At 46.0% G+C, this 576,716-nt stretch overlaps 1 protein-coding gene and 1 long non-coding RNA gene across 4 annotated transcripts; both read right to left on the reverse strand.

Moving 5' to 3' along the window:
- Positions 1 to 28,241: 28,241 nt before the first annotated feature.
- PALM (paralemmin) lies at positions 28,242 to 416,722 on the reverse strand. 2 transcript variants are annotated; one of them, XM_069647781.1, is made up of 9 exons: positions 416,456 to 416,722; positions 218,200 to 218,245; positions 209,395 to 209,475; positions 172,539 to 172,669; positions 97,976 to 98,105; positions 79,037 to 79,058; positions 73,818 to 73,877; positions 37,732 to 37,863; positions 28,242 to 35,132 (listed from the first exon to the last, which is right to left on the reverse strand). In XM_069647781.1, the coding sequence occupies exons 1-9, from the start codon at positions 416,458 to 416,460 to the stop codon at positions 34,558 to 34,560; spliced, it is 1,182 nt and encodes a 393-aa protein (XP_069503882.1). In that variant the 5' UTR covers positions 416,461 to 416,722; the 3' UTR covers positions 28,242 to 34,557. The 2 variants fall into 2 exon arrangements, with proteins under 2 accessions (XP_069503882.1, XP_069503889.1); XM_069647788.1 differs by lacking the exon at positions 37,732 to 37,863 and having other exon boundaries at positions 416,456 to 416,720.
- A 79,168-nt stretch (positions 416,723 to 495,890) lies between these two features.
- On the reverse strand, positions 495,891 to 505,594 carry LOC138569645 (uncharacterized). 2 transcript variants are annotated; one of them, XR_011303285.1, is made up of 3 exons: positions 505,447 to 505,594; positions 498,554 to 498,623; positions 495,891 to 497,680 (listed from the first exon to the last, which is right to left on the reverse strand). It is a non-coding gene; the product is annotated as an uncharacterized lncRNA (long non-coding RNA). The 2 variants fall into 2 exon arrangements; XR_011303284.1 differs by having other exon boundaries at positions 495,891 to 498,246.
- Positions 505,595 to 576,716: the final 71,122 nt, after the last annotated feature.

Consider the following 576,716-nt stretch of genomic DNA (forward strand, 5'->3'; position numbering starts at 1 on the left):
GACTACTCCTAGTGATGGGACGGGTGATGTTGTCACTGCCTTGTTTTTCTGTGACATGACACTGGGATCAGCATCCCCAGTTTTGGGAAGGGATCGGGGAGAGGAGTAACCAACACACAAGGATTAACCCAGTTATAATGGTGGGCTGTAAGGGCCAGGGCTCGAGGTGAGGAAAGTGCCATGGTTCTTAAATAGAGGACAGGGCTGTACCTCCAAGTGAACAGGGTGCAGAGACCCATCCCCATAGTTGCCTGGCATGCTTTTATAAGACCCTCCTCTGCTATCAGGACCTATTTGGTGGTCTGATACATTCTGCTGGGCCACCAAGATGATGCAGTTGAAGAGGACTTCTAAAGTGTTGTACTGTTGGGCAGCAGTGAGGCAGGTGTGTGAGAGAGGCCTTCATGACAATACCCAGCTAATGGGTGACAGATAGTTGTAATCTCTCCACTGACTTGTGCAATTGCTTCTATTGTACTCCCTTAGCAGGAATCTGGTTGATTAGGTATTAGTCTTCGCTGTGTTTGAAATATAACTGTGCCTGTTTAGAGGGTTTCTCCATAAACATTTAAATGGTGTGCTGTCTATCTAAAAGTGAGTACAGATTAATGAACGCTTCACTGAATGATCTGTTCCTATTCTAAAGTATTTCTGTTTCCTGAAATGAGTCACCTTCCCTTCAAACGTGTACATTCACTTAAATCGTTATTCCTCGACACCCAAAACATTGTACCAAACCAAACTATACTCAACAAAGTTTAAGATCCCTCTGTGGTTGTTTTTGTTTTCCAATTTGGTTTGGATCTTTTACATTTTTTCTTTTTTTAAAGATGGAATTGAAGGAAAAATAGCCCCCCTCCACAAACAAAATGAGATGCATTGGCAGTTCCACATCACTGTCCTCGATTTCAAATGCGTTTGTGAGTGTGCTTCAGAAACTGCTGAAGCCCATTGGCCAGCCTCACGGTCTCCAACAATTCTCCCTTGCTAAGAAACTGCCCACACACCAAACAGCATGTCCCGAGCTGCTGGGCATTGTTGTCCATGTCCCTGTTCTCTGGGACAGAGAGTCTGGAACTCATACACTGTGGGCTGCTTCCTGGAATGGGTCTGAGCATTTTGTATGTGGGTAACACACTATCACTAACTTTCAATTTTTGAGGAAGGGGAGGCACTGCTATTGTAGAGGAAGATGGATTCCTGGAATGCATGGGGCACTGAGGGCTGGATTTGCTGAACAGTCTGACAACGTGAGCCTTAAACGGAAGCAGTCGTGGCAGAGTGGCTTTAGGGGTGAGCTGCCCGGGCGACCGGCCGGAGCGCCCTGCCATTAGCCACCCACCATGCCAACTCAGGGGAGTCTTTCAAGGTCTCCCCTGAGGTAGCGTGGTGGGAGAAAGCGCGGCAGGCGCTCTATTCAAATTAAATGGGCTCCTCTCTCATTCACTGCAGGGACACACTTTCGCTTATGGCCATGATGTTATTTCCTAGTGTCTTGGGAGCATTGAGTCTGCTCCCCACCTGTTTGGGGTTTAGGAAGGAGGACAGCGTCATACACTTCCATCTGCCAGTGCCGCAGGTAGATGAGGGGGGCTGTTCTACACAGTGAATGGCTGGCTCTGATTCTACCCCTCCTGATGGCTATCTGGCAAAGGGTGACATCATAGGTTTCAACCTCTGCTGGTAAAGCCCAACAGGGCAGCTTAAAATAATCCCAGGCCCTAGAGGTTGATGGCAACAGGGGGAGGAGGCGGGTATTCCCTGCATCCTCTCGTGTAACTCTGAAGGGACTCCTGGGTCTGCCCTACACACTTATCGGACTTAGTTCCTCCTCCACCTGACCACTGCACATCCAGCTGCACCAGCATCTCATCCACGCTTGCCTGCTCCTCCATAATTTCCTCCTCCACCACTACTGCACACTCCTCCTCTCTTCCCGCTCCACCACCTTGCCACCTGCATGCTCCTCTTGCTCGTCGCACTCCTCCTCCTTCTGCCCTTCATCACCACCACCATCACTCCTGTCATCACTCGTAGCCCATCATTAAAACCAGCAGGAGCAGCGTCTGTTGGTGGAGACATACTGTTCGTGTTCCTCACCCCAACAAACATGATATGAAACACTTCCTCCCCTCTGCAGATTTGAGGCAAGAGGAAAAAGGTTCCATGTGCACCCGAGCTCCTCATCAAGATCACGGTCTTGCCTGATGGACATCACTACATCTTCGTTCTCCGACTTAGCCATTTTCTTCAACTGAAGAACCAACAACAAGTTTCCCTAACAAAAGGGTCCCAAAACAAACTGGTGTCCCAAACTGGCTTCAGAAAACAAAATGGCTTCCCAAACGAAGAAAAGAAAGCCTCCCATACAAAAAGGAAAGAAGGTGTCACACAACACAAAACAATCGCATGACACACATACTTGCAACCTGGGTAGAAAAATAAATTGGTAATCTCCTTCCAAAAGCCCTCCAGCTCCTGCACATCTGTGGGGAGAGCCAAGCGGGGTCCCTCCCCGCAGCCACACCCAGCCGACGAAGGAACTATAAGGATGTTGCAGGTTATTTTATAGGCATCTGGACTCACTTTCCATCTAAGAACTTCGCCAAATCCTGCGGAAGTACTCGAATCCCATGTGACCATCACATGTCTCCTCAAATCCTCCCATGATAACGTGAATCCCATGTGACCATCACGATCCCCTCCGATTCCTTGTGCTGCCTCCGATGCGTCGTATCTCCCACAGACGCACCTGTATTCAGCTGTGGTGCCTGCAGCGATTCACAGAAGGGTCCTAGGGAGAATCGCCCAGGCTTTTATATGGGTCCCCTTTTCCCAGGTAGATGTAAAACCAGTGCCACTCGTCCCAAGCCTTACCACGCCGCCGGCCTTCATATTCTATTGGGTGCAGGGGTCTGTGACGTCTCTTTTCCATGTGAGATGCACAAGCAATATTTCTCGATAGCCAGCTCGCTCTCCATGGCATGTATGGCTGATTTCGATTTGTCAGTGCACTATCCAGGGTTTCTTAAGGTGGAAATATACTGGGAGTGTGCATACTGGCACTGTACACAGATTATCAAACTGGGAATGTACAGGGGCTATCAAACCGTGAACCTCCTGGAATGATTTCAATATACATTATGTAGAGTAGAGCTTGTCAAACTGGGAGTGAAATGGGATTGCTAAATTGGGATTTTATAAAAGTGATGCATAGTGATTTTGCAAATCGGCAGTATACTGCAATTGTAAAACTGGGAGTTAACTTGTTGTGTTAAACTGGCAGGACACTGCGATTGCCCGACTTGGATTTTATAAATGGGCTGCATAGTGGTTTGGGAGTATGCTGCAATTGTAAAACTGGGAGAAAGCCTGGAGGTTACTGGCATTACTGTGAGTTTACTGGGATTGCCAAACAGATAACACACTGAGATTTTGCAAACTGCGAATATACTGCGACTGTGCAAACTGTGAGCATATATGGTTGGTCAAACAAGAAGTATGCTCAGATTTTCAAATGGAGGCTACACGGTGGAAAATGGAATTGTACTGATGTTGTCCAGCTCGAAATATCCTGGATTAGTCCAACCGAGAGTGCACTGAAATTGCCAAATGACGAGTATACAGCACACATATGAGTTGGTGAAAAGGAGCTTTTGCAAAGTGGGTCCATTCAGTAGCTGGATTGTGAAACGGGGGCTATATTGGTATTTTAGTATCCGGCGAGAGTCAAGCAGAAGGCAACACTCATTCTGATTGGCTCTCGCTGGGTCGTTACTCAGCCGAGAATCCCTCAATTCTCGGCCGGGATGCCAGCCTCCTTGTCCATTGCGGGGGGCGTGGTAGCCCCTCAGCCAATGAGGAAGGTCGAAGCAGGACCATCCCCGTTATTAGCTTCTCCATGGCTGAGAGGCTGCCTTCGCACCCTGCCGGGGACTCAGGTAAGGTTTTTTTTTCTTTCCCTCCCCTTTCCACCCTCCTCCCTGCCCTTCCTACCCCACTTACCTTCTTGCTCCTTTGTCCCAAGTGGGGGACGATGGCAGCCTCCAGCTGTGTGGAGACTCGGAGCAGGGCTCTCCCCTCTCCGTGTCTCCACATGGCTGGAGGCTTCCATCGTCCTCCGCTGGGGACGCAGGTATGTTTTTTTTTCTTTTTTTTTCCCCTTCCTGCCTTCCGCCCTCCCAAGCCCACTTACCTTCTTCTCCTTTTTTTCGGGAGCGGACGCGCTGGAAACACTTCTGTTTCCAGCGCGTCCGCTCCCGATGGCCGCCAGGGAAAGGGAAAACAGACTCTGTTTTCCCTTTCCCGACGGCCTTTTTCTTGGCTTCGCTCGGGCCTATAACTATGGGCCCCGGGGCATTACCTGAGTCGGTAATGCCCCCGCCGCTCGGGTCATTTTGCTTAATTACAGGCTGGCACTTTTGCATGTATTGCATTTGAAGCCATTGGACAGGAGAAGTGCTTAATTCAGAAACTAAAGCAGAAAGTGGAGCAGACCCTAAGAGGGGTGCCCTTTCAAGGGCTGGCAGTGGTAGATACGCAGGTCATGATGCCGTAAATGCACAGGAGTAAAGACATCAGCGAAGACATACCCTAGGGATAGCACAGACTGACAATAATGCATACGTACTATATATGTAAATATGTGTCTGCAAAGTGCTTTGGATTAAGGCGCTATATAAATAACACATCAATATCATTATATACGTATGGTCCTTTCGAAGTATGCAGCACACCAAGGAGGAAAGGCGGGGGCTGGGCGGTTTGGCGGTTGGGCGGTGCAGAGGTGGCAATGGTAGGGTCCCTTCCAGGGAGAGGTGATAACGTTTAGGGGAAGACTTGAATCCAAGGATAGTAGTAACATGTTTTGTATCAAGGGGGAGGGAATAGCAATGATGGGCACAGAGGGAAAAGCATTATAAGTAAGAGAAGGCACAGAAGGAGTGGAGGCCAGAGAGGCTGGGTAGTGTAATGAAGCATATGGTGTGAGCTGGGGAGTAACAGGAGAATCAGTTGGACGGATAGGGGGGAGCGAGGCATTAATAGCTCTGAAGACTATTAGGAGAAACTTAAAGAATCCCCGTAATACATGGATATCCAGCTGGCAGTCATAGTACAGTAGCGGGGAAGGATGGCCAACGTATGGTTTCAGAATGGGAACTGTGTTACGGGGCAGCGAAGTAGAGAGGGCGTTCGAGGAAGACTCGCCCAGCTGTAAAGTTGACTGTGTACCTCAGTGAAGGACAGACTTCTAGTGTGGCAGCAGGTAAGGAGGGAGGGGACTTTGCAGCTGTTTCTCAGGTGTAACCTACCCGCAGGCGCAGTGGAAGTTATACATTGATCGAGTTTTATTAGTATTATTTGTAAGAAGCGCTACAAGCCAAAGGGTGTCAAATTGCCAACAAAGACAAACATGAGTGGACACAAAACAAAAGAAAAAGAATACAGACAAGAAAAATCAGAAAGGAGACATCAAGCAAGCAAGAAAGAAACCAGACACACAAGAACTAAAACAAATACGTATCGAGATTCTTTTTTAAAGAAGGAATAGACGGCAAACTGAGAATATGGACAGGTAGGCTGTACCACAAGGATGGTGCAGCAATGTCGAACAATGTGGGCCTTGTTAGCTGGAGCTCTGAGCGACCCACTTTCAGGCGTAAGGGGTCCCGCGAATGAAGGACTCTTCTGAATTTATGAAACTTGATCCTAGCAGTAAGATGGGCAGGTGCCAAATCATGTATGGATCTTTAGTTAAGTTAAAGACTCTTATGACCTTAGCCAAACCTGTAGCCTTCTATGATACTGATAGTGACCAAATCCAACTCAGAAGGAACAGCATCCGCGCAACAATCAGGACCCTCAGTTGTGAAGCAGGATACCTCTGCCAGATGAATAGCATTCAGGGATGACAATTATTCCTCAGGAGATCCAGGCACAGTACATTGAATCTTACTAAAACGTCCTTGAGATTAAAATCTTCTTTAGAATTGCAGGATGGCAGCCAAGGACCTTTGCAAGAAATGTGAGAAACCCACGCGTTGGTAGGCACAGTCGCCTGAATATTCCACAACACCACAAGAGTGAGATTACCCAGAGAGGTGGAAAGACAAAGGACTGTCAAACAAAACATAACCCTGCAGAGGGGGAATTAGTTCCAAGCGGAAGTAAACGGAACACAGGGAGCCCAAAAGTTAACAAACACCCCATCAGAAGAAAAAGAAACCTGAGAAGCTCTGAGGCCAAAAGGATACAGCAGGAATTGGCGGGAATCCCAGGGGCAATATCAGGGAAAATACAGATTCAAAATGAGTGTATACAAGAAACAAGGTCTGGAGCACAGTGGAAACATGCATTGCAAAGACACCATAATTCCTTTCTCCTCATTTTCAATATGGTGTCTGTATGACATCACTTTCTGTTCTTTCTAAAACAAGGCTTGCATTGTCCAGGTCTCTTTCATTTGTGGTGGCCATCTTGGATTTGGATTGTGACATACACTTTTCTAAAAGATACAAATGCCAGTTCTTTCTGGATCCTTTGCCATCTTGAATCTGTTTAACTGTCTTGTTTTTTACCGACAGGCAGGTGTGAGGGGAAGTTAGCAAGTGAAGGGGTCATCAAGCAGGAATGGAAAGATGTAATGATGGAGTGGTAGCAATCACTTATTGTACTGGTATTGATTAGAAGAAGCATTACACTGTTAAAGACCTTAGTGTCTCACCCTCTTCAGTATGCTATCACGAATGAAGAGCTAGTGCAAAGAAGCTAGGTCCATGCTCAATAAATACACATACTAATAATAATAATAATAATAATAATAATAATAATAATAATAATAATAATAATAAATATTATTATTATAATCATATTAATACTATTAATAATAAAGAATGGTGAGAACATATCTCAGATTGGCAGCCATTGCAGTGTGATAGCATCAGTAGTGGTGCTTTTTGGGCATGTTTAGTACACATCAGTAGAATCGAGCAGCAGCACATCTTTTGTGTGTCTCTGATGTTGACCTTGAATGGTTACCTGGATATTTTAAGTCACTTTCTGCCAACATAATTAAAAGGTTGGGGGTAGTAAATCGTGTGGCTCTGTGGCTTACCAAGACCAACAGGATCCACTCTTGACTTAGCCCCCTTAAACTGCAGATGCCCGGATGAAGGACATCTGGGAGTCTTCCAGAAGAGGGGAGGCGGGAAGATGCTGAGGCTCATCATTCTCCAGATTGCCTGATTCCAAAATGGCTGCCAGATTCTTCTTGGTCAATTAGGTGGGACTGGAGTCACTGGCATGACGGGGGCCTCCGCAGTGCGAGGGCCCCCGCTAACACATGTCCTGGGAGGGGGCCCCACACGGAGAGAAAAAAAATGAAAAGAAATATTTGTTTTAATATTTTTTTTAAGTGTTTCTTTTTTAATTCACTTTGCCTTCATGAAGAAATTATTTCTGTAACAGAAATAATTTCTTGATAAAGGGGCAGAGTGACTAAAAAAAAAAACGTTCTTTTGGAGGTCCGAGGGCTCCTCCACCCCATGACATGGAAGACCCAATGATGGAGGCCTCCATCTCATGGGGTTGGGGAGCCCTATGAGTTCAAAAAGAAATATTTTATTTTTTAAGTCACTCTGCCTTCATAAAGAAATTATTTCTGTTATGGTTCGGTCTTAACGGAAATAATTTCGTTATGTAGTCAGAGTATAATAGGGCTCCGCTCAACCCCATGACGTGTGCGTGTGTGAGTGTATTTTGAAAGAGTTTACACTTAAATGTGTAGGTGGCTTGCTGTGTGACTGTATTGTGAAAGGGTGCACACAAATGTATGGGTGGCTGGGTGTGCGTGTGTGCATGTATGGTGAAAGGGTGCACACTTAAACGTATGGATGGCTGGATGTGCGTGTGTGTGTGTATATGGTGGAGTGTGTGTGTGCTTGTGTGCAGGGTCACAACAAAACCTACATTTCGGGGGCACTAGTCCTTCAAATGTTGGGAGAGGCGCTAACTTCATGGGCTGTGGGGGAGGGGCAAACTTATTTGTGTGGGGGCATCTAACTTCTTTACGCATTTTAATGAGACTATTCTAGTGCAGCTTCAAGGTTACAAGCAGTTAACTCTCTCCTTTAAGTCTAAAAGCACCCCCGTATGGACTGCTGTGAGAATGAGCGTTCTCCTGTTCCATCTCAACCCTTCCAATCACTCCCCTGGCATGCAAGTACTAAACCCACATCATGATTTAAATTGCCTGAAAATTGGGCATTTTAATACAGGTACTAACAGTGAAATGCTTTACGTTAGTAATTGCTGGGCCCTTGTTAACAGCGAAACTCATCGTTTAACATCTGTGTCCTGTTCTGTCCGACAACTGCTCTGAAGGTAAGCCAGGTGGAGTTAACATAGCCCAAAATTTCAAGGGGGGAGTGCTGAAGCCCAGTCAACTCAATGGTGTTACACCACTACTTGTATTTAATGCCTTGATTACTTCTTTACGTCATTACTATTAACCCTATTCGTCCTTGTCCCTATACTTGTGTATGAGTCAAGTCCTTGTGTATGAGGGACTCTGCCTCATACACAAGTACTGGGATGAGGTAGAGGTACAGGGAGGTAATGCCTGGCCTAGCTCCATGTAATCTTCATGACTCCTATTCCCACACTTCCTCATGCCAGTACTTACCTATGGTGCAAGGAGCCTCATACATAAGCTCTGGGACAAGTAAGAGGGACGTGAAGGTAATTCTGGGCCAAGGAGCTGATTTTGGAGGTTGGGATAGGGTGTGGGAGGGAGAGGGGCTGTGTGGGGGGTGGTATTGTGAGATGAATCATAATGGTTGTCCATGTCCAGGCTAAGCAAGCATGATATATGGTATTAGTGGCTAGAGAGGCATTTTGGTGCAGCCAGTCTAGTCCTTCTATAGTTTAGTATGACTTTTTTTTAACTGCGCATTTCTGATAAAGCAGTCCTGCTAAGTATAATTACCTGGCTAGATTGGCATTTGGGTGCTGCCAGTCTAGCTGTTTCTTACTGCGGCATTCTATATTTTTCTGGGCATCTGTGATAAAATTATATGATATTATATAAGTCATTTATAACACGCCTGTACAAAAGTGTTTCTAGGTGCGACAAGACAAGGGAGGGAAGATAGATAGAAGACAAATGATCTTACTATGCCTTGTGTCATTCATATCATGCAAGTGCGAGAAAAAGAAATGCAAGGGTAAAGGCGAGGGGGGAGGAGTGCAAGGAAGAGGGGAGGGGAAAACGGGGCAGTGATGCTCTGAGTAAGTGCAGCCAGGGCAGCGTGACCCTGGGTAGTGCAAGGAGAACAAGGGACTGTAGGGTTACAGTTACAGCCCCAAAGTGTGTGGTAGGCCCGGAGGCAGTGCAAGGGTGACTGAGCCTGGACTCAGTGAGACTCTGAGGGTAGCCAAGCAACCAGTCAGTACAGCAGACACGTAGGTCACATAGGTCAGCAGGGAAGGGAGAGAGAGAAAGCAGAGGAGAAGAGGAAAGTTTTCAGCTGCTACCGGAACTTCAGGTGGTCTGCTCAAGTTTGAGTGGGGCAGGGAGGCCATTCCACCTGCAGAGGAGAGACATCTGCCCCCCACCCTCTGCTTGGAGAAGCATCTAACCCTCAGAGAGTTGAAGGTACCTGGGGAAAGGGCTCGAGAAGGTAGGTATTTTGGAAGAGAGCGTTGGATGTAGTGTGGGCTGACCCCTTGTGGAGAAAGCCTTGTGGACAATGCAAAGGGTCTTGAACTTGATCCTTGCAGTCACTGGGAAACAGTAACTTCTGCGAACATCTGCCTTCATTGCGGACCTTCCGGACAGTGCCACATGACCATACGCTGGCGCACGGCATGCTGACGCGTCCGAGAACCTGTCCATATTTCACAATAAGATCTGTGCTTCGCGGACAGTTCGGAACTGCATTTTCTACTGATCTAGGAACGTTCAACTTCAAAACTTCCCTTGCACAGCTCCAACACCTATTCCTACTCATTATCCATTAACAATCTAGTACACAGTACATACTTTTAGCAAAACTGCTATTTATTTTAAAATGGCATCAGCTAATGCCATCCCTCCTCCCCAAGAGCCACCACCACTGCTGTAATCAAGGAGCATGAGAAACACTGCCCCCTACCATATAAATAACACACGCGCAACATTTTCTCCTGTCCACCTACCCCTCCATATTAGTGTTTGGTGGATACCAGCCCGGCAGCCCAAGTTATCAGCCCAAGTGAAGCCAGGGTGGATAACGAGGTCTTTGGAACATTATCCCCCCCATTCCAGCCCCTGTAATGGGGGATGAAGGCCATTAGCACCCTAGGTTCCCAAAGCGGGAACCCAGGGTGCTAAAAAAAGGATTTTTCTTCCTACAGCGGGACGCCTGCGGTGTCCCGGTGTAGGAAGGAAAATCGTTTTCCAAGATGGTCACCATGGAAAGGGAAGGCGGGGTTCCACACAGGGCCCCTCTTCGCTTTCCATGGTAGCCTGCAGAAGGCAAAAAGAGAACTATATGACCATATTACCACAAGCACATTTTCTTCCTTTTCAGATCTATCCCAATTTCGAATATCTTTACCACAAAGCCAGTCCCAGGTGGACATGGCCACTTTAACCCCATGTTTTGGCCTCATGGTCATGGCCAGTTGCCATATTGTACGGATCATGACCTTATTCCATGTACCGGACAATCTGGCCACTGCACATGGCCACAGGCTACACCTCAGTCACCAGAGGTATATCACGATTTTTGTACCTACATTATGACACTTATCAAAAAATAGAACATGGGAACATTTGCAAAGCCATGCTTTCAGGTCCTTCTCAATGCTCCTTACACAAGTTTGCTGGAAATCCACCCACGTTTTATTTTTTCAAAAGTGTGAAATGATGCACATACAATCATCATATAACCTAGCCCCCACTTGACAAAATGCATTCAGACTTTACAAAAACATTTATACCTAAATCTATAATCTTTTTGCAAACCTTTGTGTAGATTTGTCAAATGGCACCACATTTATATGCCTTTACAATATTCTGGGACCCCCCTCTAATTCTGCCCCCTCTTGACAAAATCCCACCAAACTTCGCAAAAACATTTATATCTATATGTATTATCAGTTTGCCAAATTAAGTGTAGATTCGTCAAATGGCACCTCATTTATAAGCCTTTACATTATTTTGGGACCCTCCTCTAATTTTGTCCCTCTTAACAAAATCCCACCAAACTTCGCAAAAACATTTATATCTATATGTATTATCAGTTTGCCAAATTAAGTGTATATTCGTCAAATGGCACGTCATTTATAAGCCTTTACATTATTTTGGGACCCCCCTCTAATTCTGCCCCCTCTTGACAAAATCCCATCAAACTTCGCAAAAACATTTATATCTATATGTATTATCAGTTTGCCAAATTAAGTGTATATTCGTCAAATGGCACCTCATTTACCTTTACATTATTTTGGGACCCCTCTCTAATTTTGCCCCCTCTTGTCAGAATCACACCAAACTTTGCAGACCCATTCGGAATCCGGTCAGGAATATAATTGCAAAATGACATGCATTTCCATTAAGTAGTGGCAAAGTTATAAGCCATCCAAGAACTGCTTTTCACCAAACCAGTAATGCAGAAGTGTCCGCAAACTTTCACAGGGCTGTGTGTGGTGAAAAACGCCAATTTCTTTGCTTCTTGCAGCCATATTCCATCCCATCCTCATCACCCCTCACCTCCCCAGAGCTTATTTGATCAGTTTGACAAGTGCAATGTTGTGTTTTTTTATATGTTTTTACCGCGATGTCAGCGGACACCGGCCGATGTCTGCGAATCCAAGATGGCGGGCGTTTCCAAAAATCTGACGCACCTCACGTTTCACTCCAACCAATCAGCGAACACGTTGCATGTCCGCGGACATGGCGCAAGCCAATTAACCAGTCGGTGTCCTGTCCGCGGAGCGAACAGGGAAGTGTGTCAGCAGAGCGGACATAGATATCACAAATTTTGGTTGTTTTAAAAAAGAAACTACTGGACGGATTTTCACCAAATTAACAAAAGCACACTTTTGGGACCAAGCCGCCGCTCCTGCTGCAAATTTGGTGAAAATCCGGCCAGCGGTTTCGGCTGTAGGCGTGAGCAAAGTTTTTTCCCATTATGTCTATGGGAAACAAATACATTTTGGGACCCCCCCTATAACTTTGCCCCTGCTTGACCAAACCTCACCAAACTTTGCAAACAAATTCAGAGTGGGCCATATACTTATTTTGCTAAGTTTGGTGAGGATTCGTCCTGGGGGAGCGAAGTTATAAGCCACCCAAATAGTGCTCTTCCTGTGGGTTGAGCAATTTAACCATAACTACATGGCCGCTACCGCAGGCCATGTAATATAAAACAGAGAGAGAATAATATCTAGTCAAAACAGCAGGTGCCTTGTAATAATATTGAAGCTGTGCAGTATCCATAGGAGCAGATATTTTTTTCTGCTGGCCCCAAATCCCAAGTAAAATATCTAAATACTCAATGAACACATTTGGCATCTGTGTTTATTCATGTTGCTATATGCGCCTAGAAGAGTTACACTTGCTCTTACCCACTAGCTTTGATTGTTGTTGTTGTTAGCAGTAACAGACTGGGCCATTGGTCAATGACAGTAGAGCTGGGGACCTTCACCACACCAACGTCAGGCACATGGGACCGGTTCTGCCACAGTCATGAGTAAATGGCATGCTGGGAAGCGTAGTGCTTTTTCTAGATGCCAGCACACCGCTACTACGTGGTTGTTCTCAGGCAACTAGGGTTTTAATCAGACACATCTCCTTTGCAGGGGTCAAGTCCGAAAAATTAAATTGGGGGACTCATCAACAAACGCAATGGAATGTGACATCGCCAGAAATTAGCATATCAAGGTGAAATATGCACATTTCATTAAATTGGCTTTGCATAACCACCCAAATTGCACAGGACAAATGGCATTTGCGTTTCATGAAATCAACACACACACACAAAATCAAGAGAGGATATTTTCTTCTAATAGTGTTTTTGAAAACGTTAAAAGGTGTGCATGTTTTTAACTCCAAGAACCAATACAAATATTTCCCTGGGTCTTGCAGTACAGAAATAGGTAATTTCACCTTTAGTTGTTTGTTATTTTTCATCAGGTTATATAGTTTAGTGGTGGAGTGTCGGGTCTACAAACCTGACGACTGCGGTTTGACCCTTGAGGTCAGCTTTAATTCAGAAATTCAAAGCGGACATTCAATGTTTCTCATTTTAGCTGGGGGGGCTGAGTCCCCCCTCCTTTCTGGAAAACTGGTTAAATCTATTCACCCTCCTGCTCCTGTTTCGTTATCTGACAAAAGTGGGAGCTCTGACAAACACGCTAAAGGGCAGGTCAGGAATACAGGACGTGCACTGCAATTCTTAGAACTGGGTCTGCTTCGCCTCCTTCATCGGGGTGCAGGTATGGCATGTGAATGTTAAGCATGCTCTATGTTCCATGTTGTGCATTCATATTTAACAGGGAAGTTCTGCAAGCCTGCACTTTATCAGACATGTAGCGCGTGCTCAAATATCAGTCCGGGAGTTGCCATTTGACCACAGGGTGTGATCTTGGGGTAAATCTCCTGATCTCCTTGTGCCCCAGCTCCCTTGTTACCTGTCAACATTTGGGGCAGCCAAACGCCAGCAAAATCCTATTAGAAAATTGGAGAGCTCCATTGCACTTCAGGGTTCGTTTTCAAGCTTTCATCACAAGAGATGCTTTTTAATAACAGTGTTAGAAGGCACATTTCTTCTTTGGGCTGGCGCATCTGTATATTAAATCAATGGACCTTGGGCCTCCCTTGCCTCATCGACGAAGGTTATTCTGTATCATTGCAAATTCCTGCACATGCCCAGAGAACGTGTAAGTGCATAGCCAGATGTGTCATTGCTCGTGCCACAGGTGTAGGCACTTAGCAGCTGGACCGCAAATTCACTCTGCCTCGGTTCATTACTGAACTGCTGGAATAATATTTAGTCTTCAACTCGTTTAGAGGCTATCCAAAGATATTTTTAGAGGATATCCAGAGAAAAAACACTTCCATAGCCAAGAAGTTCAAAAAAGCACACACAGGATGTTGAGCTCAGTGAAGGGGTGCCCCTGTAGTTTGCAGTTCAAGCTCACTTTCGTTTTTTAAAGACTGGTAACAGCTATTTAATTCTGATGTTTATTTGCCATTGTGTGAAAGTACATTTGTTTGAAATGTTTCTCTGAACTAAACATTATTTTTAATATAGAAACCTAAATTCCATTTTACTTATTAAGATTGCATCTATATGCTAGCCTGTAATCTGAGCCTGCCCGTACTGATTCATCACTACCACAACGTGAAACACGTGGTTATCACCACCTAAAGTAAAACAGGTGGCCATCACTACCTAATATGAACAGGTGGTTTTGTAAATCCCAGTTTGACTTTTGAGTAAGGGCTTTGCATAGCGGAGTATATTGGATCTTAAAGAGATGAGGCGGCTCTGTTAAGGAGTTAGCCATTTTAAAGCTGCTCTACTTCCATCTCCCGCATTTATTTGAATTTTGCTGCTAGTTAAAAGCTGCTGATGTCTTAAAATGGTGTCAACTATTGATGTGATTGGGGCTAACTAGTGCTTTTATTTCCAACTTGGGGATTTTGATTATTTTCGGACGCAGGACTTGGGGGCAGTCCTCGTTCTACTTCTGCGAGGGGGCGGTCTTAGCCTTTCCTCCCTCTCCACGCTGGCATTCATGAGCCTCATTAATCGCCCATGCAGCGGGACGGCGTAGCGTGCACGCCGTCAGCGCGCCAAAGGCGGGCTTAAGGCAAGCCTGTCTGTGCCCGTCTGTGCTACGGACGCGGAGGATGGCTGTATTCTATACTCCAGGGAAAAGCTTTTGTCTCTCGCCCCTCCGAGTATAGTGTTTCCCTCTGGGTGGGTAGATGAGCTTGTTAGTAATATTTTTCCAGTTCTGCAACATCAGTCAATTACTGATCCAAACTTTGAGACGCTTTCCCTAATAGTATTAAATACTAGATCTCTCCCGGCTCATGCAGTGGAAATTAACCTCCTGCTGTGTGATCGCCTTCCGACCATGCTATTCCTTACCGAGACCAAGTTGAAGGACAGCTTGGCCCCTGCTGTTGTTCAGGCCATTCCCGATGGCTACAAGTTCATCCATTTGGACCGCCCTGCCCCTCAACATGGTGGTGGTGTGGCAGCTATCTTTAAAACTGATTTTGCCTTGACTCAACTGTGTTGTCCACATTTCTTACCTTTAGAGTCTTTGCTGGTGAGGGTTATGATTTCTCACACCTTCTCTTGTCATGTTCTTCTGGTTTATTGCCCCCCCCACAACCCTCCCGGCCCTATACTGGTTTACTTGAATCCTTAGTTGACCTAATAGCCGATCTTCACATTGAATACACGCATTTGAAATGTAATCTCCCCAGAGCCCCTGCTCTTGATGCCTTTTTTTACTAGCTTTACTGATCTGTACTTCCATCTACATGTGGTAGAGCCCTCCCATAATATGGGGAATACTCTTGATGTAGTATTGGCCAAAAAATCACTGCTGACCGTTCAACGGGCAGAGCCTAGTTTGTGGACGTACCACTTTTTAGTGACCGGTGCACTTCTGCCAGTGCAAAGACAGCCTAAGATCTTGCCAGCCAAAGTTTGGCAACGGGTTTGGCGATCGGGTAACTCACAAACCTTGGCATCCTCTATCAAAATCAAATGTGCGGCCTCTTTTCTGGCAGCAGCTGAGGAAGTTGCTCCGCTTCGGCTTATTCAAACTCGCAGGGTTCCCTCAGAGCAGTGGTTCTAAGAGCACTTGACGTCTGCGAGATTGAAACTCAGACAAGCGGAAGGCAAATGGCGTATTGATTATGACCTGCATTCTAAGATCTTGTATAAGGCCAGTTCTACGGCCTATTCAGCTGCCATTTCTGAGGCTAAAAAATCCTACTTTGCCCAGAAAATCAAAACCTGTCTGTGTCAGGCTAAGACTCTTTGTGAAGTAGTTAAATTCCTAATTTCTGCAGTAAACTGTACACCTGCTGTCAAGCCGACCCAGAAGCTGTGCGATTCTTTGTCTCAATTTTTCATTAGAACGAATGAGATTATCTGTACAAATATTTCGGTGAATACTGTACCAGCTGCACTACTTCTATCTCGGCAATAGTCCCCCTAACCCTATTATGGACACCACACATCATGGCTGGTCTTCCTTTCCTCTCTTCTCTGAAGAGTCGGTTTTTATGGCCATTCAGCAGAATAAATCTTGTGCTCCTTCTGACGTGGTGCCATTAAGAGTCCTGAAAGAGATTTCACTGATCTCCTAGGGGTGATTACAGATGATGTTAATGTCTCCTGTCAATCGGGACTTATACCGCCGGAGCTAAAGGCCGCAACGGTAATCCCTCTTTAAAAAAAACCTTCGATGGATTCTTCTTTGCCATCTAATCTTTGGCCTATCTCTCTTCTACCTGCTCTGATGAAACATTTGGAATCACTGGTTTCTCCTCTCTTGTCTTCCTTTCTTGAACTATCTGATTGTCTTGACCATGTCCAGTCTGGTTTTTGGCTAGGCCAGGGCACTGAGAGCGTTCTGGTTTCAGTCCAGGACGACATGGCCAGGCTTGTGGATGCAGGGGGTGTCAGAGCCCTGATATTATTGGATCTATCAGCGGCTTTCGACACAGTTGATCATCCTACCCTGCTATCCTGCCTGGCCCTACATGTTCGGTATATCTGGTCAAGTACTAGCTTGGTTATCTTCTTTTCTGGTCAATAGATCTCAATCTCTTCTGCCCTCTCCTTTGTCTTCTAAATCTTGTCACCTCAGTTGCGGTGCCCCTCAAGGCTCTGCTTTGTCACCTATTCTCTTCAATACCTATATCTGGGCTTTAGTTTCTCTCATCCGCTCCTTCGGCGTCAGGTGCTATTCATATGCCGACGACACCTAGCTCCTGATCCATTAAGATCTTGATTGGGATAGGGTATCGTCAAGCCTTTATCAGTGTCTGACCGCTGTGGGGGAGTGGATGTGCCTAAATTGGCTGAAGTTGAATGGGGACAAAACAGAGGTTTTGGTGGTGGGTTCTCCTCCGGATCCTTCACTCTGGATTGTGTCTTTTTGGCCTCCTTCTTTGGGTTCTCTTCCTGTTCCTACGGCGAAGGTTAAGAATTTGGGTGTAATCATGACTACCACCCTGTCTATGGAGGCACAGGTATCTTCTGTCTGTCAGACTGGGTTTTTCCACCTGAAAATCCTGAATAAAGTACTCCATTTGATACCACCTTCCCTGCACCCACCGATTGTGGCTGCGATAATATCTAGTCGGCTGGACTATTGCAATTCTCTTTATCTTGCACAGCCTGAGGGCCTGATCCTCCGACTACAATGCCTTCAGAACTTCGCAGTGCGGGTGGCGACAGGGTCACCTTATGGTGCTCATATTTCTCCGGTTTTGCACTGTTTGCATTGGCTGCCGGTTGCTCAATGGATTGAATTCAAGGCGCTTTGCATTGTACATCATGCTCTACACGATCACGGGCGGAATATCTTTGTGTTAAATTTTCACGCTATCTCCCGAAGCGCTCCTTGAGGTCTGAGTCAGCCGGCCTGCTCTGTGTGCCAACATTTTGCCGCTCCCTGGTTGGGGGACGTACCTTCTCTAGTGCTGCGGTGCAGCTAAGTAATAAGATGCCCGTGACATTGAAAAAAATATCCAACCACTTGGCCTTCAGGATGGCTCTAAAAACGTATCTCTTTTGACCTTAGTGGCTGATGGCTGTTGGTCTAGTTTTCAGGGTTTCTGTCCTCCTCTCCAGCGACATGATGCTTTTGGGTGACCGTGCGCTACATAAGAAATCTTAACATAACTTAACAAAGAAAGAACAGTGAACAACGTGAGAAATATTCTACTGAGAATGACCAAAGCAAAAATAGCTTGTTATAGGGGCTGTCCCCCACTCAGGGGGACCTCCGCCGTGCAAGAGAAGAATATCAATTCCCATATTAATCTGATCCCAACTGTAAGGGCACTCCAGCCAAAATGACAGGGGAATCATCTCTGAGCAAGATTACCAACAGCAAGGCCTGGCACGTGTCTTCTTGGATGTCATAAGACATGATATGGCCTCCCTAATCGCAGAAATGGACTGCACAGCTCTGGATTCCCCTATTCAAAATTAGCAAACAATTTTTTGAGTAATACTCTACCGAGAACAGACCAAAGCTAAAAGCTACGAGGTATGACCCACTCAAGTGTACCTCACTCACATGTTAACTCGTAGTGCCTCATTAAGAGTGTGCCTGTAGTTAATGAGGAATTACTGCCAAACTCCGATACTGTTACTGCCACTCGGTCATCTGGATTTATCGGCAGATGATGAGTGGGGCACTGATGTTGTTAGTCCCTAATCGCACCTGCGGAGGGGCATTTAGCCAATCAGCGGACTGGTACAGCAGGTGAGAATATACTTTCCCCACACGATGTTCCAGCCAGCTGAGGCCCTTCCCCGGATGGAGCAATCTTTTTGTTTATGGGCGGAGGTAATGGGGAGCCTCCTCACATCCCCAAAACCAACCAAACCCATTCCTCATCTCTCGCCTGAGTCTGAAGAGTCAGAGTCTTGGAAGAGGTAGGGCCTATTCTCACCTAATGCCACAGTGACCCCCGTAGAAGACCACCAGTAGGACACAGTGGCGGCCAGACAGGACTTGTCCAAAGTCTTGAGGGAAAAGCCCAAAGGCACAAAAATATTCTGTAAAATGATGTGGTGAATGCAGGCTATCCAAATGATTGCAGTGGGTGCGGCTGCTGTAGAATGATCCAGTGAGATCCAATGAGAACAATACACAAAGGGATTCCAAGCGCAAAGAACATAAGGGAGTCCAGAGTATGGGGGGGACTGGGAAGCAGTGCCATGGAGAGGATCATAGCAGCAACAGAGAGTGGCAACTGAAGGTTGGGTACCAGGAGAGAGAGAGAACGGAAAGAAGCGGGAAAGTTGAAAAGGCAGACGGGAGCAGACAAAAACAGGAAGCAGGGAGCAACACGAGTGCAAGCGAGCACAAGCCAAAATAGCACTAGTGCCTTACCCAAGACAGCAGAAGTGAACAGGGTTGCAATGCAACACGCGTTGAGTATCCAGAAAAGTGTTTAGAAAAGCCACAGAGGACCTAGAATTAGGCTACCAGACTTTGTGAGATCCTGGAGAAAATTCACCACATTTTGGAAACCTTGAAAGTGTTGGGCAAGCCATCAAATGCAAATCCTGGCGCATCGTGTACAAAACCTATGGGTGCAAAAGGTTGGAATACATACAAAAACTAGACCCACACTTCACACCTTTAGAAAACCTCAGATGATGCAATCTGCCAGACCAAATGTAGGCAAAAGAGAACTGGTGATAATATCTTTGGGTACAAGGCTCTCACCTATGGGAAAAACAGGAGCCACAAGTACGGGCCGTACCAAATCTACCTTGAAAACTGCTCTATTGAAAGACATGACCAGACAAGAAAACTCAACATTCGGACCACTTCACACCCTACAGAGGGTCCCAGCCCATTCCTTACCAGGTTTGACTTGATTTCTTGGGGATTTTCACAGCGCAAACCTAGCTAGGAAGCAACAGAGTGCTGTACATGTCATTCAGCTCACATGTGAGGTGAGGCTATTGGTCATGGGATGTTCCAGCCAATGGGGTGTGATGTGGGAAGGCAAGGAGCCTACGCGGCACCTAGGTAATGACTGAAGAGTAAGGCCTGCGTGAACCATCCTGACCTGCAAGAGCATTGACGTGGTCCGGATTGCCACGTGGATGATATCAAAGTAGGAAGGGTCATAGCAACAAAAGGTCCAATAGTAGCAAGACAAGCGCTTCAAAGTATCCGAAAGGTAACGTGCATGCAAGACAGAAACAGCGCAAAGTAGAGCAGACACGGTTTCAGAGCGCTGTGCTCTTTGGAATTGGGAATCAGGGAGGACACTTAAACCAGCACTCTGCTCAGTGCTGTGATCTCAAACGTACCAATCTTGCGTGGGAGCTGCAAGCACGGAACTCCAGGGATGTTTTTTCGATAGATTCCCTGGCTAAAGGGGCTGTCTAATTCCGCGTGCTGTGCATTGATGTACTCTCAGAGGCTCTGATTCAGCATGCTGCACAGTGCTGCTCAGTGCTGTTCTCTTTGAAGATGACTGTTTCCTTTGGCAGTCCTAGATTGAGAAGCACGTAGCTTCAGTGTGCGATGTAGTGCTGATTTGTACTAAGGTGATTTTTGTGGGGAAGCCTCATAGACAGGGCCTTTGGTTTAGAGTGCTGTGTATTTTGGAGCCAGCAAGGTGTTATGGCAGCCCTCGGCAGAGAAGGCCACAATTTCAACGTACTGTAGGTGCCATACTCTTGAAGGTGCCCATCATGTGTGGCTTCATGGCGGTCACGAGCAGATTTGGGGAAGCAATTTGCTCTGGGCTTTGTGGAATGAACAGGACGTCGCGCTTCCTTCAGGAAAACAGGGCAGTGTGAATTGAGTATATTTTAGTTTTGGCTATTGAGTGGTGCTGTAAGCGTTGCCTGTAAGTCGGAACTATTGGCATGGGAAGCGAAGATAGGCGAGAGAGATGGGATATGTGGAGGGGCACACAGTGTGTGCATGTTGTTCTGTTTTTTACCCATCCATTGACTGCCCATGGCCATGCTTGTCCCTATGGCCACAGCCCAAATATCTGCCCCTCTTCATCCATAACACTCAGCCTTTGAACCTTTTTGAGCTAGTTCTCTGCTTTTAAGGGAATGCCAACTTTATTTCTAAGCAGTCTTCTGAAAGTCAGTTGCTTAATTGCAGCTGTAAACCAGCTCCTCGTGCACTAAACTCTCTTAACCAAGTTTGCCTTCAGCTTCTTAATTTGTTGTTACGGCAGGTGTCTTTACAGGAAGAGACACGTTTGAGATGCTTATACCTTTGACCCCGTTCGACAGATCTGCAACAAACCTAGAAAAGAAACTATGCATGCACTCCTGAATTGTATTGGAAAGTTTTGTGAAACTCTGTACCAGGTGTTAAGGGGTGGACGGGGGGCAACGTTGTATGGCGGCCTAAAAAGTAATATTTCTCATTTATGGAGCATGGATCCAGCCACTTAAAGGTGGAAAGTCCTGCTGAAATTCATTGGTACCTGCGACTGATATGATGTTTTATTTATATAGCGCCTATACACAATGTGTTTCAAATAGCTTGTTTGAAGTGGCTAGGTCTGAGCCGCATGAGTTAGATGTTCCGGTGTGTCCTGGTCATCCACAACTTTATGTCTCAGACATCTTTTCAGTTGTTCAGACCGTGATAAACCAGCAGAGGTATCTGACCTCATGGAGTCCTGGCCTTGCCACTGCATGGCGGGTTTCGATGGTACCTTCTGACCACAGCGGCTGGGCCTGTGCTCCATGAGGTTGAGTAACACTCCTGGTTTGTGTCCTTCCTCCTGATTGTAAGTCAAAAAAGACCAAGGGCCTGTTACGAGTTTGGCGGTAGTAGTAAAACATCCACTAATTAAGACTACATGATGTTTTACTGCACCGCTGACCCACAAGTCTTGTTACCAAAACTCTTGATCAAAGCAAGCTTTTCTATAGGGGTAACAACCTCCACACAAAAGCAGTACCACACGTAATAATCACATCGCTGTAATTGCCACCTAGAGTAAACCCCAAACCCCAAGTAGTTCTATGGCACTACAAAATGGGGAATAATAGAAAGAACTGCAACTGCATCATCAGTTTAGCATCATCATGAGTTTAGTAACCTTTTTTTCACTGAAAAAAGCAATGTGTGTGTCCTTGCACTTGTTCCTTGAACTGACTTCCGGGTAAAACCAGCACTGGTAAAGTCAACAGTTTTGGCTCTTATTATGTTATGTCATTTGCCTTTTATGCTGCGCACATCAGCACCTTAGTGGTGTTCAAGCGCCAAGCCTTGTCCCTGTACAGGCAAATTGTAAACCTGTCCAGGGTGGCTTCCGAGACCATGGTATGTGGGTGTAAAGGAACCAGGGCCAAGGAGAGCGGGAAAGGGGAAGAGTAGGAGAAGTCAGGGGGATAAAAACATAAAGACTTAACACACAACCTGTAGAGAACCTGTAGAGAAAAGAAACATAAGGGTAGTGATAGTGATTGTTGGCATGAGTGTATAGTTTTCAGTATTTTGAAACAGAAGAAAATGTAATCAAAAGAAGGGATGAGAGCGCCCCTTATTATCTGTAAGAGCTTTCATGGAGGTCATTAGTAGTGCAGTTGTGGTATTACGTCGTCATTTTGTAGATGCATGATTACCTTGAGGTGTGCTTGAGTGCCTAGGAAATACGGGGTCTGCTAACCAGATAATCATATTCAATTATCTCCTGATGATTGAAGTGTTTGACAAAAGGTTCTCCACTATCCTTAGCCTTATAAGTTTGCTCTCGTGGGAGGTTAGATAATGAGTGCTGCCCTTCTATGGTGTGATTTTTGTCAAAATGTTTGTAAAGATCCAAAGTTTGCAATTGGATTTTTAAGGTAACATATACAAATCCAATTGATGCAACAACGTTATTAACAGTACACAGGAGAATTTCCAAACCCTTTTTTTATGATTCCTTTGCCGACAACATAAATCAGTATAAAACTCATTTTCATGTTGGATGTGCCTGTACTTGTACATAGAGGCTGCAACAATATATGGCCTTATTACCATATAAGAACATAGCCCTGTTTTCTACCAGTACAAAATGTCACGCCACAGTGAAGAAATAAGTCCAGACTGGACTGACCAATATGGGGCACTACCTTGTAGGATCACTCATCATGCTGCCTTCCCTTTTGATGCCTAGTAAACATTCAATAAAGAGCTAATGTGAGCCAGTACCAGGTAAGAACACTTATCATGCTGCCATCACCCTTGATGCCCAGTAAGAAATGCCATGCCACACTGAAGATTTGTCGTGGCTGGATTAACCAATGTCGCTCAGTACTACATAGGAACACTCAACATGCTGCCTTCACCCTTGATGCCCAGTAAAAATGCCACTGTAAAGAAACATCTTCAGACTGGACCCCCCAATATCGGCCGGTACCAGGCAGGAACATTCAACCTTGATGCACAGTAAAACATGCCATGCCACATTAAAGAAACATGCCCATGCAGGACCTACCAATGAGGACCAGTACATGCAGGAACACTCATCATGCTACCTTCACACTTGATGCCCAGGAAAATACAATGCCACAGTAAAGAAATAAGCCCACACTTTCCCCACCAATATAGTCCAGTACATTGTAGGAACACTCATCACGCTCCATTCACTGTTTATGCTGAGTAAAAATTGCAGTGACACAGTAAAGAGACAGGCTAAGACTGGACTTATCAATGTGGACCAGTACTACATATGAAAATTCATCATGTTGCCTTCACCTTTGATGTCCAGTAGACAATGGCATATCACAGGGAAGATGTGTTCAGACTAGACCCACCAATGTGGGCCTGTACAATGTAGGAACACCTATCATTATAACTTCACCTTTGATGCCCAATAAAAAATGTCATGCCCCAGTAAAGATACATTTCCAGATTGAACCTACCAAACGGGGTCAGTACCATATAGAAACACTCATCATGTTTCTGTCACCCTTGATACCCAGTATAAAATGCCATGCCCCAGTGACGATTTGCCCAGACTGGTCCCTCTAATGTGGGCTGACACCACGTAGGACAGTTATGCTCCCTTCACTAGTAAAAAATATGTTAAACCACAGTAAATAAATGTCCAGACTGAATGCACCAATGTGGGTCAGTAACACGGAGGAACACTCATTATGCGGCCTTCATGCTTGATGCCCGGTAAAAAAAGCCATGCCACAGTGAATATTTTGTCCGGATTTGAACCCACCAATGTGGGCCAGTACTATGAAGGAACGAACACTCATGCAGCCTTCACAATTGATGCCAGTAAAAACTGCAATGACACAGTAAATAAACATGTCCAGACTTGACATACCATTGTTGGCCAGTACTATGTAGGAACACTCGTCATGCTGCCTTCACCCTTGATGCCCAGTAAAAAAATGTCATACCGAAGTACAAATATATGTTAAGACTGGACCCACCAATGTGTTCACCCTTGATTCCCAGTAAAAAATGCCATGCCACAATGAAGATGTGTCCAGAATGGACCCACCAATGTGTGGCACTACCACCTAGGAACACTTCACTATTGATGCCCAGTTAAAACTCCATGACACAGTAAAGAAACATGCCAGACTACACCCACCATGTGGGAAGTTCGATGTAACAGCAGTCATTATGTTGCCATCACCCTTGACAACCATTAAAAATGGCATTCAATAGCAAACACATATTCCCAGAATGGACCGATCAATGTGGGTCACTACAACATAGCAATACTCATCATGCTGCCTTCACCCTTGATGCCCAGTAAAAACTGCCATGACACAGTAAAGAAACATACCCATACTGCACCCACCAATGTGGGCCAGTACTACATAGGAACAGTCATTATGTTGCCATCACTCTTGATGCCCAGTACAACATTGTGAACCATAGTAAAAACGTAGGTCAAGACTAGACCCACCAATTTGGGCCAGTACCACGTTAGAACACTCATCATGCTGCGTTCACCCTTGATGCCAGTAGAAGAATGACATGCCACAATGAGGATTTGTCCAGAATGGACACACAAATGTGGGTCACTACCACCAAGGAACACTCAGCATGCTGCCTTAACATTGATGCCCAGTTAGAACTGCCATGACATAGTAAAGAAACATGCCCAGACTGAACATACCAACGCAGGCCAGTTCCACGTAGGAACAGTCAAAGTAGTGCCTTTGCCATTGATGCCCAGTAAACAAATGCCGTATCACAGTACAGAAATATACAGACAGGATCCACCAAATGTGGGCCAGTACCATGTGGGAACATTTATTATGCTGCCTTCATCCTTGATGTCCAGTAAAAAAAACGTAATTCTACAGTGAAGAAACATGTTCAGACTGGACCCACCAATGTCGACTGGTACCGCTTATGAACACTTATGCTGCCTTCACCTTTGATGCCCAATACAAAATGCCATATCACAGTAATGAAATGTTCAGACTGGACTCACCAATGTGGGCCAGTACCACATAGGAACACTCATTATGTTGCTTTCACCCCTGCTGCTCAGTAAAAATGCCAATGCACAGTAAGAGTTGCCATTCATCCCCCACCCCATTTTAACACCCCACTTTTCCCCAATCAGAGGCCTGCTCCAAGGGCCCGGCAAAGATGAGCCCACATTCGCAGAGCATCATTCATGCATTTGATATTCATTCTTCATTCACTCTTACATTCACAAACCTGCATCAGCATTCAGACGGCATTCATTCTTCACAGCATTCATATGCTCCATCATTCACACATGCACTGACACAACATACACTCTCTCATTCACACGCCCACTTACAAACACAAACCATTGCCTACACGCACACACAAATACATGTATTTTATCTGACATCCTGCAACCCTGCTCCCTTGCACATTCAACCTTGCAGTTCCCCATCCTGCGTCGCCAATGGACCAAGCATGGCTCATTGGGCATGTGCGCTGGGGTACTACTGAACTGTCAAAGGGAAGCCATGTTTCCCTTTGACAGTTCAATTCAAGCCAAACCAGAAGCATTCCCTCAGCGGCTTGCTGCAGCTGGGGGAATGCTCCGTTTTTTCACGGGCTGGTGTGACTCGTCCATAATGAGTAGTGGGTCAATGCTCCTTCGCCCATTATGGATGAGCTGCCTACTGGTGGCCCGCTGGTAAAGTAATGCATGGCATGTTTGCTTGGTCAAAGTAGACATTCACACTAAGAACAACACTTTAGGAGGGCAACCGGTCATTCTTAAGCCTATATGCAGAGGCTGTCGGGTACCTTAAGCAAAGGATTTAAGGCCTTCCTGCACTGCCTAGGAGTGGTCAAGTGATCCCAAAGGAGCAGGAGCACACACACTCGTCCAAATGTACCCTAGGCCAGGAATGTCCACCAACAGCCAGGTTCTATAGGCAGGAATTCTGGGAGGCACTACGGGCACTGGCTTTTGTTCTTTGACTCCACTGGGAGCCATACCCTGGACCAGGCTGCCTGGAACTCCTTGATTCACCTTAGGAGCTTTATGAGGATGGCACTAATGCTGTGTGAGGTTACATTCCTCTTTACCTAAGGTTAGGCTCTTCTGGGATTTAATCAGCAAAACCCCTCCTTGTCCACCCTTCTCAACCTGGGCTGCAGTTACCTTTTCCTTTTAATAGAGGGCAGTAGGGTAATTCTAGGTTCAGAAGGGGTGTAGAGATCGGCCTTTGCAGGTCTACATTTGGGGATGTGGCTCTTTTCCTAAACGTAGTGCCGCTGATGTGAAGCCTTTAATTATTTGTATCTGTGTGTAAAGTGCTACATGACACCTTCCAGCCACTCACAGCCCTTGTCTACCCTGTACAAAGCGACATGACATTGAAAATACAACATAGTATAACATGACAGAATATGGCATGACATAATACAGCATAGCATAACGTGCTTGTATAACAAACACCTGACATACAGGCATTAAATGGGAATTTGCCAGAAACAGCCATATCATGCCTAGGTGCTATCACCGTTTGCCAGCTGTTGCCATCTTATGAACAGGTAGTACCAGTATAGCAGTGCCTGGCAAATACCTATCCCATGCCTACGTAAAAGACAAATCTGTTGGCTTTGACAATGCTTTTCTTTCTTTTGCTTTGCTGGTTGGGTGGCAGGGCGGGTCTTAGCTTCCACCTAGGGTGCCGAATCTCACAGGGCACCTGGCTGTCTCGTGCTTTCTCTGTGCTGCCTTCCATTGGTGGATTTCTTTCAACGTATGAAAGCCCTTACGCCGGCCCAGCAGCCGGGCTTTCTCACCTATCACCTGAATCTGCAAGTCTCAAATACCCAGAGACTTCTTTATGGGAGGGCAAAAGGGGCACTTGCCCAGGGCCCCCTCCTTGGAGGGGGCCCACAAGGCTGCCTGATCTAAAGAAGTAAGATTCCTTTGTTCACCAGACTTAAATAGCACACATTGGGATATTGTATGGCATGGTGCTGAGGCTCTAAACCTATTGCCTGTCTGTTTTGGCAAGTACGTTCTGCCTCGATCAATTCACCATGTAATGCTTTCTGTGTTCACTGTTGTATATATAGTTTGTGTGTTCCTTGCGGCACAACTCCTGTAGCATTCTTTCCTTCCTGTGGGCATTATGTTAATCATGTGCAATAGCCACATTTGAAATGCATATTGGTAAATTGAGTGCCACTATGGTTCAGAGGTTAGCTCAGTGTGTTAAGCACTCATTGCAGTGATAGGTGTTTCTATGCAAGATTAGAATCGCCCATTCCACTAAGGATGGCTGAGCCTTTCCTATGTCTGAAGATCATGAACCTGCCTGCATATGTACTTGGTTTTGCATCACAATAGGTTCTATTATCAGCAATGTACTTGCACCATATAGGGGTTGCAATAAAAACAAACATGCCATCCTTATGGAGAAGGTCTAGAAATTGGTTTGTTAAGATGGGGTGTTGTAAAACCTAGGCCATCATCTCCAATGCGTAGCATAAACTGTTAGTCCAAGAGATTAATAAGTCTCCAAATTTGGAATCAAAGCATTCATCCCTTGGTGGGAACTTACTGCCGTTGCCCGCACCTGTAATATCCCGATAACACCAGGGTTTCGGACACCAGAAACAGTAAGGCGAGTCTGCCGGTAACCCACCGGAAGCACCATCGGGTTACCAGCGGACTCGTAATGAGGCTGAGTTGATTCCAATTCAACCTAGGAGCCGGTTATTGGTGATTAATAATGTCTGATGGTGTTAATTGACATTCCCATGGAGCTTTGTTTGCTCTTGTTTACAGTCATGATAACAAACCAAATTCGTGTTCCTCCGCCCATAATCTCGAACTCGAGTTCTCGTGCATCCTGTTGGTGGTAATGGAGCCTCAGCGACCCCTGTGACAGACCTGGGTGCCATATATGGCGAAGATCTGAGATTCAGAGTCCTGCGCAGTGCAGCACACTTTTACCAGAAATACAAAAAATCCTGGTAGGCACACCACGGGCGGTAGGTATAGAAATGACGTCACACGTGGCCAGGGCTCATTGACATTGTTTATTGGCTTACAATGAGAGATACGTCATACATCGGGTCACAGGTAAAAGTCACAGCAAGAAGGAAATCCACTTTAGAAGAGCCACACGCGGGGAGGAGCGCTTGCCCATGAGCCACCATTTTACGTACATCACACAAAGAAGGATGATGGGACAGAGGACGGGACGGGATGATATATCGGGGGTCTGCCTGCAGTCAAGGGTCTTCCAGAAACAGGTGCTCTTCCTTTTTCCAGTGTTTGCCCCTCACAGTCAGACTCACTTTAAGGCTCCTCCCATCCAGGGACCAGGTAAGTACACTAAATAGCGATTACCCACAATGCTCCATAATCCAATCAGTATTGCCCATGAGGCTACCTCTTCCTCGGGACACCATATAGGGGGGGGGGATGAGATGATTTCGTGGGGGAAATATTACCCACAATTCCTTATAAACCATCAATTTGTTTTACATTGTACTATTGAACCAGCCATTCCTAGAATGAGGGTACAGGCGGTAGAGTTCCTTTTTGTATGGAAATGACCGCCAACAATTCTAGAAAATATCAATACATGTTTTCTCAGGTGCTGCATGTTGCCCAGCCTACAGACACTGCATAGAGGGATGAAGTGATGCTTAGAAAAAACATTCTATTACCATTGCCACACGGTTGTACTACGAGTATTGGCGGTAAGATTAAAGAAGTACATCCAGCAAAAACCTGGAGGCAAATCTTACTACGAAAAACCAGACAATTTACTGTGAGGAATTGCTGTTCGAGGTAAATCCACCGAAAATCTCCATCGAGACCCTACGGATTTACAAAATGGGGATTTACACCGCCATAGCCCACTCGTGATCCAGCAGAATTGCTACATGAACGAGTAGAAGGAACAGGGAATGAGTTTGACATTAAAATGGCTCTCAAACACAAAATGAGGTCCATTGTATCCTCCTCAAACACATTCTATTTCTCTCTGGTGCTGTCGCACCACCTCTATATACACAACATAGGTCTAATCGCCTGAAGTAAGACAATACACAGTTCTCCACAATGTTAAGCTGTGGAGCTGGCCTGCCGTGCCACACAAATCAATGTACTTATAATGCAAGGAAAGATTATACACAACGCTTCATCATTTCACCATAGCACCATCACACCAGCACCCTAGAGGCACAACACAAATGGATCCTGTGAGGAAAAGAAATAGGAATCACATTCCTCCCTAAGTCCCTCAGTTTCCTGCTTAGATCCCACCCTCCCAGCTTCCACAGCCCTCACGCGGGGATTGGGCCATGCTTGCAGGTGGGGGAATTACCCCCAATCTCCCCCAGCTTCCTGTTTTGGAGCCATAACCTTCTAAACCCTGCTGGGGATGGGGTAAGTCACCAAAGGAAGGTAGCTTGGAATGTTCCATGGTCAGGCTAGTTTACCACAGGTAAAACACCGGAGGGGGTGTGTGTTCTGCGGTGGGGAGGAGGGGAGCAGTACCATGATTCACAAACATGTCTATTTTCTCCTTGGTGCTGCCCTACAGCTTCCATGCAAAGATGATGAGCTAATCCGCCAAGGAGAAAGGAGTGAGCCACTATACTCCACAAACACTGATTTTTCCTCCATTGCTGATGCCAAGCAAACAAATCACACAGTTTGTCAGGGATAAGCCAGGAGTTTGGCTCTCATGTCCATGAACTAGTGTGAATGAGACCAAAGGGCTGTATCTTGAAGGGACCTAGCATGTGTGCCTCCTGTTTTGGTTCAAAGGCAGAATTATTTGTCAATGCACTTCCTCTTAAGCCCCACTTGAAAATAGGCCTGTCGTCTTTCTCCAGAGCCACCACACAGGCACAATGTGCTCTTCCTGCAGAGCAGCCATGAAGCATCGCTGACATTCAAGGTATATGTGTAAGCGCTCTAGGTATGTATGCATACATGCGCACCGCCAGGGTGGGACTGGGACATGACATTGGCATGGGCACCAATGAAACAATGGCACAGAATTACAAATTGCCATTCGTTACTTTTTGGACAATTTGAGCACTATAAAAGGCAAAGGTTTCTGTAAAATGTATTGTAAATGGTGTAATTTCTAGCCAGCCTAGTTGGAATTTAAGGCTGATTAAAACTAGTGCAGTAACTCAGCAAACTGGCCAGCATTGGTAAAGAAAGAACTGCACCGCTCAGACCCTAGACAGTGGCCACCCTAGAATGCTGAGGCAGCCGTTTAGGCATTGCCCTATTGTGCCCGCCCGAGACTGCTTACTGCATGGATCTGTGTGTCTATGCACGTGCCAAATGGGTGTATTAGTACACTGAGTGCATGCAGTCCCCAAGCACTGCCTGTCTGGGAAAATGCAGGTTCCATCAGCTGGCTTTTCGAAGCTCTAGGGGATTACCACATTCATGTCCAAGGTTCTAGATGAGGATGAAAAACAAACATTTAGGGTTTGTGGGCATAGCACGTGGGTTTGCTCTGATATTGGACAAAGTTTTAGTAGGTACCGGCATACAAAATGGGTGCAGAGAAACAACAAGAGTTAGGATCCAGTTATGTTGCACCAAATTAGCAATTTTATTCGTTTATTGCAATATTAGTATTCTTCTGTTTCTCAAAAAAACTTTGTTATGATTGACAAAAAGATATTTACTCCTTGATCTGAATTATAAATGTTCTTTTTTCAAATCTACATATGTCAAAAAACCTTTCATTACATGTGTTCTTTTCTTTTAAATGTTCTTCATTGAATTCTCTTCATTCAATTTCTGAGGGTATTGAGATTGACCCCTGTATTCAGGGACACATATAAGTGGTGCTAAATACAGGGGTCAATCTCAATACCAACATGTAGATTTGAAAAACAGAACATTTAGAAATACGATCAAGGAGTAAATATCTTTTTGTCAATCATAACAAAGTTTTTTTGAGAAACAGAAGAATACTAATATTGCAAATAATGAATAGAATTGCAAATGTGGCGCAACATAACTGGATCCTAACTCTTGCTGTTTACTCAACCCCTGAATATCCTTCAGGCGTCTGCCTGCTACGAGGCCAGGCAGGAGCTGGGCAGGTTAACAGCCGGGATGCCCCGGCCGATGAAGCTCTGAATGAGATGCCAGCTTTGGGGCTAATGGGCCTCCACACATAATGGGGGGCATTGTCTACAATAAAGGCTCCATCCGTGGTAATACATAATTCACTTCATAAATGGATCGGAGGCAGTGCCGACGGACCATGGGCATCTTGCCTTCTGAATGTCTCGTTTACCAAGATTTGCATCTTTAATGCCAACTCTAGGGAAGTGGCCTGGATACGAGTGAGCCAAAGCCGGCCAACGTGGACCATTATTGGATAAAAGGAGGCGCCTTGAGGTTCTTGTACACTGTTTCAAGCATCCCAACCTCATTTTTCCACGCATGCCCGTCACCTCTTTGGACTTTTCTTCACATGCCAGTGGTCATCAGGTTGGGAAGAGGCCTCCGCAATCAATCGAGTGCCTCTGAAAGTGCCAACGCGCTGGAGTAGAGCTGGTAACATGGCGGGCGGGTGCTACTGAAAGGCCAGTAATGAAGTGGCAGAGCCAGGTACAAGGCAGTCATTTCCCCATCAATACTGACCGTTCAGAGGAAACAGACCGTCTGGAGTACCCAGATTTCCCCGCAGCCTTGTCAGCATCTGTACCTTGACATGTGTGGTGCTATCACTCACCTTCTGCCAGATGACAGAGGAATTGGGCAGTGTAATTCACCCATTGGACCCACAGGGCCACTCCAAAGGAACTAGGGGTTTAAAAAAAGTGTTTATGGTGGCCTGTTGTACGCCTCTGCTGAAATCTTGGCAACACCGTCCTACACATGGTTGCTCCGTAGCTGACAACTCTCCCTGAACTCTACAGACAAGCCTGTGGCCTTGGTCCTGCAGAGCCCACCCATCAGAAACTTGGCATACAACCTTCACGCAGGAACAGCAGTAAGTGGCCCATCGAATGACTGCTCCCCATAGAGATTTGCTAGACAGCAATACTTGGTACAGTCCCCACCAGAGAATTCTGTATGGCCCGGCATATATTATTCAATTGTGTACAAAATTCAAAGAAATCTACTATTCTGCTCAAAACTCTGTAGGGCTATGAAGACACGCTTTAGAAAATCTTCAACCAGTTTAGTCATACCAGGGGCTCGCTCATGGGCCTTCTAGTTCTTTGGACATTTCTAAGTGGGTAAGGCCGCAGAGGGCATGCTGGAGGCAGATTATAAATAACTGGTGTGGATCACTATCCTAAGCAGATGGTTGGATTTTAGGGGCATGAGATCCACAGCATTAAGGCAGCATTCAGGTCCTGATGTGCCCTGTGCAAAAAACAGCTCATTCTGTAGTGGCCACTTCTAGATCAACAGGGAGAATGTTTTAGGCGTCCAGCTTGTTCTTCACACCCACAGACCTCTTCCGCAGTGGTGTGATCTGGACCAGGCCACTGCTCTGGAGTCAGTGATGTGCAGTCTGAACCTACTCCCTCTATTCTGAATGCCTTACATGGGAATCGCAGGACCAGTCTCCACCTTATTTACTTTCAATGCATGCCGGTTCACATTATGGAACATTAATCTGTTGCGTGAGATGATCAATACATTTTCCAAAGAGATCAATTACATATGCAGAATACAGCTGATCAGCCCCCCTCAGTTTAGTGGCCAAGACTTGCGACGGTCTGCATACTGCCTGGCCGCACTCCCACTTCACGATGCTGTGGTTGGTATTTCCCAAAGCCACAGAGAAATAGAAAGCTTGTGCCTTAGGAGATCCAACCTATTTGTGATGGCCAACATTCCAGAACCTCTGCAAGGAAGTGCAAAGAACACCAGATAAAGGGTTGCAGATTTGTAGGGGATTGAGGATCGCCGTCAGTTTGCTCAAGTACGAGCGGTGTTGCATGAGACACTCAATAAGTACCAGCTAGTCCAGTGTTGACCTTTACTAAATTGGCGGTTACATGATAGAGGGTTGGTTTCTTGAGAGAATGTTCCTCTATGTTCAGCAAAAGACACTGCTGAGGGGACAGGACAAGTAGCTCAATGAATATCCACTGCTTTGTGAAGCATGCATCTCCTCTAGTTGATAACACAAGGCACCTAGACACTTAATGCATTCAAGTAAGTGAACATAGGCGGGCCACTTATCCATCGCTTAGCTTGCATCTATCGTTGAAGCAAAATCATCCAAAACGAATATGCCAATTGGTCTTTACTCCTGGACTTTACACTGTGGGGGACACGGATAGAAGGCATAGAAGATCACAATGTCTCGGGCGTATTGGTTATCAGGTCGTAAATGTCCTAGCCCTGATGGTGTCCATAGTTCAGATATGGGGCACACTGATGAAAACATGGCCCTGTGTCAAGTTCGTCCAGAACACAAATGAACGATGTGAGGAGTGCATCTAAAGCCCAATCTCCTGGCTCTTTGGGGGCTGTCAAGTTCAACATTGGAAATCCAAAACACCAATGTTCACCTTGGGGGAAGTGCCAGACACTGCTTTGGTCCTTTTCATTGATGCTGACCAGCAGGTTCGGTGAGATGAAGGCAGCTCTCTCTCTTTCAGGTGGAATAACCCGGACAAAGCAATATACGTGTAATCATTTCCAGTGCATGTCCCAATAGAAGGGTTGTATAGGCTGAATCCATTGTTCATTGGTTAGTCACAGGTGATGTTTCTGTCCCATAATATGTGAGATCTCTACAGTAGATTCTGGCATAGTCACATCACTTGGAAAACAATGAGGTGCAAAGGGAAGCTGGGGTTGAACTTACAGAGCTCATTAGAAATTGGCAAAAGTCCTCTCCTCCCTTAACCCCTGTCTTTCTCCAAAATCAAGTCATTGAATGGACTGAGTGAAAAAGAATTGAAGCCATAAATGTTGAGAGCATCTTGAGTGCCCCTGAGTGGGAGGCACTGCTGTCAGATCAGCTAGAGAGATGAGGAAAGGCATACACAAACAAAAGGGGGGACTCAACAGGCATTGGGCATTATGCGGTGGAAGCAGACTCCAGACGTTGTTGGGCACAGTACCGCTCGGGGTTGACCAGAAAAGTCTGATGCGGTACAACACGACACTGCTGAGGAGCGGGTGCGTTTACAAACATGGCCTCCCCAAATTGTTAAAAAAGTGAGTTCCTGACTTTCTGTAAGTAAAATGCACGGCATCCATAGCCAGCAGAACCTACATGTTTGGAGGTGGCAGGGTTTCTCAGTTGGCTTTGTTGACTGTACAGTGAGAGATGGAGGATTGGGGACCTGGGTGGAAGCAGCGGACAGGGATTACATCACCGTACAGCACTTGCAGCGATGCTTTTTCATTGGCAGATCTGGCTCGCCCTCCTTGGGCTCTGTGTCGTTGGCCTCTGGCTTGGTGCCCAGCGGGTTGTCTCCTTTCTGCAGCAAGGCGGCTGCCTCAGAGGCGTTCCCATTGGGTGGGTCCTGGTCCTTCCCATCATGGTCAGCGGCAGCTGCCTTGCTTTCGCCATCCTCGATAACCACCAGCTCGGCCTTAATGGTGCCCTCTAAGCCCAGCACTTTCTTGGTCTCATTCTCATCCTCCACGTTCTGATAGCCCATAAAGATCATGGTGACGGGCTGCTCTTTGCTGGGCTCTGCTCCTTCACTGTTGACAAGCACTTTGGGACTATCCACAACTTTGGCCTGCACCCCTGTGATTTCTTTCCTCGGCGTGTTCTTTTGACTTGGGGTTTTGTGCTCTCCTGCGCCTTCCTTCTCAAGGTCTTCACTCATTGTGACCTCATCTGCCTTGTGGAGCAGATCTTCCACCTCGGTGGAGCTGAGGAGGTGGACCCCGTTCTCTAGGCTTCCTTCGTCCACACGTACTTCGTGCACCACTGTTGGAAGAGAGCACACATTTTAGAACACATAAGAAGAAGAAAAACACAAAGGACAAGCAGCTGTAAAGCAGCCACAGTCAACTAATGAAAACCAAGGCGATAGCAAGGTAATGTCATTTACAGAGGTAGGTCATGATCACAGTCAGAGAACATCAACAAGGAATGGCCAGGAAGGTGTAAGGGCATTGTACATAAAGTGGACAACTCAGGTCATGGCAAAGGAATGCATTGAACGAGCCTTAGGAATCGAGCTGACTCGCTAGGAGTTAAGATTGTGTGCCTTCTGTTGTTAAGAGTTGGGAAAGGAGTCCCACATAGTCAGTCCCCCTGAGTGATAGAGAAACCCTCCCAAAATAAATAGTTACATGGTAGCAGAAACTTTCTCAAGGTCAAGAAGGTCCTAAAATCAAATGGCTGCCTGCAAAGCATAACTAGTCCCATATTCAAGGAGGCCCCCCAAAAGTGGTAGACTGACACACAGGGAACTTTGGGGATTTCATAGTGGGCTTCTGCATCATGGGTCTCTTTTGTGTGGATACCATGTTTTTCTGCTCCTCCTTCCCTCTCTCCCAAGCACCCCTTCCCCACTTCCTTCCATCTCCTCTCATCCCCACACCACTCTATTGAATTTAACTCGTTTTTAATCCCTATATACTAACAGATGTGCTTCCAAATTCACTATTGGACACTTTTTTCCAAATGTTCTTGTGTGACAACCCCCCAATCTCTACATAGAGGTGTTGGGCTTGCTCACACAGTGTAAAATGGGGCAATTTGGAACAACATTTAGAGGGTCATGTTTGGTTCCCCGTCCACCCCTGCCACCCAAGTTCAAGAATGTATGGCAGCCACAACCAAAACCCTAAAATCAAGTTGGCCTCAAATTTGAATGGTAGCATAGTAGTCACAACCAGGTCCCTAAGTTCAAGCGCTTCTTTAAACTAACAGCCACACTGTACATGTAGTCTGAATCTCACAAAAGGAAATCCCAAAGTCTCCCCGAAATTAGTCTTGTGGAAAGAACAGCCAGTCCATAAAGCTCAAAAGGGCCCCCAAAACCAACATGTCTATGGCAGTTACAACTAGTATCCCAATTTCAGACTTGTTTATGCAAAAAATAATTGTACACCATTCATAACATGTACATGAAGTTCACAAGATATGATATGATAAGTTATTTATAACTCACTTAATACCCAGAGGTATCTAAGCGCGGACCCGGGGATCGAACCTGTGTTGCTCCATGTTGTCTTTCTCCCAAGGCGAGCACTTTGCCACTGAGCTATCCTCCCGAGACCCGCATAACCAATAGTTACATTATAGAAATAATCAGTAAACCCAAGCTTAAGAGGGTCTCAAAAGCGATGGTTCCATGAAGTTCTTAGCAGTACCTCAGACTCAATGGGCTGTCAAAACCATTTGGTGCATGGTGAGACACAAGCAGAACCTCAGATATCAGAGCGTACTTTAAAACAGTAAGGGCCTGGCAGCCCATTCATATGAGGTATTGACGTTACAGTCTCAGAACGCTTGGATGCAGGTAATCTCCTAACCAGCACACCTTGGGGGTCATTATAACTTTTGCAGTGCGGGAAAAGTGCCAGTAAAAGTGGTGGCAATTCCGTTACTGCCACTTTTCCTGTACTGCAAAAGTAAAGGTTTGGCAATGGGAGTCACCGATTTACCTCCAGCCAAGAGCTGGAGATAAATCAGGCCCCCACTGGCAAATAACAGCCAGTCTTACCAGCACCGGTTTTACCAGTGCTGGTAGTACCGGCAATCCCCTCCATGGAGTCCGATGGGACTCCATTGAATGGGTATTTAACACCCTTTCTGCCACCTGGAATAGCCTGGCAATAGCGGTATATCAGGCAGCGTAAACGGTATGCCAGTTTTCCGGTATCCCGCTGGAAATTACCGGCAGGAGACTGGCAACCATATGACCCCACCTTGACCCTATGATCAGACCTGTCCTGGGAGAGGCATGTGTGCGGTTGGTAAAAGCACCTCTACACTAATTTCAATAACCTAGAACACCTCCAGGAACTAGTGCTGCGGGAGGAAAGTGATTGTGATTATCTGGGGTACCTTGCAGCTCATTCCAGTACTCTATGACTCCCTGCAGCAACAGGAACTGGTGAAGATTGGGGGTGAGAGTAGGGTACCTTCTTGTTTTACCACATAGACCTTGATCCATGCAGGAATAGGGCAGGGAAGGCATAGGAAGGGTTACCTAGGTTACCTTTCTGTTCATCCTTAGACTTGTGGACACCCTGAACGAACTAATACTGGGGGAGTAGAAGGAGGAGAGCTACTCTTCTGCTCATCCTAGTACTTATGGCCTCCTCCAGGGAAATGTAATGGGGAGCAGTGCCATGAGGTTATGATTCTGCACCTGATACCGCCTTACACAATAGTTGCACGTGCTTGGTGGGAGGGGAGCAGTAGACTTGCTGCTCGTCCTCGTGCACCTTGGCCTTCAGTAGGATAGGCCCTGGGAGAGCGTAGACGGGGAGGTTGAATGTCTACTTGTCCTCAGACACCTCTGCAGGGAGCAGTCCTGGTGGTAGCAGTGGAAGAAGTGGAGTCAAGTTACCTTTCTGCGCGTCCTCATACACCTTGACCCCCTGCAGAGAACGGTCCTGGGGGAGCAGGGTGGTGCTTGACAGGACTTTGGTCTCCCCCGTCAGTCTGTCCTTCTCCACTGTGATCTCCACCGAGTACATGGCTGGACAGAAATAGGACAGTAATGGTTAGACAGCCTGGCTTGTACTCATCCCTCCAACCTGGTATCGTGTGCATAGAGCAGGAGAAAGCAGCTAGCACGTGCGATGCAGGAGGGGGTGCAAGCGAAGGGGGAGAAGTCAGTGGGAGAAGTGCAAACTTAGGAAGGTTGTGCAAGCAAGCTCCGTGCTCCGGCCGGAGAGCGGGAAAAACAGCCCAGCATACGTGAGGCAGACCATGGCTGCGAGAACTGAGCACAGATGCCCGAACTCAGCAATGACCATCAAATGGCTTTGATTGTGCAAGGGAAGCTGTACCAGGAAAGCCAGCCATGTACGCGAGAGGCGCGGGACATTTGTACCACTGGTTTGTCCATGCAACCCAGTCCTGCTCCATTGGACATGGCACTTTGACACAGCTGTATCTCTACACACCACTTGAACATTCCACTCTTTATCCAACATGTTCCCATGGTGAAGCGGGGATTCAGCTCCTGAATCCCCGGATGTTTGCAATCCTTCATGCCATCCACCCATTGGCCTTCTCGCAAGGCTCATCTGGCTATTGATCCTTCTAACAATCTGTTCCTTTACTCCTCACCTCCCTCTATACAGGACAAATACAACATAACATGGAACAGAAACAAATCGTAGTTTATTGACTGATAAAGGTGGAACACAAATCCGATCCTGTGCACCCAAGGATAAGAGCCAAATCGCAGAGGGCAGCAAAGAAGGCACCAACCCAAGATCTGTAAAATCGTGCCAATGCCATCGGAATCAAAGGACAGGTTCTTGGGTCTGCCAGAAAGCCTAGACAGAGGGAATGTAAAGTAAGAAATGCCCCCATACATGCATTTAAAAAAAGTGTTGACATTTGGCTCTCATTGCGAGTATGGCGGTCTGGAAATAAGGGTGCCGGTAGCAACGTACAAGCACCCTTTGCAGACCACCATACTATGAGAATGCCGGTAGGGGTACGGATCCTCCAGCATGCCTGACATGCTGGGTATTTAGGCATGTCTCTCTCTGAATCAGTGTTGTATAAGCACAATTGATCAGGGCGGCCAAACGAGATTACCACATAGATTACCATGAATCATAGAGCAAATGCCACTCTTGTAAAGTTTGGCAAATTAATTTTAGTTTACAAAATGGTGTTTCGTCTTTTTCAAGGCCAATTGAGTTATTTCGTGAGCTTCAATAAGGTGGGCTGGTCCTACCCAGGTGAGGGCGCCAGGGGGCTGGTTAGCCGTTTCTTGACCGGTTAGGAAGGAGGGTACACGGAGTAGTGGAAGCGACGTTCGTCTGACCAGACGAACGTCGCCTCCACTGAAAAAAGACTTAGGTCGAAATGCGCGTCGGCTGTGTGAAGTGCTATTATGTTACAAATGTATTTCATTAGTGCTGACTAACTAAGGAAATAAAACAAATCACGTGTTCAACACAAAACAAACTTGACTCATCCATTACCTGTGAAAGTTGCTTAAACTTTCATCCCCGGACCATCTAATCCGACCAGCGCCTACAGGTCCTCAGTCTGTCAAACCCCCCAAATCGTCTCTACAATTAGGAACCCCGGAGTTGGTTCCTTGACAAACCAGGACTCAGGCTGCAGGTCTTAAGGAATAATCCAACAAACAAGAAGTGCGCAGGAGAGAGGGAGTTCCGCTTTCCAAAACTCCGTCCATGCACAAATGGCATTTGTAATGCACCTATACACAGGTGTTTCAAGGCGCGACGAGCCAAGGAAGGGGTAACAGAGGGAGGACAGAGACAACGATCTTACTAGGCCAAGTGACATTGAGAACTTAATGGTGGGTTCCGATCAAGGAGCAATCATGAGACTTTCAAGCTTGATCTTGTCAATGACGGAATTACTATGTCCAGGAGATCCTGTGGTTCTGTGATTTCGCGGGCGTACCCGGACTGAAATGGGCCATGTATGCTTGATGTGAAGCATACATGGCCTGCTTCAGTCCGGGTACCATTACGTTCGAAGTGGATTCCTACAATACTGTGTTGACCAAGTATAACATGAGCAAGACAGGATTCTACATTCAATGTTCCACCACCAAACTCTTTCATTTGTCCTGATGAAGGCCATCAAACTTCAAGCACACTAGACCAGCTTCCAATGACCGAAACACATCTGTGTCAACATTTCTTCCCAAAGTGTTTATAATGTCTTCAGTTGTTTTGTTGTTTAAATCAACTTGCTTTCTCTAGTTAGATTGTATGATCCCATAAGTCTGTGTGGGACCTTTTGTTTTATGTCTGCCTTATACAAAATGTTTTGACAACAATGTCTGTTGAGTTTATCAGCTTTTTATACAGTTGCTACACTTTTTGTCCTGTTGAATATTGATTTGTGTCAATTTTTGTATTAAATCACCTGTTTGAAAACTAACATTCATTTGCTAAACTTTACAAGAGTGGCATTTGCTCTATGATTCATTGAATATATGGGTGTGGTAATCTCGTTTGGCCACCCTGATCAATTGTGCTTATACTACTTTACTTACCTGGACAGATCAGGGAATTGCCAGGAGCCCTATTCATTACATCTCACTGAAGCACTGGCACCCTTAGCTATCAGACTCTATGGAAAGGGATATTTTCTGTTACCGCCGTCACGAGTGATATCCTGGAGGCACCAGGATATCAGGTGGTAATACGGCTGTTACAGGGTTGCTGGAAACCCACCGCCTTCCGGCGGGTATTACGGCAACTGCGTAATGAGGGCCAATGTTTGAAAGTTAAAAGAAAATTCTGTAAAACAACAGTTTTTTAATGGTTATTTTTGTATGTAATTTAATTCCAAAATGTATTTATTCATTGGACATTTTTATGCAGCCTATACACTAGTGTTTCCAGGCGCCACAAGACAAGAAGGGGGTGGGGGGACTGGATTTGACAAGAAAAACAGCAAACAAGAACAACAGACGATTATATTGGCCTTGTGACAATCCTACCGTACAAGTGCTAAGGAGGTAAGTGTAAGGGGGTAAGGGGTAGAGGGAGAAGTGCATCAGTGGGTTGACCTCAAGGGGACGGCGGGGGCAAGTGCTTCACAGGCCAAGGTGGCAAGTGCCAGATGAAAGAGGGGTATGGGGGGAAAAGTACAGTGGACAGGGGGTCTGGGTAGGGATAGACCGGGAGAGGGAGCCCAAGGGCAAGTGCTGGCGAAGGATGCTGGGAGGGACTAGTAGGGGGGTGGTCTGGTCCCTGTATGACTCACAAGGGACCAGGGCCCAGTCGTAGAGGCAGGTGGAGAGCTTAGCAAGGGAAGGGAGATGTCAGGCAAAGAAGAAAAGGAAGGTCTTGAGAAGTTTCCGGAAATTAAGAAGATTCAGCTCAAGTCTGAAGGGAAGAGGGAGGCGCCAGCCGCAGGAGAGGGTTCTACCACCAACTCTCTTCTTGGAGAAACGTCTGATCCCTAAATAGAGCCAGATCACCGAAGGGTTCTTTCTGGCAGTATTTAGGGAAGGAAAGCTGGATGTAGAGAGGTCCCAGGCCCCAGACAGCCTTGTGGATGATGCAGAGGGTTTTGAATTTGATCCTTGCAGTCACCGGGAGCCAGTGTAGAGACTTTAGGGCCGGAGAGATGCTGTCCCTGGGCTTGAGGCCAAGGATAAGTCTCACAGCCCTTTTCTGGATTAGTTGGAGTGGGTGAAGGGAGGAGAGAGGAAGGTTGTGGAAGAGACTGTTGCAGTAGTCAAGCTTAGAGAGAACCAGGGCTCTGGAGATGTTGCGCTTCTGGGGGATGTGAGGAAGGGTAGAATGCCTCTGAGTAAATGGAGCTGCAAGTTGGACTTTTTGGAAAGGTCCGTGACGTGTGGAGAGAAGAAGAGTGAGGAATGAAAGATGATCACAAGGTTTTTTGCCTCACAATTGGGTCGCGAGAGGGGACCCAAAGAGTCTAGCCAAAGTGTGAGGGGGAAACTGGGCACAGGCGTCCCAATGAGAAGGATCACATTATACAATAATGCCCAAAAGGTACAGATTTGAAAGTTTAGGTTTTTAACTGTTTTGTGTTAACTAGCAATGTGTGTTCATAACCTTTTCAATTTATTTTTAAGAATGATATTTTGGGGGCATGTTTATTTGTAATCACTCTACCAGTAATATGCATTTTTGTGTATGAAAATAGCAAACATTATTTACTAGTAACCATCGTTCTGTGTATTGAACCCGCTTAGAATCATATGCTTTGCATAGGCTGCCATGTAGTGGTTTGTACATACCATTACATCTACTTTTCGAATTAAAAAAGGGGTTGGTGGGGTCGACAGGGTGACCTGTCACAATATCCTTATCCTATGTGCATGGGTACCCATTGTCCATCATGCATAAACGTCCTCAGATTGTTTATCTGACATGACATGAGTAAAGTAGTTGGATGTGATTTAAAAACATATGTTTCCATTGCCCATATGTGGGATGGATGGGTGGGCACATGTGTTTCTAAGCACATACAAGTCACAGAAAGATTGCTGGGTAAATAATGATTGCCTTCTGAGGCTTGTAATTAGGTTTAGCGTAGATGCTTTGCATAGATTAGAAAACAGTATACGATTATGGTAAAGAGTGAGCTGAAGGAACAGTTGCAAATGAATGCTTTGAAACTGCTTGTCCCACTTGAGAATCTGTTCTTGCTTGTGTGTAACACAATAGTGATGTGTGAAAGTATGAACAGAATTACACGTGACCCTTTACAAATGGCTCCTAGCGGTACATTAGCGATACAAACGAGTGTTGCTCTTGTGCTACTTGTAGAGTGTGCTCTGGGGTATAATGCAGTGCCTTGTTTCATATAGTGTAACCAGGTTGTATACACCCAATAATCCTTCTTGTAATGGTTGTTTTCATAATTAAATCTAATATTTTCCCTGTTGCTGGTAACACAAAGAATTGTACTGTTTCCTTAATTCTTGTGTTCAATTTAGGTACATCATGGCTGCTCGATGGACGTTGAGTGTGTGAAATGCCCTTTCTCCTCTGTTCAGTGGATTTTGGAAGGAAACTGTCAATTCAATGGAAATTTGGATTTGGATTTTGACGAGAAACCAGGATGTAGACTTAATACTACTTTGTGTTTGGGAATAGAGACGAAGTTCTGAAAATGACAAGGCTTTTAATTCATGTATACTTCTGATTTAGAAGGCAGCAATGAGCAAGGTAACCTTATATGAAGAGACCTCTTAGAGGAACTTTATGCATAGGGTCAATAGGTGGTCCCAGTTCTGTACATGGTACTATATTTAGAACCCTTCCTGATAGCGGATGGGCCACAGGTAGATGGATGCATGTGCTGGACTCCATACATGAAACCTTTGACTACTGGGGCTGTCCACCACATATTATGTTGTGAAGTGGTGCATGCTTCCAAATGTGCAAAATGAACTTTGAGTGAGTAGATTGAACAGGTAGGTGCCAATCTGCTGTTGAACAATGCATGTGCCTGATCTGATTCTGGTTAAATCACATTATAAGCCTTTTCCATTTATTGAAATAACAATGTCTGGTGTTTGGTTTTATTACTTCAGACAAGAGGTTCATGCATCCTGTGGGAGTAACTGTAAGCGTCCACATTCTATGGCCTCAAGAGCCAGGCTGCTAAGCTGTTAGTTTGTGAGTTCAAAAGGATTATCTGCTGCTGCTGGTGAGTGAACAGATTGCTGGAATGATGGTGTTTGATGGGTGGGCATCGAGTCATGTTCAGTGGGTGGGAGAACCACAGCTGTCTCGCCCACATTGGAGCAATGAGTATTATTTTTAGGATCTCCAGGTGTCGTTTTTGGACAATTTTGCAAAGCGGTGCAGTTGGGGGGTGGAAGCAAAAGCGAAACTCCCTGAACTTTTAATTCATAGTGCATTGACTAGAACCCCAGTTCTTGGGATCTGCATGTAAAGCTTAGGCACTTTTCATTGTATGCACTTGCAAACAGTTCCACTTGTGGGTGGCCCCGTTTTAAAAGAAATCTGTTTGAGCGCACTGGTCTTGAGCTCCTACTCATGTTGCTCATGCTGTGATTCAATGTAAATGTTTCTTTGGAAGCACCGATGCCAGATGCTTTGTGCAAGCACAGATAGTGTTTTTAATGTGATCCGCCCTTTTTGTTGATTAAAACATGGCTGTAGTGTCACCTGTGTGGATAAGAATGCACTTTCCTGTTAGGGTGCTAACGTGCCATTTTAATTGCTAGTAATTCCGACCAACGTATATGTTGCTTAACTTGCTGGCTTGTCCGCTTTACTTTGGCAGTGAGGTGTTGGCAATGTATTCCTCAACCTGTCAGGGATGCACCTGATGTAATTATTACTTGTACTTGTAGTGTTACAAAGTGTCTTTCTTTCAACACATTCTTTTTTTGCCACCATTGTAGGCTTTTGACCACCTCTTGCCAGACTAGAACTTGATTGTCCGACTCACCTGCCTTTTTGAGAGCATTGTTCCATCAGCCACTGTTGTATTGGCCACTATTAAAACGTGCTTGCAGGATGATTCAAATGCACTGTGACATCATTCCCAGTGGCTCCATTACCCTTCTGACTGACATCTGACAGACTACTGAGTAACAACGCAGGTGCGATTGGGATTTTTAGAAACAGATAAGCCACTGCCTTTTGAGTGTCTGGAACTTGAGCGTCTAGAAACGTTTTGTTTTGACTCGGAACAAGACTGGAATTGTTCTCATTGATTGAGAAGTCTATGCTGTGGAGCATATTGACTGTTTCCTGTGTATTTTGGGATGCATGCGATTTGCCTGGGAATGTTTTGTTCGTGGGCAGACTGCCAGCATTAAAACTGCTCTGGCCCCCGGTTTGACTTTACATTGAAAACAGGGGGCCGAGCTATTTTTATCCCCCGCCTTCATGGTTACGGAGGCGGGTGACACCTGGGCAACACCCAAGGCTGCAGATCTTGAACATGAGGAGCGGGTGATACCCCTGCAACCCTCACTCCTCATCTTCAAGTACCAAGGTCAAAAAGTAAAACGTTCAAAGTAAGACCTATAAATAGGTCAAAATGACCCAACGACCAAATGTAAACGGTCAGATTGGGTAATTCCATATTTTGTAGACTCTTGATGCACTCTTCCCTGATATCAGCCAATCGTCCAGATAAGAATAAACTGGAATGACCCTCCAGCGCACAAGTGCTGCAATGCCAGCTAGCACTTTGGTGAAGACACACAATGCTGACACAATTCCAAAAGGGAGCACTTTGAATTGAAAATGTCTTTAAACTATTTTTAAGCGATGATAATTGCGGTGACCTGTGTACGTTGAAATGTTTAAGTATGCACCTGTTACATCCAATGTGGTCATATCATTTCTCTTTTTAACAATGGGATGGCTTCCTTTAGGGTGGTCATCCTGAACTTTGGGGATTTGACATATTTGTTTGCTGGTCATCAGTCTATTGAAGGCCTTTTTGTTTTGTCTTTTTTAGGAATCAAAGAGGTATAAAGAGCGCATGCCCTTGCTTGCCTTGCTTGTTCTGTAGCTCCTTTTAGGATAACAGCTTGAATATATTCCAGAGGAAGTGTCAGGTGTTCTTGAGGAAGCCTCATGTTTCTTAGTGACAGGTTGCTCAGCTTGGCCTTGCTCTATGCAGAACCCCTCTCTGACCGTACTCAAACCCCACTTGTCTGAGGTTATCCCCTCCCATGCATGGATGTAAGATGTTATTTGACCCCTTACAGGGGTAACATGGAAGAGGGCCAGCAATGGTGAGCCATTTTGCAGCTGTGGACGCCGATCTAGGGGATTGGCCATTGCTGCATGCTCTGCCTCATCTTGGTTGATGTTGGGCTCCTTTTGTCACCAGAGGTCTGTGCGCCCGAACCAGGGTACAAGGTGCTCCCTGATGGTAATTGAAGTTGCCTGCAGGTTGGCCAAATGGCTATCCATCAAAGGAACACCTATTAGTTGATGCCTCTCTTGGCTGAAAGGTTTTTCCTGTTATTTAGTCTAGGCATTTGATGGTTTCATGCTCCACTTTTGCTTTTTCCGGAGGCTCATCGACTGATTTGCTTAATAAGCAGGATTGCTCAACAGGTTGATAAAGAAACTTGCTGGAGTCTCTGGTTTCAAACCAAACCCCCAGAACCATGAATCTCTATTAATGGGGGTGGCTCCTCCTACATTATCCTGGCTCTGTTTGCCACATCAAGACAATTTGTACTGATGGCATTTGCCGATTGCTTCTCCTCAGTGATTATTTTTTGACAAGTCCATATTGAGTGCCTCTAGGACTTCTTCAATAAGTTAATCTATCTCATCCCATTGGGCTCTATTATATCTTTCCTTTAGAGCTGTGGCATTAGACATCCTTAATTCGTAGGCTGCAGACGTGGCACATCTGTAAATTGAAACATAAGATGGAGACTACCAAGCATGCATTTATAGAGTGTATACTTGGAACCCTATATATGTGTAATCTGGAACCATTTGTAAATGATTATGTCCGACTGTCTTGATAGTGAGTCTTCTTATAGTTTCTCTATATCGAATTTGGTTGCACATTAGTACATTGTTGAAAGTATGAGTTAAGGAATTAAGGTGTGTAGGCCTATATTGAATTGGTTGCATAACAGAAAATTGCTGAAGTTACAAATGAATTAATTCATTTTTTAAATGTATATACATTGGGTTTTATTTTGCTTATCTGTATAAACGAATATGATGAATTGTTATTATGTTTTTAATGTACTAATGAAGTTAATGTGTGACAAGTTCATATGAACTCAACACAAATAAATAAATAAATTAAAGTGATATGGATTGGGAGACAGATTTTTCACTTTAAAAACATCCTCAATGAAATCAGACTCTTCCTCTGAGTCATGAGTTTGTATTGAATCTGCCTGCAGTCCTCTTGAAGAGGTCAGTCAGTGTAGAGATACTGCTGATCTTCAGCGGGTGATTAGGTTATTGGTGGTTCCACAATATCTTTGGAAGGTATGGGAACCTAATTTGGGTTGAGGTCATCCCGATCATATAGAATCCCCTCTTCTTCAGTATAGTTACAGTAGTACAGTAGGGCACAGACTATAACCATTTTATAGTGGCAGGGTGTGACATTCAGAACAAAAACAAGGTGAAAACCCTTGGCATTTTCCTGGATCAAAACCTGAACATGCGGGCTCAAGTAAGTAGTCTGGTGCCCTCTACAGCCTATTACATTAAACTGTTGGTGCAACTTCGGCTGTACATCTCTCAAGTAAGTTCAAGACTGTGGCTATGGCTATAATGGGGTCGAAAACCAACTACTGCAGTAGCCTTCTGATGGGTATAGCCAAGTCAGACTATGTGCAGCTGCAAACCATACAAAACAAGGTGGTTAGGTAAAGAGATCACGTCTCAGATGCTAGAGGTAACCTTCATTTGTTTCCTATTGAAGCAAGGATTCACTTTTGCCTTTCGGTGATTACTCATAAATGCCTGGTGGGCGCTAGCCCTCGTTGACCGGCTGAGGCTTTGATCAATAAAACAAGTGTGAGGACACTTAGAGCCAATAACACTAATCAGTTAAAAATACCTGTTGGCAATCTGGCTCAGGTTATGAGATGTGCATTTTTGATGGCCGTGCCGAAGGCATGGAATGCCATTCCACCGGATCTCAGAGAACTAAAAGAAAACTAAAAGAGAACTCAAATCAACGGCAAGCTTTAGAAAGAAGCTGAAGACTCTGTTGTTCAGATAAAGGGCCTTGTGCTTTTTTGTGTGTTATCTAAGGATATATACTACCCCCAATTTTAGGACTTGTTTGTGTGCCTGCGCACCTGCGGTCATCCGTTGATGCTCTGCTATTTGTTTGATGTCGAGCCCTTCAGCCTCCGGGTCATATTGTGCGCAGTACAAATATATTAAAGCAAAAAGTGAAGTAAATAGTTATCCTCTCTTCTATGTCCTCTTTCTCTAGAAAGGACTGCTCTAGACTTTCATTCACCGTTTTGGAAGGTGTAGTTTCCTCTGTAAAGTCTATTTTCCTCTTCTTGGTCAGAGGTTCATAAAAACCCATGAATGTTTCCCCTGGCTCTCACCCTGTGGTGTGCAGGCTGTTTTAAGGGTTATATCCCCTTCCTCATGTCCTCTGGGAAAGGAGTGTCCCTTCATCCTCTAGTGACGTTGATGAAGAAGCGTTTGGAAGAGAATTCAGTATCAAGCTATCTCTCTGTGTTTTTGATTTCTGGTGTGTCAGTGATGAGCGTTCTGAGCTTGACTTTAAGTAGGCTTCTTGTGGTTGTGTTTTCATTTTCAATATAGGCGTCATGTGCTTAACCGCTAGATTAGGCGGCGTTGTCAAAATCGAGAGATTGGCCAATAAACCTGAAAGGGAATCATCCGTTTTGGTTTTGGGACAAGTTTTATCTTGTGTAGTCTTATGAACATCATGGGATGCCTCTATAGCACGTTTGACATTGGCCCTACGAAGCCGAGGACAGGCTGAGAGGAAATACTCGACATTTGGGCTCTATTTTGCCAATCAGCATCACTTTCAAAGCCGAAACTCGATTCTTTGTCTTCGGAATCTGACGCAGAGGCCACAGATTCACCCATCGATTTTTCTGTCTGCCTGGCATTGGACGCCAGGCGTTTGGTTATCGGTTCTTTTAATGTCTTCCTTCTGAAGAGATTACACGCTCAACACCAAGACTTGTCGTGGCCAATTGGAAGACAGCTGTTGCTCACCTGGTGTGTATTCTTCCATGGGAATTTGAGCTACACGACGGGCAGAACTTAAACGGAATATTCCCCATTGGAGCCGAAGCATTCAAGCAAGCTATTCAAATGTTAAATATGGGGGTATAGAGGCATTTGGCTACAAGAACAAATGTTTGTAGAGCTTGTTATCACTCCACTCTCCCTACTGTTAGTCTTTTGGCATGGAGCGCCTTTTGGTGTGATGTCATTTTCATTCGATGTAACCTCCACCACTTTAATCGATCTTGATGAGACATTGCTACACCTCAAAAAGACCTCACCGTAAGGAGATCTTAGATATTCTAAATGAATATATCTCCATGTTTTGTGTTCAAACTAATAGTGGGAAAAATATATCTGAGGACATTGGGATAGTGTGACAGGTATTGACACCCCCTTTTTCGATTAAGAAAACAAGAAGTTACACTCAGGACCAACCACTAGATGGCAGCCTTTGCAAAGCATGTGAATCTAAGAAGGATTCACAAGCCTCTCAGAAATAGATATTTTTCCTTTATTTTTATCAACTCACAAGGGAATCAGGATATATCGATGTAGACATTGTATGCCGAATATTTGGTGGAAATTATTATCTGTTCTAAGCCAAGATATCAGTAAAAACACATTGTAAAAATTGTGGCAAGCAAAAATGAGGATGTGTAAAGAAAACATACATGTAGATAGACCTTCCCATTCTTTTTTGCCTCTTTGCATCCACATCAACACAGCTCCTCTAGATCTCCAGACTACCACAAATATCCACCTTCTCAAACAGGAATATCGAAAGTATGGACCCTCGGATCTCCAAATCGGCGAAGCCCTCCCTTCATTTATACTTCCCAGTTTTGTCACCTTTAATTCCTTGCCTCTACTCTCTGGCTTCTCATTTCCATGCAAAAATATTATCTATGGATTCTCCCACTCCCTTTGAACTATTTCCAGTCCCTCCTTCTACACTAGACTCCACCGTCTTTCACCTCCAGATTTGCACGTGATGAATCCCTGTGCAACAACACGTGAACATTACCCCAATACATGTGAGTGCTGCCCCCTCCCTGGACAACCTTTTAAATCAGCACCTCCACCCAAAGGCTATTGCTATCACTTCTCTGGCCCTCCTCCCTCCTCTCTCCTTCTCTTAAAGTATGCATCAGATGGGCCGAGCTGACCATTATCACTTCCAGGACCACGTGGAGCTTCTATGTGCCTAGTCCTTTCTTACTTTCCTCACCATATCCTCTTTTCAGTAGCAACGTACGATGGCAAAAAGGCCATACGATGTAACTATTATTCAACTTTCCTACTTGAATTACACAAAATATAAATACACATCCATGAAATAAACACACGTATAATACAATATAAAAGGGAAAGGGAATAGTACAGCAAACAAATGTTTCTGGGTGTTGATTTAAGGCCCAGAGTGCGACAAGAAGAATAGCCACCCCCAAAAGGTCAACATAACGTGCCTTTTAAATAAACACACCATTCAGAGAAAGTCTCGAGACCAGCACGTAGGGTGACGCGGAAAGGTTGGGTGCAGGTGCTGGGCACAGCAGCACCCACGAGGCCTCAACACTGCACTTCTAGAGATACAGATTGAAGCGTGTATGAAGCTCCGAAAAACAACAAACATCAAGTTGCAACAAGTGTCCATAACAAAGGCCATTCCCAGCAGCCATATTTCTGGAATAGCTACTCTCTCTCTGGCGCCTACCTACATATTTAATAAAGACCATTTAATTCTAGTAAACATAGAAAGAGGACCAACCTTCAAATTCTGTCGGCCATCTTCTAATCTATCGGACATACGGGCCTTAATGAACACAGAGGGTCATCAGCATATGACCACATCATAGGAAAGGGCCAATCTTTTTAATATTCCCAACCATCTCTATGACATCTAATTCACAATACCTCATTAAAACCTGTTTCAACAAATGTCTTCTGCAGTTGATGCCTTTCAATGATGATGCTCATCTGGCTCTAACCTGGAGCTTTACTTCCACTGATGGCCACTGGGTGGTGCAGTGGTATGTGTGACTTGGCTACTGAGTAGTGTGACTTAGGTCAAATGGCTTATTCTACTTTCACATTGCAGGTAGAAGGGTCTTCTTTTTAAGTCTGTTTAAACCCACCATATCTTTTGCAGGTGTTTTCTACACATGCATGACTGAATGCTCCAACCACAAAGCTGTCAGACTATACTACACTGATGAGCCCTCATAAGGCAGTTGTCTGCAGCCTTGAGATCTGTAGGTACTGGATTGATGGAGCGATATATATAAAACATCACTGCCCTGTTAGACAAAGACAGCTGAACAAATCCTGGATTAAAGCAAAATACCATAGATAAAGGCAAGATACATCAAATAACCCTCACTTATCTTGTCATGATCGTATGAGTCTTTTTGAGCAGACTCTGATCCAGGTCTTGCAAGAATGAACCCACCTTCCTGCCAATTTAGAAGTCGCCCTAAAAATTCTAAACTGAAATGCCTAAATTACACCGGTTCCCACTGACAGGTCCCATCAACACCACACCTGTGGCTCTCCTCCAAACCTTCGGTTTGCTTTTGACCATCAGGACACTACACCTTTCCACTTCTCTACCCTTTCTGTGATTTACATGAACCCTAAAAGATAGTCATTCATACACAACCATGAAATTGGTGCATAGTTACTACCAGGGCTTTAAATAGGGTGGGGCTACGACCCAGTAGGGTTCACAGCTTGCTGGTGAGCCAGGGCCCTGGCGGGGCTCCCTGTGCCAGCGAAGATGAGAAGTGATAATACTGCTCTTGCCCAGTAGATGGTACCATCAGAAAATGGTTCTCATCATATCATCATCATCATTATCATGATCAGTTTCAAAGATTTGCGGTTAGATTATTTGGTTTTTAATACTCTGAAGACACCAGAGAATATTGAGCACACAGTGATTAATTCTTTGCAAATCATTATCATATAGAGTTATTACTATTATAATGATTTTAGCAAATTAATACATAAGAATCATGGATTTTCTTAGAAATGCAACAGTATAACCTGCATTGACCTGTTTTGATTTAATTACATTTTTATATTTGCATAGATATATTTTAGTTGTCTTTTAGTGTATGTTAATGATATTTAACACATCTGTATTAATAAATCTCGCTCCCTTTCATGCCAGGTTTGAAAAATCAACCATATCTGCCAGGGCACCCCTTTAGTTACAGAGGCTACATATCTTTCATAGCTTCCTCGGATGCTCACAGTGTGTGCCACTGTGTGTGGCTCAGTTAACTAATGTAGGCTTTGCATGGAGCGGTGTTTGACCTCATGATCACCGGTTTGAATCCCAGCAGCACCACTCAGCCCTCCACCCTTCTACAGCCGGAGTCAATGAATGGAGCACTAATGAATTACGTAAACAATAAACTTCTGTTATTCAGTGTCAAGCACCATCTGGTGAAAATGCACTTTACAAATATACTTTTCATGCTGCGATTCTTAGTCTGCGACAGACACTTCTTTGGGCCCACCCCAAAATATTGTTGTGTGACTTGTTGGGGCACCGCCTCGATTTATTTTGTGGAAGGGTGCACATGGGACGTACCGCATTCTGGTGTGATGGTAAGTTTCGAAGTGTGTTCTGGTGGGGACATAAAGAGGATCTGCACATCTAGAGGGGGAGAGAAGGAGGGATTTTGAAAGTTACCGGGTAGTAAAGGAATTGGAAAAGCTAACCTAGGTGTGGCAAGGCTTTCAACCCCTAGTTGAGCTCAACTACTCACTTAAGTAGCATAGACCAAGTAGTTATGTTTTGTTTTGTTTTGTTATGTTATGTTATAAGCATTTATAGAGCGCACAAACACCCGAAGGCACCCTGGTGCTAGGATGAATAAAGAGCTACCCTATGGGAAAGTTAGAACACAGATGTTTTTAGCATACGCCGAAAGGTAAGGTGATCAGCTGCCATCCGGAGTGGCAGGGGAATAGCATTCCAAGCCATGGCAGTAGCCACAGAGAAGGCCCGGTCACCAGTACGCATCAATCTAAACCGGGGGACCTTAACCAAGAAAGCAGAGTGGGACCGGAGACATTGTGTTGGTACTTAATGGGGGAACTTAGCTTGAATATATTCAGGCCCAAGGCCGTTGAAAGCCTGGTGTACCATACACAAGGATTTAAACAATATCCTCTTGTCCACCGGAAGCCAGTGGAGATGCCTCAGAAGAAGGGTAATGTGGGCTCCAATAGGAGGCCAGAGAGTAGCTCTGACATGGGCGTTCTGTAGTAGCTGTACCAGATGAATCAGATAGCGGGCTGGGCAAGATACAGTGAATTGCAGTAGTGTAAACCACTCAGTACGAGTGCTGCCACCACCGGAGCACGCATTTTTCCAGCACAAAAGGGAGTATCTTCCAGAGTACGCGCAGCTTAAAGTAAGCACTCTTACATACTGATGCTGTAGTGAGGCTGAACTAAGGAAGAGGGGGCACCACTATGCAATACAGTTAGCACATAGCAGAAATAGTAAATAAAATGACTGATACAGGTAAGTACAAATATAACATTTAGTTAATACAGTACTACACTAAAACACACTATAAATATTGAAAGGTAAGTAAAAATATCAATGTACCTATTTATGGCTCACTGTTGGGTACACACTCCTTCAGTATCACAAGCAGCTATTAAATAATAAAATGCATACACCAAAGTAGAGGGATTGAAGTTACGCACTTCAGAACATAGGCCTTACATGTATAAGGCACTCTACCACTGCATACCGAGTATTTATAAGTCCAGCCATAGCCTACACAGAGTATGTGGGAGTCTTTAGGTGTCCAAAAAGGTTCCCCGGAGTCAATGGTCTGTAGCCTAGCAGAGCCCACTCAGCTAGAAAGTGCAGGGCCATGAAGGTAGTTAGTACAGGGCAAAAGTAATAGTTGAAAAAGGGACACAAAGAGACTTAAGACAGATTGTATAATTCTGGGGAGCAGCTACCACCTCTGGGGTCCAAGAGGAAGACCCCCAGAATTACTGACCCAGATACCCCCGTCCTGGGCCAGCCCTGGATAGAGCTACGGTAAGGAGGACTTTGCTCCCAATGCAAACCAAAAGGAGAGGGGGTGGTTCAAGAGATTTAACAGATCTTGGTCCCCAAAGTCCCTAAAAAGGTAGAAACGCCCCAGATAACAGTTAACCCCTGGGGAAGACTTTATTCACCGTTGTGGTTGTTGTGCAGCATCATCGGGTTATGGGTGCAAAGGTTCAAGGGTGATCCCAGACGGTTGCCTTTTGGTTCCTCTGGAGACCTCAGGACAGTTGGTGGACACCCAGATCTGGTCCTGAAACAAAGAAGAGACCATCACGGATGTCTTGATCGAAACATGTCTTGCATTGACTGCAGGCAGCGTCAGGAGGTGCTCAGCACCTCAGCGGTGGGACCTCAGGATCTAAACAGTTGCTTCTGCTGATGAAGGCCGGCAAAGCGGGTTTCCAGTGCAGCAGAGCCTTGTGGCCTAAAAAGAATTCCAGCCATTACACCAGAATGAAATCCTTGCATTGTAGCAAATATATATCTAGGACTTGTAAAGACAATGCAAAGATGCACACTCCAACAACTGAAAACAGGCAATGAATCTTGAGCAGGCCAGCTGGCTGGTTGGTGCCACAAGTCAATGGGAGAAGGCACTAAGCAGAGGTATATGTTTGAGGTATGTGGCACAGGAGAGTTGGCTGAACCACTGATGGCTCCTGCAGCAGTACTAGGGCATCCCTTGGCCATCTTCATCTTAGGGTCTCTTCAGCTTCAGTGATTGCCATGGATTCTGGGTCCTAATATCCAGATTTCAGGCTGGGGGCGACCCCAGTACTCCAAAAAGGACGCTAGTAAAGTGAAACTTGGAAGTGGCTGTCCAACAGTGGACAGGAAGCCTCCCAGAATCTGCCTAGCAACAATCCTTCCTCTGACAAAATGTGGATTGGGAGCAGGCAGTCTCTTTCCCCACTTCCTGTCAGCTAGCAAAACTGAGAGAACCTTTGCAGGTTTTCTGCACAAAGCCTGCAAGTTAAATGAAAAATGGGGACCCTCAACCACCTGTCATAGTAAAGGAGAGCAAACAAAGGGCAGGCCATCTTGAACAGAACTTAAAACACCTGGATGCCATTTTGAGTATATGTTCCTCCTAAGGGCATCATCACGTCTAAAAACACAGTATGCAATGTTGCATCTGCAAAAAGGGTAAACATGAATTGAGGGCCTGTTCAGAGTGTTAGGGAGAATTCTCATTCTATGGCTAATTTCCCTTAACTAGTGAGTCCCCCAGCAGCTTTGCTGGATTTCTGCAGTTTATTTTTTTCCACTTGGTAAGAGTGTGAGCTTTTCCCCCACTCTTACCTGTGTTTTGCCATGTGTATTTCATCTGTTTTTGTGATTGTGGACTCTTGAGTACACCACTTCAGTAGTCCCACACTTTTGTGTGTTACACAGCACCTTCAGTGCAGTGACACAGGGTTGTCTTTTAGACTTCCCACCATTCCATTTCTGGGGCTGTCTACAGTCCCCCAGAAAAGGGTAAATGTGCCTTTAACTTGACATAGTCATTTAACCACAGATCCAGTACACCCCATCTTACATGGAGTATTGGAAAGGGTTAATTCTTAGCCCTTTTTATCTGTACCTCTTGGAGCATTGTTTCGCTCCCTTAACATTAAGACTTGGCTGGTGGCAGTGGTATCTACCTTAATTTTCCTACCGCGCTTATATTACATAACGTGGTATTGTTTTAGGCTATTTTAGTAGCCTCGAACTTTAAACCCGCTAGCCCAAATTCTTTTTATTTCGGCTCCGGTTGGGTTTAATCGCCATTTCTTTTTGTTAACATCCTTCTTGGGTCTTTCTATGCGCGGAAAACCAGGTTTAACTCCTTTGTTCGCTGACCTTTGGCGGGCTTCTGACCAGAAGCCCTCCTTTGGTGTCTGGGTGTCTAGGTGGGCTGAATGTGAGGGAGGGGTGTAGTCACCCGCTGCGCAGGGTCTCCTTGGAGACCCGAGTTGCACTTTGTATTGATTGGCTAAGGTGGTTGTCCGGGCTGGACAACCCCCCTGCTGAGTGATTGACAGCCAGGCTGTGTGAATGGGGGATTTTGGCATAAAAGGCAGGACTCTAGGGCTAGAAGTCAAAGTCGCCACTGGAACTGCAAGGAACCGAAGAGAAGCGGAGAAGAGGACGGCTGCTGCAACCCCGAGTCCCGGTGAAGCCCTGCTGCAGTCCTGAGCTATCTACCCTTCAACGGCAAAAGAAGATCCAGTCCGGAGTCTTCTTCCCTTGAGCCTGGTGGGATCAACCAGCTCGTCTTTTCTTCAGTCAGAGAATCCTCTCCTGGGTCGAGATTACTGCTGTGCTATAGTGATCCGGATAGCCATCAGAAGAGCCCTCTCCTGATTTAAAGAAGCGCTGCTTTTATTCATCATTGTTCTTTTCGCTGCTGCTGGCCTCATCCCTGGTTAGTGCAGATCGCTCCAGACGTCCTCCTTCTTGTCCCACGACTGAAGCCACAGGAACCGTGAGTCTACCGGAACTACCAGGAACAACTGCCGTGGCACCAGCTTTCTCCAACGGAATAAGGTACTGTGCACACTTGGTCATTCTCTCCGTCTGACCAGCCAGAATCGGGTTGAACCCTTTTGCTCCACAAAGATTTGTTCTTTCTTCCCTCCTTCTCATAACTTTTCCTTCCATTTGACAATCTTTACGAACTCTTCGCATCTCAAATCTTGAACTGTTCAACGTGTGATCCTCGGCAACTGAACATCTGCTCCACTGACACTGGCGCAGGCCTATTGACTTTAATCTGTATCTTTGAACAAGTCCTCGAGTCTCCTTGCCTTGAAAAAGTATTGACTTTGATTTTTATTCCCTTTTCCCTTGTTGAAAATTCTAAAGTACAAAGTGTGTTTTAACTTCGTGAGCATTTCTATCTGAGGGTGCGTGTTAGTATCGCAACACCGGTCTGTCAAATCCTAATGTACTTACCTTGAATTTACTGGCACAAGTGGAATTGGTTTTATGTAGTGTATTTTACGTGTGGTTTCGAATTTATAGAAGTGACGTGTTTTATAACAGATGGTTTAAAAATAAATGTACTTACATTTTTTACCTGAAACCTTGAGTCAGTGTTTGCTTGAGTCACAGTAATTGTGGTCCCTTGGTGTAATCTCTGCTGCTTTACTCTTGAGATAAGCCTGGCTGCTCCGCTACTGCTACCACTTTAACATAGTAGTACAGGCTTGTACCAAAGGTGCACTTGTATTGCCACTTGTAGTCTTAATTGTGTGTAGTGGTCCCTAAGGGCACTGCACAGGATTCTGCCTAACACAGCGGATGCCTGGAAAAGTAACAAAAATGTTACTTAAGACAAAGGGCACACACATTGAGCCCAGAGCACTCCTCATAGGATGGTTTGTGCTGCAAGCGCAAAAACACACGTCATAAAAAGGAGATGAATACTACTGCACTAGTAGACACATGACATTGATGGCAACACACATCATAGGGTGGGAGTATCTGCCATAGGAAAACATAGAGACCGGAACAAAGGATAGAGGTCTCCCTACACCGGAAACCCAAAAAGGAGGTCCAGTGTCCCCAAAACAAAAGTGAATGCTGGAGGGGTGTGAGATAAAAACAGTCTCACTCACCCTCAAGTTCAGAGAAATAGTCTGTTGAGTCCAGCATTAGAGCTGGGAGGCTCAAGGAAGAATTGGAAAGTTTTACAAAAAAGAAACTCTCCCTAGCACTCGGTAATATTCAGGATATTCTACCAGCCGCAGCATATTGGGAGAGTTGCCGTTGCGGAAGATGGCGGTTGTATGTGTGATGGCATTGGATGTACCTAGACAGCTCTCCTTGGCCCTGTAGGAGTTAATAAGGGGATGCGCGTTTCAGCAGGCATTCATTATTATTTATTTCTTTGTGTCGCATGGCCCAACTAAATAGATGTTGACACAATTAGTTTAGTAGCAAAACAACAGAAACTAAAACGTATTTACAATATACACCATGAATTTTCATTTCCCTCAGCGCCAGTCATTCAGTGCACACTTTGAATCAAAAAGGCAAAGAAGACTGAAGTAAATGACGTAAACAAAAAAAACATCCATTACACGCCAAGTTTACATAAAAAGGAATACAAAGCAATTAATAATGATCTTGAATAATGAACCAGGTAAAAACACTCCCACAGAAACATATGATATGATAGGTTATTTATAATGCACCTAATACCAAGAGGTTTCGAAGTGCGGACCCGGGGCTCGAAGCTGTGCTGCTCCATTTCGTCTTGCTTCCAAGATGAGCACGTTGCCGCTGAGCTATTCTCCCGTGTTTAACTCCCTCAATAAATCGCCCAAAAGTGCAATTCCTCAGAGCAGTCAGCGCTTGGCATTCACATGCCAGATGTTTCAGTGACTCCAGAGCGGGCAGACGACGATCACAATGTGAGTCCTTCACATTATTAACTTGCCATCGAAATCTGCTATCTGCTCATCCTTAGTGGGTAGCACATTTGCAAAACCCCAAGATGGATGGAGTAATAAGCACGGTGCGCAACATCCCAGTTTACGATTTGCCCTGGTTAAGCCTTTGTTTTTCCGCACGTGCTGATCCAATGCTGTTGTCGGACGTTGAGGCATAATTGTGTCCTCTTCAACCAGGTCTTCAAATTTAGAGAGGTCAGCCCCAATTCTGCCCGGATGACCACCGTTGGGACAGATTTTGACAGACCCAAAGTATTTTTCCATGATAACCGCTTCAAAAAATCAAAGTTGTATTCAGTAAATTAAGAGTGGACCTCCAACCTGTAAAAGACAATTGGTACCACTCTGGCTTCATAGAACTTCAGCAGTGGTTTTAATGAGAATGTGCCAAAGTGACAATGTAACAGTTGCATTTGACATAACATCTGCTTAGTCTTAGCAACATCTTGCTCGATCAGGAGGTTGTCGCCTTTACCCCGTAGATGTTAAAGCCCAGATATTTTAAATAACGGACCTCTTCTATTTTCTGAGAGGTCAGACTCCAGCTCATTGAAAGCTTCCTTCGAACAGCATGGGATAGCAGCATTGTAGTGTTGGTCGAATGAATGGTCAGTGCATTTTTCGTTGCATATCTACCAAAGGCCATTAAAAAGACACTGGGTGCTGACCTTAGAGTGATCCAACTGCAAGATGTCATCTGCGTACATGATCCAGCTTAACCTGCACCCGAGCACAGCGGGGGCATAAACACGGCATCTGCCAATTCTTACTCATTGTCCGATAGATAGATGATCAATAAGCATGGCGCCAGGACACAGCCCTGTCGGAGCCCGTTAGATGTTTGAATAGTTGCAGATGTGTTACCCCCAAAATGACAAACCTGGGCTATATAACTGAGTCAACCGAGTCACCTATAGCTTCTCCGGGAACAGGGCATTCTTGTATTGTTGCTTGAGCACCCACATTTCCATTTATAATCTGCCTAAAGCTCTTATAAGATTTTTCCAATATGGCCATTCATATTATCTCCCATTTCTCTCTTATGTTGCATTACTTAGAGATCTTTTAATGCATTCCTATAAGTCATCTTTGCTTCCTTAATGCCCACAGCATTCAAGAGAGATCAAATTGGAATCAGTGAAGCTTCTCACGATCCTACACATGTTACAAGCGAATCAGATAGCACAGCGAGTACAGCGCTCGCTTTGACATCGGTGCAGAACCTGTGGGTGCAGGTTCGAATCCTGGCATGGCCAAATTCAGCCTGTCATCTCTCTGAGGTTGATAAATGAGCACCATACACCGTTCAAGCAGCGCTCAGATGCCTGGGGGTTCGTAGTGCTATGTAAATGCTAAATTATTATTACTCTACAATCTTTGAAATTCTGGCACATAGATCCCTTTTTTGCAATGGCGCAAAATAAACCTCTCTTTAAGCTTTCGGTGGTCTCTTGCAATACTCTAACGAACAAGGCACGGAGGGCTGAAGTGTCACTTGCACTACTCCCCATATTATTCCAGGCTTTGGAAAATCGTTTCATGAACGGGCTCATATTCTGATCATTCCGTACCAACCTATTTTTTTTAATCTGTTTACAGTTACAGTGGGTACCTGACCCAGTGTTTGCCCTTGCTATGAACATGCTTATGTTCCCCTTACTACAGAGCGGTCACTAGGATCAACCTTAATTACACAGAAGTTCTCCCAACATCAGAACAACCCTTGTGAAACAATAACAAAGTCAATCCTTAAAACCTACCTACCATGCTGCAAGTAGTGCAGCTCTCCAAGTCGGCTTGCACATTTCTGTTTAACGAGACAAGGTCCCAATGTCTCAGGAATGTTTCCCACTTTGAACCCGTTATACCCAATGCGCCCATCCTGTGTGAACCACTCCCGAGACAATCTATATTGAAATCTCCTGCTAATGCCACCTGATTATGGCTATGGTCACTCTGGTTGTCCATCAATATGGATTCCAACCATTCAATGATTTCGGCTTGTTTTGTCTCCTTGTAATTAGCATACAGGTTAATGATCCATAAAGGGGCCCGGTCACTTCATGGAGTAAGACTTGAATACACAAGGAATGGCAACATATGAGATCTGTGGAGTGGACCCATTCTTGCTTAACTGCAACAAGCATACCTCCACAAAGCCTGCCAAGAAAGTTTATCAATGCCATTTCCTGGCATCCCTCAAAGCAATTACTGGTGACCACACCTGTCAGGAAAGACCACGCCTGTTAGGAAAGATTCCTGAATAAGGATCAGATCAACTTTGTCAAGTTTAGCTATGTTGTTTTCCTGGCAGGTGAGGTGCTTGAGCCCTCTGGAATTCCAGCTCATAATGTTAAAAATGTGTTCTTTCAAAAGGGGCTCTCAGGGCACGATCACCTGTGTATCAGAGACCCAGATCCACTTTCCCCTCTCCTTCGCATTAGGTTGGGCTCCACTCACTCTAGTGGAATGTTGCATGCGACCGCACCTACAATCAACATTACATTCTAACCGGGGAGGGGGAGATGAGGGTCTATCATACATAGTGACATCAATAGCCCAGAGTCTCAAGTCATCGGTGTATGATAACAAATGGTTTTGAACGAGGAAAGAAGGGAGGTCAATTACTGCCATGTCTGAATTATAATCAGAGATAAATTCTACTCTTGAAATATCCCTAGTAGTAATATTTCTCAAGGACAGGATGGTATTTCGATTCAAAATGAAGTTCTTTCATCATGAAACACGTACTCCATCTTGATTGATTACTCCTTTCCAAAACTGTTCCCATCCCATTTTGAATACTTAAGCCTTGCGTCCTGTGTCCTCCTACTGTAGGGCTCCTATTTCCATCAGTCCTTCCGTCGCTCTGTGATAAAAATGTGTGTGTTAGATCTCTCCCCAGGGTGCACACACTTTTCCGGAAGATAAAGGTGGCCTGTGCATCTCACTCTCTCATTGGGTCCACTAGACCTAGGTTAACCGGGGTCACCATCATTCCAGAGCACCCATATAATGGTGTAGGTTTTCCTGTATTACTTGCCAGTTTGACAAGCTATTGCGTCTGTGTCAGAGTTAGCGTTATTCCCAGTTGCGTTAAGCAGGGATTCTACCATTTGGGCTTTCCTGCCCTTTTTCATGAATGTCAGTGCCACTTTAGGAACTGTAATAGCTGAAAAGCCTCTTTCCCAGGAACCTGTGTCAGCCTGTTCATTCCTGTGTGACCCAGGAGTTGTGCACGGATGGAGGAATTTTAATTTTGTACCATTCTTGTTCCACTTCTTCTTATACTTTGATTTTGGGGTTCTCTACGTCGTAGATCATTATCATCTCGTCCCTTCTTCTTTTTTGTTTTCCCTTTGTTACAACAGGATCAGACTGCAGGTCTGGGGGAAGTGCCTCGTCCTCCCTTGCCTCTATAGTCCCTATGTCCCCCAACTCACAGGGCAGGTGAGCCAACCTTATAAACTCCTCGAGAACGGACTCAGAAAGGGAGGTATTGTCCATCTCATTATGTACCTGCTCTGCCTTCACTGTAGGTATAACCCAATCATTTTGGTCATTATTAGGCTGGTTACCACTGGCAATGTTGGCCAGATTTGCTCTTATATCACTTTTTTGGGCTGTTGTTACCAACGAGGCCGGTTTATGTCAACCAATATTACTGAGTGGTTCCTCACTTATGATTTTATAGAGTCCAACCTCCCTAGGATGTTTACATTTATTGCTGTCTTTACGCCCACTATGGACAAGTCACAGCACTCCATTTCCTTAGTCAATTCCAGCAGGATTCTGGAGTGAACCTGCACTTCGCCTTTTAGCAGTTCAAAGACATTGGGCCTCATTACGAGGCATGCGGTGGAGGGATAAGGGGAACGGTAGAGATGCCGGCTCCGTCAAACCTCTACCACCCCATTACGAGTTCTCCTCGCGGGACCCGCTAAGGACGCCTGGTTTTTGGAGGAGACCAGGATGCTAATAACGGGCCCGTTGTTAGCATCATCCCCATTCCCATTGAGACCTATGGGGGCTCGAATGGGAATGGGGATGTCCCGGGTCCGGGTTCCCTGAATGGGGAAATACCGGGCCCTCCAAGGTCGGAATGGCCCAGTATTTCCCCATTCTGGGAACCTGGACGCGGTACCCGGTATGAAGGTAGCCATGCCGCAAAAAGCGACATGGTTACCTCCATCCTCGTAATGAGGCCCATTAACTAGGTACTTCAGGACAAAGTTCAGTGCTGTCAGGGTCCCTTCACTTTTGTCTTTACTAGAGCCCCCCTGCAACTGATGGGTCTGAGGGCGTGGTGACAGTTGATCCGAGTCTCACCCACTACATTTAAATGGCCATGAGGGCCTTCTGAGACCCCAATCAACAGCGTCACTGAGACTGAACTCAGATTGAGGCCAACCTCGAAATCCATGCAAAGTGTTGTTTTGTGCCTTGTAATGGCCTCAATAGTGGACATTCCACCATCTCTTGTTCCATGTCGTCCTCAGTGGCTTGGAAAGAAGGGGTCTCTGCCACCAGTAGATCTCCCAGGCTCTGGGCTGACCCCTTCGGAAAAGGTCTGTTATTTTCTGCTTCATTGAAAAAGGTGACAGCGTGTAGTCATTTATTTCTTGTATGAGCGGCCCAGAGGGCCATCTTTGATCTAATACACTCAGAATCTCTTTAGGTGAAGTGTCCTTATGCTCGCATGCTATCAAAGATAAGTAGGGAGGAGGTTGTGCCGGTACGCCAGCAAAGGTTACACTTGTTCCAGACATCAGATTTAACACGCCCACCTCTGCTCTCCCGTGTAAACAGCATGGTCTATTTCAATTGCTTTTGGATCATCCAGAAAGCACCCACTCCGCAAGTTATTCATTGTATCACGCTAAGGGATGTTCTTAGCGATAGATTAATGCAAAAATAGCTTGCAACAAAAGATATTAAGCTGGGCTTTAGATACAGTAGCCTTTGTCAGTAGATATCACGGCCAATGCTTCAATATTTCAATGTTGCAGTCTCAAATGGGAGATGGGAAGAAGAAATAAGTGCTCACCAGTCACCACTATGCTTCCAAGGTTCAGAGCAAGGTCTGCTGCAGTATAGAATTTTGCTGTCAGGCATGTTCAGACTTCCACTCCCCTGCTGACCACTGGAGACCACTCGATCGCCACTCCGTGAGGTGCTCCACATGGGTTTGGAGGTTTTAAAGGTAGAATGTTCCTCCTCCTGCAAAATCGCTACCTCCTTCCAGTAAGAACTGCAGAAACACTGTAATTCGCAAAAAGGGTCTGCTCCAGCCACGCAACCACACAATCACAACTCTGCATGGCGCTCCATGCGGGTTTGGAGGTTTTAAAGAATAGAATGTTCCTCCTCCTGCAAAAATGCCACCTCCTTCCAGTAAACACGGTAGAACCACTGTAGCTCGCACAGCGTCTGCTTCAGTCACTGCAGACCACTTGATCGCCACGCCACTCCGTGCTTCAGCAGGTATTAAGCTCCGTTTAAAAGGGGATCCATGCATGTAGTGACAGGTGGGAAGAGAAAAAGGTGAGAAGGCTAGCGGATGAGTCCTGCATGAAGGATATTTATCAGTCCAGGGACTCCTGGCTGTCCTTGGTTTTATACAAATGATGATGCAGTGGTAGTTTGGACAGTTGACCATGACCCATCTTAGTTGAATGCTTGTGGCGTAATCCTGATGCCCCATGTATGCGGTGGGGTGAGGCTGATTCAGTATGACCAGGCAGCAAGGACAGGCGTGACAGTGATATTGCGATGGAAGAGAGGACTTCAAATCCTGTTTCCAATGTGATGAGTGCCAGAATGAGACCAAGCAGATGGCACACTGATCTGCTTGATGGTTGTCCTGGGCCTAGCCTGATCCTGTGTTTGAGCAGGGTAGGTATTGATGTCCAGTGTTTGGGCCTCAGGAGTTCTTGTGTCTGCCGTTGAGCTCAAGGGGATGCATTGTAGTCCATAGCAGAGTGTGTCACTGAGACTGACTCAATTGGTTCCAGCCTTTGATTTGATGTTGTTTCCTATCTTGATGTTTGGTGAACAGCCAGGTATTAAAGGACTTCCTGAAGGACAATTGGTATTCCAAGATGCAGAGTAGCCTGAGTATAGGATTTCATAGGTTGGTTGAAACATGAGACTGTTACTAGAGGTACTTTCCTGCACGCAAGCATTTGCACAGGCACCTACAGCATGAACTTATTTGCAGTGAAGACTTGGCCTCTGCTGTGTAAGGCACATGGGTGATAAACACGGTTTAAGTGGTAGTTAACGAAGTGCCGCAAATGCCTGTGTCTCTGCACTGCTAAACGTGTTATTCTTTGTAAATGGTTGAGCAGGTATTCCAGGAGGCCTATGAAGGGCTGTTGGCACAGTTCATTATTCTCTGTACTAGGTCGCTGACTGCCATCATTGTATGTGTCTACCGCAAGTATGGCACGATGCAGAGAATGGATCTAAGTTAATGATGCAGCTTCTGGCTATAGTTTTGACTTGTGATTCAAGGCTGAGACAGTTGTCCTTGGGAAATCAGAGGGTTTTTCCCATCAAAGTTGGCTGGGAGCAATTTTCCATTTATTGTGGCTTTGGAATGTTTGTGGGATGGATTGTTTTGGAACTGATACGTTTGATTTTAGTTGGATTGAGTTTTCGTCAGTCATGATCCTTGCGTTTGTCGGTGAAAGGCAATTGCTGAGGCCTTGCTGATTTTGTGTAAATGTAGCCGGTAAGGCTTGATTTTCTGATGATTTCAAAGAGTGGGGTGATGTAGATGGTGACAAGGACATTTTGGGTGGCCCACATATGATATTACAGGTGAAAGAGTAAGGGGTTGTTCTTGGTCAAGACGAACATAACATCTAATGTAGCACAGTTTGCTCCAGTCTAATGATCACAAGTGGGATTTCATGGCTATGGAGATATCCAGAAAGGGGAGTACCCTTTGTATGTCACCGTTGTTCTAGTGGGTTTTTCTGATGCAATCAATCATTGATTTTATCCTTCTCATTTGTCAAATTTCATGTTGTGACTCATGCTTGATTGTGTTGCTCTCACATTCTAAGACATTGGGCCTCATTAGGAGTTTGGCAGTAGCTTTGCCGGTAAAACCGACAGGCTGTCGTGAAACATCCGAAAATATAGGGCACCCGTGAATGGGCAATTACCGGGGTATTCCAGCCCTGCCGAACCCAGTGATTTCCCTTTCGCAGGTGCCGGAACTGGTAGATCCCCATTCCCATTTGAGCCCCATAGGGTTCAATGGGAATGGGGATGCCTGTAGCACCGGCACAGTTCATTACCGTGTCGGTGCTACAGGCTTGCTGTGCTCGTGGGAGCCTTTCATTCCACCATGTCAGATCTGGCGGAATGAAAGGCACCCGTGAGCACAACTCAGAGAACTTCGCTATGATTTTTGGATTAAAGGAAATGTTAGAGAGTTGGGTGGTAGCTCACGGGTTATTGATGTTTGCTGTTTTTTCAGTAGATGCTTCTTGTATGCCTATTTTAAATCATGCAGTTCCATTGATGAGTTGTGGGGTGACTAACCAGGTTGTTTTCTTTGAGGCTTTGTAGATGTTGGGTAGACACAGATCTGAAGATTTTGCAGGGTTGCTTGGGTTAACTATAATTTCAGATTCCTGCATGGAGAAAGAGAAGGGTCATAGGGTACCTGGGATTGGTTTAGTAGGTCTTAGTGAATTTTCGTAAGTGGGTGTTGGCATGCTAACCTTTTGGCCCAGATGGTCATGAATCTCAAGGAGTTTGTCGTTAACATGAGCAGTCATTGAGTTGCAGTGTTGTTCTGATGGGGTATGTGTTGGTCCTTGGAGTCTATGTTGATATTGATTTCTTCTGAGGCTAGTGAGCAGATTCTATGAAATCCAAGAAGTGGAGGTTTTCTTAGCCTTCACCGTCTGTGCCCTGAACATTAGAAGTAATTTTCCTCTGGATTTGCTCAATCCTGATTTTCTGGTTCTCGCGGTTGATGGTTTATCTCTAGCGGCATGCTTTGGAGTGTCAGCCTAAACTCTCACTTGTAAGTGACCAAGCCACCAAACCATACCTGGAGTTAACAACTTCCCAATTCTGCAAATAATGTCACAAAAGATCTTCTTATGGCCTACATCCCACTGCAACACTGTAATATGTAATTGTGAATTTATAACACACTTAATACCCAGAGGTTTCTAAGTGCGGACCCGAGGATTGAACCTGTATTACTCTATGTTGTTTTGCTTCCAAGGCGAGTGTGTTGCACATGGGATATCCTCCCAGCTATTCTCGCACTGGACTAACAAACCAAAAATGAAACATCTCATTAAAATCAGTGAGTCATCAAACCATAGTGGTAAAACAGTCCACACAAGAAGTAAAAAAAAAGAAAACCAAATAAATGGACCGATGAACACCTATTCTTTGACCACAAATGAAGCAAATCTACACATTCAAATCACTGATCTCAACCTGACCTTACTGATGCTCTGATAAGCATCGTCCACTAATACCTTTACTGACATCACAGATATATTACTGCCCACATGCTTCAATCGCCACTGCAAAGTATATCCACCAAATTGGAACAGCTATGTGTGAAACCTAATATCCACAGCAATGAACCGACCACTGTTATGATTTTCTATTGCCCCACATCCTAGACAATCCCAACATAAGCAATATCAGGGTCCTCTAACTATCTTAGACAGTATTTCCATCTCCACCCGCACCTTATCAATGATCACTTCTGCTGGGTCTTTGCTCGGTAGGCCAGTAGCCACACTCATTGATGATCTCTCAATGCTTTTCCAAATTCATGTGGATGACACTCAGTTAATAATCTGCTAAGGAAAGGCTCCATCACTGCCAAAAACTCACACCATCTTTGGCCAAAATGCAGGAATTGATAGAGGCTATGTCGCAAGAGCTAACATGTTTTAATTCTCCTTGTTAACATGACAGGCGCAAATAGTGTACCCTTCCAGCAGCTGAAATTCCGCACCCTTCAGCTTAGCCCAACCCTTGGGAAACCCCCATGACTGTTCTGCATATGTAGAAATATGGGGATCTATTTGGCCTATTGCTGACCGACAATCCCAAAGCAAACTCAGTAATGAGGGGCGCCCCTCTCCAACTCTGCCTCCTAAATAAACTTCTTCCCCTACTAGATTTTGATGACAATTGGGCCACTATAATGGTGCCTACTCATGACTTCCCAAAGAACTAATGAAGCAGCTGCAAGATTGTATTGAGGCTGTATAAATATCACACCAGTGCTCAAAGCCCTCAGTTGTGTCCCATTGAACAAAGAATAAACTTTATTCACCTATATATGACCCACAAAATCTACTGATCAACAGACCCCAAATAGATTAAAACCATGACCCGACACTGGCTCCACTGGCTGAACCTTGGGCTGGCAAATAGAGCTAAATGCTGTCAATCAAAATGCTGTGAGGGGAAGGACCTGGGCATTATGAGCCCAATGTTATATAAATAAGTTCACTGCGATTTGAGATGTTATGGAGGCACTGAAAAATGCCTTAGTCAAACAAGCCTCTGCAGAATAATCGGTGTCCATCAAGAATTATGGCGAGCCACAGGAAGGAACCATTTATTAAACCCACTCATCCGTGGATAAGCAGACGCATAAAGGTTTCAATTAGACTGTGAAAGTTAGCTATTTTCCACGACTACCTTGTGCCCACTTGGCCACCCCTTCTCCTTCTACCTTCCCGCCCTCCCTCACCCCCCTCTGAATTGATATTTTTATTTATATCCTGAACAAATGGAACTCCGAAGCAGCTTATGAGTCGGCGAGGCATCAACAAATAGATACTTAAATGAATAAACTAGAGAGTCTTATGGGCAAGGACATGCTTTAAACGCAGGAGGGCTGAGCTCAGTAGTTTGGCACCATATACCCATGTCAGGGAGCCACGCCAGCACAAGCAATGATCAGAATAGCCAGTTTGTTTATACAGCGCTTAATGCCCATGCTTAGATTGTCTCTGAGGGCTCCAACATTAAGCAGATAAGGGACCTGTGGACCAGAGAGGAGGAAATGACTTGGAGCTAATTTGTCAAGAGTGAAGCCGGTATCAGATCCCAGGACTCCTAATCCTACAGACTGTGTGCCAAGCCAAACAATAACTCCTGAAGAAAAGGGCATCCAGTTCCGACAAAAACAGGGTCCTTCATTGCGCCCTGACTCAAAGGTGATGCTAACGAATGGAAAAGGGCTGGGAGGATAGCTCAGGGGCAACGCAAGACAACGCAGAGCAACATAGGTTTGAAGCCCAGTCCCGCAGATGGAGAATGGTCTCTGGTGTTAAGCGCATAATAAAAGATTCAATAATTAAGTAAAGGTGGATGTGGTCTGTTCAGACCAAACCATCCCGTTCAAGAAAACGGGCTCCAAGGTGCTCTCTGGGTATCGAGGGAGATAATTATGCAATGTGTTAGTAAGTCACCAGGACATTTTTTACAGGCTCATCATCGCTTATGGAGAGTGGGTGTTTAAGAGACAAACATTAGGAGACGGCACCAATCATTTCAAATTTCCACCAGCCATCTTCATCGGTGTTCGGAAAGATCTGGAGATGCCTCGAACATCCTCAAGGTGACGGCGAGTAGATATTTCGAATGCCATTTGGAAACGCCCCTCTCAAGGCATCTCTGGCTATCTCTAAATATGATACAGGACAAAACTTGACAAATACTGTAAAATTCGGTTTATAGTGACATTTTCGAATGTCACAATTTCGAATGCATTTTTCTCGAGTGAAAAATGACGGAAAAAAAAAATGTTGAATTTTTTTGTTAATGGGGGGTTCCCCCACCAACCGCCCGTTTTTTTATTGACCCTTTTTTTACTAACTAAACACAAAAAAACCAAACATATAAAATAAAAAAATATATATTCGAAAAAAAAATTCAAATTTTTTTTTCCCGACAAAAATGCATTCGAAATTTTTCATTCAAAATTTTTACTGGATACCGTAAAATTCAGCCGCTGTATCAGGGGCATCTCCTAATTTGCTTCCAAGACAAACACGTTGACCCTGAGCTATCCTCCCGGCCTGTGCACCTACCTCAGACCCCTGTCTACCCCTTTTAACTCACAACCTCCTATATAATTTGAAGTGTTTTTGAAGTAAAGACTTCGAAGTAATTACTGCCGAAAGAATTACGTGATATTCCAGGAGTTTTCCAAAAGGCCCTTCTAACAGAGACATATCTGGATATCATGAGCATGTGATCTTTCCTTTTCTTTTAAAAATAAAAGAGATGACAGCTCATTCCACTTTGTGAAATAGGATTTCAAAATAGAGGACATGGTTTAGCGGTCCCAGTCTCTATAGAATGCATTCAACTCCAGAGTTGTTCCTCTTCTTCAAATGTATGATCTATGTTCACGTGTTTCTCAAGTAATTATTGCATGTTCAGGGAGACTTGGACTAACTTTCAGGGAACAAGGAAAAGAATCAGGAAAATTATTAACCAACCTGGGAGACTCCCAACTCTTCTGGGGGACCTGGGATCTGAGCTTTCATGCCTGAGGACCTGCCAGTGCTGAGGTTTGAGTTCGGATCTGTATGTTACAGCCCTGCTGTGAGTAGCTGACCAGTTTTGGGGTAAGGCACTACAGGAGGGCTCAATGACTTGCCAAATCACAAGACATGCACACGCCACCCTAGAACCCTCAGCACACGCTGTGCAGGGTCTTTCCGGGTGCTTCACTCAGGGATCGTCTCCAAGGTTCCTACCGGAAGTGTGGTGCAAGCAGCAGGCGTTTATCTATTGAAGTCAAATCAGAATTAGTTCAAAAGAGAGGGGGTTCTTGAAGTCGACCCCTTAGAACCTATTCTGACTGTAGGAATTGTATTATTTGCAATAGTATCCATCTCTGCCGAGGACCGCCAGAGGCTTTGCCTGATGCTTTGGCCCAGTGACCATAACAGAAGCATATTTTTGACTTAATACGAAAAGGTTATTCATTGAGCAGACTGCGAAGTCTGCAGTGTCATCACTTCAATGAGGGCTACGTCATTCTCCGAAAACTGCTCTCAAACTATTTATTTATTTATTTCTATTCTTGAATAATGCACCACATCGCCGTAGGCCTCTAGGTGCACAAGAAACAAATAGAAATACAACGAACAAACAGGTAGCAGAGAATCAAAGAACTAAGGGAGTTGGCAGGAAATTAGTGACCAGGCTTAGGAAGCCTTAAAAAGGTAGCTTTTATATTTCTTTTTAAAATCAGTCAGAGTGTGCACTGGTCCCCTAGTACTTCCTTGGTCCCCCAATAGGAAGCAAGCAAACAGTGCACACTAGGCATGCCAGGTGTATGAAAGCACACTTCACAAGACTAGCCCAGTGCAGAATTGCAGGGATCAAAATTGTTTTAACTCAAGCCGGACAACCCAGACCTCAAACCAAGAACTGAAGTTTTCCAAGTGAGTAGATATGGCCATTACTTCTGTTACGGTGATTGTTGGCACAAATGAAGTGGGCACCAAGCCCAGGGTGCATTAGGTACTCAGAAGGGTTTCATGCTTTAATCGCTATCATATACATATTTGCCAAATATAAAAATCCCTGGTCATTCTTATGTTCTCAGAATGCTCTTAGATTGTATGCAAAGCCGCCTCCCACCACTTCCTAGGAGGATTTATTTCAGAATTAGAGTGATTATAATGTCTATATTCTGAGCGAGTGAGTAACTTATGTAGAGACAGGAACCAATTAGAAACCTAGAGATGTCATTACAGTATGTAGATTGGGTGCAGCAAGACCAGATGAGGCCATGCCGGGTGACCCAAAATACATAAGCGCAGGGGCTCATGATACATTGTTTGCAGCAGGCAGCTCCATTTAAGGCCACACCCAGCACATAGGATATGCCCCCTTTGTGGAGCTACCTACCCACCCCAATTTCCCATCCTCCTGCCCCAAAAAAGATGTTGAGGTTTTGGCCATTCTCTGAAATGAAGACCCTCCAGAGTGCAAGCAAGGGAGGTTTTCTGCTACAAGGCAACTATGTACCCTTTAAGGCTGTGCAAGAAGAGCAAGCAGCATTTTTTCAGGGTGCAACTCCCATGCTTCTTCCAATGAAAGAGGGCGACTTTGAGAATAGCGACTAAATTGTTACTTGCAATGATAGGGAGGTACAGAGTAAATCAATAACAAGAGAAAGAGACGGCGGAAAATGAACAGCGTGAAAGGGAGAAAAAAGAGGCAGAGAAAGGAGAGAAAGAGGGAAAGAGAGAAATGAAAAAAGATTAAAAGACATGCATCATGCGAGAGATCGAGAGGGAAAGAGGAGGGAAGAAAAGCTGAAAACGTGTATTGAAGGAAAGACAGACAGAAGGGAAGGTAAAAAGAATGAACATGTGAATTGAAAGAAGGAAGAATAGTATGAAAGAAAATAGAATGAACGAAAATGGAAAGGTGTAATGAGAGGAAAGAAAACCGATGAATAGATCGAAAGAAAGCAAAGAAAAAAGACAAAAAGAAAAAAAGGAAAAGAAAGAACAACATAATGAAAGATAAAGAGAATGAAAAAGATAGTAGACATCCTAGAAGGGAGGAAGTTGTAGAAAGGATCCTGCAGTGACCAGGCAGATCTACTACTGGTACTTTTTGCCAGAATCCGTGGGATCATCTCCCTAACCGGCGGCGAATCTATGATGTATTGCCCGCGGTGCCACTGCGAGTTCTTCAATGTATCGAAATGAAATGATTCACGCCGGTGGGCCTCTAAAATGGTCATATCACCTTCTCGGTCACCAGGGAGGCCTCTATTGCTTCACGCTGACGCTGTGATTGATTTATTTGCTGGCGTTATATTTTGTAAGTAACCAATCCAGTCGTGTACCATTTGTAACATAACTTCCCGGCACTTACTAAGCAGATACATTGAGCAGGATATTGAAGTGGGAGAATGGAACAAAAGGCTCCCACCAATCCCCTCACACCCCTGGCCTAGAGGATCACGGCCCAGACACCCGCCACGAGAAGAGTTTGCCCATCTACCAGATGACCAGATACCCTGGTACAGGAACATACGGATGTGCCCACCAGCCTGCCCACCAGCCTGCCCTGCCCATGCCGACACCTGCGGCATGGACGAACTCGACTGAACCATTCGACAGTAAATGAACACATCGCTAGAGATGCCATGACGACCTAGCCAACAATCAGCACACCCGTGTAAACATGCACACTGGACACTCCCACACCAATCCACACGAAGAACATATTCAGTGCTATGACGTAGGTGACGGACACACCCACTGACGCGCATCTTTATTATTTTTCACATAGGTTCTTCAAAATGCAGAAACGCAAGACGCACAATGAACTCATCTAAAATGCTTGCTCACGCTTCTCCTTAACCCATGCATTGCAATGAGAAATATAACCAAGACATGATACTGGGGATAAAGCAATATGATACCATAACCTAAAGCACCGTGCACCAAACGTTTCCACCTATGCCCCAGGCCCAAGTAGGCCGCAAGCAAGAGCTTCCATGAACATTGAATGAGCAAAAGTACAGTTGCTGACCCTGCAGAATGAGCCAGGCGAGAGCAGACAGTCAAGGGCACAATGTTGCAAACTCGCATGCCGAAAGCCGACGCCAAGGTCACACCTGCAAATTAAGCCAGGCACACAGTGGAAAATGCAATATTAAATGTGCAGAATTCTGCCTCAACCACGGTCTCACCTCACGTGACCAAGCCGAATCTGACAGGGTGCCAGGCCCAGGAGGAGGGAGGCACCTGGATCCCACGTTTCAAGACACAGGCAGATACAATTAAGCGACTCAATGGACATCTGCGGCGGTGGGAGTAGTCTGCCTTCCAGCATATGAATAAATCCTCACATTGTCTGCACATACCCATAGTGATACATTGTTGCAAATGACAGGTGCACCGCGAGCTGGGAACAGCGATGGTCCCAGACTGGGGGGCTCGCGAGTGGACCAATCAGAACATGGGGCTCTTATCACTGACGCCATTAACATTAGCCAATCCTCAGGGGTCTTCATGTAACAATTTTCATGTATCAAATTGAAGGGACAACCCAAGTATACCACCTGACTGACCCTCAACCACTAATAACGCTCTCTATACGTATGCTATACTAACCCTACCACTCGAGGAACCAATCCAGAGTGGCGATAGGTTTTTTGCTAACTTTCCCAGGTGACGCAAGTAGCGCGTCATACTAAGGTAAAAAGGGCCTGCGAGCCCCACGATTGAAGAGAGAGTGTCAGGACGGACGCGTACGATCCTTGACCCATCCCTGCCGTTTTGTTTAATAAACAGCAGAACCACCTTGCTTCTTGCGTGTGTCTCATACTCATTTTTTGGGATATACGGGAGGAGTTGGGGCCTCCCTGCCCGGAGGTCCGCGGACGGCCCAGCCGACCCCGGGAGAATTTCCCCCCGACAATATGTTTGGTGACTTCATTACTGGCCCAAACCATTCAGGTCATACAACTGGGATATCAGCATGGTAACCACCTGATGAGTGACTGGGATATATTCACCTATATTTCCTCCAGATAGGAGCTAATTAAATCATAGAGGTGGTATAGGCAGCAGAATAGTGTGGTCCCTTCCCCGAGTGTGGGGACGCGGTGCACAGAATCGGACACCCCATGACGGGGTGGTACGCAATACCAGATGCTTACCTGCTTTCATCATACCAGCACTCTCCACCATCCGCATTGGACTGCCAGGCACCGGCTTTCCTGTAGGAGAGAGAAACTCAAATCAACCAACTGGAGTGAGAGAAACAAACAGGACTACTCATCAGAACTTGAGGAGCCACTGGGAAAAAAAACAACCACGGCTTACGCCCGATCATAGTTATTCCAGGTTCCACTAGCAAAGCAACCCCACAGTGTGCACTTGAGTTGGGCTGGCCACCTCACAACCGATCACTGAGATGATATCACACATTTGTCCACAAGGCCCACAGCTCACAGTTGAGGGTATGTATACCCTTTGGCATTCAGTTGTTCCGTGTAGTGCCTGGGTTGAGCTTTGTGAACTTCACGGAGCTCACAAGGCACTTCCCTATATTTCCTCCTCTGCTGCTTAATGGCAAACCCCAGTGAGAGGCACTACACCCACGGAAAGTCCTTACCACCTCTGCATGCAGTGGCAGGAATACCACCCCAACTCTCCATGAAGTCTCTGAAGGGATTTCCCCTTAGCTGGTTGGAGAGAACTCCCCTTCCACCTCAATACCACCCTACACCCATGTTGACCCTTTGTGGTAACTTGCTGGTAAGGAAATGCCCCAGTTGGTGCTGCAGAAAGATCTAGGAGGCAGTACGCTGGCAGCCAGTGCTTCAGTTGGCATCCCTGCCAGCTGTTGAATTCCAGCCCCCTGAACGGCGTATATGCATCGCCGGGTCCTGTTAGCAGTGTAACACGGATGACGCTAGCCAAAGATACAAACCTAGGAAGGTTATGTTCATGTTGGAGGTTTCAGTGGTTTAAGATGTTGCCCATGGCAACACCGCCCATCCTCTCTTTCCTTGCCAGGGTCAGTCTTTTCCTACGTACACCACTTGGGAAGAGTTTTGCTATGGTATCTTTTGGGGTTAGCATCGTCTTCTTTGAATATAATCTTATTTCCCCCGAATTTCCCTCTCTCTCATCTTGACCTCTCTTTACCCACTAGGCCAGCATCTCACATGGAAATTTTGCTATTTGGCTTTGCAATGCTAGCGCTTCTATGCAATATCCCTGGAGTGAGGAACCCCTATCACAAGGCAGTGTGCTTCTGGGTGTCTCGACAGGGTCCACATCTCTGCATTAGGTCCATGGATTGACTGGACTGCAACTTCACTGGACAATAATCCTCTGTTTCTTTTAATATGGTCATTGCATCAGCTTTAAGTTTTTTGGAGTGATTGAACTACAACTCCCACAATGCAATTCTCTCCTGGGTCTTTTTTCTTGGTTTGAGACACTACGCTATGTCTTTGGAGTCCTGGACCTACAACTCCCACAATTCAATTCCCTTTAGGTACCCTTGACATTTTCTAAGCTGCACTGTGTGTTCAGAGTAATTGAACCACAAACACCAATATTCCTCTGGTTCACTTGATCTGGTCAATGCATCTGCACTATGTCTATGAAGTGATTGCACTACAACTCCCACTGGGCAATGCTCTGATGGTTCACCTCACTTGATCGGCACCACTGCGATGCGTCTTCGGAGTGATTGAACCCATTGGGGAGTGTTCCTGTTGTTCACTTGTCGTCGTGCCTCTGTGCTATGTCTCTCAGGTGTTGATACCACAACACACACAATGTAGTTAATTTCAGGTTCCTGTGGCTTTGCCAAGGCCACTGCACTAGATTTATTAGTTTTGGAATTACAACTACAACTACAACAATGCAATTCACCTTTTTTAGGGATCCCTCTGTGTTCCCAAAATTCAGTTTTGAGGTCATGCAATAATTCTGATCAAGGGTACCACGTTCACCTCACCTTCCATCAGAATCTATAGCCTCTTCCTGCAATATTGTCAATATTTGACGAGTACTGAGAGTGGCTCCCTCTTTGGTGTTCATCTCTTGATGCCAGTCTTTCTTGCAAGCGTGAATGCAAATGGGCGCTCTCCTTCTCCCTGCCATGGCCAGCCTGATTAACTTACAAGGGCTCCATGGACCTGCCCTGCTCTTGTATTAGGCCTGCAGCTGGTGGCAGTGAATAACATATCAATAGAGGATACTTCAAACATGCCCACATGGGTGCAGAGGTTAACAAAGGAGACAGAAAACCCAACAACCTTTCATATGTAACTGTGTCAACCTGAATCCAGCTCCCACTCATAGTATCAATGACAGTGAACTGTCATGTCTGGGACTGTTGCTTACAGTAGGTCACCCCGCTAGGGGTACCCCATTCATAAGCTATTAGAATGTGGTTTGCAGGATCCAGAGAGTCTGGTCTCCCCCCAGCTTGAAGGGAGACCTGCCACTGTAACAGAGCCCCCACAGGGTGAACCTCTGCCGACATCTGCCTTAAAGGACATTTTTGAGCCAGTCAAGTTCCTCGATCTGCAACCGATGGCAACGCTGTCTGTTGTCAAGCCACCATCGCTTAAAGACACCAGAGACGTCTCCACCAGTGCTTCAGACCACCAATCAGGACTGAGAAAACTATTCCTGACCCCGACCTGCTGTGTAGGCCACCCTGCTGCCGTTCATCCAGCTTCGCTCGCCGACCCGTCGTGCAGCCTGATACCCCAAAGCGACTCCCGTCTCGAACTCTGTCACAGAAGTCTGCTAAGCACCCTGTAGCCAACTCGACCCGGTCAAGCACCAATAACATCTACAGCACAAGGTATATTGTGGTTCTGTTCCCCTGGTCCTTCCCAGAAGGCCCTTAGAAACATTTTAATACCCATTGCGCCAAAGAAAAAGTAAAGCCAAGACACCTTAACAAACTTTTGTGGTTATTAACCATACTGACTCCCCTCCTGTCAGTATCCAGATTGCATCCCTTTTCCTTCTTTGAAACCGTCTGTCCTCTGCATTCCTTTACAGGGTGGGTTGTATTTCATAGTTTTGTCTGTTGAGATTAATAAAGTAGGCATTTGTAATACAACCTTGACTGGACACTCCTTTTGTCATTGAGTAATAATTGTAATTTCCCTGTTTTAAAACTAACCAACAATCCACGACCTTTCGGAGATAAGCCTGCTGTTCTGTCCACATTACCAAACAGTTTCATAAAGGGCTTGTTATTCCAATCTATTTGGATCCCTTCTGGTGTGCTAGAGGTGTGGGGCTGATTGATGGTTTAGAAACCGATAATCTCCCCTGGACCACTGGTACCACGTAAGTTGATACGTCACACAATGAAAACGGATTTCCGGTCTTGTCGGCTGGTGAATCTATATTCTTTTCATCTGGCAACTGGGATCCCTTCATTACACCTGAAAACCAATAGAGCTTGACTGTAAACAAAGATGCATTTCGTAAACAGCATTTGGTCGTCCGAAAGTAATTGGAAGCCTGCTCTTTCTGCTGACCCAGTCTGTACCGACCCAGTGATAAATCACCGATTATACACAAATGTCACCTTGGATTCTTGCCACTTCTAAGCTCTGTGTTAACAGGTATGATTATTACCCAAGGTGTTGGTAATCAATTTATCAACCGTGGAAGATGAATGGCTAAGTTGGCCACCCGTGCAGAGAAGATACGGCACACGCGTCTAGGTAAAGTGCTGAGGTATCTTGCTACCTTGCAGCTCAGATAATTGGAGCCTATTTAAGAAGGAGACTTTTCAGCAGAGACCTCTGAAAACCCGGGCCTCATTTCGAGTTTGACGGTGGGGTAAAACAGTGGCGGTAATTCCATTACCGCCACTTTTTTACTGCAGCTCTGAATTCCCATTTTGCAGGTAAAGTGGAGGATTCACTCCAAGCAAAAAAGCTATAGATTAATTCTGCACTTTATCTCCAAAAATCTTCAGATTTACCACACAGTATTAACATTCATGGTACATCTGCCAAAAATCACCATGGGCCTCATTACGCGGTAGGTGGTAAGGGATTACCGGCACCGGTAAGGTCACCGGTGCCGGTAATCCCTTACCACCCTATTCCGTGGTCCCTTAGCGGTTCCCTTCCTCAACGTCTGGTTTTACCAGGCGTTATGGATGGGACCCGTTAAGGGACTTCATAGCTAATAACGGTACCGCAAATTGCAGTACCGTTATTTGTTCCATCCCCATTCCCATTGAGCCCTATGGGGGCTCGAATGGGAATGGGGAATGGTTCCCGGAATGGGGACTTACCGGGTCCTCCAAGGTTGGAATCACCCGGTAAATCCCTATTTCGGGAACCCGGACCGGGAATGACGAAAGGGGGTAGCCATGGTGCTAATAGCACCATGGGTACCTCCTACCGCGTAAGGAGGCCCCATGAGTCCAAAGGACTTCAGACATGGGGATTTACACCACTGTGCCACTAGTCGTTATTCCGCGGTAATGCCACATGGCAGAGTTCATAATGAGGCTTGGGTGCCTTATACTAAAAGAACAGCAAAAAGCCTCTCAGGAGCTATCCTGAGTACATTAGAACCCGTCTGAGATTTCCTACACACCAAGACATTTGAAAATATTTTTGTGGCAAACACAAATTACCCTCAAACCTAGTTTAATGCCTTATAATTTGTTTCATTTTTTTAATACATTATGTGGTAGTTGGACCACCGTGCCTGTGTTTTTCTGAATGAGTGTGGCTTGCTCGAGGCCCAGAGGCCAGACTGATGAAACCTATGCATCCAGAACGAGGCCCCTAACTACCCAGAATTACCCTTTCCGTCGTCCCTCTCATTGCTTCTGTGTTGCGCTGGCCCCAAGCGGAGCATAAGCTGCTAAACGAAGGAGGCTGCAGGGATGAAAGCCCTGGAATATTTCATTGCTCGTGGATGACAGGCCATGAGTCAATGGTTCTGGGCAAATGTAGGCCCTAGATGAGTGTTCTTTGATGACGATAGGTCATAGGTCAGTACTCCTGGGAACAGAAATCTCAATGACTCGTGGCGGTTCCTCAGTGGTCACTTACTGTTCTAGGACAATGATAGGTCAGGGATGTGGGCAACGATAGGTCAAAGGCCAATGTTCTCGGAGAGCTATAGGTTAAAGGTCAGTGCTCTTGGAAAAGGATAAGAGATCTGTCAAATGGACAGAATCACAGGCAAATCACACTAGTGTCCTGGGATAATGGGCAATCGTAATCATTAGTGTACTTATAGAGCGCTTCATGGCGGATTCCTCCCGCTTCTAAGTGCTGTAACAAAAGGTGTTATAATATAAAAGTATTGAACTGCCCCCTTGAAACCCCCCATGGACAACAGCTGCAGATATTTGACTTACCTTTAGGGGTGCCCTGCGGAGTCTGAAAAAAAGAAGAATACGTTAGAGGTCTTTTAGATTATAGTGACAAGCACAGTTTTAAGTTGGCCGGGGCTAGACAGATCAGTGCCGGGCCCCGGCAGACCCCACTAGCAGCAGATGCGTAGCGTGCGAGCTCTAGCAGTTGCCGAGACATAGAAAAACCAAAAGACAAATCGGAAGTGTAGCTCCCACGCAGCCCCTGCTTATAGCACTTAAAGCTTTCAGCCTTCCCAGCCAGGGCACCTGTGATCTGTAAGGGTGCAGGGTCGGCTGTTCCCAGACCGCGCCCCGAGAGCCCAGTTCCTGTTAGTTTGTTTCATGGTCTTTGATTTTAAAAGAAAGACACATGGGGCCTCATTACACGGTAGGTGCTAAACCATGGTGCTATTAGCACCATGGTTCATGCCGGTAATTTACCGATTCCGCCATGGCGGAATGGGGAATTACCACCCCATTCCGAGGTTGGCGGGGCGGTAATTCCCTATGCCGCCATGGCCCTTCCCCATTCCCATTTTTGCCCCATAGGGCATAATGGGAATGGGGAAGGTGCTAATTACGGTACCGCAAATTGCGGTACCGTAATTAGCACCAACGTCACTTTGCGGGTCCCTACTTTAACGGCTGGTCTACACCAGCCGTTAAGGTCGGGTCCCTCAAAGGGACCTCGTAGTAAGGCGGTAAGGGTTAACGGTCACCGGTAGCATTACCGGTGACCGTTAACCCTTACCGCCTTCCGTGTAATGCTGTCTATAATTGGCAGAGCATTTTAAACATGTGATTGGTGTCAAATGGCAGCAGAAACAGCTGTGAGTGGGTAATTGGGACAGTTTTGAGTGGGAAGTCCCTTAATAAGAGACAATCGGCCTCATTATAAATCGGTCGGTCCGGAAATAAAGTGCTGGTATTAATGCATACTGGCACATTACCAGACTGGCTGTCTACAGGTTTGCCAGTGGGGCACCTGTGTCACCTCTAGCTAAGAGCTGAAGGTAAGGCAGGCACCCTACCGGCAAAAAAAGCCATAATTAGTGGCACTGGTATTGCTGGTGCTGGTAATGACGGCAAGTCCCCTCATGGAGTCCAACAAGACTCCATGAATGGGGATTAACACCGTCACTCAGGAATTCATAATCCGGCAGGAATGCCGCCGTAACCGAGTGCCAGAAATGGTAATAACATTTGCCGGTATCCTAGTGGATCTGATCTACTGCCAGGATACCGGCAACCTTATAATGAGGCCCAGAAATACTTTTGTGCTTAGAAACAGGGTGGAGTGTGCATAACAAAATACAAGCTCTGTGAAGCAATGATTTCAAGCAGGTGCATTTATCGTGCATTTTCGTTTAATGTTTGTATTTGTGTGTTCAGGGTGGTGACAATAAAGCTACATCATATTCTTCTATTCAACAAGATTGTTTAATGATTTACATTTTTTTTTAATTAACGTGCATTTGGATAAATAACCTTTCACACTAAAATCTTATAAAATATAAAGAAAAAGAAAAAACATTAAATATTCACAACATACATTACTTAATACATGACAACCCTAATCCAATAACATTTCATAAAAAAGTGTGCCGTAAAACCCTCATTAGGACCCTGGCGCTAAGTGTTTAACAGCGCCGTAAAAGGCTGTGGCGCCGTTAAACCCTTAGCGCCTTACTACGAGGTCCCTTGCGGAACCCGACCTGAACGGCTGGTCTAGACCAGCCGTTAAAGTAGGGACCCCCAAAGGGACCTTGGTGCTAAGTACGGTACCGCATTTTGCCTTCCCCAGTCCCATTGAGCCCTGCCAACCTTGGAATGGGGTGGTGATTCCCCATTGAACATTGGTGGACTCGTTACAATACCGGCACCAACCATGGTGCTAATAGCGCCATGGTTTAGCGCCACTATCGTAATGAGGGCCAGTTAGGTAGCAACGATTTAATAATTTATATGTTGTCCTTTTTTTTTTTTTTTTGATTCGTCTACTTTTTTTGTATACGTATTTGTTTTAATTCAGTATAGGGTGACATGTTATACAAAAGAATCAATTACTGGAGACAGTGACTGTCCCATGGTAGGGTGTCTTTACAACCGGGACATGATATCCATGATATCTGAGTAGTAGTAACTAGCTGACGCGGGATAGGGCTATGAGACTTAGAGCGGGTTCTAAACAACTAAAAGGACTTGGGCAATGACATGCATATGGACCATGTAAAATGGTGATTACATATTATCAAATGTACAACAGGCACATCAGAGTGGGGTGTAAAGACTGGTATGGAGTGCGGGCAGGGATCAGTTCGAATAAGGGGTGAGAGAGGCCCCTTGCTGGTTAGACGGTGCAACTTGATATTGATCTTGAATTTTTCAATTTGAGGGATGGTGTTGATGTCTATTGGAAGGATGGTGTTGATGACTGTTGGAAGGATGCTTTTGATATCTGTAGTAAGGATGGTGTTGATGTCTGTTGGAAGGGCATTCCGCTTGGAGTAGGAGCATACGTGGGAAGGGTCACAGCCGGGTCAAGGGACAGAGAGTTTTAGGAGAGGGAGGCACTGTAGGCTACATGAGCAAGGGTTTGCAGGTGTCATCGGCAAGGTGGGTGGAGCGAGGCCATGAATGACTTTGTTTACGAGAAGGAGGAATTTAATCAGAGTGATTTTGTATAGAGAGCCACCCAGCACGTTGGCCGCGGGCAGCAGTGGGCCAGGATTGCGGAACATGTCAGGGGATGCAAATAGCAACGTTTAGGACTTTTTGCAAAGGAGTGAAAGAGTAGAGGGGGGACCAATGAGTAAGCTTGAGCAGTAATACATTTTACTGGGCACAGCAGTAGTGATTAGCACGTGTGCCGAGCCTGGGGATGAGATGGTGTTGGATTTTCCTGGTAATGAGAAGGTTCAGTCTAGCAGCTGTGGGAGACAGTCATTCACTGTTGGAGATTGAGGTCACTTTCGAAGATGAATGCAAGGTTGTGGGATTTGAGTGGGATGGAGAGGATGTATGGGGGAAGGGGACAGGAAACAGGGATGCAGCATTCACATTAGAGGCAGGTAAGACTAGGATTTCAGCATCAACTGGGGCAACCAGTGATGAGGTGAGAGGTGCCAACAGTGAAGGGGGCAAAGGAGAAGATCTGGGTGCTAGTGGCGAAGAGATGGTAGTGGTCGCCAAAGGTAGAGATGAGTTTGCCCTGTGAGGTGGTGCAGAGCATAAAGAGGAAAACGCCAAGGACAGATTATTGGTGGGATGTGATAGAGTACCAGGGGAGGGAGGAAGAGCAGCCACAGAGATAGGGGGCCAGCCAGTACCTTGCCGTGTCCTTGAAGGGAAGAGAGGGTTTGGAGGAGGGAAGGATGATTTGTAGAATCAAAGGCTGCGGAGAGATCAAGTAGGGTTCGAAAGGATGCAGTGAGAGAGGCGAGCAGTGGTTTGAACATTTGTGAAATGGGTAAGTGCATTTATAATGGAGTGTTCTCTCCAGAATTCTGATTGGAGGTTGGTCACATGGAGAGAGATCCTCGAGGCAGTTGATGATGCCGTTGAATACGACTCTCTCAAGGTCGTTTCAGTTGGTGAAGTAGGAAGGAGACTGGTCTGTAGAAGGATATATTGTTGGGGTTGGCAGTGGGTTTCTCAATCATGCTGATGGTGGTTGTTTTATAGCACTTGCCGAGGATTCCTTGGGAACGAGAGAGGTTGAAGTGGGAAGAGAGGTGGGAAGAGGTGATGGAGAACGTTATTCAATGGTCTGGGATGCCAATGGGTAAATGGGGGCACATGATGGGTTCAGAGAGAGGAGGATAGTTAGTAGTTCAGTTGGGAAGGTGGGTCAGAGGTAAGGTAGTGAAGAGTCGGTGGGGTAGAAAGAGGTGGAGTAAAGGACGGAGAGGTGGAAGATTAAGGAGGCCCCTCAATGTGTTGAGAATCGTTGTGATTTTGGAGAAGAGGATGCAAAATTGTCAGTTGAGGGAAAGGATAATGAGGAGTGGCTTTCGAGGGGGTGGGGCATAGCCTGCAGGATCACAGAGTCTTTTGTAGGTGCCAGTGAAGAGATGATATTAGGTTAGTGAAGTAGGATGATTCGACACAGTCAAGAATAAAGGACAAGGAGAGTCTTTGAAAGCAGCGGGGAGGGGAGGTGAATGGTTTTTGCACCATTGACATATATGATGCATGGATCTCCGAGTTGTTAAACTGTAGATCTGATCCATGGTGGCTAAGATATCTACAGACTTTAGAATATTATTTTACTCCTGGGAAGCAAAAACATAAACCCATTGCACACAGGGCTCAAATTCGAGCTTCTCCACTTAACCAAAGTGTGTAATCCTGAGCAAATCATTTAATCTCACCGTGCTTTAGCTTCCGAAATTGGAGCCCATAGAAATAATAGACCCTTTCCTAAGCCATGCCGCTTTAGGCCAAAGTCCCTTGTTAGAGCCCACTTTCAATGTTCAATCCCACTTAAATTACTGACAAAAGTCTTGCAGTATTTTCTATTGGCGAGGCGCTGGAATCAACTGCTTGTGGGATATTACACATCAAGCATGGTCGCACAAAGCAGTCACATGAAAATAGTTCACAGAACAAGCAGACAAAAATTGAAACACTAGGTGTTTTTCTCTTTCGTTTTTTTTTTTTATTGAAAGGGCCGTTTTGGTCAATTTCCTAGTGTTCCAACTCGGATTTACACGATCTTAATTTAAATTGGGTTAGTTCTATTCCTTACTTATTACGCAATTCGAACGACGCCATCATATTTTCTGTACTGTGCAGTCAATAGTGGGCAGAAGGTGCTGAGGGTGGCTACCAGTAGAGGGCGCCAAAGGACTGTGCTCTACTACATTCTCGGGCAGAGCTGCCGCTAACTCACATCCTTCCCATAGTGTCACAGGAAGAAAGAAGTTCGTCTGAGGGTCAGACGTGTGCCGTGTCCTATCTAACGCGGCATGTCCCTGCGAACACCAGGTGGAATAGATGCCCACTGCAACTATTACCCGACTAGACTGCCAGGCTGGGACTTGAGCTTCTACCGGAAAAAAAGAAAGACAATCAAAGTTAATCACAAAGAGAGTGACAGCAGCAGACAGGCTGATCCAGCATACAGGCTGGTAGACAACACGGAATACAGTCTTGCCCACTCCTGCAGGGGCTGGTGGGCCCTAGGATGTGAGACCAGTCTGCAATCCTGGCACTTCAACATATCTCTTCCCAGCTGTAATTGGCATAAATATTGTTTTCAAAAGGTCTTTTTGAAACATTTCTTTGAAGACACCATCTGTGGAAGGCATTGCCAAAATATGGTGATTGTGTTTTGCTAAGTGAAGTTAACTGCTGTTTTTGCAATTGTTTTTATTTTTATTGTACACATATCTGGCCATATTGTCCAAATTAGCATTATGCTTTTATTTCAGAAGCTACAGCTAACTATTATTTTGGCTGTCAACAGAAGTAAACTCCAAGCGGTTCCAAGGATGTCATGTCAGGGCAGGGATTGGGTCTGGGGCAGGAAGGTCCGGTTGCGTCTACTGCAAGATTGCCTTGTAGTGTGATAGGGCCTAATTACTTAGAATAGTCTTGATGCAGGGAAGTAAACAATGTATCAGGTCTTCAAATGTTAACAAAAGTAACGGCTCAAATTCTAAAAAAAGTGGGGGGCTCAATAAAATGTGCATAGGAGCTACATGGTGGCAGAGGGTGCACCGATTCTCCTTTCTGTGATCATCTAAATGACTGGTTGTGACAGGGTTTCTGTCTCCTCTCTTGCTGGGGTCAGGGTTGCTGATGTGCTGGCATACATCTTGCAAAATTAGCAAGTGCTGCTCACTTCAAAATGGGAAGGGAGCCTCATTAAAGGACCCCCTGAATCTTGATTGGAGCGGATGGGCAGGCCAAATCTGTGTTGCGGGCACAGGGGTCAGCAAGGCATCCTATTGTAGAATACTTCAAGGTCAACTCAGCAGGTTAGGCAACTGTTGCTAAGATATTATGTTTAGACCTTCATGTACATTTTATGGCTTGTCTCCTATTCCTGCTGCCTAATATGCTGTGTTGTTTCGACCTGTAAATGAGGGAATTTCTGACGCTGTAGCAAAAATCAAAAACTGGCACCCATGAATATACTCACAATAAGTGAACATATCTTAAAGTCAGATATGCAAAAGTATCTCAGTTGACCCTTCCCCTTAGAAGAAAGTCTGCATGACAAATGAGCATTGGCCTTTCAACAATATTAATCAACACCAGAAAAAACACCGGAGAGAGGAGCTTTTATAATAACTACGCTGCCAAAGTATAAAAGGAGCCCACCTTTTAAACCCAATAATTAATTATGAAATATTCCCTGCAAAACAGTATCCAAATAAGAGACGTGTTCTTTGATGACACCTTTGTGTAGTCTTGTGGTTAAGCGTCTGCACTGGGAACACGATATCCTAGGGTGAAATCCTACTAGTGAACACTTGAGCACGCAAACATTTGTTTTGAATGCCGGCTTCAAAAACACCCAACAGGGGGTTGTGTCCACCCTCTGAAAAATGTAGGCTGGCGCTGTACACCCACATGCATCCTCGACGTGTGCCCTGATAATCAACACTCAAGCCTTTTCCATCTGTGCGAGGTGAGTGCATTTTGCTGGTGCTGCACCCCAAAATAGTGCCTTTGTTGCTGTAGAAAGCCCCTGAAAAAGGCATCCGCCTTTACTAATAATTTGCGCTCCCTCTTCCGCATTTCCCTGTGTTTGGGCTTCCCTCCCGCCTCCCGACCCGCCCACACCACCCCTGATTGGTTGATTCTGTCTGCCTTGCAGACCTAGTCCACGGCATCAGCCCACACTCAAGCCTTTTCCATCTGTGCGAGGTGAGTGCATTTTGCTGGTGCTGCACCCTAAAATAGTGTCTTTATTGCTGTAGAAAGCCCCTTGAAGAAGGCATCCACTTTGGTAAACTTCCCTTCCCCTCCCGCACCTTTTCCCGGATTCCACTACCCATCCGCCTCCTAATCCCGCCTACCCCAGCTCTGATTGGTCCAGTCGAGAGGGTTGCATCTAGAAGTGTTCCCAATAGCCCCTGTGTGAAAAGTTGCATTTAGAAGTGCATTTAGCCTCTCTGCGAAAGTTGCATTTAGAAGTGCATTTAGCCTCTCTGCGAAAGTTGGATTTAGAAGTGCATTTAGCCTTTCTGTGAAAGCTGCATTTAGTGTTGTGCCCAATCGCCTCTCTGTGAAAGTTTTGCATCTAGAAGTGTGCCCAATAGCCTCTCTGTGAAAGTTGAATTTAGTGTTGTGCCCAATAGCCTCTCTGCGAAAGTTGCATCTAGAAGTGTTCCCAATAGCCTCTGTGTGAAAAGTTGCATTTAGAAGTGCATTTAGCCTCTCTGTGAAAGTTAAAGTTAGACGTGTGCCCAATAACATCTGTGAACAGAAGTCTGCCCAATAGCCCCTGTGAATAGAAGAGTACCCATTAGCCTCTATGTGAAAGGTGCATTTAGAAGTGTGCCCAATAGCCTCTCTATACAAAGTTGAATCTAGTAATGTCCCATTTGCCCCTCTGTGAGAGTTGAATTTAGTAGTTGAACATGTGTGCCCAATAGACTATGTGAAAAGTAAAATTTTAAATGTGACCAATAGCCACACTATGAAAACTGAATCTAGAAGTGTGACCAATAGCCTCACTGTGAAACTTGCACTTAGAAGTGTGCCCAATATCCCATGTGAAAGTTGCACCTAGAAGTGTGCCCAATAGGCGCTCATTGAAAACTGAATTCAGAAATGTGCCCAATAGACTCTCTGTGAAAACTGAATTTAGTAGTTAAATTTAAAGTGTGACCAATACCCTCACTGTGAAAATTGAATTTAGAAGTGTGACCAATAGCCTCACTGTGAAACTTGCAGTTAGAAGTGTACCCAATATACTATCTGTGAAAACAGCATTTAGAATATGCCCAATAGCCTCTTTGGAAAGTTGATTATAGAAGTGTGTCCAATAGCCTCCCTGTGAAAGTTGCATTTAGAAGTCTCCCTAATAGCCTCTCTGTAAAGTTGCAATCAGAAGTGTACCCAATAACCCTTCTGTGACAGTTGAATATAGAAGTGTGTCCAATAGCCTCTCTGTGAAAGTTGACACTAGAAGTGTGTCCACCAACCTCTCTGTGAAAGTTGACTATAGAAGTGTGCCCACCAACCTCTCTGTGAATGTTGACTATAGAAGTGTGTCCAAAAACCTCTGTGAAAGTTGACTATAGAAGTGTGCCCAACAACCTCTCTGTGAAAGTGACTATAGAAGTGTACCCAATAGCCCTTCTGTGACAGTTGAATCTAGAAGTGTGCCCAACAACCTCTCTGTGAAAGTTGACTATAGACCCGTGCTCAACAAACCTCTCAGTGAAAGTTGACTATAGAAGTGTGCCCAATAGCCTCTCTCTGAAAGTTGATTATAGAAGCGTGCTCAACAAATCTCTCAGTGAAAGTTGACTATAGAAGTGTGCCCAATAGCCTCTCTGTGAAAGTTGACTATAGAAGTGTGCCCAACAACCTCTCTGTGAACGTTGACTATAGAAGTGTGCCCAACAACCTCTCTGTGACAGTTAAATCTAGAAGTGTGTCCAATAGCCCCTCTGTGAAAGTTGACTATAGAAGTGTGCCCAACAACCTCTCCGTGAAAGTTACTATAGAAGTGTACCCAATAGCCTCTCTGTGAAAGTTGCATTTAGAAGTGCGCCCAATAGCCTCTCTGTGAAAATTGACTATTGAAGCGTGCTCAACAAACCTCTCAGTGAAAGTTGACTACAGAAGTGTGCCCAATAGCCTCTCTGTGAAAGTTGATTATAGAAGTGTGCCCAATAGCCTCTCTGCGAAAGCTGATTATAGAAGTGTGCCCAACAGCCTCCCTACACCAAACCTAAGTTAGAATAGCCCTAGTAATGTGTACAGTCGAATTTAGAAGTGTACCTATTAGTACCTAATAACCCAACATCATCTCTGTGATCAGTTGAACCTAGAAGTACACGTAACAGTCTGAATATCAATTGTGCAAATCGAACTTGAAGTGTGCCTAATAGCATGCCCCCACTCAATCTAGAACTACAATTAAAAACCTGCCTAAACTCCTCCTAAAGTAAACTAAAACCATACCTCGGGTGTTGCTACATCCAATTCCTCCTTAATAGTTTACCTGTACTCCAGCATACTAGAAAGCCTACCCAACAGCGTAACTGTGCTGTAGCAACAACTAAATAGACTGCCTAATTAGCACTTCCTAACGGCTAGCTACACTTTAAAACGGCCTAATATCTGCAAGCTAGTACAAATAGTTCACCAAAACCTAGAACAAGTGAATAATATCACCCGGCTTCGTGGAACCCTGAAATCAAGCACACTCTCAGCCAGTGATATCACCGAATTTATATAGTCCAATAAACTATAAGTCCCACTTGGAACCACACCTAACAACTACTAAGCATGAGTGCACTCACTCCACCAAAGTTTGTTGGAAACAAGCACCATGGTCCGCTCCCACTGCACGATCTGCCTTCCCTCCCGTCCCGGACCTCCTCATCCCCAATCAACCCACCCTCCTTCGCTTTCCCTACCATTCCCCTCTCCAAACACCAAGCCAGAGGGGCACGATGGCGAGGCAACCACCCTAAAACCACTCCTCCCCCAAACCCCACCTCCGACCAACCAAGGATAACCATGCCCGCTCCCCTCACTATCATACCGGGGACATCCCGCCTTGCAAACATCCACTCTAAGACCACTCCTCCCCTGAACCCCACCACTGACCAGCCAAGGATAACCATCCCCGCCGCTCCTCTCACTATCTTACCAGGGACATCCTGCTCTACAACCTCCCATCCCCCGCCTTGGCCACATTCCCCTGCCACCTTCCACCACTGACCACACCCTTTCCCCTCCCTAAAAACTGCACACCTGGCCATGGCAGGAACCGAAGCCGAATCCCTCTCCCCCTCTGATCCCCCTACCCTCTCTCACACTCCAATCACAACAAAGAAACTGAAGAGGAAACGTACCTGGTCCCCCTCAATCTCTCAACACTCTTCACCTCCCCTGTCTCGACCCACCTCGTCTATTCCCCAATCACCTCCTTCCCAGATGGTTTCACCCTTCCTGAAACCCCTCTCCCTCGACTTCTCATCATCTGCAACTGAAACGCCTTACCGCCCACAACCCACCTTCAAATTCCCCGAGCCGAACCCGATCATTCCAACACAGGCAATCACCCAAACCGGCCCGAAGCGCACCATTTCGTCAGCACGCCCACTATTCCAAACAATCATCACCCACACTACCCCACCCCCTCTCCAGCTTCCACTCTCTCCGCCAACACCCCACTCCGCTCCAGCCCCGAGACCATCCTCGCCTGCCGAGGTGAACTGCATCCTCTTTAGTGCCCGATCCGTAGCAAAAAATAGACACTGCATCTTTGACCTCCTCGCCTCTGACAAACCAGACCTGGTCTTCATCACCGAAACTTGGTTCTCGGACGACTTCGCCCCAATCGCCAATGAAGCCTTCCCCCCTGACTAGTCACTCATCCCACTGAACCGTCCCTCTAGAGGAGGGGGAGTAGCATTTGTCTTCAAGTCTCTCTTCCGCGCCTCAATCATCGACAACCAACCTTCCATTCCTTTCTGCGAATCTCTCCTCGTCAAACTATCCCTCTCCCTGTCGCTCTCACACAGCTTCCTAATAATCTACAGACCCCCGGGCTACGATAGACAATTCGCAAACAACCTCTGTGACTCTATTGCCACCCTTCAACTAAACCATCCCAATCTCACCCTTCTTGGAGACTTCAACATTTGGCTCGACATCCCCACCAACCCTATGACACACTCTCTGGTTGACGGTTTAGGCACGATGAACCTCCAACCCCACTTAAATGGCCCGACTCACTATAAAGGACACACTCTTGATGCCATCTTTAGCTCCAATACCCGGATTCATTTAAACCCACCCACCCCTATCATCTGGTCCGATCACTTCATCCTCTCTTTCACCATTCGCTCACCTGACCCCCTTTGCGTAATCGAATCCGAACCTCCAAATCTACGCAAATGCTGGAAAAAACTAATAATCGTGCCGGACCTAGCCGACGCCCTCCCCAGGCTCCACCACCTACCTGCCAACTCAATAAACAACTAACCCCTGATGCCTTTGATTCGTGGCTCAATGCATCTCTGATACGGCTCACTTCCTCTTGCAAATCATCAACACGCCTAGGTCTTTTCCCCAGATGGTTCACTCCAGAGTTGAAGACGACTAAACAACTATATAAATACCTAGCACGCAAATGGCAGAATAACAAAACCCAGGAGAACAAGGCCACCTTGGCCAGACACTCTATCAGTACAAGGCCGAAATCCGGAAATCGAAAAAAGCCCACTACAACTCCCGAATCCTAAACTGCAAAAATCCAAGCAAATAACTCCACAAAATCATCTCCGAATTCACCAAACCCGCTTGCACCACCACCATCCCGACCCCCTCCCAATCACTGTGCGACTCACTCTCCCTCCACTTTTACACCACAGCTCTCGAAAGAACAAATACCCTAGCCTCCAAGCTAGCCCTCTTAGATCCACCAGACAATACTTCCCCCATACCACCCAGTCCATCAGCTGCGACCACTACCTGACCAACGTTTGAATCCTTTGAATTCCTCTGATATCTCCAGAGGAATTTCTCAAACTTCTATCTGCCCACAAACCATCCGGCTCTCCGCTGGACCCTTGGCCAGCCTCAACCCTCAAAGAAATTTTCGCTTCCACCTGCGCAGGAGAACACGCAAGATCCATCATAAATGCCTCCTTATCCTCTGGTATCTTTCCCGACGCATTCAAAACGGTTCATGTTAAACCTCTAATTAAAAATCCTTTGCTCGACCCTCTCGAGCCGAAAAACTACTGCCCCATCTCAAACACCAGGTTCCTTGCCAAACTCATTGACCGAACCGCCTACTCCCAACTAAATGCATTTGTCGAAGCCAACAACCTCCTTGATCCCTCACAATCAGGTTTCAGAGCCCGTCACGGAACCGAAACCACCCTAACCTCAATCTGGGATGACCTTAAAATGATAGCAGACTCTGTGGGATGCGCCACACTAATCCTTCTTGACCTATCCGCAGCCTTTGACATAATCAACCACTCAATCCTCCTAGACCGCCTCCACTCCCTAGGAATCCGTGGAACCGCTTCATTTCTCAAAGATAGGTACCAAATAACGATACTCTCCACCTATACCTCCCAAGACAGACCAGTCGACACAGGAGTCCCACAAGGAGCATGCCTATCCGCCCTCCTATTCAATCTCTACTTGATCACCCTCCCACCGATAATTCGTTCACACAACATCCTGTGCTACAACTACGCCGACGACACTCAACTAATTCTAAAATTCCAGAACTCAAAACCCAACTCCCGACCTGACCTAGCCTCCTTGACATAGAACTGTGGATATCCCAAAGCCACCTCTTGTTAAACCCCTCCAAAAAGGAAATCATGATATGTGGCAACTCAGAACTTCTTCCGCACCCGCTACCCTGGCCATCCACCATGGGCAACTCACCGACCCCCTCCAACTCAGTGAAAAATCTTGGATGCACCCTTGACTCTGATCTAACACTCTCGCGCCAAGTCAACAACGTCTCAAAGTCCTGCCACTACCACCTTAAAACCCTTAGGCGCATCTTTCCATATCTCTCCTTTCCCAACAGACTCTCCGCAGTCCAATCAATCGTTATATCAAGACTGGACTATGCAAACCCCCTATACCTCGGAGCCCATGCATACCAACTGAATAAACTCCAAAGGGCACAAAATGCAGCTGCCAAATTGCTACTTGCACTCGGCCCAAGAGACCACATCTCCCCAGCCCTTAAGACGCTGCACTGGCTCTCAGTAGCCAGAAGGGTGACCTTCAAAACCTTATGCATCTCCCATCGAGCACTGCATAAAACCGGGACTCAATATCTTCAAGACAAGCTAAAACCCTATCACCCCCCTCGCACCCTGAGATCAAGCTCAGCCGGCCTCCTAGTCATACCAAAGACAAACTCAGTCAGGTTAGGTGGATCATCATCCTCAGCCTTGGCGCCCTCATTATGGAACTCACTCCCACCCCACATCCGCCTAACCGAGGATTTAACGTCTTTCCGCAAACTGCTGAAAACCTGGCTCTTCCCCTAAAAACCAACCTGTACCAAATAACCCAAACAGACTAACAGCAACCCAATGATACCAATCCAACAAACTACCTGATGCAAGAAATTGACAGCCAATAAAACCCAATATAATCTAGAAGGACAACCAGATTTAAACGAATAAAGTAGATCAAAGCAGTGAAATGGTTAATAAGAGTAAAGCTTACGGAATCAGTAACGAGATTTAAACTCCTGAAATAGACAGAATGCATGACGAGTGAACAAAGTGAATGGCGTGGATGAAATAATTAGAATAAATGAAGCAGGTGAAGCAGATGTGCTGAGTGGATGAATGCATGAATGGAAGAACAGATCACTATATAGTTCAAAGGAATGTGGAAATCGAATGAAAATGTAGATCGGATGAGGGTATAGAATGGATAAACATATTTAGCGGATGAGTGTGTTGAGCGGACAAGCGTGTAGCACGGATGAGTGCGTAAACACAGTGAAGCGAGTAGAACGCAGAAATACGTAAGCCTGATGAATGTGCAGAACGGATGAGCGTAAACCGGTAGAGTGTGTAGAACAAATGAGTATGTGGAGCGGATGAGTATGTAGAGCGCACGAATGTGGATAGCGGATGAATACGGAAGAGCGGAGAGTGTGTAGATAGCTAGAGCAGATGAATGTATAGAACGGTTGGGTCTATAGAGCTCATGAGGGTATAGAGCGAAATGAGGATATAGAGCGAAATAAGTGTATAGAGCAGAATGAGTGTATAAGGCGGAAGAGTGTATATGATGGATGTGTGTATAGTAAGGATGAGTGTATGGGGCGGATGTGTGTAAGGAGCGGATGTGTGTATGGAGCGGATGGGTGTATGGAGCGGATGGGTGTATGGAGCGGATGATGTATGGAGCGGATGGTGTATGGAGCAGATGGTGTATGGAGCGGATAGTGTATGGAGCGGATGGGTGTATGGAGCGGATAGTGTATGGAGCGGATGGGTGTATGGAGCGGATGGAGTATGGAGCGGATGGTGTATGGAGCGGATGGGTGTATGGAGCAGATGGTGTATGGAGCGGATGGTGTATGGAGCAGATGGTCTGTGGAGCGGATGGGTGTATGGAGCGGAGGGTGTACGGAGCGGATGGGTGTACGGAGCGGATGGGTGTATGGAGCAGATGGGTGCATGGAGCGGATGGGTGTATGGAGCGGATGGGTGTATAGAGCGGATGGGTGTATGGAGTGCATGGGTATATGCAGCGCATGGGTGTATGGAGCGACTGGATGTATGGACCAGATGAGTATATAGAGAAGATGACCGTGCAGAGCAGATGAAGATATAGAACAGATGAGTGTCTGAGATGAATATATAGAACAGGATATTGCTGCTGGATGCGTGAAAAGCATGAGTACTTAAAGCGGATGAGTGCGGAGAGGGAATGAGTGCATGGAGCGGACGAGTGCGTGAGCGCGCAGAGGAAATGAGTGTACAGAGGGAATTAACGTGCAGAGGGAAGGAGTGTGCAGAGGGAATGAGTGTGCAGAGGGGATGAGTGTGCAGAGGGGTGAGTGTGCAGAGGGGATGAGTACATGGAGCAGACGAGTGCGTGAAGTGGATGAGCGTGCAGAGGGGATGAGTGTGCAGAGGGAATGAGTGTGCAGAGGGAATGAGTGTGCAGAGGGAAAGAGTGCAGAGGGAAAGAGTGTGCCGAGGGAAAGAGTGTGCAGAGGGGGATGAGTTCGCAGAGGGGGATGAGTGCACAGAGGGGGATGAGTGCGCAGAGGGGGATGAGTGTGCAGAGGGGATGAGTGCGCAGATGAGTGCGTAAACCTCAGAGAAGCGAGTAGAATGCAAGAATGCGCAAACCAGACGAATATGCAGAATGGATGAGCGTAAACTGGATGAGTGTGTAGAACAGATGAATATGTGGAGCGGACAAGTATGTAGAGCCCACAAGTGTGGATAGTGGATGAATGCAGAAGTGCGGAGAGTGTGTAGATTGCCGGAGCAGATGAATGTACAGACCTGGCGAATGTATAGAGCACATTAGTGCATAGAGCACATGAGCGTATGGAGTAGATGAGCATATGGAGTGGATGAGCGTATGGAGTGGATGAGCGTATGGAGTGGATGAGTGTATGGAGTGGATGAGAGTAGGGAGCGGATGAGAGTAGGGAACGGATGAGAGTAGGGAGTGGATGAGGGCAGGGAGCGGATAAGTGTAGGGAGCGGATGAGTGTAGGGAGCAGATGGAGCGGATGTGTTGATGGAGCTGATGAGTGTATGGAGTGGATGAATGTATGGAGCAGATGAGTGTATGGAGCGGATGGGTGTGCACAAGAGTAAAAGCATGGGGCGGACAAGAGGGCATGCGTGGGGCGGACAAGAGGGCATGCGTGGGGCGGAACAAGAGTGCATGTGCGGGACAGACTAGAGCGTGCGGGGCAGACAGGAGCGCATAGAATTGCATGACGTATATAGTATGGCTTAGAATGCAGAGAGTGTTTAGATAGCATATAACCCATCATATCACACCACCACGATTACTCTCTCCTTTACATCACCACTCAACTAGAACACAGAGATACTATGACACCATTCGGTATAACTGTTCTCATACCAACACCCGCCGCTCACTCCACATCATTCTAAGTAATCACTGCTGGTTACACACCCTCCAGCCAGGCATTCTCCTCAGGCCTAACGCAGCCACAGCCATTCTGGATAAAACCCGCCAGAACGAACACATTCTCCTGATCTCTCAACCACCACACCTACCGCTAAGAAGCAGCTATTACATGAATACCGCACGAGCTGCACACATACCCGGTGCTCACATGCACCTTTGACTCTCTCTACTCTCTCTACTGATCTGAACTTCGGTTCCCAAGGGCGTTCAACCTACCAGCACCTTCAGACCATACCAATGGTATATAAGGCGCTATATAAGTGCAAAATAACATAACATAACATAACATAACATAACATAACATAGGGTTATAACTAGGAAAAATAACCTCTCCAGTCTCCAGGACTGCAACCTCACTTGCCACATCCTGGGCAAATATGCATGACTCACTTACGCTCATGCTTTCACTCTCTCGTCCCCACTTTTTGCTTTCAATAATACTCTGTTTTATGAAGATGACTTGAAAAGTACACAAAGCATATGAAAGTACTCACACAAATATATAAATCCTTACAGAAATATGCTAGGCAAAAAGAATTCAATTGTGGCATTATTCCCCCCACCTAGACAGGAAGACTACAAATACCAGAATGCAATTCAGCAGGCGGCAAAATAAATGCCTGTGGTTTTTGAAAATGTAATTTCAAGACGTGAAGACTCAAAACAAAATGTAATGTGTGAAAAGGTTACCTAATTGTATTTCAATGTTTGACAAAGGCACGCTTCATATATAATGTGAGGAAAATGTTACATTCTACACAAAATAAACACTTTTGATGTGTTAAATATGAACTTGAGAAAATAGGTACAGATACTTTAAAACTGTTTTGTGCGATGACTGCAATTGCCCTAGAGGAGGGCAGAGATGTATGCACTAACTGGCGTTTTGTGTGCGTTTTCAAAATAAATATGCCCCTTTGCAGTTCTTAAAACAGAAACCTTAAATTCTAAGAAAGTCTTTTCCAAAACAATGGTCTCTTAAATGGGCCATCACGCTTAAATCACTCCCACTTTACTTCCTAGGCTCGAAGAAAGAAAGTGATAAGCAGCACTTTTTACAGGACCAGCAGAGTCTGGTGGGCCGCTGAGATGGGGTATTTGTCTCTAGAGCGTCACAGCAGGAGGTTGAGAGGTGGTTGCCTCACTCAGGCAAACAGAAAGGTGCACCTTGCACAAGGAAGCATCACAACCCTTCGTTACAGCAACATTACTTAGTATAGTCGAGGCAGGCATTGGTGCCTGGCGGGCCCCACTGACAGTGGGGCCCTCTGCAGGGGGGCGTTGGCCTGCATGCACCGGCGGGAGGTGATGACCTACTTACACTCAGAGAGAAAAGGCCTAGTTGCACATGCATTGGAGGCAGTCTGCTTGCACACTTAGAGGGCAGGCGCTTACTTGAAGACTGTGGGTGAGGGCTTGTTCACTATTGTAACTAGTGCCTGCTTATTTACAAAGCATTGACAGCCTACCTGCACACACAGTAGGCCACAGTCTGCTTGTACATGGGGCGTGATGGCCTACATGGCAGACAGTGGGTGATGGCACGCTCTCAGCTGCAAGGGGTGACCAGCGTCATGCGTGACACTGCCAGCCGGTCCTGGTGTTTCCCTTTGCATGCTTGGATTTGTGGGCCTATCTTACAATGGGAAAAACAAAGCTATAAATCCAAGCAGGCAATGGGAAAAACCAGGGCTTGCTCGAAGTGTCAGGCATGACACAGGGCAACTAGGCATATATGCATGCGTATAGTCAGTGAGTGATAGGAATTCTTGCAGCCAGCCGGTGATGACATGCCTTCACAGGTGGGGTGCAGACCTGCTTGCACACACATGGTTAGCAGTTTAGAGGGGGAGATCACTACTCCAAACCACCACAGGGCTCACAAAATCTACTAGCCCACTAGCATTGGCGAGTAGTTTTATTGAAGGGCGAGAACCATTTGCATAATACGCTACCTTGCTGACAACATTGCACCAAATATGAAGCAAGTTTATGGAGACATGCACCATTTTACAAAAACCACTGGTAAATATTTTGCCACCAGTCAACTTGGGGCAAGTGCATTTCTCTTAGGTCTAGTATATAAACTAAGGAACTTTTCCTGGAGTTCTAGTGGGATTTTGAAGAATTTGCAAGGCCTGCACCATACCACTTATTGGAAAGCGACCTCCACTCTGTTGGCCACCTCATCTTAGGTATTCACAAATGCAGCAGAAATGCATGATAGAAAACGCCAGGAAACAAGCATTCCCAACTTGTTCCCCAACCTCATGCACTTCAGGAGGTATGATCTCAGGTGGTCAGTGCATCATCAGTGGCCAAGCCCTGGCCATACTTCAGCATCAGAAATGCAACAAGGAAAGTCCCAGGAAGCATGCCTTCTGGGTTTATGTCCCCAGCGTGTGGCAGCGCATATCCGTCAACATCAGCCTCAGCCTCTACCCTCATGCACTGCAGAAAATAAATCCAGACCCACATCTTCAAGGAGTACCTTCTTCACCCCTTCAAGATACACCTCCCCATAGCCAACCGAGCCCAGTACTCTTCCTGACGACCAACCAACCTCTACATCCTAATTCCTTCGACCCCTCACCCATTTTCAACGCACACTGTTCCATGCTACCCACTACCTGTAATTGTTAACTATACCCTACCACTCTACCACCCTAACTCATATTCCAATAGTAAATGCTATGCTGAAAGGGAAGTTCCCTCCTGTAGCCATCCTGCATACGGCGGGAGTGACAGGTTTCCCTTCATCCACAAAGGGAGACAGCCTGCTTGCAGACACCATAGTACTGCATGAATACAATCATAGAGTGTGATGACCAGGTGTTTTGCTAGGTCTGGAAAAGATCTGGAGCTATGTTAGTGTCGGGACTGTCTGGATTCGAGGCTAGCTAGCCTTTTAGTTGCAGCCCCTGAGCTTCTATCCGGAGCTACAACCAAATGACCTGAGGCTATAGTCCCCCTAGCCCTCCTAGCAACGCCTCTTGTGATGACACACACGCAGGTCGTGGAATCTACTTGCAGGCACCCACTGGGAGCCGATCCTCATACCTTTTGTACGTCATTCACAACCTTCTTCACCTCCTCCAGCTCTTCTCCTTTAGCCGCCTCTTCCGACAGGTTCTCTTGGGTTGATGTTGCAGAGACTCCATTCTCCAGAATTTCCAGCTCCTTTTCCAGCCTGGAGAAACATTCACAGATTAAAGACCACTAAGCAGGCAAACTAAGAGCTACGGCTTCCCCTAATACAAGAACCCCCCTGAAATCCTCAGCAAAATTGATGAGGTGTTCACTGGAGTGCACTGTGGGCGAGGCGCTTAGCGATAAAACGGGTCAATGGATTGGACTGTGCTGCACGCCATTATTATTTGCTCAGCCGGAGCACTCTAATGTATAGCAGAGAGAGTGAGGGAGAAAGGGATAGAGGGAGGCAGAGGGAAAAGATGAGGGAAAAGGAGAAAAAACATGGGAAGATAGAGTTTGGTGGAAAGGAGACAGGCTTGTGTTCTGACATACATTATTCAACATAGCAGGAAAAGGATTCCCCTCTCACGCAAGAGCAATCATCCAGATTCATTGGAATCTTTATTAAAAGAAACTGCTGTGTGTTCTGTACGCAGGAGATATTTGTCACTTTATAATGTCTTCGTATTTCCTGCAATATCACGCTTCTGTTTTGTGGAGACATCTCAAATACAGATGTGTTTCATGTTCACAATGTTGGGGATCGGATTTTCAGGACAGGGCCACTAAAATAAAAGGAGGACTAAACGTTTGACAGTAGCTGTCAGGACATGACCTTTCAGTACCTTACACTTTAGTGGTGGGGATTATGTGGGGGAGGTTGTATCAGGTATTCCACATGGACATAAGTAACTCTAAGCATACTTAACACAATGAAGCTTTTGCTCCAAATGATATTCCAGGCCTCTCTGTGAACATGTTTCGAGAGCAGTTGCTGTGGCGCAGTCTGCTGTTAACTAAAAGGTTGGTGGTTCGAGACCATCCAGAGATTACACATCTCTAAGTGTTACAGTGAAAGCAATTTTAAAGTCACATTTCAGCTGAGCAATATCGTGCATTCTTGTAGGGTGGCCGCTACTGTAAACTCTCTTTCAAAAACCAGAATGGGGTTTTCAAATGAAAAATATTGGCGGGACAGGGGGACTGAGCACTGTGAGAAACCAAAGGGTGTATCACCTACTACTCCCCGGGATCTCTCTCTCAGGTGGCCTGGACATGGCCATCACCTTTGGATGCAGACACTGGGGGTGGACCAGTGCTGGAGCATCACCTGGGTGAGGGGTCTTCGGGGAGTGGGTGTGAGGCGACCGATGGTGAGACGCAGTATTCCCCCCCTTTCTCGTACCCATGACCCATCCTCTTTTATAGGATTCTCCAAAGTCCCAACTCCCCCCACCTATTTCACGCCAAACGCTGGGACGAGGAAGAGGGCGACTGAGAGTAAAGAGGCTAACCCTTCCATATCTCATTGGACATGTTCCACAAATCGGGTCAAGCAAAGTCAGGCACATGACTTTAAGTGCATACATCTGATGCCAATTAGATCTCCCCACACGGATGAAAGGCGGAACATAGAGACACACTCTGAGCAAGGTAGAACCTGCGCAAGATCAGAATTTACGGGGTTCAAAGCAAACCTACTGGAGCAGAGCGATGGATAGAGGGATGAGACCAAAGGGATTGAGAACCCCAGGAGTTCCCTTCAGGAGGTTGTTGCCTCCAAATGGCCATAAAAGACATGTGCAGAAGGCCAAATCCCAGACGAGAAGATTGCATTGTGTTTGAAGGATGCTAATAACCCTCCCGGGTGACAAGAAAAAGGGATGCACACAGCCAGTGAATTGGCGAGCGACCTGAAAGGCAATTGTGTGTTAAGCAAAGATTGAAGTTGCAACAGTGTATCGCACAATTAAAGGCTGCACGCGTGTGGATGAGATGCGAAGGAAGGCAGACCTGTGGTGAACTTTGAATTACCGATAGCTGTGAAACCAGCAATACTGAGTAGCAAAGTGGTCCAGCGATAAGAAGTATCCCATTCAAAAGTCTCTGTGAAAGGTGAAATGTTTTTGTTGTGAAGCGGCGATGTGAATGAACTCTGAAATGTATAATGGTCAAGATTAACCACGGCAAAAGGGGATGTGAAAAGGTGAATGCTTGAAGAGAAAGATTTCTTTGAACTTTTTGCTTACGGTACAGGACTACCAAGAGACACTGGGGCAAATAATACAAAAGGAGAGTGGAATTGAAAGTCGAAGTGTTCCTGCAGAGATACATAGTAAAAGCATTGCACATTCGAAATCTTCGACATCGGTGAAAGGTCCAAGTCTGACTGAGGAAGACCTGGAATGTGAAATACGTTAGGGGAAGGAAATACCTAACGAATGTGAATAAAGCTTGGGAAAGGAAACTCCTGCAAGTGCTGTGATTGCAAGTTCCGAGCCTGGCTGAGGGAGATCAATGTTGAATCAGGTGCTTTTTGCTTTGAGAGGTCTGAGCCGACTGATGGAGACCTTTGTGAAGTTTTTGCTTTGAAAGGTCAAAACCCGACTAAGGGAGACTGGCGTGAACTTTTTGTTGAACTGTGTTTTGAAAGCTGGAAAGAGAGACTTTAACGTGGAAGGCCAGGTGGGCCTCGATCCACGTTTTGAACTGCCTTTGTCTTGAGAACCTGAGCCAGAGTGTGTCATCCTGTCTGGTATCCGGTCATATTTTAAAAAACGTATTTTCGAAACGCAATTTCGTCGAAAACATTTTGCCTACATTTTTTTTCCAAATGTCTTTTTTTTCAAATTTATATATATTTTTTGGGGTTTTGTTAGTAAAGAAAAGTGTTAAAAAAACGGGGGATTGGGAGGGGAAACCCCCCCCCATTTAAAAAAAAAGCCATTTGAAATTTTTTTTTCAGCAAAATGTTTTCGAGAATATGGCATTCGAAAATAAGCCATTCGAAATAGTCACTATAAACCATCCTGTCTATGGGGACTGCATTACTCTGCACTGTCTAACATGGGGAGGAGGGCTGACTCAGCAACATTTATTCTTTATGTTCGTTCATTGATTTTTCTTTGCATATTTAGTCTTCTTCACACACTTTTTTTACAAGAGATAGGGCAGACATTAGATTTTGTTAGTGTAGGCCATTCTGATTTGACGAACTCAACTAGGCCTGTTTTATTTATTTGATGGTAGCGACTACTCCCATCATAGCTATAGGGCAAATTAGGGGTTTAACCAAACCCCAAAAATCTAATAAATGTTTTACAAATTGTACCTTTTATGTCATTGTAATACTTGTAATACCACCTTTACAGCACCTACATTTGGAATAGTCCTGGATAGTCCTGGAAGTACCAAGTTGTTTGGTTACAGTAACATTATGATTTGCACTAATCCTGTAAGCATGTTGTTTTAGTCATGATTAAGTGTTTGTGCCACGAAATGTGTCGGCCAGAGGCTGTAATATTTCCAGGAATTAATGCATTACAGTCCCAGCAAGCAGTGTGTGGCATTCTTCCTCCAACCCATGGATTGGTATTTGCCTAACATTGGGCGCTTTTCCTAGAATTTTAGAGCTGGGGGTTGGTGTGACGAATCAACTTCCGGGACACCAGTAGTCCAGGGATGAATATTGGTTTCTAAATGAATATCAGTTTCTAAATGAAATATACAAAACCATACAGGCTTGGATGGCCATAAAACTGAGATACTCCTTATCGGATCACAGAGCCAGCTAAACAAATTAAATGATCAATTCAAATCCTTTAATATCGAAAACATCACTATGAAAGTCTCAAAAGAAGTTCAAATATTAGGCATTTACCTTGACTCGGCCCTCTCGCTAACTAAACAAGTTAACGCGACGACCTCTGCAGAGGCCTATACATCTAAACTTATCACTGCCTGCAGACATTTCCTCTCATCTGACAGTTGCATTACCTTGGCCAGAGCCCTCATACTATCCAGACTTGACTATTGTAATGCTCTGTATATATGTACGAACAGCCGTAACCTGAAAAAACAACAAGTGCTACAAAAAAATGCCCTAAGAGCAGCTCTTAATATCCCTATAGCCAATCACATTATCTCTGCAAGACAAAAGGTCCACTGGCTCCCAATGCAGGAGAGAATCGCCTTCAAAACGTTATCACTAACACAAAAGTGCCTCTCTAACACAGCCCCAAAATATTTAGCAAACAAATTCTCAAAAAATCAAACTAACAGACCTACTATATCCACACAGGTAAATCTATTAACAATACCTAGATTTAAATTACAAAATGCAGGAGGTAATAGCTTCCCGGGACTTGCTGCTAAACTTTGGAACTCCATGCCCACAGCCCTAAGAGCTGAACCGTCCATTTGGACCTTTCCCGAAAAAAGTGAAAACAAGGCTCTTTGCACAGGAGCGGTAACGTATCATCTATCCCTGTTCATAATTGTATGTGTACTGTTCTAAATGTATATCCTGCTATGGATGTTTCTGTACCACTTATGTAATGAACCTAATGTACCAAAACTGTAACTTTCAAAGAATGCGCCCAGATACCTGCGGGTTAGGTGCACTCTACAAACGAATAAAGAAATAAATAATTAAACCATCTATCAGCCCCCACACCTCTAGTATACCAGAAGGGATCCTAACAGATTGGAAACACAAGCAAATTATAAACCTCATTGTCCAATTTTGGTAACATGGACGGAACGGCAGGCTTATTATTAGTATTACATTTCTTATATAGCGCAGCTCACCCAGGGGCCTAAGTGCGCACAAATAGACAAATAACAACACTAACAAATAGGACAGCTAAGTGTCAACCTATTAGGCAAGAAATGTCCATTGGTCCTTATCTCCGACATGGTCGTGGATCGTTGGTTAGTTGCAACACAGCACAAATACAATTATTACCCAATGATAAAAGGGACTGTCCAGTCAAGGTTGTATACAAATATCTACTTTATGATTATCACAACAGACAGTTCTAGGACACTACAAAATACAACCCATCTTGTAAAGGAATGCAGAACACAGACAGTTTCAAAGAAGGAAACGGGATGCACTATGGATACCGACAGGGGGGTAGTCGGTAAATCAATTAATCCCATTTGTTCAAGGATACTTGGTTTCATCACAATGGGTCATAAAATGTCACTAAGGGCTTTCAGAGAAGGACCAGGTGGACAGAGCCACAATGTACCTTTTGCTGTAGATGTTCTTGGTGCTCAACACGGTCGAGTCAGTTTCAGGCCGCTTTGCAGCTTCTGCGACCGAGATCAAGATGGGAGACAGCTGTGGGTGTCAGGCGGCAGGCAGTTCAGCGAGCTAGGCTGGACGGACGGCTGCAGGCTGACCTACAAGGCAGCTCAGGGTCAGGAATCATCTCGGACAGCGTTAGCGGAAGCTGCGCAACAAGTCGTGGTGCAGTCATTTGCAACTCAAGCGGCTCCATTGGCTCGAAAATGTCCTTTAAGGCAGATGCAGTAGATGCTTGTCGATGCACTCCTCCTAGCTTCTTCACTGGGCTTGTGTCATCCTTTAAGGCAGACAGCCCAAAGATGAGGAGAGTGTTGCAGGCAGCTGCCTTGTCCTTGGTTTGGTTCAGAGACTCTCTGGCACTTCCCAACTAGGAAGCTTGCTGCAGAGCCTACTAGGGCACAATGTGTGCTGGCTGGGTACCGGTTCTGGAGCTGCTGGAGGGACCACTGGATTTAGTATCTTCCTCTGTTCCCTGGGAGATGTTTAGGGGAGGGATCTTGCTTTCCTCTTGGAGGTCCTGGCTTTCCTTCACTGGTGGAAGATGTAAGGCAGACTGTACCTTTAGCCAGGGTCCAATTCAGAGTTCTTCTTGCTACTCCTTGCAAAGTCTTCAGATGATCCTTCCAAAAGAGGGACTCAGACCTTTTTTAAAGCCAAATGGGCCCAAGTGATTGGTGTAGGGTAAACCTACCTTGATGAGCCAATCCTGGGTCCCCACCAGCAGTCTCACCTATCTTCCTGTCTGTTGTGGTTCAACTGATCTCTCTGGTTAATTGAGCTCTCTATGGTCCCTGATTTAAGTGGCTGGTCTCCTTTGAAGCTGCGGTGAAACCAGATTTTCTGGCTTCTGAAAACCACATTCTTTACCTTCTGAATGGGGTCCCCTGCAGGGATACAGCTGTCCCAGGAATGACAGTTCACTGCCCTTGATACTGAGAGGTGGGAGCTAGCTTCAGGTTGACACAGATGCATATCTAAGGTTGTTGGGGTTTCCTATCTCCTTTGTTAACCTCTGCAGCCAGGCCCCATGTCGGCCTGTTTGTAGTATATTCTATTAGCATTCTAATTATGTTAATTGCTGCCACCATTCTGCAGGACTCAACAAAAAGGACATGGCAGTTGCATGTTCTGCTTGTCATGGCAGGAGGAAGATTTTGCCCTCTAACTTCTGAGAGGACATGGTGTCCTCTTGGCTGTCATATTCCAACTAAATATGACCGAGGGGACAGCGCCTGTCCTCACAGTTGGGGTTCATGTTTTAGTTGACCCACAGAAGGCTGGGTGGTAACATATATGAAGTTATATTGCTTTCTTGACTTGTCTGCAGCGTTTCATACTGTCGATCACTATCTCCGAATATCCTCCCTTTCCACCCTGGGCATTTCATGGTATGTTCTTGAATTGTTCTGCTCCTATCTTTCTAAACTGTCCTACAATGTAACCTGGAACGGACACTTTTCTCTTTCATTTCCTCTCTTATATGGCATTCCCCAAAGCTCTGTACTTGTTCCTCTTCGTTTCTCTCTTTATACTGCTCCTCTCTCTGCGCTTATCTCTTCATTCAATCTTTCTTTTCATTTGTATGCAGATTACACTCATATCTTATTCTGCTTGCTCTTCTTTGACTCTGCTCTGCAATCTGCTGTTTCAAACTGTCTTTCTATTGTTCAAAACTGGATGTCGTCTCATTTTCTCCACCTCAATCCTTCTAAAACTGATGTTCTGTTCTTTCCTGCCTCTACTATTCCCTTTTGTTTTCTTCCTCTGGCTCTCGCTTTTCCCCCATCGTCTATTCCTTTTTCTCTATCTGCGCTTAACTTGGGCGTGACCTTTGATCCATTGCTCTTTTTCTCACTTCACATCTCTTCCATTGCTCGTTCTTTCTGTTATGCACTTTTCAACATTTGTCACGCTTGCCCAATCTCTCTTTTAATGCTACGAAACTTCTTCACTCTTCTCTTGTCTTTTTTTGCATTGATTACTGCTCATCTTTGTTACTTGGTCTCTCTGCCTCACATCTTCTTACCCTTCGTTCTGCTTATAACTCCTCAATTCATCTCCTTTTTTCTTTGCCTGCTCGGGCTTCTCTTACATCTTCTCTACTCCATGTTTCATTACTTGCCTCTTGAAGCACATCTCGTCTACCACTTTCTTTTGTTGTCTTCAAATGACCCCACTGTCTGGCTCCACCTTATCTTTCTTCATTACTCTCGTTCTATGTTCCATCTCGCTATCTCCGGTCACAGAATGTATTTCTCTTAACTGTCTCCAAAGTCCACTGTGCTTCTTCTCGTTTGCGTTCCTTTGCTCTGTTAGCTCCCAAAGAACTCTCCTCTCCTCTTACTCCTCCACGTACTTTGTATTTTCCAATCAAACCTAAATATGCATCTTTTATTTTTTCTTGCCAGTCAATTCTGCCTGCTTCTCCCTCTTCTGTCTTTACCAATGTTTACATTTTCTTTGATTGTACTGCTTTTTGATTTATTTTGTTAAGCGCCTTAGGCCAAAAGCACTCTATAAAGTCAATAAAATGAAATGAAAATTAAATGAAGATGAGAGATTATATACTATTCCAGTTTTTTCAATTTCACTATCAGAATAAGCAGGGGCGGAATATGTAGGACCTATTTATTGAGGCTGTATTGTGCTCTAACACCTTGATGCGTCTTCTCTGAGCTAGATGGAATTACCAGTAAATATCACAGACCAAATAACCAGACTGACCAAAGGAGATGGTAAAATACAGCTTTAATCTCAATGAAAGAAGGCAGGGCGATATGACAGCTATCAAAGTAGATGCTCAATGTTCACACATAATTTTGCTTGTACAAAGTTTATATACTTTCACATACGTCATTTATGACGTCATCCTACGTGGCATTTCATAAAACCTATCACCTGGAGGGATTGGATTAGGGGAACATATTTACCTATAGAATTATATACAGGTTAATACCTCATTGGCTGCCCCTTGTCTGTAGGACGTATCGTGAGCTACTTCTACGTACGCCACATACTGATTATAGCAGGGAATATGGCAGTGGGCTAATAACGGCAAAATTGTGTATGAAAGTGCATGGCAGGCCCTTTGATTGGCTGGCAACCCTATCCAACTTTTTACTTTCGGCTACCTAGCTGTACATGAACAGAATGAAACCTAGGTGTTCAAGCTGCAGCAACATTTTCTTTGTTTTATCAATTAGTCCATTGAATTTCATCCAACTGATCCTTAGCCAAGGTCTATCGTTTGAAGTTGACCTCGTAGTCTGCTCACTGTTCTGGACATTCGAGGGAGTGTGAGCACACCATTATCTAAACTCAAGCTCTAATGAATAGTCTTTGTTTTGAGTTCTTCATCACATGTTAGGAGACCACGATTATGTCAATTTCAGCCTCTCAATTACTCCTATTTGATTTTATTAAACAGAGTGTCATTATCCCTTCTAGCCTTTAGACACTTGCCCACTCCACTTCACATAGACTTTTGCCTTTGTATTTGTCCAACACTTGGCATCTGCAAATGTCCTTGTCTCTCCTCATCTTAGCAGAAATAAACCTGATGCACATGGTATGTTCATTCGACTCCCTTCTTGCACCCATCTCTCGAAATAGCATCCTTGATGTCAGGCCAACGTACTCCCTTATTCTTCACATGAAAACAGATCCTTTATCAATTCTTCAATTTGTAATCCTAGGCTAGTATTTTGAGGTAGCTGGGTTTATTCTTTAATAACGGCCGTTGTGCATTTTCTTCCAGTGGCCGTCCTAAACGTTGTGCTTATATCTCTTTTTTAGCAAGCGTCTATATACTTTTACTACCTTGACTTACAGTATATTTACAGTTATTGGTCAGCAAGTTACTTCATCTTCTTATTTGCACGAGTACTTCCATTCTAGGTACATGTTTCTCTTCGTGCTTCAGTTTCATCATCAGTCTTAAGTATTTTCATATCGTTTCAACATAGGTTTGTATATCTTCTTCATGACATAATTCTGTTGTCGTCAGACTTTTACTTAGCGTTCATCCATAATTCCCATAGCCACATTCTGGCACTTTGGCAGTGTGCATCCTTCTTGGTAACTTCCTTCCACTGTCTCAACATGAGGGTATCTTCTGAATGGCTGTCTGAGTGCATATCGTCTTTCATACAATCGACGCGGTATGGCCATGTCACATCAAGCTGTGCAAGGGTTCCCAATTGTAGCTCTTCGTCTGCTACTCCAATGAGATGGTGGTGAGGAGTTGGGGACTACAGAAGAGTCATCAACCTGCTCCTCTGCAGTATAGTTTGTGAGTCGGTAACAGGGAGTACCAAGGAGGTAATAGATGTGTTGTGTCCAGTATAGTTTCCCCTACCCATCCAGGTGTTTAGCAGGGGAGCAACTAAGTCACTGCAAGGGAGGATGCCATGCGGGCCCGGCACCCATCAATGTCAAGAAATAACTCAAAGGAGGTTTATTACCTGCTGTATGTGTGCCCAGAATGTAAGGTCCATACATTAAGTCAGGAAACCGCAACATGCGCTCTCCAGATGGTTCGCACCACAACCTCATGGTCCCTCTGCATTGACTCTGCTGGCTAGGGCTGAAGGGAAATGTAGTCCAAAGCATCTGGAGAGCCAAATGTTGCAGACATCTTCACGGGGGCTACCATAAGAGAAGTGCATAGAAAGGCAGTGAGATATGTTATGTTTTTCAAGTTATTCCTCATAGTATAAAGTGCTTGCAAGTCTCTAAGGCTTGTAAGTAGATGTTCATGTACTATGCAGATCATCTGATGGAGGTTATGTGGAGAGAAGGTGGGATTTTAGTAAGTGAAAGCGTGATTCGCCATCGAGCCACCTTGAATAAGAAGGCTCTGCCACCTTAACATGTCATCTTACTGCTGCTGGGTCCTATAGTGCTTCTTTTTATCCACAATTTCAAAATTGTGGATGCCCCTTATGGGACCAATGTGAGTTCTGCCAGCCCCATTTGTTTGGTTGTTACTGCACTGAAGACCATGACATGGGCTGGTCCTGTGGTCTTTATAGGATATCACTAAGGAGGGCATAATTCCACTTCATGAGTGTGTCCCCCGGCCTCTATTGCTGCCAGACAACAGTGGTCTTCTGTGGTCCTCAGAGGAGAGCACTTCATGAGTGTCCCCCGGCCTCTACACCTTCCAGATAACAGTGGTCTTCTGTGGTCCTCAGAGGAGAGCACTTCATGAGTGTCCCCCGGCCTCTACACCTACCAGATAACAGTGGTCTTCTGTGGTCCTCAGAGGAGAGCACTTCATGAGTGTCCCCCGGCCTCTACACCTACCAGATGACAGTGGTCTTCTGTGGTCCTCAGAGGAGAGCACTTCATGAGTGTCCCCCGGCCTCTACACCTACCAGATGACAGTGGTCTTCTGTGGTCCTCAGAAGAGAGCACTTCACGAGTGTCCCCCGGCCTCTACACCTACCAGATGACAGTGGTCATCTGTGGTCCTCAGAGGAGAGCACTTCACGAGTGTCCCCCGGCCTCTATACCTACCAGATGACAGTGGTCTTCTGTGGTCCTCAGAGGAGAGCACTTCACGAGTGTCCCCCGGAGAGCACTTCACGAGTGTCCCCCGGAGAGCACTTCACGAGTGTCCCCTGTCCTCTACACCTACCAGATGACAGTGGTCTTCTGTGGTCCTCAGAGGAGAGCACTTCACGAGTGTCCCCGGCCTCTACACCTACTAGATAACTGTGGCCTTCTGTGGTCCTCAGAGGAGAGCACTTCACGAGTGTCCCCCGGTCTCTACACCTGCCAGATAACAGTGGTCTTCTGTGGTCCTCAGAGGAGAGCACTTCATGAGTGTCCCCCGGCCTCTACAATTACCAGATAGCAGTGGTCTTTGTGGTCTTCAGAGGGTAGAGCCACTTCGTGAGTGTCCCCCGGCCTCTACACCTACCAGACAACAGTGGTCTTCTGTGGTCTTCGGATGGTAGCGCCACTTCATGAGTGTGTCCTGGCCTCCATCCCTGCCAGACGACAGTGTGAGCGTGATGCATTGTGAAATCCCTGTCCACTGAAGCCGACCTCCACGACAAGGCTATTTGCATTCTCCTCACCCTGTGCAGGATCTTTACCTGCTCCATCCCCTCAAGATACATCCTCTGGAAGCAGCACTCTCTTTGCAGGGATCAAGAGGAAAGAGCTGCCACCCCTGACTGGCACAGATGATTACAGTAGAGGTCCCTGACAAGAAGGACTGGCACATTGAAGAGACAGTAGGAAAAGTCACTTTTCCTTCCCTTTTCCAATATTTTATTTGTGTGATGTTTGTGACGGAAACCTCTTCCATTTCTACAAAGCACGGAGAGCAGCTCTGACAACATGCCAAGTGAGATACATTGAGCTCAACAGCGTCACCTTATTTTGCACGTCAAATATGCATTTTTTGGCAAAGTCTTTAATCATTAATAGTTAATTTGGGTAAGACTATATGGTCTTGTTATCAATATTCAAGAGAGCCATGATGGTTTGTGCCCACGAGTCACATGCGCGAGCTCATGATGAACTTCACAGAGAATTAGAGATCAAACAGAGTATCTGAAAGCAGGGTCATGTTCTCCAGCAAAGATGTCCTAATTGGCTGGTCATCTGGTTAGAGCAGACATACCACCGCTTGTGGCGGAGAAACACTGCAGCTGGAGGACGTGATTGAGGCTCAAGCTCCTTACACTTCATTGAAGCGGAAGGGCTGGGACTTGCACTTGGCTTGATTTGAGACTGCTATGAATTAGGGAGGTTCAAAGAGGGATCCCTTGATGGGAGAAGGAAGACGACAAGCCTCTTGAAGGTCCTCACAGTGCGGCCTGTGACCCTGCTGCATGGTCACCAGGTCTAGGTCAGGATGAACATCTTGAACTTCCTTTTGGGGCAGCAATAGATTGACCTTATATAGGTGCAGGATGGGATGCCTCAGTGCGACTAGTTTTCAAAGGCAAAATAACAAGAATAGAAGACCCCCAACATGATTACCTCATGGGCAAGTTCTATTGCTTTAACGCTTTGGAGTTTGTGCATTGTCAAGGAACCTCCCAGAGACACTGTGATAGAGAGCGGGTTACGTGAAAATTGAATCACCTCCTAATCTTAGAGAGGGCCCATGTGGCTTTCGTAATGAGGGCCCATTCGGAAGCAACGACTCAACGTTTTCCTCCCGAGTGGAAAGCGTCCCCTCAGCTCCCTCTAAGAGCTGGCATGAAATAAGTCAGCTGGTTGTTTGGTTATAGGAGACGGGCTAGAGGCTGGGCCTCGTGCAGCTACTGCAGTGCTGGACGAGGGTGCCAGGGCCTAGCATGTGGTTACAGCTTTTGTACAACCGGAGCGGGTCACAGCTTCAGCAATTAAGTTCTTCCAGGAGCCCTGGTGCTGCATCCAAGAGAATGGTATTCAGGATGGGTCTTCTTTGGGGTCATTCGTGCAGTTTGGAAGGGACTCTACTTAGCAGCCAAGCACAGTACATATCCTAATCTACAGCAGCTGGTGACCTTTCAGACAGAGGAGTATATTTGTGCATAGAAGCTAGCAAGCAAAGTCAGAAACCCCAACTACTCCATCTCCTCCCACTTGTGGGTGATTTGGGGTGTATATTCTATACAACTAACAATGGGTTAGACTAGTGTACTGTACAACACAATTTTCTGATTTGTGTTCGGCAACCAGAGAGTCACGTAACCACATCATGTGACTGACATGTCATTTTAAAGTTACTTTTATTTCCACATCCTGTGTTCTCAGAGGAACCTGCTCATCATCCGAGGGTCCTACCAATAACACAAAGCTCCCTGGGCCTACAACATCCAGGGCCATGCCGACATCCTGCCTGCACGTCTGGAAACCATCTCAAGCACTGGGTTGGCTCCCAGCGGGTTATCTGACCACTCCGTGTCTGACTGTGATTTCGTTTCAAAGTCATTCTTGCCATATTCTGCATTCTCAAAGGATCCTGAGTACCATCTGAAGGTACTGTCTTAGACAAGGATGCTTATTGAGCCTACAGCTGCATACTGTCCTCCAAGTCTTAAGCAATCTTGAACACTATGATTGGTTCCAAGAGGGTCATTCGACACACTGCCTCCCTTATTATTGAGTCTTCTCCGGAATGTCCAACTCAGGAGTCTGCACCTAAGGGCCAAAAGCAGCAAAGGAGACCTGCTAACTGTTTTGATTATCTGTAACCATTCTAGCCCAACTCAGAACTGACACCAGCTCCTTCCCAGCCAACCTCTCTCTGCTTCACTTTCTACTCACCCATCTATCCTTTTCCTCTTGAGGGCCATCCTTCCTCCAATTACCTCACTTGCCTATTTCTTGTACCCTCCATCATTCAGCACGACTGCTCTGCATTCCTCCTTGCACTCCCTTTTCACCTCACTTTCTCTCGTAGCCTTCAGCTACAAATTGGTGTAACCTCTACCTCATGTTCCCTCCTCCCCTCTCCCCCTCTGCCCCTGCAATGATCAAAACGGAAGCATCGGTTATCCCAGGGTTGCCAACCTCATCTATTCCCCCTAGCCTACCGCACAACACCTGCTCCTCTCCCACACCACCTATTACTAATCTTTTCCCTTCACAATCACCTCTGAAACTTGCATGTACCCTCCAAGCTCAGAGCACACCTCCAAGCTAAAATCCATTGCCTCCTCTCACTCTGCTAATGACTATGTGTACTTCTTTTCCTCCAAAATCTCAAAAATGTGTGATATTCTCACAACCCTCCCCTCTCCCACCTATCTGTACACCACTTCTCAACTGGTGTAGCCAGAGACCCCCACAGCCTGGGGGACCCCCTAAAAGAGACCACAGTAACAAGCTGCTTTCTCCTGCTAATCACCATCAGAAACAGTGTATCCAACAAATGTAGCAAGTCAACTGAAAAGTTGTTACCCGAGAGCAAAGCCTGTCCAATTTGGTGTATATGACTCATATTACTGCTCTTTGGCAGCCAGAAACTATTGTGTCATTTATCCCTATACTCTTTCCCATAGAATATTTATTTACAGAAGAAGGGACATGTACTCACTTATTTAATTGTTTATACTCTTTGACTGAGAGAATATTTTAGTTATGAACAACGATGTATTTACAAACTGCGCCAGAGAAATGTATTTACAATATGCACACTGGATGCAAACAAGAACACCCGACATAATGCGGAGTGACCCACAATACATTCTACTAGTGTCTCATGATTTTTTATTAATATAATTGTTACTATTATTTGTTTTAGGGTGTTTATTGAGCATGGGTGTAGTTTTAAGAACAAAAGAGTCATTTACAAGTTATAGGGAGAAGCACACAGTGAGAGAAGCAGATTGAAAGGGAGCAATACAAGAGAGTAGGGAGCAGAAACAAGGGTGGGGGGAGCTGGCAATTGAGCAGCAAGGGATCTACAAGCAACCAGGGGGAAGCAGTTCATCCAGTCTCAGGTTAGGTGGGGAGCGGAGGGTGTGTGGACCAAAGTGTTAGGGAGAAATAATTCCTTGATGAGGATGGCGTTGAGCTCTGTCCCGAAATGTAAAGGTGAGGGGGCGCATCTGGTGTTAAAGGGGAGGAGGTTCCAGAATCTAGAGGTGTAGCCAGAGAAGGTTTGTCTTCGGTTTTTTTCCTTCCTGCACCGACTGAGTTCAAGTTTGCACATGTCCTTGCTTCTTGTTTCTGATTTATTGTGTGCGTGATATTTGTGTGTGGGTTTATGTGTGGGTGTGCACAAGGCGTCCATGTTTTTTGGCGGGTGGGGGCTGCATCATGGAAGTTATTAATAGTGACAATGCTGGCTGATCATGTTTGTGCAACATCGCCCAATTTGTTATGTTAAGGATTTTGTAATAGATTTTGGCAGCAGCTTCATCAACATGTGACCATCATGGCACAGATTGTGACCACAAAATCAATGGGATTTACACTAGGAATGCTGGCATTTATTATGGACTTGGCTTCATGAAATTATTTACACAGCAATGCTGGGGTATATCTTGGCAACAGCTGCATAAAAATGACTTACAATGGCAATGTGTTGTGATCTCAGGCATCATGAAAACGTTCTCAAATGCTCCTATGTACCATTGGTGACATGACATCTACTAGATTTTTTCATGAGTAGCCTTAGAGAACCAATTGTAAATCGTATTACTTTTTAACCTATTTTTCTAAACAAATATGCTGTCAAATGCACCATTTAACAGATTATTTTAGACATTTTCTTGAGAAATACCCAATTTCCTTCACAATATTTAGCACTCTCTTGCTATGCTTGCTCGCTTGTGCTCATTTGGGAAAGATGCTAATGCCACTGCACTAAAGATATTCACCTGCCTCCACTGACCTTGAATTGTTTACAACGCTAGTGCCTACTCAGAAGCCTCCCGACCCCCTAACCCCAAAAACAGCATCTGCTACTGACATGCTGTTACTGGCCAGACGCAGTGGTGGCTGGAAGATTTGGGTGCTAGGGGATAGGCGTCAACTCCTTGTTTCTAAGTTAGTTTTAAGAAGTAAGATTTGATTCAAAACCTGACTTCTTTCACCTGGTGCAGTCTGCAGCACGCCGCAGCAGCATGATCACCATAATCATTAGGCATGAGTAGTGGCACAGGTTGGCCTGAGAGTCTGTGGTATAGAATACGCTTTGTCAAAGCGCTTAGGGAACACCCTCAGCAGGTCGTTTGGCATTAAGCCACTGAACCTCTTCCCTTAACCCTTTTTCTCTAGAATATTTGCCCCTATTAACTTGTTTGCTTCTGCTATGGTCAATGACTTAGGCTGAATCACCTGCTATTATCTCTCTGAGCTCTTTAATCTCTCTCTCTCCACTGGACTCTTCCCATCCAGTTTCACATTCTGAACTGTCCTACCCCTTTTGAAGACCTTTGCTGACCCAAACACCGGGTGAACTATAAACATGTTCCCTTCCTTTCTCATTATTCAAAGGTTCTTAAGTGGGTGGTCTTCCAGTGCGTCACTAAATACCTTTAGAATAATGGCCTTGGAGAGCCACTTCAATCTGGCTTTCATAGTAAACACTCCATCGAGGCTGCACTAATGCATGACTCCAACTTTCTCTCTGATGCTCAACACTCCAAAATCTTTTCTACACTCACCCTTTGGGACCTCTATGCCACTTTTGACACTGCCAACCACTCCTCTCTTCTTCTCATGCTCCATGACCTTGGGTTTTGCAAATCAATACTCACCCGGATTGCCTCCTATCTGGGAGATTGCTCCTTTTAAAATCGCCCACAAATCACAAACCTCTGACCCACCCCTTTTGCTTTCGGCATCCCCCAAGGATCCGTCATTGGGCCTCTGCTCTTCACCCTCTATACCACTGCCCTAGGATGACATATCTTCTCCTTTGGCTTTCCCTTTTGTCTCTTTGTTGATGGCACGTCACAACTTTGTATCCTTTTCCTACTTCAACAGAGCCATCTTGGAATGGATTGCCAACTGTGTTACTGCAATTCATCACTGGATGTCTCTACACTGCCTAATGGTGATCCCTTTAAAAATAAAAGTGCTCTTTCTTTTTGCTTCCAACATCATCCCAACCCTCTCTTACCTCTTACCCCTTCCCTATCGCCATCTCACTTGACATTCTTGCTCACTTACCGAAGGCTTGCAGCCTTGGGTATTCTTTATAGCAACCTGCGACTACAACAGTTCATCACTACCACTGCCTCTGCTGCTCGTATTAACATTCTCAAGATTCAGCAAATGTGTCCATTTACAAAAACTCTACTCTCCGCCCTCGAGCTCAGCAAGCTCAACAACTGCTGCTGCCTACACCTTGGCCTTTGTCTCTACTACTTCCTCCCTCTGGACAAAGTCCTCAACTTTGTTAGGTGCACTCTCTACAACCTACCAGACCTCCCCCACTTCTACCCAATAACACCATGCTGGTTGGCCCTCTATGCACAACAGCTCCCTTTTCAGGTTCCTTCTCTTTGTCTACAAACCTATCAATGGTCTTGCTCCTCCGCACCTGTCTGGCTGTCTCTATCCATCTCCTTCTGTTCCCCTCACTCCTCTGCACACAATGCACTGACTCATGCCCCCCGCTGCCTTCTCTCACTTCTGCTCTTCCTCCCTCGTCGCCCCGCTCCGTTGGAACCCACTGACCCGCGCAATCAAAGCCAGCTCGATGCAATCTCTTCAAAGCTCGGCTTACACTTCACACTTACTTGCTAAAGGGATCTCCCCATGCCCTCTCCTCCAGCCGCCCTACATGACCACGCCCCTCCATTCAGTGCCTCGCATTATAATGCACTTAGCTACATTTCTATATGTGTACAGTATTTATCTTTAGTTTGAAGCACTTGACTCCCAAGTTTATATTATCTTTGTAAGTCACCTGTTTCTTATCTTTTTATTGATTGTATTGTTTTGTTTTGTCATCATTTCCACTTGGTTTACATCTCATACATTGGCTCAAAATGTGTTGTCATCTTTGTGCTGTTGTACAGACACCCTTCCTGGGAAATCCTTCGCCATCTGTAAATTAGTATTTTGTATTTGTATTTATTTGAAGAACTGGGATATCAATTATGGTCATAAACGACTTACAATAAACATTTAAACATGGCATTGTTATTCCCGCAAAGGGGGCCTGTACACTATATAGCCCATGGCCAAAACTAGGCATGGCTATGCAGGGCTACACAATTGTGCCCTAAGTGGAATATAGTAATACAGAACACATATACTAGGAAGTAGGAATAAAATACTTTATTTAATGTAGTGTTTGTGTGTATTGCGTTTGTTATTTTAACCTACATGGGTGGACCCATCCAACCCACTGCAGGGCTGGATGGAATGTGGCGGTACAAAAACAGAACAGAGTTTCCCATGAGTGGGCTGGACAGAGAAGAGTGAACAGTCTGGAGAGGACCATTGGAAGGAAAAGTGAAGACATGGTTAGGAAGGGAAATAGAGGGGAAGCAAAAAATACAGCTCTCTGTGGGGGCGTGGCTTTGAGCACCCACCAAACCAACCCACCCAGAGCCTAGAGAATGTTTTCACCTGTGCTGCATGTGGTGGACGGCCCGGCGATATGAAGCCAGACTGGATGAGCCAAAGCAATTAACCCTCTCCCCGCCATAGGCATATGCGTGAGGCAGACTGGTGGGGGAGAAGAAGCCGTGTGGCAACCCAACCACGGGGGCCATACACCTTGAGGTCAGTCGGAGGGGGCCCTGAAGAGAATGACCATCCCGGGCTGTGTATGCCAGTGCAGACCGTGAGGTAAAGAGGGAAGAAGGAGGGAGTCGCTCCTGGTGGTGAAGGAAAGTCCTTGGCCACCAGAGCGGCCCACGTGAAGTCCCGGGCCTGTCCATCATCTGCGGCCCGGGTGATGATGAGGGCTCTGGTACACTGGCCAGAGCTGGGGAGTACGCTGCCTGCACAACAAGAGGGGGTGGCTCAGCGAGGCCTTCAGTGCACTGCGGGTGCAGCGGTTGATGACGTCGGCATTCCCATAGCAACAGGAATCATGCCTGATGAAGAATTCGTGCTGGGGCAGAGTGGTGATTGCGGGCTGCTCTCGAGGGCTTGGGGATGCCCAGAAGATAACGAAGGGCAGCTGGGCTGTGGCAGTGATTGTGGGTGGCCTCCCTGGGTATGGAGCTATCCTGAATATAACAAAGGGCATCTGGACTGCAGCGGTGCCATGCAATTGTGAAGACGGCTGCCCCCCAAGGGTATAGGGCCACCTCAGAACCTTGCAGGTGTGCAGGCATGCACAGTGAGTTTGGGTGGACACACATGGTAGACAGAGCCACCCAGAAGAATGGGCTTGGGGGCAGCTCCATTTGTCATTTATTTATTTATTTTTGTATTTGTAAAGCGCCTGCAGCCCGGAGGCATCGAGGCGCTGTTTCAAGAAGATGTCTTAGTGTCAGCATGGGCAGACTACAGAACCACCAAGGGACAGTACCAAAGGTACTGAAAAGGGGTGTCTGTATTATAATAATATGGTTAGATAGATATCTATTTATTATTTATTAGTGGTATAGTTCGCTAAGGAACTTTTCTCTAACATACTTTGAAAACATCTTACATATAACACATCATTTCACAGCCCATTTCACTAAAAGAACACTTATAACAAGTATGACACATTTATAAATACATCGTAAAAAGCTCAATGGTCATAGAAACTGATATCAATGTTCTGTTCACTTATTAATTAAAAAGTCAATGGATACATCATGAGCACACAGGTGAGTTAAACACTGTTCATTCCACCTCACAAACGGGATGGACAATTTGTTTAGCATTGCATGCCTTAGCAACCACCAAATCGATGAAACTTCAGCAGAGAGAATTCTTCTCTGAAAATATACGTTTTTCCACATTACTATTGTTTCCAAGGAGGTTAAGCCCAGCTCATATCTTACAGCCGGGATAGGAACACTTTGTGGCAGCTTCAAAATACTCCAGAAATCTCCATTTAATTTCACCCAGTGTCCTGTTAAGTTAAACAAAGGAGTCACTGCCCTCTAGGTCATTACTGGTACAACCTTCCTACAATAAAACTCCCTAACTAGAGCCAGTTAAAATTCATTATTTATAAACCCTGCTTGCGTATCTAAGGCCATCATCCTTTGCTTCTTAGAGGCAAAGAGTGTTTTCATATTTTCTTTCTATATATTTGTGTATGTTTAAAGGTATACTTAAGTGCATGTTTATATTTATAGTTATGCAATATATCAGTTATGAGAGAAAGTGCATGGTAGTGTTTGAGTAGGGAGTTAAGTAGGAGGTTGTTTATAATATTTAGTAGTTGGGTATCGAAAGTCAGAGAGGATAGAAAAAGTAGAGGGATTTTGCGTACCTGGTGTGGGACAGGTAGGGCAAGTGGGGGGATAGGTCAGGGGAGCTCCATCTTTCGCAAGTAAATTAATTTAAGCTGAGCTTTCAAGAGATCCACAGTTGGGCTCACTTTACTTATTATGGACAGCAAAGTGGGGGAAGTAGGGAGAAAGAACAGAACTGAGAGGAGGCACAGGGAGTTTATGGACGGTGAGGTTCAGTGCAGAGGAGGATCGGAGGAAATGGGATGGCGAGTATACCGAGATACAATCAGACAGGTACAGAAGAGCAAGACCATTGTTACTAGAAGAAAGAACTTGAAAAGAGAGGGGTTGTGCTTGGGGAGCCAACCAGAATGTTGTTGGTAGTTAGAAATGGGGGAGGATCTGGGTAGGTTGTAAAAAGTGCAGGTAGAAAAGTTGAGGACATTGGAAGGAATTGAGAGGAAGGCCAAGGAGTATGCTTGAGTAGCAGCCAAGTTTGCTGAGGATTTGAGTGGAAATTAGAGTTTTTGTAGAATCTTTAGTACGAAAAGGATGGATTTTCAGAAGTTTGACATTAATACGAGCAGCATAGGTAGTGGTAGAGATAAAATATTGCTGATGTAGGTCGCTAATAAAGAAAACCCCAAGATTTTAGGCCTTGGATCAGAGAGCGAGAAAGTCAGTTGGGAAGGAGATAGGAGAGCGGAGGCTAGAGATGGCATTGAAAGCCGGGAGAAAGATTACTTCTATTTTTGAAAAGTTCCCTATGAGGCAGTGAGATGGCTGGGTCGAAGTAGGGAAAGGAGAACACATTTGAGTGTCATCAGCAAAAACAACAAAGTAATAGCCAAAGGAGGAGATAAGTCTTCCTCGGGCAGAGGTATAGATGGCGAAGAGCAGAGGTTCGAGGAGTGATCCTTGGGTGACACTGACAAGGGGAGTGTTGGTTAGAGATTTGCGAGTTCTTAGAGATTTTAAAGGATTGACCTTACACGTAGGAGACGATCCAGGTAAGAGCAGATTTGTTAAACTCAAGGTCCTGGAGAGTGAAGGATCTGTTATTGCAAGTCATTTCTGATTGATATTGCATCCCTGTTCTTCAAACAAATACAAATAAAGAAGAAATGGACTATACAGCTATAGGATTGACATCACACAACCATATTGCACACAATTAAGTTCCTTGAATTTCGCAGGGCACTTCAGAAATGAATACATCCTCTCTTGCACCAAGAGGTGAAGTCAGTGCCAGACCATGTCCCAAGACTTGAGTGGGAATCAGTGGGTGAAATATGCCAGCTTACCGGCACCCTTCTGCCAGTGTTGAGCCACTTGGAAGCAGACAAGGGTGGGATCTGCAAAGTCCCCCTCCCAGTTCAGTAGCCTCCGAATAATGGATGATGGACATTTATAGACCAAAATAAGCGTTATAGTTAACTTTCCCCAAATGAGGGCCCCGATCCTTTTATGCGTCTATTGATAGGACCCCTTAACCCTTGTATGGAAACCAGAAAAGAAATTGTGAGAGACCAGTGTTTGCCTGTTGTCGCCATTGTGGTGCCCAGGCTCTGTAAGCAAACACTGTAGCTATGCAAGTGACAAGATCACAGTGCTTCCATGCTCAGGCATGCTTAGCATGTGTGACTTTAGGCATCACAAAGAAACATTGCACCAAAGGAGCCAGAGCTGCAGAAGCCATGAGTGAACGCAGAGTCACAAACAAAAGGTGCAACTTACTCCTCACCCCAAAATGACTGCCAGGCCATTTAAAGCATTGCTATTACGGGCTGAAGCCACTGCTGAACTGCTTATATTGTTTAGGGAGGATAGCTCAGGGGCAAGGCGCTCGCCTTGGAAGCAGGACGATGCGCAGAAACACAGGTTTGATTCCCGGGTCCGCACTTCGAAACCTCTGGGTATTAAGCGCATCATAAATAACAAATTATAATTATAATTATAATTTAAGACCATGGACTAATCAAAACCACTACTTTGCAAATATAATCCTATGCCTTTCATTATCCTTTAGGGAAAAAGAGGTCAAGTACTGTATAAAGGGCACCCAGATCTCATTAGAGAAGAGAAAGAGAACATCAAGGCAGAGGGAAGCAGCACTGGAAACCGAGAGTTAGAAACCGCAAGCTGAACAAGCCAAGGGAGCTTGGAGGCCAGTAATGCTGAGAGGCCAGGAAAGCTGAGAGGCCCAAGAGAGCAGAGAAGCCCAAGAGAGCTGAGTGTGCAAAGAGGCTTGAGCAGCCAAGAAGGGCTTAGTGGCTTGAGACTCTCAAGCAGTGTGAAGGCGGCCAGGGAAGAGGGCGAGAGTAGCTGGGGTAATCAGTGATCAGTGAGCAGAGCACAATATCCCTACAGGCATAGTGAGCATGGTACTGTATCCCTGAGACTGACCGGTAGTGAGCTGGATGCCATTTTCCTGAAAGTGAGCTGGCCACTCTATCCCTGGGAGTTTCAAGAAAGCATGCTAGTCCCTAAATGCCAGAAGTGTGCTGGGCAATATATCGCTGGGTCTCTGTTCAAGAACATCGAGTGATCTAGGCACTATATACCTGGAAGTGAATTGTGCACTATATCCCTGTGCATGAATGGTGCATTTTATTCAAATGAGTAGCGTTGACATGGACTGGTTGCGATATCAGAGTGTCAATAAGCATGCTCAGTGCTATGTACATGAGACTGTGTTTTAAGTGTGAAAAAGTGAACTCGGTGAAATAACCCTGAGAATGAATTTAGAAGAGAGGCTCAAAGACAGCCAGGAATCCCTGCGAGACAGGAGAACCCTGATGCACAGTAGATTATGCCTTCCCTACTCCTTGTACTTAGGTGTTTAGAAAGGGAACTCCTAAACTCTTACAGTGTTTTTGTCGCAGTGCTTTTAAACGTTTTCATTATCGTTGCAGCATTTTCATGGCAGCCACTTTCACTGCATTTTTGTTTTGTTAAGAGGCAAATGAATGTGTCATTCATTACGTCGGCCCCTCCCCTGCATTGATGCTATAGAAATGGATGGTGCACATCGCTTATATCAACCGCCTCCTCTCCGCTGCTATATTACATATGTGAGAGATGGTACGTGCTAAGGCAACCCTACTGACCTTATCCTGGATCAATCAAGGAAGAGATACATTTACAAACTATAGAAGACATGAGCATGCTGTAACCAAAGAAGCAGATGACGCCACCACTAAGCCTGACATACGTAGATGCATTAGACACAAAGCAGATATGCATCCACCGTGAAGATACATGGACAATAGTTCAAGTTGCACTTAGACATGAAGAACATGCTTGTATACAATAGTCGAGAAGACACTTGCTACACATGTCAGCTGAAACACAAGACGCAAAAGAATACATATAAAGCTTGCTTAACGCAGCAAGAATGAGTGACCACATTAAATAAGATGGACGATGCAGCCACGTTTGAGTGAATGTGAGACATTGAAAAGCCTCAAAGCTTCAGGGAGACCTGGCTGACTGAGGTAGCAGAAGATTGAGACCTAAGCAGCCCAGACAATAATTGTACAGTGTGCCAAGGTTATCGTTCACAGGGAAGGGTTGGATCGCCACCCAAGAGAACAGACGATAACAGTTCCCAGGCATGAGACACATTTCTCTTAGGTAAGAAAAGAAACAAATAATGCTGGAAGGTCAAATTCCCATTAACTAAGGCTTAGTACTGGAAAGAAAGTAGCTCGACCAAGTCTCTAGAGGCTAGGAAGGGTAATGGTACCTGCAGTAATAAGGGCTAAAATACTAGTAAATGCTGAGCAGAATAATTCAAAATGTGGTCCCAAAATACGTGACCTACAATTGGCGAATAATGTCTATTCATCAGATTCAGGGATGGACAGACTGAGGCCTTCGTTCCCTTCTAGCGCGCGGGTCAAAATATACAAGATAGTGCCAAGTTAAATCTAAGCGTCCTGGTTTATGGCCTAGAGAATCAGAAATGATAAACTTATTGGGAAAAGTAGCAGCGTGGTGCCGTTCTCACCAGTCCCTTTTGTTGCTCATGTGCAGGTAACCTTCCAAATTGCCATGGCTGAGAATGACACCACTAACCATTCCCTACCCACCAATAACGCTGTCCTATAAATGTTGCAACAGCCAATAGTATTGCATTATGATGACATGTTTACACCTGTTTCAGTTTAGTAGGTGGTCTTGGATGGGGCACCACCAGATAGAGTGGAGCCAAAGAACGTCCTAACCCCTATGGAACATAGATCTGGTTGATCCCCTTAACCAATCCCTCCACCTCTTAGCTTTTCTAGGATGAAACATCAATTCTGATGTCATTCTCGTTTTTAAACCATTGTCAAGCCTGGAAAGATTCCAGAGCGTGGAGATTGCCTTGATGTCCACAGTTGTCCCTGTTTTATATGGGTTTTGTTAAATAAAACAGGTCTTTGTCAAACTCTTAGGACTTTTCTGTTTTTGGGCGTGGGATTTTCCTGGCCTGTCCTCTCTGCTTAGCAGTTGAAAATAAATATATGTGTTGTGTGTTTGGGATAGGGGATCGGGGGGTTGAGGGTGGCAGGGTGCAACGGTGGAGGTGGTTTATAGAGGGGTTGGTAAGGAGAACCCATTTTAAAAAGAATGCTGCAAAAATGGCTGCGCTCAAAACACAGGAAAAAACCCCTTAGGACCTATAGGAATTAATCTGATTACCCATCCTTACAAGAATAAAGTGCAGTTATCGGGGCATAGGGCCTTAAGTCTCTTTCAACAACTCAGATCAATGTTATTCTGTTCCAAATGAGGTAGTTAAGAGGGCATTTGTTGGCCACCTGCGTTTGTGCTGCCCCTCCTCCACACCACCAACACCGCCCCTTCTCCTGCAGGAGTCTCCGTCGCGCTGGGATCTCTACATCGTTCCAAATGATGTGTCTCATTCGCGTCTTTAGCTAATGATGGCTTCATCTAAGAATCAATTAGTTTCTTGAAAGACTGCGTGCTGAAGGGGAAACACATGCAATAGTTTCATATTTCACATGCCAGCTGCCACAGGACAGGGAAGCAGTGGTGGAAATGGAAAAAAGTTGGTGGGGGATCCCACAAGGGCTGGGCTTGGGGGGGTGGGGGTGTCCGAGGAGGCCGGGTTTAGAGCTGGCGGAGCTGGCAGTTGACCTCCGATCAAAGGAAATGTCCAAAATAATAGTTTAAAACAGCAATATCAAACATTCTGGCACAAAAGGAATGAATGGCCATGTGCACCTGTGGGCCACGTTTGCATTGGGGCCGAGACAGTGTAATGCCCCAGTCCAACCCTGGCAGCCAGTCTGCAGATGCATAACATTTGCCCACGGTCTCACTCACAAACCACACTTTTACTCTGTGCACGAACCAAAACAAGACAAATTGCACATGGCCACCGAAGCCAGCACACCTTAAAAGCTGGCCTCTGAAGAATGCAGCACATCACATAATATAACGTATCTCTTGTGCTGCATTTTATAGAGGTCAGATCTGAATGTGTGCTGTCTCCGTGTGTCTCTCTGGTGTTTGTTCTTTGTTGGTTATACAAATAAGTATAGGCAACTAAGAATAAACACCAGAGAGACAAAGGAAACGGGTGCACAATGAAAATGAAAGCACCCGAGGGCAGTGTCCAAAATAACAAAAATGCTCTGTGCAGTGTGCACGGTCTGCTTGCACCATGGGGCAGATTAGACTCCGAGCCCACCAAGGTGGGGGCTCAGAGATCTAATCTGCCCTGTGCGAGCAGAGCACCGTGCACAAAGAGTGCATGGCAGATTAGATTGCGGGCTCGGCAAGGAGCTGCTCTGCCCCCCGCCGTCGAGGGCGCTCTCTTTATTTATTTATTTTTAAATAAATAAAGAGATTGGGTTTGGGGGCCGACTCTGGCCGGATCCCGAGATCTGGCGAGAGCAGGCCCAATGAGCAGCGCTGCAGGGAAGAGAAAATGCATATATGTGCGTGCCACATCACTAAAGTGGGCTCTGATTCGCATACCAACAGAAACTACCCCAGTATGTAATATTGTAGAAAGAGGTCTAATTATACCAATTTTAAATGCTGTACTATTCTGTAAATGGGGATTATGATACCTGTCGAAGGAAATACCAGATGCTGGCATATGCCCGCGTGCCATGACCATGTGCCAGGTGAGTCCCAAAAGCGAGTGCTTCCTAAGTAACCCAGATTGCAGGAGGTATAGGATGCCCAGTGTGCCAACCTGGGAGGGATGCTGCCCCAATGCCCCATGCTACTCCCAACTACTTAAGAGGCCATGTTAGTAGTCCGGCCTGTCAGTTTAAGCATCGGCATGCTAATTTCTGCACTGCCAAGCTTCCCTTATGTACAACCAAAAAACTAACATGAAGACACGTTGAAACCGGATTGATTTTTAGACTGTACTGTGTTCCTCAGTTGCATTGTTTGTATGCAGCTGCAGTTGTGTAAGCCACTACCAGCCGTGTTACAAAGTCACACACGTTGCATACACACTGGTATCAGGGGTGATGTGTGGCCAGCTGCAAAGTACACAGTGCCTGTACATGATCCCCAATACAGGAGATTTGAAAGCAAAAGGTCTATGAATGGGACAAATGGCACCTTCAACCCTGGAACCCCTCTGCACCCACCCTGCTGTCCCCACCCTCAACAGGGTGAATCCTGTGCCCCTCTCTCTGCCTGTGCACCCTTTCCCCCTCCACGTGACTGCTGTTTGCACCCTGTGCCAGTCGTATTACTGGCCCACAGCTCCGTGGGTCCCCTCTGCCCACCCATCACGAGTCATCGCTCCCCCACAGTGTTGTCACTGGGGGTTCTGCCCCCCTTCACCGTAATGCTGCTTTGCCCACCCCTCGCGGCACAGCGATGGATCATTAGATGTTGCCAGGGTCCTTAAATGACACCTAGCGGCTGCCATTCTTTGGCCCATTTGCGGCCCGCCCCATGCTCGTGACAAGTGCCAGGGAACAATGTGTCTGAGTGCTGGAATTGGTCGCCTGGCAACTGCAAACACTGGAGGGTCCGGGGGAGGGGTACCGTGGCTGAAATCCCCAGAATCTGGCAGCGCAGCACTGCTACACTATGCATGGGGGCCTCAGGGGAACCCCAGCGATGGGTAGCGTAGCACAACTACACCATACATGTGTGCCCGGGGAAACCCAGCAATGGGTAGCGTAGCACAACTACACCATACATGGGTGCCCGGAGAACCCCAGCGATGGGTAGCGTAAAACAACTACACCATACATGTGTGCCTGGGGAACCCCATCGATGGGTAGCGTAACACAACTATACCATACCTGGGTGCCCTGGGAACCCCAGTGATGGAAGGCATTGGGGAACCCCAGCGATGGGCAGCATAGCACAACTACACCATACATGGGTGCCAGGGGTACCTAAGCGATGGGTAGCTTAGCACAACTACACCATAAATGGGTGGCCAGGGAACCCTGGCGATGGGTAGCATAGCACAACTAAACCGTACATGTGTGCCAGGGGAATCCCAGCGATGGGTAGCGTAGCCCAACTACATCATACATGGGTGCCTGGGGAACCTCAGCGATGGGTAGCGTAGCACAACTACACCATACATGGGTGCACGGGGTACCTCAGCGATGGGTAGCGTAGCACAACTACACCATAAATGGGTGGCCAGGGAACCTTGGCGATGGGTAGCATAGCACAACTAAACCGTACATGGGTGCCAGGAGAATCCCAGCGATGGGTAGGGTAGCACAACTACACCATACATGGGTGCCTGGGGAACCTCAGCGATGGGTAGCGTAGCACAACTACACCATACATGGGTGCACGGGGTACCTCAGCGATGGGTAGCGTAGCACAACTACACCATAAATGGGTGGCCAGAGAACCCTGACGATGGGTAGCATAGCACAACTAAACCGTACATGGGTGCCAGGGGAATCCCAGCGATGGGTAGCGTAGCACAACTACACCATACATGGGTGCCTGGGGAACCTCAGCGATGGGTAGCGTAGCACAACTACACCATACATGGGTGCACGGGGTACCTCAGCGATGGGTAGCGTAGCACAACTACACCATAAATGGGTGGCCAGGGAACCCTGCCGATGGGTAGCATAGCACAACTAAACCGTACATGGGTGCCAGGGGAATCCCAGTGATGGGTAGCGTAGCACAACTACACCATACATGGGTGCCTGGGGAACCTCAGCGATGGGTAGCGTAGCACAACTACACCATACATGGGTGCACGGGGTACCTCAGCGATGGGTAGGGTAGCACAACTACACCATAAATGGGTGGCCAGAGAACCCTGACGATGGGTAGCATAGCACAACTAAACCGTACATGGGTGCCAGGGGAATCCCAGCGATGGGTAGCGTAGCACAACTATACCATACATGGGTGCCTGGGGAACCTCAGCGATGGGTAGCGTAGCACAACTACACCATACATGGATGCCTGGGGAACCCCAGTAATGAGTAGTGTAGCACAAGTACACCATACATGGGTGCCCGGGGAACCACAGCGATGGGTAGCATAGCACAACTACACCATACATGGGTGTCCAGGGAACCCCAGTGATGGAAGGCTCTGGGGGAACCCCAGCGATGGGCAGCATAGCACAACTACACCATACATGGATGCCTGGGAAACCCCAAAGATGGAAGGCTCCAGGGGGAACCCCAGCGATGGGTAGCTTAGCACAACTAAACCGTACATGGGTGCCAGGGGAATCCCAGCAATGGGTAGCATAGAACAACTACACCATACATGTGTGCCTGGGGAACCTCAGCGATGGGTAGCATAGCACTTCTACACCATACATGGGTGCCCGGGGAACCCCAGCGATGGGTAGCATAGCACAACTACACCATACATTGGTGCACGAGGAACCCCAGCTATGAGTAGTGTAGCACAACTACACCATACATGGGTGCCCGGGGAAATCCAGCGATGGGTAGCGTAGCACAACTACAGCATACATGGGTGTCCATGGAACCCCAGTGATGAAAGGCTCTGGGGGAACCCCAGTAATGGGCAGCATAGCACAACTACACCATACATGGGTTCCTGGGGAACCCCAATGATGGGTAGCGTAGCACAAATACACCATACATGGGTGCCCGGGGAAACCCAATGATGGGTAGCATAGCACAACTATACTATACATGGGTGCCCAGGGAACCCCAGCGATGAGTAGTGTAGCACAACTACACCATACATGGGTGCCTGGGGAACCCCAGCGATGGGCAGCATATCACAACTACACCATACATGGGTACCTGGGGAACCCCAGCGATGGGTAGCGTAGCACACCTACACCATACATGGCTGCTCAGGGAACCCCAATGATGGGTAGCGTAGCACAACTACACTATACATGGGTGCCCAGGGAACCCCAGCGATGGGTAGCGTAGCACAACTACACCATACGTGGGTGCCTGGGGAACCCCAGTGATGGGTAGCGTAGCACAACTACACCATACAAGGGTGCCCAGGGAACCCCAGCGATGGGTAGCGTAGCACAACTACACCATACATGGGTGCCCGGGGAATCCCAGCGATGGGTAGCGTAGCACAACTACACCATACATGGGTACCTGGGGAACCCCAGCGATGGGCAGCATATCACAACTACACCATACATGGGTACATGGGGAACCCCAGCGATGGGTAGCGTAGCACAACTACACCATATATGGGTGCTCGGGGAACCCCAATGATGGGTAGCGTAGCACAACTACACTATACATGGGTGCCCAGAGAACCCCGGCGATGGGTAGCGTAGCACAACTACACCATACGTGGGTGCCCGGGGAACCCCAGCGATGGGTAGTGTAGCACAACTAAAATATACATGGGTGCCCAGGGAACCACAGCGATGGGTAGCGTAGCACAACTACACCATACATGGGTGCCCGGGGAACCCCAGCGATGGGAAGCATAGCACAACTACACCATACGTGGGTGCCCAGGGAACCCCAGCGATGGGTAGCGTAGCACAGCTGCACTATACATGGGTGCCCGGGGAACCCCAATGATGGGTAGCGTAGCAGAACTACACCATACATGGGTGCCCGGGGAACCCCTGCGAAGGGTAGCGTAGTACAACTACACCATACATCGGTGTCCAGGGAACCCCAGTGATGGAAGGCTCCAGGGGAACCCCGGCGATGGGCAGGATAGCACAACTACATCATACAATGGAGTCCAGGGAACCCCAGTGATGAGCATAGCAGTACAACTGCACATGGGGTACCCTGGAACCCTAGAGATGGGCAACAAGCACAACTACACAATAAATGGGTGCCCAGGGAACCCCAGCGATGGGTAGCATAGCACAACTACACCATACATGGGTGCCTGGGGAACCTCAGCGATGGGTAGCGTAGCACAACTACACCATACATGGTTGCCTGGGGAACCCCAGCGATGAGTAGTGTAGCACAACTACACCATACATGGGTGCCCGGGGAATCCCAGTGATGGGTAGCATAGCACAACTACACCATACATGGGTACCTGGGGAACCCCAGCGATGGGTAGCGTAGCACAACTACACCATATTTGGGTGCTCGGGGAACCCCAATGATGGGTAGCGTAGCACAACTACACTATACATAGGTGCCCAGGGAACCCCAGCGATGGGTAGCGTAGCACAACTACACCATACGTGGGTGCCTGGGGAACCCCAGCGATGGGTAGCGTAGCACACCTAAATATAAATGGGTGCCCAGGGAACCACAGCGATGGGTAGCGTAGCGCAACTACACCATACATGGGTGCCCGGGGAACCCCAGCGATGGGAAGCATAGCACAACTACACCATACGTGGGTGCCCAGGGAACCCCAACGATGGGTAGCGTAGCACTGCTGCACTATACATGGGTGCCCGGGGAACCCCAATGATGGGTAGCGTAGCAGAACTACACCATACATGGGTGCCCGGGGAACCCCTGGGAAGGGTAGCGTAGTACAACTACACCATACATGGGTGTCCGGGGAACCCCAGCGATGGGTAGCGTAGTACAACTACACCATACATCGGTGTCCAGAGAACCCCAGTGATGGAAGGCTCCGGGGGAACCCCGGCGATGGGCAGGATAGCACAACTACATCATACAATGGAGTCCAGGGAACCCCAGTGAGGAGCATAGCAGCACAACTGCACTTTACATGGGGTACCCTGGAACCCTAGAGATGGACAACAAGCACAACTACACTATACATGGGGTTCAGGGAACCACAGCGATGTGCAGCATAGCACTACTACACCGTACATGGGTGCCCAGGGATACGCCAGGGATGACATTAGTAGCACAACTGCACTATACATGGGGTCCGCGGGAAACCCAGAGATGGGCAGCAAGCACAACTACAATATACATGGGGGGTGGGAAGGGCAGGGAATCCTTGCTGATGGGCAGCATAGCGCAGCTACACCATAGATGGGTGCTTGGGGAACCTCAGTGATGGAAGGTTCTGGGGAACCCCAGCGATGGGCAGCATAGCACCACTACACCATACATGGGTGTCTGGGGAACTCCAGTGATGAACAGAGTAGCACAACGACACCATACATGGGGTCCCCGGGAACACCAATGATGTGTAGCGTAGCACATCTACACCATAGATGGGTGCCCGGGGAACCCCAATGATGGGCAGCGTAGCACATCTAGACCATACATGGGTGCCCAGGGAACCCCAATGATGTGTAGCGTAGCACATCTACACCATACATGGGTGCCCGGGGAACCCCAATGATGGGCAGCGTAGCACAACTAGACCATACATGGGTGCCCGGGGAACCCCAATGATGGGTAGCGTAGCACAACTAGACCATACATGGGTGCCCGGGGAACCCCAATGATGGGTAGCGTAGCACAACTACATCATACAATGGAGACCAGGGAACCCCAGTGATGAGCATAGCAGCACAACTGCACTATACATGGGGTCCCCGGGAACCCCAGAGATAGCCAGCAAGCACGACTACACTACACATGTTGGCCAGGGAACCACAGCAATGGGCAGCATAGCACTACTACGCCGTACATGGCTGCCCAGGAAACCCCAGTGAAGGGTAGCTTAGCACAACTACACCATACATAGGTGCCCGGGGAACCCCAATGATGGTAGCGTAGCACAACTACACCATACATGGGTGCCCGGGGAACCCCAATGATGGGTAGCGTAGTACAACTACACCATACATGGGAGCCCGGGGAAGCCCAGAGATGAGTAGCGTAGCACAACTACACCATACATGGGGGGGGGGCAGGGAAACACAGCGATGGGAGGCATAACACTACTACACTTTACATGGGTGCCAAGGGAACCCCAGCGATGGGAGAGTAGCACAACTACGCCATACATGGCTGTCCAGAGATGTCAGACAATGGCAGCTCAGTTAACCGGAATACTGACTGAGCACAATTTATGCCACGTGTTCACCTTTCTGACCATGTGCAATAACCAAATGTCAAGTGCATGTGGATATGTTGAGTGTCATGATGGTTCAGAGTATTGCTCAGTGTGTCGAACACGTGGTACAGAGATCTGTGTTCATATGCCAGATCAAGGCACGGCAGTCTTAGCCTTTCCTCTCAGGATGAAACAATTGAGAATATAAATTGGCGATAGTAACACATATTGTTCTACAAAACAGCATGCCTGCACCAGAAAATGCTAGCTATAAAAACCAGCGTGGCTTCAGTATGATGCGGGTGCAGAGCTTGTTTCCTTCAAACATGAATTGTAAAAACGGGGTAGCCAGCCCCAATGATGAGCATATTGTGTGTTAGTCTGGAGAGGTGATTAGATGGCGAAACTGGAGAAAGTGGAGCTAAAGTGTCAAGGCCCATATCCTGGCTTTGCCAACAAACGATACTATGATCACAGACACACCACCTTATCTCACTGCATAGTACTGTGCTGCCTCCGCTGAAAGGGCCTCCCTTCTCAGATTCCGGTGACATTGTTTAGACCATTGTCTAATCTTTCTTTTCATGTAGGCCAATTGAGTGGAAAGGGAGGAGAGAGCAAACCAAATGTTACAGGCCTCCAGCAAGCTTATTTTAAGGTCTTAATATCTGACACAAAAGCATGTTTTTTTCTGAAATTCAAACCCTTTCTTTTCATCGTGGATAACACCCTGCAAGTCTGTGTCAAACAATGACTATAAGCAGGTGAACATATGAAACTGTTTTTACTGGGTGTATTTAAATCTTAATAATATAGTACACAGACTAGATGAGATCTTTTACATTACTTAGTATTCTGATACTTGTAGACTCCCATAGAGGATGGAAATAATAAAGCTACAATCATTCCCCTCTTTCATAATTATAATTAGCACCCGGCGAGGGCGCAATCAGAATGAAAGAGCCATTCTGATTGGCCCTCGCCAAGTCGTTACCAGGCCGGGAATCTCTCCGTCGGGATTCCACGGCCTTTGTCTCCGGTGGGGGGCATGGCTACCCCTCAGCCTATGGGGAGGCTCGAAGCGGGGCCTCCCCGTGGCTGAGAGGCTGCCTTCGTCCCCCGCCGGGGACTCGGGTAAGTAATTTTTTTTTCTCCCTTCCCTCTCCTCCCTCCCACCCGCCCCGCCCAACTTACCCTCTTGTTTCTGCGTCCCCGGCGGGGGACGAGGGAAGTCTCCGGCCGTGTGGAGACTCGGAGCGGGGCCATCCCCGCTACGCGCCTCCAGACGGCTTGGGGCTTTCCTCGTCCCCACCGGGGACGCAGGTATGTGTTTTTTTTTTTTTTCCCTCCCAACCCCACTTACCTTTTTCTTGATACTTTTTTGGGAGCGGACGCGCTGGGAACACATGTGTTCCCAGCGCGTCCGCTCCCGATGACCGCCATGGAAAGGGAAAACGGACTCCGTTTTCCCTTGCCATGGCAGCGGTCATTTTCTTGGCTGTTTCGTTTTTTCTGTCCCGAAACGCTGCAGCGTTTCGGGACAGAAAAAAATTGCTTTTAGTACCCCGGTTACGCAAATATTGCGGGCCAGGATACTAATAGCAATATGACCCTCGTGGCGGGAGCATTACCGACTCAGGTAATGCCCCGGGGCCTTCGTTAAGGCCCTCGCTTTGCTCTGGCCTATAACTATGGGCCCCGGGGCATTACCTGAGTCGGTAATGCCCCGCCGCTCGGGTCATATTGCTTAATTATTGGCATGTTGGTTTATCAGCCCACAATTGCCAGTCCCTAATATTTCAAAATTGCAAGCCCCTAAAAGTGATATGTAGATCAAATCTTATTCCAACAAGTTCAGAGCTTGGAGATCCTTATATCACCACACAGTGTACATAAGTTACTTTCCTTATCGATTGTAGATGATCATCAGCAGCAGAGAAAGCAAATTGCAAATCACTGTTTGACGATCAACACCGCGAAGAATAGATTAAAATGGACAGATGCTAAAGTGTTAGCTTATAGGCACACCCTGGAGAGGAATGCTAGGACCTCTGGTCGAGTCCATTATACAGAGTTACTGTTGCATTATCAGCAATACAGTCTCCATATTTTTGAAAGACTAGCGTCAGCATAAGCACACCTTTGATTCAGATATTCAAATACAAAGAGCAGCATATCGGAAACAAAGAAGGGCTATAATATCTGCTGGTTCCGTGACCTATTGGCAGGAGTTGAATACTGCCAAATGTCAATATAAGAACTGGATAAAGTAAAAAAAAAACATCTTATGTTTCAGCACGACAGCGAAGAGATGGGGCGAGGGATAGCAAACAAAATTTCAGCCCAGATGCGGTATTTACTCAACAACCAGTCGTGTCACATGCAGGCAGATGCACAATTAATTGTGGTTAACGAAGATAAGTGGATTGATTATTATACTAACGTATGTGCCGATCCACACTTTGACAAATTACGCAGTGCTCCGTCAGCAACAGTGGCTGGTCTCTGAGCTTCTCTCCATCTATCATCGAAGATCTGGTACGACCCGCCAGCTCATCTAGGGCCGCTGGGCCCGATGGTCTTACCAATTTTATGTTTAAAGCAAACATTCCTGAATGGGCACTGATTTTGGATCAGATCTTTCAACTTGTAGTGAAGACGCGAGTAGTGCCAAAGTCTTGGAAAACCTCTGTGATCGTCCCTATTTTTAAAAAGGGGGATCGCACGTTACCCCAAAACTATCGTCCCATTGCATTGTTGGATGCCCCAGGCAAGATTTTCACGAAGCTATTTCTTGAAAACTTTAATGCATGGACACTGGCAAACGATGTGCGTGATCCAAATCAGACAGGCTTCGTGCCTGGCATGGGCAGACATGTCAACTTAATATGCCTGAATGCAATCAAGGCAGTGCCAGGCCATGAAGCAAGCTGTGTATTTTGCTTTTGTAGACTTGCACTCTGCGTTTGATTCCATCTCGCATGTAATGCTGTTGGAGTAATTAAAAAGATATCACTGTCCAGTGACTCTTTATGAAATTATCCACGCGCTACACTCCGAGACGTCCATGCGGGTTCATCTCTCGCTTGATGGTGTCCTCTCTGCACCCATACACACAGCTCGTGGTCTCAAACAAGGGCGCCTATTGGCATCATCGGTGTTCAACTATTTCATACATGATATTAGATATATTTTTGCAAAAGTAATCTCAGATTCCCTGAAATTGGCCGGTTACCCTATCAAGGGAGTGTTGTATGCAGACGATCTTGTGTTAATCTCTAAAACCCAATTGGGTCTTCAAAACCTATTAACAGCATTTGAAGGTTATATCCATCAGAATGAATTGAGATTGAACACAGAGAAAACTCAGATTGTCCTGTATGCACCGACAAGGGTTAACTCCAAGCGATTTGTGTGGTCTGTTAACAAGGTGCAGCTACAAATTGTATCACAATATACATACTTGGGTATGTGTTTTGAGGGTTCACTAAATGCAAAGAGTCAGTTTGAGTGTGTGGACAAAAAACTAGACACAGCTTTATCTCAAGCCAAAATAATCATGTATAGACATGGTAAATTCTCCAGTAAACCGGCATGGTTCTTTTGGAATCAAAAGGTGGTCCCAGTCCTGGAGACCCTTCCTAGTAACTCTGCCATTCAATTCGACAAATGGGAAGCAACACTTTGGAGGCAAATTGTGCATTTACAGGCATGCGTGCCACATGTGTGGCTCAGCTATGAACTGGTTCTGGTTTCCCTCCATGCGCTATATAATTGGAGAGCATGTACCTTATTAAGAACATTTTTAATTTCTACGAACGTCAACAGCATTCTAAGCTTGCTATCTGCTTATATGTTTTCAACCAAACATTTCTTCATGGTCTCCTGGGTAAATAATGTGTGTCAAATATTAGCTTCCTCTGACATCACCATTGAGTTGCTGATTACCAATCCTGATAAGCCTAAAGAGAAACTTTATCAAGGTGACTGGATTCGAACTTGTGAGCTATGTACTCAATATAAGGATGGTGATTCTAATAGGTTTCCTCCCAAGAAAATGCATACTTTATGTCCTTACTTAGTTAGAGTGCCTACTTTAAAGTATAGGCTAGCAATCATACGCCTGCGCTTTAACTTATGGCATACAAAAGATATTGTTACAAGGCGACACTTGTTGCATCAACATGAGAACATCTGTCGGTTTTGCAACAACAAAGGTGTTAAAGAAACCTTAGAACACTTGATTACACAGTGCCCTGCTTACGAGCATGGCATCCCAGATCTACTCAACTCTACTCCCATGGGAAGGAGGCAGGTGGGCAGAGGGTGTGGGCACTCTCAGGGTGGAGACATGCAAGAGTGAGAGGCTGTTGATGAATTAATGGCATATTATGTTGCATTGCATTTTGTATGTTACGCTACACTCCCTATGTTATATTGGTGATATGTTAGGAAATTATATGCTGTGCTGTGTTTATTAAGCTATTACATGTTACGGTATGCTATTCTATGTATACAAGGTTGGTGTATGTTATACTGTGTCGCACCACTTTGTTCCATGTTGTTATGCTAGGCTCCCCTGTGTTGTGTTGTGTCATGTTATGCGATGCTATGTGAGTTGTTAATGCCCTTAGTTACACTCAGCTTCTTTGAGTGCAGACCATGGCCATTGGTAGCCATTCGTGGCTACCAGACTGATTATGGGCTGCTTACTCTACTCTCTCCTGGATATTTCCAGTGCCCTGCACAGCAGCTCTCTTTCTTGCTGCTCAAGCGGATGCATGGACATGTATGTCTAAGAAGTGGCCTGAGCCCCACTTATCGGACAACGCTCTGCCGGTTTCCCCACCCTTGATGACATGCCTATTGACCCTCTGTGCCCCAGATCTTGCTCTCACTTTTGCTTGCTATTCTCCCTCTGAACTCGGTCTCTCTGATCTTTCTATGGTCTTTCCTTTTGTCTCTCTCTCTCTAGCTCTTTCGGAACTCTCATGTTCTGATCTATCCCTGAATTCTCTTTCTATGATCTATCTCTGATCTCGATCAGATCCCTCTATCTCTTCCTATCTTTAATCATTCTCTTTCTGATCTATCTCTAATCTATCTCTGATCCATGTACTGTCTCTCTATGATCTCTCCCTCAGATCTCTCTATCTGATATCTGTCCAATCTCGCTCTCTGATCTATCACTGATCTCTCTCTCTGTGATCTCTTGCTTTCTGATCTATCTCTTATCTTGCTCTCATATTTCTCGGATTTCTTTTCTGTTCCTCGCTGATCACTCTCTCAGATCCCGCTATTGGATCCCTGCCTCTCTAATCTCTAGCTCACTCTCTCTGATCTATCTCTGATCGCTCCGTCTCTCTTTGGTCTCTTTCTCTGATCTTTCTCTCTCTCTCTCTCCCTCTGGCTTCCCTCTGCAACACTCTGTCTTATTCAGGGCTAGTTCTAACTCACGCTCCATCAGCCTCAGACTCCCTCAGCCTCACACTCCCTTGGCCTCACACTCCCTCAGCCTCACACTCCCTTGGCTTCGCTCTCTTGGTCCTGCAGCAGTTTTGTAGAAAGGGCGGACGATCAAAAAAAGGTCTGAGCACTCTGCAAACGGGAACGTGAGAGGTGACGATCTACACAACCGCCCCCAGAATCCACAACCGTGGGGTCACATGCAGGTTCGGCCTAGGGCATAAAACTTGCTATGAAAACGTGCCCCATGGTTGCAAATAGTAATGAATTCCTTTCATGACAGAGTGGTATCCTTGCGGAGTTGGGGAGCGGAGGGGGGGGCGGGGTGAAATGGGTTGCAAATACTGCATTTTAAAGAATGATTGGTCAGTAAGATCGTTTAAATCAACCAGCCACACAGTGAAGTAAGTGATCAGGCCGGCACACTTTTGCCCAAAAACTGGTCCAAACTTTGCATGTTGGGCCTGCTCTTGGGGCATTGCCCTATTACCCTACAGGCCAGTGCAGGCATGGCCACAGGTTTGAACCTCAGTCGCGTCCATGGGCCTTTGCCCAGAGTCATAAACTGCGCGAAATATTATATTTACAGAGCATGAAACGATATCCTTAGCTCAGAATATGTTTAACCTCTCTTTTTTCACACAGGTCTTCCATTATAAATTAACCCTTTCCTCTGCCATTAGTTCCATCCAATTAACTACAATGTATTCTTACGGTCTCGAGGTAGGCGTTTCTACACCTGTCATTAGTTCACCCCGATTAAACACAATGCGAGTGGCTCCCTTGACTTAACCCCTTCACCTACCAAATGGTTCCCTGTACTTAACCCACTCGCCTGCCAAATGCTGCTCTCTGCTTAACCCCTTCACCTGATAATCGTTATGCTTAATAACTGTAAAGTGTTTCAGTGAGGTCTCCCAATTAACCTCTTCCGCTCTATGGTGCCAGGAAAAGGCTACCTGCCATACCAAGAAAGGGGCACCGTGAACCTGTGCGCAATACTGCCGCCTAGTGGTTGTGTGCGGAAACTGCATTTTTTTTATAGTGATGCCTGCCAGGAGTAAAATCACACTTCATTCACAGTATGCGTTCTTGGGGAGACGGAATCGTGTGATTTTGTTTCACAGCCACATTCTCAACTCTGACCCCAATTTAAATGTTTATACTGAATAGTCCCATACAATAACACATCCAGAGACTCACACTCAAGGTTTCCATTTTCACCTCACGTTGCCAAGTTCACTTGTACCCAGAGCTCTCAAGTTTTCCTATTCCGCGTGTAAGCAAATAATCGCAGGCCGGGGGTGTTGCTAGGCCTGGAAAAGATCCGGGGCTACGCTAATGTCGTGACTGTCGGGGCTCGCTCGCCATTTGGTCGTAGCCCCTGAGCTTCTATCCGGAGATACAACCAAAAGATCCAGGCCTAGCCCCCTTTTCTGCCCCTCTCCCCACTTAGCAAGGACTCTGCTGCAGGACTGTTATTCTTTGAATGGTAGCACTTAAACTCCCGAATTTAAAATGGGAAAAGCAAAACTAAAAGTTCCAGAATGCAAAGACTAAAATCCGGACTGGATGACAAACTCAGGTTTGCATTGGGGAAACTTGAGATCTCTGCAAGACAGCCCTGTGCCACTCTCCAAGTCTTAAAAGGTGACAGCGCAATTCCTGCACCCAGTTTGCTGTATCTGTATTCTGATTGGTACCTAGTTTACAATGCTGCCCTACTATTGGAGCTGCTCTTTGAATGGTTGTGCCCAGTGGCAGAGGTCAAGGTGGGGCTGTGGGGTGAGGTTGCCCACTGGGACTCCAGTCAGATCCTGATGCCCAGAAAGCAGTGCCTGAAATGGTATTCACTAGTGCCACGCTGGCACCAAAAGCTGCCCTCGGCCGCCGCGTTAAACTACAGCAATGCTGCCATAGTGATTGGAAGGGGAACTCCTCTCCTGCATTAGCTATGTGAAGTCTTTCATGCACCTGATCAATGGGATATGATAAGCAGCGCTGCCTCCTTTCTTCATCAGCTGGCTATGCTCCGTCTGTGGATGTCATAAGAACATAACAGGCGCATTTGTAAAGCGCACGTTCACCCCCCAAAGGGGCATCTTGGCTAATAACAGATGTTTATTGTTACCCAACTTAACGGTACTCATTTTATGGACCTCGGAAGGAGAAAGGGCTGAGAGGACCTGCCGGTATTCGAACCTGTGACCATCAGGTCAAGCACAGGTCCACTGGATGGATGCATTAGTCCACTGAGCAACAGATCAGAACGTGTATGGATGTACCTAGGTTTCTTACACATTTACTATCACATGCAGGCTGACCTCCCAACTCCTCCCACCTCCAGTATCCGGAGCAAGGGCCACACTGTTCCCTGGCTTCCTCCCAAAAGGGCACATTTGCCTTGCGAGAACGGGGCTAATGCTGCTTAGATGGAGGTAGACAGGGGTGGACAGTGCTACATTTCACTAAGCAAACTAGACTTCTGGGAGGACAAGGACATCAGATTGCAAAAGGGGTCGCTCTCCCCAGGGTGCCAAGGGACAGGATGTAATGCTCTCCCAGGGGAAGGCGTCAGGTCCTGGCCCTGAGCTTCCTGGGCCCCAGTGGAAGAGTGCTGTGGCCTTGCACAGGAGAATTAGGGAGGCACAGAGACTATTCAGACGTGATTAACTCTGCATATTTCTCTGCAGGAGTAGGCCGCAGGTGTACAGACAGGGAAATGACGAGCAGAAAAGATACGCCGAGGAAGAGAGTACAATAGGGAGGGAGAGATAAAGAGAAAGAGAGGCAGAGAAAAAGAAAGACAGGCGGAGAGAGAAAGGTATGGAGAGAGACACGGGGGAGGGACAGAGAGGGAGAGTGAGGAGAGGCAGTGAGGGGGTGAGGTACAGAGAGAGGGGGCAAATGCGTGAGTGTTAAAGATAGAGGGAAAAAGGGGGAGAAATACAGAGAGAAAGAGGAGTGACAGAAAAAAAGAGAAAAAAGAGAGAAAGAGAAAGCTAGGGGAGGGAGAGAAAGAGAGAAATAAAGCAGACAAAGAGATAAAGAGAGTTTGATAGAGAGGCAGAGAGAGAGATAAAGAGAATGCGTGAGAGAAAAAGAAAAATAGAGAGGGCAGCGAGAAAGGGAGAGCGAGGGAGAGGGAACGAGAGAGAGAGAGAGAGGTGAGGGAGAGTGGGGAGAGAAAGTGGGGGTAAGGTAGAGACAGAAGTGGAGGATGCGTGTGTGATAACGATAGAGGGATAGAGGGTGAGAGGAAGGACTACAGAGATAGAGGAGTGACAGAAAAAAGAGAGAAGGAGCTAGAGGAGAGAGAGAAAAAGAGAGAGAGACAGACAAAAAGAGAGAAAATGATAGAGGGTGAGGCAGGGATAGAGAGAGAGAGAGAGAGAGAGAGAGAGAGAGAGCGAGAGTGAGAGAGAAAGAGAGAGAGAGGAGAGACAATAAAGAGAGCAAGAAAGAGAGGGGCAGAGAGAAGAGGGGAGACGGGGACAAAGAGAAAAAAGAGAGACATAGAGCGGGGGTGGTGGGAGCACTGGCGTAACAGGCCCCCCCGCACTCCCCGCAGTGCTGGAGGCCCCGCTAGCACATGTCCTGGGAGGGGGCCCCACTTGGGAAAAAAAAGAAAAAAATATTCTTACATTTTTTTTCTTTTTTTTTCTTTTCTTTTTGAAATCACTTTGCCTTCATAAAGAAATTATTTCTGTAGCAGGAATAAAGTCTTTATGAAGACATAGTGACTATAAAAAGAAACTTTCTTTTTGAAGTCCGAGGGCTCCATGACCTGGAAGACCCCAGGCTGGAGGCCTGCATGTCATGGGGTGGGGGAGCCCTATGACTTCAAAAAGAAATAAGTCACTCTGCCTTCATAAAGAAATGATTTCCGTTATGGTTCGGTCCTTAACAGAAATAATTTCTTTATGCAGTCAGAGTGATTTCAAAAAGAAACAATCAGCCTTAATACAAGTTTGGCGGTAGCCTTGCCGGTAAAACCGGCAGGCTGCCGCCAAACTTGCGTTTTTTTCCGGCACCCCCGAATGGGCAATTACCGGGTCATTAAGGCCCTGCCGGACACAGTAATTGCCCATTCGCGGGTACCGGAAAAAAATGCTCCCCATTCTCATTTGATCCCCACAGGGTTCAATGAGAATGGGGAGCTCGGATGCACCGGCACCATTCAGAATGGTTCAGGTGTATCAGACATGATCTGCTCGCGGGTTCCGGTATGCCCGCCAGGTCAGACCTGGCAGGCGGGAAGGCACCTGTGAGCAGAACTCGTAGTTTGCCGGTCTGGTAACAACGGTACCGGCAAGCTTACCGGTACCGTTGTTACCGGACCAGCAAACTTATACTGAGGCCCAATTTCTTTTTGAAGTAATAGGGCTCCCCTCAACCCAATGACGTGTGCGTGGGTGAGTGTATTGTGAAAGGGTGTACACTTAAATGTGGAGGTGGCTGCCTGTGTGAGTGTATGGTGAAAGGGTACACACAAATATATGGGTGACTGGGTGTGCGTGTGTGCGTGTACAGTGAAAGGGTGCACACTTAAATGCATGGGTGGCTGCCTGGGTGTGCCTGTATGGTGAAAGGGTGCACACTTAAATGTAAGGATGGCTGGGCATGCATGCGTGTATATGGTGAATAGTGATTGTGCTTGTGTTCAGGGGCACAACAAAACCTACATTTCAGGGGGCTGATCCTTCAAATGTTGGGAGAGGCACTAACTTCATGGGTGGTGGGGGAGGCAAACTTTTTTGAGTGGTGGCATCTAACTTCTTTACGCATTTTAATGAGACTATTCTAGTGCAGCTGCAATGTTACAAGCAGTTTACTCTCTCCTTTAAGTGTGAAAGCACCCACTTATGAACTGTTGTGAGAGTGAATGGTCTCCTGTTCCCTTTCTACCCTTCCAATCACTTCCCTGGCATGAAAGTACTAAACCCACATCACAATTTCAATTTCCTAAAAAATGTGGCATTTGAATGCAGGTACTAACAGTGAAATGCTTTACGTTAGTAACTGCTGGGCCCTTGTTAAGAGCGAAACCCAGGTGACATTTAACAGCTGTGTCCTGTTCTGTCCGGTAACTGCTCTGAAGGTCAGCCAGGTTGAGTCAACATAGCCCAACATTTCTGGGGGTGGGGAGGAGTGCTGCAGCCCAGTCAACTGAATATTGTTAAGCCCCTACTTGTGTTTAATGCCTTAATTACTTATTGGTAATCGTCATTACTCCTAGCCCTATTCTTCCTTGTCCCTATACTTGTGTATGAGGCACTATGCCTCATACACAAGTACTAGGATGAGGTAGAGGTACATGAAGGTAATGCCTGACTTAGCTACCTGTAATCTTCATTACTCTTAGTCCCACTCTTCCTCATCCCAGTACTTACCTATGAAGCAAGGAGCCTCAAACGTAAGCTCTGGGACAAGGAAGAGGGACGTGAAGGTAATTCTGGGCCAAGGAGCTGATTTTGGAGGTTGGGGTAGAACATGTGAGGGAGAGGGGAAGTGTGGGTGGTGGGATTGTGCGATAAATCATAATGGTTGTCCATGTCCAGGCTAAGCAGGCATGATATTTGGTATTAGTGGCTAGAGAGGTATTTTGGTGCACCCAGTCTATATGATCCCTGGGCTGGTGGCCAAGGATAAGTCTCTCTGTCCTGTTTTGGATTAGTTGCAGAGGGCGGAGAGTAGAGGAAGGCAGCTTGAGAAAGAGGCGGTTGCAGTAGTCCACCCTAGAGAGAAACAGGGCTCTGGAGAGAGCTTCTGGGGGAAAGTGAAAAAGGCAAGAGTCCCTTTGAGGAGGAGCAGCTGGTACGTAATGGGACTTCTTGGCAATGGCCGAGATGCGTGAAGAGAAAGAGAGAGTGGAGTCGAAGATGACACAAAAGGTTTTTTGCCTCGCAGGAAGGCGAAGAAAGAGGGCCCAAGGTGGGTGGCCAGACTGAGTGAGAGAGGGAAAGCAGGGGTAGGGGCCCCAATGAGAAGGATCTCCATCTTAATGGCACTAAGGTAAATATCGTTGGAGGTGTACCATTCCTGAATCACGGATAGACAGTCAGGAATGAGCAAAAGATGAGAGGAGCCTGAAGGAAAGGCAAGTGCCATCCCCATAATACTGAAAGTTAGAGGAGAAGGTAGAGATCAGGTGGGCCAAAGGGGCCAAGTAGAGGCTGAAAAACCAGGGTGAGAGCAGAGCCCTGGGAAATGCTACAGGTAGAGAGAAAGGTGCTGGAGAGAAAGGGACCAAGTTGGACTTGGGAGGGGCAGTCCAAGAGGAAGGAGGTCAGCCACTCCAGGGCCTGATCCGCGATGCCCAGGTTCTCACGTAGTCGATTGATCAGGATGGCATGTTTGACTGTGTCGAAAGTAGAGGAAAGATCAAGGAGGATTAGGACAGAAGGAATGCTGGAATCAAGGTTAGAGAGCAGATCTTCGCGGGTGTTCAGGAGAGAGGTTTCGGTGCCACTGGCAGCTCTGAAGCCAGACTGATGGTCATGGAGACAACCAACAGATTCAATGTGGAGAGTAAGCTGGGAGATGGCCAGCTCTTTTCCAAGAGTTTGCCAAGGAATGGGGTGATGGAGATTGGGCAATAGTCTGCCGGACAGATAGGATCGGCAGACGGCTTCATGAGGAGTGAGTGCACAAGGGAGCACTTAAGGGGAGAGGGGAACGTTCCAGTGGTGAAAGAGTGATTTCAGAAATTGGGCAAGGTGCAGCGATCGTGTCAATATGGTCCTTGATGGTTCTGGAGTAGCAGAGGAGCACTGTTTGGACGACACTTTCATGAATCAGAATTGTCTACAAAACTTGGCAGGTATGGTCAGAGAGAAAGAGGAGAAAGGAGAAGGAGAGGTAGAGATGGTGAAAGGGGTGCTGAGATAGGAAGAGGGAGAGGAAGAGGAGATAGTGGACAGGATGTCCTGAGTTTTAGCAGAGAAGTGAGAGGCCAGAGCCATACAGAGGGCCTGGGAGGGAACAGGAGAGGTGGAGACCGCAACAGGATTGACCAGTTCCGTGCAGATTTTAAAGAGTTTGGCCATGTTGTTAGGGGCAGCAGAGACCCGGGCTTCAATGTGTGCTCTCTTCTTGATGAGTGTTATTGCTTTGACTGGCATTTTGGCGCAACGAGTATAGGTATGTCTAAATGTGGCCTGGAATGTTTTACTGTAATGTTATAACGTGTCTACACTGATCTACATTGTGCAGCCAGTGGGACATGTTTTCAATATGGCATGGCATTTTTAATAGCAACGCATTAATGTTCCTGTGCACTGTTAGGGACGTGCATGTATTGGATTGGTGTTACCCTACATAACAATTGCAAACACTCTGGCTTTTTAGCCAATTTTTCTCAGAAAGTGTGCTGAATATTGCATTAAAACACATATTTATATCTTTCTCCTAGTACAGTGTGCAGTATATCCCTTCAGCAGCACATTCATGCGTATTGTGCAAGCGTGATAATCTATGCTGGCCCAAAGTGTGGCACGACCCGTGATTTGTTGCAGAGTTTGGGGGGGGCCTTCATCATGGCTCGCAGGGGGGCCCCCACATTTTGTATTACGCCACTGGGTGGGAGAGTGTTAGTGTGGAGGGGAGGAGGGCACAGTGAAGGAAGGATATGTCACCTGGGCATTTTCAAAGCACTCAACTCAGATGGGAGACCTCATGGTACTGTGGGTTGTCTGAAAGTGTACTACTGCCCACAGCTGGGTTCCTGTTATACCAGAGTCTGCCATAGCATACAAAATAATCTCTGCATTACAACATGAAAAACAAACTCTCATGCTGAGCTGCCCAAGGAACTTAGATCTTTCTCCAAGGCAGATGCTATCTGTGGGATTAAGGTTTCTTATAAGAGTGACCGGTGCTCCAGATAAGATTTTGACGAGTGAGTATTTTACTCCCTGTTTTTTTTTAGGGAATACAAATCAATTCCAATTACCCATGAGAGCATTATATAAGCGACTGAAAATAGGTTTTAACTGGGAAACGTACATGTTTTAGTAATAATTATTTCTTTGCACCTAGTTATGCATTCACATTAAAAGATACATGTATACTTCTTTCGATCAGGTAGTAATAATAGCAGTTTCTTCCTGTGGTACTACGAGCACTGCTGGTTCAAACATATCCATGGAGCTGTGTGGGGGCGAAAGCAGGGGCACAAAGATATGTCTGATCCAATTTTTTGGAGGGGAGTAATTTTACTCCCTATTTTTATTTTTGGAGAGAATTTGTCTATTTCTAGGGAGTAAAAGTGTCCAATACACCCCTTATCTTTAGGGCTGGGAGTGACTAATGCACTGGCTAATGTCGAGTGAGTGTGTTGTGTGGGGTGGAGAAGGAGGGGGAAATTATATTGTCAAAGGGATGCAAGGATGAAATTAGCTGATGATTGCCCAAAGATCCCACCCATTTGGATTCCCATTGCTGCTCTGCTTTTTATCATGATAATATTGCTGGTATAAGGCACAAGATAACAGTAACAATGATGTCCGTGCATTCATTGCAGTGCCTATAGTTGTAAAAACATTACATACAAGCTAGATGGGAGGGGGGGGCTTATTTGTTAGGAGATGTGGGGTGACTGGCATCAAAGACAATGCATAATTCGAGCACGTCATTCCTCGGATGGGTTGAAACTATTCTGGTGCTCTTGGTCATGGCCACTGCGGCACCTCAATAGTTTACGAGCAATGCCAAGTTTCAAGGAAATCCAAAGATCATTTGAGCTTGGTCATGACCTCAGTCAATTCATCATCCATTTTAAATGTGAGCAGCTTGGCACCAGTTGCTTACACTTTGCTGGTGTATCACACCTTTCGTACATTTGTAAGTATCCCACTTCTCTGATTTGAGTAAAAATCATGCTTTCTGTGGGTCCTTGTATAGTTTAGCCCTTTCCTCACCATAAAGAAGAGGTTTGTCCACCCCATACTCTAATTGACCCATGTACCTCATTTCGCCAGACCCATGGTTGCCACCAATTCCTTACATACGTGTGGAGAGGAATAAAGTCCACAGCATGGTGGTGAATGTTTTTAATCAATACTTCAACAAAGTTGGCACTTCTTTATTATCAATCTGCATCAATTAAAAGTAATTTCTAAATATTGCATTCTTTAAAGGTCATCGCTATTAAGTCTTTCTTCCATTCATCAAAGATTTGAGCATGTCTCCTTCCAACATGTTACATATTGCTGTGCGGTCTCCCTCCCGCCATCAACTGAAGCCAGGCCTACATTTGGCTGGAGTAAGATCTTTGTACAAAGCACACTTGGGCTGTTGTGCGAGGGAATGGGTGTAAATCCCTTTTCTATTGCTACTGTATCCCTGAATTGCAGTAAGTCCTTTTGGTGGCTTTGTTTATTTGGAAACCATACTGTATCTCCTACTGTTTGGTCCAATGTTACCCAGTGCTTCTTGAATTGCCGCTTGGACAAATCCTTGATGATTTTCAACGGTGAAGCAAAGAATTATTCAGGAATATTCAGAATGTCAAACTTCCTCCCAGCCCATGTGTACCTTATGAGACTGATTGTAGATCGCTTAACGTCCCCCTTCCGAAACACATAGGGAGCACTTGGAACAGATAATGCAGCCGGGCAGGATGTTCATTTTAATTGTCCCCCAGGTGATACAATGGTACGTTCATTTGTCAATGTCCCGCTGTATATTTTGCATGAATGCCAGTATGCCAGCTCCACATAGATCTTCCTGTTTCTTTGTGATATGTATTCTTAGTTACTTCATTGATTACGACTTATAGCCCATTTGAAATGGACTTTATTGGTCGGTTCTTGCTTTCCCTACATCCTGAGGATCAGGTTTCCCTGTATCCTGAGGATCAGGTTTCCCTACATCCTGAGGATCAGGTTTCCCTGCATCCTGAGGATCAGGTTTCCCTACATCCTGAGGATCAGGTTTCCCTGCATCCTGAGGATCAGGTTTCCCTGCATCCTGAGGAACAGGGTGCACAGCTCTGATTTGGAAATGTTTTAGTCCTATGACCTGCCCATCATTTCTTAACTCTTTGGTTAGTTTGGGTAGAGAGAGAATGTTATCAGCATTGGTACACGTTTTACTAATCAGATCTCTGTTTATTTTCTCCCCTTTTTTCCCTTTTCCGTTTCTCTTTTTTGTCTTTTGGAACCCGTATGACTGGTTCAGATTTGTTTTCTCTCTTCTTCCATCATTATACCAACTTCCTCTTTTTTATAATTGGTATCATCATTACTGATATGAACGTCATGTTGTTTGGGATATGGGTTCTTATTCCCTCTCCCACTTACCTTTGTAATATAATACTAATGTATGATGGTTGTTTACATTTGTTTTCATATTTATTCTTAATTTTGATCTGTGTTGCTACCAATGTGTGACATGTTTATCCACTAAGCCTTGCCTTGAAAAATTACAGACTGTATATTTGAGTTCTTTACCTGTTTCATTAACCAAACAGATGTGACAGCGCATCTCCCTGGAGCAACAGGTTTTGTGTTTCTGATTTGGAAATGTTTTAGTTCTGTCACCTGGCAGTCATTTCTTAGCTCTGGGTTAGTTCGAGTAGAGAGGACACTAAACCTACCATAAAAGACAGCACAACCTCTGCAATCATGTTTATTTTCTGTTCCCTTTGAACAAACCTGACTTTTCTTTAAAGGAGAGTTCCGGGACTTTTTTTTTATTGTCCCTACGGTTCGGCCATGTGTTTTTAAGCATAACTCGGTAGATCGTAGAAAACTTTCCTATGGACCTTACCCGACTTTTCGTCCATTAACGCACTCGAAATCAGCCGCAATTTTATGATAATCCTATCATTTCCCCCCATCGCCCTGGCTCACCTGCTTTTGCGGCACTAAATCAAATCCCCCGCCCCTGAAACAGACTTTATCAAAACATTCATATTCCCCGCCTCTATCCGTGACGTGACTGTGCTGCGTAGGCAAACGCGCCCAGGCGTCTTCTACGCGACTCCACACAGAACCCGGAAATCAACACAGATCAGCTCACAACACAGCGCGCCACAATTCGGAATATGAAACTGTACTTTTAAATCAAACCGCAAGATTGTAAATTTGGTAAAGTAAATTTATTTGACATCAAATGTTTAGAGAATATTCAGCGATTTTCATTTTTATTTGCTCACGTTCCAAAAAGTTCGTTTTGAGGCACGCGATGTTCCTTTGCTGTACACAGGGTCTTAGATCATCTCACAATACAGCGCCACAATTCGGAATATGAAACTGTGGTTTAAAAGCAAACTGCAAGATTGTACATTTGGCAAAGTACATTTATTGGACATCAAATTTTTAGAGAATATTCAGCGATTTGCATTTTTCTTTGCTCTCGATCCAAAATAGTTCGTCTTGAGGCAAGCGATGTTCGTGTGCAGTACACAGGGTGTTGGTTTACGATAAAATAAGCTCTTCGGTCGCACTGATAATCGCATGGCTGTTCCAACAACGAGGCACTAGGCCACCACAACGGTCTGTATGTTGCATCTAGACGTTAGTACCGCGTAAGGGCATACTTGTACTTGGCGATCGTCCCACAAAATGGTCAGGGTGCTAACGTTGTTCACGCGGAGAAGCAATTGGCGATTATAGAAGCCATCCGCCGGTGTCTGGTACTCGTGACACAGACAATAATGGATGAAGTACCTATTTGAAAAACATAAAAAATGAAATTAGTCTCACCATCAGATCTTTATTAAAATTATTCATTTTATATATTAGGTCGGGGAATTATTTCATAGCTAGGACAGTGCAACTGGGTTTTATACGTCAAGGGGGGGCTGTAGGATACTGAGACAGTCCCCCAGTGCAGGGGTTGACAGGGAGTGCAGGTGGAGAGTGGAAGGGCCCAGGACCGAGATCGCAGACAGTGGACCAGTTGTAGCAGGGGAGAGGGAGAGAGAAAGCAGAAGCAAAGAGGAAGGTTTTGAGGTGCTTCCGTAAAAGGAGACGGTTCTAGTGCGCAGTAAGCTACTGTATAGTAATTAAATTGCGGTATACACTCATCTAAAGAGTTACTTACATTATATTTGCATTTTCCATTGTGTCTGTGCGTAGGGCAGCCCCGAAATACCACTCCTTCAATGCCGATGTTATTTCTTCTAATGAACGAACATGAAATGGCTTTCGTTTCTGAAATTATATTCATTATCGTTTCTTACGTGGTCCCGGCCTGTCAAGGTCAAATAACAATAGAACCTTATACTGAGTTGTGGGCCATTCTGGCACCCGAGAAAAAATCAAAGCAGCTGACCTTCACTTTGAACGAGCACACATTCCTAGTTAGCTACATTCAGTGTAAGGCCATCTCACAGGACTTGAAATTTACACTCCATCTTTGCATTTTGTCTGCGTGCTTTGCAGCCCCACAGAACCATAAATACGGAGACATTCTATATTTTTTGAAAAATGATTTATATTACTGTTTGGTTTAATTTAATGCGCAAATGAACAAGGTTGGATAGACACATTGCATGTACACTGAGCAATCAATTTTATTTACACAATACATAGCTACACATATTCAATGGGCCTGCGACATGAGGAGACTCCAGAGCAAAGTCACAGGTGACAGCCGGGTGGTTCGCACAACTGCACAGTGAAGGGAGGGGCAACGGTGGAGAGACACATTGCATGTACACTGAGCAATCACTTTTATTTACACATTACATAGATACACATATTCAATGGGCCTGCAACATGAGGAGACTCGAGAGAACAGACAATCAAATTACAATCATTTAAACCGTGATGTGTATTTCTCAATGAGCTCTTCTTTAGGTGGACATGGAACACAGGCAATGTTGGGTGGCAATGCAGTTGTCCCCTGCACAGGTTCGTTCACAACTCCATTTATGTGCCTATCTAGGACGTCAACAATAAGTCTTTCAATAAACTCATATTGCATATCCTCAAACACTGGTTTGATCACCCATTGTTTACTTCTTTTAGTGAAGGCCTTATTGTAGCGAAGCGTCCCTAAAGTTCCGGTCGTCCTACTTTGTTGACGGCCAACATTATGGTTATGTGTCAAGACCGCTAGAAGAGTCCGATTTATCATGCCCTCCATGCCAAAATGCAATCGTTTTGGCCTGTACTTTAGGCACATCTTGTGGAACACCTCCAAATCTCCTGTGTGGCAGAATTCCGTGAGTCCCCTCAAAGCTTTTGTTATAGTTTTATCAAATACAATCTTTTCAATGGCTTTGTGAGTGGGTGATGAAGGAATCAACCACTTCTTCTTCCGTGCCTCCTCTGTGGACAAATGGCCATGTTCACAATTGTGGAAATGTTGGTTCGTGTTCCATCGGTGAACGTTTGTACAGTGTGGCATTACTGACTGCCATTTTTCCAGTAGAATTTCCAACGACCCTCCACATGTTTTTGAGCTCCACCAAAGATGGTTGCTGATTGACTTGGACCACTGTGAAATACCTTGCATATCTTTTTTTTTACCTGCAGCCGACAATTTTTTATTGATTGTTTTTGCAAGATGCCAAACGTCAAATTGGTGATTTATATTTTTGTACTGTTCTCTCATTGTCTTGGCAATTGAAACGTGTCTGTCCGTGGCTATCAGGTCGATCACCATTCCCCGCGATTGTAGTTCTTGCAATGATGCTACAAAGCCAACTTTCTCCATGGCCACTGAGGATGTACTTTGTGACACCTGCACGACCACCGAACTCACAATTTTCTTACTTTCCATGTCCTGAAAGTGGTAGGTGCAGTACTTGGCTGAAAATCCTGGGCTGTCGCACTGTCCATCACCGGCTAGCCTGAACCGTTTGCCCGCGAATGTACTATCAATAGACATTTTTTCCATTCTCCAAGCTTCGCTAATGGCTGGAAATAGATAATCGGTTTGGTATTTGTAGAACTGAGTTTTCGCAATGAAATGGATTCCCACAAACTGAAAGAAAGACTCTAATTTTTTAAAACTTGAACCACTAAAAAGTGCAGCCGCTGCACAAAGTAGATTGCCTGCTGGCAGTTGTCCCAGCATAGGTTGTGCAGACCATGAGAAAGGATGATATTTTGTACAGGTGGCATGTATTTTAAGGTTAGTGCCTCGAATTGCACGAGTCACATTAATCAATGGCTCCCCACATACTTCCCCACCAACCGAATGCCCACATTTCATCCGAATAATAATATCAATCAAACAACTATCGAATACAATGAATTTGGCCTCTTTCCTTATACTGTCACTCTGCATCCCAGCTGGTTCGGCCTGTAACGTTGAGGACATGTCACTCACATGAAAGGTAGAATCTCTGATATCGTCTTCCGCTATGTTCAGTGATATTGATGGTGTTTCATTGTCGTCCACTTCATTCTCTTCCATTGCAACATCTGTTCCTTCTCCGGCGATGGGTGAATAAAACAATTTCTTCAACTTTCTCGCGGTCTTAGTTTTCGCGGGTGTGGATTCTGTGAATTGATCTCCGACTGCATCCGAACTACCAGGAGGACATTCACTATCAATGGCTGGTGGTGGTATAGCTCCGTTGTCAATCACTTCATATTCTTCCCATTGGCACGATGCATCTCCAGTCTCAAGTCCCTGCCAAAAGGTTTGACAAGCAACATCTCTCGTTCGCTTCACTGTCTGTGTAGATCTAGTTCGTACACCCACTCGCAACTAGAGGACAGATTGGAAAAGGGATGTTCAGTTTAAACACAACTTACAGTATTGAACTATTAACAGTGAAAAACAACATAATATAGTGACCAGGACACTAACCTTCTTTTGCTTTCTTTTCTTTGAAACTTTCTTGCCTCGAACTTCAACATCCGGACGCTGTTGCTCCGACTCGTGTGTGCATGTCTCCACTTCCTCTTGCGCTGCAACGACTATATTTTCCTGATAAGCACATCCATCACGCACTGACGCTCCATCGACTCCCTGAAACATAGAACTTTCATTAGTATGTATAATAATATCGAAAACACAAAATGTACTTGGGGACCAATACCCACGTACATCTCAATAGCAAAACACGAATGGACGCTTTGTGTAGAACATTCAAACGACAATTATTCACGCATTGTTGATCTAGTTAGATGGAACTGTCAAGATCCATACCTCGGGCTCCTCATAGACTTCCATTGATGATATTATTGAAGATGATGCTTCAGTGACTCCCTGAAACACAGTAATTGCATTAGTATGGTTTTCTATTTTGATAAAAAGAACAGAAACTTTGTGCAGACGTGAACGGCTCATCTAAATAGACCTGCACAAACGATCAGTTGTCTAAAATAAATAATGGATATGTAAATATGATTCGATTTGCTCGATCGTTGGAAGTGTCACCACCCAGAGATCTGCATCAACTACTAGGGGTGATGTTCTTGTAGAAGAAGCTCCGTCATCTCCCTGAAACATAGTACTTGCGTTAATAAAGAAGGAAGTATAGCGGATGCAATCACGTCATATGATTTCGCTTGATCGAACTGTCAGTATCCATACCTCGAAATGCATAAGAACATCAAGGGACGATGTAACTGCGGTGCACACTTCTGCAAGCTGTTGCGCCGACCCGTAACTGCACGCTCCCCATTCTTCTTGGATTAATGCTCCATCGACTCCCTGAAACATAGGACTTTCATTAGTAATGAACACAATATTGAAAAAAGAAGACACATAGGAGGGCGACGACAGAAGGACATATCAATGGCTAAAAACGAAAGAAACATTGTGTGTAACAATCACGCTACAAGAATGCAAGATCTGATGATCTCCATCGATGGAACTGTCCTGAAACGTACCTCGAGCATCTGAGTGACATCAACGGTAGTCGTCAATACGTTGGACTCCTCAGCATCTCCCTGAAAGACAGTACTTGCATTATTTTGGATAACAATAATTATAACTGAAAACAAAGACTAGAGGACGAGTACAAGGGTGTACCATTAGGTAAAATAATTACACGATAAATTAAAACTATTGATTTACATGCCTAAAACAAGTCAGTGGCAGAATAGCCAAGTAAGATTACCCGATAGGCGCTTGAAGTGGCTGATGACTGCAATAACGACACGGATGGAGAATCTTCCGCCTTCATATTGAGTGGATACATAAATGGGGAAATTATTGTTAGCTAATGCTACACACTACCGCAAGGCCGAGAGATAAATACATAAACTTGACTCACCAGTGGAGGGATGTGGACGAATAGAGTGGGAATAGCGGTTGCGAGCAATTTTCGCCTCGCTCGCGGTGTGTTCTTCTTTATTAGCAATGATGTGGAGTACATGTCTGAGCTAAAGTGCCTGCTGCAGATGTGGTATCGATCACCCCTCTTGTCCGCAAAGACTTCTAGGACTCTACTTTCAAGCTCAGACGGTGGATATCCGCAATATCGGACCCATTCTCTTATCTGATCTATTGTCTTAGGGAAAACATGCATTATAATACCTTCAGATTTATTATGGGTCTTCGAAGGGCAACCGCCAATGGAACAGGCAGGCATTGTGGAAAGTTCTGAAAAGTAAAGATCAACAATTCTCTATGAATACCAATGTGTTAAAAAATTAAATGACACATAAAAGGTTCAACGCAAGGTTCGTTTTGGTTCTTGGAACTATACACGTTATTCACATGCGGATAAGTATTTGAATAACTTTAAAAAAATTGAAAAATAATTTGACTAAACTCAGAACATGTGACTAGTTACTTGCATGTACTGTCTTGAACGAAAAGAAATTGCACGCAAAATGATTATGGTACATGGCCTTACCTTGACGAACAAACAGATGCAGGGATCAGAGTAGTTTCTTGTCGTAGAACAGGGAGCAGTTCACAGGTTGCAAACTGACGAGTTTCCTCGAAGTGGTCACGGAAGTTCACAGAGACGAAGAGCAGATAACCAGCACCTTCACGGGTTGACTAGCAAAGCGCAAAGTAGTTCTCATTAGAAATATGAAGTGGGTTATAAAGAATTCGAAACAGGGGTGTGTTTGTGAATGAATGACGTGTATATGTCGTGGCATTATGCGGTTTGCAGGGGGCCGTCCAGCGTGAGGGGGGATGCTTGGCAGGAGACACGGGGTCTGGAGGTAGACATGGGAACAACAACCCATGCTCTATGGACCACTTTAAAGTGTACATGGTCTTTGGCACCTCTTGGCCTTTATCGCTCCCTGACAGCTCCACTTGCCAGCACAAGTACCCCGGTGCGAACTGCCTTTGATAGGGCGGGAGGGTGGATTGGGGCGGTGGTCGTGCAGACAAGACACAGGAAGACTCGTGAATAGAGACACACTTATGTGGATTGCAGGTGGCCGTCCAGCGTGAGGGGGGATGCTTGGCAGGAGACACGGGGTCTGGAGGTAGACATGGGAACAACAACCCATGCTCTATGGACCACTTTGAAGTGTACATGGTCTTTGGCACCTCTTGGCCTTTATCGCTCCCTGACAGCTCCACTTGCCAGCGCAAGTACCCCGGTGCGAACTGCCTTTGATAGGGCGGGGGGTGGATTGGGGCGGTGGTCGTGCAGACAAGACTCGTTTGCCGCAGGGCCTCACCAAGGAGAGGCCATCTAACTGCATGTAAGAGGCAGGCTGCAGGATCTAATACTTGGAAGGCAGGGGGGTGAGTTTATAAATACCTCACCCTCCCAGGAGAATATATGGGTGCAGTTCACCCTGGAGACCCTGGATGCCTAGGCAGTTAGTCAGCAGCAGGCTGGCCTGTGGTGGCAAGGCGGCACGGGCCAGAGGGGGTCATCTCTGTACCCGGTGCCCAAAAGGATGATTTATTATGATCAACCATATTGATTATTTACCTATAACCATGTTTTGTATCAATAAAATCCAACGGCCTTTTATTGCCAACGCTTGAACAAAGTGGTGTGGTAAGTATTTTTGGGGGAGGAGGCAAGGCCGGGAGGCTTGATGCCAACCCGCAAAATAACATATGTATGTCTGCTGCATATGGGTTCAACGGTTATGTGGATTGAAGGTGGGCGGCCAGCGTGAGGGAGGATGCTGGCCGGAGACATGTGGTGTGACAAGACAAGGCACAGGAAGACTATTCAATGGAGACACACTAGATTCATTTAAAAAATCAAAACAACCATTGTTAAAATATATGTTGGGTTTTATTTTAGATCTTAATTTCAATTGAACATAAATAATAAACATTACACATTGTAAAGTTCCGGTTGCAGCACATCCACGGAAAATCCGCGGTATTGTCCACTGTCGCTGGGGAAATGTTGTCTAATGGCAAGTACCGCACAGGCAGGTATTACTCTCCGAACGCGGTGTCCGAGCCTCCCGTGAAGCCACCAAGTGAAGCAACGATAGGCCACCAGCCTGTACCACCTGTGAAAATGAAAGATGCAAACTGTATTAAAATGACAAAACTTTCTTATCACTGTCGATTCAGGTAAAAAATGTCATTCTGCTTTGAAAAAAATTCTATCTAGAAAATGCACAATATGGAACCAGTTTACATGCATTCGAATGATATGTAGATGTAATTTTATATGTGGGAGACGACCATGACATAGTAGTGGCATCACTGACATCAAAACCAGAGTATACTTACTCGTTACTCGGATTACGCGGACGAACAGTGCCGCAAAGTTCGTGCATAAGCACCATCATCATCCTCAACACGGTCCGTGAGAGGCAGGCTTCCCTGAACTCTGGCAGCTCGGTGATGCATTGCGGACTTGGCTCGCCTTCTGAAATGTAGGCCAAGCACCCGGAATTTTCACGGCAGCAGCAGTTCTCCTCCTCAGTTGGCATTAGCTCGCACCGATTGCACGTGCACCAGGTGGAGACGCCGTCCATGCGACATGGTCCAGGCTCTTCATCCGTTGACTGGTCCTCCCAACTGCCGTCCGAATCCCCATCGTTTTCGCGTGCTTGCCTTTCCAGTAGTTCTTCCTCGGTGTACTCGGGCTCGTACATATACGGCATTATTGTAGCCATTGTGTGGTAAAGAAAGTAAAATAATTTACAGAGATGGTACAGGTGTTCACAAGGCCTAGAAGCGGCGAAGGTAGCTGACCAGAGCACAGAAACGAGTCACAGAATACTCAAAGTAACACAGAGAGAGGAATGGAATCGAAAATCTGCTGCTGTGTGTTGTGAAACGGTGTGTTTATACTTATTGAGGAAAGAGGCGTCCTGCCATTTCCATGGCGACACGTCATTAGCTGAGGCGCAGCGATTGTTGACACGAAACGTGCTTTGGCGTTGGGAAATGGGCGGTACGCGTCTGCTGATGTCAGGCTCAGGGGCGGGGGATTTGATTTAGTGCCGCAAAAGCAGGTGACATAGCAAAAACAAAGAGGTGATGGCTGGAAGGTTTAGAATTAATCTTAACCACTGGCAATGCTCTGGGCAACCCTCCAGACCACCGTTCTTCGCCTGCCAAGCCATTACCGAAGGGAAAGACCATATGCAAATCAGGCTTGGCCCCACCCCAAAAGGGGCAGTCCAGCCTGAACTGCTAGGCCACATCCCTTCGGCACGAGACCACAAGCATCCCCAAACATGTTTCGCCCTTGTTGGGGCTCATCAGTGAGGAGTAGCTTGGGTCTCTAGGCCCAGCAGGCACGGGACCCACGTCTGGGCATACCCGTCCCACTTGGGGTGACATAGCAAAAACAAAGAGGTGATGGCTGGAAGGTTTAGAATTAATCTTAACCACTGGCAATGCAGGTGAGCCAGGGCGATGGGGGGAAATGATAGGATTATCATAAAATGGCGGCTGATTTCGAGTGCGTTAATGGACGAAAAGTCGGGTAAGGTCCATAGGAAAGTTTTCTACGATCTACCGAGTTATGCTTAAAAACACATGGCCGAACCGTAGGGACAATAAAAAAAAAGTCCCGGAACTCTCCTTTAATCTTTCCAATGTGCTGCGGGTGGCTTTCTAGTCACTGCAAAAAGCAAGGGAGACAGAGGGCGGCGCTGTCGAGTTCCCTGTGTATAAACATAGCTTCCTTTATCTTAGGTCTTTCGTGGAGTCCTGTGCAGGAGGCAGTGCATAGAAGCTTAGTGTCAATCTAATGCAGGTGTTTATGAAGCGCCTTTCCATTAGCCAATCCTCTAGAAAGAGCCAGCTCACTCTATCAAATGCCTTCTCCTCTCCAGGGTGGAGTAAACTGTTTATTCCATCTGCTGATTTAATAAGAAAAATTGTTCTCTTTACATTATGGAATGTCTGGGGGGTCTGAGTAAAGGCTGATTGTTTGATCTGAGTAGCCTGGTACTAACTTGAAAACATCCGCATTACGTCACTGCCATTTTGGTGAATTGGTGTCGCCGTTGCCTTGACATAAACTGCTGCATGAAACTCCTGGCGTGATCTCTCTGTGATATTGTTGATCTGCAGCCAGAAGAGGACCCTCCTGCACTCACGAATGTCTCCCTTCTCTTCAACGAATAATTCCGGCATCCCTTTCCTTTTGATGGGCAAGTTTATGCCTTTTGCATTCAATTTTAGTACCATGGTCACGGATATGGATATTTCTTTCGGGTTTACTTTTTGGTATTTTTCTTTAACTTTCGGCACCTTCTATCCCATTCTCCCTCTGCAAATAACATACATCTAAAGACTATCGATATGCTCTGTGTGAGCATCTTGACCTTGGTCCCTGGCACTCACTTTCTAGTTCGGGCTTCCATACCGGGATTACATTATTTGACTTTCCACTTTGGTAAGCAAGAGACCAGGACCGTGCATTCCTTGACGGGTCACAGCTCACCTCCAGCCTTAACCCATTCATCAATCCATCTTATCCTCTGTTTTTCCATTCTTCAAACGAAAACAGGGAAGTCTGAAGACCGTCTTCATGTGTGCACCCCTCACCAGCTCGCGTAGTTTCCTTGATTGAGATCTGGGGTTCACCTAGGTCTGTATAGAGCTTTTCAGTTTCTAATTAATTAAATTCTGCCTGCCACTATCGGCGATCCGCAAGGATCGCACCCCTTCACCTGGCGTAGTCGCTTTGAGGGAATTCCCTTTGGACTTACATGATCATATCTCATGAGAAGGTCCTTATGTATGTCTTATGCAGCTCATACATAGTGGCATTTAATAGTGCCCTTCTTCGTACCATAGCACGGGCGAGGTTTTGGAATAGTATTGTTTCACAACCTGTTCTCTGTATCTGGGATTCTTTCTTTGCTTCCTCCTTCAGTAGGAATGGAGACCCTTTTGGTGATTTATCTCAAAGGCATAGATTGGGATTTCCTCTCACCATCGGCTTCGCCTATGCTTGGGGTTTAATAGTGCCCTTCTTAGTAACATAGCACGGGCGAGGTCTTGGAATGGTATTGTTTCACACCCTGTTCTCTGCAGCTGGGATTCTTTCTTGGTTGCTGTAATGATCTCCCCCTTCAGTGGGAATGAAGACCTTCTGGGTGATTTATCTCTAGGGCATAGATTGGAGTTCCCTCTTACGATCCGCTCATTCTCCACTTACTTGGTGGAATGGGAGTTTGTTCAGAATTTCTCCAAAGGGTGTCTTCATGCTTTCATTTGTGTCCACTTTCAGTGGCGTCTCTGAGGTTCCTGAACTAAATGCTGTCTCTCCTTGGGGTGGTCTATGAAAGCTTGATGTTTCTCTTTCAGTGTTTTAGCCCACCCCTCCTGCTCCCGGGTCTTCTGTCTTGGGTGTGAAAGATTACACTTCACTTTCTGTTTGTTCCGATCTACCTCCCATTTCATGGATTTAGTTTCGGAGATACTGGGTATCAGGGCGGTCTTCAATTAGTGCATTTTTATCTTGAAATTGTTTTTTCATTTTGATTTCTGGGCCTTTAGATAGTTAGAAATATTATCCTTTGAATGTTTTTTCTTTTTTGGGGCAAATATCAGTCCTATTCTTTAACATACTTGAATCACAGAAACAGGTGCCTAGAATGATCCTTTTAGCACCACTATAAAGAAATAACCTCCAATTCGATTTGTGACTGTCACATGGGATAAATTCAAAAACACTTGACCTGTACGTGTTTAGGTGTCCTGTAATTACATTAAAAGAATTGGCCACTTCTGCTGAGAAAATAATAATTAACTACTTGATTTCTAAAGTATAGAATTTTACTCCATTACTCAAATTATACATACATTAAAACATAAACCTTAATCAAAATCAATTATTATATTAATGTTCAATTACTTTTTCAATACTCAGCATTTACAATCTTTGTGACCACCATTTACTTTCAATGGATACAACACAACAAACATTTTATAAAATGTTCACACTTGACATTGAAAATTCCTCTTAGTTAATTGGAACGTTCTCTATAGTTATAAATTATACATCAATTAAAACAAACATTCATCAAAATTAATCACTATATTACTTTTCAATTTCTTGAAAATGCTGAAGCTCGCGGGATTGTGACTGCGATTCAGTACCTTGTAAACAAGATAAGACCAGTAACTAATGAAAGAGGGGAAATAGCAATTTTAACCCGAGTAACATCCTGAGGTATTAGGTATAGTATTATACCTATGAACTCGGTTATTCTTCATGCTGTGACTCTCCTTCGAGCTGTGCACCACAGTGGTTGTGCGCTGTTGCCTCCCCGGGACCCTGCTGGCACAGGACTTCTTGTATGGGGCTCAGTGGGGCGTTGTCTCCTCCTGCAAATAAGCTCCATCTTGGAGACCCCTGGGTTCTTTCATATCTCAGTGATTCCCCCATCAGGTGGCTCTTCAGATGGGCACTTTCACTGGTGACCAGAGCTGTACCGTCCCTTCCGTTTCTGAGTCACCCAGTTTTCCACTGGCATCTCCTTGGCTATGAGTGTCCACATTGATTGGGCCAGGGTGTCCCCAGAATGGCGACCAGCCCCTGAAACCCACCATTCCTCTCTGGCAAAAACATCCTGTGCACGTCATTTTGTTCTTTCCTTTTCAGGGGGGGTAGGAGGTGTGGGGTGCCTAGGGTAAGGTCCCTCTTTCCGTAGCTCACGGCTCCCTTCATGCCTGGCATATGGAAGAATTTGTTATCTTACTGGCAAGGGTGGGGGGGAAGGGGTCATTTTAGTCTTTCACATCTTTTGGGGATTTTGTAGAAAGTTAAGATGGCTCGGGTGCTCCGCACACACACACCTACCCCGCAGACATGTTGGGCATAACTCAGTTAAAGAAAAACTATGGTATTGTTTTATTAAATCAGGTTAGTAGGCAGGGAAAGGGCTTGGGTGACAACAGAGTTTCAAAATCTGCAAAAAAACGTTGGTCGGCAGAACCTGTGGTTATTGACGATTAGTCAACTCAGTGACAACATCTTCCCCATTTCACATGCTGAGGACACCTGTATTCAAAGGAAATTGGGTAATGAGTTCCTCTCCCGGATAAGCTCAGTGTGACTCACCTGAGAGGGAATGGGTGAATTAAAAATGTATTTTCTTTTCTCGCCCCTTTGCTCAATAATTCTTCAAAGAAATATATGAAGGATTCGCAGAGTCGGAATCGTAAACATATAAGTATGCCGTCAACATTAGTTGCAAGGTATCGATAAGCAAAGGCAGAAATCCGGGGTTTTATAGGGTTGCTCAGTGAGATGGGAGGTGAGGTGCTAGTCTGATAAATGCTTTTGCAAGCAATGGGATCAGGGATTGGAATCACAAGTGTCCACTTGGGATAGGGTCTGAGGGTAGCACAGGCATCCCACTATCTTACACGTCTTCAAACACTGCAGGGTGTCTTCAACATCAGAGTTTTGGCCTCACCCGTTATTCCTATGTCGATCATGCACACCCATCGAGCCAAATGTTAGTCCACTTTTGACTTTCTTTGCCAATAACTCTCTGATTCCTGAGGTCTCATCCGGAAAACCTGAGGGTAATCCTGGGCAAGGGTGTGCTCCAAAGGATCCATGTGGCATCACTTTCTAAACATGCTTCTGGGAAATAGTTCTTAGACACGGAAGGCTTGTATTTATAATAGTTTATTTATAACACGCCTAATAACCAGAGGTTTCTAAGTGCGTATCCAGGGATCGAACTTGTATTGCCCCACATCATCTTGCTTGCAAGGCGAGCGAGTTGCCCCTGAGCTATCATCCCGCTATAGGATAGCACAACAATCACAGGGACCGTCATCAGCTGGCCAGGGAGAAAAAAGGCCTTCATGTGCTGATACTTTATGATCAGATTTAGATCAAAACAGAATGTAAGGGGAATGGGAGATTTTGTCATATTTTTGTGGTCGAATCACCCATTACTGCAAATTTGCCCATTGCAGTGTTGTCACGTCACGCGTACTAAACCATTTAGAATGTGCAGGTGAATGACAACTAGCATCACCTCCTCAAGCTACTTACAAGGAAAGTGTGGGGACTGTTTCACCACTCTGAAAAGAAGCCACTGTACCTCTCCTATTGATCAGGACGGTAAGCAGATAAAAAATTGCAGATCACTGTAGATCACCTATGGAATCCAGGCCACATCTTAAAGGATTCCTGGTGGGTGGGGAGGCAGTTTTCTGGAGGAATATATCTCTGAAGCCTCTGAAGAGGAAGAGATTAGGTTTTAAAAGGGCCCAGAAATGTTGACCTATGTGGCCACTGATTCTGCAACTCACTTAAAGGATGTGTATAACTTTTCACTTGTGTTCAAAGGAATGGTAAGGCCCATGTGGTGGTTTTTCATAAGTACTTCACTGTCGATGACCATGTTGTGTATAAGTTATTTGCCAAAATAGATGGTTTGGATCACAGGGACACCATTTCACCAAAATGCCAGCAGTATCAGAAGTGACATCACACACCTGATGACACCACCGGAAGTGATGTCAGATGCCCTTTGACCCGGATGACATCAGTTCCTTTTTTACTGCTGTGACATGACCAGAAGTGGTTTGTGGACGTAATAAAAAAGTACATAAACGTACAATTTGAAAAAAAGACTAATATACCAATACAATAAATAGAAACAATACAATAAAATGCCAATACTGTATCCAAAAAATCCAATAGCTGCACCAACAGTGCACAGGAACATGAATGCTTTAATTAATGATGCTGATTTGTTATTTATATAGCGCTTTTGCCAAAGCGCTATACATATGACATATTTACATACAATTATCCCAACGAAATTTAGTACTCCTTTATCAACCACAGAAGAACGAAAGACTGAGTTGGCCTTGCCAGGATACGAACCTGCGGCCTGCAGATCACACATATCGCAGTAACAAGCGCTCAACCCGCTGAGATATCTTACCGCTTTGCTATTCAAAATGCAATGCCACAATAAGAAAACATGTCAAAAATGTAGGCCAGACCTTTAAAAGCACCCACTCCTCCCCACACTACTAATAAAACAAAAGGTATCCCAATCATAAAAGTGAAGCAGAGTGTGTTTTCCATGTTGGCAGGCTGCAGAAGAGTCTGTTTACTCTGTCTACATTGCTGCTGCGATTCACTCCCTCAAATACCATAGCCAGACGCAGAGCATCACGTGGCGTCGTGGAGTGTGTTTTCGGTGTTGGCAGGCTGCAGGAGAGTCTGTTTACCCTGTCTACATTGCTGCTTTGATTCAAATTCCATAGCCGGATGCGGAGCGTCGCAGAACGTGGTGGAGTGTGTTTTCCCTGTTCCCCGTTGGGATTCCGCACTTGTGCTAAGGTGAGACAAGGACATTGCAGGGCCTGTCATTGACTATTTATTACTGCTAATTGCCCGTATATTTTCTCATTGTGGGAGCAGTTGACAGAACTTTCCCAATAACCTTGTCACTTACCTCAACCATGCCAGGCAAAGCGCACTACAAGCAAAGGGTGTACAATCTTCTTAAGAGCAAGCCTTAGAGAAAAACGAATGGATATAAGAGAGCCGCGACCTGTGGCTCTCATGTGTTGATGCCAGGGGAGGTGAGTGGAAAATCGGCCATTGAATAGCATGGCAACACCCTGGCTGAGTCTACCGCTGACACTGGCGAGATTACTCATTATTTGAAACCAAATATTATCAAGACTATACCGGGGTGCCTTGGGGAAGTCCATTCCGGAAGATAAACTGAATGCTCCAGCGGTGGGTGGGCTCTCGTTGTCCGTCGTTTCTAACACTACATTTGGCGACATAGACAATAATTCCTTGTTGCAGTTGTGTTACTCATTATGCAATAAAACTTGTGTATCGGACCCAAATAGCGTCATATCTCTTGGGAATCGGAAGCAAGTCGAGGCAGCGTCTGTTCACACGCGCATGCGCACCCCTTCTGAAGAAGCAACCACTTCCCAGCGCCTTTCTGCATCCCCTAACTTGTTTAATTCCAACCAATCGTCTTTAGGGAGGAACGTTCAATTAAATGGGGATCAGTCCTCAAGAAAAGGGGTCTGTTTCCTCGGCAGACATAGCTAATCAATATAATAATGAGAACACGGCCCGCTCAGTGATAGGTTCCTCATCTGATGATTTAAACGTTGCCTTAAAAATACTCTTAAAACTAAGTGGTCGTATCCACAAAGAACCGCAGAAGCAAAATGGAATGTTTCCTGCAATTACGAGCTTTTTTTGTGACAAGTGATGTCTCCACCACAGAAAGAGGCATGCCCACTATTCAGACGGGTCAAGTTGATGAGGCCACGCCCATTACAATTCAATCTCACGATTCTAAGGTTGAGAAGATAAACCGCAGACGTCCCTCCAATCACGTTTCTGTTACTTAACTCATAAATAAATTCGATGGAGGGCAAAAAAAAGGGCTGCTATACGTAAAATGGATATAGGGGTGGGTCCCAGCGATGATCCCAATCACCCTTTGAATTCTACGACTGCTACATCCCCAAACCTGAGAAGCACTATCAGGCAAGCAAGAAAAAGGGCCGCCCGGAAAAAGAAAAGACAACAACTAAGCGCGGGCACACTGACAAGTTGGCTGATGAAGGACACTGACGTAGCTACGACCTGGCTGCCGGCAGTACACTTAGACCCGAAAACACCCCAGTTTAATGAAGGGGATTTGACCCCTGTTGGCCCACAAACGGCAGTGGGGGGCCTGGGGACCGGGACTACGGGCCTGAAGATTCCCGGTCCACAGGGACCGCTGGCTATTTTACAAACCAACTGCATGAAGGCCCTGCCCCTATACGTAAGAACATTTGCAATTGGAAAGAAATTGGCCATCGGACTAAAAAATCACATCAATAGAGATGAACTGTTAAGAACATGTGGGAACGTTCTCTCCTTACGCAACTTAAACTCATGCGACGTTGAGTACTTGGAACCGGTGAAGTCTGGGGTGGGGGGCATTATGCAGGAACACTGCTGCTTACCGTTGACAGCCTCCTTAATAAGAGCCCAGTTTGAATCCTTAGAATTTCACAGCTATGAGCTGGATAAAGCTTTTCTACCTTGGAGGTAGAGACATGTTGCAATCATTGTAAAAATATGTTGCAAAGTAAAGTGTCTGTGGTAACATCAAAGAATACATCAGTCCCAGAGGGATTTGATAATGCCCAGGGCTGGTTATGGTTAAAAAGCATGTTACCAGGGAACATTCAGTCTGGCCTCTTGGAATACCAGAGGCCACTCCCACATTTTACAGAAGGTCCCTCCATTGACCTTTTACTGGACTGCACAGCGTTTGCTCCAGGAAACCGGACCAATGGCGCACTGCTTTGTGGATGGGTTCGTTATACACCAGGCTATGGCTACGGCTTGAGCTGTAGGGCTTCCGTTTGGAGGGATAGGAGCAATACAAGAGCTAAAATCTCACAAGTTCTCCCCTATTGATCCACTTGGGCATGTGTTAGCAGTTGAAGTGCTATTGAAGGGGCTATCCCAAATAAAACAGTTGTTGATTAACAATTATGACCACACCACGGGGTCTATTTAGATATGTTGATCACAAACTGGGTAAAGGTACCAGCAGAAGATGGTGTTATATTGAGGGGGACTTAAATGCCAGATGTGGTTATCATCACAGAAATGGCAAACATCAAACTGTCCGTTTTGACAGTAACATGCTATTAAAAGATGTAAACGCCAGTGGCAAAAGATGGTTGCAATACTTGAGGGACTGGGATCTGGTGATCTTTAATGGGAGAACTAGTGGCGATACCCTGGGGGAGCCTACCTGGTACTCAGGAGCAAAACTGGCTACCCTGGACTATCCCTGCTATAACAGCACATTGATTGAAAGAGTGAGAACTTTAAAAATCTGCGCGAGGCCTATTAGTGACCATGCAGTACTTAGCCTCACGTGGTATTCAGAGGCCCAAGAACAGACAATTGGGGGTCCTGCGGGTTTAATCTCAACTCATGCAGGAAATAGGCTGACCTGGTCCGAGCACAATATTCGAAAAGCATGTACCATGTTGAAGATTGAACTCATGAGGCCAGGTCATTAATGATACAGCAATCTGTTGATGAAATTGAACATTGGTTGGCTATGTTTGCACGTAGAACATTGGTTGGCTATGTTTGCACGTAGAACAGGCACAAGGAGGGGCACATCTTTCATAACATCTGCCAAAAAGGCTGTGCACCCCTATGACACAGAGATTGATTAAACCCAACAAATAATGTGGACAAATTTGCGAGATCTACAAAAGACTGCATATATATATTATAGAGGAACTCACGTGGGTTAAAAAACAAATATAGAAATTTGCTTACAAAGAGACGTCTTGTGGGTTTAACAGTAAATTGGCAACATATGATAGAAGCCCTGGACAGTGGGAATTCAAGGGACATGTGGAAAGTACTGACCCTAGCTAGGCCCCCCCTCCCGATTTCTCCATACTAAATCCCATCATGGAAGGGGTATGGGTTACCTATATCAATGGAAGAATGTTCCACTTGAATGACACTGTAGATGTAATGGGACCTAGCATACAGGAGTGGCCCATTGAGTTTAATACTGAAAATCTCTTTGCCCAAATAATAAAGCTCAAAAGCTGTAGGGCGCCGGGGCCAAATGGGCTGTCGGCGGCAGTTCTAAAGGGGGACTATCATATTTGAGGAGACATATTGTGTGCATTGTTCCAAAAGGGCTTTGCTTCCAGGGTGATACCAGGGTCATGGAAAAGATCGATTCTGGTTCCCCGTCCTTAAATCTGGTGACCGATTATTCCTTGAAAATTATAGGCTAGTATCATTGTTAGATATAACTGGCAAGGTGTTTGCTACCTATGTGTTGGAACATCTACAGACCTGGGTCAGTGGCAATAACATTCTTCAACCATTTCAGATGGGATTTCGAACTGGGTTTAGTATGATTCATAACATCCGACTACTGGATGCAATAACTACACAGGTGAAACAGCACTGTAGTCCAGCCGTATACATCACATCTGCAGACTTTAAATTACCCTTTGATCAAGTGGACTGTAATATTTTATGGAACAAAATGAGAAAGTGGGGTTACCCTAGCTGGCACGTGGACACAACAGCTCAGATTCAGCTCAGATTCAGTTAGGAGACAATGGACTACTGTTCAAATAGATGGGAACAAGCAGGGGAGTGAAGCAGGGTTATATGCTTGCTCCCCTGACTTTTAATATCTATATCTCTGACTTGATGGGTCATCTGATTGGTAGTACTAGCCGTCCCCCCAAAATTGGGAAATGTCTGTGTCGGGGGGAAAATTCTGCCGGGGTCGGCCGGGCCGTCCGCAGACCTCCGGGCAGGGAGGCCCCAACTCCTCCCGTATATCCCAGAAGAGATAGAGTATGAGACACACGCAAGAAGCAAGGTGACTCTGCTGTTTATTATACAAAAACGGCAGGGATGGGTCAGGGATCGTACGCGTCCGTCCTGACACACACACAATCGTGGGGCTCGCAGGCCCTTTTTACCTTAGTATGACGCGCTACTTGCGTCACCTTGGAAAGTTAGCAAAAAACCTATCGCCACTCTTAATTGGTTGCTCGAGTGGTAGGGTTAGTATAGCATACGTATAGAGAACAATATTAGTGGACAAGGGTTAGTCAGGTGATATATCTGGGTTGTCCCTACAATTAGATACATGAGAATTGTTACATGAAGACCCCTGATGATTGGTTAATGTTAATGGCGTCAGTGATAAGAGCCCCATGTTCTGATTGGTGCGCCCGCGAGCTTCCCAGCCTGGGACCATCGCTGTTCCCAGCTCTCGGTGTACCTGTCATTTGCAACAATGTTTCACTATGAGTACGTGCAGACAATGTGAGGACTTATTCATGAGCTGGAAGGCCGACTACTCCCACTGTCGCAGATGCCCATTGAGCCTTTTAAGTGTATCTGTCTGTGTCTTGTAATGAGGGATCCAGACGCCTTCTTCCTCCTGGGCTTGGCATCCTGTCAGGTTCGGCTTGGTCACGTGAGGTGGGACCGTGTTTGAGGCAAAATTCTGCACAATTAATATTGTTTTTCCACTGTGTGCCTGGTTTAATTTGCAGGTGTGATTTTAACGTTGGTGCGCGGCGTGCGAGGTTGCAACATCGTGCCCTTGATGGTCTGCTTTCGGAATGTGGGTTTGCAACATTGCGACCTTGGCTGTCTGCTTTCGCCAGGCTCATTCTGCAGGATCAGCAACCTGACTCTTGTTCTTTTAACGTCCATGGGAGCTCTTGCTTGCGGCCTACTTAGGCCTGGTGTATAGGTGGAACCATTTGGTGCACAGGTGCTTTAGGTTATAGTATCATATTGTTTTATGACCAGTATTGTGTCATTACGGCACCTGGTTTTAGGAGAAGCGTAAGCAAGCTCTTTAGATGAGTTCATGATGCGTCTTGCGTTTCTGCATTTTGAGGGCCTATGTGGAAAATAATAAAGGTGCACGTCCGTGAGTATGTCTGTCGCCTACGTCATAGCACTGAGTATATTCTTCGTGTAGATTGGTGCGGGAGTGTCCAGTGTGTATATTTGCACAGGTGTGCTGACCGTTGGCTAGGTCGTCATGGCATCTCTAACGACGTGTAGGTTTTAGTCTAGTTGATCCGTGCCGCAGGTGTCGGCATGGGCAGTGCGGGCTGCTGAGCAGGCAGATGGACACATCCGTATGTTCCTGTACCAGGGTATTTGGTCGTCTGGTAGATGGGCAAACTCTTCTCGTGGCGGGTGCCTGGGCCGTGATCCTTTAGGCCAGGCGCGAGAGGGGAAGGACGGGAGACTGTTTTTCCATTCTCCCACTTCATCTGGTTTCGTCAATGCTTTATGCAGATGACCTGGTAATATTGGAACGCTCTTGCCAGGGATGAAGTCTATGTTAAAGGAGCTGGGTCAGTAGGTGAAAGAGAGCAGGTTATCAGTCAATTAAAAAAAAAAACTAAAGTTATATTGGAGTCCGTTAAGGAAGTAAACAGACTAACTCTAAACACCAGCCTGGGACCCATTGACTACACAGAATCATACAAGTATTAGGGGCTTGGGATGTCCGCTAGCCTTGGGTACAGTGTTATAATTGAAACCAAATCCAGACGAGCTAAACAAATGACCTGCTTGATGAGAAAGTTCACGATTGAACATGCAGGGTTCTCGCTAAGGGGAGTGTTGGCACTTCAGAAGCAGTGGGTCTGTCCCGCGATTCTGTATGGCCTGGAAGCCTTGGTGTTAAAGGATTTAAAATGGTTAGATGTACTGGAGGCATTCTTTTGGAGGTATGTATTGGGGCTGCCTTGGTCTGCCTCGATTGAGTATGTGCACCATGAATTAGGTCTGACTTCACTGAAAGCACAACTCTTGAAGCGCAGGGGTGCCCTTTTTTTGAAGGCAAAGATGTGCCCTTGTTGCCCTTTATTGCACAAATTAGGGGAGAGTCACGGTCTTGAGGCAGGTGCAGCCTTTTAAAGGCCATTTATTATTACTATTTTTTTTAACGGCATTTCATGGTTAAACAAATTAAACCTTTCCGCCAAATCTTTAATCCATAAAAAGAGAAAAAGAAAAGCTTTATCCCCCCCACACCAATATGACTTTGCCACCCATTCGTAACATTTGTAAATTGCATGCAGCCTCCTCAATTTTATTTTTAAATTGCAAGTACCAATTTTACAAAAGCCAGCGTGATAGAAACCCGCTCTCCGGATAATAACATTTTCCACCATTCCTTTTTTGGGTGGTTGCCATACTTCTGGATTGATTCTGACATCAACCGTACCCTTAGATCAATTGCAGCCGGACATATCATGACCATGCGGTAGAGGGCTTCCACTGAGTTATGTTCTTTACACAGGCGACATCCCAAGTGACCATCTCCCTCCTCCCTTGGTCTCAGAATCTCCCTTGTCGGGAACAAATTGAGTCGTATTCTCAGAAATTGCAAGCTGAGATACCAATTGTGGAAAAGCTGCAGGTACTTCGGCAGGCAGTTCAACTTCTTTTCCTCTCCCCAGGATTTACCATACAGTTTAAAGGTCCCCCTCTCATTGTGTATCTGGATCCAATCCCTTCTGTATAGTTTCAACTTTACTCTGTCCGGGTTGCACAACAAGTTAGTGACAGTTTCACCAATTTCTTCAAGGTCCATAATACATACCCCTTCCCATTCTCATAGAGGTTGTTCAGGGTTAGATGTTAGGGCATTTTGGAGGGTCTTAAAGCCACCACTCGGGTTTTCTTCCCTGCATTTCCTCAGCAGTTGTAGAGTTTTCCACTTCACTATGGCTTTTAGAGATGTCAACCCCAGCTCCATGCTTACAGCCTTTATCGGGACGCTCTTAGGCAGGCCCAATACACTTTTCCAAAATAAGCCTTTGAGAGACGGCCAGATCTAAGCTTTGCAGTTCAAAGAAGTCTCTGCTCCATACGCCAATATAGGAATCACTTTCATCCTATAAAAGCTGACGAGCGGGATCATTGAGAAACCACAAACCTTTTTCATGATGATTCGACGCTGGGCTACTAAGGGCATTTCTTTTCCTCTCAGTAATTTAATTCTAGGGGAGTCACTGTAGCTTGTGTTTAGACAAAGTCCCAAGAAGGTTAGTGATTTTACATCTTGTTGCTTTTCCCTTCTTAGATGGCAAGACTGTGGAGTATTTCCAATCCTTGCAGGTGAGTTGCCAAATATCAATATTCTTGTTTTTGACTGGTTAATCTGCAGCCCATTTGACGAAATATATACCTACAACTTGAGGTATGCTTTAGGGAGGTTTGTGTCTCCATAGACTTGTTCCCAGACTTCAAGCGAAATACGTGGCCCAGGTGGCCCACAGTTAATTGAAGACCAAACTTTACTTGTTACTCCGGCTTCCGATAAAAAATGCGTACCAATCAGCTCTCTGTCCATGCTGTATGTGGAGCGAAATGGAAGCTAACGCAGGAAGCCAGATATTGTAGAATGTGCATGATTCCATAAAACCAAGAGACTGTCAAGCATGCTCTTACTGAATGTCCTTGATTAGGTTCTTTATACATGAAGACCTTGGGATGTATTGTGTATGACGCCATCAAATTCCCCGAGTGTTGGGATTTCTGTTTAAATAGGGAGTCAGGTACAATGCACTTGACACTTTATAAGGTCTGGAAAGAGGTGCAACAATACCTTCATGATTAATTATAATGGGAGCGCAGTATAAACACACAGAATTGCGATTAAATTGGATTTTATGAATTGTATAATATGATGAATTGCGTTCATCAATATTTATTGTATTGTCGATGTAAGATGCAGCAATTGCACTATTTATTTATGTTAAAAAGTAAGATGATTAATGGATTTGTAAAGATGTTGTTAAGTTTGATATGTTTGTAGTTTGCATGTCTGAAAGTATTGTAAAAGTTCTTGTTATAACTATTTACAATAAAAAAAAAAATTAAAAATATGAATACATTTATGCTTGCTCTTTGCTGTAGCCTTGATGATGCACAGTAGAAAATGCTATGCCACAATAAGACCTACCTAGACTGGCTACAACAAAATGCCAATCTAACTATGTAATAACACTTACCATGCTTACTTTATCATACATCCCCATAAAAATATGCCATGACACATTAAGAAAAGGCTAGAGTGGCTGCGCCCAAATACCTGTCTAGACAGGTAATAACACTTGTCGTGCTTAATGTATTATTGCTGCACAGTAAAAATGTCATGCCACAGTAAGAAATGACTAGACTGGCTGTACTAAAATGCTGGTCTGGTCACTAATAACACACATCAGGCCTGCTTTATCATAGATTCTCATTACATTTTACAAATAAAAAAATACAAATACAAATACATGTTAGCGCACCCACGGGCATTAAGCGGGTTGGGGCTAGACGGGCCAGAGCCCTGGCAGTCTACAAAAAGGTCTCCCGAGCCAGGACCCTGCCGGGGCTCCCTCTCCCCCCCCCCCCCCCCCCGAATAGACCCGGATATGCCAACCCACAGCGGGCAGCCCATTTAGCCAAAGAGATGCACATGGTTAAAGGGCTGTCTGGAGGTGTCATGCTTCTAAATAAGGAAAAAGGAGAGATGCTGCTTTTCCTAATTAGAAGTGCAGACACCTGCATGCAGCCCTTTGACCAAGAACAGCTCATGGCTAAATAGTCTGCCTGTTGATGGTCATTGCCTTTCATTAAGGAACAAAAGGAGAGGCTGGGCATCTCAACTTGCCTTCTGTTTCTTAGTGAGAGGAGCTAACCCCCTGCATGCAGCCCTTCAAATCAAGGAACTGCATGGTTAAAGGGCTGTCTGTGGCGGTCAGCAAACCCCACAGGCAGCCCTTTAACCACACGGCTCCCTCAATGAAAGGACTGCCTGCTGGGTCTTAGCTCTTCTCGTTAAGAAACTAAGGGAGAGCTTGGGCGCACTGGTGTTATGCTTACCTGGTATCCACGGGGGCGCCACTCAATACTGGATGGAGGTCTAAGCACTATCCCGGACCCCTCTCTGCTTGATTATGTGCCAGACGTTGGGTAGCGCCTATAACAGGAGGATGGAAGGTTAAGATACTGGTTCTGTGATAGGTGGACTCCCACCTCCCTCTGGTTCAAATCCCCTCCCTTGGGGTTATTGCTCACCTTAGGTTTTTGTGCTTTGAACTCTCCGCCCTGCTTCTCTGTGCAGGGGCGCGTGGTTGGTGCAGGCGTTCCGTGGACCTAGTTGCTTCACTGGTCCCTGTGCCCTTATATGAGCCCTCTTCCCTTTTGTTTTCTCTGCCTCTGCAACCCCTAACCAGGGGTCACAGAGGCAGTGCCAGGGGTCGTATGGGAGCTGCCAGGGGTTGCAGTTGTGAGCCCCAGCGACCCCCAAATGACGTCCCTTCAACAAACATCGGGTGACCATCAACACTACCGCGATGGACTTATTCAGATGGAATCAGCAAATATCTTACGAGTGGCGATGCCTTCTTTCTGGGACACCTGGAAACAGCTCAGGGTTCCTGCACGCTGGCATTATCTTATTTCAAAGGTCTTTGAAAATGTGCCCCATCAGATTTCCATGGACCCCTCCCTCCCTTCTGCTACCTTTCCCTTTTATATGGCTACCTTTTACTGGGTTAGGACTCTTATTATAAATACATTTCCATTGAAAAAGAATGATGAGGGATTTTTTGGCAAAAGTACATTCTCTTTTTACAATTCCAAATTCATACTATTTGATTTATTATACATTAGAATGTGTATCACGTGCTGGCTGATTAGCACAAATGACGTGATCCTGTGTAAAAAAAAGTTGAACTTTTTAGACTCGATTTCTGAGCAACGTACAGACTAAACGTTTTAATGTTATCCTTCCACATCTCCTTTTCATCTTTAAGTGATCCAATAACATCTGTCTGTGGTCACCCACAGCTGCCCCGAGTGTATCCTAGGGCATCCCTCCACATCTTCACACCACCGTGCATGCGTTCCCTCCATGTTGACCTCTGTGGCCACCCACAGCTGCCCTGAGTGTATCCTAGGGCATCCCTCCACATCTTCACACCACCGTGCATGCATTCCCTCCATGTTGACCTCTGTGGTCACCCACAGCTGCCCCGAGTGTATCCTAGGGCATCCCTCCACATCTTTACACCACCGTGCATTCATTCCCTCCATGTTGACCTCTGTGGTCACCCACAGCTGCCCCGAGTGTATCCTAGGGCATCCCTCCACATCTTCACACCACCGTGCATGCATTCCCTCCATGTTGACCTCTGTGGTCACCCACAGCTGCCCCGAGTGTATCCTAGGGCATCCCTCCACATCTTCACACCACCGTGCATGCATTCACCCTCCATTGGTTTAGTTTTCCCCTCTTGTTTTTATCGTCTATCAGAAGTTTCCATGTCACAAAATCTGCTTGTGCCTTCAGGAGGCTCCTGCTTCGGACTACGGTGCCTATTCACAGTACAAAATCAGAATCACAATACATACCATAATATTCCCCAATAGTCCCATCCTGCTCTGCACACTTCTACCAAGAAATTATTCATGTTGCCCAATGCAACCCCCTCCAAATCTCCTCAGCGCCTCTCTAGGACTCCCTCCAAACCCTACAATGATTGCTTCCTTAGTCGGTTAACCATCTTGTCTCTTGACATATGCCATTGGCTCTCTCCATATGTTCCTATTAGTTATCTGAATGTTTAACCCAAAGGTTCCTTTCGCATATCTCTAGCTCCTAAGTACTCCCCCATCAACTTAATGAGACCCCCCACATTTACCCGTTGCTCACTCCCCATCTCCACCCTTTGTCTCCCATGACAGCCATCATTGGTCCTTCCTTACCTCTGAATTGTGTCTTCTAGTTCCTTGGTCTTCTGTTCATCTTCCTGGATCTGTTTCTTCATCGCTTCGTCTTCCTCCGAGGCAGACGAGGGAGTCCCTTCCATCAGCCATCTCTCCCGTAGAGCCTTGGACTAGGGGAACAGAGACCATTTGGTTACTTCGGTACAAAGAGTGGGGTTACACCAGAGATTAGCGACTTCTGGAATGACTGCCAGTTCACACTGCTCACGTGTGGAAGGACCAATTCTAAATTTTCAAGATATTGAGGCAAGATGGCAAGCTATGCATCACCTGGGTGAATCGGATGAGGATGGGTTGCAGTCTTTAGGGATGGGAGAGTGGCAGAACTCTAACTGTAGCAAACCTCTCTACAGCACAGACACAGCACCTCAGCTTCTTGGACTCGCCACTCTGGGACGAGACGGGATTCATCACTAGGGCTGCATGCAGAGGCATTGCTAGGGGTGGGGGGCTGAGAGGGCTATAGCCCCTGGTCTTTTGGTTGTAGCCCTGGATATAATCTCAGGAGCAACAACCAAAAGGCTAGCTATCCCCCAGTCACGACAGTTCCGACATCAGCGTAGCCCCAGGTCTTTTCCAGACCTAGCAACACCTCTGGCTACATGTGCATTCTGGAAGGTGTAAAGAAAATGCTAACTTTTTAACATTGTGCATGGACGCAGGGCCGGTCTTTGCATCAGGCAGTGCAGGCGGTTGCCTGACATGCTGCCAACCTCTAGGGGGCGTCAACGCAAGCAGTCCGAGTCTTCCAAGAGGATCGGACACTGCCGTTCACCGTCATGATGCTACATGAATCTTTTAATTTCTTAAAGTGCACACTTTACCAGGGGTGATGTTAATTCATCTGTGCACAAAAAGTGCTCCTCCAGTCTGAGAGCACCGGCCTGGCGCTGCAGTCAGGAGGGAGTGGTGATTGAGTAAAGGGCTGGCTCGTCAGCTCAGAGCAGCATGGACCATCACTGGACACTCTAAAGTTAACTTTAGAGATTCATTAATCGCCATCCATCATCAGGCTTCGGGGACAAAGGCCCAGCTGCCCAGGCACAGGAGCGGCCAGCTCAGGCAGCAGGGCAGAGCTCAGGAGGAGGGAGAAGCTGCCGTGTGCTATCAACATATCGTGTTTCATTGATTGGGTAAGTCTGATTTGGTTGTACCCCACGACCCTCCTCACTTGGGCGCTCCCCTCCATAACAAGTAATGAGGTGTGAATTGGAGACTGGGGTAAAGATATACTTGCAGGATTAAAAGCACTACTTGCAGGATCTAAAGCATTGGAGTGCTTTTAATCCTGCGAGTTCATTTTGACATTCAAAAAATGCACGACCTGCTTCAAAGACCGGATCTGATCGGGATTCAAGTAATATGTCAGAAGTGCGACCTTCCATGCAGCCGGGTCACTCCATTTTAAATGCAACCATTGTGTCAGGGTTCAGAGCTACATGCAAACCTGCGCTTCTCATGCTGGGTTTCAAGCTTTCCCCCTTTCTCTAGTGTGCATTCACTCTCCCCAAAGAGATGGATGAGGGGCTACACTCAATTTGAATGTAATGATACGAGTGTTGCCAACCTTGTAGCCCGTCCATCATTTAGAACTCATGCCCATTCCGATTCACAACACTCACAGTTCTGATTACAAACCGTGTTCTGTATTACAGTCTACAAGGAAATGAGGACCAGAATGGGCCAGCATCTCTTAGCTTTGATAAAGCACCAGGTTATAGTGGTTGATATTGTATGTGTTCACAATTTTGCCAATTAAGTGGACAGAGGAACAGCGAGATAAAATGTGCCCAGGATCATACAGTTTCCGTGATGTGTGGATGGATAATCCCGGATTGGTCCCATATTTCACATTGTCTACAACCTTCGAAAAGTGCTAAAAGAGTGTGGAGCTTTTTGCATGAGGGCCCAGCATGAGGAGCCATGTTGGAAGGCCATTTCCATTGCTGGAAAAAAAAAACAATGCCTGCGGAGGGACTGCTGTGCCAATGATGACAAAAGCACATATTTTTGCAGTAGTCCGAGGCCAATCCAGAATGTCTGTGGAGTTTATGGAGGAGGAAATAATTAAACAAATTCTTACTGAAACCTGCTTACAATTTATATTGTCTACATGAAGCAAGAACTGGATAGGACTTTGAAAACATTCCCAATGCCAATGGTTTTCAATGGAGTGTTAGCAATGAGACTACCTTGACAATACAAAAGGTTGAGTGTTACAGTTATGCCTGCAATAAGAAAGTACAGTGACTCAAAATCTAAACGGATTACACCATGGGAGCCAAGCCAACGGCACTGTATGTGCACGGCACACTGACTGGAGGCAATGGTGCTGTTTGGGCATGAAGAGCGCCCGGGCCTGGGCTGCACCGTGCAAGCACAGTGGCCTCAGTCACGGGGTTTGGTCTGGGTGGGCCGCTGTTCTGGAGGAGAGCGAGTGAGACTGCTGAGGGTGATGGCAGCGAGGGTTTCCTTTTCCGCCCCAAGTTAGGATGACAAGCAGTGGATTAACTTTGCTTAAAATGCTGGGTGTGGCCATGACATCTGAAGAAAAGATGCCCCAGCCAAATGAATGGGAACAGAAAGGTGTGCCGTGAAAGTACGGGGGACAAACACCCCTGTCCCCCCTAAAATTATGCCCATGATGACAAGCCAGCACTTTTTCTTAGCAGGAGGGACCTGTGCCTAGGAGTATGAATCACTAAGACTTACTTTCAGGCACAAATACTGTACAGGCCTGGGATTCTGCCTTCGGTGTATGGTTTATGTAATGAAGTAACAAAAGTGTTTTCAGGTCATAAAAATTGTCACCATTAGTGAGTAAGAACTCACACTTGGCGAGTGAGAAATGCTTTGTCCATGCAGACAGTTAGGATTCATGGTATGGGGGAAGTATTTGTTATGATGCTCTACTTGACATTCTTGATCCTGCTATTATTTTACATCTGTGAAATGAATTTGTAGGTACTCTCAAGTGGACATCTGCACAGCTTTTAGGGAACCGCCGAATGCTTAGATCAGCAAATGTCAACTAGGCAAGCTGTAAGTCCACCTGGATTCTGCTGACAATGATGCTCACCTTCACACCTGGGTTTAAATTACTGTAAATCCTCATTACTAGTAGTGTGGGAGTTCTCCCACGTGAGCCTGTGCAAAATGACTGAAGATATAATGTTCTTTCTTTTATAACTGTTTGTACTTTTCAAGTCTCTTGTGCAGATATCTTTCCCTTGATTTTCTGAAATCTCCTGTTGCCATACTTTGTTCTATGTTCACTATCTCCAAACAAACACAACCTCGGTGAAGTCCCCATGGGACACCTCTGCGTGCCGGGGCAATGGGTCACCTTAATGGAGCGGTTGTCAACATTGCATTGCAAACCAAATGTCACTTTCAGGGCCAAGGCTCAGTGTGTTGACGGGACAAAGTGGAGTCACCAGGTTAGTTATGTTTGCATTCACAAATAGGATGACCCGGACCACATGAGGTGAATCCGAGTAGGTCATAGCCAGGTGCATGATTGTCTCTTCTCCTGTATGCTAATTACGGGAACCGCTTCAACATCATGTCTACCGTGGCTGGCCTTGTCAAAACAGGCAAGCCCAACTTGAGAATTGGGATCAGCTTGCAACACATTTTCTAGTAAATGACAAAGATGTGAACGCACATCTTTGCCTCCACCTTGCACAGCTGTTACTGCTCATGCCCATCATATTCATTCACCTTCTATTTGTAATTATGTCATTTTTTGTGACTTACTATGCGTTTGTTTCAGAGATCTCTGTTCAACCTGCTGCAGTCATAGCTTTGAATCCCACAAGGCCTGACTCAACGCTTCATGCTTCAGGGGTCAATACATTAAGTACTAGCAAAATGGGTAATATTGCCTGTTATTTCAGTGCTTGGCAGGCATGAATCTGGCATGAAGCGCTATACATAAATTGTCTATTTACGTATCACTATAGTTAATAACACGAGATAAAAGGCCTATTGGGTATATCAATTCTAACACCTACCCTAATGCAAGGTTTTGCTCAATGTCCTCTAACATTAATGAAGAGAAAATGAGCCAACTGTGAATCATTTAGGATTGTAAAAGACCAGTAACAAATGACATTATACTTCTAACTAAAGCAATATGTTTCTTGTGTGTAAAATATTTCTGCATCCAATAACTTTAGATAACCTATAATTTAGCTGCTTCAACATGCCATACATTAAGCAATAAGAGCAACTTCTTTGTATTCAGGGGTAAAACAGTTATCTGTAGTTTTTGTGATGGAAAAATGAGAAAACACTGAAAACAGATTCAGATTTCTTTTGAAGCACTTGATAAACACAGCTAGAACTAAAAAGAAATGACCACAGAAAGCAGAATGCCCTCATCATATTCCCACCAAAACTCAACATGTAACACCATAGAATGACAATACCATTGGTTCCTCTGTTCCTAAAAATCATGCACATTCTTGATACCTATCATTTCCACCCTTTCCCTTCAAGGACAGTCTATTGACTTCCTGTTCGAACTAACCAATCTGCTCAGGGTGTTTGTGTCTGCGACTTGAACCTTGGCTTCCGAGGCCTCTGTAGTTTACATGGGTGGGGAATGCAGGCTGAAGGACTGCGTACCTAGCGAAGACCACTTCACTTGAGTAGAGAGATGGTGTTGGGGCCTTTGAACCTTTTCAAAAGAAAGGAGTCTCAAGCCTCAGGGCGTCCCCAGCACCTGCCCCCAGATTGCCAGTCAGCAGTCTTGCAATATATTAATTTCTCTATTTTCATTCTGGGCCTTAAAATGGGCACTTTGCAACAGTTGCATTACAAGCTGCATTTTCTCTTCCCACAGGATATACAGAAGTGTTATCAGCGTATTGCCTTCTAACACTGGTTCCTCCACATCAGCCATTTGCTGACAAAGAAGGGTTTAGAGCTCTTCAGTGGTATTTCGTGTTTGAGCTCTGTGGCGGTTGGCCGTCTCGTGATAATTGGCAGCTATTAACCGTATCTTAGTCGCCACTGTAATGTATGCATAATGCACCCCATTTGTAACATACAATTTATGTTCACATTTTTGGGGAAAGGGGCGCCAATGTTTCTTCCCACCTGGGGTGCAATCTAGTGTAAGACCGGCCCTGCATGGACGTGATACTTCAATGACTCATTGAGCTGTTGCGATCACTCATAGGTTTTGAAGGCATCCCCAGTGCTTTCCCATTTATGGACTTCCTTAGTTATTGGGTTTCTTTGTTTACTGGCGAGGCTCTGTTGGGTGCAATCCTTTGCACTTAGTGTTAAATAAATATGCACTTAAATTATGTCGCAGAAATCCTAATTTTGGATCAACAGCAGACACCATGAATGCTGATCCTGAAATAGCAGAGACCCGAGAGGTGCTTATATTTGAATATTAAGATAACCACAGAAGAAGTAAAAAGCAAAGCATTGCACGGCAATTTGCTAGGTAATTCTGTAGATTTGGCAATTAAATTCACACTTGTCTAGCACAGCTGGCAATTTCAATGCCCCTGTTCAATGGAAACACAGCTCACCCTGCAATTCTCTCTTGCCCTCAGAGTGCTTCCTGCCCTCTTTTATCTGTTCACTGCAAGTGCAAAAGAGTTAATGGAGAGAGAGGAAAAAGTGCCAAAGTCAGTTGTGGGAGTGCTAACCCAGAAACGGTCTTTCTATTTCAAATAATTGCAAACCAGGTGTAAACAGGAGGATACTTTGATTAAGCTAACTATGTTATGTTTAGCAAAGACCAGTAGAACAAATTAATTTTATTTTTTAAAAGACACTCCTGCAATTCCATTCCTAAACATTTAAGTTGTTACATAATGCGTAATTACAATATTTGTACTGTTTAGCACTGCATTGTCAGCATGTTTTCAGTAAAAGTTAGGTTAGTGTATCTAAATCTCATAGTGTCATCCATGTATCATTTTGTAGGGGGAAGTGCATCATATTGACGAGTGAACACTTTTAAAACTGTACGAGACCCCAGGCCAAATGCTTTTGATTGCAACCCTAGTTCTGTTACCTGCTGTTTGCATTCATCTATGCAACTGGTCCCCAACCCATGAGCTGATCCCATACTCCTTGACATTCTATCCTATCACCCGGTACCTGGTCCGCAAACTACAATATTCCACCTAATTTGCACAATGTGCTGCTTGCTACGGCCTCCACTCTGCTTAGTTTCTTACTCGCTTTCCTCTTACATAATAAATACACAAAGCTAACTGAGTTTAGGCAAAGTCGTGATAAATAGTTCCATCCAGTCTGTAAATGTATGGACCTACTGCAATACCAGACTCTGTAATTAGTCTACAGCGCTCTCTTTGATATATGATTATGACTGTATTATATTTAAGCACCTGGGGAGAGAGCTGGCCAATCAGAAGGCCGGAAACACAAGAGGAATCTGGAAGTTGTGGCCCCCATTTCATGCCAGACTGCTGTGCCTCTGCCCAGACCTTCACCTGCCTTTGGAGGAGGTACCCAAAGTAGAGTCTCCATTGGAGTGCCTCACCTCGATTGCCCTACCCCACCAGAGTTCCCCAGTCAGTCCACCTGCCCACTCACCTGTTCACCTCCTGGCCTACCTCCAGGTCCTGGAAATCACTATTTCCAATCGTTGACACACGTGCAATAGGGAAGCATGAATTGAGCAAAGTCTGGTTCCCTTAAAAACAGACAAAGTATCAGCACCCCAGATGCCGGCAGGCTTGGAGTGCTAACAGCAATAAATACTGCTTCTGTGGGTGCTTGGACTGAAATGCTGTTCTTGGGCCTACCTTGCTCGTGCTTGAGGGTGAGTACTGGTCCTGTCCTCCCCGGAAAGTGGTTTTTAACACTATATTGAAAACAGTTGATATAAATGACAGGCAAGGGCCATCTTGTTCACCTGAAGTTGACAATGACACTGCCTGCCGGACAACCATACTATGTACTCTCTAGCTATGACTTTCCTTTAACATTGTGAACTTTGCGATTTATTAAACATCTGAACATCTCCTTACAAATCAAGTGCTGGGGCGTACAGTATGCGGGACACTGCATCCAGCTGCACAGAGCACTGCACTGAAAACTGTTTTGCACAGCTGTTTTATCATATCTATCCACTGTGCCAATACATGCAGCTTACATTTACATTATACAGAGACTCTATTTGACAATGTCTTAATTCAAAGGTATACAAAAACGCTGCAGTGTTAATCATTTTATGTCTTGGGTATGAATGACATCTGGTGACATTAAAAATAGTAGTACAGACTTGCTAAACAAATAAGTGTGTTTGCTAATCAATAACACATTAATTAGCAAAACTCTGCTAATCAATTTTTTAAAACGAATGTATGCCTTGAAAAGCATATTCAACACTTCAGGCGTTTGCATCTTTCCGCTTCCTCTCCCCCAACAACTTCTCCATCACCTCTCTTACAGTGCCTAGCAACAGGAGGCAGACAAAATGGCAGAGGTTATGTTGCAGTAAACAAGACAACTTTAAGTTATATTACTCTGTACAGCCCATTCACCTGTTGCAGCGTTAGAATCTGGCATTTCACGGAAGGAAATGAAGGAGATAGCATCACTTGCATGTATCCTATTTCTGTATCATGGGTACCAGTTTTCTAACCATACATAATTGTCTCCATGCACGAACAGGATATCAGACCACATTTCACAAGAGAAACCTTTTAAGCATAATTTATCTTGAAATGTAGGGCTGGGTGATATAGACCAAAAGTCTTATCTCGATATTTTTCGGGTGAATGGCGATATACGATATGTATCTCGATAGTGTTTATGTGGGTTAAATGCTCCGTTGTAAGCCACCAACTACATGTGAGATGTCACAAACAGCTTTATTTATAAGACATTGATCAGAATAAAGTGCAAATCTAGGGTTACTCTTCCTGTTTGAGATACACACAGCTGTGTAAATATTAAAATGTAAATACTAAATTGCAGTATATGTAATTATATATATGTATATATATATATACATGTTTAAATCAATGTTAATGATATTTTTGCATCCTATATTGATTTTTTTTCTTTTTAAACCTTTTATTGCTATTTTGCACTAGCCTTGCGAGAGTGCGCGCATGAACCTACGCGCTTCATCAAATCCGACCCCACTATTGTTAATGTTTTTATCTTTGTCCTATATTGATTTTTAAAGTATAAATCGATATATCTCCAAAACTCTATATATATGGCCCAGCCCTTTTCAAATGATTAGTTTCTACATATTCCCTGGGAACACAAAACGTGACAAGCACGTGTTAAAACTCCTGTTTAGACGCCCAATACCACTGTGGGTTGAACCTGATTTAATGTTTGCAGCGATAGTGAGATGGATTTCTCACTATCGCTTAAAATCCATGATTCATCGATCATTCTTCAATCCCTGGCAGGAAGGGGAGGCGAGTTGGACGGATATCATTATAGTGAAGATACCCAGGACGGAGAACTAGAATGACACGTTTGCAATGTCATTTATAATCATAAATGCATGATCAGAATAGGAAGCCAAACCCAGACGTGGGAGGAGGGCATAAGAGGTTAACTGAGAGATGAGTGGACCACAACCTATAAAACATATGTTTCATGAAAAATGACACACATACTGTCCATTATGGACTGACCACCTCTTAAGAACATAGCCTATATGTTATTCCTGTGAAATAGGGGGCGGGTGACAATACAACATCTGTATTTTATTAACTATTGATAGCAACTAGGAAGGTGCTGCCAGTCTATTCTGTGCATGGGCTCAGCGGGAGGACCCCCAAGCTTTAACACAGCATCGTTCAGCTCCCATTGGGGAGATGGTCTTTTAATTAGGAGATGCTCTTTTTTTCCTTTTAATCTTTAAGTGCTGGAATGACAAAGAAAATAGTTCTAGTGGGAGGCTTCCATTGGCATGCAGCCAACAGGTGACCCTGCGCCCAGGAATATTGCAGCTCAGATGTTTCTAGGTATAAAATATAGGGCAAAGGCATGTTTCCTGGCAGGTATGTGGACCTATATGTTTCACTATGGACCATGCACAGAACCTTCTGTTTGAAGGCATATGATGCCCTACTGAAAGGGCATTGCACCCCTTGGTGAATGCCCATGGAATCCAGAGGAAGACTGACATGAAGGACCGAAATATGGGCATTGATAGGAAGCCTTGCTCCCCCTTTTTCTGTACTTCTCCCTCCTGTGCCCTGCGCTTTCTCATTGTATGCAGTTTGGAATAACTTGCTTGTGATCTTGCACTATAAAAAAAATAACATTTCAATAAAAGTAGTAAAACAATGTTGCTTGGTAAGCGGAGCTGGTATGCTTAGAAGCAGATCTTTGATCGAGGCAAAAAATACTGGTCCACTATTTTATAATACATAAACTGCAATGGCAGCATGAATGGGTGAGGAATGAGTGAAAAGGGACAATGCAGCCTCCAACAAGCCCACTCCATAATTGTTATTTGTTGTTCAGGTAGCCCTGGGATTACCACATGTCCATGTCAAAGCTAATACCCCCACAAAGACCCTTCCAAACAATGACTACAAGCATGTTTCTGAGTGTGTCTCCATATCTAGAATTTTCAGTAGTCCAATTGGGTTCTTTATACACAGATTGCCTCGTGTCAGGATTAAGATGATTGGTCATTCCTGGCTTTGTGGCTCACCTCGCAATGCATTTTGGGACCTGTATTCCTACATTTATGACAGGGAATACAAGGAATGACTGGCCCTGCCGGACATGACCTGAGAATATTGCATACCCGTGACTGTGAATTATGAAGTGGTGTTTGCTGAAACAAATGGGCCGTAGGTTTTAACATTACAATATGCAGAGGTCTTCAGAATGTAATTACCCAGCCGCTACTTTGCATGAAGATCGCAACTGCGTGAGGGAAGAGGTACATGGGCTAATGTAGTTTAATTTATCCAAAGAGCCCAAATACTACATGTCGATCCCCACCAATCTGATGAGGTATGCAGAGATCTGGGTGAAACTGTAAACATCTGGACGTTAAGATCCAGCAGTGAGGGTTGTCAAATCATGGCATCCCGCAACCAATGATAACATTTGTAGTGCTATTACGTTTGCTATGTTAGGGATTTTGCAAAGTGCACTGTCACCAGCAATGTGGACACATGGCTCTAAGAGGAAATAGTAGCAAATGGTTGGATAGAAAATGGAATGTTTCTCAGGTCTTCTCTGTCTCTGCCCCAAGACTCTGGAATCTCCTCCCCATCAACACCGGACTCGCCCCCTCCCTTCCACCGTTCAGGAATGTGCTCAAGACCCTCCTCTTCAAGGAATGGCTCTTCCCTCACACCGAGATCCATACACCTCCACTCCCCCACCTTACCGGAGAATGGGTCATCTGATCCCCACTGTTCCCTCCCCTGGTTACGTGTAGATCCATTGCCGACTATCACCCTTCCACCCCTGTTGTCAGATCCCCATTCCTTTATTTCTCTGCTTCCTAACCTTGTACTTCCCTCTTTGATTGTAACGCGCTCTGTTGCTTCCCGAAGCTAGGACCACGCTCAATAAATATCCTAAAAATAATAATTAAGCAATATTCCCTGAGCAGGGGGGGCATTAACGGGCAGGTTATTGCCCCGGGCTAGTTATAATCCCGAGCGAAGCAAGTGCTTTAACTATAGCCCAGGGCTTTACCTTCCCCGATAATGCCCCCCTGCAAGGGTAATATTGCTTTATTATTATTGTGTTTTTTTAAAGTTGAGAAACAACGTGTTTGATGTTTCTCAACTTTAAAAAAAACCCCTAAAAATATGATGGCCACCATGGATCACGTAGTTCCTTCTCCCTTTCCACGGCGGCTACTGGCGTGTCAGGGAGGTGCCGGAAAAACTACTGTTCCCGGCACCGCTGAGGGATAGCAGCGCAAGGTAAGTGGGGCAGAGGTGTAAGGGGGGGCTAAATATGTGGAAAAGAGGGGTGGAGGTGGGAGGGTTGGGGACACGAGTGCGCAGGGGCACAGGGGAACACTAACCTCATTATCCGGCAGGGGAAGATGGTAGCCGCCCGATCCCAGGATGTTCGAAGCGGGAGCTCTACTGTGTGGTAAAGCCCCGGTTCTGACCTTCTTCATTGGCTAGGAGGATGAAACCATGCCCCTGCTGGGTACTATTTAATAGTAACGCACTTTCCCAAGTGAAACCAATGATGGTGCTTCGATTAAGCAAGACATGTTGACCCTGCAGCCGCTTTCTGCACTTTCTGGCGCTTTTGGATTCCATATTTAGTTGCACCAAGATAGCTGTAATTTGCATATTACAGGCGAGGGTAATTGGGGCAATAACCATGCACATCTGGGGGGTCATTATGAGTACGGCGGTAGGGGGTTAACGACACCGGTAAGGAAGCTGGTGCCATTAACCCCCTAGCGCCGCATTCCGAGGTCCCTTAGCGGGTCCCACTAAGTCCGGCTTGTTTTACCAGCCGCCCTTAGCGTGAGCCGCTAAGGGACCAGGCAGCTAATAACGGGCCCGCTATTAGCTCCTTCCCCATTCCCATTGAGCCCTATGGGGACTCGAATGGGAATGGGGAATGGTTTTCAGATTGGGGACTTACAGGGTCCTCCAAGGTTGGAATGACCCGGTAAGTCCCCATTCCGCGAACCCGGACACAGACACAAGTTTGGAGGCAGCCATGGCGCTAATAGCGCCATGGCTGCCTCCAAACTCGTAATGACCCCCTGGTGTGTGTAATCCAGATAGAAAAAGGCTTTCTTAAAGTGAAGTAGCAGGAAAAAGCAATATTTTACAGCTTGGTTTTCCTGATGCGCTGGAGACAGATCTGAGTCTAAGCAGACATCGACTGCTTTAGTTATCAAACATATTTTAATTTGGATGCCATGGTTGGGGCCATGATATTATAGGTGTACACCCACCAAAGCCAACACACTGGCGCACTACCTTCATATGCCACTATAGCCTCACATGTCCAGGTACTGTGATCCTAGACACTTATAGCCTCACATGCCAGATATAGTCATTGGATGTTCAAAATAGTCACACATTCCCTGGTGCTACCATGATATGCCACATGTAGTTTCCTATAGGCAGATACTACCATTGTACACCTGTCATAGCCCCACAACAGCTATAGTCACAAAATGTGTGATAAAGCCCAGCGTGTCCAGCTGCTTCTATTATTTGTCAAGTGAAACCTCCAATGCTGCGGAATTTAATCTAATGACATTTAATTAGGTTCTAGTCATCCATGGAATGTGCAGCCTTGTGCTATGTACGGCATAGCCCTTTAATGTCAGGTACAGCCTCCAATGTGCAGGGGCTGGCATCATATGTGAATATCTGGAATACTGTCTAATTCCAACTAGCGCCTCATAGAAATAGTACAGTCACCATATGAAACATACTCCCTGCCATGTGGAGATGCTGCCGCTCAATTGTGCGCCCTTTCTTGCCCTCCAGTAGATGATTACCACATCTGAAGTACAGCCTCAGATGTGTAGGTGCTGCCCCATCAATGCCACCCACACAGAATGTGTAATGGCCTGTCCACGGCTAGGAACTGGTCTAAAACAGTCCAAGAAAACACTGTACAGCATACAGGGCTGTGCTCAGAGAGATCCTCTGTGTGCACCTCAGCCATTTTAGGCCTCCCTCATGGTTTCCCTAAACAAAGAGATGGCTCAAAAACAAAATGGATGAGAGCAGAACTTAAAAAATTGCATTCAGTAAACTATCAAATAACACATCAACTGAAAGAGCTTCTTTCCACTTTGGGTTTTTGTTTTATGCCCACATGCCCTACCCATAATAAAGACAGGACTATTTATTTCTCTCTCCCAAGACCCCCACGCTATTGAGCCAACCATGGTCGGACTACTTTGATATTATTTTTAATGAACCTAGGTCTGTTAGGTCTGTTGCACCCAGAATTCTAAGTAAGGATACAATCTAGATTGCTATGTCGAAAGACAGATGAATATGTCATTCATAATGTCCATCCCACCCACCTGCACACCGGAGAAATGAGAGGAGTACGTCATTTATGGTGTCAGCCCCTAAACCATCTAAATACTGCAAGCACAAGAGACGTGACTCACTAAGACAACCCTACCGACCTTATCGTGAAACTATTGAGGAAGAGATGAATTGGTATATTCAAGATTAACTAAACCTGGTGTAAACGAAGATGACGAGAACAAGTGACATCACTGCCAAACTGATACACATAGACTCACTAGACATGAAGCAAATTGGCACTTACCATGAAGAAACACAGACATTCTGTTAAACATGCATTTGGACATGAAGAATGTTACCTGCATCAAATAAACGGTAGTAACATATTACAAACAATGTACACACTAAAACACAAGATGAATGACACACATAAATGGCTTGCTTAACGTAGACATGCAATGGTAACGAGCTGCCGTATTGGATAAAATTAACAGTGAAACTATGTTAGAGTGAATGGAGAACCCAAAGATGCTTTGAAGCTGCAGGGAGATTTGATTTGCTGTATGAGCTGAAATGCAGACTTGTGCAGGCCAGACAGTGGCTATGCCAATCGCTTCCAAGGTTACTGCAGAAAAGGGAGGTGTGGATAGCTCTAAAGATGAACAGAAGATAATAATCCTCAAGCGCAAGGCAGATTTCTCTTATATTAAGTAAAGAACAAGCAACCTTTGAGTACTAGGTTCTGGCTAATTAGAAGCTTAATATTGCTTGAGGAGTAGCTCAACCAAGTCTCTAGAGGACAAACAGAGTAATAGCACCCATGGTAATAGAGTTAAATTCGCTGCATAACGTTGAGCAGGATATTTAAAAACGTGGTCTCCTCACACGTAACTCACAATTAGAGAACAGAGTCAATTCATTAGTGCCAGACACAGATATGCACCTGCCTCAACTCCCCAAAAGTTCTAAGAGAAAGGGGTGCCAGGCAAAGCCAAGTTAAAAACTAGACTTCCTGGCTTGTGGCCTAGAAAACTAGGGATGGTGTCTTATTCAAATGAAAAAGCAGCTCCTTAATGTCGCTCCCCCTACCACTATTTGGCTAATGTGCTGATGACCTGCCAGGTATACAAGGTTGGTAACGCCAACCAATCAATGCTCTCCAATTATACTGTCTTGCAACTGTTGCAGTAGCCAATCATTTGTGGATATAATGATATCTTTCTTACTTGCATCAATTTAGGGGTGGTCTGAGGTGGGGCCACTAGATCATTTGTGACCAATGAAGAAACAAACACCTACACATACTATATGTAGACAATTCCTCTAACCAATCCCACCTTCCCATAGGTTGTTGTAACCAAGATTGTAATGCAATGTCAATTGTAATGCGTTTTTTGCTTTTAAGCTGTGATCATGCTTGAGAAGGAGGAGAGCGTGGTGCCCTTGGTGTTTATTGCTGTCCTTGTTTTATGTAAACTATTAATAAAACAGGCCTATGTCAATTACCTTGACTGTTCTGTTATTGGGTGCAGGATTTCCCGGCCTGTCTATTCCAGTTAGGACAGGGGATTTCCAGTCCACCTATACAAGTTATACAACGAAGTATGATCTCACAACGCAATCCCTAGCACCTCATTTGATTAAGCTGTCCGAAACTCTGACTAGGTTAACCAACCCTGCTCTTATGGTCACTGTATATAATCAGACTATTACTAAACTCCTCGTCTGTATGGCCCCCACTCAAACTAAATGGGTTACACCACATAGAACCACAGAGAAATGGTAGCTCTTTGACTTCTTAAACTGGCCCAATGAAAATCAGAGTGGATTTGGAGAACAAATCCCAAACAAGTAAACACTCGGAATTACACGTTTCATCGATCTAAATACAAGCACGCTATTCTACAAAGCAAATCAAAATATTATACCACCCACTTTTGTCCGGGGACCCATGTTCCTCGATGATTATCAAAGATAGTGCAGCTATTCGAAGTTTGTCACTCACCACATTCATTAATACCTACTTCGAAAATGCCTTTATCCCTAGTGAACTTAAACAAGCCTCGGTCACTCCTATGTTGAAAAAGTGTAACCTAGATGCCTGAGCATGATCATGCTATCGTCCCATATCAAATGCGCCTTTCCTGTTTAAGATATTAGACAGAGTAACCACAACACAACTGAACTATTTAATCGAACAACATAACATCTCGGGAGAATGCCAATCTGGTTTAAGACCAAATAGAAGCACTGAGCTGGAGCGTATAGATATAAAAAATGCATTATCAAAGATTATCGATGATGACGAACTATGAAGCTTTCAATTGGCTATATTCCTTCATTACCAACAGACATTCTGGGGTAGAAATTGGCCAACATCAAAGATGGATTGTAAAAGTGGAATGTGGTATCCCACATGGAGCATGTTTGTCCCCATTACTTTCCCGATGATACCCAGCTTGCATTTAGGCTTGTTAAAGATCCACAGGCTAGCATAGTAAAGATTCAAGCCATCTTTCACAAAATCGAACAGCGGATGGCAGAAAATTCACTTGGGCTTAATCCAGACAAAACAGAGCTATTACTGGTTTCATTCAGCAAACACATTTCCATAATTTCTTTAGATATGACCCACTCCAGCTCCCAGGGACATCAGGGTTGTATATATATATCACTGCAACAAAAAGTAAAAAGATTAGGAGAACTTTTTTGATTCTCATATCTCTATGGTTCCCTAAATTAATTCAGTAATCAACTCTGCTCATTGCCATCTGATGCTATTACGCCACCTCAGACCATTACTCAAAGAATCACATTGTGCTATCATTGCAAGAGCCATTATATGCTCCAAATTAGATTATTGCAATGCACTGTATACAATCAAAACACTACAGGTTCTGCAAAATAAAGCTGTACGCATGGTACAAATACTCCTCGTCACCATCATATCTCCCAAGCTGGTAAGCTGGTGGTGTTACCTTTGGGCCAAAAAGGAGTGTTTAAAAAGTAACACTGCCCTACGATCCATATAGGCTAACATAGGACCATATACTCAAAAAGGATTGCAGTGGCAGGGGGACATCAGTACAAATCCCTCTGACCACAACAACATGTTAGAGGTCTTAAAAACCAAGGGAAAAAGCAGATGAGGGTCCCCCTAGAAGGGACAGCTGAGCTTTCACAAATGGGTTTCTGCTATTAAACCCTCTTCTAGTCCACTAAAGAGTTTAAATTGTTCGTCCACCTGCATGGTAAAGTGTGTGGTGGAGGATACGGTGGTGAAGAGTGATACAATGCTTTTTGTTATTGCCCGGGGGACATGATAATTCAACCTTCTTTCTAGCCCTGGCGTTTCATTTAAGAAAATGTCCACTCTAAGAGTTTTAGTCTTTGTTTATTTTAATTGAACCAATCGGACTAAAACACCTGATAACAGTGATTTGTAAAAGAAAAATGCAAGACTGGAAATATGGTGTGTCTGCGGCAATGAACCATCTGGTGACCATATTCATGCTGCTCCTTCCTCCCTCCCTCTAGCTCTATCCCTTCCTCTTTCTCACATGTGCTCCATCTCTTTCTCCCCAATCTTCTTTTCTCACTCTCTTTCTTGCCCCCTCTTTCTTTCTCTCTCCATCTTTATTGCCTCTCCCGATGTCCTGCTCTACCTCCCACCCCACCACTCTGTCCCTTACAATTCTGTTCAATTCTGCCACCTTTTCACCTTCGGTGGCTGATTGGGTAAAACCCTTTGCGTCGGATTGGTCGGCTAGAGTGTTTAGTGGGGCTGAAGCCCCTGATGCTGCCAATGTGCCTTGCATGGTGCCACAGGGTTCGTGTCTGTGTCCGACCCCATATAACATCTTTACGAAACCCGTGTTTGAACTTTTGGATGCAAAGGGTATCACCTATACTAATTATGTGGATGACACTCAGTGCCTTCTCCCTATCCTGGAGGATTGTAAGGATACTGAGTTCATCAATGAGGTATATTCCCTCATCCAGCATTGGATGACTTATAATGGGTTACCACTAAATGATTCTAAGACGGAGCTAATGCTAGCACGTACGGCCGCAAGCCTTAAGATATTAGTTCCCGAACGTAAGATCCTTATTATTGCGGGATGCACTATTGCTACCACAGATAAAGTTAAACCATTAGGTGTCTGCTTAGACTACGAAATGTCCATGAAGACATATATATACATTGCCTCGACTTCAACTTATTATATTAAGCTGTTGAGCCAAAAGAGACCCTTTCTCTCTAAGGAGAGTTGTGCGATCATAGCAAGGGCCCTCATTGGAACCAACATTGAATACTCCGGTAGCCTACTGTATGGAAGTAGCAAGGGCAATATTTCTTAATTGCAGCTGATACAAAATAATGCAGTGAGAATTGTTGGGAGATTGGAGAGAAGAGATCATGTCTCTCAGGCTACGCGTGCACTGTACTGGCAGCCTGTGGAAACTCGGATACCCTGTTGGCCTCTCACCATCACTCATAAATGTCTATGCGGGACTGTCATCTCTTGGAACATTTTAAATGAGCCGTGAAAACGTAGCTTTTTAATTGGTTAGTTGATTGCTTTTGTTCTGTTCCTCTGTGCGCTGGTTGCTGGTCCTGACTATGGCCGTGCTCCTGCTCTTTGTTTGTATGCATGCCTTTGTCTTGTTTTTGTGGGTGCCCTGATGCCTTTTTGACGCAATATAAATAAGAAGCCAAAAAAGAAACACTGAAAACAGCTAAGACACATGGGAGGTTTAATGTTGACTGTTCATTCCAGACAGCATAACTGGTGGACAGCTCGCTGTCTCTCTCCCTGACATGTGTGTGAAGAATTCTGAATGTTTGATTTTGAGCATATATGTTTACTGACCTCAGTGTGACCTTTGTCTTGGTGTTGAGCGACTTTTTTGAATATGAAAGGATATATCCCTCCTCTCACTTTAATGAGATCCCTTCTGTCCTTATTCAACATCCTTTGTTATTTTGTAAAATGCTGTATCTTTATTGTATTTCCACTGGGTGGAATGACGTTGGATCTATTATCAACGTGTCTGTAGTAACCATTTGTCACTGTGTCTTGCACCTGTTAACCCTTGTATTGCATTTCCATTCTGCAGAATATATTTTTGGGTTGTTCGATATTTGTTCTCTTGTCGAAGTGTATGCCGTAACCAAGGCAACTGTATCCAGTAGCTGTTAATCTGTTGCAATCTCTTTCCATTCTGGAGAATCCATTTTTGGGTTGTTCGATGCTGAATCTCTTGTCAGCGTGTATGTAGTAACCATGGCGACTGTTGTAAGAACCCGTTAATCTGTTGCAATCTCTTCCCATTCTGGAGAATCCATTTTTCGGTTGTTCGATGCTAGAACTCTTGTCGGCGTGTGTGTAGTAACCATGGCGACTCTTTCCATTACAGAGAATCAATTTATAGGTGGTGTGATGTTTCGTGTCTTAATGAGGTTTCTTCAGTGACCATGTTTAACGTTGTCCAACACCTATTGAACCGCCGTAATAGCTTTTCACTCTTGGGGATTAATCTTCCACCTTCCCCAGAATGGCAGGAATCTCACAGTATTCAGTGCTTTCTTGAGGATGGTCATTTACCGGCACCGCCTGTACCTCTGCCCCTGGAAGGAGCTAGTTAATGGCATCCTCTGTAGGACCCTGGAGTCTGTTGCCTCAAGACTTGAGGGGATGTTTGAAATTATGATGTGTGGGACTGAAAGAACTGGTTGTTCTTCTGGTTGGCAGCGTGGTGTTCACAACATGCTAAACAGACTGAGTGGATCAACTTATATTAGTTTCGTTTTGTATGTTCCAGTATTTATTTCCTTCATCTGCAACATTCACTACATTGGGTGTACACCACCAGCTTTCCTACCGCCCAGTTTCTGTCAGGGGGCCTTTCCTCCCGAAATTCCTCCTCTCTCTATGATTCATGTTCTTCTAGCATTTCCTTTTCTACATCTTTCTGGAGCATTTGGTTTGCTGCACATTTCAAAATAATATTATTTACTTCTGGTTATTGGCACCATGGGTGCCGAGGATGCAGGTGATTCGGGCCCGGGCACCCCACAGGAAATGCCAATTGGTGAAAGTCCCCATATGTTACAATCAGAAATGTTTTAACCCCACCACACGCAGCCCCATCCAGGAAACGCTAATTGGCACCTATTGGGTTCAAGTGCTTTCTGGATTCTCTTCACTTCTGTGGCTCAAGCGATCTGCAAGTTCTCTGCACCTCTCCGGTTCACGTCATCTCAGGGTTCTCAGCACCTATCAGGCTCAAGTGCTAGGGCCTCACAATCCCTCAGGCTCAAGTGCTAGGGCTTCACAATCCCTCAGGCTCAAGTGCTAGGGCTTCACAATCCCTCAGGCTCAAGTGCTAGGGCTTCACAATCCCTCAGGCTCAAGTGCTAGGGCTTCACAATCTCTCAGGTTCAAGTGCTAGGGCTTTCACAATCTCTCACAATCTCTCAGGTGCAAGTGCTAGGGCTTTCACAATCTCTCAGGTTCAAGTGCTAGGGATTTCACAATCTCTCAAGTTCAAGTGCTAGGGCTTTCACAATCTCTCACAATCTCTCAGGTACAAGTGCTAGGGCTTTCACAATCTCTCAGGTTCAAGTGCTAGGGCTTTCACAATCTCTCAGGTTCAAGTGCTAGGGCTTTCACAATCTCTCACAATCTCTCAGGTGCAAGTGCCAGAGCTTTCACAATCTCTCAGGTGCAAGTGCTAGGGCTTTCACAATCTCTCAGGTTCAAGTGCTAGGGCTTTCATAATCTCTCACAATCTCTCAGGTGCAAGTGCTAGGGCTTTCACAATCTCTCAGGTTCAAGTGCTAGGGCTTTCACAATCTCTCACAATCTCTCAGGTGCAAGTGCTAGGGCTTTCACAATCTCTCAGGTTCAAGTGCTAGGGCTTTCACAATCTCTCACAATCTCTCAGGTGCAAGTGCTAGGGCTTTCACAATCTCTCAGGTTCAAGTGCTAGGGCTTTCACAATCTCTCACAATCTCTCAGGTGCAAGTGCTAGGGCTTTCACAATATCTCAGGTGCAAGTGTTAGGGCTTTCACAATCTCTCAGGTGCAAGTGCTAGGGCTTTCACAATCCCTCAGGCTCAAGTGCTAGGACTTCACAATCCCTCAGGCTCAAGTGCTAGGGCTTCACAATCCCTCAGGCTCAAGTGCTAGGGCTTCACAATCCCTCAGGCTCAAGTGCTAGGGCTTCACAATCTCTCAGGTTCAAGTGCTAGGGCTTTCACAATCTCTCACAATCTCTCAGGTGCAAGTGCTAGGGCTTTCACAATCTCTCAGGTTCAAGTGCTAGGGATTTCACAATCTCTCAAGTTCAAGTGCTAGGGCTTTCACAATCTCTCACAATCTCTCAGGTACAAGTGCTAGGGCTTTCACAATCTCTCAGGTTCAAGTGCTAGGGCTTTCACAATCTCTCAGGTTCAAGTGCCAGAGCTTTCACAATCTCTCAGGTGCAAGTGCTAGGGCTTTCACAATCTCTCAGGTTCAAGTGCTAGGGCTTTCATAATCTCTCACAATCTCTCAGGTGCAAGTGCTAGGGCTTTCACAATCTCTCAGCTTCAAGTGCTAGGGCTTTCACAATCTCTCACAATCTCTCAGGTGCAAGTGCTAGGGCTTTCACAATCTCTCAGGTTCAAGTGCTAGGGCTTTCACAATCTCTCACAATCTCTCAGGTGCAAGTGCTAGGGCTTTCACAATCTCTCAGGTTCAAGTGCTAGGGCTTTCACAATCTCTCACAATCTCTCAGGTGCAAGTGCTAGGGCTTTCACAATCTCTCAGGTGCAAGTGTTAGGGCTTTCACAATCTCTCAGGTGCAAGTGCTAGGGCTTTCACAATCTCTCAGGTGCAAGTGCTAGGGCTTTCACAATCTCTCAGGTCCAAGTGCTCTCAGAGATTTCACCACATTGTAACCACATATGCTCTGCAGTTTCTCAGCGCCTCTCATGTTCAGACCACCTGTGTTCCTGTAAAACCTCTTCCAGGAACTGACACCTTGAACTGACACCTTGATTTAGATGGGGTCTTTATTGTCCTCTTACTCGTCCCTCTGTTCATGTCTCTGTCAGAGATAGGTCAGAGATAGGTCATACCACTTCTTCTTCACTGAGAGGGGTGCATCTAAATGTGGTTTGTCCCTTCGGCTGTACATCACTGTATGTTTCATAAGTGGTAGCCACCATCTTGTTTCTTCCCTCTCGTTTTGCCTATAACCTCTGTTGTCCTCTGGCACCATACACTCCACACCACGAATGAGGCCCCTGCTACTGTCAGAACTGTGGAGTGTTTCCCACCATGGGTCATCAGGGCTTGGGAGCATGTCTCCACTGATGCAAGAACCATGCAGTGCCCACTCACAGACACAGTCAACACCTCGCTTCTAGTTCAGCAAGCCCACAAAGTCCCTGGTAAAGGTCAGAGCCAAACGCTTCTCGGCCACATGCTCCTGTTATTTTGAGGGCCTGTTGCTTCAGCTGTCTTGGCGCCTTTCATTTTTTCAAGCATGTCATCATTTTGTCTGGTTAACTATGTACCCATCGAATGTCATGTGCATGAGCTGGGCCTAGACTGCTGCCTTAGAACAGAAGCCATAGAAACACAGCCATACATGTCTTCGGAGTACTAAACAATGGTCATATTGTATAGGTTGTGTCCTTTAAGGACAAAGGTCTGAGGTGTCCTCCTTAGAATTTGGTGGATATTTGATCTCCTCCGTCTCATCCCATTTACTTCTGTGCTAAGGTGTGAAGAGCAGAATCCAAAGCTTGCAGGCAGCCGAGGCGGCAACTTCCTCTGCCAGGGCATCCATTATTCTACATTTCTTGTCCGAACGGTTCGATAATAACTCTCAAATGTAGTTATGGGTGTCTCCATACCATAATAGGATTCCGGGGGTCTCGTGTGTGCTTCTTCTGCACTCTAGGGTTGACAGGTCTTGCCGAAACTAGTTTATGCATGGTCCTCCTCGTCTGTTTTAGGACGTCAGATAAAGGGACTCTTATTTTAAGCTAGAGCGATTTTCCCACAATCAAATCTAATGTTACAAAGAGGAGCTGTAGCCTTGGGCCCAGGTTTTCTGGTTGCACAGTTTGCACATTTGTCAGTTTCACACTGCACATTTTCATGCTGCTTCTTTAGTTGTCTTGTATACTGGATGTATGCTTGACAAGTTCAGAATTGTCAGCACACATCATTCTGTATCTTTGCAAAAGTATTGGTATTTTTATGCTGCCAGTGTAAAACACAGGACTACACTTACTACAATGCAATCCAACAGGAGCATAAAGCCCAGGAATCAGAGAGTATCTCATGTGGGCCAACTTGAGATGCCTTTAATATGCATGTGGGAGAACTTTATCTGCCCTTAGCCAGTCTTTCCTACAGCATTCATATAAATAATGTGAAAACATGCTGCATTCTAACAAACATAAGCAGGCAGCAAGTTACATCGCCTCGTGGTTTCCAACTTAGTCTATTCTTTTAGAGAAGTTGGAATACTGCAAATAAAAAAGGTCCTTGGTGATTACCTTATACACTTGCTCTGCTTTAGGCAACATTGTGTGACAGCAGGCGGAAAGGTCACACTAAAGTGTTAATGTCCCTCCCTCACACAGCTGGTGATTTAGGAGGGCCTACTGTCACATTTTAGACCATGGTACCTGGCACAGTGGCACAAACGCTGGGGCTATGGTTGCAGAGGAAAGTACGCCATCTGATAATTTGCGAACATTTTTATTGTAATTAATGTATGCACTTCATGTTTCATACTTGTGATCTTGTGAGCACATGTATGCAGAATATGCATGTATGCCTTATCTGAACTACACAACATTTTTAGTTGCTGCTACTAATCTGCAAGCTCTGCATTTCAGTCGTTGTTATTTTATGCCTTTTATTTCTCGTGTTGAGAGAATTTATTTTAACTGAAATAATACTTTTCATCTTAATTTTCTGCAACTGTGCGCGTTGTTCTTACTGCTTCACTTTGTAAAGCTGCTTACACTTTGATATACTCTTTTACCTGCCCATTATCTTATTTTGCTCCTCTGAACTACAACTTCCATCTGTTTTGTAGTTCCTGCTGCATTTCCATAGTCCTCAGGCGCATCCGCGCCGGCGCGTTAGGGACAAGCAGGTTAGTGCCGGGTTGTGTCATTTGTGTCGCCAGACGCCCTGTCCTTCGGCGGCTGCCCCTGTCGTACTATGTCTCTATGTACAGAGTTGGTGACCTTACTGGCTGCCCAAAAGCTCACTGGTGGGGCCATTGTTAGAAGATATGTAGACCTTACACTGACACAAGAAGTAAGTACAGTTCACCTAGCACCCATTCCAGAGGGGGACATAGAGAACAATACTATTACTGAGCAAACCCCTAGGACAGGCTCGACTCCCAGTTGTGAGTCTACCTTGTCGACTCAGTTAAGGGTTAAAAATAAATAGTATATACTATCTAGCGAATCAGTCTAACGAGTCAGCGCCACAAATAACGGTGCCCCCAATTGAATGGAATATTGCAGTTAAATCTTTGATTACCAACCTGTGCTTAATTTCCATGGATTTGAATAGTGCTAAGCCTACTCACAAACTTAAGAACTACTGCTTTCCCTCTGTTGCCCTTCTTAGTGAGCAAGTCATCACAATTTCCCTGCTGAATACCCGCTCAGTAAGCAGACACGCAATCAACATACATGATTATACTTTAGATAACAATGTTGATCTTATGTGTCTGACTGAAACCTGGCTGAAAGAGTCCAACGTCCCTGATATTAATCTTGTGACCTCAAATGGTTATACTTTCTTTAGTCATAATCGTGACCTGGGGAATGGAGGCGGAATCGCCTTTGTAGCCAGGAGTGAGTTCTGGTTCTTCACATCCCTGTGGTTTGGTAGGGCTGTGAGGTCTTGCACCATAAAATGACTCCCTGGGTAAACTCTTGTGGTGATTCAATTCTACTCTATCGTCCACCCAAAGATACACCTAATTTTACTGAAGATTAAAATCAGTATTCTGGCACCTTTGAACAAGCCTAACTGTTCGACTCTCGTCTTGGGGGATTTTAACAGATGGTTGAGCAACCATGTTGATTGCAAAACATTAGCTCTTGAACAACACCTCCTAAACATCAATATGGTTATTGACAATAATGCCCCAACCCATGTCAAGGGCAATACTTTGCACTGGGTTGTGTCAAGCAATGTATCTCTTAATTCCTGGAACATGACCCCTTGTGTATGGTCTAGCCATTCTTTCGTTCATTGTAAGGTTAAACTACCTGGGAAACCGCTGCCAAGAACAAAACTTCTTAGGAGCATCCTGACATGGAATCTGAACAGAGTGAACCCTGATGAATTGCAGAAATATCTCTGTAATTTAAGGAAGGACACCTCTGAGTCTGATCCCCCTACTTCATTAACCACCTTCCACGATATTTATTTGAGCAGCTTACTAGATAAGGTAGCGCCCCTGAAATCTATGACTATTAATGATAACTCAAATCACAGGATTTGGTATACGTCTTCTCTAACTGAATTACAGCAAGAGCAGAGATGTGCTGAGAGGGTATGGTTAAAAAATACAGGCGCAAATTGGTTGACATGGCAAAAGTTGGAAAAGAGCTATAAACTGAAAATTCCCAAAGCCAAAAAAAGATTTCTTTGATAATGAAATCGAGAATTCTGATATTAGTACGAGGAAACTGTTTGCTGTCCTTAAACATTTAGAGAAGGCCCATTTGTAAGCAGAAATACCTTTTGAAACAAATAAGAGTGCATACAAATTCAGCAGGGTTTTATGGATAAGATCAAAGTAGCTTGCACTAAAATCGCCAAGGAGTTCCCCCTGGATAAACCAGTGCATACCTTTATGATTCCACGGTCTCCTACTTTGGTACCTGATATGCTGTTTAACTTTAAATCCATCTTCGTTTGTATGATGGAAAATGTGTTTAGGAAAATGTGGCCCACGTCATGTCCAGACTATGTCATTTCTATTAAGATTGTATTGAGCCATTTTAGGTTGTTCGTACCTTTCTTTGTGCGTATTATAAATGCTTCTTTCAGGCAGAAGACGGTACCAGATATGATTAAAAATGTAGTAGTGACACCCTGGATAAAAAAAAATGGCTTGGACCCTTCAAATCTTAACAATTGAAGGCATATTAACAACGTTGCATTTCTGCTGAGAATTGTGGACAAAGTTGCCACTAAAAAAATTCGAGATCATCTAATTTCAGCCGGGAAAGTGCCCTGGTTGATCTTCAGACTCAGATGCGGAATATGGTCGATTGAGGCACAACTGGACTTCTCATGCTCCTGGGCCTGCCACCAGCTTTTGAAAGGCTTTTGTCCACCCTGCTGGCCATTGGTGCTTGCTCTAAAGAGGCTGCTGATTGGTTCGGTTCTTTTCTTGGCAATCGTAAGTCCACGGTCCTCTCAAACCAAGCGTCCTCACCTCAGTCGTGTTTCACCTGTGGCGAATCACATGGCACTTGCCTATCACCAGCCCTCTTTAATGACTACATATATCCACTATGCAACCTTCTAGATGACTCAGGGGTTATGTTTACTAATTACACTGATGGCACGCAGCTGCTCATGGAACTATCGGATGATTACGCTGCAGACTCCATGAAGGTTCAGAATGTTTACAGTGCTGTGAAGAACTGGATGTCCACAAACTGGCTATGTCTGAACAGCTCTAAAATAGAGTTTCAGATGTTTGGCTCTCCCCAAGCTAGAGCTAAATTGGACTCTTGTTTTTCTAAACTTACTATTGAGGGGCATGATATTGCCGTTCCGAAGAAGGTGAAAACTCTGGCTGTCGTTTTTAAGGCACCCTTGGGAGCTGACGCCCAGGTGGATAGTGTGGCAAGAAAAACCCAGTATCATCTGAGGCTGCTGAGACTAGTGGAGCCAAAGTGTCATCTAAGAACTGTCAAACACTGGCAAGAGCAATCATAATGCCCAGATTAGATTACTGCAGTGCTCTTCTCAGTGGTGCCAGTAAAAACGCCCTGTATCATTTGCCAATATTGCTAAATGACGCTGTATGCACCCTCAAATGTGTTTCGAAAAGAGAACACATTTCAGACCGCAGAAGGGATCTTCACCGAGTCCCTGTATCGTCAGGATCAACTTCAAGCTAAATACCAGGGTGCATAGAGCCCTATACCTAAAGCAGAGTTTAATCCAACAAATGGCTAAGAGATCCACCAGACCGATCAATACCTCTAGATTGATCTGCCCTAGAATGAAAAAAGCAAGAGGCGGCGCCGCTCCTTTTTCGGTACGTGGCACTGCAGCTTGCAACTCTCTACCTGTCGACCTCCGTTTGGAGAGAACCCTTCTTGTGTCTCGCAAAAGATTGAACTCTCTCCTGTTTACCTGATAACTGCCTCGTATCATTATGGTTTTTTCCTGCCTCTGAACACTATGGTCCCGTCACTCATGCTGTCCTGTGTCTAATTGTGCGCTTCGATGCCTGCGGGATTATGCGCGTTATAAATTATTAATAATAATAATTAAAAAACATAATCTTTGAAGAGTGCAACCTTTGCCTTGCAGCGAAATGCATGAACCTCTAGACCAAATGAAATGCTCCTCAACATGTCGCATGCAGTTGCTCACCCAAGAACTGCTTTATGATCAATAGGGCCGGACTTCAACTTTTGCTGCACTTCTAGGGTGACAGTACTGCTACTTCAGATCACAGCTGCACACGTCTAAATGTGGCAGCATTGTTTCTTCTTATCAGGGTCACAACACGTCTAACGGGACAGCATTGCCATCTCTCATCAGGGCTGTTGCACGTCTAATGATACTGCATTGCTACTTCATATCAGGGCTGCTGCACGTCTAACGGGACAGCATTGCCATCTCTCATCAGGGCTGTTGCACGTCTAATGATACTGTATTGCTACTTCATATCAGGGCTGATGCACGTCTAACGGGACAGCATTGCCATCTCTCATCAGGGCTGTTGCATGTCTAATGATACTGCATTGCTACTTCATATCAGAGCTGCTGCACTTCTAACGGGACAGCATTGCCATCTCTCATCAGGGATGTTGAAGGTCTAATGATACTGCATTGCTACTTCATATCAGGGCTGCTGCACGTCTAACGGGACAGCATTGCCATCTCTCATCAGGGCTGTTGCACGTCTAATGATACTGTATTGCTACTTCATATCAGGGCTGCTGCACGTCTAACGGGACAGCTTTGCCATCTCTCATCAGGGCTGTTGCACGTCTAATGATACTGCATTGCTACTTCATATCAGGGCTGCTGCACGTCTAATGATACTGCATTGCTACTTCATATCAGGGCTGCTGCACGTCTAACGGGACAGCATTGCCATCTCTCATCAGGGCTGTTGCATGTCTAATGATACTGCATTGCTACTTCATATCAGAGCTGCTGCACTTCTAACGGGACAGCATTGCCATCTCTCATCAGGGATGTTGAAGGTCTAATGATACTGCATTGCTACTTCATATCAGGGCTGCTGCAGGTCTAACGGGACAGCATTGCCATCTCTCATCAGGGCTGTTGCACGTCTAATGATACTGCATTGCTACTTCATATCAGGGCTGCTGCAGGTCTAACGGGACAGCATTGCCATCTCTCATCAGGGCTGTTGCACGTCTAATGATACTGCATTGCTACTTCATATCAGAGCTGCTGCACTTCTAACGGGACAGCATTGCCATCTCTCATCAGGGATGTTGAAGGTCTAATGATACTGCATTGCTACTTCATATCAGGGCTGCTGCACGTCTAACGGGACAGCATTGCCATCTCTCATCAGGGCTGTTGCACGTCTAATGATACTGTATTGCTACATCATATCAGGGCTGCTGCACTTCTAACGGGACAGCATTGCCATCTCTCATCAGGGCTGTTGCACGTCTAATGATACTGTATTGCTACTTCATATCAGGACTGCTGCACTTCTAACGGGACAGCATTGCCATCTCTCATCAGGGTTGCTGCACGTCTAATGATACTGTATTGCTACTTCATATCAGGGCTGCTGCACTTCTAACGGGACAGCATTGCCATCTCTCATATCAGGGCTGTTGCACTGCTAACGGGACAGCATTGCCATCTCCCATCAGGGCTGTTGCACGTCTAATGATACTGTATTGTTACTTCGTATCAGGGCTGCTGCACGTATAACGGGACAGCATTGCCATCTCTCATCAGGGCTGTTGCACGTCTAATGATACTGCATTGCTACTTCATATCAGGGCAGCTACACGTCTAAAGGGACAGCATTGCCATCTCTCATCAGAGCTGTTGCACATCTAATGATACTGTATTGCTACTTCATATCAGGGCTGCTGCACTGCTAATGGGACAACATTGCCATCTCCCATCAGGGCTGTTGCACGTCTAATGATACTGTATTGCTACTTCGTATCAGGGCTGCTGCACGTATAATGGGACAGAATTGCCATCTCTCACCAGGGCTGTTGCACGTCTAATGATACTGCATTGCTACTTCATATCAGGGCAGCTACACGTCTAAAGGGACAGCATTGCCATCTTTCATCAGGGCTGTTGCACGTCTAATGATACTGTATCGCTACTTCATATCAGGGCTGCTGCACTACTAACGGGACAGCATTGCCATCTCTCATCAGGGCTGTTGCACGTCTAATGATACTGTATTGCTACTTCATATCAAGGCCGCTGCACGTCTAACGGGACAGCATTGCCATCTCTCATCAGGGCTGTTGCACGTCTAATGATACTGTATCGCTACTTCATATCAGGGCTGCTGCACTACTAACGGGACAGCATTGCCATCTCTCATCAGGGCTGTTGCACGTCTAATGATACTGTATTGCTACTTCATATCAGGGCCGCTGCACGTCTAACGGGACAGCATTGCCATCTCTCATCAGGGCTGTTGCACGTCTAATGATACTGTATTATTACTTCATATCAGGGTAGCTGCTCGTCTAACGGCACAGCATTTCCATCTCTCATCAGGGCTGTTGAATGTCTAATGATACTGTATTGCTACTTCATATCAGGGCAGCTACACGTCTAAAGGGACAGCATTGCCATCTCTCATCAGAGCTGTTGCACATCTAATGATACTGTATTGCTACTTCATATCAGGGCTGCTGCACTGCTAATGGGACAACATTGCCATCTCCCATCAGGGCTGTTGCACGTCTAATGATACTGTATTGCTACTTCGTATCAGGGCTGCTGCACGTATAATGGGACAGAATTGCCATCTCTCACCAGGGCTGTTGCACGTCTAATGATACTGCATTGCTACTTCATATCAGGGCAGCTACACGTCTAAAGGGACAGCATTGCCATCTTTCATCAGGGCTGTTGCACGTCTAATGATACTGTATCGCTACTTCATATCAGGGCTGCTGCACTACTAACGGGACAGCATTGCCATCTCTCATCAGGGCTGTTGCACGTCTAATGATACTGTATTGCTACTTCATATCAGGGCCGCTGCACGTTTAACGGGACAGCATTGCCATCTCTCATCAGGGCTGTTGCACGTCTAATGATACTGTATTACTACTTCATATCAGGGTAGCTGCACGTCTAACGGGACAGCATTTCCATCTCTCATCAGGGCTGTTGAATGTCTAATGATACTGTATTGCTACTTCATATCAGGGCTGCTGCACTTCTAACGGAACAGCATTGCCATCTCTCATCAGAGCTGTTGCAGGTCTAATGATACTGTATTGCTACTTCATATCAGGGCCGCTAGACGTCTAACGGGACAGCATTGCCATCTCTCATCAGGGCTGTTGCACGTCTAATGATACTGTATTGCTACTTCATATCATGGCTGCTGCACTGCTAACGGGACAGCATTGCCATCTCTCATCAGAGCTGTTGCACATCTAATGATACTGTATTGCTACTTCATATCAGGGCTGCTAGACGTCTAACGGGACAGCATTGCCATCTCTCATCAGGGCTGTTGCACGTCTAATGATACTGTATTGCTACTTCGTATTAGGGCTGCTGCACGTATAACGGGGCAGCATTGCCATCTCTCATCAGGGCTGCTGCACGTCTAATGATACTGCATTGCTACTTCATATCAGGGCAGCTACACGTCTAAAGGGACAACATTGCCATCTCTCATCAGATCTGTTGCACATCTAATGATACTGTATTGCTACTTCATATCAGGGCTGCTGCACTGCTAATGGGACAACATTGCATCTCCCATCAGAGCTGTTGCACGTCTAATGATACTGTATTGCTACTTCACATCAGGACTGCCACACTTCTAATGGGACAGTATTGATACTTCTCGTTAGGGCGACTCCACCTCTAACGAACGGCACTGCCACTTCTCATCAGGGCTGCTGCTCATCTAATGGTACAGCATTTTCAGTGGTCATTGCGGCTGCTACTCTTCTAATGGGACAGCATTGCCACTTCCCATCAGTGCTGTTGTACGTCTAATGGTACAGCATAGACATTCTCATCAAAGCTGCTGCACTTCTAATTGGGCAGAAAAGCCACTTCTCAGCAGGGCTGCTACACTTATAATGGGGTAGTACAGCCACTTGACATCAAGGCTGCTGCCCTTCTAATGGTACTGTATTGTCAGTTCTCATCAGAGCTTTTGCACGTCTAATGATACTGTATTGTTACCTCACATCAGGACTGCCACACTTCTAATGGGACAGCATCGATGCTTCTCTTTAGGGCGACTCCACCTCTAACGAACGGCAGTGCCACTTCACATTAGAGCCGTTGCACGTCTAATGGTACAGCATGGTCAGTTCTCATTACGGCTCATACTCTTCTAATGGGACAGCATTGCCACTTCTCACCAAGGCTGCTGCACGTCTTATGGCACCGCATTGCAACTTCACATCAGGGCTGCTTCACATCAGGGCTGCTGCACGTCTACTGGCACAGCATGGACACTTCGCACCAGGGCTGCTGCACGTCTAATGGTATAGTACTGTCATTCTCACAAAGGCTGCCACACATCTAATGGGGCAGTATAACCACTTCTCAGCAGGGCTGCTGCACTTCTAATGGTACAGTATTGACATTTCATCAAGGCTACTGCACTTCTTATGTGGCAGTGTAGCCACTTCTCAGCAGGGCTGCTACACTTCTAATGGGGCAGTATAGCCACTTCTCCGCAGGGCTGCTACACTTCTAATGGTGCAGTACAGTCACTTCTCCGCAGGGCTGCTGCACTTCTAATGGTACCGTATTGCCATTTTCATGAAGGCTGCTGCACTTCTAATGGGGCAGTGCAGCCACTTCTGATCTGGGATGCTCTGCATTCCATTAGACCGTCCATTAGACCGTCCAACCACTTCCTATCAGGGCTGTTGTAAGTTTAATGGGACAATACAGCTAATGATCAGGACTGCTACACTTCCCAGCTGCTCCTGTAAGACGGGTGCCAGCCCCTCAAACATCAGTGGGGGAGGTCAGGACTCGCATTTCAGCAGAAGCCCAAAATGAATAGTGCTGACTGACCGCTTGCCAGCACCCTAGGGGGCGGGGAACCGGTAATGGGCCGGTCACCTACTGGCCGCTCAGCATTAGCCACCTGAGCCCAGCCTTGAGGGGCAGGAGGCAGACATTCCCTTTCTGCAGGCTGCTTACTCAACCGGAAAAAAACCTTTTATAGAAAGCACTTAAGGCCGGACAGGTTTTTTTTTTTATACCATTACTCCATATTCTTAGATGATGGAAGGGTTCGCGAACGATGCTATGGATTGAGGTGAGGGGGGTGGGGTACCCGGCATACTGGGCAGGACTTTCCTGGCACCCTGCCTTTTGAACTAGTCGATGAAGCGCCGTCCTTCCCCGTTACCTTCAGCAGGCCAATGGCGGCCTGGGCATTGGGTTAGCTCAAATCCAATAATTCCAGTCCTCGAGAGCTTGATCCACACCGGATTATCTGGATAACCATTGACTTATTGAATCACTCCCATTCAGAGTCACCGTATTCAATATATTTTGTGTGGATAACCCGAAACCATGGGAGTGGATTTCGCTGTGAAGGCTGGTTTTGGAGATCTCCCCATATCAGATATCCCCCAGAAGTGGACCCAGGACACTTCTGGGGTATATCAGGTTGAGGGCGAGTATTGTAGAGTGGCCACAGAGTGGGTGAAAAGGGCTGGAGATCGTTTGCAAGATGAGGTGGTGAGTATTTTTCCGTGCATGGAGGAAGGGGTGGTGCATCTCAGTGAGATTATAGAGCAGAGAAAGAATAGGGTGGTCTTTGCAGGGTGCGTGATGAGGATTGGGAGTGTTCACTTGGTTGAGTGGTGAGGATTAAGAAGTGTTTGGAGCCTAGTATAGTGGGTACTGTGGATTGTTTGCCGGATGCGGTGGTGGCGATTGGTGACTTTTTTGGATGACGTGCTGAGAGCTAGATCTCTTTGTAGGATTTGGTGGTGGGATTTGGAGGATGGGAGATAAGGGTTTTGGAAAAATGTGTGGGAAGGGTGATTTGGAATATGGGATTCTTGGAAGGGTAACACAGGGTATCTGCACAAGGGCGTGATAAGTATTCAAGACTTTGTAAGATAGGGTGGTTATGCGTGCAGCACATTCGAACGATGTGGTGGTGAGTGACTGAGGTGTTTGCAGAGCAGGGTGGTGAAGATTACAAACAGCAGAATGGAGATGTGGAAGACTGTAGAGTGATTGTAGAATGGAATGGAGTGGGGTTGATATGATATGATAGGTTATTTATAACACGCTTAATACCCAGAGGGGATCGAACCCGTGGTGCTCCATGTTGTCTTTGTTTCCAAGGAGAGCACGTTGCCCTGAGCTATACTCCCGAGTGTGGGTGTGTCACAAGATAGGTATGTGAGTATTTGGCATTGTGCATGACTTTACACTGAGGATTGGGTCCTGTTTGCAGAACCATAATGGTGAGGACTGCTGACTGGTCACATGATACGTTTGAATGAAGAGCATTTTGAGGAGGGTCTGGGAAGGGTGGTGTAGTGGAAATTGTGGAGACGCTTCATAACTGTTGGAATCGGATAGTAAAATTTGGTTAGTGTTTTGGGGCGTGTTAGCAAGTTGGATGGTACGGGAATGTTTGTAGGATGGGGTGGGTAATAGGAGTACTGTGAGAGTGTGTGATAGGGATTGGTTCTTTTTCCAGGAAGGCTTGGTGAGGATTGAGTAGTCATTGCAGATGATGGTGGTGAGGGTTTGCGAGTGTTCATCAAACGTGTAGTGTCTGCAGAGTAGGGTGGCCGGAATTGCTGAGGGTTTGTAGTGTGGGGTGAAGAGGATTGCGGACTTTTTTGATGGCAGATTGGTGAAGCTTGTGGAGCCTGGGCAGAATGATGTAGTGTTAATGGCAGAATCTGCATTATTGGGTATTAACGAGTATGCTCTCTTTGGGGGTGAGCTAGTGAGGATTGTGTGCAGGCAAAATGGGAAGGTAAGGAAGGAAGGGTCTTTGCAGGATGGAAGGGTGAGGATAGTATAGTCTTTGTGGGGGTAAGGTGATGAGGACTCTGGAGTCATTGCGGGATGGGTCAATGAGAAATGCACATTTTTGGATACTGACTTGCATGCCATCGCTGCATGCCGCTGTGTGCGCGATATCACATGTAATGTGGTGAGCGTGGCGCCTGTGCGAGTGTTGCATCAGTATCTTCCGGATATGCCTTCCTCAGGTCTCCTGGAAGGAGCATAACCAGTACGCATTCTTTGCTATCTGTACCTGTGCTCTGAGCATCCTTGGACTGCGAGCTTCCAGTACTGCACAGGGCCTTTGCAGGATGGGGCTCAGAGGACTGCGGAGTCGCTCTGAGATGGGTTGGCGAGGAGAAGTACAAGTGTCCACAGCATGCGGTGATGAGAAGTCTTCAGGTTTTAATGTAGTTCTATCGTGCTACCGGTCTCTGCTTCTGAACAGGGTCAGCCTGAAGCAGCGCATCAAACAACACTTTCATTCTGCACGCGATTCATTCCTGCTGATAGTTAAGGGGCTGCAAATTGCGTGTTGACCTTCATTAAGATGGCACACAGATTGCAGACATGGCCCATCACCACTGTAAAGGTAATCCAGAGCAAAAAACCGAATGCAGAGAAGGGATGTCATTTGGGGGTTACCAGGGGTCGCAACTGCGACCCCCGAGGTCCTCCTTGCTACACCGGTGGTCTCCTTTACTACCCCCTTTTCTTTTTAAATGGAAGCGCCTGGACTAGCGCCATTTTGCTCTTTGTTTCTGGAGTGGCAGGCTTTCTTGTTCAGGCCTCTTAAAAAAACAGGGGGTTCCACAAGTGTAACACTTTGAGCAGTGACCCTAAATAAGAAAGAATAAGAAAACTAATAGTCTTTTTGGAATTCTATACAGTAATTGCCAGACTCATTAAAGGTTTATTTTAGGCACACTTCAGGGGGTGAGTCACTGATTTAGTCTGATTTAGTCTGTTCTTAAACACCTCAAATGCACAATGCAAACACAAACTATATGCATTTCGCTTTTCGTAAGTTGCAGTTGTTGCATGTTTTTCTTTCTGCCATTGTCTCTGTTAACGTTCGTCACAAGATATTCCATCTCGGTGTCCTCGGTCATTTCACACAATCCTTGCGCCTAAAAGCTTGTGTACAGTGTAGAAATGTTTGACCATAGCACATAAAGTGGCCCTTGAGTTCATTGTTTGTGCCGCAATGAATGCTTTGTTGTAATGTGTTTATCTTCCTTATCTCCATGGCATGCCGTTCAGGATGGTTGTTTGCATGTATGAGGTGAGGAGTGCCCAGAGTACAGGATGTTGTCTGAGTGCACTACTCTAAATGCTTTAATACACAGTTATGAACCCTCCCAATGGTATGTATTTTGCCAACCTCTGAAGCCTGAAAAGTAAACCCACACAGGCTTGACATGTGGCCAACTTTGCACCAGACCTGCAGATGAACTGGCCTGCTGTTAAATCTCAGTTACCAGTTTATTGGTATCCACTACAGAGTGCAATTTGCTTTCTAGCTTTGAGAACATTCAGACATGTAACTGCCATTTTACTATAGCCGGTAAGATAGCTCTAGCTGGTAAGATATCTCAGTGGTTTGAGCGCTCGCTGCTACGATGTGTGTGTTTCATCTGCAGGTTTCAGGTTCGAATCCCAGCAAGGCAACTCAGCCTGTCATTCTTCTGGGGTCTATAAATGAGGGCCAACACAGGTTGGGTGATCTTGTATGTATATTTGTACTATATAAAGCCCTTAAGCGTAAGTGCTACATAATAACACATCATTATCATTTAGCCTTGGACGTCTGCCTGCATTCACAGTAATTTGGTTATATGGGCCTATACACACTGATAATAAATAAACATATGGTGATTCATTCTTGTATGAAATGTATATCACATTACTGTGATATCGTAACCAGTTTTATTGTACTGTACTTAGGAGCAATGCTATGAGATGCCACTTCCTTTTTTGGCAAGGGGTGAAAGGTTGTGTTCCATCACTTCCTATGATGTCACTTTGGGGTGGGGTCACAGGTTGTGTGATGTCACTTCAGCTTCTCTGCTATACAAATACTCCACACATTTGTGCCACCTTAGCGCACATGCTGTAGATTCCTATGGAGTCGGTGTGCATTTTGAACTGGCAATTACAAAAGAAACTCCGGAAATGACGACTCCGGAAGTGACGACTCCGGAAATGACAACGTAAACTCATTGGAAATGTCTCTTTTTGGATTGTTGCTGTGCAGAGACTGTTGCTATTACAATGTAGAGCCGTGTGTCCGTCTCATACTTTTCTAGCAACATTTTGTGAAGGCCAAATGGTCGTGCATACGGTTCTCTCTAGATGAGGACTACCTATGTTCACGCCAGTGACGTCACTTCCCACTGCATATGTTAATGATACCCCATCCGCATTTTTTTTTTCCTTGACTTGGGCTATTAATGTACCATGAAGAAAGTTGGAGCAGGCACCCTTTCCACTCACATCGCTCATATATACTTGTGTATATTTCAGACAGTCTGCATATGTTTGTGAATTGTACTAGTAAATAAAAAGCAGGGAGACAGAATACAATTTTAAATTAAATATATAAGAAAATGGCTGCAAGGTTACGGAATGGAAGAGGGTAGTTTACTGCTGTGATTTACACATAACGCTTAGCATAGCAATGGCAGAGGCGAGGCATTCAATATCAATATTACTGCACTGTATACAAAACATTAGAATGTAGTTATCCGTTAGGCTAGTGCCAAAATTCAGGGATAGGGTTTCTACGGACACAAGGATAGAGGTTATGAGGGGTGGGCATTGATAAGCTGTTGTGTCGCGCAAAACTGGACATCGCGCAGCGGCCAAGATTACTTATGTTGCTGGAAACTACTACAGCCGCTTTTAAACCTAACATATGGATTTTTGCCGCCTGCCCTTTGCTAGAGAACTTCTAATTTCGAGCAGGAGTTTATTAGCTAGGCCCACCTCACACTCCTGAATGCAAACGCTCTCCAGTCTTGACTGCGGCAGCAGGGAATGGGGAGTGCTTGAAGACTGGGGGGTGAGGGTAAGTTACTATTGTAAGGAAGGGGAATTATTAAAATGTGCTCAACTCTTGGACCCATAGACACGGACTATTGTTCATCTTCAGAATATTGTCCATATACAGAAGATCTTATGAACAGGATCTAACACACAGGGCCTCAGGCTTGATCCCACATATATTGGAGTGCAGTGACACTGGATACAGTGATTAGATCTCTGGAAGCCCTCGGTGGATGCCAGGCCAAGCGACTTACCTGTGATAGCCCTGCTCAGATCACCTGCTGCCCCTGAGTCCTGACTCACCTTGAGGTGCTGGACCTGGCGCCGGTCGTCCTCGAGCTGCCGTCTTTTGTTCTCAATCTCTGTCTGGCGTTTCCTCTTCTCCTGAAATGACACAGAAAAGACTGCATGATATCCCTGTCCACAAGCCTGCCACTAAACCGTGGTCTAAGGGTGAGGCGGCTGAGCTTTCAAATCCTTGACTATTCTTTCCTGTTTGCAAGGATAATAGGAGCTCTGCCTTTTCCCCCAATTCTGCTTCATGCTCCCCCTAAAGGCTTCCATCTGATGTTTTGGGTGGAAGTATGTTAGCTCCATTTGATGTTTTGGGTGGAGGGGGCGATAATAACCTAGTCGTTTTAATAGTGTTTTTACAGTTGATGTCGATATGAATGGCCATGGTCTGGCTGGGTATTCTGATCTCTGTGTCTACACAATTTGTCATCAACTTTCAAGCATTCCTTTTCAGCCTGCCTTCTATTTCTATGTTCAGTCCGCCTTCTATTTCAATGTCAGTTCGCATTTCACGGGTGACATCATCCATCCTTGTTTCTCATCCTGTGATGCCAACACCAAAATCAGGCACCCAGGGTCTAAAAGGCCTTTGTGCAGAGGTGATTGTGTGAGTGGCAGAAGAGGAAAAGAAGAGCTGCCCAAATGAGTCCTATTGGTACCAATGTTTCTAGGGACAAGACACTGAAACACAACTTATTACCCCCACATCTGGGCAGCAGGTGGAAGGTGCAATTATGATTGACATAAAGGGGCAGCTGGCTTCCATTGCACCCCAAGAAGCGAGTCCCTTGTCAGAATTTCCGGGCCGCACAGCCACCTCAAAGACTGCTAGTAATGGCTTACATTATGCGGGCACCGCAAGATATGCTTTTTATCCATCACGACAAAGCTCGGCAAAGCACTTACCGCAACTCCAAGCATATACAAGGCTTGCGGTGGTCCTTCTGTTTCGTGTTTCTAGCCTATCTTCCACTTTCTTATTCATACTTAGCTGCTAAACTCTGCATGTAGGAATTTACCTGCATTGGTCTGAGGTTGAGTATTATATATAGTATCACATGTGCTTTCCTTTAAAGTGCTTAACTTCAAGGCGATTGATAGATTTTTTTAGGTCTGCAGGCTTTGTTACTGAGTGAGGCGGGGAGGGAGCGTATGTGCAGTCGTTTTGACACCCGAGCACCTGTGCTCTGATGTAACTTAGAATAGGAAATGAACGGATCATGGAGTCCCCCCAAGATGGCGACTTACAGGGGGTAGCGAGCAACCATTCCCACCCCAATACAGCACTGTCATAATATATACCACATTCGCACCCTGAATAATGTGCTAGGTCAATTGGGAGGAGGGAACGCATGCTATAATAGAATGTGCGCCCTCTTGCCACTGCTTGCCTGGGCACGCCCGAGTAGGGTGACCAGATTTGAAAAGTAAAAAACCGGGATAGGGCAGCTAACATAAAAGTAGGACTAGCTCTTGAAAGTGGCTGTCAAGGCACTACACTTCAGTAGAGGTTGGAGGAGAAGGGGGTTTAAGTGTTGCTGTTCAAATAAATATATATTATAATTTATGACAAACTAACATTATCTTAAAGTGCAGCATTTCTTCTGTGTGAGTTTGTGCATTCCTGCCTGCCAGCTATAAAGACTGGCTACCAAAAACCGGGATCACTGCAGTTTCCAATGGAAACATAACCTTGAGAAAGAGGGACAGAGCGCCAAAAGCCGGGACAGTCCCGGCAAAACCGGGACGTCTGGTCACCCTATGCCTGAGGCACTGACTCTCTTTTGTCCTTGCTTCACTCCATGCAGCCCATGCCCTTGACACTAATCCCTTTTACTCAACCCTGCCACTTCCACCACTGTTTTCTTGGGCATCTGTGCCCTCCTTTTGCAACTGGCCACCATGGAAAGGGAAAAGGCTCCCGTCATGTTCCCGGTTTCACATCTCCCACGGTCGCCATTTTTAGTTCAAGTTTTTCTTTGCTGAGACGCTGCAAGACCGCACACAATGTGCAGCAATGAAAACGTTTTTAGGAAAGCTTGTTGTCAACCGTGACTTTTAATTGTGGGTGCTAATGGCAAATACATTGATCGTGTGTGATATGATAGGTTATTTATAATGTGCTTAATACCCAGAGGTTTCTAAGAGTGGACCCGGGGATCGAACCTGTGTTGCTTTGCATTCAAGGCTAGCACGTTGCCCCTGAGCTACCCTCCCAAGACAACTATGTGTTTTGGATCTAAAGATCCTACATTAGGAACCGATTATTTATTTATTTTGTTTATTGTTTGCTTTTTAGGCGCTTATACAATAAGAAAATACTGTTTCAAAGCGCCCAGAAGGCTGTGTCAGAAGTGTCACCCTTGGCTAAGGGCCAGAGAGCAGTGGATACATTATGTGAGCGGTCTCAAAGTATAAAGACTCAGCCAGCACATACAAGGGACGCGCCGAAGGCCTTTCTTTGCGGCTTTCGTTTGAGACAGGACACATTGCAGGACCAGCCAGATAGCTAGCTACAAAGCAAATGTGCAAAAAACATACAATGAAGACGTCGTGTAGCTATGATTATAAACGCTTATTTTTAATCAACAATCTTGTTTAAAATAAAAAGAATATTGGAATTGATTATAGGAAAGAAAGTTCGAGAGTATCCTGCAAGGAGTGCACTGCACACGGCCCAAACGTTCAGTCCGGTCTCTCGGCGCCATGTACCTCCTGCAGCGGAAGGATTTCCATCTAGAAAGTCTGTGGTTCGACTCCCGTGGCAGTCACGAGGACATGCCGCCTGGGGCGCGTGCCCCCAGAGGATCCAAGACTCAAACGTTTCCTTGTGTGGGTTCATTATCTGTGTCCACATTCGCCCTAGTGTCAGACCCACTAGATGCATGGGCGGGCGGTCGGGAAACTAAAGCACAAGACTGGACTGGACCCCCCAGCATGACGGATGCAAGTGCTTCAGCCAGACAGGCGGAGACAGCCCTGCCTCGTAGACTTGCACCTAGAACCGGCGTCTTCCAGCCTGCTCATCAGCACAAAGATCCACCTCATCTTTTCAAACCTGTTCATTGGAGCCATTCACTGGCTAACATGAAATCCTGCTGTGATAATACTCTTGAAGATTAGAGTTACAGACCCCTACGCAAAGAGAATAACCAGCCACAGAAGACCCCTGTCTTTTGCCTCCAGGGAAAGAGAATTCTAAAGCAGAGCCTGTGTGCAACGGTGCAATGAGGACCACCAGCTGCACAGGAAGGAAGGCCCTAAAAGGAATCCGATACAGCAGCTGGAGGCACGGCAACACAGACTGACATGTTCTCGATACAATCAAACACGCCATATGGCAGACTGGGCTGTTTGTTCTAGTAGAAAAACACACGTGTTCAATAAGAATGCATGGAACTGAGGTCACCTTGGACCCAATTCTCAAAGAATTGCATTGGGGCACACCAGAGATTCCCAGAGCATCCCGGATGTATTCCTGCTAGCTTATACTTTGCTCACAACCCCTAGAACTGGAGCAAATCGGGAGATACCCAGAGCAGCTCAAATGTATTCCTGCTGGCTTATGTCTTGCTCACAAACCCTAGAACTGGAGCAAATCAGGAGATACACAGAGCATCTCACATGTATTCTTGCTATCTTATACCTTGTTCACAAACCCTAGAACTGGAGCAAATCAGGAGATACACGGAGTATCTCACATGTATTCCTGCTAGCTAACACCTTGCTCACAAAGCCTAGGACTAGAGCAAATCAGGAGATGCCCACAGCATCTCACATGTATTCCTGCTAGCTTATACCTTGTTACAAACCCTAGAACTGAGGCACATCAAGCGATGCCCAGAGCATCTCAGGTGTATTCCTGCTAGCTTATACCTTGCTCACAACCCCTTGAACTGGAGCAAATCGGGAGATACCCAGAGCATCTCAAATGTATTCCTGCTAGCTTATACTTTGCTCACAACCCCTTGAACTGGAGCAAATCGGGAGATACCCAGAGCATCTCAAATGTATTCCTAATAACTTATACCTTGCTCACAATACCTTGTTCACAAACCCTAGAACTGAGGCATATCAGGAGATGCCCAGAGCATCTCACAGGTATTCCTGCTAGCTTATACCTTGCATCTCACAGGTATTCCTGCTAGCTTATACCTTGCATCTCACAGGTATTCCTGCTAGCATATACCTTGCATCTCACAGGTATTCCTGCTAGCTTATACCTTGCATCTCACAGGTATTCCTGCTAGCTTATACCTTGCATCTCACAGGTATTCCTGCTAGCTTGTACCTTGTTCCCAAACCCTAGAACTAGAGCATATCAGGAGATGGCCAGGGCATCTCACAGGTATTCCTGCTAGCTTATACCTTGCATCTCACAATTATTCCTGCTAGCTTATACCTTGCATCTCACAGGTATTCCTGCTAGCATATACCTTGCATCTCACAGGTATTCCTGCTAGCTTATACCTTGCATCTCACAGGTATTCCTGCTATTTTATACCTTGCATCTCACAGGTATTCCTGCTAGCTCATACCTTACATCTCACAGGTATTCCTGCTAGCTTATACCGTGTTCACAAAGCCTAAAAGTATACCAGATCTGAAGCTGCCTGCTGCATCTTTGAGATACTCCTGTGCAAAGACAATGAATGAAGATTTGCATACGGGCATCCCACAAATGCAACATGCGGTTCCGGATTGGACCTAGTGTTAGGCTTTGATGGTAGAAGGAGCACACCTGAGAGGTTCAGGGCACCTCCTGATTTGGTTTAGTGCCAATCTTTGTGAATCTTGCACCAGGTTTTCAATTATGAAATTTCATGTAATGCATTTTGGGAGCTTACAGTCTGCTTCACTTCAATTCAAACAATTGCCCTTAAGTGCCCGATCCAGATCACATTGGTTTATAAAAAATGGCAGCCAAGGAAACGCTGTGATCATGCACAGGTGCACACCCAGAATCGTTTACATGCTTTTATGTGCATCCTTGAGGCACTCTGGGAGCCTTGTGTAGACACACCAAGATCTTAAGCACGCTCCCTCGGGGCGGCGTCTACAGACGCAAACGGCGATTCCTAGAAGCCCGATCAATGCGCAAGGCCCGCGTGTCCAGACGGCCGGCCTCTGCACGCGGCCCAAGGCTCTACTCGCTGCACAAGCCCCAATGCCTGGCTGGCCTACAGTGTCTGCACACGAGAGGCTCTTTCTTGGGTTGTGTGAAGCGGGCGTTAGGTGCCAACATTCGGAGTCCCTAGAAGTGATTCAGTTTGGCTACAGTGTAGCGAACAAAGACAGCAATCTTGCCTTCTGGGCATTGCAAATGTTTTCTTTGTTACAGCCTATTCGTCATATTTCTTGTTTCAAAATATGTGGGTAGGCCTGAGGATCTTGGTTACAGGTGCTGTTGCTGATTATTGAAATATGTTTCAGTAAATTAACAGATTAAAACATGTATTTATTTATTTATTATTTTTTAAACTTTCTTTATTGTTTTACCAAGAACAGACATAGGCCGGAGCCAAGACATTTTTAAGTTCTTTTATGTTATGTTATGGTATGTTATGTTAAAGGTTCTTATACCATGCACTTTTGCCACCTGCGTGGTCTCTTGGTGCTCTGTCGGGTCTGTAATGTAAGCGGGGTGGCGGGCATACTAGTAGGCCTGAGCGGGAGAAAGAGCAAGAGGGCTCTGATCTGTTGTTGGCAGCTTCAGTTCCGTTACACCGGTCACTTAGCGTAGGTGTTTTTTTTTTCGGTTGATGGCCACCATGTGGTGTTGTGCGAGATTATGTGAGGCTTGTTTCGTTGTTGTGGTGTTGTGAAGTACGTGCGGTTGGTGGTACTTTAAAGGTATAGTTGTGCTTTGTTCAGAGTTTGAGAGGTGTATGCAGAAAGGTGAGATTTTAGTAGCGCAGCAGTGGGGAAACACCTAGATTTGAAACACAGCAGCAGTTAAGGCTGAAGAAACGCTTTTGACTCTAAATATAATATACTCCATATAATACAGTGGAGATAATGCCCGCTTATGACTTAAAATTAGTTTAATTACAAATTAATAATACCTGCTTTTGTTTGTATTGCAATGATTCTATAATGTGGGGATGGAGCTGCAGCGCAGGGCGTGCGGTAGTGGGGAGCCCCTCTAGTATTTTAGTATAATGTGGTGACGGAGCTACAGCGCAGGGTGTGCGGTAGTGGGGACCCCCTCTAGTATTCTAGCATAATGTGGGGACGGAGCTGCAGCGCAGGTTGTGCGGTAGTGGGGAGCCCCTCTAGTATTCTAGTATAATGTGGGGACGGAGCTGCAGCGCAGGGTGTGCAGTAGTGGAGAGCCCCTCTAGTATTCTAGCATAATGTGGAGACGGAGCTGCAGCGCAGGGCGTGTGGTAGTGGGGGAGCCCCTCTAGTATTTTAGTATAATGTAGGGACGGAGCTGCAGCGCAGGGTGTGCGGTAGAGCTGCAGCACAGGGTGTGCAGTAGTGGGAAGCCCCTCTAGTATTCTAGCATAATGTGGGGACGGAGCTGCAACGCAGGGTCTGCGGTAGTGGGGAGCCCCTCTAGTATTCTAGTATAATGTGGGGACGGAGCTGCAGCGCAGGGTGTGCGGTAGTGGGGAGCCCCTCTAGTATTCTAGTATAATATGGGGACGGAGCTGCAGCGCAGGGTGTGCGGTAGTGGGGAGCCCCTCTAGTATTCTAGTATAATGTGGGGATGGGGAGCTGCAGCGCAGGGTGTGCGGTAGTGGGGAGCCCCTTTAGTATTCTAGCATAATGTGGGGACGGAGCTGCAGCGCAGGGTGTGCGGTAGTGGGGAGCCCCTCTAGTATTCTAGTATAATGTGAGGACGGAGCTGCAGCTCAGGGTGTGCGGTAGAGCTGCAGCGCAGGGTATGCGGTAGTGGGGAGCCGCTCTCGTATTCTAGTATAATGTGGGGACGGAGCTGCAGCGCAGGGTGTGCGGTAGTGGGGAGCCCCTCTAGTATTCTAGTATAATGTGGGGACGGAGCTGCAGCGCAGGGTGTGCGGTAGAGCTGCAGCGCAGGGTGTGCGGTAGTGGGGAGCCCCTCTAGTATTCTACCATAATGTGGGGACGGAGCTGCAGCGCAGGGTGTGCGGTAGTGGGGAGCCCCTCTAGTATTCTAGCATAATGTGGGGACGGAGCTGCAGCGCAGGGTGTGCGCTAGTGGGGAGCCCCTCTAGTATTCTAGTATAATGTGGGGACGGAGCAGCAGCGCAGGGTGTGCGGTAGAGCTGCAGCGCAGGGTGTGCGGTAGAGCTGAAGCGCAGGGTGTGCGGTAGAGCTGCAGCGCAGGGTGTTCGGTAGAGCTGCAGCGCAGGGTGTGCGGTAGTGGGGAGACCCTCTAGTATTCTAGTATAATGTGGGGATGGAGCTGCAACGCAGGGTGTGCGGTAGAGCTGCAGCGCAGGGTGTGCGGTAGTGGGGAGCCCCTCTAGTATTCTAGTATAATGTGGGGACGGAGCTGCAGCGCAGGGTGTGCGGTAGTGGGGAGCCCCTCTAGTATTCTAGTATAAAGTGGGGACGGAGCTGCAGCGCAGGGTGTGCGGTGGAGCTGCAGCGCAGGACGTGCGGTAGTGGGGAGCCCCTCTAGTATTCTAGCATAATGTGGGGACGGAGCTGCAGTGCAGGGTGTGCGGTAGTGGGGAGCCCCTTTAGTATTCTAGTATAATCTGGGGACGGAGCTGCAGCGCAGGGTGTGCGGTAGAGCTGCAGCGCAGGGTGTGCGGTAGAGCTGCAGCGCAGGGTGTTCGGTAGAGCTGCAGCGCAGGGTGTGCGGTAGTGGGGAGCCCCTCTAGTATTCTAGTATAATGTGGGGATGGAGCTGCAGCGCAGGGTGTGCGGTAGAGCTGCAGCGCAGGGTGTGCGGTAGTGGGGAGCCCCTCTAGTATTCTAGTATAATGTGGGGACGGAGCTGCAGCGCAGGGTGTGAGGTAGTGGGGAGCCCCTCTAGTATTCTAGTATAATGTGGAGACGGAGCTGCAGCGCAGGGTGTGCGGTGGAGCTGCAGCGCAGGGCGTGCGGTAGTGGGGAGCCCCTCTAGTATTCTAGCATAATGTGGGGACGGAGCTGCAGTGCAGGGTGTGCGGTAGTGGGGAGCCCCTTTAGTATTCTAGTATAATCTGGGGACGGAGCTGCAGCGCAGGGTGTGCGGTAGAGCTGCAGCGCAGGGTGTGCGGTAGAGTGCAGCGCAGGGTGTGTGATAGAGCTGCAGCGCAGGGTGTGCGGGAATGGGGAGCCCAGCCCCTCAAGGATTTAGCTCTTAGGTGGGTTATTGTCTAGAAACTGCCCTGCTCCCAGCGACCGGCCTACAGGCTACACGCGGGGTCCGTATCTACATAGTGAGCTACTCAGGCCTATCTTCACGGGGTGCAGACTACAAGCTCTGTGTGGGATCCATATCACCATGCCTTAGTGACACTGAGATGGACCGCCCTACAGGCTACAGACAACAGTTCAGTTGGGCCTGCCCAAGGACCTGCTCAATGCTCCCAGCATACCTACAGGTCCTCTGACAGGGGCCATCCTATAGGCTCTGCACAGCCCACATGCAGGCCAGACCTGCTGCGCGAGCCTGTCCTCAGGTGAGCCAGGCCTTGTTGGCACCCAGGCCGCAGCCTCTGCCTGCACTTGTTGTTACCGACACCATCCCCGTGCCAAGGCAACCCGGTCTGCAGGCTTTGCACGCAGACATAACAGCTGCGCTGGTGCCGGGCCGCCGGCCCAGGGTTGGGTGGGAGAGCAGGGCTCGCGGGGTGTAGCCTATGGTGAGACTAACGAGGGCGAAGCACTTACCGCGATGGCCTGCAACCGCTCCTGCTGATTGACGGCCTCTGGGCTCCTAGAGAGAGAGAGAGAGGGCAAGAGGGGTGGGGGAGAGGCGGAGGGCAGACACAGAGAGAACAAGGGCGAGACACGGTGACGGGCCGGGAGGTGATGGGTAAAGGGGAGAGAGAGAGGTTGGATAGGAAGAGAGATGGGGTAGGAGGAGAGAGACAGGATAATCATTAGATTAGGTGACAAAAATGCTCGGGATTAAAAGAAACCGTAGATTAATTAAATAACAAGTGACACTAAAGCATTCTATGCAGAAGAAAAGAACCACAGACAACTGCATTCTATGCAAGGTCACTGTCACCATGGAAACACCAATCACCACTCGTGCAACTGTCGCCAACGATACACAAGAGATTCAATGTACATCACCAGTACGATCTTCGCCTCTGTCACGCCTGTCACCACACCTGTGACCGCTGGCACCTGTTGGCACACACCCGTATCACATTCACAACTGGTACACTCATCTCCACAGCTAATAGCCATACCAACCGGAAGAGACGACAACATAGACACACCCATCACCAGTGAAACGCCTGTCGCAAGCGACTCCTGTCAGGATACACACAGGGTTCAATAGACATGCCCACTATGTATGCCTCTTTCACCACTGGCACAGCTGGCGCCACTGATGGACCTATCACCACACTTCTAAATGGTCGCTCGGCACTATAAGGCAGTGTCTGTGGCAGTTTAGGGGACCCGTAGAAATGTTTCAATAAGAAAAAGTATGGCCTATTTGTTCGAATTTTGACTGTACGAAAATTTCGAACATCTGAAAATGTTCAACACATATGCCATACGGTGCCATTATAGTAAACAAGTGGAGCGGGTGGTGGCAGTGGTGACCCCTGCACCCCTGTTCGCTATAATGGCACCAGGGTTGCAGTGGTGTCCCCCGCTCCCATTACGATGAAGTAGAAAATAAATGAAAAAAGGACCCTGTGCCACTGGTTCGCGACCACGTAAATTAAGGGAACTGGTGTCGCAGGGATACAGGAGTCGGCGGCGCACAGCGAAGTGTGCAGCCAAAAGGGGCTGTCCGTGAAAAAAAAGAAAATAAAAAGTCAGCGTTAGAAAACCCCCAAGTTTTTCATGTAAATTAACTTCGTTTTTTTCCCCGGCCGACTTTTTACATTCGATTTTCTCATGGACATCCGCACTTTAGCACTTTTCAAGCACCAAATAACATAACCACTGCCGTACCTGTCACCACTGATGACCGTCACCGACTTACACACTTGGAAATCACCCATGTGACCTCCTTCTGAATGTTGGAAATCATTCTAAACCCCGCATCTTCTGCAGTCACTCTACACTCCAAGCATACCCTCCAAACATTCCGGTCAACATTAGCGTTCTCGTAGAAGTAGGCGGCAACCCGTGGCTCTCCAGATGTTTTGGACTATGACTCCCATGATCCCTCACCATTGACTATACAGGCTAGGCCTGATGGGATTTGTAGGTCAAAGTGAGTGATTCTTGTGTGTGGCTTGTAGCTTTGAGCTTGAATACTCTGATTACCGAGTCCCAAATTGCTTGCGTATTATTTTGTTTTGAAATTTAGGTGGGGGCCTATGAACCGAAACGGGACAGAAACGTATAGGTGTTCTTTGGTTATTCACCCACCCATTGACTGCCCATGGCCATGCTCATTCCTATGGTCAGTCCCACCCACTTCTTGCCCAGCCCCCACCCAAAACACATCCTCATGGGATCTCTATGAGCTAGCTTTACCAAGCCTTGTGCTGTGCTCGAAGTGGCTGCCATTGTTTTTTCCAAGCAGACTTCAGAGAGTTAATGACTTAATTGGAGCTGTAAACGAGCTACTGGTGTAATAAAAATGTCTTAACCATGTCTGCTTTCAGCCATTTGATTTGCTATATGTGTCCATCACTGAAGTCATGTTATAAACAAGCATTGACAAAGCCAACAGTTTTGGTTTATGGATAAATATTAGGCATTTGACAGGCACTTCTATTATATGTGCAGGAACTCGCACCGTTTTTCAGCTACTGCCACCAATGGCCAGTTAATACCACTACGACAATATCTGGAAAATGCCTTTCCCATGCCTAGACAAAAGCCAAACCTGTTGGCATTGCTAGTGCTTGTTTAGCTTGTAGTAAACATCAAGATTTTATCATGAAACCACAATGGTTCTGGAATGGTCTCTATATGGGTTCTGGGGGGTGTTACAGAAGTGAGTTCCAATGCTGACCCAGCCAAGCAAATGTCTTTCAGTTTCCCTGCCAGGTATTGGCCACCTCTCAAGCTTCATGGCTCTCCCAGGAGACCGGCTAGGAGCGAGAGGACAGACACAGGACCAGTGTCTTGAGCTCTTAGCGGAAGACAACAGCCTCCCTCCCAGGACTGATGCGCCCACAGGGCCGAAGAAGTGAGCTGGAAAGACAGAAAGGCTTAAAAGCTGGGTTTGCCAAGAACTAGTGGAGAAGGCCAAGGAACGATAGAGCGGGAGGAGCAGGTCCCATTAGTGAGAGGGAGGCGGGGAGGGAATAACAGAGGTGGGAGGCTGCCGTGGAGGAGCGGGCCGAGTGCTGCCTCGGCCTGACTCGCGCTATGGCACTCGCTCCCAATCCTGGTGCAGCACGTGCTGAGGGTGCTTTTCTGCAGCGCCCAGTAAGCCTAGTTACAACCTCCTCTCCCCCAAGCAAAACTCCACTCACCAAAGCTCACAAAAAGTCGAAACAGAAGTGGAGCTGATGCAAGAGGTCTTGAATCTGTCCTCAGTTCAAGGGTAGATCGTGCCAGTTCGTGTTTCTTTTTAGGCGTTGGTTCAAGGTGTACAGTGCCACCTAGGAAAGCAAACCTATTGGCATGGAGAGTGGCAGGTGGCAAATACATTAGGCCCTCTTTTTAGCCGTTTCAAGCTTTGTGATTTTAGATTTTAAAGTGAAACTTCCTACGTTTGGCTAAGCTGCATTTGATTATCTCTGCTGACAATTTAATGGAAGGAGTCCCAGATGTCCAGGCTTGATAAACAGTGTTTTTTTGTGTCTACTTTTTTGAAGTCCGTGCCTGTTTAATGTTAATGAAATTGTGCAAACTTTATTACTGCCCTTTCACGGTGGCATACCGTTTCTTGGGGTATTTGAGGCTGCACAATGCATATTACAGACCAGGCCTATTGGTTTTGTCGGGGCTTGTTTGTACTGCGGCAGCACACTAGCAGAACCCGACCTGTACCAAAGCCCCAACACTACATCCCTTTTCAGCTGCGTGCACAGATGATCAGAGCCTTGAGACGGCTTAACCCATCCCATTGTTTGGCGCTGCTCCGTGACCCTTAACATCCTCAACTTTGTAGACATTTCTTGAGTCTTCTAGACAATGTGACAAAAATAACCAGGGAAGGATACTGGCCTGCCGTGACGAAGTGTTGGGTCCTGAGGAAGAGCATGAGAGACAGACGGGGAGGTGACAAAAAGAGAAAAAATAACATCTACAAAGAAAATGAAGAGAATCACTGAGACAGAGCACGGGGAAGACATGATGGAAAGAGCAACACCAACTGCGATACAATTAGAAAAGGAAGTGGGGTACAGAAGAATTAAAGTGAGTGAAAAAGGAGAACACTGTGAAAAAAAATTAAAAGTGAATAACAGAAAGAAAAAGAAAAGTGGAAGGAAAATAAGGCAATGAAATAAAGAACAAGAAATGGAAAACCACTAGTGGAAGAGAGCAGTAAAAAGAGGGGAATAGGTTGCGCTGAAACAAAGGTGCCAGAAGAGTAGATGGCAGAAAAAGAAACAGCTGCAACAGCAACGAAAAAAGAGCAGAGTAAGGAAGGGATGAAGGCCGTCGGGGAGAAAGAATTGAGAAAGAGAAGAAGGGAGGAGAAATGGGATGAAGGCAAAAGGAGGGAGGAGGGACAAAGGGGTGAATGGAAGACTGGGAGAAGGGGAGAAAGGGGGAATGGACCAAGGAAGGCAGGAAGTGAAGAAGAAGGGGGAATGGGGAACACAAAAGGAGAGGAGGAGTGGAAGAGGGGAGCAGAAGTAGAGGGAGAAGAGAATAAGGAACAGAAGGCAGGAAGAAGAGAACATGGGAGGTGGAGAAGGGAAGAAGGTGCTGGACCAACAAGCCGAAGAAGAGCTAAAAAGAGGAAAAGGCACAGGGAGTGAGAGTTGGGCAGCGGTGAAGGTGAGAAAAAGACGACAAGAGATAGTTGTGCCATCGGGGCAGGGCAGAAGTGAGGTGCAGGTGGTGGAGGGAGCAAAAGGAACACAGGACAGTGAAAGAATTTTAGCTAGAGGTGAGGGGGCACTGGGCAACAAGAGAGATTTCAGAACTGAGGTAGCGCTGAGGGGAGGGAGTCTGGGAGTAATGGCGGGGCGATGAGAGCGGTGGAGCTGATATGCCACAAAGCGTATTGGCACAATAATAATGTTTATGTTAAAGGTATTTGTACCGCGCACCGTCACCTCTGCAGTGGTCCCCAGGCGCTCTGGCAGATCTGAAAAGGAGAGTGTGAAGAGGTGGGGAATGGGGGGGTTAGTAGGGTGTAGTCAGAATAGGAAAGTGAGAGTTGTGATGTCCTGTTGACCGCTGCCGCTCAGTTTGCACCGTTCGCTGAACTTAAGTCCAAGTGCGGTTTTCAGGTCAGTGCCAAATTCCCATGTGCTGTTGCCCTGGGCTATGTGCTGTTAGTCTGTTGCAATGTGGTGAAGTGCATGCAGATTGCCGTGCAGAGAGGTGATTGTGTGAGTTTCTGTACGAGAGGTGTATGCAGAAAGTTGAGATAATGCTGTCAAGTTACGTTTTTATTTTTAGTTTTTTTTAATATTTTGTCGATTTCTTACCTCTTTGCGTTTGTGTTTCTGTGCCCAACCTCTATGGTTATCCTGTGTGTTTGGTACTGTAGTTTGTACGCATAATTGGCAAGCATGCTGAGGAGTGGGGGCCCTTCTCTGTGTAACGCCAGCAGTTTGTGTATCTAGCTGGTTTCCGCGGGTTTTGCTGCCCTGCGGCTGGTAATGTTTTGGTCAGAGGACTCTGCCCATCCGGTTGGGTGTCCCCACCTATCCAAGTTCCCATTAGGATTGGCGGCATATTGACATGGGTGGGCGGTGCGCCCTCACCCCTGCTTTGATAACGGGGAGCCCGCGATGGATTGCTCTCTGACTGTTGTGATTATGCTGTGTATAGAAGGAAGCTTGCACTGCTGAATTCCACATTATTGGACCGCTGCACCTGTTCTGGGTGGGAGGGGTGAGTGGTCGTTTATGCTGCCGCCTCCACTGCCCGTGCTTCATATGTGGGAAGCTTTCACGGCTCTTGCGTCGCTGCCCTGGAGGTGCTGCTGCACAATTTCCAGTGGCAGCTTGCGGTTAAATATTTGCCACAAGTATGCGACAGCGACTGGGTGTAGCAAGGGAGCCAAACCCAACTAAGGGTGTTTCGGGGGTTATTCGAAGGCTCCCCAGTCCCCGGGAATTGTTTTAGAATAATGTGTGAAAATTGTGCATTATATATACCACACTTTCTGTGAAAATGTAGCTAGTGGTTTTGTTGGGTAACACATGTACAAATCCAATAGATGCAAGTAACCAACAGTGCCTTTTCCCACAATATATGCCAGTTTAAAATCCATGTCCAAGCTGGCTGCACCCATGCAGGCCAGTATTCCCACATACAAACATAATCCTGTTTGGTTTGTGCATAATACCCGCAATGATCCCATAAGAGAACATGCTGGTGCTGTTACTAAATGGCAGCACCTGCACATAAGAGCATGATCCTGTTGGTTTGTGCATAATACCCGCAATGATCCCATGAGAGAACATGCTGGTGCTGCTACTAAATGGCAGCACTTGCACATAAGAGCATGATCCTGTTGGTTTGTGCATAATACCCGCAATGATCCCATAAGAGAGCATGCTGGTGCTGCTAATAAATGGCAGCACCTGCACATAAGAGCATGATCCTGTTGGTTTTGCCATTAACCATTTGCTTTATCATAAATGCCCAGTAAAATGCAATGCCACAGTAATAAAAGGCTAGAATGGCTCCACTAAAATGCCAGTCTAGCCACGTAATACCACTTATCATGCTTACTTTATCATAACTAGTCGGTAAAAATGCCATGCTACACTCAGATAACGTAATATGATGCAAACATGATAAGTGTTGTTGTGTGGCTAGACTGACTGCATTCCGACAGCCAGTCTGGTTAAATGTTCTGGGGCTGGCACAGCATTTATGTTACCGTGCCTCATTGTAAAAGCAAACATGACATAATGTTTGCTTTAACATTGATGCACAGTAAAAAAAAAAATGCAACCAATGCCCTGGCACCCCCAAATCTGCTCAGATTTGGGGGTGCGCACAAATCAGAGGCCTGTTCCCCAGGACAGTGAGCAGGCCTTTGATTCATCCACAAATGATAGGTCTGCTTACCAGCACGGAGAGTGCAGCTCATTGTGCTGGTGGGATGCGGGGGTCTCTGTTCTGATACATTAAATCAAAGGCCTGTTAAGCAGGTCTCTGATCTGATTCATCCCAAAATGAAAGGCACACTTACCCTATACATTCACGCACGCCTCCATACACATTAATTCGCTCATCCAGACGCGCACACACGCACACACACACAACATACCCTCTTTAATTTGCACCTCTGCGCATGCATTCTTTTTTCTTCCCTGCAGGGCCCGTGACACTGTCCTGCTCCCACGCCACATGAACAGGAACCAGGAGGCTGGAAACGCTTCCTGGTTAATGCACATGTGAGAAGGAGTTGGAGCGTCCTGGAGGCTGCTTTAACAGCTCTGTATGTATGGGCAGGCTCAGGAGCACACCCCTGCACATTGAGAGCTGCAGTACCTCAGCCGGTATCCCCAATGGGCCATGCAAGGCAGGGGAAGCAAAACACTCTTAGGCTTGCATTGGCAAATGGGCATGGATACTGGGGTACGAACTGCCAAAGCAAAACTGCATTTCCCTTTGACAGTTCAAGTCAGCCCAGGAGTGTACCCTCAGCTGCTTGTTGCAGCTGAGGGAGCGCTCAGTGCTTTTACTGAGCTGTCTTGGTGGCGACTCGTCCAAAATAGATGGGTCGACGCCCCGTTGACTATTATGGATGAGTCGCCCCATGTCTTGTACATAGTTCTGGTTAGGCCCAGACTGCTTAACTAGAAGTGTGTACAAGACGAGTGTACACGACTAGAAGTGGATGGGACAATTATTGCACGCAAGGGGTCTGTGCAGAGAGTGAATGCTCTGTGTGTACCCGTCACTAGAGAAAGAGAGAGTGTCTATGGGCCAGATTACAGAAGCTTTGCACTGGTGCAAGTGCAAAGTTTGCACGGTATTAGCACTAGGGCAAAATTTGCCCTATTTCTAAAAACAAGCAAATATTCAAAAACCATTGCACCGTGACAAGTGCATTTTGGAATGTCATAAATATTAGGGCAAACATTGCACTAGTGCAAAACAGATACATTTTCACTGTATTTTTGCACCAGTGCAAATACGGAATGGTATTAGCACTAGGGCAAACTTTGCCCCAGTGCAAAAATGCATCGAAAATGTATCTTTTTGCACTTGGGCAATTTTTGCCTTGGTGCTTATACCATGCCAGGCGCTATATAAATAAACTATCATATCATATCATGGTGCAATGTTTTTCTAATATTTACAAGTGTTTGCAGAAATAGGGCAAACGTTACCCTAGTGCTAATACCGTGCACACTTTGCACTTGCACCAGTGCACAATTTCTGTAATCTGGCCCTATCTGTGTTTGCTTGCACAACTGCTTTCCTTCAAGTACCTTTTCATGAGTGAAACTGCTTGGATGCTTTTTGGGCTGTAACTGTTAAATGTGGTGGAAGAGTGCACTGTTGCTGCCTCGTCTGCCTGCAGAGCTGTGTGGGGCCCATATAATCCAGTAACAGGGGGTGCTGCGGAGAGTGTAGCGCCTAGACACGTACACATGGGCTCTAAAACGGAATCAACCAAAGGTGCCCTGGATAGACTTGAAGGGCATTGGGGGAGCGATGCGTGTATCGCCACAGCGGAATAACCAGGGGTGCTGCAGATTAGTACTGAGGGGCACTGATGGAGCGGTGGGTGGGTCGCAGAATGGGGTCGCTGGGGTGGCTGCAGGTCAGGGTGGAAGTGCTGGGTGGGTCGCAGAATGGGGTCGCTGGGGTGGCTGCAGGTCAGGGTGGAAGTGCTGGGTGGGTCGTAGAATGGGGTCGCTGGGGTGGCTGCAGGTCAGGGTGGAAGTGCTGTGTGAGTACTGGGAAAATGGGTTGTCGAGTGACAGGCCGACGTGGAATGGGTCTAGAGTTGCTGCGCCCCATCCATCTGAACACCACTGTGGGTAGGGCGCGCGAGTGGGCGTGGCTAGATTCCTAGTAGGCGGAGCTCTGCTTATCAGTTCTTGACAGTCTCGGCGAAGGTGCGGGTGGCAGTAAGAGTTGCTTTAGTGCAGGCGCTAGTGGCGCCTTTAGGAGTGTGCTGTGTACAGATACCGGGGGCATATGCTGGACCCCTGCAGCTGCACCGACCAAGATAAGAGATGTGATATGATAGGTTATTTATAACGCGCTTAATAGTGCAATGCTTCCCCTGCACTCTCGCCCCTTCTCGTCAGAGCTAGACGCGGAAATGCATAAGGTGGGACAGTGAGAGGGGTGCTGCCAGAGACGGACTGCCCTCTACCTGGACATTTCAAGCCCATTGAGTGCCTTTAATAGGACATCTTTGGAAGAGTCCTTGGCATTTTAGTCTCTGACTGACACGTAGCAACTCTTTCCCAGGGTCCTCATAGGCCAGGAGTCTGAAACCTTTGCGTTTTTAGAGATGTTGAACTACAACTCCCATCAGCTCTAGCCGGCGTAGTCACCGATGACAGGTTTGTGAGTCGTAGTCCAAGACATCTGGAGAGCTGCAGGTTACAGATCCACCTCTTGAGGCACGCGCATATTGAATTGCAGTCTGGCGGTAATATTGGGGGACAGCAACGTTCATTTACGCCTTTAGAAGGATAGGCAAGGTAATTCCTGCATTGACCTGTGCTGGTCATTGGGCCGGTTTTCGGCGGATCCGAGATCCGGCACCAGATAAGGAGCTGGATCTCGGGATCCGGGCAGAGTCAGCCGCCCAAGCACATGAACCCTGCTGGAATACGTAAAAAAGAAAAGAAGAAAACAAAAAGCACCCGCGACGCAGCCTTGCCTTTTACCGCAGCTTTACTATGCTCGCTACATGTACAACTGATTCCTTTCAGTTGTACGTGTAGCGAGCATTGTGCATTACACACCAGTGCCAAAGCCGGCGGTAAAAGGCAATGCTGCCGTCGCGGGTGCTTTTTTTTTCTTTTTTTCTTTTTTAAATATTCCAGCATTGCTGGATGTCAACTACGAGCCCCGTCACCTCGAAACCACGCCCCCTCGGCCACCCCACCCCCAAACTCCTCCCCCACCCCAGCCCTTGTGTTGTGGGATCCCCCACCACATTGTTTCCATTTCCACCACTGGCATTGCCTTAACAAGCATTGGCAATGCCAACAGTTTTTGGCTTTTCAGTAAAGATGGAGAAGGTTTTTAGCAGGCGTTGCCATAATGGTACTTATTGGCCATTAATGGTTGCAGCTGGAAAATGGTGCACGTAAGTGGGCATATGGTAGCAGTGCCTAACTAATACCTATATACAAACCAAAACTGTTGGCTTTGCCAATAATTGATTTAACCGGACTCAGTGAAGGACATGCATAGTGCTTGTAAATCAATTGGCTGAAGGCAGGCCTGGTTTAGACATTTTTAATACATCCGTAGCCCATTTACATCACTCATTAAACCATCATCTCTCAGAAGACTTTCAGTGCAAAGTTTGATTTGAAGGTAGCTCAAAGACATCCAAGGAGGGTGTGTTTTGGGCAGGGAGGGACAGGAAGTCGGTGGAAATAGCCACAGGGATTAGCATGGCCATGGGCAGGCAATGATGGACAAATAACCAAACAACATCTAGAAGCAGTGTGTCTCTCCCTGGCTGTACTCCAGTGCATTAGTTTCAACTTATGCGCCACCTTATAGCCAAAACTGAAAGAGGAAGGAACATGTACTATTCAGGGGGGACCTCTTATAATAGCACAGTTCCTTCTAATCTGGGGTCTTCACAAGGATAGCAGGGGTCTTGCTCTGCTGAGATTGCCACAGGGCAGAGCAGGTACTTTTGACTTTGAATGTGTCATGTTCACACCTATAATCAGGGAATAATTGGAGGTAGTAGATCTGTGAAGTTACTTCCCAACGGGGCAATATCAGGGGGTCAAGTCTTAAAAAACAAGTGGGGCGACTCATTAACATACCAATTGAATGTGGTGTCAGCAGACATTAGCATATGAAGGTGCACTCTGAAAAAAGTGGGGGTACTCCGTCCCCTTGACTTGAGCCCTGGGCAATATGGACTCATCGAGGCATAATCCAGTCCTACTCTCTAGGGATCTTGTAGTATGAGTTGCTTTATTGATAAAACATAAACAAGTAAACTTAAGAAAATATCTCCTCATCTTTATCCTGGCGTAATATCTTCCAAATGTTTTGTAGATTGCATGTTCTCGTGTCCCTCACCCAGCCCAAGCCCCAATTTGCATCCAACAAGACTATAGAACAAGCGCGCACATTCAGTGACCAAGGACCTTGGTGCGGCACCTTTTCAAACTGTTGTGAGACGCCATTGCCCGCCATATCACTTCCGCCTCCAGAGTGCTCATTATCTCCTACCCTTGCATTGCCCTAAAGATGCCTCCTTCTTATATTCTATGCAGCTCCACGGGTATGGATATCAAATAAGGAGACCTTTTACAGATTCCTGACATAGGATCTGATTTAGGTGCTGCTCTCATAAGGTACAAGAACATTCGCAGCTGGGAAAGGGTGCTGAGCAAATCAGGTGGCTGGAACGGCGGGAGAGAATACACATTCCCCACCCTCTGTTCCAGCCACCTGAGGCTCTTCCCCGAGTGCTGCGATCCTTTTTTTTTTGTAATGTGAGTAGGCAACAGCGAGCCTCTCCCTGTTGCCTCTCCACCCCACTCCCCAAACCGATCCTCTTCCACACCCCTTCCCTCCCTCCCTACTTATCTGTAGGACAAGTGCTTTATGCTCCAGTCAGGTACACCTCCCTCTCCGGCCACCATAGAAATGGAAAAGGGTCTTAGTCCCCTTTCCCTATCGCGGCAGCCATTTTGGTTTCTTTCTTATTTTTTTTTCTTCCTCCGGAGATTACTGTTGCTTGCGCCCCCAATCTCTAGAGGGAGAAAAAAAAACATAAACCCTGGGGTATGAATAGCTTTCATGCCTGCTGTGGGGGGCAGCCATGGCCGCTAAAAGCCCACATCCCTCATTGAGGCTCTGTAACTGACCATGGCCGCCCCCCACCAGTGTGGGTGAAAACCAGGGGAGTTCCTAGGTCTGGAAAAGACCCGGGGCTAAGCTGATGTCGGAACTGTTGGGACTGGGGGCTAGCTAGTCTTTTGGATGTAGCTCCTGAGATTCTATCCAGGGCTACAACCAAAAGACCAGGGGCTATATCCCCCTTATTCCCCCCCGGCAACGCCCCTGGTGAAAACCATGGTAAATCATTGATATCAGGCCTGTCACAGGCAACTGAAGCATACATGTTACGTCGGTGCCAGGCCAATGAGAGATTAGTGTCAGCCTGGTGAAGGATGGGTGCCAAGTCAGTGCCAGTTTAAGGAAGGATAGTTGCCAGGATAGTGAAGCATACATGCCATGCTGATGAAGGGTATGTGTAACGTCAGTGCCAGAGCAATGAATGTTGGGTGTTAGCCTGGTGAAGAATTGGTTCCAGTCCATGGTTAGATCAGTGAAGCATGGATGACTGGCTAGTTAAGCATACATATCATGGCAGTATCATGCTAGTGAAGGATGTGTGTCATTCCAGTGCTAGACCAATGAATACTGTGTGTCAGCCTGGTGCAAAGTCAGTGCTAGTCCAGTGCCAGTCTAGTGAAGCATACATGTCAGAAAGGTGACATTCTACTGAAGTATGTGTGCCTCATCAGTGCTAAGTCTAGGAATGATGGGTGTAACCCTAGTGAAAGGTGGGTTATAGGCCATTGCCATCGTGGTGAAGGGTTTAAGCCAGACAGGTGAAGGGCAGCGCCAGGCTAGTAAAACTTTCAATGCCATTTGGGTGCAAGAAGAGTGAATGCTGGTTTTACTGGTCAGTGCCAGGTGAATGAAAGGTGGGTGCAAAGTCAATGCCAGACCCATGTAAGTTGGTGCTTGGCTGGTGCAGGCTAGTGGTGACAGGCAGGTAAGTGATGAGTGACAGGCCAGTGACAGTACCAGTTTGGTGCCAGACTAGTGAAGGGCATTCTTAACTCCTTAAAAAAGGTGCCAGGCCTTCTATGAACATATTTCAGGCAGAGAGGGATGAGGGAGAGCCGCCTGCTGGTGGATGCCTGCCATGGTAAGGTAATGTGGCATGGGGGGCGATGCAAGGGCTGTGACTGTGCTGCGAGACATGAGCAGATTAGTGAAGTCCAATGCCAGGGTTGACAAAGGGAAGGTGTGAGTTCATATTTCTGGCATATTTAGGCCATTTCAGTGCAAAGCTTGTGAGGGGCAGTGGCAGGAGTTAGGAGGGCAGAGCCAGGGTGATAAAGGGTGGCACAGGACAGGTGGCAGGTGCTAGGTGTGAAGACCTCATCTAGGACATGGCCCAATCAGATGAAGGAGTTAGCAACTGCTACATTTCCAAACCATTTTGAGGAGGGTCCTTCAAAACTCTGTTTGTAAGATTTAACTCAGTCCTACAGTCTCCAGGGGAAGAGACCCCAACGTTTCCAAATGGTGAGTAGGAAGAAGGCTTGGGCGGGTATGAAAGGGGGGTGGGGAAATGCAGACCACCACAGGTTTGAATCCCGGTCCTGATCTTAGAGACTGGTCTCTGGTGTTAAGCGCGTAATAAAGGATTACTTAAGTATGATTGTTGGTAAGGAATTGTCACTTTGTTTTGGATATGGCAGTGTCATTTTCCTCTCCCAGATTCTCCTGAGCATCTTTTTTGCTGTGTCAGCAGGTAAGAAAGCTCTGCAAGTTAAGCGCTTGCCTCTGACATCTGTGTCTAACCTGCATCCACAGGTTTTAATTCATTCTCCTACGTTCGATACATTGACTAACATTAAGTTGGGCAATACTACCACCTATTATGACCAATAAGAACCCATTTCTCGAGCAGTTTCTGTGGCACGATCAGTTGATGCATGTGACTGTTATCTAAAACGTTCCAGCGTACTCGGGTGACAATGTTAGATTACAACGCTAGTATAATAATTATTTGGTTTGATGTTTTCTACACCGTGCTTCATGCTCCAGCCTCTAAGCAGTGGATCAGGGCTGTGCATCGAACCTGTTCAGCTCGGTGTAGTCTTGCTTGCAAGAGGAGCGCCTTGCCCATAAGCTATCGTCCCAGTCTGAAAAAATCTTTTCCTGCTGTTGGAGCTTGGATTCTGCCAGTGACCATTCTCCCTTTGCTGAAAATGTTGGGGTGGGGGGCATGACGCCTAAAGGTGCCCCTGCCAAATGAGGGATGTTGTGCCTAGAGTCGCATGCCAGTGCTCGTGCCAGGTCCCATGATTGTGATCCAAAGTGATCACAGCACGACACTCACGGGGACGGCTGTGATCACATGTAACTGCCTGATAAAAGGGCGTAGCGGGTTTTCTGCTCAGCAGTTAGTCAACCATCAAATGGCGTGGCCTGCAGACATTGTGTTGGCTGCAAGATTATCTCAGGGCCCTGGTACGACCATTATCCAGCCGCGGCCACAGCCGCGATGGGAGATGCGCCTGCCATTAAGTGCGGCAAGCTGGCAGAAGTGCCTGCCAGCCACTGCGTCGCTGTAGCTGGCTGGCACTTCTGTCAGTCACTCTAAGTTCCTCTGGTGATCCCTCACACGAGAGGCCCCAGAGGAAGTTAATGTCTCTTTTTGTTTCCCCAGGTCGCTGAGGCGTCTGTAACCCGAGGCGAACCTGGGGATTCCTTTAAATATTTCGAGGTTTATAAAAGATGACTTGAAAAGTACACAATTCAAACCATCTTTTATAAAGCTTTGTCGACGGACAAAGACGCCTCGGGCTTTGTCCGTCGTCAAAGCTTTATAAAAGATGGCTTGAATTGTGCACTTTTCAAGCCATCTTTTATAAACATAGAAATGTTTTTAAAAAATGGCTTGAAAAGTATGCAAACCATAAGGTACGCACACAAATATATAAATGTTATATACCTGTGTGCGTACTTTACTATGGTTCGTGTACTTTTCAAGCCATCTTGAAGTACACAAAACATAGTAAAACACGCAAACAAATATACAAATGTAAGCATTTATATATTTATGTGCGTATCGTTTGTGTACTTTGCAAGCCATAAAAGATGGCTTGCATAGTACACAAACCGTAGTAAGGTACGCATATAAATATATAAATGCTTACATGCATTTATATATTTGTTTGTGTATCTTACTATGGTTTGTGTACTTTTTAGGCCACGCCCATCCCATAAGATAGGCCTCCAAATGGAAACCCCCTAGATTTCATAACCCACTTAAAGCCCTGGGCGCGGCCTCAGACGCAGCCGCACTGATTGGGAAGGAAAGCTCCCACCTGCGGGAGCAAGGACTTGGCAGGACGGATTGCAGCCTCTCTTTGCCCCTCTTGGGGAGTATCGCGCGCCGGGAAGTGCCGCAGGAGGGGAAGTAGATTGGTAATTCCCACATGACTGTGGCACGGCTCCTCCTGCGGATGCCGTAGTGAAATGCAAAACTGCCGCCTGGGGGAGAGGACGCAGCACAGCCTCGTCTGCTGCATCATGAGGTGAATGTACTTCCGCCTGGGCGAGCCTGCCAATGATGGCGCGGCCCCCCTGACACGATGCTTGAGTTGCCCAGACGCTGTCGCAGTGATTGAATAACCCTGCCTGGGTCCTGGGGGAGAGACCGCTGCCTGCAGCCCAGGGGAGTTGCTAGGTCTGGAAAAGACCCGGGGCTAAGCTGATGTCAGAACTGTTGGGACTCGGGGCTAGCTAGTCTTTTGGCTGTAGCTCCTGAGATTCTATCCGGGGCTACAACCAAAAGATCAGGGGCTATAGCCCCCTTAGCCCCCCCCTAGCAACGCCCCTGCTGCAGCCCCTCCAACAGGGCGGTGGCCGCCCCCTAGCCCAACTTACCAGCATGGCGGGCATGGAGCCGGCCCGGTCCCCATGCTGCCGCTCCAGAGCCCCACCTGCTGGGAAGGAGTACCATCAATGAAGGAAGGGGATCACAGCTCAGGTCCCAAATACAGCGTGTGCTAGTCTAGCCGTGACTCTTGGAAAAGAGTCCTTGTGCGGCCGGTCTCATTGACAAGTTATCGTGGTGCACAGCAGGGAAAACGGGGAAGGAGCAATGGGCCACCCCCCCCCCCATCCAATGGGACAACACACTGTTGCATCCCCGCCTCGTTGACATCACCATCCGGCCTCTGCTGCAGAAAAGGAGCCTGCCACCATCGCCCCCTCATGGGGGACGCCAAACAAAGCACCATCGAGCCCCCTTCGCAGAAGACTCCTGACTGACGGAACCCCGGGCCTGCAGCCACAGCACTAGTGCAGTACCAGTATCAGGCTGCAATGCTGTTCCCACCCTGGCAGCAACCCTCCGTCGAGTGGGTACTTGTGCTGCCGGGCTGAACCACGGCCTGCCGCCCTGCGTCCAGGATGACGGCACGTTCTGCCACCGGCTCCAACTCCTGCCGGAGGGGGACTCTCCTTCCTGGGGCAACACTCCTGCCTGGGGGGGATCCCTGCTACCTGGAAGAACCACTCCTGCCTGGGGGAGCAAAGAGGGGGCGTTGGCCATGAGCCACCGCCTGCTACTACTCCTGCCTGGGTGAAACACTCCCGCCCAGGTGTGCCTGAAGGCAGCCAAGTCCACTGCCTGCAGGCTCTTCTACCCCTTCAGTGAGCATGGCAAATTCCGGTCCAGTCGGGCACCCTGCTGCCAGCTCACCAACAGGAGACAGCCCCCAAGGAGACAGCCGGCACGCAGCAGATGTTGCCCCCGTTCTCATGGGGTGCGGCTTTGCCTGCACGCACACATCTCTGTCTTGAGTGACACTGGACTAAAAAAGGAACATTGATGGTCCCCCAATGCTGGGATCCTGCATGGCCTCATGCTTAAAGTGGACCCAGTACCGAGACTAGTCATCAGTATCCCGCATTCTCACCATCACCCCTGAGCTAACGGTGTATACTGTCAATGCTTCAGTGTGTGTCATGGGCCTTTACATAATGCTGTACGCGTTGGTGTTGGTTGTTTTGACCCTTGGCATGGGATGCTGCCACTAGAGCCCTGTGCCAGGACTCGTGCCAGGTCACAAGATTGTGGTACAGAGTGATCACAGCCATGGGGACGCCTGTGATCACGAGTGGTCTCCCACTCGGCAGTTAGTCAACCACCCAATGGCGTGGCCTACAGTCGTGTTTTATGTTGGCTGCAGGATTAACTCACGACCCGGTACTACTGGAGCCCATAACGAAGGTTGGGGGGACAAACCCTCTTCTCCCCCCAAAAAGTGACGCCCAGGCTGCTTCCCCAAACTCGGGACAGGAGGGAGAGAGGGGGCATTTATCTGTCTGATACCCTACTTTCGTGATCCGCGATCTCGCCCATCTGAAGAGGATATCTAGCTCGAAGGGCCGGTGACTTTTCTTCCTTTAAGATTAAGGATGACGATAACGTCCTCCATCTCCTCATTGGTCGATGGCCCCTGATATCCTTACCACGTTTCAACTTGAATCACCATGTTTAGAAGCAGCCGTGCGTGTGTGCGTTGGTGCGCACAGCCTGGTAGGACTAACTCTAGTGCTAAGTGGGTGCCAGACTCATAAACGGCGCCAGTCACATGGCGACATTTTCAGACACGGTTCACTGTTCCGCTACCGGCTCACACCAGCTCGTTCTGTGGCCCGGGGCAGAAAAATGTCCATTCCATTACCTCCATCAGCGCTATACGCTCGTCTCGAAATGTTCCTAGCTGCACCCGAAAAGCTTTAAGAGCCAGCAGGTCATTCGAGGGCAGGCTAGGTGGAGAAAGGCCGAACAGCAACCACCGCTGGCGCAACGGTTCAAGCACAGCTACCAGCGTGTGCAAGACAAGAGTTACAACCAGGCAGCGCATGTCAATGGGCCACTCTTGCTGGGTCCGTGGTCTCCCCGGATCTTAGACCCGGCCTGCCTCAGCTCTGAGCCTCTGACACAGCTTCACTAGAGTCCCCAGCCTCACCAAGGGACGCTGGAGGCTCAGTGATGTCATCTGCTGTAATTTGTGTGCTGCTTCCTTTGTGTTGTATCACAGATTATTTATTAAAATGCTATATGCTTGTCAAACTGCTTAATCACACATGCATCCTTCTGTTGTGCTGACAACAGTTATTAGGAAATTAACTGTGGGTTTATGGGGGATAACTTTTGATTTTCACTACAGGGGCAAAAATACCCCCACCTGCTCCTTGAATATAAGCGACGACCAGCTCAGCCCATGCCCTGGCCAACCACATTTTTTAGCACTTTTTTTGTATAAGGAATTGCAAAAAGTCATAGATTAACAACCAGATTTTAATATATAACATCTCAGAAACGGTCTGTGAACCTGCTGAGCTACCATGGTAGCCTTCTACTGCAGACTGTGTCTATGGATCCCTTAATGTACTCAAATCACTGCATTAGCAACAGTATTTTGGCTGCACCACTGCCATGGAAGTGATTTAAAATGGAATTGATGTACAGTGTGGAGTTCGGAAAGAAGCATTAAAGGAATTGCACCATTTTAAAACTATTATTTTGCACATTTCCTTTGAGCGTACTTCAACTGCTAGCCCCACCCCCTCAGAACTCCAGCCCCTCCTCCAAACTCCCCTCCTCCCTTGTGGGATCCCCATTTCCACCACTGCAACCAGGAGAGTGCACAAGGCACGTATAGAGCTTGGTGTGCACAATAGAAGGGTGCTTGGCTATCTGAATGCAAAAGACAAATATTAGGGTGTTGAAGGTCTTGCAATACAAGTGTGTGTGCCTATTGTACCAAATCATTCTGTGTAACTAGAAGTGTACATGGTATAGGTCTGCACAAGGAAAGTCTGTTTAGCTAGGAGCAGTGCTAGAAATGGAAACTATTTACTCAGCATCAATCTCATTCATGGAGGGGCGGGATCTCTTCATAAAACCTAATTCTGGCGATTTGCATAAACGCAAAGAGCATTATGGGAACATGAAAGTGTCCACAATTTTAAATTTGAAACATGTTTTATAGTGTGATTCAGTAAGAAATCCTTTTGAGCAAATAGTGGAAGTTGGGCTTTGCAGTTTTTCTTGGTCACACTACTCACCCTAAAAAAAAAAAATCTGTTAATTGCAGGACATATATACCAATTTGGACAGCCCCCACATACCTGTGAGGCTTTGTCTGTTTCTGTATTCAATTTCCTTTGCCAAATCTACTGAATATGTTCCTTTGTTGTGTGGGGTGATCGGCCTGGTTAAAAGGGTGTACAAAACAAATGTCATCACCTAGGAATGTGTATGGGCCGAGACTACTTAACTAGAAGTGTATACAAGACCAGTGTGCATAATTATGAGCAGATGAGACAATTATCCCCACCACCACGTGACCTGGGATTTCTTTTTTGAAGTCCGGGGGCTCCTCCACCCCATGACATGGATGCCTCCATGTCATGGGGTGTGGTGAGAGCCATTTATTTATTTTGCAGCTTATATAGCGCACCAAGCCCAAAGCCATTTGGGCGCTTTCTTACAGGGTAAAAATGTTCCAGTTACTATGACTTAAAAAAGAAATGGTTTCTTTTTGAAGTCACTCTGCCTTCATAAAGAAATTATTTCCATTATGGTTCGGTCCAATACGAAATTATTTCTTTAGGAAGTCGGAGTGACTTAAAAAAGAAACCATTTTTTTTAAATAATAGGGCTGCACTGATCCCCATGACGTGTGCGTGTGTGAGTGTATGGTGAAAGGGTGAACACTTAAATGTATAGGTGGCTGGGTGTGCGTGTCGAGTGTCTGGTGAAAGGCTACACACTTAAATGTATAGGTGGCTGCCTGTGTGAGTGTCTGGTGAAAGGCTGCACACTTAAATGTATAGGTGGCTGCCTGTGTGAGTGTATGGTGAAAGGCTGCACACTTAAATGTATAGGTGGCTGCCTGTGTGAGTGTATGGTGAAAGGGTGCACACTTAAATGTATAGGTGGCTGCCTGTGTGAGTGTATGGTTAAAGGGTGCATACATAAATATATAAGTGACTGCCTGTGTGAGTGTATGGTGAACGGGTGCACACTTTATGGTATGGGTGGAAGCTTGCGTGTGCCTGAATGATGAATGGGTCGACACTTAAATGTATAGGTTCCAGTCTGTGTGAGTGTATGATGAAAGGGTGCACACTTAAATGTGTAGGTAGCTGCCTGTGTGAGTGTATGTTGAAAGGGTGTACACTTAAATGTATGGGTGGCTGCCTGGGAGTGTGTGCCTGCATGGTGAAAGGCTACACACTTAAATGTATGGGTGGCTGAATGGGTGTGCCTGTACGGTGAAAGGGTGCACTCTTAAATGTATGGGTGGCTGCCTGGGTGTGCCTGTATGGTGAAAGGGTACACACTTAAATGTATGGGTGGCAGGGTGTGCATGTGCGTGTTTGGTGAATGGTGTGTGTGCTTGTGTTCAGGGGCGCAACAAAACCTAAATTTCAGGGGGGTGCTAACCCTTCAAATGTTGGGAGCAGTGCTATCTTCACGGGCGGTGGGCGAGGGGCAAACATATCTGTGTGGGGGCCTCTGACTTCTTAATGCATTCTATTCTAGTGCAGTGCAATGTTAGAAGCAGTTCAATCTCTCCTTTAAGTCTGAAAGCATCCACTTATGGACTGCTGTGAGAATAGGCAGTCTCCTGTCCCCTCTCTACCCTTCCAATCACTTCCCTGGCATGCAAGTACTAAACCCACGTCACAATTTCAACTGCCTAAACATTATGAATTTGAATGCAGGTACTAACAGTGAAATGCTTTACATTAGTAATTGCTGGGCCTTTGTTAACAGCGAAACAAAGGTGCCTTTTAAAATCTGTACCCTGTTCTGTCCGGCAACGGCTCTGTAGGTCAGCCAGGTCGAGTCAACATAGCCCAAAATTTCAGGGAGGTCAGGAGGAGGGCTGAAGCCTAGTCAACTCAGGGGTGTTGCACCACTACTTGTGTTTAATCCCTTAGTTACTTATTGGTAATCTTCTTTATGCATAGCCCTATTCTTCCTCGTCCCAGTACTTGTGTATGAGGCACTTTGCCTCATACACAAGTACTGGGATGAGGTAGAGGGATGTGGAGGTAATGCCTGGCTGAGTTATCCATAATCTTCATTACTCCTAGTCCCACTCTTCCTCATCCCAGTACTCACCTATGAGGCAAGGAACCACATACATAAACACTGTGACAGGGAAACGGGACGTGGAGGTAATTCTGGGTCCAGAAGCTGATTATGGGGGCTGGGGCAGAGGGTAGGAGTCAGAGGGGACGTGTAGGTGGTGGGGTGGCACAGGGATTGTGTGATAAATCATAATGGTCATCCATGTCCAGGCTAAAAAAGCATGTGGTAGTAGTGGCTAGAGAGGAATTTTGGTGAAGCCAGTCTAGTCCTTTCTTAATTTGGCTTGACTTTTTCTTAACTCGGCATCTCTGTTAAAGCAGTCCTGTTAAGTGTAGTTACCTGGCTAGACTGGCATTTTGGTGCTGCCAATCTAGCCTTTTCTTACTGCAGCATTGTATATTTTTCTGGGCATCTGTAATAAAATAACCATGATGTGTTACTGCTTTGACTGGCATTTTGGTGCAACCAGTCTATGTATGTTTAAATGTGGTCTGGCAGGCTTTGACAGTAATATGATATTACGTGTCTAGACTGGTCTACATTCTGCAGCCAGTTGGACATGTTTTCATTGTGGCATGGCATTTTTAATAGCAACACATTATATTAATGAAAGTATTAATGTCCCTGTGCATTGTTGGTGACTTGCATGTATTGTTATTGTTTTTGGACTGGTGTTACCCTACAAAATAATTGAAACACTCTGACCTGTTAGCCAATTTTTCTCAGAAAGTGTGCTGTATAATGTATTAAAACACATATTTATATCTTTCTCCCAGTGCAGTGTGTGGTGTACCCCTGCAGCCGCACGTCTGTGCGCATTGCACCTGCGTGGTAATCCAGGCTGGCCCAAGTCATGGAATTTGCTGCCTCTGGCACTGCGAGGACCGACTTCCCTAGCGATCTTCAAGAAGGAATTGAAGACGCTGCTGTTTTTGTGACCGATCGCCGGATTTGCTCATTCTTCCTAAAGCCATTTTACCTCTCAGCTTTTTAATTTCTTTCTGTTTTATGTCCGTGCTGTCTTTGTTTGCGCCCTAAAGCCTAAGGGACCACGGCCGCGCATTACAAATACATTAAAGTAAAGAGTGTGGCTCGACCTGTGATTTGTTGACGAGTTGGGGGCCCGCAGCACGACTCGCAGAGGGGGGCAAATTTTGCGTTACGCCACTCCGTGTGATGCCTATGCACCACTGTGAATGAGCAAATTGTGCAACATTACTAGAAAGTGTGCATGAGTAGTAATGATAAGTAGTGATCAGTAGACAAGTGGTGCAGTACTATAAATGTGTACAGCTTATTTCCCAACTATGAATGTGTGTGAAAGAAGCATACACAATAGTTGGTGTACATGACACTCGTTCAAGAAAGGCACACCTACACAAGAAGTCTTTGGACAACTATCCTTTTGTAATCTGGGCCACCCCTAACATGGAAAGCTGGCTCCAGTAAATGTTCAAAGGTGCTGGCATAAATATACCAGTTAGTGAAGATCTGAGTCCCCAGTAAGTGGAGGAGATGATCTGTCACTCACCCATCTATTACCAAAGAGGCCACCTACAACCATAAACCAGAACTGAAAGTGCCACCTACATCCAGCAAGCTCTGGGTGCAGCATGAAATAACAGCAAAGATGACACATGAACCCCCACCAGCGCTCTGTCATTTCAAGCCCATCACCAAAGTGGAAAGCTCCAATCTGGTAAAGAAAATCAACTAGGAAGGCTTTCCAAGAGCCCCTGCCTCAAGACTGCTACAAGAACATGATCAGCAAGAAATGGCAGCCATTCCGACAACAGGAATCGCACAAAAGCTACTTCAAGATGGCGTAGGTTAAAGCACTTCTGGAAACGCAGAAGAGCCTACATAGTAATGACCAATCTTCAACATATCTTTCCAAGCAACTATGCTGGAACATATAAATATGGAGTCTCTCAGCAGACCACACCCATGTTGGTATCAGAACAACAGAATTATTAGTGATCACCTTAAGATCACGCAAATGCCCAAATATCCTTGACTCTCATACTCCTTGATACCTCAGCAGCATTCAACACTGCAAACCATGCCCCTCTAATCAAGAGACTCCAGGAAGCAGTGCTGGTTGCTACAGTGGATGAGGCAATTCCTTAGGGGAAGAACAGAAACAACCTGGCTACCACCCTACTGCTCAAACTGGCTCAATATACCCTGTGGATTACTGCTCTGCCACCTCTGCTCCTCAACAAATAGATTGCCCAAGAGATGAGACTCATCAAAAGATACAAACTCTCTTGCTACAACTACTCAGATAATCATTTTCAAAATGACAACCAGCAGAAACACAGGCACCACTCTCACCAACAGCCTGGTTCAAGTGAATGCATGGACGACGAGAACCAACCTAAAGCTAAACCCTCAGAAGTCTAAGCTAATGATCGCACCCACCAGCACAGGCGGTAATCCCATGTGCTACGGACAAGGGCACCTGCCCAGAAACTTCAAATGTGGTTAGGAATTTAGGGATTTTGCATTGGAAGCACAAATGAACATTGTAGTTAAGAAGTGCTTCTAGTACTTGCGCTCAAGTTAGGCAGACAGTGGCCTTCCCACATATCACCCTTGGCGGCATATGCCTGGTCCTACCAAGAACCTGCTATGTCAAGAGCATATATCTAAGAAGCTACAATACGTCCAGAAAACAGCCACAAGACTAGGACTCAGATTCAACAGGAGCGAGCACATGACTCCAGGGGTAAAATCACGCCACTGGCTACCAGTCATAGGAAAGGTTGAGAAAGCCAAATGTTTTGCGTTTGTTTAGGAATTTGCCAGGCACTTCCATAAAAGTACTACCAAGCCATAAAATGACAACTGCTGGAAAATAGTTTGAGTACCTGGGCAAAAAGATGTCAGATCCTGGCAAATGTTATCTAACGCCTATGTACAAGCCATCACTGTTGGTTTTGTCAATGCTTGTTTTTATATACCATTACCTAGCAGTCCAAACTAAATAGAATACATTTCTAAGGCACCCTTTATCGTCGGACATGCTCTTAAGAGCTATGGAGCCAAGGTCATCCCATACCAACCGATTAGCGCTCGGAGATCTGGCAACACCATACCCCTAAAAAACCCTTGATACATCCGTTGGAGACACAGAGGACTGGCCTTCTCTCACACAAATCCCGAATAACCCTGGGGACCCGGTTTTCCAGCACAACGTAATCTAGCATGCCCCACCATTAAGAGCAACGCACTGCCATTACAGCGGCAGGACTGAAGCTGGGCAAGTACAAACCATCAAGGGAACCCCCACCCAACCGTGTCTTCCACCTTCGGGTCCGCTGCACTCACTGGCCTGCGCACCAAGGAAACACACACGCTGGACTGTATGCTATGGTGTCGCCATTACAGCAGCACATTGACAGAAGCTGGGCATATCATTAAGTCGCAGCACCGCAGTGCACGAAGCCCACACCAAGCTGCCATGCTTATAGCAGTACGCTCCATGCAACAGATTGTCGCACCAAACCATCAAGGACCTCACACTGAGCTCACTCTCTAAACCTCATACCAAGGCGGTGCCAATCCGGCAGCGCACTCATTGATGTGGGATGCAGTATCTAGGTGCTGGGATCTCAAACAAGAGGGAGGGGGTGCCTCTCAGATAGAGCGATGGTGAAATCCTACAATGACTAAATCCCTACTATGCTTTTGCCCCGAGGTGTCCCAGTGGGATGCATGCCCTACTTGGCTACCCGGTGTCCCAGCGGGATGCATGCTGTACTTGGCTCCCTGGTATCCCAGTGGGATGCATGCGCTATTTGGTTCCCTGGTGTCCCAGTGGGATGCACACTCTACTTGGCTCCGTGGTGTCCCAGTGGGATGCATGCACTATTTAGCTCCCTGGTATCCCAGTGTGATGCATGCCCTACTTGGCCCTCCGGTGTACAAGTGGGATGCACACCCTACTTGACTCTCTGGTGTCCCAGTGGGATGCATGCTCTACTCTGCTCCCTGGTGTCCCAGTGGGATGCATTCTCTATTTGGCGCCCTGGTATCCCAGTTTGATGCATGCCCTACTTGGCCCTCTGGTGTCCAAGTGGGATGCACACCCTACTGGGCTCTCTGGTGTCCCAGTGGGATGCATACTCTACTTGGCTCCCTGGTGTCCCAGTGGGATGCATGTGCTATTTGGCTCCCTGGTATCCCAGTGTGATGCATGCCAGCACTTGCCCCTCTGTTGTCCCAGTGGAATACACACCCTACTTGGCTCCCTGGTGTCCCAGTGAGATGCATGCCCTACTTGGTCCTCTAGTGTCCCAGTGGGATGCACACCCTACTTGGCTCCGTGGTGTCCCAGTGGGATGCATGCGATATTTGGCCACCTGGTATCCCAGTGGGATGCATGCCCTACTTGGCTCCCTGGTGTCCCAGTGGGATGCATGTCCTATTTGTCTTCCTGGTGTTCCTGGTGTCCCACTGTAATTCAAGTAATGTGACCCTGCTTACATTGAGTTTCTCCAAGTGACCATACCAGGACTCTGGGCCTCATTACACGGTAGGCGGTGAGCCATGGCGCTATTAGTGCCATGGCTCATGCCGGTAAAATACCGGCACCGCCTTGGAAAGGGGATTTACCGCCCCATTCCAAGGTTGGAGGGGCGGTAAATCCCCCTTCCACCATTGCCCTTCCCCATTCCCATTTCTGCCCCACATGGCTCTATGGGAATGGGGAAGGCGCTAATTACGGAACCGCAAATTTGCGGTGCCGGAATTAGCTCCGAGGTCCCTTAGCGGGTTGGATTTTAACGCCTGCAAAAAGCAGGCGCTAAATCCCCCAACCCGCAAAGGGACCTCGTAGTAAGGCGGTAAGGATTTACCGGTACCGGTATTTTACCGGTACCGGTAAATCCTTACCGCCATCCGTGTAATGAGGCCCTCTGCCTCCGATGACCTGCCTCTGGCTGTCTCTATTATGGACTCCCAACCCAAGGTGCCATTAGCTCCCCACCACACCAGCTCGGGGGAGCCTTTTAAGTCCACCCCCCCGCCCGAGCAAGCGTTAAGGGAGATGGCGCTGCAGACGCCCTTTTAAAATTACATGCGCTACACTCTCGGGAGCTCAGTGCACTTAATAAAATTAGGGCGTTGAACATATATCTGCACGTTTCGAAACAAGTGGTGTACCCCCCACCGTCCCCTGCATGACTAGGGGCGCGCAGAGTGTGCCACATTTTCGTTTGCCACCTGGGGAGCTGCCGCTGCAAGGGCTGGCTTGGATGCGTGATGCACATGTGCGAGACTGCAAGTGCGAGATAAGACGGCCTCCTCTAAGTCAGGGCGTCGGCTGAAGGCCTTCCGCTAGCCACACAAGCACAGCACTTTCAAAAGCTCCATTGAAGGAGACTACTCAGAATTCAACCAGACTCTTTTCAAGATGGTGTCAAACAGTGTCCTTTTCTGCTTTCTGGTTTGGAAGAAGAAGGCCATTGCTTTTAAATATCAGCTCTTAAGGCCGTTAAGTATTGTCTTTCAACAGAGACAGGTTTTCCCAGTCTGTCTCTTGCTACTTCTGGTCCAGAAACAGGCAGACCTTTCTTCTAATTTCTCGCTGGTTCTGCAAAACATTCCCAAGAACCAATGCTAGTACTACTGACCCAGGGCTTTAAGTGGGCCAGGGTTTACCAGGAGTCAGCCCCATAAGCGAACAACAGTAATCTTCCAGCCGGGTTCTGCTGGTTCTCACCAACCTGATTACCCCATGCTAAAAGGAAATCAAAAGAAATGGGGCTTATTACAAGTTGGGCAGTTCGGGTAAACTGCAACGGTATTAACTTATACTGTTGCGTTACCGCACCGCCCAACTATAAGTTTGGTGGAAAGTTGGATGATTTACCTCCAGCTATGAGCTGGAAGTACACCCTGCAACTTTCTGCCAAATATCAGCGGAATTACTGCTGCAGTAATTCAGCTAAAATCCCCCATTAAGTCCCGTTGCCTCAAAATAAATGGATTTACACTGCCTACCAGCAGTTGTAATCCGACAGTAATATTTCCGAACTAAGTGGTTGTAATGGCAATACAGTTTGGTGGTATCTGGGTGGATTTACTGCCCAGATACCACCAAACTTATAATGAAGCCCAAATTATAATGAGGCAACATTCTCTTTCCAAGTAAATGCCACTATCACACCCACGTTTTAAGTCACATCATCATTTTCAGACATTTGAAGTCATATTATTTGCTTTGTAATAATCCAAAGGGAACATATAATAGAAAGAATACATTGTTTGACTTTTACAATCTATTATTGTAATGAAGGCTTGCCATTAGACTGTTTTAATAATATGAATACATAAGAATCATGGATTTCCTTCAAAGGAACTGTGGGCTTGAAGCCTGCATTTCCCTTTTTTGGATTTAATTTCGTTTTGATGTTTGAATGTTTCTATTTGGTTGATTTTTTGACTCCTGAGTCTCTGTCAGTCCATCCACTCCTTTAATCAGAACAGCCATGCATCTGTTATCAGTTGCCTAGCTACTTGGGATCTGTAGGCCGTGCCAGACATTGCTCCCCATTTCCCCCGCACGGGGTCCGCACCGAGATTGCTTGGCTTTCTTATGGATCTTCTGTCAACGCTCTGCTGAAATGAAAGCAGACCCCACCAATAACTCGTCCTTGATATGGAAATAAAGAATCAATCGCAGAGTCATTATATGATTTGGAGGCATTGAAGGCTCTTGTGAATACTCAGTTTAATGGAGTAATTCATCAACATCGTAGGATGAAGGGATGAGAAGGTAAGGATCTAAGGATGAGAAGGTAAAGATCTAGGGATGAGAAGGTAAGGATCTAAGGATGAGAAGGTAAAGATCTAGGGATGAGAAGGTAAGGATGAAGGCATGAAAAGGTAAGGATCAAGGGATGAGATTGTAAGGATCAAGGCATGAGAAGGTAAGGATCACAGAATGAGAAGGTAAGGATCAAGGGATGAGAAGGTAAGGATCAAGGGATGAGAAGGTAAAGATCTAGGGATGAGAAGGTAGGATGAAGGCATGAAAAGGTAAGGATCAAGGGATGAGATTGTAAGGATCAAGGCATGAGAAGGTAAGGATCAAAGGATGAGAAGGTAATGATCACAGAATGAGAAGGTAAGGATCAAGGGATGAGAAGGTAAGGATCAAGGGATGAGAAGGTAAAGATCTAGGGATGAGAAGGTAGGATGAAGGCATGAAAAGGTAAGGATCAAGGGATGAGATTGTAAGGATCAAGGCATGAGAAGGTAAGGATCAAAGGATGAGAAGGTAAGGATCACAGAATGAGAAGGTAAGGATCAAGGGATGAGAAGGTAAGGATCAAGGGATGAGAAGGTAAAGATCTAGGGATGAGAAGGTAGGATGAAGGCATGAAAAGGTAAGGATCAAGGGATGAGATTGTAAGGATCAAGGCATGAGAAGGTAAGGATCAAAGGATGAGAAGGTAAGGATCACAGAATGAGAAGGTAAGGATCAAGGGATGAGAAGGTAAGGATCAAGGGATGAGAAGGTAAAGATCTAGGGATGAGAAGGTAGGATGAAGGCATGAAAAGGTAAGGATCAAGGGATGAGATTGTAAGGATCAAGGCATGAGAAGGTAAGGATCAAAGGATGAGAAGGTAAGGATCACAGAATGAGAAGGTAAGGATCAAGGGATGAGAAGATAAGGATCAAGGGATGAGAAGGTAAAGATCTAGGGATGAGAAGGTAGGATGAAGGCATGAAAAGGTAAGGATCAAGGGATGAGATTGTAAGGATCAAGGGATGAGAATGTAAGGATCAAAGGATGAGAAGGTAAGGATCAAGGGATGAGAAGGTAAGGATCAAGGGATGAGAAGGTAAGGATCAAGGCATGAGAAGGTAAGGATCAAGGCATGAGAAGGTAAGGCTCAACGGATGAGTCGACTGTCTCAGGGTTTGAACTCGGGAAGTGCAGGCGTAGCCCAGTTCAGAGGTCGATTGATTATCCTGTGAGCTCTCCACCCAAGTTCAGTATTAAGAACCCCTATAGGACCAAGAAGCAGAAGTAAGCCAGACAGAAGCACTACACAAAAATGGGATAGATCAGAATCAGTCGGGTTTTATTAAGGGTAGGACGACGTCCAGCAATATGAGGACTTTACTGTGTACCATCGCTAGAGCGTCAGAACTTTCAGAAGACTCAGCGGTTCTCTCATTGGATGCCGAAAAAGCATTCGATAGGGTCAATTGGCAATTTATGTTTAGTGTTTTGGAAAAAATGGGTTTTGGTCATCATTTTTGTTCTTGGGTCAGACTACTATATACCAAGCCCACGGCGGATGTCAAAACTAATGGTTGGAGGTCCCAATTTTTTGATTTGGAACGTGGAACGAGACAAGGATGCCCGTTGTCTCCTCTTTTGTTTGTACTCAGTGTTGAACCTTTAGCCATTAAGCTGAGAACTGAGGATGGCCTGCAGGGTATTGATGGTTGGGGTTTGAAACAAAAAGCTTGGCTATATGCTGATGACTTGCTGTTGGTCCTTAGGAATCTTGCTGAATCGTTACCTGTGCTTATGAATATTCTGGAGGTCTTTCATCGGTGCTCTGGGTACAAGATTAATTGGGCGAAATCGGAAGTTCTACCCCTTGTCCCACTATGTGACAAACAATTGGTTACTGGGTTGGGCTTCAAGTGGTGTGCGGAGAGGTTAATGTACCTGGGTGTTTGGATTTTGCCAACAATTGCAGACTTTGTGAGAGTGAATATGAATGTGGTCTGTGCTGCTTTCAAATCAGATCTGGATAGATGGTCCTTGCTTCAACTTTCCCTTTGGGGGAAGGTGAATGCTTTAAAGATGGTGTCAACTCCCAGGGTAAACTATGTTTTAAGTATGGTTCCGTTGGAAATTGAGAAAAGGTATTGGCGGGAACTGGATAGGCTTATGCAGGGTTTCTTGTGGGATCATAAACCTCAGCGCCTGAGGATAAGTAAACTGCAGTTGCCCTTGTCGAAAGGCGGGCTAGGGGTGCCAGACTTCAGGGCATATCATCTGGCCTTCATGGCCCGTACCTTATTTGCATGTATTAAATCAGATGGTACGGATTGGTTTGGTGCGGAATCTAGTCATGTGAGTCCGTTGTCACCCCGGGCTTTATTAACGAGTCAGCCATGCAGACGGAGGTTGGAGAATCCGTTGACTAAGAGTCTACGGACTTCGTGGTTGACTTTGAATGAGTGTTTGGGTTTCGATGCATTGAGAGACCCGAATGCTTCACTTTGGCTGAATCCGAGTGTTACATATGAAGGGAAAGTTATGTTCTGGCATGAATGGTTCCTTGCTGGGGTTCAGTGGATTGGGGACCTTTTTAATGGTATGACTTGGATGACTGCCAGAGAGGTCAAGTTGAAGTTTGATATCCCTACCTTTTGTATGGCGGACTATCGGAAGATCCGGAGAGCAGTAGGTGACGTAAATATGGAGAAAGGAGTCAATTTGGATTTGCTTGGTTGGATACCTGGGGTGAGTGGTTGTGGCTTGGTCAGCTATGTTTATAAACAAATTGTGTCCAACTACAAGATAAATGATGCTGTGAGACTGGATTGGAACCGAAGGATTGGTGAGGACATTGCGGAAGAGCATTGGTCTCGAATCTGTGAGAATGTGAAACTGTGTTCTTTGAGTCTGGTTGAAAGATCGCGGCAGATTAAGATTCTACATAGAACTTATTGGACACCGGAGCGTTTGATGGAAAGAGGAATGAGTGATAACTCTGACTGTTGGGCGTGTATTCAGGAGAGGGGCACCTTTGAACATATGCTGTGGGAATGTCCAAGAGTGAGGGGTATGTGGTTCGAATTTGATCAGATTTGTGAGAGAGTTCTCGAAGAGAGAATCCACTTGGACTTTAAGACCATTGTGCTGGGCAGCACTGATGTGTTGGAAGATTTGAGTACCTCCCAGAGAAAGTGGATCTTTCGGGGAGCAATGGTGGGAAAGAAATTGATATTGAGAAACTGGAAAACATCTACTCCTGTTACAATTGAAATGTGGATTGCTGAGATGCATATTTTGGCTGATATCGAAAGGGTTTTGTACCTGAGGGAGAAAAAGAGTACATTGTTCAATAAGATATGGAGTAAATTTCTTTTATTGTATTAGGCCTGATTTTAGATCTGATTTGACTCTGGGGGGGTTTGTATATAGTTGAGTATGTAGGTTAGAGATTATGTGTATTTTGTTGTAATCATCTAATATGTTATTGTTCATCTTATTGTAATTTTGGAAAATTAAAATAAAAATTTCAAAAAAAAAAAAAAAAATGGGATGCCGTTATCATATTTCTCTCCACATTGTACCACTGACCCAAGGCTTCTTTGGAAGTAGCATATTATTGCCTTGGGAGTTAAATGCCTGATGGCCTCCCTCCACTCTGCTCTGCTCATTGTGCAGCCTGCAAGATGCATGGCGGATAGCAGGAAGGTAGGCGCCATTGAATCTATCTGCAAATGCAATCATTCTCTTTGGATATATTCTGTACAATTTGCATTGAAACCGCCATGCCCCCTTTCTTTCTGCAATACAGGTTAAAGAAGGCCTCGCTGAGGTGTTGCAGTACACACAATTCAACTTCTTAAAACCCAGCTTCTGATGCCCAGCACATGCATGGCAGAGGTATTTGAGTGAGGGAAATGCATGCACCCCGTTTTGTATCCATAAATTGTAGTTCTCCATCACCCTAATTATGTTGTGTGCACAGACAGGATACACAAGACTGAATGGTTCATTTGCACACTTGATGAGAGCAGCCTGGGCACGAGGGCTGGCAGAGGGGTGTATATTATGAACGCTAAAACAGATAAAAACTATAACTTACAACAAAGTTCCTACATGGCACCGAAAGGACAAGGCATACTTGAGAATAGAAGAAAAGGCATTGAAGGAAATGATCCAGAAGCAAGTTTATAAAGAAATGATATAAACTAAACACGGGCTGACCCCAATAAAGCTACTACCACAACCTAAACAATTTACACAACCGTCAAGCTTACATTTGAAGCATATTAATGTCCACAATCCGATTCAGGAAGGCAAGCAGAGGCTTATGGTCGCAAAAATGCCCCATCACCAAGCCTTCAAATAGGAACATGTTTCTAATAAACTAACTGGCCACCTGCGCCACTATCCTTTAATTTTCATTGGCTTTGATAGTCAAAAGCGATGATACTCCTTATTTAAAAATGTTTTTAACAATTGTTACTAACAGTCCACACGTGTGTTGAGCTTTCAAAAAGGTCTTCCTTAGTGCTTCTAAATTTCTTATTCAAGTTTTTCCTTTGTTTGCATAAAAGTAATCCATCTCAAAATAGACTCTGCTCAAAACTATTTTCTATATCTTGTGGTATTCAAAAATTCCAAGCTCTTTGGTAGGTTTGTTGCTTGTGGTAGGTGTATAGTGTATAGGACTGTTCAATTACAGCCACCCCGGAGATTGGTGTCAAAGGAAAACATGGTTTGGTCCTTCTGATCCTTAGCGGCGTCCAAATGTGCATTTGAAATAAGTGTTGGCTGTTTGTAACAATAGTCAAATAAAAATTGCAAACTAAGAAGTATCAACTCTTTTGACTATCAAAGTCAATGAAAATTAAAGGATAGTGGCGCAGGTGTCCAGTTAGTTTATTATAAAGAAATGTGCCTTAATGGCTGTCTTGAAGGCTATTGTTGGAAGGCAAATTAATACGTCATCCATAGCTTCTGTCCCTCCCCCGCACCAATACCGCAACGGTGGGAGACTTTAATCACTGAGACAGCCGTTCCGCCCATATCCCCATGACGAATCAACTTCAAAACCATCAATCAACCCCACACCTCTACTACACCAGAAGAGATCCAAACAGATTGTAATACAAGTGTATGACCTCCTTGTCCAATTTTGGTAACTTAGACGGAACAGCAGGCTTATCTCCACAAGATCGTGGATCGTTGGTTATTTGCAACACAGCGAAAGTACAATTGTTACCCAATGATAAATGGAACGGTTCAGTCAGGGTTGTATAAAAATATCTACTTTATCATTACTACAACAGACAGTTCTAGCACACTACAAATAGGACCCACCCTGTAATTGAACAGGACAGATAGTTTCATGCTGGAAAGGGATGCACTCTGGATACTGGCAGGAGGGTAGTTGGTAAAGTATTCAGTCTTACTGTTGAAGGTTATTTGGTTCCAGCACCAAGGGGGAAAAGGGTCGTAACTATCTCTAGAGGCCTTCAGAGAAGGACCAGGGGGGCAGAACCACTATGTACCTGGTGTGGAAGAGGTTCTTGGTGCTCAACATTGTCGAGGCGATTCCAAGGCAATTTGCAGCCCTTGAGACAGAGTTAGTGGCGGGAGACAGTTGCAGGTACAGGCGGCCGGCAATTCGGCAAGCAAGGCTGGATTGATGTCTGCAGGCTGTTTGGTGTGGTGGCTCTGGGCCAAGAATCATTGTCTCTGTGCTGGCTGGCAGTCAGGGACGTCATTTCACCAAAACTTCAGCGGAAGTGACATCACACAACCCTTGACCCACTGATGACATCACAGGAAGTGATGTCATTTGACCCACCCCGAAGTGATATCGCAGGAAGCTATGGAACATGACCTTTCACCCGTTGACAAAACAGGGAGTGGCATCACATAGCATTGTACACTATGAAAAATATGGTTATGATATCATTATAATGTGATGTACATTTCATAGAAGAATGGATGGCCATATGTATCGTTAAGATCAGTGTGGCCCATATTACCAAATTACTGTGAATGCAAGCAGACGTCCATGACCAAATGATAATGATGTGTTATTATATAGTACTTACGCTTAAGCGCTTTATATAGAAACAATATACACCCAATTTCACCCAACCTGTGTTGGTACTCATTTATCAAACTAAGAAGGATGAAAGGCTGAGTTGAGGGGTTTAAGAACAGACTAAATCATTGACTCACCCCTGAAGTGTGCCTGAAATAAACCTTTAATGAGTCTAGCAATTATTGTATAGAATTCCAGAAAGACACATTATTTTGTATTCCTGTTCTTTCGTATTTATGGCCAGTGCTGAAAGTGTTAGACTTGTGGCACTCCTGTTCTTATTTTTCTTTTTTTTAAGGGGCCTAAAACAGAAAGCCAGCCACTCCAGAAGTAAATAGCCACATGGTGCTGGCCACAGCTCAAGAGGCTGCAATACAAACAAAAAAATGTCTTTCAATTTTATTTTATTTTTTACCAGAGGTCGCAAGGGAGCCCTCAGAGGTCGCAGTTGTGACCTCTGGTGACCCCTAAATGACATCCCTGCTGGCGGTTCTGGAATGCTTGTCGAGGCAGCTCAGACGGGACGGCTCTTGTGACTGCGGCATGACAACAGTCAGCGGTGCAGCCGGATGCGGTTCAAGGACTCGACTGTCTTGAAAATTTCCTTAAAAGATGCATGCTGGATGGTACTTGAGTGGCACTCCTCCTAGCTTCTGTGCAGGGCTTGTATCATCCTTTTAAGGCGGATGGGCCAAAGCTCACAAGAGTGATTGCAGGCAACGGCCTTGTCCTTAGTTCAGATACACTACGGCACTTCCACCTAGGAAGCTTGCTGGCAGAACCTAGCAGGGCACGCTGTGTGCTGGCTGGGTACCAGTTCTGGACTTGCTGGATGGATCCTCAGTGTCCAATATCTCCCTATGTTCTCTGGGAGATGTTTAGTGGAGGGTTATTGATTCCCTCTTGGAACACCTGGCCTTCCTTCACTGGTAGAAGATGTAAGGTAGACTGTATCTTCAATCTGGGCCCAAATGAGTCCTTCATCTTAATCCTTTTGAAGTCGTCGGATGATCTGTCAAGTGAAGGGTTCAGCCCTCTCATAAAGCCAAATGGGCCCCAGTGATTGGTACAGTGGAAGCCCACCTTAATGAACCAATCCTGGGTCCTCACCAACAATCTTCTGTTATGCATGAGGTCAGGACCAGAGTGCTCTGCTAAAGGACAGATAAGGCGTGACAAGACATACCTAAGTCCCATCCATCTTCCTGTCTGTTGTCGATAAAAGTGTCTCTCTGGTTAACTGAGCCCTCTGGTTTTCTTGATTAAATCGCATGTCTCCCTTGATGTTTGTGATGGGAGCAAACGTCCTGTCTCCCCGAAATCACATCCTTCATCCTTCTGAAATGGGTCTGCTCTGCAGGGACACCTGCGGTAACTCCTGGACCCAGACAGACCATTTACTGCCTTTCGTACAGAGAGGTGGGAGCTAGCTTCAAGTTGACACATTGCATACTAAAGGGGTGTTAGCCACACCTTCCTGTTGTCTCTTCTGGCAACAAAGCCTCTCCAGGCTTGCCTTAATTATTCCTCATTAGTATGCACTGCCACCAGTCGGATGAGACAAAAGGAATGCAGATCCATGGCACCTTTGATATTTAACTTAGGCTGCCCATGCCTGGAGGAAGGTGTGCCTTCCCCCTTCTTGAGATGCTTTGATGTATCCGTGGCTGTCACATTCCAGATGAATATGACAGGGGAAGACGGCACCTGTAGGCTGTGTCTTCCCGGAGTACACGTGACTATGCTTTTTGTGCAGGAAGCAGATGAAACGTGTGTGGGATGGCTGCATACATTTCTTGGATGCTTATGGCCCATTATTCATTTTCATTTATCAAAAAGCTGAAGTGAGTGCCCTCTCCCCGTGCGGATGGTTGCATTCCTCACACCCCATCCCTCACAGATCCAGCAGGGCTTGGTGACAATGTGAGCTGAAGATGGCAAACACATTCAAACTAATGTTTTAACAGTAAAAGAGCATGCATTAGACACAAAACAAATGTACACTTCACATTTCGTACACGTACTAAAGGTAATACATGCATTTAGACATGAAGAATACTAACATAGCATCCATAGACATGACCAACACTAACATGACCTACGTATTATGTGAATGCAACATGAACGACACACGAATATAGCTTGCTAACACAGAAGCAAGACGGTAGGGGGGGAGCCATCTGATTAAAAATGAAAGCCGCAACAGGTTTCTGAATGAGCACAGGCCCCAAAGCCTGCAGAAAATTCAAAAGGCGGAATCCACAGAAATACATATCCGTGCAGAACTCAGACAGTGGCTGGCAAACAGTGTCAAGTTTAGAGTGAAATAAGGGAGGATTGGAATGGCATAAGGAAGGCATGAGATAGCAATTCCCAAGACGCAAGCAGTATACTCCCAGATTAATTAAACTTTCAGAAGGGCACAAAGAACCTTTGATGTCGAGGTGACGTAGAGCAGTAAGCCAAAAATCTTTATGAAGCATAACCCAAGAGTGTCCCTAGTGGCAACAGAAAACACGACACACGCATTAATATTAGCTAAAATCTCAACTAATAGGAGGTAATTCAATGTCATACATGGTCCCATAGCATGTGACCCATACACAGAGAACAGTGGCCATTAATTAGAAGCGAACACAGATAGGACCCTAACGTACTCACTAAACGCACATGTAGACACGAGGTGCCACACAAGGCCAAGTACAAGGGGGTTGCCCAGTCTCATGGCCTGAGAATGAAGGACGGTAACATTTTTAATTGGAAGATGAACCAACAAGGAACATGGGCCTCTCGCCCCCTACTCTATGTCTAGCTCATATCTTGATGGCCTGTCAAGTGTCCAAGGCTGGTTAGTGCAGAGCCAACCTATCAAAATCCTTGTTGTCACGCCGCCCATTAAATATTATGACAACCAATTACTTGTCGTGGAAATGATGCTTTTGAACCTTTATCAATATAGGGGTGGTTCCAGGAGATACCATCAGATATTTGTAACCCAATGAAATGTTTAACCCCTTTAGAATCTATATGTAGCCAAACCCACTAACTTATCCCCATTCCCTATAGGTTTTGTAGACTATTATGTTATGACTTCACTGATGATGAGTTTGTACTACTTAAGCTATTGTTTCTGATTAACATGTTGAGAGCAGTGTGACTTGAATGCTTGTATGCTGTCCCGGCTTTGTTTCGATCTGAATGAAGTTGGGTTTTGTGTGCACTTTGTCTGCTCCTGCATTGAGTCTGGTCTGGATTGACTCCGATTCCTATGGCCTTATCTGGGATTTTGAGACCACCTTCACAGAATTCAGAGCAGTTTGGTTCAAAAAAATGTTCGAGTCAGAATTGAGGGATTCCCCTTTACCTTTCATTGCCTTTAGGTGGCTAGGGGGGATAGCACAGCGGCAGCGTGCGCGTCTTGGAAGCAAGACGACACCGAGCAACAACAGGTTCGATCCCGGGTCCGCGCTTAGAAACCTCTGAGTGTTTAGCGCTTTATAAATACATAACTAAGACACAAAACTAAGAGGGTCGAGATTGGCTGAAAGGCCAATCACAGTTGCCAACAATCTCTGCCACCTGATTGGCTGAATGACAGGACAGCCTAACCAATCAGGGTACAGAGAACATTCTGGTGCTGTGACTGTACTAATGTCTGCATGCCCTGTTTGGCCGGAAGGTTTGACCACTGTGTGAGTGAGGAATTCTAGTTATTATGCTCAACCATAGACCGGGGACAATGTCAACCCAAATTACAAACCACCAAACAGATTTTTTCGGGGATTTTCTTATTTAATTTATTTAATTGTTTTTTTTATAACACACTCAGTTTGGTTTCTAAGCACGGATCCAGGAGGTCTTGCTTCGTTGCTCCTGCTGCAGAAGAGAAATTCCTAAATACACTGATCAAAGTGAAATATAGGAAGTTACGGGGGTGTAACAGTACTTCCCATGCTTTCCACATAGCGCACCACTTTTTCTTGCAAGTGTTGCCCCGCCCCTTCATTATCCTTTAGCGCGCAAGCTATGTAGATCCTGCTAGTTGGCAGACATGTTTTTCCGCACCTGTTGCTTCCCAGCGTGTGAAAATGTGGGTTCTGAATGTCATTTTAGCTGGCTGGCTAAAGGAAACACTTAGGGGATATTCTCAGAAATGTATTGCATGCATGGACAATGAAATAATTGCAATCACGGGTAGTACTTGCTGACGTGTATAGCTTGCTGCCTTGCCCCTCCTCTGTCCATTCTGATGTGGGAGGCCTGGAGAGCAGTACAGGGATTGTGTGTGCATTTGCTGACTTGGTAGGGGGCGGTGCGTAAGGTGTGTGTCTGCCTCACCCATCCACTCTGCGCAGCGAAGGCACATGCATCTCCACCCACATTGCATTTCCATGCAAGTGGAGAGGCTCGAATCCTCCTGGATTTGCACCCATTGGGATTCCTGTAAATGACCGCCGCCAGGCATTGACATGGCATGCTGCATTGTTCTCGTAATGGGGTTTACTTCCGCCACAGACACCCCTGGACGTAACAATCAAAATTGCACAGAGAGGACTGCTCACAAGCAGGCAACATATCAATCCAAAATGACCCCACTGCAGAAGTAGGCTCTGCGCGTGGCAGTACAGGGTACACATTTTCCACAGAAATATCAGGTGATGTCAAGTTTTGATTTAAAAAATAATAAAGAAGCTCGTCTTTCATTCTCAGAAACATGTGCATCATTGTAAACATTTTGAACAAAGCTATTACCCTGCTTTTAATTGCCTCTGGCCTCCAACAGTGTCCAATATAAGCGCCCCCTCGGGCCCCAGCTGAAGAAACATGTTTTGAAGGCTGTGATAGGTGAGGTGGAGCCAGCTATAACATGACTTTAGTGGAAGAGTTTTACATTTCACTTCTGACTGGCTGTAATAAGGGAGAAATACGTCTGTGATTGTTGAGCGTATGTGAGAAGCGTATGTCTCACCATGCTAACCCCTGTACCAAGGAATCTGTCCATCTCTTTTTGCCCATGAAGACTAAAAACAACCAAAGCAATGGGACTCATTATGAGTGTGCTGATGCGCTAATAACATGCTGGCATTACTGCATACTGGAACGTTATCACACTGGCACACTCCAAGTTTGCCTGTAGGGTTGTGGATTACCTCCAGCTATAAACTGGAGGTATATCCACCACCCTACTGCCAAGGAACGGCGGGTATTACCGGCCCGGTAATACCGGTGGCGGTTATACGACAAATCACGCCATGGAGTCCTTTGGAACTTCATAGAATGGGGATTTACTGGCGCTTCCACCATTTGGAATCTGCCAGTAATTTCAGCAGACCAAGGGCCTCATTATGAGTGTGCTGATGCGCTAATAACATGCTGGCATTACTGCATACTGGAACGTTATCACACTGGCACACTCCAAGTTTGCCGGTAGGGTTGTGGATTACCTCCAGCTATAAACTGGAGGTATATCCACCACCCTACTGCCAAGGAACGGCTGGTATTACCGGCCCGGTAATACCGGTGGCGGTTATACGACAAATCACGCCATGGAGTCCTTTGGAACTTCCTAGAATGGGGATTTACTGGCGCTTCCACCACTTGGAATCTGCCAGTAATTTCAGCAGACCAAGGGCCTCATTATGAGTGTGCTGATGCGCTAATAACATGCTGGCATTACTGCATACTGGAACGTTATCACACTGGCACACTCCAAGTTTGCCGGTATGGTTGTGGATTACCTCCAGCTATAAACTGGAGGTATATCCACCACCCTACTGCCAAGGAACGGCTGGTATTACCGGCCCGGTAATACCGGTGGCGGTTATACGACAAATCACGCCATGGAGTCCTTTGGAACTTCATAGAATGGGAATTTACTGGCGCTTCCACCACTTGGAATCTGCCAGTAATTTCAGCAGACCAAGGGCCTCATTATGAGTGTGCTGGTGCAGTAATGACGTGCTGGCATTACTGCATACCGGCACGTTACTGTACTGGCACACTTTGCCAGTAGGAAGGTGGATATACCTCCAGCATTTGCTGGAGGTATATCCACCACCCTACCGGCAAGAAACAGATGGTATTACTGGTCCTGCAATACCAGTGCCGGTAATACCGACAAATCCCCCATGGAGTCCAATGAGGATTTACCTGCACTTGGAATCTGGCAGTCATTTCAGCAGACCAAGGGCCTCATTATGAGATTGCTGGTAAGTACCGGCATTTTATCGGCAATCTTGGCTTACTGTTTCCGCCTCCCGATATCTGGGATAATACAGGCATCGGAGTAACAATAAATTCCCATTCCCATTGAGTCCCATTGTTAACGGTGCCTGTGCTTCAGTTAATTGTCTGCCAGTAAGGGGCTGAACTACCAGCAGGTCAGGCCTGCCGGTAGTTCACTGTCCCTACTGGCAGGCTTGGAGTGTGCCAGTCCAGAAAAGGTGCTGGTACACGTTGTTACCGGCACCTTTTTCCAGACCGGCATATGCATAATAAAGCCCCAAGTGTCGGAAACGGTATTACCATTTGCTGGTATCGCACCGAACGAGCATGCAATGAAGCCCAAGAAATTTTCCAGCCCCACGCTCTGCCACATTTAGCCCAGGTCAGAGCACCACCAGTTCTTTCCCCACAGTCCTACCACTGCTAAAAAGGGATTTTCTGGAGTGGAAATGTAGGGATGGTCGGTCCGCGCACATTCTTGTGACTCGCCCACCCCACGCTGTGGCGACCTGCTGCTTTCCAGCCAAGCATCTGGGCTGGGCCAGGGCTCGTGCATTGAAAACCATGCAGATCATTTGGACATAAATGTGGAGGTGCAGGGGGAAAGGATTGTGTACCAGAGCAGAGTTACTGGCAGAGTGCCAATTAGGGGTGGTCAAAGAGGTGGAAGAAAGGCCAGAAAAAATGCCATGCACAGTGGCCCAACCGTAGGGCGGAAAGAAAGGAGGCAGGACGTGCTTCATTTGTAAGAGGAAAAGGCAGTTGAATGGAAGCACATGCAGTATAGCGGAGATCTGATATTTTAAAGTGAGATTAAAATCTAGTGTCAAGCAAGTGATTTAATCCTCCCTTCCTGAGGCCCCACATTCTCACTCCTAACATGCTCATGACCCGGGGCTGCACGGTCCAATCAATACCCCTCCACCCCACCTGCAGATGCCCTAGATGCCCTTGATTCTATGTGATCCGACGGCTGACGCATGAGATAGGTGCAAACTACCAAAACCACACCTCGCATACCGCACGCAGCCAGGTACTCTCCCACCAGAGCTGGAGTGGATCATTCTCGCACACACCCCACTCCCTCACCACAAGGAATTTGGTCACACCCCTCAATGCAAACCTGAAAATGAAAAGTTGTGGCAACCACATGCCCACAAACATTGATCAGTTCCGATAACCCAGCACCACAGGATCTGCACCAAAATAGCACCATGCCAGGTTATAGGTACTGCTTATGCAGCCTAATTCTACCTTGCGGTAGGCGTCAGGCCAAGCGGCCCTGGAAATGTATGTCCTGTTCAGCTGGGAACTTTTTCTACCCTTGGAATGGATGAGCATTCGTAGAGTTGTGCGCCAGGTGACCTTGGCGTGAGGGGTCTTTACAGGTGCAGTAGAAGGAGAACAATAATATGCCGCCTACAACTGCCAAGAAAAGAGGTGTGCAGGTGGAGGAGGAGGTGAGGAATGGGACACGAGGACAAGGGGGGTTTGAAGGAGTTATGTTAAATATTATCTTAAAGGTATTTGCACCACGCACTGTCACCACCGGAAGTGGTCCCCAGGCGCCCTGGCGGATCTGAAAAGAGAGGGGAAGGCAAGGTTAGTAGGGCATAGCAGGAGTAGGATAGTGAGAGCTGTGACGTCCTGTTGGCAGCTTCAGTTTGGTTTTCACTGTGCGCTGAGCTTGAGTGCGGTTATCGATCGGTGAGAGGAGTAAGGGCACATGAGAGGCCCATTCGCAGCTAGACTGAAGACCTATTCTGCAGCCTTATGACGGAGAATTCAGTGGCGGGAGGTTTGTGGTGCAGCGTTGTTGGGAATTGAGTCCTTTGACACAGAATTGACAGTCCCGGGTGCTCACTTACTGTGATCACAGCTAGGCATTAAATAGCCGAGGCATTCCACAGTCTATGCCTGTGGGATGCAGATCTTGAGATGAACTGGGTCGCATGCTGTAGTCCAATGAACCAGAATCGCCAGATGCGCTCATCAGCTGCCTTCAGGATTTCCCGTCTGATGGCGTTAGGGGTGGTTGCTTTTCTTCTTTCATGGCAGACGTCTGATTGCCGGCAGTGGAGTAGCTTTGCTGAAAATGTTGGGGGGGACATGACATCTGAAGAAAAGGTGCCCCAGCCAAATGAAAGGGGACAAAATAGTGTGCCATGAATGTTGGGGGGGACAAACACCCCCGGCCAACCCCTTAAAATTACGGCCATGATTGCCGGGATGCCTTTCTGGAGTTTTGCTGTGACACTGTAGTTTTGTTGTTGTGCATGAGGCTGTGGGCTACAACTGGAGGTTGGGGATGTGGGCTACAGCCGGAGTTTGGGGTTGAGGGCTACAGATGGAGTTTGGGGCTGAGGGTTACAGACAGAGGTTGGAGCTGAGGCCTTGCTTGGATTTGGGTGCACCATTTTCGGTGTTGGGGCTGTAGGTTTACAGCTAGGATCTGGGTGCATTTTTGCTTTGGTGCATGGAGCTGTGGTTGCAGTGGGACATTGACCTTTTTGGCTGCTTTTGGTTGCAGACGGGATTTGTATCATTTTGTCATGCTTTTCCATGTGTGTGATCCATAACTTCCGGATGTCAAGCATGTAGCCCGAATCTGTAGGGCTCCTTATTTGACAGGTTTTAGTGTCATTTGTTTACTGGTTTGTTTCGCTGGTGGAGTTGTGTGGGTCCTTTCCCCATGGTTTGTTTGGGGGGGGGGGTATTTCGGTCAGAGAATGCATTTGTTTGGGTGCATTAGTCTTTGTTTTGATTTCCTGTAGGCAGAGTGGTCTAACACCGCATGTGTGGTGGCAGGTTGCTGTTCTGGCTGTGTTTTCATTTGTGGCATCCTGTTGTTCCCAACTGCCATTCACCAACATTTTTGTCTTTGGCGTTTCTTGTACTGGGAGATCCTTTGGTTGGTGTTGTTTTCTTTCAGGGTGTTAGTCTCCCGTTGGTATTGCGACATTTTTGAGTTTCCCTCTTAGTACTTGGGAACTATGGTTTTAGTATTTGGATTTGGAAGTTTGGATTGTCGTTTCCTCGGTGGTGTATCTGGTTGAGGTATGGGCATGAGGTCTGGGCTATTGTTTGATTTTGCTGGATTCTTCTACTGGGTTGCATGCTGGTTACATATGTGCTTGGTGGGTGCATCTGAGGTTTATGTAAATGAGGTGGGTCATATGGCTTCGGTCCTTCTGATCCTTTACGTGTGGTTTTGTTGGCTAACGGGAGTAGGTGTGTTGTAGCTTGTTCTTTAGTGTGGGCCATGGTATGTGGAGTGTGGTGAGGTCACTGTGGAAGGTTGGAGGTTTGGTAGTTGGAGTGTTCCAGGTCAGTTGGAAGGGGTGCTGGTGTGTGTGTGGATGGCCAGTGCTTATGTCAGGATCTAACATGCATATGACTTACCTGGTAACCTGGAATAAACTTACCTGAAGAACAAGGCACAGTATCTTCATTTACCCACAAGACGACTTCAGGAGACCCGTCTGAGGAGTTACTTTGCAAAGTTTTGTGATGCAAGGGCCCAGAGTTATCATATCTTTCATTAGTGAGGCTGCAAAGAGATAGCTCTGTGCATAGGAGACTGGAATTAACTTTTTCTGGTATTAGCCTGAAGAACCTGAAGTTGGTGGGCTTGGTTGGTTCTGCTGCTATGGTTATGAAAAAGCTCTTTTGGTAATTTATTTTAAATTGACTCTTTTTAATTATTCATCAGAAAATCAAGTCAGGCTCTCTGCCAGATATTGGGTCCCGGTGGTGTTACGGACAATCTGTTCAGAATTGGAGAGTTTCCTTAACATTATGAAGAGTGTGCTAGTTCTAGTGAAGGTGTTCGCTCTATTGTTACTTTAGCCAAACATGTATTTACAGGCTTTTGCATCAATGGAAAGATTCAATTTGCACCATCTGAGCTTGAGTCTTCCTATCTATTCTTTACTAGCAGCTCCTTCTTGAAGCTGGGAGCTCCCCAGCCAGTTTCAGACTTGAATCTTTAAATGGATCATAGAGCCAGAATGTCCAGGGCAGTGCTCCAGTGCATTGTTTGCAGCATTAAGGATTATACTTGGGCAACATTCATGGGAATGTGTTATTGAGGTTTTGTGAATGGGCAGCTTAAGTTCTCTACCGGATAGGTCTTGAGGTGATGCCAGCTCAAGGCTCCCTGAGTCTCTCTCATTTTACAGTGGGTCTTGCTTTTTTGCATTTTGTTGGAGGCCAGTGTTCTGTCAGTCCATTATTGCTGGATGTAGGTTGGGGATTCAAAGTCAATGTTGCATGCAAACAGGACATCCAGGGTGTGGCCATCTGTGTATGGGTTTTTGAACACACACACACTAATCTAACATGTGAAATTAAACACCCTTGTGCCACGCCTCCCCCCAAGACCCAGGTAATGGATGTTTCAACCCTTAACCATACCGTACAAAACAACATTCCCCAGGGATGTAACCAGCAGGCTAGAAAAACCAATACCATCTGGGGTAGGATTGGGGGCGGGAGGGTCACGGTGTACCCCTAAACAGACACCAATAGTCTAATTGATGTGCTTGGAACACCAACTAATTCCCCCCATGAATCTTCTGTGTAATTGCTTTTATATTAATCCCATACTCTATGGTAACACCCCCTGCAGAGAGCCCAGTTTAGGTGCGCTTCTAGCTGTAGCTGCCTCTGGGGTGTGCCAGTCTACATCAGGCAGATAAATGTTTCCCAGAAGCATTAGACACCTACAATACCTTCTTAATGAAAGGTAGTATGTAGCTGCTTTCCTTGTTCCATGCCAGGTCCCATGTGCCTAAAGCAGGTAAAGCAGGACTCAAATCCTAAAATTAAAAAAAAGGGTCTCTGACGTAAAGAGTGGCACGTGACGCCCCAGGCAGTGAACGTAAATTGAAAGAAATGTACATATTTAATTTTGGGGTGTCTCTCAAATCAAGAAAGTGGACAGGACAAATAAGTATTTGCCAAGATAACATGTTTTCTTAAAACATTGCTTTCTAAAAAGAAAAGGTGTGCCATGTAAGAAATCGTATCCTGCACAGCAAAGAGTAAATAGGAATGTTATACAATCATCTGCTTAGAGGTTCTTGTGGTCTCCGGCTAAGTTTCTTGTCTCTCAACCACACTACCTGGGTTCGAATCCCGGACACAGCTGCACTTCTTACATTTTTTTAAATGCATTGCAAACACATAGGGTGGACGCCGTCCACTCGCATGTTCCCTGGACTTGAGCCCTGGTGTAAAGCGTGTGCATGCCTATGTCTATGGATGTGTCTGCCTGAACGTTCGATGGGAGACTCGAATGTATTTGTTGATGTCCTTGCAGAGAGGCAGGTGGGAGTCCCCTGTCAGTGATGGTGGGCTGCACCTTGGCATGCGAAAACAAAGTCTAAAATAGAGCAAAATTACCAACCTGTGCATATGATGGCAATACCTAGTATGTGAGTGGTGCTCTCTGAGGCAACATGAAAATGGCCTGGCAGGGTTGAAACGTGCCTGGCAATTTTTCGGGGGTAGTGTAAAACTGCCATTCCAATATGTGCTTGACAGTGGTAATGTGAAACTGGCATGGCAATTATTGGAAGGAAAACTAGAATTTGGAACTCCAATGTGTGCTCATCTTTGGAATTATGAAACTGGCATGGCAATGTTGCAACTGGCAGATCTCTGGCATCAGCTTGGTGAATTGTAGTATTAGCAGAGCCCTTGATAGGCTGTTAGGTTTTATGCATACTCGATCAGAAGGGCCTGAAAAACTTAAATTTTCATGAGTAAATTCTGCTCTAAACACATTTTTGGCCTCAAGTTTTTCAATATTTTCTAGAGAGGGAGCCCTCTTCCCACACATCTCAATCCTATCCTCTTGTCAAGTGTAGGTAGTGATAGTCAAATGCAACGGCACAAGGATATGCAGAGAGTATAGTTTCTGTTAGTGGCTTTTATAGCCCTTAAGCTGCCCTGAAGCAGCTTCAAAGCGCTAACGGTAAAGATTAGAGCGGGAAGGGGAGTCGAATTTTACTGCACATAGGCAGAATATGCACACACACACACACACACAGGAAATTACAAACACTGTAGGCCTATTTACAAGTTTGACTGTATTGTAAGAGGAAATGGCGCCACATTTAAAAACCATTACTGCCTCAATTGTGGAAAATCTGCGAGATTACAAATTGTGGATTGGCTGTTTTAATTTAACTAGATAGACAGGCAAGCATGCACTTCAACATATCAACCTGCAAAAGTCAAAACACACACGGGGTCATTACGTGTTTCCCGGTATCCGGATACCGGGAAACTGACCTATCATCACCAGTGCCTGATATTCCAGGTTCCGGCAACGCCGGTAAATCCCCATTCCATGGAGCCCCATAGGACTCCACGGAGGAGACTGCCAGTATTTCCTGCACCGGTGCCGGAAATAGCAGCTGTCTTTTGCCAGAGGGGGCCTGAGTTACCTCCAGCTCTGGGCTGGAGGTAAATGAGGTAACCCTCACCAGCAAACTTGCAGTTTGCTGGTCGGGAAAAGTGTGGGTCACTGAATTACAGCACTTTTACCAGCACTTTTCCCGGACCGGCAAACTTATAATGACCCCCACAGACACATCTATGGATGACGGCAATACACAGAGGTAGAAAAACTCGGCATGCACGTACAGACAAGTGACAGATTCAAGGATACAACATATAAGCAGGGGTAAAGGCACAGCCATGCAGACACGTGAATATACAAGCAATCAGGCGCATGCATACACAGGCGTGCAGTGTGGCCAGATACATGAATACACAAGCACCCAGTCACTAACTTGCTGCTCCAACACAGGCACGCACACAGACAGCCTCTTAATGACTGCCCCTCCCCCATGGCCCCATGCTCCAGTACAAAGCACGATAAACAGGCTGACATCAGCTGACTTCCTGCTCTTGTTTTGATGAACTATGCGCGATTGAGATCATGGGTGGGGTGGAGGAGACTGACTGATGGGGGAGGGGAGATAAAGAGGCACAGGGCCCCTGTCCTGGGGAGTATATGAGGCCATGCAGGAACTATTGTCAGTGGCCAGCTCGGAGCTAAAACACTGTATTCGCATTGCAAGTCAGATGAAATAAGCATTGATAAAGCAATATGCAGCAGATGAGGTCAGTACCAGGAGATGTTTGCAGAGGGCACTTGACTACAACTGCTGGATAACAGGCGGCAGAAATGCAGGGCTAATACAACTTACACTCGAGGATATTGTTGCATGAAATGTAACATTTTGTAGTATAAACATTGACATTTTCTGGCACAAAATTGTACTTTTTGCAGCATTTCTGCATCAGATTTCTTGTGACTGGAGGATGTGACAAAGCCAGGTATAAGGCAGCCAGGATGAAAAAAAAGGCAGTGTTTGTGAAACTGCAAGATAGCCAGGTTATAACTATTTGCTATAGGTTGCCTATGCTTTCACTTTATAAGAAAGATGCCCCAAGTTTGACAGAACAGTGTTTGTTTTGCTCAACTTTTTTAATTTTTTTTTTTATTTGTTTTGGTTTGTAATAAACCTTTACAAAAAGATAAGAACAACAAACAATGTACAAACTTACAGAGTGTGAAAGAAACAAAACAATACAATACAGAGAAGACAAAATATTAACTTAAGTAGAATAAAACCCAATTGATTCTATCTCAGAATAAAAGCTTACATAATAGAAATCAGATAGCTTAAACATTTAATTATTTTTTCTTGAAATACTAATTCATAGTGAGAAGAAAATCTCTTTTTTTAAAACACCAAATTAAGTAATGTAACCGATTAAACAAAACAGTAGCAGCTAGGGTGTTGGTTCGAATCATACAAATGATCTCATTAAAGTTTGGACCCTTACCTAAAACAACTTTCCTTAACCTAATATTGGTCCTGAGAAAATTACACAATAGGGCCCTAAAAAAGAAGCAGCAAGCGATAAAAGAGGGCAAAACAAAATAACAGCCGTTCACCACATTAGTATTAGTCACAAACATTTCTCAAAAAAGAAGTGACCCGAATGTTCAGTATAGCTGAATTCTCATGTAACATTCTATGCCATATGAATTCTCTGTTTACCTCGTAGGTTGATTGTACAAATTGAGCAAAATAACTTACCCTATAGGGCAAAAGCCCAGGACACACCAAGAGAATGTGTTTTAGTGTTTCAACGACTCCTTCCTTTTTACAGAATCGACACCATTTCCGGTCCCCTGAAATGCAGTTTCTAATATATTTAATTTGATTTGTTTGAATTGCGTTGAATCTGAAACACATGTAATCATTCCGCATTTGCTTACTTGGATATTCCTTAAGATAGCCTTCCATGGCCGGGAACCATTTCCAAATGGAACATGCATATTTATATAGTTTAGTTTTGGTAATTTTACTTTTGGTTGCTTGCCAATCCAAACCCAAGAGGCTAGTTTTAACTTTCTCGGGATTGTTGCGAAGTGAGACTACAGACATACCAATCCTAACTAAGCATTGCATCGTCTCCTCATGTAGCGTGTTGAAAAAAGGGTTAGCAGGATCCCTAGCAGCACATACGTACAAAGTATCCTCAGCCACCATATGGCATTTACGCCACAAACACATTTGTTTCCAGATAACAGAAGTGGCAAGGGAAGTTAAGCCGAATTCGTATTTGATCAATTCTAATGGCAAACATTTTGGTAGGAAAAAGAGTATAGACCTCCAGATGTTGCCTTCTATGTAAGTCAAATATGCATGTATATCATCCGAAAACAATTCCAGGCCATACGTAAGATGAGGTGTAACTTTTGTAATATAGAACTCTCTCAACAGAGTCACGGAGAACTTCCCAAAGCAGATTGGGCTTTGATAGTTTTATTGCCACAAAACCATGTAAAAGCATTTTCCTTCTTATTAGGTCTACCAAAGCGTACAATAACTGCCTTAGATGGATACATTTTAAGTCGTAAATCAAGAATAAACTTCTCAAAGGCCTTAAGCAGTCGTTGAAGGCCTACCTTCGTATTATCCATTTGAAGGAAGTCATCGGCATATGCCATCCAGGACAACCAATTATCATTCAATTTGGGACTGACCAGACCCTTATTATTCAATGCTTTATTGGCACCACTCACATAAAGATTAAAAATAGTGGGGGCTAACATGCAACCTTGTTGAAGGCCATTTGGAATAACGAGTTCTCTAGAGAGGAGTCCTACTGAATTTAATCATACTCTTATCCTAGTATCAGAGTAGAGAGCCATGATAATTTCAAACAAATGGATTGGGATTTCAAGAACTTTGAGTAGTTGCCAAAGAATTTTTCTGTCAACAAGATCGAAGGCGGAGCTTAGATCCATTGACGCCACAAAAATTGGTGGTTTTCCCCCTTTTATAGATCTGGAACTTAACGATTTTAGTATTAGGCCTCCGCAGTCGGTACCAATATTTTTTTTGAAGCCGATTTGTTTTGGGTCAAGAATATGCTTATCTGTATTCCATTTGTTCAAATCCCGTAAGACTAAGGAAGCAAATAGTTTGTATTCAGGATCCGCAATTGCGATAGGTCTGTAACTGGAGGGAGCTAACTAGGAGCCCTTTTTAAATACAGGGATTATAATAGAAACCCTCCAGAATATGGGGATGTGTTTAGAAAGAAGAACATTTTCAAACAGCAAGAACAAAATATTGGCCCAATTAACTGGATCGAGCTTTAACAGTTTGTTGGAAAGATTGTTGGGACCAGGAGCATCCGAATTTTTGGATTTTACTATAAGGCTCATAATGTCTTCTTTAGTATATTTTAGGGTCCAGTTCGGTCTCCAGTTTACCTCTATAAGTTCTGTACTGTTATTGGGGATGTACAAATTGGCAAAATGGCCTAGCCATGTATCTTCATTAATGGTATTCATATTAGCCAACTTTTGAGGTCTTTCTAATTCATTAATTAAGGACCAAATGTTTGTGCAGTTGGAGCCCTTCAAGGCTCTTAACATAGATTCACCATCCATTTGTGGACATTGACCGCGATGGTGGATCAGCCAATTTCTATAGCTTTGTTTAATTGTCATTACCTTGATATCTGATTGGGGAAGACCTGATTTGTGAAGATGTCTTAACTGTTTCCTATATGCACGTCTGCGTTCATGGACTTTGCTAAAGGTACTGTGATTCAGTTGTTTATTTGATTTGTAATTTTTATACAATTGTTTCTCGAAATTGTTTGTGATGAAATGAATGTATGTGGAAAAATTCACAGCAGAATAGCAGTCAGCCCATTGATAGGAAGTCTGGTCTCAAAGTCTTTAACCATAGTGGAGGTGAACTTGATGTTTTTGCCATGAGTCCACTTTATTCTATTACCATTTACACTAGAGAGCAAATCATGTTTGTACATGTATACCTTTGTACTTTAAACATTTACAGTTGTTTCAAACATCAAAAAACAGTGATCGCTACAACTAGTTTCTTTGATCTCGAATTTTCGCATACATGTTGACAGGCTACTAGATAGAAAGATATAGTCAATAATCGAGGTAAGACCTCAGGCTTTCCATGTAAAATGATCATTGTGCAGAATATCAAGAGCCCACAGTTCCGCAAAATGAGTCCACATTCTGCCCCTCTGCTTCGGGTTACCCCCGGTTTTAACTAAATCACAAGAATTGGCTTAGATGATGTTGCCAAGCATACATTCACTGTAACAGTCGGCCTTAAGGTCCCCGGCAATCACAAGCTGACCACCCTTGTTATTCTGAAGCCACTGTTCAATGATAGATCCCAAATTGGTTAGCTCGTTGGCAAGTTGCAAGTCAGACAGTTCATTCGGGTTCCAATACACATTGACAATGAGAATGGCTACAAAGTCCTGGATGGCCCCCAGCTGAAAGGAAGCCACGAGAAAATGGTGTGAACAACGCCATTCACCCGTTTTTACCAGTGCGTTTTTTATTTTGGCCGCTATAATAAGGCTCCCTTTGGGGAGACCCTTAGTGACACCATGTGCACAGTTAGAAATCACCATAAAACCATCCCAGCACAGTTCAGTTCTACACCATGTTTCCTGGAGTAAAATAAAATCGAACTGTACCGGGAAACCCATAAGATCTTCATTATGTAAGAGATTAAAGCAGCCTCTCGAATTCCAGCTCACAAAGTTTAGAATGCACTCAGAGCTAGAGTGGTTTTCCCAGCTGTTTGAGCGAGTCAATCAACTCGCGCAAAGACAGGGCTAGCCACCTTCACTCTTGTTTGTCCAGTTCTGAGTTGGCTTTAGAGTTGACCCTATCTATATTGGGTCCTGAGTAGCCTCTGTCATATTTTGCTTGCCTGGATAATTAATTAAAGTGCATGCCTATTTTATATTATTAACGTTACTGATCGTTATCAATTGCCATGCTGCAAATATTCCCCTTTTATGTTCTCCAATCCCCAAGACACCCACACCCTCCCACTCATCAATTCCTCATAAAACTTACACTCTCAAACCTCTCACTCTCCCACTCATGCATGTACTCTGTCACACTGTCACACTGCCAAGTAACAGCACGCATTCCCCAGTCCCTGCCACAGCTCGCTTTCTCTTATCCTCGCCTCCAATCTGCAACTCGCTTCCTCTTTCCTGCCATTTGTTCCCTCTCTGGCCTATCATCCCCTCTCTGACCATTGCACCATTTCTGCTCTTTGGCCCACCGCTCCCTCTCTCGCCCTCATCACACCGTCTCTGTTCTGTGGCCCCATGCTCTCACTCTGCTCTCTGACGCACCTCTTCCTCTCTGGGCAAACGCTTCATCTCTGCTCTCTGGCTCACCGCTCCCATTCTTCTGTCTGGCCCACCACTTGTTATCTGTTCTCTGGCTCACCGCTCCCATTCTTCTGTCTGGCCCACCACTTGTTCTCTGTTCTCTGGCTCACCGCTCCCATTCTTCTGTCTGGCCCACCACTTGTTCTCTGTTCTCTGGCTCACCGCTCCCATTCTTCTGTCTGGCCCACCACTTGTTCTCTGGCCCACCGCTTCCTCTCTGCTTCAGCGCTCCTCAGCTCTCTAGCTCACCACTACCCTTTTGGCACACTGTTCCCACCTGTTCTCTCACCCACCTCTCCCACTCTACACTCTGCCGCTGCTCCCTCTCTGGTCTATCACTTCTTCAAATCACTCCCTCTCGGGTTCACCGTTCCATCCTAACCCACCGCTCCGTCTCTGCTCACCACCCCCCCACATCTGCCAATTGCTTCTCTCTGGCCCACTGCTCCTTCTTTGTTCTGTGGCCCACCACCCCCTCTCTTCTCTCTTGCCCACAGCTCCCTCTCTGCTCTCTGGCCTATCCCCTCTCTGATCTGTGGCCTACACCCCAACCCCCTGTGTTCTCTGGCCAACATCTCCCTTGCTGCTTTCTGGCCCATCACTCCCTCTCTGCTGTCTGCCCCACAGCTCCCTGCCTGCTCTCTGGCCTACAGCTCCCTCTCTAATCTCTGGCCTACAGCCTCCTCTATCTGCTCTCTGGCCCACAGCACCCTCTCTACTCTCTGACCTAGAGCTCCCTCTCTGCTCTCTGGCCTACAGCTCCCTCTCTACTCTCTGCTCTACAGCTCCACCTCTCTGCTCTCTGGGCCACAGCTCCCTCTCTGCTCTCTGGCCTACAGCTCCCTCTCTACTCTCTGCTCTACGGCTCCACCTCTCTTCTCTCTGACCCACAGCTCCCTCTCTGCTCACTGGCCTACAGCACCCTCTCTGCTCTCGGCCCTACAGCTCCCTCTCTACTCTCTGCTCTACAGCTCCACCTCTCTGCTGGCCCACAGCTCCCTCTCTGCTCTCTGGCCTACAGCTCCCCCTCTACTCTCTGCTCTACAGCTCCACCTCTCTGCTCTCTGGCCCACAGCTCCCTCTATGCTCTGCGGCTGACAGCTCCCTCTCTGCTCTCTGGCCTACAGCTCCCTCTTTGCTCTCTGACCAACAGCTCCCTCTCTGCCCTCTGGCCTATCCCATCTCTGATCTGTGGCCTACACCCCCAACCCCCTGTGTTCTCTGGCCAACATCTCCCTTGCTGCTTTCTGGCCCATCACTCCCTCTCTGCTGTCTGCCCCACAGCTCCCCGCCTGCTCTCTGGCCTACAGCTCCCTCTCTGATCTCTGGCCTACAGCCCCCTCTATCTGCTCTCTGGCCCACAGCACCCTCTCTACTCTCTGACCTAGAGCTCCCTCTCTGCTCTCTGGCCTACATCTCCCTCTCTACTGTCTGCTCTACAGCTCCACCTCTCTGTTCTCTGGGCCACAGCTCCCTCTCTGCTCTCTGGCCTACAGCTTCCTCTCTACTCTCTGCTCTACAGCTCCACCTCTCTTCTCTCTGACCCACAGCTCCCTCTCTGCTCACTGGTCTACAGCACCCTCTCTGCTCTCTGCTCTACAGCTCCACCTCTCTGCTGGCCCACAGCTCCCTCTCTGCTCTCTGGCCTACAGCTCCCTCTCTACTCTCTGCTCTACAGCTCCACCTCTCTGCTCTCTGGCCCTCAGCTCCCTCTATGCTCTGTGGCTGACAGCTCCCTCTCTGCTCTCTGGCCTACAGCTCCCTCTCTGCTCTCTGACCAACAGCTCCCTCTCTGCTCTCAGGCCCACAGCTCCCTCTCTGCTCTCTGCTCTACAGCTCCACCTGTCTGCTCTCTGGCCCACAGCTCCCTCTCTGCTCTATGGCCTACAGCTCCCTCTCTGCTCTCTGGCTCACAGCTCCATCTCTGTTCTCTGGCCTACAGCACCCTCTCTCTTCTATCGGTCCCCGACCCCATCGCTCCCTCTCTACGCTGGACGACTGGTCCCTTTCTCCCGTTTGTCCCCATCTCTCCCACTTAGAGTCATTATTTCCCACCACTTAGGCCCTTTTTCCTAAGAATTTCTTCCAAAATGGACTATTTTATGTTTAAAAAGAAAAGTCAGGTTTTTGCTAGTGATCGTGAAATCACTATAAGCTTGGAGGATTTGAGTAATTGAGAGCCGAATACATGCTCTCTAAACTTCTATCAGTAGTTTGTCGAGGGTGGGGGTTTGGCTGTGGCAGGTTACACATGACACACCAAACTCACCACTGACATTGATGGGGGCTACAGGGCCCTATGAACTTCTTTTAGCAGAGCAGCAAACATCCCTATGCCTCAAACCTTGCTTCCCGCTGGGATGGAGTCTATTAGCAGCAGACAGGAGAGATTGGGACTGATTCCACACCTCATCATTGGCCTCCTCCACTTCCGTCTCATGCTTTCATCATCACTGGCTCCACCCGCTTCAATGGACTCTTCCTCGTTTCCACACTTCAGTTGACCTCAAGAGATTTTTTATTTTAATTGGTTATTTATAACGTGCTTAATAACTAGAGGTTTCTAAGTGCGGATCCGGGGATCGAACCTGTATTGCTCTGCATCATCTTGCTTTTAAGGTGAGCGCGTTGCCCCTGAGCTATCCTCTCGACTCATACGCTTCTGGAGTCTCACTCATTAGCCACCAGGCTCGTACTGGCCTATAGGGCAATAGGGCAATGCCCAAAATGCCGGCCCAATGCCCAAAATGCAGGCCCAACATGCTAGTGTGGGCCATATTTTTGGGTCGAAGTGGGGCAGTTTTTTGCCAAAGGGTGGCAGTCACGTGAGTTACTTCAGTGTGTGGCTTGTAGTTTTGACAGTGTTACCGAACAAAAAATCTTTACTACCCTCTATTTGCAACACATATTTCCAAAAAAACGCCCCCTTGTGTACTGATAAAATAAACTGTTTCAAATGGAACTAATTGCAATTTGCTACAATGGGACCCTCTTTCATTGGTGCCTGAGCCAATGTTATGTGCTAGTCCGATCCTATTGGCCACAACTATCTGCATAAAGGTAAACAGAGTTGCACTCACTCCACTGGCCTCATACACGTCAATGAAGTCTCACTTATTCCCCATGAATGGCCCCACACCATTCAAAAGAGTCTGACTCATTCGCCATGCATGGTCCCATACACTTCAGTGGAGTCCCATAACTGGTCTTTTGAACATAAAGGGAGTGCCACTTATTTTCACAACACTGGCCTCATACCCAGTGCATATTTCCACAACTTTAGTTGAAGACATGCAATTGGAGTATCAATCATTCAACCTTTCATCCATCCTAATCACTTGCCTCATGGATGTCAACGGAATCTCATTATCTGCCTACGCCCTGGTACCATGGACATCAATGGGGCGAGGGGGAGGGGTCTTCCTCATTTCATGCTAGTGGTCTTGTTTACGTTAATGAAGTTTCACTCAGATGATGGTCGGCATATGCTTAAATGATGCCCCCGCCCCTGCACCCTATGCCTGGCGTAATACATTTTAAAGGAGACTTTAAAGAGCAGGGCTCTCTGGTGGTACTGTTAAGGAATCCCTGACACTATGAGGAATGGCCCGGCCCCTCATTACGAGTCAGGTGGAAACCGTGCCGGAAAACCTGGCAGGTAGCCGCCTGACCCGTAATGATTTACCAGCATCTGACTTACCGGAATAACCGGGGCATTACAGCTCCCACGATCCGGTACGTCAGGTGCTGGTAAAATGTTGATCCCCATTCCCGTAGGGACCACAGAAGCACCGGCACCGTTAATAACTGTGCCAGTGCTTCCGTGAAAGTCTGCTGGCATGTGCCGTTCCGCCTGCCAGGGTCAGACATGGCAGGCGGAATGGCATCCTCCAGGAGACTAGAAGTTTGCCGTTCCGGAAACAACAGTGCCGGTAAGCCCCGGACCGGCAAACTTGTAATGAGGGCCATAGTCATGGGAACTCAAAACACCCATTGCAACCCTCTGGCAATGAACTAGATAGAGCGCCCAAGTCTGTGAACCCCCCCCCCAACCAAAACAAAGTCCTCAGTGGTTTGCCACATCGCCCGCCATTCGCCGTTTTGCACAGTGTGGTCTTGAAGACCACTGCATCTGAGGTGTGAGCACACACTGGGCTCCTTATGAAGTGCCATTTTCCTGTATAGCGTATTTGACAATCTATGGCTGCTTCGAAGTGTTGAGGCGGACGAGAGGGAGCAGAAATGGACTGGAGAGAATGAAAGACTATGATGTTATTTTAGGTGCTGCCATTAAACCGCCCTAATTTCACGTCAATACACTGAGAACCATGAGCGAGGATGCCCTGAAGAAGAGTGATTGGTGGTAGAGTGTGGGGGTCAGAGGAAGATTCAGAGGGGACACAACTAAGGAATTAGGAATGTGTGTGAGCAGCTCTCTACCCCTAGGCATGGGTTTTCAACCTGCAACTCTCCAGATGTTTTGGAGTATGGCACCCATGATCCCTTGCAAACCTCTGCTCTACGGCATGCAGACTCACTGTATAAGGCTGCTGAGTGGGAAGTGTTTGTTAGTGTTAGTTATGTGGATAGTGGGTTATGTATACACATTTCCTGCATAGCGCTTAAGGGCCCCATTCAGACTGCTTCAAATCATTGTTGGGGAAGAGGAGAAATGGAAGCTATGGTAACAGGAGAGTGTGAAGTAGGGTGAATAGGAACGGGGAGATATAAAGATAAATTGGGGTTACTGTGACCACTGCGCCACCAATACAAATACTATGGAGCGACCACATCATCATACAGTTTGTGATGCAACTACCATCTAAAGCATCCAACCAGCCCCAAAGGTTCACACCGATCTGCAAAAGAAACTGGAATACCATCAAAAGCAGTAACTTAAAATAATTCCGGTCCTCCAAACCTTCAACCGCAACCCTGGACGGAACGGACCTAGACAAAAAAGCGGACCTAATCCAGAAATGGAATGCAGAAACAACAGACAGCATCTCCCCAGAAAAACCCTTCATCCCATCACAAAAAAAGCAGTGGCAAGATGGTTCACACCCCACCTCAATACAATTTTTTAAAAACTGAAATTTGAACTAGAATGGAGGAAAAACTACGACCAGGTAAAAAGAATAAATTATCAAAAACAAATCTGAGCATACAAAAAGAAAACTCTCAAAGTCAAAAAGAAATACTACGATGACTGAATCACAAACGTCACCCAGAAAGAAATATTGAACATCGTAAACGAGATGAGAAATCCCCCTTGATGCAATAACACATTGCAACCTTCACAAAAACTATGCAATGATCTCGCAGACCACTTACAAAATAAAGTCACTGACATCCATCGGATCATACAAAGCAGATCAATCTACGAGACCGTGCCACGTGCCCTATTTACCTACCCTAGAACAACAGAACAAGCTGCAAAGCCTCACAAAAATGTCAAGAGAGAAATTCCTCAAGCTGGTGAAACAAAGCAACAAATCAGGCTCTCCAAGGGACACCTGCCTACCAGACATTTATAAATCAATTCTGTACACAAGTCACGCCATTGAAATGTCACAGAAACCTCTTCAACCAATCACGCTAAACAGGGAGAGTACCGCAGGCTTTCAAATCTGCATACATCAAACCACTCCTCTAGGATACAATGAGTGATGTCGAAGACGTCTCTAACTACAGACAGATATCAAACATTCCCTATCCGTCAAAACTATTGGAGACCTATGTCGATGAACAAACACTGCAACACGTAGAAAACCACCAGGCAAAAGTCAGCTTCTGACCCATGAGAGGGACAAAGAAGGCACTTCTTTCTATTTGGCATGACCTAAGGACCAACACAGACTACAACACAAACTCAGCGCTGATACTTCTCGATCTCTCTGCAGCGTTCGACACAGTCAGCCACAACATCCTCATCAAGAGACTGGAAGAAATAGGGATCACCGACACACTGCTGCTCTGGATTAAATCTTTCTTGTCTGAAAGAACAGAAACAGTATGGATATAATCATTCAAATCACCACCACAGGACACCACCTGTGGAGTACTACAAGCACCCTCCCTATCCCAACTCCTCTTCAACATCTACATGACCCCACAAATCAGGATCCTGCTCCAGCCCCCCTCCGACTAAATTCATGACAAGAAAGAAGGCCAGGAAACACTGCAATCATCCATTCTATTTCGGGTGAATCCCTAATGGACCAATGATTGACAAATATGTTGAGAGGTATCCCCTCAGCCAGACATACAGACCAGGTGCGATACAGGTCTATCCCTGTGTGAGAGCAGCAGGCCATGGTCAGAGAGATCTATATGGACAGCCTGGACTAGAGCACCAAGAAGCCATGTTGCTGACGTCGTTGGAGACACCACGACATAGCAATGTTAGACATGAAGCACACGTGCCATTCACACTTAGGGACATAAGCACACACTCGAATACATGAAGAACACAAGAGTACAGTTCTATAGTTAGGGGACAGGTACATATTCATACTGTCATTGCTTTCATTATTTTTGCCATTAGCCAAATGCAGCAATACAGAAACCACAAGGCGCAAGAGATCCTGAGCAAAGCTAGCAGATGCTTAAACGTGAATAACCCTATGGAACTGCAGGCACACCTATGGGACCTGACAGAGCCAAGTGTGACTAACCTATGGGAATGTAGTATCGCCTAGACACTGTAGAAACCGCGTTATGAGGTTTAGGAGAATTAAAGCAGGCCTCAGGCCTCTGAGCAAGAGACAAGCAGAGCTGATTCAGCTGGACAGAGAGCAAGGTGTGTGAGACAGGCTCCACAGCCAAGGTCAAGAGATACAAAAGATATTCCAATCCCCAGATGACTCTTCCTCTGCAGAAAATATGAATAAATCCTCATAAGTCAGAGCTGTGGAGCTCAAATGTGTGGTCTCTGAACACGTGACGAGGCTGAAGCAGACAATGGACAGTGATCAACACTGGGAAAGGAGAGCCAGTCTCAGGCAGCCAGACACAGACTTCAACAGTATGCAACAAGTGTGGTGCCGGACAGGAGAGCATTCCCATAAGGCAAAGGTGGTGCACACAAGTTACAATACAGAAACATAATCATTCTCATCACCTTGAAAGGGTACACAGTGAGCTGAGAACCTTTTAGTGTCCCAGGCCTGGGGACGTCAGCTCTAGCCAATCACAGTTTAGTACCCTAGGGGTGGGTAGGCACGGGCAAGAACCAATGGTAAATCCACTACTCTGCAACAATATAGTAAGTTGGATTTTTGGGGAAGGAACAGGCCAGCCACCTGACATGCTAGGGCCAGTAGAATAACATGTATAGTGTCCAGTATAGGATATAGAGTGCTCAGTACCCAATCATCTGGTCCGATAGGTTTTCTGGAGAGGGGCCCAGGTTGTGATGAAGTGCTGATGCCATTTGAGGGTAAAACCGACCTGCAAGCTGAGGTAGAGCAAGATGTGCATGAATATTTTCTGTTCCTGTGCTGATCCCTGTTGGTTTTGTCTGTAATAAACCGCAGTTTGAACTTGCGGTTGACTGAGTCCTCTGTGTATCCAGGGGGAGGATTTTGGGCCCTTCGAATCCCAAAACTTCCAGTATACCTCTGGCACACCTGGGAGTTTCCCCCAACACCATTAATCAACCCATCCAAAGACACGGCTTCACTTGCTACAACTACGCAGACGACGCCCAAATCATCTACAAAATCAAAGATGTACAAGACGAGAACACAACGCTAATAGACTGTTTCAGGAACTCTACAAATTGATGAACACTAACAGCCACAAAGTCAACCCGGGCAAGATGGAAATCATGGTTATATCCAAAAACCAAGGAAGCAACCAGTACATCCCATGGCACACAGAACTAGGAACAGCATCCACACAATCCAAAATTGTCAAAAGCCCTGGGATCCTAATGGACAACGAGCTAACCTTAGAAGTAAATGCGATAATCATGAAATGCTTCTTCCACCTACACACGATCAAAAAGATTCCACCCTTCCTCTCCTTCATGCACAAAACACTTGCCATCATCTCTCTCATCATGTCCCAGATAGATTACACCAACAGCCTATACATCAGAATGACGGATTATTTACTGAAGAAACTGCACATATACAGAACGCAGCTGATAGACTTCTTCTCAACCCCTCACAAAGGGGTCACATCACTCCAGCGCTAAAGATGCTACTCTGGCTGCCAGTCAAACAACGAATTGCATTCAAAATAATGTGCAAAACACAAACAGCAATCCACTGCAGGGAGCAGAATTCATACAAAAACAAAATCACCATTTATCAGCTGACCACACTGAGATCCAGCCACAGCATCTGCCTGGAACCTAAATCATACACAAGGAAAAAACTTGGTGGATCAGCCTTTTCTTGCGTAGCTGTGAAACTTTGGAACTCCCTCCCCAGAGACATATGACCCACAGGTGCACCGGCTCTCATAGAGGGCCCTACTGGAAACAAAGGAGAGAGATGGGACCAACCAAATTGTACCACAGAGAGAGGGCTTTAGAATTAAAGGGGAAAGAGTGGCAACCGAACAGATGGACCACAAAGCACAGGGAACTCAAAGGCACAGGGAAGAGGTGCCCCGTGGAGGTGATGGTTAATGCACACCGGGGTGTGCCAGGAGCTAAAGTGATGTGGACATCCATTTGTGTGAACACAGGGTGGTAGAGAAGGTATCATCACTAACTAACTAGCCCTGTTAACAACCCACGCCTCTGCATAGAAAATAGACGTGGTAATTAATTATAGCACACCACAATGTATGACATTGGCAGGGATATGTGCCAATGTGGATATGTTTTCTGGGAAGACACAGCCATCAGGGTTCGAGGGGGGGGGTCTCCCCCCTGTGGGTGATAAGGGGTAGGCTGTGAAAGTCTCATAGGATAGACAGGCTACAAATCCCAAGGCCTGCCCCTAGGCTGCTCGGGCGACTGCACCTTAGACGGCCCATTAGAGAGTGGGCTTTGGCTGCACAGGGTTGTGATCGCGTCTTGGAACTTTAGGGTTCCGCAGAAGATGCAGGGTTCAGAAATGTGTCGGTTTTATTCCAGAATTCGGTCCCTGCTTTTCGAATGTTGGGCAGAGAAGGCAGGGTTGGACTGGGGCATACAATTGTCTCGGACACCAATGAAAAAGTGGACAACAGTTGCAAATGGCAATTAATTCCTTTTGTGACAGACTGCTTGAGTAGTACCCAAGGGGGTGGGGCGTTGATAAAATGTGACGCACATTGTGCACTTTAAAGAATATTTATTAAGCAACACTGGTCAAAACTACTATCCGCATGGGGAAGTAACTTATCAAACTGGCCCACATAGGCCAAAAAAGTGACCCACTTCGACCCAAAAAAACGGGCCCACACTAGCATTTTGCATTTTTGGCTCAGCCATGGGCCTATTGCCCTATAGACCACTCCGAGCCTGAGAGAAAGGCAGTACCACACGGTATGAAGAGGGGGGGTGATGGTGTTAGCGTCTGGCTCTAAGGGACATGGGGAAACCCCACATACACATCTACACATCGGGACAGAGTGAGGCACATTCTGGAGGATCCAGTCATTCTAAACCCATTTTGCATCTTTCAGGAGAACTCAGCATTTCAATGCCTTGTAATGGGAGGTGTAAACTGGACCAGGATTAGAAAGTCAGAGAACCCTCATGTCATCACTGAGAAGTGCAGAGCTGTGCATAGACTCTGCCTGCGCCTGGGACCTTCTGACACACTGCCCTGTGTTCCTGATCAGGGCTGGCTCTCACATGAGAGAATCTCTCTGCTTCAGAGGTCTGTAGGCACACTGCCTTGGGCTCTCAAGCTGGGATGGATTGTTAAAGAGAGAAGCTCCTTGCCTTTTAGGTGTATAGGCGCACTGCACATTACACTCCTATGCTGGTTCACTAGTGATAGAGGCTGAGGCCCTAGCTTCCGAAGGGTGCAGGCACACTGCCTTAGGCTCTCGTGATGCGATGGTACCCCTACCTCTGAATGGTACAGGCACACTGCATTAGGCTCTCGTGATGCGATGGAACCCCCCCACCTCACTGCCTTAGGCTCTCGTGATGCGATGGTAACCCCCTACCTCTGAATGGTACAGGCACACTTCCTTAGGCTCTCGTGATGCGATGGTTTGGTAAGGAAGGAGACCCCCTACCTCTGAGCTGTGCAGGCACACTGCCTTAGGCTCTCGTGATGCGCTGTTTTGGTAAGGAAGGAGACCCCCTACCTCTGAGCTGTGCAGGCACACTGCCTTAGGCTCTCGTGATGCGCTGTTTTGGTAAGGAAGGAGACCCCCTACCTCTGAGCTGTGCAGGCACACTGCCTTAGGCTCTCGTGATGCGATGGTTTGGTAAGGAAGGAGACCCCCTACCTCTGAGCTGTGCAGGCACACTGCCTTAGGCTCTCGTGATGCGCTGTTTTGGTAAGGAAGGAGACCCCCTATCTCTGAGCTGTGCAGGCACACTGCCTTAGGCTCTCGTGATGCGATGGTTTGGTAAGGAAGGAGACCCCCTACCTCTGAGCTGTACAGGCACACTGCCTTAGGCTCTCGTGATGCGATGGTAACCCCCTACCTCTGAACGGTGCAGGCACACTGCCTTAGGCTCTCGTGATGCGATGGTTTGGTAAGGAAGGAGACCCCCTATCTCTGAGCTGTGCAGGCACACTGCCTTAGGCTCTCGTGATGCGATGGTTTGGTAAGGAAGGAGACCCCCTACCTCTGAGCTGTACAGGCACACTGCCTTAGGCTCTCGTGATGCGCTGTTTTGGTAAGGAAGGAGACCCCCTACCTCTGAGCTGTGCAGGCACACTGCCTTAGGCTCTCGTGATGCGCTGTTTTGGTAAGGAAGGAGACCCCCTACCTCTGAGCTGTGCAGGCACACTGCCTTAGGCTCTCGTGATGCGATGGTTTGGTAAGGAAGGAGACCCCCTACCTCTGAGCTGTGCAGGCACACTGCCTTAGGCTCTCGTGATGCGCTGTTTTGGTAAGGAAGGAGACCCCCTATCTCTGAGCTGTGCAGGCACACTGCCTTAGGCTCTCGTGATGCGATGGTTTGGTAAGGAAGGAGACCCCCTACCTCTGAGCTGTACAGGCACACTGCCTTAGGCTCTCGTGATGCGATGGTACCCCTACCTCTGAATGGTACAGGCACACTGCATTAGGCTCTCGTGATGCGATGGAACCCCCCCACCTCACTGCCTTAGGCTCTCGTGATGCGATGGTAACCCCCTACCTCTGAACGGTGCAGGCACACTGCCTTAGGCTCTCGTGATGCGATGGTTTGGTAAGGAAGGAGACCCCCTATCTCTGAGCTGTGCAGGCACACTGCCTTAGGCTCTCGTGATGCGATGGTTTGGTAAGGAAGGAGACCCCCTACCTCTGAGCTGTACAGGCACACTGCCTTAGGCTCTCGTGATGCGATGGTAACCCCCTACCTCTGAACGGTGCAGGCACACTGCCTTAGGCTCTCGTGATGCGATGGTTTGGTAAGGAAGGAGACCCCCTACCTCTGAGCTGTACAGGCACACTGCCTTGGGCTCTCGTGATGCGATGGTTTGGTAAGGAAGGAGACCCCCCTACCTCTGAGCTGTACAGGCACACTGCCTTAGGCTCTCGTGATGCGATGGTTTGGTAAGGAAGGAGACCCCCTACCTCTGAGCTGTACAGGCACACTGCCTTAGGCTCTCGTGATGCGATGGTTTATTAGTGAGAGAGTCTCCCTGCCTCTGAGATGTATAAGCACATTGCATTTTAGGCTCACATGCTGCTGTGGTTGGTTAGTGATACGTGTTTTACGCACACTGCATTAGGCTCGGCGTCTGCATACCATTTGAAGGTTTAATTAAGATGTGGGTGACGCATGCTTCGTCTTTTCCCCCGTACTCAAACTGCCCCTTGATCGCTCCTTCCTTATTCTCCCCTCACTCTCTCTGCCCTTTATTGCTTCTTCCTCTATCTCCCGCTCTCTCTCCCTCTCTTTCTCTGCCTCTCTCTCTCCCCCTCTCTCTCTCTCTGTCTCTCTCTCCGTCTCTCTCTCTCTCTTTCTCTGCCTCTCTCTGCCTCTCTCCCTTTCTCTCCCTCTTCCCCTGCCTCCTTTGCTCTATTTCTCCTTCCTCCCTCTCTATCAGGACACTTTCTGATTTATAGTGAACACCAGAGGGAGGCGGGCGCCCTGGCAACATCTCCATGGAAACAGAGATGAGGCATCCAGGGATACAGGGATGCGCAGAAGGGAAGGTGCCTGGGACCACGGTGGCTAAAAAAAGAAACGCACACAGGTCTGCTCCTCAACCGCCTCCACGCTGACAGCACAACCGAGCCACCGAGCATCACGCAAATTGTGCCCCCAAGCATTGCTCAAAGTGAGCATCCACGAATGTCATGTAATGTTAAGAAATGTATGTAATATGGCCATTACTACTGCGGTAGTCTTACAGCGTCAACGCCCGCCTGAATACTGGGGTGTTTTCCCCGCAGCAGGAGTAAGCAGACTGAGGCCTGTGGGAGAAAGCAGGAGGCCAAAGCGGTGGGAGGATCGGTGCAGTGGGGTGAGGATATTAACACACACTTGGGAGGAGGGGTCAAGGGACTTGAGCAGGAGGGTGTCTGTGGTTGTAGGGTGTCATGTGTATCCTTGGTAATGTATCAAACTGTGTACTGATCATGAAAAGTGGGAATAAAACCTGCCTGTATTTTCCGTCGAGGCATTTGTGCATGGCTGTGGGGTACTGGTAAGATAGCTCAGCGGATTGAGCGCTTGCTGCTCTGATCTGTGTGTGATCTGCAGGTCGCAGGTTCGAATCCCGGCAAGCCCATCTCAGCCTTTCATCCTTCCGAGGTTGATAAATGAGTACCAATTTCGGTTGGGTGATATTGGATGTAAGTATGAGCTCTGTAAAGCGCTCTGGAGTAAGGTGCTATATAAATAACACATCATTATCATTACTAGAACCAGTCTGTGTCGAGATGTGCTCGAGCATGCCCTTGAATTGTCACAGCTTCTCCCCCACACAACATTTAAAAAAAAACTGATCACCAAGGAGATAAACTGGAAACCCAAAGCGGACTGGCAGATATGCCAAAACCAAGAGTTAGGCATTTATTTATTTTATTTGTTGTTCGTGTCCAAGACCATGAGGTATCACGGCACTAGAGATTACATATACAGATGCGCTACACATGGCGTGGTTACATGGCAAGGAAGTGATGAGTCACGGACGGGACACAGATTCAGGCATATTTGTTGAAAAGTGCAGTTTTAGTTTGTTTGCGAAAGATCAATTAGGAGGGTTCATCTTTGATGGGAGGTTGGATAGCGCTCTGCAATGTGGGGGCGATGACAGTGAAGCTTCATCTCCCTGGTCTTTTTCTGGAGAATCTGGGGGTGATAGGTGAGGTGGAGGGGGCTGCGTAGGTTGAATTGTTTTTGGAGATGCGATGAGTGAGGTAATGAGGGGTGGTGTTATGGAGACAATGATGAATGATGGATAGGATTTTGAACTCGATACGAGCCTTGATTGGAAGCCAATTGGCTTTGCGTCTGATTAGGGAGATGTGATCAGATCGTTTGAGTCCCCAGACTGCTCTGTGGGCATTGTTCTGGGTCAGTTGAAGTTTATTTAGGTTTTTTCCAGAGGTTCCTGCGAGAGTGGCATTGCAGTCGTCAGGATTGCTGCGGATGATGGCTCTGGCTAGGGGTAAGGCAGTTGCTAGGGGAGAGGAGCTTTCTGGAGAGGTTGATAAGTTTGTTAGTGTATGCTGCGGATAAAGCTACTGCATTTGCATGTTTGTGCAGTTGAGTCTGGAGTCGAGGTAGACCGCAAGAGTTTTGACATCAGGAGAAACTGTTCTGTGACTGTCTTTCTGCCATCCAGGAGTGGTGTGTCACCAATGATCCCTGCCTTAATGCCAGTAAGACTGAGATTCTCCTCATCGGCACACCTGCACCCTCCTTTCCTGCCACTCTCTGGCTGGTCTCTCTTGGCCCTCTTCCTGCTCCCACCTGCAAGGCTAAAAACATTGGGGTCATCTTCGACTCCACACTCTCCTCTCCTCACATCTATGATGTCTCTAAGAAGTCACACTACCAGCTGCACCTCCTCAGAGGTATTCTTCCTTTTCTCTCCTTCCCCTAGAAGCTCACTGTCTCCAGAGCTCTGGTTCTCTCTAGGCTGGACTACTGCAACAGCCTCTTTCTAAATCTGCCTGCTTCTACTCTCCGCCCTCTGCAACTTATCCAGAACAGGACTGTGAGACTTGTCCTTGGCCTCAAGCCCAGAGATCGTATCTCTCCAGGACTGAAATCTCTGCATTGGCTCCCAGTGACTGCAAGGATTAAGTTCAAACCCCCTCTGCATTGTCCACAAGGTCTTCTGGGGCCTCAATAACCCCAACTCTCTCTTCCTAAATATCTTTCTTCTCAGGCTCTTCGCTCATCCGCCTCCATCTTCCTCAGGGTCAGTCGCTTCTCCAAGCAACGACTTGGTGGTAGATCTCTTTCTTCGACTGGGGGCTCCCTCTGGGACAGCCTCCCTGCCACCCTGAAACTTGAGGAGAACCATCTCCAGTTCTGGAAGCACCTCAAAACCTTCCTCTTTGCTTCTGCTTTCTCTCCTCCTCTCCCCTGCTGAACACCTGACTGAAACTGAAACTGCACTGGTTACCTGGCCACCCTCTGATCTCGGGCCCAGGTCCCCTTCCCCGCCAGTTGCACACTGCACTGCCTGCCTGGCAACCCCCGCACTTGGGGACTGTTTTCCGTATCCCTATAGTCCCCTACCAGCACTGACACCTGATGTCTGCCCTTGCACTTGCCACCAGCTGGCCACACTTTTTACTTATTGCTTTTATTTATTTTATTAAGCGCCAAACTATGCCTACATCAACCGACAAGAACACTGAGATCAGGCACCGGCATCTGCCTGGAACCAAAACCCTACAACAGAAGAAAATTCAGAGGATCCTCTTTCTCTCACCAGGCACTGAAAACCTGGAATGACCTACCTAAGAATATACGGAACACAACATACCACCTAGAATTCAGGAAACTCCTCAAATCATGGCTCTTCACAGCGTAACTACAACAGCGATGCACTAGAATGCCCACGCCGTTAAACAATGATGAAAATAACACCAACCTCGGTCACTCCAAAAATGGACATACACAGAACCCAAAGAACGGACCCCATGACAAACCATAAGATATTAAGGGAAATAACCACAAAAGGAGGTCACCATAGACTGACCACATACTCAGACCGAGACAAAAGCCCTTAAATGACTCATCCATCACCTCCCCGTCGTACCATATCCAAACCGAAAGCAGACACATTTAGATAGAAGTTTGTGGGATAAAAAACACAACACCAGCCCCAGCAGCCAAGGGAGGAGAATAAACTCCCAACCCACATTAATCAATCCATCAGCATTAGAACACCTACAGAGCTCACTAGAATAGAACGGTTAGAACCTGTAAGCAATTAGAACGCTTACAGAGAGCGTTTGAACAGCACAAGGAGCGCCTCACACAAACCTAAAACCGTTGCACGCGTAACCCCTTCTCCCACCGTCATGCGATTAGGAGGACTCGCGAGCGGCACACTCGAACAGAGTTCTGAATGTTAGCACATTAAACTCCATACAACCCACTAACAAAAAAACTCAGAATTTCTGCAGACTTATCTCACTGAAAATCTCACACAACCATCTCTCGCACAACAACCCGCACGCACTTCACAACACCACAACAACACATAATCCTCACCAACAGCACACGAGAACTAACATTGATCCGATAGGCGCACTAAAGCTCAGCACCCGGTGTATACCGAGTTGAAGCTGCCAACAGAACACCACTCCTCTCACTATCCTACTCCCGCTTCACCTACTAACCCATCCCACCTTCTTGTTTGCAGATCCGCTAGAGCACCTGGGGACCAATTCCGTTGGTGACGGTGCGCGGTACAAATACCTTTAACATTTAACATTTTATTCTATTCATTTTTTTTACTGTTGATCCCATGTACGGCATTTTCCCCCTTGCCCTGCACTTGTGCGATCTCATTGACACCTAGCCCAGTAAGATAGTTTTCTCTGTCTTCCCTCTGATCCCCCTCCCTTGCCTTGTCGCGCCTTGAAACACTTGTGTATAGACACGTTATAAATGCCATATCAGATCATATCATATCATATCATATGCTGTTACTGTCAATGATGAAGAAGGTGGAATCAAGATGTTTGAGGTGGTGCGAGGAGCCGACAATTAGCAACTCTGTTTTATTGTTTTTCAGGCATAAATGGTGGTTAGCCATTCATGCCTGGAAGATGCTGTAAATGTGATTGATGATAGCAGTCAAGCTCCTAGGTGCCCGTGAGTTTGGGGAGGATCTGCATGTCGTATGCAAAGTTTGTGTAGCTTATGTTCAGGCTGTCCAGGTGATCAAAAGGGGCTTGGTGTACATATTGTACAATGTGGGGGAGGCACAGGAACCTTGTGGGGCCCCGTAGGAGACAGGGATGGGGTTGGCTGCTTTGGCTCCAGCAAAAACCCTGGAGTTGGCTCACTTAGGAAGGATTTTATCCAGTTGGCCGCTTCGTGGGGGGAGAGGTTGAAGGTGCTGAGGAGGCTGTGGTAGGGGATATCGTGGTTGACGAGGTCAAAGGCTGCTGAGATATCAAGTAACAGGAGGATGGCGAGCTCGCCGTTATCACGGTCGAGCTGGATCTTTAGGTCCAGGAGAGCAGTTTCAGTGCTGTGTCTAGGTCTGGATCCGGACTGGCGTGTGCCGAGTAGGTTGTTTGTTTCACAATGGGTATACAGTTGTAATTTGGCAGTACAGTCAAGAAGTTTCAAGAGGAAGGGTACTGTTGTGATGGGGCGGTAGTTGGTGGGCTTGGTGGGGTCGAGCAAAGGTTTCTTTGTCTCGGGAGGATAATTTAGGGGCAACACACTTGCCTTGGAAGCAAGACGATGCAGAGCAACAGAGGTTTCATACCCGGGTCCGTGCTTAGCAACCTCAAGCATCAACCCAATTTGACTTCCAATCATCAACCATGTTGGGTCACCAAGCACCCAATCATCTGGGCCCCTGAGCACCAGCCCAACCTGGCATCGGAGCACCAGCCCAACCTGGCATCGGAGCACCAGACTAACCTGGCCTTTTAGCACCTGACAAGCCTAACATATCCCATCATGCCAACATGAGTTCCAATAATGTGACCAAATAGACCTATCTGCAGCAACCCAACATGGCCTCCAGAGACCAATCTAACCAGGCCTCCAAGCATCAAACTAACCGACCTTCAAGTATCAAAGCAACAGTCCTCCAAGTATTGATGCAACAGAGGACACCACACATCAAATGATACTTCAATCATCAAACTGACTGAATCTCTGAACATTAACTCAATCAAGCCTCAGAGCTGCAGTTCTTAAAGCCCCATTTTTTGATGTTGAAATTCTAGAAAATTGTAAGCCCATCAGCCATCTTCCTCAACCAAGAAAGGAGTAAATATCACAACTCATTTTACCCGGGTTTTAATAACACTTCCAGGCAAAATTTGCTCTGGTCCCCGAGGCCACATCATAAGCTTACTGTTGTATATGTATTTATTTGAAGAACAGGGATGTCCATTTTGAACAGAAATTACTTACAATAACACATTTACAGATGGCGGAAGCATTTCCGTAAAGAGTGTCTGTAAAAAGATGAGAACAACTGGTGACCCAGTTTATGTGCATGCAAAATAGGGGCAAAAAAGTGAGACATATAGCAGGGACAAAACAAAACGAACAGAAAAATTGTAAAAGAAAACAGATGATTTACAAAAGGAACATTTACCGAAGGGGGCAAGTGCTTCAAACAAAATTGGAGTACTATTTAAATATAGAAACTTATATTATTAAGCCTCACTGGAGATGGTGCTGGGGTCAGGTAGGGAAGATGGGGGAGGGGGCAGGTGGACCTCACTTTTTAGCAAGTAAGTGACGTTTAAACCGAACTTTGAAGAGAGCCCCAGTTGGGATGGATTTGCTTGTTATGTGTGATGGGCTCCAGTGGAGCAAGGTAAGTAGGGAGAAAGAGTAGAAAGGAGGGGAGGCAGAGGGATGGTATGGGATGTGAGGTCAAGTGCAGAGGAGGCTCGGAGGGCATGAGATGGTGAGTAAACTGAGATATTATCAGACAGGCACCGCGGAACAAAACCATTGATAGCTTTGTAGACTAGGAGAAGGAACGTGAAAAATGTTGTCAGTAGGTAGAAGTGGAGGAGGATCTGAGAAAGCTCTTCAGAGTGTGGGTTGCAAAGATGAGAACTTTGTCTAGACAGCGGAATGAGAAGACAAGAAGGCCAAGGCGTAGACTTGAGCAGTAGTCAAGTTTGCAAAGCACGACCATTATTATTATAGTGTGGTCAGTAAGAAAAGGACACATTTTCCAAAAGACGAGGACGTTAACATGAATGGCAGTGGTAGTGATGAATTGTTGCAGAGGTCGCTATCAAAAGAGGATCCCAGAGAATTTTGAACCTTGGGTGAGGGAGCAACAAGGTCAAGCAGGTAGGAGACATGAGAGTAAAGGGAAGGGATAACATTGGAAGCCGACAGAAAGAGGATTGTTCATGACCGGTTACACCTTAGAAGCCATAAGCATCTCCTGTGCCAAATGCTGACAGTGATGCACAAGTCTGTACAAGACCCAGGTAGAAGTTCCAATCCACCCCTGTTTGCAATAAAGAGAATTAAAAGTCAAGGCGGTCTGCATGGTTACATCAGTGAAATGTGGAATGCTCTATAGATCTCCTCTGACCATGAACATCTTCACTTCTATCTAGCCCAGTTTTAGAAATCTCAAGAGCTCATGAATTCAATGGGAACTCCCACTTCCATTACATGCAGCTACACTTTAGGACGTCAACCACACCCCAACTCTGCAAAACTGACTGAAATGATCAAAACTCAAACCCAAGCATCCCTCACATCCAAATCACACCAGAGACATATATCATATGTTTAGGCGCCCGAGGCACACACTCTACTACTCAAATACTAACATTGTGGTATGCAAGTGTGCAGTGCTTAGTCCACACACAGTGCACTGTAGAGAGTACCCCGCCCTACAAACGGAGCCATTCCCATGAGTTCCCGATCTGAGGTCAGGAGCATGAATCTGTGGCACAGAGAGAGCTTGGGTTGGGGTGGCACATATTCTTCCCTGGGACGCCATGCAATATAAAGCTATAGTAAAATAACACACATACAGATGCCCGAGGCATTGCCACGAAGGTTGCCTGTACAATTGTACAAAGATGAGAACAAGTGGCGAGCCAGACTATGAGGGTGCAGAAAAGGTGCAAATAAAATGAGGCATGTAGGTGCAAGCAGATCTTAACGATGCTGAGAGGATCAGGTCATTGTAAGCAGAAGGGAACCTGTGAACTGCAGCACATCCTCACCTGAAAGCACTGCGTTTGTGGGCGGTTTGACTCCCAGGAGCCCATCACAGACCCTTTGGAGCGCGAATGGGTTCCCTGGTGACTTGGGGTTGAATATGTAGGGTGCATGTCTGGTCACAGAGGATTAGGAAGCACTACCTTTTCTCCACCTCCTGCCTCTTTCCCTATCCTTGCTTCATTTCTATCCCATACCTCTTTCTTGCGCTTTACACAGAGAGCATGGAAGCTGTTCCAGAGGCCTGCAAGAGCACTGCAAGCAGCCAGAATGACATAACAGTATTTAGCCTCCTCCCCATCCCTGCCTCTTCCTTCCTACATCACTCTTCCTGACTGCCTGTCTCATCATTACCCTCATCACACTGAAGCTGCTCCAGGGTGGTTTAAGCACTACTCGAGTAACCAGTATAACTTAACATGATGTGGTCTCACTTCCCCTGCTGCTATCTCCATGCCTTTCTATCACACACCAACCAGGCCACCAACCTAACATAACTTGAAAGTAGTACGATGCCAGCCTTATCTTCTTGTGAGCTGTGGAAAAGAAACAACATTGCTGTAGAAATAACCTAGTAAACAGCATTTCTGACACGTAGTCGCAGAAAGCCAGAGTCCACTTTAATGGGTATCCAGTTGTTCCCACGACGGAAATTACTTTGAAATATATATATAGTTGTGGGTTAGGGGCCTAAAAGGGGGCAGGGAGAGGTTTGATGTAGAGGTTGTAGTAAAGGTAAAAGGTGGGCATTGGGGAAATCTCCATAAATGAAAATAAAATCCAAAATAGAAGTAACATTTCGAAGTAATTACTTCTTAGTAAATGACCTTAAACTATTTATTTTCAGTGAAATGGTATGGGACCCTTTGAAGAGCTCAGCAACACATTCTAAGGGATGGATCCCTGCTACCTATGCTAGAGTTTTGACAGGTGCACCCCAACGTGATATCTCAGTTTACCAACTCTAACCTACTCGCAGTCCCATCGCCAAAGGACTTGAAGACCACAGAAGCCTTCGCATCCTAGGGGCCTCATTTTACGACAGACAAGGAGGGTCACCTCGAAACTACTACGGTGGTGATTTGGCGCAAAACACAAGTATACTTACATATCATACTATAACGTGTTTCAGAAACGTGCTAACACAACTAGAGGCCAGCTCATATCCGACAATGCCCTTCTCCCCAATAGACAGACAAGCTGGAATCATCAAACGGGTGCCTGATCAGTCTGTCTTCCATGTCTTATAAGCATGCCACTGTGGATCTGCTGAGTCCCATAAAGCTCCTGCTGGGTGACATCCCAGATCTCCGAAACCAGCCCGTAGGGCAAGGCACATGTAGGTGTATTCTACTCTTTGAAAATGCGTTGGGGCGGGGCACAATCATTCCATCATTATGCCAGAAAGGCCAGAAGGAAGCAGAGCAGGGTAGATTCCCTGAGCTACTCAATGTCCAGAAGCCCATCTCTAAATTCTGCTGCCACTTGCCAATCACCATCCACACCCGCCACTATAGCCCCCATAGCAAATTACTCATGCTCTTTTGGAAGAATGATTCTTATTCCTATGGGGCCACTATAGCCCCATATGAACAATCCCATAAGTCCTACGTAACGGAGCTGGACATTCTTCATCCCGGTATTCCCTGCTACCGACAGCATCCCCATCCAGAATCACACTGTGCAAAACCATACACAGGAGTAGGTGTTTCTCAGGAACCTTGTACAATCCTTAATAAGACATTGCACAGTCTACTGGAAGTCACAGCAAGAGCAATATAGGGTCTACTAGGAGAAACAGGAAGGGCAATACAGGGTCTACTAGAAGACACAACGAGAGCAGTACAGGGTCTACTGGAAGACACAGCCAGAGCAGTACAGTGTCTACTGGAAGACACAGCGAGAGCAGTACAGAGTCTACTAGAAGACACAGCGTGAGCAGTACAGGGTCTACTGGAAGACACAGCAAGAGCAGTACAGGGTCTACTAGAAGACACAGCGAGAGCAGTACAGGGTCTACTGGAAGACACAGCGAGAGCAGTATAGGGTCTACTAGGAGACACAGTGAGAGCTATACAAGGCCTACTGGGAGACACTGTAATAGCAATGCAGGGTCTACTGGAAGACACAGTGAGAGCAATAGAGGGTCTACTGGGATATGATATGATATGGCCTTTATAACACGCCTATACACAAGTGTTTCAAGGCGCGACAAGGCAAGGGAGGGGGAACAGAGGGAAAACAGACAGCGATCTTACTAGGCCAGGTGTCATTCAGATCGCGCAAGTGCAAGGGAAGGGGGAAAGGGAGAAGTGCTGGGGGAAGGGGAAAGTGCAGTACAAGGGATAATAAAATAACAAGATAAATTTTAAAAAAACCACAGCTGGTGGCAAGTGCAGGGTGAGTGCAGACATAAGTGCTGGTGGGGAGGACTGTAGGGTTACAGAAAACAGTCCCCAGGTGCAGGGGTTGCCAGGGAGGCAGTGCATGCCAGGCAGGGCTGGGCCCGAGAACATAAGGGTGGCCAGGTAACCAGTGCAGTCTCAGTATCAGCCAGGAATTATTCAGCAAGGGAGAGGGGGACAGAAAGCAGAATCAAAGAGGAAGGTTTTAAGGTGCTTCCGGAACCGAAGATGGTTCTCCTCAAGTTTCAGGGAAGCAGGAAGGCTGTTCCAGAGAGAGGCCCCAGTCGAAGAGAGAGATCTACCACCAACCTGTTGCTTGGAGAAGCGACTGACCCTGAGGGAGGTGGAGGCGGATGAGCGAAAAGCTCGAGAAGGAAGATATTTAGGAAGAGAGTTGAAGGTATTGAGGCCCCAGGCCCCAGAAGGCCTTGTGGATGATGCAGAGGGTTTTCAACTTAATCCTCGCAGCCACTGGGAGCCAGTGGAGAGATTTCAGTCCTGGAGAGATACGATCCCTGGGCTTGAGGCCAAGGTTAAGTCTCGCAGTCCTGTTCTGGATGAGTTGCAGAGGGCGGAGGGTAGAAGCAGGCAGATTTAGAAAGAGGCTGTTGCAATAGTCCAGCATAAAGAGAACCAGAGCTCTGGAGACAGTGAGCTTCTGGGGGAAGAAGAGGAAAGGAAGAATACCTCTGAGGAGGTGCAGCTGGTAGTGTGACTTCTTAGAGACGTCAGAGGTGTGAGGAGAGGAGAGTGTGGAGTTGAAAATGACACCAATGTTTTTAGCCTTGCAGGTGGGAGCAGGAAGAGGGCCAAGAGAGTCCGGCCAGAGAGCTACAGGAAAGGAGGGATTGGGTGAGCCGATGAGGAGAATCCCAGTCTTGCTGGCATTAAGGCAGACGTCATTGGTGGCACACCATTCCTGGATAGCAGACAGACAGTCAGAGATGAGGGACAGAGAGGAGGTGGCCGAAGGTAGCCTGAAAATGAGCTGAGTGTCATCCGCATAGCACTGAAAGTTGGGGCAGAGACGCACTGCAGCCGAGAAATGTTGATAGACACCATTAAGCAGCAACTAGAGAGTCACAACAGAGGCTCCACCAAACCGACCGACTTACTAACTCATCTCCCCTTCAGTTATATGTGATTTTACAAACCACAATTACAGAGTGGTACATTTAATCGTGGGCAAAACACTGAAAAACATTAAGGTTTTTTATTTTTATTTTGGGTGGTCCCACCCAAACCCATTGATTTTCCAGCCTTGTAACGCCACTCCAACCCCATCCTGACCCATTTTAACCCCTTACTCCACTTCCCTTTTTGTATATTTATTTAATAATTTCTGTATTTTTCTGTGTTATTGTCGGCTCTGTTATGCACCACCCTGTAATGTTTGTGATAAAATGAAAGGACACCGTCTCCTTGCTGCTCCTCCAACATAACCAATGTCACTACACTAGACTATCGGCAGACACATTACAAATAAACACATCAAAAATCAAACTAATGTTCACACCGTACAACTTCACAATGATTCTGAAAGCACACCTAGAGGGAACCTCCGACACATAGTTCATAAATCCATCACTATACAATTACACAACAATACAATAGATAAGCATTCACCAGCACCATCCGCGACTCTGGGCCCCTTATGGATACAACTAACCAGTGTGTACAACCACAATCTACCCAACATCACACAACACACACAAAACACAAACAATAGCACACATATGAGTCACTGAGTCTTACCCATATGGTTACATCACAAAGGCCTCCAGAATCAATGCCCATATGCAAAACAATGCTCACAGATGCCAGTTCCTGGTTCTGAACCCATCCTTTCATCCTATCCCCACTAAGACTCCCAGCGCCACTCTCTTGCAGAGCCACGTGAGCACCTGGAGGCTGCCCTTGGGTGGTAGTGGTGCGCGGTATAAATCAACATAAAATAACAAGATAAATCAGCCTAACAATACATAGGAATTCTTAACAGAAACCTGTTAGGCAAATCATGCATCATTCAGTCAGAAAGGGCAAAATAACATAACAAAGTGTGTGTCTGCGAAAATATTACAATGCAATACAGCATAGTATGTGATTTAAAAATGAACGTGGTCCGCTCGCTCGCTACAAAACATTTTCAAATAAAAGGAAAATGTGTGTGTATGTAACCTTGGTGAAAAAAACATACTTCTAAATATGATTTTGTGATTTATTTGTTCCGATATATGCAGCATATACACCCAAGCTTGCAGGACAATGATGGTAGCATGGCTCAGTAGGTCCAATGCCTGCTGCAGAGGTTTCTGGGACCTCTTTGTAACGAGCTTGAATCTTGGTAGGGCTGGAATGGTGTTTCATCACCCAAAGTCATTAAAATGTTTACCATCTTGTCGGGTAATAATAAGGCCTATTACTGGCATGCAAAGGGGGGCTTGGGGTTTGTTTATAAGGGGAGCACTGTTTGCCCTGTGCAGATGTAAAAGGCTCACTGTCCATAAGCTACAATATACTCAATGCCATCCTTAATGCTCATGGAAAAATTAAATGACATATTCTCACCTCCTGGGGAATGAACTACTGTCAGGGGCATGTCGTAGGCTGGGGTGTAAATATGATATTCCCCACCAGCAATGTGGGGCAGTGACACCTTGATTGCTTAGTCACAAAGTGGTAAATTACATGCGAAGTAACCACTTAGCAAGTACATTTTTGAAGGTCAATAAAGCTAATAATGTTGCCGAAATACAGCCAGCTTTTCACATCTAGCATACCCCTTCATTTAAACTCACATTTTATTTATATACTAATAAAAATCTCAAGGAGCAATGCATTTTTGGAACAAAAAACGCATACAGAATTGACCATTGATAACAGAGCAGAAGCCAAATGTCCTTTACAATGGGCTGAGAGAATGTGACTTGAAGACCAGACGTTGCGGGGGACGGTGGAAACATAAACCAAGGACGAGGACAGGAGAGAATAAAATAGGAATGGGATGTGAAGGAAGAGCTGAATTATGAATGATGGGGTGATGGAAAAGGGCTGTGTGGTTGTCCATGAAGGGTAGGGAGAGAGGGAAACAGGGTGATGCAGTAGCGTATAGTGCTAGGACGCAGGTTCTTCAGAAATAAGGAGGCTGTATTTAAATAGTGGTAGTTTTTGGAGAAGTACAGAGAGGGAGAGCATTGTAGAGTAGGGGAGTGAGGAGAGCGAGAGCAGAAACGAGAGGGAGCGTAGGGGGTTTGAGTGTTGGTTAGTTGAGGATGATCTTAATGAGCAAGGAGGGGAGTAGGGAGTGAGAAGAGCATATAGGTAGGGTGGGATGAGTCCTTGGATAGTTTTGAAGATAATGAGAAGAAGAAGTTTACACTTAGCCCTTTATTTCATAGATAGCCAGAAATCTGGCATCAGGCAGAGGTGAAGCAACAAAGTTTGAAAATTGTGCAGACCACAAAGTTGAGGGGTTTGTCCAGATGTGTAAAAGCGTAGTTGGGAAGGCCATAGTGGAGACCGGCGCAATGGTCTGATGTAGAGAGGACTAAGGAGGAGATTAACTGTAATTGAAAGGAAGAACATGATGATATTTCGGAGGTTGGGTCTGGCTGCAGCGTTCGATTTGGAGATGAAGAGCGAGAAGTTGTGTGATGGGTCAAAGATGTAGAGAAGGTAGAGTAAGGAAGGTAGTCAGGAGAGAAGAGAAAAAGAGGGGAAGAGGAAGAGATAGCCTGTTTGGCTGGGAAGTAGAGAACTTTAGTCTAAGTGGAGTTGAGCATGAACGAATAAGACGCTATCCAATACTTGATGGCAGATAGACAGTTTGACATTTTTAACAATAGCTCGTCGGGAAAAGTAGTGTAAGGAGAAGAAGATCTGAGTGTCATCAATGAAGCGCTGATAGGAGAAGCCGTAAGAGGAGGTCAGGACGCCAAGATCTGAAGTACAGAGAGTGAAGAGAAACTCTGCAGAAACAGAGCTCGTTTTGTCCAATGTGGGATCTGAGATATTCTGCTGGTTTGCTTCTGTTTTCTTACACAGTTGTGATGTTTAATTCTCCCATTACAAATGGAGGACTACAATGAGTAGATTTGCAGAGAGATGTTGGACTGGCAATGTATAGTGCCTGGTTTGGGACTGTCTGAAGAACTACAGAGAGAGAATTAAATTCCAACAGGGCTTTTACCATTGCTATGTGGTCCCATCTACAAACCTACAACCCTGTCGTTCTTTTCATTCAAGTACTCTTTGTATTCTTGGGTTTGTACTTCTCTTTTTCCAATAAAGCCAGACCCACAAATCTCTAAATGCAAAGTACTACTCTCTAAAACGTGAAAATGCCCACTTGGCAGCTACTTTCTAACCACTACTACCGGTTCTATGTCATTATTTCGATTTTTGTAGGTCGCCTGATCAAAAGACTGTTTTTTTCTAGCTGATTTTAGGCGGCCTACATAAATGGAAATAATCGCATTTCTATGCCCCCACCTGCTAACCACCCCCAACCTCTCTTCCCGGTTTTACTCCAAATCTGGGGGTTTGCACCCCTACCCATTTCCCTCAGCTCCGCTACCTCCCTCTCCTCCCAAGACCCCCCAAAACTCACACAAACACACACACACACACGTATATCAAACACACAAACACATAAACTAACCCTTTCTCCGTCACGTCCGCTTCCGGGTCCTGACGTGCCTGTCAGCCCCTGACAATTCGATTTAGAAAGAGGTAGGGTGACCAGATTTAAAAAGTAAAAAACCGGGACAGGGCAACTAACATAAAAGTAGGACTAACTCTTGAAAGTGGCACTTTCAAGGCACTACACTTAAGTAGCGTTTGGAGGAGAGGCGGTTTCAGTGTTACTGTTAAAAAAAACACATTTTATAATCAATTTCTAACAAACGAACACTATCTTAATTTGTAAAATGCAGCATTTCTTCTTTGCGAGCTATGCCTGCCAGCTATGAAGACACACTACCAAAAACCGGGACCACTGCAGTTTCCAATGGGAACATAATCTTGAGAAAGGGGGACAGAGCAGCAAAAACCGGGACAGTCCCGGAAAAACCGGGACGTCTGGTCACCCTAGAAAGAGGGGACTTTCTAAATAATGTTTTTCTTTTCTTTAAAAAAAAAAAAAAGGTCCATTGACCTAATACCGTATCACTACCGTGTGCAGAGTACATGGAAAGGAGGCGCACAGTGTGCTATGCACACATAGCACAGGGCATCTTGGGATTTCTGTAAACTGCGCAGTGTTGTATTACTATAAAACAACACTTGCTTTTATTATCGCTTGAAACAGACACTCAGCTGTTGCACACTTTGTGAATAAAGTGTACAGTTCCACAAAGTGAAACGTTCCGTTTTTTATTTTAAAGCAGGCAGACAGTTATGTGAAGTTTTGCAATTATTGACTTTACCCTCTCTTCTTCAAATTAATCAACTGCCTGGTGAGGTAGGGATTTGGTTTTGAAATGCACACGCCTCATCACACAGTGACCCTCATTACAACCCAGGCATTAAGGGGTTAACGGCGCCGTAAAAGGTGGCGGCGCCTTTAAACCCTTAACACCTGATTACGAGGTCCCTTTGCGGGTGGCACTTTAACGCCTGCTTTTAGCAGGCGTTAAAAAACCAACCAGCAAAGGGACCTTGGTGCTAAGTACGGTGCCGCAATTTGCGGCACCGTACCTAGCGCCTTCCCCATTGAGCCCTATGGGGCAAAAATGGGAATGGGGAAGGGCCATGGCGGCATGGGGAATTACTGCCCCGCCAACCTCGGAATGGGGCGGTAATTCCCCATTCCGCCATGGCGGAGTCGGTAAGTTACCGGCATGGACCATGGTGCTATTAGCACCATGGTCCAACGCCTGGGTTGTAATGAGGGCCAGTGACCATTAGGTCTTTCCAGGAAGATTTGAAAAGTAATGTGTGAAAGGGTCCCTGAAGATGGCCTTGCCCTTCCAGGCATTTCCACTTAATCGATGCCTTGCGGGGAGCAGGTGAGAGACAGAAGAACATAGGAAGAAACTTTAATGCGGGCACCCTAAACTCATGACTGCTCCCCAGATGAGCCATTGATCAGCTCGAGCCTCCCAAACTCCATCAGAAACCTGCCAGAGATCCACACTGCAAGGGGGGTGCCATCCCACAACCCACTATGCAAGTTACACCCCCTGGGAGAAGTGCAGTGGGGTAGGATCATGTATGCGAGGGGCAGAACAACTTAAGAGGGAGATCTTTTTAGTCATCACATTTATTTCCGACATGAAGGAAAGGTGATTCTCAAACAAGTCTGTGTTTCTCCTGCACAGGCTATGAGCGAGACCACAGTGCCCTGAATCAAGTTCCCAGATCTGGAGCAGTTTAGGAAGCCTAACAGTTGCACCCAATATCAAAGGTCTGTATGGCATGTTACCATTTGGTTGAGAAAAGGATTCTGGATGCAATTGCGAAGCAGTGAGAGAGTGCATCTGGCACTGGCTACGATATACTTAATTGGTTAGGCTAGCTCTTGAAACTTTCAGCCTCAGATGAAGAGTCGGTGATGATTCGAAACACGTGTCAGGCTACTTCATTATTAAACTCATTGGACTCATGAGAAATCCCTCCTTCTTTGAATTACTTGGAACACCTGTCGCTATTGCACTGTTCAGCGCAGTGAGACTGAGAACTGTCTATGTTCATTTAGTGTCTTGAAACAGTCCTCCGACACTCCGTGCGAGGCCCGGAGCGGACTGTGAGAAGGTAGGAGTGGCGGGCTCTGAGGACCAAGCTGGCCTGGATGCGTAGTGGGATCACTACTCCGGACGTGTAGAGTGAACTGCTCTACGTCGGCGCCACGGCCCAGCAGGATTGCTGGTAGGTGTCGAATGGACAGCAGGACTGCTGGAGACTGTGGGCCGGACTGGCCTGGACGTGCAGCAGGATTGTTCGCATGAGGATGGAAGTGCGGCCTTGCGAGCCGGTTTGGATAACCCAGCGGGATCGCTGGATCGGGCGTCGGGTGCGCAGCAGGATTGCTGGCATGTAGAAAGGGGGACGCTGGCGCGCAGGAAGCTCCTCGTCACCAAATGTTGGCCCTCAGGCTACTGATAAACAACAGACGCACACCAGCACTTGTGAAACACGTCTTCTTTATTTCTCGATCTAACAGGAAGTGACTCTCCTCCTCCCTCCTCCCTTTTTCCCCACATCACATCCGTTCATGACGCTCTCTGAGCGTTCTGTCTTAAAGAGGCAGTCCCCCTCAACAGACATTGATGTCATCGGCTCATATGTGTGGAGTACAAGACATTAGACCACTTGGCCAAAGGATCCATATATGGATTGACGATGACGGCGGAAAACTGATCTTCAAGGAACCCTCACTGTAATGTTTTGGAAATGAAGGGGCAGAACAAAGTAGTAGGATGGTTGTGTTCTTTCAGGAAGCACAAGAACCAGCTAAGAACACTACTTCGTCTATGGGGAGATACAGCGAGGGCAATGCAGGACCCACAGATAGATAAAGAACGAGCAGCACAAGGATAACTAGTCCACACAGCTAGGGCAATGCAGGCCATGCATAATCACTCCAGTAATGTGCAGTCTACTGAGAGAAACAGCTAGGCCATTGCAGGCCCTGCATAATCACTCCAGTAATGCACAGCATACTGAGAGAAACAGCGAGGGCAATGCAGGTGCTGCATAATCACCCCAGTAATGCACATCCAACTGGAAGAAATAGCTGGGCAATGCAGGACTCACAGAGAGATATAGAACGAGCAGCGCATACTACTGAGAAATGCAGGGCGTGCCTAATCATTCCAGTAATGCACAGCCAACTGAGCGAAACAGCTAGGGCAATGCAGGGGCTGCATAATCACCCCAGTAATGCACGGTCTACTGAAAAAAACAGCCAGGGTAATGCAGACTCTGCATAATAACTCCAGTAATGCACAACATACTGAAAGAAACAGCCAGGGCAGTGCAGGCCCTGCATAACAACTCCAGTAATGCATGGCCTACTGAAAGAAACAGCAAGTGCAATGCAGGCACTGCATAATCACTCCAGTAATGCCCAGCATACTGAAAGAAAAAGCCAAGCCAATGCAGGGCCTACATAATCATTCCAGTAATGCAGGGCCAACTGAGAGAAACAGCCGGGGTAATGCAGACCCTGCATAATCATTCCAGTAATGCACGGCCAACTGAGAGAAACAGCCAGGGCAATGCAGGCTCTGCATAATCACTCCAGTAATGCACAGCCTACCGAGAGAAAGAGCTGAGCAAAAACAGGCCTGGGTAGAAGGCACAGCTGTGAATTCCACAAATGATGCCGCAGAATCATAGTGCCCGAGACTTCAACCTGGCAAAATAGCAGCTCATGGTTTGGAACGCAAGCCACGGCCACACTGAGTGACCACATATTTGAAATAGAGACTCGCCGCAACACACAGATCAGACTGGAAATGCAGTGGCACCGCTATCTGCCAATAGTGGGGCCCGAAAAAACTAGAGACTGATAGCTCACCCCCACTGGCCTGCATGCAAAGATTCCCCAAACACTGATGTCACATGTTCTACTCCGGAAAGGGAAACCTTCTGGAAAACTCACTACGAGGGGTATTCGTGGTATTTCCTTTCGCTATACCGCCCACCTCCTCGAATGCAGTTTCCACATTCTGCCTGCAACGGGAAGGGTCGCGTGGTTTAGATGTAAGCAGGCCCAGAAGTGTTCCCCTGCTTCCAGTCACATGGAACTCCCTTTGGGATATGGCTGTAAGGCATCCATCAATGTATGTGTGTGTAATTGCCGACCTCCACACAAAAGCAGGTGGGTTTCCGAGCGCATAGCAGCGTGGACTTCTGCCAACGAGGCCCGGAGTAGGCGAACTACAGGAGCCTGCGGAGAGAGCACAGAGGTATGTTACTACATTCCGTGTGCCCCAGTAAAGTGCAGGAATCGAACACCGAGGGTTGCCCCACAGCGAACCATAACCGTCATGCGTGTCTTTAAAATAACCTAGGCTTGCTTATAGGCTAGTTAGGAAACTCTGCATTGTCATGTATGTACCAACTGGTGTACCCTTTGTACATTGTTTGCCAATGCGTGTCATGTCAAAAAGCTCATTACCTATAGCAGTGCTAGGACAAACAAGTTAAAGGCATTCTCTAGAGGCTACTGACTCTCAAAGGTGAGTAGGGTTGGGGCAGGGCCAGTCACATCTCAAGCTCACCAGTCATCTGAAACTGCACCCTAATACCTGCATTCGAGAAGCACTGGCCTGCCCAGCAGGACATCTCTAGCCAGGACTGTCCTACCGCTAAACTGGTAGAGACAGACTGCTCTGGCAGGACAGTGTCGGTTCTTTCCGAGACAATTCATCACGTGATCTTTGGGCAGGATGTCAATTCTGAAAAAAAGCACTCATGTTTTGTTCTATTTCAGTCTGTGCCACTTCCCAAGCCCAGTCACGTGACTTGAGGCCCTTGAATGCCTAGAGAGGTCACATCGGGGCTTCCCACTTTACCGCATGCAGCAGATATTACTTTGCCCAATCTTAAATGACGGGACCAAAGTTACAATTTGAAAGCATGTTATATAAGTTATTAAACGGTGATCACTTAAAAAAATTGCAGACCAAAATACCGATTTTGTTTTTTAAACACATTTCGCCACATATATATGCGTTAAAAGACCCCCGCAGCGCCCCATACCCCTCACACATGTATTATCACCCTACTCCCGCCCCCCACGCATATATATATTCAAAGAAAAAACTTTGTTAAAGGGACGTTATGGTTTCAAGTAAAACCGAAAAAAACCCTGAAATGCGCCAGTTTTGGTAAGCTAAGCAACCATAACTCGCTACCACCGTGCACTGTTAAGACTAACACCCAGGACATCAAAAATGACATCACAAATGTCATTGATGACATCACTGATGACATCACATGTGAAATTAATTTTGATGAAAAGTCCCTACAATTAGTTGTGTTTATATTGTTGGTAACAAGATGTCAGGGGTGATTGGGAGACCCATCATGAACTACTTAATCTATTAAAAAATTTACTCATCTATATCATTGTATTGGAGTGTTGTTGTTAATACAGAAACCTAATCATATATTAACATAGGCAATGGCTGCAGCATGCACCATAGAAGTACACTATTTATAATCTTGTAATTTTGGATAGTACAATTATGAATGCTAAGTAATCTTAAACATGTAATAACTAGCTAACAAGTCACTTACAACACTTGTGCTGGTACAAACAATACATATGAAGAACCACAATGCATACAAATCAGAGGCACATACAGGGAAACTAAAGTAAGGAGGAAAGAAACTGCATCATCAGAAAATGTTAATGACATTAAAGTTTATCTTCATTTATACAAATGAATTGTGTGCTTGAGGCCTGCACATTTCCCCATGTATGTGCACCATGAGCTGAGACCAAACCCTAAGGAAAGTACTTAAAGTACATATGACAAGGTTAACCTCTAGATGTATAGCACCTTTTTCAATCTTATTAGTCTGACTGCCAGTGAACAAAATCACCTGACCTATAGATGTCAATGAACAAAAACAAGTGGCCCAGATATGTGATGTCATCAGTAATGTCATCAATGACATTTGTGATGTCATCTTTGATGTCCTGGGTGTAAGTCTTAGCAATGATGGCGCGAGTTGTGGTTGTTTAGCTTACCATAACTGGCGAATTACTGGGGTTTTTCGGTTTTACTTGAAACCATAATGTCCCTTTAACAAAGTTTTTTCTTTGAATTTCATAGGTTTTTATTAGTTCAACTTAACCATAATGGCCCTTTAACAAAGTTTTTTCAGTGGTTTTCATGGGTTTATACCAGTGCATGATATTTTCCTACAACTTCCTAATATCATACTTACCCAATATAGCAATATTTGTGTCCAATTTGCAAAGGGTCACCTTAAAACTCTGCCATTTCCCACCTTCTGGAATCATTTTTAACACTTCTATACACTTTTTGCAACTATTTCAACTAGCTTTGCATCCATAGACGCCTACGAACATCTGACTTCATAGCCCCATACCATAGAAATAACAAATGCACAACATTTTCCCTTATCCACCTACCCCTCCATATTAGTGTTTGGTTTCTCTTCCCTCAATTACCTCCCCCACCTTTCTTTCTTAGCTCTCCTGCCAAAAAAATACATCCAAAAACAACAAAAGAAATGTTCCTTTAGGAACCACCTTTCACAGTTACAAAATAGAACTAAAAAACCTATAGACTCCATCCACTTTATATGTCTCAGTAAAGTACATAGACTCAATAAGATTTTCCAACATTTCCATTTGCATTTTGTGTTATGCTAATGGGAATATTGTGGCGTTCATCCTCTGTTCCAGGGACTGAAACGGTGGATACCGGCCCAGCAGCCCACGTTATCAGCCCAAGCAAAGCGAGGGTAGATAACAAGGTCTCTGGACCCTTATCCCCCCATTCCAGCCCCTCAAATGGGGGATGAAGGCCATTAGCAGCCTAGGTTCCCAAAGCGGTAACCCGGGGTGCTAAAAAAGAGGATTTTTCATGCTACACCGGGATGTCTGTGGCGTCCCGGTGTAGGAAGGAAAATCCTTTCCCAAGATGGCCACCATGGGAAGGTGGGGGTTACATACAGGGCCCATCTTCGCTTTTCATGGCAGCCTGCAGAAGGCAAAAAGAGAACCCTATGACCATATTATCACAAACACATTTTTCTTTCCTTTCCAATCTATCCTAATTTCGAATAACTTTACCACAAAGCCAGTCCCAGGTGGACATGGCCACTTTAATCCTATGTTTTGTCCCTTGTGGTCATGGCCATTAGCCAAATTGTCCGGATCATGACCTTATTCCATGACCCAGACAATCTGGCTACTGCCCATGGCCACAGGCTACCCCTCAGTCACTAAAGGTATACCGCTATTTTTTGTAGCTACATTATGACACTTGTCAAAAAATAAAACACTGGCACATTTCCAAAAGCATGCTTGTAGGTCCTTGCCAATGCTCCTTACGCAAGTTTGCTGGAAATCCACCCATGTTTTATTTTTTCAAAAGTGTCAAATGTATGCACATACAATCAACATATAACCTAGCCCCCACTTGCCAAAATCCATTCAGACCTTACGAAAACATCTAAATCTAGATCTATAATCTTTTTGCAAGTCTTTGTCTAGATTTGTCAAATGGCACCACATTTATAAGCCTTTACAATATTTTGGGACCCCCCCTAATTTTGTCCCTCTTGACAAAATCCCACCAAACTTCGCAAAAACATTTATATCTAGATCTATTATCAGTATGCCAAATTAAGTGTGGATTCGTCAAATGGCACCGCATTTATAAGCCTTTGCATTATTTTGGGACCCCCCCTCTAATTTTGCCCCCTCATGACAGAATCCCACCAATCTTCGTAAACACATTCTGAATCAGGTCAGAAATATACATGCAAAATGGCATGCCATTCTATTAAATGGCGCCAAAGTTATAATCCATTCATGAACTGCATCTCACCAACCCTGTAATGCTGAGGTGTCCGCGAACCTCACAGGACTATTCGCAAACATCCAAACTGTTCACAGGCGTTCGCTGCAAAAAAACACCTGTTTTTCTGCTTCTTGCAGCTATATCCCATCCTCATAACTCCTCACCTCCCCAGAGATTATTTGATAAATTTGACAAGTGCAATGTTGTGTTTTTTAATATGTTTTTACTGCGATGTTCAAGGACACCGGCAGATGTCCGCAAATCCAGGGTGGCGGGCGTTTCCAAAAATCTGATGCACTATACGCTCTTCATCATCCAATCAGCGAACACGTCGCATGTCCGCGGACATGACGCAAGCCGATTAACCAATCGGCGTCCTGTCCGTGGAGCGAACAGGGAAGTGTGTCCGGGGAGCAGACATAGATATCACTCATTTTTGTAGACCTATTTTTGGTCATTTTTAAAAAAAACTACTGGATGGATTTTCACCGAATTTACAAAAGCACGCTTTCGGGACCAAGCCGCTGCTCCTGCCGCAAATTTAGTGAAAATCCATCCAGCGGTTTGGGCTGTAGGCGTGAGCAAAGTTTTTTCCCCATTCAGTCTATGGGAAAAAAATAAATTTTGGGACCCCCCCAATAACTTTGCCCCCCCTTGACCAAACCTCAACAAACTTTGCAAAAGAAATCGGCGTGAGCCATATACTTTTTTTGCAAAGTTTGGTGAGGATTTGTCCAGGGAGAGCGAAGTTATAAACTGCCCAAAAAGTGCTCTTCTTATGGGATTAGCAATTAACCATAACTACATGGCCACTACCGTGGGCCGTGTAATGTGGCGAAATGTAGCTTTTTAAATTCGCCGTTTTAGGCTTCAGTATTTTCTGACGCCCTGTAATGGGTTGATACCATATTAAAGCATTCCCAGTGGCAACTCGTTACACCAGGTTTTTGTAACCTCTAGACCTCTGCTTCACACTCTAGCACAGCTCTCTTTTGACACAGCCGTCAGTCATGTGCCACTCCAGCAGATTGGGAAAAGGCCCTGTAGTACGTGAGCACAGGCCCTAGGACTGGCTGCTATGAGCCAGGAGAAGGTCCATGCTGGGCCCTAAGCACCCTGGAAGGATGGGTATTCTTATCTTTAAAGGAGACCCACCGCATGCCTGGGAAACGTTGCGGACAGGCACCCGGCAGTGAGCCCTGCTCTCCATCTAACTTAGGCTCTGGGCTCTACAGGAAAACGGTTACATGTGATTTTAACACATAAAATTACAGAGAATGCTGTAATAACAAAAATGTTATAACGAAAATAAGTGAATTTTAAAATTATTTTGCATTTTGGGGGACCCACCCGAAACCCTCAGTTTCCCTATGCTTTTAAACCCACCCTAACCCCCTCTCCACCCGTTTGAACGATTTAATCCAAAATGTTCGAGAAAAAAAAATACTGAATGTGTGATTTGGCTGAATTTCAGCCATTCGAAAAATCCGAACGCCCGAAATGTTTGACCACGCATTTGGTGCTGGGGGCTATAGGGGTGTCCCCCGCACCCTTTCTCACTATATTATGAGCGGAGGTTATGGGAGCGTCTCCCGCATCCATCACAAAAAAAGGGGCTGCAGGCTGAGGGGCTGCGGGGGTGTCCCCCGCACCCTTGCTCACTATATTGTGAGCATGAGTTGCGAGGGACACCCCAGCAGCTGTCCCGAAAAAAAAGAAAGGGCCCGGCGCCGCTGGTTCCCGATCACGGACACAGCAAGTCGGAATGCAAGGTAAGTAGAGTCGTGGGGGGCGGGGGCTGGGGGTGTGTTGGGGGTGTGGGTGGCGGTGTGGGTAGGGGTGTGAGCCAAGTCAGTAATGTTCAGGGGAGAAAAGACTGAAGATTATTTCGAAAAAAGATTATCTTCGGTCTTTTCTGCCTCAAATATTTCTAATTCGGTCTTTCAACACCAATCCGTTTTAACCACTAATCCCGCCCCCATCTACATTGTATATCAGAAATGTGATATTTTTCGTTATAACATTTTCGTTATGACAGCATTCTCTGTAATTTAATTTGTTAAAATTACTGCACACCAAGGCAAACATCTCATGGTACCAGAGTGGACATTTCTGCAGACACTGTGGGAGAAGAAGGAGTGTACAGCACGCCCGAGACCTCTGCCCTAGTCCCTATCTCACTTTGCTACCTAACATCTAACATATTGTTGCCAGAGGCTGTTTCTTTTCACTGTCAGCTTCCTGCACCCCCGTTTCCTTTTCAGCTTCACCACTTCCTAATATTCTACCGTCCCCTTTCTTCTCTTTCCTGTTGCAGTTTGAAACAGTCTAAAGGTGTTATTAAGCCCTAAACTACAAAAATATAAACTACACAGAGCAGTTCCTTGTGTTGTCTTGCACAGATTGTGGGAATGCTTTTTCTATAGGTTTGCATACATTTGTATTCCCATCGTCTTAATTGTGTTTCTCTCCATAAACCCTGTAAGTGTTCGACTAGAAATATGAATACACCGCCCGTATGTTTTAACCCTAGCACTGGCTGATTTCAATCAGGTATCAAAGGGTATTATTTTAAAACAGCCTCCACATCTTGACAAGTTATCTTCGCCATGGTTACACAACGAATGTTCAGCTTCAGCTGTTACATTATCAGGCTCTCCCCAACCCCCTTCACAGCACCTTCCATCTCCTGTGATTAACTTTTATTTTGTCTTATGTGGTATAGCCAAAACAATGCTACAGCACGTAGAGAAGAGAAAGTGTGTAAGGAAACAGAATATTTGGTTGGCATGGCAACAGAAAATGCTACTGACATGCATTTTCTGCATCACATATTGTTATTTTGTATGTTCTTCCTCTCACAAGGTTTTTTTCGGACAGCATGTCTCAGTGAAGGCACAAGCAGACAAAAGGAAACTGCAGATCCCTGTAACTTATGGAGTCTGAGGCACAGTCAGTCTCCCATCCTTATGCTCGCCTCTCCTCCTTCTCCTAGACCCTATATCCTGTCTTGAAATTGATGCATCCGCTCGCTTGACTCGACCAGTAATGCCCCCATAATCTACAAACTTTGAGGAGCTGCCTTTATTTGTAATCCTTGATAATTTAGGCAACATCCACTCCAAAATGGCTACTACCGCTGCGCAGCACTGTTATGTGCAGGTCTGGTATCCTCATGGCCCACACAAGTGAAGGCAAATAGGCTGGTGGGGCCCATAGGCTGGTCGGAGGCCGGCAACCGAAGCCGGCCGCCCACCAGCGCCCAACACTAAGGCTAGGGCCTTACCCTATATCCTGTCTGGCCCTGGCGAGAGGAACAACTCTGAGAGCCCCCACGCCACATTTCATTGTGCATCCCCGGGTCCGCACTTAGAAACTTCTGGGTATTAAGCGTGTTATGAATAACCCATCATATCATATCATATCATCGGAAGAGATGCTATGCACCAGAGGTAAGCCCTGCTGGGCTGGGCGTTATACTGCCTGTACCTGAGTTTTTACTAAAAACTGTCAAAATCCGAAATTGGACTATTTCTGAATGGCCATGTGAAATTGATGTAACCACTCTATTGACTCGACCAGAAATGCCCCCAAGACCTACATACTTTGGAAGAGTTGCATTTATTTGCAATCCTTCATAATTTAGGCAACATCCGCTCCAAAATGGCTGCTGCCGCTGTGAAGCACTTGTAAGTGCAGGCATGGTCCACTTATGGCCCGCCTCTTCACCCACATGATTGGTTACCTGTGCCTTCACTTGTGCAGGGCTATGTGAGCCGGCAGGCAAAGCCGCCCCCCCACCAAGGCCCAACACTATGGCTGGAGCCTTATCCTGTCTGGCCCTGTTCGGGCCAATCCGGGCCACCCTCCACCCAACCATTACTCTGCACCACATGGATCTATGTCACTTCCTGCATGCCTGCCACGAGGAAAACCTACTGTGCATTCCTGCGCACATGTGAATATGCTGCCCACTTCGTCGACAAGATTGCTCATGCAGGATACCCCTGCCCCATTCCGGTATATCACATACCGCCTACACCACACCATTCCTTCCCCCGGCTTCCTTCAACAGCCTTCTACAGCCTTCAAGAGACTGCTAAAAACATGGCTGTTCAATAAACATGACTAACGTTTCTGCTACAACCATATGCTGTGTGAGGATCCTACCACCTCTTCTTCACTGCCTGGGCTGACTTTGCTTCTTACCTTCTCTGTACAAACGCTGTGATACGTGTGGGTCTGGGCGTTACATTAATGTAAAAAATAAAATAAAATAAAAATAAAATAAATATTAGTCTATGTGCCTAGACCCACATTCCAGGCAATCCCACCACCCCCACCCCAGAACATAGTCCTAGTCCCTTGTCCTAGTCCCTCATCCTAGTCCCTTGTTTTAGTCGTTTGCATTAATCTCTGTCACACCAGTACTTCTCCTAGTCCTTTGTCATAGTTCCTCATCCTAGACCCCCAACCTAGACCCTCATTTTAGACCCTGTCTTAGTCCCACATCCTACTCACGTGACCTAGTCTTTTGGTTTAGTATTTGTCTGTGATCCTTGTCCCTCACCTTACTTTCTCATCCCTAATCCCTGACCCTCATTCTAGTCATAATCTCTCTTGTCCTAAATGTCGACTCTCATTCTAATTCCCTAATCATTTTAATCATAGTCCCTAGTATAGTGCTCTCATCCATTGTTCTAGTCCTTCATTTTAGTCCCTTGTCCAAGGCTTGCCACTTGCCCTAGTCCCTTATCCTTGGCTTCTCCCCTAGTCCCACTCTCTTTTCCTAGTCTTAATCCATTATGCTAGTTCCTCATCCTAGTCACATGTTCATATTCCAGGCCCCTCATCCCAGTCCCACAATCCCATTTTTACTCCCACTCCATAGACCCGCAGCCCAGTCCTAATGCCTTGCCTCAGTCCTTCTTCTAGTCCATCATAATACAATCTAGCCTTAGTCTGTCATGCTAGTTTCTCATTTTACACCTAGTCTCACATCCTAGGCTGAGGCTCTCATCCTACCATATCCTAGTCCCTTGACCTAGTCCTAGTTAGTATCCCTAGTCCTTCTGCCTAGTTCATCATATTAGTCTCTTGTCTTTGTTTCTTGTTCTAATGTCTCATCCTAGACCGAGTCGCTCATCCTAGACATAGCCCCCCATCCTAGCCCATTGTCCCCGCCTCACCCCTTGTCCTAGTCTCCTGTCATAGTCCTAATCACTCAGTGCAGTTCTACTCCCTTGCTGTCCTAGTCCTTCATTGTACCAGTGAGGATGTATTTTAGGAATGTATTCATGTTCCTCCTCCTACTCCCCCACCTTTATCCTAATAATGATAACAATAATACGCTATTTATATAGCGCTTTACATGAAACATTTTATATACAATTATTTTTACACAATTTAAATTGGCACACTATAGAAGTTATTGAAGAAAAATGATGGCAAAGAAAGGATTACCATCTAGTTGCTAATTATTTCATATTGCGGTGCATTGAATTAGCACTTACATTTAACTACTTCCAATTTATGAGGACAATGTATCAACAAAATGAAAGCACAGCAATAGGGGCAGGCATGGCACCCACTCTACTCAGACTTTTATTTTGCTATGTTGGAGACAAAAGAGATTTCCACTGATCATAATCCTTTCAAAGACAGCATTAAAAGGTGGTTATGTTATAGTGCCAAAATCATGTGACAATATCATTATCATATCAAAAGGTACAGAAATCCAAGTTGTGTAGTGTAGTCTAGCCTGTATAAACACCAAATAACTGACATCTAAAGTTTGCCCAGTCTATGAGCAATAAGAAAGTGCATTATTTGAACCTTACAATGTAGCATCAGCAAGGCACATTAAACGTGAAACCATACAATAAGGCAACAGATAAGAAAGCTTTATTGCACTATGAAAGCCATCACGCTAAACACACGAAAAACAATCTGCCCTTTGGCCAATTCCTAAGATTAAAAAAGAACAGTAGCACTAATGAGCCTATATACAGGAAGCCAATCACCTAATTACAAAAATGGACAAATAGAGGTTATTCATTAAAAACAGACCGGTGTCTAAAAGAGCCTTTGATAATAGAGAAACCAAAAGTACAGCAGAATAATGCCAATAGGTTGGTGCTGTTCAATGCATTCACCAATTTGTCATTCAAAATCAAGAAGATCGTTAATAAGAAATAAGATTTTTTTTAAAATCAAAGGAACCATCAGGCTTTCCAATTTTTCATATACAAAAGTAGGACAATATGATAAAAAAAAGGACAATCCAGAATTTAGTAATGAGAATGACATTAGATAAACCAAGAATAATACTCCCCTGATGACGAAATACTAGCGGACCGTTATCAATCACTAAAACATGACAGACACATTTTGAAAAAACCTATGTGATGTATATGATCACCTGCCAGTGTAATTAAAGAGATGTAGACACAACTGTAAGGACATGTAAAACAAGGATCACTGAACATATGAGCCGCTAATAAAAAAAAGGCTGAGAAGGCCCCAATAGTGAAACACTTTGTGCATGCAGTCCATAAGCATGAGGATTTCCAGTGGACAGAACTTTTAAAGATTACAGGCCAAACAGAATATCATATTAGGAGACATTTGTCAGAACAGGAACAAAAATGTATCTATCTTGCACAAAGTCATATTGTTGGCCTTAATGAAAATATAGAATATAGAACTGCAACGATTTATAAGAAAATAAAGATAATACACAGATGTTATAGTGCTGGTATTGGTGAAGCTCTAAACTAATAGGGCAAGGGCTTAAAGTATCCAAGAGCTAAGGTGTAGACCCAGTGAATTAATAATATCATATGATTACATAAATGTTGATGAAAAAAAGACAATAAAGATAATACACAGCAGTCGAAGTGCTGGTATAAGTAATGCGCTTAAATATTGTGTCATGGGCCCAAAGTACCTAAGACCTACATTTTTAGAGCCAACGAAATAATATATTATATAGTATATTTCTTTAACACAACAAAACATGTGTAATTATTGGTTACACATTATAAAAAGTAGGACCAATGTATATGTTAAACTGCTGGCTAGTGGGCAATTAGGCATAGCGCACAGTATGGCACTAGTTCAATATAGCATGTTTGACGCTATGATGTCATGATTAGTGCTTTAAATGGGCAGGTACTTGCCAGATCTGAGTACCTGCACTTATTTCATTTGAAACACATAGTACCAGCACTTCTCAGCAGGAAGTTAAATACTTTTAATGGAGGAGTATCAGCACTTCTCAACATTAAGCTGGTACTTTGGGATAGAGAGTACCTGCACTTCTCAGTTTCCATTTGAAGCACTGGTCATTACACAGTTACGAAAGTGGCAGCTTCACATAATTACGTGAGGATGAACAATGTAAAGGAAACTTGCACGCATTTGTTGAATGGCGGTCTCCAAGAATCAAACATATGCAGCACCAAGAGGAAGACAAAACAGGTAGAGAATGAGTGCAGGATATCTTCTCTCACAAAGGATTATACCCCCATCCTTTTGTTTTAAAGTAAAGTACAACATTATTGTTCTGTTTTTGCATCCATAGAAAGGAACATGTAATCAACATAATATGCCTAGAGAGGCATAGTTCGCCTCACTGAGGAGGCCCGACTAGGCCGAAACACGTGTCTGAGGTTGCCGTTGACCCCTCTTGTACAGAGGAAAATTGCCTACCAAGTGGATGCTGGACTGCCTGAGTGGGTGGCACCAGACTGATATGTAAATGTATGGTTCTCCTCTGTGAAAGGTTCAGTGAGCTGAAACGTTGTTGTGGATCCTCCCGAATGGGCACCTTACCATAGAACAGGTTATTTAGCCTGTTCATTTGCGGTAGAGGGGCTCCTAGACCTTTTTTTTATGAACCTAATAAAATAGTTGTGATATTAATCTACTGCTGTCACAAATAGAAATAATAAAAAACACAGAAACTCCAAAAACAGGTAATATATCAGGTAGTATGATCCCACATTAATAAATATAACTGTACTTTTCATGTAAAATATAAATTATAAAAGTTCTGTGATTATCTTGATTTCTACATATTTACCATTGGGGAGGAAATTAACTCCAGTAAATGGACATGAACACTATAATATGTCCAGGAGTGTAGATCTCAAGGTAACAAATTAAAGTTTTCACCAGCAACGTTATTGTACTAATACAAATATCTCTTGCCTATATCGTATTTTCAGACCCACAGTAATAATAAGAGAAAGAAACATCTTCCAATAAGTGTCTAGAAAGAAGATCAAGCAATCAAGATATCCCCTGTAGAAGGTCCATCAAGGATATGCATGTAGGACTGAAACATGCATGTAGGGAGATAAGACTATCGCTTGAATAAGTAGCAGCGTCTGAATTTAAATGTATACCGCTGGTTTTAGAGAATGAAGTTCTCTGTCGTAAAATGTAAACTGTCTAATGTTGAGTATGTTATATATGTCTTATAGTATACAGCATAAGTGTTATATAGATGTAGGCATTTTTAATACATGAATGAGTTATATAATACGTCTCTCAATAAATCAGTTGTTAATTATGGTTTGGCCCTTTGGAGGATGTACCCTATTGGATGTCACCATGTGTACTGAGCATTTATGATACGTAAAGTGCTACAAAGAAAGTAAAATGTACTTCTAAGCAACATTTTCAGATGAGATGAAATGATTTGACACTTCCTGTTTTTTAATCAAATAGCATCTTGGATGCAGCCCAATATTCTAATCTTGCAGCAAACAGTGATCAAGCAGCCCGTGCCTTCAAACAAATGGTCACGTATGGCATAAGTGCCTGTTTTCTATTTTGGAGTGATGTTCTAATTTTTGTCCTTTAAGGAAACGGAATGTTATGTTAGGGGTAACACTGTTCTGATGGACACTGTTTCAGGTCCTGGGTAACACTGTTCTGATGGACACTGTTTCAGGTCCTGGGTAACACTGTTCTGATGGACACTGTTTCAGGTCCTGGGTGACACTGTTCTGATGGACACTGTTTCAGGTCCTGGGTGACACTGTTCTGATGGACACTGTTTCAGGTCCTGGGTGACACTGTTCTGATGGACACTGTTTCAGGTCCTGGGTGACACTGTTCTGATGGACACTGTTTCAGGTCCTGGGTGACACTGTTCTGATGGACACTGTTTCAGGTCCTGGGTAACACTGTTCCGATGGACACTGTTTCAGGTCCTGGGTAACAATGGACACTGTTTCAGGTCCTGGGTGATTGGTGCTGGACGGTGTATTTTAGCATTATTGATGATGCCATGCTGCATGGTACAGAGATCAAAAGCGTGTTATGGGCTTGGCAGCAGACTGTGTAAACTGCAAGTGTTTTGCCTGAGCTGAGGATGTAAAGCGTTAGAAGTATTTAATCATCCAGCGGAGGCTAACAGCTCACAAAATAATAGTCACCCGAGAAACGGGTCCTTGAGCTTGCTTGCTCCTACAGGTGGGCACGTTTTTATGTGCCCGGCACAAATATATGCCAAAGAGTATAAAACACAACTGTAAAAGCCAAACGTGATGGCTTTGCCAATGCTTATTCAGCAAGGAACTGAAAACGTATTTGGATAGTGCCCCCCCCGACCCCCTTGGGTCTCCTTCAACTGTCCTGAATTTTCAGGCAGCAACACTTTGTATGATAACTCTCAAAACTGAAAATGGGAAACCACCTAGTAGCCATAAAAATCAGGACTATCTGATGGTGACCCTTATGGCATATGGCTAAGGACACTAAGACTACCCCTCAATCGCCACATTCCATGTTTACAGGCGATCCACACAAAAGACTCCTGAATACAGTAGTTTAAACGGGAGCTATTTGGACTTTCAATGACTATCTACAAAGCCTGCAGTGATTGGGGCTTTCATGGACTTGACTAGGTGGATATCCTTGGCATAGGCCCTGTTGGCTGCTGTGCATTTGGTCTGATAGGTCTGTGAAAAATCATTTGGAAAGAATATCTTCAAGACGTATCAAACATTTGGTAATCCATGCACCTTCTGTCTAAACGGAGCGATATAACCCAGGTACACCACCGTGTCAGAACAGTTCTGGGCATAGGGTGGTGAATGCTGACATCTGTGGTGCCATTCCCGGCAGGGTCAGTACCAGCCTTGGTTATTTTGCCTTTAGCAGCCGCAATTAGAAGGTACAGTGCTAAAGATTGTTTTTTAAAACAGGTCAACCTTACCTTCAGCTTCTGCGTCAATGCATCCTCTTGGCGGTAGGCCATTTTCAGTATTGATTACGCATACGTAAACAACGCTGAAAATAGAGCTGAGAGGAAGTGGCAACACAGATCTGATGCTACGTTTTATTTAGCACCCAAGTCTTCCCATCGCAGGTGCTACTGTGGTAGCAGCTGGGTGCGGGGGCACCCGGTTCGCAGACTTCTCCAAAGACGGGGGGCTGTGTTCTTGCATCAGCATTGTTTACTTATATGTTAAAACCCTGAATTAAACCCTCAGCTTTGTTTACTTATATGTTAATACCCTGTGTAAAGCCCTAGGCTCGCGGACTCAAACACAGATTACCCTCTGGTGGGCGCCAACGTACTACCATTGTTAGCGTATGTTGATGACATGGTTCTTATTGCCCGAACACCGAAAGCCCTTCAGAAGCTTATAAATGTTTATATCAACTTCATCACTGCCTTAAAGCTAACAGTAAACACGAGTACGTCGGCAGCGATGGCATGTAGCTCTGGAAGAGGAAAAAAGAAAACCAAAATGTGCAGCATGGTAAGTAATGGGTCCATCATCCCCAGGGTAACCAAATTTGATCACTTGGGTATCTGTTTTTCGGAAAACTGAAGGAGGATGGCCCATGTCCATAGACAAGGTACCAAAATGAAACAGGCACTGGGGGGCATTGTAAGATTCATGAAGATGTGACAAGGCCAACATTTGAACCTAATTATGGATTCGTATTGCGCACAAACTAAGGCAGCTACCAACTATGGGGCAGCGCTGTGGGGTAATAAATATATACTGACCATTGAGGTGATTGAGAACAACTTCCTGAAAAAGTAATTGGGGCTTCCTAATTCCGCCCCTAATTATGCAGTACATGTTGAATTGGACATAACCCACATTGGAGACGATTGGTACGAAGAGTCTTTTTTGCATTGGCTTGGCATCTGGTCAAACCCAAGAGGCCTTCTGACCCAGGAAATTATTAGAACCCTGCTGCACAGTTCTTTTTTGGGGTAAAATACCTTGGCTGAAATGTATCTCTGAGTGCTTGAGACAGCTGAATGCCCAAAATCTACAGTGTCCTGCTCAATTGTTATCTGCTGCTCCGGACAGAATATACAAGAGGGCCTTTCGCTCCCTAATCTCAACAAATCAACAGTCAATTGGGCTTTCTCTTGAATCCAACAGAAAATACTTGCCCCTTAAGAAATTGGACACAATTCAGCCCTATTTGACACATAGCAACAAACCTGTAGATTGATGGGCATTGACTAGAGCGCGCTTTAACCTTTTGCTGCTGCTGCTGAGAGATAATACTAGGAAATGGTAGGGCTATGAGCAGACTTCGACTTGTCCGGGCGGCAGCTCTGCGAATGACGATCTCCTACATTTTGTGTTGTTCTGCCCATGTTACAATGACATCAGTAAACAAACCATTACTCCACTCCCAAGAGAAGTTAATTTTACCCAGTGCCGTCCGGCCCTTATATTTTCGTTACGAGCTGAACCTGTGGTGGTTGCTTGGTGTTCTCTAGCATACTTGAGGAAGGCATGGAATAGAAGAAAATGTATTGTGGATGAATTAACATAAAAAGGTTTATACTGAATGCAATTTTAATATTGATGACTGTTTTATGCATGTTTTGTGTATGGAGTTTTTTGCTTTTTGTACATGCAGTTTTATTTCACTGTACTGTGTATATTTGCATGTTTTGTATTTGTATTTTATTGAATTTATATAGCACTTTAATCCAAAGTGCTTTACACGAGGAACAAGAAAATATACAACAAGCATACAATGGCAATTGAATCACAACCAGAAAACAGTACAAGGAACAATTTTCATTATTGCTGAGGTAAGGTGAGAGTAGACAGGGACCGAGGTGTGAGAGGGAATGGGAGGTATGAGTGGAGGTAGAAGCAGAAGTAAGAGGAGGCGAGAAGGTGTGAGGGAGAAGAATGGAAAGAATAAGACTAGAAAAGAGTGGGAGGTAGGGTAGCAGAGAGTACAGAGGAAGCAGAGGGTGAGGAAGTACAGAAGTAATAGAGGGAGTAAGAGGTGAGGGATGAGGTAGTGGCAGAAATAGGAGAGTGTTAGGGAGGGGAATGGAAGAGATAAGATTTTAGAGAAGAGCAGAAGAAAAGGTAGGAGGGAGAAGAGCGGATGGGGAGAGGGAGGCAGTTCCAGTGGAAAGGATCAAGGAGTTGGAAAGAGCAGAAGCAGGAAGGGGCGCAAGGTGGTGGAGGAGGAGAGAGTAGGAAAAGATCAGCAGAGTGGAGAGGACGAAAAGGGGTTTTATCCGAATAAACTATGAGAATTGTGAAAGAGTTCAAATAAATTGGTTATGCTTGTGTTCGCAGCACACTGATTGGCTAGGACCCCTCCCCGATCTTGAATGCTAATAGTGGTTTCTGACTGAGCTGTTAGTGGTCACATTGTATCACTTGACACATAACTCAACAACTAACCAAGTCTGACAGAGGCTGCATTATTGTAAGACTTAAGCGAGGGTGTTGGCCGGGTGTCTTCAGCTTACAATGCCCATTGGCAGGTGTGATAACTGATGTTTGGCAGAGATTGTATGGTTGTTGCCTATACATCTGTGCTGCACACTCTCAAGTTTAAACTCGGTTCAACCCAGTGGGGAAAATTGACAAAATTTAAAGGGACTCCCACAAGGGCCAGGGTAGGTTGGAGTTTGGAGGAGGGGGTGTAGTTCTGAGGGAGGTTGGAGCTGGCAGTTGAACTCCGCTCAAAGAAAATGTTCAAAATAATAGTTTTTAAATGGTGCAATTTCTTTCATGCTGCTTTTTTCCAAACTCCACACTGTACATCAATACCACTTTAAATGACTTCCATGGCAGTGATGCACTCAGAATACTGTTGGTAATGCAGTGATTTCTAGTACATTAAGGAATCCATAGACACATTCTATGGTAGAAAGCTACCAGGGTAGCTCAGCGGGTTGAGAGACTGTTGCTGAGATATTATATAGTAAGAACTGGTAGTTAATTGTATGACTTTTTGCAATTTCTTATTTAAAAAAGCAAGTGTTATAAAATGTGTTTGGCCAAGGGATGGGATGGGTTGGTCACGTGCTTATATTCAAGACAGAGGTGGGGGTATTTCTGCCCTGTAGTGAAAATCAAAAGTTGGCACCCATAAACCCACAGTTTAATATCCTAATAACTGCTGTCGGCACAAAAGAAGCATTTATTTGTGATTAAGCATTTTGAAAAGTATATAACATCTTTATAAATATAACCTGTGATTAAAAAAAGGAAGAAGCACACAAATTACAGGGTATTTGTGTGGCAGTACGACAAAAAAAGAAACACATTTCAAAGAAAAGCAGTGAATGCAAGTTTAAGCAACATTTTTGAAATGTTTTCCCTATGAAAGTGTAAGATGCACATTTGGAAAACAGTGTACCCAACATGTAGAAACTCTGCTTTTAACAGTGATGACCCCACCCCAATGATAGTCATAGCCCATTGATTCCCGTGCTGTCCCTTTCAGGCCAGAAGAAAGGAAACAGGCTAGGCAAACAGTATCTGCAAATGTGCGAATGAAGTTGGAGAAAGGAGCACACAGTAGATTAGATCGCCGAGCCCCCAGCTTCTTGCTGCAAAGCTAGGGGATCAGTAAAGTCTTGTCAGGGTTGAGGGAGGCCCGGTCCGAAATCCGGAGAGACATTTGATTCTGGATCTCAGACCCAGTAAGAGCCGGCCCATCGACCAGCGCTAGCACATCCTTTAACTAGCAAAGATAGTAGTACACTTTGAAATGAAAATAGGTCAAAATACACATTTTATCCAGGGGGGGGTGGCATCCCTTTGAATGCTGGGGTTTGTAATCATGAATTTCACATTATAAATCCTGGACTACTAGTACCAGAATGAAAAATAGAAAAATAGGGCTGAAGCAGGACCTTCGCAGAGCAGAGAAATCAGCAGCTCTCTCGGGCCTTATGTGCCCCTCGCTCATCATACTGCCCTCCTTACGCCGAAGGATGCATCTGTGCAACGTGCAGAGGAACAGTGAAAAGTCCAAGGTTACGGAGCTGTTATGGATGCATTCATCCATTCATTTCTCAAGTGCACTAGCGCACACATACAACAGACACGCTCTCATGTTCTTGCACACACATAGAGAAATCCATGTATTTCCTTAGCTGAAGCCCCAGTCTGGACTCTGCCCGCCATAATGGCCATCCGGCTCCTGTGCAGCGCACAGCAGGAAACAGGAAGCAGAGAGAGCTTCCTGGTTCCTATGGCATGTGCGATGCAGACAGAATGCTTTCTTGATGCCGCCAACGCACCCATACATGCATGGGGAGGCAGTTCCCCAGCCTGCATCCCCAATGGGCCATACAAGGTTGGGGAAGCAAAATGCACAAGCCCTTCCATGGTGCATTGGGCATGCACGCAGGAGAATTTAAACGTTCAAAGGGAAACCATGTTTGCTTTTCTTAGTTAAAGCCATCCAAGGAACACTTCGGAGACCCAGTCTTTTCACTAGGCTGGCTTTGGCACATTTATAATGGGTAATGTTGATGAGTTAAGCCCAATGTCCCAATGGATGAGCCGCACCTAAGCAGGGCAGCTTTTCTTTATTCTGCCATCCCCACCCTCTTTATAGGCTGAGGATGAAAAAGCTCTGCATCACAGCCTTGCAAGAGGTGATTGGGTTTGCAGTGTGTGCTATACAAAAGGTCCCTCTCACACAACTGGAGAAGAAGCTTGCTCTTTCATGCTCGTTCCATGACAGTATGGAAAGAGGAGACAGACTGCAAGCCTGAGCCACTGCCGCGGGATACTAGGACTGCGCAACAGTCTAGTGTTCGTGCTGCTGAGATACATGTGGCGCGTGGCAAACACAAAGGGATAATGCATGCACTGTCAAGTTCTTTCCACGTGCTCTCAAATGCTTGCCAAATGCTCCCTGTTTCCATGGTTTTACCTCCTCGGGGTGTTGCTTCCAAAATGTAATCTGCAGGTAGAGAGGGATAGGAGGAGAGCTGGGAAAAGGTGGGCGGCTGGGGCAGTGGGAAGACCGAGGGTGGGCAGGTTCTCTGGGAACCGGGTTTAACAGTACCTGTTTGAGGTTGGGAGGGCACGTTTGGCAGAAGCAGCTTGCTGGTGCAGGAGACTGCTCATAATACGGAACATGAACAAGCAGGGATCCCTCCGACTCCTACCCTTCGTCCTGTTTAATCAGAGCATGATTTTTGTTTAATATTTCATTTTCAAATTCCCTGATTTTATCATTTTTTATTATTATTATTATTGTATTTATTGAGCACAGACGTAGCTTTGAGAAGCAATGGGACGCGATACAGAGGTGTACAACATTATAGATGCGTAACAGAGCGCTTTTCAGTGGTAACAAGAGAACATATATACAGCGGTGGGGGGGTGGAGGATACAGAGGGGCACAGAGGAGGGGTACAGCTGTACCGGGTGGGGGGGAGAAGAGGGGTGGGCGGCGTCTAGCAGTCAGGTGGCACGAGAGCGACCTGATGGCCTAGGTGTTGAGGAGGAGCGACTCCTTAAAGAGGTGGGTCTTGAGTTCTTTTCTGAATTGTACGAGCCTGGGGGGCGAGTCAGATGCCGACCAGCAGAGGTTCCATAGTCTTGGAGCATATGCAGAGAAGGCTTGTTTTCTGGTCCTTTCCTTTTTGCAGCAGCGGATTTCAAGTGTGCACGTGTCCTGGCTTCTGGTAGTGCACTGTTTTTTGTCGGTCGCTGTGGGTGCGTTATGCCAAAAATGGACCTCGTGAAATAATGCCCATTAAGAGACCTCCAAGTAGGGTGACCAGATGTCCTGGTTTTGTCGGGACTGTCCCGGTATTTGGTGCTCTGTCCTCTTTTCTCAAGATTATGTTCCCATTGGAAACTGTAGTGGTCCTGGTTTTTTGTATTAGGTCTTCAAAGATGGCAGCCAGGAATGCACAACCTCGCATAGAAGAAAAGCTGCATTTTACAACTTAAGATCGCTTTTATTTGTGATAAATCAATTATGATATGTGTCTTTGAACAATAACACTTAAAACGCCTTCTCCTCCCAACGCTACTGACGTGTAGTGCCTTGAGAGCCACTTTCAAGAGTTAGTCCTACTTTTGTGTTTTTGCCCTGTCCCGGTTTTTTACTTTTTAAATCTGGTCACCATACCTCCAAGGCCCCTGACCTTAGCTAACCTGCCTTTTTTTCCATGTCTTCCTGTTTGGTTCATTACAAACCTTTCACAATCGATCTCATTCATGTATAAAATTGCTATTTAATACAGTTATGGTTCATTAAATAACACGATATAAGACTTGTAAAAGAGTAAGATAATGCATGCTCGCCCATTCCATAAGTCAGTAATCCGTCTCCCTCTCTTTGGCTATGGACAGTTTCTCAAGTATCAAGGCGCTATAACCTGCCAATAGAGGCTGGCCGTAGGCGGGCCACTGGGCCAGTGAGACAATGCGGGGGTGCGGGTTTAGAATATCCCGCATTCTCCAATATCTGCCCCCCGCCCCCTCCAGCGTCCGCACTGCACCTCAGTCTGAACCCTGCGTGCTCGCCGTGCCTCCAGGTGATGGGATGCAGCGCTAAGAAGCGCCCCAATAAACACGCACGTTAAAGCACGTGTTCCTGCAGCCCCGAGCTGCGCCCGTCCCGCCTCATCCCAGCTGCTGGGAGGATTCGGGAACGGCCTCCTGCTGGGACGCTGGCCTGATGATCTTTCAAGAGTTTTCTTTGAAGGTGCCTTTTATTTTAACGTGTTGTGAATGCGTGATTTAGAAGGTAGTTATTTTTTATGCTGTATGTGGCCCTCTGTCCGTTTTGAGCAGGACCCTCCTCTGTTAAAAAAACGCAATAAAATAAATAACTGACAAAGTGCTGCAGTTTCGAAGTCTTATGTTTATCCTGTTCTTTTTTTTTTTAATTTGTGGAATGCAAAATATGTTCAGGTCATTGAATTTACTCGACACGGGTTCCTGTTGGTTTGCCCCCACCGCACATACATCTCCATATTAGAGACCCCCGAATCAAGGTCAGTCTAATTCGTTCTTCCCCGTTCTAATGTTCGGGTAACAGACCAGCAAATGCGTTATTGATAGAATTCTTTTATTGTTGCAGTAGGTGACCTTTGATGACCTTTGAACTGCGCAGTCACGCCGCACACGTGTTTTCTCACTTAACACCAAAATGGCAGAACCAGCTGTTGGGCTTGTTTACATGAAACGGATGGAACCACCGTCGAAACTGGCAAGGAGCGGCCATCTGTTATAAGAATTGCCCGAGCAAGGGTGGCGTGCTCCCAGCATGGCATCCTGACCTAGTTTATTTCCAGGCCCATGACATGTGGGGCACCAAAGGTGACACTGACATGGTCTGCGCGCTCCATGGCATGCTCAAAGAACAACATCCCAAAATGATGGTTTCTAAGGATGGCACCTGATATGGCATGTTCTAATAGCTATCCTGACAGGGTGGTTCCAAGGTTGATATCCCGACATGGCATACTCAAAGGCTGGCATCCTAGCATGACATATTTCAAGGATGGCATTCTGACCAAAGAAGTACTAACTTGTCATGTTCAGGGGTGGCATCCTGACATGAAATACACCATAAAAACACTCTCAAATGGCATGTGCTGAAGCTGGAATCCTGACATTACATGTTCAAAGGATGGCATTGTCCAATGTCCTGATATAAGGGCGGCATTCTGAAATGGCAAAGCGTGCTATCCCGAGGTTTCAGCAGAAAGGATGGCATCCTAGCATGGTGTGTTCCAAGGATGCCACCCTGGCATGGCCTGTTCAGAGGACAGCATCCTGTCATGGCACGCCCATGGTTGGCACACCTTGTTGGCATGCTCGAAGAATTATGTCCTGACACACACCGTATTATCCAAGGATGGCATTCTCTAAGTACAGCATCCTGAAGTGGTGTTCTCCAAGGATGGCATCCCAGCATGGCACACTCCCAAGGATGTCATCCTGACATGGCATAATGCAAGAATGGTCTCTCGACATGATATACCCTATAGAAGGCATCCAAACATAGCATGCTCCAAAGAAGGCATCCCGACATGGCATGCTCCAAGAATGGCCCTGACATGGCATACCCACGAGAAGGCATCCCGACATGGCATGCTCCAAGAATGGCCCTGACATGGCATACCCACGAGAAGGCATCCCGACATGGCATGCTCCAAGAATGGCCCTGACATGGCATACCCATGAGAAGGCATCCCGACATGGCATACCCATGAGAAGGCATCCCGACATGGCATGCTCCAAGAATGGCCCTGACATGGCATACCCATGAGAAGGCATCCCGACATGGCATGCTCCAAGAATGGCCCTGACATGGCATACCCATGAGAAGGCATCCCGACATGGCATGCTCCAAGAATGGCCCTGACATGGCATACCCATGAGAAGGCATCCCGACATGGCATGCTCCAAGAATGGCCCTGACATGGCATACCCACGAGAAGGCATCCCGACATGGCATGCTCCAAGAATGGCCCTGACATGGCATACCCACGAGAAGGCATCCCGACATGGCATGCTCCAAGAATGGCCCTGACATGGCATACCCACGAGAAGGCATCCCGACATGGCATGCTCCAAGAATGGCCCTGACATGGCATACCCACGAGAAGGCATCCCGACATGGCATGCTCCAAGAATGGCCCTGACATGGCATACCCATGAGAAGGCATCCCGACATGGCATGCTCCAAGAATGGCCCTGACATGGCATACCCACGAGAAGGCATCCTGACATGGCATGCTCCAAGAATGGCCCTGACATGGCATACCCATGAGAAGGCATCCTGACATGGCATGCTACAAAGAAAACAACATTCCTTTGAATGTCCAAAAACAGCATCCTATTATGGCGTAATCACAGATGTCATGGTGACATGGCATGCTACATGGATGGCATCCTGACATGGAATACCCTAGAGAAGGCCTCCTGACATGGCATACTGCCAAGGATGGTATCCGGACATGGCATGTTACAAGAATGACCTCTGGGCATGGCATACCCTAGAGAAGGCATCCTGACGTGGCATACTCCCACAAATGGCATCCTGACAGGGCATGATGCAAGAATGGCCTCTCGACATGACATACCATTGAGAGGGCATCCTAACATGGCATGCTACAAAGAAGACCATATTATTTGGTATCTCCAAAGATGGTATCCAGTCATAGGCGTACTCAATAAGTGGCATTCCAGCATGGAATGCTCCAAGATGGCATCACAACACCGTACCCTCCAAGAATGGCATCTTGACTTGGCATACTTTACCGAAGGCATCCTAGCATTGCATGCTCCAAGGAGAGCATCCCGACATAGCATGCTGCAAGAATAGCCTGTCAACATGGTACACCCTCAAAAAGGTATCTTGACATGGTACAAGGAAGACAACATTCATCTCCAAGGATGGCATCCCATCATTGGTATATTCTATAGAAGGCATACTGGCATCCCTCCATGAAGTGTTTCTGGGATGGAAGACCTGCAAAGCATGCTTCAAGAATAGCATGTTCAATTGTCTATTTGATGGTATGTGAGAAATCTTTTGTAATGCGACAATCACCACTGTAATGGCCATACGGCGCCGGCATCTTGCCTGAGAGAATGGCGTATTGTGTCTCTTGTGACGGGGTGGCCCGCCACAAATAACCACGCTGACTCCGATGAAAAGACCAAGGGTGTTTATTTTGAAATACAGTCTGACTTTATTGTCAATTAGAGAGTTCAATATGGTTTTCAGGACTTGTGGTTTTGGAGCTAGAGTCGTCCCTCTCTCTCTCTCTCTATGACCATTGCACAGGCTTTGCCCTCTCCCTAGCCCAGGCGTTTGTATTAGGGAAGTTAGTGTTAGCCAACGGTAACACCTACCCATTGGCTCTCTTTCTAGGTCTGGTGGTGGTATCCCTAATATGATGGCTTACTGACTCCCTAGTGATAGTCAAGCTTTCCCTCCCCAATTCCTGCTTAGTAGCCTCAGGGGTAAGAAACAGTGCCTTCTTTCACCCAGCATCATGCTCACTCCTTTCACTCCCTTTCAGACCTGCCCCTTTCCATACTGGTCTCTCAGACTGTTCTCCTCCCCCTACGTCACTGTCCCTCAATTCTCTCACTCTGCCTCTTTCCACCTCCGCCCCTCGATCTTACTTCTTCTCTTACTCCTGTATTACTGTCGCTCGTTCTTCCAACTAGCCCTTCTACCTCTGTTAGCATCTCTTCCTTCCTCCCCCTCTATGACAATAGCTACTCGTATTCCCCACTCACGGTCACTCCCACCACTCTTCCTCCTCTGCTGCATCTATTCCACTACTACCAATCCTTTCATACCATTGACTTCCTCTCTCCACACCTCGGCACCTCTGTACTAGACCTTGGTCAGAACCCCAGGGACAGTTAGGGAATTGGTGCCCTGCACACCCCTCTGCTACCCACTAGCACCTATCTCCACCCACTATTCCCCTTGCCGTTTTACTTACTTCCAGTTACTACCACCACCTCTACCACCACCACTATTCCGTCTGCCACTACTCCTACTCTACCTCTGAAACTCACACTCTCCCTCTCTCACACAAACACACCACAAATCCCCTCCTTAACAATAACCTCTGCACGCCACTCGCTCTCACCTCCACTGGTCCCTCCGACGTCCTCTACTGCCTCCTGTCCCCATCCAACTAACCCACACCTACACACTCACACACACACCTCCTTTTGTACCCCCACCCTCCCAGGATTGGCGACTTACCCTATCCAATCACTTACCTGGATTCAGGGGGTGTGACAGAAGAAGGCCATGGAAGGGCTTAAAAGGGCTGGTAAGCCCTGCCCCTCTTCAACATGAAGCCTATTCCTCATAAGGCCCCTGGGAGGGACTGTTGTTTTTTAGGCCTACCCTAGGGCCTTTTAATAATATTAATAAACCTGGAGGCCTAGTGAGCACCTAAATTTGGCCTTTAAGAATAATCCCTGGTGGGCTAGTGGACTTGTCCCTGCGTGGGAATCGTCAGCTGGAGCCGTGCTGCTTTGCTGGCCGGTGTTGGTCCATCGCCAGCGTCCTCTGCCGGTGTTGTGGTATCTGATATGCCCCTTGCAGGAAAGCACACCTCTGCCATGAGGTTTATGGCATCTTTGTTCTGCAGAATCTAAGTGGCCATGTTGCTTCCTGTGCATTCCGGAGGTTGCCATCAATGCAGGTAAGGGGGAGGGGATGGGGAGCGGGGCTGCCTGCATTCAAGCACGATACACTCTGCATTGGGTAACCATGTCCTTGCGTGGCACATAGATCACTGAAAGAGCATATGGGTGCATTTCAGCCAAAATTGCTGTGGAAACTCCAAATGCAACTAAACTACATAACCAATCCCACCCTCTGTGTTGTAAAGAAGATAGGGCACAATATTCGTCACTTCCAAATTCACCCTTGGATTCCTAAAGATGGCGAACAATATACCAGCATTGTCGTCACTTCCGATCCCAACCTCTGTGTTCTAATGAAGATGGACCACAATATTCTAGCATGGTCATAACTTCCAATCATACCCTCGGTGTCCTAAAAAAGTTAAGACCACGATATTTCAGCATCGTCGTCACTTCCAATCCCACCCGTAATATCCTAAAGAAAATGGACCACAATATCCCATCATCGTTGCCACTTCCAATCCCACCCTCAGTGTCCTAAAAACGATGGACCACAATATCCCATCATCGTCGCCACTTCCACTCCCACCCTCAGTGTCCTAAAAACAATGAACCACAATATCCCATCATCGTCGCCACTTCCAATCCCACCTTCAGTGTCCTAAAAACGATGGAGCACAATATTCCAGCATGGTCGTCACTTCAAATCCCAGCCTTGGTGGCCCAGAGAAGATGGACCACAATATTCCATCATCGTCATCATTTTCATTCTCACCCTCAGTGTCCTTAAGAAGATGAATCACAATATTCCAGCCTTGGTGGCCCAGAGAAGATGGACCACAATATTCCATCATCGTTGTCGTGTGTGTCTTAAAGAATATGGACCATAATATTCAATCATCGTCATCACTTTCATTCTCACCCTCAGTGTCCTTAAGAAGATGAATCACAATATTACAGCATGGTCGTCCCTTTCAATCCTACACTCAGTGTTTTAAAGAAGATTTGGCACAATATCCTAGTATTGTTGTTACTTCCAATCCCACTCTCGATGTCCTAAAGAAGATGGGGCACAATATTGCAGCATCGTTGTCACTTTCATTCCCACCCCCTGTGTCTTAAAGAAGATTTAGCAGAATATACCAGAATTATCATCACTTCCAATCCCACCCTCAGTGTCCTAGAGAAGATGGACCACAATATTCCAGCATGGTCGTCGCTTTCAATCCTACCCTCGGTGTCCAAAAGAAGATGGGGCACAATATTCCAGCATTCGTCGCCAATTCCTATCCCACCCTTGATGTCCTAAAGAAGTTGTGGAACAATATTCAGGCATGGTCGTCACTTCGAATCCCACCCTCGGTGCCCTTAAGAAGATCGGGTACAATCTTCCAGCATCGTTGTCTCTTCATTGGCTGACAATCAAGAAGAGTGCAGAATCAAAGGTTCTTGCCTCGTGCATGCTGGTCACCTTACGACCCCAATCAATGTATGCCGCACAGGTGGATGCTTATGGTTGGCCTCGTGTGTCACAGAGGTTGAGTTCAACATTTTTCGGCGTAAAACCCTTAATGCTCAAGCCTCATCCTCATGGAATTCCTTGCTACTGCTTCCTGCCTTGAGGCTGATTCCAGAAGATGCTGGAAAGTTCTGAAAAGCAACCACACTCAGGAGGCGTCTGGAGGCCCTGGGCCTCGTGGCAGTCTGCCATCGCCCCACCTGTGCCGCTTCCACTCTAAAAGCTCTGGGGCAGTCGAAAAACAGACTCTTTGAAGAGAAAAAAATCGATAAAAATAAAATCAATAAATGTGGCCGCCTGGCGTGACGTGCACTAAAGATGGCCTCCCAGTCAGACCTGCCGCTGTAATCCCCATACGTGCTGGAGGGGCAGAAACTCTAACACTGGCCAGAGGCAATGGAGCGTTTCCCTACTTTAGGAAACAGTAATATCACTTTCCATGCACAATACACAAGGCACCTGCCTCTTTCTACATACGGTGAACGTGCCATGCATCTTCTCTCGGACACTATTTGCACAGGACACATTCCCTGTCTATTCAGGCAGTGTACTCGTCATTCTTTTCTCTTCCCAAGGGATAGCAGGGCCCCTCTTTCCTTGTGAATGTCATCTGGATATGTCTTTCTACACAGGATGTGTACCCTGGCCCTTTCGGGAGCCTCCCAGCAACCACCTCGCCCCATCATGTGATTAGACATTGTTGTGGCCCCCTCCTTTCCTAGATACCTCCTGTGGCGTGCACATTCCACCACTTATGTTGTCTTGTTCAAAGAGCATGCCGGAAATGTCCTATTCTGAGCGAAACAGTGCATTCTGGGATGGAATCCATATTGGTGACAGATGTCACCCCCCTGTGTCTGAACACCACACACACATTTCTTTAAATCAGCTTTCCTCCTCTGGAAACTGGTGGAATGTCCTCCTAGTGATGGGTCGGGGCAACAGGTGAGGGTGCAGAGGGGTGGAGGCCCAGGGGGTTGAGGTGGTGGTTGTCAACTACAGCACAAAAAGCATTATGAAGATGGGAGTCTGTGTTTACTGTGCTTCAGATAAAGGGTGGGGGACAGTAGGCAATTGGGCTGGCTGGACAGCATATTGAGAATACAGTGTGTGTGTGTAAGAGAGAGAGAGACAGAGCGAGAGAGATGCACTAATTGGTAGTGCTTCAAGTTGGATATGAAGTCAAGGGAGTGCACAAACACGTCGAGAAACAATATTTGAGCGTGCGGCCTAGGAAGTATCAGGCCCGGCCTCCCTATCCCAATTAGCGAAGGGACTTTTGAAATACGCGGAGGAAGGGTGGGCGCATGTGAATCTAAGCAGATGCAATCATCAGAAATGCTATTATGGTAAGTAATGCATGTCTTCTGATGCTTGTTAATCTGCTTAGAATCACATGCTATGCATAGACTAGCGAGCAGTACCCGGAGTTGGAGGTCAGATGTGAAAAGGAACAATAGTTAAAAGATGTCTTAGTACTGCTTGTCCCACCTGAGAATCAGACCTAGAATGAGTGTCTAGGCAATAGTGTTTTGTAAAGGTGTGTACAGAACTCCAGGTTGCCGCTTTGCGAATGGACTCAAGGGGAACATTTGCAATGAGTGCTATGGAAGCCACAGTGCCCGAGTAGAGTGAGCTCTAGGCTTGATGGGCAGATATTTCTTGGCACGAGTGTAACATAGTGTGCTGCAATTGACAATCCTCCTTGAGATGGCTGATTTAGAGACAGGATCCCTTTCTCTACAAACTGCCACTGAAACGAAAAACTGTTTTTTCTTCCTCAGTGGGTTCGTTCTTTCCAGGTAGTACATGACTGCCCTGCGCACATCCAGTGTGTAGGGTTCTTTCCGCCCCGTTAGTGGGGTTCTGGAAGAAAGTTGGCAGTTCTATTCACTGGTTCACATGGAACTTAGAAATAAATTTGGGCGCAAACCGAGGGTGAGTGCGCAGAACCACCTTATCTCTGTGAATTGTAACACCTTATCTCTAGAATTGAAAGGGCCTGTAGTTCACTGACTCGCCTTATCGAAGTGACTGCCACTAGGAAGGCAGTCTTGTAAGTAACAGCTTTGAGACTTGCCTTATGCATAGGAGAGAGAGACACCTCCATCAGATGGGAGAACCAGGGTGGCTTGCCCACATCGGCCCACCAATATCATGGTGACTGGTTCCTGGGTCATCTTGTGCACAATCTTGTTAAGTAGGAGAGTCGGAGGAAAAGCGTAAACAAATTTCCCGGACCAGTGCTTTGAATACCGCTAACAGCTCCAACAGGTTTATGTGGTTGGATGTTACTGCAGGGGACCAAACGCTGTCCGCCATCTGTTGAAGGAGGTGATCCCCCACCCCATAAGAGATGCATCCGTCATGAGAGTGGCTTCTACTGCGGGGGTGGTGACGGTTTTCCCCTTCAAGAGGTTTTCCCTTGACCACCACTGCAAAGAGAGAATGAGAGCTGCCAAGACCACCACTAGATCATTCCATTGTCCGCTGGTCTGACACCACTGGCTGTTGAATCACTCTTGCATGGGGCACATGCACAAACGTGCGTGATGAACCAAGTAAATGCAGGATGCCATCATCCCTAACAGTTGCATGGCCTTGAGTACTGTCACCTCTACATATTGAGGGATCTGAAACAGCATGTTTGAACCCTCTCATTGGAGGGGAAGACGAGGATGTCTTCTGTCTGAATTAGAGCCCCCAGAAACTGCTTGATTTGGCTGGGGTCTAGGCTGGATTTCTTCTCGTTTATGGAGAATCCTAGACTGAATAAGAGGTCTATCGTCTTTTGAGTGTTCGACAGGCATGTTCTGTAGGAGTCCCCTGTTATGAGCCAGTCTTCGTGTTAAGGATTAACTAGGGTGGATGGCTTCCGCAGGTGTGCTGCTGCAATGGCCAGTAACTTTGTAAATACCTTTGGGGATGAGGCAATGCTGAAGGGAAGGACCTCTAACTGATAGTTTTTGTCCTTTTTCATGAACCTTAGATATTTCCTGTGTGCCGGCAACATTGAAATATGAAAGCATGCATCTTTCATATCCAATGTTCCCATGTAATCCCCCTGCGTTAGCATAGGAATTACCTCTTGCAATGTTACCATTCAAAACTTTTGTGGTCTGACAAGTTGGTTCGCTGGGTGCAAGTCTAGCACAGGGCGCATGGTGAGATCCTTTTTGGGTACAAGGAAATACACTGAATAAATACCCTCGTCTACCTGTAAAATGGGGACGACTTTGATTGCACCCTTTTGCTGCAGGATCACAAACTCTTGCAGCAGGATCTTCAGTTGTTTCGGTGTTAGGCGCCTGGATCTTGCAGGTCTGTATTGAGGTGGTCAGCTGAACTCTATGCAATAACCGTGGGTGACGGTCTTGAGCACCCACTGGTCTGTGGTAATCCACTCCCATGCATGCAGGAATGATGTTATACGTCCACCAACCGGGGAGGAATCGGAGAGAACCTGGACTTGAGAGTCATTTCTGATCTGAGGCCGTGGAGCCTCTGGGGGTGGCGTTGCAACCCCCTCCCTTCCCATTGTATTGTCCTCTGGGTGGATAAGGGGTTGTGGAGGCAGACCCCTGTCCTGAGGACCAATTGTTTCACGAGCCGTACTGGTTGTGTGGGGAACGGGAGAAGGACTGCCCATGAAAGGAGCGTCGAGGAACTTCCCCCTCTCTGTTGAAAGGGTCTTTGAGTGATCTGATTCAAAGTCTTTAAAGTCTTGTGTTCCTTTCTGGCCGTTTCCAGTGCCTCATCAATGGCCTTGCCAAATAGGTTTGAGTCTTCCACAGGTTTGTTGATCAACGACGCCTGTGTCTCGGGTTTGAAATAGAGTTCTTCAACCAGGCGTGGCGTTTTAAAAGGGTACCCCGGGCCAAGGTTCTCCCTGCTGTCTCAGCAGCATCCAAAGTGTTCTTTAGAATGTGGTTTACCTGCTTACCCTCTGAAACAATTGAAAGCAGATGAGAAAGCACTGGTTCAGGGACCTCTCGTAGGCTCTCCTGCAGCAAGTTCCATTGGATGTCCGAATAGCTGGCTAACAGCGTGGTGTTGTTGGCTATGCAGATAGAATATGCTGCCGCAGTAGTGACTCTTTTCCCAAGAGCATACAACTTTTTACATTCTTTGTCCTGCGGAGCCTCGCCCACGGACAAGGGGACCACTGCCCTTTTTCTTGTAGTCGTAACCACAAGAGAATCTGGGATGTCATGACCCCTAATATATAGGGGGTCAGAGTGTGAGGGGAAAAACAATGTTTCCACCCGAGGGTTCACAGCCCTAGTCTGAGAGGGTGTTAACAATGAAGGGGTGATGCATCTTTTGATGGAATTGAGTAAAGGGATAGCCTGGCTGGCAGGAGGCTTCTCCTTTAATATGTCTTCCACAAAGTCTGATTCTACCACTGCCTCTTGCGTGGCTATTTGGAAGTGTTCTGCTGTCTTCTTCAGAATGGCGTTAAACGCCTTCTGGTCATCGACAGGTGAAGCTTGACGCAGAGGAGAGGAGGTGGGAGGGTCCATAGATATGGTATCAGGGTCCGGGGTATGAGTGGGTGACAGCCAGGGTGGGTCATCCCCCTGCAGGTCATCCCCCAATCTTGGGTCTGATCAGTGGTATCCACAAAGGGATCATCCTTCTGCAAGTAAGGATCAAGGGGCTCTTCCTGATCTGTAAGGCCAAAATCCTCCTCATGAAGAGGGCAAGATGTCCTCTGAAATTTGGTCACTGCAGGATAAAGGTTGCCCTCCCTAGATCTCTTAAGGATGAACCTCTCAGAGAAGTTCAAAAATCTAGCCAGCCTGTCCATACACTCATCAAAACTTTCTCTGATCCATGGAGAAGAGCCAGATGGGTCCAGCGGGGGAAGGACTCCTCCTGGTGATCCCATAGCCTAGAATGCCGAGATTAATCAAGGAGGGTGTTAGACAAGGACTGGGGGCTTTCTGAATAATCCTACCACCCTTCAGGGCATTCAGACATGTCTTTCGACGTGTCTTTGTCTTTCAACGTGTCTTTAGACTTGTCCTTTTGTTTACTGGCCGCTGAAACGATCTTAGCGAGACTCTTGCTGATGTTCGGCATTACCAGGAGGGGTTTAGGCTGTTTAGACGGTTGCGCTATAGATTTCAACGCAACCAAAGCTTTAAGCGTCGGTGTGCACTTGGGAGGCGTCTCAACGGCCTTGTAGGTTTTGGTGCTGGCGCCCTTACTCGTAGACTGCCCGGATGCATGCCGCTTACGCGGTTGCATGGTGGGTTGCCGATCACGCACATTGGCAGGTATCGTCGAGGAACTCGACGTACCCGTTGGCGCTTTGGTCCACTTCGACAGATCTGCCGAGGCGGTACCGGGGGTTGTGTGTTTAGTCTTACGGGAATCATGGTCGTCCCTGTCGCCGGGGTGTACCTTCCCCATAGCAGGACTATTGTCATGCCTGGTGGGGCTGGTGTTGGACGTCGTGGAGCATGAGCACTCCGATGTGAGATCAATGGCAGCCGGATCGGAGCCATGGCCGTCGCTTAACTCGTCATCACTCTCAGCGGCTGCTGCAGCGGGGGAGCTACCCTCAGCCTGCGACATGGCATAGGCCGCCCACCGATTCACTCGAAGCTCCTTGATCATCTTAGGACACAGAAGTTGGCAGTATTTACAGAGCGCCTTCTCGTAATTGAGGGGAAGACACTTATTGCACCGCCGGTGCTTGTCTTTGCAGGGGTAGTTTCCCATACAGGAAGGGCAAAATTTAAATGGTATCCTGTCAATAGCTCAGGTGTGTGAAAGGGATGGCAAGACCGAAAGAGCAAAGAGAGGGGAGAAGGAAAGACATTCTTGAAAAGAATAGAGACCCCGAGACCCCACTCTCCCTACTGTATAGGCCGGCTAGAAGGCCCGGCCATGCCGACGTGAGCACCAGTCGTCGAAGGTTATTCTTTGCTGATTTCATCAGCGGTAAGGAAATAGTCGTCGAAGAGGGGACGAATAATCAATAAACGACCAGAGGTCAGGAAATCTAACAATTTTGCAATAAATTTGTGGAAAACAATTATCTGAGGGACCTTGACGAGTGAGGGATTTCGGGTAACACGTCACGTTAGGGATAGTGCTACAGGCAAGCCCATGTCGATGTCCCCTTTTGATCCTCGAAAGACAACATGCAATACTCCACGGTTACCTCTAGATGTCGGACTATATGCACAGCATGTGATTCTAAGCAGATTAACAAGCATCAGAAATATAGATTTGTGTTTGACGGGTGAAGCTGATATTTAAGTAACAGCGTGATTAGTGGACAAGAGTCTTAACAATAAAATGTTACGGTACAGCTACACTATCACTAGACTTCAAGCTTAATGACATAGCAAAATAGCAAACTGAGAGTAGGGGGTGCGTGGTGCCAAGAAATGAGGAATAGAGAAACAGAGATGAGAACACGCCAGAAAGAAAACGGCAGGCTCATAAAGACCAAAGGGCTCTTTCAGACATCCAACCTGGACCTGGAAAATCCATCATAAACGTCTTCCCAGACTTCCAAATACCATTAGACACTGTCATGGTCCAGTGCCTCCATTCACATGCCCACCACTAGGGGGCGTGTCCGATGACCTATGGGGCCCTCGACCTCGCTGCCATGCCTCGATGCAGGTGGCTGTGCTGATCTGAAAGCTCTGCCATTTAATTGAAGAAGTATCTTCTGAAATTGCCTCGTTTCAGGATTGTGGCAGTCAGGGTGTGCTTTTAATTCCAAAAACTAAGTTACACAGAATCCCTGGCACTCAGTGTCGTCCCCACCACTGCAAGCTAAGGGTGGGTGGAGGAAGCAGAACACCTGTTGGAAGGTGATAGCCTTGATCACTCTGAAGCACGTGGTCTTTAATGAGCTTTAAACTCCCATTCTGCTTCAGTCAAGCATTTGTCACTGATGAGCTGTTCTCGTATCCATGGTTACTGACCCTAACTGAATTTCGAGTTTGCTATGCTCTATTCGAGTGTGCTAGGCGTTCCTGCCATTGTACCCTCATATGAACTCAGCACTGGGTGGTGTGCACTCTTGTTCCAGGATCAGCACAGTTTTGGCTGTGTACCATTTTTTCGGCCCTAGCACTGCTGAGTAGCAGTTATTGTCTTGTTTTTTGTGCTTGCTCTGCTTGGGGGTCATTCACGGTTTCCTATTTTAGCATCGCTCAAATAACCTTATGTTGCAAGTCTGAAGGTTGCTTGTATACTGTATTGATTTGTGAGTGTACAGCCTTGCCGAGTGTTGACACACTGTCTTATCCTGGGAACATGTCCCTTCTGAATGTTCAGTCTGGCATCTGCCCTTGACGCTATCAGACACGTAAAAACCAAATGGACATTACTAGACACACAAATACCAACAGGCACTCCAAACACTCTATTATGACCACCAGGCACCTCCATACCACCAGAACCAAACACACCACCAGAACTCCAAAGACGATGGATAATATAAGACATTGGGCCTCATTACGACCCTGGCGGAGTGGGTTTACGCCAGCGGTATTCGCGGCGGACCCGTCCGCCCTACTACGAGTTCCCGTAGCGCCATGGAGCGTTTTCCGCCTGGTTTTTCCGGGCGGAGAAATCCATGGCGCTACGGGACCTTGTTGTTAATTACGCCACCGTATTTTACGGTGGCGTAATTAACGCCTTCCCCACTCCCATTATACCCTATGGGGCAAAAATGGGAATGGGGAAGGGTAAAATGGGGGATTGGGATTTACCGCCCCGCCAAGGTCGGAATGGGGCGGAAAATCTGCCAACCCCATGGCGCTATCGGCAGCTTTCCGCCGTGCTCCATGGTGCATTTTGCACCGCGATTTCCGCCAGGGTCGTAATGAGGGCCATTGTGAGCAGTATGATCGTGTTACCTCCTTCCCTATCCTGCTGTACTCCCACAACTCGTAGAACAAAAGGATAATACAACAAACATCATCCAGTTTGAAGCAGTCTGGAGCTTGGACGTCGACTATGCAAACAGCCAACATAGCACAACAACCGATATAACACAACATACACTTTTCTTCTTCCTCGACCTGCTCCCTGCTTCCCTCTCTCACTCCGCCCCACCCCCCGCCCGACAACATCCTGAATATGCATTTGCAGGATGTTTAGTGTAACTGGTGCTGCACACTGAGTTATCTATCATACGGTATGAAACTGAATATTATATATATATTTTTTTTTTTAACCCTACCAAGTTTTTAATTAGTCTAAAATGTCATGTTTGTTGGGGCTGGTCCGTAGTCCATGGATTTTTTTTTTTTGTAAAATAGTCAAGTACGACATTCCTTAAACACACTGCTGTGATTTCACCATGCAAGTATTTTCTTTATTTTCATTGACTAACATGACAACCATTTCTAAGATGTCTGTTTGACAGTGATGAATACTATCAGTCTGTTTTCCTTGCTTGCAGCAGTCTGCTGGCTTCGATTTTTGAGAGATTAATAACACAATGTCAGACCTGGAATTCTCTATTTATAAATGGTCCGTCTTTTATGTTGATTAATGAAAATTATAATTGAGCATTTATAAAGCACTACGAACCCTCAGGTATCTGAGTGCTGCTTATAATTACCCACAGTGTGTGGTGCTCATTTATTGACCTCAGAAGGAGGAGTTTGGCCCTGCGGGGATTCAAACCTGCATCAGCAGGCTCTGCACAGATGTCAAAGCGAGCGCTCCACTCGCTGTGCTCTCCGACCGGATTGTTAGTAGAATACCATCAGGAACGTAGGGCATGTATGTATTTATTTATTTATTACATTTGCAAAACGCACTAACAGCCCAAGGGCATCGAGGCGCTGTTGCAGGAAAGTATCTTAGTTACAGGAAGATTACTTGCTCATGGTTATAGTGAGTGTGTCTACAGGCAGTGCATATAGTGGTGAATACCTGGGCAAGTCCCTGTGTGTATGCCATAAGGAGTACTTTTCAGCATGCTAAAATAAACTGTGTAGGTTAGGCCATAGATGTTGTATCCAAAATGGAAACAGACATTTTAAAATGTGTTTATGATTTTGCTGGTACACAGAGGTGTTGACAAAGCGCATGCCTGCACAAAACACGTGTCGACTTCGCTCAAATATGATCATTGGTGATTTTGTGTGACTAAAAAAAATACTTCAGGAAATCACTGCTGCGTTGAATTCTTCCAAAGACTCTTGAACTAGAACATGTATTGGAAGCTGCCTGTTTGCCAGGCTTTGAATTCTCCAATAGCTGCACATTCCCCAGTGACACTTTTGGTTCTGTGTGGCAACTCAGAACTCACCTATGCGAGATCCAATTCAGGCATTCAACTATGATCATTCCTGGCCTTATTCTGGCCCAAGGGCAAGAAGACTGACTTGCTGTCACCACTTGTATATCTAAATAGCACAACATAATGTTGGCTTTTTTCACCAATTCTGCTCACTCCATCCCTGCTACCTCGTCCCCTCCCTTTCACCCGCGGTGCCGTAGAGCACTTTGGCCACTATACAAGCAGCAAACATGCCACACTCTTCTCCCATCGAGTCTTCTTGATTGCTGTACACCAGTGGCATTCAAACTTTTTCAAACCGAGCACCCCCTTGAGTAAAAAATATTGTTTCTGGGCCCCCCTACCTACGGATTGGCTTCCCCTTGGGGGGCCAAAAGGAAGTCCATGGGGGCCCCAGGTTCTTCAAAATATAAGCAGATTGTCTACTGCAGATATACTCTTTTTCAAGCAGTAACCTTAGTCCTTTTTATACTAAAAACAGTAATCGTAATACATTTTTAACGTGTCTGGGGCCCCCCCTTGACCTCTTTTGTGCCCCCCAGGGGGGCCCACCCCACAGTTTGAAGACCAATGCTGTACACAAAGATGATTCAGCCGCAGTGTGATCATTAGAAGCAACTCCCATATTATAGCCGGGATAGGGAGTTTTTGCTGCAGGATATTTAATCGAAATAGAATTCATCAACTTTTTAAAATGAATTTTGCCCCAAATATATGTGTGGGGGGGTGGGTTTAGGCTAACGACTAATGTAGAGGAGAAAAGGGAGGGAGCTGTTGGCGGGGTCTGCCCCCACATACATTTGCAGCACAATCTACCTCTTAAAAAAAAGAAAATTAGATGAAATGTTTTCGAGCAGATCACATAGAACCATTATAACCATTTATCGTGCAGGAGAGCACCCCGTTCCCATTGCCCTTTCTGTTACTGCAGGGAGACCCCACCATCCTCTGTGTTCTGAGGATATTAATCTCCAGCTCATATTTCTTTTTTTAAACATTTTTATTTTAAACAGGCAGGTTATGACAATACAAAGCTTAATCACTTGCGACATGAAGCATAAAGCAATACCACTTGACGCTCTTCCCACCCCACCCTCCGGTCTTAAATTCCGTCTTCACGCCCCCGCTGGGGATCTCCATCCTGAACAGTTCTCCTGGCCAGTTGGGGCTTGAATGTCAGGGCCGGGAACCTTTGGTCAAAATCCAAAACCGGTCCCCAGATGTTGTGAAAGCGATGTAAAATGCCTGCCCTGGTAGCCGTCATCTTCTCAGCGATCAAGATGTCCCAGACTTTCATCCACCAGAAAAGCATGAGCGGGCCTTTCGTCGTTTTCCAGGTGCGCAGCCCACATTTCTTAACCCCATCTCTGATGTGAAAACCCCATCCTATTGCACCAAACCCCTCTTTGAGATAGCTTGAATCCAATTTAGAGTATTACACGGCATGCCTATACCCTAAACAAGTGACTGGACTACACCTCCCCACTCACACATATCCCAGTGCAGGATGTTCATGCGATGACCCCCAGTAAATGCCTTCAATCTTCATCTTCTCACTGTAGCTTCTCAGATCCACTCCTAGGATCTCCCTCATGCGGCTGTCTTGGTTACTGATGTATCATGACGGGATACATCTGCAGCGAATTCCACCAGCCCTGCCCAGTTCACAAATCCTACCTGCTTCCTCCACATCTCCTACAAATGCATGCCGGGACCTATCTGTTGAAAGTCGAGAGGTCCCTTGCTACTTTGCTCAAGGTGTCTCACTTAAATGAACACACGTCCATGAAACTCCAATAATCAAAAAGAAGTTGGCCTCCGAGGACGTCACGCAAAGAAGCTACAGGGTCTTTGGAAAGTTGGCAGTGTGGACGGGACTAGGAGCCATGGGCATAAGTGTGTTTTGGGAAAAGGTTCTTGCGGTTATGGGTTACGTTGGCCTTTTTGAGCTTTTTGAGGCAGGCACCACCACATCTCCTGCAATTTCGCCACCTGCCATCTAGTTTGTAAGTCCTAGGTCAGTAGATGTCTCTCTGTTCAACCATTTCTCTCCGTAACTAGCTGTATTACCCTTGCCAATGCTCTCATAATGTCCAGATTAGATTACAGTAATGCCCTGTACTCAGGTGCCAATAAATATGTCACTGACAAAATTCAAAGACTGCAAAATAATGCCTTAAGAGCACCCCTGAATATCCCCAACAGAGAGCACATCTCCAAAATTAGAAGCAATGTCCATTGGTTAAAAATAAACAACAGGATTCTCCTTAAAACAGTTTCACTCACGTCTAAGTGCCTGAACAACTTAGCACCACCATATCTCTCAGAAAGAATACATAGGAGAATCTCTACGTGCCCAATGAGATCTGCCAACGCCCACACTCTAGAGATCCCTCCATTCAAACGAACCACAGCTGTTGGCTCCAGCTTCCCGGTCAAAGCAGCACGCACTCCCCTTAGACCTCAGAAATGAACAGCCCTACCCTAAATTTAAACGCAACGCAGTAAACTGGTTACGAACAAATGACTTCTAACATGCACCGTTCCACACCTAGACTGCACCTGTTACCTGATATCTCTGCTTCACGTTCGTTTTTGCTGCCTACGGTAATCTCAGCCTATGGCTCTACCCCATTCACTGTATTTGCTACCCATTGCACTACTTGACTGCAATATGCAATATGTGACCCTCAGCTCCACTACTTCATTGTAACCTGTAAGTGGCAGCAAATGTATATTTTTGTATGTCTATACCCAATGTATTTTTTGTAACGAAGCTTTAGGTTTACTTGTCCTTTTCCGCCCAGCTACCCAAGGGTTCTGTGTGCATTACCAAATAAATAAACAAAACAAATAAAACAAAAGACTGAGACTAGGAACGCTAAGACGCATGGTAGACTGTCAGACGTGCAAAGAACCACTGTTATTAATAGACTTCAGAAGAAGAAGGGACTAGAAGAGAGACCCAAAACCAATCGGCAATGTGGGCTATCAATGATTAGCAGCCAATAGCCAATACCCAAAGAGGAACCAGCAGCAAGGAGATGCTAACAACAGTAGCCACCATCCAATATCCAGAGCATCATCAAAAACTCGAAGACTAATGAGATATAAGACCAAAAAGAAATGAAAAACACTGCCGAATAGCTGAAGATCAGTTTACGCGCCCCGCCACCATACAAAGGCCAACATGATTAGCATGCATTGAAGGGACATAGACTCGGACATCCAATGACCTCTGGTATGGCTGCTGCCAGACATTGTGTCCCCTTAGCCCATTCAAACTAAACTAATAGGGGATAACAATATGGCGGGCAAGAAAGAGGTGCAGAGAGATGAGCGCAGGCTCGGCAAGTCGACCAGAACTCCAGAGATCCTCCTTGATCGAGTGATCTACATTGAAAAGGCACAGGATCTGCTGTAGAAGGTCCTGTTTTGTTTAATGTGCTGGATCTACCCTCCAAAGGTAGCCCTGTGCCCTCCAATACTGGAAAACGCCCTGACTTCTTAAAAGTGTTCAGCTGACCATAGGGTTTAGAGCACCTGCCTGTATCTCGCGCCAGGGATTTAATTCCACCTGATCTGCCTGACATGGTGGCGGCCGCAGCGATAACACATATTGAGAACGACTGATGCATTCTGGGAAGAATACGTTATGTACACTGGTTACTGAGCCATCCCTTGCATGGGCAGAATGTAAAGAAAATAAGTTAATGGGGGGAGGAAGGGTTGCAGGGATCGGTGGCGAAGGAGTGGGGGAGGGAACATATAGGGATAGCGCTGGTAAAGGGAGGAGAGAGACAGCCGGATTCCATCAAACACATGCAGGAAAACAGTGATATTTTCAAGGCGTTAATTACAGTTTTGTTCCATAGCCCGGGTATTTATTTTGGCAGTAATGACGCGTCAGGCCAATGACATTCAATTGTTTAGCCAGAGATGGGCGGATGCGGGGGGCGGCGGGAGAGCGAGCGGAGCAGGGTGAAAAAGGCAGATGGGGGAGAAGGGGATGAGATGAAGCAGAGAATTGGAAAAGGGAGAACACGCGATAGGGCGGGCACCGGGTGAAAGGGGGAGTTGAGAAATAGCTCATTCGAGAGCAGGGAAAAGGAGGGGGACACGGGAGAAACCGAAAAAGGGTGATGGGTTATCAGAGGTAGAGGTGGGGGGGGAGAAGTCTGTGCAACCGGATGATAGGGGGGCAGAAAGGGAGGGGAAGAACCGAAGAGAAGAGGGGACGGGAGAGCATGTGATTAACAGGAGTGAGGCGAATGAGAGTAAAGGAGATAATGATGAGAACTAAAGGGGTGCATAGGAGGAGCAGAGGGGCAAAGCAGGGAAAGTGGGAGAGGACATGGGAGTCAAGGACTAGAAGGGGACATGTGTAGAGAGGGGGAGTAGCCTAGGAGAGAGAGAATGATAGGGCGAGCGGGGAGGAAGGAGGGAGTGGTACAGGAGGACCTTGGCGAGGGGACCGGAGGAAGGGGAGAGGAAAGAGAGAGGACGAGGGAACAGTGAGGCGGAAGGCGTGGGAAAGGCCGGCGGGAGGAGACTGCACTGGAGGGAGTGGGGGAGGGGCGGCAGGATGCCCCTGAGTGCAGGAGAGTGCTCCACATGCATATTTGATGATCGAGGCCGAGATGGAATGGGATTTGGAAATGACTGATGTTTCTGGGTTTCATTCCTGGCTGGAACTGCTTCCAGACTCCGAAACACTCCAAATTCCCGACTAGAGCAGCCCCATTCACGTACACCTGCCGCCTCAATCTAGTGTACCCAAGGAAACCTCTAAAAATACATAGAGAACCCACACTCGAGAATGACCCCCTCGCCCCCAAACATAACCAGGTATAGTGCAGGATCCCCTGCCACAAGTGAAGCAGACCTTAGAAACAAGCAGGGGCATAGCCAATAGTGTATGCTTTTATAGAGGCATTGCATAGGCATTCGCCATTTTCCAGCTATTCTGGAGAGAGTTGTAAAGGCCCTCTGCAGACTAGGTCATGCGCACACTCAGTGATTAGGGGAATACACAATAAGTGCCCTGCTGCTTGGGATTAATAGGCTGCACCCGGCACATGAGTATTACACTATTATAGGGGGAAATCCCTCAAAAAGAGCCCCGATTTCATCTGTCGTGAAGGTGTTGGCACAGGAAACCCTGGTTACCGGTCAAAAACAGCTACAACGCCATGACGCCGGACTTGCCTACTGTTATGTTATGTTAAAGGTACTTATATAGCGCACCGTCACCAACGGAATTGGTCCCCAGGTGCTCTGGCGGATCTGTAAACGAGAAGGTGGGATGGGTTAGTAAGGTGAAGAGGGAGTAGGATAGTGAGAGGAGTGGTGTACTGTTGGCAGCTTCAACTCGGTAGACAGCGGATGCTGAGCTTTGGTGCGAGTATTGTATCGGTGTCAGTCCACGTGTGCTGTTGGTGAGGCTTATGTGTTGTTGCAGTGTGGCGAAGTGCGTGCTGCTTGTTGTGCGAGAGATGGTTGTGTGATTTTTTTTTAGATGAGTATGCAGGGACTTTGTGTTTATATTGGTTAGTGGGTCATATGACATTTAACATGCAAGCATTCACAGTTCTGTCTAAGTGTAGCACTTGCTGACCTACATAATTCCGTCTAAGTGTGGCACTCGCTAACCTTCACAATCCTATCTAGGTACGGCGCATGTGTTTGTCATTAGCACATTGTTGCACAGGTTTGCTGAACCAGTCCACCCCAATAGCTGTCCAGAAAGAAAGGGCATCCACCTCTGCAGAGACTTCTGCTACTGGGTGTCTCAACGCTGGGCTGGAAATGGATTTCTCTTCTGGGGGGATCCCACCAGTCACCAGTGGGGGGAGAGGAAGGAGGTGCAGAGGAGGGTATTTTATTCACCCCCATAAACATTTGCCTAACAGCCCCTCAGAAGATTAATCATCATGTCCCTGGAACTATTTTCTGAACTGGCCCTTTACTACACTGTGCGAGAAAAAAACACCTTCTCTAAGTAGTACTAATTACGTGCTTCAAGTGGATGTGGCGGTGGAGGACCGATTGTCATTCTAATGGGTTATTTATATCCAGTGGTCGAAGTGTACTCAAAGAAGTAGTGGAACTATGTTCCCTGCCTGTTTGCCCCGCTCCCCACAAACCCCATCCATGCACCTCCTTCCCACAACCAATCCAAACACCCAAACAAATACACCTGCTATTTAGGGGAATGTGCAGTGCAGTGCACTGAAGTGCAAGCTTCAACTTCTTCCTACACTTTTATTTTAAAACGAAATCATTCCAGAACGGTTTCTGTTTAAAATAAAAGTATATGAACTGTGAAACTTAAAAATAAAAAGTATGGGAGCACCGCTCCCTACCGCTTCGATCTCTGTTTATATCACGCTTAATAACCAGAAGTTTCTAAGCACGGACCCGGGGATCGAACCTGTGTTACTCCCGAGGTCCGTGCTTCTCTGTGGGACGAGTGTGCGCCCCTGAGCTATCCTCCCGAGCAGGGCCAGCCTTAAGGCCAGCAGCGCCTTTCTGCCCAGCGCCCTGGTTAACAGGGGGCGGGGCGTAAGGGGGCGGGGCCAGGATGGGCAACTTTTTTTCTTTCTTTTTTTTAACCTCCTCGCTATAGCGAGGAGGTTAAATAGGTGCCGTTAGCACCCCATGGTCATTGAATGAGCCCGCCATCGCGGGTTCATTCAATCACAATGAGGCGCCTGCCACTCCTTCTGCCACCACGCCAGCTCGGGGGAGCGCTTCAAAGACTCCCCGGAGCTGGCGTGGTGGGGGGCTAATGGCGCATTTTCGTGTGAAAAGTGTCCACGGCGGAGGGGCGCATTTAAATGCACCCACTGCCGCGGGCACGTTTTACAGTAAAAGGCCGCCTGCTGCGCCTTGTCCCACAACGCCAGCTCGGGGGAGCCCTTGAAAGACTCCCCCGAGCTGGCGTGGCAGGGGCAAAGGGCGCCCTGGGGGGCGTGGCGCCCCGGGCGGTCGCCCGGCTCGCCACCCCCTAAGGCTGGCTCTGCTCCCGAGACTTATAAGGAAGGAAGGGGGAAGTTTGGCTGGGGAAGAGGGGAAGAGAAGCAGAAAAGCAGGGACCTCACCAAAGAGGCCCATGGAGCAGAGGCCTACCTGGAGATCTCCACAGTTGACTGTAGGCCAGTCCACCCCTGGCTGGAGAAGAGAAAACATTTTTTGCGACCCCAATGCAAGTATAGCCTATTCCCCACCTGGCTACAATTTTTACATCTGCTCGTTGTAAGGGAGGAAGGTGAGAAAACAGTGCATTGGGCAGACTGAAATAGCCTAGTGGTATGCAGATGACCCTTAAAAGGGGACTGGTACACCAGTATGACATCACCAAGCCTCATCCAGTGACAGCCTCAGGAGCTGCAAAGTGACCCCGTTGAGTCTGCTCATCCTGAGGCCCCCCTCCCCTCACAGGCGTCACTGCCCTAATCGTTCCCATCCTGGGGCATTGCCACCATATACTTACATAATTGGGCCAGACATCAAACAACAGAACTCTACAGCTAATTGCATCTGACCAATGCACACTAGCCAGCCCACTGTCTTTCCGATCCATCAGAGCACCTGCAGACCAGGCAAATGGCAACGGTGCAGAACATAACATATTGTGAGTCTGGGGTGGGAAATATAAACACACCTTCATGGCTGCTGCACACTTCACCCTCCCTCTCTTTATATGGTGAGGTCACATCCTCCATACCGCTGACTCTGGAAGAGTATACATTCCATGCTGTGCCAATCCCTTTGCAGCGCACTACTGTCCATGTGGAAGGCTACACACAGCATTGGGTGTTAGGTCAATTAATTAGTCCAGTCAATCCCCGCAATCCGCTACCATGGAGACGCCAGCTGTTGACAATAGATGGCTCAGCGAGAGCTAAAAACACGATAGAATACCTGACAGCGTGCCACAGCCTATCCGCGCCAAACACGACGGATTGATCCTACTCAGACCACAAACCAATGCAACAGTGTAATGATCCACATGATAAAGCCAGATAACAACACAACTTGGGACCCATAAGAAAACCCTAGAACCACCCGCCTCGGGTTCCTATACAATAACACCAGACACAACCACCAGATAGGACCTTATATGATACAACTCCAGTCACAAAGTGGCCCTCCTTTACATGTGCAGCAAAACACACCACGCACAACTGAGCTTTGGCAGTATGTTTATGTTTGGTCGTGTCAATAAAGTATTGTTGTATTGAACTCTTAGCCTCTCATCTTCGACCCTCCCTACCCGGGCACAGCCACCACATGCAGTCCAATCCCTCTTCCCAGCTTCGAGGCAAAGAACCAGAGCAGGGCACCTATTGGGTACTAGTCCTGGCACTGATTTAAGGGGGAGGTCAAATCAAATTTGAGGCAGGTGGGAGTGTTCTATAGGGGGTGTGGCCAAAGTACAGGGTGTTGCCGAAGGAGCGGGCGTGGCATAAAGTGACTTAGACGCCACTTGCCCCAAACAATACATCATGAGACCCCCCAAACATGTATTTTGGGTCCCTCAGAGTTGTTGGCAGTAGTCTTGTTTGCATTCAGTCTACATCCTGTAACTACATCTTCCTATAAATATATCAGTGTAAATTAATCATTTTCTCACTTTGTGTATATAGAATCAATCAGTGAGTAAATCGCATTCCCTTTGTGAACAAATGACCTGGGTTTGACATCAAGTCCAGCTGAATAGACCTTCTTCAGTGGTCATTTAGGGTTTCAGCTCCCTGCTGGATGTCTTCCTTGTTCTGCTGTGCCGAGGCGAATGCACGTGTCCCGTGGTAACCTGCAGCCACTCTCCTCAACATCATTTCATTTATGTAAGATTTTTCCACACAATTAAGGGCTGATCTCTTTATGCGCATCTAGGAGGCATCAGTCTACAGTAACTAAAGGCAGTGTCCCCTTAAATGCATTTGAAGGCCATAATGATTAGCTCTTTAAAAGGTGCTCATTTATCGTTGACATGTTTTACCCCTCTTTCAGATCTTTTTTGTGGGGCAGGGAATATGCTTAGGCAATTTTGAAGTTCAAGGTGCGGCTCATGTTATGCAAACATTGGAGTTTGTATTGGGAAACATCTCCATTATAAACCATGGACCACAGAGATGCCTCAGAAGGACTATAGGATGGAGTATGGAGGGGTTACCATACATCATTTGGAAATTGGGTTTCATGCATCTTCAGCCAGCTCCGAAATCACCTATTAAAAATGGAGGGCAAATAGTAGCAATGTAAGCTACTGGCTGCTTTGAATACAGTAAAAGAGCATTTTGGGAATATTAATCTCACCTCTAAGTTTTATATTCGACACATGTCTGTGACAGTGATTATATCCTGCAACGCTTCTGCAGTGACATATTGACAATAAGGCCAACTAGACCTTGGCCTAGGGCAGCAGATTGCCACAGGAGCAGCACTTTTAGAGCAGTTTATTTCAATGTACTCATTGCCATTTCTTAAATTAAAGTTATTTTCCTTTCCTCAGAGTCTGAATGCACTAGTGAATTTGAGGTGTTAGCAGTCATTTCACTCAACGCATTTCGACGACCTACTGCCATAGGCCCAACTAACTGCATGCACCTCTCTCCCCAAATTTACCTCTACCAGATTCCACCCCTTCAACAGACCCTGTCCACCTTGGCCAAACGACGCCCCTTCACCACCATCTTGTCCCAACTTGGCTCCATAAGAACACTAGGATGTTTTTAAAGCAGCATGGATTAGAAAGTTATTGCTTCCACTCTATTCATTCTTCCACTCTATTCATTCGCGCCTGTTATCTTCTAGGTTATGTTATTTGAAAGAGTGTTTTCAGATCTCTGCTGCCCAGGATTTGGAGAAGGCAATGGGCCTCATTCCGAGGCTGGCGGTAAGGGTTAACGGTCACCGTTAATGGCAACGGTGACCGTTAACACTTACCACCATATTCCGAGTTCCCTTTTGCGGGTTGGCATTTAACGCCTGCTTTTAGCAGGCGTTAAAAATCCAACCCGCAAAGGGACCTTGGAGTAAATTACGGCACCGTAATTTACGGTGCCGTAATTTACTCCTTCCCCATTCCCATTGAGCCCTATGGGGGCAGGAATGGGGATGGGGAACCAGTATGGTGAATGGGGAATTACCGGTCCCTCCAACCTTGGAATGGACCGGTAATTACTCCATTCACCATGCCGGATTTCCATGGAGTAAATAGCTCCATGGTTGCTTACCATGATGCTCTTTACTCCATGGATAGCGCCAGCCTCGGAATGAGGCCCAATATGTTCTACACTTGAGTGTACTAGGTGTGCTTGTTGATTACTTTCGTTTAGGTAAGAAAACAATCTTTTAGACAGCTCGATCAGAACATAAGCTGTCTGCCAACTGGACACAAGTGAGGGAGGTTTGGAACAAGGAATTGTAGTTTCAATGCTAATATCTGGTTCCTCGTGAGTTGCCTGCTGCCACCCCATGAGAAGCACCAAGACTGGTTTGTAATATGAAAGTTTCAGGCAACATATCTGAATTTCTACACGCAGTCTTGTCAAATCGTAAAGTTTATATATGATATATATGCAGGTGGGGCAGGTACATCTTAAAAAATGTTGATTGAAAATAACTTAACCTCCTTCTTGTGGTTACAGCTCTATTATTAGCAAGAGGCATAACAGAGATAAGGCACATTACCACCTGCTGCATCTCATGTACCTCCAACCCCTTGCGCTGAAACACAATGAAAGCAAAGAAAAATTATCAATAACATGTATAAACTCTGCCTGGGCATAAACACCTCAGAAGAGCAAAGAGAGTTGGAGAATGTTCTTGAAACCTCTAGCTGATCATTCTCATGGTGGAGTAATAGATAAGGGTGACCCTGAACATTCATGTGGGAGAAGCAACAGAATTCCTTATAGCTGTGCAGTGCAGGCGGCTTTCAGAAGGCATTTAGTGGTACATACTGTTGACATCATTGCTGTTTGTGCCATGGGTTCCATTTCACAGGCTTCTTGATGCACTTGCACATTTAGATTTAATCTTTGCCATTTTAACTTGTGTACAATCTATTTCATGCTTGCACATTTTGGGCGTCCAGAGACATCCAAAATGTGGGGCCAGAGAGGGAAAGCAGTGCTTGTTTCAGAACATCACTTTAGGGCACACCTGGGGGAAGTCCGTGCTTTACTTAAGCATAAGCATGTGTTTAATATTGTAATATTATGTGCTATTGTTATCCTTTACTGTCCTGGTGGAGAAAACCCTCATTTTTGCAATGGTTTTTATAATACATGCCATGTGTACTTGAACATTAGAGTGACTGCTTAACGCAATCTATGTGTGTGGGTATCAGGTAATAAAATCGCGGCAAAAATGCTGCGGTTTGACCCGGTAAAGGTGTACCCCATTATACCATTTAAGGGGAGCAGGGGTTGCGGGGTTGTCCCCCTTTCCCCTTAAATGGTATAATGGGTCCGGAGGTTGCGGTAGTGTCCCCAGCATCCTTTACATGATTGTGGCGCAAAAAAACACTGCATTTTTGCCGCGATATTTTGTATTCACAGACATTTTTGCGCGATTTTATGACATGGAACCTGTGTGTGTTGATTAGAAAGAACTCCAGTGATAATTGGAGTGACACTTGTAAAACCAATGGCCCCTAGAAATACGTGTGTAAAGGCGCATTATAAATACCAAATCATATCATTTCATGTCTGGAGGTGGTGGTACTAGGGTGGTGGGAGGGGGAGCTGTCTCTTTCTGGATTTGAAGGTGGCTCACCGGTCCAGGACACAGAACACCCCCTCCTTCTGAATATGGCATCCCATACCCAACCTCCAGATAAAGACTGGGATGCCTACCAAGCCAACAAGCAGCGCTTCCCTGTGTGGCCTGCAGTGCCCTAGACACATGATGCAGCCCTCCCACCTCCGCAAGCATGTCAAGGCCAGGGAACCAACCCACTTCGTGAAACCGTTCCGGTGCACCCTTCTTATCCAGATAGGACTTGACCGCCATCGTCAGGATGGTCCATAAAATTGTCTCGGGCACCAACGAAAAAAAGTGGCCCACAGTTGGAAATGACTATTCATTCCTTTTGTGACACTGTTTCAATAGTACCCAAGTTTATTTTTGTTGGATCAAATGTGATGCAATTTGTACATTTTAAAGAATATTTATTCAGCAACACTGGTCAGAACTATTAGATGCATAGTGAAGTAACTCATCAAACTGACCCACATTGGCCAAGTGACCCACTTTGACCAATAAAACTGGCCCACGCCAGCATTTTGCATTTTTGGTTCGGCCATGGGCCTATTGCCCTATAGGCCTGTTTGCACCAAGAAACCATGTCCTGTCTGACATCTTTTTCTCTACCTGTGGTGTCCCCCAGGGTTCTAACCTCTCTCCCTGGCTGTTCAACCAGTATCTGGCACTTCTCGCCCATCGCATTGCTGCTCTCTGCCCCAACTTTCAGTGCTATGCGGATGATACACAGCTCATTTTCAGGCTACCCTCGGCCTCCTCTTCTCCTTCCCTCATCTCTGACTGTCTTTCTGCTACCCAGAAATGGTGTGCCGCCAACGATCTCTGCCTTAATGCCAGTAAGACCGAGATTCTACTCATCGGCACACCCACTCCCTCCTTCCCTGCAGCTCTCTGGCCGGCCTCTCTTGGCCCTCTTCCTGCTCCTACCTGCAAGGCAAAAAACCTCGGGGTCATCTTCGACTCCACACTCTCCTTCTCTCCTCACATTTCTGACGTTTCTAAGAAGTCACACTACCAGCTGTACCTCCTCAGAGGTATTCTTCCTTTCCTCTCCTTCCCCCAGAAGCTCACTGTCTCCAGAGCCCTGGTTCTCTCGAAGCTGGACTACTGTAACAGCCTCTATCTAAATCTCCCTGCCTCTACTCTCCGCCCTCTGCAACTCATCCAGAACAGGACTGCGAGACTTGTCCTTGGCCTCAAGCCCAGGGACCGTGTCTCTCCAGGACTGAAATCGCTACACTGGCTCCCTGTGGCTGCGAGGATTAAGTTCAAAACCCTCTGCATTGTCCACAAGGCCTTCTGGGGTCTGGGGCCAAAATACCTTCAACTCTCCCTTCCTAAATATCTTCCTTCTCGAGCACTTCGCTCATCCGCCTCCAACTCCCTCAGGGTCAGCCGCTTCTCCAAGCAACGAGTTGGGGGGAGATCTCTCTCCGCAGCAGGGGCCTTCTTCTGGAACAGCCTTCCTGCCTCCCTGAAACTTGAGGAGAACCATCTCCTGTTTCCGGAAGCACCTCAAAACCCTCCTCTTTGCTTCTGCTTTCTCTCCACCTCTCCCCTGCTAAATCACTGAAACTGTACTGAATCAGCAACTGGGCCACTCACCAATCTCGGTCCTTGGCCCAGCCACTCTCCCCTGCACTGCCTTCCTGGCAACCCCTGCACTGCGGGACTGTCTCTGTATCCCTACAGCCCTCCTTCCCAGCACTTGTCTGCACTTATCTTGCACTTGCCACCAGCTGGCCCTTATTATTTATCTTGTTCGTTACTAACCCTGTACTGCACTTTCCTCTCTCCCTTTCCCCCTCGCACTTTTCCCGTCCCCCCTACCCATGCACTTGCGCGATCTGAATGACACCTGGCCTAGTAGGATCGTTGTCTGTCTCCCCTTGTTCCCCCCTCCCTGCCTCGTCGCGCCTTGAAACACTTGTGTATAGGCGCGTTACAAATGCCATAGCATATCATATCATATCATACCTCTGAATTACAAGGAGGATTCAGAGAACAGCACGCCAGAGGAGTCAACACCGTCTGTATGAATGAAGGCGTGATGACGACGCATGACAGGCTGTGAACTGCGCTTGCCCATGAGCCATTTCTTGTGCCAATGACAGTGCTGTATCTCTGAGGTGCGTCCAATGGGGAAATTGCATGTGTTTGATAGTTATGTGCATGTGAGTGATGAATGTGTGTGTGACAAACCAGGTGTGTGAATGAGACACACTGAAGAAGCTATGATTCGGACCCATTGCCTAGGAGTCAACCCACGTCACAGGACACTGACCACTCCCAGCAAAGATAAGGCACCCCCAACACCAGGGAGGCTGTGGCCAGAAAAGAGCACATTGTACAACTAACATGCAAACCTTTGTCACATGTGTATAGCAGTGGCAGGAGCGGTGGGTCTCAAATGTATGTAGGTAGACAAAATCCCAGAAAACTATTCTGGGGTCTGGAGACCGGTATAATGGGCTGTCAGCAGGCTACATACTGTGCCCAGGGATGTATGTCCTTTTTCAGTTTGTATTTGGGAATGTATATTTTCTTTATTTTATTCATTTCATATTTTGTTGTACTCGTGTAGAAATATCCCTAAAATAGAAAAAATATTAACATCAACAATTTGAAAAAGAAAAAAGTTGTTTTATTTTTCAAGTTCATATAATCACTATGTAAATATGTTACCTGGCTTACTCTGATTCTAACTTAATTTCATCTTTGTTTCCAAAATGATAGGTTATTGGGGTGGCTTTACACTTTGGTGTGAGTGCATCTATATGGTATACACGCATTTCGCCGAACGAAATTTCATCGTGGGACTTTTCATCGCCGACCCTTTCATCGCCAACATTTTTTTAAAACAAAAAATGTTTTAGGGGGGGTATTTGTGCGGGTTGGGGTATGATTATTTAAGCAAGGGGGGAGGGTTAGGGGGGGCGCAGCCCCCCCATAAATAAAAAAAAAGAAAAAAAGAAAAATGTTGGCGATGAAAGGGTCGGCGATGAAAAGTCCCACGATTAAATTTCGTTTGGCGAAATAACGTAGAACCATCTATATATTCACTGAAAAAACCTTAGTTAAGGTGCAGTTAAGTTGCGCAGATTTAGTGCAACAAAACCCTTTAAGTTCAGGAGATGTGTGAAGTCATGACCAGCTTAACTCGGCGTGCTCCTCCTAGGTGGCCACGGCTGCCTCTGTACATGTACCCCATGTGTTTCTTTTGGACCCACTAGGCGGCAACGGCCTTTGGCCATGCCCACTATACATGTATTTCAGGCCCACAAGCCAGGGTTTTGGCTGTGCCCACTGTAACATTTAAAACACTAACTTTCTTTCCTGCTCACTAGTCATGGCCTTCCCCCATGACCATTGGCCCCGGCCTTCAGCCGAGGCCCTTTTACATGTTGCCCCAACAACTTTCTTCCAGTCCCACTAGTTATTTCGGAAATAACCCCAGTTATCACTCGCATCGAAAAAAAAAAATAAAAGGCGTCTTTTTCATTTCTGAAAATGCCTCTCTGTTGCAAAGCACCATGGGAGATTTAGCTTTAATTTTTGGAGAAGGGGGCACACACTTCTCTGTCAAATATTTTAAGAACTACTGGACAGATAACACTAGACCCCTCACGGAAATCGAGTCAACGCTTCATTCCCAAGTTGTTTGTACATGGTCCAATCCCGTCCAGCGGTTTTTACTGTGCGTTAAGCAGACTTTTTGACTTTTTCTCTTTAGGAAAATGAATGGGAGTAGGTAAGTCACTTTTTCATTTTCAAACAAATCTTTCCCATCTGGGGGGCCTGTGACAAACGTATTATTTGTATAATGTCAGCTAAATGCGTCATGTGAGTGAAAAGTTATTAGCAATTACATTTTCAGATATCCTATGGAACGTGACACTGAACTTAACTATATATACATACCCTTTCATAGGTTTTCTTTTCCTCTACTTTGTCCCTGGTTCAATTATGGATTGATATTAACCTCAATTGTATGTCTATGCAATAAACCTGCACTTTTGGACTAGTGCACTTATAAATAATGTGTGGCCGGGTAGTCATTTCTTGACCATTATGGCATTCTAAATGATTGCTGCTAAACGCGCCATACAGGGTCTTTTGTTTTCACATTCCCATGGGAATGCTTTATCCATGACCCGCAGGCCCCCGCTTCATTGACGAGGCAGAGCACTAAGGAAGGAACGAGTGGATTTACATTGATCCTATGCAGACGGCCATTTTGTTTGTCGACACCAGATGCCCTTGCTTTAACGTGTGTCTTCACACACGAATCTGGAAACAATTTAATCTTTAAAAGTAGTACAGGCTAGGTCTTCACACACATCCTAAGCTTTGTTTGGTCTAGAATATGGCCACTTTGTTAACTTTGCCAGGCCCCTGCGTATGCTGCTAAACACGACTGCAGATTGTTTTTTAAGAAAGTCTCACTCCATGCAGACCTAGTCAAGTTAGACGTACATGAATGAAGACCACAACCTGTGCACATGCAAAAGACATCCATGTTCAGGGAAGAACTCTAGCCGTTCTGGCTTTTGTCTGTGTGATGTAATTGCTTTGCCTACCTTGACACTACATTTGCTTCCAAGGCGTATCATAGTCGCGGCAAGAGTAGCCAGGCTCGGACTGGCCTACTGGGCAATGCCCGGATTCCATGCCCAACATGCTGGTGTGGGCCAGTTGTTTTGGTCAAAATGGGCCTTTTTTTTCCAAAGTGTGAACGTTTGATTAGTTCATTCACTACGCGACTAGTAGCTTTGAACAGTGTCACGGAACACATTCTTTAAAATGCAGAATTTGCAACATATTTTACCAAAAAAACTCCCCTGTGGTAACTACTCAGTCTGTATTTGCAACTGTGAGCAAATTTGTCATTGGTGCCCGGAGCGGTTTTATGCCCCAGTCCGACCCTGAGAGTAACACAGTCCCACACTGGAACGCATGCCTCACTCCACAACATGCGTTTCCCATTGGACCATCTTCCAAGAGTGCCAATGGCTTCCCCTTCAAGCCCACACTACCTTCAAGATTTCCTGCATAACCTGCAAAGCAATGCAAACCAACACCCCGCCCTAGTTCTCAGAAAAATACCTCATCTTCGGAGCCCAGCTCAATGCAGGGATACAAGCCGTTGTTAGTTCCTAAACTCAGAAACAAAAGAAGGATAAAAACTAGAAAGTAAACATCCTCCTGTTATGCCCTCCATCCCATGTCACATCAGGCTAAACTCCTTACACCTGCAATTCAGAAAAGAGAGCAAATCCCTGCACGTCAAACTCTACTTAACGTATCACTGATCATGTATAACCAGGATCCGTGAACCCCTCCAGCTGCGGCTACTTGCTTCTGTATAATGATACCGTCCACACTTACTCTCCAGTGCTCCTCTGCTCCAGAGCTAGGCATATCCTGCATAAAATCAAAAACACAGCCTTTTCCTGGAATGCCGTCGCTCCTGAGCATTGTATGGAATGCCATCAGACGAAGGAGCATTTGGCACACGGAAAGCTTATACATTATACCATCTTGTTAAACAGTTCTTGCGTGCCTCAATGAAAGATATCAACGCCTGTGGCTTATCTTCTCCCCACTGCAGTTGACTCACTGAGGAGCAAATCCTTCTGTAGATATCCCTGAGGCGCAGGCCCCACTTAAGATATGCTATGGAGTAGAATTACAGTGGGATGTCTACGGCAAAAGGGACCCGTCACAGAGGCCTCCTGTGGCAGGCTCTCTACTCAACACAAGTCCCTAAGAAGCCCACTCCAAGCAAGTCCCACCGAGCCTACTCCAAGAGCTCTATGGTTGGACTCTAGGGGTCTGCAACCTTCGATTTTCCAGATGGTTTAGACTATGACTCCCATGAACCTTATCCACTGACAATCCTTGATAGGGCTCATGGGATATGTAGTCGAAAGAATATCTAGAGAGCCAAAGGTTGCAGACCCCTGGACTTCTTGAGAATTTCCCTTATCATCGGCCAGTTTGGGTACCTGGTAAAAAAAAGCAGAGCGATGCCGGTTCCTCCGTTGTCACCTAGGTTTACTATGGGGAACCGAGGGAGCGGCAGAATCCTCATCTGATGCTTTTTCAATGGTCTGCACCGTTCCTAGGCTGGAAGTTCAACACGACTCGGTGACGACAAACGATAGCAGAGAATGGTAAAGACATAACTGCTCCTTCACCCTTTCAGACAAGTGTTAGCTGGGTGAAGTGAACACACAGAATCAGGTCACCTGCTCGAACCCGACTCCACTGTGCAAGATGTAAATGCACGGTGAATTCAGACCGATCCCCACAATCCTGGCTGCGGACCTCTGGTGGAACCAGCGGCAGAACAAGACAGGGATCCCACTTGCTCTACTTCGCGGGTACCCCACCTGCGTTATATAACCTTCATTGCGATCAATCGGGGGTTGTTGACAAACAGAACTCCAGAGAAGAGATACACCAACAAACCATAGGGTCGGTGGGTATCCCAGGAGCACCGTGCTTGTCTTGGAAGCAAGACAATACAGAGCAACACAGGTTTGTATACCAGTCCCGTGCTTAGAAACTGGTCTCCGGTATTAAGCATGTTATAAACGATTCATTCATTAATTTACGATGCCTTTCCCTCTCCCCTATCTAAGGCCAGTAGATGGGAAGCAGGTAAAGCTCTTACCTGCAGTTGGTGTCCTCACCAAGTGCTCTTCCTGGATCACTCACCTAGCAACGCCCCAGGGAGCCACGAAAACCTGCGGTCCATCGTAACTGCCCATTAGACTGGTGGATTTAAAGGGAATGCGAATGAAAACCCGAACGGCAGGGGTCCCAGGATCCCACCCCGAGGAACAGGAAATTAAATCAGAAGGATTTTGAGTACTGGCCAGTGTTTTCTAATACCATAAGTAAATCGGGGCCTCAAAGAAATATGGGTACGGGTTTGGTAGGCAAGTGCCTCTACAAGGGCTCGGATGAGGGAGCGGGAAGTGGGAATAATGCTCCCAGCAATACTACATCCAACACTCCGATGGTCTTCACTCTGTTAGGGAAGTAAATATCATCAACCCTCAATCATAATATCCTCGCAGCCATTGGCCCTATTCCACTAGCGTGGTTGTTTGGTGGTCACTCTATGCCACTGACTTTCTAAGCCCTTTTATACTCCACTACATTAGTTATGACTCGGAGAGCAGGTCCTGCTCAGGAGCCAGACCTAAAAAGTGAGCGTTTCTGTTTAGTCTGATCCTATCTCACGCAAACCTTCTTGATATGAGCGCATTCCTTTATTTCAAACTCAATGGGTTTACTTCATGAACTGTGACGCCCGCATGATCTGAAGTGGGGTGAAGGGGGGGAGGGGCGGGGTGCTCAGAGAAGAAAGCTGCTTTTCTTACTGGAAGACGCAATGCTCTGTCCACACGAGAAATGCTCTGGAACAAATGCGCATTTCAGTGGCTTCCAAGAAACCTCCATCTTTCGGGATGGGATCGGCTGCAGGAAATAAGTTCCTTCAGGAAATGGCTGGAGTCCAGCTGATCTTCCAGGAGAGGCCTTCTGATGGGTGAGGAGCGCCTGACAGTGGACAGCAGCAGTGGCGTCGCCAGGGGGGACCTGCCCCCCCGTAAACCTCTGTGCCACCCTTGTGCCCCCCTAAGATGAGCAGTGACCATGTTCTCCCCCTACATTTGTCTGTGCCCCCCTACTTTTGTCTTTGGCCCCCTCTGTGCCCCTCCTAAATTGTATTCCTGGCGACGCCACTGGACAGCAGTGCAGGCAGACTCCCCACTCTTTTGCCTTGCTACGCTGCCTCCCTGGCCAAGTGCTAATAAGGAACAGCTAAGGGATGTGTGGGTAGGTGGCTTAGGGAGCAGCACTTGGATGGTCAATCTATCGTTGACAAAGGCATGGACTTGTGAAAGGAAAACTGCCCAATAGAACCAGTGCCCAGAAATATCCTTATACATTAAGTGAAACCGTTTTTTCCTCGCCAGCCTCTAAGCGCGGGGCCGGGTATCCAGCCCATGCTGCTCGGCACTGTCTTGATTCCAAGATGAGCGCGTTGCTGCAGAGCTATCCTCCCAGCCTGTCCCCCACACCCAGAGCCCGACATAGGGACCCACTTGGTCCTGAAAGCTAGAAGACAAAAAATAAGGAATTAGTCTAAGTAAAGTATCCCTGTTGCATGACCCCCCCCCTTTTTTTTAAAAACCTGGCTTTTAAACCCACGATGAGTAAAGTAGATGATATCTGAGGGTGTGGTCGTGGCAATGTTCTGTGCCGTTACCCTGCACAGGCCTATTCCCACCTACCATGAAAGGCATCTCAGAAGAGAAGTGTATGCCACAAGCCCATCTAGGTGGCGGCCTATGGGATGTCATGATGATGGTGTGCTTGGTTGGCTATGTTGTGCATTGTGCTGTGGGACATGTGATCTCCTTTGTGTTGGCCCTTTAAGGGTTATGCTGTGGATGTTATGAATCAGGGGTTGGAATTAAGATTTCATGAGTAGGAGCTATAAGGCTAGAAGGACGCGGGCATCAATCATCCAGTAGGCAGGAGCCACCTCTGTAGAACCTGGAGCTAGTACGTATCATGTCACCCCTGCACGCCTGACAACGTGGAATACAAAAATACCCAATCGCCAAATGCACATATCCCCGCAATCATATGTGGAGGGGCGTCAGGGTTATAATATAAGGGGAGGTAGGTGGGGTGCTGCGGGAGTAGAGGCGTAGACAGGGTAGGGCCTGAGCGTGCAAGGCCCACCCAAAATCTGTAAATGCCCACTCAGCAGCGCTGTGTGGGCATTTACAGGTGTTAATGTTCATTGTGGTGGGCCCAACTAAATTAGCTTCAGGCCCCACTTGTTAGACAATCCTGGCAACGCCCTGGTGAGGTCTACCCACGCCTAGATTTGCAGGGAAATGTTCGAAAAAATTAAAAGAAAGTCGACATTTTCGTTTTTGGCATTTAAAGTTTGCAGTGATCACGTAGATCCGAGCTAGTACATACCATGCTGCAAATCTAACTTCCACACGAGATGCAACTTTAGGTTTGTGTCCATTCTTTACAATCCATTGTCCTTTAAATGTCTTCAGAACGTTTCTAATGCGTATTTATACAAATTCCCAATTACACAAAGTTAATGTCACATTGGAATGTTTGCATGGCACTAATTGGCTTGGAGAGCCTGGCACATGCAGGGTTGAAGCTAACCAGGCTCTCCTGGACTAGAAGAAGGAGCATATTTCAAACCCGTATGATATGTGTTACTGGTGTGCACCCAACATCCAGAAACCACTTCAGTGATTCTTACTTCTGCGAGTTCTACGCTCCAGAGGAACCCCCGCCCCCCATCTCCTCTCCCCACTCCGCTCGGGAACCCACTGGATACTGTATCCTGACCCTCCATGTTATCTGGGGGAGATTGGCATCTGGTCATGCTTCCGGCGTGCCAGAATTTATTAGTGGTGCAGACTGTGGAATATTGGGGTCTCTGACCATTTTGCCAACGCTCCGAACAGCTCTTCAGATAGGTGCTACAAACAGTCACTTTTACTCCCTAAAAACAACCAAATACACACAACGACAAATAGAGGGTAAAAATACTCTTAACTCTAATTAGGAAACAGACGCATAGCAGCCGATCCCCTCTTTTCACCCACAAAGCTCCAGAAAAGTCCCACAAGATGGTACTTCTATAGTATAACTGCCTGATCTCAAATGTAATTTTGGGTTAACAATGCATCCTAAGATTACCATGAACTACTAGACATAACAAGCATTGGCACTGCCAACAGTTTTTGTTTTTCTGGAGGCATGAGAAAGATATTTGCCAGGCATTGCCATATTAGTATTAACTGCCCATCGCTTGTAGCAGCTGCAAAATAGTGCGAGTACTTGGGAAGCGCTGGCCAATGGGCCGGCTATTGCCAGGTCCGAGATCCGGCATCAGATGCCTGGCCGGATCTCAGACCCAGCCTGCCTCAGCCCCGACAAGGCTTTCCCAAGCCCCCAGCTTCGCAGAGAGAAGCTGGGGGCTCGGTATTCTAATCTGCCCTGGCTTACTTTCTCCAGCCATCTCTCGCGCGTTTGCAGGTCCTATTTGCTCTACCTGTTTCTTTCTTCTGGCCTAAAAGGGACACCACGGGAATGAATGGGCCATCATTATCACTGGGGTGGGGTCATCACTGTTAAAAGCAGGCTTTCTACCTGCTGGGCACACCATTGTTTTTCACATTTCCACCTTAGACTTCCATAGGAAAAAAAGTCATTTCCAAACTCAAAAATGCAGTCAAAACTTGCATTCACAAGTTTTCTTTGAAATGGGTTTCTTTTTTTGTCGGACTACCTCACAAATTGCCTATAATTTGTGTGCCCTTCCTTTGATGTTATATGCTTGTCAAACTGCTTAATCACAAATACATGCTTCTGTTGTGCTGGCAGCAGTGATTAGGAAATAAAACTGTGGGTTCATGGGTTCCAACTTTTGATTTTTACTACAGGGTCAGAAATACCCCCACCTCCGCTCTGAATATAAGCAAGAGACCATCCCAACCCATGCTCTGGCCAAACACATTTCATAGCACTTGTTTTTTTTATATATATAAGGAATTACAAAAAGTTATACAACAAGCCGGTTTTAATATGTAACATCTCAGCAACGGTCTCTTAACCTGCTGAGTTATCCTGGTAACCTTCTACTGTAGAGGGTGTCTATGGATCCCTTAATGTACTAAAAATCACTGCATTACCAACAGCATTTTGGGGGCACCACTGCCATGGAAGTGATTTCAAGTGGAATTGATGTACAGTGTGGAGTTCGGAAAGAAGCAGAATGAAAGAAATTGCCCCATTTTAAAACTATTATTTTGAACATTTCCTTTGAGTGGAGTTCAAATACCAACTCTGCACCCTCGGAACTCCGCCCCCTCTTCCAAACCCTGCCCCCACCCTGACCCTTGTGGGATCCCAGCTTTCCATTTTCTTCCATTTCCACCACTATACGTGGGCATATAATAGCCGTGCCTGGCAAATGTCCAATGCTTGTTTTCAACAGGACTTTAGTGAAGGACAGGCGCAGTGTTTACAAATCGAGTGGTTGATGGCAGGTCAAGTTGTTTTTTTATTACACCAGTAATTCATGTACTGCTCCAATAAAGTCATGAACACGGTTAGGCACTTTGAGCACAAAGCCTGATGGTAAGAATGGAGGAAGCACGCTCAATAAAGTCCTATTTTGGGCAGTAAGGGGCAGGAAGTGGGTGGGAATGGCCATAGGGTTTATCATGGGCATGGACAGTCAATGGGTGGGTAAACAACCAAACAACAACTACAAGCTTTGTGGCCCTCCTGATAAGCCATTTCCCCTTGCTGTCCTCTAATGCAAACTTGTTGGCATATAGGTGGGGCTTTAGCGCCACCTAATAGCCCAAACTAAAACGGATTGCATCACAAAACCTCTGCGTGTTCAAATATATTTTAATTAGTTACCTACATAAACCCTCATTGTGAACGAGAATTATTTTTGCAGTTCCTAAAAAATCATGTTGCTCCCAACTTCAGAAAACAGATAAAAGATGCCCTCTTATAAATCCTATCTGGTGCCCATGCTGCAAACCTGCTGCGCTGCTGCCAAGGTGGAATTCTTGGAGGCCCTGCTTACTCCCTTGTACTGATAGCTTGGTCTTGTGCCCGCCATAGTTTATAAATCCCTCGCTGCTGCCCAGTCTGGAAACGCAAAGAGTAACAATAATAGACAGCTGGAGAGAGCCCACTCATGCAATTAGCTCAGTGTTTGGTTTTCAACCCCCCTCTCTTGAGCTGATAACTCCTTTTGTCCCCCAGGATAGAAGACAACTGGCATGCCTTTGCAGGCTACTGATAAGACACAGAGGGCAAGGGGTGGGGGCGAAAGAACCTCCATCTAATCCTGTTCTTTGATTTTGTACCTCTTCTCCACCAATGCTGAGTTTCTGCACCCCTGCCCCAACTGGGAATGCATTTGGCTTATTACCAAGGACATCATTTGACCAAAATCCCAGGGGTAGCGGAAGTGACATCACACGGGCCTTGACCTATGATGACATCACAGGAAGTGATGTAATTTGACCTCACCCTGAAGTGACATCACAGGAAGCGATGGAATAAGACCTTTCGCCCTTGACAAAACAGGAAATATCGTTACGATATAACTGTAATGTGATATACTGTAATGTGATATACATTTCATGCAAGAATGGATCATCATATGTATCGTTAATATCAGTGTGTATAGGCCCATATTACCAAATTACTGTGAATGTAAGCAGATGTCCAAGGCCAAATGATAATGATGTGTTATTATATAGCACTTAGGCTTAAGCGATTTAAATAGAACAAATATACATGCAATATAACCCAACCTATGTTGGTACTCATTTATCAGCCTCAGCAGGATGAAAGGCTGAGTTGGCTTTGCCGTGATTCGAACCTACAACCTGGAGATCACACACATGTCACAGCAGCGAGCGGACGACCCATTGGGCTATCTTACCGGCTATAGTAAAATTAGCAATTACATGTCTGAATGTTCTCAAAGTCAGAAAGCAAATTACACTCTGTAGTGGATACCAATAAACTGGTAACTGAGATTTAACAGCAGGCCAGTTCACCTGCAGGTCTGGTGCAAAGTTGGCCACATGTCAAGCCTTCGTGGATCTACTTTTCAGGCTTCAGAGGTTGGCAAAATACATACCATTGGGGGGGTTCATAACTGTATTAAAGAATTTAGAGTAGCACAGGGAAAGCAGCACAATCACACGGCATCCCGTACTCTGGGCATACATGAAAACAAACATCCTGGACAGCATTCCCGGGAGATAGTTAAGTCAGACACATAAAAACAAAGCATTCATTGTGGCACAATGAAATCAAGGGCCACTTTGTATACTATGGTCAAACATTTCTACACTGTACACAAGCTTTTAGGAACAAAGATTTCATCAAGTGACTGAGGACACCGAGATGGACTGTCTTGTGATGATCGTAACAGAGACAACGGCAGAAAAAAACATGCTATAGCTGCAACTTGCGAAAAGCAAAATTAATCTCCGAAATTGATCCTTATTCTACTCTACGTGCTTTTTGGACGTTTTTGTCTGCATTGTGAATTTGAGGTGTTTAAGAAGAGAATAAATCAGTGACTCACCCCCTGAAGTGTGCCTGAAATAAACCTTTAATGAATCTAGCAATTTTTGTATAGAATTCCAGAAAGACAAATTATTTGTTATTACTATTCTTCCCTATTTAGGGTCACTGCTCAGTGTTCCACTTGTGGAACCCCTTGTTTTTTAAGAGACCTGAACAAGAAAGACAGCCACTCCAGAAACTAACACCCACATGGCGTTGGCTTTTTTAGGGGTAGCGAGGGAGACCAAAGGGGTAACAAGGGAGACCTCAGGGGTCACAGATGCGACCGCTGGCATCCCTGCTCATTACCTCCACCTTTCATGCATTCTGTGCCGGTCACCCTGCGGAATTCTTGCTCCTCCCCGGTTCACTACTGACCAGACACTTTGGGGTGTAAAACATCCCATTTATATAGTGTCTCATGCTACAATTCTCATGGTTATAAGCGACACATTAAAAAAATGACAAAGCACTCATCGGAAGTGGGTCCGAGACTACTCCTTCCAAGGGAAGCAGGGAAACCGTGACCATGTGTCTTACACCACTTCAGTACACTTGTCGCCTCGCTCCCCACTCTCTCTCCCTCATTGTTCCCCAGCGACCCATTCTTTCTTCTCTCTCCCCTGCCTCCAGTCTCTCTCTCGCCCTCTCCTCCATCGCAGCAGCCTCCCCACTTGGCTTTTCCCTCTCAAACGCTTCCCCCTTCTTCCCTTGGTGTCCCTTCTCCAACCCCCATCTAATCAAGGGTACTCCCCGGGCCCCGCCAGGTCCCATGGACAAAGGCGTGCCTAGCTTGTTTGCCTGCCATCAATGCCCCTAATGCCCACGGCCCATACAGGCATCCATTTGTGTTCAGTGTGCTTAACTACTCTGCTGGCAATACGTCTACTCTTCTCTGCCTGTAATAAATCTGTTCGGCAATGACTTTGGGGCCTTCTTTGGTGTTCCCACTTTTCAGTGTAGCCTGCCCATTATTGCCAGAGGGGGACCCAGTCCACCTGCCTATACAATGCACCCTGGACAGGTCTGCCGGGTCTGTTAATCCCTGTCCTAAATCTGTGGCTCAGCCTGGGTTCTCCCACACAGCCTCCTCCATTTCAGCCTTCCCCCCCAAATCCACAAAAGACTGAAATAATAGGTATAATTAAGTTTGTCCACCTAACACCTGGACTTAGGAAAAAAGTAAAAGTGGGGAAACAATAAAAGCTTGTTGTTTTACCCCGATAAATATGAGCTTTTGAGCATTCCTTAAATGATCAGCAGATGGCTGTTAAGAGAAGCAGTGCTGACACTAATATATAGAAGGTGCTGAGGCTGTGTAATTCATAACAGAGTTAAATGATCAGCAGATGGCTGTTAAGAGAAGCAGTGCTGACACTCATATATAGAAGGTGCCGAGGCTGTGTAATTCATAACAGAGTTAAATGATCAGCAGATGGCTGTTAAGAGAAGCAGTGCTGACACTCATATATGGAAGGTGCCGAGGCTGTGTAATTCATAACAGAGTTAAATGATCAGCAGATGGCTGTTAAGAGAAGCAGTGCTGACACTCATATATGGAAGGTGCCGAGGCAGTGTAATTCATAACAGAGTTAAATGATCAGCAGATGGCTGTTAAGAGAAGCAGTGCTGACACTCATATATAGAAGGTGGCGAGGCTGTGTAATTCATAACAGAGTTAAACGATCAGCAGATGGCTGTTAAGAGAAGCAGTGCTGACACTCATATATAGAAGGTGCCGAGGCTGTGTAATTCATAACAGAGTTAAATGATCAGCAGATGGCTGTCAAGAGAAGCAGTGCTGACACTCAGATATAGAAGGTGCTGAGGCTGTGTAATTCATAACAGAGTTAAATGATCAGCAGATGGCTGTTAAGAGAAGCAGTGCTGACACTCATATATAGAAGGTGCCGAGGCTGTGTAATTCATAACAGAGTTAAATGATCAGCAGATGGCTGTCAAGACAAGCAGTGCTGACACTCAGATATAGAAGGTGGCGAGGCTGTGTAATTCATAACAGAGTTAAATGATCAGCAGATGGCTGTCAAGACAAGCAGTGCTGACACTCATATATAGAAGGTGCCGAGGCTGTGTAATTCATAACAGAGTTAAATGATCAGCAGATGGCTGTCAAGAGAAGCAGTGCTGACACTCATATATAGAAGGTGCCGAGGCTGTGTAATTCATAACAGAGTTAAATGATCAGCCGATGGCTGTCAAGACAAGCAGTGCTGACACTCATATATAGAAGGTGCCGAGGCTGTGTAATGCACCCACTTTTCACCCAGCCTGAACCTGCCACTCGTAGAACGTTCGCTCGCATCATATGTCCCACAGGTTCCATGCAACAGATCACACATGACCTCACGCCCTCGACAATTCTCACATGCGCACAATTAGGAAGCGACACCTAAGCATCCTGGTGGGCCTGTATTGGGCAAGGTTTTCCCTCTGGGAACAAGTGGCCAACCCATATAGCTCGGCGTGTGTTACACATGCCATCTTACATTTAATGTGTCTTAAGACTGAGCCAGCAGAGGTCGTACCTGACAGCAGGTATGCCGTCATATCGTAGTTTATCAGCTCCTTAATCACCCCATTGATGACCTTATGCGTTATGTTGTGTGTTACCTAAGATCTGGAGTTACGTTAGTGTAGGTGATTTATACAGCGCTAACAGGCTGCCTTAGGATGGCTTCTCAGCACTGGGACACTTGTAGCACGCAGAAATGCCAAAATACAGCAGTGTTCAACGTGTCATGTGCTTTGCTGTATTCTATATGCTATGCCATGTGTGCTCTAGTCATGTAAGAGGTAACACTGCTAACTCCTCGGTTATGATGAGGCTGGAAAAGACATTCAAAAGGTCGTGTATGACACAAGCCGACCGTGAGCTCCACAACAGAATGGCGCCTGTGCAGCGACACACAGATGCAGTCGCCTTTCATCTCTCTTCATTGGTCCAACCAATACATCCGAGCTTTGAATAGAAACAGGACTCCAGACTATTTAACACGTTCAAGCTCTTGACACTTTTATATACATGCATCCCAATGTCCATGGGAAAGCATTGAAGTCCAGGCAGCAAGGTTCTCAGGCTCACATATTCATGTTCTTCTCAGTATGGTATATCTTACCTACCTGTATTGTCTAGGCTTGCATTTTGTTGTGTTGTTCTGTTGAATGGTTTATCATTATGAAGGCCCAAAAACAAAAATAGTTAACTTGTGGGCTAGGTACCTTTTATTTACCAACACAGAGAACACACTGCTTTAATGGGTGTCATTTAGAGGTACCTATGGGTAGTAGCTGCTACCCCTGGCAATCCCCTTGGTGTCCCTGGTACTGTTCTTACTACCCTGCCCTACTGGCATTCACACATAGCTGCCATAACGTGATTTAGCACTCAGTAAAAAAGGCAATGTTTGTTTGAAATAAATAATGTTGGTTTTGACAGTATAGGTCTGTACAGCCCCATTTATCTATTAAAAATAATAGCTGTTTGTTAGGTGGAAGTTATCGCCACAAGATATTCCTCAGTATTGTGAGCTTTATCCCTTGTCCAAAGGAAACTAAACATTTTGCACAATAATACCTGCCACTGCATCTTCAGAATTATTATTGCTGAGGGAGCAGTAGTTACTATAAAATGACAGTGCTAAAGAATGTTAGCAGTTGCTGTATAGAAAGGGAACACATCGTAGTTCATTTGCCCTAGACGTTTTAATAAAGATTTCTTTTATATGTTCAGGTTGAATTATAATGTGGTTTGGTGCTTTATAAATCAACTTTGTCAAACACAAACAACTTGATCTGCTCATGAAAGAAAAGAATGCAGAAATCTAAATATGTTGATGTAAATCAAATGATATGATGACAAGTGGTGTGGTCCACTTAGTAAATTAGAGTTTGTAAAACAAGGACACCTCAGCTAAAATCCTGTCTTCCCCACTAAGCCAAATTGTGTTATTTGAGGCAATTCACCTTTTCTTCTTTGGGTCTTATTTCCTTAACTTGCTTACTTTGAGATCACCTTAAAGGAATTCAGTTCAGTCTGCCACCAAACAAGCTTAATCATGTACCCCTAAAACGCACCACCATTGCACCCATAACTCTAGACCTCTCAACTGGGCCAACACCATGTCCATTCTGGGCCTTTTGGCATTCATGACAACAGAGATATGTATCTTAAATCTGCCAATGAAGGCATGTCTAGCCCAGTGACCTATGATTGTGCCAGGGCAAACGATCTTACACTTGCCATGCGATGTAAACACCTGGATGTGTACGTCTATACCCTACATATGACTATACCTGGCAGATCAGACTTTGCCTGGTATAAAATGGCAATACATGGCTAATTGAGGTTGCACTTGGCATACGATTATGACCTTCCTGTTCTAGGGACACTGCTGAGGCTGGTACTCCTTCTTTTCCTCGCGCCAAGATGCCTCCGGGTGAAAGTGCGCGTTCTAAGTACTCCTGACATAACTATATGTGGTGTATAAGAGTTAGTGTTTATGGCATTGATGGGGTTTATGAATTGGCATTACAGCAGTGTTAAGACGTGTGATCTTGTATTTAGCATATTATGGCTATGGCTGGCATATGAGACTGCAACGGGCATACGATGGCAGTAATGGCCATATGAGGTTGTATTGGCATAATAAGCCATCTTTAATGGCCTATTGGAGTTCTGCTGGCAGCGCTCCTGGCATATCATGACTACACACATGGTCTACTGAGGAAGCGCCATAGATATTTAATAGCTGAAAACCTTCATAGCCTTTTGTATGCTCTTCATGTAATGCCATCAGCGTCACAGGTCATGTGATGACACTTCTGACATTGGCCCTCATTACAATACTGGCGCTAAACCATGGCGCTATTAGCACCATGGTTGGTGCCGGTATCGTAACGAGTCCGCCAATGTTCAATGGGGAATTACCACCCCATTCCAAGGTTGGCGGGGCGGTAATTCCACATTGAACATTGGCCTTTCCCCATTCCCATTATTGCCCCATCGGGCTCAATGGGACTGGGGAAGGCGCTAAGTACGGTACCGCAAATTGCAGTACCGTACTTAGCACCAAGGTCCCTTTGCGGGTCCCTACTTTAACGGCTGGTCTAGACCAGTCGTTCAGATCGGGTCCCGCAAAGGGACCTCGTAGTAAGGCACTTAGTGTTTAACTGCGCTGCAGCCTTTTACGGCGCCGTTAAACACTTAGCACCAGGGTCCTAATGAGGGCCATTATGGTGAATTAACTTTCTTGTCTGTTGCAGTAGACTAACTAACTAAATGAATTTTTATATAGCGCACATTCACCAAAAAGGCTTCAAGGCGCTCACAGGACAAACAAACAAGACAAAACAAATCGACTCAGTGAAGGGGGAAAGAAAGTCATTTAAAGAAATGACTAGCAGAGTCCTTAGAGGAGAGGCTGGATTATCATATATCAATGAGTGACTTTAGGCATCAAAAAGAAACGTCTGAAGATGTTTCCTAAACTGTTGTGGTGTCGTACATTGTTTAAGATAGAGTGGAATCATGTTCCAGCTTTTTGGAGCCCAGACAGCAAAACTTGCCTCACCTACTTTCTTCAGGATAGTGCGTGGCTGAGCCAGTAGCATCAAACTATTGCAGCGCAATGCGCTCTTAGCTGTGGCTGCGTGGATCCTAGATTTCAAGTATTCTGGGCTTTACCTCAAAGACATTTAAAAACTATTACTAGCCCTTTGAAATTCAGCCGCTGCTCAGTAGAAAGCCAGTGTCGTTTTTTTCGGTGTTCAGTGGTGATATGAGATTGGTGGCTCAGTCCTAAATACTAATTACTAAATACTAAAGTATTATGCGCTTATTTGTGTGTGTGTGTGTGTGTGTCTGTCTGTCTGTGTGTGTGTGTGTCTGTGTGTGTGTGTGTGTGTGTGTGTGCGTGTCTGTGTCTGTTTGTGTGTGTGTGTGCGAGAGAGTGAGAGAGAGAGAGAAAGAGAGAGAGGAGAGAGAGAGAGAGAGAGAGAGTGATAGGCCATTTTGAAGTGTTATGTGGGAAGGGGAGAGCGCACAGTGGTCAAGTTATGAGCGGTGAGATTGAAAGGTGAAAAAGAAATGTGCTCTGGGAAGGAGGGGAGGTTAGGGTTACAATGAGATAGAGACTTGGGCAGAAGCCATAGGCATGTTGGTCGAAGGACAGAGCGCCGCTCCTAATGCCTTCCACATGGGAAACAGAAAGGGCCACCCCGCCCCCTGGCTCTCACCCACGTGGACCCAGAGTTTGCGTTCGATGGAGAAAGATCAGTGGGCACTGCTAGGTGAGCATTCCTGTGTTTCCCTATAGAGGCTTCTGGGAAGACATGGATGTCAGAATTCGAGGATGTTATCCTCCGCGGGCTGATGAGGAACAGGTTGTGTGACACTCCCCTGCCCAAGGGTGGCCTGGCTTAGGTCCTGACCTCGACTGTTTGAGTGGCTGCACCCTAGCAACTCCATTGGACTGAGGGTTGCGCCTCAAGAGGGCTGTGGTCACATTTCAGAATGTTTAGGACACAGGAAGCAGACATCTAACTGTTTCTCTGTAGGATCAGGCCTACTCTTTCGTTAGCAACAGTTTGTTGCATTTTAAAATCAAAATGATGTTGCCTTATTTTAATAATCACCAGAATATATTAAACTCATCGGCAAGTGGCGAAATGCAAGAGCTGAAATGCTCGGGCCAACCTCTGAGTCCCCGGATAGAAGTGTCCGCTGGGCCCACCCCGAGAGGTCCCACCTCAGATGGTGCGAGATGGCCGGAAGGCGATGCTCTCGGCGTGGCCTGCACTGATGACATGTCCCGCCTACTCATGAGCGATGATGATTGATGTTCGGCTCCTTCCTGTAGGAAATCAAGCAAGACCTTCATCGAGTCCTTCCTTAAGGACCTGGGTGAGACCTCCAGGATCTGGGCACTAAGCTAGACGGTTTAACTGTAATTCATTCCGTTTTTAATTATGCCTAGAAACTGAAACTATCGGCATGAGAAGTGAAGACAGGAGAGAGATGTGTGTGATGAGGGGCACAGCCTGTGGGTGTTATTTGGTATTGTACCCACCAATTGACAGCCTTTGGCCACGATAGTCCCTATGGCTAGTCCGACCCACTATCTGCCAGTGCCCCTCCCCACCCAAAAAAACAAAACCAAGGAGGATATGGTTGGAAGGATTTGAATTAATCTGAACCTCTGCCATTGCTCTGGGTCACCCGTCAGACCATCTGTTTTCAGCCTGAACAGCCATGGGGAAAGACGTATGCAAATCAGGATTGGCCACACCCCAAAAGGGGCCACCCAGCCGGAACTGCCAGGTATTAGAAGTCATGGGATGTTGTTGCCTACCACAGCCTCTAATGATCCCGGTGTCCAGTAGTCTGAGTGGGCCATGTCTACTGAGAGTCAGTGGGCATTTCCAGTCTCTGCACCAGCACCCCCGCCTACCACTGCAAGTGGTTGCCACTCTTCTCCAGTTCCTGGCACAAGAGTGGCAAGCGCTCGTGTAAGGAACTGCTGCGGACACCCTTTAAAGTCCAGGGCTTCTGTACAATGTCTGCAAATCAGAAAGGGCTCAGTAGCTTACTTATCTCACTGGCGGAAGGCAGGGTATTGCAATCAAGGCCTAAACGTTATGGGAGGGGAGTGTGGGTGAGCACCACATGCAAAGCATCGCACTGTTGCCAGTGTCCATAAGGATGAAGGTCCAATGGAACTACTGTACTTAAAAAAAAGTTTGACAGATCAAACCAAGAAGTCTCGGACCTTAAACGCTGAAGAGTTCTGATCTGAGCCCAGAGAGATTCTACAATAAAAGCGGGGCTACCCCAGACAGAGCAAAGAACAAGCCTCGTGTTATCCCATGGGGTATGGCTTTCCTATGCTTACAGTCTGGGTTTTCTTACTGGCCCTGAGGCTTGTGGGTTCAGGGCTTTGGCAGTTGTGTTTGTCTTGGTCCCCTGTGTGTTTTCAGAAGCACAACCAGTGGTCGAAGTGTGTGAAAAGAAGTAGTGGAGCTATGTTCCCTGTAGCCTGCCCCTGCTCCCACAAACCCCATTGCCACAACCCCTCCCACACACAATACACCCCCCCAAACATTTGTGCCTGCTGTTTAAGGGAACGTTGAGTGCAGTGCACTGAAAGTGAAGGTTTCAACTTCTTCCTACACTTTTATTTTAAAACAAAACCATTCCGGAACGGTTTCTTTTTAAAATAAAAGTATAGGAGTTGTTCAAGCTAATTAAAAAAAGTATAGGAGCACCGCTCCCGACCGCTCCCACTCACTTCGACCACTGAGCACGACGCTAGGTACAGACATGCCCAAGGTTACTCGCTTTGGTGATGTTCCTGGAGTTTTCGGTTGGGAGATGTTGTGCAGGCTTTCCTCCCAGGAATAACTCCCCAGACAAGGCCAGGTAACTGTTGCCACATGGCGGCAGCCCCAGGAGAGCAGCAGCAGACCTCCCCCAAGGCCAGCTCCCCTCTCCTCCAACTGATAAGGCAGACAGCAGTCTCTGGCGTTAGGTTATACAAATACCTCACCCTTCCGCAAATAACAAATGGGTGCATTGCACCCAGGGGTCAGGAGAAACAGCCCGGCAGGGAGGTAGAAAGAGATACCCCCCTGGCAGGGGGAAGGGAGGGGGAAACAGATAGTCAGGCGCATGGCTGACCTGGGGGCTGGTTCACAGCCCCCACAGAGGTACTTCAAGGATCCAGGTGTTTCCCTGGTCCTATATAATGAGCTGCTTTCAGCTCAGAAAAAGCACAAACTGTTTGTGGACCCTGCACGGGGACCCAAACACTCTAAGGAAGTTCACTGTGTACTCAGTGTCTTCCTGCTCTTTTTCTTTTCTTTTCAAAGTACGCTGTGTACTCAGCGTCTTTATTTGCTTTCAAATTCTGACTGTCTCCTCTCCCAAGTTCGCCGCGTACGCAGCGTCTTGACGTTTATTTACCCAGCACGAACATCGTCCTGTTCGTGGAAACAACAAACAGTCGAAGTAAGCGGGCCGAAGTCAAGTGGCCAGTGTTTCCGGGGAGCGGTGCCAGTGCGAGGCGACAGACGTTGTGCACGGCGAGGTGTTACAGCTCAGCGGGCAGAGGAGAACGGAGTCTTTCGTGTAAAACCGAGAAACAACCCGGCGCAGGCGGCGTGCAACTTAATATCAAGTAAGTTAGTCACTGCGCTGGGGTTGTCCAGCAACGGAAGGTCAAAACAACCCCCTGTGAGGTTTAGAAGTAACGCGTTGGCTGTATTGGAAGCAAGCCAACACAGAGCAGCGGCAGAGGTCGTACCGCACTGCGAGAGGAAGAGACACTGCAGTTAAAGACAATTTGTTTGCCCATGAGCAGAAACTAGCAGAGATTAGAGTGGGGCGTTCCACTTAATATAACGTATATTTTATGAAAAACACAGAGAAAAGGGAAAATGGTTACCAAAATGACAGAGTTGTTTTGATTCACACAATTTTAGAAGTGCACGATTCATTCAGGGCCTAACTAAATTGAGAGTTTGTTTAAATGCTGACGGCAGGCAATGTTTTAAGCATGTAGAAAGCATCCTCCAGCAACAAACCTGTTTTTTTAATGGTGCAGTCTACGTACACAGCGTTTAGCTGTGCACGTTTCAGGGCCAAACAGAGCGAGAGTTTGGTTAATGCGGACAGCAGCCAATTCGAGCATGTACTAGCGTCCCCCAGCAACAAGCCTGATTTTTAAGTATTGCACACTACAGGGCAGCTACACGGCTTTAGTTGTGCACAATTCCAGAACAAAAAACAAAATTGTAATAGTGAAAATATTAAGAAAGTTGTGTGAAACATAAGAGGCAGCCCAAAAAACGTCTTACAGCAGCAAGGCGTGATATTGCTAATTTCAGGTCGCACGTTGCATGGCATCATAGTGAATGTATTAGGAATAAATACAGAGCCAAACAAGGGTTTACATCATAGAATTTGTACAAACTGCCTTAAATCATTCAGAGGGAATTTCGTTTGACATATGGGCACACGGTTTTAACTATACTGCATAATAAGTTCGACAAAAAGTTAGTCCAGTAAGGACAACTACAGCTGACAGTACCCTGGTCGGGGCACAACACCAGGCAGTTACTCAACATGGGTAACAACACACTTTTTTAATGTTATGTCCTTTTTGCATAGGGTACGCGTATTAGGTAGCTTTAAGAATTAAAGTTTTGTTTATATTATAAACAGGAAGAAACATGGCGCCCAAACGAAAGCCACAAGAACCCACTAACATGCCACAAAAACCTAAATCAACACACCTACAAGCTGCTATTGAGGCAGCAGAGCACTATGGTTGGGACTGGGTCAGAGAGCATTTATACGGCTTACCAAAGGTGGGGTTACCAGTTCCAGCAGGTTTGGAAGATAGCTCCCCTCTGCCAAAGAAAAACAAGGCACCAGAGGGCCCGTGCAAAGGTAATAAAAACAGTATATTGCCAAAATTATGTGAGAATATGAAGGAGATGCAACAAATGATTCTGGAATTTAGGGACAAGCAACAGGCACCTAAAGACCCTGAAGGGGCAACCGGACATAACATACCATTGGAACCCACAATAATTATAGACCCTGTGCCACCCGCGGTATCACCAACACCAGTAACTACATCCACAGTGCCACCAACACCGGTGGCCACACCCATAGTACCCGCAACTCTGGTGACCACACCCATTGGATCACCAACACCAATGGCTACACCAACAGGGGCAGAACTGGCAGCGCCCCTGAAAGCATGGGCGATGCCCCACCAAACACCACATGTCTAATAGACATAAGCAGCAGCAGCTCGTCAGGTATTTTGATATTCAGCAGTGCACAACTTGATGTAAAACCGAGATCCTTTGAAACAGTAATACTTAACACATACAAGAAATCCCTGGCATGGAACATCGATATATCAATTAAAGAGGCCGTATGGATAAAATAATTCATTGAAATATTTTCACTCATAGAAGCCCAACGCAAGGGGAGAGATGCTTTCATGGATCTCAAGAAGATAGAGGACAAGGCCATATCCAGGAACGCCCATGTAGAGCAGAACTGGGATAACTGGTTGAATTCTTTTGCTATTTTAGCAACCACATACTTGGAAAGATTCCCCGGGGATGGGGACAAACTATGGGCATATATGGACAAAATCAGAGAGGTAAACCTCTCCCACAAAGGAAAGGGATGGCTAGCATATGATATTAGGTTTAGAAGGTGTATGTCAGAAAGGCCAGCAATAGAATGGGATGAAGTACAGAATGATCTATACATACTGAATGCCGAGCCTCCATCAGAGGAGGAGGTTGCTCAAGCAGCTGGCAAATCATATAAAAACCCACAAGGGGGAAACAGAAGTTTTGAGAATGAAAGACGTAGGAAGGGAGAGCAGCCCTTTCGGAAGAACCAGCCATGGGCGGCTAGGGCAAATACCCGTGGACAGAGAAAAAAACACACCAAAAAATCCAATATTCCATGCCGGAATTATGGAAAAAAACAGTGCACATGGGGTAGGGAGTGCTGGTATAAACACAGCTGCTCCAATTGCAACGGAGAACACCCGGCAAGCAACTGCACCAGATTGCCCGCCAAAAACACCAAAAAAGAAGAGCAGTAAAGAAACAATGCCCCCAGTTCTGGAGCCAGGCAGAACCCCCATCAATCCCAAAAATGTTAGCAAAACACTCATGATTTATCCTGACAAGGAAATCTTCGCAGGGTTTCAAAAAGGGTTTCATTATCCTGTTTAACGGGGTGGGGACTATAAAATCCCAAAGAATTTGGTCTCAACCAGGGACAACCCAAAAATAGTACGAAGAGAAATCAAGAAAGAGCTACGCCTGGGCAGGATTGCGGGCCCATGGGATACTATGCCATTCTCAAACTATCTAGTGTCACAACTAGGACTAGCACCTAAAAGGAACCTGGTAAAAATAGGCTAATACACCGTTTGTCAAATCCCAGGGGGCGTTCGCTCAATGACGGCATCCCGCACACTGAATCCGTGGATTCCTACACGCATTTTCAGGAGGTGTTAAGATTAATACAAGACTGCGGCAGAAAAGCCCTCATGGTAAAATTGGACATTGAATCCGCGTTTAGGTTACTACCAGTCCTCCCAAGATCCCAGCAATGGCTAGGGTTTACGTTTGATAAAACTTTTTGTGTGGACAGATGCCTCCCCATGGAGTGTGCAGTATCCTGTGCATTTTTCGAGCAATTCGGCTCCTTTTACCAATGGGCATTTCAGAAACAAGTACCAGGGGTCAGAGTGGACCTCACCCTTCCACAAATAACAAATGGGTGAATGGCACCCCAGGTCAGCAGGAACAGCCCAGCAGGGAGGTACAAAGAGATGCCCTCCCCCCCGCGGGAGCACAGATAGTCAGCCGCATGGCTGGCCTCGAGGCTGGTTCACAGCCCCCACAGAGGTACGTCAAGGATCCAGGGCCTTCCCTGGTCCTATTCAATGAGCTGCTTTCCGCTCAGAAAAAGCACAAACTGAAAAGCAGCATCTTCCGGCTCTTTTTCTTTTCCACAACCCTCCCACCCTAGAAAAAGGGGAGAAGAACAATTGAAAGAAAGCCAGGACACTGTACGGTGTCCACAGCAAGTCGTGGGACAAGGAAGGTGGCACGGGCCAGAGGGGGTAACCTCAGGACCAGGTGCCCAAAAATACTATATTATTATGATATGCGATTATTGTTTATGTTCCATAACCATAGCTGTAACAATAAAAACCTATGGCCTTTTATTGCCAACACTTGACTGAATGTTGTGGTGTAATATTTCGGGAGGAGGGCAAGGGCCGTAAAACATGATGCACTCACCCTAACATAACAGATGTAAGTTTGCCTGCATATGGGTCCAGCAGTTATGTGGTTTGCAGTATCTGTTGCGGATATCCAGCAGCGAGAAGCACGCTATGCTTACGGTACCGCCCATCTGTATCCTTTGACATCCACGAGACTCGCGGGTTATGGGAAATCACACGAGACAACTACGCACAGCCAGATTGCCAGGTCCAGCAGCAAACACGCTTTCCGGGACCTCAGAAGTAATGCTGTGCTGGAGCCTGGGCGGCAGCGAAGGGCGACAACCGTCCTTGCATAGGTGAACGTGTGAGCCCACCAGGTGCCCACAACACCATACCAGATGTTCAGGATGTTGAGTACTTGGTGCTGTGCGGCCTTCAACGCGGCAGTGTGTTACAGCAGACATGCCCACCCCCCAAGGGCTAGGGGGCAGACCTGTGTAGAGCAGTGGAAGGGCACTCTCCCTATGCACTGCCGAGCCCAAGGTTACACCCCAAAAATCATTAACTGCCAGAAAATAGACATTAAGCGAGGCTACTTGCCAGCGATAAAAAGGGGGTACTTTTGTAACTCCCGTCCTACAGAAGCCTCGAACTTGTGGGTGCTTGTCAGAACTGTTTGCTAACCTGTTGGGACCCAGAGCCTAAAGGATCAAAGTTGGTCAATCACCAGAGGAACAGGCATTGGAACACCCACAGCTTTTGGTTTTTGTGTAGTCATCGGATCGCCATTTTCCATGCACTACCTGGCAGTGGCGTTGCCAGGAATCAAATTTCGGAGGGGCACAGAGGGGCACAGAGGGGGCCCCAGACAAAAGTAGGGGGGCCCTAGACAAAAGTAGTAGGGGGCACCAATAAAAGGGCAATGTTTAACATCAGAAGCACTCCTGAACAGAATCTTTTGTGCACACCAATAATCACACCCCACTGCATGTCCCCTCCCATCAGAATTTAGGCACTAAACCATTTAGTGACTAATGACCCATCATTCGCGATTTAGTGCGCTACATTGTGATTGGAGGGGCTGTTCTTGGCAGCAGGGCGGCTTAACATCTCTTTATTAATGTGCAGCAGCATTGATTGCATCCCTGTGTGTGTGCTGTGCTGGTGGACACAACACTGCAGACAGTGCAGAGAAAGTAGCCCAGCTGAGGTAGGGGGGACAGAAGGAGGAGCCCAGGATTTCAGATTCCTAGCGACGCCCCTGCTGCCTGGCCATAGGATGGTAACAACTGGGAAATGGTGCTTGTACCAGGGCACCGCCCTACAGCGGAGTGGCTCACCAGCTACGTTTACTCTCGACAAACAGGGGAAAAAAGTCCCCAACCTAAAAAAATCAAGGAGTAAGAATGCTCCCAACAAAATGATAGGAAGCAATGGACACAGCGGATGCTGCCCCCCGCTTTCACCCGCAGAGCTCTATAGCTCGGTTCTGATCTGTGGTACTTGCAGAGTGGTGTCACATGGAGGAAAGGTAATATCACTGCATGATTCGAAGAGGAACCTTGTGTTAAAAATGCAACTTTTGCTTTGCACGGACTACTAGGTGCAAATAAGTATTGATTACAAAAAGATATGATTTTAGAGTTGAAATAAATGTTTACACACCATAAAAACACCCTAATTGTGAAAATAGTGAAAGCAGTTTACTCTTTTACTCCACCCCAACAATAACTGTACTACCAACTTCAGTAAACATGGAGTGAACTACCCCCCACTTCAAAATTGTATATGGAGCCCTACCTGGGCATATTATTGCCGTTCTAATGACTATACAGGAAGAAAAACAGTTGGCTTTGCCAGTGCTTGTTTTTAACAGGAACGTAGTGCAAGGAACAAGTGCAAGGACACACTTATTGCTTGTAAATCAAGTGCCCAAAGACACACTTAGTTGATATATTTTACTTAGTGGTCGAAGTGTACGAAAAGAAGTAGCGGAACTATGTTCCCTACTGGCCTGCATCACTCCCCACAGACCCCATCGCCGCACCCCCTCACATGCACAATACAAACCCCAAAACACATGCGCCTGCTCTTTAAGGAAACGCCCTGTGCAGTGCACTAAAAGTGCAAGTTTCAACTTCTTCCTACACTTTTATTTTAAAACGAAACCGTTCCGGAACGGTTTCTTTTTCAAATAAAAGTATAGGAATGGTAAAACTTAATTAAAAGAAGTAGAGGAGCACCGCTCCCAACCGCTCCTGCCCACTTCGACCACTGATTTTACTATACCAGAGCATGGTTTATAGATGCAATTAAGTCATTACCTTTGGAAAAGACTGTCAAGAAACCACTGAGCTAGCTCCATGTGATTCCAGTGGTGTGTGTTTTGCATGGGGGTGGGGACGCCTATAGAAAAATATAATAAGTAATGGCTGTGCGTTTTAGAATGAATCTTAACTGCTGGGATCACTTTGGGCAACCCTCTGGATCCTTGTACTTTAGCTTGCCATTACTTAAAGGGGAAAGACCATATGCAAACCAGGCTTGATCCCACGGGACAGTCCAGCCCTGACTACGTGGTTACTTTGCTTCTATGCAAGACCACAAGCAACCCCATACATGTTCCGTCCTCATTGCGTGCCATCAGTGAGGTGTAGCTTGGGTCTCCAGTTCCAGCAGGCTCGGGACCCACATCCGGGCAAACCAGTAGCACAAGGTAACACTAGCAAAACAAAAGGAGTGATGGCTGGAAGGTTTAGAATTAATAGTAATATCTAGCTTTGCTCTGGGGATCACTATGGGAAACCCTTCTGGCCATTCTTCTTCAGCCTGGGAAGCAATTACAGAAGGGGAAAGATCATATACAAACCAGACTTGGTCCCACCCCACAACAATGTACAGTCCAGCCTGGACTGCTTTGCCACATCTTTTCTGCACAAGATAATAAGAGACTGCAGACATTTTTCGACCTCATTGGTCGCACCCTCATACAGTACCTCCTTAACATTCAGAAAATTCATCTTAATCTTAATTACAATTCTACAAAAATTCCAATCTCCACTCTTGTGCTCAGCAAACTTAACTATGCACAAATCTACTCCTTGGCCTTGTTATCTACTATTTCCCCCCTTTAGACAAAGTCCTCAACTTTGCTAGCTACACTTTCCGGAACCTACCCACATCCTTCCCTAGTTCTACCATCCGACAACATGCTGTTTGGCTCTCCATGCACAACCGCTCTCTTTTGAAGTTCCTCCTGCTACATCAATGGTCTTGCTCCTCAATACCTGTCTCACTGTATCTCTGTTTACTCACCAGCTCATTCCCTCCAATCCTCATCTGCACTCAATCACTCTGTCCCATACCCTCCCCGTGCCTCCTCTCACTTCCACTCTTTCTACCTACTCGCCCCAGTCCACTGGATCCCACTGCCCATAACATTCAAAGCCAGCCCAAATTTGGATCTCGTCAACGCTTGGCTTAAACTTCACTTTCTTGTTTAAGAGTGGGCACGCCTTGCCCTCTCCTCATCTTCCCTACCCCATCACCGCCTCTAGAGATGTTTAATAATCTAATATTTCATATTTAAATAGTATTCCTCTTTAGTTTGAAGTACTTGCCTCCATAGATTAATGTTACACCTTTGTAAATCACTTATTTTCTCATAGATATATTTCTGTTTATTTTGCTTTGCCCTGGAATATGTCCCACTTTTTACACCCTCACAAACTGGCCCATCACTTGTTGTCATCTTTGCGCTATTGTACCGGCACCCTTCGTGGGAATGCCTCGGGCATCTGTAAATGTGTAAGTCATTTGTAGCCCATGACCCAAATAGGGAAACCAGAAATGAAGACACAGACACCAGGGTTGCAAATAGACTATCTTATTTTATGTTTATATAGTGTGTGTATTGCTTTTATATGTGGGTTTTCAGGACTAATCCATCCACCCCACCATGGGGCTAGATGGAATATCGTAAGAAGAGTAGAGAAAATCAAAAGGACAGGACTCCCCTGCTCGAGAATGGACTAGGCATGGAAGAGAAAATTTTCGAAAAAATGTTAGCAACTCTTGAGAGAGAAGAAACAAGAGAAGGAGAGAGGAATACAAATAGCTCCATAGCTCCCTGGAGGGCCTACAACCAGGGCTTTAAGTGGGCTGGGGCCTGCTGAACGGCCTCCGCTACCAGCGGCCTCACCCTTTCAGCCTTAATGGTGACACTGCCCCTCCCCAGCTGGCGAAGGGCAGAGCCAGCATTAAGGCTGAATAGACGAGGCACTGTCCCCTGCCAGGCAAGCCTATAGAATATAAATGCAGAGATCAGCACCCTCTCCACGATAAGGGGAGAGGGTGCTGATCTCTACAAAAGGCTGCCTGGCAGGGATGAGCTCGTCAAGGGGCGTGGCCTAAAGAGCCAGCAGGTGACCTCCCATCAGGCCACGCCCCCTTGATGAGCACCGGCTCATTTTGTAGTGCCACTTAGGGCACTGCCTACAACCCTGAGAACCCCCCTCCACAAGGCCAAATGGCGATCTGGAGCCAGGCCCCACGTGCGTTCTGAGCCGGTGTGGGAAGCATGGGCCCGGACTGTATACCTGGAGCTGCCCGGGCACCCACGGAAGCCATGGCAACTGGACAGACTCAATGGAGAAACATTCTTCCCCGGGCTGTGAGCGGCTAGAGAGGAAGAGGAAGACACCACCCTGCCCGCATCGCATGAGCTGGGCAACCCAGACACAACAGCATGGCTGTTTCCTCTGTTGACCCGCCCTGGGGCCAGTCGGGGCGGGCACTGTATTTAAAGTAGCTGCCGAATCTACCCAGATGAAGTGAAGCACTGGGCTGCCAGAGCAAGTCAAGAGAAGTCAGATGCCCCAGGCTGCTCCATCATCGCGGCCCGAGTGAAGGCTCAGCGGCCCGCCCTCTGTGTATACGTCTGATGCGAAGCAGAGGGGGCGGGGTCATGAGGACACCGCGGGTACGCAGAGACAACGGCAGTGTGCCCATGGCCACGGGGATGTCGGCTGAAGCCAGGGGTGTTGCTAGGTCTGGAAAAGACCCGGGGCTACGCTAATGTCGGAACTGTCGTGACTGGGGGCTAGCTAGCCTTTTGGTTGTAGCTCCTGAGATTCTATCCGGGCTACAACCAAAAGACCAGGGGCTATAGCCCCTTTAGCCCCCCTGGCAACGCCTCTGGCTGAAGCGAAGATGGTGCCACGGGTAGTTGTGGTGATGTGGGTGCCCCTCGCCCCCAGACTACGCTGCCGCCCTGAAGAGCGAACATGGCCGCAGGGGCCACTGAAAGCAATGGTGTGTGGCGCTGGACCGTGGTGGTGAGAAAGAGCCCAGTGAGGTGGCCACCCAGACACTATTCATAGTGCGGGTCCATGTGTGGTGAGATCGGTGGCCCCACGTGGTGAATGAGGCCCCCCAGAAGAGGGAAGCTAGAGGGGACGCAGCCCCTAATATCAGGCGGTGGAAACCCCATCCAGGCACCAGGACAGTCCCAAATACGCCACTTAAAGGAGGTGGCTGACTGCATTTGTCATAATTGTGTAAAAAGACAGACGCATTATACGTTTTCATGTTAGTGTGTGTTTGATATGCGTATTTATATATATATAAGTAAATGCCAGGTTATACCTGTAGAATGCTTAGTGTGTAGAGCAGGTTAGTGTTAAGAAGGGGCATGTTATGTGGGTGTAATGATTGGTTGGGGTACGTGTTATGTAGGTATAGGTTTATATGATTACGTTTAAGGATTAGGGGGAGTGTAGCCTGGTGAGAGGTAAGTGGGGGAGGAGGAGGCCTATCTGAGACCACCTAGGGGATAGAACCACCCACAGAGACCCTCTTCTGGCCTCATGCATCGGTGGGTGGCACCAGGTGTTCGGAATGGGGCCTGCATTCCCAGTCCCACCCTGTGACGCTCACACTTGCCCCTGGCTGGGGTCGAAAAACAGGGGCTACACAGTGCTCTCGGAAATTAACCCCCCCCTTCTTCAAATAAATATAAATACCCCTCACTCTGCAGTACGTTCTCAGTACCGTCTTATCTCTCTCATCAGGCCTACCCCTCTCCAGGGGCTCGCTGCCAGGGCCCCGTTCAGGCAGCACAGGCGGGGGCATTCAGCAGATGCCTGATAAGGGAGGGGGCGCTTGATCCCCGCCCCGGCCCCAGCACACATCCGATACTGGGCCCCTGGCCAGCCACCAGACGTCTGATGCTTAGCGAGGGGGCTTCCCCCTCCTCCGATGCCGTTTGCCAGGCGGGAGGGATGGAGAGGGGAACAGGAGAAGGCCTGGTCATCCCGGCCCGGCTCGCACACATTCCACAATCACTGCCGAGCAAAACAACAGACGCGGAACCTGGCGTCTGACCAGCGGCTGCTTCCCACATGAATTCCACACAACACTAGGGGTGTGCAAATCCGGGCTCGGCTTCAGAGCGAGCAGCCAAGCACCATGGGGGCGGACCGGGCAGGCCTTTGAGAGGGTCGGCGTGGGGGCTTCAAATGGCCGAACCTTCAACTCCTGGACGCCCGGCCCTGCATTCCGAGACCCTCGAGAGAGATCAGCCAGCCGCCGCTTCGCGCATTGCTGCAGCGGGAGCTCCGTGGCCTGCTTTCTGGAGTTCGCACGCAGTGGCGCACTTATAAGTTAATTCGTTAGACCATAAACCTGTATTTTAAAAAGAGCTGCATCTGTTCTTAAAGATCAGTGCACGGGCTGTCCCAGACTACTGCGCCTAGAAGTCATACAGCAGAGGAGAAAGACATGAAGCCTCAAGGGGGCGAAGAGGCGGCTCTTTGGTGTAACAGAGCCTCCCTCCGCCTCCCTCGATATCCCCGTCTTCTCCCTCACATCTGTCAACGACCTTGATGTGGAGAACGCTCTCATGAAACAGGCGGAACTCCGCCCCCACCGCCACTCTAGTTCAGCGGGTGGTCAGCGGGCCTTGCTGTGACCTCCGACCTCTGCCAACTCCCAGTGCTTGGACTCCGCGAGGACGAGGGTGGGCAGAGGGTTTGCATCGTGTACAGCAATCCAGCTACACTGGGCTCTGGACGGGTCTGCAGCTCCCAGTGCAGGCGATCGAGTGTCTCCAGGCTCTACATAAAGCCGGAGGCGGCGCTCTCTGCTCAGCCAGATTACACTAGAGGGGTGCCGGGTTTAGAGCCTATGCCACCAGCTCTGCAGTTTTACCAGCACCCAGTACAGAAGACCAGGGGTACATATGCCCTCTTAGGCCCTGCCAAGCCCCACTACAGGAGGTCCTGGAGCGATCTCCCAGTACAGAAGACTAAGGGTACGCATGCGCTCTCACCCCGCTACACCCCACTACAGGAGGTCCTGGAGAGATCTCCCAGTACAGAAGACTAGGGGTACGCATGCGCTCTCACCCCGCTACACCCCATTACAGGAGGTCCTGGAGAGATCTCCCAGTACAGAAGACCAGGGGTACGCATGCACTCTCATCCCGCTACACCCCACTACAGGAGGTCCTGGAGAGAACTCCCAGTACGGAAGACCAGGGGTACGCATGCCCTCTCACCCGACTACACCCCACTACAGGAGATCCTAGAGAATGCTCCCAGTACAGGAGACCAGGGGTACGCATGCCCTCTCTCCCGACTACACCCCACTACAGGAGATCCTGGCGAGATCTCCCAGTACAGAAGACTAGGGGTACGCATGCGCTCTCACCCCGCTACACCCCACTACAGGAGGTCCTGGAGAGATCTCCCAGTAGAGAAGACCAGGGTATCCATGCCCTTTCACCCACTACACCCCACTACAGGAGATCCTGGAGAGATCTCCCAGTACAGAAGAACAGGGGTACGCATGCCCTCTCACCCGGCCACCAGGGCCGCCCGGGCGACTGCCCAGGGCGCCCTTGGCCCCCCACGCCACACCAGCTTGGGGGGGGGTCTTTCAAGGTATCCCCCGAGCTGGCAGGCGGGGAAAAGACACATCAGGAACCCTATGGAAATTAAACACACCCTGCTCTTGGGAGCACGGCTCATTTTATAATAGGGTACTGATGCTATCTCATTGGCGCCTATTGAAATAGGTGTACAAAGCTCCCCCTCTTCCCCTACATGACATGGGGCACAGAGGTGGAGGGGGAGGTGCCTCCTTTTTGTTTTCTGCCAGGGCGCTGCTGTTGCTAAGGCCAGCACTGCCTGCCACACTCCACTACAGGAGATCCTGGAGAGAGCACCCAGTACAGCAGAGCAGGGGTACACATGCCCTCCCACCTCGCCACACTAGGAAGTATCCAGCATTGCAAGAGTGGGTGGGTCGAGCCATAAAAAAGTCCTGCTACTTTTACCACCAACTGCACCTTGGAAAATGTATGCTAAACTGACCTACAATCGTTCCTGGCCCCCATATGAAGCTGGGGGTCGCGCGCGCTGCAACTAGAACTTTACTTGTCCAACTTCAGAAAGAAATGACCTGACTTCTTGCTCCGACTTTAGAAAGAAATGACCTGACATCTTGCTCAGACTCCAGAAAGAAATGACCTGACTTCTTGCTCCGACTCCAGAAAGAAATGACCTGACTTCTTGCTGAAGTCAGACTAGTTAATGCATGCAGGACTGGAGCTGAAGGTAGAGCACACAGTACTGTCTGGTGTCCGGGTCCTGCACCGCTCCAGCTGCAGCTGCTGCATTGGCCCAAAGCAGGGTGGGACATGGACACTTGTTTGCCGTGTGTTCCTGCTCGAAAGGCAGCATCCTCATTGTTAGGGTGGCCAAGTTTACAAAATGATTTTGCAGGACCCTTTGTACCTGGTAGCGCATCAGAAGCACCCTGCAGTGCGTGCGATTCCATAAAGTATCATTCGCACCGTTCTAATCAACTTTTTGGTAACATTAGTGACAGATGGCATTTTTACACACACACATAACAATAAAAATAAAACTACAGGGCCATTACAGATGCAGGAAACTCATCTATAACAGCCTGTACAGGCTCTATGGGGAAAAATACATGCAAAGCTCCTAATTTCTATATGGATTGCCCCAACAGAAGGGACTTCACAGAAAAGGGCATTGCCAGGAGCATTATCAGTGTTTGATACTTTATAAGTAAAAAAACCCTGTGGTGCAAAATACCCAAATTGGACTATTAATATATATGGAGCAACTCTATAGTCATTAGGCTTTTATTTATAGTAGCAGGATGTACTCACATGAGCTATGAAGTGAATCATTTACAGTGCTGCAGGTAAGACACAATGGGCCTCATTATAAGTTTGCCAGTCCGGTAGTAACGGCGCTGGTAAGCTACCAGCTAACTACGGGTTCTGCTCGCGGGTGCCTTTTCAACCTGCCAGGACTGACCTGGCGGGCATATCGGCACCCGCGAACAGAGCATGTCGGATGCACCGGCACCATTCACGTATGGTGCTGTTGCATCCGACTTCCCCATTCCCACTAAGCCCTATGGGGCTCAAATGGGAATGGGGAAGAATATTTTCCAGCGCCCGCGTAAAGGCAATTACCGGGTCCGGCAAGGCCGTAATGACCCAGTAAATTGACCATTCGCGGGCGGCGGAAAAAAAATTATACCGCCGGCAGCCATGCCGGCTCTACCAGCACAGCTACTGCCAGTATCACAATGAGGCCCAATGTGTTTAAATGATTTGCCCAGGATTACACACTTTGGTTAAATGGTAAAACCGGGATGCTATTTAAGCAACTGGGCAATTCTTCCCAGGTCTAGTTGATATAGACATTTATTAAGGTTTTGGTTTGCATTTCATGTGCTTAAATAATAGTTTACTTATATAGTATACTTACTTATATAACACTTAAATAACAAACCCGCGCTTATAAACCTCTGGGTATTAAGCGTGTTATAAATAACCAATTATAAAATTATATAATTATATAATTCTATTTTATTTATAGCAATCTCTTGAAAGCAAAACATATCACATAATACACTAGCGTTTCATAATAAAATAACTTTACACTATACACATCATCATAGAAATATGTTGAGCAATAAGAGTATGGCTTCGGTTTTATTCTCCCCATCCTGCATACAAGAGTACAACAGCATCATGCAGATTAATTTGAGCCTAACAAATCCCCCTTGGGTTTAAAGCAAAAGTCATTAATTCATAAAGCATGCAACATTATGCATCCTTCTCACTTCTTCTCACCCCCATTCACATTTCTTAAAGGACCGAAGTCCTGGCTAAAAGTAACCCCTCCATCCCATCAGTGACTAATGGCTCTCAGTGTAATGCTCTGTTGACACAGAGCAACGTGTCAGGCCCCTGGGAGATCTGCTCTGCGGCCCAGAGTTCAAACAATGAGGGTGCCGAACGGGAGGTGTCCTGTTGCCTGGACAATAAAAGTGCTTAGCAGGAACTCCTGTTCAGAACCCTCATTGTCCTGCCAATGTCCCGGTCTGGCTCTGAAAAGAGCCACTGCGTGGACAAGGTTCCTCCCCTGCTAAAGGTTTTGGAATTATATCTGGCAACAAATGCTGTGCAGAGCAGTGGCCGGCACCAGGGCTGGATAGAGGTTGGAATAAGAATATTACTTTGCTGGAACTTTTTCCTATATGGATTGCCATTTATGTTTGGGGACCAGTGCTGGAAAACACAGAGTTGCTCTCATGGCCGGATAATATGGCTGTAGTACAAGTGCTAAACAGGGGGTCTACATCATGCCAATTGGTATTACGGGTCCTAAGAGAAATAACTAAATGTGTTTCGAAACACATCGTGTCGCTGAGTGCCAGACGTATCGCGGGAAAAAATAATGACGCTGCCGATGCATTATCTCGTTTTCAGCTAACAACCTTCAGGGCACTAAGGCCACAAGCAGAAACAACAGAATGACAACAGTACCAGAGGAAGTATGGAAAGTATGGAAGCCAAAAGAGGATTGCCCACCCACCGAAACGCTGCCGCACAAGGAACGGACCATATTGGCTAAATTACACACCCGATGCACAGGGGCTACAAGAGAGATGCAGGGGCATACAGCAGCAGCGGAGCGTAAGGATAATGATGGATTTGGCAAAAAATGCTCTGACCAAGATGGTGACCAGGCACTACTGTAAGGACCTATCAAATGTAGGTGAAATTATTAAACGGTATTACCCAAATTGTTCTAACACAATTGTTTGAATGACCGAATTGACCGAAAGTCAAGGGTCCAAATTGACCTTTGCACAATTGACCGTATATATATATTGCTTTGGTTATATATATATATATATATATATATATATATATATATATATATATATATATATATATATATATATATATATATATATATATATATATATATATAATGGGGGTCAGGGGGTCCGTCCCGCATATTTGTAACAATTGAACTTCACAATTCGGTCAATTGTGCAAAGGTCAATTGTAATTCGAACAATTGTAGTTTGAACAATTTGTATACAACCAAGTAAACAACATTAAGGACATCAAAGAGGGTGATATACACACATTTCTGGAGTGGGCGTTTAAACAGAAGAAAACGTCATGGGCAGCTTCTCATTTGTCGGCAGTTTCTTACTATGTCAGTCTTGCCTGGGGGGGAGGGGGGGTCAATCCCACTCATAGCACATTAGCTAGATATGCACTAAAGGAGTGTCCAAATTGCAGGGGGTGAAAAAAGATACAAGGCGTCTGTTGATTTTCCAAATCCTGAAGGAAGTGCTAGAGGTGTGCTACACGAAGTCTGTGCAGATGTATGCAAAACAGCACTATTCAGGGCTGCTTTCACATTTAATTATTTCGGGCATTTAGGATTAGCGAAATAATAGCAAAGAACACGTCTTCAGATGAGGGGCTAGTATTCAAAGACATTAACATTGAAAGAGAGAGCATCACCAGGTCCAAGACAGATCAAGCAGGGCGAGGGAGGCTGATTGACCTCTATTGTATTGATGACAACAGACACTGTCCCATATGTACAAGCAAGGCTTTCCTTCTCATCCGCCAACAGGTGAGGGGCAGTTATTGATAGATACATAGGCATGGCAAGTCACTAAGCATTTGTCAATTCATGACAGTATTTAGAAAAGCAATAAGAACAGTGGGCTGGGAACCTTCAGAATTTGGGTCACATTCTTTTCTCATTGGGGCGGCAACCTCAGCCTGGATGGGGAAGGGCTGAGAGAAAACAATTAAGGGAATGGGGGCTGGAAGTCAGAAGCTTACAAAAGGTACATCAGAAAAGATCGGATTCAGTGGTCGAAGTGGGTGGGAGCGGTCGGGAGCGGTGCTCCTCTACTTCTTTTAATTAAGTTTTACCGTGCCTATACTTTTATTTTAAAAAGCAACCGTTCCGGAATGGTTTCATTTTAAAATAAAATTCTAGGAAGAAGTTGAAACTTGCACTTTCAGTGCGCTGCACAGGACGTTTCCTTGAAGAGCAGGCACATGTGGTTTGGGGGTTTTATTGTGCATGGGAGGGGACACGACGATGGTGTCTTTGGGGAGCGTTGCGGGCCAGTAGGGAACATAGTTCCACTACTTCTTTTCGTATACTTCGACCACTGATCGGATTTAATGCAGGCCTTTCCCCCAGCAGGCAACGTCTGTGTCAAGGCAGCCTGGATCGCGGGCCACTCACTCGTGGCACGAACGGGAAGGTGGTTAGAAGACACAACCGAACCAAAGGTTTAGAATTCAATAGGACAATCACCTCACGGCGGGGAACACCAGGGTTGAAGTGGGGCACCCTCCATGACTGGCTGGCAGATCTAATAGGTTGCAGGGAACCCCCTGAATTCTTGATCATTCATCTGGGCAGGAAAGACATAACACAAGGGGGGTGGGGGCGTTAGAGAAAGATGTGCAGCTCGCTAGGAGGATTTTCTGATTGCTGGAGAGAGATTCATGTTTTCTGGAATACTGGAAAAGGGTAAACAAAGCAATAGAAATGTCCAGGAAAAAACTGAACAAAGCACTGGAGAATTTCTGTAAATACACTGGCCTCACATTCATCAAACACGGGGCCATATCGTTGAACAACAGGAAGCTGTTCTATCAAGATGGGGTTCACCGATCCATAGAGGGCATGGACATATTTACAAGGGACGTCTTCTGGAAACTAGCAGAAAGCGGCTGCATAGAATATCCTTTTGGGGGCACCTGAGAGGCTGTTCACCCTCTCAGGTGTGGCGACATGGATCAGCTCCGGGTTTGGCCCGTCACGGGTACAGCATCAGTTTGGGCCCCACTCACCTGATCCCATGTTGCCCAAAAGCACATACCATTTTGCCAAGATTGTTTTCCTATTGTGCTTTATGAATAATAAAGAAAGCCGACAGCCTTATGTTTCCCCAAAACAAAAGAAAAACCTCTCTGACGTCAGTTATTACACACAAAAGATTCTTCTATAGGGCGGAGGGGGGTGGCTGGTCTCTGCACAGACCCGCATTATGACACTTCCAGGCTTATAGTACAGGAGGTGGAGGAGGGGGCGCAGACTCTGACAGCTTCCAGTACTCGAGACTCTGGGTCGGCAGGAACTGCCATCCTCTAGAACAAGAGATGGAGGAGGGACTGACAGCTTCCAGTACACGAGGTCGGGTCTGCAGGCAGTGTCATCCTCTAGAACCGGAGATGGAGCAAGGGGGTGCAGGGTCTGATGACTTTCAGTACACGAGGCTCGGGGTCTGCAGGCAGTGCCGTCTTCTAGAACAGGAGATGGAGGAGGGGGTGCAGGCTCTGACGGCTTCCAGTACACGAGGCTCTGGGTCTGCAGGCAGTGCCGCCCTCTAGAACAGGAGATGGAGGAGGGGGCGCAGGCTCTGACGGCTTCCAGTACACGAGGCTCTGGGTCTGCAGGCAGTGCCGTCCTCTAGAACAAGAGATGGAGGAGGGGGCGCAGGCTCTGACGGCTTCGAGTACTCGAGGCTTGTGGTCTGCAGGCAGTGCTGTCCTCTAGAACAGGATATGGAGGAGGGGGCACAGGCTCTGACAGTTTGCAGTACACGAGGCTCGGGGTCTGCAGGCAGTGCCTTCTTCTAGAACAGGAGATGGAGGAGGGGGGCGGAGGCTATGACAGCTTCCACTACACGAGGCTCGGGGTCTGCAGGCAGTGCCGTCTTCTAGAACAGGAGATGGAGGAGGGGGCGCAGGCTCTGACAGCTTCCAGTACACGAGGCTCGTGGTCTGCAGGCAGTGGCGTCCTCTAGAACAGGAGATGGAGGAGGGGGCGCAGGCTCTGACAGCTTCCAGTACTCGAGGCTTGGGGTCTGCAGGCAGTGCCGTCTTCTAGAACAGGAGATGGAGGAGGGGCCGCAGGCTCTGAAGGCTTCCAGTACGCGAGGCTCGGGGTCTGCAGGCAGTGCCGTCCTCTACAACAGGAGATGGAGGAGGGGCCGCAGGCTCTGACGGCTTCCAGTACGCGAGGCTCGTGGTCTGCAGGCAGTGCCGTCCTCTAGAACAGGAGATGCAGGAGGGGGCGCAGGCTCTGACAGCTTCCAGTACACGAGGCTCGGGGTCTGCAGGCAGTGCCTTCTTCTAGAACAGGAGATGGAGGAGGGGGCGCAGGCTATGACAGTTTCCAGTACACGAGGCTCGGGGTCTGCAGGCAGTGCCGTCCTCTAGAACAGGAGATGGAGGAGGGGGCGCAGGCTCTGACAGCTTCCAGTACACGAGGCTCGTGGTCTGCAGGCAGTGCCGACCTCTAGAACAGGAGATGGAGGAGGGGGCGCAGGCTCTGACAGCTTCCAGTACTCGAGGCTCGTGGTCTGCAGGCAGTGCCGTCTTCTAGAACAGGAGATGGAGGAGAGGGTGCAGGCTCTGACAGCTTCTAGTACTCGAGGCTCGGGCTCTGCAGCCAGTGCCAGCTCGAGGTCTGCAGGCACCGCCGTCCTCTAGAACAGGAGATGGAGGAGGGGGCGCAGGCTCTGACAGCTTTCAGTACACAAGGCTCGGGGTCTGCAGGCAGTGCCGTCCTCTAGAACCGGAGATGGAGGAGGGGCCGCAGGCTCTGACAGCTTCCAGTACACGAGGCTCGGGGTCTGCAGGCAGTGCTGTCCTCTAGAACAGGAGATGAAGGCGGGTCTGACAGCTTCCAGTACACAAGGCTCGGGGTCTGCAGCCAGTGCCTGCTCTTGGTCTGCAGGCAGTGCCATCTTCTAGAACAGGAGATGGAGGAGGGTCTGACAGCTTCCAGTACACGAGGCTCGGGGTCTGCAGGCACTGCCATCCTCTAGAACAGGAGATGGAGGAGGGGGTGCAGACTCTGACAGCTTCCAGTACACGAGGCTTGGGGTCTGCAGGTAGTGCCATCCTCTAGAACAGGAGATGGAAGAGGGGGCGCAGGCTCTGACAGCTTCCAGTACACGAGGCTCGGGGTCTGCAGGTAGTGCCATCCTCTAGAACAGGAGATGGAGGAGAAGGCGCAGGCTCTGACAGCTTCCAGTACACGAGGCTCGGGGTCTGCAGGCAGTGCCGTCCTCTAGAACAGGAGATAGAGGAGAGGGTGTAGGCTCTGACAGCTTTCAGTACTCGAGGCTCGGGCTGTGCAACCAGTGCCAGCTCGAGGTCTGCAGTCACTGCCATCCTCTAGAACAGGAGATGGAGGAGGGGGTGAAGGCTCTGACAGCTTCCAGTACACGAGGCTCAGGGTCTGCTGGCAGTGCCGTCCTCTAGAACAGGAGATGGAGGAGGGGGCGCAGGCTCTGACAGCTTCCAGTACACGAGGCTCGGGGTCGGCAGGCAGTGCCGTCCTCTAGAATAGGAGATGGAGGAGAGGGTGCAGGCTCTGTCAGCTTCCAGTACTCGAGGCTCGGCCTATGCAGCCAGTGCGCTCGAGGTCTGCAGGCACTGCCGTCCTCTAGAACAGAAGACGGAGGAGAGAGATGCAGGTTTTGCTGGCACCTGGCATAGGAGGCCGGGGGTCTGCAAGCTCTTCCGGCTCCCAGAGTTTGAATTTATTGTGTAAAAGGAGATCATTTCGATCAGAAACTCTATACACAACAAAAAATAGCAGTCGCTTTGCAGAGTGCTTTACAGCAGGACCGGTGGGTGGTTAAACTATTGGTGGTCGGGTGATGGGGTCGTTTGAGCGGCACAAGTCAGGTATTGTAGCAGTGGGTTCTGCAGCTCTGTAGCCGTGGGCCCTGCTATATTGTGGTAGTGAGTACTGGTGTATCCTCGTAGCAGCGCTGCTGTAATACAGTAGTGAGCAGTTGTGTATTATCGCAATGGGTGTTGTTGTAGTGTGGTAATGAGTGCTGCTGTGCTGGGGAAGTAAGTATTGACATATCCTAGCAGTGGGTGCTGCTGTAGTGTAGCCGTGGTGCTGCTGTTTCGTGGCAGGGCGGAAAAGGAGCAGACTACTGGGCAACATGTCCCCATATAAGGTGTCCAAAAGACGCAGTGCTTACAGCCAAACCCTGTGCTACTAAATAGACAACATACAGGAGCCGTATACAAACCTACAATAAGAGAATGCTACAGGATACATGAAACCCACCCCAGCCTTGGCACTACGCGTTTGCTTAGCCATCCTGATCAAGCATTACATTATTGCAATGTATTGTTGGCGTATGTTTGCCCGGGGGGAAGGCGGGGGAGATGGGCAGGCGTTCTATGCCAGATTCTATGCAGTCTGTAAGGAATCTGGGTCAATTTGTGCAGATATGCTAGGGGGAGGGGGATCTAAAGAAGTCCATGCCCCACCCCCCTGTGCAGCCCTTCTGCAGCGGGTAGGGAGCCTGCCTGCCAGATGGTTGAAGCACATTCTTAGGCGGCTCTCCAGGGACCTGACAGTGGTGAGAATAAAGAGGCGCCAAAGCCATACACTGTGAAGGGCTGAGGTGGGCACTGATACCAGCACCCAATCAGTGCCAGCTTCTCAACTTTATTGGTGGGGCCCTGGCAGGGAAGGGAAATCGCCAAAATGGGAGGGGTATTGGAAGTGACGTCATGCAACTGCGGAACCCGATGACTTCATATGAAGTGACATCACTGAATACATTACAATACGTTATGCAGAGATAAGGCTTAGATAGCCAGATGCACTGTAAAATGAAAGATATATATATTATAGGGCAGAGGTCGCCACCCTATAGTTAAGGTGACAGAGTTCCATAGGAAATCCAAAAATGAATTGCTAATAACTTTTACCTCGTGCAACGGATTTGGCTGAAAGATTGCAAAGAATTCTTTATTCCCAGGCAACCCCAGACTGGAAAGTTTGGGAAAGATCTGTTACAAAATTAAAAAGAATTTAAAAAAAAACTTAAAAAAAAATAATTTTATTGGTTTATTACAAACCTTTAAAATATCTTACAGACTTTTTAGTTACATGTTAGAAACTGTTCTCTTGCTCATTTTCTAGGTAGTTCTTATTTCCCGTTTTTAAGTTCTGTTTCCATTTCCAACACTTATCTTTTTCATGATTTCTTCTGCAAAAAACTTCAGTGCAACGTTCAGTTTACAGTCACTTTCGTCGAAACATACTTGCGACTATTCATCTGCATTCAATGTCTGTCTTTCTCTTATGAAGCATACCAAGTGTCGAAACAGAACAATATCAAATGTTTCATGGTTTCATCATGTTCTTTACACAATCTACAGCTCATTTCAATTTTTTCACAGTTTTTCCAGCAATTTCGGACTTCCTTGGTCTTAAATTGATTCAGACGAAATTTCAAGAATATCAACCTTCGATGTTTGTCAGAAAACTTTCCCAAATATTTTGCGGTTTTATTTAGTGGTTTTTCTTCGCTTGGAACAAGTTGCATAACTTTGTGTTGAATTCATTGATCGCCGGCGTCAGTCCAGTCCTGCATCCATCATTTCTTTTTAGCACTGCCTGCACTCATTTGCATTATGTGCTTCTTAATGCTGAGATCTACTAGAATTTGTTCACATCGCTCAGTCCATAGTCACAGGATAGGCTCTTTATTGGAGGCGCTTGGATCTTGTAGGATTTCATATTGCGGAGTTAGTTGGATCCATGATCATCTTTCGATACAATGTTAGGCTGATCCGTGTTATTCTCGCGTATATGGATACTGGGCTCAAGTCGTACCTAATACACACTGTGGGTACACCCCTTGGTAGCCAAATAACTTTTGTCCAAAAGATGTGCTCCAAAAAGTAATTAAGAAAACAAAAATAAACACTTTTGGCCTACTCCCCATTCATTTTCCCATTGGCTAAAAAGGTCAATTTTGGCTCAAACGCACAGCCTAAACCGCTGGACAGATTTGGACTAGGTTTGAAACAACTTGGGCACGAAGCGTTGACTCACAATCCTTTTGTGGTTTGAGTTTATTCCATCCAGTACTTTTTAAAATATTTGATGGAGAAAGGGGTGTACAAACAAATAGCTATATCTCCATTGGTGCTTTGTAGCAGAGAGGCTGAGAGTCATTTCAGAAATTAAAAAGCAGCCATTTTCTCCCAGAATTCTATTGCTAATAACATTTGACTTGCTGGTTGGATTTGGATGACATTTTCAAAACCAAAAATGTTTAACAAGGCACTCTACCCACAAACTGCAATTTTTGGGAACAAACTATTATAACATGAAAAAGTTATTAAGAAATCAAAACCCACTGTTTCACAGTTTTCTGTCCATTCATTTTTCCATAGAGAAAAAGGGCAGTTTTTGAACAGCTGTTGCATGTAAACTGCTCTGCAGATTTGGACCAAACAAGAAACAACTTGGGCACAAAGCATGGACTTCTTGACTGGGTTTGGTTAAATACATCCAGTAGTTTTAAAAATATTCGACAGAGAAGGGGGAGCTCCCTGCTCCTTAAAACCCTTATTTCGGCCTTGCAGCTTTTTAAAGCAGAGAGGCTGAGCAAGGCTAACAACCTTTGACTTGCTGAATGGTTTTGGACGACAATTTCCAAACAGGTTGTCAAGAGACCCACTAAACTTGAGATTTTGGCAACAATTCATTAGAAAACGAAAAAGTGATCAAGAAAACATAAAAACATTGTTTTCAGCCTACTCGCATTCATTTTCCATTAGAGGAAAAAATGCAGTTTTTGAACAGCTGTAGCTTGAAAAACACTTTGCAGATATGGACCAAATAAGAAACAATTTGGGCACAATGCGTTCATTTGATTTCCTAGACTGGTTTAGGGTAAATCCACCAAGTAGATTTTAGAATATTTGACAGAGAACGGGGTGTCCCCAGCACCTTAAAACCTTTATATCGGTCTTGGTGCTTTGAAGCAGAGAAGTTGAGAGGAGCTAATAACTTTAGACTTGCTGGATGGATTTGGATAATGTTTTCTTAACCAAAGTTTTGTCAAGGTTGGGAACAATTCATTAAAAAATGAAAACAGTCATTAAGAAACCATAAAAACAGTGTTCTCAGCCGACTTGCATTAATGTTCCCATAGGTAAAACATGCAGTTTCTTAACAGCCGTAGCGTGAAAACCAGTGGACAGATTTTGACCAAAAAAGAAACAATTTGGGCACAAAACATTGACTCAATTTCCTTGACTAGTTTGGGAGATTTCCATCCAGTAGTTCCGACAGAGACATGGGGGTGCCCCATGTTGCTTAAAACCTTTATATATATCAACCTTCCACCTCAGAGAACATAAATGCATCACAGTGATAGGGGATAATGACCAGGTGAGATCCAGGGGAGTGGGGGATTTGAGGGATGGTAAGAGTAGGGGGGCACTTAGTGACTGCCTGTGAGGACAGGGAAGAGTTTTGGATTTTCAAGCTTTATCGGGGAAATGACGAGGAAATCCCACGGGTATGGGTGGATCAATGTCGCGGTAGGTGTAGTTTGTGGCCACCTAGTGGGTCCAAAAGAAACTTATCAGGGACACATGTATAGAGGACACGGCCGAAGGCCATGGCTTCTGGCCTAATATTGTTTTAAAATATACAGAAGGCCAAAGGCCCTGGCAAGTGGGCCTGAAACACATGCATTGTGGGTCCAAAAGAAACATATCAGGGGAAAATTTACAGTGGACATGGCCGAAGGACACACTATAAATGTCTTTCAGGTCCAGTCAATGACCTGCGCTGAACCCATGACTAATGGGCCTGAAAGACATGTGTGGTGGTCACTGACTAAGGCCGTGGCCACCTAGTGGGTCCAAAAGAAACATATCGGGAGAACAAGTACGGTGGCTACTGGCCTGGTAGTATTTTAAAATATACAGTGGGCACTAGGGATGCAACGGTATTACGGTATACCGTTAAAGATACCGTGAACCACTTAATTGAACAATAATAACAGTCACATTGTTTATACCGGTATACCGTTCATACTGTTAAGTGTGCTTTTCAATCTGATTTGGAAAGGCTGCAGTAAGCAAGTTCTGCGCAGTCTTGGTCTTGCACTGTTGGATGTGCCGTCTGCCAAGTAGTTTCAGTTTGAGCAGTTTTTAATGCCATTCCATAAACCACACGTGCCTGACACAAAATCAACATGTTAGCAATAGGAAGAATAAATACAGTGCCAAGAAGGAAAGGGGTTTACTTTTTTTATTTAAAGCGCTCACACAGCCCCAGGGCATCGAGGCGCTGTTAAAGAAATTGGTTTTGTTTATTTTGTTGCATAATTGTTTTTGTCTTAGTTGCGTATTTATAACATGCTTAAACACCCAGAGGTTTCTAAGCGCGGACCCAGGGATCGAACCTGTGCTGCTTTGTGTCGTCTTGCTTCCAAGGCACGCACGTTGCAGCTGAGCTATCAGCCCGGGACTTTGGGTTGGCGGCTTTGGGGTCTATATATTTATAATGGATAATGTTTTCTAAACATATGACAATGGTGGATTTCCCTGGTTCTATCATTGAATTTACATATAATAAGTCACACTGCGAAATTTAATAATCTCTGTGGATATTCCCTGCTGCCATACCAAAGGGTAACATGTCCGTGATTACTGAACACCTTTTGGCCCTTTAGTAAACTAAAGGCTGTAACGTAAAGAGAGAGTGCGTGTGCATGCGCACAAGCGTATACTACCATCAGACCCCATTGATCTGTGGCATGCAGATTATCAATATGGCAACATGTTCATCTTCACCAGTAACCAGTGGGGGAGCTAAAAGCCTAAATGACCACTTAAGAAAAGCTATTCAGTTTGCTTTGCCAGTCGCAGCAGGGCCCCACCTCCCCCGCCTCTCCACATGTGCGTTTGTGTTTGGTGCAAACAAGGGGTGGCATTTCAGTGGAAAGTATGTTGAAAAGCCCAATTCTGGCCCTGGGTGCATGGTTTTGTTTGTGATGATAAATCTGACAATTTATGACCTTTTAGAAAATATTTGTTAAGATTAGTTAACTCCACCTGCTATACCGCGATAACCATGATATACCGTCATTTGGCAAGAAGGTTATTGTACCGTCATAAAACTAATACCGTGACACCCCTAGTGGGCACAGCCGAAGTCCATGCGCACTGCCAGGGTCAAATGCCCTGGACAGTGGACCCAAATGACATGTATGGTGGTTCCGGCTGAAGGCCAGCCACCAAGAGGTTCCAAAACAAACATATCAAGGGGAACATGTACAGTGGATACAGCTGAAGGCTATATTCACTGGCAAGGGCCGAAGGCTCTTGCTAGTGGGCCCGAAAGACATGTAGAGTGGTCATGGCCAAAGGGTGTGGCCACCTAGTGGGTCCAAAAGAAACATCTCGGGTGGAACATGTACAGTGGACATGGCCCACTGGTCATGGCTATTGGCCCGTAATAACGATGGTAAAGAAAACCTTGAAAATCACTGAAAACCTTAGTTGCAGGAACATTAAGGTGAGAAATGCATTGTAACAACACCTTTGAAATTCAAGGGAAAAATCTTTAGTTGCCGGGGCATTAAGGTGAACATTTAATGCAACAAAAGCCCTGAAATCCAGCAGACCATTAAGGCAAAGCCACCTTAATGTTGCACTGCCTGTTGCGCAGCGTATCACCACAATTATGACATCACAGATTAGAACACAGAACCAAGCCTTGTGGGGATAGATTTGATTTAATACCTTCCACTTAGTGATTGGGTGGGCAGACCAAGTAGATCCTTAAGCATTTTTACTAAATATTAATTTAATTAACTCCCATATAGTCAAAGGACGCAGGTGAGCTCGGGGAAGTTCGAAACCTGTTCTCTTTCCTGGTGCTAAATAAAGGTATAGTCATTTATTATTTTTGTATTTTTTTAATTTTTTTATTCAAATCGTTGTTTATAGTTTGATTAACAAACTTTTACAACTTTCAATTTCTTTTTTCATGACAGTTTTCAATTACATTTCTTCTTTACAATGGATCTTCACATAAAATACAATTTTCAAAGCTCTCTAAAAAACATTTAAAAACATCTAGAACATATCTCATGTAAGTGTTCCTCCTAATTTCTCCGGTTGCTGGTTTTTGAGGGGATTTACCCAACGCAACCCCTTACATATATACACATGCATCTTTTCAGTTGGCACTATCACATTTTGCTCAGCACAAAACAGTTGTAACAAAGTTTCATCAATTGCCAATGGATAATTTGTATTCTCACATGATTCATTCGCAATTTAAGTCAAGGACATTTGTATAATGGGCGATTTGTTTTTCCAATTCGACATTCAATGTAGTTAGAAAACGCGTAGTCATTTAAAATATACCTTGTTGTGGCCAACTCCAAAATCCCCTAAGGGGAAAGGTTGCATGTAGAAGTGGAATTCTGAATGGTTTAGCACTCCCTGAACCCTGCCTTAAAGCAGAAAGTGAGACAATGACTCCTGATAGAAAAGGGATTTTTCATTGCATAGGTGTGAAGGAAAAAAGGTGCCTTATATTTACAAAAATGTTTTGTTCTTAAAGGTTTGTTGTGCTATAACACTGCTAGCATTGCCAAGTGCGCAGGGAGATTAAAATAAAGAGTGCTGCACATGGCAAATTTGTTTTTACCAACCGAAAAATGTTGCATCATATTTAAAGTAAACTGCATGTAAACTATATTACCTAGCGTATGTTCTGGTCATGTTTCAAGGCGCTACCTGTTATTTAAAGTAAAGCCCATGCAGCGGAAATTGTGCACTTAAATTGTTTTATCATGTTCAGGATACTGCCCAATTCTGTACATTAAGAGTATTGTGTGAGCGACGCAAGTATCTGAAGTATTCTATAGACATATGCTTCTATGTAACCAGGCTGGCATAGAGCCCGAGAAGTAAAACTCTACATGTTATTGTGTTAATCAGTCTGTGATCTGTGTTATCCGAAACAAACTGGTGTTTTCAATTTGTGTGAAAAGTGAATTGTCAGCAAAGGAAAGCATTTGGGCCACAGAGTGAGGTGGCGTGTCGTATGATTTTGCGCAAATATTAATTTTACAAAATTAATAAATATATATTCTTTCTACACACCAGCCTGGTTTTTGGCTTGCGTATTGCAAAAGGGGGATATATCTACATGGTATGAAATGTTTCATAGACAGTGCTAGATTGAATTGTTGTAAAAAAAGATATATTGGTGTGGCGCTGTTGATTGGGGGGGGGCTCCTTGCATTCATTGTGGTCCATAATATATCCCACAAAGAGTAGCTGCTAGTAGACGACACTAATAAATGACAAAACTAGTCACATTCTCTGACAAAATACAGGCACACCCCAAAACATGTCAATAGCACTGCTACAACAATAATGCCACTGCAGCAGGGCATCTGTACTGCTAGGTCCCCCAGAATGTCTTTGCTAGGCAGCACCCAGTTGTCATCTCACCCAAGGGCTTGGGTTTTTGTATGCATGTGCCAAACTTCTCAGGTGCCCTTAATTCAATAAAAGCTTCATATTAACATTGTCAGAATAACAAGGTATAGGAGGAAGCTATATGCCTGCATGCATAGGAGACTTCTATAGCACAAACCTAAGTGAGCAGAAACGAAACAGTGCATAAAGGGGAGGCGGAGTCAAGACTCTGGACAATAAAGAATGGGGGAGGGGGACGTGGCAGAGGAGCCAGGCTTTGAAATAGCTCCGAGCTATTTAGCATCCCCTCCTCCCGTCCAACTGATGCCAAACAAAAATAACTATGCAAAATGTTCTATGGGCATTAAGATACGTCTAGAAAGCATTTAAAACATAATCAGGCATGTATGATGGACACAATGTTATAGTTAGCATCTTATGTGGCAGTTTCTATTTCTGTGAAGGGAGGCCCTGGTATAGTAGTTCTCCCATTGGTGGCAGTACTTGACTGATGGTACGACGTCCTTTCATTGCCTGCCTTTTCATCCCCTGGCATTGTAACGTGCATATTACAAAGAATATGCTCATCAAATTATTTGGGAGGGGGGATAAGGGCTTGGACAGGTAGGCAATAGCCAAAAATAAGTGTAGCAACATCCATTGTTCCAGACATGACTACAGTAATGCACTGTTTCTGGGTATGGCAGCTAGCAGAGGCCAGGCTCCTTTCAAGGCTCTAGCTGGATGGAGCATATCTCTCCTACGTATCTATTCAGCAGTGATTCCAGCCCAAAAACATTCTGTAGTGTGCATTGGTGCTCCTATGGCTCTGCACCCCTGTTTCGTCTTTCAATACATCCTAGTTCACATTCTACCCTCAACCTGCACCACCCTTCTGATAATGACAAAGAACATGTTAAAAGTACTAGTTCTTAGATTACGGCCCAGTGGAGTGTTCATTTCGTCTGTGTTGCAATTTTTGTTCAACTTCATATCTAACAATATAATAAAAGGCCAGATGTATGTTTGTCCCTTTATGTTAGTCTGATGCAGTAGCTTCATCTGTTTTCACCGCTATAGTAGCTTGTGCCTTAGGATATATAGTGGTCCTACTGTGTTAATGTAAACCTACACTAGTCTTTCATAATGGGGGCCACATCTGTGTGAACCCTGAGCTGCCGCAAAACCAAACATGGCAAGCCACTGAACTGAGCTCGCACATGCACAACAATTGCAGCATGCATCAATACCATCTCGCAATTGACATTTCTTGTTTCCAAAAACGTTCTTCAGCACAGATTCGTGCGATACTGATTTGATGCCGGAGCGTCCTCATCTGATACCCATTGTGATCTGCAACCGCTGAACAATCTTGCACTTCAGATCTTCAAAACCCAAAGAACTAGTTGGGAGGATACACCATGTGGAACTGGTGGGCAAAGCACTTCTTTGGCCATAGGTGATGCAGTAGACCCTGAACAATCCTACCAGGCCATTGTTCAAGGGATGCTGGACCTCAGTTTTCGTCAGCTTGGTTTAAGCACTGGGACTTCTTATAAGACCATGGGTACATTTTGCTCCCAGGGCCAACCTTCAGAATGCTCAAGAACACTCCCAAATAGGCCTGGCCAGCAACCCTGGTCTAGTGCAAAAGACTACAAAGGTCCCTTAGAAGATGTATCTTGGTAATCTGCAATAACCTTTCATGGGCACCAACTAGCAGTCATAACACCGATTTTGTTAACATAGCTTTCAAAAAACGTCGACCTTAAAAAAACATATTGAGCAAAAAGGAAGTGGTTAAAGGGTTAAAACACTTTGAAACAGTTTAGGTGGGGAATCGAGTAATGGGAGAGCGAAATTTAGGGGGAACCCCCATAGAAAGGAGAACATTTGAATAAATAAATAAATAAAGTAAGTAATCTTGCAAAAATTGCCATATTGTGTTGACCTTCTTACAAAACATGTTTTCAAGGAGATGTTTTCACAATGATACACCACCATTGGATTAAAATATAAAATGATTGAGGCACCTTTTCACATATATTCTCCACTTTTAACTCTACATCTTTCTAGGATTCCTTTAGTTTTAATACATCTCCCAATTTGGTGAGTCCATTCTTTAATTCTTACTGCTCTCTACCATTACAATGGGTACAATTAATGCTTATAATTATGGTTTTTTTTTTAAGTTTGATAGCAGGGTTCTAACATTTGAGCTATTATTGCTAACAGACGGACATTCCCATCCAGTATTTAAAATGAATTCTTTAAAATGAGAAGGATAAAAAAAATTCCTTATCTGATCTCAACCTTTATATACGATAAAGCGGTCATCTTTCCAAAAAGGTCAGGTTAAACAGCATTAATGACAGGCAATTGCCATCTCCCTGATCCTTGCCATTTGCTCTTATAAGGAGGGTGAATAACACTCTTCCGGTCTTCACCTAAAATAAATCTGGCTAGCAAGTTTTGTCCAAAGTGTAATGTACAACAACGTTAGCCAAAAATAAAATAAACAAACATTGGCAAAGCCAACAGTTTTGGCTTTTGTGTAGTCATTGGTTAGGCATTTGCTAGGTGCTGCATAATGGTACTACCTGGCTATAAAATGGCAAGAGCAGTACAATGGTGTGATTACCATGGCACATGATAACAGTCTCTGGCAAATGCCTATCCAACACAGGCCAATCAGTGCATGTTTTTAACAGGACTTTAGTGCAAGAACACATACTGCGTCTAAATCAAGTGGCAGAAGGCATATGTGGTTAAGATATTTCTATTACACCTGCAGCACAATTAAGCCATTCACTGTCAGAGTACTGCACTGAAATAACACTGATAGGCACTTATATCACCAAGTAGTATGTCACTGCTTGATAAAAACTAGCTTAAAACGATCTCAGAACATTGTGATTTTGGTGAGGCAGGTAGTGGGTGGGAATGGCCATAAGGGTTAGAATTGACATGGGCAAGGAAGGGGTGGGTAAATAACCAAACAACGCCCACACGTGGTCTCACATACCATCTCCCTCCTACTTGTACTTCAATGCAATAGTTTTAGCATCACCTAATAGACTTGGCATTCCCTAAAGAGCTTACCACAACTTTTGTGTGAATACAGTAGTAATATGCTTCCAATAGATTCCTAATAGTCATCCAATTTTGAGGATTTTATGAACACATTAATATTGCTTTCCCGGTTTTCATAACAACTGAGACTTAAGGGAGGATAGCTCAGTGGCAACGTGCTCGCCTTGGAAGCAAGACGACACGAATCAACACATGTTCAATCCCCGGGTACGTGCTTAGAAACCTCTAGGTATTTAAGCGCGTTATAAATATGCAACTAAGACAACAACAAAAAAAATTCTGTAACAGCGCCTCAATGTCCCCGAGCTGTGTGAGTGTTTTAAAAATGCAAATAAATAAAAATAAATAAAATAAGTCTGCTATTATAACAGTGCTTAAAGTGGTAGGAATCTGGCATGAAGAGCTGCATAAGAACTTTGTATCTTTTTTATTATTTCACTGCACTGCAGTTTTGTAGTGTGATTATCCAGCACAACACTAGAGGGCTGTCTTGAACTCGAACTAAACTACCTGTAAGTGATTCAAGTGTACTTTAGGGAGGCTTTTGGCCTGCCTTGGTTTGTAAACAGCTGCCTGGGTGTTGTGGGAACTGAGATAGCATGTGCTTAGCCTCTAGCCATCCTCCTTTATCACTCACAACTTCAATAAAGCAGGGCCTACTGTTGTACTAAACCACCGCTCATGGCTTGAATCCAGCCACACCCGCTGCTGCATTACAGCTATAACTGCTGCTGCATTACAGCTACACATGCTTCCAGAGATGTCAATTGGGGTCACCAGGGGTCACAACTGTGACCCTTGACAACTCATGTGCGACCCCTAGCTCTGCCTCTACGACACCTGATTAAGGGTCGCAGAGTCAGAGAGAAACCAAAAGTAAAGAAGGCTCTCAGAGAGCCCTCTTTACATTAATTTCTTTTTGAAGTCACTTTGGCTTCAGAAAGAAAATATTTCCGCTACGGTTTTCCATAATGGAAATAATTTCTTTTTGTAGTCAGAAAAAAGAACCATGCATGCCTGCAGAGGAGTTCCTCGGAGCAACAATGGATTTGGGATAATGTACGACAAATTGTATTTTGTAAATGTGTGTGCGTGCATGCATGCAAGGGTGTGTGTGTGTGTGTGTGTATGTATATTTACATGCATATTATGTAGTGTGTGAGTGAGTGCATGATGTATGGTTGGCTAGATGTGCGTGTGTAAGTGAATGGTAGCTGGGTACACGTGAATGGTGTGTGAATATGTGAGCTTGTGTTTAATGCCTTAATTACTTACTGGTAATCTTCATGACTCCTAGCCCTACTCTTCCTCTTCCCAGTACTTGCCCAAGAAGCACCTTGCCTCATCCTTAAGTACTGGACAAAGGGGCTGATTTTGGGGGTTGGAGGAGAGTGGGAGGGAGAGGGAACATGCCAGGAGGGGATGCACTATAACGTAATGGGAATCCATGATATAGAAGGCATAATATGTGTATTTAGTGGGTAGACTCACATTTGGGTGCATACATTGTAGTCATTTCTTACTGTGGCATGACATTTTTACAGGGCATCTATAATAAAGTAAGCATGATAAGTGTTTATTACCTTTCAGACTGGCATTTGGGTGCAGCCAGTTTAGCCATTTCTTAATGTGTCATGTCATATTTTTATGGGCCTCTATAATGAAGTAAATACCATAAGAGTTATTACGTGTCTAGACTAGCATTTTGCTGAAGCTAGACTAGGCATTTCTTACTGTGGTTTGACATTTTGTACTAGGCATATCTGATAAAGCAATTATGATGAGTGTAATTACCTGGCTAGACTGGCATTTAGGTGCAGCCAGTCCTTACTGTGGCACTGTATATTTTTCTGGGCATCTATGATAAAGTAGGCATAAGTGGTACTATGTGATTAGATTGGCATTTTGGTGCTGGCAGTCTAGTCATGTCTTACTGTGGCATGGCATTTTTTACTGCGCATCATCAAGGCTACAGCAAACATAAGTGTTATTAGGTGTCTGGTCTACATTGTGCAGCTAGTTTTTACATGTTTTCTTATGGCGGCGTTACATTTTTAATAGCAAAGCTGTACGTTAGCTCAGCACGTTGAGTGCACACTGCTGTGATCTGTGTGTTATCAGCAGGTCACAGATTCAAATCCTGGAAAGGGCAGCTCACCCTTTCATTCTTACGAGGTTGATAAAAGAGTAAAAACTTCGGTTGGGGTGATAATTGTATGAAAATATGTGCTATTTACAGCACTTTGGCAGAAGTCCTATTTAAATAGAAAATCATTATCATTAATGAAAGCATAAATGCTCATGTGCACTGAAAGTGACTTACATCTATTGGATTACTGGATACTGTATTATCGCAGCAACTGGAAATGTAGGGGATCTACTTTTCATATAATGACAATACCTGACATGCAGCTATAATTGGCATAATATGGAAGTAACTGGCCATACAATACTAAAGTGATATATCTCTGGCAGTGCCTCTGCCTAGTTTTATTTATTTGTGTTTATAGTTTATTAAAATATTTATGACATTTTTAATCATATACTTCAAAACTCTTAGTTTATTACAAATGTCAATAAATTACTTCAGACCGCCTAAAACAGATTTTACAGATATTATTTCACTCAACACAATACAATGTAATACCAAATACTATATATTTACTTTATTCAAGTAAACATGTACCTGCCCCACTGTTCCCAGGTACCTGGAACACGAGTAATGTCTGTAACCAATATTTTACTGTGTCCTCATATTGTACCTATGTCACTGTTCCCATGTAACCTTGGAACACGAGCAATGTCTGTAACCAATCTTCTATTGTTATCCTCATATTATACCTATGTCAAGTGAGCTTTCTGTAACAGCGCCACGATGCCCGAGGGCAGTTGTGCGCTTTAAAAATGCAAATAAAATAAAATACAAAAATTAAAATAAAAAAATATACCCATCAGGGCCTCCCTTTCTAACCCCCAAGATTACATTTTCTGACAAATGACTCCCTTCCTTACTTCATTATGGTGGACTAATCAAGAAAAATACTTTCCCCCAGCCTTTTGTGTATCACTATTAAAATATTCACTAAAGCAATGGTCATTGAGATAGAGTATCCGTACAAGTACCTAGTCCACATGTCTTCGCTGTTTAAATCCTCTAATCTCCTTATGAATTTTTCCAAACACATTTTCCTCAGCCTTACTGTTGCGCTACAGCCAATTAGCCAATGTTTTAGCGTTTATGCCTCCGCCGGCTTTTTATAGAGCTGACAATTTCTTTCTTTCCAAGGGATCCCTCTTATGGGACTCAACCTTTTGTGAGGAATTCGACCATCCACACGAGGAGTGAGCGCTCGCCTGTGCTTTTTTGATTTTTTTATAATGAAAATGAATGATGGCAGATCAACCTTCGAAAGTGTGCAAGTAACTCTGCACACATTTTCTCTGCTCACCGCACAAAGCGCATGGTCACGTGTACTCCAGGAGAACACAGCCTACAGGCGCCGTCCTCTCATATTCAGATGGGATGTGACAGCCAAGGGAACATCAAAGCATCTCAAGAAGGGGGAAGGCACACCTTACGGCCATGGGCAGCCTAATCAAAATATTAAAGGCTCCATGGCTCTGATATCCTATTGTTTAGTTTGGCTGGTGGCAGTGCATACTATTGAGAGAAAATTGAGACAAGCTTGTTGAAGGAGCTTAGTTGCCGAACATACAACAGGAAGGCGGGGCTAACACCCCTTTGATATGAAATGTGTCAACCTGAAGCTAGTTCCCACCCCTCTGTATGAAAGGCAGTGAAATGCATGCCTGGTTCCACAATTTACCATAGGCAAACCCCTGCAGAGTAGACCCCTTTTAGAAGGAGAAGTGTGTGATTTGAGAGGGACAGGAAGTCTGCTCTCGTCACAGACTTCAAGGGAGACCTGCCCTTTAATCAAGAGTCACAGAGGGCTCAGTTAACCAGAGAGACACTTTGATCCACAACAGACAGGAAGATGGGTGGGACATAGGTATATCTTGTCAACCCTTACCTTTCCTGTTGCAGAGCACTGTGGTCCTGACCTCATGCATAACAGAAGATTGTTGGTGGGGACCCAGGATTGGTTCATCAAGGTGGGCTTAGCTTGCACCAATCACTGGGGTCCATTTGGCTTTAAAAGAGGGCTGAACCCCTCACTTAGCAGATTATCTGATGACTTTGAAAGGAGTAAGAAGAAGGACTCATTTGGACCTGAGCTGAAGGTACAGTCTACCTTACATCTTCTGCCAGTGAACGAAGGCCAGGAGTTCCAAGAGGGAAGCAATATCCCTCCCCTAAACATCTCCCAGGGAACAGAGGGGGATACCAGACTCTGAGGACACGTCCAACATATCCAGGACCAGTGCCCAGCCAGCATACAGCGTACCCTGCTAGGTTCTGCCAGCAAGCTTCCTAGGTGGGAAGTGCCGGAGAGTATCTGAACTAAGAACAAAGCCGTTGCCTGCAAACCCTCTCATAGGTTTTAGGCCGTCCGCCTTGAAACGACGATACGAGCCTTGCGAAGAAGCTAGGAGGAGTGCCATACAAACAATAACCAGCATCCATCTTTTAAGGACATTTTTGAGACAGTACAGTCCTCGAACAGCAACCAGCTGCACCGCTGACTGTTGTCACGCCACAGTCACAAGAGCCATCTGAGACACCTCAACCAGCTTCCCAGATCAGCCAACCAGCACAGAGACGATGATTCTTGACCCGAAGTTGCTGTGTAGGCCCGTCTGCAGCAGTCCATCCAGCCTTGCTTGCCGAACTGTCTGCCGCATAATACCCGGAGCTGTCTCCCACCTCGAACTCTGTCTTAAGAGTTGCAAAGTGCCCTGGAACCGTCTCAACGCTGTTGAGCATCAAGAACTTCTTAAGCACCAGGTACATTGGGGCTCTGCCCCCTTGGTCCTTTTCCGAAGGCCCCTAGAGACAGTTACAACCCTTTGCACCTTGGTGCTGAAACCAAATAACCTTGAACAATAAGACTGATTACTTTACCAACTACCCTCCTGTTCGTATCCAGAGTGCATCCCTTTCCTTCATGAAACTGTCTGTCCTTTGTGTTCCTTTACAGGGTGAGCTGTATTTTGTAGTGTGCTAGAATTGTCTGTTGTAATAATAATAAAAAAGATATTTTAATACAACCTTCACTGGATAGTCCCTTTTATAATTGGGTAATAATTGTATTTTTGCTGTGTTGCAACTAACCAACGATCCACGACCTTGCGGAGTTAAGCCTGCCGTTCCGTCCACGTTACCAAAATTGGACAAGGAGGTCTATAATTGACTTGTGTTCCAATCGGTTTGGATCCCTTCTGGTGTACTAGAGGTGTGGGGTTGATTCATGGTTCAGAAACCGATATTCATCCCTGGACCACTGGTTATCAATAACCTATCATATCATATAGCTTCCTATTCCCGGGTCTGCCACATCTACATGTTACATGATTCTCCTGACAGATGGCACCCTATTGCCAGGCCTGACATTTCTGCCTCCTACATGATTAGCCTGGTTCATGGCTCCCCATTTCCGAGGACTGACACATCTGCCTGCTACATGCTCTGCCCGACATATAGCTCCCTGCTCACGGGCCTGACACATCCACATGTTGCATGCTTCTCCTGACACATGGCTCCCTATTCCCGGGCTTGACACATCTGCGTGTTGCATGCTTCTCCTAACACATGGCTCCATATTCCCAGGCCTGACAAATCTGCCTGCTACATGCTTTGCCTGACATATGGCTCCCCTGTTCCCTGGCATGGCACACCTGCGTGTCGCATCCTTTTTCTAACACATGGTTCTCTGATACTGGGCCTAACATGTCTGTCTGTTAGTTGCTTTACTTTACACATGGCTCCTTTTTCATGGGTTGAACACATTGGCTTGTTACTTGCTTTGTCTGACACAGGGGCATGTCGTTCCCGGACCTCACACACTTGCCTGTCACATGCTTTGCAAGACACATGATTCCTCAAATCACGGGCCGGACACACTAGCATTTAACAAGCGTTCCCATACACATGACTCCCCAAACCAAGGCCTTACAGGCCTTCCTGTTACATGCTTTCCCTTACACATGACTCCCCACACCAAGGCCTTACACACCTGTCTGTTACATGCTTTCCCTTACACATGACTCCCCACACCAAGGCCTTACACACCTGCCTGCTACCTGCTTTCCCTTACACATGACTCCCCACACCAAAGCCTTACACACCTGCCTGCTACATGCTTTCCCTTGCACATGACTCCCCATTCCAATGCCTTAAACACCGGCCTGTTACATGCTTTCCCTTACACATGACTCCCCATTCTAATGCCTTAAACACCGGCCTGTTACATGCTTTCCCTTACACATGATTCCCCACACCAAAGCCTTACACACCTGTCTGCTACATGCTTTCCCTTACCCATGACTCCCCACACCAAGGCCTTACACACCTGCCTGCTACATGCTTTCCCTTACACATGACTCCCCATTCTAATGCCTTAAACACCGGCCTGTTACATGCTTTCCCTTACACATGACTCCCCACACCAAGGCCTTACACACCTGTCTGCTACATGCTTTCCCTTACACATGACTCCCCACACCAAGGCATTAAACACCTGCCTGTTACATGCTTTCCCTTACACATGACTCCCCACACCAAGGCCTTACACACCTGCCTGCTACATGCTTTCCCTTACACATGACTCCCCACACCAAGGCCTTACACACCTGCCTGCTACATGCTTTCCCTTACACATGACTCCTATTCCAAGGCATTACACACCTGCCTGTTACATGCTTTCCCTTACACATGACTCCCCACACCAAGGCCTTACACACCTGCCTTCTACATGCTTTCCCTTACACATGACTCCTATTCCAAGGCATTACACACCTGCCTGTCACATGCTTTCCCTTACACATGACTCCCCACACCAAGGCCTTACACACCGGCCTGTTACATGCTTTCCCTTACACATGACTCCCCACACCAAGGGCTTACACACCTGTCTGCTACATGCTTTCCCTTACACATGACTCCCCACACCAAGGCATTACACACCTGCCTGTTACATGCTTTCCCTTACACATGACTCCCCACACCAAGGCCTTACACACCTGCCTGCTACATGCTTTCCCTTACACATGACTCCCCACACCAAGGCCTTACACACCTGCCTGCTACATGCTTTCCCTTACACATGACTCCCCACACCAAGGCCTTACACACCTGCCTGCTACATGCTTTCCCTTACACATGACTCCCCATTCCAATGCCTTAAACACCGGCCTGTTACATGCTTTCCCTTACACATGACTCCTATTCCAAGGCATTACACACCTGCCTGTTACATGCTTTCCCTTACACATGACTCCCCACACCAAGGCCTTACACACCTGCCTGCTACATGCTTTCCCTTACACATGACTCCTATTCCAAGGCATTACACACCTGCCTGTTACATGCTTTCCCTTACACATGACTCCCCACACCAAGGCCTTACACACCTGCCTGCTACATGCTTTCCCTTACACATGACTCCCCACACCAAGGCCTTACACACCTGCCTGCTACATGCTTTCCCTTACACATGACTCCCCATTCCAATGCCTTAAACACCGGCCTGTTACATGCTTTCCCTTACACATGACTCCTATTCCAAGGCATTACACACCTGCCTGTTACATGCTTTCCCTTACACATGACTCCCCACACCAAGGCCTTACACACCGGCCTGCTACATGCTTTCCCTTACACATGACTCCTATTCCAAGGCATTACACACATGCCTGTTACATGCTTTCCCTTACACATGACTCCCCACACCAAGGCCTTACACACCTGCCTGCTACATGCTTTCCCTTACACATGACTCCCCACACCAAGGCCTTACACACCGGCCTGCTACATGCTTTACCTTACACATGACTCCTATTCCAAGGCATTACACACCTGCCTGTTACATGTTTTCTCTTACACGACTCCTCATTCTAAGGCCTTACACAGCCGTCTGCTACGTGCATTCTCTTACAGGACTCCTCATTCCATACCTTACGCACCTGCCTGCTACGTCCTTTCACGTACACATGACTCCCCACCCAAAGACATTACACTCTTGTCGGTTTCGTGTTTTCCCTTAGACATGACTCCCTATTCCAAGACCTTCCACTCATGCCTGCTACATGCTTTCCCTTAGACATGACTCCCTATTCCAAGACCTTCCACTCATGCCTGCTACATGCTTTCCCTTAGACATGACTCCCTATTCCAAGACCTTCCACTCATGCCTGCTACATGCTTTCCCTTAGACATGACTCCCTATTCCAAGACCTTCCACTCATGCCTGCTACATGCTTTGCTTGACTCATGGCTCCCATTTCCGGGCTTATCAAACCTGCCTGTTCCGCCCTGTTACTGACAGGTGGCTCTCGTTGCTGACACCTACCTGCTTTGGCTTTGCCTGACACATGGCTCCCCCACGCTGGAAGCACCTGCCTGTCAAGTCCTTGCCTGACACGATTCCCCCATTCCTGGAGTGACACTCCTGTCGCCTCTGGTGGTCCCGTCTTTAGCGCTTCACCTGTTCCCTCGACTCCCCATGCTCTTCATACATCAGTTTACCAAGGACGGCGCCCTGAGAACCCTGGACAGTCGCCAACACAGACCATCCTGAGCTACTATGTGGTTTTGGAGGCCCTTGGAAGGGGCGGCTGAGGCTTAATATTGGAATACACCGTTTAGATTAGGGGATTGCAGGGACATTTGCTTCTGATGGGTTTTTAAAAAAAAAAAAAAAAACATTTAAAATATAGGCAATTTACTCTATTACAAACATTTACAGAAAAGTGGAAAAAATAAGTGTTTTTTCCGGATTTTTCTAAATATTTTACAAGCCTTGTTGAAATAATCCTGCCCATTTATGCTTCAACTGGGGAACACCAGCTGGGCACCTTCCAATGGGCACAGATGTGCACAGATGTGCTGCGAAGATCTTATCTCTGCAGGAAACCTGGGCTCAGGGAGAAAGAGTGCAGTATCCAGTAACCCTGGAATATATGTGGGGAGAGGGTCTCATCATATGCGGGCCAGTGGGGGTACACTTGAAAACAGTGCAGGAGGGTGATTTACCAGCCCCGAAGAAAATACAAATATTCACCCCAAAAAGTCCAGTGCCTGGCCGTCCAAGCGACAGAGCCTCTTACTACCCTGGCCTCTCTGCTCGCGCAACGGGTTTTATATTTAATAACTCCAATACATTTGGTGTTTTTAAACCAATTGGAGTATGGTTAATTATTTCTCATTGGGCCATACAATCTACAAACATGTTATTGATAGATTTGCTATGAGCCATTAAAAAAAGACCTTAATTTGATACAAAATAAAACATTTTTTAAGCGACTCTCTTTTTAGTATTACTTGGTTTCTATCAAGCCTCTGATTTTATTCTGTTAGATAGGATTTGTATGCGGCTAAAGGTTGTCGATTTTGTATAACCATATATAAATCATTAAAATAAAAATAATAAAAAATAATAAGCGACTCTTCTACCCTTGGAGGAGGGTAGATAATACACATGTGCAGAACCATAATCCTTGGAAGGAATGAGAATGTGCTGGGGGAGGGGCGCTGGGCATTGACCCTTTTAACGCGAGGATTAATGGTAACTATCTCCGAGCTGAGTGCCGGCGGGCGCGCCCCGCAGCTCTCTGCACATGCTGGGTGGGGTCTGGGCTGCATTATACTGCTTCCGGGCTCTACCGGCGCGGCGGAAGCCAAGTCTAAAAAGCGCCTTTTCTGCTGGTGTAAAATCTCAAGACGCACGCCCTTCATGGCCATTACTGAGTGCCGGAATGAAAGGGCGGCGCGGCTTCCAGTGGCGCTTGTCTTGCATCGCGAGAGGCAGAGAGACTTCACGGCAGCTCGGCCTTCCGAGAAGAAGCCGGAGCCGCGCGGGAAATGGGCGCAAAGGGCGACCAGTGGCTCGGGAGAGCAGCAACAGGGTCACGTGGGAGACGCTGTCCAACCGGAGGAGGCCTGCCAATGTCACCACGCATTCCTCGCACAACAGACAGAAACCCTTCCAGGGACAGGGGCCGCCGACTATAAAAACAACTGCACCTGCTCTAATGCTTCGGCCTAATACGACAACAGCAAATCCAACAGTAAAGACACCCCAGAGTAATAAAGAAACACCCACTGATACAATGTATCCAACGCAATAGCGCTGTCAGTGCGAAAATACAACAGCACCCAACGACACAACACAAACGCTCGGCTCTGGCACAGCAGCACGGTTTGCTGTTAGAAAACAACGCCCACAGTCTGGGCCTGCCTTATTTGATTTATTGAGCGCCTATACAACATATATACAACGTGTAGGCACCTATATTAGGCACCTATACAACAAGATGGTGTATCCAGGCACCACAAGGCAAAATGGGGAGGGAACAGGGGAGTACATATAATAATGTCAACGAAAAACAGTAAACAATTCTGGTCCTACTAGGCCTTGTGACATTCGGACGGGTAAGTGGCGAAAAGAAGTGCGGGAGATATGGGAGGGAGCAAGGGATGGGCAAGTGCAGGTGGGAACCCGGGAAGTAAGTGCAGGTGGAGCCAGGGGAACGGCCTGGATAAGTGCTAGGGCAGGTGAATCCCAAGGGTAGCATGCAGAGCCGCCAGGTAGGCGGCCGACAAGGGCAGGGCCGCCCGAGAGACTGCCTGGGGAGCCATTAGCCCGCCACCATGCCAGCTCAGGGGAGTCTTTCAAGGACTCCCCTGAGGTGGAGTGTGGTGGGAGAAGGCACAACAGGCATCCTATTGAAATTAAATGATCCCCGCTCTTGTGCTGGCGCAGGAGAGTGGGGTATTTAACAACAATAGGATACTGATGCTCTTGAATCAGCACCCTATTGAGGCAATTACTTCCCCACTCCGTTGCAGGAGTGGGGAGGTTTTCATTAGAAAACGGTGCTGATGCTTTCGTATCGGCTCCCTATTCCAGTGATAAACTCCCAGCTCCAGCACGGGAGTGGGGAGCCAAAGAAATGTGGCACCCCCTGACATCGACCAGGAGCGCGTAGCATAGGGGGAGGTGCCACATTTTTCTTTCACTGCCCGGGCACTACCACCGCTAAGGCCAGCACTGGCCACAGTCACGAATACTGCAACAACCACTACCGCAAAATGACCACGCCATTTGCTAAGGACAGTAACACCCGCTGGTACAATCCAAGCACAAACACCGCTTTAGTATAACAACACACACTGCCATAGTAAAGTAATGCATTCTTTCACTACAACAGCAGCCACTACTAGAATAGAGCGAACCCCACTGCTGCAATACAGTAGTGCCCACTGCTACAATGAAGCTACACCCAGTGCCAAAATATAGCAGCACTCATGGTCACGCAAAAAATCTGCAACAATATAGTACCACACACTGCTACAATAGAGGGCTATCTGCTGCCTGTATGCAGCAACAACTGCTGCTACAATACAACAGCAACCTGAGTTGCAAAACAACTGCATCCATTGCTACAGCACAAAAGAAACACATGTGGCTTCAGTGCAGCAACACTCATGTTTACACCTGAGCAATACTCACTGTAGCTTGCATTTGTGACTACAACACAAACACACGTACTAAGGGCCAGATTCATGGAAACTTTTGCACGGTTCAAAATGACTTTGCACTGCTGAAAAGTGACTTTGCACTTCTGACACAAACCCTGATTCATGGAATGGTGCAAAGTCTATTTTTGCGGTACAAAATGACTTTGCATGGATCGATGAATCAGGGTTTGTGTCAGCAGTGCAAAGTCACTTCGAATCATGCAAGAATTCCATGAATCTGGCCTCCAGTGTTTTAAGTAGCATGCAAAATCGAGGGAGGGCTCCTACAGGGGTATAGGCTAACAGACGGCATGCAGCTTGGGCAAATGTCACCTCCTGTGGCTCCTTACCTGTGGCACCGACCCCTCATCAGGAATCCTTTTTAACAATCATCACCCGGGGTGCAAGAGTGATGATCCCTGCATCTCTTAGTTAAAGGGATCCTTGGTGGCATCAACACCACAATTAATAAAAAAAAGGAGAGACAGGTACAAACAAGCAACAGCCTTTTTTTGAATTCTAAAGCTCTTGTGGTGCATAAGTGAGAGCTTCATGCTTTAGAAAAAAGGCCTTGTCTTCTAGCCGCCTGGTCGGCTGAGGCTACTAGGGGATTTAAGATAATACCCCTTCTCAGAAACATTTTTTGGAGACTGTTGGGGCTCTGTCCTGGCTAGCCCCTGCCCACTTTAAGCCCTGCACGTACTGCTATGATGCAACAACACTGAAATGGCGTTCTACCTATGTCTCCTATGCAGGGTGCAGCACCTAGCCTTTTAAAGGTGGCCCTGCCTACTAAGTCCCATTGTGTTACATTTTGTGTTTGCCCTTCAACGATGCCCATTTACTATAAAAAAAAAAGTACTGATTTGTCATCCAAGAGTATTCTGGGTGCATCCAAAAGTGTAAAAAGCCCTGCTTTCTTACACACTTAAGATATCACTGCTGCCTGCTACAATAGAGTCACACGCAGAGCTACAGCATAGTCACACACAGTGATATAGTCCAGAAACATATACCAATACAATAAAGCAATAGCCACTGCTACAAAAAAACAGCAGCAGTCATGGTAATGATACAGCGGTACTCGCTGCTGCAAAACAGCTACTGTCAAGGTTACAAAGCACTAACACTCACTAATAAAATATAGCAATATCGATTGCTACAAAATATCAAAAGCTGGGACAGCAACAAAGCAACATGTTCTGCTACAATACAGCACCACCAGCTGTGTAACCTGTGAGCACCACCTACGGATACAATACAGCAACCCCCATGGCTGCAGCAAGCATTCCCTTCTGCAATACAACAATGTTCATTTGGGCAGCATAGCAATACACATCTGTATAATATAGCAATGTTTAATGCCACTATTAAACTCCCCTTTCTAAAACACATCAACGCCAAATGCTTCAAAACGCTGCAAACGAGCTGCCTCAACACAGTAATGCCTACAGTTACACTACTGCAACACAGCAACACCAACAACTGCAACATGGGAACACCAACCGCCATACCCCACAATACCCAAATAGATAATACATTGATCCAACTGCTTCAATAGGACAACCGCCACTGCTACATAAGCAACATGTGATGGGTACAGTACAGCAGCTACCTCTGCTGCAATACAGCCAAAGCCACAGCACGGCAACACTTTACAGTACAGTAATAAGCACAGCACTGCTCCACCAATACTATCCTAATGCAAACATTTATCAAGTCAACTACTATCACACAGCAATTGCCATAACTGCAATGCAGTGAACTCCAGTTATATACTATGGCGACAGCTATATATATTGAATACAATTTCGTACTGATACAGTAGGCCCTGCATTGGGGAAGGACCACACATTGTACTGGAATAAGAGAATTAAACACATTAAATGAAACCTTAAATGAATAGCAGCTGTGGGCCATTTTTACCTCCACTTTCTACAACAAACGATGTAATAACTACAAGAACAAGAAAAAAAAAGGTGTGCATGTGTGCATTAACAACTATTAATGTTACAGTGGTTTTAAAAATGCATTAAAACATCCTTCCACCTGAAATATGAAAGCAGAACAGGCCATTTAAACTAACAAGCCGCATGTACCAGGGCATCACTCAGTAACCATCCCTGGACATTCACCTTCAATTCAGAGCCACTGAGCAATGCATTGTGGGTATGCACAGTAGCTCAAAAGCATGCTTTGTGCTCCAGAAAACTGCTTTGACTTTTATAGTGCTGTTAGATATAAAGATGTATCACCCCAAGACATTTTTCTCTCATGGGTGCAGAGACCATGCTTGTATTTCACTATCATTGGGGCTCATAACAGTCAAATTACGCAAAAGGCGTGCCTTAAATGTGCATACCCATAATTCATTGCGCGTGTGGGTGTGAACCAGAGGTTTACTTCCAGTGCTAACTACGCTTGCTCTCCTTGCCAGAAATATACAAGCTACCATAGGTAGACAAATCAACACAAAAAATATACGCACATGTTCACATCTGTGGTGAGCAGAGCACCCGGCCATACACACACTGAAGCCACTCATGGTATAAAACATATGAAAAGATGAAACTAGACAAACACAGCCACAGACAAATACAACGAACACATACAAACAAACAAGTACAAATAAAGCTGTGCAACTACGCTCAGAAGATAAACAGCAACGTGCACACTCGTGGAACATACAAACTACCATGTACACACCCTTGAAGCTCCCACATAGCCATGTACACACAACCTACATTACATACGACCTCGCAGTCAAATTCACACGCGGATAACAGAAACAGTACACAGACAGCTGAATACAACGCAGAACCATGTACACGCATGGCTTTGTTAACACCTTTAATTTCCGCATAGTTAACTACGTACGTGCCTGTGTACACATTTATTTATTTATTTATTTGTTTACTCATAGTGCGCCGGAGCCCGCGGGCCGCACATATGCAATTCCAGATCCTTCTGTCCACACATTAGCATGTACACGGTGACCCCCGTGGAATCCTCGGGCATTCCCACATACCTCTGGAACATGCAAACAATCATGCATACAGCTCTGTCACCCACACGCAACCGTGAATACACCACAACCTACACTTAGCTATCCTGCTCCCACCTCGCCCATACCGTGAAAACAGCCTTGTGCATATCCCTGGGACCCGCCCACAGCCACCTACACACCCCACAGCTGCCACACAGCCACCCACGCTGCTCTGGAACCGCAAGCTGCCACCTACACAATCCTGAAAACAACACAGCAATGTACACATCTCAACCCACACACAGCAACGTACACACTCTTGAAGTCAATAAAGGCGGATTATACCTGCGCCTGAAGCCAACCCACATACGTGCACAAATAAACTACAAATACGTCTAGATCCCACGCACAGCACAGCCATGTACTCGCCCTTGGTCCTACACACGCAGCTGTGCATAGACCAGGGGCACACACAGCGGTGTGCAACTCGGGCACAACGATGCCCACACACCTGGTGTCCATGTACTGCCATAAACACATTCCTGGAGTATAAACGCGAGCAGATACTGTACACCCGCCGGGACCCAGAGCTCCCACGCGGTCACGCACGCGACTCTGGAGAGCACACACACGTAATCTACACACCTCTTGAACAAACCACAATGAGCCCACGCACTGGCATTATCAAACGTAGCATCACTTGAAACATGTCGCTATCCTCACACGCCCACAGGCGCTGACCTGCGCACGCCCCCTCGCTCACTCTCTCTCACACACGTACACGCAGACGCACCTCTAAAAACCGACCATCACTGGCACATATCCCTCGGCAGACCACACGGCCATCCCTACAACCCGTAACGCGGGCAGGTGTAGAAAGAACAGCACACCGGAGACAGCAGCGACCACACACACACTCCTGACATCTACCCCACAGCCCCCCTCCATCTCCCCCTTCGGACAGACGTGCACACACAGCCCTGCACCACCCATAACAGGGTGGTCACATCCCCACACGCCCTCATTCCTACACACTGCGAGCCCCCCAGGAATCAGAGCTGGTTGGGTTGGAGGGGTTGGGTGAAGTGGCAACGGGGAGAGTGAGGAGGGAGTGGTAGGTATGAGCCACGGGCTTGCATTTGGCACTTACTCCATTTTGCAGTGCGAGATGGTCGTGTCGTTCTCCCCCTCCCGGTGTCTCTCTTCCCAGGGACGGGAAGGCGGTATCCGGAGGAAAGCGCAGGCCCTGCAGAGGCCGCGGCGTGTCCCAGAGCTGTGCGTCCGGCTCCGCTAGCCCTGACAGGGGGAGGGTGTGACAGGGACAGGCGGCGGCTGGCCTCTCAGCATCTCCAGCTGTGGTCGATCCTGACAGCAGCAACCAGAGCTGAGCATCTCTGCATCTCTGCGAGGAGAAGGCGCGACCTCTACGGGAAGACGGCGGAACTGCAGCCCCTCCTACCTCCCCCCTGCATGCATAGTGGGTGGTGGACGCCACCTGCGAAGGAGAGAGAGAACGGCCTTCCTCTGCAGGGAGTCAGAGGGGCAGCGCCAACTGCTGGGGATGAAGGGACTACACTGAGGATGAACGGAGGATTAATTTGTAAACACGGAACCATCTTCCCGCAACACACAGCGAGCGCAGAAAGTACACACAAAAAGCAAACACATAAAACATGTTCTTGCTTCAAAGACTTCGGGAAATGATGTGACAATTGACAGAATTTTATCACAGCTGCATTATTACGCAATAGCTTTTCATTATCTTAACATATTTTTTTCACTCAGTCTAGCACCCAAGACATCAGACTACAGCACACTGAAATCTGCGAACGTATAAGGGGAGTAAATGGGGATTGATAAAATTCGTGTATGCCCCTGGCCACATAGCAGCCAAATGAAAACCCAGACGCTTGCCACATCACAACTGTGTCACTATAATGTCTCCATGCTTTTTCTCAACACGGCCATTACATCTCTATTCCACCTTACCAGGAATGGTGTGCCGCCAAGGCTCTCTGCCTTAATGCCAGTAAGACTGACATCCTCCTCATTGGGACACTCACTCCTTCCTTTCCTCTCTCTGCCCGCTCTAGGCCCTCTTCCTGCTCCTTCCTGTGAGGTTAAACACGTTGGTTTGACTCCACCCGCTCCTTATCTCCTCACATCTCTGACATCTCTAAGAAGTCAAACTATCAGCAGCACCTCCTCAGAGGTATTCTCCCTTTTCTCACTTTCCCCCAGAAGCTCACTGTCTCCAGAGCTCTGGTCCTCTCTAGGCTGGACTATTGCAACAGCCTCTTTCTAAATCTGCCTGCCTCTACTCTTCCACCATTACAACTTATTCAGAACAGACCTGCAAGACTTGTCCTTGGCATCAAGTCCAGGGATCATATCTGTCCACCCTTGAAATCTCCCCGCTGACTCCCAGTGGCTGCAAGGGTCAAGTTCAAGATGCTCTGCATCGTCCACAAGACTTTCTGGGTCCTGGGACCGCTCTACCTCCAACTTTCTCTTACAAAACATCTTCCTTCTCAAGCTTTCCGCTCATCCACCTGCAACTCTCTGAGGGTCAGAGGCTTCTCCAAGCAGAGAGTTGGGGGCAGATCTATCTTCTCAGCTGGGGCCTCCCTCTGGAACAGCCTCCCTTTCTCCCTCAAACTTGAGAAGAACCACCTCCGGTTCCAGAAGCATCTCAAGACCTTCCTTTTCACTTCCGCTTTCTCTCTTCCTCTCCCCTGCTGATGTACCTGACTGCTCCACACACTGGTCAACTAGTCACCCTCTGAACTCGGCTCAAGCTCCTGCATGTCCAGTTGCCCTCGCACTGCCTCCGGGCTCCCCAGCGCTTAAGGGTCTGTATCTGCAACCCTACAGTTCCTTCTCTCTGCATGTATGAGCCACTCGCTGGCTGCACTTGTGAGTTAACTGCACTTCCCCTTGCCCTCCCCCTGGCTCTTCTCCCCTTCGCTCTTCCCCACCCTTGCGCAATCTGAATGGTACAAGGCCTTGTAAGATCATTATTTTGTTCTCCCTTTGTTTGTCTTGTCACGCCTAAAAACACGTGTACAGGTGCGTTATAAATGCCACATAATATCATATCATACCACTCCCCACGATGGAACATATAGGCTCATGGCAAAACATCCCATTGCCCAAACGTACATGCCTACTCTGCCGTTCAGCAGTGGAGACCAGTCGTCATATTGACCAACTGTGCAGCCTTAACAATATGCTATCAAAAAGGCTACGTAAGATAGGTCACCAATATCGAGGACATAGCCCAAGGTCAATTCTGGGCCACTATATTTGAGGCAGAGGCAATTGTCAACAAGGCTGCAGCTTTTGCAATATGGAACAAAGCATTGAAGAGATTTTGGTAAATTGACTTTTTAAGTAATGATTATTTTGGGGGGGGGGGGTTCTTATTCTTTTTTAGAAAAAAATGAAATAAATGGAACAGACTCATGTTTCATCTGCTTTTTATTCATATGTGGGCATCTTTTTTTCTTCTTCTTGTGCTTAAAGTTTGTATTTAACTAATTCAAAAAACAAACATTACTACTTCTCTGGTAACATAATATAACAGGAGTATTTGTAGAACACACGTTCCTGTTACCCCCCTAGAGGGGCATATTCAGGCTGTTGACAGATAACAGATATTTTATTGTTACCCAACTTAATGGTACTCATGTTCTCGACCTTGGGAGGATGAAGGGCTGAGTGGACCTGCCTGGAAATTAACTTGTGACCATGAGGTCAAACACAGGCCCCTGTAGTGGATGCCTTAGTCCACTGAGCCACAGACCTGAAGGAGTCCCTATTGCAACCCTGCTATTCTCTATTTTCTCTCCTAACTGCATCCCTCACCACCCCCCTTTTCTGGTTCCTAGTTAAGGAGGTGAGGCAGTGAGGTGGGGGCTTGGCTGCTTATGGCCCCATTGTACTGTCACTGCACCTGTCTACACATACATTTGCACGGCTCTGTTGGGATCTGTGTGTCGGATTCGATGTGTACAATCAAGCTCTTATTGGGGCTAAAATGGCTGGGCTCTTCCTCTTCTAATCCCTGTGTAGCCTTCTGACCCGAGGCCCTCTGCTGCCCCGTGCTGGCTGTGTACTGCTTGAATAAGCTGAAGACTGTGCTCCACTGATAAAAGTCATGATAGGATAGCCAAACAAAACCCAAAAGTTAGAGGGGGTCCACAAATGAAGGGAAAATTACACATTGATGAAATCTTTCCTAACACTCGCCCCTCCCAGACTAAGGACAGGGGGAACTAATTCTCCCCTGGATGGGCCTCATGTTCAGGTCAGTCAAGCATTCTGGCCAACCCATCAATATTGCTATGTTGGACACCTGGCCTTTGCTCAATGGTGAAGTCAAACCCTTGCAGGCTTATGGACCAACTGAGCAACTTTGGATTCTCTCCCTTCATGTTCATTAGCCACTTTAAGGGTTTATGGTCAGTTTCCACAGTGAAGTGGGTCCCATAGAGGTAGGGCCTCAGCTTCCATAGGGCCCACACAAGAGAGAAACATTCTTTCTCCACAGTGAACCATCTGAGCTCTCTGTCCTTAAGCTGCGGCTAATGAAGCCAATAGGGTGTTCCTTGCCTTTCGCATCGATCTGTGATAGTACAGCACCTATCCCAGGGTCAGAGGCACCTGTCTGCACAATAAAAGCATGTTTGTAGTAAGGGGCCCTGAGGACAGGGGCCTGGCAGAGGGAGTCTTTCAAGCCATTGGAAGCCTTCTCACACTCCCCAGACCAAGAGACCTTATTTGGCTTCTTTGGAGTTGTGAGAGCCTCCAGAGGGGCAGCTCTGGTGCCATAGTCTGCTATAAAACCTCAATAGTACCCAGTGAGTCCCAAGAAGGCTCTCACTTGGGTATGTGTAGTGGGGGTAGGCCAGTCTTGTACTGCTTGCACTTTACTGGCTAGAGGCTGAATCCTCCCTCCACCTATTTCATACCCAAGGTAGACCACAGAGGCTTGACCAAGCTGGCACTTGCTGGCCTTTATGATTAAGTGAGCCTTCTAATGTGCCTGTAATGCAATTCTAAGGTGCTCCACATGTTCCTCCCAGGTGGCACTGAAGACTGCTACATCCTCCAGATATGCTAAGCACAATTCATCCATCCCATTTAGAACATGGTTCACAAGCCTCTGAAAAGTGGTAGGTGAATTTTTAACCCAAAGGGCATTACCCGGTAAGGCTTTCTGGAGTTGAAAATGCTGTCTTTTCCTTCACATGCTCTGCTAGGGCTATTTGCCAATACTCTGCTGTGAGGTTAAATGTGCTGAGGTACTTGGATGCACCCAAGGTATCCACCAGCTCATCAGTTCTAGGTAGGGGGTGAGCATCTGCCCTAGTGACAGCATTCAGAGCCCTGTAATCCACACAGAAGGTACTAACCTTTGGCACTGGAACCACAGGACTGGACCATGGACTATGGGAAGGCTCAATAACCCCAAGATCCAACATCTTGTTGACCTCAGCCTTGATGTAGGAGCTCACCTTATCCAACATCCTGTAACCCCTAGTTTTGGTAGGTACACTATCCCTAGTGTCTATCTCATGTTTGCACCAAGGTGTCAAACCCGAAGTTAGTGAGAACAAGGAGGAGAACTGCATTAGCAAAGTTCTTACTTCCCCATGTTGATCAGAAGTCAGGTGAGGTGGCTACTTGGACACCTTCAATAGAGCCATCTGAAGGACCGCTCTGGAATAAGTCAGGGAGTGGTTCTGATTCCTCCTCTTCCATATCTGATGCCAGTAGCAGTACAGCTATTTGGACCCTAGGGATGAAAACCTTCAGCCTATTAATGTGAAACACTTTATGGGCCTGTACGGACCTTTTAAGGTCCACCAAATAGTTGACCCCACCCAGCTGCTCCACAACTGAGTAAGGGCCTGACCATTTATCCAAGCAGGGCTCAATGCCTTATGGGGTTCCTCATCAGGACTTCCTGGCCTGGGTTGAAGTGAACAAGTGAACCCTTCTGGTCGTACCAATGTTTGACCAATGCCTGACCAGCCTTCAACTTGTCACTAGCCTGAGCCATCAGGAGGACCATTCTCGTCCTTAGCCCGAGCACATAGTCTACTACATTGGTAGTTAGAGGAGGAGTGGGGAGCTCCCATCCTTCCTTACTATGGCCAGTGGTCCCCTTATAGGGTAGTAGATATCACAATACTCCATTAAAGACAAGTGAGAAATTGTCTTTTTAAATATCACTATTTATTATCCATAGAGTGATGCCCTTTGTGATGACACATGTTTCGGGCGTTGACCTTTCTCAAATCATGTGAGAGATATGGGCTGAACCCTCTTTTTTTATAAGGGGGCCTGACTCTAGAGCAGGGGTGCACAACTGATTTTGACAGAGGGCCGAAAGTACCTTACATGAGGGCTATAGTGGGCTGAAAAGCAAATGTGGCCGGGGCGGTAGGCGGGGCGTGGCAGGATGCTTTTTAAACCCCCAATTTGTACTAAACACATGGAAAAAGAATGTTTTTGAGGGGTAACGATTTAGTTATTGTATCTCACCTTTTTAATTAACTTATATATATTTTATTGACCCTAGATACACTATGCCCCATGGCCCCCTCACCCCAACCAAACACTATGCCCCATGTCCCTCACACCCAACCAAACACTATGCCCCATGGCCCCCTCACTCCCAACCAAACATTATGCCCCATGGCCCCCTCACCCCCAACCAAACACTATGCCCCATGGCCCCCTCACCCCCAACCAAACACTATGCCCCATGGCCCCCTCACCCCCAACCAAACACTATGCCCCATGCCCCCCTCTCCCCCAACCAAACACTATGCCCCATGGCCTCCTCACCCCCAACCAAACACTATGCCCCATGGCCCCCTTCCCCCCAACCAAATCCCCCAACTCAGCACACACACAAACATGCACCAATACAGACCCGAACCGCCACCCCCCAACTCAGCACACACACAAACCCAAACCCCCACCCCAGCACACAAACATGCACCCATACAGACCCGAACCCCCCACCCCCCAACTCAGCACACACACAAACATGCACCCATACAGACCCGAACCCCCCACCCCCCAAATCAGCACACACACAAACATGCACCCATACAGACCCGAACCCCCCACCCCCCAACTCACCACACACACAAACATGCACCCATACAGACCCGAACCCCCCACCCCCCAAATCAGCACACACACAAACATGCACCCATATAGACCCGAACCCCCCACCCCCCAAATCAGCACACACACAAACATGCACCCATACAGACCCGAACCCCCACCCCCCCAAATCAGCAAACTCTCAAACAAGCACCCCTACAGACCCGAACCCCCACCCCCAACTCAGCACACAAAAAACATTCAAATCAAAACATTCATACACATCCGACACACATCCGACACCCCCCTACCCCCGCATCGCAACATACACACAAAATACATTCAAATACAAACATTCACACACCCGCCCCACATCTCAACATACACACAAAATACATTCAAATACATTCATACACATCCGACACCCCCCCCCACCCCCGCATCTCAACATACACACAAAATAAATTCAAACACAAACATTCATACACATCCGACACCCCCCCACCCCCGCATCTCAACATACACACAAAATACATTCAAATACAAACATTCATACACATCTGACACATACCCCCACCTCCGCATCTCAACATACACACAAAATACATTCAAACACAAACATTCATACACATCCGACACACACCCCCACCTCCGCATCTCAACATACACACAAAATACATTCAAACACAAACATTCATACACATCCGACACACCCCCTCACCCCCGCATCTCAACATACACATAAAATACATTCAAACACAAACATTCATACACATCCGACACACCCCACCACCCCCGCATCTCAACATACACACAAAATACATTCAAATACAAACATTCATACACATCCGACACACCCCCCCCACCCCCGCATCTCAACATACACACAAAATACATTCAAACACAAACATTCATACACATCCGACACCCCCCACCCCCGTATCTCAACATACACACAAAATACATTCAAACACAAGCATTCATACACATCCGACACACCCCCCACCCCCGCATCTCAACATACACACAAAATACATTCAAATACAAACATTCATACACATCCGACACACCCCCCCACCCCCGCATCTCAACATACACACAAAATACATTCATACACAAACATTCATACACATCCGACACACCCCCCCACCCCTGCATCTCAACATACACACAAAATACATTCAAATACAAACATTCACACACCCGCCCCACATCTCAACATACACACAAAATACATTCAAATACATTCATACACATCCGACACACCCCCCCACCCCCGCATCTCAACATACACACAAAATACATTCAAACACAAACATTCATACACATCCGACACCCCCCACCCCCGCATCTCAACATACACACAAAATACATTCAAATACAAACATTCATACACATCTGACACATACCCCCACCTCCGCATCTCAACATACACACAAAATACATTCAAACATAAACATTCATACACATCCGACACACACCCCCACCTCCGCATCTCAACATACACACAAAATACATTCAAACACAAACATTCATACACATCCGACACCCCCCCCCACCCCCGCATCTCAACATACACACAAAATACATTCAAACACAAACATTCATACACATCCGACACACCCCCCCACCCCCGCATCTCAACATACACACAAAATACATTCAAATACAAACATTCATACACATCCGACACACCCCCTCACCCCCGCATCTCAACATACACACAAAATACATTCAAACACAAACATTCATACACATCCAACACCCCCCACCCCCGTATCTCAACATACACACAAAATACATTCAAACACAAACATTCATACACATCCGACACACCCCCCACCCCCGCATCTCAACATACACACAAAATACATTCAAATACAAACATTCATACACATCCGACACACCCCCCCACCCCCGCATCTCAACATACACACAAAATACATTCAAACACAAACATTCATACACATCCGACACACCCCCCCACCCCTGCATCTCAACATACACACAAAATACATTCAAATACAAACATTCATACACATCCGACACACACACCCCCGCAACATACACACACAAACATAAAGCAAAACAAACCCGACACCCAAACAGACCACTTACCGGAGACGTGCTGGAAGGCAGGCAGGTAAGCAGCAGGTAAGCTGGAACGCTGGAATCGCACTACGACTGGCGTGGTCCAAGGCTGAAATGCCTTCCGGCATCAAGCCTTATGGACCACGCCAGCCGTAGTGCTGGCCCTCCATTGGTGCAGCACACACGCATTACGTGGCTCGTAGGAGCGACGTGGTGCGTGTGTGTGCTGAGCCAATGAGGGCCAGTGTTTTCACCGGCCCGGAAGACAACAAAGACTTTCCTAATGGAGGGCAGCCCGGGCCGCCCTCCATTAGGAAAGTCTTTGTGCCTCGCGGGCCGGTTAAAAGGGCATGGCGGGCCGCAACTGGCCCGCGGGCCGTATTTTGTGCACCCATGCTCTAGAGGGTTAGGAAGTACAATGCAAAAAGGGAGGGCAGAGTCAAAGGCTACCCTAGTCATAGGCATGACAGGAGGTCACCAAGTAGTTGTAGCGGAACTAGATGGCTGCTAGCTCAAAAAGAGGATCACCGTGAGATACAGAAATGTCAAACAAGGGGAGGTTTTATTTAAACTAACACAAAGACATATTTACATAGATTTGACATGTGTCGTAGCACAAAAGATATGCATTTTGGAGTACATCGTAGTCTGCATATTGGTGAGTTAGTAAGCAAAGAGACAATTCATTTCATGTATTCCTTCAAGTGGCAATATGTCAACATTAGCCATCTAGCTCCACTGCAACTACTTGGTGACCTCCTGTCACGCCTATGACTACGGTAGCTTTCTCAAATCAAGGCATGGTCAATTTGGTATTTTGTTAATGATAATTTGCCTTTTCAAATGTACCTTATTGAGCAATTATTCATCATCAAAATTAAAACATCGTCCACAAAAAGTCTTACAAATATATTAGTGATTGCATAATCGTGTACATTGACATCATTTCAGTGATATGTATGTAAAAGTGGAGGGTTGGAAAATGGGTTTATAGGGACAAAGAGAAACAAGAAAATAAACAAAACAGAAACAGAAAATAAAAAATAAAGATAAAGATAAAAATAAAAAGAGAGAATGATTGTAGAACATTATTAATGTTTGCGTTGTCTTGCTCAATTGTGTTAAAAAAAATATATTGACATACATGATTTATAAAGAGTTAAACTATATATTGCATTGGTTATGCTCAGTTCCTATTATTGACAAGTCCAAGTATTCTATTATACATATGGTGTATTTGCATTGTTAGAGTCAATCTAATCCTTTATTATTGGTTTTAATTATAATAATAATGGCTGGTGAGGACGATTCAGATTTACGAAAAAAAATGTACAGATTTACATTGAGAAGTAAAATGGTGGCTTACCATTGGTCTTTAGTAGTTTGGTTCACTTTGATATGATAAAGGGTTAAATCCCATGATTGACGTTTACATTTGAGCAAGACAACGCAAACATTAATAATGTTCTACAATCTTTCTCTCTTTTTATTTTATCTTTATTTTTTATTTTCTGTTTTGTTTATTTCCTTTGTAGAGGAGGTCCCAAGCACGATACACACTCCTACCACCCATTTTGAAGTACCAGGAACGTTCACGCTGAAATATGTGACGTATGATGAACAAATAAACCAGCAGGGGGCCGCAGTGGGGCTCTGTCCAGTACCTATCAGACTGACAGCACCTACTGAAGAACCTACACCTAAGAAAACCTGGACAGTGAGGTACCCATTAAGAAAACCATATCAACAAATGAGCTAGAATGACAATTGTCAAAATGCAATACCTGAAGAAGCCAAGAAGGTACTAAAAGAAGACAAATGGTGATGTCATAAGAACCCAGACTGACTCAAATATAGAAGATATGATGACCTACAAATGATGAAACGAGACGAAACACCATGGATAATTGACATCCTGAGTTTAAAGTGAAATAAGTGATGTCAAATGTCAGAAACTTATGCCAAGAACGTGATGAAGATATTCAGCCAGTTTACACGTGTATATATGCAAGGAACTACAAGAAGCTAAGAAAATCGTGAGGCTTGCTAAGCTTAGTAGTAAAATAGATTGCAGCAAGCACCACTTATATACATATCTATCTCAAAAGGAGCACTTTATGTAAGTATACTTCCGCTATGCACAAGAGCAGAACAGACCAAAGGTTATTTAAGGTCTCAAGAGGAGAGCTTCGCAGCAGGAAAATCGAGAAATCCGGACAGAGAGAAAACTCAGACGAAGGCAAGTCATGCCAAGGAGCCAAGGTCGTACCAGCTGACATAGCCCAACAATGGATACAATTAATGAAGAGAAGAACAGAGTATCCTATTCTGAAAGGTCAAGAGGGCTTACAAAATTAAATTAAATACACGAATTACATGGAGAATAAGACGATTTCACGGTGTCGGAATCACATGACCAAGCATGCAGAAGGGATGAAACTTTCACACCTAAGCAGGGATATGTGCCATGCCCAGACGCCTTAACTTTTCCAGACCAAGAAGCAGTCTTGAGGCCAAAATACAAAGAAATAATTGACACATGACCACTGAAGTGATGATTGATTGTTGCAATAATTGGAGGGAGGCTGGGGGAGCAGATAAACTCCCTGCACCTGGCTGGCTATTCCGCACGCTGCTAGGTTAGTGGAAAATATGATTGGGGTCGTTGAAACTGGGGGGTGGCCCTCCCCTCTGGAATTGTAATCTATGCAATGATTAGATGCAAGTAGGTTCAAAAACCCTAATGAACACACATCTAAATGGGGCTAAGGCATTTTTCATTTAGCAAGCTACTTGTAAAAACACATATATTTTCAGATGAGTTGACACAGCTTTTTATTATTTGGCTGGATATTAAACTTTTTAAAAACAAATCAACAAATAAACAGCAGTGCTCAAAGTGCAAAAAACAAACATGATAATTTCAAGGCATTATGACTGAGCACAAGCATATAAACAACACAACTCTTCAATAAGTGGGAGCATCATAAAAAGCAATTCAATGCCCTCAGAGTTTAAATGAGTTTTGTGAACGGGAGATTTAGGTTCAAGATCTCCTCTGCCCGGCTGAAAGTGACCTCGTGCTTGGTCTACGTCTAGGGGTTATTGTAGAGATATCGGTAAAGCCGTTTATGAGTGCCCAAGAGGGTGGGCGTTGGTGCTGCAGACGTTTTGGCTAAGATGATGGAATCCTTCTTCTAGGGCCATGAGAGTTAAGTCACTCTGTGTGAGGGACAAGTGAAAAATAAATAAATTATGTATTAAAAAAGCACCTAGATACTTGAGGGAGTAAAAGGTAACTATATACACATGGTGACAGAGCCAGTGCAGTTCCAGAATACAAGACCACTCACCTAGAGCTGGGAGAACCACTTGTAGCTAGCTTAGGTGGAGATGCAGCGTAGCAGGTGGTAAAGCAGAAGTCCGAAGGCGGACCGCAGATTATGTGTTGGGCCACGCCTGGAATGGAGGGGGAGCCCTGGATAGCTCAGAAATTTGTGAGCACTTGGATGGAGGCAGGAACCCTAAAAGAGTGAAAAATCACACTAAGTACTGGGTCCCACAAAATAGGTGAAGTCTGGGTGTAGTATCACAATATATGTGGTGCCAGTACCTTGGAGCCCAAGAGAATTTGGGCCAACTGCCGGAGTCTGGATAAATGTTAGGTTCCCCACAGGGAGTGCATCCAGCTGAACAGGACAAGAAGAGTGGGACAGGCACCTCCTGTGAGCAGAAAAGGAAGAGGGGTAAGTGATTAGTAAAAATGGACAAAGTCCAATGTCATATGAGCAGATGCAGCCCCCTGAAGGGAGAGGCCGGTGGGTAAGAGAGGGAGAAGTGTGATCATCTGCAGATCGAGACGCTTGGAGCAGAGGCAAGTGTCCTCTGTTGGAGCCTGTGCTGGCTCTGGCCACGAGCTGTGGCTCTGCAGTATTATAGGAGAGGGCCGAGTGCACGAGCAGGCGCCCCGGGGTAGTGTCCCGGTACGAAGCGCTTGCATGTGTGTGTAGCATTAGTATGGGTGCGCGCCTATGTGTCCGGGGGTAGTGGCCCTGCATCAGGTGCATGCATGCATGTTGGGAGTAGTTCCAGGTAGGTAGTAGCTCAAAATCATGGATGTAAAAGCCTCAGGAGGTGATGTATCCAGGGCATGGTCATATTAGCATACATGTAATCTTTTTATGCAATATATTGGGCCTGAATCACGTTGTAAAGCATGTCTCAATGCATCGCATCCAAATTTTAGGCCAAATAGTGGGGGCAGGCTATACACGGAATCCCATTGACCTGAGTGTGGTGCTACGAAGAGACTGTGTGTCCCACCACTATTACAAACACATAATAACAGCAGTGATTACAAACGATTCAAGTAGAAAGAGCAACAGATAATGATCAGATGGAGGAACAATTTGCATGTGTAGATAATCAACACTGATGTTGAAAGATGAATTAAGCATAGGCACAGGTGACCACGGTGAAGTATATAGGGGCACAGCCATAGTATCATGCATGCAACATTTTGGGTCTGAAATACGTTACTGGGCATGTCTCACTGCATCTTACTCCAATGTTAGGCCCAATAATGGCGGCAGGCTACACACAGTATACCATAGACCTGAGTGTGGTGCTAGGAAGAGACTGTGTGTTACACCACTGTCTCCAACCAATGATAACAACAGTGATTACAGACTATCAAATAGATGGAGCAACAGATAATGTTCAGATAGAGCAACATTTTGCATATATAGATAATCACCACAGGTGTTAAAAGATGAATTACTCATGGTAACACGTGCCCAAAGTGACTGTTGTAGTGGGACCCAAAAGGGTCTAATCGAATGGGCTACTAGATGGCAGTTGGTGCCCTGTGGGTCTCCCTGGGGGGAGAGAGCGAGACCATGCCAAGCAACGTCTGGGTTTAGATGACGTGTAGAACAGGAAAGACGGGCTAAGATGCGCCCCGTGTTCTAAATGCTCGGGAGGCTGGCGGGACAAAGTGGGACCGGACTGGTGCTGGACTGGGTAAAGTCCTACGAAGCATATTGGGTACTGAATTGTCCTGGTTGGGCCTCTTTGAGGCCCTTTGTGGTGGATTTAAGTTTGAACATCCACCATGCTTCTTTAAAGTTCAATGAGTTGGCAATGTTGACTTTGTCTTGAACTTTATCGACCACCCACCAGGAGAAAGAGTCGGGCCGTGCTTGAACTCGTGAAAATGGTTGACCAGAGGAGCGCAGAAGTTTTTACATCGTTTCCTGGATTCGTGTCCTCCTATGCGTTTGTGACTAGGTCTGGAACTTTGCCCTACCTAGCATAGTCCACAGGGGCATTGGATCACATGAATCACATTCACTATTTTGCAATTAGAAAAATGCTTCATTTGCCATTCTTTGCCGTCAATAGAGAAGGAGTTGATTTTACTTTTTTGTTTACATGCGGTGCATCCACCGCAGGGGTGATGTCCGCGGATTTCCCTCATGCCCCATAAAGTTGAGCGAGCAGTATTCTTGCTAGTTCTGGTGTTGGTCAGTAAATCTTTAAGGTTTTTAGACCTCTTGAGTGCCATCCTAGGTCTGGGTTCAGCGGGCAGACTCAACTGACTAATGGTCAAAACTTCCTGATGAATGCCTTAAGTTTGGAGGTGGTCGGACCGAATGTCGAGACGCAGGCCATGATGTTATCTGTTGTGGTGTCATTTTGTTTGGGTATCAGGAGCATTTCCCTTGGTGTGTAGCAGGCTCTTCTTTGAGTGTTTCTGATGAGTTTTTTGGGGTATCCCCTGGACGCCAGTTTGAGCTGCAGCGTGCTGGAGTGTTTCTGGAATTCTTCAAGCTGGGAGCAATTGCAGCATATTCAGAGAAACTGACCATAGGGAAGGTTATCCCTGAGGCTTTTGGGATGATGACTGGTGTAGTGGAGCACCGTGTTACTGTCTGTCATTTTTTTGTAAATGGAACATTCCAGTTTATTGTTCTTAGGTGTGATAGTAAGATCAAGGAAATTGATTTTCAGATTACTTTTGCTGATGGTGAATTGGATTTCCTGGGTGCAAGTATTGAGCCATTCAAAGAACTGGTCAAGGGTGTTGTTGTCTCCTTTCCAGATGGAAATAATGTCATCGATATAGCTGTACCATAGGGTGACAGAATTGAGAAACAGATTGGAGGTGTTCAGTACATGTGCCAGTTCGTATTCGGCCATAAAAATGATTGCCATATTGGGTGCAAAGACGGCTCCCATGGCTGTGCAACATGTTTGCAGGTAAAAGCTGTCATTGAATGTGAAGAAGGTGTTGGTAAGTGCTATTCCAAGCAATTCAACTATGAAGTTGATGGGGACCCTTCTTTGTGTCATGTGCAGGGTGAGATGGCTTCTTATGCATTCCAATGCCTGGTGTTGAGGGATGCTGGTGTATAAACTCTTGAATTTAGAAATAGTGTCCATGGTATCTCTAGAATAGGTCGGTGTGCGTTGGCTCAAAAGTTTCAAGAAGTGGTCAATACATTTCCCAACGGGTTCTAGAATAGAGCCACAACCTGAGACTATGGGTCTCCCCGGGTGTAGAGTACTGTTCTTGTATATTTTTGGGAGGGCGTATAGTGCCAGAGTTCTACCTTCTGAAGTATTAAAAAATGCCTCTTCTTTATCAGTGATCCAGTCACATGTCTAGTGACTACTTGGATCTTGGTTTTAATCTCCAATGTAGGGTATTGTTTGAGTTTTTTATAGTTCCCTTGTTCATTAAGCAGTGTCATCACCATTTCGTGGTATTGGGTGGCATTTTGTACCACTATGCCTCTGCCTTTATCAGCTGGTTTGTTCACCAAGCATTTGTTCTTGCCTAGGGTTTTAAGAGCTTTTCTTTCCCCTGAGGTTAAATTCTGGTCCTTGCCAACCCAATCATAGTGGACCAAGTAATCTAGGTCCTATAGTTAGTAGAACCAAAGAGACGTTGTACTTTCAGTGACGTCTACAGTAGCCATTTTAAAGGAAGGGCTTAGATGCCCCACCTGACACTCTTTATCCAATCCCCTCACTTTGTTACCATATACAGATATAGCATTTATATATTAAAATTACCTCCCTAGAACCAATAGAATTGCATGCAACTTTTTAAGTGTCACACATCAGTGATGACAAGATTTTAGTATAAATTATGTGTTTTTTATGAAATGAATTGGAGTTGAAGTGAGAAGGAAGATCGAGCGATTGCTGATAGCCATTGACTCCTTGTTTTTTGTACTTGTCATTAAACAGACACCCTTTGCCAAACCATTGAGTTGTCATTATTGATTTGATGCGAGAGTACAAATCTGCATCCCCATCCATCTCACGGGTGCGGTTGCCTCATCTTAAAGTGCTATTGGGTAACACCCAGCTCTATGGGCCGGTTGGGGTCCTAGTGCACACTTGGTAGCAGAGGATGGTTTATCGACTATCGATTAGATAAGACACCCATTGACCGTCGACAAAAAGTAACTCTAGGTCCTCAGCAATATCACAAGTCCTTTGCCATCTGGCTAAGTAGATCGAGAGGCTCCCCGTAGATAGTGGCTAGACTAAAGTGTAAAACCTGCAGGTTGAGGTCTGAAGGAGCCTGTGTTTTCTCCCACAAACCCCTTCCCACTTCTACGAGCAGCTGATCGAGCAAAAAGCAGGAGAGGCGCTAATGAAGGCGGTGATCCCGATCATCCAGAGAGGAAAATAAATGCGAACGGTGAGAGAAAAAGACTGAATATTTTGGCAGACAGTTGCATGCCTTAAAACAAGTAAGGGAAGGTAACAGAGGGAGGTGGGACAAAAATAACATTAGGGTACGAGTAGAATGTATATATATATATAAATATATATATATATAAGGTGAAAGAAATATTTCTTCGAGGGTGACCGCGCAATAGATAAAGGTACCGGGAGGATACCCGAGCATAGAGGATACCGGGAAGTTACCCGAGCTAGAGAGAGGATACCAGGAGGATACCGGAGCAGAGAGAGGATATGTCCAAATACCTACGCTTTAATATAGCGGTTAGAAGAAGCCAGCGTTCAAAGTCCTGAAGAGATAGGGCACAATAGAAAACCAGAATCGATGAAAGAGGCGATCTGAAAGGGATGGGTTTAAATTCCATGTCGGTATAATATTATGGGCATGAGATCTGTGTAGCCGGCAAGAGTCAGTCTAGTCTGTCACATCTGGCTTATGTTTTTTCTTTTCTCTGACGTCATAGAGTAAATTAAACAAAACAGCATGAAAATTATGTGATTGTATAGCTAGGATGTTGTATGACATGAATTGATGGTTGTTGTTTGAAAAAGTTAAAAGAAAAGTTTGTGAAAAAACAGGATTGGAGCTTGCGACGATTGGTGCTCGCTCATATTGCTGATCTGTTTAAGAAACGTAAAACATAACAGTGTTGTATGAGGAGGAGATAAATAAGTTTAAGCATGGAAGACCTTACACCATCAGTACATTTGTGCAAAAAGTTGCCAAAACATGTACCTAAGCTGAAGAAGTACAGTGCAGAGTGGGTTAAAGGAATCGCCCACAAAATGTTTATGCCGTGGCCCCAGGGTGGATCACTATCTAAAACAGTCCTGCAACACATGACAACATATTTGCACGCCATGTATACTGGCAAAAAGTTAGACAAACACCTAGCTAGTCTAGAACTTTGGAAGATGTACCAAGAGGATAGGGAGGAGGAGCCGCCGTTAGATTGGATACTTAACATATGCACATAGGGGTGTGAGACGACTTCCGCGCCAACCGCCCCGTCTGAAACAAAAAGAGCAAAGCTAGTAAAAACAAAGGATTATACCCGTTGAGGGAACTTAAAGCAGCCACAGGGTATAGCAACCCAGCATATGAGTCACCTACGCAAAGTGGTGATGAAAAGTCAGACAAAGACACAGATAGAAATATCACCTTCAATGCCCCGAGGGACAAGGAGAGGCGCAAAAAAGAAAAAGGAGACCAGGCGCAAGCAAGTACATCTATAGACACTAATAGAGAGGACAAAAGATGAAAGGGAGAGGAATACAGAACTGATGAGATGGCATTCACACAGAACGAATGGATGGGAGGTCAGATTCTATTGAAACTCGGTGGTAAAGGCATTGTGGACGCGAGACAAAAGGGAGAATCAGACGATTCAAGGAGAAAAGAGAAGGAAAAGGAAAAAGGATTGAGAGACGAAAGAATCAGGAAAAAAGATAGAGATGAGAACAGCTGTATTGCGAAGAGCAAGAAAGGAAACGCGATCATAAACCAAGAGCAGCTAATGATCAGGACAGGCAGGAACAACGAAGAATAGGGGAAGAAGAACAAAAGATAGAGGAGAAGAGAATAAAAAGACGAAGGGATAAGGAAATACGAAGCTCAAATGAACGTAGAGATGCGAAGAAACAGGAAGAAGATAGGGTCAGAGAGGAAGCAAGGAAGCGCAGAGAGTTCAATGATGACATAGCACACAAGCGAAGACACAGAGCACGGGATCTTGAATATCTGGAAAGAGGTTAAAAAACCTGATCCAGTAGTAAACTGGGAAGACATAGTGCGATTCAGTACCAGGCACGGTTAGGGCAAATATAGAAGATGACTTCGACACCAGAAGCATCGGAGAAACGATTTATAGAATATATGATGAAATGGGGCTAGAACAGGTACCCCAAGGGAAAGGAGAGGACGAGCGTCTTGAGAGCGCTCAGTTGTATGACACTGGGGACGCCTTCCGAAGTAGCAGAAATAGAGAGCTGTCCCTAGATAGGTGAACACTAATTAGGAACGAGGAAGATGAGAGGAGTTACACGAGTTGGGAACAGACAATATTAGATGCAGAGAGAGAGGAATATGAAGAAAAAGAAGATGAGAGGAGACGTGAAACCCGCTTCTCTGGAGGGAAAGGAATAAGATGGTCAGATTCTAGCGAATCCGCTCCTAATGTATCAGAGTCAGCCACACAATCAGATCGACACAAAGGAGTATCTTACGGTCAGAGGAGGGTGTCTCCACCACCCTATATTAGCAGAATTAGGACATTACCAGGTAGACAGCGCTGTGGGACTATTACCCCTGCAGTGGATAGGAAAATGATGAGGAAGGAAAAAGAGTTTCATGTATTACAATTCCCTTTGCTAGAAAAAAGGAGGAAAGAGGCCACAGTATATTCCGTGGCCACACATGGATTGAGAAAATCTGAAAAGTAAGCTTCCAATGTTAACATCGGGAGCCGGAAAATGGATACATGAGCTAGAAAAAATGACGAGAGAGAACACGTTAGCGATCGAGGATATTATGGGTCTTTTAATCGCCATACTTGGTGATAGAGCTGATGATGTGTGGACACGGGCAGGGTATATCCTGGCGTGACAACAGTTAATATTGTGCACCATGGAGCTCCATTTAACAATTTCAGAGGCGCGGTATGGAAAGCATTACGATTACTATACCTGGATATTTCTGACATGGGAGCCATAATGACACGAAAAATGAAGGAGTCAGAGGATCCTTTGCTTTACATTCAGAATTTCCAAGACGCTTGGGTATTGGAAATGCAGGAATCTTGGGGGAAATCTATACCCGTGTTTTACCATATATTATGTCAAGGGCTGCCAGATCAGGTACAGAAGTAGCTCAAGTAATTGGTAGGAATCGAGGCCAAACCGTGGTCTGAGGTACAGTTGACCATAGCCCACTATTGCAGGCTGCTGCAAGAAAAGAATCACAAAAAAGAGGCTGCACAAAAAGCTGAAGAGGCAAAATTAGTGCAGAAGAAATTGTCCAAAAATGACATTGAAGGGGCAATAATAACTAGCACAGACGGATCGAGCACAAAGCAGGGCAATGATCAACAGCAGGTTAATCAGGGCAGTAATGGGTTCTACCACAGAGGGAGAGGATTTTGAGTAAGAGGATGGCAGAGTAATCAGGGAGGTTTCAAAGTAATCAGGGAGGTTTTCAAAACATGCAAAATGGCAATCAGGATATGTCAAATGGACAAATAATCAGACCACCGCCTATATGTTGGACGTGTGGGATGACAGGGCATCTAGTACGCACATACAGAAGTCAAGGCATGGTGCAAACTGACCAAGGAACAAGAGTAGGAATGGTGAATCCACCTGTATTTTTACAACAGGGTGGAAATGGAGCTGCACAGAATCCCACGGTGCAACAGCAAGCGCCAGGAGCACAGCAAAGCTTGCAACCTCAGAACTTGATACATTTTCCACAGGGACAGCCTCAACAGTCATCGATGCAACTGTCACAGACAACAAGTGCAGGACAGGCATTGGCCTCTGGAATGAGAATCAACACTGGTGATGGAGGAAGTTCATTCACACAGCATGGGACAAAGTTATATATGGATTAGGACAGCTCACTGGGAAAATTGATGTGTTCTATCAGTGACACCAGACACTCACCAGGAACCAAGGGTAGATGTCGTTATAGGGGATAAAGAATATTCCTTCTTAGTTGACACGGGTGCACCACGCTCATGTATACGTGAAGGCAAGTTTTCCTTGTCCGGCGATGCCATAATACTCAGGGCTTTACAGGAGCAACAAGTCATGTTCCTTTTACAAAAGAACTTCCAGTCTCTATAGGAGAATGGGACATGAATGTGCCACTGCTATATTCAAAGAAAACCCCAGTAAATATATTGGGACGAGACCTAATGACAAAGTTAAACATGACAATCTCGTTCATGGATCAGGGCATAGTATGTTCGATTTATGTTCGACTCCAGGAATGCATTATTTGAACGTATGCGAAATGATCAGAGCATACGCAGGACCATCAGGATTAGAGCTGTTCCATTGGAACCAGAAATATTCACATATGGAGTGCGTTTGTTTATTAATGGCAGGGGTACCAGGCCTTGCAGACAAAACCATGAAAACCCCAGATGAGTTTTTATTCAAACCAAGAATACCTATGCATGAGGAAAAGGGACACGTATTTCCCTTGGCAATACACACAGCCATAGTGCAAGGAAAGATAGCACTGATTTATGGTTGTGATGATGAAGGCAGACAATGGGCACAGTAATCACCATTGAGGAAGGGTACAGATTGACTGACGCCACTGATGACGATCTGTTTGAAGAACAAACAGGTGTAGATGAAACACCAGTTGAGGTAAATCTCGTTTTCTGGGTGAGAATGATCAAAAGAGAGGTGCCTCAGAGAATGATACTGGCACAAAAACGTCCTGAATATTTTGATAACGACATGGCCCAGGTGCCTGTCTCAGTGTGGACCACAGGCCCCTATGACGTAGGCTTGCTAAAAGGAGTAGGAAAAGTGAAGATTAAATTGAAACCAGTAGCAATTTTGCTGAGAGCACAACAATATCCCATGTCTAGGGAAGCAGATGAAGGGGTTTTCAAGACAATTTCTGCTATGATGGAGCAGGGCATCTTAGTGACGTCAGAGTCGTCATGCAATACCGCGGTTTATCCAATTAAAAATCAAAGGGAGGGTCATGGAGACTAATTCAAGATTTACACCAGATAAATGATATTGAAGATAGCCGAATTCCCTCTAGTCCTTAACCCGTCCACAATCCTATGTGATATACCTGTTGAGGCACAATACTTCACGGTGATTTACTTGAAAAATGCATTCTTCTCAATGCCAATGCACAAAGACTCACAAGATTTGACGATTTGACGTCATTCACGTTCAGACAGATGTGTCTGAAAAGCACAAGGTTGCCCCAGGGGTACTGTGAGTCTCCTTCAATTTTTAACAGAGTCCTGCAGATGAACTTAAGTAATATTGCATTAGAGTGTGTTGTCTTGCAATATGTGGATGACATCTTAATTTGCAGCACAGCAGAAGACACGTGCATACACGATTCTATCCATCTATTGACTGTATTGGCTGAAAAAGGATATAAGGTTGACAAAGAAAAGGTACAATATTGTCAGCAAGAAGTGCTGTACATAGGCCAGCTAATCTCACATAAGGGGAAAAGGGTTACCCCTAAAAGGGCTGAAGCCATATTGAACACAGCCAAGCCACACATGATAAAACAGATGCAGAGTTTCCGAGGATTATGCAATTATGTCAGGACATGGGTCTTTGACTATAGCTCATACACCAAGCCCTTGTTACAAGCCCTAAAGAAGGCACAGGGGACAAAAGAAAAAATGGAATGGTCTGACACCATGGAAGAAGGGTTTGTCGAACTAAAAAGAGCCATTTGCATGGCACCAGTTTTAGGGATTCCCAATTATGCAGAGGAATTCAACCTGTTTTTACACATGAATGGCAGTGTTATGACAGCAGTACTCACACAGAGAACCACGGTGGGGTACAAGCCCCTAGCGTACTACAGTGGAAATCTAGACCCAGTGATGAGAGTACACTTCCCTTGCTAACAAAGTTTAGCTGCCTTAGCGTTCGCCATAAAAAAGGCTACAACCATTGTGATGGGATGCTCAATGACGTTATTCGTCGAGCATGCACTATTTGCCATTCTAGAGAAACCAAAGGCACAATGACATCTCAGAGAGCTTCTGCGTATGAAGTGATCATATCGAATCCATCGATTAAGATAATTCAATGTAAAATAGTGAACCCAGCTATGTTTATAGCAGAGGCAGTCACTGAAGTAGAGTCGATTCACGACTGTGCAAATTATGAAGAATTCTATGATGAGATTCCCAGAGTGAAAGAAAATGCATTGGCAGAAGGAGAAATTGTCTTCGTTGACGGTTCTTCGAGAATCGATAAAACGATGGGCAAAGATATACAGGCACCGCTGTAATGAAGCACATGGCAAATGGAGAATTTGGAGTACTTATTAGTGCACGATTACCATCTCATTACTCAGCACAGGATGCAGAATTATTGGCATTAATACTTGCACTCGAGAATTACGCAGACCAGGAAGTAACAGTGTACAGCAACTCTGCCTATGTGACGTCGACAGTGCACACAGGCCTAGCGCGCAGGAAAAGGAGGGGCTACCTCCGAGCAGACAGCACGCCAGTGCAGCATGCAGCCCTATTGGACAGACTGATTAAGGTACTATAGTTCCCAGTGGGCATAGCGGTCGGGAAATGCGCCGCCTACACGAAAGGGAAAGATTTTATCTCACGTGGAAATCAAGCAGCAGACACGGAAGCCAAGCGTATGGCGTCCAAGGACGAAACAATAATGGATGTGGAAATAACTGATGTGCATGAGAGAATGATTGTTGGCAGTCTCTATACAGTTGCCTTTCTTAGTGAAGGTGTGTCCATAAAACACCCATCTATCCACGGAGCGGGCCGCGGAGTCAAGGCTGCAGAGTCAAGGCAGTCCGTGGCAGTCCGAGCCAGGACCGCCGGGACCGCCCTCACAGCACTGGCACTGGCAACATGAACCGTGCACCCGAAGAAGAAGTGCACTGGCTAAGGAGCCAAAGAACCCGTAGTGAAGACAGCGGGCTGGAGCATCGCAGCCCCCACAAAAACCCTTCGAGAAGCAAGAAACTACAGGCCGCAAGACCATTCATACCCTCTCAACAAACGCACAAACTTCTGCTAAACCCCCAAAGTCAAGGCAGTCCGGAACCATCGGCTCGACCAACAGAGGGTCCCAAGCTGGATGCAACCAACCTCCCCGCGACCCCGCTAGCTGCGCCACTCCCTACGGGAGGGCCGGGAAGGTCTGTCCGACAATCAGCGGCGGCGCCGCAGAAGGATGTTAAGCTTGAGAGAGTTAAGCCTCCCCCGACCCCTCCACACTCTCTGGACGCTCTGGTAGCGTCGGCTCGAGCCCATAGAACGGAGGAACAAGACAGAGCCCAGGACGGCACCACCTCTACACCTCTAGCCCCCACTTACCCCCCGGCGGGCCTGGGAGCGTCGGCTCGACCGCCGGGGGACACCGAGCGGGGTGCAGAGACTGTGGAGGCAGCCCCGTATCAGCAGGCTGATTCAACTATAACGGCTGGTCTGGGAGCGTCGGCTCGACCAGCTGCGGCAGTGACCTGCGTAAACGAACGCAACATTGATCGCCCGTTTCACAAGTCAAACCCACACTCACCGCTGGGTCTGGGAGCTCTGCCTCGACCGTCCTCGTTGCTGGGGCGGGCGCTCTGGACTCTCCCACGAGACGCTCCTCGCGCGCTCCGCCGCCTGAGGTGAACGTGAACGGGGGAGAGGAGCCTCCTCGCGAGGGCGTTCTGCCCCCTAGCGGCCCTCCGGGACCGGGAGTCGCAAGTGAAGTGGGAGTGGGCGGGTGCTCACCGGCGCAGCTCTGCTCGGCTGGAGCGGGCCCCGGAGGACTTCTCCCTAGAGCGGAAGGAGAGGGCGCCGCGCCAGACCCAGCGCCCTCTAGAAACTTGTTTGGGAATCTCATATGCTCCACCACCAAACATACCTCCAACGAGGCCAATGACTCCATAAAAGCGACCAACATTGACACCCCCAGACGTGGGGGAAACAAAATAAAAATTGACATTGAGATTCATCCGGTGTTGGCCAGGGAGGACTTAGGTAGTCCCTCATCCAGTATGGGAAACCTGAAAACTGTTTGGTCAGGCTACTGCTCATACTCAACAATTGAGGACTCAGAAAGTGAGAACTCCATAAACTACGTCACAACGCCCCCTTTAACCACCTCAAAGGCAACACTACTGGGGATCTCTGAAAAGGAGCCTTCACTCAACACTAACAAAATGTCGCCTAAAGACTCAACCTCAACGAAGGTCAAACACTCGCCTGTGAAGGGAAACAGAACAAAGCCAGGCAAAACAAATAAACCTAAACCTCTTACATGCAGACCACCAAAAAACAACCTTCATCCTGCCCCAACAAATCAGAACAAAGAGGCCCAGATTCTATCAGTGGGCACCCTGGATAAATTCTTCAGCAAACAAGGGAAAGAAGTCTCCATAGGGAAATGTGAGATCTCTGACGCAGAACTCCTGGAGGGGACCTTAGAAGAAAATGATCACACCGACTCCCCCGTCATTCCGACGAGACTAAACTTCAACACAAACTCTCCCAACCCTATCGCTTCAAGCCCTCAACTACCCACCAACAAAAGATGGCACTTTGGGAAACCGCCAGCAAGGAACACAGAATTCAACACACCAGGAAACCCTTCACAGCGCTTTGCTCCATCACACAGCCACAATAAGCCAAACACGCCTAAAGAAAATCTGTTACATGGTGGAGCGCCAGAGCCAACAGCCACATTGACTAAATCACAAAACCCCGGCCCAACAACCAAGAAACTGGATTCAACAAACTCAAAATCTGAGAGACTCATAACGCAACCCTTGCCCGCAAAATTAACGCAGGCTATCCCACATCAGGATCATTTGATAATGACTAAAACACCAATAAGCAACCGACCGCAAGAAGCTCAAACTCTGAATCAGCTCACGCCAAGCACACGGCCAAAGAACAGGAGACCAAGTAAAATCATGGGAAACTCTGGTAAAGAAACACCAATCAAAAAACTGGATCTACTAACGATAATGTCAGCTATCACTATAGCCCTAGCTCCTTTCACCAAACTGTACGAATCACTCAATGACTCTGTAAAGGATCAAGTAACGCTGGCAGCCTCTGCACAGGCTAAACTCATTTTCTTAGAAGGATTTATCACCTCAAAAATAGAAAATAGGAAGACCACTAAAGAAGTCAGCACACAAACAAGGGACCAACAACACCTGGTAACAAAATTTGTTCAGTCCCTGGTCGACTTCCCATTCCATTTCAAAGCAGGAACTGCCGACAAGAACAGCAACCCATGCTCAGCTGTATTAGGCAAGAACCTCCTAACGACCACGGCGCCGGACAACCAGAACCCAAGACTCTCTCTTCTAAGTCCCACATCGGATTTGACAAAGAAAACCCACATAGGCCAACCTCATGGAAATCAAACCACTCTCAATTTCTCAATACTACCAACGAGCAAGACAAAGGCACCAAACGGGTGCATAATCAACGAGAAAGAACAAGAGCTCAGAGTCTCTGCTGATGGTCCATCTATACCCTCAGCACCAGCAACGAAACCAAAGACTGGGACAACTGCCCAACCCAAACTGGCAACGGAACACCCTAAGGCCACGAAAAAATCTTCACTTTCAACCAAACGAAAGTACATCAAAATTTCAACTAAACTATCGACTCCAAAGGCTACTCAAAATAACCACATTAGATTGAATAGCAATAGATCTCCCTCACCCACTGAAAGCGATTTAATGGGAAACGCTCTGGAACTCTCTTCTCAATGGCTGACCAAAGACCCAAAATCTGATAACAACCATGAAGCAAAAAGAAAAACTGTCTCCTTTGATCGGAACCATGACAATGGTACACCTCCCAAAAAAATCAGACTTTTGGAGTCAAAAACCACACCGCTACACACGGCTGAAGACGCGAAACGACAGTCCTCGACTTGGTCAAAACAAAGACATCCTTCTAGCACTAAAAAACAGGATGAATACAACAATCAGAAAACAATTCATACTCCCAATAGATGGAAATCCAGAGTGCACATGCAACAAAAAAGAGAACCCAGAGATTACCATCTAAAAAGAGAGCGGAACTGTTTGACGCTACCGAAGCACTTGGATAGAGATTGGAAACGCACTCGTCTAACGAGATCCAAGAGAACAACTGATACCCGTTCTTTCTTCTTGCAACCCAGTTACAAATCAAAGTCCAATCAGGTTCTAAATAGAGCCGTAATAATGGACCTATTCCATCAAGTTCCGTCTTCAAGATCAGTAACATCAGACCACCTTGACGTCATTGAATTTTCGGGTCCCCACTGCATAAACAGTGTATATATCCATATATCTTCAACAAGCACGAGACGTAAACTCAAGGGCGAGTCCAGAGCCCTTAGAGACCTAGGTTACTACCTGGAAGAAATAAGTAGCGACAAGGAGAACTTTCGCCAAGCACCAGCCGGATCAAAAGCGAGAGATCGCATACTAAGCAAAGAACATGCTCCCTCTGACAAGATAGACACCTCTTCAAGATCTCGAGCTTCATTCTACGCACCCCTTAAAAAACACTCAGGATTCAGAGCTCAAGATGTGAACGAAAGGAGATTACTTGAGGACAATTCGGACGCCCCTCTGCGTCACAGAACTCCACACTATAGACCTCGTAAAACTCATTCCAAAACCAGAACACAGGATTCCGAGGAAAGGAGGCCAATCGGTAACCACTATGGAAAGGAACCTACCAGGGACGAGCAAAGAACCTCCAACCACAAGGACCGACGGGACTCACCATACAAACCAACTAAAACTCAACAATGGCACAAAAGCCCCACAAATAACACCACGATTCGACATAAAGAAAAACTGAGTAACATGGAGCCAGAACGTTTCCCGAAGGACCCCGTGCCGAATCAGAAGTCAACAATTGATCAGGACCCCCCCAGAAGGAGGACAAGTGAACTACATAACTACTTGCGACACTCCCGTAGAGACAACGAAAAAACTAGATGGGCCTGGTCCCCGGAAAGACCCTCAACAGAAACAAGAAGATAGCCATGAACAACCGTGACTGGAGAAGACAAAGGTCCCAGAAGTCCACCACAGACCCCTAGAAGACTAATAATGGGTTCGTGGAACACAAGAGGCTTCACCCATCTGACATCCAAATCAGACGTGAAATTGGGAACATTTGACCTTCTCTGCTTACAGGAGACGTGGCTCCTCAAGAAGCCAACAATTGACGGCTTTGAAATTGATTTCTCACCAGCAATGCAAGGAACAACAGGCAGGCCTAGCTCAGGGCTCTTGACAGCTGTCAGAATCTGTAGCGGCCTGCAACTAAAACAAACACTGTTAAGTAGCGCATTCATTCTGGCTTCCTTGGTTTCCGGACAGAAGACCGCAGCAGGCGAAAACGCGGACAAGCCAATATCATACTTAGTGATAAATATATATTGGAATCCAAAAGCTTTGAAAGAAGCAGTTCTTCTGGCAAATATTGGTCAAACGATAGAATCCAGTCTAAACACGATGGACATCGACCACATCATAATATGCGGGGACTTAAACCTGACCCTAGCTAACATTGGCCATAACACAAAAAAGGGCGACCCAAACCCTAGATAGGTAACTCAAGATCCTTCGACAACCCCAGAATCGGATCAGAGAGGCAAGTGTTGGGAAACATTAATGGACGAATTTGATCTTCATAATCTTCACTACTTTACTTCTCCCACATCTAACCCCATCCCCACCTGGGAACAAGGAACCCTCAAAGCTTTTTTGGACCACACATACGTATCCAGAAATTTGCTCTCAAAGATAACTGCATTCGAAGTGACAAGAACCGAAAAAAGTGACCACAACCTTCTGACGGCCACATGGTCAGCCCCAGATCCAAAATCGGAGGAGAAAAGAAAGAAAATGACTCCGTCAATTGCCATCAATGGTGCAGGGACAAGACTAAGACTCACCAGTGAGGTAATAAGAGCAATCACAAAGAATTACGAAAGAACAATTGGCGTACCAGCGGGGTTATCAACATCCGATTATTATCCCCTACTGATCCCTTACCAACAACAAAGGAAACCACAAGCATTTGCAAAGAATCCGAATCACATGCGCAACAAGCAATTGGTGGAAAAAAGAAGAGAAATGAGAAGAACTCTACGTAAAGCAAAATCTCGCCCCTCAAAACTAACAGCTGAGGCAGCATTGTTCGCAAAAAAGTCTTACAGAAACTGGCTGAAATCCCATCGTGCCATACTATACCAAGAGGACTCAGAGAACATGCTAAGGACTCTAAGCGGGAAACAACCCAAAGCTTTCTGGGCCCTGATCGACTCGAATATGTTTGCCTCACCTAAGAGCATTACTTACGAAATTCCACAGGCCCAAAAAGACCGATGGGACATAGAATGTGACGAAACGGAAATCTGTGGGAAAATCCAGAAACTGAACAACTCCCGGGCACCCGGACCGGATGGAATCTCCAACGCCGACCTCAAAAACAACACAGAATCATGGGGAGCCCTTATAGCCCGAATATTCCGACAATGCGCCGACACCCGCTCTATCCCGAAATCTTGGAAAAATAGCAAACGTGGTCCCAATTTTCAAGAAAGGCGACAAAGGGAATCCATCAAACTATCGACCAATCGCCTTACTGGACACCATTGGCAAACTGTTTGGCGCCTTCCTTCTGGACAAATTCAAGACATGGGCAGTCACCTCTGAAGCTCAAGACGATTTCCAAACAGGCTTTGTAAAAAACATTGGAACAATGGCCAATATAATGCTATTAAGTATACTCAAAGCTAAAGTTCTTGAGGGACGTCTAAAGATCCATCTGGCTTTCATAGATCTCTCTCACGCTTTTGACACAGTCAACAGAGACCGACTCTGGAGGAAACTGAGGACCTGGAACTGTCCTCCATCAATCCTGAACCCAATCATCGAGCTGTATTCAGGAACCTCCATGAGGGACAGACTCAATGGAATAGGCCAACTCTCAGAGGAGATTTACACCCATAGAGGCGTAAAGCAAGGGTGCCCACTGGCCCCCGCACTGTATAATGCATTTACTGGTGATTACCAAAACTGGGACACCACAGCCAGAACATTTCCACCGAACATTGGAGACGAGAACGTTGGCAGACTACTCTATGCTGACAACATTCAATTACTGGACCAAACTGCCTTAGGTCTACAACGCAAACTCAACTTACTCTCAGAATACCTCCAAGCCAATGACCTGATTCTAAACTCAACAAAAACAAAAATAATGACATTGGAAAAAACAACAACACGAAAAGAAAAATCGAAATGGTCTCTGGCAGGGGAGAGACTGGAAAAAATAAAATCATTTAGATACCTGGGAGTCACGATCAATTCAAACCGTTTTGAAATCCCCATGCAGGAATCCATGATCGCAAAAACAAAAATCATGATGACACAAGCACGACTCATGGACAAAAAATTTGGAAAATTCTCCTTGAAACCAGTTCTTAATTTCTACACAGCAAAAGCAGTGCCTGCTATTTCCTATGGGGCAGAGGCGATGCCTATGATACCCGAGAGAATCTGAATAAAACTGGAAGGCCTATTCTGGAGGAAACTTCTGATGCTCCCACAATCAACGCCAATCGCGTCGATTCGCAGAGAAATCAATGTCCTTTCTCTAAAGGGAAGAGTCAATTTAAACACTCTGATGCTACATCGGAAAATCAGATTATCCTCTGAGAAGATCTTTAAGCTATTAAACAAAGAGCTAAACAAAGGCTCAAACACCATACTTTCCACTTGGGAGCAAAGAAACACGGAAACACTTGCCGAAATAGGAAGCTCATGGGAAGAATTGGAATGTAATCCAAACAAAACTGCCAAAAAATTCAAGGAAATGGACTGGATCAAAACACTAGAAGACGCCGCGAAATACAAATCGGCCTTGGATCTACCGGTCAACCATCAAAAACAAAACGAGCCTATGAGCTACTTGCTAAAAGGTCTTAGCAAGAAAATTAGAAACACATACCTAAGGGCCAGGCTGAACCTTCTACACACCAAAGAAATTCTATTCATCAGAGGCTCTGCCTCCAACAACCTTTGCAGATTCTGTAACAAAACAGATACAGTGGAAACCCTGAGGCATCTTTTGCTGTCATGTCCTGAACTGGCCTCAAAAAGAATGACCCATATGGGACACTTATTCAAAAACAGATGGTGTATGGAAGAAGATTACTGGTGGAACATTCTGATGTCGGGTGAAAACACCAAAACAGTAACTGCGGTCGGACAGTTCTTTCAGAACATAAACTTGACGAGAGAAGAAACAACCTGACAACAACCTAAAAAGCAAACCACAGCAATGGAAACAAAGGATCAAATGAAGAAACATTTGTTTAGGACAAAATGAAGAAACATTTTGTAAAAACTGTGATAAACAGTTCAATCAAAAAAAAAAAAAAAAATGGTTGCATGAGTTGAATCTGACAGTTATAGTAACATGGGACAAACCCAGTTAATGGAACTCCAAGGGGAAGCACCACAGGAGGAGAAGAACCTCTGGAAGCGCCAAGGGTGTTCTTTAAACCCCTCCGAAAGCTTGTGGTGACAAGACAGCACTGGTAAACGGTGATGCCTATAGCCTTATTGAAGATAGCAATGGAACTTTTGCATTATTCAGCGAGAAAAAAGAGAATCTAGCAGCAACGATAGCTGAAGACTGGTTTATACCGAACTTAGCAGAGCACATTGCATTTTTTATGGTGAACTGTATAATCTGTCGACAGTTCACAGCTGGGCATACACGAGTAATTAGAGGAGTCATCCCAAGGCCCACTGGACCTTTTCAGTACTTGCATGTTGATTATGTTGATATGATTCAAGTATGTAACGGGTACAGGTATCTAATTGTTGTGGTGGGTCCTTTCTCTAGATGGATAGAAGCAGGTCCATGTACACACCCAGACTCTACCTGTGCGGCCACATTTCTGGGGAGAGAAGTATTTCCCAGGTGGGGAGTATGTGAGGTCATGAGGTCAGATAATGGGGCTCGCTTTGTCAATGCAGTCTTTGAAAAAATTAGCTTGCTGCTTGGTATAAAGCACAAGTTCTCATTGGTATATCATGTGCAAGGTAATGTGGTATGTGGTATGTGAGAAGCTCAATGGCTTGTTAAAGGAAAGGATAGCCAAGTTGAAGCTTACTCTAAAGAAGGGATGGCTACACTGTCTTCCACTGGCACTGTATGCACTCATAAACAAGTGTGGTTCTGACCATCACCTTACGCCGCACGAAATAGCAACAGGCAGAAGGATGCACACACCACTGACACCCCGAGATAGTGCTAGATGTGATGCCCAGCCAACAGGAGAGGTTTTAGGGTCTAAAATGCAAAATTACCTGAATTGCATGACATCTGAATTGCATGACATCCCAGAAGTGGGACGAGCCAAGGTTCAACGGTCCATTCAAAGTGGAAGACGTTACTCTCTCTGCAGTCAAGCTAGAAGGAAGAAGAGCTTGGCTATTCCTGGGTGATATCAAGCCATACAATGGAGAAGGCCCCCCGCCCGCACGCCAACGAGTAGAGACTACAGACAATGGGGAAGAACCACAGCACATGCAGATGAGATCGATGACGAGGAAGAAGGACGCATGACCAGAAAAACAAAGATAAATAACTTTTGTGCAAGTTGTGGCTTAAAATTGGACATTTCCTCTCAGCAAAAAAGAGGATAGGGACATAAAACACTGCATCCTAGTTGCAGGGCGAAGAAGAAAAATTGCACGTATAAGCCACAACATATTCTATTGACTTTGAACTTTGGACTGAGGCATGCTGGAGCCTTGATAAGAAAAGGATATGCCAAATTTTGATCAAGGACATACAAACTGGAAGAAAATACAGTATCCAGACTCATTCCAGACAAGAGCATTATTTGGACTCACTTATAGTGTCCCACAGCAGCGACATCACTAAAGACATTCTAATTTACTTTGAACTAGTATTGAGATCAAATCTGTCGTCAGTGGGAAGGCTCACTAACATTTTTTTCAAGACCCTGAAAACAAAAAGACAATAAGGAGGATGCTCATCGTGATTGCAGAGCAGTTCCTCCTGCTTCCAGAATAAAGGGAGGACAAAAATAATATCCCAAGCATAAGAAGTAGCGAATAGGCTTGTCAGTGTGCTATTTTTTCCGATTAATTGAAGACTGTCCAGATCTTGTTGGGAGACGCACTGACGTCTTGACATTATTTTGAGATCCAGCAAACACAGAACGTTTGAGTATAATCCTGAATGGAATCATAATCCAGCTTGCTCTTCACGCTCATTGAAATCATATTAGCTGCTCACAGTGAGGACCGAGCAGTTCCAGAATTCAGCAAGGATAAGACAAATGTCCCTGTCACCAGAAGATAGCAGATTGGCAAGCAATGTCTTCTTTCGCCTAATTGAGGACTTTTCAGAACTTGTGGGGAGGCCTGCCAGTGTTGACGTCCTCACTTTCATCAGAGACACAGCAAACTCTACACAGATGAGCATGCTCCTGCATGGCATTGTGATGCAGGTTGAACTTTCTAATCATCATCAGAATTTCCGGAGGAGACTGTAAACTTTCCGCCGAGGGACAGATCGAGAAAGTGTTGCCAGAGACTTCACTCTTGTTTATACTAACAAGGACATGACATGGCTTCTGCAGTGAAACAGATAAGAGGAATCGAATGGGAACTTGTGTATTTTGAACACGCACAGTAAAAGAGACTTACTGAACTTATTGCCATAGTTGACATTCTCGGGGACAGACAAAAAGAACTGTTTCCAGAAACAAGAGACAATCTACTCGCCAGGCAGAGAAGGACAATCATTACAGACCTGCAACCTACGAGCAGAAACAGCAGAATCCAGAGATAATATTGCCTAGAATGTGTTAGACTGTTCGTTTTTTCCTTAAATGATAGAGATGTGAAACCTAAACAGTAACGTTGTCATCCCTCAAGAGGAGAGGCGCTCATACTTTTCCAGAACTAAATGTTGTAGATTGACCTACAGTGGTATAATGTACCTATGCATTGTATTCATCTTTGTTTTACTGTCACTGACGATTCGAACTGCATTTTTTATTGGTGCACAAAGTGTTCCCATTCCCGTGCACCCACCTATTGATGTACGCATGACACCCACGAAGGCACCCAGACCTGTTATAGTCATTCCAGTCCCTTGACAGTCTGACAAAGGAGTGAGTGAACTTGAAATGGATGTGATTAGCAATGAAACACACACACATGTGGTAACAAGCAAATTGAAAACCTGGAGACAGAGTCGGCAGAGCCAACATGAGAAACGGTTAATAAAAAATACATACACACAAATGATGAGTGCACATACACCAGGTCTAGTGTCAATAACTGCAGAACCACAAGCCAAAGAAGGGGAGAAAATGGGACTGCCTACTATGAGAAGTTCTACTACAAGTGAAGTGAAAAGACAAATGGAGAAAAATGAACTTTTAAAGACACAAAAGGAGTTGGAGAATATACCAACAGAGACAGCATCAATAAGCACACCTGATCCAATGAAGGGGACAAGTACAAGTTCTACCCTACAGCCATATACTGGACCAATGGCAGGGTGGATATGGACTTTATATCCAAAAGAAAAAGATGCAAGAGGACAAGGAAAGGATTGCCAGACTTTTGCCCACTCAACTGGTACAGATGAAGAGGCCTGCACCATTGATTGAGATACCTGAGAATTCTCCTGTGAGAAGAAGCTACGCGGATGCTATTAAGGATGTAATGATAGCAAACTACATGAAAACCATGAGAATAAAGAGAAGCATACAAGAAGATGAAACGAACTAAATGACAACCTGGACAGCACAGCACACTTGGGAAACAACATATGGTACCAACACATGAAAGAAGCTGGACGACGAAATTCAGAGGGGGAATACTTTGTTTGTGCACTCCTACCTTACAGCATGGGGAAGTCAAAGATCTTTGTAGCTGTGGAAATTGATGTCTAGACAGCGCACCGTCTATCACATGTAGCAATGGGCACAACCAGAGGCCAGTTCATGGGAAGTGATGCTTCACTCAAATGGGCAACTGAAGCAACAGATCCAAATGAAGATGATTATGTCCAGGACATAAAAAACAAGAAACAATGAGAAAACAAAACATATTGTGATCAGATATGAGAAGCCCAGAGTTAAAGGAGCAGAGATCAGAAGAGAGGCAAATCAAAAACTGAACGTTCAAGGAAAAACTCCAGAAGAAGTTTGAAAGTCGAAGAACAGAGGTCAAATGCAAATTTGGGGAACAGTGCTTTCATCAGACGGATGGGAGAAAGGAGTAGTGATCTGCAGAGCATGGATGGTCTTCGGTCACTGTAAGCTCACCATCAACATACTGTGAAATGGATGCAAACCATTATGGCCAAAATGAAACTGTTGACATGGGTCGAAGACAGAGGAGGACCCTTACAGATAGGGCCATTAGAGAGCCCAACATTCTGCTTCAGGAATAATGGCACAAGGAAAATAGGGGAGAATCAAAACTGTGGACGAGTTTTTGATGCCCCAGGAATGGTATATGGTACTGTAGTGATCATGGATAATTATTGGGCATGTGGATCCAAAGCATACATCGTACTGCCGAGAAACTGGGAAGGTATATGCACAATAGTGAATGTCCATGTTCCAGCACTGGTGATTCCAAAAAGTGACCTGAATATTGACAGTTTCCCGAAAGCAGATGCTCACCTGAGGAGGAAGAGATCTGTGGAACTGATGAGCTGAATGAAGAGAGAGAATTACTTTTCTGCCAAATCAGAAGACGCTTTTCATGCAATCCCGTATCAACACAGGCTGTTCAGCCTAACCTCATCAGTGTTCACAATAATTTTTATGCCAAGAGTTCAGGTTGGAGCAAATACTAAATGGTTGCAGATAACCAGATGGGAGTTACTGCAGACCATCAACATGACCATAAAAGGATTTAATGCAATCAGGGAAGAACTGAGGACAATCCGACTCATGACTCTACAGAACAGATATGTCCTTGACATGATCACAGCTATGGATGGAGGTGTTTGTGCAAAAATCGGAGAATCTTGTTGTACATTTATACATTCTCACGACGAAGAAAATTGAACTTTAACAGAGGCCATAGGTATGCTGACAAAAGTACAGAATCAGATTATCAATGAAGCTGATGAAGTTGACGATGACAGCTGGTTTGGATCACTATTTTCATGGGTTCCACAATGGATGACAGATGCATTCAAATTCCTAGGAGCCCTGCTAGTGATGACATTGCTCGGATTCTGTGTTATCAAGATAATAATCTCTCAGTGCCAGAAAACTGTGAAGAAGGCCATAGGGATGAAGATCATGATTGATGTCGAACCAGGATGGAAACCCAAGGACCTGTCTGATGAAGAAATAAGAGACTTTGTGAAAGCTAGCATTCATGCACCAGAAGGAACAAAGTTTTGGTACCCAAGGAAACACAGAAACTATGTGGGAAGATGGATCTATTGCAGCCCAAGTGGACAATGTCAACTTATGACGTGGAATAAAGACGAACACTTGAGAACAGCAGGAAGCTTGAAGGAAGTCATAAAAATATGGACTCCAAAGCGACACTTCTTCAGACCTCAATGTATGGACCCAGAGGATGAAAGAACAATGGACCAAGAAGATGAAGAAAAAATTGATCCAAAAGATAAAGAAGAGGTGGATACAAAAGAAGAAGTGAAAATGGTTGATGAACCACCCAGAGGGGGGAGTGTAGAGGAGGTCCCAAGCACGATTCACACTCCTACCGCCCATTTTGAAGTACCAGGAATGTTCACACTGAAATATGTGATGTATGATGAACAAATAAACCAGCAGAGAGCTGCAGTGGGGCTCTGTCCAGTACCTATCAGACTGACAGCACCTATTGAAGTACCAACACCTAAGAAAACCTGGACAGTGAGGTACCCATTGAGAAAACTATATTGACAAATGAGACAGAATGACAATTGTCAAAATGCAATACCTGAAGAAGCCAAGAAGGTACTAAAAGAAGATGAATGGTGACATCATAAGAACCTGGACTGACTCACATGTATAAGATATGATGACCTGCGAATGATGAAAAGAGACAAAACACTGTGGATAAGTGACATCCTCAGTTTAAAGTGAAATAAGTGATGTCAAATGTCAGAAACGTATGCCATGAACGTGATGAATATATTCAGCCAGTTTACACGTGTACATATGCAAGGAACCGCAAGAAGCTAAGAAAATCGTGAGGCTTGCTAAACTTAGTAGTAAGAAAGATTTCGGCAAGGGCCACTTATATACATATCTACCTCAAAAGGAGCATTTTATGTAAGTATACTTCCACTATGCACAAGAGCAGAACTGACCAAAGGTTACTTAAGGTCTCAAGAGGAGAGCTTTGCAGTAGGAAAATTGAGAAATCAGGACAGAGAGAAAACTCAGACGAAGGCAAGTCATGCCAAGAAGCCAAGATCGTACAAGCTGAAATAGCCTAACAGTGGATACAATTAATGAAGAAAAGAACAGAGTATCCTATTCTGAAAGATCAAGATAAGCCACAGAAGGCAAATGGCTGACAAAATTAAATCAAATACACAAATTACATGGCGAATAAGACAATTTCACGGTGTCGGAATCACGTGACCGAGCAAGCAGAAGGGATAAAACTTTCACACCTACGCATGGATTTGTGCCATGCCCAGACGCCTTAACTTTTCCAGACCAAGAAGCAGTCTCTTGGCCAAAATACAAAGAAATAATTGACACATGACCACTGAAGTGATGATTGACTGTTGCAATAATTTGATGGAGGCTGGGGGAGCAGACAAACTCCCTGCACCTGGCCGGCTATTCTGCACGCCGCTAGACTAGTGGAAAAGTATGAATGGGGTCCTTGCCAACCCAATCATAGTGGACCAAGTAATCTAGGTCCTATAGTTAGTAGAACCAATGGGACGTCGTACTTTCAGTGACGTCTACAGTAGCCATTTTAAAGGAAAGGCTTAGATGCCCCACCTGACACTGTTTCTCCAATCCCCTCACTTTGTTACCATATACAGATATAGCACCTATATTAAAGTTACCTTCCTAAAACCAATAGAATTGCATGCAACTTTTTAAGCATTACACATCAGTGATGACGAGTTTTTATTATAAATGATGTGTTTTTTATTAAATTAATTGGAGTTGAAGCGAGAAGGAAGATCAAGTGATTTTTGAAACCCATTAACTCCCCGTTTTCTGTACTTGTCATTAAATGGACTCCCTTTGCCAAACCATTGAGTTGTCATCATTGATTTGATGCGAGAGTACGAATCTGTATCCCCATCCATCTCACGGGTGCTGCTGCCTCATCTTTAAGTGCTATTGGGTAACCCCCAACTCTATGGGCCGGTTGGGGTGCTAGTTTACACCTTGTTTCTCTTTGTCCCTATGAACCAATTTTTCAACCCTCCCCTTTTCCATATAAAACGCTAAAATTATGTCAATGTACACGATTATGCAATCACTAATATATTTGTGATACTTTTTTGTGGGCGATTTTCATTTTGATGATGAATTATTGCTCAATAATGTACATTTGAAAAGGCAAATTATCATTAACAAAACGCCTAATTGACCATGCCTTGATTTGAGAAAGGGCAATGGCCCGAAACACATGTCATCAGAAAGGGCATCACGCTATGGATAATAAATAGTGATATTTAAAAAGACAATTTGGCGCTTGTCTTCAATGGAGTATTGTGATGTCTACTAGCTTAAACGTTTTTTGTTTTTTCACCGCCATACTCCAACTAGACGCGACAACTGGACCATTCAAGACATTGAGATTGTAGGGTTGCGAGCCAATACAGTTAAGTTTTAAAACGCTTTTCTGTTTCCCTGTGACCAAAAGGAAGCTCAAAGGAACTGAAGCCAACCTCCTCTTGAGGTGCCTCTCTGTAAGTAGAGAGTAAGCATGGTGTCAGAGGCAGGCCTTACCTTCATGGTTTTGGAGTCCTTTGGAGAGAGATGGTAAGGCCTGTCCCTCCAAGCCAACATTGTGCAACCAAAATGAGAGTAATCAGGAGGGCGCAGGGGCCACCTGGAGAGCTGGGTCTCAAGGAAAGATATCCTCCAAGGGAAAAATCTTTGAAGCTGGCACAGTCCAATTGCGTTGAATAGAATTTGCAACGATGTTTGTACACCAATTTAGCAGAAAAACAATAATACGGAGTGTAGGTACGTAAGGCCCACGTGAAATGAGCAGAACGGAAAACAGGGCAAGGGAGGCACGCAGGGGCCAGAATAAGGAGCCCCAGGAAGCAGGAACGAAGGCACATGAAGGATGGCAAGCGAGAAAAGCACAGGAGCCAGACCGGAACGGAAGAGGGAGGACTGGCATAGTGAGCAAGGCAGAGGAGAGAATAAGACTGGAAGCAAGGAAAGGAGATACAAACTGAGCGTAATGCAACCACGAAGACGGTTTCAATGCAGAGCTTACTTGTCACCAAATGTATTTATTTCTGGATTGAGGTTTCCGGAACCTTGATGTCCATGTAGTGAAATCACTGTGTTCCATATGCAAATGGGTGCCATCTTAGTATGGGAATTGCCTTTCCAGCTTCTCCATAGAGATACACGACTGAAGAGGTACCAGGAACGGTGTTGACAGGTAGTCCTCATTATACATGGTAACAGGAGATCCCATGTTCTCCTTTGGGGTTCTTCTAGGCCCCCAATCATGCTCTTGAGAGTTGTATTAAAGCTCTCAACTAAGCCATTTGTTTGTGGATGATAAGCAGATAAAAACGTATAAGTGACCCCACACACCTTCCGCATGGCTTTCATATACCTAGGCATAAAGTTGTTGCCTCTGTCAGACACAACTTCTTTAGGGAAGCCAGCCCTAGTAAATATGCCACGTAAAACTTTAGCAACTGACTTGACAGTCACTATCTTCAATGGGATGGCTTCAGGATATCTGGTGGCATGGTCAACCTGCAACAAGATAAACCAATTGCCAGAGGATGTCTGAGGGTCAAGGGGACCAACAATGTCAAGCCCTACCCTCTCAAAGGGCACTCCCACAGCAGGGAGTGGCACTAATGGAGCCTGGATTGTTGAGCCACTTTTACCAGAGAGATGGCAAGTGGCACAACTCCGACAATGAACTTGTACCTGAACCCCATCCTGGGCCAGTAGAAATGCATGGATAACCATTGCTTGGTTCACTTGATCCCAAGGTGACCAGCAAGGAGGACTTCATGCGCAAATTGTAGGAGGAATGGTATAACTTGAAGGGGGACCACCAACCTCCTATAGCCTCCTTCAGTAGACTCTGTGGGCTCACTGTACAGGAGCCCACCTTCCCAATACACCATATCCTTCCCATGAGCTTCACAGTCAAGCTGGGAGCAGGCATGTCTCCTTAGGCCATCTAAAGATGGGCAGTCATGTTGGCCCTTACTGAACTCTTCCCTATCAGGACCACGTTCAACCAATACACGTTGGAGTTCAGGATGGTCATGGGGGTTGAGTATTTAAGGCAGCACTTCTTCCCCATCAGGTTCAGGTGCTTGGACAACTGCCTCAACCTCAGTGGTAGGTGAGTTTGGGGGAATGTTCTCTTTCCCTCTTTTTGGTTTTCTGACTGCCTTAGCCCTGAGTTTCCAATTTGGCTTTGCCTCAGCCTTGGACTTGGCCAGAGCAGCTCTTGTTTGTGGCCTTGTGCAGGGTCACTCTGCTGTATCCCACACAAGTCCACCTAAGGCTCCGAGGTCATTTCCCAGCAGGACCTTTCCATGGACTTGCTTCTGTATGTTCACGGGAATCCTCACTGCTGTACCATTGATAGGGGGACCATCAGCTAACTTGGTGGGCATCAGGGGAGCTCTGGCAAGCTCCTGCTGGTTGACCAGTGTGGCATCCACCACCTCCACTAACCTAAGGGCAGGAGTGTCTACTCCATTGATCAGCACACTGGGCCTCATTCCGAGTAGGGCGTTAAGGGATAGCGGCCACCGGTAACGAGACCGGTGGCGGTGATCCCTTACCACCATACTCCGAGTTCCCTTTGCGCCCTCGCCCTTAACGCCTGCTTTGAGCAGGTGTTAAAGTCGAGGGCGCAAAGGGGCCTCCAAGCCAATAACGGTGACCGTAATGAACGGTCACCGTTATTTGCATCTTCCCCATTCCCATTGAGCCCTATGGGGGCTCATTTGGGAATGGGGAAGAGCCTTGGTGAATGGGGAATTACCGCCCCGCCAACCTTGGAATGGGGCGGTAATTCCGCCATCCACCAAGGCGCTGCCGGTCCGGGTACGGCATCAAACAAGGCGTTAATAGCGCCATTGGTTAGCGCCGTACTCGGAATGAGGCCCACTGTCTTTAAAGTAGTGCTTGGGGTTGTCAGGTATCCTAGCATAAGCTTCTGAAACTCTTGGCTCACAGGAACTCAGGGAAACTAAGACTACATCAGATTCTATCCCACTGGGGAAGGAGTCTGAAAAGAATGATGCCCCTGTGATAATTTCTTCCACCTCATAGGAGGGGAAGGCCAAACTCACAGAGTGGACCCCCAAGGTTTTGCACATCTGGGGTCCCCCTTCACACGATCACTTGCTCCACAAGCCACACAAGATCCACAAAGGGAGGCTTATTGTAACTAGAGCTATGCTTGGGAGGATTACTCCCACTACTCTTAATATTCTCAGGTGACTTACCCTTTTTAAATGTTCTGTGGCCCTTCAGAGAGGAAGATTTTTCAGATACCCCTCCCTCCTTATCTTTGTTCTTTTTCCCTCCTCCTGCTTGCCAGAAGCAGGCCTGTCCTTATGAGACACTCTGTTGGACATGCATATATCTCCTGCAATGGCTAGGTTTTTAGGATCTATCTCCTTAGAGGCAGCCAAGTGCTGCTTAAGCTCAGGGGAACAAGAAGCAAAAATATGGACAAGCATCACTAAATACATCATACGCTCAAAGATGGTGACCATGTAAACTTCCAACCAACCAGTCACATTTTTAAAGGAATCAGCAACATAAGAAATTCAAGTATTTCCTTCTTTCTTTTTGTAATCTCTGAATCTTTTCAAGTATTGGCCAGGAGTCTTCCCACACTTTAAGACCAGAGTTTGCTTCAATTTCGCAAAGTCTTTTCTGTCAGCCTTTGATATATCCATAATAGCACTGCAGCCAGAATGGGGTTGTCGACTGAGCAACCATGCAATCTTATCAGCATCCACTACTTCTTGTACCTCACATGCATACTCAAATGCACTCAACCAGTCCATAATATCATGTCTATTTGCGCTCTGATGCCCCAGGGTATGGCGCGCCATATAAATAATAAACTAAACTAAATTCATGTCAGCGTATACATCGAGCAGATCTTTTGGAAATCTTGGATGAGACGAGGGGCCAGCTCCATTACCAGACCCTCTGCAGGAACCATTGATGCTCTGCATTCTAGCAAGCTCCAATTGGTGATCCCTGTCCTTCTGCCTCTCGGACCTCTCCAGTTCTAGCTTAGCCATGCATAATTCAACCTCTTTCTGCCTAAACAGAAGCTCTTGCTTCTTGAATTCCAGCATGGCCTCAGCCTTAGAGCCTATCAGTGAAGTATGGGACACATCAACATCATCATATTGTCCCTTTCTATAACATCACTAGTTACTATATTACTGGAACTTGGGATTGCCCCACTACCTTTGCGCTATCATAGGAGTGTAAAGCCTGGATCTTAACTTCCTGCCAATCTATGATCCTCTGGATCATTTCGGTGTTGCTACCAGTGGCCGCCAGGCCCCTTTCGGTACACATCTTTTTTTAGTGTCTTAGATTTCGAGGCACTCAAAGCAATGTCTTTAATTGCATCCATACTTTAAGTAAAGGCAGGTGACTTATAGTTAACTTTAACCTAAGGACACCGTGGGCCTCATTACGAGGTATGCCAGTAGCCATGCCGCTATTGGCGCATGGCTGCCGGCAAAACCGCATCCGTGTCCTCGCAATGAGGACTTACCGGACCATTCCGAGTTCGGATGGCCCGGTAATTCCTCACTCGAGGACACGGAAACGGTTCATCCCCATTCCCATTTCAGCCCCCATATGGCTGAATGGGAATGGGAGAGGGAGTAAACAACGGGCCATTACGAGATGGCCCGTTGTTTGCTCCCTCTTCCCCTCGCGGGACCCGGTATGCACCCCTGGTTTTCCCAGGCATGCCTAACGTGTCCCGCGAGGGGACCTCGTAATGTGGCGGAACGGGTTGAACGGCGCCGCAGCCTTTTTCGGCGCCGTTTAACCCATTCCGCCAGGGTCGTAATGAGGCCCCGTGTCTCTTGTGGGTAACCTGGGTACCTTACCAGTTTGCAACACTGGGTACCTTGCGATCTTATCCCACCGCTGTTCATCAATTTGTTAAGGTGGATTTCTAAACTATTCTAGTAGAGTCTGCCCTTGGCGGTAGAGCAGTTTTCAAAAGGTGTGAACAGCTAAGGAGTGCAGGCTAACCCAGTCAAAAGCGAATAACCTTTTAGGGATATTTGTGCGTAAAAGAGATCGGGTGTGCCAGGGAGCCACCGGTAAGTGATGCAAGTACTCACCGACCCATGGCACAGTCCAGACCAAACCTTGCTAGTTTAGTGGAGGTTGCTAGTAGGTTTGAGTCCTGCAGTTCCGCTGTGCTCTAGCTCTCAGCGGCTGCAGGATAGAACAATTGTGACGGGACAGATGCCTTTTCTGAGCTTCCAAAGGAGATACAAAGAAATTCTGGTGCAGCATGCTTCATGGCACAAGAGACCAGGTCAGAAATACACCTACAGGGACCATCACAAACAGGTAGTGACACAGGAATTACAGATGTGTGCAGCATTATGCCCTCTCCTAATTCGGGACCCAGAGGAGCAAGGCCTGTGAAATGTGGCAGGAGAGGGCACGGGACCACAATCAAGTGAAACAGGTGCCCGAAAACAGAACAGCCCTCTACCTGGTATTTGCCAATAAAAGAGACAACACAGAAGGGATGTATTATGCAAATTCAATATAACCCAGCTTTACTGAAGATATGCAAAGCTGGGGTAAAAACATAATTATTAGCCAAGCTCTCTCTCTCAAATTCTCCAATGTTTGAACATAAAACAGCAGTTTGTATAACAGAAATGAGTCATTCTGATGTCATCATGATCAGTGAGTTATGAAAACCTATCTCTACTGCTCATTGGTCCTAATTGCTAAGCTACATGTAGTATCTATATGTCCCACCTTACTGATTGGGTAACTCTCTATCTAAGGTCCCACCCATAAAACATCCAATCAAATGTATGACCTCATCATGCTTGAATAATATTGATAAGCTCTAAATTACTTCTGCAGTGAAAAGGAACATATTATTTTATTGGTTAACATGCAGTCACTCTCTCTGCGAACTGGCGAACGTAACAAAGTATGTATGTTGATGAGAGAAGAGGATAATTAACTAAAACAGACCATGTTATCCCAGCAATGTCATCTCTGAGTTTCTTAGAGTTTGGTCCTTGCCGAACCACCAGGTTATGGGCCTCCCTGTCTTGCAACAGTAAATGCACCATCCTGTTCTTGACACATTATAAGTAACTATTATGAGACATTTGACCTTGACCATGTTTAATATTTTTGCCGCCTGTTGCACTTTTCTGTCACGTCTAGCTGATTGCTGAGACATTAATCTGTCAGCTATTAGATTGCCTGAAATGCTACATTCATCCCATGGACTTCAAATAGTCTGGTGTGTTGTCATAACCGATTTACCTAAATTGTTGAATGCTCCCTGCATAGGCACTGATATCTTGTTCCATTATGTAGACCTTCCCTCCGGTGTCCTCGGCTTTGGACATCGCTTTGAGGCAGCTATGTCCAGCCACTGCATATATTTCTGAAATAACTGTATTTGTTTCAATAGCATGTGTTGCTGTTACACCCTCTTAAAGCTACAGAACGTTATTCTCTGCTCTGCTTGTGCAGTTTTAAAATGGCAACTGCTGTCACATTTTAGTTTCTGCAGGAGACATTTGCTTTGCTATCTACCAATTCCACATACATGGCTGTCACATTACTTCCCTCCCTATGTGTATGCAGCAACCTTATCTACCTAAAAGTTTCTGTCCTACTTGTGTAGTGAGTCACTATCTTGTGTAAACGACTTCCTGTCACCTAATCTATTCAATTTGAAAACACACTTATTGTGCAAGCTAATGCCCTATCTGATCTCTACTTGTGTAGCACCAACTAACCACTCTTTATGACAGCTGCATTTCCAGGAGAGTACAAAGTGCAGTTTCCAATGTGTCCTTTCTTAACTTGTAACTTAGTATCTTCTGAGGAAGGCTGGGGGCAAAGCTTGAACATGCTTTCTAGTCAATACTGCCTCACTACATCCCCCCCTTGTTATGAACTTAAGCAGGGTCATCAAGTTAAAAGGATACTCGGGATGCCAGGTTGAACTCTTCAAGTAGTTACTTTAATTAGTTGACATCAAAGAGATTAGGAAATCAGTTACAGGTTACAGGGGAAAGCCCACTGGTTCCCACCATGCAGGCTACACCATTCTCAACTGCCCTGGGTGGATTCTCATCCCACAGCATTCCACTCAGCCACACCTAAAACATTCCATTTGTGACCTCATACTTCCAAGCACTTAGCATACATACAGGAAGGAAGACAACGCAGATAACTAAGCAGCTTAATACGAAACAAGGATAGCACTCCTAACACCTCTCTTCATTACTACAGAAGATATCAATTCTAACCCCTTCCTTCCTTACCACAGCATGACAACCACTAACCATATCAGAACACACACACACTTCCCAGTTTCAAACACCCAGGAAAGGAAAGTACACCAGGCGTAATTAGCATTCAGGTGGAAGGACCCGACCAACACAACTACACTCCTTAACCATCATACAATACAGAACACCTTCCACTCCACACTGCCAATAGGAAGTTTCCATCCTGCCACATTCAAACTCCACCAGCCCTAACTTGGGCTACTACACAAACACAACCACAACCCTCACAAAAACTCTAAACTCCTTTTATACACCACTGCCAAAGGTGAATCATGGGGCTGCCACTCACAAGCACGAGCTCCCACCATAGGGACTGGAACAAGGTCCTGCTGATCCTTGCTGAACAAGGTTAGTTAATCCAACTAACTTCCAAAACAATCAGCCCAGGAAGACATGACAGAAGAACTGGGAACATGCAAACCACACTCATCATCACACATACCCAGACTCAAACTGAGCCAAAGATAATATTGAGCCTCAAACCAAATGCACAACCACATAAAGCGAAGACCTCCGGCAGCTAGATAGAAAGAAACTAAATTTGCCCTAAATCACAGGAGAGTACCAAGGTTATATGGCACTCACTGTGAACCAAATTGGAAACACAAACAAAACTAAAAACCAACTTTGGCATGACAAATCCAAAGTTCAACCAGTCCACTTCAACCAAAATCTCTGCTTGTCCAAAACATCTCTTAAATTCTCCAAGCAGTCTCACCACTAAGACGCCAATTACACACTAGTGGGTCACACCACACCAACACACCCCCCCATCCAGGTAGACATTACAGTCTCACCACTGGACACTTGACAACAAAGAATGGAGGCGTCCCTACCACCCCGTGACACTAACAGCGTTTGGGGAAGGCCCTACCCCACACCTGTTCCTTAAATGGGCTACACTAACCCATGCTTTAACACTTAGACATGCACACCACATGCCTATACCACATCAATGGGCTACACACACCCATCCTCACAACACAAATAATGACATAACCAAATGCCACACACATCAAACGCATGGGTAATCACACCCACCCATACTGGAAAACCAAAAACGTGTAACAGCCTGCCACACACATCAATGTTAGTTGAACTAACCTATGCTGAAAACTCAAACATGCCTAACATTCAAAAAGTGCATTCAACACACCTCTTAAAAACATATTTTGAATCCACAACAGAACATTTCATGTCAGTGTTCCTTAAAATTACATATCTGCCTTTACATATGAAACCCTGAAAGTCCATGTTGCCTTCAGATTGCAACGTAACACACCTGAAAATCCTCAACAAGTTGCTAAACTAGCACAATCAACTCATTCAAGCATCCATACAAACCTATCAAATTTCATAACAGGGTACAGGCAATTTCAGTATACTCTAAAAGTCCATGTTGTAACTTTAAGGACCTTCAAAGCCTCAAACAGGTTACACCTGATATCAATCACGTCACCCAATTCGACATGAAATAACCTCTCACACACGACAGCAACCTTCCACACGTGGGCACCGTCCAATTCACTTGCTTGCTCACATAACCCTACACACACATTTAAACATGCGACCCTACACGCATCGTCGTCACAAAAATGTTATGACCTTAAGTAGGGTCATCAGGTTAAAAGGATACTCTGGATGCCAGGTTGAACTCTTCAAGTAGTTACTTTAATTAGTTGACATCAAGGAGATTAGGAAATCACTTATAGGTTACAGGGGAAAACCCACTGGCTCTCACCACCCAGGCTACACCATTCTCAACTGCCCTGGATGGAATCTCATCCCACAGCATTCCACTCAGCCACACCTCAAACATTCCATTTGTGGCCTCCTACTTCCAAGCACCCATCATACATACAGGAAGGAAAAGAAAGCAGATAACTAAGCAGCTTAATGGATATCAATCCTAACACCTCTCTTCCTTACTACAGAAGATATCAATCCTAATACCCCTCTGGTCCAGTCATTGACCATACCTTCATTTTGTCTCATCATATTATATCCATCCTTGGGCAGCCACACTCTGGTGACCTCCTTATGCTACGTATTCTGCTGGACTGCATGTCAAACCAGCACTCGCCATTCTTGTCACATTTCATCCGGTGCTCATTGTATTTGTGGGTATCCTTCGGGCATATAAACAATGTCCCAGGTTGTTTAGCTGGCTGACCCAATAGGTACATGTGACAGTAAATCTTGTTATCAGTTTGAGTGCACTGATGTACAGTGTCACACACATTGCTGTCATTTTGAGTACCTTTTTACATTGGCTTATTGCTATTTTCAAGATGCAAAAAGCCGTTAGGACCAGTACCAAAATTGCCAACAGAAATTTCAATGCATCTGTCAGCCAGTTCGGCATCCAGGAGAATAGATAACTGAACCAGATATCATCCTTAATGTCATCCACGTCTTCCTCCATTTTATGGTGCAGCTTTTTCAAAGAGTATATGGTCTCTGTCAAGGTCCCATTCTCCTTATCATGTACCTGTATATATGTGTACAGCAACTTGGCCCTATCTTTTTTTTCAGATAACATATTTGATTGATTTTACAATAAACAAACAAACAATACTTAATCATAGACAGCATACAGATGCTGTCTATGAGCTAAACAAATCTATTTAAACAGGTGGGCTTTAAGATCTTTGCTAAACCGGAAAAGTGGCTGGCAAGATCTAATCTCCACAGGGAGGCTGTTCCAAAGTTTAGGCCCAAAAACTCCAAATCTCCTATCACTTCTGGATACAGATTTAGTGCGTGGAATATCTTCTGAGTGTAGTGCTCTGGCAGGATAGTAGCGATGAACTTTAGCACTGAGATACTTTGGGGCAAGTCCATTAACACATTTGTAAATTAAACAAGCTACTTTAAATTTAATTTGGTCCTCAACCGCCAGCCAATGCAGAGATCTGTGGAACGGTGAGACTTGGTGCTTTTTTCCCAGCCGTGCAACCAATCTAACCGGGGCATTCTGGGCCTTTTACAGACTGTATATCTGCTTGGCAGGTATGCCCACCATCAGACTATTACAATAATCCAGGTGGGTGTTTATGATAGCCCCCACAACAACCACATGATCTTCTGATGGTAGGAATGTAATACATTCCTAAGCATCCGCAATGAGTAGTAAACTGACTTAACCTTCATCCCCACCTAGGCTTCGCTGCAGAGATTCTCTTGCCAGACAGAGCCCAAGTTCTTGATTTTTGGAGCGAATTGTAGCTTATCTCCGAGAATATGGGGAGAGAAAGATTCCTTGGCATTCACAACTCGCTGCTTGGACCCGAGCAAAATCGTCTCTGTTTTATCTGTGTTAAGTTGGAGCTGGTTGTTGGCCATTTAATGATCGATGTCGACCGGACACAAATTGACTCTAAATAATGCGTCCTCAATGTTCTTAGTCTCGATATAGATTTGAGTGTCATCAGCATATGAGTGAACACTCAAACCGTGACACCTCACTATATTTATGACTGGGTGCATATAGAGGTTAAAAATAAGGGGGGAAAGTGAAGATCTCTGGGGGATCCCACATCTAAAAATGATAGCTTATGAAGTGTAACCCCCAAATAGTACCCAGTTGGTTCTGTCTGCCAAAAAGCATACAAACCATTCCAAAGCCTGTTCAGAGACCATTCCTACTCTTGTGAACTGGACCAACAAAATTCCATGATCCACTGTATTGAAGGCCGTGGAAAGGTCCAGCATCAACAAAAGGGTTTATCCGCCACTATCCGTGACCTCCAGCAGCACATCATGCACTACCAACAGCGCACTCTCCCTCCCGTGCCTTGGCCAAAATCCCGATTGAAGTTCATCCAACAATCCCTTTTTGTCCATGAAAGCTTGAAATTGGGAAATAACAACTCTCTCCAACACTTTCGTTGGCCAGATCAGACCAACTGGCTGGTAGTTTTTTTAAACGGCTGAATCCAGATTGTTTTTTTTAAGAAGGTGTTTCACTATTGTGTTTTATAATGCATCCGGAGCCCGGACTTGAGTCAAAGATTTGTTCACAAACGTAGTGATAAAGGGTGTGATGTTTAGTGCTAGCCGCCTATCAGCACAGGCAGCACAAAAGCCAAACTACTGCTAGGCCTAAGCTGTAGAATGAGGGAGTATATCAATTCCTCGGTCACAGTTTGAAAGCGGAAGCCTTCCTCAAACCCCCAGTTTACTGGGACTACAACATCAGCCTGTGCATTAGACGATCCCCCCACCCCTCGAGTTATCTGGATCCAGTGTGCATTTGCTGCTACTTGCAGGCCTGGCATTAGAAAGGATGTGAAGAACATTGTTTTACCAAATAACTTATGCTTCTCTGGTATTTCATTGAATGCAGCATTGGCCACCTTGGAAACATAGTTAGTTCTTTTTGTACGTTTTAAGCCGACGTATCTTTTATTCCTGTTGTGTGCCATCGAAGGAAAAGTCCCAATGTCAGTTTCACTTTGTGGTATTACCAATGCTGGACTAATACCAGGGGAGACAACAAGGGCCGATTTACGGACACCAGGATTCAGCCCAACAGAAGACAAAGGACAATCAAACAACTCGAGAATCCAAGTGTCCCTCAACTCTCTCTCTCTTTGGCTCGTTCCATGAACCAAATAGGTACTGAGTCTAATTTTAATCGTGAACATGTACATTTATTAATAATAATAAAAAAACAAGTAATACAATTATAAAAACATATAACAACACTGACATAAAAAAAACCTGTACAGTACATTACACATAAATTCTTTTTTTTTCATACAACCCTAGTGTACGCAGTGAAATACTATAAAAACACCTTTCCTATACAAATTTAAAAAAACAACAATAGTGCAAAGTCTGAATCAAGCAGTACAATGATTAAGTGCAAAAACAGGTATTACGTGTAAAATAGCAATGGATACCAGAACCAAGTGGCTCCTCTACTCGGGGATGTCTCGCTGGACCTAACAAGATTCATAGGATGTGACACCCCCTTATCTGCTTCAAGGGGTGAAAGTACAACTCAATATGTTTGTTAATGACACTGTTCTTTTTACAGTGTAGCTAAACCCAACATGTTTCGTCCATCTCCTATTGGAGAAATATTAGTGCCATGAACTTCATCAAGGGAATCAACTGCAATTTTGTCAATCACAAAAACAAGGTGCCTTCCTATGTCGGTATATAGGCAACAATTTAAACAACAAGCAAGTATGGGGAATGGTAGTCCAAACCGTGTCAAAAAGGTGTACTAAGTTTCCTTTGCACAATTCATTTTGGGTGTCTTCAATTTAGACAAAATATCTTCCATAATCGAAAAGGGAGGAGAGCCAAATTCTTGACTGGGACCGTCAAAAACCTGTGATCCGGGGTCCACTGGGTAAGTAGGCGGCTGTACACAGTGGGCGACCGCGTTCGTCTCGGTATAGTTACGCAGTTCCGACGGTAACTTGCGCACCTAGGTGCTGCTTCCTCTTCTTGCGTCTGCTGAATTCGGACTCCTTCCGTATTGAACTAGTGCATTCGTTAGTACTGTTGTACATATGCCACCCCAGTCAGGTGGAAGCTGCACATAAGCTCTTCCACCACATGCCCAGTAATGGTCCATGAGTACAGCAGTACCAACTTTCATACCTGGTAAACCAATAATGCGTTTGCACCTTCATTGTTACCAAGCATTACTGAACATTATTTCTAAAGCATAATGTTGGTGCTTGTAGTTTGGGTATGGGTAGTGGTCCTGCTTCATCTTCCACCCATGTAAACAATTTGGCAGTTTGATTCCATGCCTCACGGCCCAACCTGCATTTTTTATCACTTCTATTGTTGCAGTCTACACTGCCTCTGCTTTGCATCCCATTATTCCATCAACCCATCCCCCCGAGGAATATACTTCCCTTTTATTTGCAATTGTGGTCTGTCAACACAATAAGGTATCAAATTAAAATGGGCATCTGTACACCATAATATTTTGTGATCCACTACTTCGACATCTCCTTTACTGATGTAGGGGTACAATAAGTCACAACATGGGAACCCGTGAACCTTGGGTAATGTCACTTTCGCACATGGTTGCGGCACAGCTCAAGGTCCCCAGGGAACAGTTTGAGATGTAGAATAACTGTGGCAGTGTCGAATTCTGTCTTACAATACCTCTCTGCCTTTCCTTTACCTGTCGAGAAATGAAATAGAGAGATTTAGTGATGGACATCAAATAGTCATGTAATTAATTCCCTAACACAGTTGCAGCACTTTGGGTGTCTGCTTGCACATGCATGAGCGGGATAATGGGGAAATGCATCCTGCGACCATCAACAACTCATGAGGAGTCAGGTCATGATCTGAGCCTGGCTGATTGTGCAGGCAAAAAGAGCCAGCAGAAGGCAATACAACCAGTCCTTATGCAGTGTATCACACAATCATGATATGCAGTCTTTCAGGAGGCCATTGAGGTGTTCCAAAACACCATTTACTTGTGGGTGATAAGCCAAACAGAGTTTATGCCTACTGCCTAACAAGGATGTTATTTTTGCAAAGAGCTCATTTGCGATTTGAGGTCCATTATTGGATCTCAGCACCTTGCACACTCCCCATTGGGGAATAATTTGCACGCAAGGCATTTTGCTGCTGACATGGCATCTGGGTGGGTGCATGGTGTTGCTTCTATCGATCTGGAGAAGGGACACACCACCACAACTACATATTTGTATCCCCTGCACGTTTGGGCCATATCAATGTAATTCTCATGCAGTTGTCGGAATGGGCTAGTTGGGAGGGGTATTGTTCCTCTCAGGGTCCTAAGTGTATGGCCTGCTATATATTTCTGACAAGTTGCACAATTGATGATGACGTGTGTCACGTGTTCGTGCAGGTTGGGCATGAACCACTCACTGGAAATCTGCACTTCAGTGCACTCCTTTGAAATATGTGCTGGGTAGTGTAGCTGTTCTAATGCTACTGTCAGTAGCTCTAGTGGCATTAACGGTTTTCCTGTGTTTCCCTGTCACCACAGAAGATTTGTAGGGCACAGTGAAAAGCCTTCTTCCTTCCACAATTTCTCCTCTTCTGGTAATGCACACCCTTGTATCTCTATTGGCAGAACATTTTAACTTTCAGTCCCTGCCATAATTTGTGCATGTGATTGCATGGACTTTGGTACCTTCACTATGTCTGGCAAATACGCTGCTTGTTTGGCCTCGGTATCTGCTGCTGGATTTCCACGTTAAATTAAATCTGTGCCCCTGGTGTGTGCTCAGCATTTTACCGTGGCAACCTCTGATGGTTTGGATAATGCCAAAATCAGTTTTTCTAACAGTGCGGCATGCTGCACAGGTGTACCGTCAGTGTGCAGGATGCCCCTCCTTGTCCACTGTGACAGTCTTCATCTTCATGTCTCTCTAGTACTATAATCATTGCCACTCATTCTGCTACTTGTACTGAAAAATGTGTAGTTAATCTTATGCTTTCAACAGTCTCAAACTGTCTCAAACTCTCCATTTTCTTTTGCTCTTACTATTGCAGCTCCCATAATTCTTGTTCCTGAATTTGTGTCTATTGTTGAACTGCCATCAACAAACACTTTTACTCCTGTTTCTAAGGCCACCTCCTTGGCGCAAGGTATCTCATCACAATAATCTGTGTTTGTTGTGCAGACATGGACATAATTATCTTCCTGCACTGTATCTGTTATGCATTTTTCTGGATTTACCACATGGTATCTAACAATCTTCATAGATGGATTTGTCAGAATTACCTAATATCCTGAGGCACTCTGTGTAGTCAATGTGCTTTTAGGCTTCTCAAGTATTGCAAAAAGTGCATCTTCTACGTATAATGTCACTGAGCAGCCCATGGTCACAGTGGATGATTTCTCAACTGGATATGCCGCTGCATCCAAAGCTTGTTCACATGGGTAATGCCCTTTCATTACTGGGTCTAACACCTTGATGTAATATGCCAAAGGGTTATGTTCCATTGAAGTCTTTTGTGTGAGGACAGCCGTCATCACTACTCCATTGCAATGGCAGAAAATAAAGAATTCTGCTTTGTAATCTGGGATTCCTAACACAGGTGCTGTACTTATGGCCTTTTTAGTTCATCAAATGTGCTGCTCATTTCTCTTCTCCATTGTATGGGATCTTTGTTTTTCTGTGCTTCCTTTAGCCCCTCTAACAGTGGTCAGATGTATGAGCTGTAGTCAAATACCCATACTCTGCAATAATTGCATAATCCCAAGGACTGTTGCCACTCTTTCACTGTGTTTGAATGAGGTGTATTACTGATTGCTTCTGCTCTTTTAGGTGTCACATTCCTCCCTTCCTTTTTAGATTATTTGGCCCAGATAAAGTACTTCTTCCTGACAATATTACAATTTCTGTTTGTCAATTTGTAGCCTTTCTCAGCTAGCAATGTCAGTAGCTGTACTGAGTCATTTCTTCACTGTTCCTGAGAGTCGCTGCATACAAGCAAGTTATCTACATATTGTATGATGGCACTGGGAGTTTGTATGTTTACCAAATCCATCTGCAGCACCCTGTTAAACACACTAGGAGATTCACAGTACCCCTGTGGGGGACGACAATGTTCCAGTCTTACTCGTCTATAGGTGAATGTGGTTAAATACAGCACATCTTCATGAAAGGGTATACTGCAAAATGAATTTTTAAGATCAATCACTGTGAAATGTGTGGCAGTCAGAGGTATATTACACAATACTGTAGAAGGATTAGATACCACCGGAAATTCAGGCTGAACAATGTTATTCAAGGTGCGCACATCTTGTATGAACCTCCAGGACCCTCCCTGAGATTTGTTCACTGCGTATACAGCAGTGTTGCAAGGAGACTCTGATGCCACTATCAAAATTGCCCCTTTCTTTTATTTTATTTTTACTACTCCAATCCCTTTTAACAACCCCACATCATATGGACTGATCATCCATAGTGTGCCAAATCTTCTACCATACATGATGGTACTTTTTTAGCTAGCATCAGTTGTTGTGGCACCTCTCTATACTCTATTCTCAATTGACATGGTATATCTATCTCAAACAATACCTCATCATCAGAGTCACTGTAATCAAACAACTCATCATATGTCATCTGGGTTAGTCTGTACGATGCGTCAAGTGCTATTACTGTGCGCCACCTCACCCCTTCCTCATCAGTGCTGTGTACAATCATTCTATCATCCCTCACTACAGCTATCTCTAGCTCAATTGTAACCAGTTCCCCTTCAGTTACATCTATAGGTATCAGTGTTCTGAATAAAAAGTCTGTGGGTAGTCTCAATAGCTGTCCCATAATGCCGGGAAGCCATGCTAACATCACTTGTACTCCATATAAAAATACTTCAGGATCCACTGGTACACCCCTCTGTACTTTCTGACCATGCAAGGCTCATATGCATTCCTTTGCTGTGTGGAAATATATGCCTGGCGTAGAGCATATTATGCCGTCCTCTGTGAATGATACTGACATAGTGAGTTTGGCCATAAAATCTCATCCCAATATGTTAACAGGTGTCTTCCTGGAATACAGGAATGGAATAGCTACCGTCTGCTCTCCTACTGTCACAGGCAAGCTGTCAGTGGAATGAACCGTATGTGTAGCTGCAGAAAAGCCTTGAGTGTCCATGAATATTCATGCCATCAGAGATCTGCCCTCTCTGACAGAGGATTGTGTTGGCCCAGTGTCAACTAAGTGTCATGATGCCTACCCCCAGGCATCCGGACCAAGCCCATCAGCCCCGGGAGCAGGCATCTAGACATTTAGTAAAACCTCAGCAGACCTGGCTAGGGGCTATCTGGGTTCAGTCCTGGCGCCTTAGGCGCCAGGCTCATAGTAGAAATCAGTCCTGGCGCCTAAGGCGCCAGGCTCATAGTCATTACTTACCTCAGGCAGACCATGCTGCAAATGACTCCAATCCAACATGAAGCCTGAAAGGGACTATTTTTCTACAGGGACTATTTTTTACTTGGGTGTGGTTCTAGGGACTTCTTACCTGGGACGACTTTTGAGGCTATTTAAAGCACACCCGACCAGCAACACACGCTTTGCGTTATTCTGCATCCTGCAGCATAACGCTCACCGTGCCTGCAGCCTGCATCCAATCTTCGGCCACGCCTGCCTCGAATCCGGAGCTCCTAAAACAAAGAGGAAAGAAAGGGACAAGGTTAGAAAACAAACTTATTTCTATTCCACACCTGATTCTTGATCCATCTCGTCTCCGGACCTGTAAAGAACATCATTTCTGCACGCGCCGCACCTCCAGCTGCAGCGCTGCGCCATACTCACCAGTCTTCACAGCATCCTTCGGGTCGGCGCTGCCTCCATCATTTCTTCGCCCAACTTCGGCACCTAGGAGACAAAAGAAAACCACAAGGTGAGCCGAGGGAACCAACAAATATAATTCTTACCACCATAGACTTACCTGATTTACCACCGGAGGCATCCTTTTGTGACTCTCCATATTTTCACGTGCCGCATCTGTAAAGAGAGACAAAACAACACGTTTTCCATGTGCATTATTTACCGGACAGCGCCGGGTAATACAGACTCTTACCTGAGAGCCACCAGCTGCCACAAGAGCATCTTTTCACGAGCCAGCTGCAAGACAAGAAAGGAAGGGGGGAACAAGAGTGAACATCGGACATATTGAGCTCAATGAACTTAATACTTACTGGTCCTCACCAGGAACCTCAGAGTCAATACTCTCCTGAACTCTCCCGAGCCTTCAAACCAGTGAAGTAACTGGAATCGACCCGCCCCTGCAAATCCACGCAGGATGGAGAGCTCACCTTTCAAGAATATAAGGTGAGATTGCTGTGAGGGCATTTCGGAGGTGATTAGTTGGGGAGGACTGTGGGGGTGCCATCACTTGAATCCACAAGTGGCTAAATCCATCTCTCCACTTGCAGGAGAATATTTCTACAGGTTAAGCAGACAAGATTATGAAGGCAGATCCAGTCAGTCATCGCTGCACTACGCATCACGTGGGTGGAGACCGCAGCTGTCCGGGTCTGACCGACGCCCCTGTGGGAGCCAGGTGAGCATAACAGAACGCAAAGCCTATCTACAAATCCCCACCCGGGCGTTATGGAAACCTCAGAAACCAACCAACTAGCCCTATTGTTAGGGGAACTTAGGGCAGAAGTGCACTCCGCGCGCCAAGAAACTAATGCCCTCAGGAGAGAACTGATTGTGTCAAAGGAGCGCACTGATGATCTTGCTAGATATTTACTGCAAAACCAAGCTGGGAAAACACCATTAACTGGATTCGGGGGGAATCCAACTCCTGTTTCATAGAGCAATCCTGTGTAAGTGGTTCTACCAGGGAGCATTCCTTTAGCTCCACCCGAACATTTTGCTGGGCACCCAAAAATATTTGCTGTGTTTATGAACCAATGCGCTTGCACTTTTTATGCAGAGCTGGAGCTTTTCCGAATGACCAAACCAGAGTAGCCTTTGTACCATCATATCTTAGTGGCAGTGCAGCGGATTCGTCAATTCCATTAGTTAAGCAGGATGACCCTCTTCTTTGGGATTTTCAAGGTTTTCAATTGAGCATGGAAAGACTATTTGCCAGACATTCACAGGGACAGGTCCTGGATAACAAACTTTTATCATTACGACAAGGTAACCAGGATCTACTAACCTATATCGCCACTTTCAATAGGTTAGTGGTGGAAACCGGATGGCCAGAGGTAAAACGAATTACATTATTTCATCGTGGCCTTCGGGGAGAACTCAAGGACGTTTTGGCCCAAGTTGTGAACCCACCTCAGGATTGTGCATAATATATAGACTTAGTGGTCCAGTTAGACCACCGACTTCAGAATAAAAAGGCTGATCGAGCTAAGTTCGAGAATCGGGTATTGGTTAAACCCAATGTTACCCTCAAAGGAACAGATGGATCAGAACCGATGCAGATCGGGGGGGTCAAGGAACCCTTAACTCAAAAGGAAAGAGAAAGAAGACGGCAGATGCAATTGTATCTGTACTGTGGGGCCTCAGGACAATTTCTACGGGATTGCCCTATAAAAACATCTAAAAGAGTAGCCAGAGTTGCTGATAAAAATCAAACAGAGCCTGATTCGGGAAACGACCACGCCCGACAAACGTAGAGGTCCGCTTGCCGAACTTGAAGAAGGATACTCAGACCTCACACTTCATCATACCAATGGTCCTTATAGATCCAAGGCAGCCATCACGTATGCACGCAGTGAGGGCATACATTGATAGCGGGGCCATAGGAAACTATGTGGACCACGAGTTGGCTTCTAGGATGAATCTATCTCTCTGCAAAAAGACCACTTCGGATGTCATCACCACAGTCGATGGAACTGAAATTGCCTATGGGCCTGTAACTCATTCCACCGCAGAGATGACACTATTGGGTCAGGATGGGCATCGAGAGACTATTGTGTTTGATTTAATCAAAGCCCCGCAGTTCCAAATAATACTGGGGATACCTTGGTTGGAAACACATAATCCTTGTATTGATTGGCGAGAGAAGAGAATAACCTTCCCGGATTGTGCACATACTTGTTACCCGAAAAAACCCTTGAACCAAGGCTGGCCACAGTCGCTACTCCAGTCGTGCAGTTACCTCAGGAATCTCAAGAATTCCAGGATGTTTTCAAAAAGAACAGGCAAACACCCTACCACCTCACAGATCATACGATTGTCAAATCGATCTCATACCCGGTGCACAACCTCCATGTAGTAGGATCTACGCCCTTACGGAACCCGAAAACCTTCACCTACGACAATACTTGGACCAATACTTTGCTAATGGCTTCATTCGTCCATCCAAGTCCCCTGCATCTTCAGCTTTGTTCTTTGTGCCTAAAAAGGAAGGTGACCTCAGAACGTGCATAGACTACTGCGCATTAAATCAGATCACGGTTAAGAACCGATACCCATTGCCTCTGATCCCCGAATTACTAGACCAAGTAAAGGACACTTGCATCTACACTAAATTAGATCTCCAAGGGGCATATCATCTGGTACGTGTAAAGAAAGGCGACGAATGGAAGACTGCTTTTTGCACTAAGTACGGGTTGTTCGAATACCAGGTGATGCCCTTCGGGTTGTGCAATGCACCAGCAGCCTTCCAGTATTTTATGAACGATGTCCTTTGTGAACTCATTGACGTCTGTGTTGTTGTATACATAGACGATTTTCTAGTGTACTCCTCTTCAGAATCAGACCATGTAAAGCACGTTCGTGCAGTCCTTGAGAAACTACGCCAGCACAAGTTATATGCAAAATTGGAAAAATGCGTTTTTCATGCTACGGAAGTTGAATTCCTTGGATTTATCCTGACTCCAAAAGGAGTCCGAATGGACTCTCGAAAGGTGGATGCAATCCTCAAGTGGCCATCACCCAGTTCAGTTAAAGGGGTACAACGCATGCTCGGATTTGCTAATTTCTACCGCAGATTCATTCTGGATTTCTCACATGTTGTACACCCTATCACAGCACTTTTGCAAAAAAACAAACGCTTCTTGCGGACCAAAGAAGCTGAAAAGGCCTTCCAAGAGCTGAAAGCGAAATTCACGTCTGCACTTGTCTTAAAGCATCCACGCCCCGAACCTCCATACATAGTTGAAACTGATGCACCCAGTTTAGCCATGGGAGCTGTCCTGTCCCAGAAGGATCCTGAAACCGGTCAACTTCACCCAGTAGCATTTTGGTCCAGAAAGTTCTCGGCACCCGAGTTAAACTATGCGGTTACCGATAAAGAATTATTAGCCATCAAATCCGCCTTCAAGGCTTGGTGGCATTATCTTCTCGGTGCCAGGCATACCATTACGGTAATCACCAATCACCGGAACTTGCAGTATTTAAAAACAGCCAAGGCCCAATCGCCGCGTCAACTTCGATGGGCATTGTTCTTTGCTGAGTTCAATTTCGTGATCACTTATCGACCAGGTTGTAAAAATGGCAAGGCAGATGCCTTATCCCGAAAAGCATATAAGGTGAGATTGCTGTGAGGGCATTTCGGTGGTGATTAGTTGGGGAGGACGGTGGGGGTGCCATCACTTGAATCCACAAGTGGCTAAATCCATCCCTCCACTTGCAGGAGAATATTTCTACGGGTTAAGCAGACAAGATTAGGAGGGCAGATCCAGTCAGTCATCGCTGCACTACGCATCACGTGGATGGAGACCGCAGCTGTCTGGGTCTGACCAAAGCCCCTGTGGGATCCAGGTGAGCGTAACACTAAGAAGGAAAGTGTCTGGTCACCCATAGATACCTCCACCCTCGGTTCCTGGTCAGGGTCTGTGGTTACTGATAGGATAGGGCACATCAATCTATTCTGAGGGCTGCCCTATTGGGCACACATGTTCAGCCCTATCCCTGTAAAAGGGTCCCCCAACTGCTGTCACTCCTCCTATCAAGGGTGACTGTGGCAAAATGTTTGTATCCCACTGTGTCACTGCTTGTTGTGAATGCACTGCATTCTGTGGTTGTTGTTGAGTCAACGTCTGCTGTAGTTGCTGTGGTGCTATCCGTGGCTGTATCTGTGGCCTTTATGGTTGCTGCACCTGCGGTGCTTGTGTCTGATCTGGTGAATATTGTGTGTAGTCATCATAACCATAGTCTTGCTGTGGTGCACCATATGGTGCTGGATATGCCATTCCACCTCTTGGCCCATACTGCATTGCACCTTGCTGCATTGCTCCTCTAGAAACACACTTGTTAATGTATCTTACTTTCCCACATGTCCAAAATACTGCTCCAATGCCCCCAGGTCCTGCAAAGTGGTGCTGTCCCCACAAACCCCACTTGTGATGCTCCAAACCCAAATCCTCTCCCTCTGTGAACAAATCCTCTTCCTCCTCTGGGGTAAAAATTACTCTCCCCACTTCCTGCAAAATAGCCACCCATGCCCTGCTGTGGTATGACAGCTCCTTGTCCATTATTCCCATCTCCTGTAATCGTCAATACCGCTCCTTCTACAACCATTTTGGATAATTTCTTCTGCACCAATTCTGCCTCTTCCTTTTGCCTTTCCTCTATTTTCTTTTGATCCTCCTCCTGTGTTAACCTACAGTAATGGATGACAGTCAATTGTATCTCTGGCCATGGTCTCATTTCAATCCCCACAATTTTGTTTAATTGTCTCTGTGCTTCTTCAGGTAGGCCCTGACATAAAATATGATAAAACACTGGTATATTATTTATCCCAATGGTCTTTAGGTTCCAAACGCCATCGTTCTTTAATGTCCTGAATTTAGGCAGCAGGGTCCTCCGTAGGCTGCATCTTCCCAGTTGTTATGGCGGTCAGGTCAGATTGGTCTGGAAATAGCACCTTCAGTGCCTTCCATACATTAGCTCTGCAATTATTAAATGGGGACCTGTAATATTGATAGATGTCATGTTCTGTCACTGCAAAATAGCCCGCTTGCTTCCACACGTCCTCTGCCTGGTCTAGTGGCGAAGATCAGAAAGTATGAACCTTCTCATCTGTTATGCTCAGGGGACAAATGTCTACTGTTGGTTCCTCCTTCTAGAACCACCACTTGGTGCAATCAACATTTCTCGGTCGCAGGTCCCCGAGCTTGGAACTCCTTGCCAATACATCTTTGTCAACTATCTTCTCTATTGGTCTTTCATAAACACTTAAAAACCTATCTGTTTGCATAGTAGTTTGATTGATTGGCTTTTGGATTTACATTACTGTTTAAAATCTGCACCTAGATGTAGCTTGCTGCTGGGTTCCCTTGTGATATGCACTATACGAATGCAAAGATCTATCTAATCAATCACCCAATATGAATGCAAACATACTTTTCATGTCACCTATAGCTAATGCTATCCCAGCTGTCTCTCGCTCTAGCTTTTAGATCCACCTGCCCACCCCTGCTGTGAGTGATGGCAGCTTATCCATCAAGTTCTTTTTGTCTGTCTGATTCCATGGAGTATAGCAGGACTGCCCTAATCCCTTGTGGAGGAGTGGGAATTGGGTTATTCCTTTCTTGCGTGGAGGTGATGTCGCGCAAGTTCTCCTTTTCATTGTCTCAGCTACACGGTGTCGCTGGCGTTCTGGCAAGTTTCTTAAGAAATTTCGTGATCTATGGTCTTAATTTATGGGGAGTACTGATGTGAGGGGTGGATAGAGGCTTAAGTTTGGCCACAGCAAATCTGCTATCTCTCCTATGGCTCGCCCTGTGGTATCCATCTGTGCGGCTTGCACCGCCTCCTCTCCCTCCTCTTCATAATCAATGTCTACCCAATCTGTCTCTCTGTCACTTTCTCCACTCTCTTCATCCTCAAGTATGACATCCAAACCCACTCTCTTAACAGGCTCCCTTACATATGTTCCACTCATTATCCCTGGCAACACATTTCTGCCCCTGGTCTCTGGGGTTATTGTCTCACTCCCTTCTCCCCACATCTCTGGCCTCATATTTCTGCTCACCTTTTGACTCATTTCCTTCCTCATTTTTTCAATTTCTTCCTTTTCGCTTTCCATTCTCCTGTTCTTCTCATTTAGCCTCTTTACATACTCATCCCTTTCCCCTACCTCTCTTTTCCTTCTGTGCCTTTCCTGTTCTTCTCTCTGCATCTTCTCTGCTGCGTCTCTCCGTGCTTCATTCTCCATTGGCACTGATAGCGCCTTTCCTTTTACCAATTTCGCGCTCTTCCTACTATCATCACTTTCCTCATCAGGGGATTCATATCTGGGATTACTATACCCCACTGCTGCTGCTTGTAGAGGGTATATTCCTGGGATGGTTGGGGCTGGTGCACTCTCCTCATACGGAGGCGGTACTGTGGACTGTGTATAGATGGCTGCCTTAGCTGGTGATGGCGGGACTGTTGGCTAGGTGCGAGCGCTCTCCTCAGAGGGAGGAGGCAGCAGTGCTGTGGGCAGCTTGAGCTCCCCCTCACACACATTAAACAGCCGTTCCTTCTTAGGCCCCTCTGTCTCTTCCTCAAAGGCCTTCCAGAATTCTAATATACCTTGCCTGTTCTTCCACTTCTTTCTCTTGTGTATAACATGTAAGAATGTGCACATATGTTGGATTACATCTTTCGAGTGAGTGCCTTCTTGTAGCCATGACATGTACATCTTTCCAGCAGTCCCTTTCACCCACTCAGCATGATACTTAATGATTTTAGTACTATATCTAGTGAACCCTCTGCATAGGTGAATTATTGGTGTATCTGACATGGATTAAGCAGTGTGCAGCTTGGCACTTACCCAGAATAAACAATACAAATACTGTTGAGCTTATCAATAATCAGAACAAAAATATTCTTCACAATTCTCTCACATTTTTCTCTTACTAAACCTCCTCCCCAGTTCAAATATCCACACCATTAAATCATTTGTCATTGCCTGGGCCACGCCCCAATGTCCAAATCCTACCTCTGGGTCCAAACAACAAAATCTACTCACAATCTAAATGTCCATACTTACCACATCTCTGTAATTAGTTCCTACATTCCTACATTCCAAGTATCCTCGTCTTGCCTAACTGCCTTGTCTTCCAGTGTCTCGTCTGCTGCACCCTGCTATTCAGGATTCTCAAATTTAGGTGTGTTTTGCTCCTGCTACAATATGCACTGTCTTAGCATTTAAAATTGCATTGCGAAACCTAGGCCTTTCCCCCTCTATTCAGGATTCTCAAATTTAGGTGTGTTTTGCTCCTGCTACAATATGCACTGTCTCAGTATTTAAAATGATTCTCAAATTTAGGAGTGTTTTGCTAATGCTACAATATGCACTGTCTCACTATTTAACAACTGCATTGTGAAACCTAGGCCTTTCTCCCTCTATTCAGGATTCTCAAATTTAGTTGTGTTTTCCTTCTGCTATAATATGCACTGTCTCATTATTTAAAAACTGCATTGTGAAATCTAGGCCCTTCTCCCTCCATTCAGGATTCTCAAATGTAGGTGTGGTTTCTCTCCTGTCTTAAAAATTTGCATTTTGTAGCTCTTAATCCTGAGTGTCGTCACCTTGTCCTACTGCTCAACTTGCATGCCTCTCGCTGTCTTGCCTGCCTACTCTAGTGTCCTTCTCTAGTATCTCCACCTCTCCTCTCCAACCTACTCTATGGTGCTCTCTTTCTCTCCTATCATTTCTAACTGCTTCTCTATTGACTATCCGGCTCTCCTCACTAAATCAGGTAGGAAAAAGTTTAAAAAGGACATCCTGGTCTCCAACCCAGGCCTCGCTATCGCTGACACCTATACCAGTGCCTCCTCCAAGGAAACTCTGAACTACATCCTCTTTGTCGTTCGTTCGCCAGACCTATGGACCCCTCATATGGTCTCTGTGCTCTCTCCTTTCTCCTCTTCTCCCAATAATGATGGCACCCGCTGGGACGCCCTCCTGTCCTCCTTCCATTCCTCCAAGGTCATCATTAATGTTTACTCAAATGGGACCGTCTTGGTCCAAGCTTCACCTCTTTGATAGATGCTTCCTGCGCCTCATCAATTTCCTTTCTTCTCCTGCTGTCCCCTCTCCCCTTTCTGTGGCTTCCTCACCACCCCTTTGCCCCCTCCTTGAATACCTTGCCTTCTCTTTCCATCTTGGCCCCCCCTCGGGCTCCTATTACACCTCCGAAGGGCATACCTCTGATCTGTACCCCTCCCTGGAAGTCCTTCAAGGATGGCAACCTTCTCCATATTGCCACTCTAAACTCTTGCTCTGCTGTCAAACACTTCTCTGATATCTGTCAACTCCTGGAAGAACTTGACCTCGATGTCCTCGGTCTCACCGAGACATGGTTCACGGCACGCTCTGTCACAAGCTTTGTCATGCTCCTTCCTGATGGCTACAAGATCCTCTCCACGCCCAGGTCCAACCTCCCTAGAGGGGTTGTAGCCCTGATCTTCCCTGAGTAGAGTCCTGCCTCTGTCACTCCCACCCAGGGCTACTCCTCTTTTGAATGCCTCATCTGGAGGCTCTCTCTCTCGCCTAGCCATTCCCTTACTGTGGCTAACATCTATCAGCTGCCTGGTCAGATCTCCGCCTTCCTCTCTGAGTGGGTGGACCTCTCCTCCTCACTCCTGGCCTCCACCGCTCAACCCCTCCTTCTTGGAGATTTCAACATCCACCTGGATGCCTCCAGTTCTCCCTCAGGACTCTTTCGCGACCTCTGCGACTCTCTCTCACCTACTATTCTCCCCTCTGGCCCAACCCACTCTGCAGGGCACACTCTGGATGTTCTGATCTCCTCAGACCTTCCCCTTTCTGTCCCCCTCTCCACTCCTCTCTTCTGGAGTGATCACTTTCTCCTCTCCTCCCACCTCACCGACCTACCCCTCAGGCCAAGCCACTTCCATCACTGCCATCCACCTTCTCGGTCATACGACCCATGAAGTGCGTGTCAGTTGAGGCTTTCGCCATCACCTTCTCACCCCCCTGACCCCCTTTGGCTGACTCTCACCCTGACACAGCCCTCTCCACACTCCACTCTGCTATATCTGATACTCTTGATATCCTTGCCCCTGTCATGAGAATCCGCATGAAGCCCAAAGCCAAATGCAACGGTTGGTATGACTCAGACCTTGTCACCCTCAAACGCAAGTGCAGGGTGACCGAGAGGAAATGGCGTGCTTCATGTACATCCTCTGACTAACTGGCCTGCCGCCTGCTCCAAAGACAATACCGGCTCTCTGTCCTATCCAAGAAGAGAGTGCATATCCAAGCCTGCGTCTCTGCGGCATCAAACAACTCGGCTGAACTCTTTAAAATCTGCAAGGAACTGGCCAATCCTGCTGCAGTCTCTACCTCTCCTGTCCCTTCCCATGCCCTCTGCATGGCACTGGCTTCTCACTTCATCTCCAAAACCCAAGAAATCATGTCCTCACTCTCCTCTTATCCCCTCCCTCCCTCTACTCCCTGCTCTTCCTCCGGCCCTTCTGCAGCCACCGCTCCTCCCTCCTTCTCGGCCTTTCCCCTGTTCTCTGCAGACAAGGGTTCTAGACAAGTCTGATCAATGAAAGTCTCGTCAAAATAGGTCCACCCCTGTTCCTTCAAAACCATCAAGGACGACATTGACTCCCTGGCTCCTGCCCTGGCTGAATTCTGCAATCACTCCTTTGCCACTGGAGACTTCCCATCCCACCTGAAGCACTCCCTTGTGCACCCTCTTCTTATGAAACCCTCTGCCAACCCCTCCTGCCCAGATAACTATTGCCCAATCTCCATCACTCCCTTCCAGGGCAAGCTTCTGGAGAAACTGGCCATCTCCCAGCTTAATCTCCACACTGAATCTGTTGGTTGTCTTTATGACCATCAATCTGGGCTCAGAGCGGGCAGAAGCATGGAAACTGCTCTCCTGAACATCCGTGAAGACCTGCTCTCCAACCTTGATGCTAACACTCCTTTCGTCCTCATCCTGCTTGATCTCTCTTCTGCCTTTGACACTGTCAACCATGCCATCCTGCTCAACCGTCTCTGTGATAACATGGATGTCACTGGTCAGGCTCTGTGGTGGCTGACGTCTTTCCTCTCTGACCAACCCTCCTATGTCCAACTTGGGTCCTTCCTCTCCACTATCTTTTTCTCTACCTGTGGTCTTCCCCAGGGGTCTAACCTCTCCCCCTGGCTGTTCAACCAATACCTGGCACTCCTTGCCCACCACATTGCCACTCTCTCCCCCAACTTACAGTGCTATGCGGGCGACAACCATCTCATTTTAAGGCTACCCTCAGCCACTTCCTCTCCTTCCTTCATCTCTGACTGTTTGTCTGCTATCCAGGAGTGGTGTGCCGCCAATGACCTCTGCCTTAATGCCAGTAAGACCGAGATTCTCCTCATCGGCACACCTGCTCCCTCCTTTCCTGTAGCTCTCTGGCGGGCCTCACTTGGCCTTCTTACTGCTCCCACCTGCAAGGCAAAAAACCTCGGGGTCATCTTTGACTCCACACTCTCCTTTTCTCCTCACATCTCTGATGTCTCTAAGAAGTCACACTACCAGCTGCACCTCCTCAGAGGTATTCTTCCTTTCCTCTCCTTCTCCCAGAATCTCATTGTCTCCAGAGCACCGGTTCCCTCTGGGCTGGACTACTGCAACAGCCTCTTTCTAAATCTGCTTGCGTCTACATTCCACCCTCTGCAACTTATCCAGAACAGGACTGCGAGACTTGTCCTTGGCGTCAAGCACAGGGATCATATCTCTCCAGGACTTAAATCTCTGCACTGGCTCCCAGTGGCTGCGAGGATCAAGTTCAAAACCCTCTGCATCATCCACAAGGCCTTCTGGGGCCGCAATACCTTCAACTCTCTCTCCCTAAATATCTTCCTGTTTGGCTGTGGCGAGTGAGCAAGGACTGAACTTCTCTCCCTCCAAATTACTCCTGTTTTTTGTGTTTTCTACTCTCCAATTTGTGGCACCTGGAGGTGCCTGGAGGTGCGTGTGCCTTTAACTGCAGCAGTGGATTAGCCCACATAAGGCCGCCTCTCACGCCCTTGCGGCGTAAGCCCTCAGGAGCAAGGGCGAGGAGCATCTGTTTGGCTGTGGTGAGTGAGCAAGGACTGAACTTCTCTCCCTCCAAATTAGTTCTGTTTTTTGTGTTTTCTACTCTCCAATTTGTGGCACCTGGAGGTGCCTGGAGGTGCATGTGCCTTTAACTCCAGCAGTGGATTAGCCCACATAAGGCCGCCTCACATGCCCTTGCAGAGTAAGCCCTCAGGAGCAAGGGCGAGGAGCATCTGTTTGGCTGTGGTGAGTGAGCAAGGACTGAACTTCTCTCCCTCCAAATTACTCCTGTTTTTTTTGTTTTCTACTCTCCAATTTGTGGCACCTGGAGGTGCCTGGAGGTGCATGTGCCTTTAACTCCAGCAGTGGATTAGCCCACATAAGGCCGCCTCACACGCCCTTGCGGTGTAAGCCCCCAGGAGCAAGGTCGCGGAGCATCTGTTTGGCTGTGGCGAGTGAGCAAGGACTGAACTTCTCTCCCTCCAAAATACTCCTGTTTTTTTGTGTTTTCTACTCTCCAATTTGTGGCACCTGGAGGTGCCTGGATGTGCGTGTACCTTTAACTCCAGCAGTGGATTAGCCCACATAAGGCCGCCTCCCACGCCCTTGCGGCGTAAGCCCTCAGGAGCAAGGGCGAGGAGCATCTGTTTGGCTGTTTGGCGAGTGGCGAGTGGCGTGTGGCCCTACAAAAAAAAAAGATGGAACCAGTTATGCCACCTTCAAGGACTAGATCTCAATTAAAACGCCTGGTGCTACAAGACGAATACCCAGCCAAGCTCAATCGTCAACAACAGATGAGCCAGTATTTCTCTTGTGGATCCACAGCAGATATAGTAGAGGAACCAGAGACTCCTTTGGTAGAGGACGTTTTTGAAGTCACGACAGCCGCTACCTCATTGTTGACAGAGCGAAATCCACAAATGAAGGAAACTCCTGCGCAATTGTCACAGGTATTTGATATACCTGACATATCAACATCAGCGCAGACGGAAAACAGAGAGACCAGGCATTCTAAATCAGACAATACACACAAACTCACCCGTACCGTTGTGGCTGGCGAAGCTTTCACGGCGGAGGCTGGGGCTGGCTCGCCGAGCTCGCAAAGGCCCGGGGGGTGCAGTGAGGGTCCGCGGCCCCATGGTCTGCCGGCTGTGGAAGCTCGGTCATCGTTGCCGGTAGGCTTCCGCGCGGTCGTGCCCGATGACGTTGATGGGCGGGGTGGTGATGCGGCGGTGAGGAGCTCCAATGAGGGGACCGCGGCTTGGCAATGTCGGCTGGACGTGGAAGAGGCGCGTCACGTCAGCCAACTGAGTGGCCCGGCTGCGGTTGTGCGGCCCGCCGCTGCCGGGAGCGCAGGAGTGGACGCGGGCTCAGCTGAGACGTTCGGAGCCGGGGAGCAGGAGAGCGAGGTAAGCGGGAAGGCTTCCACGCATGTGACTTCCAACATAAGCAACACAATGAGCCTGTTTAATTCACAGCAGCAGGGGAATGAGCACATTATGAGTTCATTAAAAGGCATTTGCAGTGCTGTATGTACAACGGCCTCACAGTTAGCTAATACAACAGCTAAGGAAGCAGCAAGGTTGCAAGATGAATATGCGGTAGAGGAAGAAGCGCATTCTACGCCCATTAAAGGCAGAAGAAACTCCTTAGAGGTAGTTTCAACAGTATTACAAAAGTTAATTTATCTAAATAAAGAACGTGCTTGCAAACAGATGTCTGGGAGTACTCCTGTCTCTAAAGAAACGCCAAAAATTTCACAGAAAAGGAAGTGTATGAATATGACTAATGTCAATCAAGATATTTGGGGGTCTGGAAATTACAAAAGAGTGAGAACCCTAGAGGATGGATCCTCTGATGATTCGATCCCAGTCCCCGTGTGGAAAGGTGGATGATTCTCAGAAACGCCAGTATTCCCACAACAAGTTAAACCATGGTATTACTCTGTGTCGACCAATTCAAATACCGCAGAATGTAAACAGTGATGATTCTATGGATGATTCTACGTCCAGAGACTCATCGCTTGTAGAGCGAGATTTTCTGAAAGTTAGAAGAGAACGGTCAGCATTTAGTCATGCTGCACGTGGCGGGTCAAGGTAAGGTAGAGGCGGCTCACATACCCATTGTGTACACGTGCCCTCAAATGATCTATTAATAGCTATGACCTCTGCAATGGCCATCTCTCTAGTACCCTTCACTAAACTTTATGAGACACTAAATGAAAATGTGAAAGATGTCACAACATTACTGGCCTTAATAAATTAAAAACTCTTACATATAGAAACAATGCACTGCGGCCAAAGTTCAAAACAAGATGATGTAACCCAGAAGCTATTGGCAGGTCTGGCATCAGTCAATGATGGCAAACGAAATAACATGCTTGATAAAAAGCTGCTTGCTGAGGTAGCAAAGGAAGCTCTGTCTTTGTTTCATAAATTCGACTCTGATTCAAAAGGCGGGAGTCAATTGAAGCTGGTACTGGGACACAAATGCCAACGAATGAGCTTCCAAGGGTTGTACAGCAGCTGGTGAAAAGAGTCACGGCCATTGAGATCGGTTCACTTCTAATACAAACAGGAGACCCAATAGACAATGTTGTCCAAATTAATGCCAACATGGAAATTAAGGATGCCTCGCCCACAGTAGTAATTGATGTTGAGAACTATGTTAACACCGGAGTCTTATGTGGTGAAGTAGTTGATCATGGCGAGATTGTGGACACCTCCTTTCATACGGCATTTTTACAAGCCAGAAGTTCAACTAATCTGGCGTTGCTGGACAACCAAAGTGCGTCTGACTCAACGCCTCAATTGCCAGCTGTTGGTCAAACTGCTGGTCCAGAAGCGGTAGACGGTGTCAGTGCAAAGTCAGCAAGTTTGTTTCCAATCTTTGGAGGGCAGGAGGTTGAGTTACAAAAAAGGGTGGAAATCAAAAAGAAAAACTCTCCGCAAAGTAAAAAGCAGAAAAACATGCCAGGACGTAAGTAGAGCAAACAAAAAGGTGCCCGGAAATTTCTTCGTAACATCAATATGTTACAATTTGTAGATAAAGCGATCACCACATGTCGGAAATTTAATGAATCAACTAAGGAGCCAATAAAGGCTCTAGCAGAAGCGACGGCACCTAAATTGAACACAGCAAGTGATTGTCTAAGTGAAGTGGAAATGCCTAACCAAGATGAGCTGCTGGATTTGTCGGTTTATGAGGATATTGCTGGAGAAGAGGATGCTTCACGGAATCAGCCGTTTGATGCCGCAGCCATAACAAAGGACGTCATTTTACCTTCTAGACAGGTGGAATTCAGCGCTCCCCAGAATGCCGAAGTAGGCCAACTGAATCCTAACATGACTGGGTTACAAGAGCCCCTAAATAAAATAAAAATTACAGCATCAGTGACAGGGGGCAGGACCTGTTCCTTCATTTAGGTTGAAGCAGCGGCCGTCAATGAAGAATTGACACCATTAAGTCCCGTGTTTTCAACCTTACAAGAAAAAAGGGAACGTTCAAGACTTATTCTAGAATTAAAATATCTGGAGCGTGGGTGTAAGAGTCAGCCCCCGACAAACTGTTTAAATCTTGAAGGAGATCGCTGTGAACTGAAGGTTGACTCTAAGAAGGTTGGTGTCTCTTCGTCACGGAAAGCTGAACACCAACATTCCGGAGACCTGGCAAACAGACAGAAGAACAATAATGGGCAGGCAACAGTTCGCCCCTTGGAGGTTACATTGACGATTAAATTGATGTTGGAGAGGATTGAGTCAGGTGATAAATTGATTCTGAACCACGCAAATGTAACAAGATTGCTCCATCATGTACCCCGTCTAAGAGCGTTAGGTTCTAAAGACTCAAAAATAGTGGAATTTCCTGATGAAACTTGTAATGACAAGGTCATATTACATGTTGTCTCCAACATAATTGCAAATGCAATTTTAGAAGCAGGGGAAGACCTCTTGTCTTTGGGGTTTGACATCTATAAAGTAAATGACCATCCACAACATGAAACATCGGAGGGTATGGCCGTAACAGGTGCTGCCTCGGTTACTCAAAACATCACATCTAACTCCAGAGAGCAGTCACTTAAAAATGCATCAATGAATCAAATTTCGAAAGGACAGCTGTGCTGGAGGGAGGCGGCTCCCAAAACAATCTCAGCCGATTTAGTAGGACACAGAGTGACATCCGTTGGCCAAGAAGTGGTGCCTAGTAAAAATCCAATGGAGGACATTCAAATTACTCTAAATAGTGTAAGACTAAGTGATAACAGTGACACCATCCTAGCAAGCAGAGCTTTGGGTAAAGAAGACAGCCGAGACTGGAATTGGCTCGCCACCGCCTTGAATACCAAAACCTCAAGTTAATGCCCAAAGAATAAGGAAGCACAGCTCTGCTCTTTTGCGTCGTGGAACACGCGTGGCTTCATGCACTTGTTAAATAACGACTGGCTTCTCAATTTGCAACTGGTGTGTCTTCAAGAAACCTGGATGTTAGAAACACCAGTGATCTCAGAGTTCGAATGTGCACTGAACCCTGCCATCAGGGCCGAAAAGGGGAGGCCTATAGCTGGCCTTCTAACAATGATTAAGCGGTCCTCAGGCTACCGGCTATTAAACTCTAAGAATCACACTTCATACATTCAAGTATCTGAGATAGGCAAAATAAATCCTATGGGAAAGGAGCTAGATATAATCCAGATAATAAACCTGTACTGGAACCATCGTTGGACAGGCTCCTACCCGTTCCGCGATCAAGTCACAACAATCATTGACAATCTTCTGGAAGTAAATAGAGGAGCTGGAATGATAATATGTGGTGATTTAAATGTCGACTTTTTTAAGCCTCAGAATCCAGTTAAATCAAAACTGGCGATAGACTGGTCGGAAGAACTGAATGCAAGAGGATTAACAATGTTAAACGGTTACACGCAAGGGGATACTCCGGCAAACTCTACGTGGCAATGTGATGGCCAATCATCAACCATCGATTATATCTTTATTTCGGACTCAATGGATGGCAGGACAAATTCTTTGAAAGTTCGGGCAATGGAACACAGTGACCACGAATTGTTAGAGTTGAAATTCCAAATCGTGGTAGTAGATCAACCTCGACAGTGGAGAACGAAAGTGGTGGTTGAATCTAACTGTTTAAGAGTGAGGCTGGAGAAACCCGTGGTGACCAGGCTATGTAACCAATTTAAGAGCAGTCCGGAGGAGGTTGAGTATGGCTCGTTACTGTGTCAATTCAAAGTAAAGAATACTGGATTAAAGCATCCATCATTTCAAAACAAACATCGTTTTGACATAATAGTGATGAAGCGCAAAAGATTGATGCGAGCCGAAATTCGGAGAAACAACCAAGGGGCAAAGTGTGAAATAGCGTCAAAAAATAGAGTCACAAAACAAGCCTATAAAAACTAGCTAAAAAGCCATACATTTTTATTACATCAGCAAGACGCGGAGGCCATGCTGAAAACCCTAATAACCAAGAATAGTGGAGAGTTTTGGTGTGTCATTAATCGTATGGAATCACCACAGGAAGCTTTGCAAGTGTGTTTGGTAACCGAACTCGAGTGGGTGAAGCTCTTTACAACATTATACAACAAAAACTTGTTGTTACAGCCTCTAACAGTGCTTGATCGTACACAATGGGGTTTACAATTTCCGAGAGAAGACATTTGTGAGGTTATCAAGAAAGCCAAAAACTCTAGAGCACCCGGTCCTGACGGGTTGTCGAATGTTATGATTAAACAGTTTTCTGACCTCTGGGCTGATTTATGTGTTGACTTATTCGCAAGAATAAACAGGCTCTGTCAGTCGCCAAGTTCCTGGAAAACAGGGATTATTGTCCAAAATTCAAAAAAGGTGACAGAACGTCACCTAAAAATTATCGGCCAGTGGCATTGCTTGATGTCTTAGGTAAGATCTATGCCACATTGTTACAAAAAAAAAACTGGTCAACTGGGCTCAAGCAGCGAAAAGGGTTGATGAAAGACAAGCAGGTTTTGTTAAAAACGTTGGGTGTTCGCTGAACTTACTTGTCTTGAATTTATTGAAAATGGAAGCACTGCGTACAAAGAGCAAAATCTATCTCGCATTTGTGGACTTTTCCTGCGCCTTTGATATGATTGACCGTGAATGACTCTGGCAAAAGCTAGGTCTATAGGGTTGCCCTGCTGGTCTATTAGAGGCTATTAAAGAACTACACAGAGATACATCGATCACTATTCGTTTAGACAAGTCAGGTTCCCTATCTGCTCAGATTAAGACACATAAGAGTGTTAAACAAGCCTGTTGGCAGCGGCAATTTTCAGCCTTTTCATCTCAGATATTGACGAACCAATATCTTCAGGGAGGGCGTTTCCACCTAAGCTCAATTCATCACCAATAAATTGGATGTTGTATGCTGACGATTTGGTTATCTTGGATTTGACCCCGATTGGCTTACAACGCAAACTAGAAGCTGTACAGAGGTATGTGAATTTAAACAACCTGAAAATCAACGCCACAAAGAGTGAAATATTGATATTTCATAACTCAAGTGCAACTTTGAGATCAATGGAGACAAAGTTTGTGTGGAAACTTGGGCAAGACAAATTACGATTATCGAAAAGCGTGAAGTACTTGGGCGTGATAGTAAATTCCAGCATTTGTGACGACCCATGGACACGCGCATCAAAGAGGAAATGTGGGCAATTAGCATGTCAGGGCCTTTTGCTACATAGAAAATTCGGCAGATTCTCGATGCAACCTCTGAGAAACCTCTACGTACACAAAGTGTCGCCGATCTTAACTTACGGAGCAGAAAACACTTTTGGATGCTCATCAAATCATTGGGCATTGCTTGAGCATATGTTCTGGACTAAAGCTTTAAGTCTGCCAATCGAAATTTGACAGCATGCATAAGATACGAATTGGCATTAATTTCGTTGCATGCTAGGATCACCTGGAACCAACTGGCTTCATATCGGAAATCCAGAGCTCAGGAAGGAATTCTGTAATTTCGTATATTTCAAAACACGCCTTCGAGTGGAACTGATATCATCTCCTTATGGTCAAAACGTTGTGAAGATCTCTTACTTGCATACAACATTAGCCTGGACACCCTACATGAAAATCCCACGGCAGCAAAAGTAAAGATCTGGCGGGCAGATTGGGAAGCCACGTGTAGTGAGCGGCTCGGCTCTAGAGCGATGACAAACGCACCTGCAGAAGCAAGAGGCTACAATGTGCTACAAAAATATCTGCACTTATTTCCAAGTCCGAAAGCCCGCAGACTCCTTTTGCTGTTTCGCTTAAACGCCTTTAAAACCAAAGAGCGATACAGCATTGGGCCTGCAACGCAGGAGTGAATCCCTCCTGCCGGTGCTGTGACAAAGAAGTGGAATCACTTAAACATCTTCTGTTGTTCTGCCCGGAACTAAAAGATGTCCGATCAATTCACCTGGGCCGGTGGAATGATGGGCATCAGTTTGTGAGCGCAGAAGAATGTTGGATGAGAATGTGGAACGGGACTGACATGAAACTAATCTTGCCATTAACATCTTTTTTGGCTTCAATTGAAGAGATGTTAAACCCGGATGCACAGCATCAGACTGATTAACCCCAAACATTAACCCTAGGTCATGGGGAGTCAATTAAGCTGACTTGACTGGAGTAGGATGACAATGGAGGATGGGAGGGAGGAGTTGTTTGGGGTTTTTGTATTGTGTATTGTTGTATTTTTGTATTTTGCAGTTGGGCTGATGGATTCGATTTGTTTTATGTAATATTTTAAAGGTTTGAATTTAAATCAATAAAAAATTAAAATAAAAACAAATACAAAAAATATCTTCCTGCTCGAGCTCTCCGCTCATGTGCCTCCAACTCAGTCGCTTCCCCAAGCAATTAGTTGGTGGAAGATCTCTTTCTTCAGCTGGTGCCTCCCTCTGGAACAGCCTCCCTTAAACTTGAGGAGAACCATCTCCAGTTCCGGAAGCAGCTCAAAACCTTCCTCTTTGCTTCTGCCCTTTCTCCTCCTCTGCTCTGCTCACCTCCTGGCTGTAACCTGAACCTGTACTGGATACCTGAACACCCTCGGATCTCGGGCCCAGGTACCTCCCCCGCCAGCATCACACACCTGCACTGCCCACCTGGCAACCCCCGCACTTGGGACTGTTCTGTATCCCTACAGTCCCCATACCAGCCTGACACCTGATGTCTGCACTTGGCCATGCACTTGCCACTTGCTGGCCATTACTTACTTATTGTTATATTCCAATGTACTGCACTGTCCCTGCCTCCTTCCCACGCACTTGCGCGATCTGAATGATACCTGGCCTAGTAGAATCGTTGTCTGTCCTCCCTTGTTCCCCTCCCTTGCCTCGTCGCGCCTTGAAACACTTGTGTATAGACGCGTTATAAATGCCATATCATATCATATCAAATCAACCTCTATCAAACAATACTATCTGCTATGCTCACAACCCACAAGAAAAAAACACCCCTACAGGACCTATCTCACAACACCACAAAATGCCGGCAATCAACAATTTAATCAATTTAAACACAATACAACACAATACATAACAGCTGTCTTCCAGTTTTTGCCCTGGAGTATCCGTATCTCTCTATCCCTTTTACTCTCCCCTCAAAAGAAGGTTGGGCCCTCAGGGTACCTACTGCACAGCCTTCCAAGACCTTGTCAAGGGATATCCTTTATCAACTTCTCTGTTTCATAAATACCATACAATACATTTCCCCACCCCCAAATGTTACCCCGCACATAGCAAACTCACATCCTTGGGTCTCTGAGAATTCCGGGCATTAGGGTTCCCTCAATCTGCCAGCTCCTCCTCTGCTTTCGGTGGGTGGTAGAAGACCGGTCAGGATTCTACTCCAAAGCCGGCTCCTGCTGGCCTCCTGATAAGTTGTGCACAAATAATTACGCTCTCCTGACTGATCCGCTGTCCAGAAGGAGGGGCGGCGTGGGCCAGACAAAGTCCATAAAAATCCTAAAAAATAACCGTCCTCTGCTGCCAGATGAAACAGGGGCCCGAAAACGGTACACACCTCAACCTGGTATTTGCCAATAAAAGAGACAACACAGAGGGGATGTAGTATGCAAAAGCAAGGTAACCCAGTTTTAATAGAAATATGATATGATATGGCATTTGTAATGCACCTATACATAAGTGATTCAAGGCGTGACGAGGCAAGGGAGGAGAAACAGAGGGAGGACAAAAGACAACGATCTTACTAGGTCTAGTGGCATTGAGATTGTGCAAGTGCAGGGGAGGGTAGAGGGAAAAAGTGCTGGGGGTGGCGCAGGATGGGAGTGTGCAGAACAAAGCATAAAAACAACAAGTAGTGCAGCCGAACAGGTGGCAAGTGTGAGGGCTAAGTTCAGACAGCAGGTGTCAAATAAGTGCAGGTAAGGGGACTGTAGGGTTACAGATACAGATCCAAAGTGCAGGGGTTGCCAGGAGGCAGAGCGGGTGTGCAACTGGGTGGGCAGGGACCTGGGCCCAAATTCAGAGGGTAGCAAGGTGACCAGTGCAGAATCAGACAGGATATCAGCAGGGGAGAGGAAGAGAGAAGGCAAAAGTAAAGAGCAAGGTTGTTAGGTGCTTCCAGGATCGGAAATGGTTCTCCCCACATTTCAGAGAGGCAGGGAGGCTGTTCCAGAGGGAGGCGCCAGCCCAAAGGAAGATATCTACCCCTAACCCGTTGCTTGGAGAAGCGAATAACCCTCATGGAGTTGGAGGTGGAGGATAAAAGAGCCTGAGTAGCAAGATATTTTCGAAGATAGAGTTGGAGGTACTATGGTCCAAGTCCCCAGAAGGCCTTGTGGACAATGCAGAGGAACTTGAACTTGATCCCTGCAGCCACTGGGAACCAATGGAGAGATTTCAGGGCTGGAGGGATACGATCCCTGGGCTTGAGGCCAAGGACAAGTCTTGCAGCCCTATTCTGGATGAGTTGCAGAGGGCAGAGAGTAGAGGCAGGCAGATTTAAAAGGAGGCTGTTTCAGTAGTCCAGCCTAGAGAACCAGAGCTCTGGAGACAGTGAGCTTCTGGGGGAAGGTAAAGAAAGGAAGAATACCTCTGAGGAGCTGCAGCTGGTAATTAGACTGCTTAGAGACATTAGAGATATGAGGAGAGAAGGAGAGTGTGAAGTCGAAGATAACCCAGAGGTTCTTAACCTCACAGGTGGGAGCAGGAAGAGGGCTAAGGGAGGCCAGCCAGAGAGTGACAGGAAAGGAAGGTGTAGGTGAGCCTTTGAGGAGAATCTCCGTCTTTCTGAAATTCAGGCAGAGATCATTGGCGCGCACCACTCCTGGATTGCAGACAGGCAATTTGAGATGAGAGAGGGAGAAGAGGCGGCAAAGGGGAGTCCGAAAATTAGCTGAATGTCATCCGCATATCACTGAAAGCTGGAGCAGAGAGCAGCAATGTGGTGGGTGAGAGGTGACAGATATTGGTTGAACAGCCAGTGGAAAGGTTAGACCCCTGTGGAACATCACATGAGGAGATAGAGGAGAGAAAGGACCCAAGTTGGACCTGGGAGGGTCGGTCCGAGAGGAAAGGGCCAGGGCGTGGTCAGTAATACCCAGGTTATCACAGAGCCGGTTGAGCAGGATGGCATAGTTGACCATGTCAAAAGCAGATGAGAGATCGAGTAAGATGAGGACAGAGGAGTGATTAACATCAAGGTTAGAGTGCAGGTCTTCATGGATATTCAGGAGTGCAGTTTCAATGCTTCTGGCCGCTCTGAAGCCAGACTGATGGTCATGGAGAGAACCAACAGATTCAGTGTGAAGATTAAGCTGGGAGATGGCCAGCTTTTCCAAGAGTTTGCGCAGGAAAAGAGAGGTTGGCTGAGGGTTTCTTGAGAAGAAGGTACACAAGAGAGTGCTTAAGGGAGGAAGGGAAGGTTCCAGTGGTGAAAGAGTGATTGCAGAAGTCGGCCAAGGCTGGAGCGAGTGTGTCAATGTGGTCCTTGATGGTTTTGGAAGAACAGGTAAGAACCTGTTTTGACAAGACCTTCATAGATCGGACTTGTCTAGACACCTTATCAGGGTTGAACAGAGGAAAGACAGAGAAGGGAGGAGGAGAGGTGGCCACAGGGAGGCAGGAGGTAAAGGAGAGAGTAGAGGGAGAAGGAGGAGAGTATGAGAAGGTGGACAGGAATTCCTGGGTTTTAGAGATTAAATCAGAGGTGAGGCCCATGCAGAGGACCTGGGAGGGGACAAGAGAGGTAGAGACTGCAGCAGGATTGACAAATCCTTGCAGATTTTAAAGCGTACGGCTGAGTAGCAGGCTTGGATGTGAGCTCTCTTCTTAGTGAGGACAGAGAGTCGGTATTGCCTTTGGATCATTTTGTCAGAGGATGCACACAATGCCAGCCATTTCCTCTAAGCAACCCTGCACTTGCGTTTAAGGGTGACAAGGTCTGAATTGTACCAGGAGTTGCACTTGGCTTTGGGCTTCAGGCGGATCCTCATGACAGGGGCAAGTACGTCAAGAGTAACAGAGATAAAAGAGTGCAGCATGGGAATGGGTGTGTCAGGATGTGTGTCAGCCAGAGGTGGAGAAGGGGGAGAGAAGGTGATGGCTAAAGCCTCAACTGACACATGCTTCATGGATTGGATGACCAACAAGGTGGGTGGCAGGGTCTGGGTTGGCTCAGCCTGAGGGGTAGAGAGAGAGAGAGAGAGATGAGAGGAGAGGAGAGTAGAGGAGAAAGTGATCCCTCCAGTAGAGAGGAGTGGTGAGAGGGTTGGAGAGGGGGAGGTGTGAGGTGATCAGAACATCCAGAGTGTGCCCTGCAGAGTGAGTCAGGCCAGATGGAAAAATAGAAAGAGACGGAGCATCACAGAGGTCGTGAAAGAGTCCAGAGGAAAGACAGGAAGCATCCAGGTGGATTGTAAAGTCTCCAAGGTGGAGGAGTTGACTGGACAGGGCCAGGAGGGAGGCGAAGAGGTCTGCCCACTCGGAGAGGAAGGAGATGGTCTGACCAGGTGGCCGGTAGATAGTAGCCACAATGAGAGAATGGGCAGGAGAGAGAGAAAGCCTGCAAGCAAGGCATTCGAAAGAGGAGTAGGCCTGCATAGGAATGATAGAGCAGGAATCCACTCAGGGAAAATCAAAGCTACACCCCCACCAGAACGGTTGGATCTAGCCGCAGAGAGAATCTTGTAGCCATCAGGGAGGAGAGTGTCAAAGCTTGTGTGAGAGCTGTCCGTGAACGATGTCTTGGTGAGACCAAGGACATCAAGGTCGAGTTCTTCCAGGAGACGGCAGATGTCAGAGGAGTGTTTGACAGCTGAGTGAGAGTTGAGAGTGGCAATATGGTGAAGGTTGCCACCCTTGAAAGACTTCCAGGGAGGGCTACAAATCAGAGGTACTCCCTGCGGAGATGTAGAAGGATCCCGAGGTAGGGCAGAAGAGGAAGGAGAGGAGGACAAGGCAGCCAAGGAGGAGGATAATGGCGCCAGAGAGGTGGCACAGGAAAGTGGATAGGAAGCAGAAGGAGGGAGAGAAGGGACATCAAGAGAGGAAAGGAAACTGATAAGGTACGGGAAGCAACTATCAAAGAGGAGGAGGTTGTCCTGAGGGCCTTGGACCAAGACGGTGTCATTCAGGTAAATATTAATGATGACCTTAAAGGAGTGGAAGGGGGCATGAAGGGCCTCCCATTGGGTACCACCATTAATGGGAGAAGAAGAAAAAGGAGAGAGCAGGGAGACCATATGAAGAGTCCATAGGTTAGGCGAGATAATGACAAAGAGGGTGTCGGTGAGAGTCGTCTGGAGGAAGCACTGGTATAGGTATCAGCGCTAGGGAGGCCTGGTTTGGAGACCAGGATATCCTTTTTGAACGTCTTCCTACCAGACTTGGTGAGAAGGGCAAGATAGTCAAAAGAGAATCAGTTTGAGAAGATAGGAGAAACAGAGAGCACCATATAGGATGTGAGGGAAAGGGGAGAGAGGAAGAGGGGTAGAGGTGGGGAGTGGGAAAGGAACAGTGGGGGGAGACACTGGGGGTGCAAACAGGTGAGATGGAACAAGACAGGACAAATAGTAAATAATTAAACTGAGAGAGATGAAGAGCTTGTCAGGAAGAGCACCACAGAACACAAGGCAGTAAGGTGAACAACAATCAGGTTGCCAGGACATCAAGAAAAACAGAGCTGTCGAAGAAAGGAAACCAAGACGAGGGAAGAGCACAGCAGAGCACAGAGCAATACAGAGCAAAAACAGAGCAGTCGACAAAAGAAACCTATGAGAAGAAAGAGTACAGCAGAACACAGAGAAATACACTGCAAAAACAGAGCAGTCGATGAAGAAAACCAAGAGGAAGGAAGAGCACAGTGGAACAGAGAGCAATACACCAAAGCACAAGGAAGCGGCTGGGAGGAGGAATAGGGCAAGTGGTAAGCGAAGGTAAGACCCGTGGGGGAGCAAGGACGCTAGGGGGCGCATGGGTGCTGGTGGGCTAGAGAAGGGAGGGCACGAGGCACACGCAATTGTAAATCAGGGTCCTACCACCCTCTCTCTCTGGGCACTGGCATCTCTGGGCAAGGAAGGCACTCTGGAGCAAAGCAGGACACTCAGACGACATCAAGTTCCAAACGACATCAAGTTTTATTTTCTTCCAGGCAGGACAGAGCATACAGCTTCCACAATATCTCTGGGACTCTGCAAATCTCTCTTAGTAAGACCTGCCTTTTATACACTTCTTGGTTGGCTCAGCTCCCTATTTATGATGCAGAACACTCTCATTGGTTCAGGCACTCCAAAACTAGCCCCTTCCTCCTCTAGGGTTGTATGACTGGGCTGCCAATTCACAGAAGCTCCCATGTCATACCTATATCTGTAACTGATTACAATTTTGTGTGCTGTACCTGACCTTTAAAATGGGAACGTTACTGACGTCAATCCTGAGATAATCGTAGCACCAGCATCATGGTTTCCTGTCCCAGAGGCCCAAATATGGGCATCGCCTGTGCCTTCTCTGCTAATTGAAACAGCTGCATGCAACACTCACTGTCTTCCCTTGAATGATACCTCGCTCCCACGGCTCATCACTGTCAAGATTAGAGATAGGAAGCCCAGACACCATGTCCTTGACTTCTGAACTCTCACTGAACTACCATGAGGTAATTATTTCATTGTTTCAGCATGGTGTTACAAGAATTCACTTATTTGTATGCCCAGAATCCATTTTAGAGTGTCTGACTTTGTCCCAAATCCAAAATGGCTGATCCCTTATGAAATGCCTGACCAACCCAATCCTTCCTTAAAACAAAGTACATGCTCCGATTTCAATCTAGTTGTTTAGTACATCATGATAAGCAGGTACTACTTAACGTACCTTCTATCGCACAATTCATTTCTAGACATTCTGACTCCATAAAATAGATCATCCTCCAAAGCGCCTTTCTGCAAAGCACTACATTTCTGATTTCTACAACATTTAGAGTCATTGATCACCCCAACAAGTTATCTACGCTCGGTTTGAGGGGGAGTGGGTCTATCTCCATTACATTCAGTTTGAGGGGCAGGGGGTGCAGGTCCCTGTACACTCCCCCCTCAGTATAGTATTTAGTCATCTACTCAATGCATGCAACTACAACCATGTCCACCCTCCTCAGCCTTCAATGTACCTACACATCTCTGACCTAATCACCCTTTTCTACAAGATTATTTACTTTAACCTGAGAAGTATCCTAACACATTTCTACAATGTCAGTACTAACACATTATACTCTCCTAGTCTAAACATGTATGTGTCCCTAAAACTAGTTGTATTTACTTTTGTCTGCGCCCCACCTCCATTGCCCAATTTTACTTTAAACTAGCTATATGCCTCAGATAATTTTACAGCCACTATGATACTCAAGAGATAGTCAAGCTTTGAGGTAACCCATTAGCCCATTCGTCATACAGTGTTCACATGTGATATATATATACTCCACATGTTTTCCATCGCTCCCACCCCACAACATCTTTTCCTTGCTCCCATTGTCTTTCCCATGCATATTTTCAGTGTCCAAAATGTATTTTTCTTCTCATCAATACATCTTCCACTTGCATGTTTTTCCACCCGACTCATCTCGGTTTAGCATCCACGGATCGTCTGTCCTGTTGAATTTGTCCTCTTTTTTGGGCTGCATTGCAGCAAGTTCTTAGGTCCTTTCATCCAAAGGCTGTTGCTCTCACATTTTAGTGTCTCCTTTTTCCATAGAGCACTTATATTCAAAGTTCCATTTAAAAGTCACAAGCGGGCATTTAGCTAGGGAAAACAACTTTGAACAAATGTGATTTATGATTGGGCATGTGGTTGGGTTCCTCAGTGACTTCTCTCTTTAGATGCTGCCAATTGTCTGAGTCACATAGGTCCCTCGTTGTCCACCTGTAATATAAAACTGAATGAGTTTCCTTTGATAAATAAGTATGTCTCTATCATCAATACATTTCTTAAGTGTTCTGTCAAAAATTCTCCTACCTTCAGACCAAAACTGGATTTAAACAACACTTTCTGAACATCCCTGCTTTCTAGAAAAACTAGATTCAGACATTTTCTGGACATCCCTGCCCCCTAGACAAACTACATCAGACAATTTAGTTCTTTGCATACCAAAGCTACTTATTCTCTCCCTTTTTAATCCCTCTTCACATTAATTCTACTGTATGATAAGCCTGCTGGAACCTGATTTGTTTACAATAAACATATTCAGTTGTGCCTATATTTTTTGTCAATAAATACATTTGCCTGTCTCATTTTCTCTGCCCTTATTTTTATGGGCCTTCAGGGGACATACTTATCTTAACCCTACATAAACATACTCAGATGTAGAGACACTTAAAACATTTAAACAATATATTGTTGTAATAATTAAGAAGGCACATCGTCGTCTTCTCCTGGGTGCATCTGCATCCGTAGCAGAAGAGGATGCCATTTGCAAGGATCCCTGTTCTCTGTTGAGAATCGAAATAGAGAAAAAAGTCATTCGGGTACTGGCAAGTGGGTAAAGTTTCTTTCTGACCTAACTTTTTTCTCCTTTCTGCTAATAAAAAAAATGTTTTCTTGCAGTCATTTCTCACTATTTTCAGCACATTTAACTTAAAGACTTCCCCTGACTAGTTGGTGCACATACGAATTTCGATAATTTTTCTTTAGGCCTGGACATTATTTGAACCTTTTCTTCTTTTTTTCTCAGCTAAGCTGTAAATGCTTCATTTTGCTTTGCTGCATGTGCTTCCCACTTTGCTGTAAATACTTCACCTTTCCTTCGTCATCTTGCTTTCGAATTATGTTGGACCATAGTCATTATCTTCTGTGCTTTGTTTTCATCCTGTTGAGACAAAATAAAACATTTTGCGGCACATTATTCCCTTTACCCCACTACTAATTTAGTCTACCCCTGTTTTTCTACACTATGGCACCAATTCTTACTATGTGCCTTCCCATTCTGTCATAAAACTACATTGTTTGACTTTTCTAAACATTTTTATACACTCGTCAAGTCTATCCCCTTTGGCGTCCTACCAAAAAATAAAAGAGGTTACCCACCTTCAATTTGACTTCTTCTATGTCCTACGTTTGTCTGAGGTGGCCATGCTTGCATCTACATGTTGCTCTACTCACACCTAATTGCACCTATCTTTGGAACAAATGGCTACATACTTGAAACACTGTGGGCCTCATTACAAGTCACCCGGTATGGAAATAACGGTGGCGTTAAACCCGCCGCCACCGTTGTTTGCATACCGGGTGATCTCGAGTCCTGCAGGCGGAGGTGTCATTTCCACCAGGTCTGACCTGGCGGGTTTAACACCGTCCGCCTGCTGGCAGACGTGGAAACACCGGCACCATCACGAGATGGTGCCGGTGTTTCCATGGTCCCCATTCCCATTGAGTCCTATGGGTTCTATGGGACTCAATGGGAATGGGGATTTACCGAATTCCGCCTCCGGAATTCCTGGGTCACCGCGGTTGTAATGCCACGCTAATTACGGGAATCACAGAGGCGGGATGGTAATACGAGTCCGGCAGTAACCGAGCCGGAAAAACCTGGGTCCTCTTACTTTTAATAATGATCATCTGTGTGTTCATACCCTGTGGTGTGAACTAGTACTTACCTCTCTTTTTTCTTTTTTTTTCTCCTTATTCACTAACACATACCTGTGTCATAATATACTGTCTCTTTCCCTATCAAGGCCATGCAGACATTCCTCCTATGTTCATGCAAGGACCATGATTTTCATCTGTAACATAAACCAACATTGTTACAAACACTCAGAAAATTGTATTTTACTTACCATTTGTATGTTCTCTTTGAATTGGCTCTATACAAAATTGTCCTTGTCTAGTTAACCCAATTTGGTCAATCACACCTCTTTCTGGTTCTCCATTAATCTCCTAATTCCTTTTTATTGCGTCACGCAATTTTTTTCAATTTTGGCTTTTAGTCTTCATTGATGCTGTTTATTATTTTTTTTTTTAGAATATTTGCTTCTTTTTATGCCGCGTTTGATTTTTCTGCCCATTAATTCACTCATCCAATCATTTCTTCATTCATTTTTCCATTAATTCAATTTTTTTTATTTATTTCATCCAAATGACGTCAATTTTTTTAAACTGAGCTCTTTACCCTAATACTGTATGAAAGAAATTATTTGTTTTCATCTTCTCATAATTCATTTTTCTGGACCCATGACAAAAACCCCAAAGTCTACCTAGCATTTTTGACACTCAAATTTTTGAAAATGTATACTGGATACTGCTACATTATTTTCAGATGTACTAAAATGTTTCCTTTTCTTTCCTTTTAATGTGTAATGTTCCTAAAGGAAGCACCACTTCATACTCCATTAAACCCTATCTAGATACATCACCACCCATGACGTTATTTAACCTAGACTTTTTTGTGAGAACCATTACTATCCTCCATGATCCATTTTTGTTATTCACTCCTTGGTCATTTGCCATGTTTCCTTACTCCATGGCTGTTTCTAGTTCTACGGAGGTCATCTGTCCCCCTGGCCCCCTCTTGTTCATAAATATCCATGGTCTGACACTAAATTCACCAAATACTCTCACCGCCTTTCCACTAGGTCACACAGTTATCTTTACTACTGTGCTTTTGCTACAACAATAAAACCCCTGGTTTCTACCAGAAACGTCTCAGCGGGCCTTTTGGTGTACACATGCTACTATGGACGGACCCATATTCAAATGGTGCATTCCTAAAAAAAAAACACTCTACCTTAATCAGCTAAATAACATCTTCATGTTTAGGTTTTTATCATCCAATCCTTTCCTCAAACACCAGCAAGTGCCTTTTGTAGATATACCAAAAACTCATCATAACACAATTCTTCACTTGGCAAAAAACTACATTTATAGTCTTCAATTAACATCCACAATTCTCCTACTATTCATTCACCACTTTTCTGTCTTTGCTGCATGGACATACAGCCCCAATGTCTACCACTAGAACAGAAATTGTTCTCCCTCTGCCATATTAATTCTTGACATTCTTTGAGACCTAGTGCCACTAACAATTCTGAACGCATCACGTCACCCTGTGAGGCCATCCCACTGTGAATGCATGCATACCCTTGTACTTGTGGAAACATTTCTCCCTTTTTTTAAAACAACACTTTCACTCCTGCATGTATATTCCGTGTTAGCACATTGCTGAGCCTGCATGTGGGCTCATTTACTTGCCCTCTGCAGGAAATCTGTTTTGCATCTTTCCTAAACTGCTGTATTTGCTGCACTCCCAACGCGTATACCTAATACAATGTCTGATCCTGGGCGAAACCCTTCCTTGTCTTGTGAGCTATACACTAGGGGGTGTGCTGTCCCACCTCTTGAAAATTGCCAATTTCTGCACAAATCCTTGGCTCCTACACATGCGTGCAAGGTGCTCTAACATACCTCATGTCCAACCTGCAGGAAGTCTCCTAATTTGCTATTCCTGCATGTTTTGGCTATCATTCTGCATATTTTGAAACCCACCTTAGTTACTCTGAAAATGTCCCCAATTATTCTGGATGCCTCTATCTTGAAAGCTTCCCCTATCTTGTAGTATGAATCCATTATTACTTTGATCAAACTACCTTTTGGTTCTTCACCTGCGGCATGCGTGCTGCTTACTGTGAACCTGATTTATCTCCACTAGTCAACATTGCGCCTTCAATGGTGTATTAGGATAGTCTTTTATGCACTGACTTTGCCTCTTCACTTTCCTAGTATTGTCTTTGGTGCAATTCTTTTTTTGCAAGAGTTTGCAATAATGCACAATGGTCAGCTACATTTCTGACTACGGTTTTGCCCCCATACCCACTAACCTCTTGAGCTGCTTCTGTAACGGGTCCGGCAGCCCTTGGCATGCTATATGATAGAACACAAGTATATATTTCCCCCAAGCCTTGCATGACTCCAAGGCCCACTGCTCTTGGAAATTCTGAATGTAAACAAGCAGATCTTCCCCTTCCTACATCTTTTTTGTCATTATAGCTCCCATATCGGACGTGTCTGGATACAGTACCCTAAGCGCTTTCCAGACTGCCACTTTTCAGTTATTGAATGGTGCTCCGTCATGAGCAGTGTTAACCGTAGTAACACCAGCATACCCTGCTCTAGACCAAACGTCATCAGCTCTCTCTCCTAGGATGGCAATCAGGAGACCCTTAATGTCCCCTATAGCCAGTGTATTTCTCCCTGTCATCTTTTCTAATTCATGTATCCATTTCCCAGCAACAAAAATTGGACTTGTGATTTTACACCTTAAATTATCCTTACCCATCTGGGGTCAAAGCATATATTATGGCCCGGCTCCTCTCTTTCTTTAACAAAAGAAACTTGTGAAATCCCAAACTCACATTTACCTCATCTCCCATCGTTTGTCTATTCAAGGCAGGGACAAATGTTCTTCTCCACCTTCTACCTGGCAGCGACCTTAGCCTGCTCACATAAGGCGCAAGTTCCAATTCTGAACATGGGACTGCAAACTTCCCTCATGCCTACATGCATTACCTCCCTCTTCCTCACGGAAGGTTCCTCTGTCCTAGTCTGGCATAACCTGTCCCCAACTCATGTGTTTCTTCCCATTTCAATTTCTATTTTAAATCAACCTATCTATAGACAAGGCTCTCATGCTTGAAGTAGAACAAGCCTCTCATTTTTATTTTATTCTGCATTGGCGCAAGCTGTTGATTCCAAAGCCTGCCAGCGATGCACTCACTTGTCTGTGATTTCGAATTTTTTCCCATTACTACTAAATATTTTCTCTGTTTGATCAGCTTTGACATTCGCAAGACTTTCCTCGAGCCAGCACAGAATGTGCGGATATCTGCCACATTCTTTTCCTGTGACCTCAACACTACTCGCACGTTTCCTAAACTGCTTTCTTATATAGTTTAAACAGCTTTTGCTTACAAATGGCAGTTAAAGTATAATTGCTGTTCTTCATTCTCGCATGCGTACTGCAAGAATCTCAGTATTTCTAAATATAAATATGCAAATCTCTGCCCTTCCTAGTTTTTCCAAAAAGGTCAGCTGTTCTCTATGTCAGCTATCATTTGAACTTTGTAAAAAACATTCTGTGTGTTCGTCGGTGTGCATGCCAGTGTTAATGCATATTCTTAAATGCAGTGTCCATGGTGCACAGATTACTTTACACTTCCATAAAATCATGTGTACCTTTGTATATGTGTCTGTATGTGTCCTTTCTCATGACAGTGCATCTACATAAATGCATGCTTTTACACTTCATGCTACCATTGTAGTGTGCTATTCTCAATCATGGCGCACATAAAACCCATGTTATTTATAAGGATAACATGCCTCCTTCTCTCCTCATGTGCAGTGCGTAACACCAAATGACCTATAAATATTTCTCACAATGCATTTATCAAAAGGCATTCATTGTCAGATAGATTTAGCATGACCAAAAACCTCCCCTCATATTTGGGACACAGCCCACATACTTTTGAAAAATGTGCTCCAATAATACAAAACAAACCAAGCTTTCCAGCTCTGCAATTTAAAACACCAGTTTTTTTCAACATCTCAATCACTTAAAGAGTTAACTTGCTCCGTCCTGCCTGACATCGGTTTCTGCATCATTTATCTACTGTCATGTTTGCCGTGCACACAATCAAAATCACATTCTTCTCAAAAGACCGTTCACTGCAATCATAAATGATCTGATTTTAACTGCTTAGGTCGTCTTCTTAATCTCTTAAGCAAAACATTCTCCATTCTCCATTAGTAACCCAGCGAGAGACAATCAGAAGACAAGAGCCATTCTCATTGGCTCTCGCCAGGTCCCTACCTGGCCGGGAATCCCTTCATCGGGATTCCAGGGCCTTTGTTCCCGGCGGGGGGCGTGGCAGCCCCTCAGCCAATGAGGAGGCTCGAAGCGGGGCCATCCCCACTCCGCGCCTCCACACGGCTGGAGGCTTCCCTCGTCCCCCGCCGCGGACACAGGTACTTTTTTTTCTCTTTTTTTCTCCCCCCTCCCACTCCTGCCCTCCCAACCCCACTTACCTTATTTTTGATCCTTTTTCAGGAGCGAACGCGCTGGGAACACTTGTGTTCCCAGCACGTCCGCTCCCGATGCCCGCCATGGAAAGGGAAAACGGACTACGTTTTCCCTTTCCATGGCGGCGGCCATTTTCTTGGTCGTTTATTTTTCTCCTGAAACGCCGCAGCGCCGAAACGCCCTAGCGTTTCAGGACAAAAAAAAAAAGCTTTTAGTGCCCCGGTCATGCAGTTTTTGCGGCCCGGGGTACTAATAGCAATAGAACCCGAGCGTCGGGGGCATTACCGTCTCAGGTAATGCCCCGGGGCCTTCGGTAAGGCCCTCGCTTCGCTCGGGTCCTTACCTATGGGCCCCGGGGCATTACCTGCGACGGTAATGCCCCTGACGCTTGGGTTCTATTGCTTAAGTAGTCCGCGGCTATCTTGGCACTATGTCAAGTTACGCACATCCAAAAAAGAAATCTCTTTCTTTGTACAAAAGTCCTGTAAAGCCAGTGTGGTTTTATACCGTTCAAAGTATGTTAAGCTCCTACAGGTGTTGACTCCATAAATATAAGAGATTAACCTTCAGCCTCCTTGTGTTTTTGTACCGCAGAGATCTCAAAGTGCCTGCGTATTTTGGAAAGCACAAATCATTCTTTCCTCAAAAAGCATATTTTTCCTTCGTTTCTGATAAACCAAGTACAAAATGTTATTGTGTGTAGTTATTTGAACAGCTTAACCTGTCTATTTTTGGTAAACACAAGTATTAACTCCTTATTTACTCGATTTTGGTTTTTCTTCATGTTTTCACCAAATATTGTATTTTTCAAACTTTTAAACAACACGCTCCAATATACTTCTGTCCATAGCATATATTTATCTCATATTTTCTCCATAATTGAACATTTTAATTTCTGTCTTGTGCCAATTATTCCTTAAACTCATTAAAATGCATTCTCTGCAATAATTCAAAATACACAAATGCACAATGCACAATATACACCACAGAATACAACACATAAAACATAACAGACAAACAAACAGACTCGACCGGTCACAAATATCTCTTATCTCTTACGATCCTTTCTATAAGACTCGTCTTGCCCCCTAAATCAATACTCCTACAGAGTTTAAATCAACCTTTTTAAGTTACGTCTTTAAGCAAACTCTTCCGCTATGGGATTTTAGGTTAAGATTTCTTATGTCATGTTCTTTAAAATGCAGGAACAGGGCAATTATATTATCGTGGTCTCTCTTCATGATACCTCTTAATTGCTTGGCCTCTCACAAGTCAATTTCTCAATAACTCAATTGCTTGGCCTCTCACAAGTTAATTGCTCAATAACTCCTTAACGCTCAATATCTTGAGTTAATTCCCATTCCATGTTACTTTTTCTAAACTACTTATATTACACTTTAAATATTTTTTGGAAGATTTCTAAAAATAAATTTGAAATTGTTTTTCTTGGGAGATTGCCAAAAATTAATTGCCTTCTCCAACCCCCATGTGCCAAGGCCCTCTCCCACGCTATCAGGCCTGCAAGACCCTTCTCTTTTAGCAATATGCAGGGGCAACTGCAGTTTGCCCCCATGTCTCTCTTTCTCTCTCCCCCTCTTTCAGGCCTCATAGCATGCTTTACCTTGTCTTCTAGGGCTTTTTGTCTTGAGGCATCCGTCACCCTCTCTCTCTGGGCATTGGCATCTCTGAGCAAACCTGGAGACTGGTTTCCAAAAGACATCAAGTTTTATTTTCTTCCAGGCAGGATACATCATACAGCTTCCACAAGATCTCTGGGACTCTGTTAAAATCTCTGAGTAAGACCTGCCTTTTATACACTTCTTGGTTGGCTCAGATCCCTATTTATGATGCAGAACACTCTCATTGGTTCAGGTACTCCAAAACAAGCCCCTTCCTCCTCTAGGGTTGGATGAATGGGCTGGCAATTCACAGAAGCTCCCATGTCATATCTATATCTGTAACTGATTACAATTGTGTGTGTTGTACCTGACCTTTAAAATGGGAACATTACTGACGTCAATGCTGAGATAATCTTAGCACCAGCATCATGGTTTCCTGTTCCACAGGCCCAAATATGGGCATCCGCTGTGCCTTCTCTGCTAATTGAAAAAGCTGCATGCAACACTCACTATCTTCCCTTGAATGATACCTCTCTCCCAAAGCTCATCACTGTCAAGATTAGAGATAGGAAGCCCAGACACCATGTCCTTCACTACTGAACTCTCAATGAACTAACATGAGGTAATTCTTTCATTATTTCAGCATTGTTTTACAGAAATTAACTTATTTGTATGCCCAGCATCCGAGTGCCTGACTTTTTCCCAAATCCTGACCAACCCAATATTTGCTTAAAACATGGTACATGCTCCGATTTGAATCTAGATTTTTTGTAAATCATGATAAGCAGGTACTACCTAACATACCTTCTATCGCACAATACATTTCTTGAAATTCTGACTCCATAAAATAGATTGTCCGCCAAAGCGCCTTTCTGCAAAGCACCACATTTCTGATTTCTACAACATTTAGAGTCATTGATCACCCCAACACGTTATCTACGTTTGGTTTGTGGGGGAGTGGGTCTATCTCCATTACATTCAGTTTGAAGGGGGGGGTGCATGTCCCTATACACGATCATGAGATGCAAGGACAGAGATGCGCAGGTGCGAACATAGCCAAGGAGGGAGAGTGCGAGGAATCCACGTGAACAAGGATTGCGAGGTAACACGCAGGCAATGGGTGCACAGGTATGACCGTGTCAAGGATGGAAGGGGGGCGGAGGGAGAGTGCAAGGAACCCATGCGATCAAGGATTGTGAGGGAACATGCGGGCTTGGGACGCACAGGCGTGAGCATGGCAGGGATGGAGGGGCGGTAAGGCATGTGCAATCACAGAATTGCAAGGGACAGCGCAGGCCGAGGACACGCAGCATGAACAGGCAAGGATGGAAGGGGAGCGGAGGCACACACACTCGAAGATTGCGAGGGACCATGCAATCAGGGGCCCGCAGTGCGAGCGGAGCCATGTATGGAAGAGGCATAGAGGCACACACAATCGAAGAATGCAGGGGACAACGCAAGTTGGGGACGCGCAGCACAAGCAAAGTCAAGGATGGCAGTGGCGTTGAGGCAACGTGATCGAAGCTAGCGAAGGACCACACAAGTCGGGGACGACTGATCACAGGATTGTGAGGGACAGTGCAGGCCAAAGGCACGCGCAATCACAGAATTGCAAGGGACAGCACAGGCCGAGGACATGCAGCATGAACAGGCAAGGGTGGAAGGGGCACAGAGACACACACACTCAAAGATTGAGAGGGACTGCTCAATCGGGGGTGGTGCAGTGCAAGCAGAGCCAAAGATGGAGGAGGCATAGAGGCACATGCGATCGAAGATTGCAAGGGTCTGTGCAAGTCTGGGACGCACAGCCTGAGCGAAGTCAAAGATGGAAGTGGCATGGAGGCAATGCGATCGAAGCTTGCGAGGGACAACACAAGTCAGAAACGCACAGCATGAACGAAGCCAAGGGATGGAAGGGCGCGAAAGCACACACAATCAGGGGTAGCAAGGGATTGAGTGGGCCGGGGACATGCACACAACAGGCAAGGTGAGAGAAGTGTGGATGCACATGCGATCAAGGAATGCAGGGGATCACTTAGGGAGAGGATGCAGGGTGGGACTAGGATTGGTGAGGATAGAGGAGGAACTCAAAGAGGGGCGAAATGGGCGAAATGGGACAGTGCAGGTGGGAGTCACAGGTGGAGGGGCAACCCCAGCAAGGGACAGGGGCAAATGGACACGTCGCAGGGGTAGGGTGGAACAAAGTAACAGGAGAGGTGCAGTCCGAGGGCTAAGAAGAGCAGAGCAAGCAAACTTCCAACTTCTTACCTGGCAGCTGCAAACAGGAGGATGAATCGTCCGCACTCACTGTCTGTGCCGCTGACCCCTTCGTCACCAAACACCTGCATCATTCAACACTGCGGCCTTGTCCTGCGACGGCTTTGCTGCAGAGGGTCCAAACCTCGGATTTTATAGGCTCGGTAGCATGGACGTAACAACCATGCTACGTGTCATCGAGAACCGTCTTCTGCACACCTGTTTCGTTCAATACCATAGCCTTGTCCTGCAAGGACTTTGCCACAGCAGAGGGTCCGAACCTCAGATTTTATAGGCTTGATATTGTGGACGTAACAAACATGTTACGTGTCATTGGGCAGCATCTCCTGCACACCTGCTTCATTCAATACTGCAGCCTTGTGCTAAAGCCAAATCTGCCCAATGGTCGTTGCACCACTGCTTGACAGCGCAACCTGGCTGCTGAAGTCAGCAGTACCATTGGCTTGTTCATGCTTGACCTTTTGGTGGCCTTTGACACTGCTACCTTACTATCCTTCTTACCCATCTTTGTGGCTATTACATCACGGGTACTGTGCTTTTCTGGTTCCCATCCTTTCTCACTAACTGGTGTCAATCTATTTTCCCTTGCCCCTTCCTCATCTGCCCTCTGCCCACCTGCAGTGTCCATCAGGGTTCTTCTTTATCCCATTCTCTTTTAAATATCTGCATACTGCCAGTGGAATAACACAAAATGTGGGGGCCCCACTGGCAGCCATGCTGATGCCCCCCCAAGATTGGCAGCAAAGTATTGGCCGCGCCACACTCAGTGCCAGATCGGACCACCACGCATGCGCAATGCACATGATGATCACGCTGCTGCAGGGGCATGCTGCACACTGCACTACGGGAAAGTTGCAAGTACTTGTTTTAACCTTAATCAAGCCTTAAATCTTTCACCTATGGTAGAAACAAGGGGCTCTGCCTGGCTCCTGGCACTCAAATGTACCAGCAAACTCTGTACGTGGCCAGTAATATTACACACAGTAATGATACAATGAGAAAACATGTTTATGCAGGCTCTGTCTGTATATGCCAGTATCCCCTGCTAAATGGCCTGGTAAGTCTTAAATTACACAGAGGTTCTGGAGCCAGTTCAAACCAGACTCTCTAATGGAAATAGACAAAGTGCAAGGCAACACCCAGCTTTATTATCATCAAAATAAAGCTGAGACAGCATACAAGCATAGAATGATTGGCCCTCTCAACATGCTTATCAAAAACAATGATTTATATATTCAACATTTGTCATAGCTGATATCATACTGTTATCTTAGTTGACACAATCTATGGGGTGCAGGGATTGATTAATAGTGTTGACTAGACATGGAATCATCATGATGCTCAGTCTTACTTTTGCACTTAGCGGCGGTGATGATCTGTGCCTGGATACAGTTGAGGCTGTTTTGGAGCGCATTATAAATAACTAAAATCAAAATTAAACAGATATACGTTCTATAGGGGTTACATTTCTAATTGGAAACATTTCTCTGATGGTTCCTCCTGCGACAACCTCTAAATTGATAACTGTAAAAAGACACCGGCCCTCATTACAACACCGGCGCTAAACCATGGCTCTATTAGCACCATGGTTGGTGCCAGTGTTGTAACGAGTCCGCCATGGTGAAATGGGGAAATACCGCCCCATTCCAAGGTTGGCGGGCGGTATTTCCCCATTTCCCCATGGCCCTTCCCCATTCCCATTTTTGCCCCATAGGGCTCAATGGGAATGGGGAAGGCGGCAATTATGGTACCGCAAATTGCGGTACCGTAATTGCCTGCAAGGTCCGTTTGGGGGTCCCTACTTTAATGGCTGGTCCAGAGCAGCCGTTCAGGACGGGTCCCGCAAAGGGACCTCGTAGTAAGGCGCTAAGTGGTTAACAGCGCCGCAGCCTTTTACGGCACCGTTAACCACTTAGCGCCAGGGTCGTAATGACCCCCACCATCTCTGCAATATGTAACTGGCTGCCACCTTGCTTCATGGGCAGCATAACATTAGGGATTTTCATTGGTTGGCTTCTTACTAACCAACCTTGGACAACTGAAAGGTTGTCAAGACATGAGCCAGACAGGAGTAGGGGGAGAGATGTCCGTGGATGCTTCACTTTCAATTAAAGAAGATACCATTCCTCATTTCTAGGTCATGAGCCAGGGTGATCTCTTTTTAGTTGGCCTTGTGTGGCGTATCATGTCTGGGGATATGGGTAAGGAATAAAGCAGGTGTCTGGTCTGTGTTAATTGCTAATGAACAGACAGGGCCTCATTATGATTTGGGCGCAAATGGATACCGGGCACCGGTAAGGAAACCGGTGCCAGTAATCCCTTTGCGCCCTATTCTGAGGTCCCTTTGTGGGTCCCACTAAGGCTGCCTGGTTTTACCAGGCGGCCTTAGCGGGAGCCGCAGAGTCCAGGGAGCAAATAAGAGTAGCGCAAATTAGGTACCGTTATTTGCACCTTCCCCATTCCCATTTGAGCCCTATGTGGGCTCAAATGGGGATGGGGAATGGTATTTGCAATGGGGATTTACCGGTCCCTCAAAGGTCCGACTAGACGGTAAATCCCCATTGAATGAGGGCGGACTCGGTACCGTTATAGGAGGCAGCCATGGCGCTATTAGCACCATGGCTACCTCCAATCTCAGAATTAGGCCCACAGTGTTCTTGAATTATGGGTCACGTGTGATGAGACCGTGGGGGTCATTACGACCCAGGCGTTAACCATGGCACTGTTAGCGCCATGGTTGACGCCGGTATTTGACCAATTGCGCCATGATGGATGTCAGAATTACCGCCCCATTCCAAGGTTGGCGGGGCGGTAATTCCCCATTCACCATTGGCCCTTCCCCATTCCCATTTTTGCCCCATAGGGCTCAATGGAAATGGGGAAGGCGGTAATTACGGTACCGCAAATTGCAGTACTGTAATTACCTCGAAAGTCCCTTTGCGGGTTCCTTACTTAACGGCTGGTAAAACCAGCCGTTAAGGTGGGGACCCGCAAAGGGACCTCGTAATTAGGCGGTAAGGGGTTAACCGCGCTGCCCCCTTTTACGGCGCCGTTAACCCCTTACTGCCTGGGTCATAATGAGGACCCGTGTTTAGAATTATTTCACCCTTCATTTACTGGGAATTTAGCTAATATTAATGCAAGTGTTATGTTTTTTCTTGCCACTGCACACACTCTTGATTTATTCTTCATGGAGTATGTTGTTTATAGTTGTTTTGCACCTGCCTTACAAAGGCTGGTTGTTCTCTTATAAAACCTTTATTAATCTGGGAGTATCCTTCTTGTATCCTTGGAATTGCTATCTCGTACTTTCACTGCAACGTTCTGACCCTCCCTTAATTAGCGGCAAGCTTGGATGTGATTGCCAGCTCCTGCCTGAGCTCTGCACAGACCTGTATTTGTGATTTTGGCATTTTGAGTTCTCGTGATGCGTTGAGGCCTTTTGTTTACCTAGAAGCAGGTTGTTTTTTCCATTTTAGAAAATATGGCTGCCTATTACTGTTGTGTTTCTATTTTAGTGAGCTATATTCATGTGGCGTTCATGTTGCATTTATGTCACAATCCAGGAAGGGATATCGACACCCCCTCCCGTACCACAGAAGCCGAATGGGATGACCCCTCCCACCTTGGTTGGAATGGGTTCCTGATTTTAGGATTACAGGTGACCATTAGGCAGCCAAAGGGAGAAGAGCGATTAGGGAGAGGTTGTGGATAGGTAGTTCTTCTTTTAGGTAAACCGGACAGAGGGTTAGGGTAAAGTAATTTGGATAGGATGGAGAAGTTATGGGAAATCTATTTACTCTCTGCAGCCACTCTTAATTGTGACTACTCACACTCTCCTGCACACTCCCTGAGCAACCAAATCCTGTTTTACATACACCCTGTTCCATATGCATCTTACATCCCACACATGATGGGTGACACCCTAACCTAAGCACCTTAGTACATGAGGAGTTTGCAACTCCAGCCATCTAAACTTTTACAAACTCATGGAGAGCAAAATGGCACAAACAAACATACAATGTAACATGAGTTCCTAAATGCACCATGAACATAACACATACTCCTTAAATGATAAGCATCAATGATAGCATGACATTAAGGCAATCAAACATGAGCACAAGGACAAACAATGTGAGTTGCTCATCAAACACCCAATGTGTGCCTTCCAAACTTTGAACAGCATGTGTTAAACTTCACACATGATTGTGCTCGTATGCATTTGCAGTTTGTTCATTCTTTACTTAACAGAATGATGGGAGCTGCACGAGGGGTCCCGAGTGAATGTAGCTCAGTGTTGAGTCTGTGCTGTAATCACAGCAGTAGCTGTGTGCCAGCAATGTTCTTTGCCACAACCCTAAGGGACAGTAGCCTGCTGGCATGAACCAGCGTTCCTCTGAAAAGGGCAATACCTCACTGCCACAACCTGGTTTGAACCTCACTCAGCGCTGCCATGAATCATGATGGCCTCCACCCGTGCCTCCAACCGACAATCACCAGCACCTGGCACAGTCAGAGGCAGGCCATATAAACCCATTGGTACACAGCGTGTAGTCCAGGTGCTCTGAAAGCTACAGCACCAGTGCTAATTAGCCGACCACTAATGGCTATGGCCGCAATGGAAAGTATCACATGCCCCCACAATCCTGAGAGTACCCCCACCCAGGGGGCCAATACAGCCCTGGTTTTCCAGGAAGTAGAGTGCGGAATTGTCTCACCAGATGTGGTGCATATACCGCCTCAGCCAGCTCGCATGAGCAGTCCTCAAGTCCAACCACTCCACAAGGTACCACAAATTACTTTTCCATCTTCTTGAGTCCAATATACGCTAGACTTAAAATTCCTCTTGGCCGTCCTTCATGATGACCAGTGATCTTTTAGTGTGGATACCAGCATCTGCAGTTTTAAGCAAAGACATGTGGAAAAGTGGATGGATATTGAAATGACTGGGCAATTTCAATTTCATCCCTGTCTGAGCAAACATTTATCAATCCCATATGGCCCAATTAATCTATTGATGCATTTCCCTGGTTCCACTAGTCGTAAATGTTGGGTTGATAACCACACCTTGTCTCCACCTCATATGTGCGAGACACTCAGCATTTTCTATCGGCTTGTTTCTTGTATACCCCCTTTGCTTTTTCCAAATTTAGTTGTGGCTTCTGCCTGATATCAAGAAGCATCTGCCTGCGTTCTGTTGCAACAGCTACAGTATCTACTACCGGTAACGGTTCTGGGAGCATATTTTGTTCTGATCCATATAAACATTCATTAGGCGACATTCCCAAGGAAACATGCTCCATATTGTTATATGTAAATTCAGCTAATCATAATGCCTGTACCCAGGAGGAATTCCATCCACTAAAAAATATCATAGATATTGCTTCAATGTCTGGTTCCCTCTTTCCATTTGGCCATCCGTTTGCAGATAGTACTAGATGAGAGCGCGCAGTTGATTCCTAGAAATCTGCAAAAGCCATGCCAAAACCGAGAGATACATTGCGACCCCCGGTACAACACTATAGTCTTAGGCAAACCATGCAATTGCACTATGTGCTGTAAGAATAATTCTGCCAATTGGCTAGCACTAGACACTCCTCTACATAGAACAAAATGTGCCTGTTTGGAGAAATAAATAATAACCACCATAATCATATCATGTGTACGATCCTTTGGTAAATCTGTCACAAAGTCCATAGAAATGTGTGTCCAATGAACAACAGTAGTAGGCAGGCGTTGTAAAAAATCCATCATCTTAGAGTGATCCGCCTTGCTCTGCATGTATACATCACAAACCTGCAAATAGTCATCTACATGCCCATTCATAACCGGCCACCAGAAATATATTCCCAGCATGCATTGAGTCTTCTGACGCGCAAAATGACCTGCCAACAATGACTTATGGCCCAATACAAGGCTTTCTGTGGTAATGCTTGCGTAGGCAAATACAGATGCTTGGTATAGTAAGGGAGCCCGTCCAGAATGTTTCTTAAAGGATGACCCACCAACCAGCAGAGTAAATCCTTACCTGTCAGACTATTTCGTACTTGTTCTAGCAAGCCTTTTATCACTGCCCAATGATCTTTTCAGAGGGAATGATTGCCTTGTTTTCTGTAGTAAGAACCTTCAGATGTTGTTTCCTAGTCAATGCATGAGCCTTCCCATTCTTCCTACCATGCTGATAGGTGACCCAAAAATCAAATTCATTAAAGTATTGGGACCACCTCAACTGCCTGTGGCTCAAGGTCCTAGCTGACTCAAAATACTGAAAGTTCCCCATGTGAGTCACCACTGTGACCTGATGACGTGCCCCCATGAGGTAATGCCTCCACTCCTGTAATACTGCTCTAATGGCTAATATTTATTTGTCTGTGATTGAAAAGTTTTACTCACTACTCATGAGTTTTCTGGAGTAGAATGTGTGAGGGGTCAGAAATGAGAGGCAGACACAAAAGTACAGTTTTTTCAGAATTTGACATTTTGTTAAACAATAAAGGGTGAGAAACACTCCTATCGTTCCCTATCCTAACCAGAATGTCCCTACCTGGCTAACAAAACTAAAGAAGATTGAACTAGTGTCCAAATGTCTCTGACCCTCACACTAATTCAAATAACAAAATAATATAAGGAATATTTGGAAATCTTCAATTCATCGTGCTTGTGCAAATGTTCAAAAATACAAGTATCAATGAGCACTCCTTGCGACCATGGTTGTGTTCCCTTCCCCTGGCTCAAGGCAGGTACATTCAAAGAATTTTCTGATTCAACAAAGTTCCTTTTGACCCAACACAAAAGTTCCCTTTCTCCCAATACGACTTCGACTTGGGTAAAATAAATGTCTCTTCATGAACACTTCAAAATGAAAGTACTTGTTTTTCAACCCACTTTCCATCTCTCCTTCAGTCGGCTTCTGTCTTCTGATGTACCTTCCTGCTGCGAACACCCTGCTTGGTTCTCTGGCCTCCCATTTTGCAGCAGCATCAGCTGATCTTGGTTATGCTTGCACGACGACCTCTGCATTCCAGTCAGCTTCAGCTTCGCCGTTCCCAACTTCTTCTCCTGGCTACATTTCATTTCTCCATTTAAATGTCCCACTAAGGAGTTTTCCTTTGTAACAACCAGACCGCTCATTCAGATTAGTTGCACTTTGGGTCTTTACTACTTCTGTGCCTCTCTTCCTCATCGCAGTACCACAGGTATTCTGGACCTTGAAGTCCTTAGGATTATTAATCCTTTAATACTTATTCCATTCAGATTGTTTCAAAAACCGAGAGTTGTCAAATTTATGAAATATAAAAAGGGTTTGTGTTCTATGCTTTGATTTAGGACGTCTATCTGAGATAGTTTCATGAGAGGGAATTGAAGAATGACAACAAGCCATCAAGTATCTGGGAATTACAAGATTTTCATCCTCAGTAGAGGATGAATACTGCATCCTTCCCAAAGGAGTCACCACTTCCCCCTGATAGCCACCTCGTCCAATGTGATCCTCCCTCCTGATATCACCCCCAGGGTTAGGATCAGGTAGCGGCTGCCTTTCCATGGCCACATGGGAGGAGATGATAGGCTGGGGTCTAATGATGACTCCACAGGATTCATCGCAAATGGCACTGGGTCCAACACTCCTTCCTGATCTCTCTGACCCACTTCTTGATTTGATGCGTCTGTCTCTTCCTGAAAAGCTCTCTCAGGCACTGGGTGACTCAACACTGTGGCTCTTGTGAAGGCAATCCTTAGCTTCTGAAATGCTCCCTCAGCCTCCTTATCCATGCAAAATGCATGTTTTTCCTAAGTAACTGTGCAATCGGTATCACAATTTTGCAAAGACTTCTAATGAATCGCTTATAAAAATTAGCAAAACCCCCAAATGACTGCATATCCTTCACACACTATGGTGAAGGCCACTGATTTACCACATCTACCTTTTTCTTGTCCATAACCACTCCCATCGGAGTCAAAATAAATCCCCAAAACTCCACATTTCTGCATGGAACAAACACCTCTACAATTTTGCAAACAATAGATACTCCTGCAAATGTTTAAGCACTGCCTTGATGTATTGTTCCCTTGACTCAGAGCAAATCATAATATCGTCAATGTTTACAATGAAGAACACATCAATGTAGTCCCTTAACATCTCCTGCATAAAATGTTGAAAGGCAGCAGTGGCGTTACACAGCCCTAATGGCATTAACAAATATTTGAACAACCCGAACCTTGTCCCAAATGCTGTTTGCCACTCATCTACCTCTTTCACTCATATTAGATGGTAAGCACCCCTTAAATCCAGCTTGGTATATATCACAGCGAACTTCACTTGATCAAGGAGTACGGAGATCAGGGGAAGCGGAAAATTATTTTTAATCATGATCTTATTCAATGCTCAGTAATCTATGCAGGTCCTTAGAGTGCCCACCTTTTTTAGCTACAAAGAACAGAGGTGATGACACTGGAAAATATGAATTCCGAATCAACACACGCTCTAGCATTTCATCATGATACTGTCTCAAATGTACATTCTCTGCTTCAGTAATGGCATATATTCCACTGCATGGTAACCTAGCATCAGTTTCCAAATCAATGACACAATCATATGGCCAATGTCGGGGCAAGGTTTCTGTCTATCTTTTATCAAATACCTCTGCATATACCTGATATAAATCTGGAAGTACAACCTCCACAGCCCCAAACATGTTTACATTGTTGGCCCCTTCTACCAGGAATGCAGCTGGGTCCATCACGTTATGTCATGTGAATGTGATTTGCAAAAATAGGAATTGAAGGCTATTGTCTGCTCTACCCAATTGATTGCGGGATTATGCTTGACCAACCATGCCATGCCTAGAATACACCCAAACTGAAGAGTCGCTATCAGGTCAAACCCAATTTCTTCTTTGTGCCCCGGTAAACAAAGCATGCATATTGATTGTGTTTGTACCATGAGTGGTTCGGCTGTTAAAGTGGGTCGTTCCACCGACTGTACCACTTCTGGATTCCCCTTACTAGTTGTTGTTAACTCTAGGTTGTCAGCCAGAGTGATGTCCACAGAATTACCGGTGGCTCCTGAATCAACCATAGCCGACACAGTGGCCCTCATTCCAACCCAGGTGGTAAATTCCGTACTTTACCACCATGGTGTAAACCCCGTTTACACCATGGTGGATGGCGGATTTACCGCCCCATTCCAAGATGAGTGGGGCGGTAAACCCCCAATCCCCATTTACCCTTCCCCATTACCATGTTTGCCCCATAGGGCATAATGGGAGTGGGGAAGGTGCTAATTACGGCACCGTAAATTACGGTGCCGTAATTAGCGCCAAGGACGCTTAGCGCCTTGGTACTTAACGCCTGCTAAAAGCAGGCGTTAAGGTGGAAATCAGGCGTTAAGGGTTAACGGCGCCGACGGCGCCGTTAAACCCTTAACGCCTGGGTTGGAATGAGGGCCAGTGTGTTTAGTCACAGCAAAAAACAATGTTTCCAGAATGTACAAATGCAGAGTCTTGTTGTGCAGTGTGTTAGCCAAATTGTGGGGGAATATACTCATTATCGGGCTCAACTCCATTGTCCCCTCTAGGGTTGAGCCATGGCTTTTCCAAACTCCATTTTGATTTTTTCAGTCCTGAAACCCCGGTTTGGAGTGTTTAATACATGTTCGGATAAAATTCCCTGACTTGCCACATTACAAACAGAGATTATTTTGTCTCTGTTTCTCTTATGCCTCATTGTACAAAGGCCCCTGCACACACCCTATTTGCATGGGTTTCCCCTCTGCCTGTCATGCTCCAGAATCTCATTCCCTATCCAAACGTACAAAAGGTTGTGTTTCTGATTTCTTCTTCTCTCCCTTTCGTTCATTAATCTGATGGTCTATCCTCAGCTACAAATCAATGAGAGTGGAAAAAATCGTGGGATGTGGGTTTGCCTGGGCTTTAGAATCTTTGAGCTCATCTCGAAGACCTTGATACAACAATACCGTTTGCTTTGGTTCCGGCCAATCAGTCTACATTTTAAGTCTGTTGAATTGTGTAACATAAGACACTAGATCCCTAGAAACCTTACATAATGCCAACAATTCCTTATCTGGTGCAATAGACATGTGTCGATGATCAAACAATCTCCCAAACGCAACACTAAACAAGTCCCATTCATATAACATGGGGTCATATTTCTGAACCAAAGACATAGCCCAGGCTGCTGCATCGCCTGTCAAATAAGAAATAACAAATTCTGTTCTACCTTTCGTACTCTCAAATGCTGCTGGTATGCATAGAAAATTATGCATAGAAAATGTCAATGTCAGATATTTCTTAGGGTCTCTTGCAAATCGCTCTAGAGTAGCCAGAGTTGATGAACCACTACCGTAGGGATCGTCCCACCGAAACTGGCGGTGCAACTGCCCCTGTAGCTGGTAAAGAAGTGTCCTGAACCATCAACCCATGCACCTGGGCTTTTAATGCCATTGTTTCCGGCCTGGTGTGAGCTAACCCAATCTGAAAATCATGTAGCATCTTTAGCACCGTAGCTGAAGGTGAAGGAGTTGGCTTGTTTTGTGGAAATAACCCAAACTGGGGGTTGGTGATTATGTCACAACTCAGAGAGGGATTTGACACCCCCTCCAGAACAACAGTAGCATAATTGGATGACCCCTCCCACCTTGGTTGGCATGGGTTCCTGATTTTTGGATCACAGGTGACCCCGAGACAGCCAATGTGGGGAGGAGGGATTAGGGAGAGGTTGTAGATAGGCAGGGGGGTTTAGGGAAAACGAATGGAGGGTTAGGGTAATGTTATATAATTGGATAGCATGGCGGAGTTAGGGAAAATCTCTGTACTCTTTACAGCCACTCTTAATTGTGCCAACTCACACTCTCCTGCACACTTCCTGAGCAACCCGATCCTGTTTTACCTACAACCTGTTCCATGTGCAACTTAGATCCAACACATTATGTGTGACCCCTAACATGAGAACCTTAGCACATGAGGAGCTTAAAACTCCAGCCTTCTAAACTCTTACAAACTCATGGATAGCATAATGGCACAAACATAGAACGTAACATGAGTTCCTAAATGCAACATGAACATATCACATACTCATGAAATGATAAGCATGGATGATAGCATGAAATGAAGTCAACCAAACATGAGCACAAAGACAAACAATGAAAGTTGTTTAATCAAACGTCAAATATGTGCCTTCTAAACCTGAACAGCATGTGTTACACTTCAGACATGATTATGCTCGTATTCATTTGCAGTGCATTCATTCTTTACTTAACTGAAGCCCGGGATTCCCACCAGGCATTGCGGCCAAATGTAGCTCTGTGCTGAATCAGTGTACAATCACTGCTGCGGCTACGTGCCAACAATGTTCTCTGCTGAAAGCCACAGGGGCAGCAGCTTGCCGATGAAGACGAGAGTTCCTCTGAAAAGGGGCATAGCTCTCCACTCCGGCCCAGGCTGAACCTCACTCACTGCTGCCACCTGGAGAAAATGCCAGCCGACATGAATCATGATGGCCTCCGCCCATGCATCTAACCATTAATAACCAGCACCTGGCATGGGTGAAGACAGGCCTTATAAGCCCATTCATAAGCAGCGCAAGGCAGTTTAAGAGGGGTCCTCGGACTACATTACCCAGGAGCCTAGAAAGTTACAGTGTCAGGGCTTATTGGCCCACCACTGATGGCTACGGCCACAATAGCAAGTGTCACATGACCCCACAATCCTGAGAATTCAGCTTATACATTGCTTATGTTAGTATTCTTCATGTCTTATGGATGATAGTTAATTTTCTTTCCATAAATAAATACGCTATATTTGAATTCAGTGCTCCGTACGCTCCTCCTGACCCCCCACCCACCTGCTTCCTGCTTTGCCGAGCATTCTCCCACCTCCAAGACCGACCACCTATCCTGATTGGTGGTTTGCTTTAGCGCTGCTGTTTCAGGTGAGCAAGCAACCCAAATCTACTGCCTTGACCCCTGGTGGGTAGATTTGCTGTTTTCTTTTGCTATATTTGATATCAGCGCTCCATACGCTCCACCTGACACACTCCCACCAGCTTCCTGCTTTGATGAGCAGTCTCCTGCCCCCAAGCCGACCCTCCTGCCCTGATTGTTTGTTCCATATCTCTACAGCAAGATATTAGTCCAACCGCCTTGCCCCTGCACACATCTGCTGCACCAACCCCTTGTGGGTAGATTTGCTGGTTTTTGTTGGTATATTTGAATTCAGATTTCTGTGTACTCCTCTGGACCCCTCCCGCCCGCTTCCTGATTTGCCAGGTAGTCTCCCGCCTCCATGCTCGCCCTCCCACCCTGATTGGTTGTTTCATTTCTCTACAGTGAGATATTAGTCCCACCGCCTTGCCCTTGCACACTGCTTCAGCTCTGTTGTTGCAGATGAGTAAGTGACCCAAATCTTCTGCCCCGACCCCTTGCATGTAGATTGGCTGATTTTTCGTGCTATGTTTGAATACAGTGCTCGGTGCGCTTCTCCTGACCCCCTCCCACCAGTTTCCTGCTTTGTCGAGCAGTTTCCTGCCTCAAAAAAAACACCCTCCCACCCTGATTGGTTGTTCCATCTTGTATAAAGCAAGATACTAGTCCCACCACCTTGACCCTGCACACCTCTTTAGCTATGGTGTTGCAGGTGAGTAAGCAACCACATTCTGCTGCCTCCATCCCCTGCAGGTGGATTTGCTGGTTTTTGACGCTATATTTTAATGCAGTGCTCTGTGCGCTCCTCCTGACCCCCTCCCACTTGCTTCCTGCTTTGATGAGCAGTCTTGTGCCTCCAAACCTGCCCTCTCACCCTGATTGGTTGTTACATCTCGCTACAGTGAGACATTAGTCCCACCTCCCTGCCCCTGCATACCGCTTTAGCTCATCTTTTGCTGGTAAGTGATGACATTCTGCTGCCCTGACCAGTCGATTTGCTGTTTTTTGTTGCTATATTTGTATTCAGCTCTCTGTGTGCTCCTCGTGAGCCCTCCCGCCCAATTCCTGCTTTGACAAGCAGTCTCCCGCCTCCAATCCCGCCTCCCACCCAGATTGGTTGTTTCATCTCGTTGCAGCAAGATATTAGTCCCACCGCCTTGCTTCTGCGCACTGCTTTAACTCTGGTGTTACAGGTGAGTAAGCAACCCCAATTTGCTGCTCAATCCTTTGTTGGTAGATATGCAATTATTTTTGCTATATTTGAATTAAATGCGCTGTGAGCTCCTCCTGACCTCATCCACCCGATTCCTGCTTTGCCGAGTAGGTTCCCGCCTTCAGACCCGTCCTCCTCTCCTGATTGGCTAGGTGACCCATTTAGAACGACCACTCAGGGCAGAACCCTGCCCGGGCATCCCCAGGCTAAGGGCCCCCAGGCAAAGGGCAGCTCCCGAAGAAGCAGCCCCACTCGTGTTTGCTTGTGTTCGCCTGGGGAGCCTGCCACGGTCAACCAGCAGTGACTGATAAGGTAAGTGTTGTCCGGGTGGGGAGTACAGCCATTACTGTACTCCGTAAAACCCCACCACTTCTACTATAAAATTACTCCATGCCTGCCTGCATCCAGCATAATCATACCATTACTGCTGTGTTTCAATTCTATGTCTTTCTCACATTCTTGCTGTATTTCAAATATAGGTGTTTCTCCCATTACTGGTGTATTTCAAATCTAGGTTATTTTCCCCATTACTGCTATGTTTCAATTATCTGTGTTTCTGGGGACTTACCGGTCCCGCCAACCTTGGAATGGACCGGTAATTGCTCCATTCACCAGGGCGGAGGCGGAACGAGTTTGGAGGTAGCCATGGCGCTACTAGCGCCATGGCTACCTCCAACCTTGTAATGAGGCCCTATGTGTTACTCCTACTTCTGGTGTATTTCAAATCTAGGTTGTTTCCCTCATTACCACTGTGTTTGGGTGGGCTAGTAATCCCCAGTCCTAAGCAGAACAAATAGGGCACGAAATCCTGCACCCAATAATGGAAGAGTCAAGGTCATTGACAAGGGCTGTTTTATTAATAATCAGCATAAAACAGGGACAGCAATAAACATCAGACATCTCCACACTGTAAAAGGTTTTACATCAAACAGCTTATAATTGAAAAATATGTAATAATTGAGGTTGCATTTACAAAAACCTGTTGGAAGGTGGGATTGGTTATGGGAATTGTCTACAAATGGGATATATATTGGTCAGTGCTTTCATTGGATATGGTTATTTGGTGGCCCCACCTCGGATCACCTCATAATTGATAAGACAAGAAAGACATCATTATAATAATTTATTGGCTCCCTCAACAGTGGCAAGACAGCATTATTGGAGAGCGATGCTTGGTTGGCATTGGCTTCACCAACCTTGGATACTTGGCAAATCCCCAGCACATGAGCAAAAATAGTGGTAGGGGGAGCGACATCAAGGAGCTGTTAGTCTATTGACTAAGACGCCATGCCTGATTTCCTTGGCCACAAGCCAGGACATCTAGCTTTGAAATTGGCGTTGTCCGGCATCTCTGTTCTGAGAACCTATGGGGAGTTGAGGCAGGTGCACATCTCTGTCTGGCACTAATGAATGGACACTGTTCTCTAGTTGCGAGTCATGTGTGAGGAGACCACATTTTGAATTATTCTGCTCAGCTTTTACCATGAATAAATCTCCTATTAATATGGGTGCTATTACTCTCCTTGAGCTTTAGAGACTTTCCAAGCTATTCTTTATGCAATTCTAAGCTTTTAATTAGCCGACACCTGGCATTCAAAGGTTGTTTGTTCTTTACTTAATCTAAGAGAAATATGCCTTGTGCTTGAGAATTATTATCTTTTGTTCTAGCTTAGAGCCAGCCAAACCTCCCTTTTTCGCAATAACCTTGGAACAGGGCAGTGTAGCCACTGTTTGGCCTGAACAAGTCTGTGTTTCAGTTGCTTCAGCAAATCGAATCTCCCTGAAGCTTCAAAGTGTCTCTGGATTCTCCATTCACTCTAACATGGTTGCGCCGTCCATTTTCTCCAAAAGGGCCACTCGTTACTGTTGTACTTCTGCATTAAGAAAGTTTTAGATGTATTCTCAGGCATCTTTCATTTCAGCATATACATTGATTATGAAATGATTATAGGGTCTATTGAATGCAGGTAACATTCTTCTTGTCTAAATGCACTTTTAACCTAGTGCCCATGTATCTTCATGGTGAATGTATGTTCTCTTCGTGTCTCGTGTGTCAACGTGTGTCAGTTTAGCAGTGATGTCACTTGTTTTTGTCATCTTTAGTTACACCAGGTTCAGTTTATCTTGAATTTGCAGATTCATCTCTCCTTCGATGGTTCCAGGATAAGATCGGTAATGTTGTCTTAGTGAGTAGGATTTCTCGTGCCTGCGGTATAAGGCAAAGAAGCGGCTAACGCCATGAATAATGTACTCCTCTTGTTTCTACTGTATGGAGGTGGGGGAGGGACGCATGTTATGGATGAGGTATTCATCTGTCTCTCTACACCCCCCCCTCCGGTGGAGTCCTCAACCACATCCTCTGCAGGGCCCTCCAAACAGGAAGGCACTTTGGGGGTCCATATCTCAGTCACCCCTCTCAGGTCACCTAAATGTATTATGTGCTCATCCACGCTCCAGGTCATATAGCAGCACTCCCCATCTGGTTTGCATAACACTTTACGTCCCATGTAATTACGAGGGTCTCAGGGATAATAGAATTTAGATCCCAGATTGATTGACGATAGGCCTTTGTCGTAAATCCATATGTGGTAGATCATCAGTCTGTGTGCATTCATGATATGATATGATATGGCATTTATAATGCACCAGTACACAAGTGTTTCTAGGTGCGACAAGACAAGGAGGGGGAAACAAAGGGAGAACTAAATGATGATCTTACTAGGCTTTGTGTCATTCAGATCACGCAAGTGTGGGGAAGAGGCAAGGGGAGACGTGCCATTGGGGAGGGGAAGGGGGAAATGCAGTCAATTCACAAGTGCAGCCAGCAGAGGTGGCTCATAGGTGCAGAGAGAAGGGACTGTAGGGTTGCAGATATAGACCCTTAAATTCTGGGGAGCCCAGAGGCAGTGCAAGGGCAACTGGACATGCAGGTGCCTGGGCCCGAGTTCAGAGGGTGACCAGTTGACCAATGCGTGGAGAAGTAAGGTGTATAAGCAGGGAAGAGGAAGAGAGAAAGCATAAGCGAAAAGGAAGGTCTTGAGTTGCTCCAGAACCGGAGGTGGTTCTGCTCAAGTTTGAGAGAGGCAGGGAGGCTGTTCGAGTGGGAGGCCCCAGCTGAGGAGATAGATCTGCCCCCAACTCTCTGCTTGCAAAAGTGTCTGACACTCAGAGTGTTGGAGGTGGATGAGCGGAGAGCGGAGAGCTCGGGAAGGAAGATATTTTGGAAGAGAAAGTTAGAGGTTGAGAGGTCCCAGGCCACAGAAAGCCTTGTGGACATTACAGAGGGTATTGAAGTTGATCCTTGCAGCCACTGGGAGCCAGTGAAGAGATTTCAGACCTGGACAGATATGATCCCTAGGCTTGCGTCCAACGTCAAGTCTCTTAATCCTGTGCTGGATAAGTTGTGAAGGTCGAAGAGTAGAGGCAGGATGATTTAGAAAGAGGCTGTTGCAATATGCTTCATGCATTTTAGTATCCAGGTTCATCACTAGTTTCATCCCTACCACCTTTTTAGCAGTCTTTTTACATTGGCTTATGGCTATTCTTAGGTTGCAGAATCCCAATAGAACTATTACTAGTATGGCTATTGGTATTTTGAATAGATTAGCCAGCCAGAAGTGCATCCAGAAGAATAGATAAGAGAGGCGGTCATCGTGAGGGTTTCCTCCACCACCTATGCCATTTTAGTGTGCAGATCTTAACATGGTTATGGCCTCTGTGAGCATCCCATTTTCCACATGGTGGGCAGGTCTGTATGTATGCAAGATGGGACCATTTTTAAGTGCTCGTCACCCTCAATGGCCGTTATCAGATCCAGGACATACCTATTTTGGAGGCTTAGAAGTGTTATCACTCTCAGTTCCTCCATTTCGCAGTTGCAGCAGTCTATTCTAGAGGGGAAAATAGCAGAGAAAATTACAACTGTTTTGCTAAATAATTTGTGCTCATCTGGTATTTCATCGTAAGCATGATTTTGCTGAGAAATAGTTTTCTCTTTTCTGGCGAGCACGGGTAATGGACCTTTTCCTTCTCAAATATGCATTCATTTTAGGGAAGTTAGCAATTTGACTGCTCTGGTATTTTCTATACATAGTGACACGTTTTTCACAGGGACTATCCACCCATGTTCGCAGTGTGATAGGTTTATCCCACTCTTTATGACGTTCGTAATTTACTCTGCTGTTAAGCACTTGTGGTTGCTCTGTAAGCAGTTTTGCCTTCCAGCTGATCAGTGCATCTATCCATCCTTCTTGGGTAAATATGACTTTTATTTGGAGTTGGCGTCCCTCCCAACACCCAGGGATTTCTCTTCCTCTTTTATCATTACAGTTTAAAAATTGGTGCTCTTCAGTTATTATTTCCCCTCTTCTCGGCCTGATAATATAGATCATATAACTTTGTGGTTTTTATTAACCTGGCTCATGTGCTGGTACAACATGTTATGGGTTACTTGGGCAGAATCGGTCACACAGGTATTCATGCAGATATTTTTTCTAACACTTCTCTTTAGCCTTTTCGTCTAATTAGTGGCAGCAGAAAAGTGTTGAGTCATTATCTCATCTGGCAAGGGAATGGGGGTCACATTGTGAGGACCAATTCCCACACGCTAAAAGAATAAAGAAATAAAGACAGCAAAATGTAAAAGAATGTAGCCACAAACAGTTCTGCTAATGTGGCCACATGTTGCACAGGACCACGTGCGTTGCCTGTCAGGGGCGTGTCTCTTACAAAATTGAAAAGCCCAATTTTCTTCCTTCCAGAAAGTCTCTCACGTTGTTCCAGAAATGTCATTACCTGAAAAAGAATTGCACAATCATAACAGAAATAACTCTTTCAGGAAGTTTCCACACTTGTTGGTTTTTACAAGAATGAACTGCACAATGATGGCAAAAAGGATTCTTTCGAGGATAAAGTATGTTTTCGGGTTACCAAAGAGAGTGTCAAGAGTGGTGTTTAGGGATCGCAGAGTAGGATAGGAATTCACTAAATAAGAGACAATTGCAAATAGCAGTGTGAAGCATTGAATGTCTGTTTGGATAATAATAATTTAATAATGAATAATAATGTAGCATTTATATAGTGCTACAAACCCTCAGGTATGTGAGCGCTGCTTATTATTACCCACAGTGTGTGATGCTCATTTATCAACCTCGGAAGGATGAAAGACTCTGCACAGATGTCAAAGCAAGCGCTCTACTCGCTGTGCTATCAGACCGGCATGGATGAATGCAGTTTCTTTATTTGTGTAGGTAAAATCCTCTCGGAAAATGTTTTATTTACTTCTTCTCTTCCGTGGGTTGAGGATAATCAGTTCATAATTTTTCTTCTCAGTCTTTAGGTTGTTGTCTGCTTCTGGTGGCTGAACGTGTTTGCGTCTGCGTCACCTCTTCTTCACCTTCAGATTCAGGGAGGGAGTTGCGACGGGGGGGTTGCTCCTTTGTATGGTTTGGCGTCACTGAGGCAGACCCAGGCTCGCGTCCCCGGCACACAATCTTCAGCGGGCAATACTTTCTCGACAATATGGGAGCCTTCAAATCAGGGTTTGTGCCAACGCCGCACAAAGTTCTTTATAGGAATAAGATTCCTAGGGAATGAGGCTGGGGGCTTAGGCAAGTCTTGGGGATTGGACTGTACACCGTCTTTATCCTTTTTCTTGGCCACTAGGTATTCATGCATTTCAGAGACAATCACATCAGTAGTCTTATGGGTGTCAGTTCGCATTTGAGTGGGAGGAGCAAGAGGTATAGACATACAGCGTCCCCTCACCAGCTCCTGAGGAGTCAGGTGATGGTCTGTGCCATGGTGGTTGCGTAATGCAGATAGAGCTAAGTGAAATGGGGGACCCAAGCCCTTTAAGACAAGGTAGCAATACCCTTGAGATGGATGGGGATGCAGAAGTTACACAAACATCAATAATCAAAACGACTCAGGTAGTTGGCAAAAGGATAACTGTTTTAATATCAATTATCTAAAACAGGGAGTACAACGGGCTTCAACGGACGTCTCAGCATAAGGTCTCTCAATGCATCTTAAAAAAAACATTCTTTTATAGCAAAAAAATCGTCGTTGATGACGTTAACCTACCTATTTACTAACGTCATCCTACGTGGCAAACTACAAAAACCTAGTGAAGAAAGTGATTGGTTCTCAAGGAACATCTCAGTATAAGATCCATACTAGTCTGAGTGAGTGAAGAAAAGTGATATGTTTCTTAACATCAAGTGGGGCCACTAAGCCCTCCCCTTAAACCGGTCACTATGAACATCACTAAATGCATGACGTGCCATTAGCTACACAAACTCTGGGACCCTAAATCACGCGGCCTCTTACATCTGGTTGGCACTTTAACCTCTGTCAGTACTTTTCCACCTACGTTAGCAGCACGCAGACTGGGTATCCAGGTGCTGGTGAGCTAGTCTTAACCATAGCCTCCCACCAATTAGCATATCATCTATCATCACATCAGTGGTCTGCTGTCAATTAAGACTTTGAACTCGGCCTTGGAAATGTTCCTTGCTCTGGAGAATTCAGGGGAGTGAAGGCACGCTCTGCCCTCATTCGTAGGTGTGGTCGTCATGTTCATCCAACTTCATCCTTCCACGTGACTGAAGACCACAAAATTGAGCATCTGGTGCATTTAAAATACTATTTTTTAATAGACCTCTGACATCTTCCTTGGTTTTGTCCATGTCTTCTGAACAGGAGCTTTGCTCTGTCACTCAATTTGTATCCAATGTCTGCTCACCCCAGCCTGAAACGATCTTGGCTTCTTGGGCTCATCCAGCCTCATCTTTCTGAGTTTCACTTCTGTTAATTCATTCAATTGTTTTTAACTGCGACACACTGGAAAAGAGGCCTTCCCTTTTTTAGTCCAGCTCTGATATAATACTTGGTGGAAACATCCATTCTTTACTTGCTCCTATATATGTATAAGTTGGCGCATGCCGCAATCTATTCATTATAAAGCTTGCCTCAAGAATACTTTGTCTGCTTGCGTTTCTTTGCATATGTAAACGTGTAAAATGACTTGATATCTTCATCATTTCAGTAGCATAGGTTTCTTCATCTTGATCCCAAGATGTCACTTATCTTTGATACTTTCTTGATGCTTTATAGAGAATCTTCATTCTCTTGTCTATTCATCGCTTCTATGTACGTCAGACTTGCTTCGTGTGACACCACGATTCTTCTCTTCCATTCAGCTGTCCTGTTTCTTCTGGGATTTCATTCAAATGGCTATCATACTATCTGGTATGCAGGTATGGCTTTCTCAATGGGAACCTTGCCTCCAGGATTCTCCTCGGTATTAGTATTTTCATGGGTACCGCATGTATCTCACACTCTGGTTCCCAACATATAAGCAATATGGGCGAATTGGTTGAGGTGCGGGTACTTGTTTCATTCTCTACACTCCCCCCCTCTGGGTGATTCATTGTCCACTCTCCCATCATCCTTCATATCTAGACATCCTTGTCTGAATAAATGCTTCTTTGGGATCGATATCTTTATGACTCCCTTCAGGTATCCAGCGATTTCACATGCTAATCCTTGTTCCAAGTCATAGGCATGCACTGTCCCCTTGGGCTGCAATAGATCCACTTTCCCAAATACTTCTTATGGTTCTTTGAATACAGGAACTTTGTTCACTTAGGTGCATGGATACTGGCCTTCACAAAGTCTCTGATTTCTTCATCGGTCAAGTCTCTGGCTTTCCATCCTGATTCAACATCAATCATAATGTTCATCCCTATGGCTTTCTTTGCTGTCTTCTTGCATTGTGTGATTATTATCTTGATCACACACAATCCAAGCAATACCAACATGATCAGGGCTCCAAGGAACTTGAACATGTCTGCCATCCATTGTGGAACCCAAGAAAAGAGTGATCCAAACCAGCTGCCATCAGCAATGTCTTCTACTTTGTATATAATCTGGACGTGTAGTTTTGTCAGCATTTCTATGGCTTCTGTCAAGGTGACATTCTCGTCATCATGAGAAGATAGGAATGTGCAACATGATTCTCCAATTTTGGCACAAACACCTCCCTTCGTAGAGGTATCTATTCTGAAGAGTCATCAGTCATATAGCTCTCATCTCTTCTCTGATAGCATTGAATCCTTTTATGGTAGTGTTGATTGTCTGCAGCAATTCCCATCTTGTAATCTGCAGCCATTTGGTATTTGCTCCAACCTAAATTCTCGGCATGAAGATCAATGTTAATACCGATTAAGTCTGACTGAATAATCTGTGCTCATATGGAATGGAGTCAAAAGCTTCTATTGGTCCTGCCTCTTCTGGGATTTCATTCAAATGGCCATCATACTTTCTGGTATGCAGGTATGGCTTTCTCAATGGGAACCTTGCCTCCAGGATTCTCCTTGGTATCGGTATTTTCACTGGTACCGCACGTGTCTCACATGCTGGTTCCCAACATATAGGCACTATGGGAAAAGTGGTTGTGGTGGGGGTACTTGGCTCCTTCTCTACATAAGGGTAGGCAATGGAGCCATCCTTTCTTCTGTGTAATTTTTAGTCTAGTAATTTGTTCTTTGAGAAGGCCGTTGAGTCTCTCACATATCCAATTTGTTTGTGGGAGCCAAGCAGAAAAGAATGTATTCTTAATCCCCAGTAGGATTGTGAGATGCAAAACTTCATTTACAAATTGCGGTCCATTTTCAGACAGAAGGACTTACACACTCCCCATCTCGGGAAGACCTCACAAATGAGGAACTTTGCAGCATATGTGGTATAAGGATGTGTGCATGGCCTGGCTTCGATCAAGCATGAAAAGGGACATATGCCTATTAGCATATATCTGTATCTGTTACAAATTGTGTGCATATCTAAATAAACTATATGCATATGCTGAAAGGGTCCTGTACAACAGAGTGTTGATCCTCTCATTGTTCGCAGTGTGTGCCCTGATGTACATTTCTGACCATGCAGTTTATGATAAATGCTGCAATGTGTTCGGTCATATTGGGCACAAACGACTCTTCCGAGGTCAGGACTGCAAGACTCTCTTGTGTCGTGTTTGCTGGATATTGAAACTGGTCTAATGCTGCTTTAAGTAATGCAAGGGACATAACTGTTTGTCAGTGCTGTCCTGTCACAACATTGCATCTGTGGGGGACAATGAACACCCCCTATGCTTCCACAAATGCTGTTTCTCTGGTGGAGCACGTCCCTGTAGTTCAGAAATCTGTGCTACGGGAACAATGTTAAATCCTTCTTTCATTACCATGTTACACACTTGCGTGTATTTATTAGGTACTTTAACACATTCAGATATATACAGATTTTTTGGCATCTGTGTTGGCAGCTTCGTTGCTGTAGGAAATTAAATCTACACCCTTGTTATCGGCGTTACACTTCACCACAGCGATGGGAGTTGTAGTGCGTCTCTGAACTTACAAATAATGGCACATGCTGCACTGGTGTGCCGTCTGCATGTAGGAAGCCCTGCCTGTTTCACTGTGACAGTCCTGTGTGTTCTGTTGACATCACGTAGGAAGAGGACAAATACACTGCTACTTCCTCATCCTCATGCATTTCAAGTACCACAATAAGCGCTACTAGTTCTGCCGCTTGCACAAAAAAACATAAAGGCAATCTTGTGCATGCCACAACCTCAACGTTGCCATACAGATTTTCTTTCACCACTGCGGTCCCTGTGTGCCTTCCACCGTGCTTTGTTCGATCAACGAGGAAATGTCATTGAAGAATACTTTTCCCCTCTCCTAGGGTATTTTCTCTTACATATGATAAATCAGTATACTGCTCAGCGTATTTTGTGCAATCAGGCACTCGTCTCCTTCCTCTGCTGTTCCTGCTATGAACATTGCTGGGTTCACTACTCTGGACCTGACAATTTACCTGGGTATGAGATGATCACCTTGTACACAGATGCTCTCTGTGTGGTCAATGTGGTTGTTGGTTTCCCAAGAATGGCAAACATGGCATGTTCCGCATATAATGTGCTAGTGTTTTGTATCCCAGGGCAGTCTTCTGTGTGAGCACTGCTGTCATTACCACTCTGTTCGAATGGGAGAATGGGAAGAATTCTGCACTGTAAACAGGGATCCTGAAAACGGGTGCTGTGCATATTGACTCTTTTAATTCATCAAAAGCTTCTGTCATTTCACCTGTCCAGGTTATGGTGCGGTCATCAATCTGAGCTTCTGTGAGCCCTTACAAGAGGGGTCTGCCAAATATGTACTGTAGTTAAAGACCCATGTCCTGCAGTAGTTGCAAAGGCACAGAAACTGTTGCATTTCCCTCACTGGTTTTGGCTTAGATGTTTTCACAATTGCTTCTGCTCTCTCAGGGGTCACTTTTCTGCCTTCTTGCACTATTAACTGCCCTATGTTCAAAACTTCTTTCTGGCAATATTGTAATTTCTCCTTGTCTACTTTGTACCCCATTTACACCAAACCTGTCAGTAATTGTATTTAGTCTTTCCTGCACTGTTCCTCTGTTTCATTGTACACCAGAATGTCATCTACATATTAAATCACTACACTGTCAATGTGCACATTTTCTAAGTCTATCTGAAGGACTCGGTTGCATATTGATGGGAATTAAAAGTACCCTTGGGGTAAACAAGTGTGCTTCCACTTTTGATTTCTACACTAGAACAAGGTGAACTCTTGTGACTCTTCGTGAATGGGGAATGAATAGAGCACATTCTTGAAATCTATCACTGTAAAACATTTGGCCCTAGATGGGATATCACAGTATCCTAGCTGGGTTCAGGAACAATGGAAATTCTGTTTCAACAATATTGTTTAGGGGCATAAATCCTGTATAAATCTCCAAGACCCCCATCACTTTTTTCACTGGGTATACCGCCATGTTACATGTGGACTCTGATGGCGCTAGTATTCCCTGTTGCACTAATGCAGAGATTGTGTCATGAATGCCCTCCTCAGCATTAGGTATTGCCTTAATCGTGGCAACATTACTCCTGGTTTCAGATTAATGTTGACTGCACCCACTCCTTTCAGTAGGCCAAAATCATACGGACTATTGGTCCACAGTATACTTGGTACCTGTGCTAAGTCTTCCCTAAAAAATTATCAACACCATTCTCTGCAGTACTTCACTGCTCGCAATTTTCATTCAATACATAAGACTTATAAAAAACACTATCTCATCCTCTGAATCATCACCTCTGAATAGTTCCTCATCTGTTAATTCAGTTAGTTGTCTCCTTCATCAAGACCTATTACCGCTCACCATGCTTTCCCCTTATCATCAGTCCCATGAAGAATCACCCTCTCTTCTCTCATTATGACTTCCTCTAATTCAATGGGAATCACTCATCACTCCGTGTCATCCATAGGCTTTTCTGGTCTGAATAAAAGTTTTGCGGGTATTCACATTTCTTTGCCCCTTATCCCAGATAGCCAGGCTAGCAAAAGGTGTACTCCATAATGAAAGACTTATATTGACTGATGTCCTGTGTGACTATAATCGTGGCATTGAAAAGTTACGTTCGCATACAGTGATGGGTAAGACTTCAGTAAATGGAACCACACCTGTGACCCCAGAGAAACCCTGTGCATTCATGGCAATGCCTAACACTGGGCACTTCCCTTCCCTAACACAGGACCTAGTCACTACCATATCTACAAGAAAGGCAAATGTTTTGTCACCCATGGTCACTCCAATCCGATGTTGCTCTTGTGTGTTTTGTGTAATGGATAGGATTGAACGCATCAAGTCAGTCTGTGTGCTGTTCTATTGTTGGTATAAATGAATCCCTGTCTCAGTGAAAGGGTTTCCTCCCACCATGGTCACACTCCCTATTCTGGGTGTAGGTGTTTGAGCTTCTGTACTCGAATTCCATATCGCAACAGTTTTCTGTTGTACTGGCAGTTGAAGTTGCATATGTGTTTTTTGTGTCTGCATAGAGACTTGCTTGTGTTTGGATTGGTGCCTGTTATGTTTTCTGTATTTGCAACCATATGTCTGATACATTGGGACTCCTGCTCCCGCTTTCCCACTCTCAATCTGGCTGGCCTCCCTTGGCCCTGCTGGGCCACACCGACCTGTGAGGCAAAAATCTTTGGGGTCGCCTTCAACTCACTCTCTCCTTCCCCACTCAAATTTCGGACATCTCTAAAAAGTCCAACTACCATCTGCACCTCCTCAGAAGTACTCTTTCATTTCTCACCTTCCCCCAGTGGCTTACTATCTCCAGAGCTCTGGTTCTCTCAAGGTTGGAGTACTGCAACAGCCTCTTTCTCAACCTCCCTGCCTCTGCTCTGCACCCTCTGCAACTCACCCAGAACAGAACTGTGAGACTTATCCTTGGCCTCAAGCCCAGGGACCAAATCTCTCCGGCGCGGAAATCCCTCCACTGGCTCCCCGTTGCTGCAAGGTTCAAGTTCAAGACCCTCTGTATTGTCCACAAGGATTTCTGGGGCCTGGGACCCACTTATCTGCAATGATACCTACCCAAATACTGTCCTTCCCGAGTCCTCCACTCATCTACCTCCAACCTTCTGCAAGTGAGCCAGTTCTCCAAGCAGAGATTTGGAGGGGGATCTTTATCCTCTGCAGGGGTCTCCCTCTGGAATAACCTTCCTGTCGCCCTCCATCTTGAGCCGGATCTCCTTCAATTCCAGAAACTCCTCAAGACATTCCTCTTCTCCTCTTCCTTCTCTCTCCCTCTACCTTGCTAACCTCTCTCTCCATGCAATCCCTCTCCCTCTCCTTGTCCGCACAGCCTGCTGACTGGCCGCCTGGTGTACTTCAGAGTCTCACAGGTCTGTGGTACCCTTGCCAGTCCCCTCGCACTTGCCAATGGGTCTTGCACTAGACTCATCGTTACTGCACTTGGTCAGTGACCCATGAGAGTGGCATCTCTCAGCACTTACCCCAGCTTCTGACTGACTGGGCGCAACTGGCCACCCAACTCCTCCCCTTGCACTTGTGTTCACCTCCACTCTCCTGTACCTATCTGAGCCCTTGCACAATCTGAATGTACCATGCCTTGAAAATTGTCTTTCTGTTTTTCCCTTGTCTCCCCGCCTTGCATGGTTGCACCTCGAAACACTTGTGTATAGGTGCATTACAAATGAACAATAAATAAATAAATAAAATACTGCGTGTGATCTTGAGCATAATATTCAGGTGGTTCTGCACTGTATGATGGAGGATATGCTGCCCTCCCTCTTGGATCCTGCCAATTCTGTTGCATCCCACCCCTGCTTCTACATGCTCGGGAGATATATCCCACTTTCCCACAAGTCCAGCATTGCTGAGGTTGTCCTCCAGGTCTGGGTTGTCCTCTGTTAAATCCTCATCCTTGCGATGCCTGAAACCCAGCCCCTCTTCCTCTGCGTGCAAACCCTCTTCCTCATGGTCAGTAATTGTATTCTCACTGAGCAATGCTTGGCAGTAATGGTATTCTCCCCTTTCTGCAAAATTCCTTCCAGCCATTGGCTGTGCCTGCTGTGCGTTTGGTGTAACCACTCCTTCCCCACACGTCAACATGGCTCCTTCCACTGAAAATGTCTATTATTTTTTTGGAACTAACTTTGCTTCATCCAGATTTCTTTTCTCAAGTTTCTTCCTAACATTCTCTTGTATTAATCTACAGTGGTGAATGATAGTTAATTGCATTTCTGGCCATCGTTTCGCTACCATTCCCACCAATCTTTTCAGTTGTCTATGCACTGTCTCAGGTAACTCCTGACATAATATGTGATATAAAATGGGTATAGTTTTGCCCCACAGTACCGTTGTCTCAAGATGCCATCTTTCTTGAATATCTTGAAAATAAGCAACAGGATTTTTGTCATTGTGCATCTTGTCCATCATATTTGCACTCATGTCTGACGTATCTGGGCATTGCACTCTGAGCGCCCTCCACACATCTGCTCTACAATTATTAAAAGGTGCTCCATCTTGAGCTGTATCCTGAGATGTCACCCTGGGATACCCCGCTCATTTCCAAATGTGGTCCAATCTCTCCCCAATGATGGCCGCAAGCAGCTTTTTATGTCACCCACCGCTAACGTCAATCCTGCTGTCAGTCTCTCTAATTCATAAATCCATTTGCCCACTCTCGATGTGAAAGCTGGCAATGTAGAACTCCAATTATCGTTATCCATTTGTGGCCAGGGTATATATTGCTGCCCTCCTCTCCCCTTTTCTAGCAATGGGAATCCTGTTGCCCCCTTTGTTTTTGCAGTGGCATCTGTCATGCTAGGTTTCTTTTGCCCTGCTAGAGTTCTCAACCTTTTTACATATGTAGTTGCTTTTACCAAACTATACAATTGTCCCTTTGGATGTTTGGCATCTGCTTCAGGTTCAGGCTTTCTCGCTTATGTTTCTTTCAAGTCAGACCACCTTATCACTTTCTCTGGTCTTGGACACGTGGAAAGTGGAAATGTGGAAAGGTATATAGTAGCCGCATGCCCTTCCTCATTTTCACGTTCATGCCTTTCCTCATTCGAAAACATTGTCCCACCACTTTCATCCTTTCCTTCGTCTTCCCTGTCTTCAACGTTTAATTTGATCAGGGGATTAATTTTGTACAATCCCTTCAAAGCTTTCTCCAGTAAGCTCTCTTCTCCTCTCTTTGGGGATTCTACTGCACTCCTCTTTACCTTATGAACTGCAGCAGTATCCCTCCTGCTTCTGTACAGATTACCAATCCTTTTTTGCATTGCTGCTCCATCCTCTTCATTTGGAAGAGTACAGTCTCTCAATATCTCATCCACTCCCCTATCACATCTCTCCAAATTCTCATGTCTTTCTTTTCCTTCTCCTTATTTTTCTCTTTTCCCCAGAGCATGCTTTCTCTGACAATTCTGACAGCTTCTTCCTGCCGTTTCTCTACTTAGTTTCATCTCTTTATTTACTTCCTCCTCTCTGTCTTCCTCAATTTTCCTGTCTTTCTCTTTCTTCCCTTTGCTTCTTCATCCTTTTCATCTCTTCCTTTTACCATTTCACTCTTTGCCTTTCTTCTCTCTCTCACTCCTTTTCTTCCTGATGTTTTCTCATTCTTTTCCTATCTCGCTTTTCTTTCTCTTTCAGCTAATTCCCTTCTCTTCTCTCCTTTCCATTTCCTCTCCTCCCTGTCTGTTTCACGCTGCCTCACCCTTTCGTTCGGTTCCTCAATTAGTCTGTCCCATTCCTTTTCTTCCTCCTCTGGTTTCCTTCTCTGTCATATCCTTTCCTCCTGTGTTCTTTTCTCTTCTTCATCTTTCCCGGGACTTTCTTTAACTTCCCTTTAATTGTCTTTAGAATAATTCATATTTCTTCTGTCCAATTTAAGCAATTTCTGTCCTCTCAACCACTCTTATGAAAATTGCTGTTTTTCCTCATTACTCTGCCTTCCTCTCTGTCATTGCATATCTTCCCTAGCCTCTGTCAGCTTTGCTTGCAACTCACGGTGCTCACAACATTCATTGCGCATAGATACTGGCTTGCGTTAGTTCAATTTAGCTCCACATATCACATCTGCACTACTGTAAGCGGGGGTTGCATATAATCGGTTAGTGTACCCAGTTTCTGCTTTTAATTCTTTCAATGGGTAGAATTGCTGCCCTTCGTCTGGTGGATTAATGCTCTGGGGAGGAGGAGGAGGAGCTGAGGGCACTGCACCCTCCCCATTCATGCTGATTAGGCATCCACTCTCTCAGGGGTGGCTCTTCCACCTCATCCCAATCATTTCCATTACTCTGAAATGGACCATCTTTTTTGCTCTCCTCGTGTGGCCTTTAGTAACCTTTGGTTAATTCTGCTTCTTGTGCAAAGTGGACGTATACTTATATAACGTGTTTCTCTTGAGGTAGATATGTATCGGTAGCACTTGCCGCACTCTATCTTCTACTAAACATAGCAAGCCGAATGATTTCCTTAGCTTACTTGCGGTTCCAAGCATATGTACATGCATAAACTGGTCGAATGTCTTCGTCATGCTCATGGCATAAGCTTCTTACATTTGACATCGTCCTTTTTCTTTAGGTTCACGATGTCCCTTATTAATGGCGTTTCATCTCTTTTTATCATTATCAGATCGTCATTTCTTCTATGTGTGAGTCAGTCCGGGTGCTTGTGTCGTCATCATTCATCTTTCATTAAGACCTTTTTGGCTTCTTGAGGGACTGTACTCAGGCGATCTTCGTTTCGTTTCATTTGTTGATATGGTTTTCTCAATGATATAGCTATTTCAGTAGGTGCTGCTCTTCTGATAGGTACTGGAGAAAGTCCCACTGAGGCTCTCTGCTGGTTTATTTGCTCATAATACGTCACATATTTCGGTGTGAACGTTCCTGGTACTTCAAAATGGACAGTTGGAGTGCGGGCTGTACTTGGGACATCCTCTACACTCCCCCTTCTGGACGATTCATCGACCACTTTCATCTTTTACTTTGGATCCATATTCTTTGGTTCCTCTGTATTCACCTTCACTTCATTGCTTGGTTTCATTCTTTCTTCATCTTCTGGGTCTATACATGATGGACTGAAGAAATATCTCTTTGGGGTCCATATTTGTATGACTCCTTTTAAACTTTCTGCTGTTCTCACGTGTTCGTCCTTGTTCCATGTCATTAGTTGACACTGTCCATTTGGGCTGCAGTAAACCCATCTTCCCACATAATTTCTATGCTTCCTGGGATATAGAAACTGTGTTCCTTCTGGTGCATGAATGCTGGCCTTCACAAAGTCTCTTATTTCTTCATCAGTCAGGTCTTTGGGCTTCCATCCTGGCTCGACATCAATCGTAATATTCGTCCGTATGGCTTTTTTCACAGTTTTCTGACACTGAGAGATTATTATCTTGATAACACAAAATCTGAGCAATATCATCACTAGTAGGGTTCCTCGGAATTTGAATGCATCTGCCATCCATTGTGGAAGCCATGAAAATAGTCATGCAAACCAGCTGTCGTCGTCTACTTCGTCAGTTTCATCAATCATTTGATTCTGTAGTTTCATCAGCATACTTATGGCTTCTGCCATAGCTCCATTTTCTTCATCGTGAGATGGTATAAAAGTGCAACATGATTCTCCAATTTTTGTAGAAACGCCTCCATCCATAGCTGTGATCATGTCAAGTACATATATGTTTTGGAGAGACATCAGTCGGTTTGCCCTTAACTCTTCTTTAATTGCGTTGAATCCCTTTATGGTCGTGTTGGTGGTTTGCAGTAACTCCCATCTGGTTATCTGCAACCATTTAGTATTTGCTCCAACCTGAAAACTTGGCATGAATATTGTCGTGAACACTGATGAGGTGAGGCTGAACAACCTGTGTTCATACAGGATCGCGTGAAAAGCTTCTCCTTATGTGGCAGAAAAGCAATTCTCTCTCTTCATTCGGTTCATTAGTTCCACAGATCTCTTCTTTCTCAGGTGAGCATCTGCTTTCGTGAAACTGTCAATGTTCAGATCACTTTTTGGAATCACCAACGCTGGAACATGGACATTCACTATTGTGCATATACCTCCCCAGTTTTTTGGCAGCCTGATTTATGCTTTAGATCCACATGCCCAGTAATGGTGCATAATTACTGCAGTTCCATGTACAATTCCTGGAGCATCATAAACTCATCCACAGTTCTGATTCTCTCCCATCTTCCTTGTGCCATTATTCCTGAAGCAGAATTTTGGGTTTTCCAGTGGCACTATCTGCAAGGGTCCTCCTCATTCTTCGACCCATGTCAGCAGTTTTGCAAGCCATGGCCACAATGGCTTGCATATCCAATGTGCGTTTTCCAATTCTTCTTAGCAGGCTCCAATGACCATCCATGCTCTGCAAATCACTACTCCTTTTTCCCATTCATCTGGTGAAAGCACTGTTCCCCAAATCTGCATTTGGCCTCTGTTCTTCCAGCTTCAAGCCTCTTCTGGAGTTTTCCCTTGGATATTTAGCTTCTGGTTTGCTTCTCTTCTGATTTCTGCTCCTTTGACTCCAGGCTTCTAATATCTGATCCCAATGTGTTTTTTCCTTCCATTGTTTCTTGTTTTTATGTCCTGGACATAATCGTCTTCATTTGGATCAGTTGCTTCAGTTGCCCATTTCAGTGAGGCATCACTTCCCATGAACTGGCCTATGGTCTTGCACATTGCCACATGCAATAGTGTGCTGTCTGGACATCAATTTCTACAGCTACAAAGATCTTTGACATCCCCATGCTGTAAGGTAGGAGTGCACAAACAAAGCATTCCCCCTCTGAACCTCGTCTTCCAACTTCTTTCATGTGTTGGTACCAGATGTTGTTTCCCAAATGTGCTGTGCTGTCCAAGTAATCATTTAGTTCACTGTCATCTCCTTGTATGCGTCTCTTGATTCTTAATGTTTTCATGTAGTTCGCTACAACTACATCTTTGAATGCATCCACATGGCTTCTTCTTGCTGGAGGATTCTAAGGTATCTTGATCCATGATGCAGGTATCTTCATCTGTGCCAGTCGATTGGAGGAAAGTCTGGCAATTCTTTCCTTCTCCTCTTGCCTCTTCCTGGCTCTGGCTAATGACTGCCTTATTGATTCTGCTATTAGCTGTGCTTGTGAGATTCTCTTTGAGCTTGCCTTTGTCTCCATCAGTGTTGTATCAGGGGTGTTCATTTCTGTTGGTTTCCTCTCCAACTCCTCTTGTCTTTTCAGGAGCTCAGCTTCCTTCATGTGACTATTAACTTCGCTACTTTTGGAGCTTCTCATTGTTGCTACTCCAACCTTCCCCTCTTCTTTGACCTGTGATTCTGTAGTTATTGACACTAGGCCTGGCGTGTGTGCATTCAGTGTTTGCATGCGTGTGGTGGTCAGTAACCTTTTTACATTCACACTCTGCCGACCCTGTCTCCAGCTGTTCGCTTTGCTTGTTACCATAAGTGTGTGTGTGTCATTGCTAATCACTTCCATCTCAAGCTCACTCATTCCACCATCAGACCTCCTAGGGACTGGAATGACTATATCTGGTCTTGGTGCTTTAGTGGGTGTCATGCGTGCATCATTAGGTGGGTGTTCTGGAATTGGAACGCTTTGTGCACTAATAAAAAATGCAGTTCTAATCGTCAGTGACAGTAAAACAATGATGAATATAATACATAAATACATAATAACCCTATAGGTCAATCTACAGCATTTGCTTCCAGAAAAATATGGATGTCCCTCCTCCTGCGGGAGGATGAAGTTGCTGCTTTGAATCCCCATCTCGGTCATCTGTTGAAAGATACTGGCCCTCATTACGACCCTGGCGCAAAGCGAAAAACGATGGCGGTAAACGATTACCGCCATCGTCTTCCTTCTAGGGCCGATTACGACCCGTGACCGTAAACTACGATGTCATTAGCGGCATCGTAGCTAACGCTGCCGCTGACTGCGCCAAGGGCGCGCGCACGCGAACATCCACACCGTACTTAGCGCCATGGCGGAAAGGTACGCGAATGCCGACCCAAGCGGACATGCCCCTAACGCCATCACCCAGCCCGTTAAATACCTTACCGCCATGGTGCTAATTATGCCATCGCGAACCAACCGTAAAGGGCCATGTAAAGTGAATGCAGCTGCCACAGGTGCACAGAAACAGCACAGGTGAAGGCAATACAGACTCAGGAAGTACAAAAAGAGCACACCCCACCCCTTCCCACACCCAGTCACACTCCACAATGATACCAATAGGACTAGCAATGTTGGGGCTGGAGGACCTGATAGCAATGCGAGTGCTACAACAGCAACTACAACAACAACAACAACAACAACAACAGGCTGCACAGAGGAGACGCAGGAGGAGAAGGAGGGCAAGGCAGGCCCAGCAAGCCCCACCAGCACAGCCAGTGCCACCACGCAGGCAGCCCCCAATCCCACGCATCAGAGCCAGCCCATTCAACCTCACCGCTGAGCAGATCCACACTCTGTACCGACTGGACCGGGACACCATCACCACCATTGTGGACATGATACACAACGACATCGTCAGCATGATTGAAACACCCACTGCCACCCCCCCCCTACTGAAGGTAGTGTCCGTGCTCCACTTCCTGGCCACAGGCAGCTACCAGCACACAGTGGGGCACTTGCATGGCATATCACAACCATTATTCTCGCGTACACTGATGCAAGTGCTCGATGCCCTCCTCAAGCACACAGATGACCACATCTCATTACCACGGTCTGCCCAGGAGATTGCCAACACCAAAGTGGGTTTCCATGCACTGGCCGGCATACCTGGTTGCATTGGTGCCATTGACTGCACCCATGTTGAATTGGTGGTCCCACATGCCATGGAGGTACCGTACCGCAACCGTAAACATTTCCACTCAATCAACGATCAAATGGTCTGTGACTCCAACAGGATCATCACACATTGTCCTGCCAGATTCCCCGGATCAACCCATGATTCAATGGTCCTTCGGAACTCCACAATACCACGCTACATGGAGCGACATGCAGGCCCAAGATCCTACCTACTCGGTGAGTCTAATGTCATGAGCATGGAAATGCAAAGTGGGTGTTGAATGACGTACCAATGCATATTTCATCTGGCAGATACAGGGGGGTGATGCATACGTCACATGGGTGCAACTAGCAGTAGCCAGATCATTCCCTGTGGCAGCACTGACGTCAACAGAGTAGTGTACACATTATGCCTGACCTAATCATCCCAACATGTGAATGAAAGTGTATCCCAAAAACGACACAACCATCTGCAAGTGCATTGTGCAAATTGTGACCGCATTGACCCTAAAGAAAACCACCAACATGCACGTCACCATGCACCAACTACTGAAAGGCCTGTCCCCCACAACTGCGCACAAAGGAGGCACATGACAGACAGGAACATCAATGCACCACTACAAGTCCCACAAACTGTCCCCATTGACACAAGTAATGCTCACTGGGGTCATAATGAGCCAGACATCAATGTTGCTATCATGTGAGCTTCAAGCTCACAGGACACGTGCAAGGTCACATGAATGACGGCCTGAACAGACACAGTGGATGGCCATTCACAAGGCAATCGTCCCCCCTGCATTGTGTTTTTGCATGCAAAACAGTACATGAGAGCCATGAACACATACTGGTTGCACAGTGTAAATCCATTAGCACAACTCTAATTGGTGCACAGTAACAGTCGGAATCAAGGCATGGTTGTGCGTCATGTTCACAAATCAATCTCGTTCCTGACACATTCATTTCTCACATTTTACAGGTGATGCGGGCTATCCCCTGAAGAGGTGGCTCCTCACACCAGTGCGGAACCCATCGAACCAGCATGAGGAGGACTACAACCGTGCCCATGCACGTACCTGTGTGGTGATAGAGCAGGCTTTTGGCCTACTGAAGGCACGTTTCCGCTGCCTCAGCAGGTCTGGCGGGGCACTCCTGTACCGCCATGAGAAGGTTGCAAAGATCGTCATGGCATGTGTCATGCTACACAATATGTGCATCAGACGAAACGTGCCTCTGCCCCCTGACGCAGAACCACAACCACCTGATGATGGGGATGATGATGATGGGGATGGGGCAGCACCTCAGGGAGGCAGTGATGCACAGGAGGGGCATATAATGTGTCAGAATGTCATTGACCGATACTTCTAGCACACACAGCGTGTGTGTAACATATGGATGGCACTTGGGGCACTGTGTGTGTCTGGTATGTCAACACTGTGGACTGTAAAACAATAAAGCACACATACACAATGAGCAATGTCCACACATTTCGTTTGTGAGAAATTAAAAAGTGTATTGTTCTTCTGAATAGGTATAACAGAACCCCTCCCCCTCTCCCCTGAACACTCCAACACACCCAATTCCCCCCTCCCCCTCCCCCCTGAACACTCCAACACACCCAATTCCCCCCTCCCCCTCCCCCCTGAACACTCAAACACACCCAATTCCCCCCTCCCCCTGAACACTCCAACACACCCAATTCCCCCCTCCCCCTCCCCCCTGAACACTCCAACACACCCAATTCTCCCCTCCCCCTCCCCCCTGAACACCCTGCAAACATGTGACAGTGCCCGTGGTGAAGTGTGTATAGTTTTGCACACTATTGACTGCCCCCTCTCCCGGAACCTGGGGCCCCCCTGCCTGTGCTCCTCAGGGTCCAGGATGACCTGCGGACGGGAGTGGCTTGTGCTGAACTTGCAGCTGAGGATGTACCGGGCTGCTCAGTACGGCATGTGTCCACAATTGTCTGGATGAGCTGGCTCATCATCTGCCGCACTGCAGCAAGTTCGGTGCATATGTCCCTGCTGGCAGTTTGGATGGCAGACCTGATGCCATCAGCACTCCTCTCCATGGCTGCACTGGCACTTCCACATTCTGCAACATGCTGCGTGAGGAGTGTGCCCAGTACTTCCTGCCTGTTGGCAATCTGCTCCAAAGACAGCTGGAAATCTGGCCCAATGGAGGGTGCCAATGGGGGACCAATGGGACTACTCCCATCTTCCCCAACTCCCACTGGGCTTGGAGTTGCTGGCCATGAATTAGCAGGCGATTGGCCCTGGGTGTCATCTCCATGATGGCTGATTGGGGATAGGTGTGGTGAGTGAAGTTGCGTGTTGTGGTCAAGTCCAGTGTCATCCTCCACATCACTATCGGAGCAGGCAGCGATGGCTGCAGTCTCCCCAATAGTACTGCTCCCTGCTGACACATTGCCCTCAGTGGGCAACAGTGGGTGTTGTTGGGCTGCAGGCGCTGTCACGACCCCTTCCTCGGGGGACTTTGCTGCCCTGGCCTCTTCAGCCTGGCGTGGTTTTGGCCTGGGTCCAGCAGAGGTGGATGCATGGTTCCCTTCTCCCTCTTTCCTGGCCTTCTTGGCTGGGGTGCTGGTGTTGTCGTCCCTGCCAGTGTCCGATTGCGAGCCTGTGGTGGAGCAAGCAGAGGAGGGTGACTGTTATTGATGGTTCAGCGGACATTGAGCAGGCATTGTGAAGAGTGTAATGGATAGATGGTGGAGTTAGTAGCCCGTGACATACAGGTTGCCTCCCTTTAGTTTCGGTTTTGCATGCAGGTGTGTGTCTGCCTACTGTACAGTGTACATGCTGCATGTGCGCAGGGTGTGGCTCATCTGCTGATGTGTTGCGTCTGCCACATTGTGATTGTCACGTGCAAGTGTATCAGGGTGTCTTGCAAGGCTGGATATGAAGCACCTACCTGTGTCTCCAGATGTCGGGGCCCCTCTCTCCATCTCGCCGACACCTTCGATGCACTCAATGCCAATCAGAGAGGCACATGTCTCCTCCCATGGCTGCATCTTCAGTGGGGAGTCTGCTCCACCGCCAGTTCCCAGGGCCAGGTTACGGTTGGCAGACATAATGCCCCGGACCCTGATCCGCAGGTCGTCCCACCTCTTGCGGCACTGTTTGGAGGTGCGTGGGGTGGTTCCAACAGCACTGACACGTTGTGCCACAAGTTCCCACACCTCCTTTTTGCGGCCTATGGCTGGCCGGGTCATCTCAGTGGAGAAGACAACATCGGCCTTCTCCTGGAGCGTGTCTGCAAGCATTTGCAGTTCCTCATGACTGAAGCGCTCCTGCCGCTGCCTGTCACATGCCTTCTTCACAACTTTCGGCATGGTTGGGTGAGGAAATGGGTGGGTTATGGGAATGACAGGGTTTGAAGGTTGGTTGTGGTGTGGTTGGGTAGGATGGCAATGGATTGTGTTTTTTAAGATGGCCGCTGTGCTGTTTCCCGTTCCGCCGCGATTACGCTATTTCCGGTTCCGCCTAATTGCAGTCACCGCTAATTACGGTGACCGCTGACTACGGTCGGCGCAATGATGGGTGACGGTAGGTCACCCTGCGCTGTTAACGAGGCCGGTAAGGGCTATTTACGGCATGGCGTAGTTTACGTTACCGCCATGGCGTAATGCTCGTGCGCGATGGGTCGTAATATGGCGGTAATTTCGATTACTTACCGCCTGGGTCGTAATGAGGGCCACTAACTTTTAATACACTCTTAACCAATTTTATTTCTGGATTCTGCTGGTTCTGATTGTGAGTTGCAGGTACTAAAACAATTGTCCCCCCTTGTCTGAACAATGGATTATCTTTTATCTCTGGATACAGTTCTCTTTCTAGGCTATGGGAAATGTCAAAATCAGATAATGATTCAGCAAGTCTCTTTACTGTACATGGTCAAAATATACAAGTTCCCAATCGGTGGCTCGGATTTGCTTCATTCCCGAAGACATCTTGTTTTTCAGTATACTCAGGTGAAGTCTCTGGTGATACCCTTTCGATCTGTCCCTCGGCGGAAAGTTTAAAATCTTCTCAAATAGTTCTGTTGATGGTTAGAAAGTTCAACTTGCCTCACGATACCATGAAAGAGCCTGCCCATCTGCACAGAATTAGCTGGGTCTCTGATGAACGTGAGGACGTCAACACCCACAGGTCTCCCCACGGTTTCTGGAAAATCCTCGATTAGATGAAAAAAGCATGGCTTGCCAGTCTGCTATATCTGGCGACAGGGACATTTGTCCTGCCGTGCTGAAGCTTGGAACTGTTTGGCCCTCACTCACTGTGAACAGTTTCTGCAATTTCGGTGTGCGTGAAGAGCAACTTGGATAACTATTCCATTCAGGATTATGCTTAAACGTAATGTATTTGCTGGATCTCGAAGAAATGTCAATACGCCTGTAGTTCTTCCGACAAGATCTGGACAGTCTTCAATTAGGCGAAAGAAAAGTACATCAATAAGCCTATTTGCTGCTCCCTCCACTTGGGACATTTGGTTTTTCCTCGCTGTATTCCGGAACTAGGAGGAATTGCTCGCCAATTATAGTGAGCAGTCTCCTTATTGTCTTTTCGTTTTCAGGATCTTGAAGAAAGTCAGTGATACTGGTGAGTCTCTCCACCAATGACGGGTATGATCTCAGTTCTAGTTCAAAATATATTAATATGTCTTTGGTGATGTCACTACTGTGGGACACCATAAGTGATTCTGAACAAAGTCTCTGTGTTGAAAAATCTGGGTACTGTATTTTCTTCCAATTTATGTGTCCTCAATCAAAATTTGGCATATTCTTTTCTAATCAAGGCTTCAGTGTGCCTCAGTCCAAAGTTCAAAGTCGACAGATTATGTTGTGGCTTATGAGTGCACTTTTCTTCTTCACCCTACAACTAGGATGCACAGAGTGTCCGTTTTTATGTCTTTAACCTCTTTTGGCTCAGAGGAATGTCTCAAAGGAAGCCACAACTTTGCACAAAAGTTTTTTGTCTTTGCTTTGCAGCTGGTCATGTGTCCTTCTTCCTCGTCATGGATCGCGAATGCACGTGCTCCCCGTTGTCTGTAGTATTTTCACGGTGGGGTGCAGGTGGGGGGCCTTCTCTGATGTATGGCTTGATGTCACCCAAAAAGATCCAGGCTCTTCTTCCTTGTAGCTTCACTTCAGAAGGAGTGCAGTCTTCCACTGTAAAGGGACCGTTAAACCTTGGCTCGTCCCACTTTTTCCTCGTGTGGTTCTTCACCGGGACAGTGTCTCCAGGGAAGATTGATGGAATATGGAGTCCCTAAGCTGTGCCTGCAGTAGTATCTCCTTCTGTGTTCCGTGCTGCCCTGCACCCTTTTGTCGTCGCTGCAGCTGGCCTGAAATTACAGTGAGACAAGATGTCATGCAATTCAAGTAATTTTGCATTTCAGAGCCTAAGATTTCTCTTGTCGGCTGGGCATCACCTCTAGTTCTGTCTCGGGGTGTCAGGGGACTGCACATCCTTCTCCCTGTTGCTATTTCGTGCAGCATAAGATGATAGTCAGAACCAGGCTGGTTTCTGAGTGCATACAGTGCCAGAGGAAGGCAGTATAACCATCCCTTTCTTAGAGTAAGCTTCAACTTGGCTATCCTTTACTTTAACAGGCCGTTGAGCTTCTCGCAAATTCCATTACCTTGTGGGTGATACGCCAATGAGAACTTGTGCTTTATACCAAGAAACAAACGAATCTGTTCAAAAGCTTAATTTACAAAGTGAGTCTCATTATCTGATCTCATGACTTCACATACTCCCCACCTGGGAAATACCTCTCTCACAAAAAATGTGGCCGCACAGGTAGAGTCTGGGTGTGTACATGGACCTGCTTCTATCCATCTAGAGAATGGACACACCACAACAATTAGATACCTGTACCCGTTACATACTTGAATCATATCGACGTAATCGACATGCAAGTGCTGAAAAGGTCCATTGCGCCTTGGGATGACTCCTCTAATTACATTTAGTCTGTGCCCAGCCGTGAACTGTTGGCAAATTATACAGTTCACCATAAAAAATGCAACGTGCTCTGCTAAATTTGGTATGAACCAGTCATCAGCGGGTGTTGCTGCGAGATTCTCTTTTGTCATGTGCGCTGGATAGTGTAACTGTTCCAATACTATTTTTAACAGGGCAATAGGCATTACTGGTTCACCAGTGCTGTCTTGTCACCACAAGCCTTTGGAGGGGTTTAAAGAACACCCTTGCCGCTTCCAAAGATTTTTCTCCTCCTGTGATGACACCCCTCTGCATTTGTCCCATATTATTGTAGCTTTCAGGTTCACTTTGTGCGACAATCATTTTTCATTTACGTTAGTTACTTCCACATCCATGATCGTCTCGCGCTTGGATGTCATAGGCTTAGCTTCTGTGTCTGCTGCTTGATTTCCATGTGAAATAAAATCTGTCTCCTTCGTGTGGGCGGCGCATTTCACGACTGCTATGCCCACTGGGAGCTGTAGTGCCTTAATGAGCCTATCCAATAAGGCTGCGTCCTCTCGGAGGTAGCCCCTCCTCTTCCAGCACGCTAAGCCTGCATGCACTGTTGATGTCACATAGGCGGAGTCACTGTACACCGTTACTTCCTAGTCTGCATTATTCTCAATTGCGAGTATCAACGCCAATAATTCTGCAGCCTGTGCTGAAAAATGAGATGGTAATCGTGCACTAAAAAGCACTCGAAACTCTCCATTTGCTGTGTGCTTCATTGCAGCAGCGCCTGTATATCTTTGTCCATCGTTTTGATCGATTCTCAAGGAACCGTCAACAAAGACAATTCCTCCTTCTGCCAATGCATTTTCTTTTACTCTGAGAATTTCAGTATAGAATTCTTCATAATTTTCAAAGTCATGCATTGGCTCTTCTTCAGTGACTGGTTCTGCTATGAACATAGCTGGGTTCACTATTTTGCATCAGACTATTTTAATTCGATGGATTCGATATGATCGCTTCATAGGCAGAATCTCACTGAGATGTCAATGTGCCCTTTCGTTTCTCAAGAATAGCAAATAGTGCGTGCTTGACGAACAAGGTCATAGAGCATCCCATCACAATGGTTGTAACCTTCTCTGTGGCGAATGCTGCGGCAGCTAAACTTTGTTCGCAAGGGAAATTACCCCTCATCACTGGGTCCAAATTTCCATTGTAATATGCCAGGGCTTGTACCCCAAGGTGGATCTCTGTGTGAACGCTGCCGTCATAACGCTGCCATTCGAGTGCAAGAGCATGTAGTATTCCTCTGCATAATTGGAAATCCCTAAAACTGGTGCCGTGCAAATGGCTCTCTTGAGTTCAGTAAATCCTTCCTCCATGGTCTCAAACCATTCAATCTTTCCTTTGTCACCTGTGCCTTCTTTAGGGCCTGTAACAAGGGCTTGGTATATGAGCTGTAGTCGAAGACCCATGCCCTAACATAATTGCAAAGACCTAAAAAGCTCTGCATCTGCTTTATCGTGTGTGGCTTGGCTGTGTTCAGTATGGCTTCAGCCCTTTCTGGGGTAACCCTTTTCCCCTCATGTGAGATCAGCTAACCTATGTTTAGCACTTCTTTTTGACAATATTGTAACTTCTCTTTGTCGACCTTATATCCTTTTTCAGCCAATATAGTCAATAGCTGAACAGAATTGTGTCTGCATCTCTCCTGTGTTGTGCTGCAAATTAAGATGTCATCCACATATTGTAAGACAACACTTTCTAATGCAATATTGCTTAGGACCATCTGCAGGACTCTTTTAAAAATAGAAGGTAACCCACAGTACCCCTGGGTTAGCGTTGTGCTTTTCATACGCATTTGTCTGAACGTAAATGTCGTCAGATCTTGTGAGTCTCGGTATAATGAGATTGAGGAAAATGCATTTTTCAAGTCAATCACCATGAAATATTTTGCCTCAATTGGTATATTAGATAGGATTGTAGTCGGGTTAGGAACTAAAGGGAACTCAGCCTGAACAATATCATTTATTGGGCGTAAATCCTGAATTAAACGCCAAGACCCTCCCTTTGATTTTTTAATAGCGTAAACTGCAGTGTTGCATGACAACTCTGACGTCACTAAGGTGCCCTGCTCCATCATAGCCGAAATTGTCTTAAAAATTCCTTCATCTGCCTCTCTGGACATGGGATATTGTCGTGCTTTTGGAAGATATGCTCCTGTCTTCAATTTCATTTTCACTTCTCTGACTCCTTTCAATAAGCCTGTGGTCCACACTGAGACAGACACCTGGGACATGTCGTTCTCTAAATATTCAGGACGGTTCTGTGCCAACCTCATTCTCTGAGGAACTTCTCTTTTGAAAATGTTCACCCAAAAAGTGAGATTCACCTCAACTGCTGTCTCTGCCCTATCTGCTTGCTCGTCAACAGATCATCATCAGTGACGTCAGTCAATCTGTACCCTTCTTCAATGGCGATTACTGTGCACCATTGTCGGCCTTCATCATCACAACCATCAATCAAAGCCATTTTCCCTCGTATTGCGGCTGTGTGTATCATCAAGGGGAATACTTGTCCCTTTTCCTCGTGCATAGGTATTCTTGGACTAAATAGAATTTCCTCCGGGGTCCTCATGGATTTCTCAGCAAGGCCTGGCTGCCCTGGCATTAGCACGCATACTCCATACGCAAATATTTCTGGCTCTAATGGTATTGCCCTCATTGCTGTGTGTCCTGCGTATGCTCTAACCATTTCGCATACGTTCAAATAGTGCATTCCTGGAGTTGAACATACTATGCCCTCCTCCATGAACGAGATTGTCATGTTTAACTTTGCGTTAGATCTCGACCCAAGATGTTTACTGGGGATGGTCGCAAATATAATAGCGGTACATTCATCTCACATTCCCATATAGAGACTAGAAGTGCGTCTGTAAAAGGAACACGACTTGTAGCTCCTGTGAAACTCTGAGTATTAATAGCATCGCCGGACAAGGAAAACTTGCCTTCACGTATACACGAATATGTTGCACCCGTGTCAACTAAGAAGAAATATTCTTTATCCCCTATAACGACATCTGCCCTTGGTTCCTGGTGAGGGTCTGGTGTCACTGATAGGATATGATATGATATGATATGGCATTTATAATACTCCTATACACAAGTGTTTCAAGGCGTGAAGAGTCAAGGGAGGGGAACAAAGGGAGGATGGACAGTGATCCTACTAGGCCAGGTATCATTCAGCTCACACAAGTGTGTGGGGGTGGGTAGGGACAGTGCAGTACATTGCAAAAATAATAACAATAAGTAAGTAGCAGCCAGCATGTGACAAGTGCATGGATAAGTGCAGACAACAGGTGTCAAGGGCTGCGTGGGGGACTGAAGGGATACAGAAACAGTCCCCAAGTGCGGGAGTTGCCAGGTAGTGAGTGCAGTTCTAGTTCCAGTTAGGGGGTCAGCAGAGGAGAGGAGGAGAAAAAGCAGAAGCAAAGAGAAAGGTTTTGAAGTGCTTCTGGAACCGAAGATGGTTTTCCTCAAGTTTAAGGGAGGCAGGGAGGCTGTTCCAGAGGGAGGCACCAGCCAAGGAAAGAGATCTACCACTAATTCGTTGCTTGGAGAAGCGACTGACCCTTGGGAGTTGGAGGCTGTTGAGCAAAGAGCTTGATAAGGAAGAAATTTAGGAAGAGAGAGCTGAAGGTATTGAGGTTCCCGCCCCAGAAGGCCTTGTGGATGATGCAGAGGGTTTTGAACTTAATCCTCGCAGCCACTGGGAGCCAGTGCAGAGATTTCAGTCCTGGAGAGATACAATCCCTGGGCTTGAGGCCAAGGACAAGTCTTGCAGTCCTGTTCTGGATAAGTTGCAGAGGCCGGAAAGTAGAAGCAGGCAGATTTAGAAAGAGGCTGTTGTAATAGTCCAGCCTAGAGAGAACCAGTGCTCTGGAGACAGTGAGCTTCTGGGGGAAGGAGAGGAAAGGAAGAATACTTCTCAGGAGGTGCAGCTGGTAGTGTGACTTCTTAGAGACATCAGTGATGTGAGGGGAGAAGGAGAGATTAAAGTTGAAGATTACATTGATGTTTTTAGCCTTGCAGGTGAGAGCAGGAAGAGGGTCAAGAGAGGCCGGCCAGAGATCTACAGGGAAGGAGGGAGTGGGTGTGCCGATGAGGAGAATCTTGGTCTTACTGGCATTAAGGCAGAAGTCATTGGCGGCACACCACTACTGGATAGCAGACAGATAGTCAGAGATAAGGGGGGAGAAGAGGAGGCCGAGGGTAGCCTGAAAATGAGCTGGGTGTCATCGGCATAGCACTGAAAGTTGGGGCAGAGAGTGGCGATGCGGTGGGCAAGGAGTGCCAGGTATTGGTTGAACAGCCAGGAAGAGAGGTTAGACCCCCTGAGGAACACCACAGGTATAGAAAAATATAGTGGAGAGGAAGGAACCAAGTTGGACCTGGGAGGGTCGGTCAGATAAGAAAGATGTCAGCCAAGCCAGGGCCTGACCAGTGATACCCAGGTTATCACGGAGACGGTTGAGCAGCGTGGCATGGTTGACAGTGTCAAAGGCAGAAGAGCGTTCAAGCAAGAGGAGGACACAAGGAGTGTTAGAGTCAAGGTTGGAGAGCAGGTCTTCACAGATGCTCAGAATAGAACACATCAGGGTTCCCAGTTAGCTGTCCTAGTCCATATATAATTTTGTCCCACCTTGTGCGAATGGACCAGTGTTACTCCTCATTCCACGGTTCGCAGCCTGTCCTGCACTTACTGTGTTGCCCAGATTATGTCATGGTCATGAAGTCAGGGGCACAGGCATGCAGGGGTCACATGCACAGGAGACCTGAGCGGACACTGTCCTGGCACCTTCGGCGCCAGGCTCATAAACAAAAGTAAACAAGAACATCCATTTAACACCAAAAAGCTTTTATTATGGACATAGCACTTTAGGTGGATTAACCTTGAACATTCCATCCATTAAGCAGGATGCATTAACCTTGAACATTCCATCCATTAAGCAGCCCGAAGTGTATTCTTTGGTGTGGCTGCTAATGGATTGCCTTTGCACATGCTCACTCTCTAGGAGTGGCAGGGTGTGGCTGGTAAGCCAGCCCTAATGGGTGTGCCCACGATCTCAGCTATATAAGCTGCCCCGATCCTCAAGACAGACGCTTCACATTATTCTGCACTTGAAAGCAGCGCAACACTCACTGTCCCCTGAGGTCAGACTTACCTTTGAAGAACCTGCTTTCTGGACATCCTGCTTCCTGCCAGCATACTTACCAACTGGGGGAAGCTGTTCTTACTTGTACATCTCTTCGGCAAACCAAGTATTCATTTTTACACTTTCCGGAACGCCGATATCTTCCTCTTGGCACCGTAGCACGACACGCTCCATCGTCAACAGCAGCGCCTGCAAGGAAAAACCAAAGACAAGGTTAGGCATAATAAAAACAGTCAGTTTAAGGTTGCGCTTCGCCATACTTCACGCTTTTCCTTAAACCATCACTTACCTGCTGTGGAACATTGCGGTAGTATCCATCTTCCAACCGGCCGCGTCTCACGGCTGCATTGACGCCGCATTTCCATCTAAGGGAAGAAAACAGAAGAGAGACATTATTGCAGGCATAAATAGGAGCAACATATAAAGCCATTAAATAGAACAAACAACATCACAAGAGCTCAAGAAAGACTTACCAATCATAAGGAGAAGCAAAGTCGCAGCTGGACTGGACTAATCCTTATCAGGGATCAGTGAAGGAACTAGATCCCATTTGACACGCCCCTGCCAGAAGTAGCAGGACGGAGAGCTTATCTTCCATAATTCACAGGAGAGCTTTATGGGTCGGCGTATGCTCAGAGAAACCGTACTTTGGGGTGAAGGGTTCGAGAGGTACAACAATCACAGATTGGCGCACTCACACACTCTTATCTCCATGCAGGAGCAGTATCACCACGTACCACTGCTCACAGCTTTTCAACTGAGGGAGAGGCCTGAAGGGGATGATTCAAGTTCAGGGAGGGCTGCAACCATGCCCCAATGCCTCAGCAGAGACCAGGTGAGCGTAACAGAACGCAAAGCCTCCAATACTCTCTGCCTGGGTGTTATGGAAACTTCAGAAACAGATCAGTTAGCCCTTTTACTAGGGGAATTATGGCCTGAAGTACATTCTTCAAGACCGGAAACCAATGCATTAGGGAGGGATCTTATTGTAACTCGAGAAAGAACTGACAAATTGGCAAGACAAATGCCATAAGCACAAGCAGGTCAGGTTCCACTGCCTGGAATGACCCATTCTTCTCATTCTTCCACACCACAACAATCAACACCGGTTCAGGTGGTTCTTCCAGGAGCAGTGCCTGTAGTCCCTCCCGAAAGCTTCATCGGTGACCCAAACAAGTTTGCTGTATTTATGAACCAATGTCGCCTTCATTTCTTGTGCAGACCAGGAGCCTTTCCTAATAACCAAGCCAAAGTGGCATTTGTACACTCGTATTTAGGAGGTAGTGCGGTGGACTGGTCAGTACCTTTGGTAAATCAAGATGACCCTTTACTCTGGAGCTTTGGAAATTTCCAACATGAGATGGAGAAATTGTTTGCCCGTCATACTCAAGGATAAACTCTGGACAACGAGTTGTTGCCACTCAGACAAGGGAGTCAGGATCTATTAACCTATATTGCAACCTTCAATCTTCTCATAGCCCAGACCAACTGGTCAGAAGAGAAGAGGACTACACTCTTTTACAGAGGGTTAAGTGGAGAATTTAAGGATGTATTGGCACACGTGGTGAATCCCCCTGAGAGGTGTGCGGACTACATAGGCCTGACGGTGCGAGTCGATCATAGGTTGAAGAATCGGAAAATGGATCGAGCTAGATGAAAGGGACGGTCAATTTACGCACAACCTCGTGAGAACCATACTAAACCACATGAACAGTCTGAGCCAATGCAAATTGGTGGATTACGAATTCCCTTGCCAAAGCAGAAAGGGAAAAAAAGAAGACAACAGCTTTGCTTATATTGTGGACAAGCAGGTCACTTCCTCTGTGACTGCCCGGTAAAACCACCCAAGAAAACGGTTGGGGCAACAGACAAACTGATGAAGAAGAAGAACAGAACTCCGGAAACATCAATGCCTGGCAAGTGTAGGGGTCCACTTGTCGAGCATGAAAAAGGAATCCGTACAGGCCTCACATCTATTCCTTCTAGTGCTTTTGGTGAATCACAAGCAACCATCAAAAATACATGCCTTGGAGGCATATATTGATTGTGGAGCTGTGGGTAACTACATTAACCAAGGTTTGGCTCTCCGAATAGGCCTTCCTCTCCAACAGAAGCAGAAATTGGAAAACGTCACAGCTGTGGATGGTTCTCAGCTATCATCCGGCCCGGGGACACAATACACCGACAAAGTCAAGCTTCTGTGTCAGGACAGGCATGAAGAGGACATTACTTTCGATCTCATCGGTGCTCCTCAGTTCCAAATGATATTGGGAATGCCCTGGCTGGAGACCCACAATCCTAGGATCGACTGGCAAAAACGAGTTCTGACATTTCCTCATGATTGTTCCGACACATGTTACTAAAAAGATGAAACCAATCTGAAACCGAAGAAAGGAATCGTGTTGGGCCTCATCAGCTCCTTACTGCTTGAATACCAAGATTACCAGGATGTCTTCAAAAAAGAGCAAGCTGACGTTCTGCCCCCGCATAGACCCTACGATTGTCAAATAGATCTTGTACCCAGAGCCCAGATCCCTTGCAGCCGAATTTACACTCTGACAGAACAGGAAAATTAGCATCTTAGAACTTACCTGGATCAGTACCTAGCAAATGGTTTCATTCGCCCGTCCAAGTCACCTGCATCCTCGCCCTTATTCTTCGTGCCTAAAAAGGAGGGGGACTTAAGAACTTGCATCGACTATAGAGCCATAAATCAGATCACAGTAAAAAATCGATATCCTTTACCACTTATACCAGAGCTCCTGGACACAGGCATGCTCAACTCTACACAAAACTGGATTGAAGAGGAGCATACCATCTTGTAAGAGTAAAAGAGGGAGGAGTGAAAAACGGCCTTCTGCACAAAGTACGGCCTCTTTGAATACCGGTCATGCCCTTCGGGCTATGCATTGCCCCTGCAGCGATCCAATTCTTTATAAATGATGTACTCTGTGAACTACTGGATGCTTTCACTCTTGTTTACATTGACGAAATTCTTATCTACTCAAATTTAATGGCAGAACATGTAGGCCATGTCCGGGCAGCCTTAAAGAAGCTTTGACAACACCAATTGTACGCCAAGTTGGAAAAATGTTTTTCCCATGTCACCGAGGTCGTGTTTCTCGGTTTCATGCTCACACCACAAGGTGTACATATGATTTCTCGAAAGGTGGATGCAATCCTCCAATGGCCCTCACCAACATCCACGAAAGGAGTGCAAAGTGTGCTCGGATTCGCCAATATTTACCGTTGGTGTATAACTGGGTTTTCACAAATTGTACCTCCAATTACCTCCTTGTTAAAGAAAAATCAAAAGTTCCATTGGTCGACAGAAGCTGAAGAACCCTTCCAGAAGTTAAACTAGCATTCACTACAGCACCAGTCTTTCGACACCCACGACCAGACCTACCTTACATAGTTGAGACAGATGCTTCAAAAATAGCCATGGGAGCAATATTGTCACTGAAAAAAGGACAACTACACCCCGTCGCATTCTGGGCCCGCTAATTTTCAGCCCCTGTGTTGAATTACGCAATCACAGATAAGGAATTACTGGCGATTAAAGCATCATTCAAGGATTGGAGATATTACCTTCTTGGGGTGAGACATACGGTCACTGTCATCACGGACCACCGTAACTTGCAATACTTGAAAACCGCCAAAGCACAATCCTCGCGTCAACATCGTAGGACTCTCTTTTTCACGGAATATGATTGTATTATCACGTATAGACCTGGAATAGGCAATGGGAAAGCAGACGCTCTATCATGCATGAGTGAAGAAAAAGAGGCTTTTACAGCATCCGACCCCATGGCCATAATTCCTGAGGAAAGGATTCAAACTAGAATAGCTGCCACCATGTGTGTGGATGACCAAAGAACCAGTTTGCAATCCCCAATGGATCAATCAACAAAAGTGGAATGGCTGTTAAAAGGTGATCAGTACACCATTGCATGTCAATCTACCGTATTTCCAAGGACGATTATATGTCCAAGACCAAGAACTGCAAAAGCAAATCATCACAAATTACCACGATTCATTAGTGGAAGCACACCCAAGAATAGGCAAAAATCAGGCTAAGGTAAAACAAAACTACTGGTGGCCAAACTGGTGAAAAGATATTGCCCCTGAAGTCAGGGGCACAGGCATGCAGGGGTCACATGCACAGGAGACCTGAGCGGACACTGTCCTGGCACCTTCGGCGCCAGGCTCATAAACAAAAGTAAACAAGAACATCCATTTAACACCAAAAAGCTTTTATTATGGACATAGCACTTTAGGTGGATTAACCTTGAACATTCCATCCATTAAGCAGGATGCATTAACCTTGAACATTCCATCCATTAAGCAGCCCGAAGTGTATTCTTTGGTGTGGCTGCTAATGGATTGCCTTTGCACATGCTCACTCTCTAGGAGTGGCAGGGTGTGGCTGGTAAGCCAGCCCTAATGGGTGTGCCCACGATCTCAGCTATATAAGCCGCCCCGATCCTCAAGACAGACGCTTCACATTATTCTGCACTTGAAAGCAGCGCAACACTCACTGTCCCCTGAGGTCAGACTTACCTTTGAAGAACCTGCTTTCTGGACATCCTGCTTCCTGCCAGCATACTTACCAACTGGGGGAAGCTGTTCTTACTTGTACATCTCTTCGGCAAACCAAGTATTCATTTTTACACTTTCCGGAACGCCGATATCTTCCTCTTGGCACCGTAGCACGACACGCTCCATCGTCAACAGCAGCGCCTGCAAGGAAAAACCAAAGACAAGGTTAGGCATAATAAAAACAGTCAGTTTAAGGTTGCGCTTCGCCATACTTCACGCTTTTCCTTAAACCATCACTTACCTGCTGTGGAACATTGCGGTAGTATCCATCTTCCAACCGGCCGCGTCTCACGGCTGCATTGACGCCGCATTTCCATCTAAGGGAAGAAAACAGAAGAGAGACATTATTGCAGGCATAAATAGGAGCAACATATAAAGGCATTAAACAGAACAAACAACATCACAAGAGCTCAAGAAAGACTTACCAATCATAAGGAGAAGCAAAGTCGGAGCTGGACTGGACTAATTCTTATCAGGGATCAGTGAAGGAACTAGATCCCATTTGACACGCCCCTGCCAGAAGTAGCAGGACGGAGAGCTTATCTTCCATAATTCACAGGAGAGCTTTATGGGTCGGCGTATGCTCAGAGAAACCGTACTTTGGGGTGAAGGGTTCGAGAGGTACAACAATCACAGATTGGCGCACTCACACACTCTTATCTCCATGCAGGAGCAGTATCACCACGTACCACTGCTCACAGCTTTTCAACTGAGGGAGAGGCCTGAAGGGGATGATTCAAGTTCAGGGAGGGCTGCAACCATGCCCCAATGCCTCAGCAGAGACCAGGTGAGCGTAACAGAACGCAAAGCCTCCAATACTCTCTGCCTGGGTGTTATGGAAACTTCAGAAACAGATCAGTTAGCCCTTTTACTAGGGGAATTATGGCCTGAAGTACATTCTTCAAGACCGGAAACCAATGCATTAGGGAGGGATCTTATTGTAACTCGAGAAAGAACTGACAAATTGGCAAGACAAATGCTACAAGCACAAGCAGGTCAGGTTCCACTGCCTGGAATGACCCATTCTTCTCATTCTTCCACACCACAACAATCAACACCGGTTCAGGTGGTTCTTCCAGGAGCAGTGCCTGTAGTCCCTCCCGAAAGCTTCATCAGCGACCCAAACAAGTTTGCTGTATTTATGAACCAATGTCGCCTTCATTTCTTGTGCAGACCAGGAGCCTTTCCTAATAACCAAGCCAAAGTGGCATTTGTACACTCGTATTTAGGAGGTAGTGCGGTGGACTGGTCAGTACCTTTGGTAAATCAAGATGACCCTTTACTCTGGAGCTTTGGAAATTTCCAACATGAGATGGAGAAATTGTTTGCCCGTCATACTCAAGGATAAACTCTGGACAACGAGTTGTTGCCACTCAGACAAGGGAGTCAGGATCTATTAACCTATATTGCAACCTTCAATCTTCTCATAGCCCAGACCAACTGGTCAGAAGAGAAGAGGACTACACTCTTTTACAGAGGGTTAAGTGGAGAATTTAAGGATGTATTGGCACACGTGGTGAATCCCCCTGAGAGGTGTGCGGACTACATAGGCCTGACGGTGCGAGTCGATCATAGGTTGAAGAATCGGAAAATGGATCGAGCTAGATGAAAGGGACGGTCAATTTACGCACAACCTCGTGAGAACCATACTAAACCACATGAACAGTCTGAGCCAATGCAAATTGGTGGATTACGAATTCCCTTGCCAAAGCAGAAAGGGAAAAAAAGAAGACAACAGCTTTGCTTATATTGTGGACAAGCAGGTCACTTCCTCTGTGACTGCCCGGTAAAACCACCCAAGAAAACGGTTGGGGCAACAGACAAACTGATGAAGAAGAAGAACAGAACTCCGGAAACATCAATGCCTGGCAAGTGTAGGGGTCCACTTGTCGAGCATGAAAAAGGAATCCGTACAGGCCTCACATCTATTCCTTCTAGTGCTTTTGGTGAATCACAAGCAACCATCAAAAATACATGCCTTGGAGGCATATATTGATTGTGGAGCTGTGGGTAACTACATTAACCAAGGTTTGGCTCTCCGAATAGGCCTTCCTCTCCAACAGAAGCAGAAATTGGAAAACGTCACAGCTGTGGATGGTTCTCAGCTATCATCCGGCCCGGGGACACAATACACCGACAAAGTCAAGCTTCTGTGTCAGGACAGGCATGAAGAGGACATTACTTTCGATCTCATCGGTGCTCCTCAGTTCCAAATGATATTGGGAATGCCCTGGCTGGAGACCCACAATCCTAGGATCGACTGGCAAAAACGAGTTCTGACATTTCCTCATGATTGTTCCGACACATGTTACTAAAAAGATGAAACCAATCTGAAACCGAAGAAAGGAATCATGTTGGGCCTCATCAGCTCCTTACTGCTTGAATACCAAGATTACCAGGATGTCTTCAAAAAAGAGCAAGCTGACGTTCTGCCCCCGCATAGACCCTACGATTGTCAAATAGATCTTGTACCCAGAGCCCAGATCCCTTGCAGCCGAATTTACACTCTGACAGAACAGGAAAATTAGCATCTTAGAACTTACCTGGATCAGTACCTAGCAAATGGTTTCATTCGCCCGTCCAAGTCACCTGCATCCTCGCCCTTATTCTTCGTGCCTAAAAAGGAGGGGGACTTAAGAACTTGCATCGACTATAGAGCCATAAATCAGATCACAGTAAAAAATCGATATCCTTTACCACTTATACCAGAGCTCCTGGACACAGGCATGCTCAACTCTACACAAAACTGGATTGAAGAGGAGCATACCATCTTGTAAGAGTAAAAGAGGGAGGAGTGAAAAACGGCCTTCTGCACAAAGTACGGCCTCTTTGAATACCGGTCATGCCCTTCGGGCTATGCATTGCCCCTGCAGCGATCCAATTCTTTATAAATGATGTACTCTGTGAACTACTGGATGCTTTCACTCTTGTTTACATTGACGAAATTCTTATCTACTCAAATTTAATGGCAGAACATGTAGGCCATGTCCGGGCAGCCTTAAAGAAGCTTTGACAACACCAATTGTACGCCAAGTTGGAAAAATGTTTTTCCCATGTCACCGAGGTCGTGTTTCTCGGTTTCATGCTCACACCACAAGGTGTACATATGATTTCTCGAAAGGTGGATGCAATCCTCCAATGGCCCTCACCAACATCCACGAAAGGAGTGCAAAGTGTGCTCGGATTCGCCAATATTTACCGTTGGTGTATAACTGGGTTTTCACAAATTGTACCTCCAATTACCTCCTTGTTAAAGAAAAATCAAAAGTTCCATTGGTCGACAGAAGCTGAAGAACCCTTCCAGAAGTTAAACTAGCATTCACTACAGCACCAGTCTTTCGACACCCACGACCAGACCTACCTTACATAGTTGAGACAGATGCTTCAAAAATAGCCATGGGAGCAGGATTGTCACTGAAAAAAGGACAACTACACCCCGTCGCATTCTGGTCCCGCTAATTTTCAGCCCCTGTGTTGAATTACGCAATCACAGATAAGGAATTACTGGCGATTAAAGCATCATTCAAGGATTGGAGATATTACCTTCTTGGGGTGAGACATACGGTCACTGTCATCACGGACCACCGTAACTTGCAATACTTGAAAACCGCCAAAGCACAATCCTCGCGTCAACTTCGTAGGACTCTCTTTTTCACGGAATATGATTGTATTATCACGTATAGACCTGGAATAGGCAATGGGAAAGCAGACGCTCTATCATGCATGAGTGAAGAAAAAGAGGCTTTTACAGCATCCGACCCCATGGCCATAATTCCTGAGGAAAGGATTCAAACTAGAATAGCTGCCACCATGTGTGTGGATGACCAAAGAACCAGTTTGCAATCCCCAATGGATCAATCAACAAAAGTGGAATGGCTGCTAAAAGGTGATCAGTACACCATTGCATGTCAATCTACCGTATTTCCAAGGACGATTATATGTCCAAGACCAAGAACTGCAAAAGCAAATCATCACAAATTACCACGATTCATTAGTGGAAGCACACCCAAGAATAGCCAAAAATCAGGCTAAGGTAAAACAAAACTACTGGTGGCCAAACTGGTGAAAAGATATTGCCCAATTTATTGAAACCTGTGGTGTCTGTGCAACGCAAGTCTCGAAACAGAACCCTGCTGACTTACTACATCCCCTAACAGTATAGCCAGCACCTTGGCATACCCTGTCGATGGACTTCATCATGGATCTTCCACCCTGCAATGAATACAACACCATATTAGTCTTTGTGGATTTATTCTCCAAAAGTGGCCCATTTCATCCCTCTGAAGGGACTCCCAACTGTATCAAATCTCGGTTCTGTGTTACTAGAGCAAATTGTTCGATTGCATGGATTTCCAACAATATTAGTATCTGATCGCGGAACGCAATTTGTTTCTGCCTTTTGGAGAAAGTGTTGAACGATTGCCAAAATCGATCTCCGGTTGTCCAAAAGCCATCACCATCAAACTGATGGGCAAACTGAATGAACCAACCAAACTTTAGAGCAATATCTCAGGTGTATGTTGTAACAGTCTGAGGATTCTTGGAAAAATATACTCTGGATAGCTGAGTATGCATACAACAACTCAGTTCACACACGCCCAGGGCAAACTCCATTCTACACTGTGCACGGAAGACATCCGAGGACATCAGTATTTGACCCACCCGATACCCTGGAAATGCCAGCCATAAAAAATGTGCATACACCTTCACTCAGGTTCTTAAGGAGGCGACAGAGCATCTTGCCAAGGCTAAGGAAAGACAAAAACTGTTTTCTGATCGACATCGGAAGGAAGTTCCCAATTACCAGATTGGAGAAAAGGTATGCATAGCATCCAAATATATTCCCCTGAAGGGGCCAAGAGCTTTCCGCCCAAGATACCTGGGCCCCTATATTATAAAATCCATAATCAATCCTGTCGCCATGAAATTGGAATTACCATCTCACATGAAAATTCACCTCGTATTTCATGTCTCTCTCCTCAAACCAATGAAGTCCAATACACGGCTTAGTTCACCGCCAGAGCCAGAAGTAATAGATGGAGAACCAGAATATGAAGTCAAATCCATCCTGGACTCCAAGGTGGTTCGACCAAAATTGTATTACCTAATTGACTGGAAGGGTTTTCGGACCTCAAGACCGAACTTGGGAACCCAGTGAACACGTCCATGCTCCGCGTTTAATCAGTTCCATCGCAATAATCCCACCAAACCAGGTCCGGGAGGAGAACCAACCTTGAGAGGGGCCTTGCGGGGGAGTGCTGCCATGGTCATGAAGTTAGGGGCACAGGCATGCAGGGGTTGCATGCACAGGAGACCTGGGTGGACATTGTCCTGGAGCCTTTGGTGCCAGGCTCATAAACAAAAGTAAAAAAGAACATCCATTTAACACCAAAAAGCTTTTATTATGGATATAGCACTTCAGATGCATTAATCTTGAACATTCCATCCATTAAGCAGCCCCAAGTGTATTCTTGGGTGTGGCTGCTAATGGATTGCCTTTGCTCGTGCTCACTCTCTAGGAGTGGCATGGTGAGGCTGGTAAGCCCGCCCTAATGGGCTTGCCCACAATCTCAGCTATATAAGCTGCCCCGGTCCTCAAGACAGATGCTTTGCGTTATTCTGCTCTTGCAAGCAACGTAACGCTCACCGTCGCCTGAGGTCAGACTTACCTTTGAAGTTCCTGCTTCCTGGACATCCTGCTTCCTGCCAGCATACTTACCAACTGGGGGAAGCTGTTCTTACCTGTACATCTCTTCAGTGAACCAAGTATTCATCTTTACACTTTCCGGAATGGCGAAATCTTCATCTTGGCACCGCAGAACGACACGCTCCATCATCGGCAGCAGCGCCTGAAAGGAAAAACAGAAACAGAAGACAAGGTTAGACATCGAAAAAACTGTCAGTTTAAGCTTGCGCTTCACCATACTTCATGCTTTTCCTTAAACCATCACTTACCTGCTGTGGAACATTGCGGTAGCATCCATCTTCCATCCGGCCGCATCTCACAGCTGCATTGGCGCCACATTTCCATCTAAGGGAAGAAAACCGAAGAGAGACATTATTGCAGGCATAAATAGGAGCAACATATAAAGACATTAAACAGAACGAACAGCATCACAAGAGCTCAAGAAAGACTTACCAATCATAAGGAGACAAATAGTCGTAGCTGGACTGGACTAATCCTTATCAGTGATCAGTGAAGGAACTAGATCCCATTCGACACACCCCTGCCAGAAGTAGCAGGACGGAGAGCTTATCTTCCATAATTCACAGGTTAGCTTTATGGGCCGGCGTATGCTCACAGAAACCGTACTTTGTGGTGAAGGGTTCGAGAGGTACAACAATTACAGATTGACACAGTCACACACTCTTACCTCCATGCAGGAGCAGTATCACCACTTACCACTGCTCACAGCTTTTCTACTGAGGGAGAGGCCTGAAGGGGGTCATTCAAGTTCAGGGAGTGCTGCAACCGTGCCCCAACGCCTCCGCAGAGACCAGGTGAGCGTAACAGATTATTCTGTTGTGGACTATTGACTTGCTGCATGCTCGACCAATTTGTGCTAGTTATCATTGCCCCTTCAATGGCATATTTTGACAATTTCTTCTGCACTCATTTTGCCTCTTCACCCTTTCGTGCAGCCTCTATTTTGCGATTCTTTTCTTGCAGCAACCTGCAATAGTGTGCTATGGTCAATTGTATTTTAGACCACAGTTTGGCCTCGATTCCTAACAATTTCTTAAGGTGTTTCTGTACCTGATCTGGCAGCCCTTGACATAATATATGGTAAAACACGGGTATAGATTTCCCCCAAGATCCCCTAGTCTCGAATACCCACGCGTCTTGAAAATACTGGATGTAAAGCAAAGGGTCTTGCGACTCCATCATTTCATGTGTCATTATAGCTCCCATGTCGGAAGTATCCGCATATAGCAATCGTAATGCTTTCCATACCATGGCTCTGCAATTGTAAAATGGAGCTCCGTCATGTGCAGTATTAACTGTGGTCACACTAGGGTAACCTGCCCGTGTCCACACATCGTCTGCTCTATCACCAAATATGGCAATTAAGAGACGTTTGATATCCCCTATAGCTAACGTGTTCCCTCCCTTCATTTTTTCTAGCTCATGTATCCATTTTCCAGTTCCCGATGTCAACATTGGAAGCTTATTTTTCCGGTGTTCCCGATCCATGTGTGGCCATGGAATATACTATGGTCTCGTTCCACCTTTATCGAGCAATGGAAATTAGGATGCATAGCCCCCTTTCTCTTCTCTCGTTGTTCTTCTGTTTATTGCAGGAGTAATATTCCTGCATCGCCGCCTACCTGGCGATGTCCTTAGCCGGTTCACATAGGGTGGTGGAGACCCCCCCCTCTGACCATGAGATACTACTTTCCGTTGGTCTGACTGTGTGGCTGATTCTGATGCCCTCTGTGCAGACCCACTAGAATCTGTCCATTTTATCACTTTCCCTCCTTGTTCTAGCCCCATTTCATCATATATTCTATCGATCGTCTCTCCGATGCTTCTGGTGTTGAAGTCATCATTGATATTCGCCGTAGACGTGCCTGGTACGGAATTGTACTCAGGAAATAATTCTTCTATATCTTCCCAATCTACTACTGGATCAGGTTTTTTAACCTCCCTGTACAAATATTCAAGATCGCTGGCTCTTTGCCTTTGCTTACGTTCTACATCAACATCGAATTCTCTGCGTTTCCTCGATTCTTCTCTGACCCTATGTTCTTCCTCTCTCTTTGCAGCTCTACGTTCATTTGCCCTTCGTATGTCCTCATCCTTTCGTCCCTTTTTTCTCTTCTACCAGAATCCTTTGTTCTTCCTCTATCCTTCGCTGCTCCTGTCAGTCCTGATCATTGGCTGCTCTCTGTTTACGATCGTGTAACCTTTCTTGCTCTTCGCGATATAACTGTTCTCGTCTCTGCCTATCTTTTTTCCTTATTCTTTCGTCTATCAATCCTTTTTCTTTTTCCTTCTCTTTTCTCTCTAAATCATCTAACTTCTCTTTTTGTTTCACGTCATCAATGCCTTTACCATCAGGTTTCAATAAAATTTGACCTCCAATCCATTCGTTCTGTGTGAATGCTATTTCATCAGTTCTATCTTGGCTTCCTTTCCATCTTTTGCCTTCTCTCTCTGTATCAAGAGATGTACTTGCTTGTGTCTGGTCTTTACACTCGGTCTCCCATCTCTCCTTGTCCCTCGGCGTATGCCGGATTGCTATACCCTGTAGCTGCCTTAAATTCTCTTAGCGGGCATAACCCTTCGTCCTTACTGTCCTCAGTTTTTGTTTCAGATGGGGCGGGTAGCACTGAAGGCGTCTAACCCCCCTCTGTGCGTACATTAAGTATCCAGTCTAATGGTGGCTCCTCCTCCTCATCCTGTTGATACATTTTCCAAATCTCTAAACTAGCTAGGCGTTTGTCTAACTTTTTGCTAGTGTATGCAGTGTGCAAGTACGTAATCATATGCTGAAGGACCGTATTAGATAACGATCCAACCTGGGGCCATGGCATAAACATCTTGTTTGCGGTTCCTTTAACCCATTCTGCCCTGTACTTTTTCAGCTTAGGTGCATGTTTTGGCAACTGTTTGCACAGGTGTACTAATGGAGTCATGTCTTCCATGCTTAAATCTGTTCTTTTTATATAACACTTATTATGTCTTTCGTTACTTCACCAATCATCGCAAGCTCCAATCCCGTTTTTTCCACAACATTTTATATTTTCTATTTTAATCAACAAACATCAGGTTGTATTCTACAATATTTGAATTATCCAATCGCGTAATTTTTATGCTATTTTCTCGAAGGAAAAATGTCATCCTATGACGTCACAACAAATAACACATAAGACAGATGTTAACAGACTAGACGAACTCCAGCTGGCTACACAGACCTTCTGCCCCTAATGTTACCCCGACATGGAGTTTGAACTCATCCCTTTTGTTCACGAGGAGAGGAATTCGCTGACGGGCTCATTGGTCGGCACTCACCCTCTAGAACTTCTAAGACAAGATAGCTGCATCATGTGAGGACAGGGGGTGCAGGATTCACTTACTCCGACACACATGACTCAATAACGAAGACTCAGTAGTTTGGCGAATGGAAGTCCGTTTAATGATACATACATCAAACAGGGAAACAAATTGTATTCAGCTGTAGTGCGATCCCCGGTCTCACTCCGACTTCCTCGAACTTCAATTGAACAGAGATTCTTATAGGCAATGTTCGTCATCATTGACGTCTAACTTTACAAAACTCGACATGCAATATAATTGGTTAGGAAAGGTAACTTAAGTATAGGTGTTATATCTGTATATGATAATAGGGCATGCGGATTGGATAACTCTTATTGGGTGGGCATCTACGCCCATCCCTCTACATCAAGCATGATAGACATCACTACAACTACGACTTCCTATTGGTTATAATATCTATAGGACTACAGATAACTCGATCCATTGTGATTGGGCAGGTTAAACCCCTAGACAGAAATTTCCACTTTTAATTAGCAGCATGCTGAATGGACACCCCTGTGCCTGGTGTCCCAAGTTTCATCCTGCCTCCCTTCCATCAATCAGTGTTTTAGGGCGACATGTCAATTAGTTGGCTAAGGATGGCCTCGAAACTGTAGTCTCTTATCGGGAAAAGTTATGGCATCCTCGGGTCCTGGATGACATCAGGCGATGGTCCTTCTTCGCGCCTGGCTGGTCACTTGTTAGTTCACCATGAATCTGCTTCAGTTTCCAGCTTTTAGTGCATTTAATTCTGTGTCAGCCTAGCCACCTGCATGGGCCCCCCTTATCCTGACCTTCATGAGGCAGGCTGGTATGCTCTGAAGTTGGAGTCTTGTGAGCTGACGCTCTCCTCCCCTTCTCTGGTTGACCTCGATTTCCTAGGCATGAGCTGCTCTTTATTGAGTTTCGATTCCGCTCCTTCTCTTGCCTTTGGCTGGGTTTCGAAACTTGGCCTGTCACGCCTCTGGCCGCATGGGTACCTTTCTGCTTTTACAAAATGGATTCGCACTTGTATAATGTGCCTTATTGAGGTAGATGTACGGTTGGCGCTTGCCGCTCTGTCTTCTACTAAGCATTGCAAGCAGTATCGATTTCTTAGCATCTTGCGTTTCAAGCCTATTTACACACGTTTAAAAGGACGGTTGCTTCCATCTTGTCTCGTAACACTGTTTCCTCATGTTGTAACATTGTCTCCTCTCTGTGCCTATTCCATTCAATTTCGTAGTTACTCGCACTGGCGTGTTATCTTTGATAGCTGCTTTTGTTCATTCACAGATCTGTTCAGGCCCATTTCCACTGGCCGTCCATTAAGGCTTTTGGGGTCTCTTCATGGACCATGTGTAGGTACTCCTCATTTCGTATCAGAGGCTGTTATGGCTGTCTAATATGGTACCGTGCTGCCCAGGGTTGTCTGGCTATGGGTGCTTCAACCGGTACGGATCTTCTGGTGTATACTGGGCAGAGTCCCAGTGCAGCTCTTTGTAGGTTAATTTGCTCTTCATACGTCACATACCTTGGTGAGCGCATTCCTGGTACCTCATAATGAGGGGGAGGGGTGCAGGCCATGTCTGGGACCTCCTCTACACTCCCCCCTATGGTCGGTTTATCGACCACTTCTGCAATCTCCTTTGCATTCATTTCTTTTGCTTCTTCAGTGTCATGCTCATCGTTCTCTGCGTTGGTACATGATGGTGTGAACGTGTGAGCCTTTGGAGTCCATATTTTTATCACTCCCCTCAAACTCCCTGCTGTCTCACATGTTCGTCTTTTTTCCATGTCATTAGCTGACATTGTCCATTTGGGCTGCAGTAGATCCATTTTCCTTCATACCTTCTTCGTTTCTTAGGGTATGTGAACTTTGTTCCCTCTGGTGCAAATTTGCTGGCTTTCACAAAGTCTCTTATTTCTTCATCAGTCAGGTCTCTGGGCTTCCATCCTGGTTCGACATCAATCATTATTTTCATCCCTATGGCTTTCCCGCACTGTGTCATGATTATCTTGATAACACAGAATCCTAGCAATATCATTGCTAGTAGAGCTCCCAGAAACTTGAATATATCTGCCATTCATTGTGGGACCCATGAGAATAGGTCTCCAAACCAGCTGCCATCATCTACTTTGTCACTTTCATCGATCATCTGGTTTTTCAGGCTTGTCAGCATGCTTATGGCCTCTGTTAGGGTTCTGTTTTCTTCATCGTGTGATGGTACAAATGTGCAACATGATTCTCCGATTTTTGCACAAACACCTCCATCCATTGCTGTGATCTGTTTTGGAGGGTCATCAGTCTGATTGCTCTCAGCTCTTCTTTGATCATGTTGAATCCTTTTATAGTGGGATTGATGGTCTGCAATAACTCCCATCTGGTTATCTGCAGCCATTTAGCCTTCACTCCAACTTGGATGTGGGGCAGGAGTAGTTTTGTGAATACTGTTGAGGTGAAGCTGAACAGTCTGTGTTCATACGGGATTGCATGGAATGCCTCTTCTGATTTGGGAGAAAAGTAATTTTCCCTTTTCACCCTGGATACCAGTTCCACAGATCTTCTTCTTCTTAGATGAGCATCTGCTTTCGGGAAACTGTCCAATTTTAGGGCATTCTTAGGAATCACTAATGTGGGAACGTGGACGTTCACTAGTGTGCATATGCCTCCCCACTTTTTTGGCAGCCTTATGTATGCCTTGGATCCACCCACCCATTAATGGTCCATAATAACTGCGGTTCCTTGTGTCATTCCTGGAGCTTCAAAGATTTGTCCGCAGTTTTGATTCTCTCCCATCTTCCTTGTGCCATTGTTTCTGAAGCATAGTTTCGGGCTCTCCAGTGGCACTATCTGCAGAGGTCCCCCTCTATCTTGGACCCATGTTAATAACTTTACTAGCTTTGGCCACAGAGGTTTGCATAACCTCTGTGAATTCTCTATTGCTTCCTTGCAGGTTCCAAGGACCATCCACGCTCAGCAGATTACTACTCCGTCTTCCCATCCATCTGGGGAGACCACTGACCCCCAGATCTGCATTTGGCCTCTATTCTTCCAGATTTGAGCCTCCTCTGCAGTTTTTCCTTGAACGTTCAGTCTTGGGTTTATTTCCCATCTTATCCCTGATCCTTTGACGCCAGAGTTTTTGTACCTGATCACATGATTTCTGGTGTGCACTCGGTTTCTTGTTTTAAAGTCCTGGACGTACCCATCTTCATCTGGGTTATTCTTTTCGTTGGCCCATATCAACAAGGCATCTCTTCCCATAAATGTTCCTCTGGTGTTGCACATTGCTACGTGTGACATATAGTGTGCTGTAGGGACATCAATTTCTACAGCCACGAAGATCTTGGATTTTCCCATGCTGTATGGTAGGAGTGCACAGACGAAGCATTCTCCTTCTGACTGCCTTCATCCTACTTCCTTCATGTGTTGGTACCATATGTTGTTTCCGAGATGGGCTGTGCTGTCCAGGTAATCATTAAGTTAATTGTTATCTTCATGAGGGCTTCTCTTGATTCTCAGCAACCTTCTGTAGTTTGCAATGACTACGTCTCTGAATGATTCTGTGCTGCTTTTCCAATTCGGGTATCTCGATGGAGCAGGCTGCCTCGACTGCACCGCTGTGGTAGGAGGAGGATTTGTGCTTCCTTTCCTTCCCTTTTGTAGTCTGCCATGAACTTCCCGTAACCATCATTGGTTCACCAATCTCCCAATTTGTGGCTGTGTTGTAGGCCTGCGGCTTGTTCCTTGTGTTGGAGCAGGTGTGCTTGCAGTTATAGTTTCTATAGTTCTATTTTTCAGCTCCTCGTGTAGTTTCTTTGCTTGGACTATGAATGGGAAAAAATACTCTATTAGCATGTGGGTTTTCTCTGTGAGTTCTTTTGTGGCTACTTCTGTTCCTTTGAGGGATCTTGCTATTCCCTCCTTCTTTGGCATTTCACTTGACTTTTCGTGGTTATCTCCACTATTGTCTGGAATTGAATGTTCGGCAGGCAGTTTCTCCTTCTCTGCTGCCTTTGTGTGAGCCCATGTAGCCATTGACACTTGCCCTTGTTTGTGTGCATTCTGTGTGTGGGCGTGTGTCGTGGCCAGTGCTACATTATCATTCATTCCGTGCTGACCCTGTCTCCAGCTTTTTCTCTCATTCATCACCTCATGTGTATACGCATCGCTGCTAATTACATTCAAATTTAAGTCATTTGCTTCATCATTAGCTTTTCTTGGAACTGGAATCACTATATAAGGACTGGGTGCTCTTATAGGCCCCTGACGTTCATTATCCAGTTGGTGTACTGATAGGGGGACACTTCAGGCACCAATAAAGAAAGCAGTTCTGATTGATAATAATAGAAAAACAATTATGATCACTGTACATATGCACATAATCATTTTGAGTGAAAGTTTGCAGCATTTTCTTCCAGGAAAGCGGGGGCGCCCTTCTGCTGGGGGTAAAACCAAGTTACTGTTCTGGGGCACCATTTCGAATGAGTTCATAGTCAGTTATTTATTCCTTCTTTTGCTCTGGTCTCGTATTTCGAGAGTTCGTTACTATTAGAAGGACAAGTGCTTCTCCAATGTCCCCCCTCACGAGAGTGAAGACGGTAGTCTCTGGGTCCTCAGTACAGTTCCTGTGCTAGACTAAGGAAAAGGGTTTGGCTAGCAGTTCTGATACATCACATTTATTTATGCATGTCTAAAGTAGGTGAGGTCCCAGTGGATGCCTCAAATGTGCCTTGGTCCTGAGGACATGCTGGTGACAGTTCAATGTGAAAGAAGAACTGAATGGGCTGCTACAAATTACACAAAAAATGGAATGCTGAAAAAATAAAAATAAAAGCGAACGTGTGGCAAAATAGGAAGCAATGAGATAATCGTACAAAAATAAAGTTGTAAAAATAGGAACAAAAATAAAAAAATAAAAATATGGAAAATAGAAAACGAGTCAAAATCGCAAAAATAAGATGTTGTACCAACAGGAACAAAAATGAAAGCAGAAGTCAATATATGAAAAAATAGAAAAAATGAGAAGGATGCAGAACAGGAAAAATATGATGGCAAAGTTCTTGTGTCTGCTCCTTTCGTTCGGTCTCTCGGCGACAAGTTGAGGAACAGTGTCTCTTTTCTCTATCTGCTCCATGGTGAAACAATGACGACAAAGTTCTATCTTGGATTTTCTCCTTCTAAGGCTCTCCTCAGCAGTGGATGTCCATAATTGCTTCTTATTTGCGTTATGGTAGCCCTCAGGAGCCTGATTAATTGCACGTTTTTTGCTGGATCTCTGAGGAATTCAGGTATGTCAACATTGCTGGGTCTACCCACTAGTTCTGGAAAGTTTTCAATGAGGTGGAAGAAAACACAGTATGCATATTGGCTGTCTTCTGGTGTTAATGACATTTGCTCTGATTTTCTAGCCTCTAGATCACAGGCCTTTCTTGCAGCGTGAATAGTCTTTGTCTCCTCGATCTGTCCCTCGGCTAAAGGTCTCAGTGGAATCTCCTTAGGAATTCTCGCTAGAAGTTGGACAGTTCCACTTGGAGAATTATGCTATGGAGAAGTGTGCCCATGTGTGGGGCATTGGCCGGATCTCTAAGGAAGGTGATGACGTCAACATCTACTGGCCTTCCTACCATTCCAGGATAGTCTGTGACTAGTCTGAGCATGACATTGTGGGCTAGCTGGATATCTGCGGGAGTCAGGGACATCTGCCTTGTTTGCAGGGTCCTGATCACAATCCTTTCTTCTGACGTGAGCAGTTTTTACACTTTCCTGCTGCGTGGTTTTCAACCACGTAATTTAATTTGTACCACACTTGGTTAAGGAGTTTGTTGTTTCTTGGATCTCTGAAGAAGGTTAGGGTATCTGTGGTTCTCCCGATGATTCCTGGGCATACCTCAATGATGTGGAAAAATAGGGTATATGTAAGTTCATCAATGATCACTTGAGGTGGGAGCATTTGTTCTTATTTCCAGTACTCTGGTACTTCGGCAAATGCCTCTGCAAGGACAGTCAGTAGTCGCTGTATTCCCTTTGGTTAGCTGGATTTTGGATGAAATCTGGGATGCTGGTGTCTCTCCCTACAAGTGATGGATATGTCTCTAATACTAACCGAAAACAGGATAGCACATCTGTTATAATATTTCTACTGGGGGACATCATGAGTCTGGTGAACAAATATCTTCTTTTTTCAAGAGTGTCTTATTCTCTACTTAAAAGAGTCCTGGAGTCTTTTCAATAATTCATTCAGCTTCAAATGTTCATATGAGTAGTGTCACTGCAGCTTTTTATGTGCAACTCTCTTCTCTTGCTCTGTAACTTTGGCTGTACTGAATGTCCATATCATTGTCTTTTTTATCGCCTTTCACTTGGTTTGAGGAAATGCCTTGTTTTGAAAGCCACAATTGATCTGATTCCTTTGCCACTGTTTTTGCTGCTCATGCGTCCTTCTTCCTCACCATGGATCTTGTCTGCACATGCTGAGGTTCTTCACCATTGTCTGTGGTTTCTTTGCAGTTGGATGCAGCAGGAGGGCTCTCTCCTATGTAGGGTTTAATGTCATTTATGAAGACCCATGCCCTTCTGCCCTGGAACTTGACGGCGGAGGGGGTGCAGTCCTCTACAATGAAAGGGCCATTAAATCTTGGCTCATCCCACCTTTTCCTGGTAAAGTTCTTCACCAAAATGCTGTCACTAGGGAATACGAGGGGCGCATGTACACCTTGTTCGGTGTCTGTTTCAGCACTTCCTTCTGCACCACCCCCTTTTCGCTGACGCTGCATTTGGCCTGAAATGACAGAGGCACTGGATGTCAAACAGTTCAAGTACTTTTGCATCTCTGTTCCCAAAATCTCACTAGTTCGCTGGGCATCACAACTAGCTCTATCTCTGGTGGTTAGAGGGGTCCTCATCCTTCTGTCTGTAACTATCTCGTGCGGCGTGAGGTGATGGTCGGAGCCTGGTTGGTTCCGAAGTACATATAATGCCACTGGTTGGCAGTGCAGCCTTTTTTAATGTGAGCTTCAACTTGGCTATCCTCTCTTTAAGCAAGCCGTTGATCCGTTCACATATCCCATTCCTCTCTGGATGATACGCCGACGAGAACTTATGCTTTATACCAAGCAATTAACTAATCTGTTCGAACACTAAATTTACAAAGTGGGCCCCATTATCTGATCTCATTACCTCGCACACCTCCCATCTAGGGAACACTTCCTTCACCAGGAACTTAGCAGCACAGACAGCATCGGGGTGTGTACAGGGCCGGCTTCTATCCATATAGAGAAGGGACACACCACCCAATTAAATACCTGTACCCATTGCACACTTGAATCATGTTGACGTAGTCGATATGTAAGTGCTGGAATGGTCCATTTGGTCTGGGAATGTTTCCTCTCACTACTTTCAATGTGTGCCCACCGGTGAATTGCTGGCAGATAATGCAGTTCACCATGAAAAATGCAAAATGCTCCGATAAATTCGGCATGGACCAGTCTTCTGCGAGCGTTGCAGCAAGATTTTCTTTTGTCATGTGGATGAGGTAGTGCAGTTGTTCTAATACTACCTTTAGGAGGGCGACAGGCATTACTGGTTTACCAGTGCTGTCTTGCCTCCGCAGCCTGTTAGAGGAATTTAAAGAACACCCTCAACGCTTCCATAAATTCTTCTCCTCTTGTGGTGCCTCCCCCTGGAGCTCCATTAGCTGGGTCTGCCCCATATTGCTATAGGCCTCCGGTGTGGCTTGCGCTACCATCATTCGTTCATGGGTACATGCCACCTCCACGTCCATGATTGTTTCAGTTTTGGATGCCATGCGCTTGGCTTCCGTGTCCGCCTCATAATTTCCTCGTGACATGAAATCTGTCCCCTTAGTATGAGCGGCACATTTCACAACCGCTATGCCCACTGGGAGCTGTAGTGCTTTTATCAGCCTGTCCAATAAGGTTGCATGTTGCACTGGTGTGCCATCTGCTCGGAGGTAGCTCCTCCTTTTCCAGCGCGCTAAGCCTGCGTGCACTGTGGTGTCACTGTGCACCGTCACTTCCTGGTCTGCATGATACTCAATGATGAGTATCAATGCCAACAGCTCTGCAGCTTGTGTCGAATAATGAGATGGTATTCATGCACTAACGAGTACTCGAAACTCTCCATTCGCTAGGTTTTTTATCACGCCAACGCCTGTATACCTTTGTCCATCTTCTTGGTCGATTCTTGAAGACCCGTCAATAAAGACGTTCTCCCCACTCGCCAGGGCATTCTCTTTTACCCTGGGGATCTCATCATTGAATTCCTCATAGTTTGCACAGTCGTGTATAGGTTCTCCCTCTGTGACTGGTTCAGCTATGAATGTAGCAGGGTTCACAGTTTTACATCACACTATTTTGATCGATGGGTTGGAAATAATCACCTGATAGGCGGAAGCTCTTTGAGATGTTAGTGTGCCCTTTGGTTTCTCTAGTATGGCAAACAGTGAGTGCTCAACATACAATGTCATGGAGCAACCCATCACAATGGGCAATGCCTTTTCGATAGCGAATGCGGCAGCAGCTAGGTTTTGTTCGCATGGGAAGTGGCCCTTCATGACTGGGTCCAGATTCCCAATGTAATATGCTAGGGGCTTGTACCCCAGCGAGGTTCGCTGCACAAGCACTGCCGTCATAAAATTACCATCGGAGTGTGAGAACAGGTAGAACTCCTCTGCATAATTAGGAATCCCAAGGACTGGGGCTTTACAAATTGCCCCCTTGAATTCTGTAAACCCCTTTTCCATTGCCTCAGTCCATTCGATATCTTCCCACATTGTCTGGGCCTTTTTTAGGGCCTGATGCAAGGGCTTGGTGTATGAGCTGTAGTCAAAGACCCATGCTTTGACGTAATTGAACAGGCCTAAAAAGCTTTGCATCTGTTTTATTGTGCGCGGCTTGGCCATGTTCAAGATGGCTTCAGCCCTTTCTGGGGTTACCTTTTTCCCTTCATGAGAGATCAGTTAGCCTATGTATACCACTTCTGGCTGACAGTACTGCAACTTCTCTTTATCAACCTGGTATCCCTTCTCAGCCAGTATAGTCAACAGCTGCACAGAGTCATGCATGCATTGCTCTTCATTGGTGCTGCAGATCCGAATGTCATCTACATAGTGCAAAACAACACTGTCCACCGCAATATTGGTTAGGTCCATCTGCTGGACTCTGTTGAAAATGGATGGAGACTCACAGTACCCCTGTGGCAACCTCATACTTTTCAGGCGCATTTGTCTGAAAGTTAATGACGTCAGGTCTTGAGAGTCACGGTGCAATGGGATTGAGAAGAACGCATTTTTCAAATCGATCACCGTGAAATATTTTGCCTCAGTGGGTATGTTGCACAGAATTGTGGATGGATTAGGGACTAGAGGGAATTCGGCTTCAACTATATCGTTTAATGCTCGTAAATCTCCTCCTTTTGATTTTTTGACAGGGTAGGTTACTGTGTTGCAAGGTGATTCTGACCTCACTAGGATACCCTGCTCCATCATGGCGGAGATTGTCTTCGCTATTCCTTCATCTGCCTCTCTGGACATGGGATATTGTCGTGCTCGTGGTAAAATTGCTCCAGGTTTCAGTTTGATTTTCACTTCACCCTCCCCTTTCAGGAGATCTACATCATAGGGCCCTGTAGTCCATACTGTGGCAGGCACCTGGGCCATGTCGTCCTCAAAGTATTCTGGGCGTACCAGTGCTAACATCATTCTCTGTGGCACCTCTCGTTTGATCATTTTGACCCAAAATATGAGACTCACCTCCACCCTTGTCTCTTCAAGGTCAGGGTGATCTTCGAACATATCGTCATCGGTGACCCTTCTTCAATGGCAATAATCGCACCCCATTGTCTGCCTTCATCGTCATATTCTTCAACCAATACCACTTTTCCTCACACTGCGGCAGATCGCATTACCAAAGGAAATGCTTGTCCCTCTTCTTCGTTCATGGGTATTCTTGGCCTAGATAGAAACTCCTCAGGTGTCCTCATAGATTTATCTGCGAGGCCTGGCAGTCCCGCCATAAGCACCTGCATGCCATATGCGAAAACATCTGGTTCCAACGGTGTAGCACTCATTGCTACACGTCCTGAGTATGCTCTGATCATTTCGCACACGTTTGAATAATGCATTCCTGGGGTGGAGCATACTATACCATCCTCGGTAAACAAGATGGTCATGTTTAATTTAGTCATCAGGTCCCGATGCAGAATATTTACTGGGGTCTGGCGTGAATATAATAGAGGTAGATTCATTTTGCGCTCTCCCACTGAGACTGGGAGTGCATCTGTAAAGGGAACTCTACTATGAGCTCCAGTGAAACGCTTGGTATCTATTGCCTCGCCGGACAAGGAAAATTTGCCTTCTTGTATGCACGAATGCGTTGCACCCGTGTCAACTAGGAAGGAATATTATTTACCCCCTATGGTGACATTCACCCTAGGTTCCCTATTACGGTCTGGTGTCACTGATAGGATAGAAGACATCAGAGTCTCCCGTGAGCTGTCCTATTTTATATATAGGTTCGGTCCACTGTACACTTGTGGGTTTGCCCCATTTCCAGGGTTAATTCCCCCTCTGGGTTTATTGCCCTGAGCCATCTGCGGCGGTGCCTGCTGGGGTTGTCCTTGTGGCATATTCCCCATGTTCGGTGGTTGAACCACTTGCTGTGCACCTTGCTGCAAGCCTACCGCCTGCTGCAGCACTGTGTAATTTTGGGCACCACCCGGTTGCGGGATGGCAGGTTGATTCGCCATGCCTGCCCCAATCCCTCGGTTATTTTGCCACATGCCATGACTTCTTCACATGCACGCCACGTGTCCAGTCATTCCACACAGCCAACATACT

The sequence above is a fragment of the Ambystoma mexicanum genome, chromosome 1p (assembly GCF_040938575.1).
Source record: "Ambystoma mexicanum isolate Mex_15411 chromosome 1p, UKY_AmexF1_1, whole genome shotgun sequence".
NCBI lineage: Eukaryota > Metazoa > Chordata > Amphibia > Caudata > Ambystomatidae > Ambystoma > Ambystoma mexicanum.

Coding starts and splice junctions, on each gene's coding strand:
- PALM (XM_069647781.1), bottom strand. Junction 209,476..218,199: donor AGCGGTTGCAGGCCATCGCG/GTAAGTGCTTCG, acceptor GTGTCATTTCAG/GAGAAGAGGAAACGCCAGAC. Junction 79,059..97,975: donor TTGTGAATGACGTACAAAAG/GTATGAGGATCG, acceptor TCTTTTTTTCAG/ACTCCGCAGGGCACCCCTAA.